The sequence below is a fragment of the Atractosteus spatula genome, chromosome 8 (genome assembly GCF_055471065.1).
Source record: "Atractosteus spatula isolate fAtrSpa1 chromosome 8, fAtrSpa1.hap1, whole genome shotgun sequence".
Taxonomy (NCBI): Eukaryota; Metazoa; Chordata; class Actinopteri; order Semionotiformes; family Lepisosteidae; genus Atractosteus; species Atractosteus spatula.
This window is the reverse complement of record NC_142713.1, coordinates 57,853,455-58,430,170: the sequence shown is the minus strand read 5'-3', so window position 1 is coordinate 58,430,170 and position 576,716 is coordinate 57,853,455. Positions and strand designations below refer to the sequence as shown.

The 576,716-nt window shown below is 41.9% G+C and overlaps 6 protein-coding genes, 1 long non-coding RNA gene and 1 other non-coding gene across 8 annotated transcripts; 4 read left to right on the top strand and 4 right to left on the bottom strand.

Moving 5' to 3' along the window:
• Positions 1-332,939: 332,939 nt before the first annotated feature.
• On the bottom strand, positions 332,940-340,363 carry LOC148829912 (uncharacterized). Its single transcript, XR_016091484.1, has 3 exons — positions 340,075-340,363; positions 338,731-338,835; positions 332,940-333,426 (listed from the first exon to the last, which is right to left on the bottom strand). It is a non-coding gene; the product is annotated as an uncharacterized LOC148829912 (long non-coding RNA).
• LOC148829913 (U4 spliceosomal RNA) lies at positions 333,563-333,696 on the bottom strand. The gene has a single exon (XR_016091509.1). It is a non-coding gene; the product is annotated as a U4 spliceosomal RNA (small nuclear RNA).
• A 384-nt stretch (positions 340,364-340,747) lies between the features above and the next one.
• LOC148829911 (ankyrin repeat- and BTB/POZ domain-containing protein 3-A) lies at positions 340,748-505,299 on the top strand. Its single transcript, XM_088923777.1, has 17 exons — positions 340,748-341,756; positions 454,545-454,694; positions 469,106-469,310; positions 485,068-485,220; positions 485,652-485,817; positions 486,678-486,767; positions 488,957-489,058; positions 489,814-489,907; positions 491,806-491,941; positions 492,472-492,692; positions 494,664-494,842; positions 496,276-496,381; positions 497,281-497,383; positions 498,306-498,387; positions 501,774-501,842; positions 502,124-502,237; positions 502,975-505,299. Exons 1-17 carry the CDS (start codon positions 340,892-340,894, stop codon positions 503,182-503,184), a joined length of 3,045 nt encoding a protein of 1,014 aa, XP_088779903.1. The 5' UTR covers positions 340,748-340,891; the 3' UTR covers positions 503,185-505,299.
• Positions 505,300-518,546: 13,247 nt separating this feature from the next.
• Positions 518,547-538,149, top strand: pwp1 (PWP1 homolog, endonuclein). Its single transcript, XM_088923339.1, has 15 exons — positions 518,547-518,756; positions 518,993-519,051; positions 519,654-519,832; positions 522,205-522,290; positions 522,624-522,720; positions 523,103-523,213; positions 525,711-525,841; positions 526,188-526,258; positions 526,583-526,679; positions 534,986-535,047; positions 535,691-535,802; positions 535,975-536,065; positions 536,650-536,771; positions 537,002-537,107; positions 537,428-538,149. The coding sequence occupies exons 1-15, from the start codon at positions 518,691-518,693 to the stop codon at positions 537,517-537,519; spliced, it is 1,482 nt and encodes a 493-aa protein (XP_088779465.1). The 5' UTR covers positions 518,547-518,690; the 3' UTR covers positions 537,520-538,149.
• On the bottom strand, positions 527,244-528,388 carry c1qtnf13 (C1q and TNF related 13). The gene has a single exon (XM_088924062.1). The coding sequence runs from the start codon at positions 528,360-528,362 to the stop codon at positions 527,244-527,246; it is 1,119 nt and encodes a 372-aa protein (XP_088780188.1). The 5' UTR covers positions 528,363-528,388.
• A 391-nt stretch (positions 538,150-538,540) lies between the features above and the next one.
• Positions 538,541-539,368, bottom strand: LOC148829908 (protein SSUH2 homolog). The gene has a single exon (XM_088922632.1). The coding sequence runs from the start codon at positions 539,366-539,368 to the stop codon at positions 538,541-538,543; it is 828 nt and encodes a 275-aa protein (XP_088778758.1).
• Positions 539,369-540,796: 1,428 nt separating this feature from the next.
• Positions 540,797-546,644, top strand: mrpl42 (mitochondrial ribosomal protein L42). Its single transcript, XM_088923340.1, has 5 exons — positions 540,797-540,890; positions 542,256-542,319; positions 544,548-544,632; positions 545,635-545,798; positions 546,504-546,644. The coding sequence occupies exons 1-5, from the start codon at positions 540,812-540,814 to the stop codon at positions 546,547-546,549; spliced, it is 438 nt and encodes a 145-aa protein (XP_088779466.1). The 5' UTR covers positions 540,797-540,811; the 3' UTR covers positions 546,550-546,644.
• A 2,302-nt stretch (positions 546,645-548,946) lies between these two features.
• LOC148829906 (ubiquitin-conjugating enzyme E2 N) lies at positions 548,947-569,726 on the top strand. Its single transcript, XM_088922648.1, has 4 exons — positions 548,947-549,042; positions 566,696-566,942; positions 567,354-567,494; positions 568,491-569,726. Exons 1-4 carry the CDS (start codon positions 548,956-548,958, stop codon positions 568,535-568,537), a joined length of 522 nt encoding a protein of 173 aa, XP_088778774.1. The 5' UTR covers positions 548,947-548,955; the 3' UTR covers positions 568,538-569,726.
• Positions 569,727-576,716: the final 6,990 nt, after the last annotated feature.

Below are 576,716 nucleotides of genomic sequence, written 5' to 3'. Positions count from 1 at the left end.
CCCATGCCCAGAGAACTTCAACTAGAGTTCGCGGAAATGCTCAGTAGACACCCCAGGTAGGGTAAGAATCAGCATTTACACACCACTCAGAGAATTTTTTTTTCAGGGATGGATTTTTAGCCCAATTCAAGTTGAAGAGAAGTGGTTTCGTGAAAATCGCTGAAAATTTTTTTTCAGAAACTCCGGGGTGTCTGGATGTCGCGGTGCACCACGCGACAGTTATATTCCAAAACTGAGTCACTCAGATCACACGAGTACCCAAGCATGTTTGAAACTCATTCACATGCAAGTGCGTCTATCCGTTGTCTTGATTGTTTCCCAGTCATTCCTTTTGGTTTGGGTAACATGTCAAAATCCCATGCCCAGAAAACTTCAACTAGAGTTCGCGGAAATGCTCAGTGGACACCCCAGGTTGGGTAAGGATCAGCATTTACACAGCACTCAGAGAATTTTTATTTTCAGGGATGGATTTTTAGCCCAATTCAAGTTGAAGAGAAGTGGTTTCGTGAAAATCGCTGAAAATTTTTTTTCAGAAACTCCGGGGTGCCTGGATGTCGCGGTGCACCACGCGACAGTTATATTCCAAAACTGAGTCACTCAGATCACACGAGTACCCAAGCATGTTTGAAACTCATTCACATGCAAGTGCGTCTATCCGTTGTCTTGATTGTTTCCCACTCATTCCTTTTGGTTTGGGTAACATGTCAAAATCCCATGCCCAGAAAACTTCAACTAGAGTTCGCGGAAATGCTCAGTGGACACCCCAGGTTGGGTAAGGATCAGCATTTACACACCACTCAGAGAAATTTTATTTTCAGGGATGGATTTTTAGCCCAATGCAAGTTGAAGAAAAGTGGTTTCGTGAAAATCGCTGAAAAATTTTTTTCAGAAACTCCGGGGTGCCTGGATGTCGCGATGCAACACGCGACAGTTGTATTCCAAAACTGAGTCACTCAGATCAAACGAGTACCCAAGCATACTTGAAACTCATTCACATGCAAGTGCGTCTATCCGTTGTCTTGATTGTTTCCCACTCATTCCTTTTGGTTTGGGTAACATGTCAAAATCCCATGCCCAGAGAACTTCAACTAGAGTTCGCAGAAATGCTCAGTGGACACCCCAGGTAGGGTAAGGATCCGCATTTACACACCACTCAGAGAATTTTTTTTTAGGGATGGATTTTTAGCCCAATTCAAGTTGAAGAAAAGTGGTTTCGTGAAAATCGCTGAAAATTTTTTTTCCGAAACTCCGGGGTACCTGGATGTCGCGGTGCACCACGCGACAGTTGTATTCCAAAACTGAGTCACTCAGATCACACGAGTACCCAAGCATGCTTGAAACTCATTCACATGCAAGTGCGTCTATCCGTTGTCTTGATTGTTTCCCACTCATTCCTTTTGGTTTGGGTAACATGTCAAAATCCCATGCCCAGAGAACTTCAACTAGAGTTTGCGGAAATGCTCAGTGGACACCCCAGGTTGGGTAAGGATCAGCATTTACACACCACTCAGAGAATTTTTATTTTCAGGGATGGATTTTTAGCCCAATTCAAGTTCAAGAGAAGTGGTTTCGTGAAAATCGCTGAAAATTTTTTTTCAGAAACTCCGGGGTGCCTGGATGTCGCGGTGCACCACACGACAGTTGTATTCCAAAACTGAGTCACTCAGATCACACGAGTACCCAAGTATGCTTGAAACTCATTCAAATGCAAGTGCGTCTATCCGTTGTCTTGATTGCTTCCCACTCATTCCTTTTGGTTTGGGTTACATGTCAAAATCCCATGCCCAGAGAACTACAACTAGAGTTCGCGGAAATGGTCAGTGGACACCCCAGGTAGGGTAAGGATCAGCATTTCCACACCACTCAGAGAATTTTTTTTTCAGGGATGGATTTTTAGCTCAATTCAAGTTGAAGAGAAGTGGTTTCGTGAAAATCGCTGAAAATTTTTTTCCGAAACTCCGAGGTGCCTGGATGTCGCGATGCACCACGCGACAGTTGTATTCCAAAACTGAGTCACTCAGATCACATGAGTACCCAAGCAAGCTTGAAACTCATTCAAATGCAAGTGCTTCTATCCGTTGTCTTGATTGTTTCCCACTCATTCCTTTTGGTTTGGGTAACATGTCAAAATCCCATGCCCAGAGAACTTCAACTAGAGTTCGCGGAAATGCTCAGTGGACACCCCAGGTAGGGTAAGGATCAGTATTTACACACCACTCAGAGAATTTTTATTTTCAGGGATGGATTTTTAGCCCAATTCAAGTTGAAGAGAAGTGGTTTCGTGAAAATCGCTGAAAATTTTTTTTCAGAAACTCTGGGGTGCCTAGATGTCGCGGTGCACCACACGACAGTTGTATTCCAAAACTGAGTCACTCAGATCACACGACTACCCAAGCATGCTTGAAACTCATTCAAATGCAATAGCTTCTATCCGTTGTCTTCACTGTTTCCCACTCATTCCTTTTGGTTTGGGTAACATGTCAAAATCCCATGCCCAGAGAACTACAACTAGAGTTCGCGGAAATGCTCAGTGGATGACCCAGGTAGGGTAAGGATCAGCATTTACACACCACTCAGAGAAATTTTATTTTCAGTGATGGATTTTTAGCCCAATTCAAGTTGAAGAAAAGTGGTTTCGTGAAAATCGCTGAAAATTTTTTTTCAGAAACTCCGGGGTGCCTGGATGTCGCGGTGCACCACGCGACAGTTGTATTCCAAAACTGAGTCACACAGATCACACAAGTACCCACGCATGCTTGAAACTCCTTCAAATGCAAGTGCTTCTATTCTGTGTCTTGATTGTTTCCCACTCATTCCTTTTGGTTTGGTTAACATGTCAAAATCCCATGCCCAGAGAACTTCAACTAGAGTTCGCGGAAATGCTCAGTGGACACCCCAGGTAGGGTAAGGATCAGTATTTACACACCACTCAGAGAATTTTTATTTTCAGGGATGGATTTTTAGCCCAATTCAAGTTGAAGAGAAGTGGTTTCGTGAAAATCGCTGAAAATTTTTTTTCAGAAACTCTGGGGTGCCTAGATGTCGCTGTGCACCACACGACAGTTGTATTCCAAAACTGAGTTACTCAGATCACACGACTACCCAAGCATGCTTGAAACTCATTCAAATGCAAGAGCTTCTATCCGTTGTCTTCACTGTTTCCCACTCATTCCTTTTGGTTTGGGTAACATGTCAAAATCCCATGCCCAGAGAACTACAACTAGAGTTCGCGGAAATGCTTAGTGGATGACCCAGTTAGGGTAAGGATCAGCATTTACACACCACTCAGAGAAATTTTATTTTCAGGGATGGATTTTTAGTCCAATTCAAGTTGAAGAAAAGTGGTTTCGTGAAAATCGCTGAAAATTTTTTTTCAGAAACTCCGGGGTGCCTGGATGTCGCGATGCACCACGCGACAGTTGTATTCCAAAACTGAGTCACTCAGATCACACGAGTACCCAAGCATACTTGAAACTCATTCACATGCAAGTGCATCTATCCGTTGTCTTGATTGTTTCCCACTCATTCCTTTTGGTTTGGGTAACATGTCAAAATCCCATGCCCAGAGAACTTCAACTAGAGTTCGCGGAAATGCTCAGTAGACACCCCAGGTAGGGTAAGAATCAGCATTTACACACCACTCAGAGAATTTTTTTTTCAGGGATGGATTTTTAGCCCAATTCAAGTTGAAGAGAAGTGGTTTCGTGAAAATCGCTGAAAATTTTTTTTCAGAAACTCCGGGGTGTCTGGATGTCGCGGTGCACCACGCGACAGTTATATTCCAAAACTGAGTCACTCAGATCACACGAGTACCCAAGCATGTTTGAAACTCATTCACATGCAAGTGCGTCTATCCGTTGTCTTGATTGTTTCCCAGTCATTCCTTTTGGTTTGGGTAACATGTCAAAATCCCATGCCCAGAAAACTTCAACTAGAGTTCGCGGAAATGCTCAGTGGACACCCCAGGTTGGGTAAGGATCAGCATTTACACAGCACTCAGAGAATTTTTATTTTCAGGGATGGATTTTTAGCCCAATTCAAGTTGAAGAGAAGTGGTTTCGTGAAAATCGCTGAAAATTTTTTTTCAGAAACTCCGGGGTGCCTGGATGTCGCGGTGCACCACGCGCCAGTTATATTCCAAAACTGAGTCACTCAGATCACACGAGTACCCAAGCATGTTTGAAACTCATTCACATGCAAGTGCGTCTATCCGTTGTCTTGATTGTTTCCCACTCATTCCTTTTGGTTTGGGTAACATGTCAAAATCCCATGCCCAGAAAACTTCAACTAGAGTTCGCGGAAATGCTCAGTGGACACCCCAGGTTGGGTAAGGATCAGCATTTACACACCACTCAGAGAAATTTTATTTTCAGGGATGGATTTTTAGCCCAATGCAAGTTGAAGAAAAGTGGTTTCGTGAAAATCGCTGAAAAATTTTTTTCAGAAACTCCGGGGTGCCTGGATGTCGCGATGCAACACGCGACAGTTGTATTCCAAAACTGAGTCACTCAGATCAAACGAGTACCCAAGCATACTTGAAACTCATTCACATGCAAGTGCGTCTATCCGTTGTCTTGATTGTTTCCCACTCATTCCTTTTGGTTTGGGTAACATGTCAAAATCCCATGCCCAGAGAACTTCAACTAGAGTTCGCAGAAATGCTCAGTGGACACCCCAGGTAGGGTAAGGATCCGCATTTACACACCACTCAGAGAATTTTTTTTTAGGGATGGATTTTTAGCCCAATTCAAGTTGAAGAAAAGTGGTTTCGTGAAAATCGCTGAAAATTTTTTTTCCGAAACTCCGGGGTACCTGGATGTCGCGGTGCACCACGCGACAGTTGTATTCCAAAACTGAGTCACTCAGATCACACGAGTACCCAAGCATGCTTGAAACTCATTCACATGCAAGTGCGTCTATCCGTTGTCTTGATTGTTTCCCACTCATTCCTTTTGGTTTGGGTAACATGTCAAAATCCCATGCCCAGAGAACTTCAACTAGAGTTTGCGGAAATGCTCAGTGGACACCCCAGGTTGGGTAAGGATCAGCATTTACACACCACTCAGAGAATTTTTATTTTCAGGGATGGATTTTTAGCCCAATTCAAGTTCAAGAGAAGTGGTTTCGTGAAAATCGCTGAAAATTTTTTTTCAGAAACTCCGGGGTGCCTGGATGTCGCAATGCACCACGCGACAGTTGTATTCTAAAACTTAGTCACTCAGATCACACGAGTACCCAAGCATGTTTGAAACTCATTCAAATGCAAGTGCGTCTATCCGTTGTCTTGATTGTTTCCCACTCATTCCTTTTGGTTTGGGTAACAGGTCAAAATCCCATGCCCAGAGAATTTCAACTAGTGTTCGCGGAAATGCTCAATGGACACCCCAGGTATGGTAAGGATCCGCATTTACACACCACTCAGAGAAATTTTATTTTCAGGGATGGATTTTTAGCCCAATGCAAGTTGAAGAAAAGTGGTTTCGTGAAAATCGCTGAAAAATTTTTTTCAGAAACTCCGGGGTGCCTGGATGTCGCGATGCAACACGCGACAGTTGTATTCCAAAACTGAGTCACTCAGATCAAACGAGTACCCAAGCATACTTGAAACTCATTCACATGCAAGTGCGTCTATCCGTTGTCTTGATTGTTTCCCACTCATTCCTTTTGGTTTGGGTAACATGTCAAAATCCCATGCCCAGAGAACTTCAACTAGAGTTCGCAGAAATGCTCAGTGGACACCCCAGGTAGGGTAAGGATCCGCATTTACACACCACTCAGAGAATTTTTTTTTAGGGATGGATTTTTAGCCCAATTCAAGTTGAAGAAAAATGGTTTCGTGAAAATCGCTGAAAATTTTTTTTCCGAAACTCCGGGGTGCCTGGATGTCGCGATGCAACACGCGACAGTTGTATTCCAAAACTGAGTCACTCAGATCACACGAGTACCCAAGCATGTTTGAAACTCATTCACATGCAAGTGCGTCTATCCGTTGTCTTGATTGTTTCCCACTCATTCCTTTTGGTTTGGGTAACATGTCAAAATCCCATGCCCAGAGAACTTCAACTAGAGTTCGCGGAAATGCTCAGTAGACACCCCAGATAGGGTAAGAATCAGCATTTACACACCACTCAGAGAATTTTTTTTTCAGGGATGGATTTTTAGCCCAATTCAAGTTGAAGAAAAGTGGTTTCGTGAAAATCGCTGAAAATTTTTTTTCAGAATCTCCAGGGTGCCTGGATATCGCGGTGCACCACGCGACAGTTGTATTCCAAAACTGAGTCACTTAGATCACACGAGTACCCAAGCATGCTTGAAACTCATTCAAATGCAAGTGCTTCTATCCGTTGTCTTGATTGTTTCCCACTCATTCCTTTTGGATTGGGTAACATGTCAAAATCCCATGCCCAGAGAACTACAACTAGAGTTCGCGGAAATGCTCAGTGGACGACCCAGGTAGGGTAAGGATCAGCATTTACACACCACTCAGAGAATTTTTATTTTCAGGGATGGATTTTTAGCCCAATTCAAGTTGAAGAAAAGTGGTTTCGTGAAAATCGCTGAAAATTTTTTTTCCGAAACTCCGGGGTGCCTGGATGTCGCGATGCACCACGCGACAGATGTATTCCAAACTGAGTCACTCAGATCACACGAGTACCCAAGCATACTTGAAACTCATTCACATGCAAGTGCGTCTATCCGTTGTCTTGATTATTTCCCACTCATTCCTTTTGGTTTGGGTAACATGTCAAAATCCCATGCCCAGAGAACTTCAACTAGAGTTCGCGGAAATGCTCAGTAGACACCCCAGGTAGGGTAAGAATCAGCATTTACACACCACTCAGAGAATTGTTTTTTAAGGGATGGATTTTTAGCCCAATTCAAGTTGAAGAGAAGTGGTTTCGTGAAAATCGCTGAAAATTTTTTTTTAGAAACTCCGGGGTGCCTGGATGTCGCAATGCACCACGCGACAGTTGTATTCCAAAACTTAGTCACTCAGATCACACGAGTACCCAAGTATGTTTGAAACTCATTCAAATGCAAGTGCGTCTATCCGTTGTCTTGATTGTTTCCCACTCATTCCTTTTGGTTTGGGTAACAGGTCAAAATCCCATGCCCAGAGAATTTCAACTAGAGTTCGTGGAAATGCTCAGTGGACACCCCAGGTAGGGTAAGGATCCGCATTTACACACCACTCAGAGAAATTTTATTTTCAGGGAAGGATTTTTAGCCCAATTCAAGTTGAAGAGAAGTGGTTTCGTGAAAATCGCTGAAAATTTTTTTTCAGAAACTCCGGGGTGCCTGGATGTCGCAATGCACCACGCGACAGTTGTATTCCAAAACTAAGTCACTCAGATCACACGAGTACCCAAGCATGTTTGAAACTCATTCAAATGCAAGTGCGTCTATCCGTTGTCTTGATTGTTTCCCACTCATTCCTTTTGGTTTGGGTAACATGTCAAAATCCCATGCCCAGAGAACTTCAACTAGAGTTCGCAGAAATGCTCAGTGGACACCCCAGGTAGGGTAAGGATCAGCATTTACACACCACTCAGAGAAATTTTATTTTCAGGGATGGATTTTTAGCCCAATTCAAGTTGAAGAAAAGTGGTTTCGTGAAAATCGCTGAAAATTTTTTTTCAGAAACTCCGGGGTGCCTGGATGTCGCGATGCACCACGCGACAGTTGTATTCCAAAACTGAGTCACTCAGATCACACGAGTACCCAAGCATACTTGAAACTCATTCACATGCAAGTGCGTCTATCCGTTGTCTTGATTGTTTCCCACTCATTCCTTTTGGTTTGGGTAACATGTCAAAATCCCATGCCCAGAGAACTACAACTAGAGTTCGCGGAAATGCTCAGTGGACGACCCAGGTAGGGTAAGGATCAGCATTTACACACCACTCAGAGAATTTTTATTTTCAGGGATGGATTTTTAGCCCAATTCAAGTTGAAGAAAAGTGGTTTCGTGAAAATCGCTGAAAATTTTTTTTCCGAAACTCCGGGGTGCCTGGATGTCGCGATGCACCACGCGACAGATGTATTCCAAACTGAGTCACTCAGATCACACGAGTACCCAAGCATACTTGAAACTCATTCACATGCAAGTGCGTCTATCCGTTGTCTTGATTATTTCCCACTCATTCCTTTTGGTTTGGGTAACATGTCAAAATCCCATGCCCAGAGAACTTCAACTAGAGTTCGCGGAAATGCTCAGTAGACACCCCAGGTAGGGTAAGAATCAGCATTTACACACCACTCAGAGAATTGTTTTTTAAGGGATGGATTTTTAGCCCAATTCAAGTTGAAGAGAAGTGGTTTCGTGAAAATCGCTGAAAATTTTTTTTTAGAAACTCCGGGGTGCCTGGATGTCGCAATGCACCACGCGACAGTTGTATTCCAAAACTTAGTCACTCAGATCACACGAGTACCCAAGTATGTTTGAAACTCATTCAAATGCAAGTGCGTCTATCCGTTGTCTTGATTGTTTCCCACTCATTCCTTTTGGTTTGGGTAACAGGTCAAAATCCCATGCCCAGAGAATTTCAACTAGAGTTCGCGGAAATGCTCAGTGGACACCCCAGGTAGGGTAAGGATCCGCATTTACACACCACTCAGAGAAATTTTATTTTCAGGGAAGGATTTTTAGCCCAATTCAAGTTGAAGAGAAGTGGTTTCGTGAAAATCGCTGAAAATTTTTTTTCAGAAACTCCGGGGTGCCTGGATGTCGCAATGCACCACGCGACAGTTGTATTCCAAAACTTAGTCACTCAGATCACACGAGTACCCAAGCATGTTTGAAACTCATTCAAATGCAAGTGCGTCTATCCGTTGTCTTGATTGTTTCCCACTCTTTCCTTTTGGTTTGGGTAACATGTCAAAATCCCATGCCCAGAGAACTTCAACTAGAGTTCGCAGAAATGCTCAGTGGACACCCCAGGTAGTGTAAGGATCAGCATTTACACACCACTCAGAGAAATTTTTTTTTCAGGGATGGATTTTTAGCCCAATTCAAGTTGAAGAAAAGTGGTTTCGTGAAAATCGCTGAAAATTTTTTTTAGAAACTCCGGGGTGCCTGGATGTCGCGATGCACCACGCGACAGTTGTATTCCAAAACTGAGTCACTCAGATCACACGAGTACCCAAGCATACTTGAAACTCATTCAAATGCAAGTGCGTCTATCCGTTGTCTTGATTGTTTCCCACTCATTCCTTTTGGTTTGGGTAACATGTCAAAATCCCATGCCCAGAGAACTTCAACTAGAGTTCGCGGAAATCCTCAGTGGACACCCCAGGTAGGGTAAGGATCAGCATTTACACACCACTCAGAGAATTTTTATTTTCAGGGATGGATTTTTAGCCCAATTCAAGTTGAAGAAAAGTGGTTTCGTGAAAATCGCTGAAAATTTTTTTTCAGAAACTCTGGGGTGCCTGGATATCGCGGTGCACCACGCGACAGTTGTATTCCAAAACTGAGTCACTCAGATCACACGAGTACCCAAGCATGCTTAAAACTCATTCAAATGCAAGTGCGTCTATCCGTTGTCTTGATTGTTTCCCACTCATTCCTTTTGGTTTGGGTAACATGTCAAAATCCCATGCCCAGAGAACTTCAACTAGAGTTCGCAGAAATGCTCAGTGGACACCCCAGGTAGGGTAAGGATCCGCATTTACACACCACTCAGAGAAATTTTATTTTCAGGGAAGGGTTTTTTTGCCTAATTCAAGTTGAAGAAAAGTGGTTTCGTGAAAATCGCTGAAAATTTTTTTTCAGAAACTCCGGGGTGCCTGGATGTCGCGATGCACCACGCGACAGTTGTATTCCAAAACTGAGTCACTCAGATCACACGAGTACCCAAGCATGTTTGAAACTCATTCAAATGCAAGTGCGTCTATCCGTTGTCTTGATTGTTTCCCACTCATTCCTTTTGGTTTGGGTAACAGGTCAAAATCCCATGCCTAGAGAATTTCAACTAGAGTTCGCGGAAATGCTCAGTGGACACCCCAGGTAGGGTAAGGATCAGCATTTACACACCACTCAGAGAATTTTTTTTTTCAGGGATGGATTTTTAGCCCAATTAAAGTTGAAGAAAAGTAGTTTCGTGAAAATCGCTGAAAATTTTTTTTCAGGAACTCCGGGGTGCCTGGATGTCGCGGTGCACCACGCGACAGTTGTATTCCAAAACTGAGTCACTCAGATCACACGAGTACCCAAGCATGCTTGAAACTCATTCAAATGCAAGTGCGTTTCTCCGTTGTCTTGATTATTTCCCACTCATTCCTTTTGGTTTGGGTAACATCTCAAAATCAAATGCTCAGAGAATTTCAACTAGAGTTCGCGGAAATGCTCAGTGGACACCCCAGGTAGGGTAAGGATCAGTATTTACACACCACTCAGAGAATTTTTATTTTCAGGGATGGATTTTTAGCCCAATTCAAGTTGAAGAAAAGTGGTTTCGTGAAAATCGCTGAAAATTTTTTTTCAGAAACTCCGGGGTGCCTGGATGTCGCGATGCACCACGCGACAGTTGTATTCCAAAACTGAGTCACTCAGATCACACGAGTACCCAAGCATACTTGAAACTCATTCAAATGGAAGTGCGTCTATCCGTTGTCTTGATTGTTTCCCACTCATTCCTTTTGGTTTGGGTAACATGTCAAAATCCCATGCCCAGAGAACTTCAACTAGAGTTCGCAGAAATGCTCAGTGGACACCCCAGGTAGGGTAAGGATCAGCATTTACACACCACTCAGAGAAATTTTGTTTTCAGGGATGGATTTTTAGCCCAATTCAAGTTGAAGAAAAGTGGTTTCGTGAAAATCTCTGAAAATTTTTTTTCAGAAACTCCGGGGTGCCTGGATGTCGCGATGCACCACGCGACAGTTGTATTCCAAAACTGAGTCACTCAGATCACACAAGTAACCAAGCATGCTTGAAACTCATTCACATGCAAGTGCGTCTATCCGTTGTCTTCATTGTTTCCCACTCATTCCTTTTGGTTTGGGTCACATGTCAAAATCCCATGGACAGAGAACTTCCACTAGAGTTTGCGGAAATGCTCAGTAGACACCCCAGGTAGGGTAAGGGTCAGCATATACACACCACTTTGAGAATTTATTTTTTCAGGGATGGATTCATAGCCCAATTCAAGTTGAAGAGAAGTGGTTTCGTGAAAATCGCTGAAAATTTTTTTTCCGAAACTCCGGGGTGCCTGGATGTCGCGGTGCACCACGCAACAGTTGTATTCCAAAACTGAGTCACTCAGATCACACGAGTACCCAAGCATGCTTGAAACTCATTCAAATGCAAGTGCGTTTCTCCGTTGTCTTGATTATTTCCCACTCATTCCTTTTGGTTTGGGTAACATCTCAAAATCAAATGCTCAGAGAATTTCAACTAGAGTTCGCGGAAATGCTCAGTGGACACCCCAGGTAGGGTAAGGATCAGTATTTACACACCACTCAGAGAATTTTTATTTTCAGGGATGGATTTTTAGCCCAATTCAAGTTGAAGAAAAGTGGTTTCGTGAAAATCGCTGAAAATTTTTTTTCAGAAACTCCGGGGTGCCTGGATGTCGCGATGCACCACGCGACAGTTGTATTCCAAAACTGAGTCACTCAGATCACACGAGTACCCAAGCATACTTGAAACTCATTCAAATGCAAGTGCGTCTATCCGTTGTCTTGATTGTTTCCCACTCATTCCTTTTGGTTTGGGTAACATGTCAAAATCCCATGCCCAGAGAACTTCAACTAGAGTTCGCAGAAATGCTCAGTGGACACCCCAGTTAGGGTAAGGATCAGCATTTACACACCACTCAGAGAAATTTTATTTTCAGGGATGGATTTTTAGCCCAATTCAAGTTGAAGAAAAGGGGTTTCGTGAAAATCTCTGAAAATTTTTTTTCAGAAACTCCGGGGTGCCTGGATGTCGCGGTGCACCACACGACAGTTGTATTCCAACACTGAGTCACTCAGATCACACGAGTACCCAAGCATGCTTGAAACTCATTCAAATGCAAGTGCTTCTATCCGTTGTCTTGACTGTTTCCCACTCATTCCTTTTGGTTTTGGTAACATGTCAAAATCCCTTGCCCGGAGAACTTCAATTAGAGTTCGCGGAAATGCTCAGTGGACACACCACGTAGGGAAGGATCAGCATTTACACACCACTCAGAGAATTTTTTTTTTCAGGGATGGATTTTTAGCCCAATTCAAGTTGAAGAAAAGTGGTTTCGTGAAAATCGCTGAAAATTTTTTTCAGAAACTCCGGGGTGCCTGGATGTCGCGGTGCACCACACGACAGTTGTATTCCAAAACTGAGTAACGCAGATCACACGAGTACCCAAGCATGCTTGAAACTCATTCAAATGCAAGTGCGTCTATCCGTTGTCTTGATTGTTTCCCAGTCATTCCTTTTGGTTTGGGTAACATGTCAAAATCCCATGCCCAGAGAACTTCAACTACAGTTCGCAGAAATGCTCAGTGGACACCCCAGGTAGGGTAAGGATCAGCATTTACACACCACTCAGAGAATTTTTTTTTTCAGGGATGGATTTTTAGCCCAATTCAAGTTGAAGAAAAGTGGTTTCGTGAACATCGCTGAAAATTTTTTTTCAGAAACTCCGGGGTGTCTGGATGTCGCGGTGCACCTCGCGACAGTTGTATTCCAAAACTGAGTCACTCAGATCACACGAGTACCCAAGCATGCTTGAAACTCATTCAAATGCAAGTGCTTCTATCCGTTGTCTTGATTGTTTCCCACTCATTCCTTTTGGTTTGGGTAACATGTCAAAATCCCATGCCCAGAGAATTTCAACTAGAGTTCGCGGATATGCTCAGTGGACACCCCAGGTAGGGTAAGGATCAGCATTTACACACCACTCAGAGAATTTTTATTTTCCGGGATGGATTTTTACCCCAGTTCAAGTTGAAGAGAAGTGGTTTCGTGAAAATCGCTTAAAATTTTTTTTCAGAAACTCCGGAGTGCCTGGATTTCGCGGTGCACCACACGACAGTTGTATTCCAAAACTGAGTCACTCAGATCACACGAGTACCCAAGCATGCTTGAAACTCATTCAAATGCAAGCGCTTCTATCCGTTATCTTGACTGTTTCCCACTCATTCCTTTTGGTTTTGGTAACATGTCAAAATCCCATGCCCAGAGAATTTCAACTAGAGTTCGCGGAAATGCTCAGTGGACACACCAGGTAGGGTAAGGATCAGCATTTACACACCACTCAGAGAATTTTTTTTTTCAGGGATGGATTTTTAGCCCAATTCAAGTTGAAGAAAAGTGGTTTTGTGAAAATCGCTGAAAATTTTTTTTCAGAAACTCCGGGGTGCCTGGATGTCGCGGTGCACCTCGCGACAGTTGTATTCCAAAACTGAGTCACTCAGATCACACGAGTACCCAAGCATGCTTGAAACTCATTCAAATGCAAGTGCTTCTATCCGTTGTCTTGATTGTTTCCCACTCATTCCTTTTGGTTTGGGTAACATGTCAAAATCCCATGCCAAGAGAATTTCAACTAGAGTTCGCGGAAATGCTCAGTGGACACCCCAGGTAGGGTAAGGATCAGCATTTACACACCACTCAGAGAATTTTTATTTTCAGGGATGGATTTTTACCCCAATTCAAGTTGAAGAAAAGTGGTTTCGTGAAAATCGCTTAAAATTTTTTTTCAGAAACTCCGGGGTGCCTGGATTTCGCGGTACACCACACGACAGTTGCATTCCAAAACTGAGTCACTCAGATCACACGAGTACCCAAGCATGCTTGAAACTCATTCAAATGCAAGTGCTTCTATCCGTTGTCTTGATTGTTTCCCACTCATTCCTTTTGGTTTGGGTCACATGTAAAAATCCCATGGACAGAGAACTTCAACTAGAGTTCGCGGAAATGCTCAGTGGACGACTCAGGTAGGGTAAGGATCAGCATTTACACACCACTCAGAGAATTTTTATTTTCATTGATGGATTTTTAGCCCAATTCAAGTTGAAGAAAAGTGGTTTCGTGAAAATCGCTGAAAATTTTTTTTCAGAAACTCCGGGGTGCCTGGATGTCGCGGTGCACCACGCGACAGTTGTATTCCAAAACTGAGTCACTCAGATCACACAAGTACCCAAGCATGCTTGAGACTCATTCAAATGCAAGTGCTTCTATCCGTTGTCTTGATTGTTTCCCAGTCATTCCTTTTGGTTTGGGTAACATGTCAAAATCCCATGCCCAGAGAACTTCAACTAGAGTTCGCAGAAATGCTCAGAGGACACCCCAGGTAGGGTAAGGAACAGCATTTACACACCACTCAGAGAATTTTTTTTTTCAGGGATGGATTTTTAGCCCAATTCAAGTTGAAGAAAAGTGGTTTCGTGAAAATCGCTGAAAATTTTTTTTCCGAAACTCTGGGATGCCTGGATATCGCGGTGCACCACGCGACAGCTGCATTCCAAAACTGAGTCACTCAGATCACACGAGTACCCAAGCATGCTTGAAACTCATTCAAAAGCAAGTGCTTTTATCCGTTATCTTGACTGTTTCCCACTCATTCCTTTTGGTTTTGGTAACATGTCAAAATCCCATGCCCTGAGAACTTCAACTAGAGTTCGCGGAAATGCTCAGTGGACACACCAGGTAGGGTAAGGATCAGCATTTACACACCACTCAGAGAATTTTTTTTTTCAGGGATGGATTTTTAGCCCAATTCAAGTTGAAGAAAAGTGGTTTCGTGAAAATCGCTGAAAATTTTTTTCAGAAACTCCGGGGTGCCTGGATGTCGCGGTGCACCACACGACAGTTGTATTCCAAAACTGAGTAACGCAGATCACACGAGTACCCAAGCATGCTTGAAACTCATTCAAATGCAAGTGCTTCTATCCGTTGTCTTGATTGTTTCCCACTCATTCCTTTTGGTTTGCGTAACAGGTCAAAATCCCATGGCCAGAGAATTTCAACTAGAGTTCGCGGAAATGCTCAGTGAAAACCCCAGGTAGGGTAAGGATCAGCATTTACACACCACTCAGAGAATTTTTTTTTCAGGGATGGATTTTTACCCCAATTCAAGTTGAAGAAAAGTGGTTTCGTGAAAATCGCTGAAAATTTTTTTTCAGAAACTCCGGGGTGCCTGGATTTCGCGGTACACCACACGACAGTTGCATTCCAAAACTGAGTCACTCAGATCACACGAGTACCCAAGCATGCTTGAAACTCATTCAAATGCAAGTGCGTCTATCCGTTGTCTTGATTGTTTCCCACTCATTCCTTTTGGTTTGGGTAACATGTCAAAATCCCATGCCCTGAGAACTTGAACTAGAGTTCGCGGAAATGCTCAGTGGACACACCAGGTAGGGTAAGGATCAGCATTTACACACCACTCAGAGAATTTTTATTTTCAGGGATGGATTTTTAGCCCAATTCAAGTTGAAGAAAAGTGGTTTCGTGAAAATCGCTGAAAATTTTTTTCAGAAACTCCGGGGTGCCTGAATGTCGCGGTGCACCACACGACAGTTGTATTCCAAAACTGAGTCACGCAGATCACACGAGTACCCAAGCATGCTTGAAACTCATTCAAATGCAAGTGCGTCTATCCGTTGTCTTGATTGTTTCCCAGTCATTCCTTTTGGTTTGGGTAACATGTCAAAATCCCATGCCCAGAGAACGTCAACTAGAGTTCGCAGAAATGCTCAGTGGACACCCCAGGTAGGGTAAGGATCAGCATTTACACACCACTCAGAGAATTTTTATTTTCAGGGATGGATTTTTAGCCCAATTCAAGTTGAAGAAAAGTGGTTTCGTGAAAATCGCTTAAAATTTTTTTTCAGAAACTCCGGGGTGCCTGGATTTCGCGGTACACCACACGACAGCTGCATTCCAAAACTGAGTCACTCAGATTACACGAGTACCCAAGCATGCTTGAAACTCATTCAAATGCAAGTGCGTCTATCCGTTGTCTTGATTGTTTCCCAGTCATTCCTTTTGGTTTGGGTAACATGTCAAAATCCCATGCCCAGAGAACTTCAACTAGAGTTCGCAGAAATGCTCAGTGGACTCCCCAGGTAGGGTAAGGATCAGCATTTACACACCACTCAGAGAATTTTTTTTTTCAGGGATGGATTTTTAGCCCAATTCAAGTTGAAGAAAAGTGGTTTCGTGAAATTCGCTTAAAGTTTTTTTTAAGAAACTCCGGGGTGCCTGGATGTCGCGGTGCACCACACGACAGTTGTATTCCAAAACTGAGTCACTCAGATCACACCAGTACCCAAGCATGCTTGAAACTCATTCAAATGCAAGTGCTTCTATCCGTTGTCTTGATTGTTTCCCACTCATTCCTTTTGGTTTAGGTCACATGTCAAAATCCCATGGACAGAGAACTTCAACTAGAGTTCGCGGAAATGCTCAGTGGACACCCCAGGTATGGTAAGGATCAGCATTTACACACCACTCAGAGAATTTTTATTTTCAGGGATGGATTTTTAGCCCAATTCAAGTTGAAGAAAAGTGGTTTCGTGAAAATCGCTAAAAATTTTTTTTCAGAAACTTCGGGGTGTCTGGATGTCGCGGTGCACCACGCGACAGTTGCATTCCAAAACTGAGTCACTCAGATCACACGAGTACCCAAGCATGCTTGAAACTCATTCAAATGCAAGTGCGTCTATCCGTTGTCTTGATTGTTTCCCAGTCATTTCTTTTGGTTTTGGTAACATGTCAAAATCCCATGCCCAGAGAACTTCAACTAGAGTTCGCAGAAATGCTCAGTGGACACCCCAGGAAGGGTAAGGATCAGCATTTACACACCACTCAGAGAATTTTTTTTTTCAGGGATGGATTTTTAGCCCAATTCAAATTGAAGAAAAGTGGTTTAGTGAAAATCGCTGAAAATTTTTTTCAGAAACTCCGGGGTGCCTGGATGTCGCGGTGCACCACACGACAGTTGTATTCCAAAACTGAGTCACGCAGATCACACGAGTACCCAAGCATGCTTGAAACTCATTCAAATGCAAATGCTTCTATCCGTTGTCTTGATTGTTTCCCACTCATTCCTTTTGGTTTGGGTAACATGTCAAAATCCCATGCCCAGGGAACTTCAACTAGAGTTCGCAGAAATGCTCAGTGGACACCCCAGGTTGGGTATGGATCAGCATTTACACACCACTCAGAGAATTTTTTTTTTCAGGGATGGATTTTTAGCCCAATTCAAGTTGAAGAAAAGTGGTTTCGTGAAAATCGCTGAAAATTTTTTTTCAGAAACTCCGGGGTGCCTGGATGTTGCGGTGCACCTCGCGACAGTTGTATTCCAAAACTGAGTCACTCAGATCACACAAGTACCCAAGCATGCTTGAAACTCATTCAAATGCAAGTGCTTCTATTCGTTGTCTTGATTGTTTCCCACTCATTCCTTTTGGTTTGCGTAACAGGTCAAAATCCCATGGCCAGAAAATTTAAACTAGAGTTTGCGGAAATGCTCAGTGAAAACCCCAGGTAGGGTAAGGATCAGCATTTACACACCACTCAGAGAATTTTTATTTTCAGGGATGGATTTTTACCCCAATTCAAGTTGAAGAAAAGTGGTTTCGTGAAAATCGCTGAAAATTTTTTTTCAGAAACTCCGGGGTGCCTGGATTTCGCGGTACACCACACGACAGTTGCATTCCAAAACTGAGTCACTCAGATCACACGAGTACCCAAGCATGCTTGAAACTCATTCAAATGCAAGTGCGTCTATCCGTTGTCTTGATTGTTTCCCAGTCATTCCTTTTGGTTTGGGTAACATGTCAAAATCCCATGCCCTGAGAACTTGAACTAGAGTTCGCGGAAATGCTCAGTGGACACACCAGGTAGGGTAAGGATCAGCATTTACACACCACTCAGAGAATTTTTTTTTTCAGGGATGGATTTTTAGCCCAATTCAAGTTGAAGAAAAGTGGTTTCGTGAAAATCGCTGAAAATTTTTTTCAGAAACTCCGGGGTGCCTGGATGTCGCGGTGCACCACACAACAGTTATATTCCAAAACTGAGTCACGCAGATCACACGAGTACCCAAGCATGCTTGAAACTCATTCAAATGCAAGTGCTTCTATCCGTTGTCTTGATTGTTTCCCAGTCATTTCTTTTGGTTTTGGTAACATGTCAAAATCCCATGCCCAGAGAACTTCAACTAGAGTTCGCAGAAATGCTCAGTGGACACCCCAGGTAGGGTAAGGTTCAGCATTTACACACCACTCAGAGAATTTTTTTTTTCAGGGATGGATTTTTAGCCCAATTCAAATTGAAGAAAAGTGGTTTCGTGAAAATCGCTGAAAATTTTTTTCAGAAACTCCGGGGTGCCTGGATGTCGCGGTGCACCACACGACAGTTGTATTCCAAAACTGAGTCACGCAGATCACACGAGTACCCAAGCATGCTTGAAACTCATTCAAATGCAAGTGCTTCTATCGGTTGTCTTGATTGTTTCCCACTCATTCCTTTTGGTTTGGGTAACATGTCAAAATTCCATGCCCAGGGAACTTCAACTAGAGTTCGCAGAAATGCTCAGTGGACACCCCAGGTTGGGTATGGATCGGCATTTACACACCACTCAGAGAATTTTTTTTTTCAGGGATGGATTTTTAGCCCAATTCAAGTTGAAGAAAAGTGGTTTCGTGAAAATCGCTGAAAATTTTTTTTCAGAAACTCCGGGGTGCCTGGATGTTGCGGTGCACCTCGCGACAGTTGTATTCCAAAACTGAGTCACTCAGATCACACGAGTACCCAAGCATGTTTGAAACTCATTCAAATGCAAGTACTTCTATCCGTTGTTTTGATTGTTTCCCACTCATTCCTTTTGGTTTGGGTCACATGTCAAAATCCCATGGACAGAGAACTTCAACTAGAGTTCGCGGAAATGCTCAGTGGACACCCCAGGTAGGGTAAAGATCAGCATTTACACACCACTCAGAGAATTTTTATTTTCAGGGATGGATTTTTAGCCCAATTCAAGTTGAAGAAAAGTGGTTTCGTGAAAATCGCTGAAAATTTTTTTTCAGAAACTCTGGGGTGCCTGGATATCGCGGTGCACCACGCGACAGTTGTATTCCAAAACTGAGTCACTCAGATCACACAAGTACCCAAGCATGCTTGAAACTCATTCAAATGCAAGTGCTTCTATTCGTTGTCTTGATTGTTTCCCACTCATTCCTTTTGGTTTGCGTAACAGGTCAAAATCCCATGGCCAGAGAATTTCAACTAGAGTTCGCGGAAATGCTCAGTGAAAACCCCAGGTAGGGTAAGGATCAGCATTTACACACCACTCAGAGAATTTTTATTTTCAGGGATGGATTTTTAGCCCAATTCAATTTGAAGAAAAGTGGTTTCGTGAAAATCGCTGAAAATTTTTTTTCAGAAACTCCGGGGTGCCTGGATGTCGCGGTGCACCTCGCGACAGTTGTATTCCAAAACTGAGTCACTCAGATCACACGAGTACCCAAGCATACTTGAAACTCATTCAAATGCAAGTGCTTCTATCCGTTGTCTTGATTGTTTCCCACTCATTCCTTTTGGTTTGGGAAACATGTCAAAATCCCATGCCCAGAGAACTTCAACTAGAGTTCGCAGAAATGCTCAGTGGACACCCCAGGTTGGGTAAGGATCAGCATTTACACACCACTCAGAGAATTTTTTTTTTCAGGGATGGATTTTTAGCCCAATTCAAGTTGAAGAAAAGTGGTTTCGTGAAAATCGGTCAAAATTTTTTTCAGAAACTCCGGGGTGCCTGGATGTCGCAGTGCACCACACGACAGTTGTATTCCAAAACTGAGTCACGCAGATCACACGAGTACCCAAGCATGCTTGAAACTCATTCAAATGCAAGTGCTTCTATCCGTTGTCTTGATTGTTTCCCACTCATTCCTTTTGGTTTGGGTAACATGTCAAAATCCCATGCCCAGAGAACTTCAACTAGAGTTCGCGGAAATGCTCAGTGGACTCCCCAGGTAGGGTAAGGATCAGCATTTACACACCACTCAGAGAATTTTTATTTTCAGGGATGGATTTTTAGCCCAATTCAAGTTGAAGAAAAGTGGTTTCGTGAAAATCGCTGAAAATTTTTTTTCAGAAACTCCGGGGTGCCTGGATTTCGCGGTACACCACACGACAGTTGCATTCCAAAACTGAGTCACTCAGATCACACGAGTACCCAAGTATGCTTGAAACTCATTCAAATGCAAGTGCGTCTATCCGTTGTCTTGATTGTTTCCCAGTCATTCCTTTTGGTTTGGGTAACATGTCAAAATCCCATGCCCTGAGAACTTGAACTAGAGTTCGCGGAAATGCTCAGTGGACACCCCAGGTAGGGTAAGGATCAGCATTTACACACCACTCAGAGAATTTTTATTTTCAGGGATGGATTTTTAGCCCAATTCAAGTTGAAGAAAAGTGGTTTCGTGAAAATCGCTGAAAATTTTTTTTCAGAAACTCCGGGGTGCCTGGATATCGCGGTGCACCACGCGACAGTTGTATTCCAAAACTGAGTCACTCAGATCACACAAGTACCCAAGCATGCTTGAAACTCATTCAAATGCAAGTGCTTCTATTCGTTGTCTTGATTGTTTCCCACTCATTCCTTTTGGTTTGCGTAACAGGTCAAAATCCCATGGCCAGAGAATTTCAACTAGAGTTCGCGGAAATGCTCAGTGAAAACCCCAGGTAGGGTAAGGATCAGCATTTACACACCACTCAGAGAATTTTTATTTTCAGGGATGGATTTTTAGCCCAATTCAAGTTGAAGAAAAGTGGTTTCGTGAAAATCGCTGAAAATTTTTTTTCAGAAACTCCGGGGTGCCTGGATGTCGCGGTGCACCTCGCGACAGTTGTATTCCAAAACTGAGTCACTCAGATCACACGAGTACCCAAGCATACTTGAAAATCATTCAAATGCAAGTGCTTCTATCCGTTGTCTTGATTGTTTCCCACTCATTCCTTTTGGTTTGGGTAACATGTCAAAATCCCATGCCCGGAGAACTTCAACTAGAGTTCGCGGAAATGCTCAGTGGACACACCAGGTAGGGTAAGGATCAGCATTTACACACCACTCAGAGAATTTTTTTTTTCAGGGATGGATTTTTAGCCCAATTCAAGTTGAAGAAAAGTGGTTTCGTGAAAATCGCTGAAAATTTTTTTCAGAAACTCCGGGGTGCCTGGATGTCGCGGTGCACCACACGACAGTTATATTCCAAAACTGAGTCACGCAGATCACACGAGTACCCAAGCATGCTTGAAACTCATTCAAATGCAAGTGCTTCTATCCGTTGTCTTGATTGTTTCCCACTCATTCCTTTTGGTTTGGGTAACATGTCAAAATCCCATGCCCAGAGAACTTCAACTAGAGTTCGCGGAAATGCTCAGTGGACTCCCCAGGTAGGGTAAGGATCAGCATTTACACACCACTCAGAGAATTTTTATTTTCAGGGATGGATTTTTAGCCCAATTCAAGTTGAAGAAAAGTGGTTTCGTGAAAATCGCTGAAAATTTTTTTTCAGAAACTCCGGGGTGCCTAGATGTCGCTGTGCACCACGCGACAGTTGTATTCCAAAACTGAGTCACTCAGATCACACAAGTACCCAAACATGCTTGAAACTCATTCAAATGCAAGTGCTTCTATTCGTTGTCTTGATTGTTTCCCACTCATTCCTTTTGGTTTGGGTAACAGGTCAAAATCCCATGCCCAGAGAACTTCAACTAGAGTTCGCGGAAATGCTCAGTGGACACCCCAGGTAGGGTAAGGATCAGCATTTACACACCACTCAGAGAATTTTTATTTTCAGGGATGGATTTTTAGCCCAATTCAAGTTGAAGAAAAGTGGTTTCGTGAAAATCGCTGAAAATTTTTTTTCCGAAACTCCGGGGTGCCTGGATATCGCGGTGCACCACGCGACAGTTGTATTCCAAAACTGAGTCACTCAGATCACACGAGTACCCAAGCATGCTTGAAACTCATTCAAATGCAAGTGCTTCTATCCGTTATCTTGACTGTTTCCCACTCATTCCTTTAGGTTTTGGTAACATGTCAAAATCCCATGCCCTGAGAACTTCAACTAGAGTTCGCAGAAATGCTCAGTGGACACACCAGGTAGGGTAAGGATCAGCATTTACACACCACTCAGTGAATTTTTTTTTTCAGGGATGGATTTTTAGCCCAATTCAAGTTGAAGAAAAGTGGTTTCGTGAAAATCGCTGAACATTTTTTTCAGAAACTCCGGGGTGCCTGGATGTCGCGGTGCACCACACGACAGTTGTATTCCAAAACTGAGTCACGCAGATCACACGAGTACCCAAGCATGCTTGAAACTCATTCAAATGCAAGTGCTTCTATCCGTTGTCTTGATTGTTTCCCACTCATTCCTTTTGGTTTGGGTAACATGTCAAAATCCCATGGACAGAGAACTTCAACTAGAGTTCGCGGAAATGCTCAGTGGACACCCCAGGTAGGGTAAGGATCAGCATTTACACACCACTCAGAGAATTTTTATTTTCAGGGATGGATATTTAGCCCAATTCAATTTGAAGAAAAGTGGTTTCGTGAAAATCGCTGAAAATTTTTTTTCAGAAACTCCGGGGTGCCTGGATGTCGCGGTGCACCACGCGACAGTTGTATTCCAAAACTGAGTCACTCAGATCACACAAGTACCCAAGCATGCTTGAAACTCATTCAAATGCAAGTGCTTTTATCCGTTATCTTGACTGTTTCCCACTCATTCCTTTTGGTTTTGGTAACATGTCAAAATCCCATGCCCTGAGAACTTCAACTAGAGTTCGCGGAAATGCTCAGTGGACACCCCAGGTAGGGTAAGGATCAGCATTTACCCACCACTCAGAGAATTTTTATTTTCAGGGATGGATTTTTACCCCAATTTAAGTTGAAGAAAAGTGGTTTCGTGAAAATCGCTGAAAATTTTTTTTCAGAAACTCCGGGGTGCCTGGATTTCGCGGTACACCACACGACAGTTGCATTCCAAAACTGAGTCACTCAGATCACACGAGTACCCAAGCATGCTTGAAACTCATTCAAATGCAAGTGCTTCTATCCGTTGTCTTGATTGTTTCCCACTCATTCCTTTTGGTTTGGGTAACATAACAAAATCCCATGCCCAGAGAACTTCAACTAGCGTTCGCAGAAGTTGTCAGTGGACACCCCAGGTAGGGTAAGGATCAGCATTTGCACACCACTCAGAGAATTTTTATTTTCAGGGATGGATTTTTAGCCCAATTCAATTTGAAGAAAAGTGGTTTCGTGAAAATCGCTGAAAATTTTTTTTCAGAAACTCCGGGGTGCCTGGATGTTGCGGTGCACCTCGCGACAGTTGTATTCCAAAACTGAGTCACTCAGATCACACGAGTACCCAAGCATGTTTGAAACTCATTCAAATGCAAGTACTTCTATCCGTTGTTTTGATTGTTTCCCACTCATTCCTTTTGGTTTGGGTCACATGTCAAAATCCCATGGACAGAGAACTTCAACTAGAGTTCGCGGAAATGCTCAGTGGACACCCCAGGTAGGGTAAAGATCAGCATTTACACACCACTCAGAGAATTTTTATTTTCAGGGATGGATTTTTAGCCCAATTCAAGTTGAAGAAAAGTGGTTTCGTGAAAATCGCTGAAAATTTTTTTTCAGAAACTCTGGGGTGCCTGGATATCGCGGTGCACCACGCGACAGTTGTATTCCAAAACTGAGTCACTCAGATCACACAAGTACCCAAGCATGCTTGAAACTCATTCAAATGCAAGTGCTTCTATTCGTTGTCTTGATTGTTTCCCACTCATTCCTTTTGGTTTGCGTAACAGGTCAAAATCCCATGGCCAGAGAATTTCAACTAGAGTTCGCGGAAATGCTCAGTGAAAACCCCAGGTAGGGTAAGGATCAGCATTTACACACCACTCAGAGAATTTTTATTTTCAGGGATGGATTTTTAGCCCAATTCAATTTGAAGAAAAGTGGTTTCGTGAAAATCGCTGAAAATTTTTTTTCAGAAACTCCGGGGTGCCTGGATGTCGCGGTGCACCTCGCGACAGTTGTATTCCAAAACTGAGTCACTCAGATCACACGAGTACCCAAGCATACTTGAAACTCATTCAAATGCAAGTGCTTCTATCCGTTGTCTTGATTGTTTCCCACTCATTCCTTTTGGTTTGGGAAACATGTCAAAATCCCATGCCCAGAGAACTTCAACTAGAGTTCGCAGAAATGCTCAGTGGACACCCCAGGTTGGGTAAGGATCAGCATTTACACACCACTCAGAGAATTTTTTTTTTCAGGGATGGATTTTTAGCCCAATTCAAGTTGAAGAAAAGTGGTTTCGTGAAAATCGGTCAAAATTTTTTTCAGAAACTCCGGGGTGCCTGGATGTCGCAGTGCACCACACGACAGTTGTATTCCAAAACTGAGTCACGCAGATCACACGAGTACCCAAGCATGCTTGAAACTCATTCAAATGCAAGTGCTTCTATCCGTTGTCTTGATTGTTTCCCACTCATTCCTTTTGGTTTGGGTAACATGTCAAAATCCCATGCCCAGAGAACTTCAACTAGAGTTCGCGGAAATGCTCAGTGGACTCCCCAGGTAGGGTAAGGATCAGCATTTACACACCACTCAGAGAATTTTTATTTTCAGGGATGGATTTTTAGCCCAATTCAAGTTGAAGAAAAGTGGTTTCGTGAAAATCGCTGAAAATTTTTTTTCAGAAACTCCGGGGTGCCTGGATTTCGCGGTACACCACACGACAGTTGCATTCCAAAACTGAGTCACTCAGATCACACGAGTACCCAAGTATGCTTGAAACTCATTCAAATGCAAGTGCGTCTATCCGTTGTCTTGATTGTTTCCCAGTCATTCCTTTTGGTTTGGGTAACATGTCAAAATCCCATGCCCTGAGAACTTGAACTAGAGTTCGCGGAAATGCTCAGTGGACACCCCAGGTAGGGTAAGGATCAGCATTTACACACCACTCAGAGAATTTTTATTTTCAGGGATGGATTTTTAGCCCAATTCAAGTTGAAGAAAAGTGGTTTCGTGAAAATCGCTGAAAATTTTTTTTCAGAAACTCCGGGGTGCCTGGATATCGCGGTGCACCACGCGACAGTTGTATTCCAAAACTGAGTCACTCAGATCACACAAGTACCCAAGCATGCTTGAAACTCATTCAAATGCAAGTGCTTCTATTCGTTGTCTTGATTGTTTCCCACTCATTCCTTTTGGTTTGCGTAACAGGTCAAAATCCCATGGCCAGAGAATTTCAACTAGAGTTCGCGGAAATGCTCAGTGAAAACCCCAGGTAGGGTAAGGATCAGCATTTACACACCACTCAGAGAATTTTTATTTTCAGGGATGGATTTTTAGCCCAATTCAAGTTGAAGAAAAGTGGTTTCGTGAAAATCGCTGAAAATTTTTTTTCAGAAACTCCGGGGTGCCTGGATGTCGCGGTGCACCTCGCGACAGTTGTATTCCAAAACTGAGTCACTCAGATCACACGAGTACCCAAGCATACTTGAAAATCATTCAAATGCAAGTGCTTCTATCCGTTGTCTTGATTGTTTCCCACTCATTCCTTTTGGTTTGGGTAACATGTCAAAATCCCATGCCCGGAGAACTTCAACTAGAGTTCGCGGAAATGCTCAGTGGACACACCAGGTAGGGTAAGGATCAGCATTTACACACCACTCAGAGAATTTTTTTTTTCAGGGATGGATTTTTAGCCCAATTCAAGTTGAAGAAAAGTGGTTTCGTGAAAATCGCTGAAAATTTTTTTCAGAAACTCCGGGGTGCCTGGATGTCGCGGTGCACCACACGACAGTTATATTCCAAAACTGAGTCACGCAGATCACACGAGTACCCAAGCATGCTTGAAACTCATTCAAATGCAAGTGCTTCTATCCGTTGTCTTGATTGTTTCCCACTCATTCCTTTTGGTTTGGGTAACATGTCAAAATCCCATGCCCAGAGAACTTCAACTAGAGTTCGCGGAAATGCTCAGTGGACTCCCCAGGTAGGGTAAGGATCAGCATTTACACACCACTCAGAGAATTTTTATTTTCAGGGATGGATTTTTAGCCCAATTCAAGTTGAAGAAAAGTGGTTTCGTGAAAATCGCTGAAAATTTTTTTTCAGAAACTCCGGGGTGCCTAGATGTCGCTGTGCACCACGCGACAGTTGTATTCCAAAACTGAGTCACTCAGATCACACAAGTACCCAAGCATGCTTGAAACTCATTCAAATGCAAGTGCTTCTATTCGTTGTCTTGATTGTTTCCCACTCATTCCTTTTGGTTTGGGTAACAGGTCAAAATCCCATGCCCAGAGAACTTCAACTAGAGTTCGCGGAAATGCTCAGTGGACACCCCAGGTAGGGTAAGGATCAGCATTTACACACCACTCAGAGAATTTTTATTTTCAGGGATGGATTTTTAGCCCAATTCAAGTTGAAGAAAAGTGGTTTCGTGAAAATCGCTGAAAATTTTTTTTCCGAAACTCCGGGGTGCCTGGATATCGCGGTGCACCACGCGACAGTTGTATTCCAAAACTGAGTCACTCAGATCACACGAGTACCCAAGCATGCTTGAAACTCATTCAAATGCAAGTGCTTCTATCCGTTATCTTGACTGTTTCCCACTCATTCCTTTAGGTTTTGGTAACATGTCAAAATCCCATGCCCTGAGAACTTCAACTAGAGTTCGCAGAAATGCTCAGTGGACACACCAGGTAGGGTAAGGATCAGCATTTACACACCACTCAGTGAATTTTTTTTTTCAGGGATGGATTTTTAGCCCAATTCAAGTTGAAGAAAAGTGGTTTCGTGAAAATCGCTGAACATTTTTTTCAGAAACTCCGGGGTGCCTGGATGTCGCGGTGCACCACACGACAGTTGTATTCCAAAACTGAGTCACGCAGATCACACGAGTACCCAAGCATGCTTGAAACTCATTCAAATGCAAGTGCTTCTATCCGTTGTCTTGATTGTTTCCCACTCATTCCTTTTGGTTTGGGTAACATGTCAAAATCCCATGGACAGAGAACTTCAACTAGAGTTCGCGGAAATGCTCAGTGGACACCCCAGGTAGGGTAAGGATCAGCATTTACACACCACTCAGAGAATTTTTATTTTCAGGGATGGATATTTAGCCCAATTCAATTTGAAGAAAAGTGGTTTCGTGAAAATCGCTGAAAATTTTTTTTCAGAAACTCCGGGGTGCCTGGATGTCGCGGTGCACCACGCGACAGTTGTATTCCAAAACTGAGTCACTCAGATCACACAAGTACCCAAGCATGCTTGAAACTCATTCAAATGCAAGTGCTTTTATCCGTTATCTTGACTGTTTCCCACTCATTCCTTTTGGTTTTGGTAACATGTCAAAATCCCATGCCCTGAGAACTTCAACTAGAGTTCGCGGAAATGCTCAGTGGACACCCCAGGTAGGGTAAGGATCAGCATTTACCCACCACTCAGAGAATTTTTATTTTCAGGGATGGATTTTTACCCCAATTTAAGTTGAAGAAAAGTGGTTTCGTGAAAATCGCTGAAAATTTTTTTTCAGAAACTCCGGGGTGCCTGGATTTCGCGGTACACCACACGACAGTTGCATTCCAAAACTGAGTCACTCAGATCACACGAGTACCCAAGCATGCTTGAAACTCATTCAAATGCAAGTGCTTCTATCCGTTGTCTTGATTGTTTCCCACTCATTCCTTTTGGTTTGGGTAACATAACAAAATCCCATGCCCAGAGAACTTCAACTAGCGTTCGCAGAAGTTGTCAGTGGACACCCCAGGTAGGGTAAGGATCAGCATTTGCACACCACTCAGAGAATTTTTATTTTCAGGGATGGATTTTTAGCCCAATTCAATTTGAAGAAAAGTGGTTTCGTGGAAATCGCTGAAAATTTTTTTTCAGAAACTCCGGGGTGCCTGGATTTCGCGGTACACCACACGACAGTTGCATTCCAAAACTGAGTCACTCAGATCACACGAGTACCCAAGCATGCTTGAAACTCATTCAAATTCAAGTGCGTCTATCCGTTGTCTTGATTGTTTCCCAGTCATTCCTTTTGGTTTGGGTAACATGTCAAAATCCCATGGCCAGAGAACTTCAACTAGAGTTCGCAGAAATGCTCAGTGGACACCCCAGGTAGGGTAAGGATCAGCATTTACACACCACTCAGAGATTTTTTTTTTTCAGGGATGGATTTTTAGCCCAATTCAAGTTGAAGAAAAGTGGTTTCGTGAAAATCGCTTAAAGTTTTTTTTCAGAAACTCCGGGGTGCCTGGATTTCGCGTTACAACACACGACAGTTGCATTCCAAAACTGAGTCACTCAGATCACACGAGTTCCCAAGCATGCTTGAAACTCATTCAAATGCAAGTGCGTCTATCCGTTGTCTTGATTGTTTCCCACTCATTCCTTTTGGTTTGGGTAACATGTCAAAATCCCATGCCCTGAGAACTTGAACTAGAGTTCGCGGAAATGCTCAGTGGACACACCAGGTAGGGTAAGGATAAGCATTTACACACCACTCAGAGAATTTTTATTTTCAGGGATGGATTTTTAGCCCAATTCAAGTTGAAGAAAAGTGGTTTCGTGAAAATCGCTGAAAATTTTTTTCAGAAACTCCGGGGTGCCTGGATGTCGCGGTGCACCACACGACAGTTATATTCCAAAACTGAGTCACGCAGATCACACGAGTACCCAAGCATGCTTGAAACTCATTCAAATGCAAGTGCTTCTATCCGTTGTCTTGATTGTTTCCCACTCATTCCTTTTGGTTTGGGTAACATGTCAAAATCCCATGCCCAGAGAACTTCAACTAGAGTTCGCAGAAATGCTCAGTGGACACATCAGGTAGGGTAAGGATCAGCATTTACACACCACTCAGAGAATTTTTTTTTTCAGGGATGGATTTTTAGCCCAATTCAAGTTGAAGAAAAGTGGTTTCGTGAAAATCGCTGAAAATTTTTTTCAGAAACTCCGGGGTGCCTGGATGTCGCGGTGCACCACACGACAGTTGTATTCCAAAACTGAGTCACGCAGATCACACGAGTACCCAAGCATGCTTGAAACTCATTCAAATGCAAGTGCTTCTTTCCGTTGTCTTGATTGTTTCCCAGTCATTTCTTTTGGTTTTGGTAACATGTCAAAATCCCATGCCCAGAGAACTTCAACTAGAGTTCGCAGAAATGCTCAGTGGACACCCCAGGTAGGGTAAGGTTCAGCATTTACACACCACTCAGAGAATTTTTTTTTTCAGGGATGGATTTTTAGCCCAATTCAAATTGAAGAAAAGTGGTTTCGTGAAAATCGCTGAAAATTTTTTTCAGAAACTCCGGGGTGCCTGGATGTCGCGGTGCACCACACGACAGTTGTATTCCAAAACTGAGTCACGCAGATCACACGAGTACCCAAGCATGCTTGAAACTCATTCAAATGCAAGTGCTTCTATCCGTTGTCTTGATTGTTTCCCACTCATTCCTTTTGGTTTGGGTAACATATCAAAATTCCATGCCCAGGAAACTTCAACTAGAGTTCGCAGAAATGCTCAGTGGACACCCCAGGTTGGGTATGGATCGGCATTTACACACCACTCAGAGAATTTTTTTTTTCAGGGATGGATTTTTAGCCCAATTCAAGTTGAAGAAAAGTGGTTTCGTGAAAATCGCTGAAAATTTTTTTTCAGAAACTCCGGGGTGCTTGGATATCGCGGTGCACCACACGACAGCTGTATTCCAAAACTGAGTCACTCAGATCACACGAGTACCCAAGCATGCTTGAAACTAATTCAAATGCAAGTGCTTCTATCCGTTGTCTTGATTGTTTCCCACTCTATCCTTTTGGTTTGGGTAACATGTCAAAATCCCATGCCCAGAGAACTTCAACTTGAGTTCGCGGAAATGCTCAGTGGACACCCCAGGTAGGGTAAGGATCAGCATTTACACACCACTCAGAGAATTTTTTTTTTCAGGGATGGATTTTTAGCCCAATTCAAGTTGAAGAGAAGTGGTTTTGTGAAAATCGCTGAAAATTTTTTTTCAGAAACTCCGGGGTGCCTGGATGTCGCGGTGCACCACACGACAGTTGTATTCCAAAACTGAGTCACGCAGATCACACGAGTACCCAAGCATGCTTGAAACTCATTCAAATGCAAGTGCTTCTATCCGTTATCTTGACTGTTTCCCACTCATTCCTTTTGGTTTTGGTAACATGTCAAAATCCCATGCCAGGAGAACTTCAACTAGAGTTCGCGGAAATGCTCAGTGGACACACCAGGTAGGGTAAGGATCAGCATTTACACACCACTCAGAGAATTTTTTTTTTCAGGGATGGATTTTTAGCCCAATTCAAGTTGAAGAAAAGTGGTTTCGTGAAAATCGCTGAAAATATTTTTTCAGAAACTCCGGGGTGCCTGGATGTCGCGGTGCACCTCGCAACAGTTGTATTCCAAAACTGAGTCACTCAGATTACACGACTACCCAAGCATGCTTGAAACTCATTCAAATGCAAGTGCTTCTATCCGTTGTCTTGATTGTTTCCCACTCATTCCTTTTGGTTTGGGTAACATGTCAAAATCCCATGCCCAGAGAACTTCAACTAGAGTTCGCGGAAATGCTCAGTGGACACCCCAGGTAGGGTAAGGATCTGCATTTACACACCACTCAGAGAATTTTTATTTTCAGGGATGGATTTTTAGCCCAATTCAAGTTGAAGAAAAGTGGTTTCGTGAAAATCGCTGAAAATTTTTTTTCAGAAACTCCGGGGTGCCTGGATGTCGCGGTGCACCACGCGACAGTTGTATTCCAAAACTGAGTCACTCATATCACACAAGTACCCAAGCATGCTTGAAACTCATTCAAATGCAAGTGCGTCTATCCGTTGTCTTGATTGTTTCCCACTCATTCCTTTTGGTATGGGTAACATGTCAAAATCCCATGCCCAGAGAACTTCAACTAGAGTTCGTGGAAATGCTCAGTGGACACCCCAGGTAGGGTAAGGATCAGCATTTACACACCACTCAGAGAATTTTTATTTTCAGGGATGGATTTTTAGCCCAATTCAAGTTGAAGAGAAGTGGTTTCGTGAAAATCGGTGAAAATTTTTTTTCAGAAACTCCGGGGTGCCTGGATATCGCGGTGCACCACGCGACAGCTGCATTCCAAAACTGAGTCACTCAGATCACACGAGTACCCAAGCATGCTTGAAACTCATTCAAATGCAAGTGCTTCTATCCGTTATCTTGACTGTTTCCCACTCATTCCTTTTAGTTTTGGTAACATGTCGAAATCCCATGCCTAGAGATCTTCAACTAGAGTTCGCGGAAATGCTCAGTGGACACACCAGGTAGAGTAAGGATCAGCATTTACACACCACTCAGAGAATGTTTTTTTTCAGGGATGGATTTTTAGCCCAATTCAAGTTGAAGAAAAGTGGTTTCGTGAAAATCGCTGAAAATTTTTTTTCAGAAACTCCGGGGTGCCTGGATGTCGCGGTGCACCACACGACAGTTGTATTCTAAAACTGAGTCACTCAGATCACACCAGTACCCAAGCATGCTTGAAACTCATTCAAATGCAAGTGCTTCTATCCGTTGTCTTGATTGTTTCCCACTCATTCCTTTTGGTTTAGGTCACATGTCAAAATCCCATGGACAGAGAACTTCAACTAGAGTTCGCGGAAATGCTCAGTGGACACCCCAGGTATGGTAAGGATCAGCATTTACACACCACTCAGAGAATTTTTATTTTCAGGGATGGATTTTTAGCCCAATTCAAGTTGAAGAAAAGTGGTTTCGTGAAAATCGCTGAAAATTTTTTTTCAGAAACTCCGGGGTGCCTGGATGTCGCGGTGCACCACGCGACAGTTGTATTCCAAAACTGAGTCACTCATATCACACAAGTACCCAAGCATGCTTGAAACTCATTCAAATGCAAGTGCGTCTATCCGTTGTCTTGATTGTTTCCCACTCATTCCTTTTGGTATGGGTAACATGTCAAAATCCCATGCCCAGAGAACTTCAACTAGAGTTCGTGGAAATGCTCAGTGGACACCCCAGGTAGGGTAAGGATCAGCATTTACACACCACTCAGAGAATTTTTATTTTCAGGGATGGATTTTTAGCCCAATTCAAGTTGAAGAGAAGTGGTTTCGTGAAAATCGCTGAAAATTTTTTTTAAGAAACTCCGGGGTGCCTGGATATCGCGGTGCACCACGCGACAGCTGCATTCCAAAACTGAGTCACTCAGATCACACGAGTACCCAAGCATGCTTGAAACTCATTCAAATGCAAGTGCTTCTATCCGTTATCTTGACTGTTTCCCACTCATTCCTTTTAGTTTTGGTAACATGTCGAAATCCCATGCCTAGAGATCTTCAACTAGAGTTCGCGGAAATGCTCAGTGGACACACCAGGTAGGGTAAGGATCAGCATTTACACACCACTCAGAGAATTTTTTTTTTCAGGGATGGATTTTTAGCCCAATTCAAGTTGAAGAAAAGTGGTTTCGTGAAAATCGCTGAAAATTTTTTTTCAGAAACTCCGGGGTGCCTGGATGTCGCGGTGCACCACACGACAGTTGTATTCTAAAACTGAGTCACTCAGATCACACCAGTACCCAAGCATGCTTGAAACTCATTCAAATGCAAGTGCTTCTATCCGTTGTCTTGATTGTTTCCCACTCATTCCTTTTGGTTTAGGTCACATGTCAAAATCCCATGGACAGAGAACTTCAACTAGAGTTCGCGGAAATGCTCAGTGGACACCCCAGGTATGGTAAGGATCAGCATTTACACACCACTCAGAGAATTTTTATTTTCAGGGATGGATTTTTAGCCCAATTCAAGTTGAAGAAAAGTGGTTTCGTGAAAATCTCTGAAAATTTTTTTTCAGAAACTCCGGGGTGCCTGGATGTCGCGATGCACCACGCGACAGTTGTATTCCAAAACTGAGTCACTCAGATCACACAAGTAACCAAGCATGCTTGAAACTCATTCACATGCAAGTGCGTCTATCCGTTGTCTTCATTGTTTCCCACTCATTCCTTTTGGTTTGGGTCACATGTCAAAATCCCATGGACAGAGAACTTCCACTAGAGTTTGCGGAAATGCTCAGTAGACACCCCAGGTAGGGTAAGGGTCAGCATTTACACACCACTTTGAGAATTTATTTTTTCAGGGATGGATTCTTAGCCCAATTCAAGTTGAAGAGAAGTGGTTTCGTGAAAATCGCTGAAAATTTTTTTTCCGAAACTCCGGGGTGCCTGGATGTCGCGGTGCACCACGCAACAGTTGTATTCCAAAACTGAGTCACTCAGATCACACGAGTACCCAAGCATGCTTGAAACTCATTCAAATGCAAGTGCGTTTCTCCGTTGTCTTGATTATTTCCCACTCATTCCTTTTGGTTTGGGTAACATCTCAAAATCAAATGCTCAGAGAATTTCAACTAGAGTTCGCGGAAATGCTCAGTGGACACCCCAGGTAGGGTAAGGATCAGTATTTACACACCACTCAGAGAATTTTTATTTTCAGGGATGGATTTTTAGCCCAATTCAAGTTGAAGAAAAGTGGTTTCGTGAAAATCGCTGAAAATTTTTTTTCAGAAACTCCGGGGTGCCTGGATGTCGCGATGCACCACGCGACAGTTGTATTCCAAAACTGAGTCACTCAGATCACACGAGTACCCAAGCATACTTGAAACTCATTCAAATGCAAGTGCGTCTATCCGTTGTCTTGATTGTTTCCCACTCATTCCTTTTGGTTTGGGTAACATGTCAAAATCCCATGCCCAGAGAACTTCAACTAGAGTTCGCAGAAATGCTCAGTGGACACCCCAGTTAGGGTAAGGATCAGCATTTACACACCACTCAGAGAAATTTTATTTTCAGGGATGGATTTTTAGCCCAATTCAAGTTGAAGAAAAGGGGTTTCGTGAAAATCTCTGAAAATTTTTTTTCAGAAACTCCGGGGTGCCTGGATGTCGCGATGCACCACGCGACAGTTGTATTCCAAAACTGAGTCACTCAGATCACACGAGTACCCAAGCATACTTGAAACTCATTCACATGCAAGTGCGTCTATCCGTTGTCTTGATTGTTTCCCACTCATTCCTTTTGGTTTGGGTAACATGTCAAAATCCTATGCCCAGAGAACTTCAACTAGAGTTCGCGGAAATGCTCAGTGGACACCCCAGGTAGGGTAAGGATCAGTATTTACACACCACTCAGAGAATTTTTTTTTTCAGGGATGGATTTTTAGCCCAATTCAAGTTGAAGAAAAGTGGTTTCGTGAAAATCGCTGAAAATTTTTTTTCAGAAACTCCGGGGTGCCTGGATGTCGCGGTGCACCACACGACAGTTGTATTCCAACACTGAGTCACTCAGATCACACGAGTACCCAAGCATGCTTGAAACTCATTCAAATGCAAGTGCTTCTATCCGTTGTCTTGACTGTTTCCCACTCATTCCTTTTGGTTTTGGTAACATGTCAAAATCCCTTGCCCGGAGAACTTCAACTAGAGTTCGCGGAAATGCTCTGTGGACACACCACGTAGGGTAAGGATCAGCATTTACACACCACTCAGAGAAGTTTTTTTTTCAGGGATGGATTTTTAGCCCAATTCAAGTTGAAGAAAAGTGGTTTCGTGAAAATCGCTGAAAATTTTTTTTCAGAAACTCTGGGGTGCCTAGATGTCGCGGTGCACCACACGACAGTTGTATTCCAAAACTGAGTCACTCAGATCACACGACTACCCAAGCATGCTTGAAACTCATTCAAATGCAATAGCTTCTATCCGTTGTCTTCACTGTTTCCCACTCATTCCTTTTGGTTTGGGTAACATGTCAAAATCCCATGCCCAGAGAACTACAACTAGAGTTCGCGGAAATGCTCAGTGGATGACCCAGGTAGGGTAAGGATCAGCATTTACACACCACTCAGAGAAATTTTATTTTCAGTGATGGATTTTTAGCCCAATTCAAGTTGAAGAAAAGTGGTTTCGTGAAAATCGCTGAAAATTTTTTTTCAGAAACTCCGGGGTGCCTGGATGTCGCGGTGCACCACGCGACAGTTGTATTCCAAAACTGAGTCACACAGATCACACAAGTACCCACCTCATGCTTGAAACTCCTTCAAATGCAAGTGCTTCTATTCTGTGTCTTGATTGTTTCCCACTCATTCCTTTTGGTTTGGTTAACATGTCAAAATCCCATGCCCAGAGAACTTCAACTAGAGTTCGCGGAAATGCTCAGTGGACACCCCAGGTAGGGTAAGGATCAGTATTTAGACACCACTCAGAGAATTTTTATTTTCAGGGATGGATTTTTAGCCCAATTCAAGTTGAAGAGAAGTGGTTTCGTGAAAATCGCTGAAAATTTTTTTTCAGAAACTCTGGGGTGCCTAGATGTCGCTGTGCACCACACGACAGTTGTATTCCAAAACTGAGTCACTCAGATCACACGACTACCCAAGCATGCTTGAAACTCATTCAAATGCAAGAGCTTCTATCCGTTGTCTTCACTGTTTCCCACTCATTCCTTTTGGTTTGGGTAACATGTCAAAATCCCATGCCCAGAGAACTACAACTAGAGTTCGCGGAAATGCTTAGTGGATGACCCAGTTAGGGTAAGGATCAGCATTTACACACCACTCAGAGAAATTTTATTTTCAGGGATGGATTTTTAGTCCAATTCAAGTTGAAGAAAAGTGGTTTCGTGAAAATCGCTGAAAATTTTTTTTCAGAAACTCCGGGGTGCCTGGATGTCGCGATGCACCACGCGACAGTTGTATTCCAAAACTGAGTCACTCAGATCACACGAGTACCCAAGCATACTTGAAACTCATTCTCATGCAAGTGCATCTATCCGTTGTCTTGATTGTTTCCCACTCATTCCTTTTGGTTTGGGTAACATGTCAAAATCCCATGCCCAGAGAACTTCAACTAGAGTTCGCGGAAATGCTCAGTAGACACCCCAGGTAGGGTAAGAATCAGCATTTACACACCACTCAGAGAATTTTTTTTTCAGGGATGGATTTTTAGCCCAATTCAAGTTGAAGAGAAGTGGTTTCGTGAAAATCGCTGAAAATTTTTTTTCAGAAACTCCGGGGTGTCTGGATGTCGCGGTGCACCACGCGACAGTTATATTCCAAAACTGAGTCACTCAGATCACACGAGTACCCAAGCATGTTTGAAACTCATTCACATGCAAGTGCGTCTATCCGTTGTCTTGATTGTTTCCCAGTCATTCCTTTTGGTTTGGGTAACATGTCAAAATCCCATGCCCAGAAAACTTCAACTAGAGTTCGCGGAAATGCTCAGTGGACACCCCAGGTTGGGTAAGGATCAGCATTTACACACCACTCAGAGAATTTTTATTTTCAGGGATGGATTTTTAGCCCAATTCAAGTTGAAGAGAAGTGGTTTCGTGAAAATCGCTGAAAATTTTTTTTCAGAAACTCCGGGGTGCCTGGATGTCGCGGTGCACCACGCGCCAGTTATATTCCAAAACTGAGTCACTCAGATCACACGAGTACCCAAGCATGTTTGAAACTCATTCACATGCAAGTGCGTCTATCCGTTGTCTTGATTGTTTCCCACTCATTCCTTTTGGTTTGGGTAACATGTCAAAATCCCATGCCCAGAGAATTTCAACTAGAGTTCGCGGAAATGCTCAGTGGACACCCCAGGTTGGGTAAGGATCAGCATTTACACACCACTCAGAGAAATTTTATTTTCAGGGATGGATTTTTAGCCCAATGCAAGTTGAAGAGAAGTGGTTTCGTGAAAATCGCTGAAAATTTTTTTTCAGAAACTCCGGGGTGTCTGGATGTCGCGGTGCACCACGCGACAGTTATATTCCAAAACTGAGTCACTCAGATCACACGAGTACCCAAGCATGTTTGAAACTCATTCACATGCAAGTGCGTCTATCCGTTGTCTTGATTGTTTCCCAGTCATTCCTTTTGGTTTGGGTAACATGTCAAAATCCCATGCCCAGAAAACTTCAACTAGAGTTCGCGGAAATGCTCAGTGGACACCCCAGGTTGGGTAAGGATCAGCATTTACACACCACTCAGAGAATTTTTATTTTCAGGGATGGATTTTTAGCCCAATTCAAGTTGAAGAGAAGTGGTTTCGTGAAAATCGCTGAAAATTTTTTTTCAGAAACTCCGGGGTGCCTGGATGTCGCGGTGCACCACGCGCCAGTTATATTCCAAAACTGAGTCACTCAGATCACACGAGTACCCAAGCATGTTTGAAACTCATTCACATGCAAGTGCGTCTATCCGTTGTCTTGATTGTTTCCCACTCATTCCTTTTGGTTTGGGTAACATGTCAAAATCCCATGCCCAGAGAACTTCAACTAGAGTTCGCGGAAATGCTCAGTGGACACCCCAGGTTGGGTAAGGATCAGCATTTACACACCACTCAGAGAAATTTTATTTTCAGGGATGGATTTTTAGCCCAATGCAAGTTGAAGAAAAGTGGTTTCGTGAAAATCGCTGAAAAATTTTTTTCAGAAACTCCGGGGTGCCTGGATGTCGCGATGCAACACGCGACAGTTGTATTCCAAAACTGAGTCACTCAGATCAAACGAGTACCCAAGCATACTTGAAACTCATTCACATGCAAGTGCGTCTATCCGTTGTCTTGATTGTTTCCCACTCATTCCTTTTGGTTTGGGTAACATGTCAAAATCCCATGCCCAGAGAACTTCAACTAGAGTTCGCAGAAATGCTCAGTGGACACCCCAGGTAGGGTAAGGATCCGCATTTACACACCACTCAGAGAATTTTTTTTTAGGGATGGATTTTTAGCCCAATTCAAGTTGAAGAAAAGTGGTTTCGTGAAAATCGCTGAAAATTTTTTTTCCGAAACTCCGGGGTACCTGGATGTCGCGGTGCACCACGCGACAGTTGTATTCCAAAACTGAGTCACTCAGATCACACGAGTACCCAAGCATGCTTGAAACTCATTCACATGCAAGTGCGTCTATCCGTTGTCTTGATTGTTTCCCACTCATTCCTTTTGGTTTGGGTAACATGTCAAAATCCCATGCCCAGAGAACTTCAACTAGAGTTTGCGGAAATGCTCAGTGGACACCCCAGGTTGGGTAAGGATCAGCATTTACACACCACTCAGAGAATTTTTATTTTCAGGGATGGATTTTTAGCCCAATTCAAGTTCAAGAGAAGTGGTTTCGTGAAAATCGCTGAAAATTTTTTTTCAGAAACTCCGGGGTGCCTGGATGTCGCAATGCACCACGCGACAGTTGTATTCTAAAACTTAGTCACTCAGATCACACGAGTACCCAAGCATGTTTGAAACTCATTCAAATGCAAGTGCGTCTATCCGTTGTCTTGATTGTTTCCCACTCATTCCTTTTGGTTTGGGTAACAGGTCAAAATCCCATGCCCAGAGAATTTCAACTAGTGTTCGCGGAAATGCTCAGTGGACACCCCAGGTATGGTAAGGATCCGCATTTACACACCACTCAGAGAAATTTTATTTTCAGGGATGGATTTTTAGCCCAATGCAAGTTGAAGAAAAGTGGTTTCGTGAAAATCGCTGAAAAATTTTTTTCAGAAACTCCGGGGTGCCTGGATGTCGCGATGCAACACGCGACAGTTGTATTCCAAAACTGAGTCACTCAGATCAAACGAGTACCCAAGCATACTTGAAACTCATTCACATGCAAGTGCGTCTATCCGTTGTCTTGATTGTTTCCCACTCATTCCTTTTGGTTTGGGTAACATGTCAAAATCCCATGCCCAGAGAACTTCAACTAGAGTTCGCAGAAATGCTCAGTGGACACCCCAGGTAGGGTAAGGATCCGCATTTACACACCACTCAGAGAATTTTTTTTTAGGGATGGATTTTTAGCCCAATTCAAGTTGAAGAAAAATGGTTTCGTGAAAATCGCTGAAAATTTTTTTTCAGAATCTCCAGGGTGCCTGGATATCGCGGTGCACCACGCGACAGTTGTATTCCAAAACTGAGTCACTTAGATCACACGAGTACCCAAGCATGCTTGAAACTCATTCAAATGCAAGTGCTTCTATCCGTTGTCTTGATTGTTTCCCACTCATTCCTTTTGGATTGGGTAACATGTCAAAATCCCATGCCCAGAGAACTACAACTAGAGTTCGCGGAAATGCTCAGTGGACACCCCAGGTTGGGTAAGGATCAGCATTTACACACCACTCAGAGAATTTTTATTTTCAGGGATGGATTTTTAGCCCAATGCAAGTTGAAGAGAAGTGGTTTCGTGAAAATCGCTGAAAATTTTTTTTCAGAAACTCCGGGGTGTCTGGATGTCGCGGTGCACCACGCGACAGTTATATTCCAAAACTGAGTCACTCAGATCACACGAGTACCCAAGCATGTTTGAAACTCATTCACATGCAAGTGCGTCTATCCGTTGTCTTGATTGTTTCCCAGTCATTCCTTTTGGTTTGGGTAACATGTCAAAATCCCATGCCCAGAAAACTTCAACTAGAGTTCGCGGAAATGCTCAGTGGACACCCCAGGTTGGGTAAGGATCAGCATTTACACACCACTCAGAGAATTTTTATTTTCAGGGATGGATTTTTAGCCCAATTCAAGTTGAAGAGAAGTGGTTTCGTGAAAATCGCTGAAAATTTTTTTTCAGAAACTCCGGGGTGCCTGGATGTCGCGGTGCACCACGCGCCAGTTATATTCCAAAACTGAGTCACTCAGATCACACGAGTACCCAAGCATGTTTGAAACTCATTCACATGCAAGTGCGTCTATCCGTTGTCTTGATTGTTTCCCACTCATTCCTTTTGGTTTGGGTAACATGTCAAAATCCCATGCCCAGAGAACTTCAACTAGAGTTCGCGGAAATGCTCAGTGGACACCCCAGGTTGGGTAAGGATCAGCATTTACACACCACTCAGAGAAATTTTATTTTCAGGGATGGATTTTTAGCCCAATGCAAGTTGAAGAAAAGTGGTTTCGTGAAAATCGCTGAAAAATTTTTTTCAGAAACTCCGGGGTGCCTGGATGTCGCGATGCAACACGCGACAGTTGTATTCCAAAACTGAGTCACTCAGATCAAACGAGTACCCAAGCATACTTGAAACTCATTCACATGCAAGTGCGTCTATCCGTTGTCTTGATTGTTTCCCACTCATTCCTTTTGGTTTGGGTAACATGTCAAAATCCCATGCCCAGAGAACTTCAACTAGAGTTCGCAGAAATGCTCAGTGGACACCCCAGGTAGGGTAAGGATCCGCATTTACACACCACTCAGAGAATTTTTTTTTAGGGATGGATTTTTAGCCCAATTCAAGTTGAAGAAAAGTGGTTTCGTGAAAATCGCTGAAAATTTTTTTTCCGAAACTCCGGGGTACCTGGATGTCGCGGTGCACCACGCGACAGTTGTATTCCAAAACTGAGTCACTCAGATCACACGAGTACCCAAGCATGCTTGAAACTCATTCACATGCAAGTGCGTCTATCCGTTGTCTTGATTGTTTCCCACTCATTCCTTTTGGTTTGGGTAACATGTCAAAATCCCATGCCCAGAGAACTTCAACTAGAGTTTGCGGAAATGCTCAGTGGACACCCCAGGTTGGGTAAGGATCAGCATTTACACACCACTCAGAGAATTTTTATTTTCAGGGATGGATTTTTAGCCCAATTCAAGTTCAAGAGAAGTGGTTTCGTGAAAATCGCTGAAAATTTTTTTTCAGAAACTCCGGGGTGCCTGGATGTCGCAATGCACCACGCGACAGTTGTATTCTAAAACTTAGTCACTCAGATCACACGAGTACCCAAGCATGTTTGAAACTCATTCAAATGCAAGTGCGTCTATCCGTTGTCTTGATTGTTTCCCACTCATTCCTTTTGGTTTGGGTAACAGGTCAAAATCCCATGCCCAGAGAATTTCAACTAGTGTTCGCGGAAATGCTCAGTGGACACCCCAGGTATGGTAAGGATCCGCATTTACACACCACTCAGAGAAATTTTATTTTCAGGGATGGATTTTTAGCCCAATGCAAGTTGAAGAAAAGTGGTTTCGTGAAAATCGCTGAAAAATTTTTTTCAGAAACTCCGGGGTGCCTGGATGTCGCGATGCAACACGCGACAGTTGTATTCCAAAACTGAGTCACTCAGATCAAACGAGTACCCAAGCATACTTGAAACTCATTCACATGCAAGTGCGTCTATCCGTTGTCTTGATTGTTTCCCACTCATTCCTTTTGGTTTGGGTAACATGTCAAAATCCCATGCCCAGAGAACTTCAACTAGAGTTCGCAGAAATGCTCAGTGGACACCCCAGGTAGGGTAAGGATCCGCATTTACACACCACTCAGAGAATTTTTTTTTAGGGATGGATTTTTAGCCCAATTCAAGTTGAAGAAAAATGGTTTCGTGAAAATCGCTGAAAATTTTTTTTCAGAATCTCCAGGGTGCCTGGATATCGCGGTGCACCACGCGACAGTTGTATTCCAAAACTGAGTCACTTAGATCACACGAGTACCCAAGCATGCTTGAAACTCATTCAAATGCAAGTGCTTCTATCCGTTGTCTTGATTGTTTCCCACTCATTCCTTTTGGATTGGGTAACATGTCAAAATCCCATGCCCAGAGAACTACAACTAGAGTTCGCGGAAATGCTCAGTGGACGACCCAGGTAGGGTAAGGATCAGCATTTACACACCACTCAGAGAATTTTTATTTTCAGGGATGGATTTTTAGCCCAATTCAAGTTGAAGAAAAGTGGTTTCGTGAAAATCGCTGAAAATTTTTTTTCCGAAACTCCGGGGTGCCTGGATGTCGCGATGCACCACGCGACAGATGTATTCCAAACTGAGTCACTCAGATCACACGAGTACCCAAGCATACTTGAAACTCATTCACATGCAAGTGCGTCTATCCGTTGTCTTGATTATTTCCCACTCATTCCTTTTGGTTTGGGTAACATGTCAAAATCCCATGCCCAGAGAACTTCAACTAGAGTTCGCGGAAATGCTCAGTAGACACCCCAGGTAGGGTAAGAATCAGCATTTACACACCACTCAGAGAATTGTTTTTTAAGGGATGGATTTTTAGCCCAATTCAAGTTGAAGAGAAGTGGTTTCGTGAAAATCGCTGAAAATTTTTTTTTAGAAACTCCGGGGTGCCTGGATGTCGCAATGCACCACGCGACAGTTGTATTCCAAAACTTAGTCACTCAGATCACACGAGTACCCAAGTATGTTTGAAACTCATTCAAATGCAAGTGCGTCTATCCGTTGTCTTGATTGTTTCCCACTCATTCCTTTTGGTTTGGGTAACAGGTCAAAATCCCATGCCCAGAGAATTTCAACTAGAGTTCGCGGAAATGCTCAGTGGACACCCCAGGTAGGGTAAGGATCCGCATTTACACACCACTCAGAGAAATTTTATTTTCAGGGAAGGATTTTTAGCCCAATTCAAGTTGAAGAGAAGTGGTTTCGTGAAAATCGCTGAAAATTTTTTTTCAGAAACTCCGGGGTGCCTGGATGTCGCAATGCACCACGCGACAGTTGTATTCCAAAACTTAGTCACTCAGATCACACGAGTACCCAAGCATGTTTGAAACTCATTCAAATGCAAGTGCGTCTATCCGTTGTCTTGATTGTTTCCCACTCATTCCTTTTGGTTTGGGTAACATGTCAAAATCCCATGCCCAGAGAACTTCAACTAGAGTTCGCAGAAATGCTCAGTGGACACCCCAGGTAGTGTAAGGATCAGCATTTACACACCACTCAGAGAAATTTTTTTTTCAGGGATGGATTTTTAGCCCAATTCAAGTTGAAGAAAAGTGGTTTCGTGAAAATCGCTGAAAATTTTTTTTAGAAACTCCGGGGTGCCTGGATGTCGCGATGCACCACGCGACAGTTGTATTCCAAAACTGAGTCACTCAGATCAAACGAGTACCCAAGCATACTTGAAACTCATTCAAATGCAAGTGCGTCTATCCGTTGTCTTGATTGTTTCCCACTCATTCCTTTTGGTTTGGGTAACATGTCAAAATCCCATGCCCAGAGAACTTCAACTAGAGTTCGCAGAAATGCTCAGTGGACACCCCAGGTAGGGTAAGGATCAGCATTTACACACCACTCAGAGAAATTTTATTTTCAGGGATGGATTTTTAGCCCAATTCAAGTTGAAGAAAAGTGGTTTCGTGAAAATCGCTGAAAATTTTTTTTCAGAAACTCCGGGGTGCCTGGATGTCGCGATGCACCACGCGACAGTTGTATTCCAAAACTGAGTCACTCAGATCACACGAGTACCCAAGCATACTTGAAACTCATTCACATGCAAGTGCGTCTATCCGTTGTCTTGATTGTTTCCCACTCATTCCTTTTGGTTTGGGTAACATGTCAAAATCCTATGCCCAGAGATCTTCAACTAGAGTTCGCGGAAATGCTCAGTAGACACCCCAGGTAGGGTAAGGATCAGCATTTACACACCACTCAGAGAATTTTTTTTTCAGGGATGGATTTTTAGCCCAATTCAAGTTGAAGAAAAGTGGTTTCGTGAAAATCGCTGAAAATTTTTTTTCCGAAACTCCGGGGTGCCTGGATATCGCGGTGCACCACGCGACAGTTGTATTTCAAAACTGAGTCACTCAGATCACACGAGTACCCAAGCATGCTTGAAACTCATTCACATGCAAGTGCGTCTATCCGTTGTCTTGATTGTTTCCAACTCATTCCTTTTGGTTTGGGTCACATGTCAAAATCCCATGGGCAGAGAACTTCCACTAGAGTTCGCGAAAATGCTCAGTGGACACCCCAGGTAGGGTAAGGATCAGCATTTACACACCACTCAGAGAAATTTTATTTTCAGGGAAGGGTTTTTTTGCCTAATTCAAGTTGAAGAAAAGTGGTTTCGTGAAAATCGCTGAAAATTTTTTTTCAGAAACTCCGGGGTGCCTGGATGTCGCGATGCACCACGCGACAGTTGTATTCCAAAACTGAGTCACTCAGATCACACGAGTACCCAAGCATGTTTGAAACTCATTCAAATGCAAGTGCGTCTATCCGTTGTCTTGATTGTTTCCCACTCATTCCTTTTGGTTTGGGTAACAGGTCAAAATCCCATGCCTAGAGAATTTCAACTAGAGTTCGCGGAAATGCTCAGTGGACACCCCAGGTAGGGTAAGGATCAGCATTTACACACCACTCAGAGAATTTTTTTTTTCAGGGATGGATTTTTAGCCCAATTAAAGTTGAAGAAAAGTAGTTTCGTGAAAATCGCTGAAAATTTTTTTTCAGGAACTCCGGGGTGCCTGGATGTCGCGGTGCACCACGCGACAGTTGTATTCCAAAACTGAGTCACTCAGATCACACGAGTACCCAAGCATGCTTGAAACTCATTCAAATGCAAGTGCGTTTCTCCGTTGTCTTGATTATTTCCCACTCATTCCTTTTGGTTTGGGTAACATCTCAAAATCAAATGCTCAGAGAATTTCAACTAGAGTTCGCGGAAATGCTCAGTGGACACCCCAGGTAGGGTAAGGATCAGTATTTACACACCACTCAGAGAATTTTTATTTTCAGGGATGGATTTTTAGCCCAATTCAAGTTGAAGAAAAGTGGTTTCGTGAAAATCGCTGAAAATTTTTTTTCAGAAACTCCGGGGTGCCTGGATGTCGCGATGCACCACGCGACAGTTGTATTCCAAAACTGAGTCACTCAGATCACACGAGTACCCAAGCATACTTGAAACTCATTCAAATGGAAGTGCGTCTATCCGTTGTCTTGATTGTTTCCCACTCATTCCTTTTGGTTTGGGTAACATGTCAAAATCCCATGCCCAGAGAACTTCAACTAGAGTTCGCAGAAATGCTCAGTGGACACCCCAGGTAGGGTAAGGATCAGCATTTACACACCACTCAGAGAAATTTTGTTTTCAGGGATGGATTTTTAGCCCAATTCAAGTTGAAGAAAAGTGGTTTCGTGAAAATCTCTGAAAATTTTTTTTCAGAAACTCCGGGGTGCCTGGATGTCGCGATGCACCACGCGACAGTTGTATTCCAAAACTGAGTCACTCAGATCACACAAGTAACCAAGCATGCTTGAAACTCATTCACATGCAAGTGCGTCTATCCGTTGTCTTCATTGTTTCCCACTCATTCCTTTTGGTTTGGGTCACATGTCAAAATCCCATGGACAGAGAACTTCCACTAGAGTTTGCGGAAATGCTCAGTAGACACCCCAGGTAGGGTAAGGGTCAGCATATACACACCACTTTGAGAATTTATTTTTTCAGGGATGGATTCATAGCCCAATTCAAGTTGAAGAGAAGTGGTTTCGTGAAAATCGCTGAAAATTTTTTTTCCGAAACTCCGGGGTGCCTGGATGTCGCGGTGCACCACGCAACAGTTGTATTCCAAAACTGAGTCACTCAGATCACACGAGTACCCAAGCATGCTTGAAACTCATTCAAATGCAAGTGCGTTTCTCCGTTGTCTTGATTATTTCCCACTCATTCCTTTTGGTTTGGGTAACATCTCAAAATCAAATGCTCAGAGAATTTCAACTAGAGTTCGCGGAAATGCTCAGTGGACACCCCAGGTAGGGTAAGGATCAGTATTTACACACCACTCAGAGAATTTTTATTTTCAGGGATGGATTTTTAGCCCAATTCAAGTTGAAGAAAAGTGGTTTCGTGAAAATCGCTGAAAATTTTTTTTCAGAAACTCCGGGGTGCCTGGATGTCGCGATGCACCACGCGACAGTTGTATTCCAAAACTGAGTCACTCAGATCACACGAGTACCCAAGCATACTTGAAACTCATTCAAATGCAAGTGCGTCTATCCGTTGTCTTGATTGTTTCCCACTCATTCCTTTTGGTTTGGGTAACATGTCAAAATCCTATGCCCAGAGAACTTCAACTAGAGTTCGCGGAAATGCTCAGTGGACACCCCAGGTAGGGTAAGGATCAGTATTTACACACCACTCAGAGAATTTTTTTTTTCAGGGATGGATTTTTAGCCCAATTCAAGTTGAAGAAAAGTGGTTTCGTGAAAATCGCTGAAAATTTTTTTCAGAAACTCCGGGGTGCCTGGATGTCGCGGTGCACCACACGACAGTTGTATTCCAAAACTGAGTAACGCAGATCACACGAGTACCCAAGCATGCTTGAAACTCATTCAAATGCAAGTGCTTCTATCCGTTGTCTTGATTGTTTCCCAGTCATTCCTTTTGGTTTGGGTAACATGTCAAAATCCCATGCCCAGAGAACTTCAACTAGAGTTCGCGGAAATGCTCAGTGGACACCCCAGGTAGGGTAAGGATCAGCATTTACACACCACTCAGAGAATTTTTTTTTTCAGGGATGGATTTTTAGCCCAATTCAAGTTGAAGAAAAGTGGTTTCGTGAAAATCGCTGAAAATTTTTTTTCAGAAACTCTGGGGTGCCTGGATATTGCGGTGCACCACACGACAGTTGTATTCCAAAACTGAGTCACTCAGATCACACGAGTACCCAAGCATGCTTGAAACTCATTCAAATGCAAGTGCTTCTATCCGTTGTCTTGATTGTTTCCCACTCATTCCTTTTGGTTTGGGTAACATGTCAAAATCCCATGCCCAGAGAATTTCAACTAGAGTTCGCGGATATGCTCAGTGTACACCCCAGGTAGGGTAAGGATCAGCATTTACACACCACTCAGAGAATTTTTATTTTCAGGGATGGATTTTTACCCCAATTCAAGTTGAAGAGAAGCGGTTTCGTGAAAATCGCTTAAAATTTTTTTTCAGAAACTCCGGGTGCCTGGATTTCGCGGTACACCACACGACAGTTGCATTCCAAAACTGAGTCACTCAGATCACACGAGTACCCAAGCATGCTTGAAACTCATTCAAATGCAAGTGCGTCTATCCGTTGTCTTGATGGTTTCCCAGTCATTCCTTTTGGTTTGGGTAACATGTCAAAATCCCATGCCCAGAGAACTTCAACTAGAGTTCGCAGAAATGCTCAGTGGACACCCCAGGTAGGGTAAGGATCAGCATTTTCACACCACTCAGAGAATTTTTATTTTCAGGGATGGATTTTTAGCCCAATTCAAGTTGAAGAAAAGTGGTTTCGTGAAAATCGCTTAAAGTTTTTTTTAAGAAACTCCGGGGTGCCTGGATGTTGCGGTGCACCACACGACAGTTGTATTCCAAAACTGAGTAACGCAGATCACACGAGTACCCAAGCATGCTTGAAACTCATTCAAATGCAAGTGCGTCTATCCGTTGTCTTGATTGTTTCCCAGTCATTCCTTTTGGTTTGGGTAACATGTCAAAATCCCATGCCCAGAGAACTTCAACTAGAGTTCGCAGAAATGCTCAGTGGACACCCCAGGTAGGGTAAGGATCAGCATTTACACACCACTCAGAGAATTTTTTTTTTCAGGGATGGATTTTTAGCCCAATTCAAGTTGAAGAAAAGTGGTTTCGTGAAAATCGCTGAAAATTTTTTTTCAGAAACTCCGGGGTGCCTGGATATTGCGGTGCACCACACGACAGTTGTATTCCAAAACTGAGTCACTCAGATCACACGAGTACCCAAGCATGCTTGAAACTCATTCAAATGCAAGTGCGTCTATCCGTTGTCTTGATTGTTTCCCAGTCATTCCTTTTGGTTTGGGTAACATGTCAAAATCCCATGCCCAGAGAACTTCAACTACAGTTCGCAGAAATGCTCAGTGGACACCCCAGGTAGGGTAAGGATCAGCATTTACACACCACTCAGAGAATTTTTATTTTCAGGGATGGATTTTTAGCCCAATTCAAGTTGAAGAAAAGTGGTTTCGTGAACATCGCTGAAAATTTTTTTTCAGAAACTCCGGGGTGTCTGGATGTCGCGGTGCACCTCGCGACAGTTGTATTCCAAAACTGAGTCACTCAGATCACACGAGTACCCAAGCATGCTTGAAACTCATTCAAATGCAAGTGCTTCTATCCGTTGTCTTGATTGTTTCCCACTCATTCCTTTTGGTTTGGGTAACATGTCAAAATCCCATGCCCAGAGAATTTCAACTAGAGTTCGCGGATATGCTCAGTGGACACCCCAGGTAGGGTAAGGATCAGCATTTACACACCACTCAGAGAATTTTTATTTTCAGGGATGGATTTTTACCCCAGTTCAAGTTGAAGAGAAGTGGTTTCGTGAAAATCGCTTAAAATTTTTTTTCAGAAACTCCGGAGTGCCTGGATTTCGCGGTGCACCACACGACAGTTGTATTCCAAAACTGAGTCACTCAGATCACACGAGTACCCAAGCATGCTTGAAACTCATTCAAATGCAAGCGCTTCTATCCGTTATCTTGACTGTTTCCCACTCATTCCTTTTGGTTTTGGTAACATGTCAAAATCCCATGCCCTGAGAACTTCAACTAGAGTTCGCGGAAATGCTCAGTGGACACACCAGGTAGGGTAAGGATCAGCATTTACACACCACTCAGAGAATTTTTTTTTTCAGGGATGGATTTTTAGCCCAATTCAAGTTGAAGAAAAGTGGTTTTGTGAAAATCGCTGAAAATTTTTTTTCAGAAACTCCGGGGTGCCTGGATGTCGCGGTGCACCTCGCGACAGTTGTATTCCAAAACTGAGTCACTCAGATCACACGAGTACCCAAGCATGCTTGAAACTCATTCAAATGCAAGTGCTTCTATCCGTTGTCTTGATTGTTTCCCACTCATTCCTTTTGGTTTGGGTAACATGTCAAAATCCCATGCCAAGAGAATTTCAACTAGAGTTCGCGGAAATGCTCAGTGGACACCCCAGGTAGGGTAAGGATCAGCATTTACACACCACTCAGAGAATTTTTATTTTCAGGGATGGATTTTTACCCCAATTCAAGTTGAAGAAAAGTGGTTTCGTGAAAATCGCTTAAAATTTTTTTTCAGAAACTCCGGGGTGCCTGGATTTCGCGGTACACCACACGACAGTTGCATTCCAAAACTGAGTCACTCAGATCACACGAGTACCCAAGCATGCTTGAAACTCATTCAAATGCAAGTGCTTCTATCCGTTGTCTTGATTGTTTCCCACTCATTCCTTTTGGTTTGGGTCACATGTAAAAATCCCATGGACAGAGAACTTCAACTAGAGTTCGCGGAAATGCTCAGTGGACGACTCAGGTAGGGTAAGGATCAGCATTTACACACCACTCAGAGAATTTTTATTTTCATTGATGGATTTTTAGCCCAATTCAAGTTGAAGAAAAGTGGTTTCGTGAAAATCGCTGAAAATTTTTTTTCAGAAACTCCGGGGTGCCTGGATGTCGCGGTGCACCACGCGACAGTTGTATTCCAAAACTGAGTCACTCAGATCACACAAGTACCCAAGCATGCTTGAGACTCATTCAAATGCAAGTGCTTCTATCCGTTGTCTTGATTGTTTCCCAGTCATTCCTTTTGGTTTGGGTAACATGTCAAAATCCCATGCCCAGAGAACTTCAACTAGAGTTCGCAGAAATGCTCAGAGGACACCCCAGGTAGGGTAAGGAACAGCATTTACACACCACTCAGAGAATTTTTTTTTTCAGGGATGGATTTTTAGCCCAATTCAAGTTGAAGAAAAGTGGTTTCGTGAAAATCGCTGAAAATTTTTTTCAGAAACTCCGGGGTGCCTGGATGTCGCGGTGCACCACACGACAGTTGTATTCCAAAACTGAGTAACGCAGATCACACGAGTACCCAAGCATGCTTGAAACTCATTCAAATGCAAGTGCTTCTATCCGTTGTCTTGATTGTTTCCCACTCATTCCTTTTGGTTTGCGTAACAGGTCAAAATCCCATGGCCAGAGAATTTCAACTAGAGTTCGCGGAAATGCTCAGTGAAAACCCCAGGTAGGGTAAGGATCAGCATTTACACACCACTCAGAGAATTTTTATTTTCAGGGATGGATTTTTACCCCAATTCAAGTTGAAGAAAAGTGGTTTCGTGAAAATCGCTGAAAATTTTTTTTCAGAAACTCCGGGGTGCCTGGATTTCGCGGTACACCACACGACAGTTGCATTCCAAAACTGAGTCACTCAGATCACACGAGTACCCAAGCATGCTTGAAACTCATTCAAATGCAAGTGCGTCTATCCGTTGTCTTGATTGTTTCCCACTCATTCCTTTTGGTTTGGGTAACATGTCAAAATCCCATGCCCTGAGAACTTGAACTAGAGTTCGCGGAAATGCTCAGTGGACACACCAGGTAGGGTAAGGATCAGCATTTACACACCACTCAGAGAATTTTTATTTTCAGGGATGGATTTTTAGCCCAATTCAAGTTGAAGAAAAGTGGTTTCGTGAAAATCGCTGAAAATTTTTTTCAGAAACTCCGGGGTGCCTGAATGTCGCGGTGCACCACACGACAGTTGTATTCCAAAACTGAGTCACGCAGATCACACGAGTACCCAAGCATGCTTGAAACTCATTCAAATGCAAGTGCGTCTATCCGTTGTCTTGATTGTTTCCCAGTCATTCCTTTTGGTTTGGGTAACATGTCAAAATCCCATGCCCAGAGAACGTCAACTAGAGTTCGCAGAAATGCTCAGTGGACACCCCAGGTAGGGTAAGGATCAGCATTTACACACCACTCAGAGAATTTTTATTTTCAGGGATGGATTTTTAGCCCAATTCAAGTTGAAGAAAAGTGGTTTCGTGAAAATCGCTTAAAATTTTTTTTCAGAAACTCCGGGGTGCCTGGATTTCGCGGTACACCACACGACAGCTGCATTCCAAAACTGAGTCACTCAGATTACACGAGTACCCAAGCATGCTTGAAACTCATTCAAATGCAAGTGCATCTATCCGTTGTCTTGATTGTTTCCCAGTCATTCCTTTTGGTTTGGGTAACATGTCAAAATCCCATGCCCAGAGAACTTCAACTAGAGTTCGCAGAAATGCTCAGTGGACTCCCCAGGTAGGGTAAGGATCAGCATTTACACACCACTCAGAGAATTTTTTTTTTCAGGGATGGATTTTTAGCCCAATTCAAGTTGAAGAAAAGTGGTTTCGTGAAATTCGCTTAAAGTTTTTTTTAAGAAACTCCGGGGTGCCTGGATGTCGCGGTGCACCACACGACAGTTGTATTCCAAAACTGAGTCACTCAGATCACACCAGTACCCAAGCATGCTTGAAACTCATTCAAATGCAAGTGCTTCTATCCGTTGTCTTGATTGTTTCCCACTCATTCCTTTTGGTTTAGGTCACATGTCAAAATCCCATGGACAGAGAACTTCAACTAGAGTTCGCGGAAATGCTCAGTGGACACCCCAGGTATGGTAAGGATCAGCATTTACACACCACTCAGAGAATTTTTATTTTCAGGGATGGATTTTTAGCCCAATTCAAGTTGAAGAAAAGTGGTTTCGTGAAAATCGCTTAAAATTTTTTTTCAGAAACTCCGGGGTGCCTGGATTTCGCGGTACACCACACGACAGCTGCATTCCAAAACTGAGTCACTCAGATTACACGAGTACCCAAGCATGCTTGAAACTCATTCAAATGCAAGTGCATCTATCCGTTGTCTTGATTGTTTCCCAGTCATTCCTTTTGGTTTGGGTAACATGTCAAAATCCCATGCCCAGAGAACTTCAACTAGAGTTCGCAGAAATGCTCAGTGGACTCCCCAGGTAGGGTAAGGATCAGCATTTACACACCACTCAGAGAATTTTTTTTTTCAGGGATGGATTTTTAGCCCAATTCAAGTTGAAGAAAAGTGGTTTCGTGAAATTCGCTTAAAGTTTTTTTTAAGAAACTCCGGGGTGCCTGGATGTCGCGGTGCACCACACGACAGTTGTATTCCAAAACTGAGTCACTCAGATCACACCAGTACCCAAGCATGCTTGAAACTCATTCAAATGCAAGTGCTTCTATCCGTTGTCTTGATTGTTTCCCACTCATTCCTTTTGGTTTAGGTCACATGTCAAAATCCCATGGACAGAGAACTTCAACTAGAGTTCGCGGAAATGCTCAGTGGACACCCCAGGTATGGTAAGGATCAGCATTTACACACCACTCAGAGAATTTTTATTTTCAGGGATGGATTTTTAGCCCAATTCAAGTTGAAGAAAAGTGGTTTCGTGAAAATCGCTGAAAATTTTTTTTCAGAAACTTCGGGGTGTCTGGATGTCGCGGTGCACCACGCGACAGTTGCATTCCAAAACTGAGTCACTCAGATCACACGAGTACCCAAGCATGCTTGAAACTCATTCAAATGCAAGTGCGTCTATCCGTTGTCTTGATTGTTTCCCAGTCATTTCTTTTGGTTTTGGTAACATGTCAAAATCCCATGCCCAGAGAACTTCAACTAGAGTTCGCAGAAATGCTCAGTGGACACCCCAGGAAGGGTAAGGATCAGCATTTACACACCACTCAGAGAATTTTTTTTTTCAGGGATGGATTTTTAGCCCAATTCAAATTGAAGAAAAGTGGTTTAGTGAAAATCGCTGAAAATTTTTTTCAGAAACTCCGGGGTGCCTGGATGTCGCGGTGCACCACACGACAGTTGTATTCCAAAACTGAGTCACGCAGATCACACGAGTACCCAAGCATGCTTGAAACTCATTCAAATGCAAGTGCTTCTATCCGTTGTCTTGATTGTTTCCCACTCATTCCTTTTGGTTTGGGTAACATGTCAAAATCCCATGCCCAGGGAACTTCAACTAGAGTTCGCAGAAATGCTCAGTGGACACCCCAGGTTGGGTATGGATCAGCATTTACACACCACTCAGAGAATTTTTTTTTTCAGGGATGGATTTTTAGCCCAATTCAAGTTGAAGAAAAGTGGTTTCGTGAAAATCGCTGAAAATTTTTTTTCAGAAACTCCGGGGTGCCTGGATGTTGCGGTGCACTTCGCGACAGTTGTATTCCAAAACTGAGTCACTCAGATCACACGAGTACCCAAGCATGCTTGAAACTCATTCAAATGCAAGTGCTTCTATTCGTTGTCTTGATTGTTTCCCACTCATTCCTTTTGGTTTGCGTAACAGGTCAAAATCCCATGGCCAGAAAATTTAAACTAGAGTTTGCGGAAATGCTCAGTGAAAACCCCAGGTAGGGTAAGGATCAGCATTTACACACCACTCAGAGAATTTTTATTTTCAGGGATGGATTTTTACCCCAATTCAAGTTGAAGAAAAGTGGTTTCGTGAAAATCGCTGAAAATTTTTTTTCAGAAACTCCGGGGTGCCTGGATTTCGCGGTACACCACACGACAGTTGCATTCCAAAACTGAGTCACTCAGATCACACGAGTACCCAAGCATGCTTGAAACTCATTCAAATGCAAGTGCGTCTATCCGTTGTCTTGATTGTTTCCCAGTCATTCCTTTTGGTTTGGGTAACATGTCAAAATCCCATGCCCTGAGAACTTGAACTAGAGTTCGCGGAAATGCTCAGTGGACACACCAGGTAGGGTAAGGATCAGCATTTACACACCACTCAGAGAATTTTTTTTTTCAGGGATGGATTTTTAGCCCAATTCAAGTTGAAGAAAAGTGGTTTAGTGAAAATCGCTGAAAATTTTTTTCAGAAACTCCGGGGTGCCTGGATGTCGCGGTGCACCACACAACAGTTATATTCCAAAACTGAGTCACGCAGATCACACGAGTACCCAAGCATGCTTGAAACTCATTCAAATGCAAGTGCTTCTATCCGTTGTCTTGATTGTTTCCCAGTCATTTCTTTTGGTTTTGGTAACATGTCAAAATCCCATGCCCAGAGAACTTCAACTAGAGTTCGCAGAAATGCTCAGTGGACACCCCAGGTAGGGTAAGGTTCAGCATTTACACACCACTCAGAGAATTTTTTTTTTCAGGGATGGATTTTTAGCCCAATTCAAATTGAAGAAAAGTGGTTTCGTGAAAATCGCTGAAAATTTTTTTCAGAAACTCCGGGGTGCCTGGATGTCGCGGTGCACCACACGACAGTTGTATTCCAAAACTGAGTCACGCAGATCACACGAGTACCCAAGCATGCTTGAAACTCATTCAAATGCAAGTGCTTCTATCGGTTGTCTTGATTGTTTCCCACTCATTCCTTTTGGTTTGGGTAACATGTCAAAATTCCATGCCCAGGGAACTTCAACTAGAGTTCGCAGAAATGCTCAGTGGACACCCCAGGTTGGGTATGGATCGGCATTTACACACCACTCAGAGAATTTTTTTTTTCAGGGATGGATTTTTAGCCCAATTCAAGTTGAAGAAAAGTGGTTTCGTGAAAATCGCTGAAAATTTTTTTTCAGAAACTCCGGGGTGCCTGGATGTTGCGGTGCACCTCGCGACAGTTGTATTCCAAAACTGAGTCACTCAGATCACACGAGTACCCAAGCATGTTTGAAACTCATTCAAATGCAAGTACTTCTATCCGTTGTTTTGATTGTTTCCCACTCATTCCTTTTGGTTTGGGTCACATGTCAAAATCCCATGGACAGAGAACTTCAACTAGAGTTCGCGGAAATGCTCAGTGGACACCCCAGGTAGGGTAAAGATCAGCATTTACACACCACTCAGAGAATTTTTATTTTCAGGGATGGATTTTTAGCCCAATTCAAGTTGAAGAAAAGTGGTTTCGTGAAAATCGCTGAAAATTTTTTTTCAGAAACTCTGGGGTGCCTGGATATCGCGGTGCACCACGCGACAGTTGTATTCCAAAACTGAGTCACTCAGATCACACAAGTACCCAAGCATGCTTGAAACTCATTCAAATGCAAGTGCTTCTATTCGTTGTCTTGATTGTTTCCCACTCATTCCTTTTGGTTTGCGTAACAGGTCAAAATCCCATGGCCAGAGAATTTCAACTAGAGTTCGCGGAAATGCTCAGTGAAAACCCCAGGTAGGGTAAGGATCAGCATTTACACACCACTCAGAGAATTTTTATTTTCAGGGATGGATTTTTAGCCCAATTCAATTTGAAGAAAAGTGGTTTCGTGAAAATCGCTGAAAATTTTTTTTCAGAAACTCCGGGGTGCCTGGATGTCGCGGTGCACCTCGCGACAGTTGTATTCCAAAACTGAGTCACTCAGATCACACGAGTACCCAAGCATACTTGAAACTCATTCAAATGCAAGTGCTTCTATCCGTTGTCTTGATTGTTTCCCACTCATTCCTTTTGGTTTGGGTAACATGTCAAAATCCCATGCCCAGAGAACTTCAACTAGAGTTCGCAGAAATGCTCAGTGGACACCCCAGGTTGGGTAAGGATCAGCATTTACACACCACTCAGAGAATTTTTTTTTTCAGGGATGGATTTTTAGCCCAATTCAAGTTGAAGAAAAGTGGTTTCGTGAAAATCGGTCAAAATTTTTTTCAGAAACTCCGGGGTGCCTGGATGTCGCAGTGCACCACACGACAGTTGTATTCCAAAACTGAGTCACGCAGATCACACGAGTACCCAAGCATGCTTGAAACTCATTCAAATGCAAGTGCTTCTATCCGTTGTCTTGATTGTTTCCCACTCATTCCTTTTGGTTTGGGTAACATGTCAAAATCCCATGCCCAGAGAACTTCAACTAGAGTTCGCGGAAATGCTCAGTGGACTCCCCAGGTAGGGTAAGGATCAGCATTTACACACCACTCAGAGAATTTTTATTTTCAGGGATGGATTTTTAGCCCAATTCAAGTTGAAGAAAAGTGGTTTCGTGAAAATCGCTGAAAATTTTTTTTCAGAAACTCCGGGGTGCCTGGATTTCGCGGTACACCACACGACAGTTGCATTCCAAAACTGAGTCACTCAGATCACACGAGTACCCAAGTATGCTTGAAACTCATTCAAATGCAAGTGCGTCTATCCGTTGTCTTGATTGTTTCCCAGTCATTCCTTTTGGTTTGGGTAACATGTCAAAATCCCATGCCCTGAGAACTTGAACTAGAGTTCGCGGAAATGCTCAGTGGACACCCCAGGTAGGGTAAGGATCAGCATTTACACACCACTCAGAGAATTTTTATTTTCAGGGATGGATTTTTAGCCCAATTCAAGTTGAAGAAAAGTGGTTTCGTGAAAATCGCTGAAAATTTTTTTTCAGAAACTCCGGGGTGCCTGGATATCGCGGTGCACCACGCGACAGTTGTATTCCAAAACTGAGTCACTCAGATCACACAAGTACCCAAGCATGCTTGAAACTCATTCAAATGCAAGTGCTTCTATTCGTTGTCTTGATTGTTTCCCACTCATTCCTTTTGGTTTGCGTAACAGGTCAAAATCCCATGGCCAGAGAATTTCAACTAGAGTTCGCGGAAATGCTCAGTGAAAACCCCAGGTAGGGTAAGGATCAGCATTTACACACCACTCAGAGAATTTTTATTTTCAGGGATGGATTTTTAGCCCAATTCAAGTTGAAGAAAAGTGGTTTCGTGAAAATCGCTGAAAATTTTTTTTCAGAAACTCCGGGGTGCCTGGATGTCGCGGTGCACCTCGCGACAGTTGTATTCCAAAACTGAGTCACTCAGATCACACGAGTACCCAAGCATACTTGAAAATCATTCAAATGCAAGTGCTTCTATCCGTTGTCTTGATTGTTTCCCACTCATTCCTTTTGGTTTGGGTAACATGTCAAAATCCCATGCCCGGAGAACTTCAACTAGAGTTCGCGGAAATGCTCAGTGGACACACCAGGTAGGGTAAGGATCAGCATTTACACACCACTCAGAGAATTTTTTTTTTCAGGGATGGATTTTTAGCCCAATTCAAGTTGAAGAAAAGTGGTTTCGTGAAAATCGCTGAAAATTTTTTTCAGAAACTCCGGGGTGCCTGGATGTCGCGGTGCACCACACGACAGTTATATTCCAAAACTGAGTCACGCAGATCACACGAGTACCCAAGCATGCTTGAAACTCATTCAAATGCAAGTGCTTCTATCCGTTGTCTTGATTGTTTCCCACTCATTCCTTTTGGTTTGGGTAACATGTCAAAATCCCATGCCCAGAGAACTTCAACTAGAGTTCGCGGAAATGCTCAGTGGACTCCCCAGGTAGGGTAAGGATCAGCATTTACACACCACTCAGAGAATTTTTATTTTCAGGGATGGATTTTTAGCCCAATTCAAGTTGAAGAAAAGTGGTTTCGTGAAAATCGCTGAAAATTTTTTTTCAGAAACTCCGGGGTGCCTAGATGTCGCTGTGCACCACGCGACAGTTGTATTCCAAAACTGAGTCACTCAGATCACACAAGTACCCAAGCATGCTTGAAACTCATTCAAATGCAAGTGCTTCTATTCGTTGTCTTGATTGTTTCCCACTCATTCCTTTTGGTTTGGGTAACAGGTCAAAATCCCATGCCCAGAGAACTTCAACTAGAGTTCGCGGAAATGCTCAGTGGACACCCCAGGTAGGGTAAGGATCAGCATTTACACACCACTCAGAGAATTTTTATTTTCAGGGATGGATTTTTAGCCCAATTCAAGTTGAAGAAAAGTGGTTTCGTGAAAATCGCTGAAAATTTTTTTTCCGAAACTCCGGGGTGCCTGGATATCGCGGTGCACCACGCGACAGTTGTATTCCAAAACTGAGTCACTCAGATCACACGAGTACCCAAGCATGCTTGAAACTCATTCAAATGCAAGTGCTTCTATCCGTTATCTTGACTGTTTCCCACTCATTCCTTTAGGTTTTGGTAACATGTCAAAATCCCATGCCCTGAGAACTTCAACTAGAGTTCGCAGAAATGCTCAGTGGACACACCAGGTAGGGTAAGGATCAGCATTTACACACCACTCAGAGAATTTTTTTTTTCAGGGATGGATTTTTAGCCCAATTCAAATTGAAGAAAAGTGGTTTCGTGAAAATCGCTGAAAATTTTTTTCAGAAACTCCGGGGTGCCTGGATGTCGCGGTGCACCACACGACAGTTGTATTCCAAAACTGAGTCACGCAGATCACACGAGTACCCAAGCATGCTTGAAACTCATTCAAATGCAAGTGCTTCTATCGGTTGTCTTGATTGTTTCCCACTCATTCCTTTTGGTTTGGGTAACATGTCAAAATTCCATGCCCAGGGAACTTCAACTAGAGTTCGCAGAAATGCTCAGTGGACACCCCAGGTTGGGTATGGATCGGCATTTACACACCACTCAGAGAATTTTTTTTTTCAGGGATGGATTTTTAGCCCAATTCAAGTTGAAGAAAAGTGGTTTCGTTAAAATCGCTGAAAATTTTTTTTCAGAAACTCCGGGGTGCCTGGATGTTGCGGTGCACCTCGCGACAGTTGTATTCCAAAACTGAGTCACTCAGATCACACGAGTACCCAAGCATGTTTGAAACTCATTCAAATGCAAGTACTTCTATCCGTTGTTTTGATTGTTTCCCACTCATTCCTTTTGGTTTGGGTCACATGTCAAAATCCCATGGACAGAGAACTTCAACTAGAGTTCGCGGAAATGCTCAGTGGACACCCCAGGTAGGGTAAAGATCAGCATTTACACACCACTCAGAGAATTTTTATTTTCAGGGATGGATTTTTAGCCCAATTCAAGTTGAAGAAAAGTGGTTTCGTGAAAATCGCTGAAAATTTTTTTTCAGAAACTCTGGGGTGCCTGGATATCGCGGTGCACCACGCGACAGTTGTATTCCAAAACTGAGTCACTCAGATCACACAAGTACCCAAGCATGCTTGAAACTCATTCAAATGCAAGTGCTTCTATTCGTTGTCTTGATTGTTTCCCACTCATTCCTTTTGGTTTGCGTAACAGGTCAAAATCCCATGGCCAGAGACTTTCAACTAGAGTTCGCGGAAATGCTCAGTGAAAACCCCAGGTAGGGTAAGGATCAGCATTTACACACCACTCAGAGAATTTTTATTTTCAGGGATGGATTTTTAGCCCAATTCAATTTGAAGAAAAGTGGTTTCGTGAAAATCGCTGAAAATTTTTTTTCAGAAACTCCGGGGTGCCTGGATGTCGCGGTGCACCTCGCGACAGTTGTATTCCAAAACTGAGTCACTCAGATCACACGAGTACCCAAGCATACTTGAAACTCATTCAAATGCAAGTGCTTCTATCCGTTGTCTTGATTGTTTCCCACTCATTCCTTTTGGTTTGGGTAACATGTCAAAATCCCATGCCCAGAGAACTTCAACTAGAGTTCGCAGAAATGCTCAGTGGACACCCCAGGTTGGGTAAGGATCAGCATTTACACACCACTCAGAGAATTTTTTTTTTCAGGGATGGATTTTTAGCCCAATTCAAGTTGAAGAAAAGTGGTTTCGTGAAAATCGGTCAAAATTTTTTTCAGAAACTCCGGGGTGCCTGGATGTCGCAGTGCACCACACGACAGTTGTATTCCAAAACTGAGTCACGCAGATCACACGAGTACCCAAGCATGCTTGAAACTCATTCAAATGCAAGTGCTTCTATCCGTTGTCTTGATTGTTTCCCACTCATTCCTTTTGGTTTGGGTAACATGTCAAAATCCCATGCCCAGAGAACTTCAACTAGAGTTCGCGGAAATGCTCAGTGGACTCCCCAGGTAGGGTAAGGATCAGCATTTACACACCACTCAGAGAATTTTTATTTTCAGGGATGGATTTTTAGCCCAATTCAAGTTGAAGAAAAGTGGTTTCGTGAAAATCGCTGAAAATTTTTTTTCAGAAACTCCGGGGTGCCTGGATTTCGCGGTACACCACACGACAGTTGCATTCCAAAACTGAGTCACTCAGATCACACGAGTACCCAAGTATGCTTGAAACTCATTCAAATGCAAGTGCGTCTATCCGTTGTCTTGATTGTTTCCCAGTCATTCCTTTTGGTTTGGGTAACATGTCAAAATCCCATGCCCTGAGAACTTGAACTAGAGTTCGCGGAAATGCTCAGTGGACACCCCAGGTAGGGTAAGGATCAGCATTTACACACCACTCAGAGAATTTTTATTTTCAGGGATGGATTTTTAGCCCAATTCAAGTTGAAGAAAAGTGGTTTCGTGAAAATCGCTGAAAATTTTTTTTCAGAAACTCCGGGGTGCCTGGATATCGCGGTGCACCACGCGACAGTTGTATTCCAAAACTGAGTCACTCAGATCACACAAGTACCCAAGCATGCTTGAAACTCATTCAAATGCAAGTGCTTCTATTCGTTGTCTTGATTGTTTCCCACTCATTCCTTTTGGTTTGCGTAACAGGTCAAAATCCCATGGCCAGAGAATTTCAACTAGAGTTCGCGGAAATGCTCAGTGAAAACCCCAGGTAGGGTAAGGATCAGCATTTACACACCACTCAGAGAATTTTTATTTTCAGGGATGGATTTTTAGCCCAATTCAAGTTGAAGAAAAGTGGTTTCGTGAAAATCGCTGAAAATTTTTTTTCAGAAACTCCGGGGTGCCTGGATGTCGCGGTGCACCTCGCGACAGTTGTATTCCAAAACTGAGTCACTCAGATCACACGAGTACCCAAGCATACTTGAAAATCATTCAAATGCAAGTGCTTCTATCCGTTGTCTTGATTGTTTCCCACTCATTCCTTTTGGTTTGGGTAACATGTCAAAATCCCATGCCCGGAGAACTTCAACTAGAGTTCGCGGAAATGCTCAGTGGACACACCAGGTAGGGTAAGGATCAGCATTTACACACCACTCAGAGAATTTTTATTTTCAGGGATGGATATTTAGCCCAATTCAATTTGAAGAAAAGTGGTTTCGTGAAAATCGCTGAAAATTTTTTTTCAGAAACTCCGGGGTGCCTGGATGTCGCGGTGCACCACGCGACAGTTGTATTCCAAAACTGAATCACTCAGATCACACAAGTACCCAAGCATGCTTGAAACTCATTCAAATGCAAGTGCTTTTATCCGTTATCTTGACTGTTTCCCACTCATTCCTTTTGGTTTTGGTAACATGTCAAAATCCCATGCCCTGAGAACTTCAACTAGAGTTCGCGGAAATGCTCAGTGGACACCCCAGGTAGGGTAAGGATCAGCATTTACCCACCACTCAGAGAATTTTTATTTTCAGGGATGGATTTTTACCCCAATTTAAGTTGAAGAAAAGTGGTTTCGTGAAAATCGCTGAAAATTTTTTTTCAGAAACTCCGGGGTGCCTGGATTTCGCGGTACACCACACGACAGTTGCATTCCAAAACTGAGTCACTCAGATCACACGAGTACCCAAGCATGCTTGAAACTCATTCAAATGCAAGTGCTTCTATCCGTTGTCTTGATTGTTTCCCACTCATTCCTTTTGGTTTGGGTAACATAACAAAATCCCATGCCCAGAGAACTTCAACTAGCGTTCGCAGAAGTTGTCAGTGGACACCCCAGGTAGGGTAAGGATCAGCATTTGCACACCACTCAGAGAATTTTTATTTTCAGGGATGGATTTTTAGCCCAATTCAAGTTGAAGAAAAGTGGTTTCGTGGAAATCGCTGAAAATTTTTTTTCAGAAACTCCGGGGTGCCTGGATTTCGCGGTACACCACACGACAGTTGCATTCCAAAACTGAGTCACTCAGATCACACGAGTACCCAAGCATGCTTGAAACTCATTCAAATTCAAGTGCGTCTATCCGTTGTCTTGATTGTTTCCCAGTCATTCCTTTTGGTTTGGGTAACATGTCAAAATCCCATGGCCAGAGAACTTCAACTAGAGTTCGCAGAAATGCTCAGTGGACACCCCAGGTAGGGTAAGGATCAGCATTTACACACCACTCAGAGATTTTTTTTTTTCAGGGATGGATTTTTAGCCCAATTCAAGTTGAAGAAAAGTGGTTTCGTGAAAATCGCTTAAAGTTTTTTTTCAGAAACTCCGGGGTGCCTGGATTTCGCGGTACAACACACGACAGTTGCATTCCAAAACTGAGTCACTCAGATCACACGAGTACCCAAGCATGCTTGAAACTCATTCAAATGCAAGTGCGTCTATCCGTTGTCTTGATTGTTTCCCACTCATTCCTTTTGGTTTGGGTAACATGTCAAAATCCCATGCCCTGAGAACTTGAACTAGAGTTCGCGGAAATGCTCAGTGGACACACCAGGTAGGGTAAGGATAAGCATTTACACACCACTCAGAGAATTTTTATTTTCAGGGATGGATTTTTAGCCCAATTCAAGTTGAAGAAAAGTGGTTTCGTGAAAATCGCTGAAAATTTTTTTCAGAAACTCCGGGGTGCCTGGATGTCGCGGTGCACCACACGACAGTTATATTCCAAAACTGAGTCACGCAGATCACACGAGTACCCAAGCATGCTTGAAACTCATTCAAATGCAAGTGCTTCTATCCGTTGTCTTGATTGTTTCCCACTCATTCCTTTTGGTTTGGGTAACATGTCAAAATCCCATGCCCAGAGAACTTCAACTAGAGTTCGCAGAAATGCTCAGTGGACACATCAGGTAGGGTAAGGATCAGCATTTACACACCACTCAGAGAATTTTTTTTTTCAGGGATGGATTTTTAGCCCAATTCAAGTTGAAGAAAAGTGGTTTCGTGAAAATCGCTGAAAATTTTTTTCAGAAACTCCGGGGTGCCTGGATGTCGCGGTGCACCACACGACAGTTGTATTCCAAAACTGAGTCACGCAGATCACACGAGTACCCAAGCATGCTTGAAACTCATTCAAATGCAAGTGCTTCTTTCCGTTGTCTTGATTGTTTCCCAGTCATTTCTTTTGGTTTTGGTAACATGTCAAAATCCCATGCCCAGAGAACTTCAACTAGAGTTCGCAGAAATGCTCAGTGGACACCCCAGGTAGGGTAAGGTTCAGCATTTACACACCACTCAGAGAATTTTTTTTTTCAGGGATGGATTTTTAGCCCAATTCAAATTGAAGAAAAGTGGTTTCGTGAAAATCGCTGAAAATTTTTTTCAGAAACTCCGGGGTGCCTGGATGTCGCGGTGCACCACACGACAGTTGTATTCCAAAACTGAGTCACGCAGATCACACGAGTACCCAAGCATGCTTGAAACTCATTCAAATGCAAGTGCTTCTATCCGTTGTCTTGATTGTTTCCCACTCATTCCTTTTGGTTTGGGTAACATATCAAAATTCCATGCCCAGGGAACTTCAACTAGAGTTCGCAGAAATGCTCAGTGGACACCCCAGGTTGGGTATGGATCGGCATTTACACACCACTCAGAGAATTTTTTTTTTCAGGGATGGATTTTTAGCCCAATTCAAGTTGAAGAAAAGTGGTTTCGTGAAAATCGCTGAAAATTTTTTTTCAGAAACTCCGGGGTGCTTGGATATCGCGGTGCACCACACGACAGCTGTATTCCAAAACTGAGTCACTCAGATCACACGAGTACCCAAGCATGCTTGAAACTAATTCAAATGCAAGTGCTTCTATCCGTTGTCTTGATTGTTTCCCACTCTTTCCTTTTGGTTTGGGTAACATGTCAAAATCCCATGCCCAGAGAACTTCAACTTGAGTTCGCGGAAATGCTCAGTGGACACCCCAGGTAGGGTAAGGATCAGCATTTACACACCACTCAGAGAATTTTTTTTTTCAGGGATGGATTTTTAGCCCAATTCAAGTTGAAGAGAAGTGGTTTTGTGAAAATCGCTGAAAATTTTTTTTCAGAAACTCCGGGGTGCCTGGATGTCGCGGTGCACCACACGACAGTTGTATTCCAAAACTGAGTCACGCAGATCACACGAGTACCCAAGCATGCTTGAAACTCATTCAAATGCAAGTGCTTCTATCCGTTATCTTGACTGTTTCCCACTCATTCCTTTTGGTTTTGGTAACATGTCAAAATCCCATGCCAGGAGAACTTCAACTAGAGTTCGCGGAAATGCTCAGTGGACACACCAGGTAGGGTAAGGATCAGCATTTACACACCACTCAGAGAATTTTTTTTTTCAGGGATGGATTTTTAGCCCAATTCAAGTTGAAGAAAAGTGGTTTCGTGAAAATCGCTGAAAATATTTTTTCAGAAACTCCGGGGTGCCTGGATGTCGCGGTGCACCTCGCAACAGTTGTATTCCAAAACTGAGTCACTCAGATTACACGACTACCCAAGCATGCTTGAAACTCATTCAAATGCAAGTGCTTCTATCCGTTGTCTTGATTGTTTCCCACTCATTCCTTTTGGTTTGGGTAACATGTCAAAATCCCATGCCCAGAGAACTTCAACTAGAGTTCGCGGAAATGCTCAGTGGACACCCCAGGTAGGGTAAGGATCTGCATTTACACACCACTCAGAGAATTTTTATTTTCAGGGATGGATTTTTAGCCCAATTCAAGTTGAAGAAAAGTGGTTTCGTGAAAATCGCTGAAAATTTTTTTTCAGAAACTCCGGGGTGCCTGGATGTCGCGGTGCACCACGCGACAGTTGTATTCCAAAACTGAGTCACTCATATCACACAAGTACCCAAGCATGCTTGAAACTCATTCAAATGCAAGTGCGTCTATCCGTTGTCTTGATTGTTTCCCACTCATTCCTTTTGGTATGGGTAACATGTCAAAATCCCATGCCCAGAGAACTTCAACTAGAGTTCGTGGAAATGCTCAGTGGACACCCCAGGTAGGGTAAGGATCAGCATTTACACACCACTCAGAGAATTTTTATTTTCAGGGATGGATTTTTAGCCCAATTCAAGTTGAAGAGAAGTGGTTTCGTGAAAATCGGTGAAAATTTTTTTTCAGAAACTCCGGGGTGCCTGGATATCGCGGTGCACCACGCGACAGCTGCATTCCAAAACTGAGTCACTCAGATCACACGAGTACCCAAGCATGCTTGAAACTCATTCAAATGCAAGTGCTTCTATCCGTTATCTTGACTGTTTCCCACTCATTCCTTTTAGTTTTGGTAACATGTCGAAATCCCATGCCTAGAGATCTTCAACTAGAGTTCGCGGAAATGCTCAGTGGACACACCAGGTAGAGTAAGGATCAGCATTTACACACCACTCAGAGAATTTTTTTTTTCAGGGATGGATTTTTAGCCCAATTCAAGTTGAAGAAAAGTGGTTTCGTGAAAATCGCTGAAAATTTTTTTTCAGAAACTCCGGGGTGCCTGGATGTCGCGGTGCACCACACGACAGTTGTATTCTAAAACTGAGTCACTCAGATCACACCAGTACCCAAGCATGCTTGAAACTCATTCAAATGCAAGTGCTTCTATCCGTTGTCTTGATTGTTTCCCACTCATTCCTTTTGGTTTAGGTCACATGTCAAAATCCCATGGACAGAGAACTTCAACTAGAGTTCGCGGAAATGCTCAGTGGACACCCCAGGTATGGTAAGGATCAGCATTTACACACCACTCAGAGAATTTTTATTTTCAGGGATGGATTTTTAGCCCAATTCAAGTTGAAGAAAAGTGGTTTCGTGAAAATCGCTGAAAATTTTTTTTCAGAAACTCCGGGGTGCCTGGATGTCGCGGTGCACCACGCGACAGTTGTATTCCAAAACTGAGTCACTCATATCACACAAGTACCCAAGCATGCTTGAAACTCATTCAAATGCAAGTGCGTCTATCCGTTGTCTTGATTGTTTCCCACTCATTCCTTTTGGTATGGGTAACATGTCAAAATCCCATGCCCAGAGAACTTCAACTAGAGTTCGTGGAAATGCTCAGTGGACACCCCAGGTAGGGTAAGGATCAGCATTTACACACCACTCAGAGAATTTTTATTTTCAGGGATGGATTTTTAGCCCAATTCAAGTTGAAGAGAAGTGGTTTCGTGAAAATCGCTGAAAATTTTTTTTCAGAAACTCCGGGGTGCCTGGATATCGCGGTGCACCACGCGACAGCTGCATTCCAAAACTGAGTCACTCAGATCACACGAGTACCCAAGCATGCTTGAAACTCATTCAAATGCAAGTGCTTCTATCCGTTATCTTGACTGTTTCCCACTCATTCCTTTTAGTTTTGGTAACATGTCGAAATCCCATGCCTAGAGATCTTCAACTAGAGTTCACGGAAATGCTCAGTGGACACACCAGGTAGGGTAAGGATCAGCATTTACACACCACTCAGAGAATTTTTTTTTTCAGGGATGGATTTTTAGCCCAATTCAAGTTGAAGAAAAGTGGTTTCGTGAAAATCGCTGAAAATTTTTTTTCAGAAACTCCGGGGTGCCTGGATGTCGCGGTGCACCACACGACAGTTGTATTCTAAAACTGAGTCACTCAGATCACACCAGTACCCAAGCATGCTTGAAACTCATTCAAATGCAAGTGCTTCTATCCGTTGTCTTGATTGTTTCCCACTCATTCCTTTTGGTTTAGGTCACATGTCAAAATCCCATGGACAGAGAACTTCAACTAGAGTTCGCGGAAATGCTCAGTGGACACCCCAGGTATGGTAAGGATCAGCATTTACACACCACTCAGAGAATTTTTATTTTCAGGGATGGATTTTTAGCCCAATTCAAGTTGAAGAAAAGTGGTTTCGTGAAAATCGCTGAAAATTTTTTTTCAGAAACTTCGGGGTGTCTGGATGTCGCGGTGCACCACGCGACAGTTGCATTCCAAAACTGAGTCACTCAGATCACACGAGTACCCAAGCATGCTTGAAACTCATTCAAATGCAAGTGCGTCTATCCGTTGTCTTGATTGTTTCCCAGTCATTTCTTTTGGTTTTGGTAACATGTCAAAATCCCATGCCCAGAGAACTTCAACTAGAGTTCGCAGAAATGCTCAGTGGACACCCCAGGTAGGGTAAGGATCAGCATTTACACACCACTCAGAGAATTTTTTTTTTCAGGGATGGATTTTTAGCCCAATTCAAGTTGAAGAAAAGTGGTTTTGTGAAAATCGCTGAAAATATTTTTTCAGAAACTCCGGGGTGCCTGGATGTCGCGGTGCACCTCGCAACAGTTGTATTCCAAAACTGAGTCACTCAGATTACACGACTACCCAAGCATGCTTGAAACTCATTCAAATGCAAGTGCTTCTATCCGTTGTCTTGATTGTTTCCCACTCATTCCTTTTGGTTTGGGTAACATGTCAAAATCCCATGCCCAGAGAACTTCAACTTGAGTTCGCGGAAATGCTCAGTGGACACCCCAGGTAGGGTAAGGATCAGCATTTACACACCACTCAGAGAATTTTTTTTTTCAGGGATGGATTTTTAGCCCAATTCAAGTTGAAGAGAAGTGGTTTTGTGAAAAAAGCTGAAAATTTTTTTTCAGAAACTCCGGGGTGCCTGGATGTCGCGGTGCACCACACGACAGTTGTATTCCAAAACTGAGTCACGCAGATCACACGAGTACCCAAGCATGCTTGAAACTCATTCAAACGCAAGTGCTTCTATCCGTTATCTTGACTGTTTCCCACTCATTCCTTTTGGTTTTGGTAACATGTCAAAATCCCATGCCAGGAGAACTTCAACTAGAGTTCGCGGAAATGCTCAGTGGACACACCAGGTAGGGTAAGGATCAGCATTTACACACCACTCAGAGAATTTTTTTTTTCAGGGATGGATTTTTAGCCCAATTCAAGTTGAAGAAAAGTGGTTTCGTGAAAATCGCTGAAAATATTTTTTCAGAAACTCCGGGGTGCCTGGATGTCGCGGTGCACCTCGCAACAGTTGTATTCCAAAACTGAGTCACTCAGATTACACGACTACCCAAGCATGCTTGAAACTCATTCAAATGCAAGTGCTTCTATCCGTTGTCTTGATTGTTTCCCACTCATTCCTTTTGGTTTGGGTAACATGTCAAAATCCCATGCCCAGAGAACTTCAACTAGAGTTCGCGGAAATGCTCAGTGGACACCCCAGGTAGGGTAAGGATCTGCATTTACACACCACTCAGAGAATTTTTATTTTCAGGGATGGATTTTTAGCCCAATTCAAGTTGAAGAAAAGTGGTTTCGTGAAAATCGCTGAAAATTTTTTTTCAGAAACTCCGGGGTGCCTGGATGTCGCGGTGCACCACGCGACAGTTGTATTCCAAAACTGAGTCACTCATATCACACAAGTACCCAAGCATGCTTAAAACTCATTCAAATGCAAGTGCGTCTATCCGTTGTCTTGATTGTTTCCCACTCATTCCTTTTGGTATGGGTAACATGTCAAAATCCCATGCCCAGAGAACTTCAACTAGAGTTCGTGGAAATGCTCAGTGGACACCCCAGGTAGGGTAAGGATCAGCATTTACACACCACTCAGAGAATTTTTATTTTCAGGGATGGATTTTTAGCCCAATTCAAGTTGAAGAGAAGTGGTTTCGTGAAAATCGCTGAAAATTTTTTTTCAGAAACTCCGGGGTGCCTGGATATCGCGGTGCACCACGCGACAGCTGCATTCCAAAACTGAGTCACTCAGATCACACGAGTACCCAAGCATGCTTGAAACTCATTCAAATGCAAGTGCTTCTATCCGTTATCTTGACTGTTTCCCACTCATTCCTTTTAGTTTTGGTAACATGTCGAAATCCCATGCCTAGAGATCTTCAACTAGAGTTCGCGGAAATGCTCAGTGGACACACCAGGTAGAGTAAGGATCAGCATTTACACACCACTCAGAGAATTTTTTTTTTCAGGGATGGATTTTTAGCCCAATTCAAGTTGAAGAAAAGTGGTTTCGTGAAAATCGCTGAAAATTTTTTTTCAGAAACTCCGGGGTGCCTGGATGTCGCGGTGCACCACACGACAGTTGTATTCTAAAACTGAGTCACTCAGATCACACCAGTACCCAAGCATGCTTGAAACTCATTCAAATGCAAGTGCTTCTATCCGTTGTCTTGATTGTTTCCCACTCATTCCTTTTGGTTTAGGTCACATGTCAAAATCCCATGGACAGAGAACTTCAACTAGAGTTCGCGGAAATGCTCAGTGGACACCCCAGGTATGGTAAGGATCAGCATTTACACACCACTCAGAGAATTTTTATTTTCAGGGATGGATTTTTAGCCCAATTCAAGTTGAAGAAAAGTGGTTTCGTGAAAATCGCTGAAAATTTTTTTTCAGAAACTCCGGGGTGCCTGGATGTCGCGGTGCACCACGCGACAGTTGTATTCCAAAACTGAGTCACTCATATCACACAAGTACCCAAGCATGCTTGAAACTCATTCAAATGCAAGTGCGTCTATCCGTTGTCTTGATTGTTTCCCACTCATTCCTTTTGGTATGGGTAACATGTCAAAATCCCATGCCCAGAGAACTTCAACTAGAGTTCGTGGAAATGCTCAGTGGACACCCCAGGTAGGGTAAGGATCAGCATTTACACACCACTCAGAGAATTTTTATTTTCAGGGATGGATTTTTAGCCCAATTCAAGTTGAAGAGAAGTGGTTTCGTGAAAATCGCTGAAAATTTTTTTTCAGAAACTCCGGGGTGCCTGGATATCGCGGTGCACCACGCGACAGCTGCATTCCAAAACTGAGTCACTCAGATCACACGAGTACCCAAGCATGCTTGAAACTCATTCAAATGCAAGTGCTTCTATCCGTTATCTTGACTGTTTCCCACTCATTCCTTTTAGTTTTGGTAACATGTCGAAATCCCATGCCTAGAGATCTTCAACTAGAGTTCGCGGAAATGCTCAGTGGACACACCAGGTAGGGTAAGGATCAGCATTTACACACCACTCAGAGAATTTTTTTTTTCAGGGATGGATTTTTAGCCCAATTCAAGTTGAAGAAAAGTGGTTTCGTGAAAATCGCTGAAAATTTTTTTTCAGAAACTTCGGGGTGTCTGGATGTCGCGGTGCACCACGCGACAGTTGCATTCCAAAACTGAGTCACTCAGATCACACGAGTACCCAAGCATGCTTGAAACTCATTCAAATGCAAGTGCGTCTATCCGTTGTCTTGATTGTTTCCCAGTCATTTCTTTTGGTTTTGGTAACATGTCAAAATCCCATGCCCAGAGAACTTCAACTAGAGTTCGCAGAAATGCTCAGTGGACACCCCAGGTAGGGTAAGGATCAGCATTTACACACCACTCAGAGAATTTTTTTTTTCAGGGATGGATTTTTAGCCCAATTCAAGTTGAAGAAAAGTGGTTTTGTGAAAATCGCTGAAAATATTTTTTCAGAAACTCCGGGGTGCCTGGATGTCGCGGTGCACCTCGCAACAGTTGTATTCCAAAACTGAGTCACTCAGATTACACGACTACCCAAGCATGCTTGAAACTCATTCAAATGCAAGTGCTTCTATCCGTTGTCTTGATTGTTTCCCACTCATTCCTTTTGGTTTGGGTAACATGTCAAAATCCCATGCCCAGAGAACTTCAACTTGAGTTCGCGGAAATGCTCAGTGGACACCCCAGGTAGGGTAAGGATCAGCATTTACACACCACTCAGAGAATTTTTTTTTTCAGGGATGGATTTTTAGCCCAATTCAAGTTGAAGAGAAGTGGTTTTGTGAAAAAAGCTGAAAATTTTTTTTCAGAAACTCCGGGGTGCCTGGATGTCGCGGTGCACCACACGACAGTTGTATTCCAAAACTGAGTCACGCAGATCACACGAGTACCCAAGCATGCTTGAAACTCATTCAAACGCAAGTGCTTCTATCCGTTATCTTGACTGTTTCCCACTCATTCCTTTTGGTTTTGGTAACATGTCAAAATCCCATGCCAGGAGAACTTCAACTAGAGTTCGCGGAAATGCTCAGTGGACACACCAGGTAGGGTAAGGATCAGCATTTACACACCACTCAGAGAATTTTTTTTTTCAGGGATGGATTTTTAGCCCAATTCAAGTTGAAGAAAAGTGGTTTCGTGAAAATCGCTGAAAATTTTTTTTCAGAAACTCCGGGGTGCCTGGATGTCGCGGTGCACCACACGACAGTTGTATTCTAAAACTGAGTCACTCAGATCACACCAGTACCCAAGCATGCTTGAAACTCATTCAAATGCAAGTGCTTCTATCCGTTGTCTTGATTGTTTCCCACTCATTCCTTTTGGTTTAGGTCACATGTCAAAATCCCATGGACAGAGAACTTCAACTAGAGTTCGCGGAAATGCTCAGTGGACACCCCAGGTATGGTAAGGATCAGCATTTACACACCACTCAGAGAATTTTTATTTTCAGGGATGGATTTTTAGCCCAATTCAAGTTGAAGAAAAGTGGTTTCGTGAAAATCGCTGAAAATTTTTTTTCAGAAACTTCGGGGTGTCTGGATGTCGCGGTGCACCACGCGACAGTTGCATTCCAAAACTGAGTCACTCAGATCACACGAGTACCCAAGCATGCTTGAAACTCATTCAAATGCAAGTGCGTCTATCCGTTGTCTTGATTGTTTCCCAGTCATTTCTTTTGGTTTTGGTAACATGTCAAAATCCCATGCCCAGAGAACTTCAACTAGAGTTCGCAGAAATGCTCAGTGGACACCCCAGGTAGGGTAAGGATCAGCATTTACACACCACTCAGAGAATTTTTTTTTTCAGGGATGGATTTTTAGCCCAATTCAAGTTGAAGAAAAGTGGTTTTGTGAAAATCGCTGAAAATATTTTTTCAGAAACTCCGGGGTGCCTGGATGTCGCGGTGCACCTCGCAACAGTTGTATTCCAAAACTGAGTCACTCAGATTACACGACTACCCAAGCATGCTTGAAACTCATTCAAATGCAAGTGCTTCTATCCGTTGTCTTGATTGTTTCCCACTCATTCCTTTTGGTTTGGGTAACATGTCAAAATCCCATGCCCAGAGAACTTCAACTTGAGTTCGCGGAAATGCTCAGTGGACACCCCAGGTAGGGTAAGGATCAGCATTTACACACCACTCAGAGAATTTTTTTTTTCAGGGATGGATTTTTAGCCCAATTCAAGTTGAAGAGAAGTGGTTTTGTGAAAAAAGCTGAAAATTTTTTTTCAGAAACTCCGGGGTGCCTGGATGTCGCGGTGCACCACACGACAGTTGTATTCCAAAACTGAGTCACGCAGATCACACGAGTACCCAAGCATGCTTGAAACTCATTCAAACGCAAGTGCTTCTATCCGTTATCTTGACTGTTTCCCACTCATTCCTTTTGGTTTTGGTAACATGTCAAAATCCCATGCCAGGAGAACTTCAACTAGAGTTCGCGGAAATGCTCAGTGGACACACCAGGTAGGGTAAGGATCAGCATTTACACACCACTCAGAGAATTTTTTTTTTCAGGGATGGATTTTTAGCCCAATTCAAGTTGAAGAAAAGTGGTTTCGTGAAAATCGCTGAAAATATTTTTTCAGAAACTCCGGGGTGCCTGGATGTCGCGGTGCACCTCGCAACAGTTGTATTCCAAAACTGAGTCACTCAGATTACACGACTACCCAAGCATGCTTGAAACTCATTCAAATGCAAGTGCTTCTATCCGTTGTCTTGATTGTTTCCCACTCATTCCTTTTGGTTTGGGTAACATGTCAAAATCCCATGCCCAGAGAACTTCAACTAGAGTTCGCGGAAATGCTCAGTGGACACCCCAGGTAGGGTAAGGATCTGCATTTACACACCACTCAGAGAATTTTTATTTTCAGGGATGGATTTTTAGCCCAATTCAAGTTGAAGAAAAGTGGTTTCGTGAAAATCGCTGAAAATTTTTTTTCAGAAACTCCGGGGTGCCTGGATGTCGCGGTGCACCACGCCACAGTTGTATTCCAAAACTGAGTCACTCATATCACACAAGTACCCAAGCATGCTTGAAACTCATTCAAATGCAAGTGCGTCTATCCGTTGTCTTGATTGTTTCCCACTCATTCCTTTTGGTATGGGTAACATGTCAAAATCCCATGCCCAGAGAACTTCAACTAGAGTTCGTGGAAATGCTCAGTGGACACCCCAGGTAGGGTAAGGATCAGCATTTACACACCACTCAGAGAATTTTTATTTTCAGGGATGGATTTTTAGCCCAATTCAAGTTGAAGAGAAGTGGTTTCGTGAAAATCGCTGAAAATTTTTTTTCAGAAACTCCGGGGTGCCTGGATATCGCGGTGCACCACGCGACAGCTGCATTCCAAAACTGAGTCACTCAGATCACACGAGTACCCAAGCATGCTTGAAACTGATTCAAATGCAAGTGCTTCTATCCGTTATCTTGACTGTTTCCCACTCATTCCTTTTAGTTTTGGTAACATGTCGAAATCCCATGCCTAGAGATCTTCAACTAGAGTTCGCGGAAATGCTCAGTGGACACACCAGGTAGGGTAAGGATCAGCATTTACACACCACTCAGAGAATTTTTTTTTTCAGGGATGGATTTTTAGCCCAATTCAAGTTGAAGAAAAGTGGTTTCGTGAAAATCGCTGAAAATTTTTTTTCAGAAACTCCGGGGTGCCTGGATGTCGCGGTGCACCACACGACAGTTGTATTCTAAAACTGAGTCACTCAGATCACACCAGTACCCAAGCATGCTTGAAACTCATTCAAATGCAAGTGCTTCTATCCGTTGTCTTGATTGTTTCCCAGTCATTTCTTTTGGTTTTGGTAACATGTCAAAATCCCATGCCCAGAGAACTTCAACTAGAGTTCGCAGAAATGCTCAGTGGACACCCCAGGTAGGGTAAGGATCAGCATTTACACACCACTCAGAGAATTTTTTTTTTCAGGGATGGATTTTTAGCCCAATTCAAGTTGAAGAAAAGTGGTTTTGTGAAAATCGCTGAAAATATTTTTTCAGAAACTCCGGGGTGCCTGGATGTCGCGGTGCACCTCGCAACAGTTGTATTCCAAAACTGAGTCACTCAGATTACACGACTACCCAAGCATGCTTGAAACTCATTCAAATGCAAGTGCTTCTATCCGTTGTCTTGATTGTTTCCCACTCATTCCTTTTGGTTTGGGTAACATGTCAAAATCCCATGCCCAGAGAACTTCAACTTGAGTTCGCGGAAATGCTCAGTGGACACCCCAGGTAGGGTAAGGATCAGCATTTACACACCACTCAGAGAATTTTTTTTTTCAGGGATGGATTTTTAGCCCAATTCAAGTTGAAGAGAAGTGGTTTTGTGAAAAAAGCTGAAAATTTTTTTTCAGAAACTCCGGGGTGCCTGGATGTCGCGGTGCACCACACGACAGTTGTATTCCAAAACTGAGTCACGCAGATCACACGAGTACCCAAGCATGCTTGAAACTCATTCAAACGCAAGTGCTTCTATCCGTTATCTTGACTGTTTCCCACTCATTCCTTTTGGTTTTGGTAACATGTCAAAATCCCATGCCAGGAGAACTTCAACTAGAGTTCGCGGAAATGCTCAGTGGACACACCAGGTAGGGTAAGGATCAGCATTTACACACCACTCAGAGAATTTTTTTTTTCAGGGATGGATTTTTAGCCCAATTCAAGTTGAAGAAAAGTGGTTTCGTGAAAATCGCTGAAAATTTTTTTTCAGAAACTCCGGGGTGCCTGGATGTCGCGGTGCACCACACGACAGTTGTATTCTAAAACTGAGTCACTCAGATCACACCAGTACCCAAGCATGCTTGAAACTCATTCAAATGCAAGTGCTTCTATCCGTTGTCTTGATTGTTTCCCACTCATTCCTTTTGGTTTAGGTCACATGTCAAAATCCCATGGACAGAGAACTTCAACTAGAGTTCGCGGAAATGCTCAGTGGACACCCCAGGTATGGTAAGGATCAGCATTTACACACCACTCAGAGAATTTTTATTTTCAGGGATGGATTTTTAGCCCAATTCAAGTTGAAGAAAAGTGGTTTCGTGAAAATCGCTGAAAATTTTTTTTCAGAAACTTCGGGGTGTCTGGATGTCGCGGTGCACCACGCGACAGTTGCATTCCAAAACTGAGTCACTCAGATCACACGAGTACCCAAGCATGCTTGAAACTCATACAAATGCAAGTGCATCTATCCGTTGTCTTGATTGTTTCCCAGTCATTTCTTTTGGTTTTGGTAACATGTCAAAATCCCATGCCCAGAGAACTTCAACTAGAGTTCGCAGAAATGCTCAGTGGACACCCCAGGTAGGGTAAGGATCAGCATTTACACACCACTCAGAGAATTTTTTTTTTCAGGGATGGATTTTTAGCCCAATTCAAGTTGAAGAAAAGTGGTTTTGTGAAAATCGCTGAAAATATTTTTTCAGAAACTCCGGGGTGCCTGGATGTCGCGGTGCACCTCGCAACAGTTGTATTCCAAAACTGAGTCACTCAGATTACACGACTACCCAAGCATGCTTGAAACTCATTCAAATGCAAGTGCTTCTATCCGTTGTCTTGATTGTTTCCCACTCATTCCTTTTGGTTTGGGTAACATGTCAAAATCCCATGCCCAGAGAACTTCAACTTGAGTTCGCGGAAATGCTCAGTGGACACCCCAGGTAGGGTAAGGATCAGCATTTACACACCACTCAGAGAATTTTTTTTTTCAGGGATGGATTTTTAGCCCAATTCAAGTTGAAGAGAAGTGGTTTTGTGAAAAAAGCTGAAAATTTTTTTTCAGAAACTCCGGGGTGCCTGGATGTCGCGGTGCACCACACGACAGTTGTATTCCAAAACTGAGTCACGCAGATCACACGAGTACCCAAGCATGCTTGAAACTCATTCAAACGCAAGTGCTTCTATCCGTTATCTTGACTGTTTCCCACTCATTCCTTTTGGTTTTGGTAACATGTCAAAATCCCATGCCAGGAGAACTTCAACTAGAGTTCGCGGAAATGCTCAGTGGACACACCAGGTAGGGTAAGGATCAGCATTTACACACCACTCAGAGAATTTTTTTTTTCAGGGATGGATTTTTAGCCCAATTCAAGTTGAAGAAAAGTGGTTTCGTGAAAATCGCTGAAAATATTTTTTCAGAAACTCCGGGGTGCCTGGATGTCGCGGTGCACCTCGCAACAGTTGTATTCCAAAACTGAGTCACTCAGATTACACGACTACCCAAGCATGCTTGAAACTCATTCAAATGCAAGTGCTTCTATCCGTTGTCTTGATTGTTTCCCACTCATTCCTTTTGGTTTGGGTAACATGTCAAAATCCCATGCCCAGAGAACTTCAACTAGAGTTCGCGGAAATGCTCAGTGGACACCCCAGGTAGGGTAAGGATCTGCATTTACACACCACTCAGAGAATTTTTATTTTCAGGGATGGATTTTTAGCCCAATTCAAGTTGAAGAAAAGTGGTTTCGTGAAAATCGCTGAAAATTTTTTTTCAGAAACTCCGGGGTGCCTGGATGTCGCGGTGCACCACGCGACAGTTGTATTCCAAAACTGAGTCACTCATATCACACAAGTACCCAAGCATGCTTGAAACTCATTCAAATGCAAGTGCGTCTATCCGTTGTCTTGATTGTTTCCCACTCATTCCTTTTGGTATGGGTAACATGTCAAAATCCCATGCCCAGAGAACTTCAACTAGAGTTCGTGGAAATGCTCAGTGGACACCCCAGGTAGGGTAAGGATCAGCATTTACACACCACTCAGAGAATTTTTATTTTCAGGGATGGATTTTTAGCCCAATTCAAGTTGAAGAGAAGTGGTTTCGTGAAAATCGCTGAAAATTTTTTTTCAGAAACTCCGGGGTGCCTGGATATCGCGGTGCACCACGCGACAGCTGCATTCCAAAACTGAGTCACTCAGATCACACGAGTACCCAAGCATGCTTGAAACTCATTCAAATGCAAGTGCTTCTATCCGTTATCTTGACTGTTTCCCACTCATTCCTTTTAGTTTTGGTAACATGTCGAAATCCCATGCCTAGAGATCTTCAACTAGAGTTCGCGGAAATGCTCAGTGGACACACCAGGTAGGGTAAGGATCAGCATTTACACACCACTCAGAGAATTTTTTTTTTCAGGGATGGATTTTTAGCCCAATTCAAGTTGAAGAAAAGTGGTTTCGTGAAAATCGCTGAAAATTTTTTTTCAGAAACTCCGGGGTGCCTGGATGTCGCGGTGCACCACACGACAGTTGTATTCTAAAACTGAGTCACTCAGATCACACAAGTACCCAAGCATGCTTGAAACTCATTCAAATGCAAGTGCGTCTATCCGTTGTCTTGATTGTTTCCCACTCATTCCTTTTGGTATGGGTAACATGTCAAAATCCCATGCCCAGAGAACTTCAACTAGAGTTCGTGGAAATGCTCAGTGGACACCCCAGGTAGGGTAAGGATCAGCATTTACACACCACTCAGAGAATTTTTATTTTCAGGGATGGATTTTTAGCCCAATTCAAGTTGAAGAGAAGTGGTTTCGTGAAAATCGCTGAAAATTTTTTTTCAGAAACTCCGGGGTGCCTGGATATCGCGGTGCACCACGCGACAGCTGCATTCCAAAACTGAGTCACTCAGATCACACGAGTACCCAAGCATGCTTGAAACTCATTCAAATGCAAGTGCTTCTATCCGTTTTCTTGATTGTTTCCCACTCATTCCTTTTGGTTTGGGTCACATGTCAAAATCCCATGCCCAGAGAACTTCAACTTGAGTTCGCGGAATTGCTCAGTGGACACCCCAGGTAGGGTAAGGATCAGCATTTACACACCACTCAGAGAATTTTTATTTTCAGGGATGGATTTTTAGCACAATTCAAGTTGAAGAAAAGTGGTTTCGTGGAAATCGCTGAAAATTTTTTTTCAGAAACTTCGGGGTGTCTGGATGTCGCGGTGCACCACGCGACAGTTGCATTCCAAAACTGAGTCACTCAGATCACACGAGTACCCAAGCATGCTTGAAACTCATTCAAATGCAAGTGCGTCTATCCGTTGTCTTGATTGTTTCCCAGTCATTTCTTTTGGTTTTGGTAACATGTCAAAATCCCATGCCCAGAGAACTTCAACTAGAGTTCGCAGAAATGCTCAGTGGACACCCCAGGTAAGGTAAGGATCAGCATTTACACACCACTCAGAGAATTTTTTTTTTCAGGGATGGATTTTTAGCCCAATTCAAATTGAAGAAAAGTGGTTTAGTGAAAATCGCTGAAAATTTTTTTCAGAAACTCCGGGGTGCCTGGATGTCGCGGTGCACCACACGACAGTTGTATTCCAAAACTGAGTCACGCAGATCACACGAGTACCCAAGCATGCTTGAAACTCATTCAAATGCAAGTGCGTCTATCCGTTGTCTTGATTGTTTCTCAGTCATTCCTTTTGGTTTGGGTAACATGTCAAAATCCCATGCCCAGAGAACTTCAAATAGAGTTCGCAGAAATGCTCAGTGGACACCCCAGGTAGGGTAAGGATCAGCATTTACACACCACTCAGAGAATTTTTTTTTTCAGGGATGGATTTTTAGCCCAATTCAAGTTGAAGAAAAGTGGTTTCGTGAAAATCGCTTAAAGTTTTTTTTCAGAAACTCCGGGGTGCCTGGATTTCGCGGTACACCACACGACAGTTGCATTCCAAAACTGAGTCACTCAGATCACACGAGTACCCAAGCATGCTTGAAACTCATTCAAATGCAAGTGCGTCTATCCGTTGTCTTGATTGTTTCCCAGTCATTCCTTTTGGTTTGGGTAACATGTCAAAATCCCATGCCTGAGAACTTGAACTAGAGTTCGCGGAAATGCTCAGTGGACACACCAGGTAGGGTAAGGATCAGCATTTACACACCACTCAGAGAATTTTTTTTTTTCAGGGATGGATTTTTAGCCCAATTCAAGTTGAAGAAAAGTGGTTTCGTGAAAATCGCTGAAAATATTTTTTCAGAAACTCCGGGGTGCCTGGATGTCGCGGTGCACCTCGCGACAGTTGTATTCCAAAACTGAGTCACTCAGATTACACGACTACCCAAGCATGCTTGAAACTCATTCAAATGCAAGTGATTCTATCCGTTGTCTTGATTGTTTCCCACTCATTCCTTTTGGTTTGGGTAACATGTCAAAATCCCATGCCCAGAGAACTTCAACTAGAGTTCGCGGAAATGCTCAGTGGACACCCCAGGTAGGGTAAGGATCTGCATTTACACACCACTCAGAGAAATTTTAATTTCAGGGATGGATTTTTAGCCCAATTCAAGTTGAAGAAAAGTGGTTTCGTGAAAATCGCTGAAAATTTTTTTTCAGAAACTCCGGGGTGCCTGGATGTCGCGGTGCACCTCGCGACAGTTGTATTCCAAAACTGAGTCACTCAGATCACACAAGTACCCAAGCATGCTTGAAACTCATTCAAATGCAAGTGCGTCTATCCGTTGTCTTAATTGTTTCCCACTCATTCCTTTTGGTTTGGGCAACATGTCAAAATCCCATGCCTGGGGAACTTCAACTAGAGTTCGCGGAAATGCTCAGTGGACACACCACGTAGGGTAAGGATCAGCATTTACACACCACTCAGAGAATTTTTTTTTTCAGGGATGGATTTTTAGCCCAATTCAAGTTGAAGAGAAGTGGTTTCGTGAAAATCGCTGAAAATGTTTTTTCAGAAACTCCGGGGTGCCTGGATGTCGCGGTGCACCACACGACAGTTGTATTCCAAAACTGAGTCACGCAGATCACACGAGTACCCAAGCATGCTTGAAACTCATTCAAATGAAAGTGCTTCTATCCGTTATCTTGACTGTTTCCCACTCATTCCTTTTGGTTTTGGTAACATGTCAAAATCCCATGCCCAGAGAACTTCAACTAGAGTTCGCGGAAATGCTCAGTGGACACACCAGGTAGGGTAAGGATCAGCATTTACACACCACTCAGAGAATTTTTTTTTTCAGGGATGGATTTTTAGCCCAATTCAAGTTGAAGAAAAGTGGTTTCGTGAAAATCGCTGAAAATTTTCTTTCACAAACTCCGGGGTGCCTGGATGTCGCGGTGCACCTCGCGAAAGTTGTATTCCAAAACTGAGTCACTCTGATCACACGAGTACCCAAGCATGCTTGAAACTCATTCAAATGCAAGTGCTTCTATCCCTTGTCTTGATTGTTTCCCACTCATTCCTTTTGGTTTTGGTAACATGTCAAACTCCCATGCCCGGAGAACTTCAACTAGAGTTCGCGGAAATGCTCAGTGGACACACCACGTAGGGTAAGGATCAGCATTTCCACACCACTCAGAGAATTTTTATTTTCAGGGATGGATTTTTAGCCCAATTCAAGTTGAAGAAAAGTGGTTTCGTGAAAATCGCTGAAAATTTTTTTTCAGAAACTCCGGGGTGCCTGGATGTCGCGGTGCACCTCGCGACAGTTGTATTCCAAAACTGAGTCACTCAGATCACACGAGTACCCAAGCATGCTTGAAACTCATTCAAATGCAAGTGCGTCTATCCGTTGTCTTGATTGTTTCCCACTCATTCCTTTTGGTTTGGGCAACATGTCAAAATCCCATGCCTGGGGAACTTCAACTAGAGTTCGCGGAAATGCTCAGTGGACACCCCAGGTAGGGTATGGATCTGCATTTACACACCACTCAGAGAATTTTTTTTTTCAGGGATGGATTTTTAGCCCAATTCAAGTTGAAGAAAAGTGGTTTCGTGAAAATCGCTGAAAATTTTTTTTCAGAAACTCCGGGGTGCCTGGATGTCGCGGTTCACCTCGCGACAGTTGTATTCCAAAACTGAGTCACTCTGATCACACGAGTACCCAAGCATGCTTGAAACTCATTCAAATGCAAGTGCTTCTATCCCTTGTCTTGATTGTTTCCCACTCATTCCTTTTGGTTTTGGTAACATGTCAAAATCCCATGCCCAGAGAACTTCAACTTGAGTTCGCGGAAATGCTCAGAGGACACCCCAGGTAGGGTAAGGATCAGCATTTACACACCACTCAGAGAATTTTTTTTTTCAGGGATGGATTTTTAGCCCAATTCAAGTTGAAGAGAAGTGGTTTCGTGAAAATCGCTGAAAATTTTTTTTCAGAAACTCCGGGGTGCCTGGATGTCGCGGTGCACCACACGACAGTTGTATTCCAAAACTGAGTCACGCAGATCACACGAGTACCCAAGCATGCTTGAAACTTATTCAAATGCAAGTGCTTCTATCCGTTATCTTGACTGTTTCCCACTCATTCCTTTTGGTTTTGGTAACATGTCAAAATCCCATGCCCAGAGAACTTCAACTAGAGTTCGCGGAAATGCTCAGTGGACACACCAGGAAGGGTAAGGATCAGCATTTACACACCACTCAGAGAATTTTTTTTTTCAGGGATGGATTTTTAGCCCAATTCAAGTTGAAGAAAAGTGGTTTCGTGAAAATCGCTGAAAATTTTTTTTCAGAAACTCCGGGGTGCCTGGATGTCGCGGTGCACCACACGACAGTTGTATTCCAAAACTGAGTTACGCAGATCACACGAGTACCCAAGCATGCTTGAAACTCATTCAAATGCAAGTGCGTCTATCCGTTGTCTTGATTGTTTCCCACTCATTCCTTTTGGTTTGGGCAACATGTCAAAATCCCATGCCTGGGGAACTTCAACTAGAGTTCGCGGAAATGCTCAGTGGACACACCACGTAGGGTAAGGATCAGCATTTACACACCACTCAGAGAATTTTTTTTTTCAGGGATGGATTTTTAGCCCAATTCAAGTTGAAGAGAAGTGGTTTCGTGAAAATCGCTGAAAATTTTTTTTCAGAAACTCCGGGGTGCCTGGATGTCGCGGTGCACCACACGACAGTTGAATTCCAAAACTGAGTCACGCAGATCACACGAGTACCCAAGCATGCTTGAAACTCATTCAAATGCAAGTGCTTCTATCCGTTATCTTGACTGTTTCCCACTCATTTCTTTTGGTTTTGGTAACATGTCAAAATCCCATGCCCAGAGAACTTCAACTAGAGTTCGCGGAAATGCTCAGTGGACACACCAGGTAGGGTAAGGATCAGCATTTACACACCACTCAGAGAATTTTTTTTTTCAGGGATCGATTTTTAGCCCAATTCAAGTTGAAGAAAAGTGGTTTCGTGAAAATCGCTGAAAATTTTTTTTCAGAAACTCCGGGGTGCCTGGATGTCGCGGCGCACCTCGCGAAAGTTGTATTCCAAAACTGAGTCACTCTGATCACACGAGTACCCAAGCATGCTTGAAACTCATTCAAATGCAAGTGCTTCTATCCGTTGTCTTGATTGTTTCCCACTCATTCCTTTTGGTTTGGGTAACATGTCAAAATCCCATGCCCAGAGAACTTCAACTAGAGTTCGCGGAAATGCTCAGTGGACACCCCAGGTAGGGTAAGGATCTGCATTTACACACCACTCAGAGAAATTTTAATTTCAGGGATGGATTTTTAGCCCAATTCAAGTTGAAGAAAAGTGGTTTCGTGAAAATCGCTGAAAATTTTTTTTCAGAAACTCCGGGGTGCCTGGATGTCGCGGTTCACCTCGCGACAGTTGTATTCCAAAACTGAGTCACTCTGATCACACGAGTACCCAAGCATGCTTGAAACTCATTCAAATGCAAGTGCTTCTATCCCTTGTCTTGATTGTTTCCCACTCATTCCTTTTGGTTTTGGTAACATGTCAAAATCCCATGCCCAGAGAACTTCAACTAGAGTTCGCGGAAATGCTCAGTGGACACACCACGTAGGGTAAGGATCAGCATTTACACACCACTCAGAGAATTTTTTTTTCAGGGATGGATTTTTAGCCCAATTCAAGTTGAAGAAAAGTGGTTTCGTGAAAATCGCTGAAAATTTTTTTTCAGAAACTCCGGGGTGCCTGGATATCGCGGTGCACCACACGACACTTGTATTCCAAAACTGAGTCACTCAGATCACACGAGTACCCAAGCATGCTTGAAACTCATTCAAATGCAAGTGCTTCTCTCCGTTATCTTGACTGTTTCCCTCTCATTCCTTTTGGTTTTGGTAACATGTCAAAATCCCATGCCCAGAGAACTTCAACTAGAGTTCGCGGAAATGCTCAGTGGACACCCCAGGTATGGTAAGGATCAGTATTTACACACCACTCAGAGAATTTTTATTTTCAGGGATGGATTTTTAGCCCATTTCAAGTTGAAGAAAAGTGGTTTCGTGAAAATCGCTGAAAATTTTTTTTCAGAAACTCCAGGGTGCCTGGATGTCGCAGTACACCACACGACAGTTGTATTCCAAAACTGAGTCACTCAGATCACACGAGTACCCAAGCATGCTTGAAACTCATTCAAATGCAAGTGCTTCTATCCGTTATCTTGACTGTTTCCCACTCATTCCTTTTGGTTTTGGTAACATGTCAAAATCCCATGCCCAGAGAACTTCAACTAGAGTTCGCGGAAATACTCAGTGGACACACCAGGTAGGGTAAGGATCAGCATTTACACACCACTCAGAGAATTTTTATTTTCAGGGATGGATTTTTAGCCCAATTCAAGTTGAAGAAAAGTGGTTTTGTGAAAATCGCTGAAAATTTTTTTTCAGAAACTCCGGGGTGCCTGGATGTCGCGGTTCACCACACGACAGTTGTATTCCAAAACTGAGTCACGCAGATCACACAAGTACCCAAGCATGCTTGAAACTCATTCAACTGCAAGTGCTTCTATCCGTTGTCTTCATTGTTTCCCACTCATTCCTTTTGGTTTGGGTAAGATGTCGAAATCCCATGCCCAGAGAACTTCAACTAGAGTTCGCTCAAATGCTCAGTGGACACACCAGGTAGGGTAAGGATCAGCATTTACACACCACTCAGAGAATTTTTTTTTTCAGGGATGGATTTTTAGCCCAATTCAAGTTGAAGAAAAGTGGTTTCGTGAAAATCGCTGAAAATTTTTTTTTTGAAACTCCGGGGTGCCTGGATGTCGCGGTGCACCTCGCGACAGTTGTATTCCAAAACTGATCACTCAGATCACACGAGTACCCAAGCATGCTTGAAACTCATTCAAATGCAAGTGCGTCTATCCGTTGTCTTGATTGTTTCCCACTCATTCCTTTTGGTTTGGGCAACATGTCAAAATCCCATGCCTGGGGAACTTCAACTAGAGTTCGCGGAAATGCTCAGTGGACACACCACGTAGGGTAAGGATCAGCATTTACACACCACTCAGAGAATTTTTTTTTTCAGGGATGGATTTTTAGCCCAATTCAAGTTGAAGAGAAGTGGTTTCGTGAAAATCGCTGAAAATTTTTTTTCAGAAACTCCGGGGTGCCTGGATTTCGCGGTGCACCACACGACAGTTGAATTCCAAAACTGAGTCACGCAGATCACACGAGTACCCAAGCATGCTTGAAACTCATTCAAATGCAAGTGCTTCTATCCGTTATCTTGACTGTTTCCCACTCATTCCTTTTGGTTTTGGTAACATGTCAAAATCCCATGCCCAGAGAACTTCAACTAGAGTTCGCGGAAATGCTCAGTGGACACACCAGGTAGGGTAAGGATCAGCATTTACACACCACTCAGAGAATTTTTTTTTTCAGGGATGGATTTTTAGCCCAATTCAAGTTGAAGAAAAGTGGTTTCGTGAAAATCGCTGAAAATTTTTTTTCAGAAACTCCGGGGTGCCTGGATGTCGCGGTTCACCTCGCGACAGTTGTATTCCAAAACTGAGTCACTCTGATCACACGAGTACCCAAGCATGCTTGAAACTCATTCAAATGCAAGTGCTTCTATCCCTTGTCTTGATTGTTTCCCACTCATTCCTTTTGGTTTGGGTAACATGTCAAAATCCCATGCCTGGAGAACTTCAACTAGAGTTCGCGGAAATGCTCAGTGGACACACCACGTAGGGTAAGGATCAGCATTTACACACCACTCAGAGAATTTTTTTTTCAGGGATGGATTTTTAGCCCAATTCAAGTTGAAGAAAAGTGGTTTCGTGAAAATCGCTGAAAATTTTTTTTCAGAAACTCCGGGGTGCCTGGATATCGCGGTGCACCACACGACACTTGTATTCCAAAACTGAGTCACTCAGATCACACGAGTACCCAAGCATGCTTGAAACTCATTCAAATGCAAGTGCTTCTCTCCGTTATCTTGACTGTTTTCCACTCATTCCTTTTGGTTTTGGTAACATGTCAAAATCCCATGCCCAGAGAACTTCAACTAGAGTTCGCGGAAATGCTCAGTGGACACCCCAGGTATGGTAAGGATCAGTATTTACACACCACTCAGAGAATTTTTATTTTCAGGGATGGATTTTTAGCCCATTTCAAGTTGAAGAAAAGTGGTTTCGTGAAAATCGCTGAAAATTTTTTTTCAGAAACTCCAGGGTGCCTGGATGTCGCGGTACACCACACGACAGTTGTATTCCAAAACTGAGTCACGCAGATCACACGAGTACCCAAGCATGCTTGAAACTTATTCAAATGCAAGTGCTTCTATCCGTTATCTTGACTGTTTCCCACTCATTCCTTTTGGTTTTGGTAACATGTCAAAATCCCATGCCCAGAGAACTTCAACTAGAGTTCGCGGAAATGCTCAGTGGACACACCAGGTAGGGTAAGGATCAGCATTTACACACCACTCAGAGAATTTTTTTTTTCAGGGATGGATTTTTAGCCCAATTCAAGTTGAAGAAAAGTGGTTTCATGAAAATCGCTGAAAATATTTTTTCAGAAACTCCGGGGTGCCTGGATGTCGCGGTGCACCTCGCGACAGTTGTATTCCAAAACTGAGTCACTCAGATTACACGACTACCCAAGCATGCTTGAAACTCATTCAAATGCAAGTGATTCTATCCGTTGTCTTGATTGTTTCCCACTCATTCCTTTTGGTTTGGGTAACATGTCAAAATCCCATGCCCAGAGAACTTCAACTAGAGTTCGCGGAAATGCTCAGTGGACACCCCAGGTAGGGTAAGGATCTGCATTTACACACCACTCAGAGAAATTTTAATTTCAGGGATGGATTTTTAGCCCAATTCAAGTTGAAGAAAAGTGGTTTCGTGAAAATCGCTGAAAATTTTTTTTCAGAAACTCCGGGGTGCCTGGATGTCGCGGTGCACCTCGCGACAGTTGTATTCCAAAACTGAGTCACTCAGATCACACGAGTACCCAAGCATGCTTGAAACTCATTCAAATGCAAGTGCTTCTATCCCTTGTCTTGATTGTTTCCCACTCATTCCTTTTGGTTTTGGTAACATGTCAAACTCCCATGCCCGGAGAACTTCAACTAGAGTTCGCGGAAATGCTCAGTGGACACACCACGTAGGGTAAGGATCAGCATTTCCACACCACTCAGAGAATTTTTATTTTCAGGGATGGATTTTTAGCCCAATTCAAGTTGAAGAAAAGTGGTTTCGTGAAAATCGCTGAAAATTTTTTTTCAGAAACTCCGGGGTGCCTGGATGTCGCGGTGCACCATACGACAGTTGTATTCCAAAACTGAGTCACTCAGATCACACAAGTACCCAAGCATGCTTGAAACTTATTCAAATGCAAGTGCTTCTATCCGTTGTCTTGATTGTTTCCCACTCATTCCTTTTGGTTTGGGTAACATGTCAAAATCCCATGCCGAGAGAACTTCAACTAGAGTTCGCGGAAATGCTAAGTGGACACCCCAGGTAGGGTAAGAATCAGCATTTACACACCAGTCAGAGAATTTTTATTTTCAGGGATGGAATTTTAGCCCAATTCAAGTTGAAGAAAAGTGGTTTCGTGAAAATCGCTGAAAATATTTTTTCAGAAACTCCGGGGTGTCTGGATGTCGCGGTGCACCTCGCGACAGTTGTATTCCAAAACTGAGTCACTCAGATCACACGAGTACCCAAGCATGCTTGAAACTCATTCAAATGCAAGTGCGTCTATCCGTTGTCTTCATTGTTTCCCACTCATTCCTTTTGGTTTGGGCAACATGTCAAAATCCCATGCCTGGGGAACTTCAACTAGAGTTCGCGGAAATGCTCAGTGGACACCCCAGGTAGGGTAAGGATCTGCATTTACACACCACTCAGAGAATTTTTTTTTTCAGGGATGGATTTTTAGCCCAATTCAAGTTGAAGAAAAGTGGTTTCGTGAAAATCGCTGAAAATTTTTTTTCAGAAACTCCGGGGTGCCTGGATGTCGCGGTTCACCTCGCGACAGTTGTATTCCAAAACTGAGTCACTCTGATCACACGAGTACCCAAGCATGCTTGAAACTCATTCAAATGCAAGTGCTTCTATCCCTTGTCTTGATTGTTTCCCACTCATTCCTTTTGGTTTTGGTAACATGTCAAAATCCCATGCCCAGAGAACTTCAACTTGAGTTCGCGGAAATGCTCAGAGGACACCCCAGGTAGGGTAAGGATCAGCATTGACACACCACTCAGAGAATTTTTTTTTTCAGGGTTGGATTTTTAGCCCAATTCAAGTTGAAGAGAAGTGGTTTCGTGAAAATCGCTGAAAATTTTTTTTCAGAAACTCCGGGGTGCCTGGATGTCGCGGTGCACCACACGACAGTTGTATTCCAAAACTGAGTCACGCAGATCACACGAGTACCCAAGCATGCTTGAAACTTATTCAAATGCAAGTGCTTCTATCCGTTATCTTGACTGTTTCCCACTCATTCCTTTTGGTTTTGGTAACATGTCAAAATCCCATGCCCAGAGAACTTCAACTAGAGTTCGCGGAAATGCTCAGTGGACACACCAGGTAGGGTAAGGATCAGCATTTACACACCACTCAGAGAATTTTTTTTTTCAGGGATGGATTTTTAGCCCAATTCAAGTTGAAGAGAAGTGGTTTCGTGAAAATCGCTGAAAATTTTTTTTCAGAAACTCCGGGGTGCCTGGATGTCGCGGTGCACCACACGACAGTTGTATTCCAAAACTGAGTTACGCAGATCACACGAGTACCCAAGCATGCTTGAAACTTATTCAAATGCAAGTGTTTCTATCCGTTATCTTGACTGTTTCCCACTCATTCCTTTTGGTTTTGGTAACATGTCAAAATCCCATGCCCAGAGAACTTCAACTAGAGTTCGCGGAAATGCTCAGTGGACACACCAGGTAGGGTAAGGATCAGCATTTACACACCACTCAGAGAATTTTTTTTTTCAGGGATGGATTTTTAGCCCAATTCAAGTTGAAGAAAAGTGGTTTCGTGAAAATCGCTGAAAATATTTTTTCAGAAATTTCGGGGTGCCTGGATGTCGCGGTGCACCTCGCGACAGTTGTATTCCAAAACTGAGTCACTCAGATTACACGACTACCCAAGCATGCTTGAAACTCATTCAAATGCAAGTGATTCTATCCGTTGTCTTGATTGTTTCCCACTCATTCCTTTTGGTTTGGGTAACATGTCAAAATCCCATGCCCAGAGAACTTCAACTAGAGTTCGCGGAAATGCTCAGTGGACACCCCAGGTAGGGTAAGGATCTGCATTTACACACCACTCAGAGAAATTTTAATTTCAGGGATGGATTTTTAGCCCAATTCAAGTTGAAGAAAAGTGGTTTCGTGAAAATCGCTGAAAATTTTTTTTCAGAAACTCCGGGGTGCCTGGATGTCGCGGTGCACCTCGCGACAGTTGTATTCCAAAACTGAGTCACTCAGATCACACGAGTACCCAAGCATGCTTGAAACTCATTCAAATGCAAGTGCTTCTATCCCTTGTCTTGATTGTTTCCCACTCATTCCTTTTGGTTTTGGTAACATGTCAAACTCCCATGCCCGGAGAACTTCAACTAGAGTTCGCGGAAATGCTCAGTGGACACACCACGTAGGGTAAGGATCAGCATTTCCACACCACTCAGAGAATTTTTATTTTCATGGATGGATTTTTAGCCCAATTCAAGTTGAAGAAAAGTGGTTTCGTGAAAATCGCTGAAAATTTTTTTTCAGAAACTCCGGGGTGCCTGGATGTCGCGGTGCACCATACGACAGTTGTATTCCAAAACTGAGTCACTCAGATCACACAAGTACCCAAGCATGCTTGAAACTTATTCAAATGCAAGTGCTTCTATCCGTTGTCTTGATTGTTTCCCACTCATTCCTTTTGGTTTGGGTAACATGTCAAAATCCCATGCCGAGAGAACTTCAACTAGAGTTCGCGGAAATGCTCAGTGGACACCCCAGGTAGGGTAAGGATCAGCATTTACACACCAGTCAGAGAATTTTTATTTTCAGGGATGGAATTTTAGCCCAATTCAAGTTGAAGAAAAGTGGTTTCGTGAAAATCGCTGAAAATTTTTTTTCAGAAACTCCGGGGTGCCTGGATGTCGCGGTGCACCTCGCGACAGTTGTATTCCAAAACTGAGTCACTCAGATCACACGAGTACCCAAGCATGCTTGAAACTCATTCAAATGCAAGTGCGTCTATCCGTTGTCTTGATTGTTTCCCACTCATTCCTTTTGGTTTGGGCAACATGTCAAAATCCCATGCCTGGGGAACTTCAACTAGAGTTCGCGGAAATGCTCAGTGGACACCCCAGGTAGGGTAAGGATCTGCATTTACACACCACTCAGAGAATTTTTTTTTTCAGGGATGGATTTTTAGCCCAATTCAAGTTGAAGAAAAGTGGTTTCGTGAAAATCGCTTAAAATTTTTTTTCAGAAACTCCGGGGTGCCTGGATGTCGCGGTTCACCTCGCGACAGTTGTATTCCAAAACTGAGTCACTCTGATCACACGAGTACCCAAGCATGCTTGAAACTCATTCAAATGCAAGTGCGTCTATCCCTTGTCTTGATTGTTTCCCACTCATTCCTTTTGGTTTTGGTAACATGTCAAACTCCCATGCCCGGAGAACTTCAACTAGAGTTCGAGAAATGCTCAGTGGACACACCACGTAGGGTAAGGATCAGCATTTCCACACCACTCAGAGAATTTTTATTTTCAGGGATGGGTTTTTAGCCCAATTCAAGTTGAAGAAAAGTGGTTTCGTGAAAATCGCTGAAAATTTTTTTTCAGAAACTCCGGGGTGCCTGGATGTCGCGGTGCACCTCGCGACAGTTGTATTCCAAAACTGAGTCACTCAGATCACACGAGTACCCAAGCATGCTTGAAACTCATTCAAATGCAAGTGCGTCTATCCGTTGTCTTGATTGTTTCCCACTCATTCCTTTTGGTTTGGGCAACATGTCAAAATCCCATGCCTGGGGAACTTCAACTAGAGTTCGCGGAAATGCTCAGTGGACACACCACGTAGGGTAAGGATCAGCATTTACACACCACTCAGAGAATTTTTTTTTTCAGGGATGGATTTTTAGCCCAATTCAAGTTGAAGAGAAGTGGTTTCGTGAAAATCGCTGAAAATTTTTTTTCAGAAACTCCGGGGTGCCTGGATGTCGCGGTGCACCACACGACAGTTGAATTCCAAAACTGAGTCACGCAGATCACACGAGTACCCAAGCATGCTTGAAACTCATTCAAATGCAAGTGCTTCTATCCGTTATCTTGACTGTTTCCCACTCATTCCTTTTGGTTTTGGTAACATGTCAAAATCCCATGCCCAGAGAACTTCAACTAGAGTTCGCGGAAATGCTCAGTGGACACACCAGGTAGGGTAAGGATCAGCATTTACACACCACTCAGAGAATTTTTTTTTCAGGGATGGATTTTTAGCCCAATTCAAGTTGAAGAAAAGTGGTTTCGTGAAAATCGCTGAAAATTTTTTTTCAGAAACTCCGGGGTGCCTGGATGTCGCGGTGCACCTCGCGACAGTTGTATTCCAAAACTGAGTCACTCTGATCACACGAGTACCCAAGCATGCTTGAAACTCATTCAAATGCAAGTGCTTCTATTCGTTGTCTTGATTGTTTCCCACTCATTCCTTTTGGTTTGGGTAACATGTCAAAATCCCATGCCCAGAGAACTTCAACTAGAGTTCGCGGAAATGCTCAGTGGACACCCCAGGTAGGGTAAGGATCTGCATTTACTCACCACTCAGAGAAATTTTAATTTCAGGGATGGATTTTTAGCCCAATTCAAGTTGAAGAAAAGTGGTTTCGTGAAAATCGCTGAAAATTTTTTTTCAGAAACTCCGGGGTGCCTGGATGTCGCGGTTCACCTCGCGACAGTTGTATTCCAAAACTGAGTCACTCTGATCACACGAGTACCCAAGCATGCTTGAAACTCATTCAAATGCAAGTGCTTCTATCCCTTGTCTTGATTGTTTCCCACTCATTCCTTTTGGTTTTGGTAACATGTCAAAATCCCATGCCCAGAGAACTTCAACTTGAGTTCGCGGAAATGCTCAGAGGACACCCCAGGTAGGGTAAGGATCAGCATTTACACACCACTCAGAGAATTTTTTTTTTCAGGGATGGATTTTTAGCCCATTTCAAGTTGAAGAGAAGTGGTTTCGTGAAAATCTCTGAAAATTTTTTTTCAGAAACTCTGGGGTGCCTGGATGTCGCGGTGCACCACACGACAGTTGTATTCCAAAACTGAGTCACGCAGATCACACGAGTACCCAAGCATGCTTGAAACTCATTCAAATGCAAGTGCTTCTATCCGTTATCTTGACTGTTTCCCACTCATTCCTTTTGGTTTTGGTAATATGTCAAAATCCCATGCCCAGAGAACTTCAACTAGAGTTCGCGGAAATGCTCAGTGGACACACCAGGTAGGTTAAGGATCAGCATTTACACACCACTCAGAGAATTTTTTTTTTCAGGGATGGATTTTAAGCCCAATTCAAGTTGAAGAAAAGTGGTTTCTTGAAAATCGCTGAAAATTTTTTTTCAGAAACTCCGGGGTGCCTGGATGTCGCGGTCCACCTCGCGACAGTAGTATTCCAAAACTGAGTCACTCAGATCACACGAGTACCCAAGCATGCTTGAAACTCATTCAAATGCAAGTGCGGCTATCCGTTGTCTTGATTGTTTCCCACTCATTCCTTTTGGTTTGGGTAACATGTCAAAATCCCATGCCTGGAGAACTTCAACTAGAGTTCGCGGAAATGCTCAGTGGACACACCACGTAGGGTAAGGATCAGCATTTACACACCACTCAGAGAATTTTTTTTTCAGGGATGGATTTTTAGCCCAATTCAAGTTGAAGAAAAGTGGTTTCGTGAAAATCGCTGAAAATTTTTTTTCAGAAACTCCGGGGTGCCTGGATATCGCGGTGCACCACACGACAGTTGTATTCCAAAACTGAGTCACTCAGATCACACGAGTACCCAAGCATGCTTGAAACTCATTCAAATGCAAGTGCTTCTCTCCGTTATCTTGACTGTTTCCCACTCATTCCTTTTGGTTTTGGTAACATGTCAAAATCCCATGCCCAGAGAACTTCAACTAGAGTTCGCGGAAATGCTCAGTGGACACCCCAGGTATGGTAAGGATCAGTATTTACACACCACTCAGAGAATTTTTATTTTCAGGGATGGATTTTTAGCCCATTTCAAGTTGAAGAAAAGTGGTTTCGTGAAAATCGCTGAAAATTTTTTTTCAGAAACTCCAGGGTGCCTGGATGTCGCGGTACACCACACGACAGTTGAATTCCAAAACTGAGTCACTCAGATCACACGAGTACCCAAGCATGCTTGAAACTCATTCAAATGCAAGTGCTTCTATCCGTTATCTTGACTGTTTCCCACTCATTCCTTTTGGTTTTGGTAACATGTCAAAATCCCATGCCCAGAGAACTTCAACTAGAGTTCGCGGAAATACTCAGTGGACACACCAGGTAGGGTAAGGATCAGCATTTACACACCACTCAGAGAATTTTTATTTTCAGGGATGGATTTTTAGCCCAATTCAAGTTGAAGAAAAGTGGTTTTGTGAAAATCGCTGAAAATTTTTTTTCAGAAACTCCGGGGTGCTTGGATGTCGCGGTTCACCACACGACAGTTGTATTCCAAAACTGAGTCACGCAGATCACACGAGTACCCAAGCATGCTTGAAACTCATTCAACTGCAATTGCTTCTATCCGTTGTCTTCATTGTTTCCCACTCATTCCTTTTGGTTTGGGTAAGATGTCGAAATCCCATGCCCAGAGAACTTCAACTAGAGTTCGCTCAAATGCTCAGTGGACACACCAGGTAGGGTAAGGATCAGCATTTACACACCACTCAGAGAATTTTTTTTTTTCAGGGATGGATTTTTAGCCCAATTCAAGTTGAAGAAAAGTGGTTTCGTGAAAATCGCTGAAAATTTTTTTTTAGAAACTCCGGGGTGCCTGGATGTCGCGGTGCACCTCGCGACAGTTGTATTCCAAAACTGAGTCACTCAGATCACACGAGTACCCAAGCATGCTTGAAACTCATTCAAATGCAAGTGCGTCTATCCGTTGTCTTGATTGTTTCCCACTCATTCCTTTTGGTTTGGGCAACATGTCAAAATCCCATGCCTGGGGAACTTCAACTAGAGTTCGCGGAAATGCTCAGTGGACACACCACGTAGGGTCAGGATCAGCATTTACACACCACTCAGAGAATTTTTTTTTTCAGGGATGGATTTTTAGCCCAATTCAAGTTGAAGAAAAGTGGTTTCGTGAAAATCGCTGAAAATTTTTTTTCAGAAACTCCGGGGTGCCTGGATGTCGCGGTTCACCTCGCGACAGTTGTATTCCAAAACTGAGTCACTCTGATCACACGAGTACCCAAGCATGCTTGAAACTCATTCAAATGCAAGTGCTTCTATCCCTTGTCTTGATTGTTTCCCACTCATTCCTTTCGGTTTGGGTAACATGTCAAAATCCCATGCCTGGAGAACTTCAACTAGAGTTCGCGGAAATGCTCAGTGGACACACCACGTAGGGTAAGGATCAGCATTTACACACCACTCAGAGAATTTTTTTTTCAGGGATGGATTTTTAGCCCAATTCAAGTTGAAGAAAAGTGGTTTCGTGAAAATCGCTGAAAATTTTTTTTCAGAAACTCCGGGGTGCCTGGATATCGCGGTGCACCACACGACACTTGTATTCCAAAACTGAGTCACTCAGATCACACGAGTACCCAAGCATGCTTGAAACTCATTCAAATGCAAGTGCTTCTCTCCGTTATCTTGACTGTTTCCCACTCATTCCTTTTGGTTTTGTTAACATGTCAAAATCCCATGCCCAGAGAACTTCAACTAGAGTTCGCGGAAATGCTCAGTGGACACCCCAGGTATGGTAAGGATCAGTATTTACACACCACTCAGAGAATTTTTATTTTCAGGGATGGATTTTTAGCCTATTTCAAGTTGAAGAAAAGTGGTTTTGTGAAAATCGCTGAAAATTTTTTTTCAGAAACTCCGGGGTGCCTGGATGTCGCGGTTCACCACACGACAGTTGTATTCCAAAACTGAGTCACGCAGATCACACGAGTACCCAAGCATGCTTGAAACTCATTCAACTGCAAGTGCTTCTATCCGTTGTCTTCATTGTTTCCCACTCATTCCTTTTGGTTTGGGTAAGATGTCGAAATCCCATGCCCAGAGAACTTCAACTAGAGTTCGCTCAAATGCTCAGTGGACACACCAGGTAGGGTAAGGATCAGCATTTACACACCACTCAGAGAATTTTTTTTTTCAGGGATGGATTTTTAGCCCAATTCAAGTTGAAGAAAAGTGGTTTCGTGAAAATCGCTGAAAATTTTTTTTTAGAAACTCCGGGGTGCCTGGATGTCGCGGTGCACCTCGCGACAGTTGTATTCCAAAACTGAGTCACTCAGATCACACGACTACCCAAGCATGCTTGAAACTCATTCAAATGCAAGTGCGTCTATCCGTTGTCTTGATTGTTTCCCACTCATTCCTTTTGGTTTGGGCAACATGTCAAAATCCCATGCCTGGGGAACTTCAACTAGAGTTCGCGGAAATGCTCAGTGGACACACCACGTAGGGTAAGGATCAGCATTTACACACCACTCAGAGAATTTTTTTTTTCAGGGATGGATTTTTAGCCCATTTCAAGTTGAAGAGAAGTGGTTTCGTGAAAATCGCTGAAAATTTTTTTTCAGAAACTCCGGGGTGCCTGGATGTCGCGGTGCACCACACGACAGTTGAATTCCAAAACTGAGTCACGCAGATCACACGAGTACCCAAGCATGCTTGAAACTCATTCAAATGCAAGTGCTTCTATCCGTTATCTTGACTGTTTCCCACTCATTCCTTTTGGTTTTGGTAACATGTCAAAATCCCATGCCCAGAGAACTTCAACTAGAGTTCGCGGAAATGCTCAGTGGACACACCAGGTAGGGTAAGGATCAGCATTTACACACCACTCAGAGAATTTTTTTTTTCAGGGATGGATTTTTAGCCCAATTCAAGTTGAAGAAAAGTGGTTTCGTGAAAATCGCTGAAAATTTTTTTTCAGAAACTCCGGGGTGCCTGGATATCGCGGTGCACCACACGACACTTGTATTCCAAAACTGAGTCACTCAGATCACACGAGTACCCAAGCATGCTTGAAACTCATTCAAATGCAAGTGCTTCTCTCCGTTATCTTGACTGTTTCCCACTCATTCCTTTTGGTTTTGGTAACATGTCAAAATCCCATGCCCAGAGAACTTCAACTAGAGTTCGCGGAAATGCTCAGTGGACACCCCAGGTATGGTAAGGATCAGTATTTACACACCACTCAGAGAATTTTTATTTTCAGGGATGGATTTTTAGCCCATTTCAAGTTGAAGAAAAGTGGTTTCGTGAAAATCGCTGAAAATTTTTTTTCAGAAACTCCAGGGTGCCTGGATGTCGCGGTACACCACACGACAGTTGTATTCCAAAACTGAGTCACTCAGATCACACGAATACCCAAGCATGCTTGAAACTCATTCAAATGCAAGTGCTTCTATCCGTTATCTTGACTGTTTCCCACTCATTCCTTTTGGTTTTGGTAACATGTCAAAATCCCATGCCCAGAGAACTTCAACTAGAGTTCGCGGAAATACTCAGTGGACACACCAGGTAGGGTAAGGATCAGCATTTACACACCACTCAGAGAATTTTTATTTTCAGGGATGGATTTTTAGCCCAATTCAAGTTGAAGAAAAGTGGTTTTGTGAAAATCGCTGAAAATTTTTTTTCAGAAACTCCGGGGTGCCTGGATGACGCGGTTCACCACACGACAGTTGTATTCCAAAACTGAGTCACGCAGATCACACGAGTACCCAAGCATGCTTGAAACTCATTCAACTGCAAGTGCTTCTATCCGTTGTCTTCATTGTTTCCCACTCATTCCTTTTGGTTTGGGTAAGATGTCGAAATCCCATGCCCAGAGAACTTCAACTAGAGTTCGCTCAAATGCTCAGTGGACACACCAGGTAGGGTAAGGATCAGCATTTACACACCACTCAGAGAATTTTTTTTTTCAGGGATGGATTTTTAGCCCAATTCAAGTTGAAGAAAAGTGGTTTCGTGAAAATCGCTGAAAATTTTTTTTTAGAAACTCCGGGGTGCCTGGATGTCGCGGTGCACCTCGCGACAGTTGTATTCCAAAACTGAGTAACTCAGATCACACGAGTACCCAAGCATACTTGAAACTCATTCAAATGCAAGTGCTTCTATCCGTTGTCTTGATTGTTTCCCACTCATTCCTTTTGGTTTGGGTAACATGTCAAAATCCCATGCCCGGAGAACTTCAACTAGAGTTCGCGGAAATGCTCAGTGGACACCCCAGGTAGGGTAAGGATCTGCATTTACACACCACTCAGAGAATTTTTTTTTTCAGGGATGGATTTTTAGCCCAATTCAAGTTGAAGAGAAGTGGTTTCGTGAAAATCGCTGAAAATTTTTTTTCAGAAACTCCGGGGTGCCTGGATGTCGCGGTGCACCACACGACAGTTGAATTCCAAAACTGAGTCACGCAGATCACACGAGTACCCAAGCATGCTTGAAACTCATTCAAATGCAAGTGCTTCTATCCGTTATCTTGACTGTTTCCCACTCATTCCTTTTGGTTTTGGTAACATGTCAAAATCCCATGCCCAGAGAACTTCAACTAGAGTTCGCGGAAATGCTCAGTGGACACACCAGGTAGGGTAAGGATCAGCATTTACACACCACTCAGAGAATTTTTTTTTTCAGGGATGGATTTTTAGCCCAATTCAAGTTGAAGAAAAGTGGTTTCGTGAAAATCGCTGAAAATTTTTTTTCAGAAACTCCGGGGTGCCTGGATATCGCGGTGCACCACACGACACTTGTATTCCAAAACTGAGTCACTCAGATCACACGAGTACCCAAGCATGCTTGAAACTCATTCAAATGCAAGTGCTTCTCTCCGTTATCTTGACTGTTTCCCACTCATTCCTTTTGGTTTTGGTAACATGACAAAATCCCATGCCCAGAGAACTTCAACTAGAGTTCGCGGAAATGCTCAGTGGACACCCCAGGTATGGTAAGGATCAGTATTTACACACCACTCAGAGAATTTTTATTTTCAGGGATGGATTTTTAGCCCATTTCAAGTTGAAGAAAAGTGGTTTCGTGAAAATCGCTGAAAATTTTTTTTCAGAAACTCCAGGGTGCCTGGATGTCGCGGTACACCACACGACAGTTGTATTCCAAAACTGAGTCACTCAGATCACACGAATACCCAAGCATGCTTGAAACTCATTCAAATGCAAGTGCTTCTATCCGTTATCTTGACTGTTTCCCACTCATTCCTTTTGGTTTTGGTAACATGTCAAAATCCCATGCCCAGAGAACTTCAACTAGAGTTCGCGGAAATACTCAGTGGACACACCAGGTAGGGTAAGGATCAGCATTTACACACCACTCAGAGAATTTTTATTTTCAGGGATGGATTTTTAGCCCAATTCAAGTTGAAGAAAAGTGGTTTTGTGAAAATCGCTGAAAATTTTTTTTCAGAAACTCCGGGGTGCCTGGATGACGCGGTTCACCACACGACAGTTGTATTCCAAAACTGAGTCACGCAGATCACACGAGTACCCAAGCATGCTTGAAACTCATTCAACTGCAAGTGCTTCTATCCGTTGTCTTCATTGTTTCCCACTCATTCCTTTTGGTTTGGGTAAGATGTCGAAATCCCATGCCCAGAGAACTTCAACTAGAGTTCGCTCAAATGCTCAGTGGACACACCAGGTAGGGTAAGGATCAGCATTTACACACCACTCAGAGAATTTTTTTTTTCAGGGATGGATTTTTAGCCCAATTCAAGTTGAAGAAAAGTGGTTTCGTGAAAATCGCTGAAAATTTTTTTTTAGAAACTCCGGGGTGCCTGGATGTCGCGGTGCACCTCGCGACAGTTGTATTCCAAAACTGAGTAACTCAGATCACACGAGTACCCAAGCATACTTGAAACTCATTCAAATGCAAGTGCTTCTATCCGTTGTCTTGATTGTTTCCCACTCATTCCTTTTGGTTTGGGTAACATGTCAAAATCCCATGCCCGGAGAACTTCAACTAGAGTTCGCGGAAATGCTCAGTGGACACCCCAGGTAGGGTAAGGATCTGCATTTACACACCACTCAGAGAATTTTTTTTTTCAGGGATGGATTTTTAGCCCAATTCAAGTTGAAGAAAAGTGGTTTCGTGAAAATCGCTGAAAATTTTTTTTCAGAAACTCCGGGGTGCCTGGATGTCGCGGTTCACCTCGCGACAGTTGTATTCCAAAACTGAGTCACTCTGATCACACGAGTACCCAAGCATGCTTGAAACTCATTCAAATGCAAGTGCGTCTATCCGTTGTCTTGATTGTTTCCCACTCATTCCTTTTGGTTTGGGTAACATGTCAAAATCCCATGCCTGGAGAACTTCAACTAGAGTTCGCGGAAATGCTCAGTGGACACACCACGTAGGGTAAGGATCAGCATTTACACACCACTCAGAGAATTTTTTTTTCAGGGATGGATTTTTAGCCCAATTCAAGTTGAAGAAAAGTGGTTTCGTGAAAATCGCTGAAAATTTTTTTTCAGAAACTCCGGGGTGCCTGGATATCGCGGTGCACCACACGACAGTTGTATTCCAAAACTGAGTCACTCAGATCACACGAGTACCCAAGCATGCTTGAAACTCATTCAAATGCAAGTGCTTCTCTCCGTTATCTTGACTGTTTCCCACTCATTCCTTTTGGTTTTGGTAACATGTCAAAATCCCATGCCCAGAGAACTTCAACTAGAGTTCGCGGAAATACTCAGTGGACACACCAGGTAGGGTAAGGATCAGCATTTACACACCACTCAGAGAATTTTTATTTTCAGGGATGGATTTTTAGCCCAATTCAAGTTGAAGAAAAGTGGTTTTGTGAAAATCGCTGAAAATTTTTTTTCAGAAACTCCGGGGTGCCTGGATGTCGCGGTTCACCACACGACAGTTGTATTCCAAAACTGAGTCACGCAGATCACACGAGTACCCAAGCATGCTTGAAACTCATTCAACTGCAATTGCTTCTATCCGTTGTCTTCATTGTTTCCCACTCATTCCTTTTGGTTTGGGTAAGATGTCGAAATCCCATGCCCAGAGAACTTCAACTAGAGTTCGCTCAAATGCTCAGTGGACACACCAGGTAGGGTAAGGATCAGCATTTACACACCACTCAGAGAATTTTTTTTTTCAGGGATGGATTTTTAGCCCAATTCAAGTTGAAGAAAAGTGGTTTCGTGAAAATCGCTGAAAATTTTTTTTTAGAAACTCCGGGGTGCCTGGATGTCGCGGTGCACCTCGCGACAGTTGTATTCCAAAACTGAGTCACTCAGATCACACGAGTACCCAAGCATGCTTGAAACTCATTCAAATGCAAGTGCGTCTATCCGTTGTCTTGATTGTTTCCCACTCATTCCTTTTGGTTTGGGCAACATGTCAAAATCCCATGCCTGGGGAACTTCAACTAGAGTTCGCGGAAATGCTCCGTGGACACACCACGTAGGGTAAGGATCAGCATTTACACACCACTCAGAGAATTTTTTTTTTCATGGATGGATTTTTAGCCCAATTCAAGTTGAAGAGAAGTGGTTTCGTGAAAATCGCTGAAAATTTTTTTTCAGAAACTCCGGGGTGCCTGGATGTCGCGGTGCACCACACGACAGTTGAATTCCAAAACTGAGTCACGCAGATCACACGAGTACCCAAGCATGCTTGAAACTCATTCAAATGCAAGTGCTTCTATCCGTTATCTTGACTGTTTCCCACTCAATCCTTTTGGTTTTGGTAACATGTCAAAATCCCATGCCCAGAGAACTTCAACTAGAGTTCGCGGAAATGCTCAGTGGACACACCAGGTAGGGTAAGGATCAGCATTTACACACCACTCAGAGAATTTTTTTTTTCAGGGATGGATTTTTAGCCCAATTCAAGTTGAAGAAAAGTGGTTTCGTGAAAATCGCTGAAAATTTTTTTTCAGAAACTCCGGGGTGCCTGGATATCGCGGTGCACCACACGACACTTGTATTCCAAAACTGAGTCACTCAGATCACACGAGTACCCAAGCATGCTTGAAACTCATTCAAATGCAAGTGCTTCTCTCCGTTATCTTGACTGTTTCCCACTCATTCCTTTTGGTTTTGGTAACATGTCAAAATCCCATGCCCAGAGAACTTCAACTAGAGTTCGCGGAAATGCTCAGTGGACACCCCAGGTATGGTAAGGATCAGTATTTACACACCACTCAGAGAATTTTTATTTTCAGGGATGGATTTTTAGCCCATTTCAAGTTGAAGAAAAGTGGTTTCGTGAAAATCGCTGAAAATTTTTTTTCAGAAACTCCAGGGTGCCTGGATGTCGCGGTACACCACACGACAGTTGTATTCCAAAACTGAGTCACTCAGATCACACGAGTACCCAAGCATGCTTGAAACTCATTCAAATGCAAGTGCTTCTATCCGTTATCTTGACTGTTTCCCACTCATTCCTTTTGGTTTTGGTAACATGTCAAAATCCCATGCCCAGAGAACTTCAACTAGAGTTCGCGGAAATACTCAGTGGACACACCAGGTAGGGTAAGGATCAGCATTTACACACCACTCAGAGAATTTTTATTTTCAGGGATGGATTTTTAGCCCAATTCAAGTTGAAGAAAAGTGGTTTTGTGAAAATCGCTGAAAATTTTTTTTCAGAAACTCCGGGGTGCCTGGATGACGCGGTTCACCACACGACAGTTGTATTCCAAAACTGAGTCACGCAGATCACACGAGTACCCAAGCATGCTTGAAACTCATTCAACTGCAAGTGCTTCTATCCGTTGTCTTCATTGTTTCCCACTCATTCCTTTTGGTTTGGGTAAGATGTCGAAATCCCATGCCCAGAGAACTTCAACTAGAGTTCGCTCAAATGCTCAGTGGACACACCAGGTAGGGTAAGGATCAGCATTTACACACCACTCAGAGAATTTTTTTTTTCAGGGATGGATTTTTAGCCCAATTCAAGTTGAAGAAAAGTGGATTCGTGAAAATCGCTGAAAATTTTTTTTTAGAAACTCCGGGGTGCCTGGATGTCGCGGTGCACCTTGCGACAGTTGTATTCCAAAACTGAGTAACTCAGATCACACGAGTACCCAAGCATACTTGAAACTCATTCAAATGCAAGTGCTTCTATCCGTTGTCTTGATTGTTTCCCACTCATTCCTTTTGGTTTGGGTAACATGTCAAAATCCCATGCCCGGAGAACTTCAACTAGAGTTCGCGGAAATGCTCAGTGGACACCCCAGGTAGGGTAAGGATCTGCATTTACACACCACTCAGAGAATTTTTTTTTTCAGGGATGGATTTTTAGCCCAATTCAAGTTGAAGAGAAGTGGTTTCGTGAAAATCGCTGAAAATTTTTTTTCAGAAACTCCGGGGTGCCTGGATGTCGCGGTGCACCACACGACAGTTGAATTCCAAAACTGAGTCACGCAGATCACACGAGTACCCAAGCATGCTTGAAACTCATTCAAATGCAAGTGCTTCTATCCGTTATCTTGACTGTTTCCCACTCAATCCTTTTGGTTTTGGTAACATGTCAAAATCCCATGCCCAGAGAACTTCAACTAGAGTTCGCGGAAATGCTCAGTGGACACACCAGGTAGGGTAAGGATCAGCATTTACACACCACTCAGAGAATTTTTTTTTTCAGGGATGGATTTTTAGCCCAATTCAAGTTGAAGAAAAGTGGTTTCGTGAAAATCGCTGAAAATTTTTTTTCAGAAACTCCGGGGTGCCTGGATATCGCGGTGCACCACACGACACTTGTATTCCAAAACTGAGTCACTCAGATCACACGAGTACCCAAGCATGCTTGAAACTCATTCAAATGCAAGTGCTTCTCTCCGTTATCTTGACTGTTTCCCACTCATTCCTTTTGGTTTTGGTAACATGTCAAAATCCCATGCCCAGAGAACTTCAACTAGAGTTCGCGGAAATGCTCAGTGGACACCCCAGGTATGGTAAGGATCAGTATTTACACACCACTCAGAGAATTTTTATTTTCAGGGATGGATTTTTAGCCCATTTCAAGTTGAAGAAAAGTGGTTTCGTGAAAATCGCTGAAAATTTTTTTTCAGAAACTCCAGGGTGCCTGGATGTCGCGGTACACCACACGACAGTTGTATTCCAAAACTGAGTCACTCAGATCACACGAATACCCAAGCATGCTTGAAACTCATTCAAATGCAAGTGCTTCTATCCGTTATCTTGACTGTTTCCCACTCATTCCTTTTGGTTTTGGTAACATGTCAAAATCCCATGCCCAGAGAACTTCAACTAGAGTTCGCGGAAATACTCAGTGGACACACCAGGTAGGGTAAGGATCAGCATTTACACACCACTCAGAGAATTTTTATTTTCAGGGATGGATTTTTAGCCCAATTCAAGTTGAAGAAAAGTGGTTTTGTGAAAATCGCTGAAAATTTTTTTTCAGAAACTCCGGGGTGCCTGGATGACGCGGTTCACCACACGACAGTTGTATTCCAAAACTGAGTCACGCAGATCACACGAGTACCCAAGCATGCTTGAAACTCATTCAACTGCAAGTGCTTCTATCCGTTGTCTTCATTGTTTCCCACTCATTCCTTTTGGTTTGGGTAAGATGTCGAAATCCCATGCCCAGAGAACTTCAACTAGAGTTCGCTCAAATGCTCAGTGGACACACCAGGTAGGGTAAGGATCAGCATTTACACACCACTCAGAGAATTTTTTTTTTCAGGGATGGATTTTTAGCCCAATTCAAGTTGAAGAAAAGTGGTTTCGTGAAAATCGCTGAAAATTTTTTTTTAGAAACTCCGGGGTGCCTGGATGTCGCGGTGCACCTCGCGACAGTTGTATTCCAAAACTGAGTAACTCAGATCACACGAGTACCCAAGCATACTTGAAACTCATTCAAATGCAAGTGCTTCTATCCGTTGTCTTGATTGTTTCCCACTCATTCCTTTTGGTTTGGGTAACATGTCAAAATCCCATGCCCGGAGAACTTCAACTAGAGTTCGCGGAAATGCTCAGTGGACACCCCAGGTAGGGTAAGGATCTGCATTTACACACCACTCAGAGAATTTTTTTTTTCAGGGATGGATTTTTAGCCCAATTCAAGTTGAAGAAAAGTGGTTTCGTGAAAATCGCTGAAAATTTTTTTTCAGAAACTCCGGGGTGCCTGGATGTCGCGGTTCACCTCGCGACAGTTGTATTCCAAAACTGAGTCACTCTGATCACACGAGTACCCAAGCATGCTTGAAACTCATTCAAATGCAAGTGCGTCTATCCGTTGTCTTGATTGTTTCCCACTCATTCCTTTTGGTTTGGGTAACATGTCAAAATCCCATGCCTGGAGAACTTCAACTAGAGTTCGCGGAAATGCTCAGTGGACACACCACGTAGGGTAAGGATCAGCATTTACACACCACTCAGAGAATTTTTTTTTCAGGGATGGATTTTTAGCCCAATTCAAGTTGAAGAAAAGTGGTTTCGTGAAAATCGCTGAAAATTTTTTTTCAGAAACTCCGGGGTGCCTGGATATCGCGGTGCACCACACGACAGTTGTATTCCAAAACTGAGTCACTCAGATCACACGAGTACCCAAGCATGCTTGAAACTCATTCAAATGCAAGTGCTTCTCTCCGTTATCTTGACTGTTTCCCACTCATTCCTTTTGGTTTTGGTAACATGTCAAAATCCCATGCCCAGAGAACTTCAACTAGAGTTCGCGGAAATACTCAGTGGACACACCAGGTAGGGTAAGGATCCGCATTTACACACCACTCAGAGAATTTTTATTTTCAGGGATGGATTTTTAGCCCAATTCAAGTTGAAGAAAAGTGGTTTTGTGAAAATCGCTGAAAATTTTTTTTCAGAAACTCCGGGGTGCCTGGATGTCGCGGTTCACCACACGACAGTTGTATTCCAAAACTGAGTCACGCAGATCACACGAGTACCCAAGCATGCTTGAAACTCATTCAACTGCAATTGCTTCTATCCGTTGTCTTCATTGTTTCCCACTCATTCCTTTTGGTTTGGGTAAGATGTCGAAATCCCATGCCCAGAGAACTTCAACTAGAGTTCGCTCAAATGCTCAGTGGACACACCAGGTAGGGTAAGGATCAGCATTTACACACCACTCAGAGAATTTTTTTTTTCAGGGATGGATTTTTAGCCCAATTCAAGTTGAAGAAAAGTGGTTTCGTGAAAATCGCTGAAAATTTTTTTTTAGAAACTCCGGGGTGCCTGGATGTCGCGGTGCACCTCGCGACAGTTGTATTCCAAAACTGAGTCACTCAGATCACACGAGTACCCAAGCATGCTTGAAACTCATTCAAATGCAAGTGCGTCTATCCGTTGTCTTGATTGTTTCCCACTCATTCCTTTTGGTTTGGGCAACATGTCAAAATCCCATGCCTGGAGAACTTCAACTAGAGTTCGCGGAAATGCTCCGTGGACACACCACGTAGGGTAAGGATCAGCATTTACACACCACTCAGAGAATTTTTTTTTTCATGGATGGATTTTTAGCCCAATTCAAGTTGAAGAGAAGTGGTTTCGTGAAAATCGCTGAAAATTTTTTTTCAGAAACTCCGGGGTGCCTGGATGTCGCGGTGCACCACACGACAGTTGAATTCCAAAACTGAGTCACGCAGATCACACGAGTACCCAAGCATGCTTGAAACTCATTCAAATGCAAGTGCTTCTATCCGTTATCTTGACTGTTTCCCACTCAATCCTTTTGGTTTTGGTAACATGTCAAAATCCCATGCCCAGAGAACTTCAACTAGAGTTCGCGGAAATGCTCAGTGGACACACCAGGTAGGGTAAGGATCAGCATTTACACACCACTCAGAGAATTTTTTTTTTCAGGGATGGATTTTTAGCCCAATTCAAGTTGAAGAAAAGTGGTTTCGTGAAAATCGCTGAAAATTTTTTTTCAGAAACTCCGGGGTGCCTGGATATCGCGGTGCACCACACAACACTTGTATTCCAAAACTGAGTCACTCAGATCACACGAGTACCCAAGCATGCTTGAAACTCATTCAAATGCAAGTGCTTCTCTCCGTTATCTTGACTGTTTCCCACTCATTCCTTTTGGTTTTGGTAACATGTCAAAATCCCATGCCCAGAGAACTTCAACTAGAGTTCGCGGAAATGCTCAGTGGACACCCCAGGTATGGTAAGGATCAGTATTTACACACCACTCAGAGAATTTTTATTTTCAGGGATGGATTTTTAGCCCATTTCAAGTTGAAGAAAAGTGGTTTCGTGAAAATCGCTGAAAATTTTTTTTCAGAAACTCCAGGGTGCCTGGATGTCGCGGTACACCACACGACAGTTGTATTCCAAAACTGAGTCACTCAGATCACACGAGTACCCAAGCATGCTTGAAACTCATTCAAATGCAAGTGCTTCTATCCGTTATCTTGACTGTTTCCCACTCATTCCTTTTGGTTTTGGTAACATGTCAAAATCCCATGCCCAGAGAACTTCAACTAGAGTTCGCGGAAATACTCAGTGGACACACCAGGTAGGGTAAGGATCAGCATTTACACACCACTCAGAGAATTTTTATTTTCAGGGATGGATTTTTAGCCCAATTCAAGTTGAAGAAAAGTGGTTTTGTGAAAATCGCTGAAAATTTTTTTTCAGAAACTCCGGGGTGCCTGGATGACGCGGTTCACCACACGACAGTTGTATTCCAAAACTGAGTCACGCAGATCACACGAGTACCCAAGCATGCTTGAAACTCATTCAACTGCAAGTGCTTCTATCCGTTGTCTTCATTGTTTCCCACTCATTCCTTTTGGTTTGGGTAAGATGTCGAAATCCCATGCCCAGAGAACTTCAACTAGAGTTCGCTCAAATGCTCAGTGGACACACCAGGTAGGGTAAGGATCAGCATTTACACACCACTCAGAGAATTTTTTTTTTCAGGGATGGATTTTTAGCCCAATTCAAGTTGAAGAAAAGTGGTTTCGTGAAAATCGCTGAAAATTTTTTTTTAGAAACTCCGGGGTGCCTGGATGTCGCGGTGCACCTCGCGACAGTTGTATTCCAAAACTGAGTAACTCAGATCACACGAGTACCCAAGCATACTTGAAACTCATTCAAATGCAAGTGCTTCTATCCGTTGTCTTGATTGTTTCCCACTCATATCTTTTGGTTTGGGTAACATGTCAAAATCCCATGCCCGGAGAACTTCAACTAGAGTTCGCGGAAATGCTCAGTGGACACCCCAGGTAGGGTAAGGATCTGCATTTACACACCACTCAGAGAATTTTTTTTTTCAGGGATGGATTTTTAGCCCAATTCAAGTTGAAGAAAAGTGGTTTCGTGAAAATCGCTGAAAATTTTTTTTCAGAAACTCCGGGGTGCCTGGATGTCGCGGTTCACCTCGCGACAGTTGTATTCCAAAACTGAGTCACTCTGATCACACGAGTACCCAAGCATGCTTGAAACTCATTCAAATGCAAGTGCGTCTATCCGTTGTCTTGATTGTTTCCCACTCATTCCTTTTGGTTTGGGTAACATGTCAAAATCCCATGCCCAGAGAACTTCAACTAGAGTTCGCGGAAATACTCAGTGGACACACCAGGTAGGGTAAGGATCAGCATTTACACACCACTCAGAGAATTTTTATTTTCAGGGATGGATTTTTAGCCCAATTCAAGTTGAAGAAAAGTGGTTTTGTGAAAATCGCTGAAAATTTTTTTTCAGAAACTCCGGGGTGCCTGGATGTCGCGGTTCACCACACGACAGTTGTATTCCAAAACTGAGTCACGCAGATCACACGAGTACCCAAGCATGCTTGAAACTCATTCAACTGCAATTGCTTCTATCCGTTGTCTTCATTGTTTCCCACTCATTCCTTTTGGTTTGGGTAAGATGTCGAAATCCCATGCCCAGAGAACTTCAACTAGAGTTCGCTCAAATGCTCAGTGGACACACCAGGTAGGGTAAGGATCAGCATTTACACACCACTCAGAGAATTTTTTTTTTCAGGGATGGATTTTTAGCCCAATTCAAGTTGAAGAAAAGTGGTTTCGTGAAAATCGCTGAAAATTTTTTTTTAGAAACTCCGGGGTGCCTGGATGTCGCGGTGCACCTCGCGACAGTTGTATTCCAAAACTGAGTCACTCAGATCACACGAGTACCCAAGCATGCTTGAAACTCATTCAAATGCAAGTGCTTCTATCCGTTGTCTTGATTGTTTCCCACTCATTCCTTTTGGTTTGGGTAACATGTCAAAATCCCATGCCCGGAGAACTTCAACTAGAGTTCGCGGAAATGCTCAGTGGACACCCCAGGTAGGGTAAGGATCTGCATTTACACACCACTCAGAGAATTTTTTTTTTCAGGGATGGATTTTTAGCCCAATTCAAGTTGAAGAAAAGTGGTTTCGTGAAAATCGCTGAAAATTTTTTTTCAGAAACTCCGGGGTGCCTGGATGTCGCGGTTCACCTCGCGACAGTTGTATTCCAAAACTGAGTCACTCTGATCACACGAGTACCCAAGCATGCTTGAAACTCATTCAAATGCAAGTGCGTCTATCCGTTGTCTTGATTGTTTCCCACTCATTCCTTTTGGTTTGGGTAACATGTCAAAATCCCATGCCCAGAGAACTTCAACTAGAGTTCGCGGAAATACTCAGTGGACACACCAGGTAGGGTAAGGATCAGCATTTACACACCACTCAGAGAATTTTTATTTTCAGGGATGGATTTTTAGCCCAATTCAAGTTGAAGAAAAGTGGTTTTGTGAAAATCGCTGAAAATTTTTTTTCAGAAACTCCGGGGTGCCTGGATGTCGCGGTTCACCACACGACAGTTGTATTCCAAAACTGAGTCACGCAGATCACACGAGTACCCAAGCATGCTTGAAACTCATTCAACTGCAATTGCTTCTATCCGTTGTCTTCATTGTTTCCCACTCATTCCTTTTGGTTTGGGTAAGATGTCGAAATCCCATGCCCAGAGAACTTCAACTAGAGTTCGCTCAAATGCTCAGTGGACACACCAGGTAGGGTAAGGATCAGCATTTACACACCACTCAGAGAATTTTTTTTTTCAGGGATGGATTTTTAGCCCAATTCAAGTTGAAGAAAAGTGGTTTCGTGAAAATCGCTGAAAATTTTTTTTTAGAAACTCCGGGGTGCCTGGATGTCGCGGTGCACCTCGCGACAGTTGTATTCCAAAACTGAGTCACTCAGATCACACGAGTACCCAAGCATGCTTGAAACTCATTCAAATGCAAGTGCGTCTATCCGTTGTCTTGATTGTTTCCCACTCATTCCTTTTGGTTTGGGCAACATGTCAAAATCCCATGCCTGGGGAACTTCAACTAGAGTTCGCGGAAATGCTCCGTGGACACACCACGTAGGGTAAGGATCAGCATTTACACACCACTCAGAGAATTTTTTTTTTCATGGATGGATTTTTAGCCCAATTCAAGTTGAAGAGAAGTGGTTTCGTGAAAATCGCTGAAAATTTTTTTTCAGAAACTCCGGGGTGCCTGGATGTCGCGGTGCACCACACGACAGTTGAATTCCAAAACTGAGTCACGCAGATCACACGAGTACCCAAGCATGCTTGAAACTCATTCAAATGCAAGTGCTTCTATCCGTTATCTTGACTGTTTCCCACTCAATCCTTTTGGTTTTGGTAACATGTCAAAATCCCATGCCCAGAGAACTTCAACTAGAGTTCGCGGAAATGCTCAGTGGACACACCAGGTAGGGTAAGGATCAGCATTTACACACCACTCAGAGAATTTTTTTTTTCAGGGATGGATTTTTAGCCCAATTCAAGTTGAAGAAAAGTGGTTTCGTGAAAATCGCTGAAAATTTTTTTTCAGAAACTCCGGGGTGCCTGGATATCGCGGTGCACCACACGACACTTGTATTCCAAAACTGAGTCACTCAGATCACACGAGTACCCAAGCATGCTTGAAACTCATTCAAATGCAAGTGCTTCTCTCCGTTATCTTGACTGTTTCCCACTCATTCCTTTTGGTTTTGGTAACATGTCAAAATCCCATGCCCAGAGAACTTCAACTAGAGTTCGCGGAAATGCTCAGTGGACACCCCAGGTATGGTAAGGATCAGTATTTACACACCACTCAGAGAATTTTTATTTTCAGGGATGGATTTTTAGCCCATTTCAAGTTGAAGAAAAGTGGTTTCGTGAAAATCGCTGAAAATTTTTTTTCAGAAACTCCAGGGTGCCTGGATGTCGCGGTACACCACACGACAGTTGTATTCCAAAACTGAGTCACTCAGATCACACGAGTACCCAAGCATGCTTGAAACTCATTCAAATGCAAGTGCTTCTATCCGTTGTCTTGATTGTTTCCCACTCATTCCTTTTGGTTTGGGTAACATGTCAAAATCCCATGCCCGGAGAACTTCAACTAGAGTTCGCGGAAATGCTCAGTGGACACCCCAGGTAGGGTAAGGATCTGCATTTACACACCACTCAGAGAATTTTTTTTTTCAGGGATGGATTTTTAGCCCAATTCAAGTTGAAGAAAAGTGGTTTCGTGAAAATCGCTGAAAATTTTTTTTCAGAAACTCCGGGGTGCCTGGATGTCGCGGTTCACCTCGCGACAGTTGTATTCCAAAACTGAGTCACTCTGATCACACGAGTACCCAAGCATGCTTGAAACTCATTCAAATGCAAGTGCGTCTATCCGTTGTCTTGATTGTTTCCCACTCATTCCTTTTGGTTTGGGTAACATGTCAAAATCCCATGCCCAGAGAACTTCAACTAGAGTTCGCGGAAATACTCAGTGGACACACCAGGTAGGGTAAGGATCAGCATTTACACACCACTCAGAGAATTTTTATTTTCAGGGATGGATTTTTAGCCCAATTCAAGTTGAAGAAAAGTGGTTTTGTGAAAATCGCTGAAAATTTTTTTTCAGAAACTCCGGGGTGCCTGGATGTCGCGGTTCACCACACGACAGTTGTATTCCAAAACTGAGTCACGCAGATCACACGAGTACCCAAGCATGCTTGAAACTCATTCAACTGCAATTGCTTCTATCCGTTGTCTTCATTGTTTCCCACTCATTCCTTTTGGTTTGGGTAAGATGTCGAAATCCCATGCCCAGAGAACTTCAACTAGAGTTCGCTCAAATGCTCAGTGGACACACCAGGTAGGGTAAGGATCAGCATTTACACACCACTCAGAGAATTTTTTTTTTCAGGGATGGATTTTTAGCCCAATTCAAGTTGAAGAAAAGTGGTTTCGTGAAAATCGCTGAAAATTTTTTTTTAGAAACTCCGGGGTGCCTGGATGTCGCGGTGCACCTCGCGACAGTTGTATTCCAAAACTGAGTCACTCAGATCACACGAGTACCCAAGCATGCTTGAAACTCATTCAAATGCAAGTGCGTCTATCCGTTGTCTTGATTGTTTCCCACTCATTCCTTTTGGTTTGGGCAACATGTCAAAATCCCATGCCTGGGGAACTTCAACTAGAGTTCGCGGAAATGCTCCGTGGACACACCACGTAGGGTAAGGATCAGCATTTACACACCACTCAGAGAATTTTTTTTTTCATGGATGGATTTTTAGCCCAATTCAAGTTGAAGAGAAGTGGTTTCGTGAAAATCGCTGAAAATTTTTTTTCAGAAACTCCGGGGTGCCTGGATGTCGCGGTGCACCACACGACAGTTGAATTCCAAAACTGAGTCACGCAGATCACACGAGTACCCAAGCATGCTTGAAACTCATTCAAATGCAAGTGCTTCTATCCGTTATCTTGACTGTTTCCCACTCAATCCTTTTGGTTTTGGTAACATGTCAAAATCCCATGCCCAGAGAACTTCAACTAGAGTTCGCGGAAATGCTCAGTGGACACACCAGGTAGGGTAAGGATCAGCATTTACACACCACTCAGAGAATTTTTTTTTTCAGGGATGGATTTTTAGCCCAATTCAAGTTGAAGAAAAGTGGTTTCGTGAAAATCGCTGAAAATTTTTTTTCAGAAACTCCGGGGTGCCTGGATATCGCGGTGCACCACACGACACTTGTATTCCAAAACTGAGTCACTCAGATCACACGAGTACCCAAGCATGCTTGAAACTCATTCAAATGCAAGTGCTTCTCTCCGTTATCTTGACTGTTTCCCACTCATTCCTTTTGGTTTTGGTAACATGTCAAAATCCCATGCCCAGAGAACTTCAACTAGAGTTCGCGGAAATGCTCAGTGGACACCCCAGGTATGGTAAGGATCAGTATTTACACACCACTCAGAGAATTTTTATTTTCAGGGATGGATTTTTAGCCCATTTCAAGTTGAAGAAAAGTGGTTTCGTGAAAATCGCTGAAAATTTTTTTTCAGAAACTCCAGGGTGCCTGGATGTCGCGGTACACCACACGACAGTTGTATTCCAAAACTGAGTCACTCAGATCACACGAGTACCCAAGCATGCTTGAAACTCATTCAAATGCAAGTGCTTCTATCCGTTATCTTGACTGTTTCCCACTCATTCCTTTTGGTTTTGGTAACATGTCAAAATCCCATGCCCAGAGAACTTCAACTAGAGTTCGCGGAAATACTCAGTGGACACACCAGGTAGGGTAAGGATCAGCATTTACACACCACTCAGAGAATTTTTATTTTCAGGGATGGATTTTTAGCCCAATTCAAGTTGAAGAAAAGTGGTTTTGTGAAAATCGCTGAAAATTTTTTTTCAGAAACTCCGGGGTGCCTGGATGTCGCGGTTCACCACACGACAGTTGTATTCCAAAACTGAGTCACTCAGATCACACGAGTACCCAAACATGCTTGAAACTCTTTCAAATGCAAGTGCTTCTATCCGTTATCTTGACTGTTTCCCACTCATTCCTTTTGGTTTTGGTAACATGTCAAAATCCCATGCCCAGAGAACTTCAACTAGAGTTCGCGGAAATGCTCAGTGGACACACCAGGTAGGGTAAGGATCAGCATTTACACACCACTCAGAGAATTTTTTTTTTCAGGGATGGATTTTTAGCCCAATTCAAGTTGAAGAAAAGTGGTTTCGTGAAAATCGCTGATAATTTTTTTTCAGAAACTCCGGGGTGCCTGGATGTCGCGGTGCACCTCGCGACAGTTGTATTCCAAAACTGAGTCACTCAGATCACACGAGTACCCAAGCATGCTTGAAACTCATTCAAATGCAAGTGCTTCTATCCCTTGTCTTGACTGTTTCCCACTCATTCCTTTTGGTTTTGGTAACATGTCAAACTCCCATGCCCGGAGAACTTCAACTAGAGTTCGCGGAAATGCTCAGTGGACACACCACGTAGGGTATGGATCAGCATTTACACACCACTCAGAGAATTTTTTTTTTCAGGGATGGATTTTTAGCCCAATTCAAGTTGAAGAAAAGTGGTTTCGTGAAAATCGCTTAAAATTTTTTTTCAGAAACTCCGGGGTGCCTGGATGTTGCGGTGCACCACACGACAGTTGTATTCCAAAACTGAGTCACTCAGATCACACGAGCACCCAAGCATGCTTGAAACTCTTTCAAATGCAAGTGCTTCTATCCGTTATCTTGACTGTTTCCCACTCATTCCTTTTGGTTTTGGTAACATGTCAAAATCCCATGCCGAGAGAACTTCAACTAGAGTTCGCGGAAATGCTCAGTGGACACCCCAGGTAGGGTAAGGATCAGCATTTACACACCAGTCAGAGAATTTTTATTTTCAGGGATGGATTTTTAGCCCAATTCAAGTTGAAGAAAAGTGGTTTCGTGAAAATCGCTGAAAATTTTTTTTCAGAAACTCCGGGGTGCCTGGATATCGCGGTGCACCACGCGACAGTTGTATTCCAAAGCTGAGTCACTCAGATCACACGAGTACCCAAGCATGCTTGAAACTCATTCAAATGCAAGTGCTTCTATCCCTTGTCTTGATTGTTTCCCACTCATTCCTTTTGGTTTTGGTAACATGTCAAACTCCCATGCCCGGAGAACTTCAACTAGAGTTCGCGGAAATGCTCAGTGGACACACCAGGTAGGGTAAGGATCAGCATTTACACACCACTCAGAGAATTTTTTTTTTCAGGGATGGATTTTTAGCCCAATTCAAGTTGAAGAAAAGTGGTTTCGTGAAAATCGCTGAAATTTTATTTTCAGAAACTCCGGGGTGCCTGGATGTCGCGGTGCACCTCGCGACAGTTGTATTCCAAAACTGAGTCACTCAGATCACACGAGTACCCAAGCATGCTTGAAACTCATTCAAATGCAAGTGCGTCTATCCGTTGTCTTGATTGTTTCCCACTCATTCCTTTTGGTTTGGGCAACATGTCAAAATCCCATGCCTGGAGAACTTCAACTAGAGTTCGCGGAAATGCTTAGTGGACACACCACGTAGGGTAAGGATCAGCATTTACACACCACTCAGAGAATTTTTTTTTCAGGGATGGATTTTTAGCCCAATTCAAGTTGAAGAAAAGTGGTTTCGTGAAAATCGCTTAAAATTTTTTTTCAGAAACTCCGGGGTGCCTGGATGTTGCGGTGCATCACACGACAGTTGTATTCCAAAACTGAGTCACTCAGATCACACGAGTACCCAAACATGCTTGAAACTCTTTCAAATGCAAGTGCTTCTATCCGTTATCTTGACTGTTTCCCACTCATTCCTTTTGGTTTTGGTAACATGTCAAAATCCCATGCCCAGAGAACTTCAACTAGAGTTCGCGGAAATGCTCAGTGGACACACCAGGTAGGGTAAGGATCAGCATTTACACACCACTCAGAGAATTTTTTTTTTCAGGGATGGATTTTTAGCCCAATTCAAGTTGAAGAAAAGTGGTTTCGTGAAAATCGCTGAAAATTTTTTTTCAGAAACTCCGGGGTGCCTGGATGTTGCGGTGCACCACACGACAGTTGTATTCCAAAACTGAGTCACTCAGATCACACGAGTACCCAAGCATGCTTGAAACTCATTCAAATGCAAGTGCTTCTATCCCTTGTCTTGACTGTTTCCCACTCATTCCTTTTGGTTTTGGTAACATGTCAAACTCCCATGCCCGGAGAACTTCAACTAGAGTTCGCGGAAATGCTCAGTGGACACACCACGTAGGGTATGGATCAGCATTTACACACCACTCAGAGAATTTTTTTTTTCAGGGATGGATTTTTAGCCCAATTCAAGTTGAAGAAAAGTGGTTTCGTGAAAATCGCTTAAAATTTTTTTTCAGAAACTCCGGGGTGCCTGGATGTTGCGGTGCACCACACGACAGTTGTATTCCAAAACTGAGTCACTCAGATCACACGAGCACCCAAGCATGCTTGAAACTCTTTCAAATGCAAGTGCTTCTATCCGTTATCTTGACTGTTTCCCACTCATTCCTTTTGGTTTTGGTAACATGTCAAAATCCCATGCCGAGAGAACTTCAACTAGAGTTCGCGGAAATGCTCAGTGGACACCCCAGGTAGGGTAAGGATCAGCATTTACACACCAGTCAGAGAATTTTTATTTTCAGGGATGGATTTTTAGCCCAATTCAAGTTGAAGAAAAGTGGTATCGTGAAAATCGCTGAAAATTTTTTTTCAGAAACTCCGGGGTGCCTGGATATCGCGGTGCACCACGCGACAGTTGTATTCCAAAGCTGAGTCACTCAGATCACACGAGTACCCAAGCATGCTTGAAACTCATTCAAATGCAAGTGCTTCTATCCCTTGTCTTGATTGTTTCCCACTCATTCCTTTTGGTTTTGGTAACATGTCAAACTCCCATGCCCGGAGAACTTCAACTAGAGTTCGCGGAAATGCTCAGTGGACACACCACGTAGGGTATGGATCAGCATTTCCACACCACTCAGAGAATTTTTATTTTCAGGAATGGATTTTTAGCCCAATTCAAGTTGAAGAAAAGTGGTTTCGTGAAAATCGCTGAAAATTTTTTTTCAGAAACTCCGGGGTGCCTGGATGTCGCGGTGCACCACACGACAGTTGTATTCCAAAACTGAGTCACTCAGATCACACAAGTACCCAAGCATGCTTTAAACTCATTCAAATGCAAGTGTTTCTATCCGTTGTCTTGATTGTTTCCCACTCATTCCTTTTGGTTTGGGTAAGATGTCAAAATCCCATGCCGAGAGAACTTCAACTAGAGTTCGCGGAAATGCTCAGTGGACACCCCAGGTAGGGTAAGGATCAGCATTTACACACCAGTCAGAGAATTTTTATTTTCAGGGATGGATTTTTGGCCCAATTCAAGTTGAAGAAAAGTGGTTTCGTGAAAATCGCTGAAAATTTTTTTTCAGAAACTCCGGGGTGCCTGGATGTCGCGGTGCACCACACGACAGTTGTATTCCCAAACTGAGTCACGCAGATCACACGAGTACCCAAGCATGCTTGAAACTCATTCAACTGCAAGTGCTTCTATCCGTTGTCTTGATTGTTTCCCACTCAATCCTTTTGGTTTGGGTAAGATGTCAAAATCCCATGCCCGGAGAACTTCAACTAGAGTTCGCGGAAATGCTCAGTGGACACCCCAGGTAGGGTAAGGATCCGCATTTACACACCACTCAGAGAAATTTTAATTTCAGGGATGGATTTTTAGCCCAATTCAAGTTGAAGAAAAGTGGTTTCGTGAAAATCGCTGAAAATTTTTTTTCAGAAACTCCGGGGTGCCTGGATGTCGCGGTGCACCACACGACAGTTGTATTCCAAAACTGAGTCACTCAGATCACACAAGTACCCAAGCATGCTTGAAACTCATTCAAATGCAAGTGCTTCTATCCGTTGTCTTGATTGTTTCCCACTCATTCCTTTTGGTTTGGGCAACATATCAAAATCCCATGCCTGGAGAACTTCAACTAGAGTTCGCGGAAATGCTCAGTGGACACACTACGTAGGGAAAGGATCAGCATTTACACACCACTCAGAGAATTTTTTTTTTCAGGGATGGATATTTGGCCCAATTCAAGTTGAAGAGAAGTGTTTTCGTGAAAATCGCTGAAAATTTTTTTTCAGAAACTCTTGGGTGCCTGGATGTCGCGGTGCACCACACGACAGTTGTATTCCAAAACTGAGTCACGCAGATCACACGAGTACCCAAGCATGCTTGAAACTCATTCAACTGCAAGTGCTTCTATCCGTTGTCTTCATTGTTTCCCACTCATTCCTTTTGGTTTGGGTAAGATGTCGAAATCCCATGCCCAGAGAACTTCAACTAGACTTCGCTAAAATGCTCAGTGGACACACCAGGTAGGGTAAGGATCAGCATTTACACACCAGTCAGAGAATTTTTATTTTCAGGGATGGATTTTTAGCCCAATTCAAGTTGAAGAAAAGTGGTTTCGTGAAAATCGCTGAAAATTTTTTTTCAGAAACTCCGGGGTGCCTGGATGTCGCGGTGCACCACGCGACAGTTGTATTCCAAAACTGAGTCACTCAGATCACACGAGTACCCAAGCATGCTTGAAACTCATTCAAATGCAAGTGCGTCTATCCGTTGTCTTGATTGTTTCCCACTCTTTCCTTTTGGTTTGGGCAACATGTCAAAATCCCATGCCTGGAGAACTTCAACTTGAGTTCGCGGAAATGCTCAGTGGACACACCACGTAGGGTAAGGATCAGCATTTACACACCACTCAGAGAATTTTTTTTTTAGGGATGGATTTTTAGCCCAATTCAAGTTGAAGAGAAGTGGTTTCGTGAAAATCGCTGAAAATTTTTTTTCAGAAACTCTGGGGTGCCTGGATGTCGTGGTGCACCACACGACAGTTGTATTCCAAAACTGAGTCACGCAGATCACACGAGTACCCAAGCATGCTTGAAACTCATTCAAATGCAAGTGCTTCTATCCGTTATCTTGACTGTTTCCCACTCATTTCTTTTGGTTTTGGTAACATGTCAAAATCCCATGCCCAGAGAACTTCAACTAGAGTTCGCGGAAATGCTCAGTGGACACACCAGGTAGGGTAAGGATCAGCATTTACACACCACTTAGAGAATTTTTTTTTTCAGGGATGGATTTTTAGCCCAATTCAAGTTGAAGAAAAGTGGTTTCGTGAAAATCGCTGAAAATTTTTTTTCAGAAACTCCGGGGTTCCTATATGTCGCGGTGCACCACACGACAGTTGTATTCCAAAACTGAGTCACTCAGATCACACAAGTACCCAAGCATGCTTGAAACTCATTCAAATGCAAGTGCTTCTATCCGTTGTCTTGATTGTTTCCCACTCATTCCTTTTGGTTTGGGTAACATGTCAAAATCCCATGCCGAGAGAACTTCAACTAGAGTTCGCGGAAATGCTCAGTGGACACCCCAGGTAGGGTAAGGATCAGCATTTACACACCACTCAGAGAATTTTTTTTTTCAGGGATGGATTTTTAGCCCAATTCAAGTTGAAGAAAAGTGGTTTCGTGAAAATCGCTGAAATTTTTTTTTCAGAAACTCCGGGGTGCCTATATGTCGCGGTGCACCTCGCGACAGTTGTATTCCAAAACTGAGTCACTCAGATCACACGAGTACCCAAGCATGCTTGAAACTCATTCAAATGCAAGTGCGTCTATCCGTTGTCTTGATTGTTTCCCACTCATTCCTTTTGGTTTGGGCAACATGTCAAAATCCCATGCCTGGAGAACTTCAACTAGAGTTCGCGGAAATGCTCAGTGGACACACCACGTAGGGTAAGGATCAGCATTTACACACCACTCAGAGAATTTTTTTTTCAGGGATGGATTTTTAGCCCAATTCAAGTTGAAGAAAAGTGGTTTCGTGAAAATCGCTTAAAATTTTTTTTCAGAAACTCCGGGGTGCCTGGATGTTGCGGTGCATCACACGACAGTTGTATTCCAAAACTGAGTCACTCAGATCACACGAGTACCCAAACATGCTTGAAACTCTTTCAAATGCAAGTGCTTCTATCCGTTATCTTGACTGTTTCCCACTCATTCCTTTTGGTTTTGGTAACATGTCAAAATCCCATGCCCAGAGAACTTCAACTAGAGTTCGCGGAAATGCTCAGTGGACACACCAGGTAGGGTAAGGATCAGCATTTACACACCACTCAGAGAATTTTTTTTTTCAGGGATGGATTTTTAGCCCAATTCAAGTTGAAGAAAAGTGGTTTCGTGAAAATCGCTGAAAATTTTTTTTCAGAAACTCCGGGGTGCCTGGATGTCGCGGTGCACCTCGCAACAGTTGTATTCCAAAACTGAGTCACTCAGATCACACGAGTACCCAAGCATGCTTGAAACTCATTCAAATGCAAGTGCTTCTCTCCATTGTCTTGATTGTTTCCCACTCATTCCTTTTGGTTTGGGTAACATGTCAAACTCCCATGCCCGGAGAACTTCAACTAGAGTTCGCGGAAATGCTCAGTGGACACACCACGTAGGGTAAGGATCAGCATTTCCACACCACTCAGAGAATTTTTTTTTCAGGGATGGATTTTTAGCCCAATTCAAGTTGAAGAAAAGTGGTTTCGTGAAAATCGCTGAAAATTTTTTTTCAGAAACTCCGGGGTGCCTGGATGTCGCGGTGCACCACACGACAGTTGTATTCCAAAACTGAGTCACTCAGATCACACAAGTACCCAAGCATGCTTGAAACTCATTCAAATGCAAGTGCTTCTATCCATTGTCTTGATTGTTTCCCACTCATTCCTTTTGGTTTGGGCAACATGTCAAAATCCCATGCCTGGAGAACTTCAACTAGAGTTCGCGGAAATGCTCAGTGGACACACCACGTAGGGTAAGGATCAGCATTTACACACCACTCAGAGAATTTTTTTTTTCAGGGATGGATTTTTAGCCCAATTCAAGTTGAAGAAACGTGGTTTCGTGAAAATCGCTTAAAATTTTTTTTCAGAAACTCCGGGGTGCCTGGATGTCGCGGTGCACCACACGACAGTTGTATTCCAAAACTGAGTCACTCAGATCACACGAGTACCCAAGCATGCTTGAAACTCATTCAAATGCAAGTGCTTCTATCCGTTGTCTTGATTGTTTCCCACTCATTCCTTTTGGTTTGGGTAACATGTCAAATTCCCATTCCCAGAGAACTTCAACTTGAATTCGCGGAAATGCTCAGTGGACACCCCAGGTAGGGTAAGGATCAGCATTTACACACCACTCAGAGAATTTTTTTTTTCAGGGATGGATTTTTAGCCCAATTCAAGTTGAAGAGAAGTGGTTTCGTGAAAATCGCTGAAAATTTTTTTTCAGAAACTCCGGGGTGCCTATATGTCGCGGTGCACCAAACGACAGTTGTATTCCAAAACTGAGTCACTCAGATCACACAAGTACCCAAGCATGCTTGAAACTCATTCAAATGCAAGTGCTTCTATCCGTTGTCTTGATTGTTTCCCACTCATTCCTTTTGGTTTGGGTAACATGTCAAAATCCCATGCCCAGAGAACTTCAACTAGAGTTCGCGGAAATGCTCAGTGGACACCCCAGGTAGGGTAAGGATCAGCATTTACACACCAGTCAGAGAATTTTTATTTTCAGGGATGGATTTTTAGCCCAATTCAAGTTGAAGAAAAGTGGTTTCGTGAAAATCGCTGAAAATTTTTTTTCAGAAACTCCGGGGTGCCTGGATGTCGCGGTGCACCACGCGACAGTTGTATTCCAAAACTGAGTCACTCAGATCACACGAGTACCCAAGCATGCTTGAAACTCATTCAAATGCAAGTGCTTCTATCCGTTGTCTTGATTGTTTCCCACTCATTCCTTTTGGTTTGGGCAACATGTCAAAATCCCATGCCTGGAGAACTTCAACTTTAGTTCGCGGAAATGCTCAGTGGACACACCACGTAGGGTAAGGATCAGCATTTACACACCACTCAGAGAATTTTTTTTTTAGGGATGGATTTTTAGCCCAATTCAAGTTGAAGAGAAGTGGTTTCGTGAAAATCGCTGAAAATTTTTTTTCAGAAACTCCGGGGTGCCTGGATGTCGCGGTGCACCACACGACAGTTGTATTCCAAAACTGAGTCACGCAGATCACACGAGTACCCAAGCATGCTTGAAACTCATTCAAATGCAAGTGCTTCTATCCGTTATCTTGACTGTTTCCCACTCATTCCTTTTGGTTTTGGTAACATGTCAAAATCCCATGCCCAGAGAACTTCAACTAGAGTTTGCGGAAATGCTCAGTGGACACACCAGGTAGGGTAAGGATCAGCATTTACACAAAACTCAGAGAATTTTTTTTTTCAGGGATGGATTTTTAGCCCAATTCAAGTTGAAGAAAAGTGGTTTCGTGAAAATCGCTGAAATTTTTTTTTCAGAAACTCCGGGGTGCCTGGATGTCGCGGTGCACCTCGCGACAGTTGTATTCCAAAACTGAGTCACTCAGATCACACGAGTACCCAAGCATGCTTGAAACTCATTCAAATGGAAGTGCGTCTATCCGTTGTCTTGATTGTTTCCCACTCATTCCTTTTGGTTTGGGCAACATGTCAAAATCCCATGCCTGGAGAACTTCAACTAGAGTTCGCGGAAATGCTCAGTGGACACACCACGTAGGGTAAGGATCAGCATTTACACACCAGTCAGAGAATTTTTTTTTCAGGGATGGATTTTTAGCCCAATTCAAGTTGAAGAAAAGTGGTTTCGTGAAAATCGCTTTAAATTTTTTTTCAGAAACTCCGGGGTGCCTGGATGTTGCGGTGCATCACACGACAGTTGTATTCCAAAACTGAGTCACTCAGATCACACGAGTACCCAAACATGCTTGAAACTCTTTCAAATGCAAGTGCTTCTATCCGTTATCTTGACTGTTTCCCACTCATTCCTTTTGGTTTTGGTAACATATCAAAATCCCATGCCCAGAGAACTTCAACTAGAGTTCGCGGAAATGCTCAGTGGACACACCAGGTAGGGTAAGGATCAGCATTTACACACCACTCAGAGAATTTTTTTTTTCAGGGATGGATTTTTAGCCCAATTCAAGTTGAAGAAAAGTGGTTTCGTGAAAATCGCTGAAAATTTTTTTTCAGAAACTCCGGGGTGCCTGGATGTCGCGGTGCACCTCGCGACAGTTGTATTCCAAAACTGAGTCACTCAGATCACACGAGTACCCAAGCATGCTTGAAACTCATTCAAATGCAAGTGCTTCTCTCCATTGTCTTGATTGTTTCCCACTCATTCCTTTTGGTTTGGGTAACATGTCAAACTCCCATGCCCGGAGAACTTCAACTAGAGTTCGCGGAAATGCTCAGTGGACACACCACGTAGGGTAAGGATCAGCATTTCCACACCACTCAGAGAATTTTTTTTTTCAGGGATGGATTTTTAGCCCAATTCAAGTTGAAGAAAAGTGGTTTCGTGAAAATCGCTGAAAATTTTTTTTCAGAAACTCCGGGGTGCCTGGATGTCGCGGTGCACCACACGACAGTTGTATTCCAAAACTGAGTCACTCAGATCACACAAGTACCCAAGCATGCTTGAAACTCATTCAAATGCAAGTGCTTCTATCCGTTGTCTTGATTGTTTCCCACTCATTCCTTTTGGTTTGGGCAACATGTCAAAATCCCATGCCTGGAGAACTTCAACTAGAGTTCGCGGAAATGCTCAGTGGACACACCACGTAGGGTAAGGATCAGCATTTACACACCACTCAGAGAATTTTTTTTTTCAGGGATGGATTTTTAGCCCAATTCAAGTTGAAGAAAAGTGGTTTCGTGAAAATCGCTTAAAATTTTTTTTCAGAAACTCCGGGGTGCCTGGATGTTGCGGTGCACCACACGACAGTTGTATTCCAAAACTGAGTCACTCAGATCACACGAGCACCCAAGCATGCTTGAAACTCTTTCAAATGCAAGTGCTTCTATCCGTTATCTTGACTGTTTCCCACTCATTCCTTTTGGTTTTGGTAACATGTCAAAATCCCATGCCGAGAGAACTTCAACTAGAGTTCGCGGAAATGCTCAGTGGACACCCCAGGTAGGGTAAGGATCAGCATTTACACACCAGTCAGAGAATTTTTATTTTCAGGGATGGATTTTTAGCCCAATTCAAGTTGAAGAAAAGTGGTTTCGTGAAAATCGCTGAAAATTTTTTTTCAGAAACTCCGGGGTGCCTGGATATCGCGGTGCACCACGCGACAGTTGTATTCCAAAGCTGAGTCACTCAGATCACACGAGTACCCAAGCATGCTTGAAACTCATTCAAATGCAAGTGCTTCTATCCCTTGTCTTGATTGTTTCCCACTCATTCCTTTTGATTTTGGTAACATGTCAAACTCCCATGCCCGGAGAACTTCAACTTGAATTCGCGGAAATGCTCAGTGGACACCCCAGGTAGGGTAAGGATCAGCATTTACACACCACTCAGAGAATTTTTTTTTTCAGGGATGGATTTTTAGCCCAATTCAAGTTGAAGAGAAGTGGTTTCGTGAAAATCGCTGAAATTTTTTTTTCAGAAACTCCGGGGTGCCTATATGTCGCGGTGCACCACACGACAGTTGTATTCCAAAACTGAGTCACTCAGATCACACAAGTACCCAAGCATGCTTGAAACTCATTCAAATGCAAGTGCTTCTATCCGTTGTCTTGATTGTTTCCCACTCATTCCTTTTGGTTTGGGTAACATGTCAAAATCCCATGCCCAGAGAACTTCAACTAGAGTTCGCGGAAATGCTCAGTGGACACCCCAGGTAGGGTAAGGATCAGCATTTACACACCAGTCAGAGAATTTTTATTTTCAGGGATGGATTTTTAGCCCAATTCAAGTTGAAGAAAAGTGGTTTCGTGAAAATCGCTGAAAATTTTTTTTCAGAAACTCCGGGGTGCCTGGATGTCGCGGTGCACCACGCGACAGTTGTATTCCAAAACTGAGTCACTCAGATCACACGAGTACCCAAGCATGCTTGAAACTCATTCAAATGCAAGTGCTTCTATCCGTTGTCTTGATTGTTTCCCACTCATTCCTTTTGGTTTGGGCAACATGTCAAAATCCCATGCCTGGAGAACTTCAACTTTAGTTCGCGGAAATGCTCAGTGGACACACCACGTAGGGTAAGGATCAGCATTTACACACCACTCAGAGAATTTTTTTTTTAGGGATGGATTTTTAGCCCAATTCAAGTTGAAGAGAAGTGGTTTCGTGAAAATCGCTGAAAATTTTTTTTCAGAAACTCCGGGGTGCCTGGATGTCGCGGTGCACCACACGACAGTTGTATTCCAAAACTGAGTCACTCAGATCACACGAGTACCCAAACATGCTTGAAACTCTTTCAAATGCAAGTGCTTCTATCCGTTATCTTGACTGTTTCCCACTCATTCCTTTTGGTTTTGGTAACATATCAAAATCCCATGCCCAGAGAACTTCAACTAGAGTTCGCGGAAATGCTCAGTGGACACACCAGGTAGGGTAAGGATCAGCATTTACACACCACTCAGAGAATTTTTTTTTTCAGGGATGGATTTTTAGCCCAATTCAAGTTGAAGAAAAGTGGTTTCGTGAAAATCGCTGAAAATTTTTTTTCAGAAACTCCGGGGTGCCTGGATGTCGCGGTGCACCTCGCGACAGTTGTATTCCAAAACTGAGTCACTCAGATCACACGAGTACCCAAGCATGCTTGAAACTCATTCAAATGCAAGTGCTTCTCTCCATTGTCTTGATTGTTTCCCACTCATTCCTTTTGGTTTGGGTAACATGTCAAACTCCCATGCCCGGAGAACTTCAACTAGAGTTCGCGGAAATGCTCAGTGGACACACCACGTAGGGTAAGGATCAGCATTTCCACACCACTCAGAGAATTTTTTTTTTTCAGGGATGGATTTTTAGCCCAATTCAAGTTGAAGAAAAGTGGTTTCGTGAAAATCGCTGAAAATTTATTTTCAGAAACTCCGGGGTGCCTGGATGTCGCGGTGCACCACACGACAGTTGTATTCCAAAACTGAGTCACTCAGATCACACAAGTACCCAAGCATGCTTGAAACTCATTCAAATGCAAGTGCTTCTATCCGTTGTCTTGATTGTTTCCCACTCATTCCTTTTGGTTTGGGCAACATGTCAAAATCCCATGCCTGGAGAACTTCAACTAGAGTTCGCGGAAATGCTCAGTGGACACACCACGTAGGGTAAGGATCAGCATTTACACACCACTCAGAGAATTTTTTTTTTCAGGGATGGATTTTTAGCCCAATTCAAGTTGAAGAAAAGTGGTTTCGTGAAAATCGCTTAAAATTTTTTTTCAGAAACTCCGGGGTGCCTGGATGTCGCGGTGCACCACACGACAGTTGTATTCCAAAACTGAGTCACTCAGATCACACGAGTACCCAAGCATGCTTGAAACTCATTCAAATGCAAGTGCTTCTATCCGTTGTCTTGATTGTTTCCCACTCATTCCTTTTGGTTTGGGTAACATGTCAAAATCCCATGCCCAGAGAACTTCAACTTGAATTCGCGGAAATGCTCAGTGGACACCCCAGGTAGGGTAAGGATCAGCATTTACACACCACTCAGAGAATTTTTTTTTTCAGGGATGGATTTTTAGCCCAATTCAAGTTGAAGAGAAGTGGTTTCGTGAAAATCGCTGAAAATTTTTTTTCAGAAACTCTGGGGTGCCTGGATGTCGCGGTGCACCACACGACAGTTGTATTCCAAAACTGAGTCACGCAGATCACACGAGTACCCAAGCATGCTTGAAACTCATTCAACTGCAAGTGCTTCTATCCGTTGTCTTCATTGTTTCCCACTCATTCCTTTTGGTTTGGGTAAGATGTCGAAATCCCATGCCCAGAGAACTTCAACTAGAGTTCGCGGAAATGCTCAGTGGACACACCAGGTAGGGTAAGGATCAGCATTTACACACCACTCAGAGAATTTTTTTTTTCAGGGATGGATTTTTAGCCCAATTCAAGTTGAAGAAAAGTGGTTTCGTGAAAATCGCTGAAAATTTTATTTCAGAAACTCCGGGGTGCCTGGATGTCGCGGTGCACCTCGCGACAGTTGTATTCCAAAACTGAGTCACTCAGATCACACGAGTACCCAAGCATGCTTGAAACTCATTCAAATGCAAGTGCGTCTATCCGTTGTCTTGATTGTTTCCCACTCATTCCTTTTGGTTTGGGCAACATGTCAAAATCCCATGCCTGGAGAACTTCAACTAGAGTTCGCGGAAATGCTCAGTGGACACACCACGTAGGGTAAGGATCAGCATTTACACACCACTCAGAGAATTTTTTTTTCAGGGATGGATTTTTAGCCCAATTCAAGTTGAAGAAAAGTGGTTTCGTGAAAATCGCTTAAAATTTTTTTTCAGAAACTCCGGGGTGCCTGGATGTTGCGGTGCATCACACGACAGTTGTATTCCAAAACTGAGTCACTCAGATCACACGAGTACCCAAACATGCTTGAAACTCTTTCAAATGCAAGTGCTTCTATCCGTTATCTTGACTGTTTCCCACTCATTCCTTTTGGTTTTGGTAACATGTCAAAATCCCATGCCCAGAGAACTTCAACTAGAGTTCGCGGAAATGCTAAGTGGACACTCCAGGTAGGGTAAGGATCAGCATTTACACACCACTCAGAGAATTTTTTTTTTCAGGAATGGATTTTTAGCCCAATTCAAGTTGAAGAAAAGTGGTTTCGTGAAAATCGCTGAAAATTTTTTTTCAGAAACTCCGGGGTGCCTGGATGTCGCGGTGCACCTCGCGACAGTTGTATTCCAAAACTGAGTCACTCAGATCACACGAGTACCCAAGCATGCTTGAAACTCATTCAAATGCAAGTGCTTCTCTCCATTGTCTTGATTGTTTCCCACTCATTCCTTTTGGTTTGGGTAACATGTCAAACTCCCATGCCCGGAGAACTTCAACTAGAGTTCGCGGAAATGCTCAGTGGACACACCACGTAGGGTAAGGATCAGCATTTCCACACCACTCAGAGAATTTTTTTTTTCAGGGATGGATTTTTAGCCCAATTCAAGTTGAAGAAAAGTGGTTTCGTGAAAATCGCTGAAAATTTTTTTTCAGAAACTCCGGGGTGCCTGGATGTCGCGGTGCACCACACGACAGTTGTATTCCAAAACTGAGTCACTCAGATCACACAAGTACCCAAGCATGCTTGAAACTCATTCAAATGCAAGTGCTTCTATCCGTTGTCTTGATTGTTTCCCACTCATTCCTTTTGGTTTGGGCAACATGTCAAAATCCCATGCCTGGAGAACTTCAACTAGAGTTCGCGGAAATGCTCAGTGGACACACCACGTAGGGTAAGGATCAGCATTTACACACCACTCAGAGAATTTTTTTTTTCAGGGATGGATTTTTAGCCCAATTCAAGTTGAAGAAAAGTGGTTTCGTGAAAATCGCTTAAAATTTTTTTTCAGAAACTCCGGGGTGCCTGGATGTCGCGGTGCACCACACGACAGTTGTATTCCAAAACTGAGTCACTCAGATCACACGAGTACCCAAGCATGCTTGAAACTCATTCAAATGCAAGTGCTTCTATCCGTTGTCTTGATTGTTTCCCACTCATTCCTTTTGGTTTGGGTAACATGTCAAATTCCCATTCCCAGAGAACTTCAACTTGAATTCGCGGAAATGCTCAGTGGACACCCCAGGTAGGGTAAGGATCAGCATTTACACACCACTCAGAGAATTTTTTTTTTCAGGGTTGGATTTTTAGCCCAATTCAAGTTGAAGAGAAGTGGTTTCGTGAAAATCGCTGAAAATTTTTTTTCAGAAACTCCGGGGTGCCTATATGTCGCGGTGCACCACACGACAGTTGTATTCCAAAACTGAGTCACTCAGATCACACAAGTACCCAAGCATGCTTGAAACTCATTCAAATGCAAGTGCTTCTATCCGTTGTCTTGATTGTTTCCCACTCATTCCTTTTGGTTTGGGTAACATGTCAAAATCCCATGCCCAGAGAACTTCAACTAGAGTTCGCGGAAATGCTCAGTGGACACCCCAGGTAGGGTAAGGATCAGCATTTACACACCAGTCAGAGAATTTTTATTTTCAGGGATGGATTTTTAGCCCAATTCAAGTTGAAGAAAAGTGGTTTTGTGAAAATCGCTGAAAATTTTTTTTCAGAAACTCCGGGGTGCCTGGATGTCGCGGTGCACCACGCGACAGTTGTATTCCAAAACTGAGTCACTCAGATCACACGAGTACCCAAGCATGCTTGAAACTCATTCAAATGCAAGTGCTTCTATCCGTTGTCTTGATTGTTTCCCACTCATTCCTTTTGGTTTGGGCAACATGTCAAAATCCCATGCCTGGAGAACTTCAACTTTAGTTCGCGGAAATGCTCAGTGGACACACCACGTAGGGTAAGGATCAGCATTTACACACCACTCAGAGAATTTTTTTTTTAGGGATGGATTTTTAGCCCAATTCAAGTTGAAGAGAAGTGGTTTCGTGAAAATCGCTGAAAATTTTTTTTCAGAAACTCCGGGGTGCCTGGATGTCGCGGTGCACCACACGACAGTTGTATTCCAAAACTGAGTCACGCAGATCACACGAGTACCCAAGCATGCTTGAAACTCATTCAAATGCAAGTGCTTCTATCCGTTATCTTGACTGTTTCCCACTCATTCCTTTTGGTTTTGGTAACATGTCAATATCCCATGCCCAGAGAACTTCAACTAGAGTTTGCGGAAATGCTCAGTGGACACACCAGGTAGGGTAAGGATCAGCATTTACACAAAACTCAGAGAATTTTTTTTTTCAGGGATGGATTTTTAGCCCAATTCAAGTTGAAGAAAAGTGGTTTCGTGAAAATCGCTGAAATTTTTTTTTCAGAAACTCCGGGGTGCCTGGATGTCGCGGTGCACCTCGCGACAGTTGTATTCCAAAACTGAGTCACTCAGATCACACGAGTACCCAAGCATGCTTGAAACTCATTCAAATGCAAGTGCGTCTATCCGTTGTCTTGATTGTTTCCCACTCATTCCTTTTGGTTTGGGCAACATGTCAAAATCCCATGCCTGGAGAACTTCAACTAGAGTTCGCGGAAATGCTCAGTGGACACACCACGTAGGGTAAGGATCAGCATTTACACACCACTCAGAGAATTTTTTTTTTCAGGGATGGATTTTTAGCCCAATTCAAGTTGAAGGAAAGTGGTTTCGTGAAAATCGCTGAAAATTTTTTTTCAGAAACTCCGGGGTGCCTGGATATCGCGGTGCACCACACGACAGTTGTATTCCAAAACTGAGTCACTCAGATCACACGAGTACCCAAGCATGCTTGAAACTCATTCAAATGCAAGTGCTTCTATCCGTTATCTTGACTGTTTCCCACTCATTCCTTTTGGTTTTGGTAACATGTCAAAATCCCATGCCCAGAGAACTTCAACTAGAGTTCGCGGAAATGCTCAGTGAACACCCCAGGTATGGTAAGGATCAGTATTTACACACCACTCAGAGAATTTTTATTTTCAGGGATGGATTTTTAGCCCATTTCAAATTGAAGAAAAGTGGTTTTGCGAAAATCGCTGAAAATTTTTTTTCAGAAACTCCAGGGTGCCTGGATGTCTCGGTACACCACACGACAGTTGTATTCCAAAACTGAGTCACTCAGATCACACGAGTACCCAAGCATGCTTGAAACTCATTCAAATGCAAGTGCTTCTATCCGTTGTCTTGATTGTTTCCCACTCATTCCTTTTGGTTTGGGTAACATGTCAAAATCCCATGCCCAGAGAACTTCAACTAGAGTTCGCGGAAATGCTCAGTGGACACCCCAGGTAGGGTAAGGATCAGCATTTACACACCAGTCAGAGAATTTTTATTTTCAGGGATGGATTTTTAGCCCAATTCAAGTTGAAGAAAAGTGGTTTCGTGAAAATCGCTGAAAATTTTTTTTCAGAAACTCCGGGGTGCCTGGATGTCGCGGTGCACCACGCGACAGTTGTATTCCAAAACTGAGTCACTCAGATCACACGAGTACCCAAGCATGCTTGAAACTCATTCAAATGCAAGTGCTTCTATCCGTTGTCTTGATTGTTTCCCACTCATTCCTTTTGGTTTGGGCAACATGTCAAAATCCCATGCCTGGAGAACTTCAACTTTAGTTCGCGGAAATGCTCAGTGGACACACCACGTAGGGTAAGGATCAGCATTTACACACCACTCAGAGAATTTTTTTTTTAGGGATGGATTTTTAGCCCAATTCAAGTTGAAGAGAAGTGGTTTCGTGAAAATCGCTGAAAATTTTTTTTCAGAAACTCCGGGGTGCCTGGATGTCGCGGTGCACCACACGACAGTTGTATTCCAAAACTGAGTCACGCAGATCACACGAGTACCCAAGCATGCTTGAAACTCATTCAAATGCAAGTGCTTCTATCCGTTATCTTGACTGTTTCCCACTCATTCCTTTTGGTTTTGGTAACATGTCAAAATCCCATGCCCAGAGAACTTCAACTAGAGTTTGCGGAAATGCTCAGTGGACACACCAGGTAGGGTAAGGATCAGCATTTACACAAAACTCAGAGAATTTTTTTTTTCAGGGATGGATTTTTAGCCCAATTCAAGTTGAAGAAAAGTGGTTTCGTGAAAATCGCTGAAATTTTTTTTTCAGAAACTCCGGGGTGCCTGGATGTCGCGGTGCACCTCGCGACAGTTGTATTCCAAAACTGAGTCACTCAGATCACACGAGTACCCAAGCATGCTTGAAACTCATTCAAATGGAAGTGCGTCTATCCGTTGTCTTGATTGTTTCCCACTCATTCCTTTTGGTTTGGGCAACATGTCAAAATCCCATGCCTGGAGAACTTCAACTAGAGTTCGCGGAAATGCTCAGTGGACACACCACGTAGGGTAAGGATCAGCATTTACACACCAGTCAGAGAATTTTTTTTTCAGGGATGGATTTTTAGCCCAATTCAAGTTGAAGAAAAGTGGTTTCGTGAAAATCGCTTTAAATTTTTTTTCAGAAACTCCGGGGTGCCTGGATGTTGCGGTGCATCACACGACAGTTGTATTCCAAAACTGAGTCACTCAGATCACACGAGTACCCAAACATGCTTGAAACTCTTTCAAATGCAAGTGCTTCTATCCGTTATCTTGACTGTTTCCCACTCATTCCTTTTGGTTTTGGTAACATATCAAAATCCCATGCCCAGAGAACTTCAACTAGAGTTCGCGGAAATGCTCAGTGGACACACCAGGTAGGGTAAGGATCAGCATTTACACACCACTCAGAGAATTTTTTTTTTCAGGGATGGATTTTTAGCCCAATTCAAGTTGAAGAAAAGTGGTTTCGTGAAAATCGCTGAAAATTTTTTTTCAGAAACTCCGGGGTGCCTGGATGTCGCGGTGCACCTCGCGACAGTTGTATTCCAAAACTGAGTCACTCAGATCACACGAGTACCCAAGCATGCTTGAAACTCATTCAAATGCAAGTGCTTCTCTCCATTGTCTTGATTGTTTCCCACTCATTCCTTTTGGTTTGGGTAACATGTCAAACTCCCATGCCCGGAGAACTTCAACTAGAGTTCGCGGAAATGCTCAGTGGACACACCACGTAGGGTAAGGATCAGCATTTCCACACCACTCAGAGAATTTTTTTTTTCAGGGATGGATTTTTAGCCCAATTCAAGTTGAAGAAAAGTGGTTTCGTGAAAATCGCTGAAAATTTTTTTTCAGAAACTCCGGGGTGCCTGGATGTCGCGGTGCACCACACGACAGTTGTATTCCAAAACTGAGTCACTCAGATCACACAAGTACCCAAGCATGCTTGAAACTCATTCAAATGCAAGTGCTTCTATCCGTTGTCTTGATTGTTTCCCACTCATTCCTTTTGGTTTGGGCAACATGTCAAAATCCCATGCCTGGAGAACTTCAACTAGAGTTCGCGGAAATGCTCAGTGGACACACCACGTAGGGTAAGGATCAGCATTTACACACCACTCAGAGAATTTTTTTTTTCAGGGATGGATTTTTAGCCCAATTCAAGTTGAAGAAAAGTGGTTTCGTGAAAATCGCTTAAAATTTTTTTTCAGAAACTCCGGGGTGCCTGGATGTTGCGGTGCACCACACGACAGTTGTATTCCAAAACTGAGTCACTCAGATCACACGAGCACCCAAGCATGCTTGAAACTCTTTCAAATGCAAGTGCTTCTATCCGTTATCTTGACTGTTTCCCACTCATTCCTTTTGGTTTTGGTAACATGTCAAAATCCCATGCCGAGAGAACTTCAACTAGAGTTCGCGGAAATGCTCAGTGGACACCCCAGGTAGGGTAAGGATCAGCATTTACACACCAGTCAGAGAATTTTTATTTTCAGGGATGGATTTTTAGCCCAATTCAAGTTGAAGAAAAGTGGTTTCGTGAAAATCGCTGAAAATTTTTTTTCAGAAACTCCGGGGTGCCTGGATATCGCGGTGCACCACGCGACAGTTGTATTCCAAAGCTGAGTCACTCAGATCACACGAGTACCCAAGCATGCTTGAAACTCATTCAAATGCAAGTGCTTCTATCCCTTGTCTTGATTGTTTCCCACTCATTCCTTTTGATTTTGGTAACATGTCAAACTCCCATGCCCGGAGAACTTCAACTTGAATTCGCGGAAATGCTCAGTGGACACCCCAGGTAGGGTAAGGATCAGCATTTACACACCACTCAGAGAATTTTTTTTTTCAGGGATGGATTTTTAGCCCAATTCAAGTTGAAGAGAAGTGGTTTCGTGAAAATCGCTGAAATTTTTTTTTCAGAAACTCCGGGGTGCCTATATGTCGCGGTGCACCACACGACAGTTGTATTCCAAAACTGAGTCACTCAGATCACACAAGTACCCAAGCATGCTTGAAACTCATTCAAATGCAAGTGCTTCTATCCGTTGTCTTGATTGTTTCCCACTCATTCCTTTTGGTTTGGGTAACATGTCAAAATCCCATGCCCAGAGAACTTCAACTAGAGTTCGCGGAAATGCTCAGTGGACACCCCAGGTAGGGTAAGGATCAGCATTTACACACCAGTCAGAGAATTTTTATTTTCAGGGATGGATTTTTAGCCCAATTCAAGTTGAAGAAAAGTGGTTTCGTGAAAATCGCTGAAAATTTTTTTTCAGAAACTCCGGGGTGCCTGGATGTCGCGGTGCACCACGCGACAGTTGTATTCCAAAACTGAGTCACTCAGATCACACGAGTACCCAAGCATGCTTGAAACTCATTCAAATGCAAGTGCTTCTATCCGTTGTCTTGATTGTTTCCCACTCATTCCTTTTGGTTTGGGCAACATGTCAAAATCCCATGCCTGGAGAACTTCAACTTTAGTTCGCGGAAATGCTCAGTGGACACACCACGTAGGGTAAGGATCAGCATTTACACACCACTCAGAGAATTTTTTTTTTAGGGATGGATTTTTAGCCCAATTCAAGTTGAAGAGAAGTGGTTTCGTGAAAATCGCTGAAAATTTTTTTTCAGAAACTCCGGGGTGCCTGGATGTCGCGGTGCACCACACGACAGTTGTATTCCAAAACTGAGTCACTCAGATCACACGAGTACCCAAACATGCTTGAAACTCTTTCAAATGCAAGTGCTTCTATCCGTTATCTTGACTGTTTCCCACTCATTCCTTTTGGTTTTGGTAACATATCAAAATCCCATGCCCAGAGAACTTCAACTAGAGTTCGCGGAAATGCTCAGTGGACACACCAGGTAGGGTAAGGATCAGCATTTACACACCACTCAGAGAATTTTTTTTTTCAGGGATGGATTTTTAGCCCAATTCAAGTTGAAGAAAAGTGGTTTCGTGAAAATCGCTGAAAATTTTTTTTCAGAAACTCCGGGGTGCCTGGATGTCGCGGTGCACCTCGCGACAGTTGTATTCCAAAACTGAGTCACTCAGATCACACGAGTACCCAAGCATGCTTGAAACTCATTCAAATGCAAGTGCTTCTCTCCATTGTCTTGATTGTTTCCCACTCATTCCTTTTGGTTTGGGTAACATGTCAAACTCCCATGCCCGGAGAACTTCAACTAGAGTTCGCGGAAATGCTCAGTGGACACACCACGTAGGGTAAGGATCAGCATTTCCACACCACTCAGAGAATTTTTTTTTTTCAGGGATGGATTTTTAGCCCAATTCAAGTTGAAGAAAAGTGGTTTCGTGAAAATCGCTGAAAATTTATTTTCAGAAACTCCGGGGTGCCTGGATGTCGCGGTGCACCACACGACAGTTGTATTCCAAAACTGAGTCACTCAGATCACACAAGTACCCAAGCATGCTTGAAACTCATTCAAATGCAAGTGCTTCTATCCGTTGTCTTGATTGTTTCCCACTCATTCCTTTTGGTTTGGGCAACATGTCAAAATCCCATGCCTGGAGAACTTCAACTAGAGTTCGCGGAAATGCTCAGTGGACACACCACGTAGGGTAAGGATCAGCATTTACACACCACTCAGAGAATTTTTTTTTTCAGGGATGGATTTTTAGCCCAATTCAAGTTGAAGAAAAGTGGTTTCGTGAAAATCGCTTAAAATTTTTTTTCAGAAACTCCGGGGTGCCTGGATGTCGCGGTGCACCACACGACAGTTGTATTCCAAAACTGAGTCACTCAGATCACACGAGTACCCAAGCATGCTTGAAACTCATTCAAATGCAAGTGCTTCTATCCGTTGTCTTGATTGTTTCCCACTCATTCCTTTTGGTTTGGGTAACATGTCAAAATCCCATGCCCAGAGAACTTCAACTTGAATTCGCGGAAATGCTCAGTGGACACCCCAGGTAGGGTAAGGATCAGCATTTACACACCACTCAGAGAATTTTTTTTTTCAGGGATGGATTTTTAGCCCAATTCAAGTTGAAGAGAAGTGGTTTCGTGAAAATCGCTGAAAATTTTTTTTCAGAAACTCTGGGGTGCCTGGATGTCGCGGTGCACCACACGACAGTTGTATTCCAAAACTGAGTCACGCAGATCACACGAGTACCCAAGCATGCTTGAAACTCATTCAACTGCAAGTGCTTCTATCCGTTGTCTTCATTGTTTCCCACTCATTCCTTTTGGTTTGGGTAAGATGTCGAAATCCCATGCCCAGAGAACTTCAACTAGAGTTCGCGGAAATGCTCAGTGGACACACCAGGTAGGGTAAGGATCAGCATTTACACACCACTCAGAGAATTTTTTTTTTCAGGGATGGATTTTTAGCCCAATTCAAGTTGAAGAAAAGTGGTTTCGTGAAAATCGCTGAAAATTTTATTTCAGAAACTCCGGGGTGCCTGGATGTCGCGGTGCACCTCGCGACAGTTGTATTCCAAAACTGAGTCACTCAGATCACACGAGTACCCAAGCATGCTTGAAACTCATTCAAATGCAAGTGCGTCTATCCGTTGTCTTGATTGTTTCCCACTCATTCCTTTTGGTTTGGGCAACATGTCAAAATCCCATGCCTGGAGAACTTCAACTAGAGTTCGCGGAAATGCTCAGTGGACACACCACGTAGGGTAAGGATCAGCATTTACACACCACTCAGAGAATTTTTTTTTCAGGGATGGATTTTTAGCCCAATTCAAGTTGAAGAAAAGTGGTTTCGTGAAAATCGCTTAAAATTTTTTTTCAGAAACTCCGGGGTGCCTGGATGTTGCGGTGCATCACACGACAGTTGTATTCCAAAACTGAGTCACTCAGATCACACGAGTACCCAAACATGCTTGAAACTCTTTCAAATGCAAGTGCTTCTATCCGTTATCTTGACTGTTTCCCACTCATTCCTTTTGGTTTTGGTAACATGTCAAAATCCCATGCCCAGAGAACTTCAACTAGAGTTCGCGGAAATGCTAAGTGGACACTCCAGGTAGGGTAAGGATCAGCATTTACACACCACTCAGAGAATTTTTTTTTTCAGGAATGGATTTTTAGCCCAATTCAAGTTGAAGAAAAGTGGTTTCGTGAAAATCGCTGAAAATTTTTTTTCAGAAACTCCGGGGTGCCTGGATGTCGCGGTGCACCTCGCGACAGTTGTATTCCAAAACTGAGTCACTCAGATCACACGAGTACCCAAGCATGCTTGAAACTCATTCAAATGCAAGTGCTTCTCTCCATTGTCTTGATTGTTTCCCACTCATTCCTTTTGGTTTGGGTAACATGTCAAACTCCCATGCCCGGAGAACTTCAACTAGAGTTCGCGGAAATGCTCAGTGGACACACCACGTAGGGTAAGGATCAGCATTTCCACACCACTCAGAGAATTTTTTTTTTCAGGGATGGATTTTTAGCCCAATTCAAGTTGAAGAAAAGTGGTTTCGTGAAAATCGCTGAAAATTTTTTTTCAGAAACTCCGGGGTGCCTGGATGTCGCGGTGCACCACACGACAGTTGTATTCCAAAACTGAGTCACTCAGATCACACAAGTACCCAAGCATGCTTGAAACTCATTCAAATGCAAGTGCTTCTATCCGTTGTCTTGATTGTTTCCCACTCATTCCTTTTGGTTTGGGCAACATGTCAAAATCCCATGCCTGGAGAACTTCAACTAGAGTTCGCGGAAATGCTCAGTGGACACACCACGTAGGGTAAGGATCAGCATTTACACACCACTCAGAGAATTTTTTTTTTCAGGGATGGATTTTTAGCCCAATTCAAGTTGAAGAAAAGTGGTTTCGTGAAAATCGCTTAAAATTTTTTTTCAGAAACTCCGGGGTGCCTGGATGTCGCGGTGCACCACACGACAGTTGTATTCCAAAACTGAGTCACTCAGATCACACGAGTACCCAAGCATGCTTGAAACTCATTCAAATGCAAGTGCTTCTATCCGTTGTCTTGATTGTTTCCCACTCATTCCTTTTGGTTTGGGTAACATGTCAAATTCCCATTCCCAGAGAACTTCAACTTGAATTCGCGGAAATGCTCAGTGGACACCCCAGGTAGGGTAAGGATCAGCATTTACACACCACTCAGAGAATTTTTTTTTTCAGGGTTGGATTTTTAGCCCAATTCAAGTTGAAGAGAAGTGGTTTCGTGAAAATCGCTGAAAATTTTTTTTCAGAAACTCCGGGGTGCCTATATGTCGCGGTGCACCACACGACAGTTGTATTCCAAAACTGAGTCACTCAGATCACACAAGTACCCAAGCATGCTTGAAACTCATTCAAATGCAAGTGCTTCTATCCGTTGTCTTGATTGTTTCCCACTCATTCCTTTTGGTTTGGGTAACATGTCAAAATCCCATGCCCAGAGAACTTCAACTAGAGTTCGCGGAAATGCTCAGTGGACACCCCAGGTAGGGTAAGGATCAGCATTTACACACCAGTCAGAGAATTTTTATTTTCAGGGATGGATTTTTAGCCCAATTCAAGTTGAAGAAAAGTGGTTTTGTGAAAATCGCTGAAAATTTTTTTTCAGAAACTCCGGGGTGCCTGGATGTCGCGGTGCACCACGCGACAGTTGTATTCCAAAACTGAGTCACTCAGATCACACGAGTACCCAAGCATGCTTGAAACTCATTCAAATGCAAGTGCTTCTATCCGTTGTCTTGATTGTTTCCCACTCATTCCTTTTGGTTTGGGCAACATGTCAAAATCCCATGCCTGGAGAACTTCAACTTTAGTTCGCGGAAATGCTCAGTGGACACACCACGTAGGGTAAGGATCAGCATTTACACACCACTCAGAGAATTTTTTTTTTAGGGATGGATTTTTAGCCCAATTCAAGTTGAAGAGAAGTGGTTTCGTGAAAATCGCTGAAAATTTTTTTTCAGAAACTCCGGGGTGCCTGGATGTCGCGGTGCACCACACGACAGTTGTATTCCAAAACTGAGTCACGCAGATCACACGAGTACCCAAGCATGCTTGAAACTCATTCAAATGCAAGTGCTTCTATCCGTTATCTTGACTGTTTCCCACTCATTCCTTTTGGTTTTGGTAACATGTCAATATCCCATGCCCAGAGAACTTCAACTAGAGTTTGCGGAAATGCTCAGTGGACACACCAGGTAGGGTAAGGATCAGCATTTACACAAAACTCAGAGAATTTTTTTTTTCAGGGATGGATTTTTAGCCCAATTCAAGTTGAAGAAAAGTGGTTTCGTGAAAATCGCTGAAATTTTTTTTTCAGAAACTCCGGGGTGCCTGGATGTCGCGGTGCACCTCGCGACAGTTGTATTCCAAAACTGAGTCACTCAGATCACACGAGTACCCAAGCATGCTTGAAACTCATTCAAATGCAAGTGCGTCTATCCGTTGTCTTGATTGTTTCCCACTCATTCCTTTTGGTTTGGGCAACATGTCAAAATCCCATGCCTGGAGAACTTCAACTAGAGTTCGCGGAAATGCTCAGTGGACACACCACGTAGGGTAAGGATCAGCATTTACACACCACTCAGAGAATTTTTTTTTTCAGGGATGGATTTTTAGCCCAATTCAAGTTGAAGGAAAGTGGTTTCGTGAAAATCGCTGAAAATTTTTTTTCAGAAACTCCGGGGTGCCTGGATATCGCGGTGCACCACACGACAGTTGTATTCCAAAACTGAGTCACTCAGATCACACGAGTACCCAAGCATGCTTGAAACTCATTCAAATGCAAGTGCTTCTATCCGTTATCTTGACTGTTTCCCACTCATTCCTTTTGGTTTTGGTAACATGTCAAAATCCCATGCCCAGAGAACTTCAACTAGAGTTCGCGGAAATGCTCAGTGAACACCCCAGGTATGGTAAGGATCAGTATTTACACACCACTCAGAGAATTTTTATTTTCAGGGATGGATTTTTAGCCCATTTCAAATTGAAGAAAAGTGGTTTTGCGAAAATCGCTGAAAATTTTTTTTCAGAAACTCCAGGGTGCCTGGATGTCTCGGTACACCACACGACAGTTGTATTCCAAAACTGAGTCACTCAGATCACACGAGTACCCAAGCATGCTTGAAACTCATTCAAATGCAAGTGCTTCTATCCGTTATCTTGACTGTTTCCCACTCATTCCTTTTGGTTTTGGTAACATGTCAAAATCCCATGCCCAGAGAACTTCAACTTGAGTTCGCGGCAATGCTCAGTGGACACACCAGGTAGGGTAAGGATCAGCATTTACACACCACTCAGAGAATTTTTATTTTCAGGGATGGATTTTTAGCCCAATTCAAGTTGAAGAAAAGTGGTTTTATGAAAATCGCTGAAAATTTTTTTTCAGAAACTCCGGGGTGCCTGGATGTCGCGGTGCACCACACGACAGTTGTATTCCAAAACTGAGTCACGCAGATCACACGAGTACCCAAGCATGCTTGAAACTCATTCAACTGCAAGTGCTTCTATCCGTTGTCTTCATTGTTTCCCACTCATTCCTTTTGGTTTGGGTAAGATGTCGAAATCCCATGCCCAGAGAACTTCAACTAGAGTTCGCTAAAATGCTCAGTGGACACACCAGGAAGGGTAAGGATCAGCATTTACACACCACTCAGATAATTTTTTTTTTCAGGGATGGATTTTTAGCCCAATTCAAGTTGAAGAAAAGTGGTTTCGTGAAAATCGCTGAAAATTTTTTTTCAGAAACTCCGGGGTGCCTGGATGTCGCGGTGCACCTCGCGACAGTTGTATTCCAAAACTGAGTCACTCAGATCACACGAGTACCCAAGCATACTTGAAACTCATTCAAATGCAAGTGCTTCTATCCGTTGTCTTGATTGTTTCCCACTCATTCCTTTTGGTTTGGGTAACATGTCAAAATCCCATGCCCGGAGAACTTCAACTAGAGTTCGCGGAAATGCTCAGTGGACACCCCAGGTAGGGTAAGGATCCGCATTTACACACCACTCAGAGAAATTTTAATTTCAGGGATGGATTTTTAGCCCAATTCAAGTTGAAGAAAAGTGGTTTCGTGAAAATTGCTGAAAATTTTTTTTCAGAAACTCCGGGGTGCCTGGATATCGCGGTGCACCACGCGACAGCTGTATTCCAAAACTGAGTCACTCAGATCACACGAGTACCCAAGCATGCTTGAAACTCATTCAAATGCAAGTGCTTCTATCCGTTGTCTTGATTGTTTCCCACTCATTCCTTTTGGTTTGGGTAACATGTCAAAATCCCATGCCCAGAGAACTTCAACTTGAGTTTGCGGAAATGCTCAGTGGACACCCCAGGTAGGGTAAGGATCAGCATTTACACACCACTCAGAGAATTTTTTTTTTCAGGGATGGATTTTTAGCCCAATTCAAGTTGAAGAAAAGTGGTTTCGTGAAAATCGCTGAAAATTTTTTTTCAGAAACTCCAGGGTGCCTGGATGTCGCGGTGCACCTCGCGATAGTTGTATTCCAAAACTGAGTCACTCAGATCACACAAGTACCCAAGCATGCTTGAAACTCATTCAAATGCAAGTGCTTCTATCCGTTGTCTTGATTGTTTCCCACTCATTCCTTTTGGTTTGGGCAACATGTCAAAATCCTATGCCTGCAGAACTTCAACTTGAGTTCGCGGAAATGCTCAGTGGACACCCCAGGTAGGGTAAGGATCAGCATTTACACACCACTCAGAGAATTTTGATTTTCAGGGATGGATTTTTGGCCCAATTCAAGTTGAAGAAAAGTGGTTTCGTGAAAATCGCTGAAAATTTTTTTTCAGAAACTCCGGGGTGCCTGGATGTCGCGGTGCACCTCGCGACGGTTGTATTCCAAAACTGAGTCACTCAGATCACACGAGTACCCAAGCATGCTTGAAACTCATTCAAATGCAAGTGCGTCTATCCGTTGTCTTGATTGTTTCCCACTCATTCCTTTTGGTTTGGGCAACATGTCAAAATCCCATGCCTGGAGAACTTCAACTAGAGTTCGCGGAAATGCTCAGTGGACACACCACGTAGGGTAAGGATCAGCATTTACACACCACTCAGAGAATTTTTTTTTTAGGGATGGATTTTTAGCCCAATTCAAGTTGAAGAGAAGTGGTTTCGTGAAAATCGCTGAAAATTTTATTTCAGAAACTCCGGGGTGCCTGGATGTCGCGGTGCACCACACGACAGTTGTATTCCAAAACTGAGTCACGCAGATCACACGAGTACCCAAGCATGCTTGAAACTCATTCAAATGCAAGTGCTTTTATCCGTTGTCTTGATTGTTTCCCACTCATTCCTTTTGGTTTGGGTAACATGTCAAAATCCCATGCCCAGAGAACTTCAACTAGAGTTCGTGGAAATGCTCAGTGGACACCCCAGGTAGGGTAAGGATCAGCATTTACACACCAGTCAGAGAATTTTTATTTTCAGGGATGGATTTTTGGCCCAATTCAAGTTGAAGAAAAGTGGTTTCGTGAAAATCGCTGAAAATTTTTTTTCAGAAACTCCAGGGTGCCTGGATGTCGCGGTGCACCTCGCGATAGTTGTATTCCAAAACTGAGTCACTCAGATCACACGAGTACCCAAGCATGCTTGAAACTCATTCAAATGCAAGTGCTTCAATCCGTTTTCTTGATTGTTTCCCACTCATTCCTTTTGGTTTGGGTAACATGTCAAAATCCCATGCCCAGAGAACTTCAACTAGAGTTCGCGGAAATGCTCAGTGGACACCCCAGGTAGGGTAAGGATCCGCATTTACACACCACTCAGAGAAATTTTAATTTCAGGGATGGATTTTTAGCCCAATTCAAGTTGAAGAAAAGTGGTTTCGTGAAAATCGCTGAAAATTTTTTTTCAGAAACTCCAGGGTGCCTGGATGTCGCGGTGCACCACGCGACAGTTGTATTCCAAAACTGAGTCACTCAGATCACACGAGTACCCAAGCATGCTTGAAACTCATTCAAATGCAAGTGCGTCTATCCGTTGTCTTGATTGTTTCCCACTCATTCCTTTTGGTTTGGGCAACATGTCAAAATCCTATGCCTGCAGAACTTCAACTTGAGTTCGCGGAAATGCTCAGTGGACACCCCAGGTAGGGTAAGGATCCGCATTTACACACCACTCAGAGAATTTTTATTTTCAGGGATGGATTTTTGGCCCAATTCAAGTTGAAGAAAAGTGGTTTCGTGAAAATCGCTGAAAATTTTTTTTCAGAAACTCCGGGGTGCCTGGATGTCGCGGTGCACCTCGCGACGGTTGTATTCCAAAACTGAGTCACTCAGATCACACGAGTACCCAAGCATGCTTGAAACTCATTCAAATGCAAGTGCGTCTATCCGTTGTCTTGATTGTTTCCCACTCATTCCTTTTGGTTTGGGCAACATGTCAAAATCCCATGCCTGGAGAACTTCAACTAGAGTTCGCGGAAATGCTCAGTGGACACACCACGTAGGGTAAGGATCAGCATTTACACACCAGTCAGAGAATTTTTTTTTTAGGGATGGATTTTTAGCCCAATTCAAGTTGAAGAGAAGTGGTTTCGTGAAAATCGCTGAAAATTTTTTTTCAGAAACTCCGGGGTGCCTGGATGTCGCGGTGCACCACACGACAGTTGTATTCCAAAACTGAGTCACGCAGATCACACGAGTACCCAAGCATGCTTGAAACTCATTCAAATGCAAGTGCTTTTATCCGTTGTCTTGATTGTTTCCCACTCATTCCTTTTGGTTTGGGTAACATGTCAAAATCCCATGCCCAGAGAACTTCAACTAGAGTTCGCGGAAATGCTCAGTGGACACCCCAGGTAGGGTAAGGATCAGCATTTACACACCAGTCAGAGAATTTTTATTTTCAGGGATGGATTTTTGGCCCAATTCAAGTTGAAGAAAAGTGGTTTCGTGAAAATCGCTGAAAATTTTTTTTCAGAAACTCCGGGGTGCCTGGATGTCGCGGTGCACCTCGCGACAGTTGTATTCCAAAACTGAGTCACTCAGATCACACGAGTACCCAAGCATGCTTGAAACTCATTCAAATGCAAGTGCGTCTATCCGTTGTCTTGATTGTTTCCCACTCATTCCTTTAGGTTTGGGCAACATGTCAAAATCCCATGCCTGGAGAACTTCAACTAGAGTTCGCGGAAATGCTCAGTGGACACACCACGTAGGGTAAGGATCAGCATTTACACACCACTCAGAGAATTTTTTTTTTCAGGGATGGATTTTTAGCCCAATTCAAGTTGAAGAAAAGTGGTTTCGTGAAAATCGCTGAAATTTTTTTTTCAGAAACTCCGGGGTGCCTGGATGTCGCGGTGCACCTCGCGACAGTTGTATTCCAAAACTGAGTCACTCAGATCACACGAGTACCCAAGCATGCTTGAAACTCATTCAAATGCAAGTGCTTCTATCTGTTGTCTTGATTGTTTCCCACTCATTCCTTTTGGTTTGGGTAACATGTCAAAATCCCATGCCCAGAGAACTTCAACTAGAGTTCGCGGAAATGCTCAGTGGACACCCCAGGTAGGGTAAGGATCTGCATTTACACACCACTCAGAGAAATTTTAATTTCAGGGATGGATTTTTAGCCCAATTCAAGTTGAAGAAAAGTGGTTTCGTGAAAATCGCTTAAAATTTTTTTTCAGAAACTCCGGGGTGCCTGGATATCGCGGTGCACCACGCGACAGTTGTATTCCAAAACTGAGTCACTCAGATCAAACGAGTACCCAAGCATGCTTGAAACTCATTCAAATGCAAGTGCTTCTATCCCTTGTCTTGATTGTTTCCCACTCATTTCTTTTGGTTTTGGTAACATGTCAAACTCCCATGCCCGGAGAACTTCAACTAGAGTTCGCGGAAATGCTCAGTGGACACACCTCGTAGGGTAAGGATCAGCATTTCCACACCACTCAGAGAATTTTTATTTTCAGGGATGGATTTTTAGCCCAATTCAAGTTGAAGAAAAGTGGTTTCGTGAAAATCGCTGAAAATTTTTTTTCAGAAACTCCGGGGTGCCTGGATGTCGCGGTGCACCACACGACAGTTGTATTCCAAAACTGAGTCACTCAGATCACACAAGTACCCAAGCATGCTTGAAACTCATTCAAATGCAAGTGCTTCTATCCGTTGTCTTGATTGTTTCCCACTCATTCCTTTTGGTTTGGGCAACATGTCAAAATCCCATGCCTGGAGAACTTCAACTAGAGTTCGCGGAAATGCTCAGTGGACACCCCAGGTAGGGTAAGGATCCGCATTTACACACCACTCAGAGAAATTTTAATTTCAGGGATGGATTTTTAGCCCAATTCAAGTTGAAGAAAAGTGGTTTCGTGAAAATCGCTGAAAATTTTTTTTCAGAAACTCCGGGGTGCCTATATGTCGCGGTGCACCACATGACAGTTGTATTCCAAAACTGAGTCACTCAGATCACACAAGTACCCAAGCATGCTTGAAACTCATTCAAATGCAAGTGCTTCTATCCGTTGTCTTGATTGTTTCCCACTCATTCCTTTTGGTTTGGGTAACATGTCAAAATCCCATGCCGAGAGAACTTCAACTAGAGTTCGCGGAAATGCTCAGTGGACACCCCAGGTAGGGTAAGGATCAGCATTTACACACCAGTCAGAGAATTTTTATTTTCAGGGATGGATTTTTAGCCCAATTCAAGTTGAAGAAAAGTGGTTTCGTGAAAATCGCTGAAAATTTTTGTTTCAGAAACTCCGGGGTGCCTGGATGTCGCGGTGCACCACGCGACAGTTGTATTCCAAAACTGAGTCACTCAGATCACACGAGTACCCAAGCATGCTTGAAACTCATTCAAATGCAAGTGCGTCTATCCGTTGTCTTGATTGTTTCCCACTCATTCCTTTTGGTTTGGGCAACATGTCAAAATCCTATGCCTGGAGAACTTCAACTTGAGTTCGCGGAAATGCTCAGTGGACACACCACGTAGGGTAAGGATCAGCATTTACACACCACTCAGAGAATTTTTTTTTTAGGGATGGATTTTTAGCCCAATTCAAGTTGAAGAGAAGTGGTTTCGTGAAAATCGCTGAAAATTTTTTTTCAGAAACTCCGGGGTGCCTGGATGTCGCGGTGCACCACACGACAGTTGTATTCCAAAACTGAGTCACGCAGATCACACGAGTACCCAAGCATGCTTGAAACTCATTCAAATGCAAGTGCTTCTATCCGTTATCTTGACTGTTTCCCACTCATTCCTTTTGGTTTTGGTAACATGTCAAAATCCCATGCCCAGAGAACTTCAACTAGAGTTCGCGGAAATGCTCAGTGGACACACCAGGTAGGGTAAGGATCAGCATTTACACACCACTCAGAGAATTTTTTTTTTCAGGGATGGATTTTTAGCCCAATTCAAGTTGAAGAAAAGTGGTTTCGTGAAAATCGCTGAAATTTTTTTTTCAGAAACTCCGGGGTGCCTGGATGTCGCGGTGCACCTCGCGACAGTTGTATTCCAAAACTGAGTCACTCAGATCACACGAGTACCCAAGCATGCTTGAAACTCATTCAAATGCAAGTGCTTCTATCCGTTGTCTTGATTGTTTCCCACTCATTCCTTTTGGTTTGGGTAACATGTCAAAATCCCATGCCCAGAGAACTTCAACTAGAGTTCGCGGAAATGCTCAGTGGACACCCCAGGTAGGGTAAGGATCAGCATTTACACACCAGTCAGAGAATTTTTATTTTCAGGGATGGATTTTTGGCCCAATTCAAGTTGAAGAAAAGTGGTTTCGTGAAAATCGCTGAAAATTTTTTTTCAGAAACTCCGGGGTGCCTGGATGTCGCGGTGCACCTCGCAACAGTTGTATTCCAAAACTGAGTCACTCAGATCACACGAGTACCCAAGCATGCTTAAAACTCATTCAAATGCAAGTGCGTCTATCCGTTGTCTTGATTGTTTCACACTCATTCCTTTTGGTTTGGGCAACATGTCAAAATCCCATGCCTGGAGAACTTCAACTAGAGTTCGCGGAAATGCTCAGTGGACACACCACGTAGGGTAAGGATCAGCATTTACACACCACTCAGAGAATTTTTTTTTTCAGGGATGGATTTTTAGCCCAATTCAAGTTGAAGAAAAGTGGTTTCGTGAAAATCGCTTAAAATTTTTTTTCAGAAACTCCGGGGTGCCTGGATGTTGCGGTGCACCACACGACAGTTGTATTCCAAAACTGAGTCACTCAGATCACACGAGTACCCAAGCATGCTTGAAACTCTTTCAAATGCAAGTGCTTCTATCCGTTATCTTGACTGTTTCCCACTCATTCCTTTTGGTTTTGGTAACATGTCAAAATCCCATGCCCAGAGAACTTCAACTAGAGTTCGCGGAAATGCTCAGTGGACACACCAGGTAGGGTAAGGATCAGCATTTACACACCACTCAGAGAATTTTTTTTTTCAGGGATGGATTTTTAGCCCAATTCAAGTTGAAGAAAAGTGGTTTCGTGAAAATCGCTGAAATTTTTTTTTCAGAAACTCCGGGGTGCCTGGATGTCGCGGTGCACCACACGACAGTTGTATTCCAAAACTGAGTCCCTCAGATCAAACCAGTACCCCAGCATGCTTGAAACTCATTCAAATGGAAGTGCTTCTATCCCTTGTCTTGATTGTTTCCCACTCATTCCTTTTGGTTTTGGTAACATGTCAAACTCCCATGCCCGGAGAACTTCAACTAGAGTTCGCGGAAATGCTCATTGGACACACCTCGTAGGGTAAGGATCAGCATTTCCACACCACTCAGAGAATTTTTATTTTCAGGGATGGATTTTTAGCCCAATTCAAGTTGAAGAAAAGTGGTTTCGTGAAAATCGCTGAAAATTTTTTTTCAGAAACTCCGGGGTGCCTGGATGTCGCGGTGCACCACACGACAGTTGTATTCCAAAACTGAGTCACTCAGATCACACAAGTACCCAAGCATGCTTGAAACTCATTCAAATGCAAGTGCTTCTATCCGTTGTCTTGATTGTTTCCCACTCATTCCTTTTGGTTTGGGTAACATGTCAAAATCCCATGCCGAGAGAACTTCAACTAGAGTTCGCGGAAATGCTCCGTGGACACCCCAGGTAGGGTAAGGATCAGCATTTACACACCAGTCAGAGAATTTTTATTTTCAGGGATGGATTTTTAGCCCAAATCAAGTTGAAGAAAAGTGGTTTCGTGAAAATCGCTTAAAATTTTTTTTCAGAAATTCCGGGGTGCCTGGATGTCGCGGTGCACCACACGACAGTTGTATTCCAAAACTGAGTCACTCAGATCACACGAGTACCCAAGCATGCTTGAAACTCATTCAAATGCAAGTGCTTCTATACGTTATCTTGACTGTTTCCCACTCATTCCTTTTGGTTTTGGTAACATGTCAAAATCCCATGCCCAGAGAACTTCAACTAGAGTTCGCGGAAATTCTCAGTGGACACCCCAGGTATGGTAAGGATCAGTATTTACACACCACTCAGAGAATTTTTATTTTCAGGGATGGATTTTTAGCCCATTTCAAGTTGAAGAAAAGTGGCTTCGTGAAAATCGCTGAAAATTTTTTTTCAGAAACTCCAGGGTGCCTGGATGTCGCGGTACACCTCGCGACAGTTGTATTCCAAAACTGAGTCACTCAGATCACACGAGTACCCAAGCATGCTTGAAACTCATTCAAATGCAAGTGCGTCTATCCGTTGTCTTGATTGTTTCCCACTCATTCCTTTTGGTTTGGGTAACATGTCAAAATCCCTTGCCTGGAGAACTTCAACTAGAGTTCGCGGAAATGCTCAGTGGACACACCACGTAGGGTAAGGATCAGCTTTTACACACCACTCAGAGAATTTTTTTTTTCAGGGATGGATTTTTAGCCCAATTCAAGTTGAAGAAAAGTGGTTTCGTGAAAATCGCTGAAAATTTTTTTTCAGAAACTCCGGGGTGCCTGGATATCGCGGTGCACCACACGACAGTTGTATTCCAAAACTGAGTCACTCAGATCACACGAGTACCCAAGCATGCTTGAAACTCATTCAAATGCAAGTGCTTCTATCCGTTATCTTGACTGTTTCCCACTCATTCCTTTTGGTTTTGGTAACATGTCAAAATCCCATGCCCAGAGAACTTCAACTAGAGTTCGCGGAAATGCTCAGTGGACACACCAGGTAGGGTAAGGATCAGCATTTACACACCACTCAGAGAATTTTTATTTTCAGGGATGGATTTTTAGCCCAATTCAAATTGAAGAAAAGTGGTTTTGTGAAAATCGCTGAAAATTTTTTTTCAGAAACTCCGGGGTGCCTGGATGTCGCGGTGCACCACACGACAGTTGTATTCCCAAACTGAGTCACGCAGATCACACGAGTACCCAAGCATGCTTGAAACTCATTCAACTGCAAGTGCTTCTATCCGTTGTCTTGATTGTTTCCCACTCATTCCTTTTGGTTTGGGTAAGATGTCAAAATCCCATGCCCGGAGAACTTCAACTAGAGTTCGCGGAAATGCTCAGTGGACACCCCAGGTAGGGTAAGGATCCGCATTTACACACCACTCAGAGAAATTTTAATTTCAGGGATGGATTTTTAGCCCAATTCAAGTTGAAGAAAAGTGGTTTCGTGAAAATCGCTGAAAATTTTTTTTCAGAAACTCCGGGGTGCCTGGATGTCGCGGTGCACCACACGACAGTTGTATTCCAAAACTGAGTCACTCAGATCACACAAGTACCCAAGCATGCTTGAAACTCATTCAAATGCAAGTGCTTCTATCCGTTGTCTTGATTGTTTCCCACTCATTCCTTTTGGTTTGGGCAACATATCAAAATCCCATGCCTGGAGAACTTCAACTAGAGTTCGCGGAAATGCTCAGTGGACACACTACGTAGGGAAAGGATCAGCATTTACACACCACTCAGAGAATTTTTTTTTTCAGGGATGGATATTTGGCCCAATTCAAGTTGAAGAGAAGTGGTTTCGTGAAAATCGCTGAAAATTTTCTTTCAGAAACTCTTGGGTGCCTGGATGTCGCGGTGCACCACACGACAGTTGTATTCCAAAACTGAGTCACGCAGATCACACGAGTACCCAAGCATGCTTGAAACTCATTCAACTGCAAGTGCTTCTATCCGTTGTCTTCATTGTTTCCCACTCATTCCTTTTGGTTTGGGTAAGATGTCGAAATCCCATGCCCAGAGAACTTCAACTAGACTTCGCTAAAATGCTCAGTGGACACACCAGGTAGGGTAAGGATCAGCATTTACACACCAGTCAGAGAATTTTTATTTTCAGGGATGGATTTTTAGCCCAATTCAAGTTGACGAAAAGTGGTTTCGTGAAAATCGCTGAAAATTTTTTTTCAGAAACTCCGGGGTGCCTGGATGTCGCGGTGCACCTCGCGACAGTTGTATTCCAAAACTGAGTCACTCAGATCACACGAGTACCCAAGCATGCTTGAAACTGATTCAAATGCAAGTGCTTCTCTCCATTGTCTTGATTGTTTCCCACTCATTCCTTTTGGTTTGGGTAACATGTCAAACTCCCATGCCCGGAGAACTTCAACTAGAGTTCGCGGAAATGCTCAGTGGACACACCACGTAGGGTAAGGATCAGCATTTCCACACCACTCAGAGAATTTTTTTTTTCAGGGATGGATTTTTAGCCCAATTCAAGTTGAAGAAAAGTGGTTTCGTGAAAATCGCTGAAAATTTTTTTTCAGAAACTCCGGGGTGCCTGGATGTCGCGGTGCACCACACGACAGTTGTATTCCAAAACTGAGTCACTCAGATCACACAAGTACCCAAGCATGCTTGAAACTCATTCAAATGCAAGTGCTTCTATCCGTTGTCTTGATTGTTTCCCACTCATTCCTTTTGGTTTGGGCAACATGTCAAAATCCCATGCCTGGAGAACTTCAACTAGAGTTCGCGGAAATGCTCAGTGGACACACCACGTAGGGTAAGGATCAGCATTTACACACCACTCAGAGAATTTTTTTTTTCAGGGATGGATTTTTAGCCCAATTCAAGTTGAAGAGAAGTGGTTTCGTGAAAATCGCTGAAATTTTTTTTTCAGAAACTCCGGGGTGCCTATATGTCGCGGTGCACCACACGACAGTTGTATTCCAAAACTGAGTCACTCAGATCACACAAGTACCCAAGCATGCTTGAAACTCATTCAAATGCAAGTGCTTCTATCCGTTGTCTTGATTGTTTCCCACTCATTCCTTTTGGTTTGGGTAACATGTCAAAATCCCATGCCCAGAGAACTTCAACTAGAGTTCGCGGAAATGCTCAGTGGACACCCCAGGTAGGGTAAGGATCAGCATTTACACACCAGTCAGAGAATTTTTATTTTCAGGGATGGATTTTTAGCCCAATTCAAGTTGAAGAAAAGTGGTTTCGTGAAAATCGCTGAAAATTTTTTTTCAGAAACTCCGGGGTGCCTGGATGTCGCGGTGCACCACGCGACAGTTGTATTCCAAAACTGAGTCACTCAGATCACACGAGTACCCAAGCATGCTTGAAACTCATTCAAATGCAAGTGCTTCTATCCGTTGTCTTGATTGTTTCCCACTCATTCCTTTTGGTTTGGGCAACATGTCAAAATCCCATGCCTGGAGAACTTCAACTTTAGTTCGCGGAAATGCTCAGTGGACACACCACGTAGGGTAAGGATCAGCATTTACACACCACTCAGAGAATTTTTTTTTTAGGGATGGATTTTTAGCCCAATTCAAGTTGAAGAGAAGTGGTTTCGTGAAAATCGCTGAAAATTTTTTTTCAGAAACTCCGGGGTGCCTGGATGTCGCGGTGCACCACACGACAGTTGTATTCCAAAACTGAGTCACTCAGATCACACGAGTACCCAAACATGCTTGAAACTCTTTCAAATGCAAGTGCTTCTATCCGTTATCTTGACTGTTTCCCACTCATTCCTTTTGGTTTGGGCAACATGTCAAAATCCCATGCCTGGAGAACTTCAACTAGAGTTCGCGGAAATGCTCAGTGGACACACCACGTAGGGTAAGGATCAGCATTTACACACCACTCAGAGAATTTTTTTTTTCAGGGATGGATTTTTAGCCCAATTCAAGTTGAAGAAAAGTGGTTTCGTGAAAATCGCTTAAAATTTTTTTTCAGAAACTCCGGGGTGCCTGGATGTCGCGGTGCACCACACGACAGTTGTATTCCAAAACTGAGTCACTCAGATCACACGAGTACCCAAGCATGCTTGAAACTCATTCAAATGCAAGTGCTTCTATCCGTTGTCTTGATTGTTTCCCACTCATTCCTTTTGGTTTGGGTAACATGTCAAAATCCCATGCCCAGAGAACTTCAACTTGAATTCGCGGAAATGCTCAGTGGACACCCCAGGTAGGGTAAGGATCAGCATTTACACACCACTCAGAGAATTTTTTTTTTCAGGGATGGATTTTTAGCCCAATTCAAGTTGAAGAGAAGTGGTTTCGTGAAAATCGCTGAAAATTTTTTTTCAGAAACTCTGGGGTGCCTGGATGTCGCGGTGCACCACACGACAGTTGTATTCCAAAACTGAGTCACGCAGATCACACGAGTACCCAAGCATGCTTGAAACTCATTCAACTGCAAGTGCTTCTATCCGTTGTCTTCATTGTTTCCCACTCATTCCTTTTGGTTTGGGTAAGATGTCGAAATCCCATGCCCAGAGAACTTCAACTAGAGTTCGCGGAAATGCTCAGTGGACACACCAGGTAGGGTAAGGATCAGCATTTACACACCACTCAGAGAATTTTTTTTTTCAGGGATGGATTTTTAGCCCAATTCAAGTTGAAGAAAAGTGGTTTCGTGAAAATCGCTGAAAATTTTTTTTCAGAAACTCCGGGGTGCCTGGATGTCGCGGTGCACCTCGCGACAGTTGTATTCCAAAACTGAGTCACTCAGATCACACGAGTACCCAAGCATGCTTGAAACTCATTCAAATGCAAGTGCGTCTATCCGTTGTCTTGATTGTTTCCCACTCATTCCTTTTGGTTTGGGCAACATGTCAAAATCCCATGCCTGGAGAACTTCAACTAGAGTTCGCGGAAATGCTCAGTGGACACACCACGTAGGGTAAGGATCAGCATTTACACACCACTCAGAGAATTTTTTTTTCAGGGATGGATTTTTAGCCCAATTCAAGTTGAAGAAAAGTGGTTTCGTGAAAATCGCTTAAAATTTTTTTTCAGAAACTCCGGGGTGCCTGGATGTTGCGGTGCATCACACGACAGTTGTATTCCAAAACTGAGTCACTCAGATCACACGAGTACCCAAACATGCTTGAAACTCTTTCAAATGCAAGTGCTTCTATCCGTTATCTTGACTGTTTCCCACTCATTCCTTTTGGTTTTGGTAACATGTCAAAATCCCATGCCCAGAGAACTTCAACTAGAGTTCGCGGAAATGCTAAGTGGACACACCAGGTAGGGTAAGGATCAGCATTTACACACCACTCAGAGAATTTTTTTTTTCAGGAATGGATTTTTAGCCCAATTCAAGTTGAAGAAAAGTGGTTTCGTGAAAATCGCTGAAAATTTTTTTTCAGAAACTCCGGGGTGCCTGGATGTCGCGGTGCACCTCGCGACAGTTGTATTCCAAAACTGAGTCACTCAGATCACACGAGTACCCAAGCATGCTTGAAACTCATTCAAATGCAAGTGCTTCTCTCCATTGTCTTGATTGTTTCCCACTCATTCCTTTTGGTTTGGGTAACATGTCAAACTCCCATGCCCGGAGAACTTCAACTAGAGTTCGCGGAAATGCTCAGTGGACACACCACGTAGGGTAAGGATCAGCATTTCCACACCACTCAGAGAATTTTTTTTTTCAGGGATGGATTTTTAGCCCAATTCAAGTTGAAGAAAAGTGGTTTCGTGAAAATCGCTGAAAATTTTTTTTCAGAAACTCCGGGGTGCCTGGATGTCGCGGTGCACCACACGGCAGTTGTATTCCAAAACTGAGTCACTCAGATCACACAAGTACCCAAGCATGCTTGAAACTCATTCAAATGCAAGTGCTTTTATCCGTTGTCTTGATTGTTTCCCACTCATTCCTTTTGGTTTGGGCAACATGTCAAAATCCCATGCCTGGAGAACTTCAACTAGAGTTCGCGGAAATGCTCAGTGGACACACCACGTAGGGTAAGGATCAGCATTTACACACCACTCAGAGAATTTTTTTTTTCAGGGATGGATTTTTAGCCCAATTCAAGTTGAAGAAAAGTGGTTTCGTGAAAATCGCTTAAAATTTTTTTTCAGAAACTCCGGGGTGCCTGGATGTCGCGGTGCACCACACGACAGTTGTATTCCAAAACTGAGTCACTCAGATCACACGAGTACCCAAGCATGCTTGAAACTCATTCAAATGCAAGTGCTTCTATCCGTTGTCTTGATTGTTTCCCACTCATTCCTTTTGGTTTGGGTAACATGTCAAATTCCCATTCCCAGAGAACTTCAACTTGAATTCGCGGAAATGCTCAGTGGACACCCCAGGTAGGGTAAGGATCAGCATTTACACACCACTCAGAGAATTTTTTTTTTCAGGGTTGGATTTTTAGCCCAATTCAAGTTGAAGAGAAGTGGTTTCGTGAAAATCGCTGAAAATTTTTTTTCAGAAACTCCGGGGTGCCTATATGTCGCGGTGCACCACACGACAGTTGTATTCCAAAACTGAGTCACTCAGATCACACAAGTACCCAAGCATGCTTGAAACTCATTCAAATGCAAGTGTTTCTATCCGTTGTCTTGATTGTTTCCCACTCATTCCTTTTGGTTTGGGTAACATGTCAAAATCCCATGCCCAGAGAACTTCAACTAGAGTTCGCGGAAATGCTCAGTGGACACCCCAGGTAGGGTAAGGATCAGCATTTACACACCAGTCAGAGAATTTTTATTTTCAGGGATGGATTTTTAGCCCAATTCAAGTTGAAGAAAAGTGGTTTCGTGAAAATCGCTGAAAATTTTTTTTCAGAAACTCCGGGGTGCCTGGATGTCGCGGTGCACCACGCGACAGTTGTATTCCAAAACTGAGTCACTCAGATCACACGAGTACCCAAGCATGCTTGAAACTCATTCAAATGCAAGTGCTTCTATCCGTTGTCTTGATTGTTTCCCACTCATTCCTTTTGGTTTGGGCAACATGTCAAAATCCCATGCCTGGAGAACTTCAACTTTAGTTCGCGGAAATGCTCAGTGGACACACCACGTAGGGTAAGGATCAGCATTTACACACCACTCAGAGAATTTTTTTTTTAGGGATGGATTTTTAGCCCAATTCAAGTTGAAGAGAAGTGGTTTCGTGAAAATCGCTGAAAATTTTTTTTCAGAAACTCCGGGGTGCCTGGATGTCGCGGTGCACCACACGACAGTTGTATTCCAAAACTGAGTCACGCAGATCACACGAGTACCCAAGCATGCTTGAAACTCATTCAAATGCAAGTGCTTCTATCCGTTATCTTGACTGTTTCCCACTCATTCCTTTTGGTTTTGGTAACATGTCAATATCCCATGCCCAGAGAACTTCAACTAGAGTTTGCGGAAATGCTCAGTGGACACACCAGGTAGGGTAAGGATCAGCATTTACACAAAACTCAGAGAATTTTTTTTTTCAGGGATGGATTTTTAGCCCAATTCAAGTTGAAGAAAAGTGGTTTCGTGAAAATCGCTGAAATTTTTTTTTCAGAAACTCCGGGGTGCCTGGATGTCGCGGTGCACCTCGCGACAGTTGTATTCCAAAACTGAGTCACTCAGATCACACGAGTACCCAAGCATGCTTGAAACTCATTCAAATGCAAGTGCGTCTATCCGTTGTCTTGATTGTTTCCCACTCATTCCTTTTGGTTTGGGCAACATGTCAAAATCCCATGCCTGGAGAACTTCAACTAGAGTTCGCGGAAATGCTCAGTGGACACACCACGTAGGGTAAGGATCAGCATTTACACACCACTCAGAGAATTTTTTTTTTCAGGGATGGATTTTTAGCCCAATTCAAGTTGAAGGAAAGTGGTTTCGTGAAAATCGCTGAAAATTTTTTTTCAGAAACTCCGGGGTGCCTGGATATCGCGGTGCACCACACGACAGTTGTATTCCAAAACTGAGTCACTCAGATCACACGAGTACCCAAGCATGCTTGAAACTCATTCAAATGCAAGTGCTTCTATCCGTTATCTTGACTGTTTCCCACTCATTCCTTTTGGTTTTGGTAACATGTCAAAATCCCATGCCCAGAGAACTTCAACTAGAGTTCGCGGAAATGCTCAGTGAACACCCCAGGTATGGTAAGGATCAGTATTTACACACCACTCAGAGAATTTTTATTTTCAGGGATGGATTTTTAGCCCATTTCAAATTGAAGAAAAGTGGTTTCGTGAAAATCGCTGAAAATTTTTTTTCAGAAACTCCAGGGTGCCTGGATGTCTCGGTACACCACACGACAGTTGTATTCCAAAACTGAGTCACTCAGATCACACGAGTACCCAAGCATGCTTGAAACTCATTCAAATGCAAGTGCTTCTATCCGTTATCTTGACTGTTTCCCACTCATTCCTTTTGGTTTTGGTAACATGTCAAAATCCCATGCCCAGAGAACTTCAACTTGAGTTCGCGGCAATGCTCAGTGGACACACCAGGTAGGGTAAGGATCAGCATTTACACACCACTCAGAGAATTTTTATTTTCAGGGATGGATTTTTAGCCCAATTCAAGTTGAAGAAAAGTGGTTTTATGAAAATCGCTGAAAATTTTTTTTCAGAAACTCCGGGGTGCCTGGATGTCGCGGTGCACCACACGACAGTTGTATTCCAAAACTGAGTCACGCAGATCACACGAGTACCCAAGCATGCTTGAAACTCATTCAACTGCAAGTGCTTCTATCCGTTGTCTTCATTGTTTCCCACTCATTCCTTTTGGTTTGGGTAAGATGTCGAAATCCCATGCCCAGAGAACTTCAACTAGAGTTCGCTAAAATGCTCAGTGGACACACCAGGAAGGGTAAGGATCAGCATTTACACACCACTCAGATAATTTTTTTTTTCAGGGATGGATTTTTAGCCCAATTCAAGTTGAAGAAAAGTGGTTTCGTGAAAATCGCTGAAAATTTTTTTTCAGAAACTCCGGGGTGCCTGGATGTCGCGGTGCACCTCGCGACAGTTGTATTCCAAAACTGAGTCACTCAGATCACACGAGTACCCAAGCATACTTGAAACTCATTCAAATGCAAGTGCTTCTATCCGTTGTCTTGATTGTTTCCCACTCATTCCTTTTGGTTTGGGTAACATGTCAAAATCCCATGCCCGGAGAACTTCAACTAGAGTTCGCGGAAATGCTCAGTGGACACCCCAGGTAGGGTAAGGATCCGCATTTACACACCACTCAGAGAAATTTTAATTTCAGGGATGGATTTTTAGCCCAATTCAAGTTGAAGAAAAGTGGTTTCGTGAAAATTGCTGAAAATTTTTTTTCAGAAACTCCGGGGTGCCTGGATATCGCGGTGCACCACGCGACAGCTGTATTCCAAAACTGAGTCACTCAGATCACACGAGTACCCAAGCATGCTTGAAACTCATTCAAATGCAAGTGCTTCTATCCGTTGTCTTGATTGTTTCCCACTCATTCCTTTTGGTTTGGGTAACATGTCAAAATCCCATGCCCAGAGAACTTCAACTTGAGTTTGCGGAAATGCTCAGTGGACACCCCAGGTAGGGTAAGGATCAGCATTTACACACCACTCAGAGAATTTTTTTTTTCAGGGATGGATTTTTAGCCCAATTCAAGTTGAAGAAAAGTGGTTTCGTGAAAATCGCTGAAAATTTTTTTTCAGAAACTCCAGGGTGCCTGGATGTCGCGGTGCACCTCGCGATAGTTGTATTCCAAAACTGAGTCACTCAGATCACACGAGTACCCAAGCATGCTTGAAACTCATTCAAATGCAAGTGCTTCTATCCGTTTTCTTGATTGTTTCCCACTCATTCCTTTTGGTTTGGGTAACATGTCAAAATCCCATGCCCAGAGAACTTCAACTAGAGTTCGCGGAAATGCTCAGTGGACACCCCAGGTAGGGTAAGGATCCGCATTTACACACCACTCAGAGAAATTTTAATTTCAGGGATGGATTTTTAGCCCAATTCAAGTTGAAGAAAAGTGGTTTCGTGAAAATCGCTGAAAATTTTTTTTCAGAAACTCCGGGGTGCCTATATGTCGCGGTGCACCACACGACAGTTGTATTCCAAAACTGAGTCACTCAGATCACACAAGTACCCAAGCATGCTTGAAACTCATTCAAATGCAAGTGCTTCTATCCGTTGTCTTGATTGTTTCCCACTCATTCCTTTTGGTTTGGGTAACATGTCAAAATCCCATGCCGAGAGAACTTCAACTAGAGTTCGCGGAAATGCTCAGTGGACACCCCAGGTAGGGTAAGGATCAGCATTTACACACCAGTCAGAGAATTTTTATTTTCAGGGATGGATTTTTAGCCCAATTCAAGTTGAAGAAAAGTGGTTTCGTGAAAATCGCTGAAAATTTTTTTTCAGAAACTCCGGGGTGCCTGGATGTCGCGGTGCACCACGCGACAGTTGTATTCCAAAACTGAGTCACTCAGATCACACGAGTACCCAAGCATGCTTGAAACTCATTCAAATGCAAGTGCGTCTATCCGTTGTCTTGATTGTTTCCCACTCATTCCTTTTGGTTTGGGCAACATGTCAAAATCCTATGCCTGCAGAACTTCAACTTGAGTTCGCGGAAATGCTCAGTGGACACCCCAGGTAGGGTAAGGATCAGCATTTACACACCACTCAGAGAATTTTTATTTTCAGGGATGGATTTTTGGCCCAATTCAAGTTGAAGAAAAGTGGTTTCGTGAAAATCGCTGAAAATTTTTTTTCAGAAACTCCGGGGTGCCTGGATGTCGCGGTGCACCTCGCGACGGTTGTATTCCAAAACTGAGTCACTCAGATCACACGAGTACCCAAGCATGCTTGAAACTCATTCAAATGCAAGTGCGTCTATCCGTTGTCTTGATTGTTTCCCACTCATTCCTTTTGGTTTGGGCAACATGTCAAAATCCCATGCCTGGAGAACTTCAACTAGAGTTCGCGGAAATGCTCAGTGGACACACCACGTAGGGTAAGGATCAGCATTTACACACCACTCAGAGAATTTTTTTTTTAGGGATGGATTTTTAGCCCAATTCAAGTTGAAGAGAAGTGGTTTCGTGAAAATCGCTGAAAATTTTATTTCAGAAACTCCGGGGTGCCTGGATGTCGCGGTGCACCACACGACAGTTGTATTCCAAAACTGAGTCACGCAGATCACACGAGTACCCAAGCATGCTTGAAACTCATTCAAATGCAAGTGCTTTTATCCGTTGTCTTGATTGTTTCCCACTCATTCCTTTTGGTTTGGGTAACATGTCAAAATCCCATGCCCAGAGAACTTCAACTAGAGTTCGTGGAAATGCTCAGTGGACACCCCAGGTAGGGTAAGGATCAGCATTTACACACCAGTCAGAGAATTTTTATTTTCAGGGATGGATTTTTGGCCCAATTCAAGTTGAAGAAAAGTGGTTTCGTGAAAATCGCTGAAAATTTTTTTTCAGAAACTCCAGGGTGCCTGGATGTCGCGGTGCACCTCGCGATAGTTGTATTCCAAAACTGAGTCACTCAGATCACACGAGTACCCAAGCATGCTTGAAACTCATTCAAATGCAAGTGCTTCTATCCGTTTTCTTGATTGTTTCCCACTCATTCCTTTTGGTTTGGGTAACATGTCAAAATCCCATGCCCAGAGAACTTCAACTAGAGTTCGCGGAAATGCTCAGTGGACACCCCAGGTAGGGTAAGGATCCGCATTTACACACCACTCAGAGAAATTTTAATTTCAGGGATGGATTTTTAGCCCAATTCAAGTTGAAGAAAAGTGGTTTCGTGAAAATCGCTGAAAATTTTTTTTCAGAAACTCCAGGGTGCCTGGATGTCGCGGTGCACCACGCGACAGTTGTATTCCAAAACTGAGTCACTCAGATCACACGAGTACCCAAGCATGCTTGAAACTCATTCAAATGCAAGGGCGTCTATCCGTTGTCTTGATTGTTTCCCACTCATTCCTTTTGGTTTGGGCAACATGTCAAAATCCTATGCCTGCAGAACTTCAACTTGAGTTCGCGGAAATGCTCAGTGGACACCCCAGGTAGGGTAAGGATCCGCATTTACACACCACTCAGAGAATTTTTATTTTCAGGGATGGATTTTTGGCCCAATTCAAGTTGAAGAAAAGTGGTTTCGTGAAAATCGCTGAAAATTTTTTTTCAGAAACTCCGGGGTGCCTGGATGTCGCGGTGCACCTCGCGACGGTTGTATTCCAAAACTGAGTCACTCAGATCACACGAGTACCCAAGCATGCTTGAAACTCATTCAAATGCAAGTGCGTCTATCCGTTGTCTTGATTGTTTCCCACTCATTCCTTTTGGTTTGGGCAACATGTCAAAATCCCATGCCTGGAGAACTTCAACTAGAGTTCGCGGAAATGCTCAGTGGACACACCACGTAGGGTAAGGATCAGCATTTACACACCAGTCAGAGAATTTTTTTTTTAGGGATGGATTTTTAGCCCAATTCAAGTTGAAGAGAAGTGGTTTCGTGAAAATCGCTGAAAATTTTTTTTCAGAAACTCCGGGGTGCCTGGATGTCGCGGTGCACCACACGACAGTTGTATTCCAAAACTGAGTCACGCAGATCACACGAGTACCCAAGCATGCTTGAAACTCATTCAAATGCAAGTGCTTTTATCCGTTGTCTTGATTGTTTCCCACTCATTCCTTTTGGTTTGGGTAACATGTCAAAATCCCATGCCCAGAGAACTTCAACTAGAGTTCGCGGAAATGCTCAGTGGACACCCCAGGTAGGGTAAGGATCAGCATTTACACACCAGTCAGAGAATTTTTATTTTCAGGGATGGATTTTTGGCCCAATTCAAGTTGAAGAAAAGTGGTTTCGTGAAAATCGCTGAAAATTTTTTTTCAGAAACTCCGGGGTGCCTGGATGTCGCGGTGCACCTCGCGACAGTTGTATTCCAAAACTGAGTCACTCAGATCACACGAGTACCCAAGCATGCTTGAAACTCATTCAAATGCAAGTGCGTCTATCCGTTGTCTTGATTGTTTCCCACTCATTCCTTTAGGTTTGGGCAACATGTCAAAATCCCATGCCTGGAGAACTTCAACTAGAGTTCGCGGAAATGCTCAGTGGACACACCACGTAGGGTAAGGATCAGCATTTACACACCACTCAGAGAATTTTTTTTTTCAGGGATGGATTTTTAGCCCAATTCAAGTTGAAGAAAAGTGGTTTCGTGAAAATCGCTGAAATTTTTTTTTCAGAAACTCCGGGGTGCCTGGATGTCGCGGTGCACCTCGCGACAGTTGTATTCCAAAACTGAGTCACTCAGATCACACGAGTACCCAAGCATGCTTGAAACTCATTCAAATGCAAGTGCTTCTATCTGTTGTCTTGATTGTTTCCCACTCATTCCTTTTGGTTTGGGTAACATGTCAAAATCCCATGCCCAGAGAACTTCAACTAGAGTTCGCGGAAATGCTCAGTGGACACCCCAGGTAGGGTAAGGATCTGCATTTACACACCACTCAGAGAAATTTTAATTTCAGGGATGGATTTTTAGCCCAATTCAAGTTGAAGAAAAGTGGTTTCGTGAAAATCGCTTAAAATTTTTTTTCAGAAACTCCGGGGTGCCTGGATATCGCGGTGCACCACGCGACAGTTGTATTCCAAAACTGAGTCACTCAGATCAAACGAGTACCCAAGCATGCTTGAAACTCATTCAAATGCAAGTGCTTCTATCCCTTGTCTTGATTGTTTCCCACTCATTTCTTTTGGTTTTGGTAACATGTCAAACTCCCATGCCCGGAGAACTTCAACTAGAGTTCGCGGAAATGCTCAGTGGACACACCTCGTAGGGTAAGGATCAGCATTTCCACACCACTCAGAGAATTTTTATTTTCAGGGATGGATTTTTAGCCCAATTCAAGTTGAAGAAAAGTGGTTTCGTGAAAATCGCTGAAAATTTTTTTTCAGAAACTCCGGGGTGCCTGGATGTCGCGGTGCACCACACGACAGTTGTATTCCAAAACTGAGTCACTCAGATCACACAAGTACCCAAGCATGCTTGAAACTCATTCAAATGCAAGTGCTTCTATCCGTTGTCTTGATTGTTTCCCACTCATTCCTTTTGGTTTGGGCAACATGTCAAAATCCCATGCCTGGAGAACTTCAACTAGAGTTCGCGGAAATGCTCAGTGGACACCCCAGGTAGGGTAAGGATCCGCATTTACACACCACTCAGAGAAATTTTAATTTCAGGGATGGATTTTTAGCCCAATTCAAGTTGAAGAAAAGTGGTTTCGTGAAAATCGCTGAAAATTTTTTTTCAGAAACTCCGGGGTGCCTATATGTCGCGGTGCACCACATGACAGTTGTATTCCAAAACTGAGTCACTCAGATCACACAAGTACCCAAGCATGCTTGAAACTCATTCAAATGCAAGTGCTTCTATCCGTTGTCTTGATTGTTTCCCACTCATTCCTTTTGGTTTGGGTAACATGTCAAAATCCCATGCCGAGAGAACTTCAACTAGAGTTCGCGGAAATGCTCAGTGGACACCCCAGGTAGGGTAAGGATCAGCATTTACACACCAGTCAGAGAATTTTTATTTTCAGGGATGGATTTTTAGCCCAATTCAAGTTGAAGAAAAGTGGTTTCGTGAAAATCGCTGAAAATTTTTGTTTCAGAAACTCCGGGGTGCCTGGATGTCGCGGTGCACCACGCGACAGTTGTATTCCAAAACTGAGTCACTCAGATCACACGAGTACCCAAGCATGCTTGAAACTCATTCAAATGCAAGTGCGTCTATCCGTTGTCTTGATTGTTTCCCACTCATTCCTTTTGGTTTGGGCAACATGTCAAAATCCTATGCCTGGAGAACTTCAACTTGAGTTCGCGGAAATGCTCAGTGGACACACCAGGTAGGGTAAGGATCAGCATTTACACACCACTCAGAGAATTTTTTTTTCAGGGATGGATTTTTAGCCCAATTCAAGTTGAAGAGAAGTGGTTTCGTGAAAATCGCTGAAATTTTTTTTTCAGAAACTCCGGGGTGCCTGGATGTCGCGGTGCACCTCGCGACAGTTGTATTCCAAAACTGAGTCACTCAGATCACACGAGTACCCAAGCATGCTTGAAACTCATTCAAATGCAAGTGCTTCTATCCGTTGTCTTGATTGTTTCCCACTCATTCCTTTTGGTTTGGGTAACATGTCAAAATCCCATGCCCAGAGAACTTCAACTAGAGTTCGCGGAAATGCTCAGTGGACACCCCAGGTAGGGTAAGGATCAGCATTTACACACCAGTCAGAGAATTTTTATTTTCAGGGATGGATTTTTGGCCCAATTCAAGTTGAAGAAAAGTGGTTTCGTGAAAATCGCTGAAAATTTTTTTTCAGAAACTCCGGGGTGCCTGGATGTCGCGGTGCACCTCGCAACAGTTGTATTCCAAAACTGAGTCACTCAGATCACACGAGTACCCAAGCATGCTTAAAACTCATTCAAATGCAAGTGCGTCTATCCGTTGTCTTGATTGTTTCACACTCATTCCTTTTGGTTTGGGCAACATGTCAAAATCCCATGCCTGGAGAACTTCAACTAGAGTTCGCGGAAATGCTCAGTGGACACACCACGTAGGGTAAGGATCAGCATTTACACACCACTCAGAGAATTTTTTTTTTCAGGGATGGATTTTTAGCCCAATTCAAGTTGAAGAAAAGTGGTTTCGTGAAAATCGCTTAAAATTTTTTTTCAGAAACTCCGGGGTGCCTGGATGTTGCGGTGCACCACACGACAGTTGTATTCCAAAACTGAGTCACTCAGATCACACGAGTACCCAAGCATGCTTGAAACTCTTTCAAATGCAAGTGCTTCTATCCGTTATCTTGACTGTTTCCCACTCATTCCTTTTGGTTTTGGTAACATGTCAAAATCCCATGCCCAGAGAACTTCAACTAGAGTTCGCGGAAATGCTCAGTGGACACACCAGGTAGGGTAAGGATCAGCATTTACACACCACTCAGAGAATTTTTTTTTTCAGGGATGGATTTTTAGCCCAATTCAAGTTGAAGAAAAGTGGTTTCGTGAAAATCGCTGAAATTTTTTTTTCAGAAACTCCGGGGTGCCTGGATGTCGCGGTGCACCACACGACAGTTGTATTCCAAAACTGAGTCACTCAGATCAAACGAGTACCCCAGCATGCTTGAAACTCATTCAAATGGAAGTGCTTCTATCCCTTGTCTTGATTGTTTCCCACTCATTCCTTTTGGTTTTGGTAACATGTCAAACTCCCATGCCCGGAGAACTTCAACTAGAGTTCGCGGAAATGCTCAGTGGACACACCTCGTAGGGTAAGGATCAGCATTTCCACACCACTCAGAGAATTTTTATTTTCAGGGATGGATTTTTAGCCCAATTCAAGTTGAAGAAAAGTGGTTTCGTGAAAATCGCTGAAAATTTTTTTTCAGAAACTCCGGGGTGCCTGGATGTCGCGGTGCACCACACGACAGTTGTATTCCAAAACTGAGTCACTCAGATCACACAAGTACCCAAGCATGCTTGAAACTCATTCAAATGCAAGTGCTTCTATCCGTTGTCTTGATTGTTTCCCACTCATTCCTTTTGGTTTGGGTAACATGTCAAAATCCCATGCCGAGAGAACTTCAACTAGATTTCGCGGAAATGCTCCGTGGACACCCCAGGTAGGGTAAGGATCAGCATTTACACACCAGTCAGAGAATTTTTATTTTCAGGGATGGATTTTTAGCCCAAATCAAGTTGAAGAAAAGTGGTTTCGTGAAAATCGCTTAAAATTTTTTTTCAGAAATTCCGGGGTGCCTGGATGTCGCGGTGCACCACACGACAGTTGTATTCCAAAACTGAGTCACTCAGATCACACGAGTACCCAAGCATGCTTGAAACTCATTCAAATGCAAGTGCTTCTATACGTTATCTTGACTGTTTCCCACTCATTCCTTTTGGTTTTGGTAACATGTCAAAATCCCATGCCCAGAGAACTTCAACTAGAGTTCGCGGAAATTCTCAGTGGACACCCCAGGTATGGTAAGGATCAGTATTTACACACCACTCAGAGAATTTTTATTTTCAGGGATGGATTTTTAGCCCATTTCAAGTTGAAGAAAAGTGGCTTCGTGAAAATCGCTGAAAATTTTTTTTCAGAAACTCCGGGGTGCCTGGATGTCGCGGTGCACCTCGCGACAATTGTATTCCAAAACTGAGTCACTCAGATCACACGAGTACCCAAGCATACTTGAAACTCATTCAAATGCAAGTGCTTCTATCCGTTGTCTTCATTGTTTCCCACTCATTCCTTTTGGTTTGGGTAACATGTCAAAATCCCATGCCCGGAGAACTTCAACTAGAGTTCGCAGAAATGCTCAGTGGACACCCCAGGTAGGGTAAGGATCCGCATTTACACACCACTCAGAGAAATTTTAATTTCAGGGATGGATTTTTAGCCCAATTCAAGTTGAAGAAAAGTGGTTTCGTGAAAATCGCTGAAAATTTTTTTTCAGAAACTCCGGGGTGCCTGGATATCGCGGTGCACCACGCGACAGCTGTATTCCAAAACTGAGTCACTCACATCACACGAGTACCCAAGCATGCTTGAAACTCATTCAAATGCAAGTGCTTCTATCCGTTGTCTTGATTGTTTCCCACTCATTCCTTTTGGTTTGGGTAACATGTCAAAATCCCATGCCCAGAGAACTTCAACTTGAGTTCGCGGAAATGCTCAGTGGACACCCCAGGTAGGGTAAGGATCAGCATTTACACACCACTCAGAGAAATTTTAATTTCAGGGATGGATTTTTAGCCCAATTCAAGTTGAAGAAAAGTGGTTTCGTGAAAATCGCTGAAAATTTTTTTTCAGAAACTCAAGGGTGCCTGGATATCGCGGTGCACCACGCGACAGCTGTATTCCAAAACTGAGTCACTCAGATCACACGAGTACCCAAGCATGCTTGAAACTCATTCAAATGCAAGTGCTTCTATCCGTTGTCTTGATTGTTTCCCACTCATTCCTTTTGGTTTGGGTAACATGTCAAAATCCCATGCCCAGAGAACTTCAACTTGAGTTCGCGGAAATGCTCAGTGGACACCCCAGGTAGGGTAAGGATCAGCATTTACACACCACTCAGAGAATTTTTTTTTTCAGGGATGGATTTTTAGCCCAATTCAAGTTGAAGAGAAGTGGTTTCGTGAAAATCGCTGAAAATTTTTTTTCAGAAACTCCGGGGTGCCTGGATGTCGCGGTGCACCACACGACAGTTGTATTCCAAAACTGAGTCACTCAGATCACACGAGTACCCAAGCATGCTTGAAACTCATTCAAATGCAAGTGCTTCTATCCGTTGTCTTGATTGTTTCCCACTCATTCCTTTTGGTTTGGGTAACATGTCAAAATCCCATGCCTGGAGAACTTCAACTAGAGTTCGCGGAAATGCTCAGTGGACACACCACGTAGGGTAAGGATCCGCATTTACACACCACTCAGAGAAATTTTAATTTCAGAGATGGATTTTTAGCCCAATTCAAGTTGAAGAAAAGTGGTTTCGTGAAAATCGCTGAAATTTTTTTTTCAGAAACTCCGGGGTGCCTGGATGTCGCGGTGCACCACACGACAGTTCTATTCCAATACTGAGTCACGCAGATCACACGAGTACCCAAGCATGCTTGAAACTCATTCAACTGCAAGTGCTTCTATCCGTTGTCTTCATTGTTTCCCACTCATTCCTTTTGGTTTGGGTAACATGTCAAAATCCCATGCCCAGAGAACTTCAACTAGAGTTCGCGGAAATGCTCAGTGGACACACCAGGTAGGGTAAGGATCAGCATTTACACACCACTCAGAGAATTTTTTTTTTCAGGGATGGATTTTTAGCCCAATTCAAGTTGAAGAAAAGTGGTTTCGTGAAAATCGCTGAAATTTTTTTTTCAGAAACTCCGGGGTGCCTGGATGTCGCGGTGCACCTCGCGACAGTTGTATTCCAAAACTGAGTCACTCAGATCACACGAGTACCCAAGCATACTTGAAACTCATTCAAATGCAAGTGCTTCTATCCGTTGTCTTGATTGTTTCCCACTCATTCCTTTTGGTTTGGGTAACATGTCAAAATCCCATGCCCGGAGAACTTCAACTAGAGTTCGCGGAAATGCTCAGTGGACACCCCAGGTAGGGTAAGGATCCGCATTTACACACCACTCAGAGAATTTTTTTTTTCAGGGATGGATTTTTAGCCCAATTCAAGTTGAAGAGAAGTGGTTTCGTGAAAATCGCTGAAAATTGTTTTTCAGAAACTCCGGGGTGCCTGGATGTCGCGGTGCACCACACGACAGTTGTATTCCAAAACTGAGTCACGCAGATCACACGAGTACCCAAGCATGCTTGAAACTCATTCAAATGCAAGTGCTTCTATCCCTTGTCTTGATTCTTTCCCACTCATTCCTTTTGGTTTTGGTAACATGTCAAAATCCCATGCCCGGAGAACTTCAACTAGAGTTCGCGGAAATGCTCAGTGGACACGCCACGTAGGGTAAGGATCAGCATTTCCACACCACTCAGAGAATTTTTATATTCAGGGATGGATTTTTAGCCCAATTCAAGTTGAAGAAAAGTGGTTTCGTGTAAATCGCTGAAAATTTTTTTTCAGAAACTCCGGGGTGCCTGGATGTCGCAGTGCACCTCGCGACAGTTGTATTCCAAAACTGAGTCACTCAGATCACACGAGTACCCAAGCGTGCTTGAAACTCATTCAAATGCAAGTGCTTCTATTCGTTGTCTTGATTGTTTCCCACTCATTCCTTTTGGTTTGGGTAACATGTCAAAATCCCATGCCCAGAGAACTTCAACTAGAGTTCGCGGAAATGCTCAGTGGACACCCCAGGTAGGGTAAGGATCCGCATTTACACACCACTCAGAGAAATTTTAATTTCAGGGATGGATTTTTAGCCCAATTCAAGTTGAAGAAAAGTGGTTTCGTGAAAATCGCTGAAAATTTTTTTTCAGAAACTACGGGGTGCCTGGATATCGCGGTGCACCACGCGACAGCTGTAGTCCAAAACTGAGTCACTCAGATCACACGAGTACCCAAGCATGCTTGAAACTCATTCAAATGCAATTGCTTCTATCCGTTGTCTTGATTGTTTCCCACTCATTCCTTTTGGTTTGGGTAACATGTCAAAATCCCATGCCCAGAGAACTTCAACTTGAGTTCGCGGAAATGCTCAGTGGACACCCCAGGTAGGGTAAGGATCAGCATTTACACACCACTCAGAGAATTTTTTTTTTCAGGGATGGATTTTTAGCCCAATTCAAGTTGAAGAGAAGTGGTTTCGTGAAAATCGCTGAAAATTTTTTTTCAGAAACTCCGGGGTGACTGGATGTCGCGGTGCACCACACGACAGTTGTATTCCAAAACTGAGTCACGCAGATCACACGAGTACCCAAGCATACTTGAAACTCATTCAAATGCAAGTGCTTCTATCCGTTGTCTTGATTGTTTCCCACTCATTCCTTTTGGTTTGGGTAACATGTCAAAATCCCATGCCCGGAGAACTTCAACTAGAGTTCACGGAAATGCTCAGTGGACACCCCAGGTAGGGTAAGGATCCGCATTTACACACCACTCAGAGAATTTTTTTTTTCAGGGATGGATTTTTAGCCCAATTCAAGTTGAAGAGAAGTGGTTTCGTGAAAATCGCTGAAAATTGTTTTTCAGAAACTCCGGGGTGCCTGGATGTCGCGGTGCACCACACGACAGTTGTATTCCAAAACTGAGTCACGCAGATCACACGAGTACCCAAGCATGCTTGAAACTCATTCAAATGCAAGTGCTTCTATCCCTTGTCTTGATTCTTTCCCACTCATTCCTTTTGGTTTTGGTAATATGTCAAAATCCCATGCCCGGAGAACTTCAACTAGAGTTCGCGGAAATGCTCAGTGGACATACCACGTAGGGTAAGGATCAGCATTTACACACCAGTCAGAGAATTTTTATTTTCAGGGATGGATTTTTGGCCCAATTCAAGTTGAAGAAAAGTGGTTTCGTGAAAATAGCTGAAAATTTTTTTTCAGAAACTCCGGGGTGCCTGGATGTCGCGGTGCACCTCGCGACAGTTGTATTCCAAAACTGAGTCACTCAGATCACACGAGTACCCAAGCATGCTTGAAACTCATTCAAATGCAAGTGCTTCTATCCGTTGTCTTGATTGTTTCCCACTCATTCGTTTTGGTTTGGGTAACATGTCAAAATCCCATGCCCAGAGAACTTCAACTAGAGTTCGCGGAAATGCTCAGTGGACACCCCAGGTAGGGTAAGGAACCGCATTTACACACCACTCAGAGAAATTTTAATTTCAGGGATGGATTTTTAGCCCAATTCAAGTTGAAGAAAAGTGGTTTCGTGAAAATCGCTGAAAATTTTTTTTCAGAAACTACGGGGTGCCTGGATATCGCGGTGCACCACGCGACAGCTGTATTCCAAAACTGAGTCACTCAGATCACACGAGTACCCAAGCATGCTTGAAACTCATTCAAATGCAAGTGCTTCTATCCGTTGTCTTGATTGTTTCCCACTCATTCCTTTAGGTTTGGGTAACATGTCAAAATCCCATGCCCAGAGAACTTCAACTTGAGTTCGCGAAAATGCTCAGTGGACACCCCAGGTAGGGTAAGGATCAGCATTTACACACCACTCAGAGAATTTTTTTTTTCAGGGATGGATTTTTAGCCCAATTCAAGTTGAAGAGAAGTGGTTTCGTGAAAATCGCTGAAATTTTTTTTTCAGAAACTCCGGGGTGCCTGGATGTCGGGGTGCACCACACGACAGTTGTATTCCAAAACTGAGTCACGCAGATCACACGAGTACCCAAGCATGCTTAAAACTCATTCAAATGCAAGTGCTTCTATCCGTTATCTTGACTGTTTCCCACTCATTCCTTTTGGTTTTGGTAACATGTCAAAATCCCATGCCCAGAGAACTTCAACTAGAGTTCGCGGAAATGCTCAGTGGACACACCAGGTAGGGTAAGGATCAGCATTTACACACCACTCAGAGAATTTTTTTTTTTCAGGGATGGATTTTTAGCCCAATTCAAGTTGAAGAAAAGTGGTTTCGTGAAAATCGCTGAAAATTTTTTTTCAGAAACTCCGGGGTGCCTGGATGTCGCGGTGCACCTCGCGACAGTTGTATTCCAAAACTGAGTCACTCAGATCAAACGAGTACCCAAGCATGCTTGAAACTCATTCAAATGCAAGTGCTTCTATCCGTTGTCTTGATTGTTTCCCACTCATTCCTTTTGGTTTGGGTAACATGTCAAAATCCCATGCCCAGAGAACTTCAACTAGAGTTCGCGGAAATGCTCAGTGGACACCCCAGGTAGGGTAAGGATCCGCATTTACACACCACTCAGAGAAATTTTAATTTCAGGGATGGATTTTTAGCCCAATTCAAGTTGAAGAAAAGTGGTTTCGTGAAAATCGCTGAAATTTTTTTTTCAGAAACTCCGGGGTGTCTGGATATCGCGATGCACCACGCGACAGTTGTATTCCAAAAATGAGTCACTCAGATCACACGAGTACCCAAGCATGCTTGAAACTCATTCAAATGCAAGTGCTTCTATCCCTTGTCTTGATTGTTTCCCACTCATTCCTTTTGGTTTTGGTAACATGTCAAAATCCCAAGCCCGGAGAACTTTTACTAGAGTTCGCGGAAATGCTCAGTGGACACACCACGTAGGGTAAGGATCAGCATTTCCACACCACTCAGAGAATTTTTATTTTCAGGGATGGATTTTTAGTTCAATTCAAGTTGAAGAAAAGTGGTTTCGTGTAAATCGCTGAAAATTTTTTTTCAGAAACTCCGGGGTGCCTGGATGTCGCGGTGCACCACACGACAGTTGTATTCCAAAACTGAGTCACTCAGATCACACAAGTACCCAAGCATACTTGAAACTCATTCAAATGCAAGTGCTTCTATCCGTTGTCTTGATTGTTTCCCACTCATTCCTTTTGGTTTGGGTAACATGTCAAAATCCCATGCCAGGAGAACTTCAACTAGAGTTCGCGGAAATGCTCAGTGGACACCCCAGGTAGGGTAAGGATCCGCATTTACACACCACTCAGAGAAATTTTAATTTCAGGGATGGATTTTTAGCCCAATTCAAGTTGAAGAAAAGTGGTATCGTGAAAATCGCTGAAAATTTTTTTTCAGAAACTCCGGGGTGCCTGGATGTCGCGGTGCACCACGCGACAGTTGTATTCCAAAACTGAGTCACTCAGATCACACGAGTACCCAAGCATGCTTGAAACTCTTTCAAATGCAAGTGCTTCTATCCGTTGTCTTGATTGTTTCCCACTCATTCCTTTTGGTTTGGGTAACATGTCAAAATCCCATGCCCGGAGAACTTCAACTAGAGTTCACGGAAATGCTCAGTGGACACCCCAGGTAGGGTAAGGATCCGCATTTACACACCACTCAGAGAATTTTTTTTTTCAGGGATGGATTTTTAGCCCAATTCAAGTTGAAGAGAAGTGGTTTCGTGAAAATCGCTGAAAATTGTTTTTCAGAAACTCCGGGGTGCCTGGATGTCGCGGTGCACCACACGACAGTTGTATTCCAAAACTGAGTCACGCAGATCACACGAGTACCCAAGCATGCTTGAAACTCATTCAAATGCAAGTGCTTCTATCCCTTGTCTTGATTCTTTCCCACTCATTCCTTTTGGTTTTGGTAATATGTCAAAATCCCATGCCCGGAGAACTTCAACTAGAGTTCGCGGAAATGCTCAGTGGACATACCACGTAGGGTAAGGATCAGCATTTACACACCAGTCAGAGAATTTTTATTTTCAGGGATGGATTTTTGGCCCAATTCAAGTTGAAGAAAAGTGGTTTCGTGAAAATAGCTGAAAATTTTTTTTCAGAAACTCCGGGGTGCCTGGATGTCGCGGTGCACCTCGCGACAGTTGTATTCCAAAACTGAGTCACTCAGATCACACGAGTACCCAAGCATGCTTGAAACTCATTCAAATGCAAGTGCTTCTATCCGTTGTCTTGATTGTTTCCCACTCATTCGTTTTGGTTTGGGTAACATGTCAAAATCCCATGCCCAGAGAACTTCAACTAGAGTTCGCGGAAATGCTCAGTGGACACCCCAGGTAGGGTAAGGATCCGCATTTACACACCACTCAGAGAAATTTTAATTTCAGGGATGGATTTTTAGCCCAATTCAAGTTGAAGAAAAGTGGTTTCGTGAAAATCGCTGAAAATTTTTTTTCAGAAACTACGGGGTGCCTGGATATCGCGGTGCACCACGCGACAGCTGTATTCCAAAACTGAGTCACTCAGATCACACGAGTACCCAAGCATGCTTGAAACTCATTCAAATGCAAGTGCTTCTATCCGTTGTCTTGATTGTTTCCCACTCATTCCTTTTGGTTTTGGTAACATGTCAAAATCCCATGCCCAGAGAACTTCAACTAGAGTTCGCGGAAATGCTCAGTGGATACTCCAGGTAGGGTAAGGATCAGCATTTACACACCACTCAGAGAATTTTTATTTTCAGGGATGGATTTTTAGCCCAATTCAAGTTGAAGAAAAGTGGTTTCGTGAAAATCGCTGAAAATTTTTTTTCAGAAACTCAGAAAAGTTTCTGAATGTGCCTGGATGTCGCGGGGCACCTCGCGACAGTTGTATTCCAAAACTGAGTCACTCAGATCACACGACTACCCAAGCATACTTGAAACTCATTCAAATGCAAGTGCTTCTATCCGTTGTCTTGATTGTTTCCCACTCATTCCTTTTGGTTTGGGTAACATGTCAAAATCCCATGCCAGGAGAACTTCAACTAGAGTTCGCGGAAATGCTCAGTGGACACCCCAGGTAGGGTAAGGATCCGCATTTACACAGCACTCAGAGAAATTTTAATTTCAGGGATGGATTTTTAGCCCAATTCAAGTTGAAGAAAAGTGGTTTCGTGAAAATCGCTGAAAATTTTTTTTCAGAAACTCCGTGGTGCCTGGATAATGCGGTGCACCACGCGACAGCTGTATTCCAAAACTGAGTCACTCAGATCACACGAGTACCCAAGCATGCTTGAAACTCATTCAAATGCAAGTGCTTCTATCCGTTGTCTTGATTGTTTCCCACTCATTCCTTTTGGTTTGGGTAACATGTCAAAATCCCATGCCCAGAGAACTTCAACTTGAGTTCGCGGAAATGCTCAGTGGACACCCCAGGTAGGGTAAGGATCATCATTTACACACCACTCAGAGAATTTTTTTTTTCAGGGATGGATTTTTAGCCCAATTCAAGTTGAAGAGAAGTGGTTTTGTGAAAATCGCTGAAAATTTTTTTTAAGAAACTCCGGGGTGCCTGGATGTCGCGGTGCACCTCGCGACAGTTGTATTCCAAAACTGAGTCACTCAGATCACACGAGTACCCAAGCATGCTTGAAACTCATTCAAATGCAAGTGCTTCTATCCATTGTCTTGATTGTTTCCCACTCATTCGTTTTGGTTTGGGTAACATGTCAAAATCCCATGCCCAGAGAACTTCAACTAGAGTTCGCGGAAATGCTCAGTGGACACCCCAGGTAGGGTAAGGATCCGCATTTACACAGCACTCAGAGAAATTTTAATTTCAGGGATGGATTTTTAGCCCAATTCAAGTTGAAGAAAAGTGGTTTCGTGAAAATCGCTGAAAATTTTTTTTCAGAAACTCCGGGGTGCCTGGATATCGCGGTGCACCACGCGACAGTTGGGTTCCAAAACTGAGTCAATCAGATAACACGAGTACCCAAGCATGCTTGAAACTCATTCAAATGCAAGTGCGTCTATCCGTTGTCTTCATTGTTTCCCACTCATTCCTTTTGGTTTGGGTTACATGTCAAAATCCCATGCCCGGAGAACTTCAACTAGAGTTCGAGGAAATGCTCAGTGGACACACCACGTAGGGTAAGGATCAGCATTTACACACCACTCAGAGAATTTTTTTTTTCAGGGATGGATTTTTAGCCCAATTCAAGTTGAAGAAAAGTGGTTTCGTGAAAATCGCTGAAAATTTTTTTTCAGAAACTCCGGGGTGCCTGGATGTCGCGGTGCACCACACGACAGTTGTATTCCAAAACTGAGTCACTCAGATCACACGAGTACCCAAGCATGCTTGAAACTCATTCAAATGCAAGTGCTTCTATCCGTTGTCTTGATTGTTTCCCACTCATTCCTTTTGGTTTGGGTAACATGTCAAAATCCCATGCCCAAAGAACTTCAACTAGAGTTCGCGGAAATGCTCAGTGGACACCCCAGGTAGGGTAAGGATCCGCATTTACACACCACTCAGAGAAATTTTAATTTCAGGGATGGATTCTTAGCCCAATTCAAGTTGAAGAAAAGTGGTTTCGTGAAAATCGCTGAAAATTTTTTTTCAGAAACTCCGGGGTGCCTGGATGTCGCAGTGCACCACGCGACAGTTGTGTTCCAAAACTGAGTCACTCAGATCACACGAGTACCCAAGTATGCTTGAAACTCATTCAAATGCAAGTGCGTCTATCCGTTGTCTTAATTGTTTCCCACTCATTCCTTTTGGTTTGGGTAACATGTCAAAATCCCATGCCTGGAGAACTTCAACTAGAGTTCGCGGAAATGCTCAGTGGACACACCACGAAGGGTAAGGATCAGCATTTACACACCTCTCAGAGAATTTATTTTTTCAGGGATAGATTTTTAGCCCAATTCAAGTTGAAGAAAAGTGGTTTCGTGAAAATCGCTGAAAATTTTTTTTCAGAAACTCCGGGGTGCCTGGATGTCGCGGTGCACCACACGACAGTTGTATTCCAAAACTGAGTCACTCAGATCACACAAGTACCCAAGCATGCTTGAAACTCATTCAAATGCAAGTGCTTCTATCCGTTATCTTGACTGTTTCCCACTCATTCCTTTTGGTTTTGGTAACATGTCAAAATCCCATGCCCAGAGAACTTCAACTAGAGTTCGCGGAAATGCTCAGTGGACACCCCAGGTAGGGTAAGGATCCGCATTTACACACCACTCAGAGAAATTTTAATTTCAGGGATGGATTTTTAGCCCAATTCAAGTTGAAGAAAAGTGGTTTCGTGAAAATCGCTGAAAATTTTTTTTCAGAAACTCCGGGGTGCCTGGATATTGCGGTGCACCACGCGACAGCTGTATTCCAAAACTGAGTCACTCAGATCACACGAGTACCCAAGCATGCTTGAAACTCATTCAAATGCAAGTGCTTCTATCCGTTGTCTTGATTGTTTCCCACTCATTCCTTTAGGTTTGGGTAACATGTCAAAATCCCATGCCCAGAGAACTTCAACTTGAGTTCGCGAAAATGCTCAGTGGACACCCCAGGTAGGGTAAGGATCAGCATTTACACACCACTCAGAGAATTTTTTTTTTCAGGGATGGATTTTTAGCCCAATTCAAGTTGAAGAGAAGTGGTTTCGTGAAAATCGCTGAAATTTTTTTTTCAGAAACTCCGGGGTGCCTGGATGTCGGGGTGCACCACACGACAGTTGTATTCCAAAACTGAGTCACGCAGATCACACGAGTACCCAAGCATGCTTAAAACTCATTCAAATGCAAGTGCTTCTATCTGTTATCTTGACTGTTTCCCACTCATTCCTTTTGGTTTTGGTAACATGTCAAAATCCCATGCCCAGAGAACTTCAACTAGAGTTCGCGGAAATGCTCAGTGGACACACCAGGTAGGGTAAGGATCAGCATTTACACACCACTCAGAGAATTTTTTTTTTCAGGGATGGATTTTTAGCCCAATTCAAGTTGAAGAAAAGTGGTTTCGTGAAAATCGCTGAAAATTTTTTTTCAGAAACTCCGGGGTGCCTGGATGTCGCGGTGCACCTCGCGACAGTTGTATTCCAAAACTGAGTCACTCAGATCACACGAGTACCCAAGCATGCTTGAAACTCATTCAAATGCAAGTGCTTCTATCCGTTGTCTTGATTGTTTTCCACTCATTCCTTTTGGTTTGGGTAACATGTCAAAATCCCATGCCCAGAGAACTTCAACTAGAGTTCGCGGAAATGCTCAGTGGACACCCCAGGTAGGGTAAGGATCCGCATTTACACACCACTCAGAGAAATTTTAATTTCAGGGATGGATTTTTAGCCCAATTCAAGTTGAAGAGAAGTGGTTTCGTGAAAATCGCTGAAAATTTTTTTTCAGAAACTCCGGGGTGCCTGGATGTCGCGGTACACCACATGACAGTTGTATTCCAAAACTGAGTCACGCAGATCACACGAGTACCCAAGCATGCTTGAAACTCATTCAAATGCAAGTGCTTCTATCCGTTATCTTTACTGTTTCCCACTCATTCCTTTTGGTTTTGGTAACATGTCAAAATCCCATGCCCAGAGAACTTCAACTAGAGTTCGCGGAAATGCTCAGTGGACACCCCAGGTAGGGTAAGGATCCGCATTTACACACCACTCAGAGAAATTTTAATTTCAGGGATGGATTTTTAGCCCAATTCAAGTTGAAGAAAAGTGGTTTCGTGAAAATCGCTGAAAATTTTTTTTTAGAAACTCCGGGGTGCCTGGATGTCGCGGTGCACCACACGACAGATGTGTTCCAAAATTGAATCACTCAGATCACACGAGTACCCAATCATGCTTGAAACTCATTCAAATGCAAGTGTGTCTATCTGTTGTCTTGATTGTTTCCCACTCATTCCTTTTGGTTTGGGTAACATGTCAATATCCCATGCCCGGAGAACTTCAACTAGAGTTCGCAGAAATGCTCAGTGGACACACCACGTAGGGTAAGGATCAGCATTTACACACCACTCAGAGAATTTTTTTTTTCAGGGATGAATTTTTAGCCCAATTCAAGTTGAAGAAAAGTGGTTTTGTGAAAATCGCTGAAAATTTTTTTTCAGAAACTCCGGGGTGCCTGGATGTCGCGGTGCACCACACGACAGTTGTATTCCAAAACTGAGTCACTCAGATCACACGAGTACCCAAGCATGCTTGAAACTCATTCAAATGCAAGTGCTTCTATCCGTTATCTTGACTGTTTCCCACTCATTCCTTTTGGTTTTGGTAACATGTCAAAATCCCATGCCCAGAGAACTTCAACTAGAGTTCGCGGAAATGCTCAGTGGACACACCAGGTAGGGTAAGGATCAGCATTTACACACCACTCAGAGAATTTTTATTTTCAGGGATGGATTTTTAGCCCAATTCAAGTTGAAGAAAAGTGGTTTCGTGAAAATCGCTGAAAATTTTTTTTCAGAAACTCCGGGGTGCCTGGATGTCGCGGTGCACCACACGACAGTTGTATTCCAAAACTGAGTCACGCAGATCAAACGAGTACCCAAGCATGCTTGAAACTCATTCAAATGCAAGTGCTTCTATCCGTTATATTGACTGTTTCCCACTCATTCCTTTTGGTTTTGGTAACATGTCGAAATCCCATGCCCAGAGAACTTCAACTAGAGTTCGCGGAAATGCTCAGTGGACACACCACGTAGGGTAAGGATCAGCATTTACACACCACTCAGAGAATTTTTTTTTTCAGGGATGGATTTTTAGCCCAATTCAAGTTGAAGAAAAGTGGTTTCGTGAAAATCGCTGAAAATTTTTGTTCAGAAACTCCGGGGTGCCTGGATGTCGCGGTGCACCACACGACAGTTGTATTCCAAAACTGAGTCACGCAGATCACAAGAGTACCCAAGCATGCTTGAAACTCATTCAAATGCAAGTGCTTTTATCCGTTATCTTGACTGTTTCCCACTCATTCCTTTTGGTTTTGGTAACATGTCGAAATCCCATGCCCAGAGAACTTCAACTAGAGTTCGCGGAAATGCTCAGTGGACACACCACGTAGGGTAAGGATCAGCATTTACACACCACTCAGAGAATTTTTTTTTTCAGGGATGGATTTTTAGCCCAATTCAAGTTGAAGAAAAGTGGTTTCGTGAAAATCGCTGAAATTTTTTTTTCAGAAACTCCGGGGTGCCTGGATGTCGCGGTGCACCACACGACAGTTGTATTCCAAAACTGAGTCACTCAGATCACACGAGTACCCAAGCATGCTTGAAACTCATTCAAATGCAAGTGTTTCTATACGTTGTCTTGATTGTTTCCCATTCATTCCTTTTGGTTTGGGTAACATGTCAAAATCCCATGCCCAGAGAACTTCAACTAGAGTTCGCAGAAATGCTCAGTGGACACCCCAGGTAGGGTAAGGATCAGCATTTACACACCACTCAGAGAATTTTTTTTTTCAGGGATGGATTTTTAGCCCAATTCAAGTTGAAGAAAAGTGGTTTCGTGAAAATCGCTGAAAATTTTTTTTCAGAAACTCCGGGGTGCCTGGATGTCGCGGTGCACCACGCGACAGTTGTATTCCAAAACTGAGTCACTCAGATCACACGAGTACCCAAGCATGCTTGAAACTCATTCAAATGCAAGTGCGTCTATCCGTTGTCTTGATTGTTTCCCACTCATTCCTTTTGGTTTGGGTAACATGTCAAAATCCCATGCCCAGAGAACTTCAACTAGAGTTCGCGGAAATGCTCAGTGGACACCCCAGGTAGGGTAAGGATCCGCATTTACACACCACTCAGAGAAATTTTAATTTCAGGGATGGATTTTTAGCCCAATTCAAGTTGAAGAAAAGTGGTTTCGTGAAAATCGCTGAAATTTTTTTTTCAGAAACTCCGGGGTGTCTGGATATCGCGATGCACCACGCGACAGTTGTATTCCAAAACTGAGTCACTCAGATCACACGAGTACCCAAGCATGCTTGAAACTCATTCAAATGCAAGTGCTTCTATCCCTTGTCTTGATTGTTTCCCACTCATTCCTTTTGGTTTTGGTAACATGTCAAAATCCCAAGCCCGGAGAACTTCAACTAGAGTTCGCGGAAATGCTCAGTGGACACACCACGTAGGGTAAGGATCAGCATTTCCACACCACTCAGAGAATTTTTATTTTCAGGGATGGATTTTTAGCCCAATTCAAGTTGAAGAAAAGTGGTTTCGTGTAAATCGCTGAAAATTTTTTTTCAGAAACTCCGGGGTGCCTGGATGTCGCGGTGCACCACACGACAGTTGTATTCCAAAACTGAGTCACTCAGATCACACAAGTACCCAAGCATACTTGAAACTCATTCAAATGCAAGTGCTTCTATCCGTTGTCTTGATTGTTTCCCACTCATTCCTTTTGGTTTGGGTAACATGTCAAAATCCCATGCCAGGAGAACTTCAACTAGAGTTCGCGGAAATGCTCAGTGGACACCCCAGGTAGGGTAAGGATCCGCATTTACACACCACTCAGAGAAATTTTAATTTCAGGGATGGATTTTTAGCCCAATTCAAGTTGAAGAAAAGTGGTTTCGTGAAAATCGCTGAAAATTTTTTTTCAGAAACTCCTGGGTGCCTGGATGTCGCGGTGCACCACGCGACAGTTGTATTCCAAAACTGAGTCACTCAGATCACACGAGTACCCAAGCATGCTTGAAACTCTTTCAAATGCAAGTGCTTCTATCCGTTGTCTTGATTGTTTCCCACTCATTCCTTTTGGTTTGGGTAACATGTCAAAATCCCATGCCCGGAGAACTTCAACTAGAGTTCACGGAAATGCTCAGTGGACACCCCAGGTAGGGTAAGGATCCGCATTTACACACCACTCAGAGAATTTTTTTTTTCAGGGATGGATTTTTAGCCCAATTCAAGTTGAAGAGAAGTGGTTTCGTGAAAATCGCTGAAAATTGTTTTTCAGAAACTCCGGGGTGCCTGGATGTCGCGGTGCACCACACGACAGTTGTATTCCAAAACTGAGTCACGCAGATCACACGAGTACCCAAGCATGCTTGAAACTCATTCAAATGCAAGTGCTTCTATCCCTTGTCTTGATTCTTTCCCACTCATTCCTTTTGGTTTTGGTAATATGTCAAAATCCCATGCCCGGAGAACTTCAACTAGAGTTCGCGGAAATGCTCAGTGGACATACCACGTAGGGTAAGGATCAGCATTTACACACCAGTCAGAGAATTTTTATTTTCAGGGATGGATTTTTGGCCCAATTCAAGTTGAAGAAAAGTGGTTTCGTGAAAATAGCTGAAAATTTTTTTTCAGAAACTCCGGGGTGCCTGGATGTCGCGGTGCACCTCGCGACAGTTGTATTCCAAAACTGAGTCACTCAGATCACACGAGTACCCAAGCATGCTTGAAACTCATTCAAATGCAAGTGCTTCTATCCGTTGTCTTGATTGTTTCCCACTCATTCGTTTTGGTTTGGGTAACATGTCAAAATCCCATGCCCAGAGAACTTCAACTAGAGTTCGCGGAAATGCTCAGTGGACACCCCAGGTAGGGTAAGGATCCGCATTTACACACCACTCAGAGAAATTTTAATTTCAGGGATGGATTTTTAGCCCAATTCAAGTTGAAGAAAAGTGGTTTCGTGAAAATCGCTGAAAATTTTTTTTCAGAAACTACGGGGTGCCTGGATATCGCGGTGCACCACGCGACAGCTGTATTCCAAAACTGAGTCACTCAGATCACACGAGTACCCAAGCATGCTTGAAACTCATTCAAATGCAAGTGCTTCTATCCGTTGTCTTGATTGTTTCCCACTCATTCCTTTTGGTTTTGGTAACATGTCAAATTCCCATGCCCAGAGAACTTCAACTAGAGTTCGCGGAAATGCTCAGTGGATACTCCAGGTAGGGTAAGGATCAGCATTTACACACCACTCAGAGAATTTTTATTTTCAGGGATGGATTTTTAGCCCAATTCAAGTTGAAGAAAAGTGGTTTCGTGAAAATCGCTGAAAATTTTTTTTCAGAAACTCATAAAAGTTTCTGAATGTGCCTGGATGTCGCGGGGCACCTCGCGACAGTTGTATTCCAAAACTGAGTCACTCAGATCACACGACTACCCAAGCATACTTGAAACTCATTCAAATGCAAGTGCTTCTATCCGTTGTCTTGATTGTTTCCCACTCATTCCTTTTGGTTTGGGTAACATGTCAAAATCCCATGCCAGGAGAACTTCAACTAGAGTTCGCGGAAATGCTCAGTGGACACCCCAGGTAGGGTAAGGATCCGCATTTACACAGCACTCAGAGAAATTTTAATTTCAGGGATGGATTTTTAGCCCAATTCAAGTAGAAGAAAAGTGGTTTCGTGAAAATCGCTGAAAATTTTTTTTCAGAAACTCCGTGGTGCCTGGATAATGCGGTGCACCACGCGACAGCTGTATTCCAAAACTGAGTCACTCAGATCACACGAGTACCCAAGCATGCTTGAAACTCATTCAAATGCAAGTGCTTCTATCCGTTGTCTTGATTGTTTCCCACTCATTCCTTTTGGTTTGGGTAACATGTCAAAATCCCATGCCCAGAGAACTTCAACTTGAGTTCGCGGAAATGCTCAGTGGACACCCCAGGTAGGGTAAGGATCATCATTTACACACCACTCAGAGAATTTTTTTTTTCAGGGATGGATTTTTAGCCCAATTCAAGTTGAAGAGAAGTGGTTTCGTGAAAATCGCTGAAAATTTTTTTTAAGAAACTCCGGGGTGCCTGGATGTCGCGGTGCACCTCGCGACAGTTGTATTCCAAAACTGAGTCACTCAGATCACACGAGTACCCAAGCATGCTTGAAACTCATTCAAATGCAAGTGCTTCTATCCATTGTCTTGATTGTTTCCCACTCATTCGTTTTGGTTTGGGTAACATGTCAAAATCCCATGCCCAGAGAACTTCAACTAGAGTTCGCGGAAATGCTCAGTGGACACCCCAGGTAGGGTAAGGATCCGCATTTACACACCACTCAGAGAAATTTTAATTTCAGGGATGGATTTTTAGCCCAATTCAAGTTGAAGAAAAGTGGTTTCGTGAAAATCGCTGAAAATTTTTTTTCAGAAACTCCGGGGTGCCTGGATATCGCGGTGCACCACGCGACAGTTGGGTTCCAAAACTGAGTCAATCAGATAACACGAGTACCCAAGCATGCTTGAAACTCATTCAAATGCAAGTGCGTCTATCCGTTGTCTTCATTGTTTCCCACTCATTCCTTTTGGTTTGGGTTACATGTCAAAATCCCATGCCCGGAGAACTTCAACTAGAGTTCGAGGAAATGCTCAGTGGACACACCACGTAGGGTAAGGATCAGCATTTACACACCACTCAGAGAATTTTTTTTTTCAGGGATGGATTTTTAGCCCAATTCAAGTTGAAGAAAAGTGGTTTCGTGAAAATCGCTGAAAATTTTTTTTCAGAAACTCATAAAAGTTTCTGAATGTGCCTGGATGTCGCGGGGCACCTCGCGACAGTTGTATTCCAAAACTGAGTCACTCAGATCACACGACTACCCAAGCATACTTGAAACTCATTCAAATGCAAGTGCTTCTATCCGTTGTCTTGATTGTTTCCCACTCATTCCTTTTGGTTTGGGTAACATGTCAAAATCCCATGCCAGGAGAACTTCAACTAGAGTTCGCGGAAATGCTCAGTGGACACCCCAGGTAGGGTAAGGATCCGCATTTACACAGCACTCAGAGAAATTTTAATTTCAGGGATGGATTTTTAGCCCAATTCAAGTAGAAGAAAAGTGGTTTCGTGAAAATCGCTGAAAATTTTTTTTCAGAAACTCCGTGGTGCCTGGATAATGCGGTGCACCACGCGACAGCTGTATTCCAAAACTGAGTCACTCAGATCACACGAGTACCCAAGCATGCTTGAAACTCATTCAAATGCAAGTGCTTCTATCCGTTGTCTTGATTGTTTCCCACTCATTCCTTTTGGTTTGGGTAACATGTCAAAATCCCATGCCCAGAGAACTTCAACTTGAGTTCGCGGAAATGCTCAGTGGACACCCCAGGTAGGGTAAGGATCATCATTTACACACCACTCAGAGAATTTTTTTTTTCAGGGATGGATTTTTAGCCCAATTCAAGTTGAAGAGAAGTGGTTTCGTGAAAATCGCTGAAAATTTTTTTTAAGAAACTCCGGGGTGCCTGGATGTCGCGGTGCACCTCGCGACAGTTGTATTCCAAAACTGAGTCACTCAGATCACACGAGTACCCAAGCATGCTTGAAACTCATTCAAATGCAAGTGCTTCTATCCATTGTCTTGATTGTTTCCCACTCATTCGTTTTGGTTTGGGTAACATGTCAAAATCCCATGCCCAGAGAACTTCAACTAGAGTTCGCGGAAATGCTCAGTGGACACCCCAGGTAGGGTAAGGATCCGCATTTACACACCACTCAGAGAAATTTTAATTTCAGGGATGGATTTTTAGCCCAATTCAAGTTGAAGAAAAGTGGTTTCGTGAAAATCGCTGAAAATTTTTTTTCAGAAACTCCGGGGTGCCTGGATATCGCGGTGCACCACGCGACAGTTGGGTTCCAAAACTGAGTCAATCAGATAACACGAGTACCCAAGCATGCTTGAAACTCATTCAAATGCAAGTGCGTCTATCCGTTGTCTTCATTGTTTCCCACTCATTCCTTTTGGTTTGGGTTACATGTCAAAATCCCATGCCCGGAGAACTTCAACTAGAGTTCGAGGAAATGCTCAGTGGACACACCACGTAGGGTAAGGATCAGCATTTACACACCACTCAGAGAATTTTTTTTTTCAGGGATGGATTTTTAGCCCAATTCAAGTTGAAGAAAAGTGGTTTCGTGAAAATCGCTGAAAATTTTTTTTCAGAAACTCCGGGGTGCCTGGATGTCGCGGTGCACCACACGACAGTTGTATTCCAAAACTGAGTCACTCAGATCACACGAGTACCCAAGCATGCTTGAAACTCATTCAAATGCAAGTGCTTCTATCCGTTGTCATGATTGTTTCCCACTCATTCCTTTTGGTTTGGGTAACATGTCAAAATCCCATGCCCAAAGAACTTCAACTAGAGTTCGCGGAAATGCTCAGTGGACACCCCAGGTAGGGTAAGGATCCGCATTTACACACCACTCAGAGAAATTTTAATTTCAGGGATGGATTCTTAGCCCAATTCAAGTTGAAGAAAAGTGGTTTCGTGAAAATCGCTGAAAATTTTTTTTCAGAAACTCCGGGGTGCCTGGATGTCGCAGTGCACCACGCGACAGTTGTGTTCCAAAACTGAGTCACTCAGATCACACGAGTACCCAAGTATGCTTGAAACTCATTCAAATGCAAGTGCGTCTATCCGTTGTCTTAATTGTTTCCCACTCATTCCTTTTGGTTTGGGTAACATGTCAAAATCCCATGCCTGGAGAACTTCAACTAGAGTTCGCGGAAATGCTCAGTGGACACACCACGAAGGGTAAGGATCAGCATTTACACACCTCTCAGAGAATTTATTTTTTCAGGGATAGATTTTTAGCCCAATTCAAGTTGAAGAAAAGTGGTTTCGTGAAAATCGCTGAAAATTGTTTTTCAGAAACTCCGGGGTGCCTGGATGTCGCGGTGCACCACACGACAGTTGTATTCCAAAACTGAGTCACGCAGATCACACGAGTACCCAAGCATGCTTGAAACTCATTCAAATGCAAGTGCTTCTATCCCTTGTCTTGATTCTTTCCCACTCATTCCTTTTGGTTTTGGTAATATGTCAAAATCCCATGCCCGGAGAACTTCAACTAGAGTTCGCGGAAATGCTCAGTGGACATACCACGTAGGGTAAGGATCAGCATTTACACACCAGTCAGAGAATTTTTATTTTCAGGGATGGATTTTTGGCCCAATTCAAGTTGAAGAAAAGTGGTTTCGTGAAAATAGCTGAAAATTTTTTTTCAGAAACTCCGGGGTGCCTGGATGTCGCGGTGCACCTCGCGACAGTTGTATTCCAAAACTGAGTCACTCAGATCACACGAGTACCCAAGCATGCTTGAAACTCATTCAAATGCAAGTGCTTCTATCCGTTGTCTTGATTGTTTCCCACTCATTCGTTTTGGTTTGGGTAACATGTCAAAATCCCATGCCCAGAGAACTTCAACTAGAGTTCGCGGAAATGCTCAGTGGACACCCCAGGTAGGGTAAGGATCCGCATTTACACACCACTCAGAGAAATTTTAATTTCAGGGATGGATTTTTAGCCCAATTCAAGTTGAAGAAAAGTGGTTTCGTGAAAATCGCTGAAAATTTTTTTTCAGAAACTACGGGGTGCCTGGATATCGCGGTGCACCACGCGACAGCTGTATTCCAAAACTGAGTCACTCAGATCACACGAGTACCCAAGCATGCTTGAAACTCATTCAAATGCAAGTGCTTCTATCCGTTGTCTTGATTGTTTCCCACTCATTCCTTTTGGTTTTGGTAACATGTCAAATTCCCATGCCCAGAGAACTTCAACTAGAGTTCGCGGAAATGCTCAGTGGATACTCCAGGTAGGGTAAGGATCAGCATTTACACACCACTCAGAGAATTTTTATTTTCAGGGATGGATTTTTAGCCCAATTCAAGTTGAAGAAAAGTGGTTTCGTGAAAATCGCTGAAAATTTTTTTTCAGAAACTCAGAAAAGTTTCTGAATGTGCCTGGATGTCGCGGGGCACCTCGCGACAGTTGTATTCCAAAACTGAGTCACTCAGATCACACGACTACCCAAGCATACTTGAAACTCATTCAAATGCAAGTGCTTCTATCCGTTGTCTTGATTGTTTCCCACTCATTCCTTTTGGTTTGGGTAACATGTCAAAATCCCATGCCAGGAGAACTTCAACTAGAGTTCGCGGAAATGCTCAGTGGACACCCCAGGTAGGGTAAGGATCCGCATTTACACAGCACTCAGAGAAATTTTAATTTCAGGGATGGATTTTTAGCCCAATTCAAGTTGAAGAAAAGTGGTTTCGTGAAAATCGCTGAAAATTTTTTTTCAGAAACTCCGTGGTGCCTGGATAATGCGGTGCACCACGCGACAGCTGTATTCCAAAACTGAGTCACTCAGATCACACGAGTACCCAAGCATGCTTGAAACTCATTCAAATGCAAGTGCTTCTATCCGTTGTCTTGATTGTTTCCCACTCATTCCTTTTGGTTTGGGTAACATGTCAAAATCCCATGCCCAGAGAACTTCAACTTGAGTTCGCGGAAATGCTCAGTGGACACCCCAGGTAGGGTAAGGATCATCATTTACACACCACTCAGAGAATTTTTTTTTTCAGGGATGGATTTTTAGCCCAATTCAAGTTGAAGAGAAGTGGTTTCGTGAAAATCGCTGAAAATTTTTTTTAAGAAACTCCGGGGTGCCTGGATGTCGCGGTGCACCTCGCGACAGTTGTATTCCAAAACTGAGTCACTCAGATCACACGAGTACCCAAGCATGCTTGAAACTCATTCAAATGCAAGTGCTTCTATCCATTGTCTTGATTGTTTCCCACTCATTCGTTTTGGTTTGGGTAACATGTCAAAATCCCATGCCCAGAGAACTTCAACTAGAGTTCGCGGAAATGCTCAGTGGACACCCCAGGTAGGGTAAGGATCCGCATTTACACACCACTCAGAGAAATTTTAATTTCAGGGATGGATTTTTAGCCCAATTCAAGTTGAAGAAAAGTGGTTTCGTGAAAATCGCTGAAAATTTTTTTTCAGAAACTCCGGGGTGCCTGGATATCGCGGTGCACCACGCGACAGTTGGGTTCCAAAACTGAGTCAATCAGATAACACGAGTACCCAAGCATGCTTGAAACTCATTCAAATGCAAGTGCGTCTATCCGTTGTCTTCATTGTTTCCCACTCATTCCTTTTGGTTTGGGTTACATGTCAAAATCCCATGCCCGGAGAACTTCAACTAGAGTTCGAGGAAATGCTCAGTGGACACACCACGTAGGGTAAGGATCAGCATTTACACACCACTCAGAGAATTTTTTTTTTCAGGGATGGATTTTTAGCCCAATTCAAGTTGAAGAAAAGTGGTTTCGTGAAAATCGCTGAAAATTTTTTTTCAGAAACTCCGGGGTGCCTGGATGTCGCGGTGCACCACACGACAGTTGTATTCCAAAACTGAGTCACTCAGATCACACGAGTACCCAAGCATGCTTGAAACTCATTCAAATGCAAGTGCTTCTATCCGTTGTCATGATTGTTTCCCACTCATTCCTTTTGGTTTGGGTAACATGTCAAAATCCCATGCCCAAAGAACTTCAACTAGAGTTCGCGGAAATGCTCAGTGGACACCCCAGGTAGGGTAAGGATCCGCATTTACACACCACTCAGAGAAATTTTAATTTCAGGGATGGATTCTTAGCCCAATTCAAGTTGAAGAAAAGTGGTTTCGTGAAAATCGCTGAAAATTTTTTTTCAGAAACTCCGGGGTGCCTGGATGTCGCAGTGCACCACGCGACAGTTGTGTTCCAAAACTGAGTCACTCAGATCACACGAGTACCCAAGTATGCTTGAAACTCATTCAAATGCAAGTGCGTCTATCCGTTGTCTTAATTGTTTCCCACTCATTCCTTTTGGTTTGGGTAACATGTCAAAATCCCATGCCTGGAGAACTTCAACTAGAGTTCGCGGAAATGCTCAGTGGACACACCACGAAGGGTAAGGATCAGCATTTACACACCTCTCAGAGAATTTATTTTTTCAGGGATAGATTTTTAGCCCAATTCAAGTTGAAGAAAAGTGGTTTCGTGAAAATCGCTGAAAATTTTTTTTCAGAAACTCCGGGGTGCCTGGATGTCGCGGTGCACCACACGACAGTTGTATTCCAAAACTGAGTCACTCAGATCACACAAGTACCCAAGCATGCTTGAAACTCATTCAAATGCAAGTGCTTCTATCCGTTATCTTGACTGTTTCCCACTCATTCCTTTTGGTTTTGGTAACATGTCAAAATCCCATGCCCAGAGAACTTCAACTAGAGTTCGCGGAAATGCTCAGTGGACACACCAGGTAGGGTAAGGATCAGCATTTACACACCACTCAGAGAATTTTTATTTTCAGGGATGGATTTTTAGCCCAATTCAAGTTGAAGAAAAGTGGTTTCGTGAAAATCGCTGAAAATTTTTTTTCAGAAACTCCGGGGTGCCTGGATGTCGCGGGGCACCTCGCGACAGTTGTATTCCAAAACTGAGTCACTCAGATCACACGACTACCCAAGCATACTTGAAACTCATTCAAATTCAAGTGCTTCTATCCGTTGTCTTGATTGTTTCCCACTCATTCCTTTTGGTTTGGGTAACATGTCAAAATCCCATGCCAGGAGAACTTCAACTAGAGTTCGCGGAAATGCTCAGTGGACACCCCAGGTAGGGTAAGGATCCGCATTTACACACCACTCAGAGAAATTTTAATTTCAGGGATGGATTTTTAGCCCAATTCAAGTTGAAGAAAAGTGGTTTCGTGAAAATCGCTGAAAATTTTTTTTCAGAAACTCCGGGGTGCCTGGATATTGCGGTGCACCACGCGACAGCTGTATTCCAAAACTGAGTCACTCAGATCACACGAGTACCCAAGCATGCTTGAAACTCATTCAAATGCAAGTGCTTCTATCCGTTGTCTTGATTGTTTCCCACTCATTCCTTTAGGTTTGGGTAACATGTCAAAATCCCATGCCCAGAGAACTTCAACTTGAGTTCGCGAAAATGCTCAGTGGACACCCCAGGTAGGGTAAGGATCAGCATTTACACACCACTCAGAGAATTTTTTTTTTCAGGGATGGATTTTTAGCCCAATTCAAGTTGAAGAGAAGTGGTTTCGTGAAAATCGCTGAAATTTTTTTTTCAGAAACTCCGGGGTGCCTGGATGTCGGGGTGCACCACACGACAGTTGTATTCCAAAACTGAGTCACGCAGATCACACGAGTACCCAAGCATGCTTAAAACTCATTCAAATGCAAGTGCTTCTATCTGTTATCTTGACTGTTTCCCACTCATTCCTTTTGGTTTTGGTAACATGTCAAAATCCCATGCCCAGAGAACTTCAACTAGAGTTCGCAAAAATGCTCAGTGGACACACCAGGTAGGGTAAGGATCAGCATTTACACACCACTCAGAGAATTTTTTTTTTCAGGGATGGATTTTTAGCCCAATTCAAGTTGAAGAAAAGTGGTTTCGTGAAAATCGCTGAAAATTTTTTTTCAGAAACTCCGGGGTGCCTGGATGTCGCGGTGCACCTCGCCACAGTTGTATTCCAAAACTGAGTCACTCAGATCACACGAGTACCCAAGCATGCTTGAAACTCATTCAAATGCAAGTGCTTCTATCCGTTGTCTTGATTGTTTTCCACTCATTCCTTTTGGTTTGGGTAACATGTCAAAATCCCATATCCAGAGAACTTCAACTAGAGTTCGCGGAAATGCTCAGTGGACACCCCAGGTAGGGTAACGATCCGCATTTACACACCACTCAGAGAAATTTTAATTTCAGGGATGGATTTTTAGCCCAATTCAAGTTGAAGAGAAGTGGTTTCGTGAAAATCGCTGAAAATTTTTTTTCAGAAACTCCGGGGTGCCTGGATGTCGCGGTACACCACATGACAGTTGTATTCCAAAACTGAGTCACGCAGATCACACGAGTACCCAAGCATGCTTGAAACTCATTCAAATGCAAGTGCTTCTATCCGTTATCTTTACTGTTTCCCACTCATTCCTTTTGGTTTTGGTAACATGTCAAAATCCCATGCCCAGAGAACTTCAACTAGAGTTCGCGGAAATGCTCAGTGGACACCCCAGGTAGGGTAAGGATCCGCATTTACACACCACTCAGAGAAATTTTAATTTCAGGGATGGATTTTTAGCCCAATTCAAGTTGAAGAAAAGTGGTTTCGTGAAAATCGCTGAAAATTTTTTTTTAGAAACTCCGGGGTGCCTGGATGTCGCGGTGCACCACACGACAGATGTGTTCCAAAATTGAATCACTCAGATCACACGAGTACCCAATCATGCTTGAAACTCATTCAAATGCAAGTGCGTCTATCTGTTGTCTTGATTGTTTCCCACTCATTCCTTTTGGTTTGAGTAACATGTCAATATCCCATGCCCGGAGAACTTCAACTAGAGTTCGCAGAAATGCTCAGTGGACACACCACGTAGGGTAAGGATCAGCATTTACACACCACTCAGAGAATTTTTTTTTTCAGGGATGAATTTTTAGCCCAATTCAAGTTGAAGAAAAGTGGTTTTGTGAAAATCGCTGAAAATTTTTTTTCAGAAACTCCGGGGTGCCTGGATGTCGCGGTGCACCACACGACAGTTGTATTCCAAAACTGAGTCACTCAGATCACACGAGTACCCAAGCATGCTTGAAACTCATTCAAATGCAAGTGCTACTATCCGTTATCTTGACTGTTTCCCACTCATTCCTTTTGGTTTTGGTAACATGTCAAAATCCCATGCCCAGAGAACTTCAACTAGAGTTCGCGGAAATTCTCAGTGGACACCCCAGGTATGGTAAGGATCAGTATTTACACACCACTCAGAGAATTTTTATTTTCAGGGATGGATTTTTAGCCCATTTCAAGTTGAAGAAAAGTGGTTTCGTGAAAATCGCTGAAATTTTTTTTTCAGAAACTCCAGGGTGCCTGGATGTCGCGGAACACCACACGACAGTTGTATTCCAAAACTGAGTCATGCAGATCACACGAGTACCCAAGCATGCTTGAAACTCATTCAAATGCAAGTGCTTCTATCCGTTATCTTGACTGTTTCCCACTCATTCCTTTTGGTTTTGGTAACATGTCAAAATCCCATGCCCAGAGAACTTCAACTAGAGTTCGCGGAAATGCTCAGTGGACACACCAGGTAGGGTAAGGATCAGCATTTACACACCACTCAGAGAATTTTTATTTTCAGGGATGGATTTTTAGCCCAATTCAAGTTGAAGAAAAGTGGTTTCGTGAAAATCGCTGAAAATTTTTTTTCAGAAACTCCGGGGTGCCTGGATGTCGCGGTGCACCACACGACAGTTGTATTCCAAAACTGAGTCACGCAGATCACACGAGTACCCAAGCATGCTTGAAACTCATTCAAATGCAAGTGCTTCTATCCGTTATATTGACTGTTTCCCACTCATTCCTTTTGGTTTTGGTAACATGTCGAAATCCCATGCCCAGAGAACTTCAACTAGAGTTCGCGGAAATGCTCAGTGGACACACCACGTAGGGTAAGGATCAGCATTTACACACCACTCAGAGAATTTTTTTTTTCAGGGATGGATTTTTAGCCCAATTCAAGTTGAAGAAAAGTGTTTTCGTGAAAATCGCTGAAAATTTTTGTTCAGAAACTCCGGGGTGCCTGGATGTCGCGGTGCACCACACGACAGTTGTATTCCAAAACTGAGTCACGCAGATCACACGAGTACCCAAGCATGCTTGAAACTCATTCAAATGCAAGTGCTTTTATCCGTTATCTTGACTGTTTCCCACTCATTCCTTTTGGTTTTGGTAACATGTCGAAATCCCATGCCCAGAGAACTTCAACTAGAGTTCGCGGAAATGCTCAGTGGACACACCACGTAGGGTAAGGATCAGCATTTACACACCACTCAGAGAATTTTTTTTTTCAGGGATGGATTTTTAGCCCAATTCAAGTTGAAGAAAAGTGGTTTCGTGAAAATCGCTGAAATTTTTTTTTCAGAAACTCCGGGGTGCCTGGATGTCGCGGTGCACCACACGACAGTTGTATTCCAAAACTGAGTCACTCAGATCACACGAGTACCCAAGCATGCTTGAAACTCATTCAAATGCAAGTGTTTCTATACGTTGTCTTGATTGTTTCCCATTCATTCCTTTTGGTTTGGGTAACATGTCAAAATCCCATGCCCAGAGAACTTCAACTAGAGTTCGCAGAAATGCTCAGTGGACACCCCAGGTAGGGTAAGGATCAGCATTTACACACCACTCAGAGAATTTTTTTTTTCAGGGATGGATTTTTAGCCCAATTCAAGTTGAAGAAAAGTGGTTTCGTGAAAATCGCTGAAAATTTTTTTTCAGAAACTCCGGGGTGCCTGGATGTCGCGGTGCACCACGCGACAGTTGTATTCCAAAACTGAGTCACTCAGATCACACGAGTACCCAAGCATGCTTGAAACTCATTCAAATGCAAGTGCGTCTATCCGTTGTCTTGATTGTTCCCACTCATTCCTTTTGGTTTGGGTAACATGTCAAAATCCCATGCCCAGAGAACTTCAACTAGAGTTTGCGGAAATGCTCAGTGGACACCCCAGGTAGGTTAAGGATCCGCATTTAAACACCACTCAGAGAAATTTTATTTTCAGGGATGGATTTTTAGCCCAATTCAAGTTGAAGAAAAGTGGTTTCGTGAAAATCGCTGAAAATTTTTTTTCAGAAACTCTGGGGTACCTGGATATCGCGGTGCACCACGCGACAGTTGTATTCCAAAACTGAGTCACTCAGATCACACGAGTACCCAAGCATGCTTGAAACTCATTCAAATGCAAGTGCTTTTATCCGTTGTCTTGATTGTTTCCCACTCATTCCTTTTGGTTTTGGTAACATGTCAAAATCCCATGCCCGGAGAACTTAAACTAGAGTTCGCGGAAATGCTCAGTGGACACCCCAGGTAGGGTAAGGATCCGCATTTACACACCACTCAGAGAATTTTTTTTTTCAGGGATGGATTTTTAGCCCAATTCAAGTTGAAGAGAAGTGGTTTCGTGAAAATCGCTGAAAATTTTTTTTCAGAAACTCCGGGGTGCCTGGATGTCGCGGTGCTCCACACGACAGTTGTATTCCAAAACTGAGTCAGTCAGATCACACAAGTACAAAAGCATGCTTGAAACTCATTCAAATGCAAGTGCTTCTATCCGTTGTCTTGATTGTTTCCCACTCATTCCTTTTGGTTTAGGTAACATGTCAAAATCCCATGCCCAGAGAACTTCAACTAGAGTTCGCAGAAGTGCTCAGTGGACACCCCAAGTAGGGTAAGGATCAGCATTTACACACCACTCAGAGAATTTTTTTTTTCAGGGATGGATTTTTAGCCCAATTCAAGTTGAAGAGAAGTGGTTTCGTGAAAATCGCTGAAAATTTTTTTTCAGAAACTCCGGGGTGCCTGGATATCGCGGTGCACCACGCGACAGTTGTATTCCAAAACTGAGTCACTCAGATCACACGAGTACCCAAGCATGCTTGAAACTCATTCAAATGCAAGTGCTTTTATCCGTTGTCTTGATTGTTTCCCACTCATTCCTTTTGGTTTTGGTAACATGTCAAAATCCCATGCCCGGAGAACTTCAACTAGAGTTCGCGGAAATGCTCAGTGGACACCCCAGGTAGGGTAAGGATCAGCATTTACACACCACTCAGAGAATTTTTTTTTTCAGGGATGGATTTTTAGCCCAATTCAAGTTGAAGAAAAGTGGTTTCGTGAAAATCGCTCTAAATTTTTTTTCAGAAACTCCGGGGTGCCTCGATGTCGCGGTGCACCACACGACAGATGTATTCCAAAACTGAGTCACGCAGATCACACGAGTACCCAAGCATGCTTGAAACTCATTCAAATGCAAGTGCTTTTATCCGTTATCTTGACTGTTTCCCACTCATTCCTTTTGGTTTTGGTAACATGTCGATATCCCATGCCCAGAGAACTTCAACTAGAGTTCGCGGAAATGCTCAGTGGACACCCCAGGTAGGGTAAGGATCCGCATTTACACACCACTCAGAGAAATTTTAATTTCAGGGATGGATTTTTAGCCCAATTCAAGTTGAAGAAAAGTGGTTTCGTGAAAATCGCTGAAAAATTTTTTTCAGAAACTCCGGGGTGCCTGGATGTTGCGGTGCACCACACGACAGTTATATTCCAAAACTGAGTCACTCAGATCACACAAGTACCCAAGCATGCTTGAAACTCATTCAAATGCAAGTGCGTCTATCCGTTGTCTTGATTGTTTCCCACTCATTCCTTTTGGTTTGGGTAACATGTCAAAATCCCATGCCCAGAGAACTTCAACTAGAGTTCGCGGAAATGCTCAGTGGACACCCCAGGTAGGGTAAGGATCCGCATTTACACACCACTCAGAGAAATTTTAATTTCAGGGATGGATTTTTAGCCCAATTCAAGTTGAAGAAAAGTGGTTTCGTGAAAATCGCTGAAAATTTTTTTTCAGAAACTCCGGGGTGCCTGGATATCGCAGTGCACCACGCGACAGTTGTATTCCAAAACTGAGTCACTCAGATCACACAAGTACCCAAGCATGCTTGAAACTCATTCAAATGCAAGTGCTTCTATCCGTTGTCTTGATTGTTTCCCACTCATTCCTTTTAGTTTGGGTAACATGTCAAAATCCCATGCCCAGAGAACTTCAACTAGAGTTCGCGGAAATGCTCATTGGACACCCCAGGTAGGGTAAGGATCCGCATTTACACACCACTCAGAGAAATTTTAATTTCAGGGATGGATTTTTAGCCCAATTCAAGTTGATGAAAAGTGGTTTCGTGAAAATCGCTGAAAATTTTTTTTCAGAAACTCCGGGGTGCCTGGATATCGCGGTGCACCACGCGACAGTTGTATTCCAAAACTGAGTCACTCAGATCACACGAGTACCCAAGCATGCTTGAAACTCATTCAAATGCAAGTGCTTCTATCCGTTGTCTTGATTGTTTCCCACTCATTCCTTTTGGTTTTGGTAACATGTCAAAATCCCATGCCCGGAGAACTTCAACTAGAGTTCGCGGAAATGCTCAGTGGACACATCACATAGGGTAAGGATCAGCATTTACACACCACTCAGAGAATTTTTTTTTTCAGGGATGGATTTTTAGCCCAATTCAAGTTGAAGAAAAGTGGTTTCATGAAAATCGCTGAAAATTTTTTTTCAGAAACTCCGGGGTGCCTGGATGTCGCGGTGCACCACGCGACAGTTGTATTCCAAAACTGAGTCACTCAGATCACACAAGTACCCAAGCATGCTTGAAACTCATTCAAATGTAAGTGCTTCTATCCGTTGTCTTGATTGTTTCCCACTCATTCCTTTTGGTTTGGGTCACATGTCAAAATCCCATGGACAGAGAACTTCAGCTAGAGTTCGTGGAAATGCTCAGTGGACACCCCAGGTAGGGTAAGGACAGCATTTACACACCACTCAGAGAATTTTTATTTTCAGGGATGGATTTTTAGCCCAATTCAAGTTGAAGAAAAGTGGTTTCGTGAAAATCGCTGAAAATTTTTTTTCAGAAACTCCGGGGTGCCTGGATATCGCGGTACACCACGCGACAGTTGTATTCCAAAACTGAGTCACTCAGATCACACAAGTACCCAAGCATGCTTGAAACTCATTCAAATGCAAGTGCTTCTATCCGTTATCTTGACTGTTTCCCACTCATTCCTTTTGGTGTTGGTAACATGTCGAAATCCCATGCCCAGAGAACTTCAACTGGAGTTCGCGGAAATGCTCAGTGGACATCCCAGGAAGGGTAAGGATCAGCATTTACACACCACTCAGAGAATTTTTTTTTTCAGGGATGGATTTTTAGCCCAATTCAAGTTGAAGAAAAGTGGTTTCGTGAAAATCGCTGAAAATTTTTTTTCAGAAACTCCGGGGTGCCTGGATGTCGCGGTGCACCACACGACAGTTGCATTCCAAAACTGAGTCACTCAGATCACACGAGTACCCAAGCATGCTTGAAACTCATTCAAATGCAAGTGTTTCTATCCGTTGTCTTGATTGTTTCCCACTCATTCCTTTTGCTTTGGGTAACATGTTAAAATCCCATGCCCGGAGAACTTCAACTAGAGTTCGCGGAAATGCTCAGTGGACACACCACGTAGGGTAAGGATCAGCATTTACACACCACTCAGAGAAATTTTATTTTCAGGGATGGATTTTTAGCCCAATTCAAGTTGAAGAAAAGTGGTTTCGTGAAAATCGCTGAAAATTTTTTTTCAGAAACTCCGGGGTGCCTGGATGTCGCGGTGCACCACACGACAGTTGTATTCCAAAACTGAGTCACTCAGATCACACGAGTACCCAAGCATGCTTGAAACTCATTCAAATGCAAGTGCTTCTATCTGTTATCTTGACTGTTTCCCACTCATTCCTTTTGGTTTTGGTAACATGTCAAAATCCCATGCCCAGAGAACTTCAACTAGAGTTCGCGGAAATGCTCAGTGGACACCCCAGGTATGGTAAGGATCAGTATTTACACACCACTCAGAGAATTTTTATTTTCAGGGATGGATTTTTAGCCCAATTCAAGTTGAAGAAAAGTGGATACGGGAAAATCGCTGAAAATTTTTTTTCAGAAACTCCAGGGTGCCTGGAAGTCGCGGTGCACCACACGACAGTTGTATTCCAAAACTGAGTCACGCAGATCAAACGAGTACCCAAGCATGCTTGAAACTCATTCAAATGCAAGTGCTTCTATCCGTTATCTTGACTGTTTCCCACTCATTCCTTTTGGTTTTGGTAACATGTCGAAATCCCATGCCCAGAGAACTTCAACTAGAGTTCGCGGAAATGCTCAGTGGACACACCAGGTAGGGTAAGGATCAGCATTTACACACCACTCAGAGAATTTTTATTTTCAGGGATGGATTTTTAGCCCAATTCAAGTTGAAGAAAAGTGGTTTCGTGAAAATCGCTGAAAATTTTTTTTCAGAAACTCCGGGGTGCCTGGATGTCGCAGTGCACCACACGACAGTTGTATTCCAAAACTGAGTCACGCAGATCACACGAGTACCCAAGCATGCTTGAAACTCATTCAACTGCAAGTGCTTCTATCCGTTGTCTTGATTGTTTCTCACTCATTCCTTTTGGTTTGGGTCACATGTCAAAATCCCATGGACAGAGAACTTCAACAAGAGTTCGTGGAAATGCTCAGTGGACACCCCAGGTAGGGTAAGGATCAGCATTTACACACCACTCAGAGAATTTTTATTTTCAGGGATGGATTTTTAGCCCAATTCAAGTTGAAGAGAAGTGGTTTCGTGAAAATCGCTGAAAATTTTTTTTCAGAAACTCCGGGGTGCCTGAATGTCGCGGTGCACCACACGACAGTTGTATTCCAAAACTGAGTCACTCAGATCACACAAGTACCCAAACATGCTTGAATCTCATTCAAATGCAAGTGCTTCTATCCGTTGTCTTGATTGTTTACCACTCATTCCTTTTGGTTTGGGTCACATGTCAAAATCCCATGGACAGAGAACTTCAACTAGAGTTCGCGGAAATGCTCAGTTGACACCCCTGGTAGGGTAAGGATCAGCATTTACACACCACTCAGAGAATTTTTTTTTTCAGGGATGGATTTTTAGCCCAATTCAAGTTGAAGAGAAGTGGTTTCGTGAAAATCGCTGAAAATTTTTTTTCAGAAACTCCGGGGTGCCTGGATATCGCGGTGCACCACGCGACAGTTGTATTCCAAAACTGAGTCACTCAGATCACACGAGTACCCAAGCATGCTTCAAACTCATTCAAATGCAAGTGCTTCTATCCGTTGTCTTGACTGTTTCCCATTCATTCCTTTTGGTTTTGGTAACATGTCAAAATCCCATGCCCAGAGAACTTCAACTAGAGTTCGCGGAAATGCTCAGTGGACACACCAGGTAGGGTAAGGATCAGCATTTACACACCACTCAGAGAATTTTTTTTTTCAGGGATGGATTTTTAGCCCAATTCAAGTTGAAGAAAAGTGGTTTCGTGAAAATCGCTGAAAATTTTATTTCAGAAACTCCGGGGTGCCTGGATGTCGCGGTGCACCACACGACAGTTGTATTCCAAAACTGAGTCACGCAGATCACACGAGTACCCAAGCATGCTTGAAACTCATTCAAATGCAAGTGCTTCTATCCGTTATCTTGACAGTTTCCCACTCATTCCTGTTGGTTTTGGTCACATGTCAAAATCCCATGCCCAGAGAACTTCAACTAGAGTTCGCGGAAATGCTCAGTGGACACACCAGGTATGGTAAGGATCAGTATTTACACACCACTCAGAGAATTTTTATTTTCAGGGATGGATTTTTAGCCCATTTCAAGTTGAAGAAAAGTGGTTTCGTGAAAATCGCTGAAAATTTTTTTTCAGAAACTCCAGGGTGCCTGGATGTCGCGGTGCACCACACGACAGTTATATTCCTAAACTGAGTCACGCAGATCACACGAGTACCCAAGCATGCTTGAAACTCATTCAAATGCAAGTGCTTCTATCCGTTATCTTGACTGTTTCCCACTCATTCCTTTTGGTTTTGGTAACATGTCGAAATCCCATGCCCAGAGAACTTCAACTAGAGTTCGCGGAAATGCTCAGTGGACACACCAGGTAGGGTAAGGATCAGCATTTACAAACCACTCAAAGAATTTTTATTTTCAGGGATGGATTTTTAGCCCAATTCAAGTTGAAGAAAAGTGGTTTCGTGAAAATCGCTGATAATTATTTTTCAGAAACTCCGGTGTGCCTGGATGTCGTGGTGCACCACGCGACAGTTGTATTCCAAAACTAAGTCACTCAGATCACACAAGTACCCAAGCATGCTTGAAACTCATTCAAATGCAAGTGCTATCCGTTGTCTTGATTGTTTCCCACTCATTCCTTTTGGTTTGGGTAACATGTCAAAATCCCATGCCCAGAGAACTTCAACTAGAGTTCGCAGAAGTGCTCAGTGGACACCCCAGGTAGGGTAAGGATCAGCATTTGCACACCACTCAGAGAATTTTTATTTTCAGGAATGGATTTTTAGCCCAATTCAAGTTGAAGAAAAGTGGTTTCGTGAAAATCGCTGAAAATTTTTTTTCAGAAACTCCGGGGTGCCTGGATGTCGCGGTGCACCACGCGACAGTTGTATTCCAAAACTGAGTCACTCAGATCACACGAGTACCCAAGCATGCTTGAAACTCATTCAAATGCAAGTGCGTCTATCCGTTGTCTTAATTGTTTCCCACTCATTCCTTTTGGTTTGGGTAACATGTCAAAATCCCATGCCCAGAGAACTTCAACTAGAGTTCGCGGAAATGCTCAGTGGACACCCCAGGTAGGGTAAGGATCCGCATTTACACACCACTCAGAGAAATTTTAATTTCAGGGATGGATTTTTAGCCAATTCAAGTTGAAGAAAAGTGGTTTCGTGAAAATCGCTGAAAATTTTTTTTCAGAAACTCCGGGGTGCCTGGATATCGCGGTGCACCACGCGACAGTTGTATTCCAAAACTGAGTCACTCAGATCACACAAGTACCCAAGCATGCTTGAAACTCATTCAAATGCAAGTGCTTCTATCCGTTGTCTTGATTGTTTCCCATTCATTCCTTTTGGTTTGGGTAACATGTCAAAATCCCATGCCCAGAGAACTTCAACTAGAGTTCGCGGAAATGCTCAGTGGACACCCCAGGTATGGTAAGGATCAGTATTTACACACCACTCAGAGAATTTTTATTTTCAGGGATGGATTTTTAGCCCATTTCAAGTTGAAGAAAAGTGGTTTCGTGAAAATCGCTGAAAATTTCTTTTCAGAAACTCCAGGGTGCCTGTATGTCGCGGTGCACCACACGACAGTTGTATTCCAGAAGTGAGTCACGCAGATCACACGAGTACCCAAGCATGCTTGAAACTCATTCAAATGCAAGTGCTTCTATCCGTTATCTTGACTGTTTCCCACTCATTCCTTTTGGTTTTGGTAACATGTCGAAATCCCATGCCCAGAGAACTTCAACTAGAGTTCGCGGAAATGCTCAGTGGACACACCAGGTAGGGTAAGGATCAGCATTTACACACCACTCAGAGAATTTTTTTTTCAGGGATGGATTTTTAGCCCAATTCAAGTTGAAGAAAAGTGGTTTCGTGAAAATCGCTCTAAATTTTTTTTCAGAAACTCCGGGGTGCCTGGATGTCGCGGTGCACCACACGACAGTTGTATTCCAAAACTGAGTCGCGCAGATCACACGAGTACCCAAGCATGCTTGAAACTCATTCAAATGCAAGTGCTTTTATCCGTTATCTTGACTGTTTCCAACTCATTCCTTTTGGTTTTGGTAACATGTCGATATCCCATGCCCAGAGAACTTCAACTAGAGTTCACGGAAATGCTCAGTGGACACCCCAGGTAGGGTAAGGATCCGCATTTACACACCACTCAGAGAAATTTTAATTTCAGGGATGGATTTTTAGCCCAATTCAAGTTGAAGAAAAGTGGTTTCGTGAAAATCGCTGAAAATTTTTTTTCAGAAACTCCGGGGTGCCTGGATATCGCGGTACACCACACGACAGTTGTATTCCAAAACTGAGTCACTCAGATCACACAAATACCCAAGCATGCTTGAAACTCATTGAAATGCAAGTGCTTCTATCCGTTATCTTGACTGTTTCCCACTCATTCCTTTTGGTTTTGGTAACATGTCGAAATCCCATGCCCAGAGAACTTCAACTGGAGTTTGCGGAAATGCTCAGTGGACATCCCAGGAAGGGTAAGGATCAGCATTTACACACCACTCAGAGAATTTTTTTTTTCAGGGATGGATTTTTAGCCCAATTCAAGTTGAAGAAAAGTGGTTTCGTGAAAATCGCTGAAAATTTTTTTTCAGAAACTCCGGGGTGCCTGGATGTCGCGGTGCACCACACGACAGTTGCATTCCAAAACTGAGTCACTCAGATCACACGAGTACCCAAGCATGCTTGAAACTCATTGAAATGCAAGTGCTTCTATCCGTTGTCTTGATTGTTTCCCACTCATTCCTTTTGGTTTGGGTAACATGTTAAAATCCCATGCCCGGAGAACTTCAACTAGAGTTCGCGGAAATGCTCAGTGGACACACCACGTAGGGTAAGGATCAGCATTTACACACCACTCAGAGAATTTTTTTTTTCAGGGATGGATTTTTAGCCCAATTCAAGTTGAAGAAAAGTGGTTTCGTGAAAATCGCTGAAAATTTTTTTCAGAAACTCCGGGGTGCCTGGATGTCGCGGTGCACCACAAGACAGTTGTATTCCAAAACTGAGTCACTCAGATCACACGAGTACCCAAGCATGCTTGAAACTCATTCAAATGCAAGTGCTTCTATCTGTTATCTTGACTGTTTCCCACTCATTCCTTTTGGTTTTGGTAACATGTCAAAATCCCATGCCCAGAGAACTTCAACTAGAGTTCGCGGAAATGCTCAGTGGACACCCCAGGTATGGTAAGGATCAGTATTTACACACCACTCAGAGAATTTTTATTTTCAGGGATGGATTTTTAGCCCAATTCAAGTTGAAGAAAAGTGGTTACGTGAAAATCGCTGAAAATTTTTTTTCAGAAACTCCAGGGTGCCTGGAAGTCGCGGTGCACCACACGACAGTTGTATTCCAAAACTGAGTCACGCAGATCACACGAGTACCCAAGCATGCTTGAAACTCATTCAAATGCAAGTGCTTCTATCCGTTATCTTGACTGTTTCCCACTCATTCCTTTTGGTTTTGGTAACATGTCGAAATCCCATGCCCAGAGAACTTCAACTAGAGTTCGCGGAAATGCTCAGTGGACACACCAGGTAGGGTAAGGATCAGCATTTACACACCACTCAGAGAATTTTTATTTTCAGGGATGGATTTTTAGCCCAATTCAAGTTGAAGAAAAGTGGTTTCGTGAAAATCGCTGAAAATTTTTTTTCAGAAACTCCGGGGTGCCTGGATATCGCGGTGCACCACACGACAGTTGTATTCCAAAACTGAGTCACGCAGATCACACGAGTACCCAAGCATGCTTGAAACTCATTCAACTGCAAGTGCTTCTATCCGTTGTCTTGATTGTTTCTCACTCATTCCTTTTGGTTTGGGTCACATGTCAAAATCCCATGGACAGAGAACTTCAACAAGAGTTCGTGGAAATGCTCAGTGGACACCCCAGGTAGGGTAAGGATCAGCATTTACACACCACTCAGAGAATTTTTATTTTCAGGGATGGATTTTTAGCCTAATTCAAGTTGAAGAAAAGTGGTTTCGTGAAAATCGCTGAAAATTTTTTTTCAGAAACTCCGGGGTGCCTGGATATCGCGGTGCACCACGCGACAGCTGTATTCCAAAACTGAGTCACTCAGATCACATGAGTACCCAAGCATGTTTGAAACTCATTCAAATGCAAGTGCTTCTATCCGTTGTCTTGATTGTTTCCCACTCATTCCTTTTGGTTTGAGTAACATGTCAAAATCCCATACCCAGAGAACTTCAACTTGAGTTCGCGGAAATGCTCAGTGGACACCCCAAGTAGGGTAAGGATCAGCATTTACACACCACTCAGAGAATTTTTATTTTCAGGGATGGATTTTTAGCCCAATTCAAGTTGAAGAGAAGTGGTTTCGTGAAAATCGCTGAAAATTTTTTTTCAGAAACTCCGGGGTGCCTGGATATCGCGGTGCACCACGCGACAGTTGAATTCCAAAACTGAGTCACTCAGATCACACAAGTACCCAAGCATGCTTGAAACTCATTCAAATGCAAGTGCTTCTATCCGTTGTCTTGATTGTTTCCCACTCATTCCTTTTAGTTTGGGTAACATGTCAAAATCCCATGCCCAGAGAACTTCAACTAGAGTTCGCGGAAATGCTCAGTGGACACCCCAGGTAGGGTAAGGATCCGCATTTACACACCACTCAGAGAAATTTTAATTTCAGGGATGGATTTTTAGCCCAATTCAAGTTGATGAAAAGTGGTTTCGTGAAAATCGCAGAAAATTTTTTTTCAGAAACTCCGGGGTGCCTGGATATCACGGTGCACCACGCGACAGTTGTATTCCAAAACTGAGTCACTCAGATCACACGAGTACCCAAACATGCTTGAAACTCATTCAAATGCAAGTGCTTCTATCCGTTGTCTTGATTGTTTCCCACTCATTCCTTTTGGTTTTGGTAACATGTCAAAATCCCATGCCCGGAGAACTTCAACTAGAGTTCGCGGAAATGCTCAGTGGACACACCACATAGGGTAAGGATCAGCATTTACACACCACTCAGAGAATTTTTATTTTCAGGGATGGATTTTTAGCCCAATTCAAGTTGAAGAAAAGTGGATTCATGAAAATCGCTGAAAATTTTTTTTCAGAAACTCCGGGGTGCCTGGATGTCGCGGTGAACCACACGACAGTTGTATTCCAAAACTGAGTCACTCAGATCACACGAGTACCCAAGCATGCTTGAAACTCATTCAACTGCAAGTGCTTCTATCCGTTGTCTTGATTGTTTCTCACTCATTCCTTTTGGTTTGGGTCACATGTCAAAATCCCATGGACAGAGAACTTCAACAAGAGTTCGTGGAAATGCTCAGTGGACACCCCAGGTAGGGTAAGGATCAGCATTTACACACCACTCAGAGAATTTTTATTTTCAGGGATGGATTTTTAGCCTAATTCAAGTTGAAGAAAAGTGGTTTCGTGAAAATCGCTGAAAATTTTTTTTCAGAAACTCCGGGGTGCCTGGATATCGCGGTGCACCACGCGACAGCTGTATTCCAAAACTGAGTCACTCAGATCACATGAGTACCCAAGCATGTTTGAAACTCATTCAAATGCAAGTGCTTCTATCCGTTGTCTTGATTGTTTCCCACTCATTCCTTTTGGTTTGAGTAACATGTCAAAATCCCATACCCAGAGAACTTCAACTTGAGTTCGCGGAAATGCTCAGTGGACACCCCAAGTAGGGTAAGGATCAGCATTTACACACCACTCAGAGAATTTTTATTTTCAGGGATGGATTTTTAGCCCAATTCAAGTTGAAGAGAAGTGGTTTCGTGAAAATCGCTGAAAATTTTTTTTCAGAAACTCCGGGGTGCCTGGATATCGCGGTGTACCACGCGACAGTTGAATTCCAAAACTGAGTCACTCAGATCACACAAGTACCCAAGCATGCTTGAAACTCATTCAAATGCAAGTGCTTCTATCCGTTGTCTTGATTGTTTCCCACTCATTCCTTTTAGTTTGGGTAACATGTCAAAATCCCATGCCCAGAGAACTTCAACTAGAGTTCGCGGAAATGCTCAGTGGACACCCCAGGTAGGGTAAGGATCCGCATTTACACACCACTCAGAGAAATTTTAATTTCAGGGATGGATTTTTAGCCCAATTCAAGTTGATGAAAAGTGGTTTCGTGAAAATCGCAGAAAATTTTTTTTCAGAAACTCCGGGGTGCCTGGATATCGCGGTGCACCACGCGACAGTTGTATTCCAAAACTGAGTCACTCAGATCACACGAGTACCCAAACATGCTTGAAACTCATTCAAATGCAAGTGCTTCTATCCGTTGTCTTGATTGTTTCCCACTCATTCCTTTTGGTTTTGGTAACATGTCAAAATCCCATGCCCGGAGAACTTCAACTAGAGTTCGCGGAAATGCTCAGTGGACACACCACATAGGGTAAGGATCAGCATTTACACACCACTCAGAGAATTTTTATTTTCAGGGATGGATTTTTAGCCCAATTCAAGTTGAAGAAAAGTGGTTTCGTGAAAATCGCTGAAAATTTTTTTTCAGAAACTCCGGGGTGCCTGGATATCGCGGTACACCACGCGACAGTTGTATTCCAAAACTGAGTCACTCAGATCACACAAGTACCCAAGCATGCTTGAAACTCATTCAAATGCAAGTGCTTCTATCCGTTATCTTGACTGTTTCCCACTCATTCCTTTTGGTTTTGGTAACATGTCGAAATCCCATGCCCAGAGAACTTCAACTGGAGTTCGCGGAAATGCTCAGTGGACATCCCAGGAAGGGTAAGGATCAGCATTTACACACCACTCAGAGAATTTTTTTTTTCAGGGATGGATTTTTAGCCCAATTCAAGTTGAAGAAAAGTGGTTTCGTGAAAATCGCTGAAAATTTTTTTTCAGAAACTCCGGGGTGCCTGGATGTCGCGGTGCACCACGCGACAGTTGCATTCCAAAACTGAGTCACTCAGATCACACGAGTACCCAAGCATGCTTGAAACTCATTCAAATGCAAGTGTTTCTATCCGTTGTCTTGATTGTTTCCCACTCATTCCTTTTGGTTTGGGAAACATGTCAAAATCCCATGCCCAGAGAACTTCAACTAGAGTTCGCAGAAATGCTCAGTGGACACCCCAGGTAGGGTAAGGATCAGCATTTACACACCACTCAGAGAATTTTTAATTTCAGGGATAGATTTTAAGCCCAATTCAAGTTGAAGAAAAGTGGTTTCGTGAAAATCGCTGAAAATTTTTTTTCAGAAACTCCGGGGTGCCTGGATATCGCGGTGCACCACGCGACAGTTGTATTCCAAAACTGAGTCACTCAGATCACACGAGTACCCAAGCATGCTTGAAACTCATTCAAATGCAAGTGCTTCTATCCGTTGTCTTGATTGTTTCCCACTCATTCCTTTTGGTTTGAGTAACATGTCAAAATCCCATACCCAGAGAACTTCAACTTGAGTTCGCGGAAATGCTCAGTGGACACCCCAAGTAGAGTAAGGATCAGCATTTACACACCACTCAGAGAATTTTTATTTTCAGGGATGGATTTTTAGCCCAATTCAAGTTGAAGAGAAGTGGTTTCGTGAAAATCGCTGAAAAATTTTTTTCAGAAACTCCGGGGTGCCTGAATGTCGCGGTGCACCACACGACAGTTGTATTCCAAAACTGAGTCACTCAGATCACACAAGTACCCAAGCATGCTTGAAACTCATTCAAATGCAAGTGCTTCTATCCGTTGTCTTGATTGTTTACCACTCATTCCTTTTGGTTTGGGTCACATGTCAAAATCCCATGGACAGAGAACTTCAACTAGAGTTCGCGGAAATGCTCAGTGGACACCCCTGGTAGGGTAAGGATCAGCATTTACACCCCACTCAGAGAATATTTATTTTCAGGGATGGATTTTTAGCCCAATTCAAGTTGAAGAAAAGTGGTTTCGTGAAAATCGCTGAAAATTTTTTTTCAGAAACTCTGGGGTGCCTGGATATCGCGGTGCACCACGCGACAGCTGTATTCCAAAACTGAGTCACTCAGATCAAACGAGTACCCAAGCATGCTTGAAACTCATTCAAATGCAAGTGCTTCTATCCGTTGTCTTGATTGTTTCCCACTCATTCCTTTTGGTTTGGGTAACATGTCAAAATCCCATGCTCAGAGAACTTCAACTTGAGTTCGCGGAAATGCTCAGTGGACACCCCAGGTAGGGTTAGGATCAGCATTTACACACCACTCAGAGAATTTTTATTTTCAGGGATGGATTTTTAGCCCAATTCAAGTTGAAGAAAAGTGGTTTCGTGAAAATCGCTGAAAATTTTTTTTCAGAAACTCCGGGGTGCCTGGATGTCGCGGTGCACCACGCGACAGTTGTATTCCAAAACTGAGTCACTCAGATCACACGAGTACCCAAGCATGCTTCAAACTCATTCAAATGCAAGTGCTTCTATCCGTTGTCTTCATTGTTTCCCACTCATTCCTTTTGGTTTTGGTAACATGTCAAAATCCCATGCCCAGAGAACTTCAACTAGAGTTCGCGGAAATGCTCAGTGGACACACCAGGTAGGGTAAGGATCAGCATTTACACACCACTCAGAGAATTTTTTTTTCAGGGATGGATTTTTAGCCCAATTCAAGTTGAAGAAAAGTGGTTTCGTGAAAATCGCTGAAAATTTTATTTCAGAAACTCCGGGGTGCCTGGATGTCGCGGTGCACCACACGACAGTTGTATTCCAAAACTGAGTCACACAGATCACACGAGTACCCAAGCATGCTTGAAACTCATTCAAATGCAAGTGCTTCTATCTGTTATCTTGACTGTTTCCCACTCATTCCTTTTGGTTTTGGTAACATGTCAAAATCCCATGCCCAGAGAACTTCAACTAGAGTTCGCGGAAATGCTCAGTGGACACCCCAGGTATGGTAAGGATCAGTATTTACACACCACTCAGAGAATTTTTATTTTCAGGGATGGATTTTTAGCCCAATTCAAGTTGAAGAAAAGTGGTTACGTGAAAATCGCTGAAAATTTTTTTTCAGAAACTCCAGGGTGCCTGGAAGTCGCGGTGCACCACACGACAGTTGTATTCCAAAACTGAGTCACGCAGATCACACGAGTACCCAAGTATGCTTGAAACTCATTCAAATGCAAGTGCTTCTATCCGTTATCTTGACTGTTTCCCACTCATTCCTTTTGGTTTTGGTAACATGTCGAAATCCCATGCCCAGAGAACTTCAACTAGAGTTCGCGGAAATGCTCAGTGGACACACCAGGTAGGGTAAGGATCAGCATTTACACACCACTCAGAGAATTTTTATTTTCAGGGATGGATTTTTAGCCCAATTCAAGTTGAAGAAAAGTGGTTTCGTGAAAATCGCTGAAAATTTTTTTTCAGAAACTCCGGGGTGCCTGGATATCGCGGTGCACCACACGACAGTTGTATTCCAAAACTGAGTCACGCAGATCACACGAGTACCCAAGCATGCTTGAAACTCATTCAACTGCAAGTGCTTCTATCCGTTGTCTTGATTGTTTCTCACTCATTCCTTTTGGTTTGGGTCACATGTCAAAATCCCATGGACAGAGAACTTCAACAAGAGTTCGTGGAAATGCTCAGTGGACACCCCAGGTAGGGTAAGGATCAGCATTTACACACCACTCAGAGAATTTTTATTTTCAGGGATGGATTTTTAGCCCAATTCAAGTTGAAGAAAAGTGGTTTCGTGAAAATCGCTGAAAATTTTTTTTCAGAAACTCCGGGGTGCCTGGATATCGCGGTACACCACGCGACAGTTGTATTCCAAAACTGAGTCACTCAGATCACACAAGTACCCAAGCATGCTTGAAACTCATTCAAATGCAAGTGCTTCTATCCGTTATCTTGACTGTTTCCCACTCATTCCTTTTGGTTTTGGTAACATGTCGAAATCCCATGCCCAGAGAACTTCAACTGGAGTTCGCGGAAATGCTCAGTGGACATCCCAGGAAGGGTAAGGATCAGCATTTACACACCACTCAGAGAATTTTTTTTTTCAGGGATGGATTTTTAGCCCAATTCAAGTTGAAGAAAAGTGGTTTCGTGAAAATCGCTGAAAATTTTTTTTCAGAAACTCCGGGGTGCCTGGATGTCGCGGTGCACCACACGACAGTTGCATTCCAAAACTGAGTCACTCAGATCACACGAGTACCCAAGCATGCTTGAAACTCATTCAAATGCAAGTGTTTCTATCCGTTGTCTTGATTGTTTCCCACTCATTCCTTTTGGTTTGGGAAACATGTCAAAATCCCATGCCCAGAGAACTTCAACTAGAGTTCGCAGAAATGCTCAGTGGACACCCCAGGTAGGGTAAGGATCAGCATTTACACACCACTCAGAGAATTTTTAATTTCAGGGATAGATTTTAAGCCCAATTCAAGTTGAAGAAAAGTGGTTTCGTGAAAATCGCTGAAAATTTTTTTTCAGAAACTCCGGGGTGCCTGGATATCGCGGTGCACCACGCGACAGTTGTATTCCAAAACTGAGTCACTCAGATCACACGAGTACCCAAGCATGCTTGAAACTCATTCAAATGCAAGTGCTTCTATCCGTTGTCTTGATTGTTTCCCACTCATTCCTTTTGGTTTGAGTAACATGTCAAAATCCCATACCCAGAGAACTTCAACTTGAGTTCGCGGAAATGCTCAGTGGACACCCCAAGTAGGGTAAGGATCAGCATTTACACACCACTCAGAGAATTTTTATTTTCAGGGATGGATTTTTAGCCCAATTCAAGTTGAAGAGAAGTGGTTTCGTGAAAATCGCTGAAAAATTTTTTTCAGAAACTCCGGGGTGCCTGAATGTCGCGGTGCACCACACGACAGTTGTATTCCAAAACTGAGTCACTCAGATCACACAAGTACCCAAGCATGCTTGAAACTCATTCAAATGCAAGTGCTTCTATCCGTTGTCTTGATTGTTTACCACTCATTCCTTTTGGTTTGGGTCACATGTCAAAATCCCATGGACAGAGAACTTCAACTAGAGTTCGCGGAAATGCTCAGTGGACACCCCTGGTAGGGTAAGGATCAGCATTTACACCCCACTCAGAGAATATTTATTTTCAGGGATGGATTTTTAGCCCAATTCAAGTTGAAGAAAAGTGGTTTCGTGAAAATCGCTGAAAATTTTTTTTCAGAAACTCTGGGGTGCCTGGATATCGCGGTGCACCACGCGACAGCTGTATTCCAAAACTGAGTCACTCAGATCACACGAGTACCCAAGCATGCTTGAAACTCATTCAAATGCAAGTGCTTCTATCCGTTGTCTTGATTGTTTCCCACTCATTCCTTTTGGTTTGGGTAACATGTCAAAATCCCATGCTCAGAGAACTTCAACTTGAGTTCGCGGAAATGCTCAGTGGACACCCCAGTTAGGGTAAGGATCAGCATTTACACACCACTCAGAGAATTTTTATTTTCAGGGATGGATTTTTAGCCCAATTCAAGTTGAAGAAAAGTGGTTTCGTGAAAATCGCTGAAAATTTTTTTTCAGAAACTCCGGGGTGCCTGGATGTCGCGGTGCACCACGCGACAGTTGTATTCCAAAACTGAGTCACTCAGATCACACGAGTACCCAAGCATGCTTCAAACTCATTCAAATGCAAGTGCTTCTATCCGTTGTCTTCATTGTTTCCCACTCATTCCTTTTGGTTTTGGTAACATGTCAAAATCCCATGCCCAGAGAACTTCAACTAGAGTTCGCGGAAATGCTCAGTGGACACACCAGGTAGGGTAAGGATCAGCATTTACACACCACTCAGAGAATTTTTTTTTCAGGGATGGATTTTTAGCCCAATTCAAGTTGAAGAAAAGTGGTTTCGTGAAAATCGCTGAAAATTTTATTTCAGAAACTCCGGGGTGCCTGGATGTCGCGGTGCACCACACGACAGTTGTATTCCAAAACTGAGTCACGCAGATCACACGAGTACCCAAGCATGCTTGAAACTCATTCAAATGCAAGTGCTTCTATCCGTTATCTTGACTGTTTCCCACTCATTCCTTTTGGTTTTGGTAACATGTCGAAATCCCATGCCCAGAGAACTTCAACTAGAGTTCGCGGAAATGCTCAGTGGACACACCAGGTAGGGTAAGGATCAGCATTTACACACCACTCAGAGAATTTTTATTTTCAGGGATGGATTTTTAGCCCAATTCAAGTTGAAGAAAAGTGGTTTCGTGAAAATCGCTGAAAATTTTTTTTCAGAAACTCCGGGGTGCCTGGATATCGCGGTGCACCACACGACAGTTGTATTCCAAAACTGAGTCACGCAGATCACACGAGTACCCAAGCATGCTTGAAACTCATTCAACTGCAAGTGCTTCTATCCGTTGTCTTGATTGTTTCTCACTCATTCCTTTTGGTTTGGGTCACATGTCAAAATCCCATGGACAGAGAACTTCAACAAGAGTTCGTGGAAATGCTCAGTGGACACCCCAGGTAGGGTAAGGATCAGCATTTACACACCACTCAGAGAATTTTTATTTTCAGGGATGGATTTTTAGCCCAATTCAAGTTGAAGAAAAGTGGTTTCGTGAAAATCGCTGAAAATTTTTTTTCAGAAACTCCGGGGTGCCTGGATATCGCGGTACACCACGCGACAGTTGTATTCCAAAACTGAGTCACTCAGATCACACAAGTACCCAAGCATGCTTGAAACTCATTCAAATGCAAGTGCTTCTATCCGTTATCTTGACTGTTTCCCACTCATTCCTTTTGGTTTTGGTAACATGTCGAAATCCCATGCCCAGAGAACTTCAACTGGAGTTCGCGGAAATGCTCAGTGGACATCCCAGGAAGGGTAAGGATCAGCATTTACACACCACTCAGAGAATTTTTTTTTTCAGGGATGGATTTTTAGCCCAATTCAAGTTGAAGAAAAGTGGTTTCGTGAAAATCGCTGAAAATTTTTTTTCAGAAACTCCGGGGTGCCTGGATGTCGCGGTGCACCACACGACAGTTGCATTCCAAAACTGAGTCACTCAGATCACACGAGTACCCAAGCATGCTTGAAACTCATTCAAATGCAAGTGTTTCTATCCGTTGTCTTGATTGTTTCCCACTCATTCCTTTTGGTTTGGGAAACATGTCAAAATCCCATGCCCAGAGAACTTCAACTAGAATTCGCAGAAATGCTCAGTGGACACCCCAGGTAGGGTAAGGATCAGCATTTACACACCACTCAGAGAATTTTTAATTTCAGGGATAGATTTTAAGCCCAATTCAAGTTGAAGAAAAGTGGTTTCGTGAAAATCGCTGAAAATTTTTTTTCAGAAACTCCGGGGTGCCTGGATATCGCGGTGCACCACGCGACAGTTGTATTCCAAAACTGAGTCACTCAGATCACACGAGTACCCAAGCATGCTTGAAACTCATTCAAATGCAAGTGCTTCTATCCGTTGTCTTGATTGTTTCCCACTCATTCCTTTTGGTTTGAGTAACATGTCAATATCCCATACCCAGAGAACTTCAACTTGAGTTCGCGGAAATGCTCAGTGGACACCCCTGGTAGGGTAAGGATCAGCATTTACACCCCACTCAGAGAATATTTATTTTCAGGGATGGATTTTTAGCCCAATTCAAGTTGAAGAAAAGTGGTTTCGTGAAAATCGCTGAAAATTTTTTTTCAGAAACTCTGGGGTGCCTGGATATCGCGGTGCACCACGCGACAGCTGTATTCCAAAACTGAGTCACTCAGATCACACGAGTACCCAAGCATGCTTGAAACTCATTCAAATGCAAGTGCTTCTATCCGTTGTCTTGATTGTTTCCCACTCATTCCTTTTGGTTTTGGTAACATGTCAAAATCCCATGCCCAGAGAACTTCAACTAGAGTTCGCGGAAATGCTCAGTGGACACACCAGGTAGGGTAAGGATCAGCATTTACACACCACTCAGAGAATTTTTTTTTCAGGGATGGATTTTTAGCCCAATTCAAGTTGAAGAAAAGTGGTTTCGTGAAAATCGCTGAAAATTTTATTTCAGAAACTCCGGGGTGCCTGGATGTCGCGGTGCACCACACGACAGTTGTATTCCAAAACTGAGTCACACAGATCACACGAGTACCCAAGCATGCTTGAAACTCATTCAAATGCAAGTGCTTCTATCTGTTATCTTGACTGTTTCCCACTCATTCCTTTTGGTTTTGGTAACATGTCAAAATCCCATGCCCAGAGAACTTCAACTAAAGTTCGCGGAAATGCTCAGTGGACACCCCAGGTATGGTAAGGATCAGTATTTACACACCACTCAGAGAATTTTTATTTTCAGGGATGGATTTTTAGCCCAATTCAAGTTGAAGAAAAGTGGTTACGTGAAAATCGCTGAAAATTTTTTTTCAGAAACTCCAGGGTGCCTGGAAGTCGCGGTGCACCACACGACAGTTGTATTCCAAAACTGAGTCACGCAGATCACACGAGTACCCAAGCATGCTTGAAACTCATTCAAATGCAAGTGCTTCTATCCGTTGTCTTGATTGTTTCCCACTCATTCCTTTTGGTTTGGGTAACATGTCAAAATCCCATACCCAGAGAACTTCAACTTGAGTTCGCGGAAATGCTCAGTGGACACCCCAGGTAGGGTAAGGATCAGCATTTACACACCACTCAGAGAATTTTTTTTTTCAGGGATGGATTTTTAGCCCAATTCAAGTTGAAGAGAAGTGGTTTCGTGAAAATCGCTGAAAATTTTTTTTCAGAAACTCCGGGGTGCCTGGATGTCGCGGTGCACCACGCGACAGTTGTATTCCAAAACTGAGTCACTCAGATCACACAAGTACCCAAGCATGCTTGAAACTCATTCAAATGCAAGTGCGTCTATCCGTTGCCTTGATTGTTTCCCACTCATTCCTTTTGGTTTGGGTAACATGTCAAAATCCCATGCCCAGAGAACTTCAACTAGAGTTCGCAGAAATGCTCAGTGGACACCCCAGGTAGGGTAAGGATCAGCATTTACACACCACTCAGAGAATTTTTAATTTCAGGGATGGATTTTAAGCCCAATTCAAGTTGAAGAAAAGTGGTTTCGTGAAAATCGCTGAAAATTTTTTTTCAGAAACTCCGGGGTGCCTGGATATCGCGGTGCACCACGCGACAGTTGTATTCCAAAACTGAGTCACTCAGATCACACGAGTACCCAAGCATGCTTGAAACTCATTCAAATGCAAGTGCTTCTATCCGTTGTCTTGATTGTTTCCCACTCATTCCTTTTGGTTTGGGTAACATGTTAAAATCCCATGCCCGGAGAACTTCAACTAGAGTTCGCGGAAATGCTCAGTGGACACACCACGTAGGGTAAGGATCAGCATTTACACACCACTCAGAGAATTTTTTTTTTCAGGGATGGATTTTTAGCCCAATTCAAGTTGAAGAAAAGTGGTTTCGTGAAAATCGCTGAAAATTTTTTTCAGAAACTCCGGGGTGCCTGGATGTCGCGGTGCACCACGCGACAGTTGTATTCCAAAACTGAGTCACTCAGATCACACGAGTACCCAAGCATGCTTGAAACTCATTCAAATGCAAGTGCGTCTATCCGTTGCCTTGATTGTTTCCCACTCATTCCTTTTGGTTTGGGTAACATGTCAAAATCCCATGCCCAGAGAACTTCAACTAGAGTTCGCAGAAATGCTCAGTGGACACCCCAGGTAGGGTAAGGATCAGCATTTACACACCACTCAGAGAATTTTTAATTTCAGGGATGGATTTTAAGCCCAATTCAAGTTGAAGAAAAGTGGTTTCGTGAAAATCGCTGAAAATTTTTTTTCAGAAACTCCGGGGTGCCTGGATATCGCGGTGCACCACGCGACAGTTGTATTCCAAAACTGAGTCACTCAGATCACACGAGTACCCAAGCATGCTTGAAACTCATTCAAATGCAAGTGCTTCTATCCGTTGTCTTGATTGTTTCCCACTCATTCCTTTTGGTTTGGGTAACATGTTAAAATCCCATGCCCGGAGAACTTCAACTAGAGTTCGCGGAAATGCTCAGTGGACACACCACGTAGGGTAAGGATCAGCATTTACACACCACTCAGAGAATTTTTTTTTTCAGGGATGGATTTTTAGCCCAATTCAAGTTGAAGAAAAGTGGTTTCGTGAAAATCGCTGAAAATTTTTTTCAGAAACTCCGGGGTGCCTGGATGTCGCGGTGCACCACACGACAGTTGTATTCCAAAACTGAGTCACTCAGATCACACGAGTACCCAAGCATGCTTGAAACTCATTCAAATGCAAGTGCTTCTATCTGTTATCTTGACTGTTTCCCACTCATTCCTTTTGGTTTTGGTAACATGTCAAAATCCCATGCCCAGAGAACTTCAACTAGAGTTCGCGGAAATGCTCAGTGGACACCCCAGGTATGGTAAGGATCAGTATTTACACACCACTCAGAGAATTTTTATTTTCAGGGATGGATTTTTAGCCCAATTCAAGTTGAAGAAAAGTGGTTACGTGAAAATCGCTGAAAATTTTTTTTCAGAAACTCCAGGGTGCCTGGAAGTCGCGGTGCACCACACGACAGTTGTATTCCAAAACTGAGTCACGCAGATCACACGAGTACCCAAGCATGCTTGAAACTCATTCAAATGCAAGTGCTTCTATCCGTTATCTTGACTGTTTCCCACTCATTCCTTTTGGTTTTGGTAACATGTTGAAATCCCATGCCCAGAGAACTTCAACTAGAGTTCGCGGAAATGCTCAGTGGACACACCAGGTAGGGTAAGGATCAGCATTTACACACCACTCAGAGAATTTTTATTTTCAGGGATGGATTTTTAGCCCAATTCAAGTTGAAGAAAAGTGGTTTCGTGAAAATCGCTGAAAATTTTTTTTCAGAAACTCCGGGGTGCCTGGATATCGCGGTGCACCACACGACAGTTGTATTCCAAAACTGAGTCACGCAGATCACACGAGTACCCAAGCATGCTTGAAACTCATTCAACTGCAAGTGCTTCTATCTGTTGTCTTGATTGTTTCTCACTCATTCCTTTTGGTTTGGGTCACATGTCAAAATCCCATGGACAGAGAACTTCAACAAGAGTTCGTGGAAATGCTCAGTGGACACCCCAGGTAGGGTAAGGATCAGCATTTACACACCACTCAGAGAATTTTTATTTTCAGGGATGGATTTTTAGCCTAATTCAAGTTGAAGAAAAGTGGTTTCGTGAAAATCGCTGAAAATTTTTTTTCAGAAACTCCGGGGTGCCTGGATATCGCGGTGCACCACGCGACAGCTGTATTCCAAAACTGAGTCACTCAGATCACATGAGTACCCAAGCATGTTTGAAACTCATTCAAATGCAAGTGCTTCTATCCGTTGTCTTGATTGTTTCCCACTCATTCCTTTTGGTTTGAGTAACATGTCAAAATCCCATACCCAGAGAACTTCAACTTGAGTTCGCGGAAATGCTCAGTGGACACCCCAAGTAGGGTAAGGATCCGCATTTACACACCACTCAGAGAAATTTTAATTTCAGGGATGGATTTTTAGCCCAATTCAAGTTGATGAAAAGTGGTTTCGTGAAAATCGCAGAAAATTTTTTTTCAGAAACTCCGGGGTGCCTGGATATCGCGGTGCACCACGCGACAGTTGTATTCCAAAACTGAGTCACGCAGATCACACGAGTACCCAAGCATGCTTGAAACTCATTCAAATGCAAGTGCTTCTATCCGTTGTCTTGACTGTTTCCCACTCATTCCTTTTGGTTTTGGTAACATGTCGAAATCCCATGCCCAGAGAACTTCAACTAGAGTTCGCGGAAATGCTCAGTGGACACACCAGGTAGGGTAAGGATCAGCATTTACACACCACTCAGAGAATTTTTATTTTCAGGGATGGATTTTTAGCCCAATTCAAGTTGAAGAAAAGTGGTTTCGTGAAAATCGCTGAAAATTTTTTTTCAGAAACTCCGGGGTGCCTGGATATCGCGGTGCACCACACGACAGTTGTATTCCAAAACTGAGTCACGCAGATCACACGAGTACCCAAGCATGCTTGAAACTCATTCAACTGCAAGTGCTTCTATCCGTTGTCTTGATTGTTTCTCACTCATTCCTTTTGGTTTGGGTCACATGTCAAAATCCCATGGACAGAGAACTTCAACAAGAGTTCGTGGAAATGCTCAGTGGACACCCCAGGTAGGGTAAGGATCAGCATTTACACACCACTCAGAGAATTTTTATTTTCAGGGATGGATTTTTAGCCTAATTCAAGTTGAAGAAAAGTGGTTTCGTGAAAATCGCTGAAAATTTTTTTTCAGAAACTCCGGGGTGCCTGGATATCGCGGTGCACCACGCGACAGCTGTATTCCAAAACTGAGTCACTCAGATCACATGAGTACCCAAGCATGTTTGAAACTCATTCAAATGCAAGTGCTTCTATCCGTTGTCTTGATTGTTTCCCACTCATTCCTTTTGGTTTGAGTAACATGTCAAAATCCCATACCCAGAGAACTTCAACTTGAGTTCGCGGAAATGCTCAGTGGACACCCCAAGTAGGGTAAGGATCAGCATTTACACACCACTCAGAGAATTTTTATTTTCAGGGATGGATTTTTAGCCCAATTCAAGTTGAAGAGAAGTGGTTTCGTGAAAATCGCTGAAAATTTTTTTTCAGAAACTCCGGGGTGCCTGGATATCGCGGTGCACCACGCGACAGTTGTATTCCAAAACTGAGTCACTCAGATCACACAAGTACCCAAGCATGCTTGAAACTCATTCAAATGCAAGTGCTTCTATCCGTTGTCTTGATTGTTTCCCACTCATTCCTTTTAGTTTGGGTAACATGTCAAAATCCCATGCCCAGAGAACTTCAACTAGAGTTCGCGGAAATGCTCAGTGGACACCCCAGGTAGGGTAAGGATCCGCATTTACACACCACTCAGAGAAATTTTAATTTCAGGGATGGATTTTTAGCCCAATTCAAGTTGATGAAAAGTGGTTTCGTGAAAATCGCAGAAAATTTTTTTTCAGAAACTCCGGGGTGCCTGGATATCGCGGTGCACCACGCGACAGTTGTATTCCAAAACTGAGTCACGCAGATCACACGAGTACCCAAGCATGCTTGAAACTCATTCAAATGCAAGTGCTTCTATCCGTTGTCTTGACTGTTTCCCACTCATTCCTTTTGGTTTTGGTAACATGTCAAAATCCCATGCCCAGAGAACTTCAACTAGAGTTCGCGGAAATGCTCAGTGGACACACCAGGTAGGGTAAGGATCAGCATTTACACACCACTCAGAGAATTTTTATTTTCAGGGATGGATTTTTAGCCCAATTCAAGTTGAAGAAAAGTGGTTTCGTGAAAATCGCTGAAAATTTTTTTTCAGAAACTCCGGGGTGCCTGGATATCGCGGTGCACCACACGACAGTTGTATTCCAAAACTGAGTCACGCAGATCACACGAGTACCCAAGCATGCTTGAAACTCATTCAACTGCAAGTGCTTCTATCCGTTGTCTTGATTGTTTCTCACTCATTCCTTTTGGTTTGGGTCACATGTCAAAATCCCATGGACAGAGAACTTCAACAAGAGTTCGTGGAAATGCTCAGTGGACACCCCAGGTAGGGTAAGGATCAGCATTTACACACCACTCAGAGAATTTTTATTTTCAGGGATGGATTTTTAGCCTAATTCAAGTTGAAGAAAAGTGGTTTCGTGAAAATCGCTGAAAATTTTTTTTCAGAAACTCCGGGGTGCCTGGATATCGCGGTGCACCACGCGACAGCTGTATTCCAAAACTGAGTCACTCAGATCACATGAGTACCCAAGCATGTTTGAAACTCATTCAAATGCAAGTGCTTCTATCCGTTGTCTTGATTGTTTCCCACTCATTCCTTTTGGTTTGAGTAACATGTCAAAATCCCATACCCAGAGAACTTCAACTTGAGTTCGCGGAAATGCTCAGTGGACACCCCAAGTAGGGTAAGGATCAGCATTTACACACCACTCAGAGAATTTTTATTTTCAGGGATGGATTTTTAGCCCAATTCAAGTTGAAGAGAAGTGGTTTCGTGAAAATCGCTGAAAATTTTTTTTCAGAAACTCCGGGGTGCCTGGATATCGCGGTGCACCACGCGACAGTTGTATTCCAAAACTGAGTCACTCAGATCACACAAGTACCCAAGCATGCTTGAAACTCATTCAAATGCAAGTGCTTCTATCCGTTGTCTTGATTGTTTCCCACTCATTCCTTTTAGTTTGGGTAACATGTCAAAATCCCATGCCCAGAGAACTTCAACTAGAGTTCGCGGAAATGCTCAGTGGACACCCCAGGTAGGGTAAGGATCCGCATTTACACACCACTCAGAGAAATTTTAATTTCAGGGATGGATTTTTAGCCCAATTCAAGTTGATGAAAAGTGGTTTCGTGAAAATCGCAGAAAATTTTTTTTCAGAAACTCCGGGGTGCCTGGATATCGCGGTGCACCACGCGACAGCTGTATTCCAAAACTGAGTCACTCAGATCACACGAGTACCCAAACATGCTTGAAACTCATTCAAATGCATGTGCTTCTATCCGTTGTCTTGATTGTTTCCCACTCATTCCTTTTGGTTTTGGTAACATGTCAAAATCCCATGCCCGGAGAACTTCAACTAGAGTTCGCGGAAATGCTCAGTGGACACACCACATAGGGTAAGGATCAGCATTTACACACCACTCAGAGAATTTTTATTTTCAGGGATGGATTTTTAGCCCAATTCAAGTTGAAGAAAAGTGGTTTCATGAAAATCGCTGAAAATTTTTTTTCAGAAACTCCGGGGTGCCTGGATGTCGCGGTGCACCACACGACAGTTGTATTCCAAAACTGAGTCACTCAGATCACACAAGTACCCAAGCATGCTTGAAACTCATTCAAATGTAAGTGCTTCTATCCGTTGTCTTGATTGTTTCCCACTCATTCCTTTTGGTTTGGGTCACATGTCAAAATCCCATGGACAGAGAACTTCAACTAGAGTTCGTGGAAATGCTCAGTGGACACCCCAGGTATGGTAAGGATCAGTATTTACACACCACTCAGAGAATTTTTATTTTCAGGATGGATTTTTAGCCCAATTCAAGTTGAAGAAAAGTGGTTACGTGAAAATCGCTGAAAATTTTTTTTCAGAAACTCCAGGGTGCCTGGAAGTCGCGGTGCACCACACGACAGTTGTATTCCAAAACTGAGTCACGCAGATCACACGAGTACCCAAGCATGCTTGAAACTCATTCAAATGCAAGTGCTTCTATCCGTTATCTTGACTGTTTCCCACTCATTCCTTTTGGTTTTGGTAACATGTCGAAATCCCATGCCCAGAGAACTTCAACTAGAGTTCGCGGAAATGCTCAGTGGACACCCCAGGTAGGGTAAGGATCAGCATTTACACACCACTCAGAGAATTTTTATTTTCAGGGATGGATTTTTAGCCCAATTCAAGTTGAAGAAAAGTGGTTTCGTGAAAATCGCTGAAAATTTTTTTTCAGAAACTCCGGGGTGCCTGGATGTCGCGGTGCACCACACGACAGTTGTATTCCAAAACTGAGTCACGCAGATCACACGAGTACCCAAGCATGCTTGAAACTAATTCAACTGCAAGTGCTTCTATCCGTTGTCTTGATTGTTTCTCACTCATTCCTTTTGGTTTGGGTCACATGTCAAAATCCCATGGACAGAGAACTTCAACAAGAGTTCGTGGAAATGCTCAGTGGACACCCCAGGTAGGGTAAGGATCAGCATTTACACACCACTCAGAGAATTTTTATTTTCAGGGATGGATTTTTAGCCTAATTCAAGTTGAAGAAAAGTGGTTTCGTGAAAATCGCTGAAAATTTTTTTTCAGAAACTCCGGGGTGCCTGGATATCGCGGTGCACCACGCGACAGCTGTATTCCAAAACTGAGTCACTCAGATCACATGAGTACCCAAGCATGTTTGAAACTCATTCAAATGCAAGTGCTTCTATCCGTTGTCTTGATTGTTTCCCACTCATTCCTTTTGGTTTGAGTAACATGTCAAAATCCCATACCCAGAGAACTTCAACTTGAGTTCGCGGAAATGCTCAGTGGACACCCCAAGTAGGGTAAGGATCAGCATTTACACACCACTCAGAGAATTTTTATTTTCAGGGATGGATTTTTAGTCCAATTCAAGTTGAAGAGAAGTGGTTTCGTGAAAATCGCTGAAAATTTTTTTTCAGAAACTCCGGGGTGCCTGAATGTCGCGGTGCACCACACGACAGTTGTATTCCAAAACTGAGTCATTCAGATCACACAAGTACCCAAGCATGCTTGAAACTCATTCAAATGCAAGTGCTTCTATCCGTTGTCTTGATTGTTTACCACTCATTCCTTTTGGTTTGGGTCACATGTCAAAATCCCATGGACAGAGAACTTCAACTAGAGTTCGCGGAAATGCTCAGTGGACACCCCAGGAAGGGTAAGGATCAGCATTTACACACCACTCAGAGAATTTATTTTTTCAGGGATGGATTTTTAGCCCAATTCAAGTTGAAGAAAAGTGGTTTCGTGAAAATCGCTGAAAATTTTTTTTCAGAAACTCCGGGGTGCCTGGATGTCGCGGTGCACCACACGACAGTTGTATTCCAAAACTGAGTCACGCAGATCACACGAGTACCCAAGCATGCTTGAAACTCATTCAAATGCAAGTGCTTCTATCCGTTATCTTGACTGTTTCCCACTCATTCCTTTTGGTTTTGGTAACATGTCGAAATCCCATGCCCAGAGAACTTCAACTAGAGTTCGCGGAAATGCTCAGTGGACACACCAGGTAGGGTAAGGATCAGCATTTACACACCACTCAGAGAATTTTTTTTTTCAGGGATGGATTTTTAGCCCAATTCAAGTTGAAGAGAAGTGGTTTCGTGAAAATCGCTGAAAATTTTTTTTCAGAAACTCCGGGGTGCCTGGATGTCGCGGTGCACCACGCGACAGTTGTATTCCAAAACTGAGTCACTCAGATCACACAAGTACCCAAGCATGCTTGAAACTCATTCAAATGCAAGTGCGTCTATCCGTTGCCTTGATTGTTTCCCACTCATTCCTTTTGGTTTGGGTAACATGTCAAAATCCCATGCCCAGAGAACTTCAACTAGAGTTCGCAGAAATGCTCAGTGGACACCCCAGGTAGGGTAAGGATCAGCATTTACACACCACTCAGAGAATTTTTAATTTCAGGGATGGATTTTAAGCCCAATTCAAGTTGAAGAAAAGTGGTTTCGTGAAAATCGCTGAAAATTTTTTTTCAGAAACTCCGGGGTGCCTGGATATCGCGGTGCACCACGCGACAGTTGTATTCCAAAACTGAGTCACTCAGATCACACGAGTACCCAAGCATGCTTGAAACTCATTCAAATGCAAGTGCTTCTATCCGTTGTCTTGATTGTTTACCACTCATTCCTTTTGGTTTGGGTAACATGTTAAAATCCCATGCCCGGAGAACTTCAACTAGAGTTCGCGGAAATGCTCAGTGGACACACCACGTAGGGTAAGGATCAGCATTTACACACCACTCAGAGAATTTTTTTTTTCAGGGATGGATTTTTAGCCCAATTCAAGTTGAAGAAAAGTGGTTTCGTGAAAATCGCTGAAAATTTTTTTCAGAAACTCCGGGGTGCCTGGATGTCGCGGTGCACCACACGACAGTTGTATTCCAAAACTGAGTCACTCAGATCACACGAGTACCCAAGCATGCTTGAAACTCATTCAAATGCAAGTGCTTCTATCTGTTATCTTGACTGTTTCCCACTCATTCCTTTTGGTTTTGGTAACATGTCAAAATCCCATGCCCAGAGAACTTCAACTAGAGTTCGCGGAAATGCTCAGTGGACACCCCAGGTATGGTAAGGATCAGTATTTACACACCACTCAGAGAATTTTTATTTTCAGGGATGGATTTTTAGCCCAATTCAAGTTGAAGAAAAGTGGTTACGTGAAAATCGCTGAAAATTTTTTTTCAGAAACTCCAGGGTGCCTGGAAGTCGCGGTGCACCACACGACAGTTGTATTCCAAAACTGAGTCACGCAGATCACACGAGTACCCAAGCATGCTTGAAACTCATTCAAATGCAAGTGCTTCTATCCGTTATCTTGACTGTTTCCCACTCATTCCTTTTGGTTTTGGTAACATGTTGAAATCCCATGCCCAGAGAACTTCAACTAGAGTTTGCGGAAATGCTCAGTGGACACACCAGGTAGGGTAAGGATCAGCATTTACACACCACTCAGAGAATTTTTATTTTCAGGGATGGATTTTTAGCCCAATTCAAGTTGAAGAAAAGTGGTTTCGTGAAAATCGCTGAAAATTTTTTTTCAGAAACTCCGGGGTGCCTGGATATCGCGGTGCACCACACGACAGTTGTATTCCAAAACTGAGTCACGCAGATCACACGAGTACCCAAGCATGCTTGAAACTCATTCAACTGCAAGTGCTTCTATCCGTTGTCTTGATTGTTTCTCACTCATTCCTTTTGGTTTGGGTCACATGTCAAAATCCCATGGACAGAGAACTTCAACAAGAGTTCGTGGAAATGCTCAGTGGACACCCCAGGTAGGGTAAGGATCAGCATTTACACACCACTCAGAGAATTTTTATTTTCAGGGATGGATTTTTAGCCTAATTCAAGTTGAAGAAAAGTGGTTTCGTGAAAATCGCTGAAAATTTTTTTTCAGAAACTCCGGGGTGCCTGGATATCGCGGTGCACCACGCGACAGCTGTATTCCAAAACTGAGTCACTCAGATCACATGAGTACCCAAGCATGTTTGAAACTCATTCAAATGCAAGTGCTTCTATCCGTTGTCTTGATTGTTTCCCACTCATTCCTTTTGGATTGAGTAACATGTCAAAATCCCATACCCAGAGAACTTCAACTTGAGTTCGCGGAAATGCTCAGTGGACACCCCAAGTAGGGTAAGGATCAGCATTTACACACCACTCAGAGAATTTTTATTTTCAGGGATGGATTTTTAGCCCAATTCAAGTTGAAGAGAAGTGGTTTCGTGAAAATCGCTGAAAATTTTTTTTCAGAAACTCCGGGGTGCCTGGATATCGCGGTGCACCACGCGACAGTTGTATTCCAAAACTGAGTCACTCAGATCACACAAGTACCCAAGCATGCTTGAAACTCATTCAAATGCAAGTGCTTCTATCCGTTGTCTTGATTGTTTCCCACTCATTCCTTTTAGTTTGGGTAACATGTCAAAATCCCATGCCCAGAGAACTTCAACTAGAGTTCGCGGAAATGCTCAGTGGACACCCCAGGTAGGGTAAGGATCCGCATTTACACACCACTCAGAGAAATTTTAATTTCAGGGATGGATTTTTAGCCCAATTCAAGTTGATGAAAAGTGGTTTCGTGAAAATCGCAGAAAATTTTTTTTCAGAAACTCCGGGGTGCCTGGATATCGCGGTGCACCACGCGACAGTTGTATTCCAAAACTGAGTCACGCAGATCACACGAGTACCCAAGCATGCTTGAAACTCATTCAAATGCAAGTGCTTCTATCCGTTGTCTTGACTGTTTCCCACTCATTCCTTTTGGTTTTGGTAACATGTCGAAATCCCATGCCCAGAGAACTTCAACTAGAGTTCGCGGAAATGCTCAGTGGACACACCAGGTAGGGTAAGGATCAGCATTTACACACCACTCAGAGAATTTTTATTTTCAGGGATGGATTTTTAGCCCAATTCAAGTTGAAGAAAAGTGGTTTCGTGAAAATCGCTGAAAATTTTTTTTCAGAAACTCCGGGGTGCCTGGATATCGCGGTGCACCACACGACAGTTGTATTCCAAAACTGAGTCACGCAGATCACACGAGTACCCAAGCATGCTTGAAACTCATTCAACTGCAAGTGCTTCTATCCGTTGTCTTGATTGTTTCTCACTCATTCCTTTTGGTTTGGGTCACATGTCAAAATCCCATGGACAGAGAACTTCAACTTGAGTTCGCGGAAATGCTCAGTGGACACCCCAAGTAGGGTAAGGATCAGCATTTACACACCACTCAGAGAATTTTTATTTTCAGGGATGGATTTTTAGCCTAATTCAAGTTGAAGAAAAGTGGTTTCGTGTAAATCGCTGAAAATTGTTTTTCAGAAACTCCGGGGTGCCTGGATATCGCGGTGCACCACGCGACAGTTGTATTCCAAAACTGAGTCACTCAGATCACACAAGTACCCAAGCATGCTTGAAACTCATTCAAATGCAAGTGCTTCTATCCGTTGTCTTGATTGTTTCCCACTCATTCCTTTTAGTTTGGGTAACATGTCAAAATCCCATGCCCAGAGAACTTCAACTAGAGTTCGCGGAAATGCTCAGTGGACACCCCAGGTAGGGTAAGGATCCGCATTTACACACCACTCAGAGAAATTTTAATTTCAGGGATGGATTTTTAGCCCAATTCAAGTTGATGAAAAGTGGTTTCGTGAAAATCGCAGAAATTTTTTTTTCAGAAACTCCGGGGTGCCTGGATATCGCGGTGCACCACGCGACAGCTGTATTCCAAAACTGAGTCACTCAGATCACACGAGTACCCAAACATGCTTGAAACTCATTCAAATGCATGTGCTTCTATCCGTTGTCTTGATTGTTTCCCACTCATTCCTTTTGGTTTTGGTAACATGTCAAAATCCCATGCCCGGAAAACTTCAACTAGAGTTCGCGGAAATGCTCAGTGGACACACCACATAGGGTAAGGATCAGCATTTACACACCACTCAGAGAATTTTTATTTTCAGGGATGGATTTTTAGCCCAATTCAAGTTGAAGAAAAGTGGTTTCATGAAAATCGCTGAAAATTTTTTTTCAGAAACTCCGGGGTGCCTGGATGTCGCGGTGCACCACACGACAGTTGTATTCCAAAACTGAGTCACTCAGATCACACAAGTACCCAAGCATGCTTGAAACTCATTCAAATGTAAGTGCTTCTATCCGTTGTCTTGATTGTTTCCCACTCATTCCTTTTGGTTTGGGTCACATGTCAAAATCCCATGGACAGAGAACTTCAACTAGAGTTCGTGGAAATGCTCAGTGGACACCCCAGGTAGGGTAAGGATCAGCATTTACACACCACTCAGAGAATTTTTATTTTCAGGGATGGATTTTTAGCCCAATTCAAGTTGAAGAAAAGTGGTTTCGTGAAAATCGCTGAAAATTTTTTTTCAGAAACTCCGGGGTGCCTGGATATCGCGGTACACCACGCGACAGTTGTATTCCAAAACTGAGTCACTCAGATCACACAAGTACCCAAGCATGCTTGAAACTCATTCAAATGCAAGTGCTTCTATCCGTTATCTTGAGTGTTTCCCACTCATTCCTTTTGGTTTTGGTAACATGTCGAAATCCCATGCCCAGAGAACTTCAACTGGAGTTCGCGGAAATGCTCAGTGGACATCCCAGGAAGGGTAAGGATCAGCATTTACACACCACCCAGAGAATTTTTTTTTTCAGGGATGGATTTTTAGCCCAATTCAAGTTGAAGAAAAGTGGTTTCGTGAAAATCGCTGAAAATTTTTTTTCAGAAACTCCGGGGTGCCTGGATGTCGCGGTGCACCACACGACAGTTGCATTCCAAAACTGAGTCACTCAGATCACACGAGTACCCAAGCATGCTTGAAACTCATTCAAATGCAAGTGTTTCTATCCGTTGTCTTGATTGTTTCCCACTCATTCCTTTTGGTTTGGGAAACATGTCAAAATCCCATGCCCAGAGAACTTCAACTAGAGTTCGCAGAAATGCTCAGTGGACACCCCAGGTAGGGTAAGGATCAGCATTTACACACCACTCAGAGAATTTTTAATTTCAGGGATAGATTTTAAGCCCAATTCAAGTTGAAGAAAAGTGGTTTCGTGAAAATCGCTGAAATTTTTTTTTCAGAAACTCCGGGGTGCCTGGATATCGCGGTGCACCACGCGACAGTTGTATTCCAAAACTGAGTCACTCAGATCACACGAGTACCCAAGCATGCTTGAAACTCTTTCAAATGCAAGTGCTTCTATCCGTTGTCTTGATTGTTTCCCACTCATTCCTTTTGGTTTGGGTAACATGTTAAAATCCCATGCCCGGAGAACTTCAACTAGAGTTCGCGGAAATGCTCAGTGGACACCCCAGGTATGGTAAGGATCAGTATTTACACACCACTCAGAGAATTTTTATTTTCAGGGATGGATTTTTAGCCCAATTCAAGTTGAAGAAAAGTGGTTACGTGAAAATCGCTGAAAATTTTTTTTCAGAAACTCCAGGGTGCCTGGAAGTCGCGGTGCACCACACGACAGTTGTATTCCAAAACTGAGTCACGCAGATCACACGAGTACCCAAGCATGCTTGAAACTCATTCAAATGCAAGTGCTTCTATCCGTTATCTTGACTGTTTCCCACTCATTCCTTTTGGTTTTGGTAACATGTCGAAATCCCATGCCCAGAGAACTTCAACTAGAGTTCGCGGAAATGCTCAGTGGACACCCCAGGTAGGGTAAGGATCAGCATTTACACACCACTCAGAGAATTTTTATTTTCAGGGATGGATTTTTAGCCCAATTCAAGTTGAAGAAAAGTGGTTTCGTGAAAATCGCTGAAAATTTTTTTTCAGAAACTCCGGGGTGCCTGGATGTCGCGGTGCACCACACGACAGTTGTATTCCAAAACTGAGTCACGCAGATCACACGAGTACCCAAGCATGCTTGAAACTCATTCAACTGCAAGTGCTTCTATCCGTTGTCTTGATTGTTTCTCACTCATTCCTTTTGGTTTGGGTCACATGTCAAAATCCCATGGACAGAGAACTTCAACAAGAGTTCGTGGAAATGCTCAGTGGACACCCCAGGTAGGGTAAGGATCAGCATTTACACACCACTCAGAGAATTTTTATTTTCAGGGATGGATTTTTAGCCTAATTCAAGTTGAAGAAAAGTGGTTTCGTGAAAATCGCTGAAAATTTTTTTTCAGAAACTCCGGGGTGCCTGGATATCGCGGTGCACCACGCGACAAATGTATTCCAAAACTGAGTCACTCAGATCACATGAGTACCCAAGCATGTTTGAAACTCATTCAAATGCAAGTGCTTCTATCCGTTGTCTTGATTGTTTCCCACTCATTCCTTTTGGTTTGAGTAACATGTCAAAATCCCATACCCAGAGAACTTCAACTTGAGTTCGCGGAAATGCTCAGTGGACACCCCAAGTAGGGTAAGGATCAGCATTTACACACCACTCAGAGAATTTTTATTTTCAGGGATGGATTTTTAGCCCAATTCAAGTTGAAGAGAAGTGGTTTCGTGAAAATCGCTGAAAATTTTTTTTCAGAAACTCCGGGGTGCCTGAATGTCGCGGTGCACCACACGACAGTTGTATTCCAAAACTGAGTCACTCAGATCACACAAGTACCCAAGCATGCTTGAAACTCATTCAAATGCAAGTGCTTCTATCCGTTGTCTTGATTGTTTACCACTCATTCCTTTTGGTTTGGGTCACATGTCAAAATCCCATGGACAGAGAACTTCAACTAGAGTTCGCGGAAATGCTCAGTGGACACCCCTGGTAGGGTAAGGATCAGCATTTACACCCCACTCAGAGAATATTTATTTTCAGGGATGGATTTTTAGCCCAATTCAAGTTGAAGAAAAGTGGTTTCGTGAAAATCGCTGAAAATTTTTTTTCAGAAACTCTGGGGTGCCTGGATATCGCGGTGCACCACGCGACAGCTGTATTCCAAAACTGAGTCACTCAGATCACACGAGTACCCAAGCATGCTTGAAACTCATTCAAATGCAAGTGCTTCTATCCGTTATCTTGACTGTTTCCCACTCATTCCTTTTGCTTTTGGTAACATGTCGAAATCCCATGCCCAGAGAACTTCAACTAGAGTTCGCGGAAATGCTCAGTGGACACACCAGGTAGGGTAAGGATTAGTATTTACACACCACTCAGAGAATTTTTATTTTCAGGGATGGATTTTTAGCCCAATTCAAGTTGAAGAAAAGTGGTTTTGTGAAAATCGCTGAAAATTTTTTTTCAGGTACTCCGGGGTGCCTGGATATCGCGGTGCACCACGCGACAGCTGTATTCCAAAACTGAGTCACTCAGATCACACGAGTACCCAAGCATGCTTGAAACTCATTCAAATGCAAGTGCTTCTATCCGTTGTCTTGATTGTTTCCCACTCATTCCTTTTGGTTTGGGTAACATGTCAAAATCCCATACCCAGAGAACTTCAACTTGAGTTCGCGGAAATGCTCAGTGGACACCCCAGGTAGAGTAAGGATCAGCATTTACACACCACTCAGAGAATTTTTTTTTTTCAGGGATGGATTTTTAGCCCAATTCAAGTTGAAGAGAAGTGGTTTCGTGAAAATCGCTGAAAATTTTTTTTCAGAAACTCCGGGGTGCCTGGATGTCGCGGTGCACCACGCGACAGTTGTATTCCAAAACTGAGTCACTCAGATCACACAAGTACCCAAGCATGCTTGAAACTCATTCAAATGCAAGTGCTTCTATCCGTTGTCTTGATTGTTTCCCACTCATTCCTTTTGGTTTGGGTAACATGTCAAAATCCCATGCCCAGAGAACTTCAACTAGAGTTTGCAGAAATGTTCAGTGGACACCCCAGGTAGGGTAAGGATCCGCGTTTACACACCGCTCAGAGAAATTTTAATTTCAGGGATGGATTTTTATCCCAATTCAAGTTGAAGAAAAGTGGTTTCGTGAAAATCGCTGAAAATTTTTTTTCAGAAACTCCGGGGTGCCTGGATATCGCGGTGCACCACGCGACAGTTGTATTCCAAAACTGAGTCACTCAGATCACACGAGTACCCAAGCATGCTTGAAACTCATTTAAATGCAAGTGCTTCTAACCGTTGTCTTGATTGTTTCCCACTCATTCCTTTTGGTTTTGGAAACATGTTAAAATCCCATGCCCGGAGAACTTCAACTAGAGTTCGCGGAAATGCTCAGTGGACACACCACGTAGGGTAAGGATCAGTATTTACACACCACTCAGAGAATTTTTTTTTTCAGGGATGGATTTTTAGCCCAATTCAAGTTGAAGAGAAGTGGTTTCGTGAAAATCGCTGAAAATTTTTTTTCCGAAACTCCGGGGTGCCTGGATGTCGCAGTGCACCACACGACAGTTGTATTCCAAAACTGAGTCACTCAGATCACACGAGTACCCAAGCATGCTTGAAACTCATTCAAATGCAAGTGCATCTATCCGTTGTCTTGATTGTTTCCCACTCATTCCTTTTGGTTTGGGTAACATGTCAAAATCCCATGCCCAGAGAACTTCAAATAGAGTTCGCAGAAATGTTCAGTGGACACCCCAGGTAGGGTAAGGATCCGCATTTACACACTACTCAGAGAAATTTTAATTTCAGGGATGGATTTTTAGCCCAATTCAAGTTGAAGAGAAGTGGTTTCGTGAAAATCGCTGAAAATTTTTTTTCAGAAACTCCGGGGTGCCTGGATATCGCGGTGCACCACACGACAGTTGTATTCCAAAACTGAGTCACGCAGATCACACGAGTACCCAAGCATGCTTGAAACTCATTCAAATGGAAGTGCTTCTATCCGTTATCTTGACTGTTTCCCACTCATTCCTTTTGGTTTTAGTAATATGTCAAAATCCCATGCCCAGAGAACTTCAACAAGAGTTCGCGGAAATGCTCAGTGGACACCCCAGGAAGGGTAAGGATCAGCATTTACACACCACTCAGAGAATTTATTTTTTCAGGGATGGATTTTTAGCCCAATTCAAGTTGAAGAAAAGTGGTTTCGTGAAAATCGCTGAAAATTTTTTTTCCGAAACTCCGGGGTGCCTGGATGTCGCAGTGCACCACACGACAGTAGTATTCCAAAACTGAGTCACTCAGATCACACGAGTACCCAAGCATGCTTGAAACTCATTCAAATGCAAGTGCATCTATCCGTTGTCTTGATTGTTTCCCACTCATTGCTTTTGGTTTGGGTAACATGTCAAAATCCCATGCCCAGAGAACTTCAACTAGAGTTCACAGAAGTGCTCAGTGGACACCCCAGGTAGGGTAAGGATCAGCATTTGCACACCACTCATAGAATTTTTTTTTTCAGGGATGGATTTTTAGCCCAATTCAAGTTGAAGAAAAGTGGTTTCGTGAAAATCGCTGAAAATTTTTTTTCAGAAACTCCGGGGTGCCTGGATGTCGCGGTGCACCACACGACAGTTGTATTCCAAAACTGAGTCACGCAGATCACACGAGTACCCAAGCATGCTTGAAACTCATTCAAATGCAAGTGCTTCTATCCGTTATCTTGACTGTTTCCCACTCATTCCTTTTGGTTTTGGTAACATGTCGAAATCCCATGCCCAGAGAACTTCAACTAGAGTTCGCGGAAATGCTCAGTGGACACACCAGGTAGGGTAAGGATCAGCATTTACACACCACTCAGAGAAGTTTTTTTTTCAGGGATGGATTTTTAGCCCAATTCAAGTTGAAGAAAAGTGGTTTCGTGAAAATCGCTGAAAATTTTTTTTCAGAAACTCCGGGGTGCCTGGATGTCGCGGTGCACCACACGACAGTTGTATTCCAAAACTGAGTCACGCAGATCACACGAGTACCCAAGCATGCTTGAAACTCATTCAACTGCAAGTGCTTCTATCCGTTGTCTTGATTGTTTCCCACTCATTCCTTTTGGTTTGGGTAACATGTCAAAATCCCATACCCAGAGAACTTCAACTTGAGTTCGCGGAAATGCTCAGTGGACACCCCAGGTAGGGTAAGGATCAGCATTTACACACCACTCAGAGAATTTTTTTTTTCAGGGATGGATTTTTAGCCCAATTCAAGTTGAAGAGAAGTGGTTTCGTGAAAATCGCTGAAAATTTTTTTTCAGAAACTCCGGGGTGCCTGGATGTCGCGGTGCACCACGCGACAGTTGTATTCCAAAACTGAGTCACTCAGATCACACAAGTACCCAAGCATTCTTGAAACTCATTCAAATGCAAGTGCGTCTATCCGTTGCCTTGATTGTTTCCCACTCATTCCTTTTGGTTTGGGTAACATGTCAAAATCCCATGCCCAGAGAACTTCAACTAGAGTTCACGGAAATGCTCAGTGGACACCCCAGGTAGGGTAAGGATCCGCATTTACACACCACTCAGAGAATTTTTAATTTCAGGGATGGATTCTTAGCCCAATTCAAGTTGAAGAAAAGTGGTTTCGTGAAAATCGCTGAAAATTTTTTTTCAGAAACTCCGGGGTGCCTGGATATCGCGGTGCACCACGCGACAGCTGTATTCCAAAACTGAGTCACTCAGATCTCATGAGTACCCAAGCATGTTTGAAACTCATTCAAATGCAAGTGCTTCTATCTGTTGTCTTGATTGTTTCCCACTCATTCCTTTTGGTTTGGGTAACATGTCAAAATCCCATACCCAGAGGACTTCAACTTGAGTTCGCGGAAATGCTCAGTGGACACCCTAGGTAGAGTAAGGATCAGCATTTACACACCACTCAGAGAATTTTTTTTTTTCAGGGATGAATTTTTAGCCCAATTCAAGTTGAAGAGAAGTGCTTTCGTGAAAATCGCTGAAAATTTTTTTTCAGAAACTCCGGGGTCCCTGGATATCGCGGTGCACCACACGACAGTTGTATTCCAAAACTGAGTCACGCAGATCACACGAGTACCCAAGCATGCTTGAAACTCATTCAAATGGAAGTGCTTCTATCCGTTATCTTGACTGTTTCCCACTCATTCCTTTTGGTTTTAGTAATATGTCAAAATCCCATGCCCAGAGAACTTCAACTAGAGTTCGCGGAAATGCACAGTGGACACCCCAGGAAGGGTAAGGATCAGCATTTACACACCACTCAGAGAATTTATTTTTTCAGAGATGGATTTTTAGCCCAATTCAAGTTGAAGAAAAGTGGTTTCGTGAAAATCGCTGAAAAATTTTTTTCCGAAACTCCGGGGTGCCTGGATGTCGCAGTGCACCACACGACAGTTGTATTCCAAAACTGAGTCACTCAGATCACACGAGTACCCAAGCATGCTTGAAACTCATTCAAATGCAAGTGCATCTATCCGTTGTCTTGATTGTTTCCCACTCATTCCTTTTGGTTTCGGTAACATGTCAAAATCCCATGCCCAGAGAACTTCAACTAGAGTTCGCAGAAATGCTCAGTGGACACCCCAGGTAAGGTAAGGATCCGCATTTACACACCACTCAGAGAAATTTTAATTTCAGGGATGGATTTTTAGCCCAATTCAAGTTGAAGAAAAGTGGTTTCGTGAAAATCGCTGAAAATTTTTTTTCAGATACTCCGGGTTGCCTGGATGTCGCGGTGCACCACGCGACAGTTGTATTCCAAAACTGAGTCACTCAGATCACACGAGTACCCAAGCATGCTTGAAACTCATTCAAATGCAAGTGCTTCTATCCGTTGTCTTGATTGTTTCCCACTCATTCCTTTTGGTTTGGGTAACATGTCAAAATCCCATGCCCAGAGAACTTCAACTAGAGTTCACAGAAGTGCTCAGTGGACACCCCAGGTAGGGTAAGGATCAGCATTTGCACACCACTCAGAGAATTTTTTTTTTCAGGGATGGATTTTTAGCCCAATTCAAGTTGAAGAAAAGTGGTTTCGTGAAAATCGCTGAAAATTTTTTTTCAGAAACTCCGGGGTGCCTGGATGTCGCGGTGCACCACACGACAGTTGTATTCCAAAACTGAGTCACGCAGATCACACGAGTACCCAAGCATGCTTGAAACTCATTCAAATGCAAGTGCTTCTATCCGTTATCTTGACTGTTTCCCACTCATTCCTTTTGGTTTTGGTAACATGTCGAAATCCCATGCCCAGAGAACTTCAACTAGAGTTCGCGGAAATGCTCAGTGGACACACCAGGTAGGGTAAGGATCAGCATTTACACACCACTCAGAGAATTTTTTTTTTCAGGGATGGATTTTTAGCCCAATTCAAGTTGATGAAAAGTGGTTTCGTGAAAATCGCTGAAAATTTTTTTTCAGAAACTCCGGGGTGCCTGGATATCGCGGTGCACCACGCGACAGCTGTATTCCAAAACTGAGTCACTCAGATCACATGAGTACCCAAGCATCTTTGAAACTCATTCAAATGCAAGTGCTTCTATCTGTTGTCTTGATTGTTTCCCACTCATTCCTTTTGGTTTGGGTAACATGTCAAAATCCCATACCCAGAGAACTTCAACTTGAGTTCGCGGAAATGCTCAGTGGACACCCCAGGAAGGGAAAGGATCAGCATTTACACACCACTCAGAGAATTTATTTTTTCAGGGATGTATTTTTAGTCCAATTCAAGTTGAAGAAAAGTGGTTTCGTGAAAATCGCTGAAAATTTTTTTTCCGAAACTCCGGGGTGCCTGGATGTCGCAGTGCACCACACGACAGTTGTATTCCAAAACTGAGTCACTCAGATCACACGAGTACCCAAGCATGCTTGAAACTCATTCAAATGCAAGTGCATCTATCCGTTGTCTTGATTGTTTCCCACTCATTCCTTTTGGTTTGGGTAACATGTCAAAATCCCATTCCCAGAGAACTTCAACTAGAGTTCGCAGAAATGTTCAGTGGACACCCCAGGTAGGGTATTGATCCGCATTTACACACCACTCAGAGAAATTTTAATTTCAGGGATGGATTTTTAGCCCAATTCAAGTTGAAGAAAAGTGGTTTCGTGAAAATCGCTGAAAATTTTTTTTCAGAAACTCCGGGGTGCCTGGATATCGCGGTGCACCACGCGACAGTTGTATTCCAAAACTGAGTCACTCAGATCACACGAGTACCCAAACATGCTTGAAACTCATTCAAATGCAAGTGCTTCTAACCGTTGTCTTGATTGTTTCCCACTCATTCCTTTTGGTTTGGGTAACATGTTAAAATCCCATGCCCGGAGAACTTCAACTAGAGTTCGCGGAAATGCTCAGTGGACACAGCACGTAGGGTAAGGATCAGCATTTACACACCACTCAGAGAATTTTTTTTTTCAGGGATGGATTTTTAGCCCAATTCAAGTTGAAGAAAAGTGGTTTCGTGAAAATCGCTGAAAATTTTTTTCAGAAACTCCGGGGTGCCTGGATGTCGCGGTGCACCACACGACAGTTGTATTCCAAAACTGAGTCACTCAGATCACACGAGTACCCAAGCATGCTTGAAACTCATTCAAATGCAAGTGCTTCTATCTGTTATCTTGACTGTTTCCCACTCATTCCTTTTGGTTTTGGTAACATGTCAAAATCCCATGCCCAGAGAACTTCAACTAGAGTTCGCGGAAATGCTCAGTGGACACCCCAGGTATGGTAAGGATCAGTATTTACACACCACTCAGAGAATTTTTATTTTCAGGGATGGATTTTTAGCCCAATTCAAGTTGAAGAAAAGTGGTTTCGTGAAAATCGCTGAAAATTTTTTTTCAGAAACTCCGGGGTGCCTGGATGTCGCGGTGCACCACACGACAGTTGTATTCCAAAACTGAGTCACGCAGATCACACGAGTACCCAAGCATGCTTGAATCTCATTCAACTGCAAGTGCTTCTATCCGTTGTCTTGATTGTTTCTCACTCATTCCTTTTGGTTTGGGTCACATGTCAAAATCCCATGGACAGAGAACTTCAACAAGAGTTCGTGGAAATGCTCAGTGGACACCCCAGGTAGGGTAAGGATCAGCATTTACACACCACTCAGAGAATTTTTATTTTCAGGGATGGATTTTTAGCCTAATTCAAGTTGAAGAAAAGTGGTTTCGTGAAAATCGCTGAAAATTTTTTTTCAGAAACTCCGGGGTGCCTGGATATCGCGGTGCACCACGCGACAGCTGTATTCCAAAACTGAGTCACTCAGATCACATGAGTACCCAAGCATGTTTGAAACTCATTCAAATGCAAGTGCTTCTATCCGTTGTCTTGATTGTTTCCCACTCATTCCTTTTGGTTTGAGTAACATGTCAAAATCCCATACCCAGAGAACTTCAACTTGAGTTCGCGGAAATGCTCAGTGGACACCCCAAGTAGGGTAAGGATCAGCATTTACACACCACTCAGAGAATTTTTATTTTCAGGGATGGATTTTTAGCCCAATTCAAGTTGAAGAGATGTGGTTTCGTGAAAATCGCTGAAAATTTTTTTTCAGAAACTCCGGGGTGCCTGGATATCGCGGTGCACCACGCGACAGTTGTATTCCAAAACTGAGTCACTCAGATCACACAAGTACCCAAGCATGCTTGAAACTCATTCAAATGCAAGTGCTTCTATCCGTTGTCTTGATTGTTTCCCACTCATTCCTTTTAGTTTGGGTAACATGTCAAAATCCCATGCCCAGAGAACTTCAACTAGAGTTCGCGGAAATGCTCAGTGGACACCCCAGGTAGGGTAAGGATCCGCATTTACACACCACTCAGAGAAATTTTAATTTCAGGGATGGATTTTTAGCCCAATTCAAGTTGATGAAAAGTGGTTTCGTGAAAATCGCAGAAAATTTTTTTTCAGAAACTCCGGGGTGCCTGGATATCGCGGTGCACCACGCGACAGTTGTATTCCAAAACTGAGTCACGCAGATCACACGAGTACCCAAACATGCTTGAAACTCATTCAAATGCAAGTGCTTCTATCCGTTGTCTTGATTGTTTCCCACTCATTCCTTTTGGTTTTGGTAACATGTCAAAATCCCATGCCCGGAGAACTTCAACTAGAGTTCGCGGAAATGCTCAGTGGACACACCACATAGGGTAAGGATCAGCATTTACACACCACTCAGAGAATTTTTTTTTTCAGGGATGGATTTTTAGCCCAATTCAAGTTGAAGAAAAGTGGTTTCGTGAAAATCGCTGAAAATTTTTTTTCAGAAACTCCGGGGTGCCTGGATGTCGCGGTGCACCACGCGACAGTTGTATTCCAAAACTGAGTCACGCAGATCACACGAGTACCCAAGCATGCTTGAAACTCATTCAAATGCAAGTGCTTCTATCCGTTATCTTGACTGTTTCCCACTCATTCCTTTTGGTTTTGGTAACATGTCGAAATCCCATGCCCAGAGAACTTCAACTAGAGTTCGCGGAAATGCTCAGTGGACACACCAGGTAGGGTAAGGATCAGCATTTACACACCACTCAGAGAATTTTTTTTTTCAGGGATGGATTTTTAGCCCAATTCAAGTTGATGAAAAGTGGTTTCGTGAAAATCGCTGAAAATTTTTTTTCAGAAACTCCGGGGTGCCTGGATGTCGCGGTGCACCACACGACAGTTGTATTCCAAAACCGAGTCACGCAGATCACACGAGTACCCAAGCATGCTTGAAACTCATTCAACTGCAAGTGCTTCTATCCGTTGTCTTGATTGTTTCCCACTCATTCCTTTTGGTTTGGGTAACATGTCGAAATCCCATGCCCAGAGAACTTCATCTAGAGTTCGCGGAAATGCACAGTGGACACTCCAGGAAGGGTAAGGATCAGCATTTACACACCACTCAAAGAATTTTTTTTTTCAGGGATGGATTTTTAGCCCAATTCAAGTTGAAGAAAAGTGGTTTCGTGAAAATCGCTGAAAATTTTTTTTCAGAAACTCCGGGGTGCCTGGATGTCGCAGTGCACCACACGACAGTTGTATTCCAAAACTGAGTCACTCAGATCACACGAGTACCCAAGCATGCTTGAAACTCATTCAAATGCAAGTGCATCTATCCGTTGTCTTGATTGTTTCCCACTCATTCCTTTTGGTTTGGGTAACATGTCAAAATCCCATGCCCAGAGAACTTCAACTAGAGTTCGCAGAAATGTTCAGTGGACACCCCAGGTAGGGTATTGATCCGCATTTACACACCACTCAGAGAAATTTTAATTTCACGGATGGATTTTTAGCCCAATTCAAGTTGAAGAACAGTGGTTTCGTGAAAATCGCTGAAAATTTTTTTTCAGAAACTCCGGGGTGCCTGGATATCGCGGTGCACCACGCGACAGTTGTATTCCAAAACTGAGTCACTCAGATCACACGAGTACCCAAACATGCTTGAAACTCATTCAAATGCAAGTGCTTCTAACCGTTGTCTTGATTGTTTCCCACTCATTCCTTTTGGTTTTGGTAACATGTTAAAATCCCATGCCCAGAGAACTTCAACTAGAGTTCGCGGAAATGCTCAGTGGACACCCCAGGTATGGTAAGGATCAGTATTTACACACCACTCAGAGAATTTTTATTTTCAGGGATGGATTTTTAGCCCAATTCAAGTTGAAGAAAAGTGGTTACGTGAAAATCGCTGAAAATTTTTTTTCAGAAACTCCAGGGTGCCTGGAAGTCGCGGTGCACCACACGACAGTTGTATTCCAAAACTGAGTCACGCAGATCACGCGAGTACCCAAGCATTCTTGAAACTCATTCAAATGCAAGTGCTTCTATCCGTTATCTTGACTGTTTCCCACTCATTCCTTTTGGTTTTGGTAACATGTCGAAATCCCATGCCCAGAGAACTTCAACTAGAGTTCGCGGAAATGCTCAGTGGACACACCAGGTAGGGTAAGGATCAGCATTTACACACCACTCAGAGAATTTTTATTTTCAGGGATGGATTTTTAGCCCAATTCAAGTTGAAGAAAAGTGGTTTCGTGAAAATCGCTGAAAATTTTTTTTCAGAAACTCCGGGGTGCCTGGATGTCGCGGTGCACCACACGACAGTTGTATTCCAAAACTGAGTCACGCAGATCACACGAGTACCCAAGCATGCTTGAAACTCATTCAACTGCAAGTGCTTCTATCCGTTGTCTTGATTGTTTCTCACTCATTCCTTTTGGTTTGGGTCACATGTCAAAATCCCATGGACAGAGAACTTCAACAAGAGTTCGTGGAAATGCTCAGTGGACACCCCAGGTAGGGTAAGGATCAGCATTTACACACCACTCAGAGAATTTTTATTTTCAGGGATGGATTTTTAGCCTAATTCAAGTTGAAGAAAAGTGGTTTCGTGAAAATCGCTGAAAATTTTTTTTCAGAAACTCCGGGGTGCCTGGATATCGCGGTGCACCACGCGACAGCTGTATTCCAAAACTGAGTCACTCAGATCACATGAGTACCCAAGCATGTTTGAAACTCATTCAAATGCAAGTGCTTCTATCCGTTGTCTTGATTGTTTCCCACTCATTCCTTTTGGTTTGAGTAACATGTCAAAATCCCATACCCAGAGAACTTCAACTTGAGTTCGCGGAAATGCTCAGTGGACACCCCAAGTAGGGTAAGGATCAGCATTTACACACCACTCAGAGAATTTTTATTTTCAGGGATGGATTTTTAGCCCAATTCAAGTTGAAGAGAAGTGGTTTCGTGAAAATCGCTGAAAATTTTTTTTCAGAAACTCCGGGGTGCCTGGATATCGCGGTGCACCACGCGACAGTTGTATTCCAAAACTGAGTCACTCAGATCACACAAGTACCCAAGCATGCTTGAAACTCATTCAAATGCAAGTGCTTCTATCCGTTGTCTTGATTGTTTCCCACTCATTCCTTTTAGTTTGGGTAACATGTCAAAATCCCATGCCCAGAGAACTTCAACTAGAGTTCGCGGAAATGCTCAGTGGACACCCCAGGTAGGGTAAGGATCCGCATTTACACACCACTCAGAGAAATTTTAATTTCAGGGATGGATTTTTAGCCCAATTCAAGTTGATGAAAAGTGGTTTCGTGAAAATCGCAGAAAATTTTTTTTCAGAAACTCCGGGGTGCCTGGATATCGCGGTGCACCACGCGACAGTTGTATTCCAAAACTGAGTCACTCAGATCACACAAGTACCCAAGCATGCTTGAAACTCATTCAAATGTAAGTGCTTCTATCCGTTGTCTTGATTGTTTCCCACTCATTCCTTTTGGTTTGGGTCACATGTCAAAATCCCATGGACAGAGAACTTCAACTAGAGTTCGTGGAAATGCTCAGTGGACACCCCAGGTAGGGTAAGGATCAGCATTTACACACCACTCAGAGAATTTTTATTTTCAGGGATGGATTTTTAGCCCAATTCAAGTTGAAGAAAAGTGGTTTTGTGAAAATCGCTGAAAATTTTTTTTCAGATACTCCGGGGTGCCTGGATATCGCGGTACACCACGCGACAGTTGTATTCCAAAACTGAGTCACTCAGATCACACAAGTACCCAAGCATGCTTGAAACTCATTCAAATGCAAGTGCTTCTATCCGTTATCTTGACTGTTTCCCACTCATTCCTTTTGGTTTTGGTAACATGTCGAAATCCCATGCCCAGAGAACTTCAACTGGAGTTCGCGGAAATGCTCAGTGGACATCCCAGGAAGGGTAAGGATCAGCATTTACACACCACTCAGAGAATTTTTTTTTTCAGGGATGGATTTTTAGCCCAATTCAAGTTGAAGAAAAGTGGTTTCGTGAAAATCGCTGAAAATTTTTTTTCAGAAACTCCGGGGTGCCTGGATGTCGCGGTGCACCACACGACAGTTGCGTTCCAAAACTGAGTCACTCAGATCACACGAGTACCCAAGCATGCTTGAAACTCATTCAAATGCAAGTGTTTCTATCCGTTGTCTTGATTGTTTCCCACTCATTCCTTTTGGTTTGGGAAACATGTCAAAATCCCATGCCCAGAGAACTTCAACTAGAGTTCGCAGAAATGCTCAGTGGACACCCCAGGTAGGGTAAGGATCAGCATTTACACACCACTCAGAGAATTTTTAATTTCAGGGATAGATTTTAAGCCCAATTCAAGTTGAAGAAAAGTGGTTTCGTGAAAATCGCTGAAAATTTTTTTTCAGAAACTCCGGGGTGCCTGGATATCGCGGTGCACCACGCGACAGTTGTATTCCAAAACTGAGTCACTCAGATCACACGAGTACCCAAGCATGCTTGAAACTCATTCAAATGCAAGTGCTTCTATCCGTTGTCTTGATTGTTTCCCACTCATTCCTTTTGGTTTGGGTAACATGTTAAAATCCCATGCCCGGAGAACTTCAACTAGAGTTCGCGGAAATGCTCAGTGGACACACCACGTAGGGTAAGGATCAGCATTTACACACCACTCAGAGAATTTTTTTTTTCAGGGATGGATTTTTAGCCCAATTCAAGTTGAAGAAAAGTGGTTTCGTGAAAATCGCTGAAAATTTTTTTCAGAAACTCCGGGGTGCCTGGATGTCGCGGTGCACCACACGACAGTTGTATTCCAAAACTGAGTCACTCAGATCACACGAGTACCCAAGCATGCTTGAAACTCATTCAAATGCAAGTGCTTCTATCTGTTATCTTGACTGTTTCCCACTCATTCCTTTTGGTTTTGGTAACATGTCAAAATCCCATGCCCAGAGAACTTCAACTAGAGTTCGCGGAAATGCTCAGTGGACACCCCAGATATGGTAAGGATCAGTATTTACACACCACTCAGAGAATTTTTATTTTCAGGGATGGATTTTTAGCCCAATTCAAGTTGAAGAAAAGTGGTTACGTGAAAATCGCTGAAAATTTTTTTTCAGAAACTCCAGGGTGCCTGGAAGTCGCGGTGCACCACACGACAGTTGTATTCCAAAACTGAGTCACGCAGATCACACGAGTACCCAAGCATGCTTGAAACTCATTCAAATGCAAGTGCTTCTATCCGTTATCTTGACTGTTTCCCACTCATTCCTTTTGGTTTTGGTAACATGTCGAAATCCCATGCCCAGAGAACTTCAACTAGAGTTCGCGGAAATGCTCAGTGGACACACCAGGTAGGGTAAGGATCAGCATTTACACACCACTCAGAGAATTTTTATTTTCAGGGATGGATTTTTAGCCCAATTCAAGTTGAAGAAAAGTGGTTTCGTGAAAATCGCTGAAAATTTTTTTTCAGAAACTCCGGGGTGCCTGGATGTCGCGGTGCACCACACGACAGTTGTATTCCAAAACTGAGTCACTCAGATCACACAAGTACCCAAGCATGCTTGAAACTCATTCAAATGCAAGTGCTTCTATCCGTTGTCTTGATTGTTTACCACTCATTCCTTTTGGTTTGGGTCACATGTCAAAATCCCATGGACAGAGAACTTCAACTAGAGTTCGCGGAAATGCTCAGTGGACACCCCTGGTAGGGTAAGGATCAGCATTTACACCCCACTCAGAGAATATTTATTTTCAGGGATGGATTTTTAGCCCAATTCAAGTTGAAGAAAAGTGGTTTCGTGAAAATCGCTGAAAATTTTTTTTCAGAAACTCTGGGGTGCCTGGATATCGCGATGCACCACGCGACAGCTGTATTCCAAAACTGAGTCACTCAGATCACACGAGTACCCAAGCATGCTTGAAACTCATTCAAATGCAAGTGCTTCTATCCGTTGTCTTGATTGTTTCCCACTCATTCCTTTTGGTTTGGGTAACATGTCAAAATCCCATGCTCAGAGAACTTCAACTTGAGTTCGCGGAAATGCTCAGTGGACACCCCAGGTAGGGTAAGGATCAGCATTTACACACCACTCAGAGAATTTTTTTTTTCAGGGATGAATTTTTAGCCCAATTCAAGTTGAAGAGAAGTGGTTTCGTGAAAATCGCTGAAAATTTTTTTTCCGAAACTCTGGGGTGCCTGGATGTCGCAGTGCACCACACGACAGTTGTATTCCAAAACTGAGTCACTCAGATCACACGAGTACCCAAGCATGCTTGAAACTCATTCAAATGCAAGTGCATCTATCCGTTGTCTTGATTGTTTCCCACTCATTTCTTTTGGTTTGGGTAACATGTCAAAATCCCATGCCCAGAGAACTTCAAATAGAGTTCGCAGAAATGTTCAGTGGACACCCCAGGTAGGGTAAGGATCAGCATTTACACACTACTCAGAGAAATTTTAATTTCAGGGATGGATTTTTAGCCCAATTCAAGTTGAAGAGAAGTGGTTTCGTGAAAATCGCTGAAAATTTTTTTTCAGAAACTCCGGGGTGCCTGGATGTCGCAGTGCACCACGCGACAGTTGTATTCCAAAACTGAGTCACTCAGATCACACAAGTACCCAAGCATGCTTGAAACTCATTCAAATGCAAGTGCTTCTATCCGTTGTCTTGATTGTTTCCCACTCATTCCTTTTGGTTTGGGTAACATGTCAAAATCCCATGCCCAGAGAACTTCAACTAGAGTTCGCGGAAATGCTCAGTGGACACCCCAGGTAGGGAAAGGATCAGCATTTGCACAGCACTCAGAGAATTTTTAATTTCAGGGATGGATTCTTAGCCCAATTCAAGTTGAAGAAAAGTGGTTTCGTGAAAATCGCTGAAAATTTTTTTTCAGAAACTCCGGGGTGCCTGGATATCGCGGTGCACCACGCGACAGCTGTATTCCAAAACTGAGTCACTCAGATCACATGAGTACCCAAGCATGTTTGAAACTCATTCAAATGCAAGTGCTTCTATCTGTTGTCTTGATTGTTTCCCACTCATTCCTTTTGGTTTGGGTAACATGTCAAAATCCCATACCCAGAGGACTTCAACTTGAGTTCGCGGAAATGCTCAGTGGACACCCTAGGTAGGGTAAGGATCAGCATTTACACACCACTCAGAGAATTTTTTTTTTTCAGGGATGAATTTTTAGCCCAATTCAAGTTGAAGAGAAGTGGTTTCGTGAAAATCGCTGAAATTTTTTTTCAGAAACTCCGGGGTGCCTGGATGTCGCGGTGCACCACGCGACAGTTGTATTCCAAAACTGAGTCACTCAGATCACATGAGTACCCAAGCATGTTTGAAACTCATTCAAATGCAAGTGCTTCTATCTGTTGTCTTGATTGTTTCCCACTCATTCCTTTTGGTTTGGGTAACATGTCAAAATCCCATACCCAGAGGACTTCAACTTGAGTTCGCGGAAATGCTCAGTGGACACCCTAGGTAGGGTAAGGATCAGCATTTACACACCACTCAGAGAATTTTTTTTTTTCAGGGATGAATTTTTAGCCCAATTCAAGTAGAAGAGAAGTGGTTTCGTGAAAATCGCTGAAAATTTTTTTTCAGAAACTCCGGGGTGCCTGGATATCGCGGTGCACCACACGACAGTTGTATTCCAAAACTGAGTCACGCAGATCACACGAGTACCCAAGCATGCTTGAAACTCATTCAAATGGAAGTGCTTCTATCTGTTATCTTGACTGTTTCCCACTCATTCCTTTTGGTGTTAGTAATATGTCAAAATCCCATGCCCAGAGAACTTCAACAAGAGTTCGCGGAAATGCTCAGTGGACACCCCAGGAAGGGTAAGGATCAGCATTTACACACCACTCAGAGAATTTATTTTTTCAGGGATGGATTTTTAGCCCAATTCAAGTTGAAGAAAAGTGGTTTCGTGAAAATCGCTGAAAATTTTTTTTCCGAAACTCCGGGGTGCCTGGATGTCGCAGTGCACCACACGACAGTAGTATTCCAAAACTGAGTCACTCAGATCACACGAGTACCCAAGCATGCTTGAAACTCATTCAAATGCAAGTGCATCTATCCGTTGTCTTGATTGTTTCCCACTCATTGCTTTTGGTTTGGGTAACATGTCAAAATCCCATGCCCAGAGAACTTCAACTAGAGTTCACAGAAGTGCTCAGTGGACACCCCAGGTAGGGTAAGGATCAGCATTTGCACACCACTCAGAGAATTTTTTTTTTCAGGGATGGATTTTTAGCCCAATTCAAGTTGAAGAAAAGTGGTTTCGTGAAAATCGCTGAAAATTTTTTTTCAGAAACTCCGGGGTGCCTGGATGTCGCGGTGCACCACACGACAGTTGTATTCCAAAACTGAGTCACGCAGATCACACGAGTACCCAAGCATGCTTGAAACTCATTCAAATGCAAGTGCTTCTATCCGTTATCTTGACTGTTTCCCACTCATTCTTTTTGGTTTTGGTAACATGTCGAAATCCCATGCCCAGAGAACTTCAACTAGAGTTCGCGGAAATGCTCAGTGGACACACCAGGTAGGGTAAGGATCAGCATTTACACACCACTCAGAGAATTTTTTTTTTCAGGGATGGATTTTTAGCCCAATTCAAGTTGAAGAAAAGTGGTTTCGTGAAAATCGCTGAAAATTTTTTTTCAGAAACTCCGGGGTGCCTGGATGTCGCGGTGCACCACACGACAGTTGTATTCCAAAACTGAGTCACGCAGATCACACGAGTACCCAAGCATGCTTGAATCTCATTCAACTGCAAGTGCTTCTATCCGTTGTCTTGATTGTTTCCCACTCATTCCTTTTGGTTTGGGTAACATGTCAAAATCCCATACCCAGAGAACTTCAACTTGAGTTCGCGGATATGCTCAGTGGACACCCCAGGTAGGGTAAGGATCAGCATTTACACACCACTCAGAGAATTTTTTTTTTCAGGGATGGATTTTTAGCCCAATTCAAGTTGAAGAGAAGTGGTTTCTTGAAAATCGCTGAAAATTTTTTTTCAGAAACTCCGGGGTGCCTGGATGTCGCGGTGCACCACGCGACAGTTGTATTCCAAAACTGAGTCACTCAGATCACACAAGTACCCAAGCATGCTTGAAACTCATTCAAATGCAAGTGCGTCTATCCGTTGCCTTGATTGTTTCCCACTCATTCCTTTTGGTTTGGGTAACATGTCAAAATCCCATGCCCAGAGAACTTCAACTAGAGTTCACGGAAATGCTCAGCGGACACCCCAGGTAGGGTAAGGATCCGCATTTACACACCACTCAGAGAATTTTTAATTTCAGGGATGGATTCTTAGCCCAATTCAAGTTGAAGAAAAGTGGTTTCGTGAAAATCGCTGAAAATTTTTTTTCAGAAACTCCGGGGTGCCTGGATATCGCGGTGCACCACGCGACAGCTGTATTCCAAAACTGAGTCACTCAGATCTCATGAGTACCCAAGCATGTTTGAAACTCATTCAAATGCAAGTGCTTCTATCTGTTGTCTTGATTGTTTCCCACTCATTCCTTTTGGTTTGGGTAACATGTCAAAATCCCATACCCAGAGGACTTCAACTTGAGTTCGCGGAAATGCTCAGTGGACACCCTAGGTAGAGTAAGGATCAGCATTTACACACCACTCAGAGAATTTTTTTTTTTCAGGGATGAATTTTTAGCCCAATTCAAGTTGAAGAGAAGTGCTTTCGTGAAAATCGCTGAAAATTTTTTTTCAGAAACTCCGGGGTCCCTGGATATCGCGGTGCACCACACGACAGTTGTATTCCAAAACTGAGTCACGCAGATCACACGAGTACCCAAGCATGCTTGAAACTCATTCAAATGGAAGTGCTTCTATCCGTTATCTTGACTGTTTCCCACTCATTCCTTTTGGTTTTAGTAATATGTCAAAATCCCATGCCCAGAGAACTTCAACTAGAGTTCGCGGAAATGCTCAGTGGACACCCCAGGAAGGGTAAGGATCAGCATTTACACACCACTCAGAGAATTTATTTTTTCAGAGATGGATTTTTAGCCCAATTCAAGTTGAAGAAAAGTGGTTTCGTGAAAATCGCTGAAAATTTTTTTTCAGATACTCCGGGTTGCCTGGATGTCGCGGTGCACCACGCGACAGTTGTATTCCAAAACTGAGTCACTCAGATCACACGAGTACCCAAGCATGCTTGAAACTCATTCAAATGCAAGTGCTTCTATCCGTTGTCTTGATTGTTTCCCACTCATTCCTTTTGGTTTGGGTAACATGTCAAAAACCCATGCCCAGAAAACTTCAACTAGAGTTCACAGAAGTGCTCAGTGGACACCCCAGGTAGGGTAAGGATCAGCATTTGCACACCACTCAGAGAATTTTTTTTTTCAGGGATGGATTTTTAGCCCAATTCAAGTTGAAGAAAAGTGGTTTCGTGAAAATCGCTGAAAATTTTTTTTCAGAAACTCCGGGGTGCCTGGATGTCGCGGTGCACCACACGACAGTTGTATTCCAAAACTGAGTCACGCAGATCACACGAGTACCCAAGCATGCTTGAAACTCATTCAAATGCAAGTGCTTCTATCCGTTATCTTGACTGTTTCCCACTCATTCCTTTTGGTTTTGGTAACATGTCGAAATCCCATGCCCAGAGAACTTCAACTAGAGTTCGCGGAAATGCTCAGTGGACACCCCAGGTAGGGTAAGGATCAGCATTTACACACCACTCAGAGAATTTTTTTTTTCAGGGATGGATTTTTAGCCCAATTCAAGTTGAAGAAAAGTGGTTTCGTGAAAATCGCTGAAAATTTTTTTTCAGAAACTCCGGGGTGCCTGGATATCGCGGTGCACCACACGACAGTTGTATTCCAAAACCGAGTCACGCAGATCACACGAGTACCCAAGCATGCTTGAAACTCATTCAACTGCAAGTGCTTCTATCCGTTGTCTTGATTGTTTCCCACTCATTCCTTTTGGTTTGGGTAACATGTCAAAATCCCATACCCAAAGAACTTCAACTTGAGTTCGCGGAAATGCCCAGTGGACACCCCAGGTAGGGTAAGGATCAGCATTTACACACCACTCAGAGAATTTTTTTTTTCAGGGATGGATTTTTAGCCCAATTCAAGTTGAAGAGAAGTAGTTTCGTGAAAATCGCTGAAAATTTTTTTTCAGAAACTCCGGGGTGCCTGGATGTCGCGGTGCACCACACGACAGTTGTATTCCAAAACTGAGTCACGCAGATCACACGAGTACCCAAGCATGCTTGAAACTCATTCAAATGCAAGTGCTTCTATCCGTTATCTTGACTGTTTCCCACTCATTCCTTTTGGTTTTGGTAACATGTCGAAATCCCATGCCCAGAGAACTTCAACTAGAGTTCGCGGAAATGCTCAGTGGACACCCCAGGTAGGGTAAGGATCAGCATTTACACACCACTCAGAGAATTTTTTTTTTCAGGGATGGATTTTTAGCCCAATTCAAGTTGAAGAAAAGTGGTTTCGTGAAAATCGCTGAAAATTTTTTTTCAGAAACTCCGGGGTGCCTGGATATCGCGGTGCACCACACGACAGTTGTATTCCAAAACCGAGTCACGCAGATCACACGAGTACCCAAGCATGCTTGAAACTCATTCAACTGCAAGTGCTTCTATCCGTTGTCTTGATTGTTTCCCACTCATTCCTTTTGGTTTGGGTAACATGTCAAAATCCCATACCCAAAGAACTTCAACTTGAGTTCGCGGAAATGCCCAGTGGACACCCCAGGTAGGGTAAGGATCAGCATTTACACACCACTCAGAGAATTTTTTTTTTCAGGGATGGATTTTTAGCCCAATTCAAGTTGAAGAGAAGTGGTTTCGTGAAAATCGCTGAAAATTTTTTTTCAGAAACTCCGGGGTGCCTGGATGTCGCGGTGCACCACGCGACAGTTGTATTCCAAAACTGAGTCACTCAGATCACACAAGTACCCAAGCATGCTTGAAACTCATTCAAATGCAAGTGCGTCTATCCGTTGCCTTGATTGTTTCCCACTCATTCCTTTTGGTTTGGGTAACATGTCAAAATCCCATGCCCAGAGAACTTCAACTAGAGTTCACGGAAATGCTCAGTGGACACCCCAGGTAGGGTAAGGATCCGCATTTACACACCACTCAGAGAATTTTTAATTTCAGGGATGGATTCTTAGCCCAATTCAAGTTGAAGAAAAGTGGTTTCGTGAAAATCGCTGAAAATTTTTTTTCAGAAACTCCGGGGTGCCTGGATATCGCGGTGCACCACGCGACAGCTGTATTCCAAAACTGAGTCATTCAGATCTCATGAGTACCCAAGCATGTTTGAAACTCATTCAAATGCAAGTGCTTCTATCTGTTGTCTTGATTGTTTCCCACTCATTCCTTTTGGTTTGGGTAACATGTCAAAATCCCATACCCAGAGGACTTCAACTTGAGTTCGCGGAAATGCTCAGTGGACACCCTAGGTAGGGTAAGGATCAGCATTTACACACCACTCAGAGAATATTTTTTTTCAGGGATGAATTTTTAGCCCAATTCAAGTTGAAGAGAAGTGGTTTCGTGAAAATCGCTGAAAATTTTTTTTCCGAAACTCCGGGGTGCTTGGATGTCGCGGTGCACCACGCGACAGTTGTATTCCAAAACTGAGTCACTCAGATCACACGAGTACCCAAGCATGCTTGAAACTCATTCAAATGCAAGTGCTTCTATCCGTTATCTTGACTGTTTCCCACTCATTCCTTTTGGTTTTGGTAACATGTCGAAATCCCATGCCCAGAGAACTTCATCTAGAGTTCGCGGAAATGCACAGTGGACACTCCAGGAAGGGTAAGGATCAGCATTTACACACCACTCAAAGAATTTTTTTTTTCAGGGATGGATTTTTAGCCCAATTCAAGTTGAAGAAAAGTGGTTTCGTGAAAATCGCTGAAAATTTTTTTTCAGAAACTCCGGGGTGCCTGGATATCGCGGTGCACCACGCGACAGCTGTATTCCAAAACTGAGTCACTCAGATCACATGAGTACCCAAGCATGTTTGAAACTCATTCAAATGCAAGTGCTTCTATCTGTTGTCTTGATTGTTTCCCACTCATTCCTTTTGGTTTGGGTAACATGTCAAAATCCCATACCCAGAGAACTTCAATTTGAGTTCGCGGAAATGCTCAGTGGACACCCCAGGAAGGGAAAGGATCAGCATTTACACACCACTCAGAGAATTTATTTTTTCAGGGATGGATTTTTAGTCCAATTCAAGTTGAAGAAAAGTGGTTTCGTGAAAATCGCTGAAAATTTTTTTTCCGAAACTCCGGGGTGACTGGATGTCGCAGTGCACCACACGACAGTTGTATTCCAAAACTGAGTCACTCAGATCACACGAGTACCCAAGCATGCTTGAAACTCATTCAAATGCAAGTGCTTCTATCTGTTATCTTGACTGTTTCCCACTCATTCCTTTTGGTTTTGGTAACATGTCAAAATCCCATGCCCAGAGAACTTCAACTAGAGTTCGCGGAAATGCTCAGTGGACACCCCAGGTATGGAAAGGATCAGTATTTACACACCACTCAGAGAATTTTTATTTTCAGGGATGGATTTTTAGCCCAATTCAAGTTGAAGAAAAGTGGTTTCGTGAAAATCGCTGAAAATTTTTTTTCAGAAACTCCGGGGTGCCTGGATGTCGCGGTGCACCACACGACAGTTGTATTCCAAAACTGAGTCACGCAGATCACACGAGTACCCAAGCATGCTTGAAACTCATTCAAATGGAAGTGCTTCTATCCGTTATCTTGACTGTTTCCCACTCATTCCTTTTGGTTTTAGTAATATGTCAAAATCCCATGCCCAGAGAACTTCAACTAGAGTTCGCGGAAATGCTCAGTGGACACCCCAGGAAGGGTAAGGATCAGCATTTACACACCACTCAGAGAATTTATTTTTTCAGAGATGGATTTTTAGCCCAATTCAAGTTGAAGAAAAGTGGTTTCGTGAAAATCGCTGAAAATTTTTTTTCAGATACTCCGGGTTGCCTGGATGTCGCGGTGCACCACGCGACAGTTGTATTCCAAAACTGAGTCACTCAGATCACACGAGTACCCAAGCATGCTTGAAACTCATTCAAATGCAAGTGCTTCTATCCGTTGTCTTGATTGTTTCCCACTCATTCCTTTTGGTTTGGGTAACATGTCAAAATCCCATACCCAGAGAACTTCAACTTGAGTTCGCGGATATGCTCAGTGGACACCCCAGGTAGGGTAAGGATCAGCATTTACACACCACTCAGAGAATTTTTTTTTTCAGGGATGGATTTTTAGCCCAATTCAAGTTGAAGAGAAGTGGTTTCTTGAAAATCGCTGAAAATTTTTTTTCAGAAACTCCGGGGTGCCTGGATGTCGCGGTGCACCACGCGACAGTTGTATTCCAAAACTGAGTCACTCAGATCACACAAGTACCCAAGCATGCTTGAAACTCATTCAAATGCAAGTGCGTCTATCCGTTGCCTTGATTGTTTCCCACTCATTCCTTTTGGTTTGGGTAACATGTCAAAATCCCATGCCCAGAGAACTTCAACTAGAGTTCACGGAAATGCTCAGCGGACACCCCAGGTAGGGTAAGGATCCGCATTTACACACCACTCAGAGAATTTTTAATTTCAGGGATGGATTCTTAGCCCAATTCAAGTTGAAGAAAAGTGGTTTCGTGAAAATCGCTGAAAATTTTTTTTCAGAAACTCCGGGGTGCCTGGATATCGCGGTGCACCACGCGACAGCTGTATTCCAAAACTGAGTCACTCAGATCTCATGAGTACCCAAGCATGTTTGAAACTCATTCAAATGCAAGTGCTTCTATCTGTTGTCTTGATTGTTTCCCACTCATTCCTTTTGGTTTGGGTAACATGTCAAAATCCCATACCCAGAGGACTTCAACTTGAGTTCGCGGAAATGCTCAGTGGACACCCTAGGTAGAGTAAGGATCAGCATTTACACACCACTCAGAGAATTTTTTTTTTTCAGGGATGAATTTTTAGCCCAATTCAAGTTGAAGAGAAGTGCTTTCGTGAAAATCGCTGAAAATTTTTTTTCAGAAACTCCGGGGTCCCTGGATATCGCGGTGCACCACACGACAGTTGTATTCCAAAACTGAGTCACGCAGATCACACGAGTACCCAAGCATGCTTGAAACTCATTCAAATGGAAGTGCTTCTATCCGTTATCTTGACTGTTTCCCACTCATTCCTTTTGGTTTTAGTAATATGTCAAAATCCCATGCCCAGAGAACTTCAACTAGAGTTCGCGGAAATGCTCAGTGGACACCCCAGGAAGGGTAAGGATCAGCATTTACACACCACTCAGAGAATTTATTTTTTCAGAGATGGATTTTTAGCCCAATTCAAGTTGAAGAAAAGTGGTTTCGTGAAAATCGCTGAAAATTTTTTTTCAGATACTCCGGGTTGCCTGGATGTCGCGGTGCACCACGCGACAGTTGTATTCCAAAACTGAGTCACTCAGATCACACGAGTACCCAAGCATGCTTGAAACTCATTCAAATGCAAGTGCTTCTATCCGTTGTCTTGATTGTTTCCCACTCATTCCTTTTGGTTTGGGTAACATGTCAAAAACCCATGCCCAGAAAACTTCAACTAGAGTTCACAGAAGTGCTCAGTGGACACCCCAGGTAGGGTAAGGATCAGCATTTGCACACCACTCAGAGAATTTTTTTTTTCAGGGATGGATTTTTAGCCCAATTCAAGTTGAAGAAAAGTGGTTTCGTGAAAATCGCTGAAAATTTTTTTTCAGAAACTCCGGGGTGCCTGGATGTCGCGGTGCACCACACGACAGTTGTATTCCAAAACTGAGTCACGCAGATCACACGAGTACCCAAGCATGCTTGAAACTCATTCAAATGCAAGTGCTTCTATCCGTTATCTTGACTGTTTCCCACTCATTCCTTTTGGTTTTGGTAACATGTCGAAATCCCATGCCCAGAGAACTTCAACTAGAGTTCGCGGAAATGCTCAGTGGACACCCCAGGTAGGGTAAGGATCAGCATTTACACACCACTCAGAGAATTTTTTTTTTCAGGGATGGATTTTTAGCCCAATTCAAGTTGAAGAAAAGTGGTTTCGTGAAAATCGCTGAAAATTTTTTTTCAGAAACTCCGGGGTGCCTGGATATCGCGGTGCACCACACGACAGTTGTATTCCAAAACCGAGTCACGCAGATCACACGAGTACCCAAGCATGCTTGAAACTCATTCAACTGCAAGTGCTTCTATCCGTTGTCTTGATTGTTTCCCACTCATTCCTTTTGGTTTGGGTAACATGTCAAAATCCCATACCCAAAGAACTTCAACTTGAGTTCGCGGAAATGCCCAGTGGACACCCCAGGTAGGGTAAGGATCAGCATTTACACACCACTCAGAGAATTTTTTTTTTCAGGGATGGATTTTTAGCCCAATTCAAGTTGAAGAGAAGTGGTTTCGTGAAAATCGCTGAAAATTTTTTTTCAGAAACTCCGGGGTGCCTGGATGTCGCGGTGCACCACGCGACAGTTGTATTCCAAAACTGAGTCACTCAGATCACACAAGTACCCAAGCATGCTTGAAACTCATTCAAATGCAAGTGCGTCTATCCGTTGCCTTGATTGTTTCCCACTCATTCCTTTTGGTTTGGGTAACATGTCAAAATCCCATGCCCAGAGAACTTCAACTAGAGTTCACGGAAATGCTCAGTGGACACCCCAGGTAGGGTAAGGATCCGCATTTACACACCACTCAGAGAATTTTTAATTTCAGGGATGGATTCTTAGCCCAATTCAAGTTGAAGAAAAGTGGTTTCGTGAAAATCGCTGAAAATTTTTTTTCAGAAACTCCGGGGTGCCTGGATATCGCGGTGCACCACGCGACAGCTGTATTCCAAAACTGAGTCATTCAGATCTCATGAGTACCCAAGCATGTTTGAAACTCATTCAAATGCAAGTGCTTCTATCTGTTGTCTTGATTGTTTCCCACTCATTCCTTTTGGTTTGGGTAACATGTCAAAATCCCATACCCAGAGGACTTCAACTTGAGTTCGCGGAAATGCTCAGTGGACACCCTAGGTAGGGTAAGGATCAGCATTTACACACCACTCAGAGAATATTTTTTTTCAGGGATGAATTTTTAGCCCAATTCAAGTTGAAGAGAAGTGGTTTCGTGAAAATCGCTGAAAATTTTTTTTCCGAAACTCCGGGGTGCTTGGATGTCGCGGTGCACCACGCGACAGTTGTATTCCAAAACTGAGTCACTCAGATCACACGAGTACCCAAGCATGCTTGAAACTCATTCAAATGCAAGTGCTTCTATCCGTTATCTTGACTGTTTCCCACTCATTCCTTTTGGTTTTGGTAACATGTCGAAATCCCATGCCCAGAGAACTTCATCTAGAGTTCGCGGAAATGCACAGTGGACACTCCAGGAAGGGTAAGGATCAGCATTTACACACCACTCAAAGAATTTTTTTTTTCAGGGATGGATTTTTAGCCCAATTCAAGTTGAAGAAAAGTGGTTTCGTGAAAATCGCTGAAAATTTTTTTTCAGAAACTCCGGGGTGCCTGGATATCGCGGTGCACCACGCGACAGCTGTATTCCAAAACTGAGTCACTCAGATCACATGAGTACCCAAGCATGTTTGAAACTCATTCAAATGCAAGTGCTTCTATCTGTTGTCTTGATTGTTTCCCACTCATTCCTTTTGGTTTGGGTAACATGTCAAAATCCCATACCCAGAGAACTTCAATTTGAGTTCGCGGAAATGCTCAGTGGACACCCCAGGAAGGGAAAGGATCAGCATTTACACACCACTCAGAGAATTTATTTTTTCAGGGATGGATTTTTAGTCCAATTCAAGTTGAAGAAAAGTGGTTTCGTGAAAATCGCTGAAAATTTTTTTTCCGAAACTCCGGGGTGACTGGATGTCGCAGTGCACCACACGACAGTTGTATTCCAAAACTGAGTCACTCAGATCACACGAGTACCCAAGCATGCTTGAAACTCATTCAAATGCAAGTGCTTCTATCTGTTATCTTGACTGTTTCCCACTCATTCCTTTTGGTTTTGGTAACATGTCAAAATCCCATGCCCAGAGAACTTCAACTAGAGTTCGCGGAAATGCTCAGTGGACACCCCAGGTATGGAAAGGATCAGTATTTACACACCACTCAGAGAATTTTTATTTTCAGGGATGGATTTTTAGCCCAATTCAAGTTGAAGAAAAGTGGTTTCGTGAAAATCGCTGAAAATTTTTTTTCAGAAACTCCGGGGTGCCTGGATGTCGCGGTGCACCACACGACAGTTGTATTCCAAAACTGAGTCACGCAGATCACACGAGTACCCAAGCATGCTTGAAACTCATTCAAATGGAAGTGCTTCTATCCGTTATCTTGACTGTTTCCCACTCATTCCTTTTGGTTTTAGTAATATGTCAAAATCCCATGCCCAGAGAACTTCAACTAGAGTTCGCGGAAATGCTCAGTGGACACCCCAGGAAGGGTAAGGATCAGCATTTACACACCACTCAGAGAATTTATTTTTTCAGAGATGGATTTTTAGCCCAATTCAAGTTGAAGAAAAGTGGTTTCGTGAAAATCGCTGAAAATTTTTTTTCAGATACTCCGGGTTGCCTGGATGTCGTGGTGCACCACGCGACAGTTGTATTCCAAAACTGAGTCACTCAGATCACACGAGTACCCAAGCATGCTTGAAACTCATTCAAATGCAAGTGCTTCTATCCGTTGTCTTGATTGTTTCCCACTCATTCCTTTTGGTTTGGGTAACATGTCAAAAACCCATGCCCAGAAAACTTCAACTAGAGTTCACAGAAGTGCTCAGTGGACACCCCAGGTAGGGTAAGGATCAGCATTTGCACACCACTCAGAGAATTTTTTTTTTCAGGGATGGATTTTTAGCCCAATTCAAGTTGAAGAAAAGTGGTTTCGTGAAAATCGCTGAAAATTTTTTTTCAGAAACTCCGGGGTGCCTGGATGTCGCGGTGCACCACACGACAGTTGTATTCCAAAACTGAGTCACGCAGATCACACGAGTACCCAAGTATGCTTGAAACTCATTCAAATGCAAGTGCTTCTATCCGTTATCTTGACTGTTTCCCACTCATTCCTTTTGGTTTTGGTAACATGTCGAAATCCCATGCCCAGAGAACTTCAACTAGAGTTCGCGGAAATGCTCAGTGGACACCCCAGGTAGGGTAAGGATCAGCATTTACACACCACTCAGAGAATTTTTTTTTTCAGGGATGGATTTTTAGCCCAATTCAAGTTGAAGAAAAGTGGTTTCGTGAAAATCGCTGAAAATTTTTTTTCAGAAACTCCGGGGTGCCTGGATATCGCGGTGCACCACACGACAGTTGTATTCCAAAACCGAGTCACGCAGATCACACGAGTACCCAAGCATGCTTGAAACTCATTCAACTGCAAGTGCTTCTATCCGTTGTCTTGATTGTTTCCCACTCATTCCTTTTGGTTTGGGTAACATGTCAAAATCCCATACCCAAAGAACTTCAACTTGAGTTCGCGGAAATGCCCAGTGGACACCCCAGGTAGGGTAAGGATCAGCATTTACACATCACTCAGAGAATTTTTTTTTTCAGGGATGGATTTTTAGCCCAATTCAAGTTGAAGAGAAGTGGTTTCGTGAAAATCGCTGAAAATTTTTTTTCAGAAACTCCGGGGTGCCTGGATGTCGCGGTGCACCACGCGACAGTTGTATTCCAAAACTGAGTCACTCAGATCACACAAGTACCCAAGCATGCTTGAAACTCATTCAAATGCAAGTGCGTCTATCCGTTGCCTTGATTGTTTCCCACTCATTCCTTTTGGTTTGGGTAACATGTCAAAATCCCATGCCCAGAGAACTTCAACTAGAGTTCACGGAAATGCTCAGTGGACACCCCAGGGAGGGTAAGGATCCGCATTTACACACCACTCAGAGAATTTTTAATTTCAGGGATGGATTCTTAGCCCAATTCAAGTTGAAGAAAAGTGGTTTCGTGAAAATCGCTGAAAATTTTTTTTCAGAAACTCCGGGGTGCCTGGATATCGCGGTGCACCACGCGACAGCTGTATTCCAAAACTGAGTCACTCAGATCTCATGAGTACCCAAGCATGTTTGAAACTCATTCAAATGCAAGTGCTTCTATCTGTTGTCTTGATTGTTTCCCACTCATTCCTTTTGGTTTGGGTAACATGTCAAAATCCCATACCCAGAGGACTTCAACTTGAGTTCGCGGAAATGCTCAGTGGACACCCTAGGTAGGGTAAGGATCAGCATTTACACACCACTCAGAGAATTTATTTTTTCAGGGATGAATTTTTAGCCCAATTCAAGTTGAAGAGAAGTGGTTTCGTGAAAATCGCTGAAAATTTTTTTTCCAAAACTCTGGGGTGCTTGGATGTCGCGGTGCACCACACGACAGTTGTATTCCAAAACTGAGTCACTCAGATCACACGAGTACCCAAGCATGCTTGAAACTCATTCAAATGCAAGTGCTTCTATCTGTTATCTTGACTGTTTCCCACTCATTCCTTTTGGTTTTGGTAACATGTCAAAATCCCATGCCCAGAGAACTTCAACTAGAGTTCGCGGAAATGCTCAGTGGACACCCCAGGTATGGTAAGGATCAGTATTTACACACCACTCAGAGAATTTTTATTTTCAGGGATGGATTTTTAGCCCAATTCAAGTTGAAGAAAAGTGGTTTCGTGAAAATCGCTGAAAATTTTTTTTCAGAAACTCCGGGGTGCCTGGATGTCGCGGTGCACCACACGACAGTTGTATTCCAAAACTGAGTCACGCAGATCACACGAGTACCCAAGCATGCTTGAAACTCATTCAACTGCAAGTGCTTCTATCCGTTGTCTTGATTGTTTCTCACTCATTCCTTTTGGTTTGGGTCACATGTCAAAATCCCATGGACAGAGAACTTCAACAAGAGTTCGTGGAAATGCTCAGTGGACACCCCAGGTAGGGTAAGGATCAGCATTTACACACCACTCAGAGAATTTTTATTTTCAGGGATGGATTTTTAGCCTAATTCAAGTTGAAGAAAAGTGGTTTCGTGAAAATCGCTGAAAATTTTTTTTCAGAAACTCCTTGGTGCCTGGATATCGCGGTGCACCACGCGACAGCTGTATTCCAAAACTGAGTCACTCAGATCACATGAGTACCCAAGCATGTTTGAAACTCATTCAAATGCAAGTGCTTCTATCCGTTGTCTTGATTGTTTCCCACTCATTCCTTTTGGTTTGAGTAACATGTCAAAATCCCATACCCAGAGAACTTCAACTTGAGTTCGCGGAAATGCTCAGTGGACACCCCAAGTAGGGTAAGGATCAGCATTTACACACCACTCAGAGAATTTTTATTTTCAGGGATGGATTTTTAGCCCAATTCAAGTTGAAGAGAAGTGGTTTCGTGAAAATCGCTGAAAATTTTTTTTCAGAAACTCCGGGGTGCCTGAATGTCGCGGTGCACCACACGACAGTTGTATTCCAAAACTGAGTCACTCAGATCACACAAGTACCCAAGCATGCTTGAAACTCATTCAAATGCAAGTGCTTCTATCCGTTGTCTTGATTGTTTACCACTCATTCCTTTTGGTTTGGGTCACATGTCAAAATCCCATGGACAGAGAACTTCAACTAGAGTTCGCGGAAATGCTCAGTGGACACCCCTGGTAGGGTAAGGATCAGCATTTACACCCCACTCAGAGAATATTTATTTTCAGGGATGGATTTTTAGCCCAATTCAAGTTGAAGAAAAGTGGTTTCGTGAAAATCGCTGAAAATTTTTTTTCAGAAACTCTGGGGTGCCTGGATATCGCGGTGCACCACGCGACAGCTGTATTCCAAAACTGAGTCACTCAGATCACACGAGTACCCAAGCATGCTTGAAACTCATTCAAATGCAAGTGCTTCTATCCGTTGTCTTGATTGTTTCCCACTCATTCCTTTTGGTTTGGGTAACATGTCAAAATCCCATGCTCAGAGAACTTCAACTTGAGTTCGCGGAAATGCTCAGTGGACACCCCAGGTAGGGTAAGGATCAGCATTTACACACCACTCAGAGAATTTTTATTTTCAGGGATGGATTTTTAGCCCAATTCAAGTTGAAGAAAAGTGGTTTCGTGAAAATCGCTGAAAATTTTTTTTCAGAAACTCCGGGGTGCCTGGATGTCGCGGTGCACCACACGACAGTTGTATTCCAAAACTGAGTCACGCAGATCACACGAGTACCCAAGCATGCTTGAAACTCATTCAAATGCAAGTGCTTCTATCCGTTGTCTTGACTGTTTCCCACTCATTCCTTTTGGTTTGGGTCACATGTCAAAATCCCATGGACAGAGAACTTCAACTAGAGTTCGCGGAAATTCTCAGTGGACACCCCAGGTAGGGTAAGGATCAGCATTTACACACCACTCAGAGCATTTTTATTTTCAGGGATGGATTTTTAGCCCAATTCAAGTTGAAGAGAAGTGGTTTCGTGAAAATCGCTGAAAATTTTTTTTCCGAAACTCTGGGGTGCTTGGATGTCGCGGTGCACCACGCGACAGTTGTATTCCAAAACTGAGTCACTCAGATCACACGAGTACCCAAGCATGCTTGAAACTCATTCAAATGCAAGTGCTTCTATCCGTTATCTTGACTGTTTCCCACTCATTCCTTTTGGTTTTGGTAACATGTCGAAATCCCATGCCCAGAGAACTTCATCTAGAGTTCGCGGAAATGCACAGTGGACACTCCAGGAAGGGTAAGGATCAGCATTTACACACCACTCAAAGAATTTTTTTTTTCAGGGATGGATTTTTAGCCCAATTCAAGTTGAAGAGAAGTGGTTTCGTGAAAATCGCTGAAAATTTTTTTTCAGAAACTCCGGGGTGCCTGGATGTCGCGGTGCACCACGCGACAGTTGTATTCCAAAACTGAGTCACTCAGATCACACAAGTACCCAAGCATGCTTGAAACTCATTCAAATGCAAGTGCGTCTATCCGTTGCCTTGATTGTTTCCCACTCATTCCTTTTGGTTTGGGTAACATGTCAAAATCCCATGCCCAGAGAACTTCAACTAGAGTTCACGGAAATGCTCAGTGGACACCCCAGGTAGGGTAAGGATCCGCATTTACACACCACTCAGAGAATTTTTAATTTCAGGGATGGATTCTTAGCCCAATTCAAGTTGAAGAAAAGTGGTTTCGTGAAAATCGCTGAAAATTTTTTTTCAGAAACTCCGGGGTGCCTGGATATCGCGGTGCACCACGCGACAGCTGTATTCCAAAACTGAGTCACTCAGATCTCATGAGTACCCAAGCATGTTTGAAACTCATTCAAATGCAAGTGCTTCTATCTGTTGTCTTGATTGTTTCCCACTCATTCCTTTTGGTTTGGGTAACATGTCAAAATCCCATACCCAGAGGACTTCAACTTGAGTTCGCGGAAATGCTCAGTGGACACCCTAGGTAGGGTAAGGATCAGCATTTACACACCACTCAGAGAATATTTTTTTTCAGGGATGAATTTTTAGCCCAATTCAAGTTGAAGAGAAGTGGTTTCGTGAAAATCGCTGAAAATTTTTTTTCCGAAACTCTGGGGTGCTTGGATGTCGCGGTGCACCACGCGACAGTTGTATTCCAAAACTGAGTCACTCAGATCACACGAGTACCCAAGCATGCTTGAAACTCATTCAAATGCAAGTGCTTCTATCCGTTATCTTGACTGTTTCCCACTCATTCCTTTTGGTTTTGGTAACATGTCGAAATCCCATGCCCAGAGAACTTCATCTAGAGTTCGCGGAAATGCACAGTGGACACTCCAGGAAGGGTAAGGATCAGCATTTACACACCACTCAAAGAATTTTTTTTTTCAGGGATGGATTTTTAGCCCAATTCAAGTTGAAGAAAAGTGGTTTCGTGAAAATCGCTGAAAATTTTTTTTCAGAAACTCCGGGGTGCCTGGATATCGCGGTGCACCACGCGACAGCTGTATTCCAAAACTGAGTCACTCAGATCACATGAGTACCCAAGCATGTTTGAAACTCATTCAAATGCAAGTGCTTCTATCTGTTGTCTTGATTGTTTCCCACTCATTCCTTTTGGTTTGGGTAACATGTCAAAATCCCATACCCAGAGAACTTCAATTTGAGTTCGCGGAAATGCTCAGTGGACACCCCAGGAAGGGAAAGGATCAGCATTTACACACCACTCAGAGAATTTATTTTTTCAGGGATGGATTTTTAGTCCAATTCAAGTTGAAGAAAAGTGGTTTCGTGAAAATCGCTGAAAATTTTTTTTCCGAAACTCCGGGGTGACTGGATGTCGCAGTGCACCACACGACAGTTGTATTCCAAAACTGAGTCACTCAGATCACACGAGTACCCAAGCATGCTTGAAACTCATTCAAATGCAAGTGCTTCTATCTGTTATCTTGACTGTTTCCCACTCATTCCTTTTGGTTTTGGTAACATGTCAAAATCCCATGCCCAGAGAACTTCAACTAGAGTTCGCGGAAATGCTCAGTGGACACCCCAGGTATGGAAAGGATCAGTATTTACACACCACTCAGAGAATTTTTATTTTCAGGGATGGATTTTTAGCCCAATTCAAGTTGAAGAAAAGTGGTTTCGTGAAAATCGCTGAAAATTTTTTTTCAGAAACTCCGGGGTGCCTGGATGTCGCGGTGCACCACACGACAGTTGTATTCCAAAACTGAGTCACGCAGATCACACGAGTACCCAAGCATGCTTGAAACTCATTCAAATGGAAGTGCTTCTATCCGTTATCTTGACTGTTTCCCACTCATTCCTTTTGGTTTTAGTAATATGTCAAAATCCCATGCCCAGAGAACTTCAACTAGAGTTCGCGGAAATGCTCAGTGGACACCCCAGGAAGGGTAAGGATCAGCATTTACACACCACTCAGAGAATTTATTTTTTCAGAGATGGATTTTTAGCCCAATTCAAGTTGAAGAAAAGTGGTTTCGTGAAAATCGCTGAAAATTTTTTTTCAGATACTCCGGGTTGCCTGGATGTCGCGGTGCACCACGCGACAGTTGTATTCCAAAACTGAGTCACTCAGATCACACGAGTACCCAAGCATGCTTGAAACTCATTCAAATGCAAGTGCTTCTATCCGTTGTCTTGATTGTTTCCCACTCATTCCTTTTGGTTTGGGTAACATGTCAAAAACCCATGCCCAGAAAACTTCAACTAGAGTTCACAGAAGTGCTCAGTGGACACCCCAGGTAGGGTAAGGATCAGCATTTGCACACCACTCAGAGAATTTTTTTTTTCAGGGATGGATTTTTAGCCCAATTCAAGTTGAAGAAAAGTGGTTTCGTGAAAATCGCTGAAAATTTTTTTTCAGAAACTCCGGGGTGCCTGGATGTCGCGGTGCACCACACGACAGTTGTATTCCAAAACTGAGTCACGCAGATCACACGAGTACCCAAGCATGCTTGAAACTCATTCAAATGCAAGTGCTTCTATCCGTTATCTTGACTGTTTCCCACTCATTCCTTTTGGTTTTGGTAACATGTCGAAATCCCATGCCCAGAGAACTTCAACTAGAGTTCGCGGAAATGCTCAGTGGACACCCCAGGTAGGGTAAGGATCAGCATTTACACACCACTCAGAGAATTTTTTTTTTCAGGGATGGATTTTTAGCCCAATTCAAGTTGAAGAAAAGTGGTTTCGTGAAAATCGCTGAAAATTTTTTTTCAGAAACTCCGGGGTGCCTGGATATCGCGGTGCACCACACGACAGTTGTATTCCAAAACCGAGTCACGCAGATCACACGAGTACCCAAGCATGCTTGAAACTCATTCAACTGCAAGTGCTTCTATCCGTTGTCTTGATTGTTTCCCACTCATTCCTTTTGGTTTGGGTAACATGTCAAAATCCCATACCCAAAGAACTTCAACTTGAGTTCGCGGAAATGCCCAGTGGACACCCCAGGTAGGGTAAGGATCAGCATTTACACACCACTCAGAGAATTTTTTTTTTCAGGGATGGATTTTTAGCCCAATTCAAGTTGAAGAGAAGTGGTTTCGTGAAAATCGCTGAAAATTTTTTTTCAGAAACTCCGGGGTGCCTGGATGTCGCGGTGCACCACGCGACAGTTGTATTCCAAAACTGAGTCACTCAGATCACACAAGTACCCAAGCATGCTTGAAACTCATTCAAATGCAAGTGCGTCTATCCGTTGCCTTGATTGTTTCCCACTCATTCCTTTTGGTTTGGGTAACATGTCAAAATCCCATGCCCAGAGAACTTCAACTAGAGTTCACGGAAATGCTCAGTGGACACCCCAGGTAGGGTAAGGATCCGCATTTACACACCACTCAGAGAATTTTTAATTTCAGGGATGGATTCTTAGCCCAATTCAAGTTGAAGAAAAGTGGTTTCGTGAAAATCGCTGAAAATTTTTTTTCAGAAACTCCGGGGTGCCTGGATATCGCGGTGCACCACGCGACAGCTGTATTCCAAAACTGAGTCACTCAGATCTCATGAGTACCCAAGCATGTTTGAAACTCATTCAAATGCAAGTGCTTCTATCTGTTGTCTTGATTGTTTCCCACTCATTCCTTTTGGTTTGGGTAACATGTCAAAATCCCATACCCAGAGGACTTCAACTTGAGTTCGCGGAAATGCTCAGTGGACACCCTAGGTAGGGTAAGGATCAGCATTTACACACCACTCAGAGAATATTTTTTTTCAGGGATGAATTTTTAGCCCAATTCAAGTTGAAGAGAAGTGGTTTCGTGAAAATCGCTGAAAATTTTTTTTCCGAAACTCTGGGGTGCTTGGATGTCGCGGTGCACCACGCGACAGTTGTATTCCAAAACTGAGTCACTCAGATCACACGAGTACCCAAGCATGCTTGAAACTCATTCAAATGCAAGTGCTTCTATCCGTTATCTTGACTGTTTCCCACTCATTCCTTTTGGTTTTGGTAACATGTCGAAATCCCATGCCCAGAGAACTTCATCTAGAGTTCGCGGAAATGCACAGTGGACACTCCAGGAAGGGTAAGGATCAGCATTTACACACCACTCAAAGAATTTTTTTTTTCAGGGATGGATTTTTAGCCCAATTCAAGTTGAAGAAAAGTGGTTTCGTGAAAATCGCTGAAAATTTTTTTTCAGAAACTCCGGGGTGCCTGGATATCGCGGTGCACCACGCGACAGCTGTATTCCAAAACTGAGTCACTCAGATCACATGAGTACCCAAGCATGTTTGAAACTCATTCAAATGCAAGTGCTTCTATCTGTTGTCTTGATTGTTTCCCACTCATTCCTTTTGGTTTGGGTAACATGTCAAAATCCCATACCCAGAGAACTTCAACTTGAGTTCGCGGAAATGCTCAGTGGACACCCCAGGAAGGGAAAGGATCAGCATTTACACACCACTCAGAGAATTTATTTTTTCAGGGATGGATTTTTAGTCCAATTCAAGTTGAAGAAAAGTGGTTTCGTGAAAATCGCTGAAAATTTTTTTTCCGAAACTCCGGGGTGACTGGATGTCGCAGTGCACCACACGACAGTTGTATTCCAAAACTGAGTCACTCAGATCACACGAGTACCCAAGCATGCTTGAAACTCATTCAAATGCAAGTGCTTCTATCTGTTATCTTGACTGTTTCCCACTCATTCCTTTTGGTTTTGGTAACATGTCAAAATCCCATGCCCAGAGAACTTCAACTAGAGTTCGCGAAAATGCTCAGTGGACACCCCAGTTATGGTAAGGATCAGTATTTACACACCACTCAGAGAATTTTTATTTTCAGGGATGGATTTTTAGCCCAATTCAAGTTGAAGAAAAGTGGTTTCGTGAAAATCGCTGAAAATTTTTTTTCAGAAACTCCGGGGTGCCTGGATGTCGCGGTGCACCACACGACAGTTGTATTCCAAAACTGAGTCACGCAGATCACACGAGTACCCAAGCATGCTTGAAACTCATTCAACTGCAAGTGCTTCTATCCGTTGTCTTGATTGTTTCTCACTCATTCCTTTTGGTTTGGGTCACATGTCAAAATCCCATGGACAGAGAACTTCAACAAGAGTTCGTGGAAATGCTCAGTGGACACCCCAGGTAGGGTAAGGATCAGCATTTACACACCACTCAGAGAATTTTTATTTTCAGGGATGGATTTTTAGCCTAATTCAAGTTGAAGAAAAGTGGTTTCGTGAAAATCGCTGAAAATTTTTTTTCAGAAACTCCTTGGTGCCTGGATATCGCGGTGCACCACGCGACAGCTGTATTCCAAAACTGAGTCACTCAGATCACATGAGTACCCAAGCATGTTTGAAACTCATTCAAATGCAAGTGCTTCTATCCGTTGTCTTGATTGTTTCCCACTCATTCCTTTTGGTTTGAGTAACATGTCAAAATCCCATACCCAGAGAACTTCAACTTGAGTTCGCGGAAATGCTCAGTGGACACCCCAAGTAGGGTAAGGATCAGCATTTACACACCACTCAGAGAATTTTTATTTTCAGGGATGGATTTTTAGCCCAATTCAAGTTGAAGAGAAGTGGTTTCGTGAAAATCGCTGAAAATTTTTTTTCAGAAACTCCGGGGTGCCTGAATGTCGCGGTGCACCACACGACAGTTGTATTCCAAAACTGAGTCACTCAGATCACACAAGTACCCAAGCATGCTTGAAACTCATTCAAATGCAAGTGCTTCTATCCGTTGTCTTGATTGTTTACCACTCATTCCTTTTGGTTTGGGTCACATGTCAAAATCCCATGGACAGAGAACTTCAACTAGAGTTCGCGGAAATGCTCAGTGGACACCCCTGGTAGGGTAAGGATCAGCATTTACACCCCACTCAGAGAATATTTATTTTCAGGGATGGATTTTTAGCCCAATTCAAGTTGAAGAAAAGTGGTTTCGTGAAAATCGCTGAAAATTTTTTTTCAGAAACTCTGGGGTGCCTGGATATCGCGGTGCACCACGCGACAGCTGTATTCCAAAACTGAGTCACTCAGATCACACGAGTACCCAAGCATGCTTGAAACTCATTCAAATGCAAGTGCTTCTATCCGTTGTCTTGATTGTTTCCCACTCATTCCTTTTGGTTTGGGTAACATGTCAAAATCCCATGCTCAGAGAACTTCAACTTGAGTTCGCGGAAATGCTCAGTGGACACCCCAGGTAGGGTAAGGATCAGCATTTACACACCACTCAGAGAATTTTTATTTTCAGGGATGGATTTTTAGCCCAATTCAAGTTGAAGAAAAGTGGTTTCGTGAAAATCGCTGAAAATTTTTTTTCAGAAACTCCGGGGTGCCTGGATGTCGCGGTGCACCACACGACAGTTGTATTCCAAAACTGAGTCACGCAGATCACACGAGTACCCAAGCATGCTTGAAACTCATTCAAATGCAAGTGCTTCTATCCGTTGTCTTGACTGTTTCCCACTCATTCCTTTTGGTTTGGGTCACATGTCAAAATCCCATGGACAGAGAACTTCAACTAGAGTTCGCGGAAATTCTCAGTGGACACCCCAGGTAGGGTAAGGATCAGCATTTACACACCACTCAGAGCATTTTTATTTTCAGGGATGGATTTTTAGCCCAATTCAAGTTGAAGAAAAGTGGTTTCGTGAAAATCGCTGAAAATTTTTTTTCAGGAACTCCGGGGTGCCTGGATATCGCGGTGCTCCACGCGACAGCTGTATTCCAAAACTGAGTCACTCAGATCACACGAGTACCCAAGCATGCTTGAAACTCATTCAAATGCACGTGCTTCTATCCGTTGTCTTGATTGTTTCCCACTCATTCCTTTTGGTTTGGGTAACATGTCAAAATCCCATACCCAGAGAACTTCAACTTGAGTTCGCGGAAATGCTCAGTGGACACCCCAGGTAGGGTAAGGATCAGCATTTACACACCACTCAGAGAATTTTTTTTTTCAGGGATGGATTTTTAGCCCAATTCAAGTTGAAGAGAAGTGGTTTCGTGAAAATCGCTGAAAATTTTTTTTCAGAAACTCCGGGGTGCCTGGATATCGCGGTGCACCACGCGACAGCTGTATTCCAAAACTGAGTCACTCAGATCACACGAGTACCCAAGCATGCTTCAAACTCATTCAAATGCAAGTGCTTCTATCCGTTGTCTTCATTGTTTCCCACTCATTCCTTTTGGTTTTGGTAACATGTCAAAATCCCATGCCCAGAGAACTTCAACTAGAGTTCGCGGAAATGCTCAGTGGACACACCAGGTAGGGTAAGGATCAGCATTTACACACCACTCAGAGAATTTTTTTTTTCAGGGATGGATTTTTAGCCCAATTCAAGTTGAAGAAAAGTGGTTTCGTGAAAATCGCTGAAAATTTTATTTCAGGAACTCCGGGGTGCCTGGATGTCGCGGTGCACCACACGACAGTTGTATTCCAAAACTGAGTCACACAGATCACACGAGTACCCAAGCATGCTTGAAACTCATTCAAATGCAAGTGCTTCTATCCGTTGTCTTGATTGTTTCCCACTCATTCCTTTTGGTTTGGGTAACATGTCAAAATCCCATACCCAGAGAACTTCAACTTGAGTTCGCGGAAATGCTCAGTGGACACCCCAGGTAGAGTAAGGATCAGCATTTACACACCACTCAGAGAATTTTTTTTTTTCAGGGATGGATTTTTAGCCCAATTCAAGTTGAAGAGAAGTGGTTTCGTGAAAATCGCTGAAAATTTTTTTCAGAAACTCCGGGGCGCCTGGATATCGCGGTGCACCACGCGACAGTTGTATTCCAAAACTGAGTCACTCAGATCACACGAGTACCCAAGCATGCTTGAAACTCATTCAAATGCAAGTGCTTCTATCCGTTGTCTTGATTGTTTCTCACTCATTCCTTTTGGTTTGGGTCACATGTCAAAATCCCATGGACAGAGAACTTCAACAAGAGTTCGTGGAAATGCTCAGTGGACACCCCAGGTAGGGTAAGGATCAGCATTTACACACCACTCAGAGAATTTTTATTTTCAGGGATGGATTTTTAGCCCAATTCAAGTTGAAGAGAAGTGGTTTCGTGAAAATCGCTGAAAATTTTTTTTCAGAAACTCCGGGGTGCCTGAATGTCGCGGTGCACCACACGACAGTTGTATTCCAAAACTGAGTCACTCAGATCACACAAGTACCCAAGCATGCTTGAAACTCATTCAAATGCAAGTGCTTCTATCCGTTGTCTTGATTGTTTACCACTCATTCCTTTTGGTTTGGGTCACATGTCAAAATCCCATGGACAGAGAACTTCAACTAGAGTTCGCGGAAATGCTCAGTGGACACCCCTGGTAGGGTAAGGATCAGCATTTACACCCCACTCAGAGAATATTTATTTTCAGGGATGGATTTTTAGCCCAATTCAAGTTGAAGAAAAGTGGTTTCGTGAAAATCGCTGAAAATTTTTTTTCAGAAACTCCGGGGTGCCTGGATATCGCGGTGCACCACGCGACAGCTGTATTCCAAAACTGAGTCACTCAGATCACACGAGTACCCAAGCATGCTTGAAACTCATTCAAATGCAAGTGCTTCTATCCGTTGTCTTGATTGTTTCCCACTCATTCCTTTTGGTTTGGGTAACATGTCAAAATCCCATGCTCAGAGAACTTCAACTTGAGTTCGCGGAAATGCTCAGTGGACACCCCAGGTAGGGTAAGGATCAGCATTTACACACCACTCAGAGAATTTTTATTTTCAGGGATGGATTTTTAGCCCAATTCAAGTTGAAGAAAAGTGGTTTCGTGAAAATCGCTGAAAATTTTTTTTCAGGAACTCCGGGGTGCCTGGATATCGCGGTGCTCCACGCGACAGCTGTATTCCAAAACTGAGTCACTCAGATCACACGAGTACCCAAGCATGCTTGAAACTCATTCAAATGCACGTGCTTCTATCCGTTGTCTTGATTGTTTCCCACTCATTCCTTTTGGTTTGGGTAACGTCAAAATCCCATACCCAGAGAACTTCAACTTGAGTTCGCGGAAATGCTCAGTGGACACCCCAGGTAGGGTAAGGATCAGCATTTACACACCACTCAGAGAATTTTTTTTTTTCAGGGATGGATTTTTAGCCCAATTCAAGTTGAAGAGAAGTGGTTTCGTGAAAATCGCTGAAAATTTTTTTTCAGAAACTCCGGGGTGCCTGGATGTCGCGGTGCACCACGCGACAGCTGTATTCCAAAACTGAGTCACTCAGATCACACGAGTACCCAAGCATGCTTCAAACTCATTCAAATGCAAGTGCTTCTATCCGTTGTCTTCATTGTTTCCCACTCATTCCTTTTGGTTTTGGTAACATGTCAAAATCCCATGCCCAGAGAACTTCAACTAGAGTTCGCGGAAATGCTCAGTGGACACACCAGGTAGGGTAAGGATCAGCATTTACACACCACTCAGAGAATTTTTTTTTTCAGGGATGGATTTTTAGCCCAATTCAAGTTGAAGAAAAGTGGTTTCGTGAAAATCGCTGAAAATTTTATTTCAGAAACTCCGGGGTGCCTGGATGTCGCGGTGCACCACGCGACAGTTGTATTCCAAAACTGAGTCACACAGATCACACGAGTACCCAAGCATGCTTGAAACTCATTCAAATGCAAGTGCTTCTATCCGTTATCTTGACTGTTTCCCACTCATTCCTTTTGCTTTTGGTAACATGTCGAAATCCCATGCCCAGAGAACTTCAACTAGAGTTCGCGGAAATGCTCAGTGGACACACCAGGTAGGGTAAGGATTAGTATTTACACACCACTCAGAGAATTTTTATTTTCAGGGATGGATTTTTAGCCCAATTCAAGTTGAAGAAAAGTGGTTTTGTGAAAATCGCTGAAAATTTTTTTTCAGGAACTCCGGGGTGCCTGGATATCGCGGTGCACCACGCGACAGCTGTATTCCAAAACTGAGTCACTCAGATCACACGAGTACCCAAGCATGCTTGAAACTCATTCAAATGCAAGTGCTTCTATCCGTTGTCTTGATTGTTTCCCACTCATTCCTTTTGGTTTGGGTAACATGTCAAAATCCCATACCCAGAGAACTTCAACTTGAGTTCGCGGAAATGCTCAGTGGACACCCCAGGTAGAGTAAGGATCAGCATTTACACACCACTCAGAGAATTTTTTTTTTTCAGGGATGGATTTTTAGCCCAATTCAAGTTGAAGAGAAGTGGTTTCGTGAAAATCGCTGAAAATTTTTTTCAGAAACTCCGGGGTGCCTGGATATCGCGGTGCACCACGCGACAGTTGTATTCCAAAACTGAGTCACTCAGATCACACGAGTACCCAAGCATGCTTGAAACTCATTCAAATGCAAGTGCTTCTATCCGTTATCTTGATTGTTTCCCACTCATTCCTTTTGGTTTTGGTAACATGTCAAAATCCCATGCCCGGAGAACTTCAACTAGAGTTCGCGGAAATGCTCAGTGGACACACAACGTAGGGTAAGGATCAGCATTTACACACCACTCAGATAATTTTTTTTTTCAGGGATGGATTTTTAGCCCAATTCAAGTTGAAGAAAAGTGGTTTCGTGAAAATCGCTGAAAATTTTTTTTCAGAAACTCCAGGGTGCCTGGAAGTCGCGGTGCACCACACGACAGTTGTTTTCCAAAACTGAGTCACTCAGATCACACGAGTACCCAAGCATGCTTGAAACTCATTCAAATGCAAGTGCATCTATCCGTTGTCTTGATTGTTTCCCACTCATTCCTTTTGGTTTTAGTAATATGTCAAAATCCCATGCCCAGAGAACTTCAACAAGAGTTCGCGGAAATGCTCAGTGGACACCCCAGGAAGGGTAAGGATCAGCATTTACACACCACTCAGAGAATTTATTTTTTCAGGGATGGATTTTTAGCCCAATTCAAGTTGAAGAAAAGTGGTTTCGTGAAAATCGCTGAAAATTTTTTTTCCGAAACTCCGGAGTGCCTGGATGTCGCAGTGCACCACACGACAGTAGTATTCCAAAACTGAGTCACTCAGATCACACGAGTACCCAGGCATGCTTGAAACTCATTCAAATGCAAGTGCTTCTATCCGTTATCTTGACTGTTTCCCACTCATTCCTTTTGGTTTTGGTAACATGTCGAAATCCCATGCCCAGAGAACTTCAACTAGAGTTCGCGGAAATGCTCAGTGGACACACCAGGTAGGGTAAGGATCAGCATTTACACACCACTCAGAGAATTTTTATTTTCAGGGATGGATTTTTAGCCCAATTCAAGTTGAAGAAAAGTGGTTTCGTGAAAATCGCTGAAAATTTTTTTTCAGAAACTCCGGGGTGCCTGGATGTCGCGGTGCACCACACGACAGTTGTATTCCAAAACTGAGTCACGCAGATCACACGAGTACCCAAGCATGCTTGAAACTCATTCAACTGCAAGTGCTTCTATCCGTTGTCTTGATTGTTTCCCACTCATTCCTTTTGGTTTGGGTAACATGTCAAAATCCCATACCCAGAGAACTTCAACTTGAGTTCGCGGAAATGCTCAGTGGACACCCCAGGTAGGGTAAGGATCAGCATTTACACACCACTCAGAGAATTTTTTTTTTCAGGGATGGATTTTTAGCCCAATTCAAGTTGAAGAGAAGTGGTTTCGTGAAAATCGCTGAAAATTTTTTTTCAGAAACTCCGGGGTGCCTGGATGTCGCGGTGCACCACGCGACAGTTGTATTCCAGAACTGAGTCACTCAGATCACACGAGTACCCAAGCATACTTGAAACTCATTCAAATGCAAGTGCTTCTATCCGTTGTCTTGATTGTTTCCCACTCATTCCTTTTGTTTTTGGTAACATGTCAAAATCCCATGGACAGAGAACTTCAACTAGAGTTCGCGGAAATGCTCAGTGGACACACACGTAGGGTAAGGATCAGCATTTACACACCACTCAGAGAATTTTTATTTTCAGGGATGGATTCTTAGCCCAATTCAAGTTTAAGAAAAGTGGTTTCGTGAAAATCGCTGAAAATTTTTTTTCAGAAACTCCGGGATACCTGGATGTCGCGGTGCACCAAACGACAGTTTTATTCCAAAACTGAGTCACTCAGATCACACGAGTACCCAAGCATGCTTGAAACTCATTCAAATGCAAGTGCTTCTATCCGTTATCTTGACTGTTTCCCACTCATTCCTTTTGGTTTTGGTAACATGTCGAAATCCCATGCCCAGAGAACTTCAACTAGAGTTCGCGGAAATGCTCAGTGGACACTCCAGGTAGGGTAAGGATCAGCATTTACACACCATTCAGAGAATTTTTATTTTCAGGGATGGATTTTTAGCCCAATTCAAGTTGAAGAAAAGTGGTTTCGTGAAAATCGCTGAAAATTTTTTTTCAGAAACTCCAGGGTGCCTGGATGTCGCGGTGCACCTCGCGACAGTTGTATTCCAAAACTGAGTCACTCAGATCACACGAGTACCCAAGCATGCTTGAAACTCATTCAAATGCAAGTGGTTCTATCCGTTATCTTGACTTTTTCCCACTCATTCCTTTTGGTTTGGGTCACATGTCAAAATCCCATGGACAGCGAACTTCAACTAGAGTTCGTAGAAATGCTCAGTGGACACCCCAGGTAGGGTAAGGATCAGCATTTACACACCACTCAGAGAATTTTTTTTTTCAGGGATGGATTTTTAGCCCAATTCAAGTTGAAGAGAAGTGGTTTCGTGAAAATCGCTGAAAATTTTTTTTCAGAAACTCCGGGGTCCTGGATATCGCGGTGCACCACGCGACAGTTGTATTCCAAAACTGAGTCACTCAGATCACACAAGTACCCAAGCATGCTTGAAACTCATTCAAATGCAAGTGCGTCTATCCGTTGTCTTGATTGTTACCCACTCATTCCTTTTGGTTTGGGTAACGTCAAAATCTCATGCCCAGAGAACTTCAACTAGAGTTCGCAGAAATGCTCAGTGGACACCCCAGGTAGGGTAAGGATCCGCATTTACACACCACTCAGAGAAATTTTAATTTCAGGGATGGATTTTTAGCCCAATTCAAGTTGAAGAAAAGTGGTTTCGTGAAAATCGCTGAAAATTTTTTTTCAGAAACTCCGGGGTGCCTGGATGTCGCGATGCACCACACGACAGTTGTATTCCAACACTGAGTCACGCAGATCACACGAGTACCCAAGCATGCTTGAAACTCATTCAAATGCAAGTGCTTCTATCCGTTATCTTGACTGTTTCCCACTCATTCCTTTTGGTTTTGGTAACATGTCGAAATCCCATGCCCAGAGAACTTCAACTAGAGTTCGCGGAAATGCTCAGTAGACACACCAGGTAGGGTAAGGATCAGCATTTACACACCACTCAGAGAATTTTTTTTTTTCAGGGATAGATTTTTAGCCCAATTCAAGTTGAAGAAAAGTGGTTTCGTGAAAATCGCTGAAAATTTTTTTTTACAAACTCCGGGGTGCCTGGATGTCGCGCTGCACCACACGACAGTTGTATTCCAAAACTGAGTCACGCAGATCACACGAGTACCCAAGCATGCTTGAAACTCATTCAACTGCAAGTGCTTCTATCCGTTGTCTTGATTGTTTCCCACTCATTCCTTTTGGTTTGGGTCACATGTCAAAATCCCATGCCCAGAGAACTTCAACTAGAGTTCGCGGAAATGCTCAGTGGACACCCCAGGTAGGGTAAGGATCAGCATTTACACACCAATCAGAGAATTTTTTTTTTCAGGGATGGATTTTTAGCCCAATTCAAGTTGAAGAAAAGTGGTTTCGTGAAAATCGCTGAAAATTTTTTTTCAGAAACTCCTTGGTGCCTGGATGTCGCGGTCCACCTCGCGACAGTTGTATTCCAAAACTGAGTCACTCAGATCACACGAGTACCCAAGCATGCTTGAAACTCATTCAAATGCAAGTGCATCTATCCATTGTCTTGATTGTTTCCCACTCATTCCTTTTGGTTTGGGTAACATGTCAAAATCCCATGCCCAGAGAACTTCAACTAGAGTTCGCAGAAGTGCTCAGTGGACACCCCAGGTAGGGTAAGGATCAGCATTTGCACACCACTCAGAGAATTTTTATTTTCAGGGATGGATTTTTAGCCCAATTCAAGTTGAAGAAAAGTGGTTTCGTGAAAATCGCAGAAAATTTTTTTTCAGAAAGTCCGGGGTGCCTGGATGTCGGGGTGCACCACACGACAGTTGTATTCCAAAACTGAGTCACTCAGATCACACAAGTACCCAAGCATGCTTGAAACTCATTCAAATGCAAGTGCTTCTATCCGTTGTCTTGATTGTTTCCTACTCATTCCTTTTGGTTTGGGTCACATGTCAAAATCCCATGGACAGAGAACTTAAGCTAGAGTTCGCGGAAATGCTCAGTGGACACCCCAGGTAGGGTAAGGATCAGCATTTACACACCACTCAGAGAATTTTTTTTTTCAGGGATGGATTTTTAGCCCAATTCAAGTTGAAGAGAAGTGGTTTCGTGAAAATCGCTGAAAATTTTTTTTCAGAAACTCCGGGGTGCCTGGATATCGCGGTGCACCACGCGACAGTTGTATTCCAAAACTGAGTCACTCAGATCACACGAGTACCTAAGCATGCTTGAAACTCATTCAAATGCAAGTGCGTCTATCCATTGTCTTGATTGTTTCCCACTCATTCCTTTTGGTTTGGGTAACATGTCAAAATCTCATGCCCAGAGAACTTCAACTAGAGTTCGCGGAAATGCTCAGTGGATACCCCAGGTAGGGTAAGGATCCGCATTTACACACCACTCAGAGAAATTTTAATTTCAGGGATGGATTTTTAGCCCAATTCAAGTTGAAGAAAAGTGGTTTCGTGAAAATCGCTGAAAATTTTTTTTCAGAAACTCCGGGGTGCCTGGATGTCGCGGTCCACCTCGCCACAGTTGTATTCCAGAACTGAGTCACTCAGATCACACGAGTACCCAAGCATACTTGAAACTCATTCAAATGCAAGTGCTTCTATCCGTTGTCTTGATTGTTTCCCACTCATTCCTTTTGGTTTGGGTAACATGTCAAAATCCCATGCCCAGAGAACTTCAACTAGAGTTCGCAGAAGTGCTCAGTGGACACCCCAGGTAGGGTAAGGATCAGCATTTGCACACCACTCAGAGAATTTTTATTTTCAGGAATGGATTTTTAGCCCAATTCAAGTTGAAGAAAAGTGGTTTCGTGAAAATCGCTGAAAATTTTTTTTCAGAAACTCCGGGGTGCCTGGATATCGGGGTGCACCACGCGACAGCTGTATTCCAAAACTGAGTCACTCAGATCACACGAGTACCCAAGCATGCTTGAAACTCATTCAAATGCAAGTGCTTCTATCCGTTGTCTTGATTGTTTCCCACTCATTCCTTTTGGTTTTGGTAACATGTCAAAATCCCATGCCCAGAGATCTTCAACTAGAGTTCGCGGAAATGCTCAGTGGACACCCCAGGTATGGTAAGGATCAGCATTTACACACCACTCAGAGAATTTTTATTTTCAGGGATCGATTTTTAGCCCATTTCAAGTTGAAGAAAAGTGGTTTCGTGAAAATCGCTGAAAATTTTTTTTCAGAAACTCCAGGGTGCCTGGATGTCGCGGTGCAACACACGACAGTTGTATTCCAAAACTGAGTCTTGCAGATCACACGAGTACCCAAGCATGCTTGAAACTCATTCAAATGCAAGTGCTTCTATCCGTTATCTTGACTGTTTCCCACTCATTCCTTTTGGTTTTGGTAACATGTCGAAATCCCATGCCCAGAGAACTTCAACTAGAGTTCGCGGAAATGCTCAGTGGACACACCAGGTAGGGTAAGGATCAGCATTTACACACCACTCAGAGAATTTTTATTTTCAGGGATGGATTTTTAGCCCAATTCAAGTTGAAGAAAAGTGGTTTCGTGAAAATCGCTGAAAATTTTTTTTCAGAAACTCCGGGGTGCCTGGATGTCGCGGTCCACCTCGCGACAGTTGTATTCCAAAACTGAGTCACTCAGATCACACGAGTACCCAAGCATGCTTGAAACTCTTTCAAATGCAAGTGCTTCTATCCATTGTCTTGATTGTTTCCCACTCATTCCTTTTGGTTTGGGTAACATGTCAAAATCCCATGCCCAGAGAACTTCAACTAGAGTTCGCAGAAGTGCTCAGTGGACACCCCAGGTAGGGTAAGGATCAGCATTTGCACACCACTCAGAGAATTTTTTTTTTCAGGGATGGATTTTTAGCCCAATTCAAGTTGAAGAAAAGTGGTTTCGTGAAAATCGCTGAAAATTTTTTTTCAGAAACTCCGGGGTGCCTGGATGTCGCGGTGCACCTCGCGACAGTTGTATTCCAAAACTGAGTCATTCAGATCTCACGAGTACCCAAGCATGCTTGAAACTCATTCAAATGCAAGTGCTTCTATCCGTTGTCTTGATTGTTTCCCACTCATTCCTTTTGGTTTGGGTAACATGTCAAAATCCCATGCCCAGAGAACTTCAACTAGAGTTCGCGGAAATGCTCAGTGGACACCCCAGGTAGGGTAAGGATCAGCATTTACACACCACTCAGAGAATTTTTATTTTCAGGGATCGATTTTTAGCCCATTTCAAGTTGAAGAAAAGTGGTTTCGTGAAAATCGCTGAAAATTTTTTTTCAGAAACTCCAGGGTGCCTGGATGTCGCGGTGCAACACACGACAGTTGTATTCCAAAACTGAGTCATGCAGATCACACGAGTACCCAAGCATGCTTGAAACTCATTCAAATGCAAGTGCTTCTATCCGTTATCTTGACTGTTTCCCACTCATTCCTTTTGGTTTTGGTAACATGTCGAAATCCCATGCCAAGAGAACTTCAACTAGAGTTCGCGGAAATGCTCAGTGGACACACCAGGTAGGGTAAGGATCAGCATTTACACACCACTCAGAGAATTTTTTTTTTCAGGGATGGATTTTTAGCCCAATTCAAGTTGAAGAAAAGTGGTTTCGTGAAAATCGCTGAAAATTTTTTTTCAGAAACTCCGGGGTGCCTGGATGTCGCGGTGCACCTCGCGACAGTTGTATTCCAAAACTGAGTCATTCAGATCACACGAGTACCCAAGCATGCTTGAAACTCATTCAAATGCAAGTGCTTCTATCCGTTGTCTTGATTGTTTCCCACTCATTCCTTTTGGTTTGGGTAACATGTCAAAATCCCATGCCCAGAGAACTTCAACTAGAGTTCGCGGAAATGCTCAGTGGACACCCCAGGTAGGGTAAGGATCAGCATTTACACACCACTCAGAGAATTTTTATTTTCAGGGATGGATTTTTAGCCCAATTCAAGTTGAAGAAAAGTGGTTTCGTGAAAATCGCTGAAAATTTTTTTTCAGAAACTCCGGGGTGCCTGGATATCGCGGTGCACCACACGACAGTTGTATTCCAAAACTGAGTCACTCAGATCACACGAGTACCCAAGCATGCTTGAAACTCATTCAAATGCAAGTGCTTCTATCCGTTGTCTTGATTGTTTCCCACTCATTCCTTTCGGTTTTGGTGACATGTCAAAATCCCATGCCCAGACAACTTCAACTAGAGTTCGCGGAAATGCTCAGTGGACACACCACGTAGGGTAAGGATCAGCATTTAAACACCACTCAGAGAATTTTTATTTTCAGGGATGGATTTTTAGCCCAATTCAAGATGAAGAAAAGTGGTTTCGTGAAAATCGCTGAAAATTTTTTTTCAGAAACTCCGGGGTGCCTGGATGTCGCAGTGCACCACACGACAGTTGTATTCAAAAACTGAGTCACACAGATCACACAAGTACCCAAGCATGCTTGAAACTCATTCAAATGCAAGTGCTTCTATCCGTTGTCTTGATTGTTTCCCACTCATTCCTTTTGGTTTGGGTCACATGTCAAAATCCCATGGACAGAGAACTTCAACTAGAGTTCGTGGAAATGCTCAGTGGACACCCCAGGTAGGGTAAGGATCAGCATTTACACACCACTCAGAGAATTTTTATTTTCAGGGATGGATTTTTAGCCCAATTCAAGTTGAAGAAAAGTGGTTTCGTGAAAATCGGTGAACATTTTTTTTCAGAAACTCCGGGGTGCCTGGATATCGCAGTACACCACGCGACAGCTGTATTCCAGAACTGAGTCACTCAGATCACATGAGTACCCAAGCATGTTTGAAACTCATTCAAATGCAAGTGCTTCTATCTTTTGTCTTGATTGTTTTCCACTCATTCCTTTAGGTTTGGGTAACATGTCAAAATCCCATACCCAGAGAATTTCAACTTGAGTTCGCGGAAATGCTCAGTGGACACCCCAGGTAGGGTAAGGATCAGCATTTACACACCACTCAGAGAATTTTTTTTTTCAGGGATGGATTTTTAGCCCAATTCAAGTTGAAGAGAAGTGGTTTCGTGAAAATCGCTGAAATTTTTTTTTCAGAAACTCCGGGGTGCCTGGATGTCGCGGTGCACCACGCGACAGTTGTATTCCAAAACTGAGTCACTCAGATCACACAAGTACCCAAGCATGCTTGAAACTCATTCAAATGCAAGTGCTTCTATCCGTTGTCTTGATTGTTTCCCACTCATTCCTTTCGGTTTTGGTGACATGTCAAAATCCCATGCCCAGACAACTTCAACTAGAGTTCGCGGAAATGCTCAGTGGACACACCACGTAGGGTAAGGATCAGCATTTAAACACCACTCAGAGAATTTTTATTTTCAGGGATGGATTTTTAGCCCAATTCAAGATGAAGAAAAGTGGTTTCGTGAAAATCGCTGAAAATTTTTTTTCAGAAACTCCGGGGTGCCTGGATGTCGCAGTGCACCACACGACAGTTGTATTCAAAAACTGAGTCACACAGATCACACAAGTACCCAAGCATGCTTGAAACTCATTCAAATGCAAGTGCTTCTATCCGTTGTCTTGATTGTTTCCCACTCATTCCTTTTGGTTTGGGTCACATGTCAAAATCCCATGGACAGAGAACTTCAACTAGAGTTCGTGGAAATGCTCAGTGGACACCCCAGGTAGGGTAAGGATCAGCATTTACACACCACTCAGAGAATTTTTATTTTCAGGGATGGATTTTTAGCCCAATTCAAGTTGAAGAAAAGTGGTTTCGTGAAAATCGGTGAACATTTTTTTTCAGAAACTCCGGGGTGCCTGGATATCGCAGTACACCACGCGACAGCTGTATTCCAGAACTGAGTCACTCAGATCACATGAGTACCCAAGCATGTTTGAAACTCATTCAAATGCAAGTGCTTCTATCTTTTGTCTTGATTGTTTTCCACTCATTCCTTTAGGTTTGGGTAACATGTCAAAATCCCATACCCAGAGAATTTCAACTTGAGTTCGCGGAAATGCTCAGTGGACACCCCAGGTAGGGTAAGGATCAGCATTTACACACCACTCAGAGAATTTTTTTTTTCAGGGATGGATTTTTAGCCCAATTCAAGTTGAAGAGAAGTGGTTTCGTGAAAATCGCTGAAATTTTTTTTTCAGAAACTCCGGGGTGCCTGGATGTCGCGGTGCACCACGCGACAGTTGTATTCCAAAACTGAGTCACTCAGATCACACAAGTACCCAAGCATGCTTGAAACTCATTCAAATGCAAGTGCGTCTATCCGTTGTCTTGATTGTTTCCCACTCATTCCTTTTGGTTTGGGTAACGTCAAAATCTCATGCCCAGAGAACTTCAACTAGAGTTCGCGGAAATGCTCAGTGGACACCCCAGGTAGGGTAAGGATCAGCATTTACACACCAATCAGAGAATTTTTTTTTTCAGGGATGGATTTTTAGCCCAATTCAAGTTGAAGAAAAGTGGTTTCGTGAAAATCGCTGAAAATTTTTTTTCAGAAACTCCGGGGTGCCTGGATATCGCGGTGCACCACACGACAGTTGTATTCCAAAACTGAGTCACTCAGATCACACGAGTACCCAAGCATGCTTGAAACTCATTCAAATGCAAGTGCTTCTATCCGTTGTCTTGATTGTTTCCCACTCATTCCTTTTGGTTTTGGTAACATGTCAAAATCCCATGCCCAGAGAACTTCAACTAGAGTTCGCGGAAATGCTCAGTGGACACCCCAGGTAGGGTAAGGATCAGCATTTACACACCACTCAGAGAATTTTTATTTTCAGGGATCGATTTTTAGCCCATTTCAAGTTGAAGAAAAGTGGTTTCGTGAAAATCGCTGAAAATTTTTTTTCAGAAACTCCAGGGTGCCTGGATGTCGCGGTGCAACACACGACAGTTGTATTCCAAAACTGAGTCATGCAGATCACACGAGTACCCAAGCATGCTTGAAACTCATTCAAATGCAAGTGCTTCTATCCGTTATCTTGACTGTTTCCCACTCATTCCTTTTGGTTTTGGTAACATGTCGAAATCCCATGCCAAGAGAACTTCAACTAGAGTTCGCGGAAATGCTCAGTGGACACACCAGGTAGGGTAAGGATCAGCATTTACACACCACTCAGAGAATTTTTTTTTTCAGGGATGGATTTTTAGCCCAATTCAAGTTGAAGAAAAGTGGTTTCGTGAAAATCGCTGAAAATTTTTTTTCAGAAACTCCGGGGTGCCTGGATGTCGCGGTGCACCTCGCGACAGTTGTATTCCAAAACTGAGTCATTCAGATCACACGAGTACCCAAGCATGCTTGAAACTCATTCAAATGCAAGTGCTTCTATCCGTTGTCTTGATTGTTTCCCACTCATTCCTTTTGGTTTGGGTAACATGTCAAAATCCCATGCCCAGAGAACTTCAACTAGAGTTCGCGGAAATGCTCAGTGGACACCCCAGGTAGGGTAAGGATCAGCATTTACACACCACTCAGAGAATTTTTATTTTCAGGGATGGATTTTTAGCCCAATTCAAGTTGAAGAAAAGTGGTTTCGTGAAAATCGCTGAAAATTTTTTTTCAGAAACTCCGGGGTGCCTGGATATCGCGGTGCACCACACGACAGTTGTATTCCAAAACTGAGTCACTCAGATCACACGAGTACCCAAGCATGCTTGAAACTCATTCAAATGCAAGTGCTTCTATCCGTTGTCTTGATTGTTTCCCACTCATTCCTTTCGGTTTTGGTGACATGTCAAAATCCCATGCCCAGACAACTTCAACTAGAGTTCGCGGAAATGCTCAGTGGACACACCACGTAGGGTAAGGATCAGCATTTAAACACCACTCAGAGAATTTTTATTTTCAGGGATGGATTTTTAGCCCAATTCAAGATGAAGAAAAGTGGTTTCGTGAAAATCGCTGAAAATTTTTTTTCAGAAACTCCGGGGTGCCTGGATGTCGCAGTGCACCACACGACAGTTGTATTCAAAAACTGAGTCACACAGATCACACAAGTACCCAAGCATGCTTGAAACTCATTCAAATGCAAGTGCTTCTATCCGTTGTCTTGATTGTTTCCCACTCATTCCTTTTGGTTTGGGTCACATGTCAAAATCCCATGGACAGAGAACTTCAACTAGAGTTCGTGGAAATGCTCAGTGGACACCCCAGGTAGGGTAAGGATCAGCATTTACACACCACTCAGAGAATTTTTATTTTCAGGGATGGATTTTTAGCCCAATTCAAGTTGAAGAAAAGTGGTTTCGTGAAAATCGGTGAACATTTTTTTTCAGAAACTCCGGGGTGCCTGGATATCGCAGTACACCACGCGACAGCTGTATTCCAGAACTGAGTCACTCAGATCACATGAGTACCCAAGCATGTTTGAAACTCATTCAAATGCAAGTGCTTCTATCTTTTGTCTTGATTGTTTTCCACTCATTCCTTTAGGTTTGGGTAACATGTCAAAATCCCATACCCAGAGAATTTCAACTTGAGTTCGCGGAAATGCTCAGTGGACACCCCAGGTAGGGTAAGGATCAGCATTTACACACCACTCAGAGAATTTTTTTTTTCAGGGATGGATTTTTAGCCCAATTCAAGTTGAAGAGAAGTGGTTTCGTGAAAATCGCTGAAATTTTTTTTTCAGAAACTCCGGGGTGCCTGGATGTCGCGGTGCACCACGCGACAGTTGTATTCCAAAACTGAGTCACTCAGATCACACAAGTACCCAAGCATGCTTGAAACTCATTCAAATGCAAGTGCTTCTATCCGTTGTCTTGATTGTTTCCCACTCATTCCTTTCGGTTTTGGTGACATGTCAAAATCCCATGCCCAGACAACTTCAACTAGAGTTCGCGGAAATGCTCAGTGGACACACCACGTAGGGTAAGGATCAGCATTTAAACACCACTCAGAGAATTTTTATTTTCAGGGATGGATTTTTAGCCCAATTCAAGATGAAGAAAAGTGGTTTCGTGAAAATCGCTGAAAATTTTTTTTCAGAAACTCCGGGGTGCCTGGATGTCGCAGTGCACCACACGACAGTTGTATTCAAAAACTGAGTCACACAGATCACACAAGTACCCAAGCATGCTTGAAACTCATTCAAATGCAAGTACTTCTATCCGTTGTCTTGATTGTTTCCCACTCATTCCTTTTGGTTTGGGTCACATGTCAAAATCCCATGGACAGAGAACTTCAACTAGAGTTCGTGGAAATGCTCAGTGGACACCCCAGGTAGGGTAAGGATCAGCATTTACACACCACTCAGAGAATTTTTATTTTCAGGGATGGATTTTTAGCCCAATTCAAGTTGAAGAAAAGTGGTTTCGTGAAAATCGGTGAACATTTTTTTTCAGAAACTCCGGGGTGCCTGGATATCGCAGTACACCACGCGACAGCTGTATTCCAGAACTGAGTCACTCAGATCACATGAGTACCCAAGCATGTTTGAAACTCATTCAAATGCAAGTGCTTCTATCTTTTGTCTTGATTGTTTTCCACTCATTCCTTTAGGTTTGGGTAACATGTCAAAATCCCATACCCAGAGAATTTCAACTTGAGTTCGCGGAAATGCTCAGTGGACACCCCAGGTAGGGTAAGGATCAGCATTTACACACCACTCAGAGAATTTTTTTTTTCAGGGATGGATTTTTAGCCCAATTCAAGTTGAAGAGAAGTGGTTTCGTGAAAATCGCTGAAATTTTTTTTTCAGAAACTCCGGGGTGCCTGGATGTCGCGGTGCACCACGCGACAGTTGTATTCCAAAACTGAGTCACTCAGATCACACAAGTACCCAAGCATGCTTGAAACTCATTCAAATGCAAGTGCGTCTATCCGTTGTCTTGATTGTTTCCCACTCATTCCTTTTGGTTTGGGTAACGTCAAAATCTCATGCCCAGAGAACTTCAACTAGAGTTCGCGGAAATGCTCAGTGGACACCCCAGGTAGGGTAAGGATCAGCATTTACACACCAATCAGAGAATTTTTTTTTTCAGGGATGGATTTTTAGCCCAATTCAAGTTGAAGAAAAGTGGTTTCGTGAAAATCGCTGAAAATTTTTTTTCAGAAACTCCGGGGTGCCTGGATATCGCGGTGCACCACACGACAGTTGTATTCCAAAACTGAGTCACTCAGATCACACGAGTACCCAAGCATGCTTGAAACTCATTCAAATGCAAGTGCTTCTATCCGTTGTCTTGATTGTTTCCCACTCATTCCTTTTGGTTTTGGTAACATGTCAAAATCCCATGCCCTGAGAACTTCAAGTAGAGTTCGCGGAAATGCTCAGTGGACACACCACGTAGGGTAAGGATCAGCATTTACACACCACTCAGAGAATTTTTATTTTCAGGGATGGATTTTTAGCCCAATTCAAGTTGAAGAAAAGTGGTTTCGTGAAAATCGCTTTAAATTTTTTTTCAGAAACTCCGGGGTGCCTGGATATCGCGGTGCACCACACGACAGTTGTATTCCAAAACTGAGTCACTCAGATCACACGAGTACCCAAGCATGCTTGAAACTCATTCAAATGCAAGTGTTTCTATCCGTTGTCTTGATTGTTTCCCACTCATTCCTTTTGGTTTTGGTGACATGTCAAAATCCCATGCCCAGACAACTTCAACTAGGGTTCGCGGAAATGCTCAGTGGACACACCACGTAGGGTAAGGATCAGCATTTAAACACCACTCAGAGAATTTTTATTTTCAGGGATGGATTTTTAGCCCAATTCAAGATGAAGAAAAGTGGTTTCGTGAAAATCGCTGAAAATTTTTTTTCAGAAACTCCGGGGTGCCTGGATGTCGCAGTGCACCACACGACAGTTGTATTCAAAAACTGAGTCACACAGATCACACAAGTACCCAAGCATGCTTGAAACTCATTCAAATGCAAGTGCTTCTATCCGTTGTCTTGATTGTTTCCCACTCATTCCTTTTGGTTTGGGTCACATGTCAAAATCCCATGGACAGAGAACTTCAACTAGAGTTCGCGGAAATGCTCAGTAGACACCCCAGGTAGGGTAAGGATCAGCATTTACACACCACTCAGAGAATTTTTATTTTCAGGGATGGATTTTTAGCCCAATTCAAGTTGAAGAAAAGTGGTTTCGTGAAAATCGCTGAAAATTTTTTTTCAGAAACTCCGGGGTGCCTGGATGTCGCGGTCCACCTCGCGACAGTTGTATTCCAAAACTGAGTCACTCAGATCACACGAGTACCCAAGCATGCTTGAAACTCATTCAAATGCAAGTGCTTCTATCCATTGTCTTGATTGTTTCCCACTCATTCCTTTTGGTTTGGGTAACATGTCAAAATCCCATGCCCAGAGAACTTCAACTAGAGTTCGCAGAAGTGCTCAGTGGACACCCCAGGTAGGGTAAGGATCAGCATTTGCACACCACTCAGAGAATTTTTATTTTCAGGGATGGATTTTTAGCCCAATTCAAGTTGAAGAAAAGTGGTTTCGTGAAAATCGCAGAAAATTTTTTTTCAGAAAGTCCGGGGTGCCTGGATGTCGCGGTGCACCACACGACAGTTGTATTCCAAAACTGAGTCACTCAGATCACACAAGTACCCAAGCATGCTTGAAACTCATTCAAATGCAAGTGCTTCTATCCGTTGTCTTGATTGATTCCCACTCATTCCTTTTGGTTTGGGTCACATGTCAAAATCCCATGGACAGAGAACTTAAGCTACAGTTCGCGGAAATGCTCAGTGGACACCCCAGGTAGGGTAAGGATCAGCATTTACACACCACTCAGAGAATTTTTTTTTCAGGGATGGTTTTTAGCCCAATTCAAGTTGAAGAGAAGTGGTTTCGTGAAAATCGCTGAAAATTTTTTTTCAGAAACTCCGGGGTGCCTGGATATCGCGGTGCACCACGCGACAGTTGTATTCCAAAACTGAGTCACTCAGATCACACGAGTACCTAAGCATGCTTGAAACTCATTCAAATGCAAGTGCGTCTATCCGTTGTCTTGATTGTTTCCCACTCATTCCATTTGGTTTGGGTAACATGTCAAAATCTCATGCCCAGAGAACTTCAACTAGAGTTCGCGGAAATGCTCAGTGGATACCCCAGGTAGGGTAAGGATCCGCATTTACACACCACTCAGAGAAATTTTAATTTCAAGGATGGATTTTTAGCCCAATTCAAGTTGAAGAAAAGTGGTTTCGTGAAAATCGCTGAAAATTTTTTTTCAGAAACTCCGAGGTGCCTGGATATCGCGGTGCACCACGCGACAGTTGTATTCCAGAACTGAGTCACTCAGATCACACGAGTACCCAAGCATACTTGAAACTCATTCAAATGCAAGTGCTTCTATCCGTTGTCTTGATTGTTTCCCACTCATTCCTTTTGTTTTTGGTAACATGTCAAAATCCCATGGACAGAGAACTTCAACTAGAGTTCGCGGAAATGCTCAGTGGACACCCCAGGTAGGGTAAGGATCAGCATTTACACACCACTCAGAGAATTTTTATTTTCAGGGATGGATTTTTAGCCCAATTCAAGTTTAAGAAAAGTGGTTTCGTGAAAATCGCTGAAAAATTTTTTTCAGAAACTCCGGGATACCTGGATGTCGCGGTGCACCACACGACAGTTGTATTCCAAAACTGAGTCACTCAGATCACACGAGTACCCAAGCATGCTTGAAACTCATTCAAATGCAAGTGCGTCTATCCGTTGTCTTGATTGTTTCCCACTCATTCCTTTTGGTTTGGGTAACATGTCAAAATCCCATGCCCAGAGAACTTCAACTAGAGTTCGCAGAAGTGCTCAGTGGACACCCCAGGTAGGGTAAGGATCAGCATTTACAAACCACTCAGAGAATTTTTTTTTTCAGGGATGGATTTTTAGCCCAATTCAAGTTGAAGAGAAGTGGTTTCGTGAAAATCGCTGAAAATTTTTTTTCAGAAACTCCGGGGTGCCTGGATATCGCGGTGCACCACGCGACAGCTGTATTCCAAAACTGAGTCACTCAGATCACACGAGTACCCAAGCATGCTTGAAACTCATTAAAATGCAAGTGCTTCTATCCGTTGTCTTGATTGTTTCCCACTCATTCTTTTTTGTTTTGGTAACATGTCAAAATCCCATGCCCAGAGAACTTCAACTAGAGTTCGCGGAAATGCTCAGTGGACACCCCAGGTATGGTAAGGATCAGCATTTACACACCACTCAGAGAATTTTTATTTTCAGGGATCGATTTTTAGCCCATTTCAAGTTGAAGAAAAGTGGTTTCGTGAAAATCGCTGAAAATTTTTTTTCAGAAACTCTAGGGTGCCTGGATGTCACGGTGCAACACACGACAGTTGTATTCCAAAACTGAGTCATGCAGATCACACGAGTACCCAAGCATGCTTGAAACTCATTCAAATGCAAGTGCTTCTATCCGTTGTCTTGATTGTTTCCCACTCATTCCTTTTGGTTTGGGTAACATGTCAAAATCCCATGCCCAGAGAACTTCAACTAGAGTTCGCGGAAATGCTCAGTGGACACCCCAGGTAGGGTAAGGATCAGCATTTACACACCACTCAGAGAATTTTTATTTTCAGGGATCGATTTTTAGCCCATTTCAATTTGAAGAAAAGTGGTTTCGTGAAAATCGCTGAAAATTTTTTTTCAGAAACTCCAGGATGCCTGGATGTCGCGGTGCAACATACGACAGTTGTATTCCAAAACTGAGTCATGCAGATCACACGACTACCCAAGCATGCTTGAAACTCATTCAAATGCAAGTGCTTCTATCCGTTATCTTGACTGTTTCCCACTCATTCCTTTTGGTTTTGGTAACATGTCGAAATCCCATGCCCAGAGAACTTCAACTAGAGTTCGCGGAAATGCTCAGTGGACACACCAGGTAGGGTAAGGATCAGCATTTACACACCACTCAGAGAATTTTTTTTTTCAGGGATGGATTTTTAGCCCAATTCAAGTTGAAGAAAAGTGGTTTCGTGAAAATCGCTGAAAATATTTTTTCAGAAACTCCGGGGTGCCTGGATGTCGCGGTGCACCTCGCGACAGTTGTATTCCAAAACTGAGTCATTCAGATCACACGAGTACCCAAGCATGCTTGAAACTCATTCAAATGCAAGTGCTTCTATCCGTTGTCTTGATTGTTTCCCACTCATTCCTTTTGGTTTGGGTAACATGTCAAAATCCCATGCCCAGAGAACTTCAACTAGAGTTCGCGGAAATGCTCAGTGGACACCCCAGGTAGGGTAAGGATCAGCATTTACACACCACTCAGAGAATTTTTATTTTCAGGAATGGATTTTTAGCCCAATTCAAGTTGAAGAAAAGTGGTTTCGTGAAAATCGCTGAAAATTTTTTTTCAGAAACTCCGGGGTGCCTGGATATCGCGGTGCACCACACGACAGTTGTATTCCAAAACTGAGTCACTCAGATCACACGAGTACCCAAGCATGCTTGAAACTCATTCAAATGCAAGTGTTTCTATCCGTTGTCTTGATTGTTTCCCACTCATTCCTTTTGGTTTTGGTGACATGTCAAAATCCCATGCCCAGACAACTTCAACTAGGGTTCGCGGAAATTCTCAGTGGACACACCACGTAGGGTAAGGATCAGCATTTAAACACCACTCAGAGAATTTTTATTTTCAGGGATGGATTTTTAGCCCAATTCAAGTTGAAGAAAAGTGGTTTCGTGAAAATCGCTGAAAATTTTTTTTCTGAAACTCCGAGGTGCCTGGATATCGCGGTGCACCACGCGACAGTTGTATTCCAGAACTGAGTCACTCAGATCACACGAGTACCCAAGCATACTTGAAACTCATTCAAATGCAAGTGCTTCTATCCGTTGTCTTGATTGTTTCCCACTCATTCCTTTTGTTTTTGGTAACATGTCAAAATCCCATGGACAGAGAACTTCAACTAGAGTTCGCGGAAATGCTCAGTGGACACCCCAGGTAGGGTAAGGATCAGCATTTACACACCACTCAGAGAATTTTTATTTTCAGGGATGGATTTTTAGCCCAATTCAAGTTTAAGAAAAGTGGTTTCGTGAAAATCGCTGAAAAATTTTTTTCAGAAACTCCGGGATACCTGGATGTCGCGGTGCACCACACGACAGTTGTATTCCAAAACTGAGTCACTCAGATCACACGAGTACCCAAGCATGCTTGAAACTCATTCAAATGCAAGTGCTTCTATCTGTTGTCTTGATTGTTTCCCACTCATTCCTTTTGGTTTGGGTAACATGTCAAAATCCCATGCCCAGAGAACTTCAACTAGAGTTCGCAGAAGTGCTCAGTGGACACCCCAGGTAGGGTAAGGATCAGCATTTACAAACCACTCAGAGAATTTTTTTTTTCAGGGATGGATTTTTAGCCCAATTCAAGTTGAAGAGAAGTGGTTTCGTGAAAATCGCTGAAAATTTTTTTTCAGAAACTCCGGGGTGCCTGGATATCGCGGTGCACCACGCGACAGCTGTATTCCAAAACTGAGTCACTCAGATCACACGAGTACCCAAGCATGCTTGAAACTCATTAAAATGCAAGTGCTTCTATCCGTTGTCTTGATTGTTTCCCACTCATTCTTTTTTGTTTTGGTAACATGTCAAAATCCCATGCCCAGAGAACTTCAACTAGAGTTCGCGGAAATGCTCAGTGGACACCCCAGGTATGGTAAGGATCAGCATTTACACACCACTCAGAGAATTTTTATTTTCAGGGATCGATTTTTAGCCCATTTCAAGTTGAAGAAAAGTGGTTTCGTGAAAATCGCTGAAAATTTTTTTTCAGAAACTCCAGGGTGCCTGGATGTCGCGGTGCAACACACGACAGTTGTATTCCAAAACTGAGTCATGCAGATCACACGAGTACCCAAGCATGCTTGAAACTCATTCAAATGCAAGTGCTTCTATCCGTTGTCTTGATTGTTTCCCACTCATTCCTTTTGGTTTGGGTAACATGTCAAAATCCCATGCCCAGAGAACTTCAACTAGAGTTCGCGGAAATGCTCAGTGGACACCCCAGGTAGGGTAAGGATCAGCATTTACACACCACTCAGAGAATTTTTATTTTCAGGGATCGATTTTTAGCCCATTTCAATTTGAAGAAAAGTGGTTTCGTGAAAATCGCTGAAAATTTTTTTTCAGAAACTCCAGGGTGCCTGGATGTCGCGGTGCAACATACGACAGTTGTATTCCAAAACTGAGTCATGCAGATCACACGACTACCCAAGCATGCTTGAAACTCATTCAAATGCAAGTGCTTCTATCCGTTATCTTGACTGTTTCCCACTCATTCCTTTTGGTTTTGGTAACATGTCGAAATCCCATGCCCAGAGAACTTCAACTAGAGTTCGCGGAAATGCTCAGTGGACACACCAGGTAGGGTAAGGATCAGCATTTACACACCACTCAGAGAATTTTTTTTTTCAGGGATGGATTTTTAGCCCAATTCAAGTTGAAGAAAAGTGGTTTCGTGAAAATCGCTGAAAATTTTTTTTCAGAAACTCCGGGGTGCCTGGATATCGCGGTGCACCACGCGACAGTTGTATTCCAAAACTGAGTCACTCAGATCACACGAGTACCTAAGCATGCTTGAAACTCATTCAAATGCAAGTGCGTCTATCCGTTGTCTTGATTGTTTCCCACTCATTCCATTTGGTTTGGGTAACATGTCAAAATCTCATGCCCAGAGAACTTCAACTAGAGTTCGCGGAAATGCTCAGTGGATACCCCAGGTAGGGTAAGGATCCGCATTTACACACCACTCAGAGAAATTTTAATTTCAAGGATGGATTTTTAGCCCAATTCAAGTTGAAGAAAAGTGGTTTCGTGAAAATCGCTGAAAATTTTTTTTCAGAAACTCCGAGGTGCCTGGATATCGCGGTGCACCACGCGACAGTTGTATTCCAGAACTGAGTCACTCAGATCACACGAGTACCCAAGCATACTTGAAACTCATTCAAATGCAAGTGCTTCTATCTGTTGTCTTGATTGTTTCCCACTCATTCCTTTTGTTTTTGGTAACATGTCAAAATCCCATGGACAGAGAACTTCAACTAGAGTTCGCGGAAATGCTCAGTGGACACCCCAGGTAGGGTAAGGATCAGCATTTACACACCACTCAGAGAATTTTTATTTTCAGGGATGGATTTTTAGCCCAATTCAAGTTTAAGAAAAGTGGTTTCGTGAAAATCGCTGAAAAATTTTTTTCAGAAACTCCGGGATACCTGGATGTCGCGGTGCACCACACGACAGTTGTATTCCAAAACTGAGTCACTCAGATCACACGAGTACCCAAGCATGCTTGAAACTCATTCAAATGCAAGTGCTTCTATCTGTTGTCTTGATTGTTTCCCACTCATTCCTTTTGGTTTGGGTAACATGTCAAAATCCCATGCCCAGAGAACTTCAACTAGAGTTCGCAGAAGTGCTCAGTGGACACCCCAGGTAGGGTAAGGATCAGCATTTACAAACCACTCAGAGAATTTTTTTTTTCAGGGATGGATTTTTAGCCCAATTCAAGTTGAAGAGAAGTGGTTTCGTGAAAATCGCTGAAAATTTTTTTTCAGAAACTCCGGGGTGCCTGGATATCGCGGTGCACCACGCGACAGCTGTATTCCAAAACTGAGTCACTCAGATCACACGAGTACCCAAGCATGCTTGAAACTCATTAAAATGCAAGTGCTTCTATCCGTTGTCTTGATTGTTTCCCACTCATTCTTTTTTGTTTTGGTAACATGTCAAAATCCCATGCCCAGAGAACTTCAACTAGAGTTCGCGGAAATGCTCAGTGGACACCCCAGGTATGGTAAGGATCAGCATTTACACACCACTCAGAGAATTTTTATTTTCAGGGATCGATTTTTAGCCCATTTCAAGTTGAAGAAAAGTGGTTTCGTGAAAATCGCTGAAATTTTTTTTTCAGAAACTCCAGGGTGCCTGGATGTCGCGGTGCAACACACGACAGTTGTATTCCAAAACTGAGTCATGCAGATCACACGAGTACCCAAGCATGCTTGAAACTCATTCAAATGCAAGTGCTTCTATCCGTTGTCTTGATTGTTTCCCACTCATTCCTTTTGGTTTGGGTAACATGTCAAAATCCCATGCCCAGAGAACTTCAACTAGAGTTCGCGGAAATGCTCAGTGGACACCCCAGGTAGGGTAAGGATCAGCATTTACACACCACTCAGAGAATTTTTATTTTCAGGGATCGATTTTTAGCCCATTTCAATTTGAAGAAAAGTGGTTTCGTGAAAATCGCTGAAAATTTTTTTTCAGAAACTCCAGGGTGCCTGGATGTCGCGGTGCAACATACGACAGTTGTATTCCAAAACTGAGTCATGCAGATCACACGACTACCCAAGCATGCTTGAAACTCATTCAAATGCAAGTGCTTCTATCCGTTATCTTGACTGTTTCCCACTCATTCCTTTTGGTTTTGGTAACATGTCGAAATCCCATGCCCAGAGAACTTCAACTAGAGTTCGCGGAAATGCTCAGTGGACACACCAGGTAGGGTAAGGATCAGCATTTACACACCACTCAGAGAATTTTTTTTTTCAGGGATGGATTTTTAGCCCAATTCAAGTTGAAGAAAAGTGGTTTCGTGAAAATCGCTGAAAATTTTTTTTCAGAAACTCCGGGGTGCCTGGATGTCGCGGTGCACCTCGCGACAGTTGTATTCCAAAACTGAGTCATTCAGATCACACGAGTACCCAAGCATGCTTGAAACTCATTCAAATGCAAGTGCTTCTATCCGTTGTCTTGATTGTTTCCCACTCATTCCTTTTGGTTTGGGTAACATGTCAAAATCCCATGCCCAGAGAACTTCAACTAGAGTTCGCGGAAATGCTCAGTGGACACCCCAGGTAGGGTAAGGATCAGCATTTACACACCACTCAGAGAATTTTTATTTTCAGGGATGGATTTTTAGCCCAATTCAAGTTGAAGAAAAGTGGTTTCGTGAAAATCGCTGAAAATTTTTTTTCAGAAACTCCGGGGTGCCTGGATATCGCGGTGCACCACACGACAGTTGTATTCCAAAACTGAGTCACTCAGATCACACGAGTACCCAAGCATGCTTGAAACTCATTCAAATGCAAGTGTTTCTATCCGTTGTCTTGATTGTTTCCCACTCATTCCTTTTGGTTTTGGTGACATGTCAAAATCCCATGCCCAGACAACTTCAACTAGGGTTCGCGGAAATGCTCAGTGGACACACCACGTAGGGTAAGGATCAGCATTTAAACACCACTCAGAGAATTTTTATTTTCAGGGATGGATTTTTAGCCCAATTCAAGTTGAAGAAAAGTGGTTTTGTGAAAATCGCTGAAAATTTTTTTTCAGAAACTCCGAGGTGCCTGGATATCGCGGTGCACCACGCGACAGTTGTATTCCAGAACTGAGTCACTCAGATCACACGAGTACCCAAGCATACTTGAAACTCATTCAAATGCAAGTGCTTCTATCCGTTGTCTTGATTGTTTCCCACTCATTCCTTTTGTTTTTGGTAACATGTCAAAATCCCATGGACAGAGAACTTCAACTAGAGTTCGCGGAAATGCTCAGTGGACACCCCAGGTAGGGTAAGGATCAGCATTTACACACCACTCAGAGAATTTTTATTTTCAGGGATGGATTTTTAGCCCAATTCAAGTTTAAGAAAAGTGGTTTCGTGAAAATCGCTGAAAAATTTTTTTCAGAAACTCCGGGATACCTGGATGTCGCGGTGCACCACACGACAGTTGTATTCCAAAACTGAGTCACTCAGATCACACGAGTACCCAAGCATGCTTGAAACTCATTCAAATGCAAGTGCTTCTATCTGTTGTCTTGATTGTTTCCCACTCATTCCTTTTGGTTTGGGTAACATGTCAAAATCCCATGCCCAGAGAACTTCAACTAGAGTTCGCAGAAGTGCTCAGTGGACACCCCAGGTAGGGTAAGGATCAGCATTTACAAACCACTCAGAGAATTTTTTTTTTCAGGGATGGATTTTTAGCCCAATTCAAGTTGAAGAGAAGTGGTTTCGTGAAAATCGCTGAAAATTTTTTTTCAGAAACTCCGGGGTGCCTGGATATCGCGGTGCACCACGCGACAGCTGTATTCCAAAACTGAGTCACTCAGATCACACGAGTACCCAAGCATGCTTGAAACTCATTAAAATGCAAGTGCTTCTATCCATTGTCTTGATTGTTTCCCACTCATTCTTTTTTGTTTTGGTAACATGTCAAAATCCCATGCCCAGAGAACTTCAACTAGAGTTCGCGGAAATGCTCAGTGGACACCCCAGGTATGGTAAGGATCAGCATTTACACACCACTCAGAGAATTTTTATTTTCAGGGATCGATTTTTAGCCCATTTCAAGTTGAAGAAAAGTGGTTTCGTGAAAATCGCTGAAAATTTTTTTTCAGAAACTCCAGGGTGCCTGGATGTCGCTGTGCAACACACGACAGTTGTATTCCAAAACTGAGTCATGCAGATCATACGAGTACCCAAGCATGCTTGAAACTCATTCAAATGCAAGTGCTTCTATCCGTTGTCTTGATTGTTTCCCACTCATTCCTTTTGGTTTGGGTAACATGTCAAAATCCCATGCCCAGAGAACTTCAACTAGAGTTCGCGGAAATGCTCAGTGGACACCCCAGGTAGGGTAAGGATCAGCATTTACACACCACTCAGAGAATTTTTATTTTCAGGGATCGATTTTTAGCCCATTTCAATTTGAAGAAAAGTGGTTTCGTGAAAATCGCTGAAAATTTTTTTTCAGAAACTCCAGGGTGCCTGGATGTCGCGGTGCAACATACGACAGTTGTATTCCAAAACTGAGTCATGCAGATCACACGACTACCCAAGCATGCTTGAAACTCATTCAAATGCAAGTGCTTCTATCCGTTATCTTGACTGTTTCCCACTCATTCCTTTTGGTTTTGGTAACATGTCGAAATCCCATGCCCAGAGAACTTCAACTAGAGTTCGCGGAAATGCTCAGTGGACACACCAGGTAGGGTAAGGATCAGCATTTACACACCACTCAGAGAATTTTTTTTTTCAGGAATGGATTTTTAGCCCAATTCAAGTTGAAGAGAAGAGGTTTCGTGAAAATCGCTGAAAATTTTTTTTCCGGAACTCCGGGGTGCCTGGATGTCGCGGTGCACCACGCGACAGTTGTATTCCAAAACTGAGTCACTCAGATCACACAAGTACCCAAGCATGCTTGAAACTCATTCAAATGCAAGTGCTTCTATCCGTTGTCTTGATTGTTTCCCACTCATTCCTTTTGGTTTGGGTAACATGTCAAAATCTCATGCCCAGAGAACTTTAACTAGAGTTCGCGGAAATGCTCAGTGGACACCCCAGGTAGGGTAAGGATCAGCATTTACACACCACTCAGAGAATTTTTATTTTCAGGGATCGATTTTTAGCCCATTTCAATTTGAAGAAAAGTGGTTTCGTGAAAATCGCTGAAAATTTTTTTTCAGAAACTCCAGGGTGCCTGGATGTCGCGGTGCAACATACGACAGTTCTATTCCAAAACTGAGTCATGCAGATCACACGACTACCCAAGCATGCTTGAAACTCATTCAAATGCAAGTGCTTCTATCCGTTATCTTGACTGTTTCCCACTCATTCCTTTTCGTTTTGGTAACATGTCGAAATCCCATGCCCAGAGAACTTCAACTAGAGTTCGCGGAAATGCTCAGTGGACACACCAGGTAGGGTAAGGATCAGCATTTACACACCACTCAGAGAATTTTTTTTTTCAGGGATGGATTTTTAGCCCAATTCAAGTTGAAGAAAAGTGGTTTCGTGAAAATCGCTGAAAATTTTTTTTCAGAAACTCCGGGTTGCCTGGATGTCGCGGTGCACCTCGCGACAGTTGTATTCCAAAACTGAGTCATTCAGATCACACGAGTACCCAAGCATGCTTGAAACTCATTCAAATGCAAGTGCTTCTATCCGTTGTCTTGATTGTTTTCCACTCATTCCTTTTGGTTTGGGTAACATGTCAAAATCCCATGCCCAGAGAACTTCAACTAGAGTTCGCGGAAATGCTCAGTGGACACCCCAGGTAGGGTAAGGATCAGCATTTACACACCACTCAGAGAATTTTTATTTTCAGGGATGGATTTTTAGCCCAATTCAAGTTGAAGAAAAGTGGTTACGTGAAAATCGCTGAAAATTTTTTTTCAGAAACTCCGGGGTGCCTGGATATCGCGGTGCACCACACGACAGTTGTATTCCAAAACTGAGTCACTCAGATCACACGAGTACCCAAGCATGCTTGAAACTCATTCAAATGCAAGTGTTTCTATCCGTTGTCTTGATTGTTTCCCACTCATTCCTTTTGGTTTTGGTGACATGTCAAAATCCCATGCCCAGACAACTTCAACTAGGGTTCGCGGAAATGCTCAGTGGACACACCACGTAGGGTAAGGATCAGCATTTAAACACCACTCAGAGAATTTTTATTTTCAGGGATGGATTTTTAGCCCAATTCAAGATGAAGAAAAGTGGTTTCGTGAAAATCGCTGAAAATTTTTTTTCAGAAACTCCGGGGTGCCTGGATGTCGCAGTGCACCACACGACAGTTGTATTCAAAAACTGAGTCACACAGATCACACAAGTACCCAAGCATGCTTGAAACTCATTCAAATGCAAGTGCTTCTATCCGTTGTCTTGATTGTTTCCCACTCATTCCTTTTGGTTTGGGTCACATGTCAAAATCCCATGGACAGAGAACTTCAACTAGAGTTCGTGGAAATGCTCAGTGGACACCCCAGGTAGGGTAAGGATCAGCATTTACACACCACTCAGAGAATTTTTATTTTCAGGGATGGATTTTTAGCCCAATTCAAGTTGAAGAAAAGTGGTTTCGTGAAAATCGGTGAACATTTTTTTTCAGAAACTCCGGGATGCCTGGATATCGCGGTGCACCACGCGACAGCTGTATTCCAGAACTGAGTCACTCAGATCACATGAGTACCCAAGCATGTTTGAAACTCATTCAAATGCAAGTGTTTCTATCTTTTGTCTTGATTGTTTCCCACTCATTCCTTTTGGTTTGGGTAACATGTCAAAATCCCATACCCAGAGAACTTCAACTTGAGTTTGCGGAAATGCTCAGTGGACACCCCAGGTAGGGTAAGGATCAGCATTTACACACCACTCAGAGAATTTTTTTTTTCAGGGATGGATTTTTAGCCCAATTCAAGTTGAAGAGAAGTGGTTTCGTGAAAATCGCTGAAAATTTTTTTTCCGGAACTCCGGGGTGCCTGGATGTCGCGGTGCACCACGCGACAGTTGTATTCCAAAACTGAGTCACTCAGATCACACAAGTACCCAAGCATGCTTGAAACTCATTCAAATGCAAGTGCTTCTATCCGTTGTCTTGATTGTTTCCCACTCATTCCTTTTGGTATTGGTAACATGTCGAAATCCCATGCCCAGAGAACTTCAACTAGAGTTCGCGGAAATGCTCAGTGGACACACCAGGAAGGGTAAGGATCAGCATTTACACACCACTCAGAGAATTTTTTTTTCAGGGATGGATTTTTAGCCCAATTCAAGTTGAAGAAAAGTGGTTTCGTGAAAATCGCTGAAAATTTTTTTTCAGAAACTCCGGGGTGCCTGGATGTCGCGGTGCACCTCGCGACAGTTGTATTCCAAAACTGAGTCATTCAGATCACACGAGTACCCAAGCATGCTTGAAACTCATTCAAATGCAAGTGCTTCTATCCGTTGTCTTGATTGTTTCCCACTCATTCCTTTTGGTTTGGGTAACATGTCAAAATCCCATGCCAGAAAACTTCAACTAGAGTTCGCGGAAATGCTCAGTGGACACCCCAGGTAGGGTAAGGATCAGCATTTACACACCACTCAGAGAATTTTTATTTTCAGGGATGGATTTTTAGCCCATTTCAAGTTGAAGAAAAGTGGTTTCGTGAAAATCGCTGCAAATTTTTTTTCAGAAACTCCGGGTTGCCTGGATATCGCGGTGCACCACACGACAGTTGTATTCCAAAACTGAGTCACTCAGATCACACGAGTACCCAAGCATGCTTGAAACTCATTCATATGCAAGTGCTTCTATCCTTTGTCTTGATTGTTTCCCACTCATTCCTTTTAGTTTTGGTAATGTGTCAAAATCCCATGCCCGGAGAACTTCAACTAGAGTTCGCGGAAATGCTCAGTGGACACACCACGTAGGGTAAGGATCAGCATTTACACACCACTCAGAGAATTTTTTTTTTTCAGGGATGGATTTTTAGCCCAATTCAAGTTGAAGAAAAGTGGTTTCGTGAAAATCGCTGAAAATTCTTTTTCAGAAACTCCAGGGTGCCTCGATGTCGCGGTGCAACACACGACAGTTTTAATCCAAAACTGAGTCATGCAGATCACACGAGTACCCAAGCATGTTTGAAACTCATTCAAATGCAAGTGCTTCTATCTTTTGTCTTGATTGTTTCCCACTCATTCCTTTTGGTTTGGGTCACATGTCAAAATCCCATGCCCAGAGAACTTCAACTAGAGTTCGCGGAAATGCTCAGTGGACACCCCAGGTAGGGTAAGGATCAGCATTTACACACCAATCAGAGAATTTTTTTTTTCAGGGATGGATTTTTAGCCCAATTCAAGTTGAAGAAAAGTGGTTTCGTGAAAATCGCTGAAAATTTTTTTTCAGAAACTCCGGGGTGCCTGGATATCGCGGTGCACCACACGACAGTTGTATTCCAAAACTGAGTCACTCAGATCACGCGAGTACCCAAGCATGCTTGAAACTCATTCAAATGCAAGTACTTCTATCCGTTGTCTTGATTGTTTCCCACTCATTCCTTTTGGTTTTCGTAACATGTCAAAATCCCATGCCCAGAGAACTTCAACTAGAGTTCGCAGAAGTGCTCAGTGGACACCCCAGGTAGGGTAAGGATCAGCATTTACACACCACTCAGAGAATTTTTTTTTTCAGGGATGGATTTTTAGCCCAATTCAAGTTGAAGAAAAGTGGTTTCGTGAAAATCGCTGAAAATTTTTTTTCAGAAACTCCGGGGTGCCTGGATGTCGCGGTGCACCACACGACAGTTGTATTCCAAAACTGAGTTACGCAGATCACACGAGTACCCAAGCATGCTTGAAACTTATTCAAATGCAAGTGTTTCTATCCGTTATCTTGACTGTTTCCCACTCATTCCTTTTGGTTTTGGTAACATGTCAAAATCCCATGCCCAGAGAACTTCAACTAGAGTTCGCGGAAATGCTCAGTGGACACCCCAGGTAGGGTAAGGATCAGCATTTAAACACCACTCAGAGAATTTTTATTTTCAGGGATGGATTTTTAGCCCAATTCAAGATGAAGAAAAGTGGTTTCGTGAAAATCGCTGAAAATTTTTTTTCAGAAACTCCGGGGTGCCTGGATGTCGCAGTGCACCACACGACAGTTGTATTCAAAAACTGAGTCACACAGATCACACAAGTACCCAAGCATGCTTGAAACTCATTCAAATGCAAGTGCTTCTATCCGTTGTCTTGATTGTTTCCCACTCATTCCTATTGGTTTGGGTAACATGTCAAAATCTCATGCCCAGAGAACTTCAACTAGAGTTCGCGGAAATGCTCAGTGGACACCCCAGGTAGGGTAAGGATCCGCATTTACACACCACTCAGAGAAATTTTAATTTCAGGGATGGATTTTTAGCCCAATTCAAGTTGAAGAAAAGTGGTTTCGTGAAAATCGCTGAAAATTTTTTTCAGAAACTCCGAGGTGCCTGGATATCGCGGTGCACCACGCGACAGTTGTATTCCAGAACTGAGTCACTCAGATCACACGACTACCCAAGCATGCTTGAAACTCATTCAAATGCAAGTGCTTCTATCCGTTGTCTTGAATGTTTCCCACTCATTCCTTTTGGTATTGGTAACATGTCGAAATCCCATGCCCAGAGAACTTCAACTAGAGTTCGCGGAAATGCTCAGTGGACACACCAGGAAGGGTAAGGATCAGCATTTACACACCACTCAGAGAATTTTTTTTTTTCAGGGATGGATTTTTAGCCCAATTCAAGTTGAAGAAAAGTGGATTCGTGAAAATCGCTGAAATTTTTTTTTCAGAAACTCCGGGGTGCCTGGATGTCGCGGTCCACCCCGCGACAGTTGTATTCCAAAACTGAGTCACTCAGATCACACGAGTACCCAAGCATGCTTGAAACTCTTTCAAATGCAAGTGCTTCTATCCGTTGTCTTGATTGTTTCCCACTCATTCCTTTTGGTTTGGGTAACATTTCAAAATCCCATGCCCAGAGAACTTCAACTAGAGTTCGCGGAAATGCTCAGTGGACACCCCAGGTAGGGTAAGGATCCGCATTTACACACCACTCAGAGAAATTTTAATTTCAGGGATGGATTTTTAGCCCAATTCAAGTTGAAGAAAAGTGGTTTCGTGAAAATCGCTGAAAATTTTTTTTCAGAAACTCCGAGGTGCCTGGATATCGCGGTGCACCACGCGACAGTTGTATTCCAGAACTGAGTCACTCAGATTACACGAGTACCCAAGCATGCTTGAAACTTATTCAAATGCAAGTGCTTCTATCCGTTGTCTTGATTGTTTCCCACTCATTCCTTTTGGTTTGGGTAACATGTCAAAATCCCATGCCCAGAGAACTTCAACTAGAGTTCGCAGAAGTGCTCAGTGGACACCCCAGGTAGGGTAAGGATCAGCATTTGAACACCACTCAGAGAATTTTTATTTTCAGGGATGGATTTTTAGCCCAATTCAAGTTGAAGAAAAGTGGTTTCATGAAAATCGCAGAAATTTTTTTTTCAGAAACTCCGGGGTGCCTGGATGTCGCGGTATATCACACGACAGTTGTATTCCAAAACTGAGTCACTCAGATCACACGAGTACCCATGCATGCTTGAAACTCATTCAAATGCAAGTGTTTCTATCCGTTGTCTTGATTGTTTCCCACTCATTCCTTTTGGTTTTGGTAACGTGTCAAAATCCCATGCCCGGAGAACTTCAACTAGAGTTCGCGGAAATGCTCAGTGGACACACCACGTAGGGTAAGGATCAGCATTTACACACCACTCAGAGAATTTTTATTTTCAGGGATGGATTTTTAGCCCAATTCAAGTTGAAGAAAAGTGGTTTCGTGAAAATCGCTGAAAATTTTTTTTCAGAAACTCCGGGGTGCCTGGATATCGCGGTGCACCACGCGACAGCTGTATTCCAAAACTGAGTCACTCAGATCACACGAGTACCCAAGCATGCTTGAAACTCATTCAAATGCAAGTGCTTCTATCCGTTGTCTTGATTGTTTCCCACTCATTCCTTTTGATTTTGGTAACATGTCAAAATCCCATGCCAGGAGAACTTCAACTAGAGTTCGCGGAAATGCTCAGTGAACACCCCAGGTATGGTAAGGTACAGTATTTACACACCACTCAGAGAATTTTTATTTTCAGGGATGGATTTTTAGCCCAATTCAAGTTGAAGAAAAGTGGTTTCGTGAAAATCGCTGAAAATTTTTTTTCAGAAACTCCAGGGTACCTGGATGTCGCGGTGCAACACACGACAGTTGTATTCCAAAACTGAGTCACGCAGATCACACGAGTACCCAAGCATGCTTGAAACTCATTCAAATGCAAGTGCTTCTATCACTTATCTTGACTGTTTCCCACTCATTCCTTTTGGTTTTGGTAACATGTCAAAATCCCATGCCCAGAGAACTTCAACTAGAGTTCGCGGAAATGCTCAGTGGACACCCCAGGTAGGGTAAGGATCAGCATTTACACACCACTCAGAGAATTTTTTTTTTCAGTGATGGATTTTTAGCCCAATTCAAGTTGAAGAGAAGTGGTTTCGTGAAAATCGCAGAAAATTTTTTTTCCGGAACTCCGAGGTGCCTGGATGTCGCGGTGCACCACGCGACAGTTGTATTCCAAAACTGAGTCACTCAGATCTCACAAGTACCCAAGCATGCTTGAAACTCATTCAAATGCAAGTGCTTCTATCCGTTGTCTTGATTGTTTCCCACTCATTCCTTTTGGTTTGGGTAACATGTCAAAATCTCATGCCCAGAGAACTTCAACTAGAGTTCGCGGAAATGCTCAGTGGACACCCCAGGTAGGGTAAGGATCCGCATTTACACACCACTCAGAGAATTTTTATTTTCAGGGATGGATTTTTAGCCCAATTCAAGTTGAAGAAAAGTGGTTTCGTGAAAATCGCAGAAATTTTTTTTTCAGAAACTCCGGGGTGCCTGGATATCGCGGTGCACCATGCGACAGTTGTATTCCAAAACTGAGTCACTCAGATCACACGAGTACCCAAGCATGCTTGAAACTCATTCAAATGCAAGTGCTTCTATCCGTTGTCTTGATTGTTTCCCACTCATTCCTTTTGGTTTTGGTAACGTGTCAAAATCCCATGCCCGGAGAACTTCAACTAGAGTTCGCGGAAATGCTCAGTGGACACACCACATAGGGTAAGGATCAGCATTTACACACCACTCAGAGAATTTTTATTTTCAGGGATGGATTTTTAGCCCAATTCAAGTTGAAGAAAAGTGGTTTCGTGAAAATCGCTGAAAATTTTTTTTCAGAAACTCCGGGGTGCCTGGATATCGCGGTGCACCACGCGACAGCTGTATTCCAAAACTGAGTCACTCAGATCACACGAGTACCCAAGCATGCTTGAAACTCATTCAAATGCAAGTTCTTCTATCCGTTGTCTTGATTGTTTCCCACTCATTCCTTTTGGTTTTGGTAACATGTCAAAATCCCATGCCCGGAGAACTTCAACTAGAGTTCGCGGAAATGCTCAGTGGACACACCACGTAGGGTAAGGATCAGCATTTACACATAACTTAGAGAATTTTTTTTTTCAGGGATGGATTTTTAGCCCATTTCAAGTTGAAGAAAAGTGGTTTCGTGAAAATCGCTGAAAATTTTTTTTCAGAAACTCCGGGGTGCCTGGATGTCGCGGTGCACCACACGACAGTTGTATTCCAAAACTGAGTCACTCAGATCACACGAGTACCCAAGCATGCTTGAAACTCATTCAAATGCAAGTGCTTCTATCCGTTATCTTCACTGTTTCCCACTCATTCCTTTTGGTTTTGGTAACATGTCAAAATCCCATGCCCAGAGAACTTCAACTAGATTTCGCGGAAATGCTCAGTGAACACCCCAGGTATGGTAAGGATCAGTATTTACACACCACTCAGAGAATTTTTATTTTCAGGGATGGATTTTTAGCCCATTTCAAGTTGAAGAAAAGTGGTTTCGTGAAAATCGCTGAAAATTTTTTTTCAGAAACTCCGGGGTGCCTGGATGTCGCGGTGCACCTCGCGACAGTTGTATTCCAAAACTGAGACATTCAGATCACACGAGTACCCAAGCATGCTTGAAACTCATTCAAATGCAAGTGCTTCTATCCGTTGTCTTGATTGTTTCCCACTCATTCCTTTTGGTTTGGGTAACATGTCAAAATCCCATGCCCAGAGAACTTCAACTAGAGTTCGCGGAAATGCTCAGTGGACACCCCAGGTAGGGTAAGGATCAGCATTTACACACCACTCAGAGAATTTTTATTTTCAGGGATGGATTTTTAGCCCAATTCAAGTTGAAGAAAAGTGGTTTCGTGAAAATCGCTGAAAATTTTTTTTCAGAAACTCCGGGGTGCCTGGATATCGCGGTGCACCACACGACAGTTGTATTCCAAAACTGAGTCACTCAGATCACACGAGTACCCAAGCATGCTTGAAACTCATTCAAATGCAAGTGTTTCTATCCGTTGTCTTGATTGTTTCCCACTCATTCCTTTTGGTTTTGGTGACATGTCAAAATCCCATGCCCAGACAACTTCAACTAGGGTTCGCGGAAATGCTCAGTGGACACACCACGTAGGGTAAGGATCAGCATTTAAACACCACTCAGAGAATTTTTATTTTCAGGGATGGATTTTTAGCCCAATTCAAGTTGAAGAAAAGTGGTTTCGTGAAAATCGCTGAAAATTTTTTTTCAGAAACTCCGAGGTGCCTGGATATCGCGGTGCACCACGCGACAGTTGTATTCCAGAACTGAGTCACTCAGATCACACGAGTACCCAAGCATACTTGAAACTCATTCAAATGCAAGTGCTTCTATCCGTTGTCTTGATTGTTTCCCACTCATTCCTTTTGTTTTTGGTAACATGTCAAAATCCCATGGACAGAGAACTTCAACTAGAGTTCGCGGAAATGCTCAGTGGACACCCCAGGTAGGGTAAGGATCAGCATTTACACACCACTCAGAGAATTTTTATTTTCAGGGATGGATTTTTAGCCCAATTCAAGTTTAAGAAAAGTGGTTTCGTGAAAATCGCTGAAAAATTTTTTTCAGAAACTCCGGGATACCTGGATGTCGCGGTGCACCACACGACAGTTGTATTCCAAAACTGAGTCACTCAGATCACACGAGTACCCAAGCATGCTTGAAACTCATTCAAATGCAAGTGCTTCTATCTGTTGTCTTGATTGTTTCCCACTCATTCCTTTTGGTTTGGGTAACATGTCAAAATCCCATGCCCAGAGAACTTCAACTAGAGTTCGCAGAAGTGCTCAGTGGACACCCCAGGTAGGGTAAGGATCAGCATTTACAAACCACTCAGAGAATTTTTTTTTTCAGGGATGGATTTTTAGCCCAATTCAAGTTGAAGAGAAGTGGTTTCGTGAAAATCGCTGAAAATTTTTTTTCAGAAACTCCGGGGTGCCTGGATATCGCGGTGCACCACGCGACAGCTGTATTCCAAAACTGAGTCACTCAGATCACACGAGTACCCAAGCATGCTTGAAACTCATTAAAATGCAAGTGCTTCTATCCATTGTCTTGATTGTTTCCCACTCATTCTTTTTTGTTTTGGTAACATGTCAAAATCCCATTCCCAGAGAACTTCAACTAGAGTTCGCGGAAATGCTCAGTGGACACCCCAGGTATGGTAAGGATCAGCATTTACACACCACTCAGAGAATTTTTATTTTCAGGGATCGATTTTTAGCCCATTTCAAGTTGAAGAAAAGTGGTTTCGTGAAAATCGCTGAAAATTTTTTTTCAGAAACTCCAGGGTGCCTGGATGTCGCGGTGCAACACACGACAGTTGTATTCCAAAACTGAGTCATGCAGATCACACGAGTACCCAAGCATGCTTGAAACTCATTCAAATGCAAGTGCTTCTATCCGTTGTCTTGATTGTTTCCCACTCATTCCTTTTGGTTTGGGTAACATGTCAAAATCCCATGCCCAGAGAACTTCAACTAGAGTTCGCGGAAATGCTCAGTGGACACCCCAGGTAGGGTAAGGATCAGCATTTACACACCACTCAGAGAATTTTTATTTTCAGGGATCGATTTTTAGCCCATTTCAATTTGAAGAAAAGTGGTTTCGTGAAAATCGCTGAAAAATTTTTTTCAGAAACTCCAGGGTGCCTGGATGTCGCGGTGCAACATACGACAGTTGTATTCCAAAACTGAGTCATTCAGATCACACGAGTACCCAAGCATGCTTGAAACTCATTCAAATGCAAGTGCTTCTATCCGTTGTCTTGATTGTTTCCCACTCATTCCTTTTGGTTTGGGTAACATGTCAAAATCCCATGCCCAGAGAACTTCAACTAGAGTTCGCGGAAATGCTCAGTGGACACCCCAGGTAGGGTAAGGATCAGCATTTACACACCACTCAGAGAATTTTTATTTTCAGGGATGGATTTTTAGCCCAATTCAAGTTGAAGAAAAGTGGTTTCGTGAAAATCGCTGAAAATTTTTTTTCAGAAACTCCGGGGTGCCTGGATATCGCGGTGCACCACACGACAGTTGTATTCCAAAACTGAGTCACTCAGATCACACGAGTACCCAAGCATGCTTGAAACTCATTCAAATGCAAGTGTTTCTATCCGTTGTCTTGATTGTTTCCCACTCATTCCTTTTGGTTTTGGTGACATGTCAAAATCCCATGCCCAGACAACTTCAACTAGGGTTCGCGGAAATGCTCAGTGGACACACCACGTAGGGTAAGGATCAGCATTTAAACACCACTCAGAGAATTTTTATTTTCAGGGATGGATTTTTAGCCCAATTCAAGTTGAAGAAAAGTGGTTTCGTGAAAATCGCTGAAAATTTTTTTTCAGAAACTCCGAGGTGCCTGGATATCGCGGTGCACCACGCGACAGTTGTATTCCAGAACTGAGTCACTCAGATCACACGAGTACCCAAGCATACTTGAAACTCATTCAAATGCAAGTGCTTCTATCCGTTGTCTTGATTGTTTCCCACTCATTCCTTTTGTTTTTGGTAACATGTCAAAATCCCATGGACAGAGAACTTCAACTAGAGTTCGCGGAAATGCTCAGTGGACACACCAGGTAGGGTAAGGATCAGCATTTACACACCACTCAGAGAATTTTTATTTTCAGGGATGGATTTTTAGCCCAATTCAAGTTTAAGAAAAGTGGTTTCGTGAAAATCGCTGAAAAATTTTTTTCAGAAACTCCGGGATACCTGGATGTCGCGGTGCACCACACGACAGTTGTATTCCAAAACTGAGTCACTCAGATCACACGAGTACCCAAGCATGCTTGAAACTCATTCAAATGCAAGTGCTTCTATCTGTTGTCTTGATTGTTTCCCACTCATTCCTTTTGGTTTGGGTAACATGTCAAAATCCCATGCCCAGAGAACTTCAACTAGAGTTCGCAGAAGTGCTCAGTGGACACCCCAGGTAGGGTAAGGATCAGCATTTACAAACCACTCAGAGAATTTTTTTTTTCAGGGATGGATTTTTAGCCCAATTCAAGTTGAAGAGAAGTGGTTTCGTGAAAATCGCTGAAAATTTTTTTTCAGAAACTCCGGGGTGCCTGGATATCGCGGTGCACCACGCGACAGCTGTATTCCAAAACTGAGTCACTCAGATCACACGAGTACCCAAGCATGCTTGAAACTCATTCAAATGCAAGTGCTTCTATCCGTTGTCTTGATTGTTTCCCACTCATTCTTTTTTGTTTTGGTAACATGTCAAAATCCCATGCCCAGAGAACTTCAACTAGAGTTCGCGGAAATGCTCAGTGGACACCCCAGGTAGGGTAAGGATCGGCATTTACACACCACTCAGAGAATTTTTATTTTCAGGGATCGATTTTTAGCCCATTTCAAGTTGAAGAAAAGTGGTTTCGTGAAAATCGCTGAAAATTTTTTTTCAGAAACTCCAGGGTGCCTGGATGTCGCGGTGCAACACACGACAGTTGTATTCCAAAACTGAGTCATGCAGATCACACGAGTACCCAAGCATGCTTGAAACTCATTCAAATGCAAGTGCTTCTATCCGTTGTCTTGATTGTTTCCCACTCATTCCTTTTGGTTTGGGTAACATGTCAAAATCCCATGCCCAGAGAACTTCAACTAGAGTTCGCGGAAATGCTCAGTGGACACCCCAGGTAGGGTAAGGATCAGCATTTACACACCACTCAGAGAATTTTTATTTTCAGGGATCGATTTTTAGCCCATTTCAATTTGAAGAAAAGTGGTTTCGTGAAAATCGCTGAAAATTTTTTTTCAGAAACTCCAGGGTGCCTGGATGTCGCGGTGCAACATACGACAGTTGTATTCCAAAACTGAGTCATGCAGATCACACGACTACCCAAGCATGCTTGAAACTCATTCAAATGCAAGTGCTTCTATCCGTTATCTTGACTGTTTCCCACTCATTCCTTTTGGTTTTGGTAACATGTCGAAATCCCATGCCCAGAGAACTTCAACTAGAGTTCGCGGAAATGCTCAGTGGACACACCAGGTAGGGTAAGGATCAGCATTTACACACCACTCAGAGAATTTTTTTTTTCAGGAATGGATTTTTAGCCCAATTCAAGTTGAAGAGAAGAGGTTTCGTGAAAATCGCTGAAAATTTTTTTTCCGGAACTCCGGGGTGCCTGGATGTCGCGGTGCACCACGCGACAGTTGTATTCCAAAACTGAGTCACTCAGATCACACAAGTACCCAAGCATGCTTGAAACTCATTCAAATGCAAGTGCTTCTATCCGTTGTCTTGATTGTTTCCCACTCATTCCTTTTGGTTTGGGTAACATGTCAAAATCTCATGCCCAGAGAACTTCAACTAGAGTTCGCGGAAATGCTCAGTGGACACCCCAGGTAGGGTAAGGATCAGCATTTACACACCACTCAGAGAATTTTTATTTTCAGGGATCGATTTTTAGCCCATTTCAATTTGAAGAAAAGTGGTTTCGTGAAAATCGCTGAAAATTTTTTTTCAGAAACTCCAGGGTGCCTGGATGTCGCGGTGCAACATACGACAGTTCTATTCCAAAACTGAGTCATGCAGATCACACGACTACCCAAGCATGCTTGAAACTCATTCAAATGCAAGTGCTTCTATCCGTTATCTTGACTGTTTCCCACTCATTCCTTTTGGTTTTGGTAACATGTCGAAATCCCATGCCCAGAGAACTTCAACTAGAGTTCGCGGAAATGCTCAGTGGACACACCAGGTAGGGTAAGGATCAGCATTTACACACCACTCAGAGAATTTTTTTTTTCAGGGATGGATTTTTAGCCCAATTCAAGTTGAAGAAAAGTGGTTTCGTGAAAATCGCTGAAAATTTTTTTTCAGAAACTCCGGGTTGCCTGGATGTCGCGGTGCACCTCGCGACAGTTGTATTCCAAAACTGAGTCATTCAGATCACACGAGTACCCAAGCATGCTTGAAACTCATTCAAATGCAAGTGCTTCTATCCGTTGTCTTGATTGTTTCCCACTCATTCCTTTTGGTTTGGGTAACATGTCAAAATCCCATGCCCAGAGAACTTCAACTAGAGTTCGCGGAAATGCTCAGTGGACACCCCAGGTAGGGTAAGGATCAGCATTTACACACCACTCAGAGAATTTTTATTTTCAGGGATGGATTTTTAGCCCAATTCAAGTTGAAGAAAAGTGGTTACGTGAAAATCGCTGAAAATTTTTTTTCAGAAACTCCGGGGTGCCTGGATATCGCGGTGCACCACACGACAGTTGTATTCCAAAACTGAGTCACTCAGATCACACGAGTACCCAAGCATGCTTGAAACTCATTCAAATGCAAGTGTTTCTATCCGTTGTCTTGATTGTTTCCCACTCATTCCTTTTGGTTTTGGTGACATGTCAAAATCCCATGCCCAGACAACTTCAACTAGGGTTCGCGGAAATGCTCAGTGGACACACCACGTAGGGTAAGGATCAGCATTTAAACACCACTCAGAGAATTTTTATTTTCAGGGATGGATTTTTAGCCCAATTCAAGATGAAGAAAAGTGGTTTCGTGAAAATCGCTGAAAATTTTTTTTCAGAAACTCCGGGGTGCCTGGATGTCGCAGTGCACCACACGACAGTTGTATTCAAAAACTGAGTCACACAGATCACACAAGTACCCAAGCATGCTTGAAACTCATTCAAATGCAAGTGCTTCTATCCGTTGTCTTGATTGTTTCCCACTCATTCCTTTTGGTTTGGGTCACATGTCAAAATCCCATGGACAGAGAACTTCAACTAGAGTTCGTGGAAATGCTCAGTGGACACCCCAGGTAGGGTAAGGATCAGCATTTACACACCACTCAGAGAATTTTTATTTTCAGGGATGGATTTTTAGCCCAATTCAAGTTGAAGAAAAGTGGTTTCGTGAAAATCGGTGAACATTTTTTTTCAGAAACTCCGGGATGCCTGGATATCGCGGTGCACCACGCGACAGCTGTATTCCAGAACTAAGTCACTCAGATCACATGAGTACCCAAGCATGTTTGAAACTCATTCAAATGCAAGTGTTTCTATCTTTTGTCTTGATTGTTTCCCACTCATTCCTTTTGGTTTGGGTAACATGTCAAAATCCCATACCCAGAGAACTTCAACTTGAGTTTGCGGAAATGCTCAGTGGACACCCCAGGTAGGGTAAGGATCAGCATTTACACACCACTCAGAGAATTTTTTTTTTCAGGGATGGATTTTTAGCCCAATTCAAGTTGAAGAGAAGTGGTTTCGTGAAAATCGATGAAAATTTTTTTTCCGGAACTCCGGGGTGCCTGGATGTCGCGGTGCACCACGCGACAGTTGTATTCCAAAACTGAGTCACTCAGATCACACAAGTACCCAAGCATGCTTGAAACTCATTCAAATGCAAGTGCTTCTATCCGTTGTCTTGATTGTTTCCCACTCATTCCTTTTGGTATTGGTAACATGTCGAAATCCCATGCCCAGAGAACTTCAACTAGAGTTCGCGGAAATGCTCAGTGGACACACCAGGAAGGGTAAGGATCAGCATTTACACACCACTCAGAGAATTTTTATTTTCAGGGATGGATTTTTAGCCCAATTCAAGATGAAGAAAAGTGGTTTCGTGAAAATCGCTGAAAATTTTTTTTCAGAAACTCCGGGGTGCCTGGATGTCGCAGTGCACCACACGACAGTTGTATTCAAAAACTGAGTCACACAGATCACACAAGTACCCAAGCATGCTTGAAACTCATTCAAATGCAAGTGCTTCTATCCGTTGTCTTGATTGTTTCCCACTCATTCCTTTTGGTTTGGGTCACATGTCAAAATCCCATGGACAGAGAACTTCAACTAGAGTTCGTGGAAATGCTCAGTGGACACCCCAGGTAGGGTAAGGATCAGCATTTACACACCACTCAGAGAATTTTTATTTTCAGGGATGGATTTTTAGCCCAATTCAAGTTGAAGAAAAGTGGTTTCGTGAAAATCGCTGAAAATTTTTTTTCAGAAACTCCGGGGTGCCTGGATGTCGCGGTGCACCTCGCGACAGTTGTATTCCAAAACTGAGTCATTCAGATCACACGAGTACCCAAGCATGCTTGAAACTCATTCAAATGCCAGTACTTCTATCCGTTGTCTTGATTGTTTTCCACTCATTCCTTTTGGTTTTCGTAACATGTCAAAATCCCATGCCCAGAGAACTTCAACTAGAGTTCGCAGAAGTGCTCAGTGGACACCCCAGGTAGGGTAAGGATCAGCATTTACACACCACTCAGAGAATTTTTTTTTTCAGGGATGGATTTTTAGCCCAATTCAAGTTGAAGAAAAGTGGTTTCGTGAAAATCGCTGAAAATTTTTTTTCAGAAACTCCGGGGTGCCTGGATGTCGCGGTGCAGCACACGACAGTTGTATTCCAAAACTGAGTTACGCAGATCACACGAGTACCCAAGCATGCTTGAAACTTATTCAAATGCAAGTGTTTCTATCCGTTATCTTGACTGTTTCCCACTCATTCCTTTTGGTTTTGGTAACATGTCAAAATCCCATGCCCAGAGAACTTCAACTAGAGTTCGCGGAAATGCTCAGTGGACACCCCAGGTAGGGTAAGGATCAGCATTTAAACACCACTCAGAGAATTTTTATTTTCAGGGATGGATTTTTAGCCCAATTCAAGATGAAGAAAAGTGGTTTCGTGAAAATCGCTGAAAATTTTTTTTCAGAAACTCCGGGGTGCCTGGATGTCGCAGTGCACCACACGACAGTTGTATTCAAAAACTGAGTCACACAGATCACACAAGTACCCAAGCATGCTTGAAACTCATTCAAATGCAAGTGCTTCTATCCGTTGTCTTGATTGTTTCCCACTCATTCCTATTGGTTTGGGTAACATGTCAAAATCTCATGCCCAGAGAACTTCAACTAGAGTTCGCGGAAATGCTCAGTGGACACCCCAGGTAGGGTAAGGATCCGCATTTACACACCACTCAGAGAAATTTTAATTTCAGGGATGGATTTTTAGCCCAATTCAAGTTGAAGAAAAGTGGTTTCGTGAAAATCGCTGAAAATTTTTTTCAGAAACTCCGAGGTGCCTGGATATCGCGGTGCACCACGCGACAGTTGTATTCCAGAACTGAGTCACTCAGATCACACGACTACCCAAGCATGCTTGAAACTCATTCAAATGCAAGTGCTTCTATCCGTTGTCTTGAATGTTTCCCACTCATTCCTTTTGGTATTGGTAACATGTCGAAATCCCATGCCCAGAGAACTTCAACTAGAGTTCGCGGAAATGCTCAGTGGACACACCAGGAAGGGTAAGGATCAGCATTTACACACCACTCAGAGAATTTTTTTTTTTCAGGGATGGATTTTTAGCCCAATTCAAGTTGAAGAAAAGTGGATTCGTGAAAATCGCTGAAATTTTTTTTTCAGAAACTCCGGGGTGCCTGGATGTCGCGGTCCACCCCGCGACAGTTGTATTCCAAAACTGAGTCACTCAGATCACACGAGTACCCAAGCATGCTTGAAACTCTTTCAAATGCAAGTGCTTCTATCCGTTGTCTTGATTGTTTCCCACTCATTCCTTTTGGTTTGGGTAACATTTCAAAATCCCATGCCCAGTGAACTTCAACTAGAGTTCGCGGAAATGCTCAGTGGACACCCCAGGTAGGGTAAGGATCAGCATTTACACACCACTCAGAGAATTTTTATTTTCAGGGATGGATTTTTAGCCCAATTCAAGTTGAAGAAAAGTTGTTTCGTGAAAATCGCTGAAAATTTTTTTTCAGAAACTCCGGGGTGCCTGGATATCGCGGTGCACCACACGACAGTTGTATTCCAAAACTGAGTCACTCAGATCACACGAGTACCCAAGCATGCTTGAAACTCATTCAAATGCAAGTGCTTCTATCCGTTGTCTTGATTGTTTCCCACTCATTCCTTTTGGTTTTGTTGACATGTCAAAATCCCATGCCCAGACAACTTCAACTAGAGTTCGCGGAAATGCTCAGTGGACACACCACGTATGGTAAGGATCAGCATTTAAACACCACTCAGAGAATTTTTATTTCCAGGGATGGATTTTTAGCCCAATTCAAGATGAAGAAAAGTGGTTTCGTGAAAATCGCTGAAAATTTTTTTTCAGAAACTCCGGGGTGCCTGGATGTCGTAGTGCACCACACGACAGTTGTATTCAAAAACTGAGTCACTCAGATCACACAAGTATCCAAGCATGCTTGAAACTCAATCAAATGCAAGTGCTTCTATCCGTTGGCTTGATTGTTTCCCACTCATTCCTTTTGGTTTGGGTCACATGTCAAAATCCCATGGACAGAGAACTTCAACTAGAGTTCGTGGAAATGCTCAGTGGACACCCCAGGTAGGGTAAGGATCAGCATTTACACACCACTCAGAGAATTTTTATTTTCAGGGATGGATTTTTAGCCCAATTCAAGTTGAAGAAAAGTGGTTTCGTGAAAATCGGTGAACATTTTTTTTCAGAAACTCCGGGGTGCCTGGATATCGCAGTGCACCACGCGACAGCTGTATTCCAGAACTGAGTCACTCAGATCACATGAGTACCCAAGCTTGTTTGAAACTCATTCAAATGCAAGTGCTTCTATTTTTTGTCTTGATTGTTTCCCACTCATTCCTTTTGGTTTGGGTAACATGTCAAAATCCCATACCCAGAGAACTTCAACTTGAGTTCGCGGAAATGCTCAGTGGACACCCCAGGTAGGGTAAGGATCAGCATTTACACACCACTCAGAGAATTTTTTTTTTCAGGGATGGATTTTTAGCCCAATTCAAGTTGAAGAGAAGTGGTTTCGTGAAAAACGCTGAAAATTTTTTTTCCGGAACTCTGGGGTGCCTGGATGTCGCGGTGCACCACGCGACAGTTGTATTCCAAAACTGAGTCACTCAGATCACACAAGAACCCAAGCATGCTTGAAACTCATTCAAATGCAAGTGCTTCTATCCGTTGTCTTGATTGTTTCCCACTCATTCCTTTTGGTTTGGGTAACATGTCAAAATCTCATGCCCAGAGAACTTCAACTAGAGTTCGCGGAAATGCTCAGTGGACACCCCAGGTAGGGTAAGGATCCGCATTTACACACCACTCAGAGAAATTTTAATTTCAGGGATGGATTTTTAGCCCAATTCAAGTTGAAGAAAAGTGGTTTCGTGAAAATCGCTGAAAATTTTTTTTCAGAAACTCCGAGGTGCCTGGATATCGCGGTGCACCACGCGACAGTTGTATTCCAGAACTGAGTCACTCAGATTACACGAGTACCCAAGCATGCTTGAAACTTATTCAAATGCAAGTGCTTCTATCCGTTGTCTTGATTGTTTCCCACTCATTCCTTTTGGTTTGGGTAACATGTCAAAATCCCATGCCCAGAGAACTTCAACTAGAGTTCGCAGAAGTGCTCAGTGGACACCCCAGGTAGGGTAAGGATCAGCATTTGAACACCACTCAGAGAATTTTTATTTTCAGGGATGGATTTTTAGCCCAATTCAAGTTGAAGAAAAGTGGTTTCATGAAAATCGCAGAAATTTTTTTTTCAGAAACTCCGGGGTGCCTGGATGTCGCGGTATATCACACGACAGTTGTATTCCAAAACTGAGTCACTCAGATCACACGAGTACCCATGCATGCTTGAAACTCATTCAAATGCAAGTGTTTCTATCCGTTGTCTTGATTGTTTCCCACTCATTCCTTTTGGTTTTGGTAACGTGTCAAAATCCCATGCCCGGAGAACTTCAACTAGAGTTCGCGGAAATGCTCAGTGGACACACCACGTAGGGTAAGGATCAGCATTTACACACCACTCAGAGAATTTTTATTTTCAGGGATGGATTTTTAGCCCAATTCAAGTTGAAGAAAAGTGGTTTCGTGAAAATCGCTGAAAATTTTTTTTCAGAAACTCCGGGGTGCCTGGATATCGCGGTGCACCACGCGACAGCTGTATTCCAAAACTGAGTCACTCAGATCACACGAGTACCCAAGCATGCTTGAAACTCATTCAAATGCAAGTGCTTCTATCCGTTGTCTTGATTGTTTCCCACTCATTCCTTTTGATTTTGGTAACATGTCAAAATCCCATGCCAGGAGAACTTCAACTAGAGTTCGCGGAAATGCTCAGTGAACACCCCAGGTATGGTAAGGTACAGTATTTACACACCACTCAGAGAATTTTTATTTTCAGGGATGGATTTTTAGCCCAATTCAAGTTGAAGAAAAGTGGTTTCGTGAAAATCGCTGAAAATTTTTTTTCAGAAACTCCAGGGTACCTGGATGTCGCGGTGCAACACACGACAGTTGTATTCCAAAACTGAGTCACGCAGATCACACGAGTACCCAAGCATGCTTGAAACTCATTCAAATGCAAGTGCTTCTATCACTTATCTTGACTGTTTCCCACTCATTCCTTTTGGTTTTGGTAACATGTCAAAATCCCATGCCCAGAGAACTTCAACTAGAGTTCGCGGAAATGCTCAGTGGACACACCAGGTAGGGTAAGGATCAGCATTTACACACCACTCAGAGAATTTTTTTTTTCAGGGATGGATTTTTAGCCCAATTCAAGTTGAAGAAAAGTGGTTTCGTGAAAATCGCAGAAAATTTTTTTTCAGAAACTCCGGGGTGCCTGGATGTCGCGGTGCACCACACGACAGTTGTATTCCAAAACTGAGTCACGCAGATCACACGAGTACCCAAGCATGCTTGAAACTCATTCAAATGCAAGTGCTTCTATCTGTTATCTTGACTGTTTCCCACTCATTCCTTTTGGTTTGGGTAACATGTCAAAATCCCATGCCCAGAGAACTTCAACTAGAGTTCGCGGAAATGCTCAGTGGACACCCCAGGTAGGGTAAGGATCAGCATTTACACACCACTCAGAGAATTTTTTTTTTCAGGGATGGTTTTTTAGCCCAATTCAAGTTGAAGAAAAGTGGTTTCGTGAAAATCGCTGAAAATTTTTTTTCAGAAACTCCGGAGTGCCTGGATATCGCGGTGCACCACACGACAGTTGTATTCCAAAACTGAGTCACTCAGATCACACGAGTACCCAAGCATGCTTGAAACTCATTCAAATGCAAGTGCTTCTATCCGTTGTCTTGATTGTTTCCCACTCATTCCATTTGGTTTTGGTGACATGTCAAAATCCCATGCCCAGACAACTTCAACTAGAGTTCGCGGAAATGCTCAGTGGACACACCACGTAGGGTAAGGATCAGCATTTAAACACCACTCAGAGAATTTTTATTTTCAGGGATGGATTTTTAGCCCAATTCAAGATGAAGAAAAGTGGTTTCGTGAAAATCGCTGAAAATTTTTTTTCAGAAACTCCGGGGTGCCTGGATGTCGCAGTGCACCACACGACAGTTGTATTCAAAAACTGAGTCACTCAGATCACACAAGTACCCAAGCATGCTTGAAACGCAATCTAATGCAAGTGCTTCTATCCGTTGTCTTGATTGTTTCCCACTCATTCCTTTTGGTTTGGGTCACATGTCAAAATCCCATGGACAGAGAACTTCAACTAGAGTTCGTGGAAATGCTCAGTGGACACCCCAGGTAGGGTAAGGATCAGCATTTACACACCACTCAGAGAATTTTTATTTTCAGGGATGGATTTTTAGCCCAATTCAAGTTGAAGAAAAGTGGTTTCGTGAAAATCGGTGAACATTTTTTTTCAGAAACTCCGGGGTGCCTGGATATCGCGGTGCACCACGCGACAGCTGTATTCCAGAACTGAGTCACTCAGATCACATGAGTACCCAAGCATGTTTGAAACTCATTCAAATGCAAGTGCTTCTATCTTTTGTCTTGATTGTTTCCCACTCATTCCTTTTGGTTTGGGTAACATGTCAAAATCCTATACCCAGAGAACTTCAACTTGAGTTCGCGGAAATGCTCAGTGGACACCCCAGGTAGGGTAAGGATCAGCATTTACACACCACTCAGAGAATTTTTTTTTTCAGTGATGGATTTTTAGCCCAATTCAAGTTGAAGAGAAGTGGTTTCGTGAAAATCGCAGAAAATTTTTTTTCCGGAACTCCGAGGTGCCTGGATGTCGCGGTGCACCACGCGACAGTTGTATTCCAAAACTGAGTCACTCAGATCTCACAAGTACCCAAGCATGCTTGAAACTCATTCAAATGCAAGTGCTTCTATCCGTTGTCTTGATTGTTTCCCACTCATTCCTTTTGGTTTGGGTAACATGTCAAAATCTCATGCCCAGAGAACTTCAACTAGAGTTCGCGGAAATGCTCAGTGGACACCCCAGGTAGGGTAAGGATCCGCATTTACACACCACTCAGAGAATTTTTATTTTCAGGGATGGATTTTTAGCCCAATTCAAGTTGAAGAAAAGTGGTTTCGTGAAAATCGCAGAAATTTTTTTTTCAGAAACTCCGGGGTGCCTGGATATCGCGGTGCACCATGCGACAGTTGTATTCCAAAACTGAGTCACTCAGATCACACGAGTACCCAAGCATGCTTGAAACTCATTCAAATGCAAGTGCTTCTATCCGTTGTCTTGATTGTTTCCCACTCATTCCTTTTGGTTTTGGTAACGTGTCAAAATCCCATGCCCAGACAACTTCAACTAGAGTTCGCGGAAATGCTCAGTGGACACACCACGTAGGGTAAGGATCAGCATTTACACACCACTCAGAGAATTTTTATTTTCAGGGATGGATTTTTAGCCCAATTCAAGTTGAAGAAAAGTGGTTTCGTGAAAATCGCTGAAAATTTTTTTTCAGAAACTCCGGGGTGCCTGGATATCGCGGTGCACCACGCGACAGCTGTATTCCAAAACTGAGTCACTCAGATCACACGAGTACCCAAGCATGCTTGAAACTCATTCAAATGCAAGTTCTTCTATCCGTTGTCTTGATTGTTTCCCACTCATTCCTTTTGGTTTTGGTAACATGTCAAAATCCCATGCCCGGAGAACTTCAACTAGAGTTCGCGGAAATGCTCAGTGGACACACCACGTAGGGTAAGGATCAGCATTTACACATAACTTAGAGAATTTTTTTTTTCAGGGATGGATTTTTAGCCCATTTCAAGTTGAAGAAAAGTGGTTTCGTGAAAATCGCTGAAAATTTTTTTTCAGAAACTCCGGGGTGCCTGGATGTCGCGGTGCACCACACGACAGTTGTATTCCAAAACTGAGTCACTCAGATCACACGAGTACCCAAGCATGCTTGAAACTCATTCAAATGCAAGTGCTTCTATCCGTTATCTTCACTGTTTCCCACTCATTCCTTTTGGTTTTGGTAACATGTCAAAATCCCATGCCCAGAGAACTTCAACTAGATTTCGCGGAAATGCTCAGTGAACACCCCAGGTATGGTAAGGATCAGTATTTACACACCACTCAGAGAATTTTTATTTTCAGGGATGGATTTTTAGCCCATTTCAAGTTGAAGAAAAGTGGTTTCGTGAAAATCGCTGAAATTTTTTTTTCAGAAACTCCAGGGTACCTGGATGTCGCGGTGCACCACACGACAGTTGTATTCCAAAACTGAGTCACGCAGATCACACGAGTACCCAAGCATGCTTGAAACTCATTCAAATGCAAGTGCTTCTATCAGTTATCTTGACTGTTTCCCACTCATTCCTTTTGGTTTTGGTAACATGTCAAAATCCCATGCCCAGAGAACTTCAACTAGAGTTCGCGGAAATGCTCAGTGGACACACCAGGTAGGGTAAGGATCAGCATTTACACACCACTCAGAGAATTTTTATTTTCAGGGATGGATTTTTAGCCCAATTCAAGTTGAAGAAAAGTGGTTTCGTGAAAATCGCAGAAAATTTTTTTTCAGAAACTCCGGGGTGCCTGGATGTCGCGGTGCACCACACGACAGTTGTATTCCAAAACTGATTCACGCAGATCACACGAGTATCCAAGCATGCTTGAAACTCATTCAAATGCAAGTGCTTCTATCTGTTATCTTGACTGTTTCCCACTCATTCCTTTTGGTTTGGGTAACATGTCAAAATCCCATGCCCAGAGAACTTCAACTAGATTTCGCGGAAATGCTCAGTGGACACCCCAGGTAGGGTAAGGATCCGCATTTACACACCACTCAGAGAAATTTTAATTTCAGGGATGGATTTTTAGCCCAATTCAAGTTGAAGAAAAGTGGTTTCGTGAAAATCGCTGAAAATTTTTTTTCAGAAACTCCGGGGTGCCTGGATATCGCGGTGCACCACGCGACAGTTGTATTCCAAAACTGAGTCACGCAGATCACACGAGTACCCAAGCATGCTTGAAACTCATTCAAATGCAAGTGCTTCTATCTGTTATCTTGACTGTTTCCCACTCATTCCTTTTGGTTTGGGTAACATGTCAAAATCCCATGCCCAGAGAACATCAACTAGAGTTCGCGGAAATGCTCATTGGACACCCCAGGTAGGGTAAGGATCCGCATTTACACACCACTCAGAGAAATTTTAATTTCAGTGATGGATTTTTAGCCCAATTCAAGTTGAAGAAAAGTGGTTTCGTGAAAATCGCTGAAAATTTTTTTTCAGAAACTCCGGGGTGCCTGGATATCGCGGTGCACCACGCGTCAGTTGTATTCCAAAACTGAGTCACGCAGATCACACGAGTACCCAAGCATGATTGAAACTCATTCAAATGCAAGTGCTTCTATCCGTTGTCTTGATTGTTTCCCACTCATTCCTTTTGGTTTTGGTAACATGTCAAAATCCCATGCCCAGAGAACTTCAACTAGAGTTCGCGGAAATGCTCAGTGGACACCCCAGGTAGGGTAAGGATCAGCATTTACACACCACTCAGAGAATTTTTATTTTCAGGGATGGATTTTTAGCCCAATTCAAGTTGAAGAAAAGTGGTTTCGTGAAAATCGCTGAAAATTTTTTTTCAGAAACTCCGGGGTGCCTGGATATCGCGGTGCACCACACGACAGTTGTATTCCAAAACTGAGTCACTCAGATCACACGAGTACCCAAGCATGCTTGAAACTCATTCAAATGCAAGTGCTTCTATCCGTTGTCTTGATTGTTTCCCACTCATTCCTTTTGGATTTGGTGACATGTCAAAATCCCATGCCCAGACAACTTCAACTAGAGTTCGCGGAAATGCTCAGTGGACACACCACGTAGGGTAAGGATCAGCATTTAAACACCACTCAGAGAATTTTTATTTTCAGGGATGGATTTTTAGCCCAATTCAAGATGAAGAAAAGTGGTTTCGTGAAAATCGCTGAAAATTTTTTTTCAGAAACTCCGGGGTGCCTGGATGTCGCAGTGCACCACACGACAGTTGTATTCAAAAACTGAGTCACTCAGATCACACAAGTACCCAAGCATGCTTGAAACGCAATCAAATGCAAGTGCTTCTATCCGTTGTCTTGATTGTTTCCCACTCATTCCTTTTGGTTTGGGTCACATGTCAAAATCCCATGGACAGAGAACTTCAACTAGAGTTCGTGGAAATGCTCAGTGGACACCCCAGGTAGGGTAAGGATCAGCATTTACACACCACTCAGAGAATTTTTATTTTCAGGGATGGATTTTTAGCCCAATTCAAGTTGAAGAAAAGTGGTTTCGTGAAAATCGGTGAACATTTTTTTTCAGAAACTCCGGGGTGCCTGGATATCGCGGTGCACCACGCGACAGCTGTATTCCAGAACTGAGTCACTCAGATCACATGAGTACCCAAGCATGTTTGAAACTCATTCAAATGCAAGTGCTTCTATCTTTTGTCTTGATTGTTTCCCACTCATTCCTTTTGGTTTGGGTAACATGTCAAAATCCCATACCCAGAGAACTTCAACTTGAGTTCGCGGAAATGCTCAGTGGACACCCCAGGTAGGGTAAGGATCAGCATTTACACACCACTCAGAGAATTTTTTTTTTCAGTGATGGATTTTTAGCCCAATTCAAGTTGAAGAGAAGTGGTTTCGTGAAAATCGCAGAAAATTTTTTTTCCGGAACTCCGAGGTGCCTGGATGTCGCGGTGCACCACGCGACAGTTGTATTCCAAAACTGAGTCACTCAGATCACACAAGTACCCAAGCATGCTTGAAACTCATTCAAATGCAAGTGCTTCTATCCGTTGTCTTGGTTGTTTCCCACTCATTCCTTTTGGTTTGGGTAACATGTCAAAATCTCATGCCCAGAGAACTTCAACTAGAGTTCGCGGAAATGCTCAGTGGACACCCCAGGTAGGGTAAGGATCCGCATTTACACACCACTCAGAGAATTTTTATTTTCAGGGATGGATTTTTAGCCCAATTCAAGTTGAAGAAAAGTGGTTTCGTGAAAATCGCAGAAATTTTTTTTTCAGAAACTCCGGGGTGCCTGGATATCGCGGTGCACCACGCGACAGTTGTATTCCAAAACTGAGTCACTCAGATCACACGAGTACCCAAGCATGCTTGAAACTCATTCAAATGCAAGTGCTTCTATCCGTTGTCTTGATTGTTTCCCACTCATTCCTTTTGGTTTTAGTAACGTGTCAAAATCCCATGCCCGGAGAACTTCAACTAGAGTTCGCGGAAATGCTCAGTGGACACACCACGTAGGGTAAGGATCAGCATTTACACACCACTCAGAGAATTTTTATTTTCAGGGATGGATTTTTAGCCCAATTCAAGTTGAAGAAAAGTTGTTTCGTGAAAATCGCTGAAAATTTTTTTTCAGAAACTCCGGGGTGCCTGGATATCACGGTTCACCACGCGACAGCTGTATTCCAAAACTGAGTCACTCAGATCACACGAGTACCCAAGCATGCTTGAAACTCATTCAAATGCAAGTCCTTCAATCCGTTGTCTTGATTGTTTCCCACTCATTCCTTTTGGTTTTGGTAACATGTCAAAATCCCATGCCCGGAAAACTTCAACTAGAGTTCGCGGAAATGCTCAGTGGACACACCACGTAGGGTAAGGATCAGCATTTACACATAACTTAGAGAATTTTTTTTTTCAGGGATGGATTTTTAGCCCATTTCAAGTTGAAGAAAAGTGGTTTCGTGAAAATCGCTTAAAATTTTTTTTCAGAAACTCCGGGGTGCCTGGATGTTGCGGTGCACCACACGACAGTTGTATTCCAAAACTGAGTCACTCAGATCACACGAGTACCCAAGCATGCTTGAAACTCATTCAAATGCAAGTGCTTCTATCCGTTATCTTGACTGTTTCCCACTCATTCCTTTTGGTTTTGGTAACATGTCAAAATCCCATGCCCAGAGAACTTCAACTAGATTTCGCGGAAATGCTCAGTGAACACCCCAGGTATGGTAAGGATCAGTATTTACACACCACTCAGAGAATTTTTATTTTCAGGGATGGATTTTTAGCCCATTTCAAGTTGAAGAAAAGTGGTTTCGTGAAAATCGCTGAAATTTTTTTTTCAGAAACTCCAGGGTACCTGGATGTCGCGGTGCAACACACGACAGTTGTATTCCAAAACTGAGTCACGCAGATCACACGAGTACCCAAGCATGCTTGAAACTCATTCAAATGCAAGTGCTTCTATCACTTATCTTGACTGTTTCCCACTCATTCCTTTTGGTTTTGGTAACATGTCAAAATCCCATGCCCAGAGAACTTCAACTAGAGTTCGCGGAAATGCTCAGTGGACACACCAGGTAGGGTAAGGATCAGCATTTACACACCACTCAGAGAATTTTTTTTTTCAGGGATGGATTTTTAGCCCAATTCAAGTTGAAGAAAAGTGGTTTCGTGAAAATCGCAGAAAATTTTTTTTCAGAAACTCCGGGGTGCCTGGATGTCGCGGTGCACCACACGACAGTTGTATTCCAAAACTGAGTCACGCAGATCACACGAGTACCCAAGCATGCTTGAAACTCATTCAAATGCAAGTGCTTCTATCCGTTGTCTTGATTGTTTCCCACTCATTCCTTTTGGTTTGGGTAACATGTCAAAATCCCATGCCCAGAGAACTTCAACTAGAGTTCGCGGAAATGCTCAGTGGACACCCCAGGTAGGGTAAGGATCAGCATTTACACACCACTCAGAGAATTTTTATTTTCAGGGATGGATTTTTAGCCCAATTCAAGTTGAAGAAAAGTGGTTTTGTGAAAATCGCTGAAAATTTTTTTTCAGAAACTCCGGGGTGCCTGGATATCGCGGTGCACCACACGACAGTTGTATTCCAAAACTGAGTCACTCAGATCACACGAGTACGCAAGCATGCTCGAAACTCATTCAAATGCAAGTGCTTCTATCCGTTGTCTTGATTGTTTCCCACTCATTCCTTTTGGTTTTGGTGACATGTCAAAATCCCATGCCCAGACAACTTCAACTAGAGTTCGCGGAAATGCTCAGTGGACACACCACGTAGGGTAAGGATCAGCATTTACACACCACTCAGAGAATTTTTATTTTCAGGGATGGATTTTTAGCCCAATTCAAGTTGAGGAAAAGTGGTTTCGTGAAAATCGGTGAACATTTTTTTTCAGAAACGCCTGGGTGCCTGGATATCGCAGTGCACCACGCGACAGCTGTATTCCAGATCTGAGTCACTCAGATCACATGAGTACCCAAGCATGTTTGAAACTCATTCAAATGCAAGTGCTTCTATCTTTTGTCTTGATTGTTTCCCACTCATTCCTTTTGGTTTGGGTAACATGTCAAAATCCCATACCCAGAGAACTTCAACTTGAGTTCGCGGAAATGCTCAGTGGACACCCCAGGTAGGGTAAGGATCAGCATTTACACACCACTCAGAGAATTTTTTTTTTCAGGGATGGATTTTTAGCCCAATTCAAGTTGAAGAGAAGTGGTTTCGTGAAAATCGCTGAAAATTTTTTTTCCGGAACTCCGGGGTGCCTGGATGTCGCGGTGCACCACGCGACAGTTGTATTCCAAAACTGAGTCACTCAGATCACACAAGCACCCAAGCATGCTTGAAACTCATTCAAATGCAAGTGCGTCTATCCGTTGTCTTGATTGTTTCCCACTCATTCTTTTTGGTTTGGGTAACATGTCAAAATCTCATGCCCAGAGAACTTCAACTAGAGTTCGTGGAAATCCTCAGTGGACACCCCAGGTAGGGTAAGGATCCGCATTTACACACCACTCAGAGAAATTTTAATTTCAGGGATGGATTTTTAGCCTAATTCAAGTTGAAGAAAAGTGGTTTCGTGAAAATCGCTGAAAATTTTTTTTCAGAAACTCCGAGGTGCCTGGATATCGCGGTGCACCACGCGACAGTTGTATTCCAGAACTGAGTCACTCAGATCACACGAGTACCCAAGCATGCTTGAAACTCATTCAAATGCAAGTGCTTCTATCCGTTGTCTTGATTGTTTCCCACTCATTCCTTTTGGTTTGGGTAACATGTCAAAATCCCATGCCCAGAGAACTTCAACTAGAGTTCACGGAAATGCTCAGTGGACACCCCAGGTAGGGTAAGGATCAGTATTTACACACCACTCAGAGAATTTTTATTTTCACGGATGGATTTTTAGCCCAATTCAAGTTGAAGAAAAGTGGTTTCGTGAAAATCGCTGAAAATTATTTTTCAGAAACTCCGGGGTGCCTGGATGTCACAGTGCACCACACGTCAGTTGTATTCCAAAACTGAGTCACGCCGATCATACGAGTACCCAAGCATGCTTGAAACTCATTCAAATGCAAGTGCTTCTATCCGTTGTCTTGATTGTTTCCCACTCATTCCTTTTGGTTTGGGTAACATGTCAAAATCCCATGCCCAGAGAACTTCAACTAGAGTTCGCGGAAATGCTCAGTGGACACACCAGGTAGGGTAAGGATCAGCATTTACACACCACTCAAAGAATTTTTTTTTTCAGGGATGGATTTTTAGCCCAATTCAAGTTGAAGAAAAGTGGTTTCGTGAAAATCGCTGAAAATTTTTTTTCAGAAACTCCGGGGTGCCTGGATGTCGCGGTGCACCTCGCGACAGTTGTATTCCAAAACTGAGTCATTCAGATCACACGAGTACCCAAGCATGCTTGAAACTCATTCAAATGCAAGTGCTTCTATCCGTTGTCTTGATTGTTTCCCACTCATTCCTTTTGGTTTGGGTAACATGTCAAAATCCCATGCCCAGAGAACTTCAACTAGAGTTCGCGGAAATGCTCAGTGGACACCCCAGGTAGGGTAAGGATCAGCATTTACACACCACTCAGAGAATGTTTATTTTCAGGGATGGATTTTTAGCTTAATTCAAGTTGAAGAAAAGTGGTTTCGTGAAAATCGCTGAAAATTTTTTTTCAGAAACTCCGGGGTGCCTGGATATCGCGGTGCACCACACGACAGTTGTATTCCAAAACTGAGTCACTCAGATCACACGAGTACCCAAGCATGCTCGAAACTCATTCAAATGCAAGTGCTTCTATCCGTTGTCTTGATTGTTTCCCACTCATTCCTTTTGGTTTTGGTGACATGTCAAAATCCCATGCCCAGACAACTTCAACTAGAGTTCGCGGAAATGCTCAGTGGACACACCACGTAGGGTAAGGATCAGCATTTACACACCACTCAGAGAATTTTTATTTTCAGGGATGGATTTTTAGCCCAATTCAAGTTGAAGAAAAGTGGTTTCGTGAAAATCGCTGAAAATTTTTTTTCAGAAACTCCGGGGTGCCTGGATGTCGCGGTGCACCACACGACAGTTGTATTCCAAAACTGAGTCACTCAGATCACACAAGTACCCAAGCATGCTTGAAACTCATTCAAATGCAAGTGCTTCTATCCGTTGTCTTGATTGTTTCCCACTCATTCATTTTGGTTTGGGTCACATGTCAAAATCCCATGGACAGAGAACTTCAACTAGAGTTCGTGGAAATGCTCAGTGGACACCCCAGGTAGGGTAAGGTTCAGCATTTACACACCACTCAGAGAATTTTTATTTTCAGGGATGGATTTTTAGCCCAATTCAAGTTGAAGAAAAGTGGTTTCGTGAAAATCGGTGAACATTTTTTTTCAGAAACGCCGGGGTGCCTGGATATCGCGGTGCACCACGCGACAGCTGTATTCCAGATCTGAGTCACTCAGATCACATGAGTACCCAAGCATGTTTGAAACTCATTCAAATGCAAGTGCTTCTATCTTTTGTCTTGATTGTTTCCCACTCATTCCTTTTGGTTTAGGTAACATGTCAAAATCCCATACCCAGAGAACTTCAACTTGAGTTCGCGGAAATGCTCAGTGGACACCCCAGGTAGGGTAAGGATCAGCATTTACACACCACTCAGAGAATTTTTTTTTTCAGGGATGGATTTTTAGCCCAATTCAAGTTGAAGAGAAGTGGTTTCGTGAAAATCGCTGAAAATTTTTTTTCCGGAACTCCGGGGTGCCTGGATGTCGCGGTGCACCACGCGACAGTTGTATTCCAAAACTGAGTCACTCAGATCACACAAGTACCCAAGCATGCTTGAAACGCATTCAAATGCAAGTGCGTCTATCCGTTGTCTTGATTGTTTCCCACTCATTCCTTTTGGTTTGGGTAACATGTCAAAATCTCATGCCCAGAGAACTTCAACTAGAGTTCGCGGAAATCCTCAGTGGACACCCCAGGTAGGGTAAGGATCCGCATTTACACACCACTCAGAGAAATTTTAATTTCAGGGATGGATTTTTAGCCCAATTCAAGTTGAAGAAAAGTGGTTTCGTGAAAATCGCTGAAAATTTTTTTTCAGAAACTCCGAGGTGCCTGGATATCGCGGTGCACCACGCGACAGTTGTATTCCAGAACTGAGTCACTCAGATCACACGTGTACCCAAGCATGCTTGAAACTCATTCAAATGCAAGTGCTTCTATCCGTTGTCTTGATTGTTTCCCACTCATTCCTTTTGGTTTGGGTAACATGTCAAAATCCCATGCCCAGAGAACTTCAACTAGAGTTCGCAGAAGTGCTCAGTGGACACCCCAGGTAGGGTAAGGATCAGCATTTGCACACCACTCAGAGAATTTTTATTTTCAGGGATGGATTTTTAGCCCAATTCAAGTTGAAGAAAAGTGGTTTCATGAAAATCGCAGAAATTTTTTTTTCAGAAACTCCGGGGTGCCTGGATGTCGCGGTGCACCACACAACAGTTGTATTCCAACACTGAGTCACTCAGATCACACAAGTACCCAAGCATGCTTGAAACTCATTCAAATGCAAGTGCGTCTATCCGTTGTCTTGATTGTTTCCCACTCATTCCTTTTGGTTTGGGTAACATGTCAGAATCCCATGCCCAGAGAACTTCAACTAGAGTTCACGGAAATGCTCAGTGGACACCCCAGGTAGGGTAAGGATCAGTATTTACACACCACTCAGAGAATTTTTATTTTCAGGGATGGATTTTTAGCCCAATTCAAGTTGAAGAAAAGTGGTTTCGTGAAAATCGCTGAAAATTATTTTTCAGAAACTCCGGGATGCCTGGATGTCACAGTGCACCACACGTCAGTTGTATTCCAAAACTGAGTCACGCAGATCATACGAGTACCCAAGCATGCTTGAAACTCATTCAAATGCAAGTGCTTCTATCCGTTGTCTTGATTGTTTCCCACTCATTCCTTTTGGTTTGGGTAACATGTCAAAATCCTATGCCCAGAGAACTTCAACTAGAGTTCGCGGAAATGCTCAGTGGACACCCCAGGTAGGGTAAGGATCAGCATTTACACACCACACAGAGAATTTTTTTTTTCAGGGATGGATTTTTAGCCCAATTTAAGTTGAAGAAAAGTGGTTTTGTGAAAATCGCTGAAAATTTTTTTTCAGAAACTCCGCGGTGCCTGGATGTTGCGGTGCACCACGCGACAGTTGTATTCCAAAACTGAGTCACTCAGATCACACGAGTACCCAAGCATGCTTGAAACTCGTTCAAATGCAAGTGCTTCTATCCGTTGTCTTGATTGTTTCCCACTCATTCCTTTTGGTTTGGGTAACATATCAAAATCCCATGCCCAGAGAACTTCAACTAGAGTTCGCGGAAATGCTTAGTGGACACCCCAGGTAGGGTAAGGATCAGCATTTACACAACACTCAGAGAATTTTTATTTTCAGGGATGGATTTTTAGCCCAATTCAAGTTGAAGAAAAGTGGTTTCGTGAAAATCGCTGAAAATTTTTTTTCAGAATCTCCGGGGTGCCTGGATATCGCGGTGCACCACGCGACAGCTGTATTCCAAAACTGAGTCACTCAGATAATACTAGTACCCAAGCATGCTTGAAACTCATTCAAATGCAAGTGCGTCTATCCGTTGTCTTGATTGTTTCCCACCCATTCCTTTTGGTTTGGGTAACATGTCAAAATCCCATGCCCAGAGAATTTCAACTAGAGTTTGCGGAAATGCTCAGTGGACACCCCAGGTAGGGTAAGGATCAGCATTTACACACTACGTAGAGAATTTTTATTTTCAGGGATGGATTTTTAGTCCAATTCAAGTAGAATAAAAGTGGTTTCGTGAAATTAGCAGTACATTTTTTTTCAGAAACTCCGGTGTGCCTGGATGTCGTGGTGCACCCCACGACATTTGTATTCCAAAACTGAGTCACTCAGATCACACGAGTACCCAAGCATGCTTGAAACTCATTCATATGCAAGTGCTTCTATCTGTGGTCTTGATTGTTTCCCACTCATTCCTTTTGGTTTGGGGAACATGTCAAAATACTATGCCCATAGAACTTCAGACAGAGTTCGCGGAAATGCTCAGTGGACACCCAAAGTAGGGTAAGGATCAGCATTTACACACTACGTAGAGAATTTTTATTTTCAGGGATGGATTTTTAGCCCAAGTTAAGTTGAAGAAAAGTGGTTTCGTGATCAAAGCTGAAAATTTTTTTTCCAAAACTCCGGCAGGCCTGGATGTTGTGAAGCACCGCGTGGCAGTTGTATTCCAAAACTGAGTCAGGAGGATCACACGAGTACAAAAGCATGTTTGAAACTAATTCAAATGCAAGTGCCTGTGTCCGTGGTTGTGATTTTTTCCCACTCATTCCTTTTGATTTGGGGAACATGTCAAAATCCTATGCCCATAGAACTTCAGATAGAGTTCGCGGAAATGCTCATTGGACACCCCAGGTAGGGTCAGGATCAGCATTTACAAACTGCATACAGAACTTTTATTTTCAGGGTTGGATTTTTACCCCAAGTAAAGTTGAAGAAAAGTGGTTTCGTGATCCTAGCTGAAAATGTTTTTTCAGAAACTCCTGGGTGCCTGGATTTCGCGGTGCACTGCGCAGCAGTTCTATTCCAAAAATGAGTCAGTCGGATCACATGAGTACAAAAGCATGATTGAAACTCATTCAAATGCAAGTGTGTGTATCCGTTGTCTTGATTGTTTCCCACTCATTCCTTTTGGTTTGGGTAACATGTCAAAATCCCATGCCCAGAGAACTTCAACTAGAGTTCGCGGAAATGCACAGTGGACACCCTAGGTAGGGTCAGGATCAGCATTTACAAACTACATACAGAACTTTTATTTTCAGGGTTGGATTTTTGGCCCACGTAAAGTTGAAGAAAAGTGGTTTCGTGATCCTAGCTGAAATTTTTTTTTCCAAAACTCCAGCTGGCCTGCATTTCGCTGTGCACCGCGCGGCAGTTGTATTCTAAAACTGAGTCAGTTGGATAACACTAGTACCCAAGCATGATTGAAACTCATTCAAATGCAAGTGCTTCTATCTGTGGTCTTGATTTTTTCCCACTATTCCTTTTGTTTTGGGGAACATGTCAAAATCCTATGCCCAGAGAACTTCAGATAGAGTTCTCGCCAATGCTCAGTGGACACCCCAGGTAGGGTAAGGATCAGCATTTACACACTGCTTACAGAATTTTTATTTTTAGGGTTGGAGTTTTGGCCCACGTAAAGTTGAAGAAAAGTGGTTTCGTGATCCTAGCTGAAATTTTTTTTTCCAAAACTCCAGCGGGCCTGGATTTCGCTGTGCACCGTGCGGCAGTTGTATTCCAAAAAGTGCTTCTATCCGTGACCTTGATTGTTTCCAACTCAGTCCTTTTGGTTTGGGGAACATGTCAAAATCATATGCCCAGAGAACTTCAGATAGAGTTCGCAGAAATGCTCAGTGGACATCCCAGGTACAGTAGGGTAAAAGTCTGATGCCCGGAGGCCTTCAGATACTGATCGCTAAACTGCTCAGTTGAAGCCCCGGTTAGGGCTAGGGTTAGCATTCACACACTTCTCAGACATTTCTCATGTTCGCTGTTGGATTGCGCGTCCCAAAGGAACTTTAGGACGAGTGATAATTTGCTCCTTTCTGCAACTTTTTTTTTCAGAGAATTTTGACCACCCGTGTAGAATGTTGCAGAGTTCAGTAACTGTCGTTCGGTAGTGAGTCAGTTGCAAGAAAATCTGTTTGTCTGGGTAAACTTTCTTAGTTTTGTCATTTAACGCGCAGCTTGATGTAACACTTTAGTGAATATTTTATGCTTCTTGTAACCCAAATCTTCCACTGGCCTGAAATGCCAGCACATTTCAATACCATTTTACAGAATTTTTCGGATAGTTGAAAAATTGCCCAAAGAAGAGTCGATCATTTTAGAAGTGCTTTTTTCAACGGTTTTGAATGGTTTACACTCGTGTTTTTTGGTTGGGAATATACAGTATGTCAATGTCCAGTGCCCGGAGGCCTTTAGATACTGATCACGAAACTGCTCAGTTGAAACCCCAGGTAGGGTTAGGGTTAGGATTCCCACACGACAGACATTTCTTTCTTTAGAACTGTGGGTCCCAAAGGAACCAGAACCAATGATATTTCGCTCCTAACTGCAATTTTTTTTTCAGACACTTTTCACTGCCGGTGTCCTAGATTACAGTGTTCAATAACTGTAGTCCAAAACTGAGTTAGATCAAGCGTTGCAAGAAAACTTGTTTTATTGGGTAAATTGTTTTTGTTTTCTCATTTAACCACAAGCATTGCAAGAAAACTTGTTTTATTGGGTAAACTGTCTTTGTTTTCTCATTTAACCAACAAATTAATGTATAACTGGAGTGAACATTTTAATGGCTCTTGTAACCCAAACCCTCCACTATCCTGAAAAGTCTCCTCATTTCAATACCTCATTTCAATTTTACAGCATTTTTCAGCTGATTGAAAAGTTAACCAAAGAAGAGTCATTATTAAGTAAATCATTTTAGAAGTGCTTTTTTCAACGGTTTTGATAGACTTTCACTCATGTGTTTTGGTTTGCGGAACATTTTGAAATCTGCTGTGTGGAGAGCTTTAGTGACGGATGGCAGGACTGCTCTGTTTAAACCCCAGCTCGGTTTAGGGTTAGCATCCCCTCACTGCTTTGATATTATTTATGCTCAGTGCTGGATTTGGGGTCTCATGGGAACTTTAGAACGAGAGATAATTTGCTTCTATGTGCAACTTTTGGCTGCTTACTGTATATTGTATATTGCAACTTTCAGTAATTGCTTTCCAAAACTGAGAGAGTTGTAAGAAAACCTATTCAGCTGGGGAAACCCTCTTACTTTTGTCATTTAACATGCAACTAGAAGTACAGTACTGCTTTTGTTTTTCACTCTCTGGGCAAGATGTATAATCAAAAGGAGAACGCTGAGATGCGAATTAAATCTCTTTTTAAAAGCATAATACATGGTGGATATGCATTTATACTTTGTTAATACCTAGAGCTTTGTAGTGTGTATTTATTCCTTAAAGACTTTTCAGTGTTCCTTAGAAAATGACTTTCGTTTTTTACTGTCTGAGGTCCCGTTTTCTACTTGCCTAAACCAGAAGTGGCAACAGTTAAACTGCAGCTTGCATGTTTGTCCATGAGGTGGAGCTCTGAACCAACAATATGGATTTACTCCGAGTTTTGGAAACACAGACATCCAGCATGAAAACCGTTTTATGAAAGCACTTCCTGTCAGAAACGAAAACTTGAAACAACCAGAATCAGAGAGATTTTATTGCCTGGCAGGCTAGAAACCTGGAGACTTCTTTATGTAGTTCTGTGACTGAGCTCCAGCAGCAGGGCGATGTGGTGGGTAGCACTGCTGCGTTGCACCTCTTCGTTGCTGACTGAGGTTTGATAAGAAAGCCTTCTGTGAGGAGTTTGCATGTTCTGTCTGGTCCATGGGGATTTTCTGCTGTTGCTCTCATGCCCTCTCCTGTTTCAGACACACTGGCTGGGCTTATTGATGTCTCCAACTTCTAGACCTATGTCCTGTGCCCACCTGCCTGCCAGGATTGGGTTACAGTTTATCATGTAAAGCTGAACCTTCTTCTCATTAAAACAATGTTCACATTTTACCCAGACTGGAACATTTCTTTGTTCAGTTAAAAATCTTTTTTTAAAAAAAAAACAATATCTTTATTGGTTTTTCCATATTGACCATGAAATGAGAAAATATGAACTACAGTATGTACAAACAACAACAACACAAAAAGAAAACAACACTAAAATGGAAGAATGTGATAAAACACCCAGACAGTTTGCATATTTGCAAATAGCTCGTACAATGGCAGTGATTCAAAAATCAAGTCACATGGGTGTTCATTTTTTTAACATGAATACATGTTGTATACAAAGCTTAAATGTATTACCTTTCGTAAAGTAGTTCCCCAAATTCAAGCCTTTACTCCTCTTCTCTCTAGATGTTACCCTTGTGATTCTCTAGAAAATTTAGAAATGAATCCCATATCTCTCTGAATTCCCCCACTTTTGATATTAGGAGATAAGTAATCTTTTCCAAAGCAAGGCATGAAGTCATCCCCTTCAACCACTGACACACAAGGACTTTCTTCCTGTCTGCTAACACAGGCAATCACTCGTTTTGCTTCCAAAAGGCAAATGGTTACCAGCGAACATTCCTTGTGAAAATCATAATTTAATACCAAGGTTTTCGTGATGTTTTCAAAGCTGATTTTAGATGTCCAAAACCTCTTACCTCTTAAACCTCTTAAAAACCTCTTACTTCTTTAAAATGTGCACATTTTTAATTTTGAATTTGTTTATACAGCTTTTGACACACAGTCAGGTTTGAAAGCAAGCTCTCCGTAGTCTGTACTATGTTTCTCATTTGAATTGTTTGAATCGTAGACTCCTTTCTGGGTTAAAAGGGGATTCAGACTCACCTTGCGAACCTAATTTGATACTTTTCATTGTTGAGGCGAAAACTATAGTCCTCAAGTTTGGAGTTCCTGCAGGTTTAGAGGCAACTTTCAATTATCTCCTGATTAAAACCTGGAAATATTGATAATTAATTAAGATTTGAAATGGAAGCAAATGCATGGAGCTGCCTGACTCCTGCAGTGTATAGTGGGCAGACAATAGAGTGTATACTGTACACAATACCACTCATTTCATGTATTTATCATGAATCACATGAATACGAGTCCACACACAAGACTGCATAGAAAAACATCAGTGTACTGCAGGCATCACAGGCAGCTCGCAGGTGTTTTGTTAGAGCCTTAAACAATGGAACATGGGTAGTCAGCTCCATTCCTCCTAGGCCATTATCCAGCAGGTTTTGTACAGTAGGTTTTAAATCATCAACAGCTGGAGGCCTCTAGAAAGGTCCAATGAATTGGTCCAATTATGCTAATGGTTAACAAAATAAGGTCATTAAGAGAAGACACAAAGCCGACCATGACTGGTATTGTGCATTCTGCTGTTTGTCTTTCTCCAAAAATCCAGGCACACAATATGCAATGATCTTGTTTGCTGCTGTTTCAGTGATTGCTGTGCCTTTGCAGGAACAAGCAGTTATGTCTTCATTGGGGTCTGCAGCCCCCAGACCCCAGTGGTTTCAATCCCTGCGTCTGGAGAGACTCAATCCAGTCATCCTCTAGTCACCTGTTCCTGAAGACTGGAAATACCTGTATATTACTGAGGAATTACATAAGTCCTGGTCCTTGAATGATGAAGGGTACACATATTTTGGTTGATCTCTAATTTACTTAAATTGGCATGTACTGTATACAGTATAATTGGCCCCAATTAAATTGATGCAAGTCTTTAGTGATTTAGGGGGTAACCTGTAATGTCTGCTTCACCATGCTAGAAACCCCTGGCTTACTAATTTTTTCTTGGGTGCTCTTGTGGTGCTGCCAATCGCTCATATTTTGAAATACTTTTCAGTTCCAGTCAAATTAACGTACTGTAAAGGTTAAATAATATTAACCACAAGTATTAACTAGGTGGCATGGTGGGACAGTGGTTAGCATTTCTGCATTTAATTCCAGACCAGCTACAGTATCTGTGTGGAGCTTGTATGTCCTCGCTGCATTTGCTTGGCTTCCAGGTGCTCCGGATTCCTCCGACAGTCCAAAGACGTACCAGTAGATTCATTCACTTTAGGAAAAATTGACCCTGGTGTGAGTAAGTATGTTTGTGTCTGTGTGTGCCTGGGGATGGACTGGCACCCTGTCCAGGGTGTACCCTGCCTTCTGCTCACTGCTTGCCAAGATAGGACCCCCGTGGCCCCGTATTGGATAAATCAGGTAGAAAAATAGATGGAGGACAAACATAGCCAGCAGCCACATCACCCTGCAACTCATAACTGGCAGCCCCACTGAAGCCCAGCAGGTGGGAGCCTGGCCAGTACCTGGATGGGAGACCTCCTGGGAGAAACTAAGGTTGCTGCTGGAAGAGGTGTTAGTGGGGCCAGCAGGGGGTGCTCACTCTGCAGTCTGTGTGGGTCCTAATGCCCCAGGATAGTGATGGGGACACCATACTGTAAGAAGGCACTGTCCTTCGGATGAGATGTAAAACTGAGGTCCTGACCCTCTGTTGTCATTAAAAATCCCGGCGTGTTTCTCAAAAAGAGTAGGGGTGTTACCCCAGCATCCTGGCCAAATTTCCCATTTACCTTTACCAGTCATGGCCTCCTAATAATCCCCATCTCTGAACTGGCTTTATCACTCTGTTCTCCTCCCCACTGAGAGCTGGTGTGTGGTGAGCGTACTGGTGCTATATAAGTGTAATGAATTATTATTATTAACATATCAAATACTACTAAAATAAATTTAAAAAAAACTGCCTAAAACATGAGACTATGAAATATTGCTTGGAGTCCATGAATAAATTCACTGCCAGGAATATTCATGCTAAAATATATCATTTAATACAAGTATGAATCTTGGAACTCAAGATTTTAAATTCATTTTTGAACTTTCACTTGCTGGAAGATATTGCTCTTTAAGACACATCCACAGGAATTTCATAATTTTAACAATCTACTGTAACTTACTTTAGTAAAATTTCCAATAGACTCTTTCTAAACTTGCAAAAATGGGTGGCTTGAAAATTTTGGTTATGTGTCACTATAATGAGATTTAGAAACTGAAAAACATTTGGCTTTTTTTATACTCTCCTACTCATTTCATTTTAGCGGGGCTCTTCTTTCTTCCAAACATTTACATCAATTATGTAGGATTTTGTGAGCTAATTTATTTCACTGACCAGCTGTTTCAACTCATCAAGTTACCGTTTAGAAATGCAGATCAAATTCAGACAAAAATCATGCGTAGATCTATAGACAATGGTCCAGAGGTTTGCCAATTTTTTTATCCATTGTTTCTGTATATAAATATTAGAATGCCAAATGCAAATAATCATAAACACTAAAAAATAAAGTAAGTTTAAAGGTAATCAACAATTAATAATATGATTATTAAATATTTAATGACGAATGTTTCCAGAGGACAAATTAGAACCTGATTTTTAAATAAAATCTGTATGTTAGTGTTTAAATTTAAAAAAGTGTGAGTTTAAATTGGCACATTTCATAAATGCTTTTGGCTCAATATCATCTTTCTTTGCACTATTGTCAAAATTGCTCCAAGCTCCTTGGAAAATGTAAAACTGAACATTGTTCTTTCTGAATAAGAAATGGTGAGATGAGTATGTTTATATTTTGCGGCTGTGCTGATGCAAACTGTTTATTGGAACATATTAATCATTAGCAATGTTCCAATAAAAAAAAAAGATAAAACTCTTTTCTTATTTAGTTTTCTTCAGACAGTACACATTCAATACTTGTTTTCGTTTTAGTCACTAAATATTGATCATTTAAATAATGTACAAATAAAGTAAACAATATATTTGGTCCACTGTGTTGTGTTTTAGAGATAGCATTTATAGGAAAAATGTGATAACTATTTAACACGTCTGCCTGTTTGTTTTTAAGATGTATCACAGTTAAGTCAGTAATAAGCATGCGGTTAGCATAACGAAATAAATCCACTTAATTCTCTATATATAACATTGCATCTGTGGTTGCAATATGAGTTGTATATTGTGCTTCTATTTTCAGGAGACAGCCATGGACAGAATGATTAATGGCGCACTGAAAACTGTATAATTATGCTTCTGTGCATCTCAAAACGATTTTCATTTGGGAGACTGTTTAGTATTATTTGTTGCAATCAGATATACTCCAGCAGCCTAATCCTGATGAGTTCTGTTTGCTGTTATTAATGGAGATTTCACAGCAGTCTGAAAAGCTTGTCCCTTCACAGGATTAGAAGTCCCAAAAGTGCTGAAATTGTGTATTTGATCTAGCATTTTATGCAGTAACTGTATAATGCCTGTATGGAATTATCAGAAAGCTATGAATATAATACATTTGGATTAGTACTTATCACAAGTTGTATAACATTAATAATGCATTACACAATGGGGATGCAAGCTCTTCAAAAAGTCCTAGCAGCACCTGGTAAACTGTTTATTAATGATCTCTAAGTGAAAGACATGAACTGTTGAGATACTATCCAATAGGTGCTGCAGTTAAAACGATCCTGAAATTCAGGGATATCAGTCACAGTTCAAGCTTTGGAAGAATGAAACCTTCTTCTTGCTTCTGGCTCCTAAAGCACCTGTTCGCTTTCCTTGGCCTGTACGTAGCTCCATTTACAAGTCTTTGTTAAAGTTTAATGGCATTTTTAAACTACTTTGAAATCCCTCCAAATCCTGTTGCTAGAGTGGTTCAGAACCATTCTTTTAATCAGGAAAGGCTAAACTGTTAAGAGTGTGCAGGTGGAATCTGCTGTGATGAATCTAGAACATGGATCAACTGCAGAGTAAAGTTGTTGTTTTTTTCAGACACACACAGTACCATCCATAAAAGAGTGGTTACAAAGCTCACATAATAAGGGCCACATGTCTCACTGCAGGTCAATCTGTTGAAAGTGTACTGCAAAGTGCTGTCAGTTCTAAGTGATAATGTTTATTAGACACGCATGGCAGTTCGGCATGTCCAGGCATCTGTTGGGAAGGCAATTTGCAGAACGAGATGGATAACGGGGATTGAGGTAATTGAGTCTTTTTATAATTCCACATTTGAATGCCATGTAATTCAATATAAACCAGAATTATAAACAATCAGCAAGCATTTACGGTATATGATATCATAGTTTATATTGCTGTTGCTGATAATGGTGAATTTCAGAATAAAAAGCAATATATTTTCTATATGTGCTCCTCAAAGAAAACGCATACACAGGTACTGTGTACAGTATGTACCCCCACAACACTGAAGTGGAAGAAGCCATTAGAAAATGGATGTATGGAAGGGACTAATAAACATAAAGATTTTCTTTTAGGACCAAGTTACAGTATATATTCATTTTGCTTGAAATACAAACCAGAGTAAAGGAGTCTGCCCATCTGATGGTAACAAAAAGATACTTCTTTAAAGCGTGTGACCCAGCAACAGAGGATATTGCTAAAGCCCTGAGAAGAATCTGTAGGTGTTCTGTACTTCTGAAACACAACTTTAAGAAAAGAAGTAAACTTTAGACCTCTAGTACTGTCAGGTTCCTAAGCAACCAGTAATGCATCTTGTGCACAGAAACTCAGAAAGAAGTACACACTGCAACACAATGATGGTATTCTGACTTACTGTACGTGACGAATCGCACGTGCACAAAATCTAAATCTGCAATGTTTCTTCAATTAATTAGGAATTAAGAAACATAGAAAGTAATAACATGTCTACACAGGAAGAGTGTGGGTCCATTCTTGAATGAGTGGACTTCACTCAGAATTATTCAGCAAAATACCCAGCTACCTGTACATATTTGGACACCAATGTTTATTATTATTAATTTATTGTTTTGTTTCATTTACAGTTAAGACCCTTGGAGTGGATGTTTTCCAAAGTTCAAGTTCTCCAGTGTTATAATTTTGCATTTCTAAATATACTCTAGTATTCCTTTACCCACACCATTTTATTTACCCAGACCTTAAAAGTCAGTAATATCCATTAGTTAAAAAACTAACTGAAACAGAAGACACAACATGGTTTCAAATGACCTTTCTGCTTCTACGTAACAAAATCCCTTTGTAACAGACCCTTACTTCTAGGCTGGGGGGTCTTCTGGATTTAGCTTCATGTGATCTTTTAATGGCCCGGTGGTTAACATTGGTGCCTTGCAGCACTGGAGCCCTGGATTCAATTCCAGATCTGGGGTGACATCTGTGTGGAGCTTGTATGTTCTCCTCATTCTTGCACGGGTTTCCTCCGGGTACTCCAGATTCCTCGCACAGCCCAAAGACATACTGGTAGGTTAATTTGCTTCTGGGAAAATAGTTAAGATAAAGATCACTTTATTAGCCCTATAAAATCTCTTGCATTAGGAATCTTTATTTTTGCATACCCCAGCTTGCTTTCCATGAGACACACAGACAGGGAGAGAGAAGCTTGGGGTCAGAGCACAGGGTCAGCTATTGTACAGCAACCCTGGAGCAGTTGGGGGTTAAGGGCTCAGGGGTTCAACGGAGTAGTTTTCAACTAGCAATAATCATGCCTCGGATAAACCTCATGGGCTATGATCCACTGCGCAAAGCTTTCTAGAGTGAGTGCGTCTATGTTTGTATCTGTCTGTACCATGTACCATGGCTTGCTGGAATAGGCTCTGGCTCCCTTGCTACTGTACACTGAATAAAGCGGATGGATAGATGGTAAAGGTAGTTCATTATAGACATTAGACAGCAATGTAGTGACCCTGGGCCCCAGAGTTCATCTCTTTCTCTCCCTGCTCCACCCCTCCACTGCGCCCCTGTTGCTTGTGATGCTCTGGTCCTTACGGTCCATGTTCCAGCCAAGAGGGTCAAAACCAAATCTGTACCAGAAATATTGAACTGTTTAATTCCAGCACGAGCTCAGAGCTCCTACATTTTTGTCTTGGTGCAACCAATCTGTTGTCACACAAGATATGAAAGAAACAAATTTGACCGGGCTAATGACATCAGTTCAGGTGGGGACCTGCGTTGGCATGCGTGGTCTGCAGAGGAACAAGTAACGGGTTTATTCCCTGCTGAAAAGAGAAGAGAGAAAACACAACGTTTCGGCCGTGAAGCCTTCTGCAGGTGTCAATGACATCAGTGTTTTGATTTTCTGGTTTTTGATATAGCTAAGTATTCTGTACTTATTTTAACTCTTGATGTATATAATCAAAAAAGGAAATCATTGCTTCTGACAAGCAATTTCTTGTCACATTAACAATTTACCGGGACACTGTGGTAAATAAACTTTTATAACAAAGGTATTATTTGAGGAGCTCCTGTAAAACTAATGGTATTCAATATGCACAGTACAGGATGTGCAGGAGCTGTTTTTAAACGTTCATTACATTTTCATCTATCTTGTATCATAGTCTTTTTTAGACATATTCAGTGATCTTTGAGACTTCAATCTGCTTTTTAAACTAAAGAAGACTTTAAAATAATATGGTCTTATTGGCTATTATTCTAGTAGTAGAGTTGCTATGAAACAGGTTGGTCACAGAAGCCACTGCATTCCTGGAGTGTCTGTAGAAAAAAAGTTTTAAGTGGTGTGTTTTGCTGTAAAAGGTCAAAAATGAAGTTTGTGTTACATCTAATACAGTGGAACATACCAGTCATTTTGGATGATCAACGCCTGTTTACGTGACCAGGGCAAATGGAAAAGAACAGCTATGTTTTAAAAAGGTTAGAATTACATTATAAAAAGTAAGAGTGATGTAACACGCTGAACTCAGTCAGGCATTTTAGGACAATGGTTTAAGCAGTCATAGTTTTACATACCATTTTCTGATTTTCTTTCAAGAATGGGGCTTAAAGTAATGATATTATAAACATTTTTGGTTGATGCATTTGAGCTACTAAACAGCACATTTAAATACAAATATGTATATGTACAGTACATGCAGTGCCTTGCAGAAGTATTCACCCCCTTCTAATTTCCTAGTCTTGCCTCAGATTTCCTGACAGGTTCAAATGTGAACTTTGACTGGGTCACTGCAGGACATCCACTTTTGTCTTGTTAAGTCACTACAGTGTAGCTTTTGTGCTTTGGGTCATGATCTGCTGAAAGCTCAATTCCCTATCCAGTTTTACATCTTTCACAGACTAGAACAGGTTTTCCTCTAGGATCTATCTAGACTTTACTCATCTGTTTTCTCCTCAATCTTCACATGCTTCCCAGTCCCTGCTAATGAGAAGAACATTCAACTTCACCACCTAATGCCACCACCATGTTTGACAGTAGGGATGGTGCTGACTGTGTTGGATTTTTTGTCTTGTATGACCACATGTCTGAAGTATCACTTAAATGGTTTGTCGCAAACTCATGTGAGATCTGAGATAGCTTTACCACTCTGCCCAACAGGCCAGCTTTGTGGAGACCAGGATACTGTTGATATTTTCTCCATTGAAAGCTGATGTTAGCCTCACAGTGGCATTCCTAACCACCTTAATCCTTGCCCTGCTGTTCGGTTTGGAGAGATAGCCTTATTTAGGTAGTGTCTTATATATTCCTCCTGATCTGCGAGTTTCTACAGTGTTGTATTGAGACTATTGACATTAAAGAGACTGAAAATGACTTAATTCAGAAGAGCATATGTAAAGTGCCCTCTGGTACAGTTCCAAGGATGCACACAGTAATCCATTACTGTCTTTGCAGGTGATCTGGGTCTTTTTGCTGTGAACTAATGTACTGGCTTGCAGTGCCAGAGATCCATGTTCAGTCCCCTCCTCCACAGCGTTACGTGTGCTGTTTCTTCCCTTCCTGAATTTCCTTTCGTTACATACGGTATCTTGTCTTTACTCCTGGGTCGTTGCCAATTTGATCTTGCTGTGGAAGTGAACACCTCTCTGCTCTTTTTAGGCCAGCTAGTGACACTGAGCAAATCTCTCTGCGTTGCAATCGGTAAAATATGAGTTATTCTTACAAATGTTTGAATGTCAGATGTTAAAAATCACTGACCCCATAGCTGCTACTGTACATAATTACAACTAAAAAACAAATTATATTGAGAGGCACTGTATTTAGTATGGGAGCTATATGTATATACAGTACAGTATAATATTTCTCACTCTAATATAAAATAATATTATGCATGAATGGATTTTGTCCTTTAGAATGCTTATGAATCTACAACCACAAACATCACCAAACAGATGGACATCATGAAACAGAGGGACAGTCGCATTATACAACGACTGAAATATAAAAAAGCCTGCAGCCAGAATGATGCAATTCATAAGAACGGCTGAGCTACTCTCAAAGTGCCACCAAAACGTTTGTTCCGAACACAAACCAGTTAGCGCACTTAAATATAATTAAGAATTTAATCGAAGCTTTCTTTTTTTGCTGGAAGTTAAACGGCAGTAGAAAAACTGAAATCATTGCCAAGACGTTACAGTTACTAAAGGCATGCAGTGGCATTATGTACAGGTTATGTAATGCCTGAACTGTCATTGCTGATTTCCCTCAATGCCATATCATGAGATCCAGGTCACTTTACATGTCAAAAAGGGTTCCCCTTCCCTGCACTACTCACTCACTGCTCATATTTCCTTACCTTGCAACTAGATGTTTATTTATCATATGAATCATACATGGAGTGCAATAGCTACACTTTGTTATATACTGTATAACTAGCAGGATCTCAGTTTCTTCAATTTCAGTACATTTGAGAGACGGTTACCTGTCTCTCACTGGCAGTGTATAAAATGATCTTTTAATCACTGTTTGCTCGAGCAAGGCTTAGCTCAGAGTTATACTTTATTACCAAGTACTGTAAATGCATGTGAGATTGCAAGAATCCATGCCCCAATTTAAGCAGTAAGATTTAAAAAAAATGCAGGGTCCTGAAATTCTTCAGAAATAGACAGATGGAAGTACAAGACTACTTCCGATGTGGCCATTAGAATGTCTACAAATAAATACTTGTTGCCTCATAATTAAATAGGCAGTCCTGGGCAGGCATTGCGCAATGCAGGACTGAGCACAAGAGTTGCAAGGACAAGGATAAAAGGTCAGTTTTGAATATCCAATCATCTCTCACCTGTACTTTGTTGGGGAAAAAAAGGAGGAAAATGGAGCATGAGGAACAAACTATTTGAATCTGGGGTGAACATGCAAACTCCACACAGATAGAGCCCAAGGGCAGACCATAGCACAGGGCCTTGAAGCTGCGAGGCGGCAGTGCTGAACTCCAATCTGCAGTGTGGCTCGTGTTGTTTCCATTCCCACACGAATCATGTATTGAAAACATTTGAGGTACGGTAGCCAACTTTGTTTTCATTTTTACAACATAATATTTTTGGCAGGTCCTTTTTCAGTTGTTTGTATTCCCAATTTATTGTGAGCTGCCCTAAGATGGTCTCTAACACAGATAAAGCATGTTGGGTACCCAACACCTCTTTGTGGATATTCCATTTTCTTTCAGTAATGCAGAAGGCTTTGGCAACGTCTACACTCACAGTGGTGCGACAAGCATTGTATTACTTCACCATGACATCTCTGTAATTGTGTGCAAACCTTTTGCCCAACTATGTCATCTATCATAATTAATTCATTTTCTGCACCGTTTTGTTGATGACAGGGATGATGCCACTGCACCAGCTACAGCATGCATGATTTTCAAACTGGACTGGACTGGATCTGGCTGATTCTTCTTACCTCAGTGTGGTACAGTAAGTATGGTACTATTACATTTTAAAATAAAAACACAGCGAGGAAGACCCGTGTTTTAATTTCTGCCTTTCTTGTAAGATTTCAGAAAGTATCTGTGGAAGACTGCATTTTGAATCAAGATGCACTATACAATACCTCCATACATGGGTGACCTTGACAGTCAAACATAGTATCTCAGATCAATTTAGCAGGCTAGATCTCAGGTCTGCTTGCTGTTCATTATTAATGAAAACAGATCATATTCCACTGAGACCGGGAACTGACATGTTTAAGACAGGTCGTTTAACTGTTTGGCATCTTAAAATACAAACCATAAATCAAATAAAAACCTAATGTTAAAGAGGTCTAAAAAATTGTATGGGACATATTAAGCTGCTGGCATGAACAACAGCCAAGAAATTATTTCTGTCATGAAATCATCTCAGAACACCCACCCCCTTAGTAAAGAATGAATACGGGTAAATGTGCATATGTAAAGTAAAATGTACTAAGAATAAAAACTTAGCTTTAGAAGGGACAACCAACAATAAACTGTATATTAAACTGAAGTAAAAAATAAATTTCATAAAATGTTCTGAATATGTACCGTACATATTTTCCCCTGGTGCTACTATTAGAATTGATGTTGTTATTCTTGGTACAAACACTGTAAGAATTCTGTGGTTTTGAAAGGGTTTACAGGCCTGTAGAATTAAGTATAAATGGGCTGTTAAATATCCAGTATGACACACAGTGTGATAAAACACAGATAAGCAAAATAAAAATCAGGGTTAAGAAAAGACTGAAATCAACTCTTAGAATCATATTAAACATCTTCAATATTTCCAGATAAACACATGAAAATCAGCAATGAAATATATTTTTTATATCCAAATCATTTCAAAATTTTGAGGGTAGAAAATGAAATCTGCTTATACTTACCAGAGCATGCTGCCACATTACATTGACAACAATAGCCAGCAAATTCTTTGAGGTTTCAAAGTGAGGGATATAATTTTTGAGACACCCTTAAACTAGGAGTCCACTCTGAAAAGAGCAGAAATGTTGTCAAGTTAGGGATGTGTTCTCGCACTGTAAGAAAACACAGATTCCAAAGAAGCAAGGGACAAGTTTTTGTCTTTGAAAGACAGGTAAAGGTACATACAGTATAATATAAAACACAGACATTTACATTGTTCTTCAGAAAGCAGAAAACATCTCACATGGCAGTTTTTTTTTTTAAATGAAAACATATTTTGTACTATGCTTTATGGGGCACCGTTACAAATTGGTTAGCATAGCTGCCTCACAGCACTGGGGCTCTGGGTTCAGCTCCATCCCTGGAGTGCTACAGTATCTGTGTGGAGTTTGTATGTTCTCCTCGTGTTTGTGTGGGTTTCCTCCAAGTACTCCGGTGTCCTCCCACAGTCAAAAATCCTACTAGTAAGTTAATTGGCTTCTGCAAAAATTGGCCCTGGTGTGAGTGTGTGCATGTCTGTCTGTGCCCTGTGATGGACTGGTGTCCTGTCCAGGGTGTACCCTGCCCTGCACCTGTTGCTTTCTGGGATAGGCTCCAGCTCCCCCAAGACCCTGAATTGGAAGAAGCAGTTAGAATATGGGTGGATGGATTACATGTTTTTTTTTTATGTGAGATAAATAAATGGGTAATCATGGTGGAGCAAATGAAAAAGGTTTACTGATGCAATGGACATTTTCTGCAAGCACAGTTTCCTGTCACACCAACACCGTTTTTATTGATGATGTTCTGAACAGAAGCCACCAGACAGCTAATTATTATTAATGATAACATGAAAAATTAAACTGTCATTATGTAAAACAGTGGTACTGTATTTACCGTATAACATTCGATTCAATGCAAGATTAAAAGATGGAATTCTAGGGTAAATCTATCAGTATTCTATCAGTCGCTCTGTGCTGTTATTCTGCAATACTGTATATACAGTACGTTTACTGCTGTGTGAAAGTGGAAGACATTTTTGCATTGTTCTACTTTCTTCAATGTTTTTGTCCTTCTTTATACAGAAAGAAACGTAATGATCTTCTGCTGAGATTTTAGCCATTTATATTTTAAGATAACAGTCAGTCCTTATACAGATTTGTATTTTGCCGAACAAAAAGGAGCCCTTTAGCTTCACGGAGACGTAGAGTGGAACAAATGTTGTTAACCACCAGGAACACCTGACAGCAGACCAATTAGATATTATTGGCACGTGTGATGGATTAGCTGCTACAGCACTTCATAGAGACCGCTCACGTATAGTTTACCTTGTAGTGAGTAGTTGTGACCTCGCTTCTGAAGATTCTGGTCAATGTGAATTAAAATTTGCGAACTGAAAGGGCTTCCTTGAACACCAGACTCAGCTGCATCACTTAGACCAGTTGTCATGTTTGTAGCAAACACTAGCGGAGGCTTTAGGGAAATCGCTGAAGATCGGGACGTGCATGTTTTGTAAATCCTGAATGGTGTCTAAGATGTCTAAGACTTTTGCACTGCAGTGCCCATATAGAAAAATAATCAAGAGTGCAAAAAGGCAGACATTTTCAGTGAGTCATACTAAAAGCCACACCCCTGCCGCTGCCTTAAGCACACCGCTGATAAACATCGGGAAGGTTCATACTGTACATACATCAAGGTCTGCAACAGTTAAGCGCAGTCTGGATTCAAAACCTGGAGCTGTCATCTTACTTGTGCCATTCCAGGCTTATCCTACCGTCTTATTGGTTGCCCGGGGAGTTAATATTTGCATGGTCCCTCCTTCCCGCCTGTGTAAGTCGCTTTGCAGTGTGTGGTGATGCAGTTTAGTGCTCAACGCGAGCGCAGCTGAGGCGCACGAAGTTGGGAGCGAGGAAACAGTTGATGCCATATTTTCCCGACCAGAGCAACAAGAAAACAAAAAACAACTGCAGTGCATACCCTACCTTTCCACCAGAGCAGGTAACTGCACTTTCCGGTACCAAAGCGGAGTCCTGTTCTCTTTACGCCGTGGACAAGTGAGCAGAAAGCGGCTCTCACTTGGGGAGGTGGTGGGAAGGTTTAGAGCCATTTATTTAAGAAGGCACGCGTGCAGCATGAGGCGCAGTTATGGCCAGAAGGGGTAACACAGTTGTGAGGACCCTGGAGGATTTAACCCTTGATTCAGGTTATGGTGGAGCTGCGGACTCCTTCAGGTCGTCCAGCTTGTCCTTGTGCTGCTCAGACACGCACCTACCTTATGCACATGGAGGAAACTGTTGGCATCTAACCGACTCCATGCACAGTCGCCACAACAGCTTAGATACTGTCAACACCGTCCTGGCTGAAGACACCGAGATCCTGGAGTGCTCCGGTCAGTGTGCTAAGTTGCCCGAGCTGGAGGATGTACCCTGGAGCATCGTGGAGGTGGAAAATGCCCTGAAGAAGGAGGAAGAGGTGAACGCGGGGCAGCTGTCGAAGGAGATTCTGGCGAAGCTGTCCTCCTTGGTGAGCAGGGCACTTGTGAGGATCGCCAAGGAAGCCCAGCGGCTCAGCTTGCGCTACGCCAAATGCACCAAGTACGAAATCCAAAGCGCCATCAAGGTAGTGCTGTCCTGGACCCTGTCGGTCAACTGCATCACGGCGGCGCTCAGCGCCCTGTCGCTCTACAACATGAGCACGGGCGACAAGTTCAGCCGGGGCAAGTCGGCCCGGTGCGGGCTGATCTTCTCGGTCGGGAAGTTTTTCAGGTGGATGGTGGACAGCCGGGTGGCCGTGAGGATCCACGAGCATGCGGCCATCTACCTGGCCGCCTGCACGGAGAGCCTGTTCCGAGAGGTTTACACCCGAGTGGCGCACAGCGCCCACGTCGAGAAGGAGAACGGGGTCCCGAAGTTGACTGTGGAGTCCCTGGAGCAAGCTGTCAACAACGACTCGGAGATCTGGGGGCTCCTGCAGCCGTATCAGCACCTGATCTGTGGCAAGAACGCCAGCGGTAAGTCGCGCCCGCTACTGCAGCTGCGCCCAACAGTTGCGCCAAGTTTGCTTTCCGTAATTGTTTTCCATTGCGTACATTTTCAAGCGTTTGCTACTGTAACTCACTGTATACAGTATGTACAGTCTCCCTCTCATGTATCAACGTGAATACGAGGTTCCTGTACTGTAAGCGGTCTTTTTACTGGCTGGCGCTTCGGGGCCATGCAGTAGGAGATCCGTTTAATTGCTGGTTTACGAAATGAATTAACAGCGCGGTGAACATCGGTACGCGTTTACTGGTTACAGCATGTCGATTTTTTTCTCCCAGTATGGGATAGCCTACTGTACGTCAGAACTGAAAATACGCTGTGTTTATTTCAAGGGAGAGACCAGAGGAATTCAATCATCAGTCTGTGTTTGTTTTTCATTTTCAATTCTCGAGAGATGCTAATGTATCACTATTTTAAAGGCTTTTTACATGATAGCGCCAAATGTTTCGAGAAAAAGAAGAAATAACAGAAGGTTACACCCAGAGGAAAATATATATATATATTGTGCTAAGTGCAATCCTGAAATAATGACAAAAACGTGTCTTAAGGGAAAAAAAGTACAGTACTGTATATCACAGATTTAAATAGCACTCTGGTTATACATCAGAGGGCAACAAAGGATGCTTAGAAAAACACTGCATGTGTGGGCGAGGTATCAGGAGTGAAGAAATGGACACGTTGCACCAAAAGACAGAAGGAAAAGATTTTAGCATTAGATCAGAAAAAATAGGGGTTTAACACAATTCAGCCCGTGTCCCGTCAAGGAAAAGGAAAATGATGGATGAAGATAACGCTAACCGGGCTGGCGTTTGCAAAGGTGGAAAAACTTTTCTTAGAAGTCTTCTGCTGAGGTTGGGATGATGATTCAGTTTTATTTCGTTGGTGGAAACCAGGTGAGCGTTCGGCTGTGAATTGCAAAGACAGAGCTTTGCTTTTGAAAATGGCAAAACCTTCTCGCAGCGCAAAGACGATGCATTATAGGCAACACCTGAAAATGATTTTTCTAATTCCTTTCATTCCTCTAAGTCATTTGTGCACCAAGACTGCTTTGTGTCCAGATGAACTGATCCTTACACTGTAAAATCAAACATATCTTATTTAACAGTATATATAAGTTACTACAAGGTTATACAGTGTATACTGTATATACTGTATAACATACATAACAGGAAAATCGTTTTAAGTTCCATTTCAGTATTCGATACTACAACATTCATGTAAATGCATTTATGTTATATACCTACAGTAAATTGAATCATTTTTGTATTTTGTGTTAAACTACCCATGTGTAATCATGGCCTGGTTTTGGAGGGTATAGAAATTGCTAAAATTGTCGCTGTGCACATTAGCTACAGACAAGGATCAAAGCTAGATGTTTCCTTTCTGTTGATGTCTATTTGCTTCTTGGGGAAATAAACTGTCAACTTCACATCAATTAATATCCAGGCCCCAGTGCCACTGTGATAAAGCAGACAGCTGCAGAATGACATTTCATTTTCCTCCATTGTGTTCACTAATGTGATGTGGTCCATGTGCCACCTGTGTGTGCCATTTCTTAGAATTTCTCCTCATCTAATTTCAGTCTGGAGGGCCATTGAGACCCGAAAAAAGAAAAATAAATAAACTAATAATTCAGTTTATTTTTTAATAATAAAAATAAAATAAAGCTGTTTTTGTCAACATCAGCCTTGGACGAGTTTCTCTTGGAGGAATCATTATTGTTCAGGGTTTGTAGGAGACATTTGTTTCATAACACTTGCAGATGTCACTGGTACTGTTTAACCTTCCTGTAGGTCTGTTGTGAATCCTTTTATTCTGTTGGCTGATGGCTGTGTGTCTTTGTTATAAAATAAGCACAGGGCTCTTGTCCAATAGAGCTGCTGTAGTGCTTCACATGACATAAAACACATGTCTCTGACAGTTTTCAGTCTTGTCTGTGAAAAGCTCAATTCTGCCATGTACAGTACTGTACATGGTTATGTTGGGGCAGTCACATTATCTGTGGATATTTTGCAGGGAAGACTGCCATACATTAGTGTGTCCTTTTATACTGTAATAAGCATGAGAGCAAATACTGTAGGTAACTCTGCAGAATTAATTATTAATATGGAAAATCTAGTAGCAGTGTTTTTGTTTTCAGATGGATTTGCTTTGGACTTGCGTGTGTATTAGTAAGGATCTCAATTTATCAAGCCTAAAATGACTGAAAAAATCAAACATATATTGATCACCGATAATGCTCAGCTCACATAGGCATTTACAGTAAATGAAGTTACTGAAACGAAATGCAGCATCTTTCTTCCACGTTTGCCCCTTCTTGTGTCCACAATCATAGATGAGGAAATCATCATACTAAACTGGTTTATGCACGCAAATCGCCCGTTTTTCTGTGCTCATATTTACAGCATGCTGAATAGAAGAAAATCAGCTTTTCAACAAGTAATTTAGGAGCCCAGCCGGCCACTGGAATAAAGATACCGTACTTCTGGATTAAAATCCAGCTCATGTCCCGAGTGCAGAAATGAGTTTTGTGCTCCTTCCCTTCTCCTGGGGAACATTTGTCATCATGGGACAAAGCCTGGAACTGGCACAACCCCAGAATCTAATGGTGAGTTTATTGGGGTTCTAGGACCTACAGTAAATTGAAATTCTCTCATTACCATTTACTTGTGCTCTGAACAGTCAAAGTTCTCCAATGTGCCATAAGTGACAAATCACCCAGAATGGGTCAATTTCATGATCATTAATGAGGATCAATAACTGAAGGTCATGCAAAGGACGAGGGCTATGGAAGACAAGCCTTGTCTTATATTCAATTCAGTTGAATTCAGAATATTTTGTTCATCCCCAAGGGGGACAATGTAAGCAGCAAGAAGTGCAGGTACCATGGTATCACAACTTGACCAAGAAAATAAAAAATAAAAAATAAATAAAAATCCATAATCCATATGCACATGAGTCCATAATCATTTTATGGATAGAAGGTCCATAAAATGATTATGAATGTAACAGAGTGTACTGTATGTGTATTGTAAGGACTCTGTCCTGTACTACAAGATATAGTAGTTCAATAGTTCATTACCAATTTAAGAAAGTATTAAAGTGAAGTACATTTGTAGAGGGAGCTCTATCCAATAGAGATCGTATTGATAAAAGCTCTTTATACTCATTGTTTACAGGCCTGATGGCATCTTATTTTCTTGCTAATAAAATGTCCATTGTGTCTGGTGAAAGGCAAGCCCTGAAAACAGCAATGCCTAGTGATAACATGCATATGGATATTTGCTTTCAAGCTGTTCAGCACAATTTCTGTACTGTTAAACTGTTTATTCCCATTAATAATAAGTAGGGCTAAACCTTCACAGGAGGCAAAAAACTTGATGGATCTATCGACCTTTTTTAGTGGAATACAAGAGCACTTAACTCTGCCCCTTAGAATAATAAACACAGAAAAATGGATGAAATAATTTAGCTCTCAATTCTGTATTATATTCCAATAGTACTGCATCTGGATTGCATTAAGTTTGTTAGGCCCAGGTCCTATTCCTTAAACGAGACACTATCTTCACAATTGAATTTTCAATTTTGATGGGAACAGAAGAGAAAATGTCTGGTAAGACTGGCATCCAAGGTTTTTAATAAATTTTGTATTTTCCTGACTTGTTGAGACGTTCCATCTTTTTATTGCTATAATGTACAGTACTGTATATACAGTATAGATCTGTAGAATACACAAGTATATTGGTATGGATATATAGTACAGTATAATCAAAATGGTGTCTTTATTCTTCCTCTGTAATTTTCTACATGTTCTACACTGTCTTCTACTGAGGGCCATCATGTAAGATTATATCAAAAGCAATGCAGGGATGCCCTCTTCTTTCCTGGGTGTCACAGTCTAGCCTGTCATTTCAGTAAGCCCTGTGTTTCGCTGTTTCAGCTCTCTATCCTGTGAATTCCTGAATATAGATGTAATGACATATCTGATGAGTGATTAATACTGGCAAATTAAGTGGTTATTTGGAAAGGAAGAAATTAACACTTGTTAAATGCTGAGACCATAAATGCCTGTCAGATATAAATGAATTTAATCAGACCAATTGCACAGTACATTTTCCAGACAGTACAGTTTCCAGAACCTGGGAGTTTACCATACCTATTGTACCTCTTAGGAAATTGTGGTGAACATACAGTGAAGTAATACATATCCTGCGAAACAACTAATGGCATTTCAGCTGCTTTATTGCTCTTGCAGATGTGTTAGAATATTGCAGTTTAAAATTCAATGCCCACATTTTTATATTTAAAATAATGTAACTCAGTATTTTTTTTTGCTCTGAACACATGAGGGTGCATGCTTAGAACTGTGGCACTGTACTTAAATTCTTCTATCCTTGATCTTGCTTTAAGGCTTCACAGGGGATAAATTCCTTTGTGCCATGCTGCACAGATTTGTATCGATGTGCGTGATGTGTTTTCATCCTAATGATGGATATACTGTACTGTACTGTGCAACTGGTGCTGCATTCCTCACAATATTCAAATGGAAAAACAGTGGAAAGGAAGAGTTACTTCTTGAAATAAAACAGGAAGAAGAATTTTCAGCAGCAAAAATATCCCAGATCTCTTGGGGCGTTATGGAACCTCTTTATGCCAAAGCTAATCAACTTGTGTACAAAAAGTCAATGCATGCAAAAAACCCTAGGAGAAAAAATATTTGGACTCTTAGCAGCCTTATCTCCCTTTATTTTGCTCTTTTATTGTAGTGATGAGAAGAAAGTTGGGTTTTCTATCAGGATTAGCAGTCTGAATTTTTTTTCTTGAATATTTATCTTTCTTGTTATTATTCTAAACATTTCAAACAAAAAGGTTTCATACACTCTCAGAATAACTGCTTCCTTAAGAAAGCAAAAACATTTGCTCAGAAGGGGCTGTGATTGTAAAACATACAGCAATATAATAATAATAATTGCTTACACTTATATAGAGTTTTTCTGGACACTCCACTCAAAGCGCTTTACAGATAATGGGGATCCCCTCCACCACCACCAGTATGCAGCCCCACCTGGATGATGCAACGGCAGCCATAGTGCGCCAGTACGCTCCCCACACACCAGCTCTCAGTGTCAAGGAGAACAGAGTGATAAAGCCAGTTCAGAGATGGGGATTATTAATAGGCCATGATTGGTAAGGGCCAATGGGAAATTTGTCCAGGGCACCGGGGTAACACTCCTACTCTTTTTAAGAAGCACCCTGGGATTTTTAATGACCACAGAGAGTCAGGACCTTGGTTTTATGTCTCATCTAAACAGTGCCCTTTTACAGTGTAGTGTCCCCGTCACTATACTGGGGCATTAGGACCCACATAGACCGCAGGGCGAGCACCTCCTACTGGCCCCACTAACATCTCCTTCAGCAGCAACCTTAGTTTTTCCCAGGAGGTCTCCCACACCAGGAGCTTGGTGTGACCAAGCTCACACCTGCTGAGCTTCAGTGGGCTGCCAGCTGTGAGCTGCAAGGTGATATGGCTGCTGACAATATTATGTTGTATCTTCAAAATCATATTGCATTACATCTCTTTCAATCAGCGCTTATCCAATTCTGGGTCATGGTGACCTGGAGTCTATCCTGGGAAACTCTGAGCACAAGGCAGGATACACTGTGGAGGGGATGCCTGTTCATTGCACGGCACACTCATATACAAACACACACACTCACGCCAGGTCTGCTTTTACAGCAGCAGGTTAACCTACCAGCATGTGTTTGGACTGTGGGAGGATACTAGGGCATCCAGAGGAACTCCACGCAAACAGGGGGAGAAGCAGCTTTATAACCCTGCAACTCACCACTGGCCACCCACAGAAGCTCAGCAGGTGTGAGCCTGGCCAGTACCTGGATGGGAGACCTCCTGGGAAAGCTAAGGTTGCTGCTGGAAGAGGCATCAGTGGGACCTGTAGGGGCTGTTCACCCTGCGGTCCATGTGGATCCTAGTACCCCAGTATAGTGGCAAGGACACTACTGTAAAATAGGCGCCGTCCTTTTGGATGAGACGTAAAACTGTGTTCCTGACTTCCTGTGGTCATTAGAAATCCTAGGACATTTCTGGAAAAGAGTAGGGGTGACCTGGCCAAATTTTCCTCTGGCCTTTACCAATCATGGCCTCCTAATAACCCCCATCTCTGAACTGGCTCAATGCTCTCCTCCTCACTGAGAACTGGTGTGTGGGGAGTGTACTGGCGCACTATGGCTGCCGTTGCATCATCCAAGTGGGGGCTTCACACTGGTGATGTTGGAGGGGAGTCTCTATCACATGTAAAGCACTTTGAGTGGAGTGTCCAGAAAAGGGCTATATAAGTGTGAGGAATTATTATTATTAATAACTTTGGAGGTAATTTTATTGTGTTTCTTGAAAATCTCAGAGGTTGTAATGTTAGAAACCTTGGTTGATGCTTAGAAGTGACTTTTCTATGCTATGCTTCTCTCTAATTCAGTTACATTATCTCACGTGACTGTCTGGGTGACACCAGGATTAACACCCCCAGGAGTCCATGGTCATACTGAGGCATTGGCTTGGATATTTGATAGGGAATAGCGCCACCTACTGGTCCCCTAGCACTACTTGCAGCCAAAACCTAGTTTTCCTTGGAGTTATCCCATCCCAGAGCTGATCTGACTGAACCACAATACAAGCTGGTATCATTGCCATGCTTCTGGTTAAATTAGCAAAGTCTATTTTGGAAAGAGAAGAGCTAAATGGGTCTATTTTATTAAAGATTTCTGCATAGAATATCATTGGTGAGATTGCTGTCACACCTCAATCTAGATTTGAAACTCACACACTAATGGCTGCTTTTCTTTATGACATTTCTTACACTGGTATAGATAAGAATACTAATACATTATATAAGCAAGTGTATACATTATACTGGTAAACTATCTTATACTGCTAAACTAATGTATAATCATATCAGTTGATTTTCTTAGGCTTTTAATATCCAGAAATATGATTTTTTTAATTTACCAATATGTCTCGCTTTAGTGAGCAACAGGTTCTCAACTAAGAAGGAAAATTCATTAAGGTTTGTGCATGTACCATAAGAACACAGATTTTGCAAAGTAGAAAGTATTTTTTTTACTTTTTAGATTTTATTTGTACAATTGTACCAAAAAGTGTAATATGTGACACACTTTTAAATAACATGTTAGACATTTTTCTCTAAATATATCTCATAATTTGTAAGTTGTAACGATGTTTGTGAACATTTGCTCTGTGACTCTAGTCAGTGCACTTATTTTAAAAGATCGGTAACTTATCGCTTTGGTTTAAGGTGTTATGCTGTTAAAAATACTGAGGGTGGTTGTCAGCAGTAACTCTAGTATTACTGCTTTATAGGCACCAAAGGATCTTCTACAATATGACATAAGTCGTGAATCTTACTCCTGTACTTATTGGCACTATTAGTATGAGACATAACAGGATATAATCTGTTTTTTAGTTTTTCAGTTTCTCAACCAGATTGAGATTTTTCTTGTGATGTTGGAGAGTGTTGTGTTACTTCTCCTTTGATTTACACCATAAGAAATTGTATGCTCACCAGATAAAAGCTGAAGGTAAAAACATGCTTTCTGTTTTCAATTTAGTAACGTTTCCCAGAGACAGTAATAGAATGCAAAACACTCTTGCAGAAATTATACTATAAAACTCTAAAAAGCAGAGTGGGATGGTTATTTTATTGTAGTTTACCCAGAAAAGCACAGACTATATTAAACCACCCACCAGGTGAGACAGATCTACACTCTTTAGCTACAGAGTTCAGTTTCTAATTGACCAATCTGGACATTGTGGCTGTTCACTGCAGGAAGCCACACATGATTAAAAGAGATTTAGATTTATGGAGAGAGACCTTTCTGATGTGCCAAGCCCTGTCATGAAATAGTTTTCTCTCTTCTTTTGCTTGGTCAGGGGTGGTGCAGTTACTGTACTTTGTCCTTGAAAATGTTTGTATATATACTGTATGTAAAAGCAGATGACACCTGGCTGGACAGAGGTAGTGGTCCATATGCTGTCCATCAGAATGGCCATAAATATGAGAAGACCATCATGCAAGGTTTTAGTCACAATTTAATTCAGGAGCAGTCACATAACCAGCACTGGTCATACTGGGATCTACCCCCTCAGAAAGATATGAGATTGAGTCACCATTCTTACTTCATTTCCAAGGCTTTGGGTAGTGAGAGGGAACCAGAAAACATGAGCTAAACTAGGCAGAACATGCATACTCCACTCAGACAGGTGTCTAAAGCCGAACCTAACCCATCCTAAATTCCAGCCATGCCACACCCTTTTCTCTCATCGGGAGTACAAACACACGATGGACAGGAGGAAATTCTGGATGCTTAGGTTCTGAATGGCTTGGATAATCAGACATATTTTCTCCCATTTAGATTTTTAGGTCATCATATTTGTAGTGTCGAGTATCATGTTTCACATAGTTTTGCCTTAGCGTTTTGTCACTCTTTATGTTTATATTTTGCTCAATTTAGTGTGGTTGATTTTCCATTTCATCTGGATTGTTTTAACAAACAGCTTTCTTGATTACAAAGTGTTCTTGTTTATCTACTGCACTGTTTGTATTGGGTAAGAATCTCATGGGAAGAGTATAAAATCTTTATATATACGGTCTGTGTTCAGTTGTTTCATTACTGTTTGCCAGAAGAAGAGTAGAATAATAAACATATCATCATAATTAACTGCTAGATTAAGGAATAACAATACTAAAGAATCTTGGCTTGAATTTTCTTGTCTTTACCATGTGTATTTTATTTATCTTGGAAACACAAAAAAAACTTCAAAACTGGGAGAAATCATTCACAATTTATCTTGTTAAGACAGACTTCACATGTTCAAAGACCAGAGATCGAGTCAGTTCCATCAAGGTGAAATTTATTACTGTGACAGCATTTGATTGTTTTCCAGGATTTCATCATCACATTGGAAGGTGGCTGAAGTCTGATGAATTGCCGAACAATAGGGCAGCTGTAGTATTATCTCTGCATCTGTCTGACAATATGCTTACTGGGTGTTGATACATTTTGTCAGAACATTATTTTCCATGTATGTAATCAACTGTATTAATCAATGCCTACCACAGTGGTATGGTAGTTTATTCAAACGTTGCCATTATAACTGCCTTTAGCCCTGCAGGGCAAGTGCTTATTGTGAACTATCCCATAGTCCAGTTTCAATGTGATCGTGTATTCCTTTGATATACTAATTCATAATACTACGGTATACACAACTGCAGAAAATGCACTTGTTTCCATTCGTTTATACTGTACATGATGATAATTTGGTGCATTTAAGAAAAACTATAATGTGAGCTGTATAATTGGATAAAAGCTACAGATTTTGTATTTAAACCACAAACTCCTTGTTACTATCTGTTGCTGTCTTGTAAGTCTGTTGATTGGTCTTATTTTACTGCCTGGTACAGAGACTTTTCTAAGGTTTTTTTGGTGACATTTGAAGTTTAGGCTGATACATCACTGAAATTTGTTTGCATTTTTTCCTTTTCTTCTTCCCACAGGTACAGTACATTCTGTATTAGTCTTTGATGAAAAACTATACTATTACCCTAACATTCACAAACCTGTCGGTGATTATTGTCAGTGATGGACTTTTTAAGGCTCTGATATCTCTCACCACCAGCAGGAAGCAATCAGGATGTCAGTTTTGCCAGAATCTCAAATCAGCTCACAATTATTATTTTAAATTATGCCTGAAGTGGCTCATAAATTAGGCACTTTTTCCTGAGACACCTAATGCTGCTGCTTTATTTGCTGTAGCAGAGTTCACTGACCTTGTACAGAAACACAACCAACCTAGAACAAAGATGTTACATTTTATGTCTGAAATTATGTGCATCAACAGACCTGTAAAAATTCAGAGGAAATGTTAGGGGTCTCAAATGGCAACAAAATCCCTAGTTCTGAAATGCTTAAACACAAGATTCGGTTTGACTCAGTGCAAAAACATTACGTAGCAAAGTCCTTCTCCAGAAAGCAAAATAAACAGATGTGTTTAAACACTAATGTGTGCCATATGCTGAGGCTAGGCCAAGTTAATGGGAAACCTCCATTCGTAAGTAGGCCCCGATTTGTGCATCACTGAATGTGACACGGCCGCATTTAAGGGCCTACTGTGTTGTGGGCTCGATATCCCTGGTTCTGCCATTAGCAATGTTTTTATCTCTCTCTGCTTCGACAGGTTTATAAAACATTTCAAAGGAAACACATTGGATGTTTGTGTGGCTTTTTGAAAATCTGGTGACGCATGGGTTAAAACATAACTTAAATTTGAATTGGTCTTTTGAGTTGGAAAATAATCTGGAGTGCAAGCTGGCTTTCTTTTTTCTTATTTTGAAGACTGGCATCGAGGAGCAGGGCTTTCCTTGGTAATTTGTCATGTAGGCAACGGGAAAGCGTTCTGACGACAAGCGGGTGGCAGTTGAGGCGTTTAGATTTTGATTTTGCACGACGTAGGTTGCGTATGACTGTGCCTGGGAGCTCTGAGGCTGTGGGCGCGCTTTATCTAGACTTACATCTACTTTCCCACTGGTGTCAGATTCTTGGAGAAGGAAAAGTGCTTTTGGTTTACAATTAGAACAGGAAACCATCCTCTGTGGCATAGGCAGTGTGCCCACTGCTGCCAAGGCTGGGAACATTTTTCCATTTTAAAACGCACTTGGTAAATGAATGGAGTAATCTGAACCCAATGCCTGGGGTGTTTCCTTAAAATTGTTCTTAAACATGTCCCAGCTTAGCCAGCTGAGCGTCATTCTTGTTTTCTCCAAGTGCTTTCACTTCTCACAGCTGCTTGGATGCCTGCTGTGCCGTAATTACAGAGAGTGATGATACCCAGAGAAAAATTCAGCAGGCGCATCACTGCTGGAAGTTAGTTGGCTGTAGGAACAGTTTAACATTCAGAGCCCGACTCACCAGCTCAGTGACAGATGACATCATTAAACGGCACCATTTTAGAAATGTCAGAGGGAAATAGAAATCCCTTTTTTGGTGGCTGCTCGGAATAAATAATAATTTCAAAGCTTGCTGCATAAAACACATACAATGAAGGAGAAGAAATAGGTGCACTGCTCCATTGAAGAAATTAGCCAGAGAGGTGAATCTATGAGGAAGTGGGTTGTTGATATACAGTACCGTGTCAACCATATGGTGAATAATTATGAACCACTTTATCACACAATCACAGCGTGGTGAGGATTCACTGCAAAATATCGTGTCTATTATACTGCTTCTGGCATTGTTGTGGGAAAATGTTACTATGTTACTGGTAGTAAAACTTGTGTTGGTTGCTACAGCATTTGCGGTGTTTGGCATTGCTGGTGGCATTGAGCCTTTGATAGGCCTCACAGGAGGGCTTGACTTGACAATACCTTTCCTCGATGGATGGATCTCTGGGTCCCAGTGCTTACTCTGTCCATTGCACTTTCACCAGTCACCTGTCTGAAACAAAGAATGACAGCTTTATATTTATATTACAGAAGGGACATTGGGTTATTTTTTTAATTGTAAATGAGACAACCATTCACTCATCAATCCAGGGTCTAAACAAGGGTGCCTAAGCCCATTCCAGCAAGCACCGGGCACAAGGTTGCACAATACACCCTAGGTGGGATGCCAGTCCATTGCAGGGCACACATACAGACATGCACACACTCACACCAGGGCCAAAGTTCCTAGAGCCAGTTTAACCTACCAGTATGTCTTTGGACAGTGGGAGGAAGATGGAGCACCCGGAGGAAGCTGCACCACCATGCTGTCTTTGTAAACGAAGTCTGTTGCTTTCTGTTGAGTCATTTGTGGTACCTGAAAGAAAGCCTTAGGTTTTACAGAGACACAAGCACTAGGGTGATTATTATGATTATTATAATATTGTAGAGGTGATGTCAGGAGAATCTGCAGTCTTTCCCAGGTGGAATACCTGATAGTCTCATTAATAGAAGCCCTGCTAAAGAAGATATTCATGGAAGGATTTCTGTACAAAGCACAAGCATTTAAATGAGGGAAGTGTGTATTTTTTAATTTTTTAAATGTGACTGATTCAAATAGGTGCATGAAATTCATTTTGGAACTTTTTTTTCGCAAACGTGTTTCTCTCTCTTTCCTTTTTTCTGTCTTTTCGACAAATTTGATAACCCAGCTGTTACCATTTCAAGTAGAGGCATTTTTTTATCGTTCTGTTTTATTCTGCATTAGTTGTTCTTGTTATTTTTTGACCAAACAGTTCCATTATAAGGATCAAAACAAAGCTCTGAAAATGTCCGTGTCAATTGAAATCCATGTTTTTACAGTTTTACGATGAAATATTGTAAGGCATTTGCACAGCAGTTATACTATAAAAGGTGTTTGTCTGATGACTCACTCAAAACCTTTAAAGGTCACCCAACCTGACATATGAAGGTAATTGCCAATCCACAGTGCATAATATGCATAATATGAATGTTATATACTGTAGAGTACAGTAACAAAGAATAATGCCACAATCAACGTGATAGACGTGTTTGTGGATATACGTATTCAGTAACACACAATTCTTAAATCGGGGTTAATACCTGTTGTCTTGTTAAGACAGGCATGTTTTACTTGTTATAAGCTCAAACAGCTTTATTTGAGTTTTAAAGAGGCATTGCTAAAAGTCCCTTTTACCTTTCAGTTCCATTGTAACATGAATATTACCTTTTGAAAGTAGAGGTCATACAGCATTAATCTGAACCCTACACACCCACAACAAGAAAAAAGCCTTTTCAACTCGGAGAATAAAGTGGTACACTTTAAAAATCCTCCCAGTAAAGCATGTACTTGTGTGAATTTCCCGTTTGTCCTCCTAATGTCATTGGTGCTCACAGCTCGGAATTATATTAGACTTTCTCTTGACCCCTGACGTGTGTGATTCAGGGCAGCATTTCGCTTTTTTTCTTTGTGGGCAGATGTTCATTTTCTCTCGGATTTCTCTTGGGCGTCTGGAGAATTAATCAGTCAAAAAGGACGTTTCTAAAACCCTTGCCACAGCAAGCAGGTGTATTATTCTCCCCAGCTACAGTATGTTGACAGTCTTTTGGAACCTAATTTTTAGCTCTTGATAGCAGATGTCATTGCAAAAAACTAAGTGTTTATAATAATGTGTTAACTTCATAATAACTTAAATTGTTTAAATAAAATCATGCCAAGAATTAAGACTATTTTAACCCAAACTTGTACTTATATTTAAAACATCTATCAGATATTAGGCTATATCAGTATATACAGTATATGAACAAGAGGGATGCATGAATAGTGTAATTGGAGCTATTTATATTTTTACTGTATATCTGTAAGAATCTCTGAAAGGTGAGTGACGTTTTCACAAAGTGAACACTTCGCAGGAAGTGGAAAGACCCATTTTCTCTGTGGCAGGCACGCACTCGATGGAGAATGGAGAATTCTACAAAGACTCCCCCAACCTGCTCACCTTTGAGCCACATATCTTTAAGAGGCAGCACGGCTCTGTGCTGGAGATGTGGCACAGACTGAAGCAGAGGCATGTGCTGTACCTCGCTGCCCAACTGCCGGCACTGAGGAGCCCTGCCAACTAACCATGCAGTGGTGCTTCAATAATTGCATGCTGAGTCTTAGGGAGTCTGGGTCACAGTCGGGTTATGACATGACCCAGACTTCAGTCAAGGTGCTCAGCTTGCGCCTGGGAAAGGACCTTTACTGGTTGAGCCACAATACCAGTATTTGTACACCGGTATTATTATTCATTGTGGACATTCCTTGGTTAACTTGCAATAAATTTAGAAATACTCTTGACCTCATGTGGAGAGTATTTTTTTGTATGTCAGTCACAATATTTTCATCTGCATAGGGGGGCGTGTTAAAGGGTCATAAAGGACAAATATTTATTGTGATGTGAATAAGTCTTGCCATTGGACTGCCAATTATTCTGTGTATTATAAAAGAGCACACAGGTACGTTACTGGAGGTGAAGGAATGTCCCTCTCTGACAGGCCAGAAGAGCTGAATTTTTTCAGTCTTGAACACTGTAGACTGGAGAAGATCTGTGCCCATTATCCAGGCTCTTCCAGGGAATTGAGGATTTCATCCCAGTGGACTTCTTCAGAAGCAACCATGAAACAGCAGCCAGACGATCCAGGTGGACAGGAGACACTTTAATACAGGTGTAGGATTGTTGTATCCGGGAGTCGGTTGCTTTCAACAACTGGGCAGATGAGATTCTCAGATCAATCAGCACCTTGAGTGGCCAGGTCTGGCATAATGTTGGGGATGCTTGGCTCTAAGTACAATAAGGACCTCAAGTCCTTAGTTTTACTGGCACTTGATGATACACTGTACAGTTTATCACGCATCCTTGATGCCATATTTATATCACTGTGGCAGTATTCTACAGTATATTGCTGTGCCTTCTATCACAAGCTGCATAGTCCACTTGGGTATCTAATGAGGCCAAATTAAACGCTACCCATGCAGCAGAAAGAAGAGAGAAAGCATGCTCTAGGATGATGACAGGGTTAGAAAGTAAACCTTAATTGCCGTAACTAATGCAGAGTTCCAACGCTTTCCATGGTATATTGAAACCATGTGCTGTATCGAGAAGACTGTAGAGCCTGCCACCCAGTTTATACAAGAAGTTACTGTAGCATGCCAAACCAGCACAGCAGAGTACCACACGCTGTCCAGAATGTTAATGATCACCCCACACATTGCTAAAAGGCACAAGCCAGTTCATTCAATCCACCGCAGTAACACACAACAGTTATTGTATAATTACTAGAAAGCCCATAGAGGACAGCTGCTGTTAATTAAAGGACCTGAATGCAATGGAAATGCCTTGGCACCCCAGTCTTATCCTGCAGTCATTTTAGTTCAGGGCTCAGTTTCTGGCATATACTGTATAAAGGCGTTCTTTTAATATCATATCCAGATAGGCTCTGATCTGTGACTGGAAATATTATTCTGAGCCACAGAGGGGTTTTGACCATAAACTTAATTTTGCAAATAAAAGGAGGCTTTTTATGGACAGCTTTTAAGGTTTAGTTTATTTTCCTGATAATTATTTGTGTAATTTCCGGCAGATTAACACCATAACAGAAACTGGGTATTTTAGAAAACTGTAAAAACTACTGTAGCTGAGGGTTTTTGTTGTTTTTGTAATATTGACCTTTTCATTCATTTCACTTCTCTGGAGAGGAAAAGTCTGGAGAAATGCAAAATAAATAAGGAATTAAAATCACTAAAGTGTCATTTGCTTGATGAATCTTAGATTATTATGACAGGCATAGACTGCAGAGCTTAGTTACTTAATCAAATAATTTTTGAATAATAACAATAATATACTGTAGGGTTTTGATTATATGGCACCCTTCATGATAATTCATCTCGAGGTGCTATGCAGTAAAAGAAACAGAAAAGAACTTGTGTGCTTGTTCCTCTGCAGCCTGTGCTCTTAACCTAATCAAACAAAAAAGACATGTACTGTATATAAAAATTCCATCCATCCATTTTCTAACCAGTTCTCTGGGTGCAAGGCAGGGTACACCCTGGAGGGGACGCCAGTCCGTTGTAGGACAGACACACAGACATTCACACACTCACTCCTAGGGTCAGGTTTCTCGGAAGACAGTTAATCTACCCCTGTGTTTTTGCACTGTGAGAGGAAACTGGAGCACCCAGAGGAAACCCAACAGAATATGAGGAGAACATGCAAACTCCACACAGAGAGCACCCCCATGAATAGAACCCAGTGCCCAGCACTGTGAGGCTGCAGTCCTACCCACTGTGCCACCCTCCATAAAAATTAAAACAGTTATTTCCATAATTAGAAGTATAGAGTCTGTTTTAAGACAGGATTTGAAAGTGCTGATTGACAAATACCTGATAGGGGTTGGGAGAGTCTTGGAACAACAGAACAGAAAGCACAGTCTCCCATGGTCTTATTTTGGGAGCTGAAAGAAGGCCAGTTTCTAAAGAATGTGTAGGTGTATAAGGAATAGCAGTTCACTGGTATCACCCTGAGCCAGACTGTTGAGGTCATTTAAGGCAGAGCTGTGCAGTCCTGCTCAGTGTTTCTCGTTAAAGCATCAGCTCTTGAAGAGCTGGGAGACACTGTTAAACTGGTCCATTTAAGCCAGCAATGAGCTGATTTGGATCGTTAAGAGCCCAGTTAGACTGAAAACCTGCAAACTGAATGACCCTCCTGTATCAGCATTGGACTCATTTTGTCTGATTTAAGGTATTCAGTGGTGTCCTGAATTCGCTTTTAAACTGCATAGGAATGACATGGTGGCACTGTGGTCAGCATTGGTGCCTTGCAGCACTGGGACTCTGTGTTCAATTCCTGGTGTACCATCTGTGTGGAGTTTGCATGTTCCTCCTGTGTTTGCATGGGTTTCTTCCAGGTACTCCGGTTTCCTTCCACATGGACTGGTGTCCTGTCCAGGGTGTACCCTGCCTGGCACCTGTTGTTTGCCGGGATAGGCTCTGGCTCCAAAGTGAGAAAGGAAGGCAACTAAAACAGGTGATAGGTGCTCATGCATTTTAGTTTTGATTGAAATACTGTATAAGTGGCTTGTTTCTGAACATGCTGCAACATGCGTTCCAAACATTGTGATACACCAGCAAGCACTGTATTACAATAATCAAGCCTGGAAAACACAAAACCTTGTATCAGCTTTTCTCTGTCAGACAATGGTGCTCTCCAGATTTATTCATACCCCCTATGAAATAGGCAACAACAACATCAAATAGCTGAATGAGTTATGACTGGATACTATGTAACTAAAAATCTAAAAATAATAAATAATTTAATACTATGAAATCATTGTGGCATTGCGCAGAGCATAAAATCATATTTATTACAAATTGTTGAATTCTAGTAAAGACAATTTGGCTAGACAGCTGCTTCTTTCTGCTAAGAAGCCCAAGTACAGTACTGTATGTCCAATTATGTACCCATGACAATGATCCTTGGCTACATCCAAATAGTAGTAGTAGTAAAATGGTTAATTTTTTAAAAATTAATTACACAAAAAATACAAATGCTGTTGACTGGCCATTTTAAGTCTCCAGACCCAGTTCAGTTGAACATTTGTGCTCCTAACTGAAGCTGTCAGTTCACTAACAAAAACCAATAATGTGTGAATAAAACTGACCCTCAACTATTTCTCAAATATGACTTTCCCACTTTGTCATTATGACTTTTATTACCATTACTGAATGAAGTCTTCAGAACTTTTAAATCAAGAAACATTATCCAATGTGAAAATCTTTCTGTGATGTGACTTTTGTTGCTCCTGTTTCATCAGGGCTGTAAATGAACTTGGAGGGTACTGTATGTACGGACCTGTGCGATATTATGAAGCTTCAAATGCCGCTTCAAAGTCTTGGATCACAAATGATACCAAGATACATTACCTGAGTAGTTGGACTGATTCCAGGACCATTGATAGCCAGACTAAGACTCACACATTTTGCAGGGCTGATAAGAAGAGCCTGCAGCTTGAGTTTTGTCTGATTTCTTATGTAGAAAGTTGCATGCATTTTAACCTCATCCAAGCCATGTGACAAGGCAGACAGCACTTTATTAATAATGTCTGGTTTCTGTGCATGTACTGTACATTTAGGATCACCCCCACAGAAATGAAAACGGATGCCATACCTACAAGGAATCTGTGGTCCAGTGGTAACGTATAGACCCCAAAAAGAACTGGATCTTTTCTGTGGGACAATGTAATCAACTTTGTTGAGGAGGAACAACTACTGATTTGAGCAAATTGTTTTCTGTCCTTTAGATCAAAATTAAACCACGACAAAGCAATCCCTTCAATACCATAATCAGCTTTCAAAGCTACACTTTAAGTTCCAGGTACATGTAAATAACAGGAGTACTGTTATTTACATGTACCTGGAACTTAAAGTGTAGCTTTGAAAGCTGATAGAGTATCTTTCATATCTGTTTAAGTGTTGTCACGTTGAACCACATGATCAAAAGAAACTTTCTTTCCTCCACCCAACATAAGAAGAATGGGGATTTCTACGGGACTGTGCTTGCTGGTGCTAAAATTGAAAAGCAAGGTTGGGGCTCCTGAGTGGATGGTAAAGGCAGTTTCTCAGAGTGCAGGTGGAGCTCTATGATCCAGAGATCATATGCTCAGATCCTGGTCGTGTTACAAGCCAGCCGAGACTGGAATTCCCCAGGTGGGTCAGGCGCTGGTGTAGGGTCACGATTTGCCAGGATTCTGCAAAACCGTGACCTCACAGCTTCAACGGGCTTGAGGGTAACTTCGGTGTAAGATCTGCCTCTCCTCCCGTTTGCGTGTCAGAAGGTGAGTGGACATGTTGGAGAGCCCTGTCTGCGCTTCCTGACACTGGCCATTCCAAATTGGGTGGTATGCGATAAATTAATAATAGCAATAGATTCAAATGTTTAAAAACAGTGGAAAACCCACATTCAATTGTTGTTGAAGTTCTATGCAAGATAAGTGTGACAGTCATATTTTAATCAAACTCTTGATTCTTATTTTTTCTTAAGTGGCTGCATGTGAGTTTTGAAATAGCAGTCCCCCTATAAAGTCTGTATATAAGTCGGTGTGGTAGCATTTTTGCAGTTATATATGACAGTAGCTCCAGGGCCAGAGTTTTAATGGTGTATATCGCAGACTGACGCCCACTGGCAAGCCAATCAGATTACAGGAAACCTTTCCATTTAGGTATAATGTCAGTTAATTGCCTGAGCTGTCTCCCTTTGCCTTATGTTTGTACTGGCGTGCATTAGTACTACTTGACCACTCAAAAATGTTACAAAATGATCCAATTACGCTTTTCAAGTAGAACAATTATTCTTTGGTCTTGAAGCACAAACAAAATGTAACGGCAGGGAATTCTCTTCGCTTGTGGGACAACACGGTTGATTAATGACAATAAGTAAGGCAGCGAGGCAGAGAAAATAAGATTTTTCTGAAGCAGTGGCTGTTAGTTTTGTTTAAGAGCTTACTCAAATGACTGTCTGTGTAACAGGCCTCATTTACATGAAAGGATGTGTTACACCTTTAATGGCAAAGGCATGGCAATAGGGTTAAGGAAAGCTGATTAGTAGTAGACTGCACTTGATAAAAATAAGAAGAGGTAACACTGTGAAATAAGAAGAGGTAACACTGTGATAAGTCGTGCTCTTAGAATTGCAAACTTTTCCCACAGTGATGAAATGGTGGATTAATTCTGTCTTATATTTTTTCTTTTAAAATGAAATGATGCACCCTATCAGAATGACAAATTCAGGAGAGATAAGATTATAATAAAAATACGTGGTGCGATTTAAAAGAACCGACATTTACTAAGCTTTTCTACGGTAGGGATGGGAATGTTTTCTTTATAAAGCTTGTATTATGGTTGACATATAAACTGGTGCTGTCATTTTTTTATTAATTGGACATTATTTTTACTCATGTTTGGGGAGAGTAAGTGCAAGTTTAGGTTCTCTGCTTCATTGAGAGATTTAATACTTCGTAGAAGAGCTATGATATGTACACAGAGCTCAGCTATAATGTGCCTTTCGGCTGTATTTATCATAATTACTGCTTCTGGTTCTCAGCCTTTGCATTGTGATAGAGCTGCCTACCTCTTAAAGCCATAATTGACAATTGTTAACTAATTACTGTTTTGCTTTTGGTGTGCTGATGATTCAGCGTCTGTGAAATGAAACGAAACAAAGTTTGCCAGGAGGTTTCTGTTCTGAAGGAACAAAAAATTAGAATTTGTCGAGCAATGCAACAGTGAAGAGCAGAACTGGGAAATTGAGCTGAAGAAGTCAAATGATTTAAGTAATACTTTCTTGACTTGGAAGAAGAGAGGTAAAATATCTGTGCCTTAACAGATTTTGCTAAAGCCCAAAATGCAAACAATTGAATTTCTTTCTCATCAGTGACTAATTCAGTGGCAGAAATTTATTCAGTGGTAATAATTCATTTTAGCTAAAAGGAATATTACATTGTCCACAGTCAATGGATCAGATAAAAAGCAGTTTTAAGAAACAGAAAAAATATTTAACCTTGTCCTTAATGTAAGTATCTAAGAGAATGCTGTATAATTTTGAGGGGTTTAGGAAGAAAAACAAAAACGTAAATCTAAAAAAAGAGACTGTGGGCCTTACAGAATGGAGGACTGACATGTTAATGCTTGACTTCAGCCCTTAACTATTCCCAGTGTGAGGAGAGCAAAGCCCATTGAATGCTGATTAGAGATGATTTTCAGCAAGTAATGTAGATTACAGCACTGTGGCACAAAGGTCAGCACTAGAAAGAGGTATATGTTTCCAAGTAAATCTTCTTTTATTTAAATGCATCATGCATAATCCTTATTGTCTGCATCTTATTCTAAACATCTCTGTTAATCATTCCATACACAATAGCTGTTACAGGTTTCCATCAGCTTTGTAATGAACAGTACACACTAAACATACCTTGTATACTGTATAAAAGAATACCCTAGGTATTGATAAAATGTGGCAGATACGTCTTTGGCTCCTTTTCCATTTTGTGCTCACTTACTAAATAATTAGTTGCTCATTCCTGATGTATTTCTTGTACAGTGTTTAACCAGGATCAGAGGGCAGTTTATTCATGCAAGTTAGCCCGATGTCTCAATATTAATCGTAAGAGTTTTGTAAGTACGAATTTCAAATTCCTACTGAAACAGCCTTTAGAGGCAGAGGAAGAGCGTTCAGATGACACAGCAGTAGTTTCAGCCTGGGTGAAATTGAGCAAGTAGAGATCTCTCTCTCTCTTTGGCAATCCCGTAAATAATGTAAAAAGCCATAAATTATTTTTCTCCATCCCTGCAGTATTGCTTGCTCTAACATAGAAAGGATATATTGGAATTGTTAGAAAAACAATTAGGACTAAAAGAACTTTAAGGTGCCATTTATTTTTGTACCTTATTTTTCTTCCTTGCCAACTGAGAAGACTTTTCAGCAGACGTGTATGGCACAATACATTCCATATGACCACGCTTGCAATTTCTACTGTGTGAGCACATTTCATAATGCTATAGATTTCTAAAGACACCTAGAGAAAGTCATTTGCAAACATCATCATAATAAGAACATAAGAAAGGTGAGAACCAGGAGGAGGCCTTCCAATTAACATGTTACTTTACTAAGAATCTCATCCAATTGTTTCTTAAAAGAAGCCAGGGTATCCACCTCAATAATTTGTTTGCTTAACTTGTTCCATATTCCCACAACGCTTTCGGTAAAGAAGCGTCTCCGCTTCTCAGTTGTAAGTCAAGGTCACAGTTTCAGCAAACTTCTCCATAAGCCTGTGTTGCGGAAAATTAAAACTGCCCGTCTTTGCGTGCTTGCTGCTAAGCAGTATACCGATAGTCACCTCTCTATGCATGTGACAGAAACCTTAAACTGAAGAAAAAGGCAGAGCAACTCTGCTGCTATTGTTATTGTATATGACCTAAAGAAAGACAGACCTTTCATTCACTGATATTTTCCTTTTCTTACTTGTGTATGCGCTCTCTTGTCAGAACTAAGGGAACTGTGTTTGCTTAATAGTTGCATTGTGTTTTTTTCTCCATATGAGTGTATGATAACTGTAAAAGGCTCAACTTCTAAATCTTATAAATGGTTTGCCAAAGTAGACATTTTAAATTACAGTAGGTTACTTCACTACTGTGAAGTAGGTACTGTTTCACAAAACAGTAAAAAAAAAACATAGCGCACCTTAAAGCTTGAAAATGCCAAGATCCACACATATCACATACAAAGAGCAATAAATCGTGTATCAATGTCTTTTAAGCATATTTCCTTCAAATTATGAGCTTATAAAACTGAAGTATAAACCAATAGAATGAAGACAGATAACATAACAGGATTCAATACTTTAAAAGTCCGTAAAAAAACATTCAGTTCCATGCTGTAAATTTTTCACTTTGTAGTTGATGGTGAGTATGTTCATCATTGAAGCTGATCACTGAGATCTGCTACAGTTTTTTAGGATTTCTAGGAACTTTGAGTCATCTATTGCAGGTCCAGGAGAGCGGCTGGACTGGGGTGCAACTTATACTTGTACTTTTTTGAAAAGCACTGAAAAAAAGCCAACATACTTGTTTTGTCTTACACGTGACCTTCATGTAAGACTGGGTGGTGATGCGTCATACTGTATATCCTGATCCATTGCTGGGCTGTCATGTTACAAAATATACTGTAACTGAGGCTGCAATTCTTTCATTTTTAAGTGCTCTATCAACACTTAGAAAGGGCTTCCATTCAGACCACCATCAAATGTACATTGTCTTTTTGACATTACCTGCAAAAAAAAGTAAAAGCCTTCTAGCCGATACATGAAAGCTCTGGAAAGACTGTTGCTGCACAATCTAATGAATTTGTACCAGAATCTCAATTTAAAAGCATTTCTGTCACCATGGCTAATGAAGACGAGATGTTAAGTATACAGTATGTGTTAATTAGCTGGCAGGCTGAGGCTTGTGTGGATCTGGGTTTGTTACAGCATGTCATTTAGGTGCTCTTGCGTTCTTTCAGAGATACTGTATACTGAGCTCCTTAATCTCCACTTACAGAGCTGTACCTGTATATCAGGGTTAAAAAGATTTGGCAGTTGATGTAATATTTTGGTTAAAAGCAAGACACTGTGTATTGAATGTTAAATCTTTTATATATATATATCATTGATTCTTTGGCATTATTTTGGTGTAACTTACATTTTGTTTTATGTTTCTTTATGGTTTTGTGTCTCCTTTTAGTTGTTGCAGGTTTTATGTGAACAAATTCTGTTATTTTCATAGGGCAGGTAATCGTCTTTCCATTACTATAACAGAGCTAAAGCTGAGTGAGACAGCTCCTAATTCATTCTCATTTTTATTTCTTTAAAGCATTTCCCCGCAGCACTAAATTAGCTTAATCAGTCATATAATTAATATCATTGATTTAGTTTCTTCTTGCAAGATGCAATTTATTGAAGATTGAACAGCCCAAGGTTTTTTTTAACCCTGTTTCTGTAGTGATCCAAAATGAAATGACTTTCTGCTCTGTTTGATGTTATGGAAACCTTCTTACTCACAAACTGTACAATTGTCTACTCCCGTGACCAAATTTGTCCGAAAAGCCAATTTGCAATTTGCTGTATGACAGCTGATGATTCAAAATATCAATGACTTACGTAAATTCATGTTGTGCTGCTTGTACAGTATTATTGCATCTTATTGCTGTGACAGACGTCAGTGCAGGAACATTGATAAATACTGCACTAATGAGTGTGTTCCCATGGGCGTGTGAACTGTAAGAACCCTTTCCTCACAGTTTATTTTACTCCATTTAAACACAGCCTAATGTTAAAGAAGGCACATTCACAAAATGAATAAAAAACTTGCACAAATGAGTTTATTTTTTCAGGTGAGTTTATTTTTATTTTGGATTACTCTCATGGACAGCTAAACAACTGTATATGAAGACTGACTTGGTAATCCTACATTTGTGATTTTCCCCCTTTAAGATAAAGCACATGTTATTTGTGTTGTAAGTTTTAGTTCATTTTTATATTATAGTTTTTATGGAAAACATCCATCACGTACCTTTCCCCTGTTAGAAAATCCTAGGTGTGGAGGTGTGGCTCCTTCAGTTTAAACTCTACAAAAATGATTAAACAAAACAAGCACTTCAACATGGAAAATCATATTTTATGAGTTCTCATGCTAATAACCGAACTGCAAAACACATCTCCTAGATTACACAGTGACCTTGAATTATATACAATGACAAATTCATGTTCGCATTCCTGCCTTGTATATCCTGACTCCATTAGGGACTGTTTTACAACAGGTGACATACTGTACATGTACAGGAACAAGTTAAGGGTTTATTCCCTGCTGAAAAGAGAAGAAAGAAAACACAACGTTTCGGCTGTGGAGCCTTCTTCAAGAACCTGTGACTTGTTCCAGCATGCTTATGCTGCTACTCACCTGAACTATTTTAACCTACTTCTGCTGCGACCCACTATGCCTTCCTCTAAATCTTTTTCCAGATCTCTTCGTCTTTCCTTCTCTTCCTCCCTCGCTACTTGCCCCCCTTCTCTTTCTAAACCAGCATTCCGTCTCTTCACAGCGATCTGTTCCAAGACCACCTCCTATTCCTTTACCGATGTCTTCGTTATAATATAGTTCCTAAAGAATTTAGCCTGAAACCTAACACTTTTTCTTTTGACTCTGTCACCACCCAGATGAAACTAATGCTTGACACCCGAAGAAGGCTCCATAGCCGAAACATTGTGTTTTCTTTCTTCTCTTTGTTCCTTTGCAGCCTACGCCTGCTGACGCAGCTACCCACCTGAACTACTGTACATGTACAGTACAATCCAGGTAAGTATTTGAGGTCATCTCTAGGGCGGCCACTAGTGGTGGCCCTCTCATCAGTGTGTTCCTCACATGCAGATCCATCACACCCAAATGCAAGAATGTTTTTAGTCTGGAATACAAAAAAGGCAAACATTCAGGTGTGGGAGGTTCAGTAGAGCTGAGCCTACTGTGTGCCCCCACGTGGTGAATCCCAGTTATTAGCTACAGTCAGCTGGGGACGTGACCCAGGCTCGAACCCGTGACATTCGGATCACTCGAACCAGCGTTCGGAGAGAGAGCCTGAATGACACTCAGCAGAGCCTACTTTATATTTTGAAATGAAGTGGCAAGAAATATGGCTGTTGTCATCTTGTGTGGATTCTAAAGCCCATGCAAGGAGAAACACTACACAAAAGTATTTTTTGTAGGATTTCTTTTTATTTTTGATTGAAAATGGAGCTGCACGGCGGCACCGTGGTTAACAGCATTGCTTGCTGCACTGGGGCCCTCAGTTCAGCTCCTGGGGTGCTGTCTGCATGGAGGTTGTATGTTCTCCCTGTGCTCACATGGGTCTGTGTGTGCCCTGTGATGAACTGGCGTCCCATGCAGGGTATATCCTGCCTTGTGCCCACTGTGATCCTGAACTGAATAAGTAGTTATTGAAAGAGGTGATGATGATTGGAATTCTGAGATGTGTGGATTTTGTAAAGTGTTGCTATTTTTTTATTTTCTGCTTTAAATTAAACAACAGGCAGGGTGGTGGTGTGGTGGTTAGCTCTGGTGCCTCACGCCTCTTGGGCTTGGCTCTGGCCTGTGCACTTTCTGTGTGGAGTTTGCATGTTCTCCCAATGTTCACGTGAGTTTTCCTGGAGTGCACTGGTTGTGGATCTTAAATATGTCAGAAAGCAGTCATTTTGAGGATTCGGCACAAAATCAAACATCTTTTTTTTACAAGGTCAAATCATCATTTTATTTATTGTTTGAATGTTTGCAAACATTATCTGGAGGTCAGAAAACAAATAACGGTGTTGTGACCAAAAGATCTACAGATTGGAATTTGAATCTACAGTTGCAAGTGGATTTCCTTCACCATCTTTCCATAATATCACATCATTTTGGGAAACGTGGAAATGGAAATCTAATTTTCTACTTAAACATTTTTTATCATTAGAAACATTCACATTTTAAAAATAGGTCACTGTATGGACTTGCACAATATTCCTCCAGAATTAAGGAACAATGGCTTGATATGAGACTATCATTTCCTTTTCGTCAGCGATCGGTCAGCTGTCTTTGGCAATAATAGAGGCTTTTGAGGATCTTATTAGCAAACATCCATGTTATGACGGCGAACGTGCCTTTAGGTTGGCTGCGTTTAGTTTTTGTAAAACATTTGTTTTGTAAAAACAGTTCCTGGGAAGACAGGGTTAGTCATTCTTCAGTCATATTTGTGCAATAATTGAAAACAAGGTGATCTGGAGTTTTTAAACCCAAAGCCGATTGGAAACAGATGTGGTGGCAACACAGTCCCCAGCTGTAGAGCAAAGCACTGCTCCTTGATTGCTCTATGACTGTACATAGTCATCAGTTCAATGTGTTATTGAACAGAACACAGGAAAAAAAGCCTTGAATAAAGGCAAGAGCTAAACAAATTCAGAATAACAGAAACCCACCAGCACTGAATCAGTCTGTTGTTCCTTAGGAAAGGGTATGGGGGCTGGGCCACTAGCATTTAATGTTTTCATATTTGTTTTAATACCAGGTTCTGAAAGTAGGCCAGCAGATGCCTAAAAGCATAGCTGACAAATTACTGCATAGAACTACTTCTGATGAAAGGTTTTTTTGGGGGGGAAGTTCAGTATGAAGCCTTAAGTATTCTGGGGTCTCTGCCTTAACTCTCACTTGCTGAAATATTAAACTGCCAACAAAGAGAGGGAAAAATAGCATTTCTGTAAACAAAACCCCTTCATAATACAGTAAGTACTGTAACGCTACATTTTAAAGAGTGTCATACATACTCTCAAGAAGCGTGAGCTGGCCGATCGGCTGATCAGGAGGTTGGCTTTTGTTGAGGTGGTTTGATTGTTTTTGAAGTTTTATTTTTATTAAGATATCTCCTTATGGACTCCAAAGGACGACAGAGCCATGTGGACTGATCTGTCTGGTGGTTTAATCTTCCCTCAAAGAAAAAGAGGCACGGGCTCATCCTCTAGTGCTCCTGTTCTGTTCTAGCTTGTAGGAAATATGATTCAATTTTACTGTGCAAAAGCACCGGTATTCTCCTTCAACAGTGTTTGCTTTTAGTGCAAGAATTGCATGCCTCTGATTTCTGTTGTTCTTCCGTGAAATTGTTATTTCTTACCCCTCATCAAATTCTGTAAACAGGAAAACAGTAGCTGGTTATTTATTGAAGAGAAATGTTAGCAGTGGGGCCTTATTTCTCCATTTGAATATGATTTGGGATCAAATCCAAAACTCCAAGGCCACCTACCAATGGCAAATTCCAAAGCCAACATTTAGGAAGCCCTTGTTTAATCAATATTGCATTTTCATGTTTAGTTTATCTGTATTTCTGATCTACCGCACGGTTATGGAGCTGCAGGTGTGCGAAGATTAAACAAAAATGAAAGCCCATTACTCTAGCAATCTTTAGGGAATGGATACGTTGGTTTCCAGCCATATCCTTTAAAAGGCTCTTTGAATAATAACTGTTCTCAAAAGATTTTCTTTTGGCAAACCTCGGTTAATCAGCCCTGGTTATAAAGCATTAGCGAGCATTTTCCTGCTTAAACCTTTTAACAAAAGCTTGAGAAATGGCATCACATAAGAGTGAAGTAAGACAACTGTCGGATTTAGAGCTGCCCTTAGCCTGCTGCCTTCTAAAGGGAATCAAGCCCACAATGAAAGGAATTCTCTGTGATATATGGAGGCTCAGGCCAGTGTACTGTTTTTGAAGTTTGTGGTATAAAATTATGTGATAATAGATTTGATGTATTACATCTCATGAGGCTCTTCCTAGTGCTTTCATGTTGCTGACGATTTGACATCCACTCAGCTCGCCTTCAAGGGAGTACCTGTAAATCCAATCACGAGGAGAGAGGATTGATTTATTAGTGAGAATGCCACTAAGAGTCCACATGACAAAGCACCTATATATATATATTTTAATTCTGAGCTGCACTCTTTTCCCTGCTAAGATATAACAGGGCAGTATTTAGATTGCCCTTGGAAAAAGGCTTAAGCATACAAAATTAGACCACTCCCAAGGGAATTGCATTTCCTAGGATAAAGGCAAAAGTGACATCTGATACTGGTCGTAACAGGCCACCACTCACTGAGGCCCTGAAACGCAATCCTTCCCTCAGGACACTAGCTTCCTCTCTCATAGGTCTGGTTAGTGTCAGTGTAGTGGAGGTAGAACCGTAAACCAAATATTTCACAGGGCTGTACATACAGTACGCTCCTCAGTATTTTTAATAAACACCCAGCATTGGAAACAGATCTGAAAACATTTGTCACAAGCTGGCCCTCATGGGAAACGTTATTTCAGTTCTCTGTGTAAAAATCTGTATAAAAATCCATAAATTATGCACTAGCCTGCAGTGTGTTTGTTGTTAAAGGAGGATATAGGAGGCAGAATACCGAAAGAGGAATAAAGTAGTGTTCATCTCAACCCTCTTGGTAAGAATACTGAAAAAGAACATAAGACTGCTAAAATTGTGATAGTATGACAGCAAGGAACCTTGTATAGAGGGATGCTGTAGTTATCGTAAATGACAGAAGGTATTCTGTGTATTTAAAATCGTGAGAAGAGAATATTTCTTTCTGTGACTTCAAGCCTCTTGGATCCAGTGTGACTGTTTTGTCATTTTACAACATCCTTGGCCTTGTGCTCAACACTGGCTTATACTGTACATCACAGTGCTACAGTATCTGTAGTCTATCCCCAGCTTTCTACCAATTATAATGGAGAAAAGAGACTGAACAGAGTGCTGTTTTAAAAGGGCTCTTTTATGTGATGGAGAAGAGAGGGTGGAGATTGAGCGACTGGACTAATTGGTCCATATGCAATACTAACTAAAGGATATTATTTTTAAATAAGATTGTTTTTTCATATATTTAAAGCCATATATAAATGTTTCATTGGACATGGTTATTTAAATGGACATCCTGCATCTGAAATAGATTGACTGTTAGATTAACTGAATTAGATCAAACCTAACCATCTTAAAAGCTGAAGTTTGTAAGCAGTATTGCACCACAGTGAAACTACAAGATCAGTCAGTAAGAATAGCAGCACAGAATAAGAGAGTAAGAAGTACATAACCCAAACCAGGGTAATTTAGGTGGCAATCTGCAGAATTATTTATGTGCCCAGTGTTTTGTTATTTTCATTATTATTTTACATAAGGCCTAAATAAACCCACCACTAAAAAAAGAAATCAGTTTAAATGTGGACCTTGATTAGTTCTTTAGTCCTACTATAAATGTGATTAGTGTATTGATTAGAATTTAACTGTCAAAGCCATTTATATATAGTTTATGTGATGACATATTTGAAGCATTGTCTACAAGAAAAAAAACAATAATTCACAGCCGTTGTGACTTAAAACATGTTTCTAGCCTGTGGAAATTTTTCAAGCAAAGAAGAGGAGTTTTATTTGGCATAGATCACACATCTGCTTTGTGAATTATTCTCCTAAGCAAATCTCTCACACCTGCAGTACCTATCAGATTAGTTCACAATGCGGTAACAATCCAATTTCAGTTACCTTCTTAACAATAAATAACGCTTGTCAAAATACTTTCAACATGTATTAACATCAAAGGGCGCCAGGATGGTGCAGTGGTTAGCGTTGCTGCCTTGTAGCACCAAGACCCTGAGTTCAATTACGGACCTAGGGTGCTGTCTGTGTGGAGTCTGTATGTTCTACCTGTGTTCACATGGGTTTCCTCCAGGTGATCCGGTCTCTTCCCACAATCTAAAGACATACTGGTATGTTAATTGGTTTCTGGGAAAACTGGCCCTGTTGTGTTAGTGTGTGTGTGTGTGTGTGTGTGTGTGTGTGCGTGCGTGTGCTCTGCAATGGACTGGCGTCCCATCCAGAACAGTCTCCAGCTCCCTCACAGCCCAGTATCGGGGAAAAAGTGGTTAGAAAATCAATGGATGGATGGGTTAAATGCACAAAACGTGAGTTTCAAAAAATATCTGGGGCAGAAAAAAGGTGACTATATCACTTGATCGTAGAAGATGCTGCACCGCTTGGTAAACTCAGCTGATGCCTCCGGTCCTTATTAGTTGAACAGGGGTTATGCCCAATACTTCCTTTCTGAATCCAGGTTTTACCTGTACTTTGATCTGTTAAAGCTGACTGCTGTCCAGGAGTACAAGCCTGCAAAGCTATGAAGGTGAGGAGCAGACCTGTACGGAGAGGAGGCTACAAGCTGCTGCCCTTTTGATCACAATTAAAAGCAGCGCTGTCTTTGATCTTTCATTTGTAGGAAATGTGCTTGGTTGAGCAGGTGACAAAACGAACATGTGACGATGGCAAGCTATCATGCTTGTGTTTCGCTGGCAGCCACAGCGCCAGAAGTAATTTGAAATGATGTGGTCGATAAATGCTTGCGTAACAGGAAGCTGAGGCTTGGCTGTGTGTTTTGGATCAATGCTGCTCACCCCTGAAGCCCTAGATTTGGGACTTGCAAAATTATTCACGGGAAATCTCTCTGTTTTTGCAGAAGAAGCGGCCATCTTTAATCTGGTGGCAAAGCTCTGAAATGGTACATCACAATGTTTCAGCAAAGGGAAATGAAAACATGATGTGTGTCCTCCTATAACTCTGAAAATGAAGAAAATGATTTACTCACTCACTTTACTCACAAATAAACACAAACTGGACTTTACTACAAGCCAAAAGAGTTGCACAACCTTTTTTTTTGAGGCAGATCGTTGTCTTGATGGTTTCACTCAAACATTAGGGGTGAAATGTTGGCTTTGGAAATACAATACCATAGTCAGTCTTTTTTTAGACATGAACTCATCCCAAGATCTTTGTAAAGGAAGTTTTCATCTCTAACTGCTGGTGCTGTGCAGTGCTCTTCCCTTAGGGAAAATGTGGACAATGGCGTCACTACTGGGTATGTTCTGGAAATCACGCTGTCAATTATGGGCACAATGGAGCCCATTTTAAAATAATTTGCATACCAGTACAATAATTTCAAGCAAAGCAAGTGCCAATACAGTAAATGTGAAGAAGCAAAAAAAACTGCTTACCATGCATACAGTAGCTACTAGTTTGACATCAACAGTAGACTCCTGTGAAACTTTTACACAGAATCTGTTTATATACTTTGTTTTGCTTTTTAAAAACATCTTGGATACCCAGGCAAAGCAAAACCAAATGTACAATTAAAGCATAATTGATGTTCCCTTCATTAGTAGAGAACTTAGTACAGGTTTCTTTTTAATTTTGGAACAATTAGTGAGCAATACATCACAGAAACATTCCATATCCTATCCATGTAAATTATTAATAGAATGAGGCTGCTTGTAATAAACACTGTCATGCATGTTTAGTACACAGTAGAGCAAATGAAGAATAATAAACTCCCCAGTCTGATAGCTGCTCGCTCACAACGGGCAGATCTGATGTGAGGATCTTCTCTGCTGCAGTTACTGGGCACCTATGAAGATAAGGCACTTCAGCCTTTCCTAATTCAAACAATAGGCCTTTGTCTCATAAAGCTTATTCTTTTCAATGGGTGTAGAAATTTAGGTCTTGTTTGTGTCTGACCTTACACACGTTAAGCTTATATAATAATTGCCAAATGCAATCATCTTCTTAATTTCATTCTTCATCATTTTAAGTGGTATAACAAGAAAGCAAAACCAGACTACAGAACATATTTCCTCATTTATTTTCTTCTAGGAATCATCTGAAAAAGCTTGCTCTGATTTTATTCAAGGGACATATTTGTGTCACCTAGTTCGAGTATACCAAGTCAATCTGAGGGTACTGCAGCTGCTGTAAGTACTTTATACAGGACGTCTTTGCAGCACTTTAGAGATTAAACGCACACTCACATTCCAGGATGCATTCTTGATTTCTTGACCTTGCTGTTCCTGAACACCAACAGCAGTGCTACAGGCGTGCAGTGTGCAGCGTGCAGTGTATGACGTTGCCTGGATATAGTTCTCAGCAAAGTCTTCCTGGAGCCAGTGATGCGGTTACCCGAGATGTCAATACCTTAAATTGGGGCTAGTTTCAAAGGCGTGTCAAACACCTGCGTAAACTCTGATATGGAATAATTACAATTTAACATGGATGATAATCTAAGCATGCCCATTATACAGTATATACTGTATACTGTATGTGAAACTAAAACAACAGTTTAGTTTATATCGAAATCTAGTTTATGGCTCACAATTTAATGTTGTAGACGTGATCGTGAATATTTTATCAGTCATGTCATTACACATCCCTGTAGGGGGCGCTTTTACTACTAAAAATGGGGGCCGTCCTTTGGATGAGACGTAAAACCGAGGTCCTAACTCTCTGTGGTCATTTAAATTTCAGGGTGTTTCTCGAAAAGAGTAGGGGCCTAACCTCAGCATCCTGGCCAAATTTCCCATTGGCCCTTCCTGTTATGGCCTTCTAATAATCCCCATCTATGAATTGGCTTCAATAATTCTACTCTTCTCCCCACTGATAGCTGATGTGTGGTGAAAAGAGGCTGATGTCCCAGAATGTCACCAGTCAGTAATCAGCAATTATCACTTTTGTAGAGAGCAACAGTCAGAATCAGTACAGCGTAATCATCTATAACTTTGCACAACTCCTACTGTAAAGAAAATTTTAGAGTTAAAAATAATAATTGCCAGGTTATGTAACCAGTGGATGATTAATGTATTCATACAGAGGTTTTAAATAGAGACCATCGCCTTGTTTGTTTGACTTGTTGTCAGACTGTACCTTCTAGTGCTTGTTAATAACTCCCACACTACCTGAGCCAAGCGGTCTTGAAAACATACGACAACATATGATCTTCTATGTTTTTATGAGACCTTTGATAAAGGGTTGTGGTTTTTATGCTTGTTAAGAATGTGGAGAGTATTCATATCCACATACGGTATTCAGTAAAGATGTTGGCGCCAACTTTTCAAATGGAACATGTTTAAAAGGTTAAAAAAACAGCTTTGAAAAATTAATAGATAATAGCTTTTATTATATATAGCCAGCACTTCAAATATCTCACCTTTGCTTTCCCTGTCATTAGGCCTTAAGCTAAGAGATGCCGAGAATTTCCATGTCCTAATGAGAGTTGTGCTGGCTGTGTTTTCAGTTGTTCAAAATAGATTTCATTTTCTGTAGATTTTTATCTCATTTTCTGTCGTTAGTCAGAACAAAAGACAAATGTGTATTTTATTCAGAACAGAAACCGAAACATGGCCCTGTAAAGAACACTGCTGCCTATTTTAAAGAAGAAGAGCTATTCCTGTGCTGTCACACAGTACTGTAGGTAAGAGTTCCCAATTTGATGCTGTAAATGTAGTAAAAAATTGACCTGTCTGCAAACTTACTAAACAGCGTGTGGTGATATATCAGTCTACAATGAGTGCTAACTAGTCAATATAGAGAATCATCCAAGCATACGGCTTTATCCCAGAAGCCACTTAACCTACCATTATATCTTTGGACTGTGGGACGAAACCGGAGCTTGTGAGGAAACTCACAGAAACATGGGGAGAACTTGCAATCCCCATGCACATACTACCCCAGGAATCGAACCAGGGCCCCAGCAATGCTAACTACTGTGCCATCATGCTGCCCCCTAGAGAATCAGTCAAAGGAAAATGTCATTTACTTTGACACATTTCTAAAGAAGTTTAATGGCAAAGACACAAAGTTATTCCAGGATGTTTATTGCTGAAGAACACCTGTTGAATTTTTTATTTGCATTCAAATTATCATCTGCTAAGGATTTTGACCACTGAGGAATGCAAATGTGTTGTCTCCTTCCTTTAATGGTGGTGTGCAAAGTGCTGTTTTCACAGGAAGACAAACATTTTCCACTTTTTTTATTATCTTGTAAATGACCCTTTTTGGGAAATGCTGTTATGTCCTAGATAGGTGCAATCAGAACAGCTTTGACTGTACTTCAAAATGGCCATTTTTATCCGTCTGATCATTTTTCCAAAAGAAAGGTGATGGCTCAACTGCAGTCTGATCAGGATGTCAAAATTGTCCTTATTTCATGCCGTGATTTGGAGTCGCATCATGTCATTTTGTTATAGAAAATAAATGGGGTGAAAAATTGTATTGATGAGTTGTGGATGAAATAAGTGTGTAGAAAATACTAAGCTATGAACAGCAAAACTCATTTTGAATGTGTGTATTTTGCTGAAGATGGGATGAAAGTGGGTTACTTTAAAAATGAAAGTTTCCAAAGTGTTATGAAAACAGATTATATGTTTTGGAAATGTTTGAACCATGTTTCCTGAATTTCAGCCCATAGCATATCTTGAATATGAATCTTCCTTTAATTAGTTCATATAATATTTAAGCCCTTTCCTACCGATGAGCAATGATAAGACAAGCCCTCAGGTAGGGCCCCACATATGGACGTACTTATCTCACTTATTGAGCCTTGAATTAAAGACAGGCGTCAGGAAATGTGAAGTTTCTAGAAGTCATGCAGTGCTATCTGTAGAAGAAATAAATATGGTAATTCAAAGCTCTTTATTGGCTCTTCACTTTAAATTACAGGGTGGTATTTTGTCCATTTGGAATTTCATTCATTTTAAGAGTTCAGTGGTATAATTTTTAGATGATACTTGTGTTGTTGAGTAGAAGTGTGCATGTGGAATTCTGTGAGAGGATCTGAGAGAGGCCTGCAGTAGAGAAGAACTGCAGTCTGATTGTGTCATCCGCTCAGAAGGGTCAATGCTGTTAACAGCTTCAGTGCCTGAGCAGGGATTATAGAGTAAATGCAGTACTTTCAGGGACCTCTGTTCACATTCCACTCTGGTGTTTTTTGCCATTCAGTAAGACGTTTGAGAAGTTAATTTTGCACGAGTAGAAAAGAACACCATCAAGTCTCACCAAGTGTACTGCATACATAGTAAAAATAAAACGGAGTAACATTCCAGAAATGTCATACATCACTATCTGTGGAGCTTTGAAATTTAACCAAGCTCCACTGTATTTTTAATAGAATCCCCCCAAAACTTGCGGTGTACCTTCGTTATCTTTTGAGATGGAGCCAGGATAGCTAGGAGATACCCTGTGGTGACTGAATGGAGTGGAAAAAGTTTTGATTGGAAGAACTTATCTTGTCCTCTAATGCAGAGGGCAAAAAAAAACTAGGCCGGCCATTCTCCTTGTTTTTCCTTGGCTTAACTCAGATCTATAAAATATGCAGATTTAGGCATATCTGTTTGATGTACATTATTTTTTTTTCTTTCACGTTAGTTCCTCCTTCTTAACAGATGTATCATTGATTCTATTCTTCTATTAAAAAGCTACTGTGTAGCGCAGTGAGTAAATGTCTGGATTCCTGACCTGTAGGATGTTAAGTCAAGTTCCTGCTGCACACATTGCAGTTGTACCTTGAGTGAGCTACTGAACCCCAGTTGCTCCAGTTTACTCAGCGATGTAAGCGGGGACCAGCACTGCTGTGGATGAGCCCCCTCAAGGGGCCAAAGTCCCATCCAGGAGGAAGTCAAGTCCACTCAGTCCACTTAATGCTACAGTAACCAGGATGAGCTCTGGCCCCGTCAACTGCTGTGCTCCGTTATGAACAGTATTTAAAATACTGGCTTGTAATTCAATGGTTAAATGTAATCAGAAACACTTTGACATCTCTGGGTTTTTTAAAAATCAAATCTCTGCATGGGAGCCTACATTAAATCCTCAATGTCTGTCTTCTGATGATTGGAGTATTTTTCCCTGCTCTTTTTTGCATATACAGTAGTGTTGACTTGTGGTCAAATTTTTAATATGTCATTATAATATGATAATACAAGAGGACTGGATTAAGCCATTTCCTTCAGTTATGCAGTCTGTTGGTCTTATGTTTATAGTAGGTTTCAGTTTATCATTTTCAATACAAGAAGTTTGTGTTCTTAAGAACACAAGACATTACTTGCGATAGTTATGAAATTCCTTATTATTTTGTTATGAAAAACTTAATCATTTCATCAATCAGGTGCAAATTCTGGTAACAGTATACTTTCCATTGCTTTAAGAACAGAATTGCTTTAAGAATGTATAAACGTCCTTAATACATCCTTGGCCAGCAGCCATATCACTCTGCAACTCACAACTGGCAACCCACTGAAGCTCAGCAGCTGGGAGCCTGGTCAGTACCTGGATGGGAGACCTCCTGGGAAAAACTAAGGCTGCTGCTGGAAGAGGTGTTAGTGGGGCCAACAGGGGGGCGCTCACCCTGCAGTCCATGTGGGTCCTAATGCCCCAGTATAGTGACGGGGACACTATACCGTAAATAGGGGCCGTCCTTCGGATGAGACGTAAAACCGAGGTCCTAACTCTCTGTGGTCATTTAAATCTCAGGGTGTTTCTCGAAAAGAGTAGAGGTGTAACCTCAGCATCCTGGCCAAATTTCCCATTGGCCCTTACCTGTTATGGCCTTCTAATAATCCCCATCTATGAATTGGCTTCATTAATTCTACTCTCCTCCCCACTGATAGCTGATGTGTGGTGAGCGTTCTGTCCCACTACAGCTGCCGTCGCATCATCCAGGTGGGGCTGCACACTGGTGGTGGTGGAGGGGAGTGCCCATTACCTGTAAAGCGCTTTGAGTGGAGTGTCCAGAAAAGCGCTATATACTGTAAGTGTAAGCAATAATAAAAATAATAATAATATTTATTCATATCTGAGACTAGGGAGCCAGTTGACTTGAACAGAAGTTTAGAGATAAACATGGTTGCTTTATAATGCACGTTAATGTGATACAAACTGTAATATTATGTTATACTTCCTGTTTGTCATTAGCTTTATTTGAGAAGGAGGAGAACTCGAATCCAAATAGGATCTCGGAAGAGTTTTTCCAGAGTACTCACACTGGCCTGGGAAAATCATGAGACTTGTCATTTCTGCTACTAAAAGCCTGCCGCAATGGCAAGGATTTCAGCATGAAATGAAAAACCAAAGTCTCTGGCTCTGTCCCAGCAGGACCGCCAGAGCCCAGATGGCTGTGATCTTTTCTCCAGCCAGCTCTCGTAATCCACAGCTATGGTTCCTGCTCAGGAAGGCTCTCTTTTTGCTTTGGAGCCATGATATACTGTATTCCATTTTTTCCAAACGAAAATACTCTGCATCAGTAGCTGTGTGGAGGGAAGAGGTTCAGTCCTAAGTGTCTGATTTATATTGTGATACTGGGAAGTTCTGCCGAGATTGTGTAGCTACTGTACAATTCACTCCATTAAGCTTCTGCCGAAATCATTTCTTGAGACAGTAAAACATTTAAGACTGCACATCGTTTAGGAGACAGCCTACTTCTGAAAATAAATCAGACACAAAAACAAGAACGCGCAGAAGAACGAAAAAAGTGGCTCTGAAGTCATATCATTTGCAGGCTCTGTTGTGTAAAGGTTGTTCAAGTTCACTTGTGGAAAAGAAATGAAGCACATCAAGTCATTATCCTCAGCTTGGGGTCATATAGCAATGGTCACTGTATATTAAATCAATATCCATTCATTTGTGCAAATCCCTAAACTAAAAATAAACCACTCATCTGCTGTTCCTGCCATCAGGTCAGCCGTATTCATCTCTGATGATGAACTGTTACAGATATTGTGCTGGTATATTAAACATCTTTTTTCACAGTATGTGGTGCTGTGGCAACACTTTGAGCTTGACACAAATGAATTGCAATATGAAAAAGATTATCATAGGCCATTAGGAGATTGACACATTTTGTGAGCTTTTATTTAGAATCCACTTCATTTGGTTCTGAAGAGAAGGGAAAATCTGTCTTCATTTTTGCTTGCATTAATTGGAATGCTAAGTAAGTATTACACTGTGAATATATTCATTAATGCTTGTCATAATGCCCGCATGATGGTTATGTTGGAGCTGTGCAATGAAATGTGAGGTGAACTCAGCTTAAACAAGAGAGCAGCAGGGGCTGCAGATATTGCAGATATTTTAAAAGATTGGGGTAAGCATTTTTTTGCATTCCCCTGTCTAGGTCTAGATTTTTTTTATTCACATGAGATCACAGATTCTGTCTGAACACATATACAAGATTTCAATTTACTAAATTAGTACAAATAATATTTTGTAGCAGGTGTACAGGAGAAAGTAGCCATCAAGAACGAAACAAGGAATATTTTGCTAATCTCAGTAGCTAAAATAGCTTATGCTTCAGTCCTTTGACCTCTGTTAGAGCACCATACTGGAAAATTGGTGATGCATTAGCAATTTCAATCAAACATCCAGAACATTCTGCTCAGGAATCTTGTCCCTTTTGCACTTGGTACACTTGGTGCAAGGGAGTAAAATCCCATTTTGTGCAAAAAGCACTTGAAACAATCACAGGATTGTAGTTCCAGATGTTTCGAAATATCCCCAGAATTGATATCATCCCATAATATTTCCAAAACTACTGTATGTGCTACATGCTGCATGGGCGTCATAACACTTCATTCCCCATTAACTGTGATCAGCAAACTTTTCAAATTTATAGCCTAGATATCAGCTCTTGACTTTGAAGTGGCTTGTGTTATAAACCACAATACTGGCCTTGTAAAGTATATCACAAGTCAGCCATGGGGTTTAACAAAAGACGGTGTCATAGAAATCCCTGTGACTGGAATATTAAAACAGCAAATTTTCTTCAGGAGTCTGCCACTCAGACTGGAGCCAAAACAGGGGACAGTGGCCTGCAGATAAGATCAATGTCACTTTCAGTTTGCTAGAAAGGCTTTAACTCTTTTGCAGAAGCTTATCCACCAGATGTTCTGCTCCTGAATGCTTTATATACAGTCTGTTACATTATTCTAAACAAATAAACAGATCAACCCAGCGCTGTGCACTGAACAAAAATGTGATGAAGTACAAGCGGTCTTCTTTAATGCTGGTGGTTTTTGCAAAAAGTGGATGGATCTGAGCTGAGAACAAGCATGGGTTTCGAATATATCAAAAGCATTTTAAACAATGTGGATTTCTGACTAGCCGGTGAGATTCATTCAAGAACTTTGAAAAAAATGATAAATTGCCATTCTTTTTACATGGAAAGTCATGTTATTAATAACACAGCTGAAGTGAAATGCCCTTTGGAGTACTTAAACGCATGACTAAATTACAGTTACTGTATATACAGTAATTGTGTCATTAACAGTTTTGTTTTCTTTCTGTTATTTATGGTGGTCCTCAGGGGTGGGGAAAGATCAAGCCTTTCAATCTGGCAAAAGAGCAGGAGCTGAAGGACATTTCTGCACGAATGTAAACAGAAATTTCTTAGAAAGTCATGCATGAAGATTGAATTACAGGCAGCAAATAACAACAAAACACTGTTGTTTTAGAAGAACACAGAATGTAGGTCAGGGACTTACCTTGATTCAATCTTCACACTTGTTTTCGATTTTAAAAAAAGCAGCAGATATTCCATCGTTTGTTTTTATATGTTTTATATGAGGGGCAATAAAATAACATTAGGCTTTATTTTGTATAGATCCCGGCAAAGCATTAACTTGAAAGCATAGCACAGCACCATCACTGAAAAAAAAAAAAGATCTGAGTGAATTTGACTCTGTGTTCTCACACAAGGGAAGTCGTAAGCTATTCAATTCAAATATGTGTCATAAAAAATACTGAAGAACCGGATAATGCCTGTGTGGAGACCAAAATGTTTTCAGATTGATTAAATAAAGTACGTGGGAATAGGTCACCATGTTGGTTCAGTTTTCCACTGCTGACTTCTTATACATTTTTCATGTCGTATTTAGATTTCTAAAAAAAATAATCCTGATCTTGCTTTTGTATTAAAACATAAACAAATCAAAATCACTCGGTCTAACGATTTATTTCTGTTTAATAGTAAGTATTCAGGAGAAATGTATGGTATACTGTAGTTATAGGGTGCATTGAAAGAATATAGAAATTTGCAGGAATTGGCAAAGTTCTGTCAATACCTAGCTCTGCTTTTTTAATTGAATTTGAGACACATTTACTCCTACTATCAAAGATTCTGTAACTTATTGTTTATCTACGGAAGAACCGTCTAATAGGCTTGCATAATGGCATGTTTGCTTTGAGGTTTGAAAACACTTGGCTTTTTAATAAAAGAAAGATGTGTAAAACCACACACAAACACACACTGCTCGCCTTTGTAAGAACAAGTTTTTGGGTTTTTCCACACAGGGTTTAAAACCATTCATGTGATATTATTATTCAAGACATCCTGATCTCGTTATATTGGGCCATGTGATGAATGACTGGAGTTGACTTTTAAGCGCCTGTCATGTGGTCTGTCATCATTTGATCATGTTTTCATATACCTAATTTCATAGTCCATGGCCAATGACAAATTCCTGTGTTTTTAATTGCTTGACTTTAAGACACAAACCTTACAATTGTGCTTCTTACGAAACATTGGAATATTAAACTCACTGTTAAATGACACAGCTGTTTCTTTGTCTTAATGCATGGAAAGCAACGTGCCACTATCCCACTGGGTCTTCAGCCACAGATAGCTTCATTCCATGTTGAGAAATTGTTCAGCCTAATTGGTTTGAGCTCTCTGTGTGCGCTGGCATTGCAGTGAAAAATAAAATATAATAGCTTCCCTTTAACATTTGACATCCAGGGAATTAACCTACGTACACAAATCCCACGTATGCAGAATAAATGCTTTTAAAAAATATTTCTTCTTACTTTCTGACAACATAGTTAATGCTAAGAAAACAGACGTATTTATGTTATGACATCAATATATAATAAATGTAGTTTGTCAAGTGAAAAAAAATAGCTTTAACATGAAGACAATCTTTAAATAATGACATGTTATCCCTGCTTCTCCACAGTAATAAAAGGGCTTTGTTTTCACATCGAGGAGCATGATTAATGTGGTGTATTTAAGCCCTGATCTTTAACCTCAGGAATCCCATGTTGGAGCACATTCTGCTTGAGATCAATCAGCTTTCGTGACATAAGCTGGAAAGCAGGCTTACTGGGCTGTAGACTGTCTCCCTACTCTGTCCTTTGATTAACATTTGCAATTAAACTGTGAACCTAACACACAAATAAAGAAATGCAGAGAATATGATTGTTTCCTGGAATGTATTTAAGTGGCCATGTCCACTACAGGAGGGCTTGCTTTCTTTCTTAAATACAAATGTTCCTTCCCCTTTTCACTTGCTGTGATAGCAAGCTTGCATATGGCATCAATCTAGGGTCTTCTGGTGCCTGTGACCTTTTTAGACCGGAACACCTGTGAGTGTTTGAGTGTGGTGGAATAAAAAAATATTGATACAAGTATCCAGTTGTTTTCATCTAATCCACAAAAGATTTTTCTGTGTGTAACTAATTTACTGTAATTGACAATCCCTGACTGGTTGCAGCAGTTGTTCCATTCAGCATGTCAAGGAAGACCTTAATTTGTTAGATTGCGCTAGAACCGATTTGATGTCAAAGACAGATCTTCAAGCACATGAATTTTGAGGTCCTACTTTTTGAAGTGATTGTCTTTGGTGCTAGAATTTTAAAGGAAAGAAAGAGATCAGTTGATGGCAAACCATTAGACTTGTATCTTTCCTTCAAGTAGGCAAATATGCAACCCACTGGTTTAGAAGTAACTAGTGGTTTCTAAAATGCCTGTAACTAAGCAGGGTTGACAAACTCACACATGTAAAATTGCAAGTAGAATCTCTGCAGTAAGATAAGCAAGACTTTTTACACCCAGATACTAATTGAGTTCATAGTTGTACAAGTTTCATTTTGTAGAACCTTGTGTAACGTCTATAAAATACAGCTCAGTGACATATAATAACAAGACTCAAAGGTTCTTAAATTCCACTGTGGGTGAATTGCTCATTCCACAGTAACTGAATTAGCTGGGCAGTTTGCCTGCAGTGGAAAATCTATCCCAAAGCCTTGGAAAAAAGGATTTTTGTGGTAGTTTTGCTGCAGTCAGTTTCGGTGTCCAGAGTAAGAACCTGGTTGTGTGTCGCTTAACTCACCTTCATCTGGGCTATCGTGTAGAAGTGAAAGAATTGAATTGCAATTACTGCAACTGGAAGTGATGCTAGAACCAAGAGCTTTCTTATGTAGGGGTTATGTGAGCTCTGTTTTTTAACCTGGCATCAGCATATTTTCTTACTCGACTTATTTTTATTTCAACTTTTTCACCCTTATCTTTGCTTTAGATGTAAATTTCTTTTTTCATCAGCTTTTTCCTGCTGCACATTTTAATTGGGTGACAAGCTTCCAGCCATACATACCCATCTGACAGCTTGGTTATTAAGTTACCTGCCAGACATCTTGCCTTGACAGATTTGCATTGCGGCAGAGGCATTTGGCAGAGCCTCAGCATTTCATATAGAGATGAAGTCATTGTGGCTTTCTGCTTTAACACACCCATCGGAACTATAGACATTGGATCATAGATGCTCTATGCATAGGTTTTAACCATCTTTGCAAGCTCAACATTTTCAAGTTTAATTGTCATAGTTTTGGTCCACCCACATTTTTCAGCACACACACAATGTGTGTAAGTGAATCTCTGCCGAAGACGGAAGTTGATGGGGATAACCAGACACTAAGATAGCAATTTTAAATGGAACTCCTAAGATAAGCCTTTAATGAATGATGAATAGTGCTGTAATACTGCTACTGGCATACATGAATCAGTGTACTTGCTCTGAATGGTACAGTACAGCTCTACATCAAGATGTTAGGGGGTATGAAAACTAAGCTGTCCTTCAGTGTGGCAGAGAAGGAAAAATGCTATTACAGGGCAATCCTAGACTGGACTGAACTCTGAATAGAGCAAACTGTCAAATGTGGCGTAAAAGATATTCTGCAAACTGTGCCCTGTTTGACATGGTCTTAACATTGCACAAGAGACTGAAGGAGGACATGCTCGAAGAGAAAGATGAGTACTTCCTTATCTATGGCGGCTGTAGTGTTGCTCAGCCCTGAGTAATTGTGGATGCTGGAAGGTGCGAGAGAGAATAAAATGAGCTATTTCTCTGTGGTGCGTCGAGTTTTGCTCCAGCGACTGACAGAAACTTGCAGCTTTGAAGGAAATCTAACCCCCGGGCCTCTAACCCCCAGAATAGGTAGGGTTGAAGAGCTCTAGGACAGACTTTGCTCTGAAGCCATTTACTGTAGCTTCCAGATCAACAGGGAACAATGCGTCCGTTTCTTAAGCCTCTTAAGCAGGGAGGGCGAAGACAGCTGTTGTGATTTCCTCTGCTACACCTCAGCAGTCCCTTCTGTGCAGGTGAGCAGCACTGGCCCTTATCTCTGCGTTCAGCAGGTCAGGATAGTGTGCTGTTTGGCAGTATCTGACCAGAAGGGAATCAGAAGGGATGAGTGGTTACAAATATGGGTCCTGAGGAAAATCAGGATGATATCAGAATAGAGCTTTAACAAGCAGGTACATTTTTATAATATTCTTTTTTAAAACATACAGGGGTTAAAGCAGTCTCTATACTTCATTCCACTTGTTTGGCATATTTTATTCATCTAAAGTAATTATTGAAGGTTCAAATTTCCTGTGCACCGTGACAGTTAAATCCTTTTTTCTATGGTGCAGTTATATTTGAAATCTTCTGTCTTCAATTCTGCTGATTCACTTGTTCGTGTGCTTCAAGGAAGTACCAGCACAATGCTATCTTAATTTGCAAAGAAAGATTTAGATCATTAATCTCTGTGATTGGAAATCTTTCTGCAGGAGAAATTTGCTGTTGCCGTGTAATTTATAAACGGTCAATTTTCTTATTTTATCTCCTAGTCAAATTACATGAAAACGGCAAGTTTGGCTGTCAAGTTTAAAATGTTCACGCCATTTTTGGGGAAGACACACATTCACTTCATGAAGGTGATTGTAGATGATGAAGCCCACAGATGAAGCGACAGTGTTTTTTTTTTCATTTCAATCCAGTCACGTGCTGCGCATTACCTGGATGTCCTCTTTTATTGCCCACGGTCTCAATCATTTGCAGTTGCCTGAAACACTGTGATAAGTGAAAGATGTTATCAGTTTTAGTTGCTGCCTTAACTGATTCTCGAGTCTTTGAAAAGTTATGTTTCTAGGATTGAATCTTCTTAGCATACTGTCTATTCTCAGTCAAGGTGGTCCAGGTGGATGCTGCACATTGGTGGTGGTGGAGGGGAGTCCCCATTACCTGTAAAGCGCTTTGAGTGGCGTGTCCAGAAAAGCGCTATATAAGTGTAAGCAATTATTATTATTATAAGGTCCATTGAATAACAGACAGGTGTTGACTAACCACAATATAACTTCAACTATGAAATTAAACTGCTCAGAGTTTAGTCTGAGCAAATTCTATTTTCTTCAAAAATGCAACTTTCTTTAAAAAAATGCCCATTTGGCAGGCATCAGTTTATATCTTTATTCTCCCTTTAATTTTTTCTCAAGCAAATTACCTTGAAGGTTTACTGGCGAGCTGTAGCTGTTTTGTCAGTGGAATTCTGATTGTTTTCAAACAAATTTGCCATCCGTGAAAGAAGCACCATTCAATTAATATACATTCTCACTCATCATTATTATCTTGTGCTGATGTTACTTCAGCAAGTTGATCCATTGGTACCAGCACAGTTGTTGAGCTGAATGCTATGCTCCCCACACAGATAAAGACTGTTGTGCTTAAACAATGCAGATGTTTTGGAGTCATAATTTTGCTTATCACAAGACAACTTATCGTTAGAAGAATATCAACAGCTACCTTTCTTAATCACCTCCTTACTCCCATAATCTTGACATTGATAAATGCTGTCATGATTACTTATCGCTATATAGTTGTTTAACGTATCACTAAGACATTGTTTTTTGAGAACATGTTGATGTTTATTAATTGGAAACCATGAGGTAGGCTTTCTTTGTCTGAATAAATTTCATTAACTACTTTCACATTCCAAAAAACATTGCAGTACAAATCTGCTTCACATATCTGTCTGCACACAGGCACTTATTGTACAAAGACAGTTGCAGAACAGATATATTGCAATGTGCAGTTAGTTTGTGATAATTCACAGAGCACACATTGTATCCTGAATACTAAGAGAAAAAAATGTTCATGTCAAGAGCCACAATTTACCCACCTTAAAATAAAACGTACTTGTCTGTTCTGAAGCTTTGGTGAGTGAACAGTGCATGAGCTTTGTAACGGCTTTTTGAATGAATAGCAGTAAGGAGATGAGTTGCATTTAGGCAGACGTGTATAGGCTGCATGACTACACAGGAGTGCTCTGGAGCAATGGCCCAGTCTCTCTCACCAGAACCACGTCCCAGTGAAAGGGAAGGTAGGAAAAGAAAATTCAGCTCCGGGCTGAACGTGCCATGTTTGTTTTGCTTCTGTGGGTTAAAAAACTCAGCTGTTCTTAAGAATAAAAGTACTTGGATATGATGTTTGTAATTAATAGGTTTATCACTTGCCACATGCACATTCAGAGAATAGGAGGGTTTCCTCTTTCTATACATGTGCTCAGAATGTGGCGCATTTGCATCCAAACGTTTGAGGGGAAAACCAGAAATGCCAAAAATGTTCTTTTCAAGGCATGTAGGTCAAATCTGCTTTAAGGGGCAAAGTTGAATTTGTGCATTTGTTTCAATAAAGCACTAAGCACAGCTGGTAATGCACAAGCAGATACTGGCTGGGAGATGTGAGCGTCAGGGAGTTCTGTTGCTACAGGGATATTGTGAGTGAGAAGCTTTACCGTAGGTCAACTAGTACCTGTTTCTGATTTAGTCTTCATATACTTCATATACTGTACATAGAGGAGACGAAAAACCCTTCCTCTACAAATCCTACTGTACAATTCACTCTTTGTTACTGAAGAGTAGTCTCCCCCAATTTCCCAAACTGGGAAATTAAGCACACTGCTCAGAAGAATTTTAGAAAGGCAATTTTTTTCTGAATAGTCAATACCCGGAACAAATGACACTTAACAAACCAAATAAATCTGAAAAAGTTGATATGAAACATGCTGTATCTGGTAGATATGTTTAGCAGTAGTTTACTGTAAGATGAGCGTTGAAGTGAAGCAGGTAAACAGTTTAGTAATCTAGTAGAAGGATGATTCACTCTTCACTGTTTTTGTATCAGCCTAGACAAAATGCACTGATCTAGATAAAGTGTTTTTGTAAAAGGAACAAATGACCTGCCCCCCAGAAACGTGCATGTTTTTATTACATAATGTCCAAGTGTGCTACAGTATCAGGTGTACAGTATGTAATCTGTAAATATTTGTGGAAAAAGATGTTTGACCCAGGGAGGTTCACAAAGAATGCAAACTAGCCTATGGTGTACAGCCCAGTGTTAAATGGGGTGTGCTCAATGCTTTTGATTATTAATGAATTGTACTCCAGTTTTTACTCCATGAAGTCATGAAGTTACTCCTGTCAGTATGCATCACGCACATGCAATATGCCGATTAATAATGGAATTAGCGATACTCATACAGAACTGTAGGCTGATTTGGGAGAGGCCCTTACTTTTTGGTCAGTGTATTATTTTGTAAATAAAGTACCTTTTGTGAAATCTAAAAGAGATCTTCAAGAGGTAGCCCTTGCATGTATTAAATTTAAATCCACATTTGTGGTTAGGGTTTTCTGAAGACCTTGGTATGCCAAGCAACAGGTTTTAGCATGCCAAAGGCTGGCACACTACACTAGACCTACTCATCATGCAAGTTAGTCAAAACTGCTGTGCTCATCCACTCTGAAAGCAAACAAAAATAAAATAGTTCTCTACCCTTGCCCAATCTAGGCACATGCATTTTCTTTTTGTGCATGACACATGGAAAAAATATGACTGACACTTAAATGATTCAGAATCGGTGGTTATGAAGAAGTGATGGTTCACCCGCTGTGAAATAGAGTTATTTACAATACATCCCTTCATATGCTTGGTGCTGCCAGTAGTTAGCCAGTGTTCACTAGCTCTGATTAGGTTTTATTCCTCACATTGTGACCCAAGAAGCATCAGATCTTGCACATGTCTTGATTGCCGTGTTCAGATGTCATTGCATTCATGGATGAAGATGTATAGTAGGCTTCAGCTGAATGGGAACTTCATCTCAGCACATTGCTCAGTATGGGAGGATTTGTTGACAGCGTGATAGAATATACAGACAGGAAGGGCATGTTGTTTGAAGCTTTTTATATGTGTTTTCAGTCCATTGAACTCCTCCACAATTGCAGCCTTGTACTCCTCAATGGAAAGGATAGAAAAGGTTTTCTCAGTGTCAGATGTGCCATTGCAAATGAGTTCCTCTTACTTTCGGGTCACAACATGTACAGTAGTCAAATACGTTGAATCATTGAGAGGGAGGGTAAGCCACAAGCAGGTTCTTATATCAGTGGGCATTGCCTGAACAGCTAATACTGGAATAATGTCCTGGGTTCAAGGTTGCCTTCCTGGGGCAGGGGTAGAAGCATGTCAATAAACAGGGACTATCCTGGCTGATCATGACAAGGGCAGGAATTACAGCTTTACTCATTTAATCAGCAGCAGCAACAAGTGCCTACCGGGGAAGCATGGCTTGGGAAAGGAGCTGGTTATATAGAGCACTCCAAGACAGTAAAAACTATCACTGTGGCCAGGCATGTCATAAAGCCCCAAGAACACATTACATTGCATATAAATGACACTACTAATTTATGTTACATTTCCAGAGAATCTGAAATACAGATCAAAGACTGAACATGTGTGCTCTGTACAGGTGAAGGACAGCCACTCACGCCCTGATAGACACAGGAAGGAAGCACAACCACTCTAGTCCAGTCCTGTTTAGTGGACTGGAGTCAATTTAGGGGTTTTGATATAGTTATGAGTTATATGATAAGTGCATGGTATGTGATATGTGTATATACAGTATGAACAGTATATGATATGTGCATGAGGAATATTTAACCATTCACCAACAAAAATGTCCGATGTCTGTGAGGGTTTAAGCTCTCATATAACATAATTCTAGGCCAAGCTTTAGCAGTACTTCCTGATCTGACGAGAGGCACGTGTAGTTTGGTGGAAACTCACCTTACTGATCTTACTCAGGATTAGTTATTAGGAGCAGAGATGAAAACCTCTTTGGCTGAGGAAGCTTTACAGCAATTGCCTCCTGCGGAGAGGAGTCCAGGGAGGATGAGAAAACGTGGAAGGCATTGTAGGTACAGTAGGGCTGTGCAGAAAGCTGTGGAATGTGAGGAGGATGAGGACAAGCCAGATCTGCAGGTTCTGACTTCGCAGAACTACCGAGGTCAGATTCAGAATTCTTTTTGGCATGGCACCAGGGTAAGTGAGCTGGCTTTGCACCATTGTGAAACGTGTTGGTTTTGTCGTGTGATGGTGTACTGTTGCAATAGTTGTCCTGCTTAGTCTGAGAGGAAGCACAGGTTTCCGACAGTTGTTGCACGTACTGGACTGAAGTTCAAATGAAAATGACACGTCTCTCCTATCAGCGGAAAGATCGCTTTTTCAACACAAGTGAAAACTATGGGGAAGTGCGATTAAAAATCAGAGCTAAGGAGACACTTCTTTGCACAAAGGGTTGTGGGTGTCTGGAGCAAACTACCCAGCTATGTTGTTGAAGTCGATACCTTGACTTCTTTCAAGATGGATGACATTCTTGGATCCAAAGAGCTACTAGCAACTAAATGGACTAGATTGTCCAGATCCTCTCAATTGTAACTTTCTCACGATCTTATGTTGACATTTCCCATCCAGGCTGTGGTCCTGGCGTGCTCTCTCTGACTGTCCGGTTGGGCTCTGGCTTACCACAAAAATCTAAGAATAAAGATGGTCACTGAAAATGGAAGGACAGACATCTGTGTTTGTGACAGATAGTAGGGCAGTGAGTTACACCATTCTCTGCTGTTGTTTTCACTTCAAAACTGGTTCGTGTGCACAGATTCGCATTCACCAAGAAGAAATATGCATCATAGATCAACACAGAGATACACGGAGGACTATTCTAGGGTTACCACAGAAATGTTGTGTTTTACTTCTAAGTATAAGATTAAAAGGATTAATTACAAAAAGAAAGAAAATTAATTCTCATAGTCAAGACACCAGATTTACTTAACCTACTGTACAGCAATTTAGACTGAATACAACATCCTACATAAATATGATTCCATAACAGGCATGTGTTACTATAATTCGTACCAGATTTGCTCCTCCCTCACCCCTAGCAAGTTTCTGGGAAAGGAATGACAGAACGGCAGAACACTGGTTTGTCCTCCATAGCCATCTCCTGCCTCTTTAAACGTTTTGGCTGTGGCAGTTCTTTATATTGGAGTGAGAGGTTTATGTGAGGGCTCCTGCAAGTCATAGCGTTTAATCAGCTAATGGACTGTGTCGTTAGGAGGTCACTGAGCTGGATCCCGACACTTTAATTGAAATGTGTAATTTAGCCGCTAGGACGAGGCAGATCCTTCCGATTTCCCCAGAGCCGGAGATTGGAATTGATCGTATATGACTACCTCTGGAAATTTTCACACGCCTACAGGCTCAACCGAATTTGTGAAAAACTCCGTTTTGTGCTGGGGCCACGTGTTGTTTCTCTTCGCTGATGTACGGGGCTTTGCGATATTAACGTGGGGCCCCTCGGAAGCCCCTGAGAAATGCAGGTGCAGCTCAACAGAGGCCGCCCCCCAGCTGAGCTTTGATGTTAACATCACAGATCGATGTTTAGCTTCTTAATTTATTCTGTACTGTTGCTGCCAGTTGACCTTATTACCATTTATCTGCCATTCTTTAGTGCCTGTAGCTGTATGTCATTATACCATAGTGATATGAAGCTATTTTTTCACAGTCCCCCTGCATTTTAGACACCACAAAGTCCTGGTCAAGTAGGTTCCCAAGCACTTTGTAACACAGGGCTTTACAAGCATTGTAATGTTACTTTTTTCCTTGCAGGCTAGTGTTTATAGTGGTGCAGTTTTTGTACAGCAGAGCTGAAGAAATGCAGAAATACCAATTGCAAAAGGCATTTGGTATTTCTGGCTCCTCATCCCATGCAGATTTTCTTAATCGTTCCTTCACCTTGGCCCCCTTAAAAAGGTGGAACAACTGAAGGCGTGGAGGCGTATATGTGTTTTTGAATTCAGGTCTCCTTGAATTGGAGCATTTAAATTAGTGAAAACAACTGCAGGTATAATGTCGTCTCTATATTACATTAGCAGAATTATAACAATAAAGGTGTTTTACATTTGAATAGATTCATTTCTATATTTTAATGTAATATTTATTGTAAAATGACTATTAAATTGACTATTTTCAATTCTTCTTGGCACTGTTAGTGCCTATTGCTTTATTCTTATTTAAAGAAACCCATTTTGCCTTTCATGTATCAATTGGGAAATACATTTGGCAATTAAATCTCTCATGATGATTTTAAGCTTTAGCTGCGTGAGGTGACAGATCGTCAGACACATCCAGGAACAGGCCCCTGAGGATTTTATTTCTGCTTCTTTCACGCAGGTGTCTTTCCCCCAGAGAAGACCTGCTTCCCTTTAGAGGATGACATCTTGCTAGATGGCCGTTGTGGATTTTCATGAATATTGTAGGCTGTTGGCCCGTGCAGTATTAACCAAATCAAAAGTTTTCTAAACCAGCACTGGTGGTGTGTGGTGGTCTGCTCTGTGGAAAGCTGAAATTACAGTACCATTAACTCTGAAGAAGCCACACTCGCCTGAGCACATTCCACGGAGAAGCATTTTAGAGAGAAGTGCTCACTTTTGTGGACGCCCCCTCTGTTTTGGTGAGTGGGAGGTGGCTACACAAACAAATCAGTAACGTTGCTGAGCCAACCCTTGTTCCTCATAAGAGCGTAAGAAAGGTTTCAAATAAAAAGAGGCCGTTCGGCCTGTCTAGTCCCTTCGCTAGTTATTAGCTCATCGATCTCATCCAGCTGTTTCTTGAAAGAAACCTGTGTATCAGCCTCAACAGCATTTCTGGGTAACTTGTTTGATACTCCCACATCCCTTTGTGTAAAGACGTTCCACCTGTTCTTGCTTTTAACTGCACTTCTGTGTCATTTTCACTTTCGCACTCTGGTTTTTGTTTCCAGGAGAAGTCCATGGGGTGGGCTTTGTCAGTGCTGTTGAAGATTTGGATTGCTTGTATCAGTTTTCCTCAGTCTTCCCTGTTAAGGACTATAACTGTGTTGTTAAGCTAAGTAACTGTGGTTCTTAATGGCAACAGGGTGTTTGTGTTTTCACTTTAGATCAGTAAAAATGCAGTTTTTCCAAGAATTTAGAAGTTGCTGAATTAAGAGTTACCCCTAAAACGTGCAGTTTTTTTTTTCTAGAGGAGCACGTATAGACTGGATATAGACTAATGTTAACAAAGACATCTAATGTTTTCTTTGAATACATCAAAGACATTACCATGTTTAATTTGATTGTGGTCTGGTACTGTGGCCTGCAGAGGATTGTGTGAGTACTATTAAGTGATGTCTTTAAATGTGCTTATTTAATTATGATACCGCATCTAAGTTTACTAAACACTCATTCAATCAGGGAAGTGGTAGTTGGGGTTTCTAATAAATTATCAATTTCAAGACTCAGACTATTAATACTTAATCTTTGTGGAAGTCTGTTTTTATTAAGCACCAGAGAAATGCTTTCTGTGGGCTTAGGTATGTGTGGACATGTGTTTTTTTCTTGTGGAATACACCCAGACCTGATGGTATTTTCCCAGTCATACTTAAGGAAATGAGGAATGTTATTCATGGGTCCCTAGCTACAAGTACAATATTTAAACTCTCATTTAGAATGAGAACAGTACCCACAAATTGTCAAATCTCTCTGTAATACTAATCCACAAAAAATGAGGAAGTGAACCAGAAAACTACAGGCCACTCAGCCATACCTCTATTACTGTTGAAGTAACAGAAATGATCGAGCTAAATTAGAAGAATTATTAGAAAACAAGATCAGTTTAAGAGACAGACTTTAGAGAGTTAAGGTCTTTGTTAACTAGCTAGAAATATTCTAACATGCAGCAAGGCCAATAGATGACACTAAAGCATATAATATGATATATTTTCTTTATAATTTCTAAAATCATGAGATGAGGTCCATCCTAAAAGATTTGAATCTCAAGTAAAAGTCATAGGAATTCAAGGTAATGTGTGCACATGGATCAAGAACTGATTAACGGACAGGAAACAGCATGTTTCCTTAAGGGACATACAGTACAGCAGATTCTAATTGGGCAGGTGTGAGTAGTGCTGTGCCTCAGGGATCTTTAGCAAACCAGTCAGATATACTGATGATACTAAAATGAGGGGAGTGACAAACCCAGAAATGGCAGCAAGGGAGCTACAAAAAGACAAAATCATAGATTGAGCAGACACTTGGCAAATTCAACACTCGATAGTGATGTGCAAAGTGATCCACACTGACGGTGGAAACATGCACTATACATATTGCACAGGTGCTTCTGAGCTGCAGGAAGTTACAAAGGAAAGTTATCTGGGTGTTTATGTAGATTCCTCATCAATTTGTGTTTCCTCACATTAATGGTAGCAGAGATTTTACTTCACGTAATGCAGCGCTTTTTAAAACTGGGAAGCAGTTTGAGTGTCTGCTCTCTCTGCAGTGCTAATCAGACACGTCATGGTTAATGAGTTCAGTGTTTGTGACTGTTAACTACTGAAATAAATAGCATAAGTAGTCAACATCCAATGAAAGAATTCCTAAATGGTACACCTTAAGATTTCCCCTAAGGTTTAGTTTCTCCCAGCCTATTATTATTAATTTGTTTAGCTGTCATTTTTTATTCAGGCGACTTTCATTTGTACTTCAAAGCATTTTAGTAGAGTAATCAAAGACAAGTAACTATCTACAACCTTTCAATTAAAGACCAAGAGCCCTCAACACTGTCACTTGCTGCTACTTATAAGATGTGGTATTTTACAGAGCATTGTGTTTACAATGAAAAGTGAGGAGTTGTAATCAAAACAATGAAACAGTCGGTCCTATTTATTACCCAGATTGCTTTGTTAAAACAAAGGTCACTCAGAACGATTCAGAATTTGTTTCTATTTAATGAATGTTACAGTGTTTCATTTGTGAAGAACACCACTGTATTTGTCAACTCACAACTCGGTAGCTGATTGTTGAGTGTTCTAAAATGACATGTGTGGCACCAGCAACAAATCAGTCTTGGAGAATATTTATAAATGAATCCTATTGATGGTCTGCGAGGGACTACTAATTCAAACAGTTTTTGAAGCCATGAACTATTTAATTCAAACTGCTAACCTAGATGTTTGTTAACCTTTATAAGTAATCTGTAGTTTTTTACCAGAATGCGGAACAATTAATGAACAAGGAAAGTTCTGAGGTCTCTTGAGTATGATTTCTTTTAATCTGAAATGTAACAGCATGGTTTTCATCATGGCAACATAATTTTATGCAATAGTTCACCAAACTGATTTACAATTACCTCACTTTTAAGTGTCTATTGATTTTTAAAACATTTCAGATTGGTTTTCATTGGCTGTGTCTGATATTCTTTTCCTAAAAGCCTTCATAGAAGACCTGCAGTAAGAACAATTATGAAAATGAATATCAACTCAGTTATAAACCCCATTCAGTCTAAAAACACTAAAAGTAAGCACTTTAGCATCATTTGGGCATAACCTCTGAATAAAACATAATTTTAGGCTACATTAGCATTTTGTATTTGAGTAAATTGCACTCAGTAGCTGTACCAGAAGAAGTTAATTATTCACATCTGTGGGTGCCCAAGGGGTATTTAAGGGCTGAACACAGCATGGAACTTTGCCAAAAATAAATCAAATAGAATTGGCAAAAAAAAAGTCAGAGAAAAGTTAGTGGCCAGAACGTTCTTTTGACTTTGTGATGTCCCCATGACAAATGACTTTCAAACTTGTGGCCAGTCCAGTGAGTCCACAAAAACATAACACAGATTATTTTTAATTAACTGACGTCACATTCTTTTTAAACATTTTCAGGGTCTGATTTACAGTATTGCTGGTCACTTTTTACTCAAACTCTCTTCAGCTTTGTCTATTAACTAATCTCCATTAACTCTCTGTTAACTAATAATAAAGGACCTGATTTCAAATTTCAAAATGTTGTGTAGCTATTCTTAAATGTTTGAAGCTGGTCCAGTAAAGTATTTCAATAAAGAGTACTTGGTCTGTTAAAAACGATGCTTTCCTTATACATACCATAGTGTAGCTACAGTAGGTATGTTAGAAAACTCCTGAGAGGTAATGGCCTGTTTCCATAAGTATGTAATGGAGTTTACAACAACAGTTCAAGAGCTCCGATTCAACCTGAATGTCACTTATTTATCACCTGCTCCCTGCTCCTTATACAGTATATAAGGAACATTGGACTTTACTTCCCAGCATTCTCTGCTCAACCAACCCTGTGTTCAGCGGCCATGTGACAGTCCCTTGGCAGATCTCACTGGGGAGATCTGGGGAGGAGAGGGTCATTCCTCTTCATCTGTATGGCCAAGCCAGGTCAACCCTCTGGTCATGCAGGTGAAAATCAAAGTAAACCTCCAAGCATCCTCAGTCATTCTATGGTTCTTATCAACGGTATATCTCCTGTGTGAGCAAGATCAGGTTGAATTATTTGAGTTCAGGGTTTGTATTGTATTGTGGTCTTTTGGGGGTGAAAAGTATTAGGTAAATGCAAGGAATTATTATAACTGTAGCAGTTATTTTGTGTTTTTTGTGAGGCATGTTAATTATATCATGGGCATAGGTTAGATGAAGCCACTGAACTCTCAGCTTTGTGCCTCAATCAGAGGTCAGTTTTTTTGTTGGGAATTTGAAAAGAATTTGAGCTGATGACCCAGTTTAGCCACATGAATCTTCTTCTCTTTGACTGGATGGCAGAAATAGGCAGAGACCTGTGTGAATGATTCTCAGATAGCATGCTAAGAGGTGATTGACCAGTTTAGAAGACAGGTATGGTATAGGACGGGTGAAGTCTTGAGGATTTCCTTTCTCTTATCCTCTGCAACTGAAGAGGCAAGAGCGCTGTGAGAGATCTCCACCTTCCTACAGGCCACAGCTCCAGCAGTTCAGGCCTGCTACGTGAGGGCTGAACCCGAACCGGCGTTTTTGAGTACTGAAGACAATGGCAGTACATTAAGGAAAAGGGGGCAGTTGTTTTTTTGTATTTGAGGAAATAATTGTTTCCTTTCAGCTTCAGAGTACAGACTGTTCCATGAAAGGCCTTTTGCGGCGTACAAACCAATCTTGCCTCCCTTGGTTAGTTTGTATTTATGTTGTTCCATCTTTGAAGGGTTGAAGGAGTTTAGCAGTGGACTATAAAAGGCCTGGACTCAGGAATTTTGGAACTGACATATAAAAAGAGGATAATGTATCTTTTTTAACTTTTAGTTACATATAGAAATTCATGTATATTCTGTTTTTTTATGTATATTTTGTTTTCTCCTATTTACTGAATCTGTTGTCAGTGTGGAATATATATTAATTCAGTTATTCGGTCAAATTCTAACAGTGTCGAAATGAGCTGACAAATTAAGTGATAACATGCTTAGTACTTTGGTTTTAACTCACCTGGCTTTGGAAATGACAGTGCTGGTTGGAGATCAGTGTTGTCACATCCACCCAAAAAAATCCCCCAAACATCAACATTTTGAACACTGAGTTAAGAGTAAAACGTTTCAGCTAGAGTTTCGCTGGAACCAAGCAGAACATGTGTGTCACACCTAAGAAGTGTGAATGATGCGCTTGTTTGAGCTGGTGGATTCGGATATGCCGTGCGTGAGAAGCATGTATGCTGCTGGTGAAAAAACATGAGTTGGAGAGCAGGTAGCAGCACTAGCAGGTGGCAGCAGTAGTTAGACAGGCTGGCTTGGGATTGGTTGGTAGAAGAAGATTCTGCAGTGGCCTGGAAGTGGCACTTGCTTTCGAGGTGAACCCCTGAAGAATTAGGAATATCAGGTATGTATGCAGCTGGAGGCTTGAGAGGGGGAAGAGTTGAGGGTCAACACCAATTTGTTGGACGCCAACCAAAAAAAGGAGGTGAAATAAGGGAAGGGCAGAACCCATCACTGTAGCTGTCTGGACTAAGGCTGAAGAGGTAAGAGCAACTAGCGTCCTGGATGAAGGCTATGAAGGTCATGTCCCAGTAGTACTGAATATGATACATGTCTGCTTGTGAAAAAGCGAGACGCAGAGAGGAAGTAGAGAGAATGCATGCAGTGCTGTGTTCAGACAGTGAGCTTTTATGCACAGGGCAGCAGACATGCAAGATTAGAATTTGACCTCCACCCGAACGTCTGTTCAATAGCACCATTTGGTATTCCCAGATGCACTGCCCCAGATTTATTACTTTTGTTATTTGTTAATAGCATGTTTGCGCTGTATCTTTGGAATGGCACACAATTTGGCATAACCTCTTGATCTGAGGTGAAAGGTTACAAACAAGACAACCCTTTGGGTTTGTCTCCAGTTCTACGTTTAAATGCATTTCCACATACAGTAGTTGCTACTATTTTTTAAATGAACACTGCACTACCTTACCTCTTAACAAGCTAACCAGATTTTCTTCATGATGGAGCAAGTTTGAGAACCACAAATTGGAACAACTACCCTGTTTTTTAGGGAATATACTTTTGCCTTCTAACACATTAATGTAAATTTGCATAGGACCTAAAGTGTATGATTTGGTGGTGAAGTGTTTTGTCAGCAGTGATAATGTTACAGAGTAACTGACATAATATCAAGAGGACTGAGAATGCTTTTTTATCTGCTTTGTCTCAATGGTGTGTATTTTACACTTACTCTTTTTTCCCGCATACAAGGTTGTAAATAACAAGCTAACAAAAACACATTAGCAACATTTCTATCATTGTGTTACATTCTATCACTCTAGAAACATTTTGAAAAAAAAGTCCCCTCTGATTGATACCATATACATTGGTTGATAGGGTATTCACCAACTATGATCAGTTAGTGATTAGCTCAGTAAACTATATTTCTGTATATCCAGTTGACCAGAGATACAGGTAAAGGCACAGCACCACTGGTCAACTGGATATATGGATATAAAGTTTAGCACTTACTGTAGTTTATAGTTTAGCCAAGCTTGTAGCTCTTTTATTATGACAAAAGTAACTGTAATGAGATGACTTTATGAGAATACCTCTCGTGAACTGCACAGGATATAAATCAATGGAAGATTTATTCACTTTTTTTCTATAAATACTCTTTAAAAAATACAAATGTCAACTTTTACAAAAAGTACACAACTAGCCCAATGCTATATTTAAGTGAATTTGACCCAAAGAGTTACTGACACATAAGGCTATGGGCAGTGTGCATTGGACACAATGTCTAGTCTCTTACTGTATTTCATTAATAATAGTAATAATAATAATAATAATAATAATTTCTTACATTTATATAATTCTTTTCTGGACACTCCACTCAAAGCGCTTTACAGGTAATGGGGATCCCCTCCACCACCACCACCAGTGTGCAGCCCCACCTGGATGATGTTACGGCAGCCAGAGTGGGCCAGTACGCTCACCACACACCAGCTCTTAGGGAGGGGGAGTGCAGAGTTAATTAATTGGTTGGGGTTATTAGGAGGTCATGATTGATAAAGGCAATGGAGAAATTTGGCCAGGACGGCAGGGTAACAACAGTATAGTGTCCCCGTCACTATACTGGGGCATTAGGACCCACACAGACCTCAGGGTGAGCGCCCCCTACTGGCCCCACTAACACTTCTTCCAGTAGCAACCTTAGTTTTTCCCAGGAGGTCTTGCATCCAGGTACTGGCCAGACTCACACCTGCTGAGCTTCAGTGGGTTACCAGTTGTGATTTGCAGGGTGTTATGGTTGCTGGCATTAATCAGAACAAGATTATCATTGCTGTGTATAAACATTAGACTGCGGATCTTTAGTGATAGTAAAAACATATTAGACACAATGAAGTCCCTCGTTAATGTGAATTCTAACATGCAGACTCTCAAAAGCTGCTATAAAGAAAACACGTTCAAGACTTACTTTAAATTGAACCTACTTAGGAGATGCCATTCTGATCATAAAAAGATCAGTCTTATTGAGTGTAAAAGTGCACTATTGAAACAGCAAGGAAAAAAGAATGACCTTTTGTAAGGTTAATATTAAAATCATTCACCCATTTTCTAAGCATTTCATCCAATACAATGGAGCTGCAGCCTTCTGCATGCAACAGATGCAAGGCAGTTCATCGCAGAGCACACAGACACAGACACACACACACTCATACAAGGGCCAGTTTTGTCAGAAGCCAATTAAACTACCAATATGTCTTTGGACTATGGGAGTAATCCTGGACTGTCAGAAGAAACCCACATTAACACACATGAAGGAGAACATACAAACTCCATGCAGATAGTACCCCAGGAATATAACCCAGGGCCCCAGCACAGTGAGGCAGCAATGCTAAGCACTTCACCGAATTAAAATTTTACCTGGCAAACAAATAGCCAGCCAGGACTTTTTAGGGACAATGACCCCTTTGCAGCCTTTGAGACCTTGAAGTTGCCTTGTTTGTGGTTTCCAAAGTTTTCACAGTCTGAAATGTATCTCAGTGTAGCCATACGTCCTAAATGGTACCAAGGGCACATTGTTACAAGAGACTATGGCTGTATGTTTTAAAGTTGGCAACAAACCAAAACACAGTAAAAAAGATACCAAAAGCTGAATTCGGGCTTTCAAAAAATGAAACCAAATTGGAGTTGCTGATGGCTGAGTTATCAAAGACTAGAAAGATTAATACAGCGTAGCTACCGAGTGGTTTTGGCTTCATTCAATGATAAGAAAAAGTACAGTGGTACAAGCAAGTGACAGGAAATTGTTCCCAGAATATGTGTGCCTTGATGAAGATCTAAAACTCTACACTGTTTTTTAGAGAGCAGAGGCCTTGAGCCAATTAAATCTTTTTTAATATTCTTCAGTTATCAGAAAAAGTAGTTTTCCCTATCCCAAACCATTAGGTGCCATTTTGCTGTAAATGCAGGATAATTGTAACTATTGTCCTTTGCAGTTTAATTTTTAATTATTATAATTATGTGATATACGTATAATACATGTTTTTTTAAGAAAGTATGTTTTAATTATTTTAAGATAGCTCATTGTTGATTTGGGAAGGGAAAATGCAAAGACCCACTCATATTGTGAATGATAATGCAATTGAATTCAGTTTATATGAAGGTTACCTTCATATTCATATGACCTAGCATGGCATTTTAAAGAAATCCCGCCCTTAAACTTTATGTATTATTTACATATTTGGTGTTTTTGTTATGAAACATTTATATTCATATTTTTTCAGAATTAGTGAAAGAGGAAAAAAGTCTAACAAAGTAAGTTTAAGAACTCTAATACTAATACATTGGTACTGTAACCTTAATATATATCTTTATCTTAGTAGCTGTTATGAGATTATACTGTAGAATTGGATTGTATGATTGTATGAATTCTGGAGTCTTTGACCTCTTTGACCCTGGAAAACTACAGTACCTTTCAAAATTATACACCCCTTCCAGTAATTCACCTTGATCAAATAGATATTCAGTGTCTTTGACATTTTTGGACATATTTATACACTTCTCCTGATGTGTCTTTCTACAGCTTTATCCCAGAGTTGCTTTGAAAGCTCCTTGGTCTTCATGGATAAATGCTTACTGAAAGATACTTCACTGTCTGACTAAGGTACCTGATACTGTATACTGTATACAGTATTTATTCCGAAATCATGTGACCCACACAGACAGGGGCCATTGCACTTATTGTGTGACTTTTTAAATTACTTTTGTGCTCTTGAACTACTTAATTTACACAGTACCTGCAGTACACTATCCCCAGTCACTAAAATTACTTACAGAAGCTACTGTAAGTAGTTGTTTTTGGAGGTCTCTTATCCCTGAACTGAACAGGCCCAGCCTTGCTTAGCTACTGAAATTTGATGCGACTGTTACAGGCTAGATGGTTTTAACGCTTATGTGAATGAATGTATCAGTTTTACTGTGGAAAAAACAAAAACAAATGCAATTTTGTGGTAGGCTAATTGTCTGCCAGTTGCAAAATAATAATCATGAAACATACTTTTATCCATGATTAAACTAGTGAATATAGTACTTAAAACCTATGTTTTTTCTACTGCGTATATCTTTATGGTGTAATACCACATTACATATCCAAGCAGTAGAGGAACTAAAACAGTGAGAGTAAATAGTTTAGAAGATAATAGGGATTAATATAAGGTAATGAAGATGTAATGCACGTTCCCATGTTATAAGCTCCATTAGTATTGGGGAATTTTAATATAACTGAAAATGAAGCTTTTCAGGGGTTCTTTTCACACTCATGCTTGAGCAAATGAGTTATATTTTTCACACACCCCTGGAAGGACATTTCAACTCTCTTTCATTGGGACCAGCATGTACCGGTTACATATGGCAATAAAGTTCAAGTTCAAGTTCAGCATTTTGGAGAATTGCAGATACAACTCCAGCGTATGGAAAAAATGGGACAGAAATGATCCTGAACAGTATAGACCTATCAATCTCACCAGTACAGGAAACGTTCAGAGACAATAGTGATATGGGAATTGGAAACTAAAGGGGATTCTGTTTAGTAAAGAAAATAGGAAACACTTCTTTACTCAAAGAGTAGTGGGTGTCTGGATCAGGCTTCCCAGAGAGGTGAGTGAGGCCCCAAACCTGGGCGCTTTTAATAGAGTGCCACCATTGATATTCCTGAATTTTATGCAGTATTTTACCTTTTTACTATTTGTGCATTTCCCTTTTACTGAGGGGAAAGTCCAGTATTTCTGTTTTTACAGACAAAATTACCCTTTTGCAAATTTTGTCCATCAAACCTGAAATCCATTAAAATGAAGTCCATTAAACTTGAAAGTGAGGGTTTTCTGTACAGTATCATCATTTTCAAAACTCACAGACCAATCTTTTCACTAAAGCTTTTAATGTGTAAATTAGACTTACCCTTAACTTCACTAAGTCGTTTTGCTTCTGTTGTGTGTTGTGTGCTTATGCAGAATGCTTTGATTTTCTTGAAAAGTACTTAAAATTATTATATGTACACCCAGTGTATCATTACACTGAGATATATACCTTATACTGAAATGCATCACCATGTTCATCCTTGGAAGGGTAAGTGTAAATTGCTGTTGACCCTTAATTTTTGTTTAATGTACTTAACACTTGTTTAATGTAAATATACTTTATTTAAAATATTTTTGCATATTTTTAAAAAAACTTAATATGACGGTTATCTACACTTATGGTGTATTACTATTGTACAAGAGATAGTATATTATCTTCATTATTTTCTGTATTTTTACAGTTGAATTTATGGACATTTTTTAGACTTTTGCTGTGCTGAAGTTTTGTTGAAGAAATATAATGACGTTTCTCCTTTAGTTGGATCACAAATAAATCATATCAGCAAAGCATGGAATTCAATAGAATTACTATTGCTTTCATTATTATGTAACACAGTCATATTGTAACTGTCAGCTTATTTTGCCAAGATAATTTCCTGCACATATTGTAAAGTCAACTGGAAAATATTTTACTCTTCTGTGTTTTAGGAACCATCATTGGATGACATTTTTGAACTCCTGTTGGATAATAAATAATTTCTGTATTGTTTCAGAGATGGAGTAAGCAGCACTTGTTTAATTAAAAAAAATAGGGAGTGACGAATTCTAACACTTTGTGTGTAAATCTAGTAATTTTCATAGCTTTCACATAAACAAATAATTTGGCGTCATACCAATTATAAACGTGCAAACACAACCAGTATAGAAAACTGAACAATTTTTAGTTCTTCTGAAAGCATTTCAAGAATGAAATTACTGAGCTTTAATTAGGAAAGAAATTGGAAAAGTTCCATTACATCAAAGCTGCTAAATAGCTGTGGTTGACATTTTACTTTGGCAATGACAGAACTGCTCATGATGGCTTATTGTGCATCCAGATGTGGTTTTATTACTTGGTATCCAGAAAAACACTTACTAGCTCTCCCCACAAAAACACAGCTTTGAATAGCCAATGATGTGTCATTAGCCATGAAATATTTGCTTTCCTTTGCGATTATTTTCATTCTTTTGCCCAGGAAACTCATTGAAAGTTTAAGTGCAGGATCCTGAAGTGGGGGTGGCTGTGGAAGACTGGTCTTTGGCTGCCAGATAAGATGTGGTATTTAGGACCCTCTTATTAACATCGAAGGAAGCCCCCCATGTTGATGTTTTATTCCAGAGGTGTGATTTGACATGTTTAACAGAATGGTTGAACTTTTTAGTTCTGAATTCCTTTTGAGTCTCAAAATGTATTTGTGACACCCAACACAGGTCACAAAAACTCAAAAACAATATGCACAAATAACATTTTGAATGATCCATTTTCTAATTGCTTCTCCTAATTCAGGGTCACAGGGGAGCCAGACCCTAGTCTGGCAAGCAACAAGCACAAAGCTTGGTACACCCTGGACAGGACACTAGTCTCTCCCAGACCAGACACAGATACACTTACACTCACACCTGGGCCAGTTCTCCCCAAAGCCAGTTAACCTCCCAGTATGAATTTGAACTGTGGGAGGAATCCAGAGCACCTGGAGGAAACCCTTGCAAATATGGGGAGACCATGCAAACTCCACACAGATGAACTTGAACCCAAGGCCCCAGCACTGTAAGGGAGCAGTGCTGACCCCTGTGCTACTGCATCACCAACATGCTCCCCAACATTTTTTGTGTTATTTATTTTTTTCAACACTGCCATTTTAAATTATACTCACTATTACCCCCTCATTCCCATCTAAAAAAAAAGAAATACAGTAATATGGGAGATTAAATATTTTACACAGCTATTACCAAAAGCCCTCAAAAAGACCCCAGGATACCTAGCATAAAGCAACAGGTTACTTTTTTTTGTCCATATTGGAAAAAATGAAATGCGGTGACTTTTTTAAAAAATGGATAAAATAAGAATGCAGTTTTTTCTGTAGATTTATGCTCCCATAAGTCCTCCTGTGCAAATAAATCTGGAGATGCTGTGGTTTTGGATCCATACAGCGATACTGAGAAAAAAACATTTACAGTAATGAGTCACAAAAAGAGGAGTAGATTTGATGGCAATATGGCATTAATCGCCCCGTGCTATACCTTCAAAACCTACTTTCGCTGCTTTGTGTCCATATTGTGCTCCCTAATCAATTCCTCTAGCTGCAGTCTGACAGCTCCCCAAGAGAGACAGTGTTCTGTTCATAAGGCAAATGAGTGCGAGGGCTGAGAGAAGCACAGGACAAATTCAGAAAGGAAATAAATGTAACAAAGTGGCATTACAAATTTAAAACCTGGGGAAAGAAGCTTTTACATATCGGCATCGCGCTGTGCCTGTGAAGAGTGCTTCTTTAAAAGGAGCACATCTTCAGCCTGATGTCTTACTGTGTGGCTGAGAAGTTAAATTAACAGAACCTCAGCCAAGTGCCGGAGAGCTTTGAAGTGTGCTAAGACCCATATGAGGGTTCTAAGAAGGGAATAGAATAGTTCCCTGATACAAATGCTTGTAGTATGCAGTGTGAAATAAAGATATTGTATTTCATCAGAAAACATTCACAATACCCATGAAAAACCTGTGTTTTATTTTTAGTCCTTACTGTATATTTTTGGTCTGTTTAGTGCTATTATTATTCTGTGCTATGTATTCCTGCTATTATTTTATCCCGCTCTGTATTTATATACTGTCTTAACTTAATGTGCAAAACATTCTGCTTTGGTTTGAATAATAGAATCCACTATTACTTACAGTATCTAAACTCTACAACATTTGAAAGTGTGCCTTGATTACAAGCAAAGCCTGTGTCAATCACGGACAGATTTCACATTGATGAGAACTCTTACTTTATATTTGCGGATGCTTTCAAGTGCTGTTTTTCAAATTAGCCAGCTTGCCTAATGTTATTCGGATCCATTGTTCCAGAACTCATGAGTTCGTTTTTTCTGAATACGCAATCTTGTATGTACAGTATGTACTGTATGCTTTTCCATCTTTACTAACCATAAAGCAGGGCTTCCCAAACCTAGTCCGGTAGTTTAATTAAACCCTTTTCATGTTCCTTCAGTTCCAAAACTGAAAAAACCCCTCATTAAAACCTGGTTTGGAAAACGGATTTGGGCTTTGATTAAATACATAGGAACTGAGCTGGAACAAAAAGTGCCAGAGACTGGGGCCATCAGGACCAGGATTATAAAGACCTACAGTACAGTACCATAAAGCAATCTAAGTACGCTCTGTACAGCAAACTTTATTGGTGTCAAGCAATATAAAACGTATGAATCCTAGCCATAACCATGATCGTGATCAACAGCATCCAGAATCTTAAATTATTAAGCCTAAAATCTTGTTTTTGAATGTTAAATAGGTATTCTTTAGTAAAACACTAAAATAATGGGCAGGACCCCGGGGGGACATTTAGTTCTGCTGTCCCAGTCTGTACTGTAGGTTCTACAGTAGTTTGATTCAACCCTGGAGGACCTTCTGTGTAGATCTTGGATGTTCCCTCCATGACCTTGTGGGCTTTCTGAAGGCACTTTTGCTTCCACCAATATTCCATGCCATCTAAGCTAATTGGTATCTCTAAAATGTGCCCCATTTAACATGTGTGAGTGCATTTGAGTGTACGTGTGTCCTGCGACAAACTGGCATTCCCTGCAGGGAGTATTGTGCTGTGTGCCCATTGTCTGTGGGGTGGGGATCTGGGTCACTGCGACCCTGCATTGGAATAAGCGATTATCTTAAATGGATATGACATTAATAGTTCTGCTGTGTGGTTGGTCACAATTCCTCTACGAGCTAATGAAAATAAAACTAACTTTAGGTCAGAGGCAATGATCTCTATTGCAATATATATACGGTATACAGTATAACTGTATATGCTCAGTTATTTTACTGCTAGATTTATATTGTAAATATGCTACTGTTTACAGACTGCCATTGTATGACAGCTGTTCTGAATTGTCCTGTACATTAAAATATGTACAAATACCCACATAGAGAAATATTCAAAAGGGTCATGATATGAGCTCTGATTCACTTGTTTCACAGCAGTTATGTACAGTATCAGACATTAGGTGTATAAGAAGCTGTAAATCAGCATATCATTATTAGAGAAAACACCACTTCAAATTCAGCAGATTTTCTAAACGATATAATTTGAATGCTAACACCTTGGCAGCCGTGAATAATTTTTGTATTACCATGGTGTGTGTGTGGGGGGGTGTTTGCATTGATAGACAGATGAAAAGAAAATGATGGGCACGCGTTGCTTATTTCCTTCTGCTCTTAGTTTGTCATGTTTGCAGAAAGAAGGGGTTAGGGTTTGTTCCTGGGGGGGCTGATTTTTAACTGAAGTAGGAGGCTGACATTTGTAATGATGATGGATGGAAGAAAAAGCCAACCTTCTCAATCAGCTACAACCATCTGGACCCCAGATGTTCTGACAAGCTGATCTTGGAGGTAAAGAGCCAAGTAACTGGAGGCAGAAATTTCAGACTAAACACTTTTGGAACAGTATGTAGCAGAACACAGTATTGCTTTTCATTTTCCTCTCCCTTTTCTTCTTTTTGGGTGTCTGATGAGAATGTGAAATCACAGCAGTGTATCGCCCAATTTAAGCACTATGTGTTTTGCTAAAATAAATGCTTTCATCTTTCATTGTTGTATTGATTCAATAATTTATGTAGCCACCTATGACACACATATTTATGCCAGACATGCAAGTAGGCAAAGCTTAAAACAATGCTTTTTGTCCATTGTACTAAAAGAGTAACCTCAAACTAAAATGGTAAAAGAAGACATCATATTCTTTGTGTTGCACACAATTTTAAAGATGCAATGGTAAACTCAAAGTTTTCAGGCATTGAGGCAACTATATCTCTTTTTGTTTTTCCACTGAAATTTAAGAATGCAACTCTCTGAAATTTTCTGGATTCTTAGAACACTGGTAGAATGAACTTAGAGATTTTACCAATATCTAAGAGCATTGTACTGTACCTCTCGGAAGGTAAGAGATTTTTAGAAATTCAAAATACCTGCAAACTGCACCATTCCTTCACCTTTGCATTTACTTATTTTCCAAAGTCACAGATGTGTTTTTTGTATCGTGATATTTTATTTTGTGGCAAGGCATGATTCGGAACCTGTCAGGAGAGGATAGTGTAAGGCCGTCATATTTGCTCTAGGTTTCTGCCACAGGGGATCAGCAAGGCAATCTAAATTTATTGAAAAATTGAAAACAATTAAGACAGGAATAACTTCACCTAAACTGCTAGATTTTATGCATCACTCAGTGGCTAATACAGTGCCTTGAAATGTAGCCATGAAGAGCTGCCCCTTTCATGCTCACGTCTGCTGTTCTCATTGTTATTGATCATTGATATCAATACATTTAAAGTGTGCAAACTGAAGTTCAAGAGATGCCCTTTTCTATAGAGGCATTTATTTTTCTAAGAGTCATTGCACTCTTTTGCGATGTGCTGCAGCTGCGCACCTGCGTCTTTCTGTCCAGCCTTCTCGGGGAATGTGTGTAGTGAACTGTCCTTCCTGACCCAGGAGTCCTGGAGCAGAGGCATGTTTCACTGCCCGAAGGGTGTCGAACCTCTGACCCACATCTCTCACCGGCTGACGCTGTATGAGCTACAGGCAAGGAGTAAAATGGAAAACACACGTTTAAAAGATGCAGTAAAAGTCAACAGATGATTGTCATCTAGAAGTCAGTTCTGTTCTGTTGATATTCTGCAATTCTGTGCAGTATATTTGCAGAGCTACTGTAAGTGCATTCAAAGTTATGTAAAAAAAAATAAAAAGTTGTATTACTTTCATAAGTGGTTAGAAGATTTTGACGTGTAAATTAATTTGCTTTGGGAGGTGCTAAGGACAGCCGTTTTTAAAAATGACCTTTATACGGTAGACTTTTTTTTAGATTGTTATAATATGAAATATGAGAGAGATGTGTTGTGTCTTCTAAAATGGGAGAGTGCAGCAGTACCCCCTAAGATTCATAGTTCATATTGTTTCAAAGCACTCCGCTAATTGCTGGGACTAGACCTGTCAATCATTCTTATGTGTTTGGCTTGACCTAAATACCCCGAATTTCAAGTTGAGGGGGCAGCACTAATGGGATGAGCATTAGAGAATTAACATGCAGATTAATTTTCCTTCCTTAAATAGAAATGGGCAGAAAATGCTTTAAATCATGTCATAATTAATCATGTTAAGAGATCCTATAACAGATATACAGTACAGTATAGGAAAATATTGATAGTGGATTTTGAAATATACAGTATCATGTAATTTAATTCAAAATTGTAAATACAATACAAGAGAGCTGCTCTTTAACATTAATAATGCTAGCATTTAAACATTTTCTATCTACTGTACTTACAATTTAATGTTTTGAGATAATTGCAGTGAATAGCACAACTGTTTGTTGATGTTCTTGTGTTTACAAATACCTGTATTAATATATAATATTAATTAAATATTAATAATGCTAGTTTAACTAAATAAAATACAAGTGCTTTTAGCTTTAAAAATGTGAAACTGCAGTTTTCATAGATGAATAATAGATCGATAAATGGAATTATCTTCTCTGTGATAATAGCAGCTAATGCAGAAAGTGATAAATGACTCAATCACACATTGTTTTTTAAGGACTGAATCTCAATTACTGTAGAATTACCATAATGTGTGCACTGAAAATAGATATTTTTCCTGTTTTTAGATGACAGGAAGAGATTCAGATCACATATAAAACATTATATTTGAACATCCTTCTTTGTAGTTTAATCTATAACTAACTGTTGCCTATCAAGTGCCATATAAAATGTAGTCAAATTAATTTAGACAGTATTTCACTGTGGACAAAAATATACTGATTCAACACAAAAAAACTCTTGCCTAATGGAATTAATCAAATGTTGTGAACATAAATATAAATACAATCACAGAAAATGTGAACAAAAATGATAATGTTAATGTTGGGTATCATCTCTCAGAGAATGAGCACAGACCTGGCAGTGGTGAAGCCTGGACCTGATCAGCCTCTGGACAGACTGCTGTGGGATGTTCCTCCAGCCCTGTGCAACGCAGCCAGCTGGCATGGATTAGCCTTATGCATTTGTCTCTTGCCGATGGCAGTAAAGAACTGGTCCCACAGAGATTGTGTTATATAAAGCTGGCCACGGCAATAGTCCATAATTGTTTTCTTGAATTCATGCCATTGTAGTCCTAGCACTGTGTGTTCTTGCATTGTTCTGATGGAAAATCAGCACTGTTGGCTAAAGAACTTTGTTTATGTGTCGCTGTGTAGCAAGATTGTCCTCAATCTGCACCAAAAGAGATTATGGCATTTTTATTAAATCAAATGACTTAAGATCTACGTTTTGTTAGTGCAGCTATACTTATATAATATAGGCCATATATTAACTTTTATTTAGATGGTATTTGTTATTTCCCTTTTGGCTGAAGTTCACCACAGGGTTACAGCTTTGCTCATGAGTCACATTTGTATGGGGGTAATTTTAGATGAACAGAAACAGCAGCTGGTGCCCACAGAGTTACCATATTACAGAACTATTTTGCAAAATCGAGGAAGTGCATTGCAACGTTTCACTCCTAACTGTTACATCATGTTGTTAAAACAGAGGGCAGTGTAATTTTTCTGACAGTGTAAGTCTTGTATATATATTTTTTCAGACCACAATTAAATTCTGAATACCTCACTTTGGTTAATATTAGTAATCTAAAATAAAATATTGCCCTGGTTAGGAAGAGTAATACTGTATGTTTACTCTGACCTTCTCTGTAATAATGACCTCAACTTCCATCCATCCATTTTCGAACCATTTCTGCGAATACAGGGTTATAGGGGAGCTGGAGCCTTTTCCCAGCAAGCAGTAGGCACAAGGCAGGGTACACCAAGGAAGGGATACAAGTCCATCACAGGGCACACAGAGACACAAACACACACCAGGGCCAATCTTCGCAGAAGCAAATTAACCTACCCGTATGTTGTTGGACTGTGAGAGGACACCGGAGCATCCACACGGACATGGTGAGAACATACTTTACGAACTCCATGACTTTAACTTCATGTTCTGAAATTATTATTTTTTTTTTTTTGGATTTGTGAAGTTTTTGAATGAGATAGGATGCTCAGATAAAAAAAAAGAAAATTTTAATATTATCTTTCTTTGAGATTTTGGCAGTTATCTGATGGTCATTCTGATCTCGAATCCAAAACTTTTAGATATATATGTTACCATGACTGAATGGAAAATGATAAATGACTGACGTTCCTAAGGATTACATGATGATTGTCTTCTACATTGTCTACATCAGACATACACTCTAAAATAAAAAATCATGGTGGTTTTGACAAAGAAATAAATGGTGATTCTAAACTTGGGAAAAATAAAAAATGTAACCTAATGAAAACCACTAAAATGTAGAAACATTAAAAGAATGAGCAGTAATACTGAATTTCAATACGGCAGCAAAAAATGCCTAAACAACATCTAGATAACAATCTGAAAAAAAATTAAAAGTGCTTTCTTATATTGTATTGTTAAACCAAGCACTTTAAGAGTTTTGTAATATTTGTGACCTAGTACCTTGGAAACTAAAACAGCACACTCATTATTTTTAACTTAATATTTCTGTTTCTGAGTAGCATACACTAGTATGACAGTTTCTGTTCAACATTTTGAGCTTTCCATGGAAATGTGATTAAAACGTCCTTAAAAGGGTGAGCCGCTTCTGATGTGTTGTCAGTTGCTTTTCAAAGTGCTGTTGCTGGCAATGAGTTCCCGCCCTGCAAGTCACTTGGTAATTTCAGTCACCCCCATTTTGTTTTGCTTCTAACACAGGCGGTCGGATATCCCCCTTGTAAACATTTAATATCTCTCTAAATTTCTTTTGCATTGGAGTCAAACCGAGGTTCATAAATAGCTCCGTTTGGCAGATCTACTGAGCTAGCCAGACGTTTAACCATTGAAGCAGACTCAAGCCAGTACTGCTAAGAGCAAACGCAGCTTTGCCACTGACAACTGCCTGGAGTTTCTCTGGTTCTGGGCCATCCTTAATTAGACCTGATTATTTTAGCTTGAGCTGATTGCCGTTTCTTCAAGGCTGTTGCTCTACAGAGAGATGAAGACCGCGGCCTGTGTGGCAGTGATAGTCATCAGAAAGCTGGGTTAGTGGCTCAAGATCAGAAGTTTAAAATAAGCTGAAACTTCTGGTTTCATTTGCAGACAAGCATCACAGTGGCAAAGCCCTTGTGTTTTTCCAGAACATTTTGGAGCGATCCAGCATGATAAAAACAGTAATATAACGTGAAAAGAGAACTCAGATGCAAAGTTGCATTACGTACAGGAATTTCGAGGTCGTGAATGTGATCAATTTTAATTATTTTCTTTGCATGTTCTTTGTAGGTGACTTCTGCTTTCTTCTACTGCTAGTTGGTAGTTCACTAAGCCAAGGATCTTTTCCAGCTTGTTCCATACTCATACAACCCTTTGTGTAAAGAATTGCCACCAGTTTTCAGTCTTCAATACACTTTCATATAGTTTCCACTTGGAAACTTGTCCCTCTGGTTCATGTTTCACTAATTTTTTTGAAGACATTTGCTGGGGGTGACTTTGTCAGTGCCTTTGAGGATTTTGAATGCTTGTATTACTGTAGGTCCCCTTGTAGTCCTCTCTGTTCAAGACAACATAGGTTGAGTCCCTGCAGCCTGTCAGTGTAGAAGATTCCTTTAAGTATCTTCTACAGTATATCTGGCTGCTCTTCTCTGGATGGATTCCAGACCAGCAATATAATTTCTGTAACGTGGTGACCAAAATTGTACACAGTAATCTAAATGAGGCTTTACCAGTGCATTGTACAGTTTTACCATAATCATTTGATCTTGTCCGCTGACAGGAGCTCTCAGTGGTTGGTGGATTCTCGGGTTTTCTGGGTTAGTCCCATTGGTGTAGTCCTTCTATTACCCCTTCTGTTTATGTTTAGCTTTCTAGATAAAGTACAGTAATCTTATGAGTTGTTTCAATAACATATACTGGCCTTGTAGCTGAATATTTAATTATTTGGTGGGAGGTGGTCCGGCCCCAGTGGTATGGTCAATAGCATTCATGGGTGCTTGAGGAACTAACTTGGTTTGGTTTCCTCTTGTCAATTGCTGATAGGGGGTTATAATAAGTCCTTCCATATGCCAGCTGAAAACACTTAGGAATTCATGTAAAGCTGTGAAAACAGCTGGGCACCTAATAATGTCTGTATCTCCTGCTACTTCCTGTGATAAGCCAGTAACTGAGAGTCACGAACATGTCAAAGCACAGGGAGTAGTATTGTACTGCATAGCAGCTTCTCAGGCAGCTTGGAAAGGTATAGTACATGAGGGTTTCTTTTCCCAGCATGTAGCATAAGTCCATCACTCACAAATGATCTCACTGGAGTGCTGCCCTTGCAAATCTTTGGGGATGTTTTCTTCCTTCTTTACTCCTTTACAACAGCATCTAGCTCTTTGGAATGAGTGCTGCCCAGCAACCAAGAGTAGCTTGCTAAAATTCATGCGTCTTTATCAGAAAGCATTAGGAAATTCATTTCCAAAAAAATATGTTTTTCAAATCGTAATAGGAAAGAGTTTTTTTTATGAAGGTGCTTTTTAATACATACAAATAAGAAGAGAGGAACAGTTTCAAACGAGAGGAAGCCATTCATCCCATTTAGCCCTCTTGGGAGTAACTAATTTCTGCAAGGATATCATTCAGTCACTTCTTCAAAGCATCTAGGTAGGGTGTCAGTTTCAGCCTCCTGACTAGATAGCTTATCTCTGGCCCGCACAAACGTTTTTATTCCTTGACTTTTCCAGGTTAGTTTATTGACAGTCTGATTTTCATTTACAATTGACTTGGAGGCCCTGATATACCATTCTGGGCAAATGCACAGAATATAGTGTTCTGTGATTTATTATTTGAATAATTTCCCATTATTGTTTGAGTATGCATTTTTTCCAAGCTACCAGCCTATCAGAAACTGCGTAGTCCAGATATTGCCATCCCTTACCCCTGCTTCATACCAAAATCGAGGCTCTGTGCTTGACCTCCTCTCCAAATACAAAGTATGGAGGGAAATAAACTCATCTACAGCTGTCACTATAGTCCTGCTCTGGACTAACTAAAAATAACCCCCCCAAAAAAATCAGGCGACTCCCAAAACCACAGCCTGAAACAAGAGCTGCATTAGCCCTCAACCTTACCTTACAAAACTTAACAAAAACACTGCAACCTGATGCAAAGACAATATCCAAACTATATGAATTTGACCCTTAGAGACAGGTACATTACAGAAAGGGTTATTATTTTTAAACATTTTTTAAAACATTTTCAGGGGATTCAATCTGATGCTTTTGATAAGGGTGTGGTAGGACTAGCATTAAGGTTTCTGCACATAAACTCCCCATTTAATATTTCAGCATTACTATGCACATAGACACCTTTTTCACACAGTATCATTGCAAACCTTTTCTTGCAATTGTGATCACATTCTGAAAACAAGTTTTAAAATTGCACAGCGTTAAGCGATTTAGTGATTTAAAACCAGAAGAGCACAGGTGCTTGTCATCTGACTTCCTAAGCAACATTTCAGAGGATCCTTGTTTGTGAGCCATAAGAATGGAGAATGTCCACATAAAAGTAAACTTGGTCTTACCAAAGTTTCTTTGCAGGAAATAGTTTTTCCTCTGTGTTAGATCCACCTCATAAGCTCTGAAGCCGTTCTGACTTGCCAAAGGGTGTTTCTGAGAAGCTTTTCACTAATTATTGTGAGGCTAGATTTGCTGGGAAACAAGTTTTGCAATCATACAGTCGGGGAGAAATATTTGTTATTCTTTCAAAGTGTGTTTTACGAAGAATAATTTGTTCTAGCTGTGAGTTTTTACCATTCTTACTGCAGACAATGTTATGACTGGTTTCAAAGACAAAAAGACACAGTGCTGCAATTTTGAAACTGCTTTTCAAAACATCATATATTGATTCCGTTTATAGATTAGCCAGTTAAAAGAAATCTTTTAGCAACATAAATAATACCATCTGGAAGTATTGCCTGTCCAAATGTTTCTTTAGACAATTTACAGCATATCTGCAGAGCAGTCCTTTTAGCATGAGGAATGGGTTCAGCTTTAACTGTTTTCATTTTCCATCTTTAGTAGGCAGTGCCTCTTGCTGAGACCTTAAAACTTTATAATAGTGCTCAACAATTCCCCCATGGCCGTTTCAGAAGTAATACATAGATATTGCTTTGAGTAAAACATTAGGAGACAGTAAAACATGCTGAGGCTAACCCAGAGCTCATCCACAGCTATCATTTGTTGAGACTCATAACCTTACAGTGAAACGAGAAAAAGTACGGAGTAGCAGATTCATTTTCCAAATATGCAAGGTATTACCTGTAAATTGCCGTTTTATAAATATGGCTCAGTTCTCTTTGATAAAGAAACCAAATAAAAATGTGACACCAGTGTGTTGCAGTTCTTGGAATATTCGGCCCATTGTAATGAAAGAGTTCTTTCCAGACCCTATGCGGACGACACAATCTGGGGTGAAGTGAGGAAACACTAGGAAAAAATCAGGCAGGTTTCGGGAATGTATACGGGGGGGGGCGTGTCCAAAGTGCGCAGGTGTCCAGGGGGGTGAGCCCGGGGCAAACAATCCAAGGATGAGAGGAACGGAAAATCCAAAAGACAGGCCAAAAGTCCAAAAGACAGTCGTTCCATACGAGACAGACGGGTTAAAAACAGGAACCGGGTCGGAACCGGCGGGGGGAACAGAAACAGGAACGGAAATTTAAAAACATGACAGAGCAAGACGAATACAGGTCCCAGGCTCGCACAAACTGACTGAGTGTCTGGTTTTTAAGGGCTTTTAAGGGGGACAGGAAGGAGACTGGAACAAGGAGCAGGTGCGGTGGATGAGTAACAAACTAGGAAGGGCTGGAGCGTCCTTAAGAGGAGGGGTTACGAACGTGACACCCATATGACTATTAAAGGCCTAAAACAATGATAAATCAGTGAAGCACATAAGACTGTAAATTACACTGGAAAATAGTAAATTAGTATGTTAACAGACAGGTCTGTGCTAATCTTGATTAAAATCACAACTAGTTAAAATAAAGAACTAAAAATGTAAAAACATGTTACAAATGAGACCATTCAGCCAATTTAGGCTTTATTTGATTGCTAATGTTGAACAGATTCATGAGTGTAACCATTTCATGAAAGAAGTAGGGGGTGTATGTCAGCAATATGGCTAAACAGTGGCTCATGGACGTTCTTAACTGGAATTTGGGAGAGGTAATGACAGACAAAGCCAATTTCACCCAGCTTTTTAAATCACATTACTGAAAAAAAATAGTGCTACTTTACACATGACCAAAACATATGCTACTTATCTTGTATTTGCCTTACACATTATTCATCTAGTTGTGGTCCATGCTCCAATCTACAAAGAAGATAAAGGAAACATACAGTATTCCCACTGCATTTCCCATTACTGCAATCCCTGTCATCAAAGACTGGACTCTAGCTAGGTTGCCGATGACTCTCTACAACCACGGCATACCCTTCAGAATGGAATGCACCATTTTTTCTCTTTCTTCCTCTCTGAGACGCATAACAAACAAGATCTTCTGCGATGACGTCAATTGGCACACAGCTAGACGCCAGTTATGAAAAGGACCCCTGGAGTTGCTCCTGCTGCCACTCTTAGGACCTTCCATTCATCCTGGTCTCCCTGTTTGTTTCTCTTAACATTCCCTTTTCGTGGTCTGGCTCTGTTTTTCCTTTTATTTGTCTATAATCCCTGCTGCTTCTGTCATTCCTGCCCCCTCTTATGTTCTTCATCCTCGTGTTTTATTTATTTATTTAATCTCTTTCTCCTGAGCTCTCATCTTCTTCGATCCCGACCTATCCCCGTCCCAGCATCTTTGATACCTTGAATTCTGCCTCTCCTCCTGCCACGACCCCGGCGTCCAATTCGACTTCGCTCCTCCTGCCCCTGCAGCTCTTCTTGCCATTTCCTCAGCTCCTGGTTTCTCCCGTGTCTAACCTCAGTCAGCAGGTGTCCTCCTGTTTTTAAATTCTGCCCTTCCTCCTGCCACAAGTTCCTCCTTTTCAGCACCTGCTGTCCTCTTGCCATCTCCACAGCCCTGGTTCGGTCTCTCTTGTGTCCATCTACAATCCTCCCTGCTGCTCCTAATGCCAACTCCTTGACCCCAGTCTGATTGACACCCTACCTCCAGAAGGTGTCCTACAGCTTTTAATGTCTCCCTTGTCTTTTTTAGATAACGTATCCATACTTCCGTACGGTGTCTGTACATTCCTTCTGTCACTGTTTCCTCATGGGTAGCTAAGGGGTTCACTTGTTTCTTAATGGGGTTCCAAGCAAACCCCAGAACCTCATCCTATTGTCTGGAGGCTACCCCTTAAACAACAGAGTTAAGCCAAAACTCATTACACTTAAACTTAAATACTCCATTAACATTCTCAAGGCACCTGATTCCTGGAGGATGTTATTCCTCAGTAACTGTTTTTGGATTTAAAATGCTCCGCCCTGTAGTTTCCGTTGATATCCTCTGGTTTGTGTTTCACTGGTTCTGTTGATTTTATAACATAAGAAAGGTTACAGATGAGAGGAGGCCATTCCACCCAGCTAGCCTGTTTGGTGGTGGGTAGATCCAAGGTTCACATCCAGTCATGTCTTTAAAGAATCCAGGGTATCAGCTTCAACAACATGGTGTATTATATACTGTATAGAATGCCTCCTGTTCTCAGTTTTATATGCACTTCCCTGTTGTTTTTACTTGTACCTACTGGTTTATGTTACACTGTTAATTCTGAACAAGTCCCCTGGGTGAATTTGTCCCAGGCCCAGGCCTTTGAGCATTCTGAATATTTGTATCAGCTCCCCTCATATTCCTATCTATTAAAAAATAAAAAGATTTAGCTCTTGTAGTCTTCCAGTAAAAGACATTCCATTTAGCCTGACACCGTATCTGAATGCTCTTCTCGGAACCGATTCCAGAACAGCAAATGTCATTTTGTAACGTGGTGATAAAAATATACCTAATGTTGTAACTGAGGACTTAATAGTGCATTGTACAATTTTTATATCCTCAAGTGGAAAACGACAGCTGTTTTTCAGTCTCATTGCATTTATCGTGGATTTTGTTTTGTCTGGCATGCTCTTGGTGTTTTATATTGAGAGCATCATATCTGGAAATATTCAGCAAATTACTGAGGTTATTCTTGCTTTATGGTAGAAAACAGGTTAGTGTTTCTCCTTCAGGTGACCTTTGCATCCTCACAGAGAAAAAGCTCTGCACAGTGCAATATAACTTAGTCTTTCAATACCACAGTGAGTAAATCTTTGCATTTACTCATTATGTATATTGAGCTCAATAAATTAAAAAAATCCTCAACAAAATGCAGTCATAATCAGGATTCAGACAGCTTATGATTAATTTTCTAAACAAGCTCAGTTAAGATCAAAGCCCTGTTTGTCTTTTAACACAACGATTGCCGTAACAAGACAGTGACAGATCCTACCCTACTCCCCAGGTGTATGCCTGTCTGCATGCACAAAACTCACGAGTAACTGAAGAGACATTTTTTCTACTTTCTCAGGCCGATTACACCAACCTAAAAGTCCACAAAAAAACTCTTCACTACCTTTTTCCTAGCAAACAAAAGCATAACTGCACCCACAGGAGAAAAGAATTGACTACACCCTCAACCAATTTAATAATTAATCCCCACTGTGGCTATTGACAAGCTTTTCAGATGCTGTGTAGCGGCCTCTAGTGATAGCTCAACTGTAATTATGCCCCTTCTATAGCTGAGCTGCCACTGAGACTGACTAGACAGAGGCCAGGCGGTACCTTAATATTCTTTTCAGCATGGAATAAACATTTTACTTGTTCCTTTGCTTCAGTACATGTCTATCAGTAGTCATATATGATCAGCGGGATTCAAATGGAGCAGATATTCAGGTCTGTCTCTTCATCCTGACATAATAAAACTGCATAAGCTAACCACTTGAAACAATAAAGTTTCTAAACTGTTCATATGGTACATATGTGTGGGGTGCGGTAGAAGACAGTAGATACTGAATTTTAGTGAGGAAAACTGACTTTTAAAAATATTTTCAGTTCTTATTATACACGTATGTTATCCTGCCTTTTTTATAATTTTTATAATAAAGGTTCAGAAGTCTATAATTTTCACAGAGTAATTCACATTATATATTACAAATAAATGTTTTTAGGTGTTCTCAAGAAGCACAGCCAGTAAGGATACGCAGTCATGAAATGAAATCAACGATTTTCTATTAGATTAATTTTCTTCTGCCAGATAACAGTTATTGTTGCCAGTTAACAAAGAACAGGTGGTAGGCATTCAGGGAAATGTGAGGATTTGGATTGAGAAGTAGTTAATAAATAGAAAACAGCTTGTGTAGATAGGGGTAAGTATTCAAACTTGGGTGATATAATTAGTGGAGTACCACAGAGATCTGTACTAGAATCATTGCCCTTCCTAATTCATATTAATGACCTGCCCTGGTACAGTAAGTAAACTAACCAAGTTAGTTTTGGCAGATGATACAAAAATAACAAGATCTGGAAACTTTAGAAGCAGCAAATGAAATAAGTTAGTGCAGTTAGTAAAAGCATAAACAATACAAAATGGAAAGCACCAATCTTGAAACGCAACTTATGAGAAAGACTTTGATGTTGACAGATAATTACAATCTACTAGGCAATTATCATTAATTGCCTAGTAGATTGTAATTATCTGTCAACATCAAAGTCTTTCTTTCTTTCTGGGAGTCAAAGATATATTATATATTATGATGCCACCAGGGGCTGTATTCTCGATGAGGTGTTCCATTCCCTGAGGACTCTTAGAATTTTTTTAAGGTTTCACCTACAGTAAGATAGTGAACCAGACGTGAAACTCCCAAGAGACTGGATGACAGCAATCACTGGAGCAGGGATCGTCTGTGCACCCTATTCCAGCCCACATAAATAGAGCACCAAACCAGGAAGGAAGAGAACAACGATCAGGAGAAGAAGTCAGAGCATGAGAAACATAATTTTATTCCTCAGCATAGGCTGATACACTACAGAACCAGCCTCCAGGCTTAAGATTCTAGCTATACCAGCTACAATCTCAGTCTCCAGGCTGAACGGTGGCTCCCCTGCTATCACAGCGGCCACTTTAACACAGTGCAGGGTATTCATTTACAAATACAGCAAGGGAGCCACCAACTCCAGAGTCTCGGCTGCTTCCCAAGCCTCCAGGCTGAAGACCAGCTATGCTGTTACTGCACCAGCCACATAACTACAGTGCACGCAACTGGCTCATTAGCACAGCCCCAGGGCTTTAGACTCCTGTCCCTCAGCACTGAACGGACAGAAGACATGTGTTTCTGCTACCAACATGGCCGCCTTGCACAGGACATCGACCACCTCCTGTGCTATGCTGAATACCAGCTGGAATGTTTCGTAGTTCCAGTCAATTCAGAACAGTCTCACTTTAAGAGCTGTGTATGTGGGCGTGCATCTTTGATTGGGTCCCCACCTAGAACTTGTGCCCCTGTTGTGAGCTGCCCCCACATGGCATCACAATATACATATCAAATAGAACAGCTAGAAGAGGTTACTTATGAATTACACCTAGGCATTTGTGTTGACTTATTATTCACTGTACATCTTCCAAGGCATTATGGGAAATCAACAGAAGAGGCAAAAAAGGTAGGATACAGTATATAGTCAAACGTGTAGAATTCAAATCAAGATATAATGTTAAAATTGAACAATGCACTAATGAGGACTTTAATATCACGAACTGACTGCCTGTCACAATTTTATTTAAGATATTGTGTACAATTTTGTTTATACAAAAGTTATTTCTGATTGGGAATCAGTTGAGAGAACTGGGCTTAAGGGTAATATCCCACACTGATAAGATGAAAGAACGGAATCTTTTTAGTCTTGAGCAGAGAAGACTGAGAGGGGACATGATACAGGCAGTCAAAATCCTCAAAGGCACTGACAAAGTCAACACAGTGGATTTCTGTAGAATATCCAGTGAAATATGAGCTAGAGGAAAAAAGCAGAAACTATGTGAAAGTGCATTTAAAACCAAGAACAGGAGGCACTTGTTTACCCAGAAATAATTTATATTAATAATCATCTAACTACTAAGCTATGTTGTTGAAACTGGTCTACCTGTTTCTTGAACGAAGCCAGCATATGTGATCCTTGGATCAATACACTACTAACTGCCAAACAGGGAGTGACTTGCTTCCTCTCGTTTGTAGGCATTCTTATGTTCTCTTGAAGCAGATGAAGCCCTGCAGTCAAGACACTGTTGGCCTGAATCAGGGCTACATATTTTGCAAACTGTGACTTTGAGTCCAGAATCACCAGGGCTGGGTATCTTGAAATTTCTTAGGGCCCTCTCACTTGAGCTTGCAGTGTTGCAGCTGCTGGTTCTTGAAGACTCCCAGACTTAAAGTTGACAAATGGATGGGGCAGGTGCACATTTCAGGTGCTTACTTACTGTACCTGGTTCTCATCAGTCCTCCACAACCTGCAGGTATGAGGATTGTAGAAGTAGAAACAAAACCTTGGTAATTTATGGCTTAGGCGTCCTGGCCAAATTTCCCCTGGTCTTTACCAATCATGGCCTCCTAATAATCCCAATCAATCAATTGGCTTCATCAATCCTTCCCACTGAGAGCTGATGTGTGGTGGGCTTACTGGTGCACTTTAGCTGCTGTTGCATCATCCAGGTGTGGTTGCACATTGGTGGTGGTGGAGGGTAGTCCCCATTACTTGTAAAGCGCTTTGAGTAGAGTGTCCAGAAAAGCACTATATTAAGTGTAAGGAAGTATTATTATTGTTGTTCATTCCAATTTGTGCAAAGCATATGATTTTTAAAATTCTTTTAAATTTCAAAACTCAAAATGTCATCTTTGAACATTTTTTTTACCATTTTACACTGCCATCTCCACTGATCAAAATAGTTATAAAAACAAAGTAATGGGTGCAATTCCACAATTTCTTGGCCAGTCGGTTCAGTCACCTTGGCTCAGGAAGAAGTGGCATTTAGAGAAGCTGAGAGAACAGCAAGAAAAATATAACAGGCATTCATACATAAATAAAAGACCAAAAATTATACCTGCCAGCATTTTAAAAAGCTTGTACTGGGTGGGGTTGTTAAATGTGATATATTCAGTATTTGGCTTGGCGTTTTTTGGTTAGGGCAGTGGGATTAGAAAGGTAATTTTACACTTAGAATAACAGTCTTCAATTCATCACATATTTTATTCATTTGACAACTCAGTTTAAAGGACTGTGTGTGTGACCACGGGGATCTGTAATTGTACTATAAGGAAGATATTTTAGCTCAGGCCTGTACGTTTACTCTGTCTAGATTTGTTTTCTGTCTGATCTTCTAATACAGCAAATTCCTTGTGTCCATGTGTGTCTCTACTGTGTTCATTTACAAGATCTTAGCGTCTTGGTTAATTGGCAAAAAAAATTCCTTTGCCTTTGGGAAGCCTTGGTGTAAATGTGGGTCTGAGTACAAAGGCACTATGGCTCATGGTCCCAGCATTTCCTTTTTGTCCAATTAGCGTCACACAATTTGGCACAGCTGGACAATGTCCAAAAGTGGAGCACTCAGTGACATTGAATGAAATCCATCTGCTGAGACCTTCAATTGCAGATATTGGCACATTTCCTGTCTGATGCAGCCTCAACATCTTTCATCTTTTACTAGCCCTGAAATCAAACAATTGGAAGGACACAAATATTAGAAAGCATAGCATGTCAACAGTCTTTACATCACTGGCTCTAGAAATGGCAGCATCTGTTATCTGTACTGCACAAAACACACATAGGCTATAGCCACACTGAGTGATGTTATGTTATAGGAGTATGCAGCTAAATCGTGACTTAAACTGAATTTGTTAGTGGTTATTTAATTAAAAATTGTTTAATAAATAACAGTGCTCCATACGAACACAGCTAAAGCAATTTACCTTAAAAAAGTATTTCACCCACCACTCCACACTATCCATCATTCCATGACAGCATCAAAACCTTCATTTCACCAGACAAATCAATTAAGAACAAAATCTAACAAGCTCTGGTCTGACAGACGGTGCAACTGCGTGATTTCAGTAGTGATCAGAATTCTTGGTTTTCCTTCAGCTGGTTTCTCTGCCTGTAGACTAATGACTTTGGCTCTGTACTGTGAGCTTCTGGAGATTGAAACCCCAGTGCTCTGTGCTGGTATGTGTAATTCCTTGATGTTTCTTCACCACATTTAACTTGCTTATTATTTTGTATCTTCAGAATTTTAGTTACTTTATAAAAGTTAACTAGCAGCCAGTCTGACAAAGCTGAGCTGCCTTGTGATAGCAAATATAGGGTCAGAATGAGCATAACATCTACAAATTCTCAGTGCTCTGAAAGTAAGTGAGTGGAGTGAATATTTTTAAACAAACTAGTAAATATTAAGATATTTTTTCAAGGTGCATTTACTTGGATTGGTCTTCAGCATTCAACAGTCAGTCATTTGCTTGGCAAAATGTATTGGGAATGAACGCGGAGGCAAGCCTTCTTTGTTCATTCTAGATGTATTCTTTCTTAGCTAATGTTAAATGTGTTTAAACCATCGGTATTGTTATCCCTGAATATAGGATCGACGTTTATCCCGACAGCATCAGATGAAGATTTCCCCTGTCTCTTAGGCACATTCACTCAGGGTGTGCCAACCACCTGCGTGCACGTATTTTGGGCATGTCCTCCATTTGGAAATCTGTGACTAATGTGCTCTCACATGTGACTGGGGTGACTGTGCCTCTGTGGCCTCAATTGCTTCTTTTCAACGCTGACTCCAATATTGCTATTAATCTTCAGACATGCTGACACTCGCTGGCACGTCAGACTGCAGCTCATAGACCTTATAGGGTGAAGGCTGAGAAGCCCTTCAGACGCCCTTGATTGTTTTAATTTAAAGAATCTGGTCTTATGAAAAGTAGGATGGTGGCTTTCCAAATGGAAAACCTCTGGTTTGATGCCTTTACTTGCCTTAAAAATGTGTTTTATCACCCCCCTTTGTTGCTTTTTTATGGTCTGGGCTCCCGTTCATTAATGTATTTTGTTCTGGCATTGTGTCTTTCTATTGCATTATTTAGATTAATTTTAAGAAACATTATAAAGTGCTGACACAGTGTTATTACTCATCTTCTCAGAGAAATTGGCAGTCATTGTTTTAGAACTATTTTCCATTTCTAGTAAATCTTGAAAGTATATTGTGAAAGTGTATATTCATCTTGGTGCCCAGTCTCTTCCTATAGAATCCCTCAACTAAGCACTCACGTTTCATTTAAAAACTTCCATACGGTATATGATTTTTTCATGTCTAAATAGCTATGAGCAGATGAAATTGCTAATTTGACTACTGAAGAAATTAACGCCAGTGAACCTCCAGTTTCATCTGGAGAGAAAAACAGAAATTAAAGACTGCTACTAAAATGCCACAAAGCTATTCGAAATAGCCCACACTCTCAGCCATGGCTTGCTGCGGTTTACAGACAACAGCAGGATTTGGGTAGTAAAAGCAATGAATCACAGAGGAGAGAGGTGAAAATCTTTAAAAGGGATATTTTTTATTAAAGCCAGGGTTTGTTGATTGGGATTAAAACAACAACATATTGCTTTATTGATATGATGTAGACATCATGAGTTGTTTAATATCTTCCCTCTATACTCTTTATGTAATAAATGGGAACTCAAAGGAATGACTCTCTAGCAATCCTGCACATTAATTCCTTTCATTTGCTGGCAGCCAGAATGACATTGAGGGGAACTTAAAAGGTCTCCCACAACACTGGGGAGAGTTCATCTGCTAGGTGTACAGGCATTTGTTAAACATTTTTCCTCATTATGTTCCCACCAACCTGTGACAGTAAATGTGGTGATCGCCTTGTTATTTACAATACAGGTCGCTTTCATTACAATGGTTATTGCGTCATAAGAAAAGTTCTGAAACATTATCGAAAGCTAAGAAGGGTTCCTGCATAAGGGCCAAAAAAACACTTCCACTGTCAGAAGTCTTTCCAGCTTAAGATTTGTTACATTAACTCGGAGATCAGCAAGCATACAAGCTGACAGAACAGAATGACACATGAAGCAGTGCTATGGAATAGACAGGCCAAATTAAAATATCGGAAAGCTGCATCATATATTTTCTTCTCCTGATTTTGTTCGTTATTAAATTGAAAAACAAATGTTCCTGGCAAAGGGCCACAATAGCACAGCGTTGATCCCAGAATGGTACAGAAATGCCTTAGACAGAACACCAGTCTATGACAGTGCACATGCAGATGCAGAGAGATCCTGGGTAACTCGTTTTTGGGAGGAGGAGGAGAAACATGCAAACTCCACAGAGAAAGTACCCCAGGTTAGAATGGAACCCAGGACCCGAGAGCTGTCAGGCAGCAGCACTAGCAACACGCCACCTTGCCACCCACAGTGTTTTTCACAACATGGTATTTATCACTTCATTCCAGATGTTGTTTTTTGCAGTATATGGAGTTATTATAGGATGTAATACCGGCTGTGCTTAATTATTTTTTGAAAAAGCTTTCCAACTGAGTGTTTGTTAGCAACACTGAGTGATGACTTTGAGTATTAATTCTTCTACGTCTAAACAAGCTTTAGCATTTATTTTTTTACTTTTCACAGCCAAAAGACATTTCTAATGTGTCTGTTCCTGTGATAACGGGCATACAATGAATGTTTATGGAAATGGAAATACAGTACTGCTCAATTTTCTGTAGGTCTGTTCTCTGTTTTTAAGCCAATCACCATCGTGATCAATCTTGTCAGTGGTACAGTGCGACATTTATCCATGATTTATGGTCTCCAGAAACCCAGAATGTGCTCTGGCCTTGAAGTGAACTTGCAGCTTTCTTTTCCTATTGATTTGGACTGACTGTCACACATGTTGGGATGCAGACCTCAGTTTCCACCCTTCATAAAACTGCACAGCTCTCTGCCAGCCCCATCTTTACTTTACAGCTGGCTGACCTCACGTCCTGCTTCTACTTTACAGCTAACCCTACAGCTGGCTGACCTCACTTCCTGCTGCTATTTTACAGCTAACCCTACAGCTGGCTGACCTCACTTCCTGCTTCCACTTACTAGATTTTAGAGAATAGAGTTGCTTTTTCAAACAGTCAGTGTTTTATAAACTGACCTAACTTTGTGACCATGAAATACATTCATTTGAAAAAATGAAAAAACACTCTCTGTTTTCAAATATTTTTCAATATAGACTTTTAAAAACTGATTGTATTCCATCTGTGGTAATAAGAAGAGTGTACTTTGCTGAAACTAGTCTTTTTTTCCCAAGTAGTTTACACTGACACTGGTTGGGCAAACACACTGATGTGGATGGTTCACCTTTGAGGTTCCCTTCTGTATTTGTTGCATGTTTCATTAGAGAAAAAATCTCTAAATATTTAACAGAATGAGTTTCAGATGATGCTGTGTCGTGCTTTAAAAAAGTATTGTAAGGTAACCATAATAGGAGTGCACAGCGAAGTCATAATTGACATAAATAATGAATTAAATTCAAGCAAACAAAAGAGCCACATTTATTCACACCTCTGCGTATCCCTTTAAATAAAATCTAATAAAAACAAAATCATATAACATTCTTTACTTTGGAAATTCAGTGATTACCTTTGGGACTATATAGAGGCCTCTATAGATTTCCTGATTCCCTAAGGTATAAGAGAAGATAATACGTTATCAGCAGTGGATTATCTCCATTAGTAACGTGTCACCATGCCTAAGATCAAAGAACTCTTCCAAGATGCCAGGTAGATGGTCATCGACCACCACAAGTTGGAGAATGTCTCTGAAAGAATCCACAAAAAGCTGAATTTATCACATCCCACTAGAGTGTCTGTAATGAAGACATTTACTCTCTCTTCCCAGAGCAAACTGCAAAAAGAGGTGACTCACGTTCACCAGGTTTTCATCCTGGCAGGTTAATTCAACTGGCCCTAGACGTGTGGGCGTGTCCGTGTGTCTGTGTGTCTGCCCTGTGAAGGACTGGCATCCCATCCAGGGTGTATCCTGCGTTGAGCAAGTGTTTGCCGGGATAGGCTCCGGCTCCCCTCGGCCATGAATTGGAAGAAGTAGTTTGAAAACAGAAGGATGTGTGGATCCTCTAGGCTCTATATGTCTTTAAATTCCAATACACGTTGAAGAACTACGGATGTTTGACCACTTAATGAAAGAATGAAAACTACAAGCAGATGCTGAAAACCTGATTCTGAGCACAGGTCCACTGAACCAAAAGGTCTTCAGAAAGAGAAGAGACTACCCATTCACTTGTACAGCTGGTTTGCCACTTATACATAAACACCAAATGGCTAAGAGATCCTTCAGATTAATGGCAGGTTATTATTATGTAAAAACTTATAATTCAGAATGAGAACAGAAGACTATGGAAATGGATGGATAGATGCACAAGTGAATGGCAATCGAAGATGTCCTGTCAGGAAATTAAAACAATTGTCTTTTGGATGTGCTCACTGGCATTATATTTGATATAAAAAATGTAAATGTAGAGACAACACTCCTGCCCACTGTCAAATATGGCAGAAGGGTCTTTATATTTTGGGTTTAGTTTGTATCTACAGGGATCTTTGTTACTATGCGGGAAATCATGAACCCCAACACATAATCGGGCATGGTGACCAAACTCGAGCTGAACTGAAACTGGGCACGATCCAAAGCATTCATCCAAATAGTCAAATAAATAATTAGCTGCACTCATAACCAGTGGTCTCAGCTGACCATCTCGGTCTCTGTTTACATCAGTTCAATTAAACATTTGTGTTCGAACTCAGGTCGCAGTTGGAAACCAATGGCTCTGAAGGATGTAGAGCAAATCTGGGATGGAGGGAGGAATAGTCAAATTATCTCCCTTTAGGGTTATCAGAGCCTTACAGCACATTACAAGAGGTGGAGGTCTCCTCTCAGTGTAATCTGCGCCAGAGGAGGGTTTCTAAAATTCCAACTACTGAGGTGAGACCCAGGACCCGATCTGATTGTTTACCATAAATATGACTTTTGCTGTGTGCAGTGCTACGGAGATTCAACTTTAATATTTTTTCATGTTATTTTTTTAGGTAAGGCATGTTATGCAATCCATGAATCCTTCATTTATATGATGTTTTTGTTCCGGTTTGATGGGATGTTATGAATAAATCGGGTGGGAACTGTAGCTTGCCTTGTGAGCTGCTGTAGTCAGTTTATTTCTGGACAGCTTTTTCCAAGCACAGGTGAGGTTGTCCAAGTTCCTGGCGGACTAATTGATTGAATTAGTCTTGTAAGATTAAGGAATTCAACGATTCGCGATGGCCTCGGCCCTCCTGCAGTAAACATGAGTCCATTGCCCTGTGCGGACAGTTCAGATCCCAGCTGTTTTCATGGCCTCACTTTGTATGTTGTTTCGGCTATAAGCCGTAAGGCTTCTGTAACAAGCGCAACATGACACAACTTCATCTCATTTTAAACTCTCATCTGTATATTTCATATTATGAGGTAACTTGCTGTATTACATCTCATTACTCATTTACATTGTTTGTCAGAAGGTGTATGCAGTTACCAGGCAACAGGCAGAATGAGGCTTCTGAAGCAGTGGACTGTGGTGCAGTTTCTATCCCAGTGAATGAGGTGAGAAAAGCTAGTGGGGATTGTTTTCACACTGTGCCACCACTGCAGGTCCCTGCCTTTGAAAAACACCAGCTCCAGAGTCAGCCCTGAGAGCTCTGCCGCTGTTCGTGTGATTCTATCCCAGCATTTTGCATACAAAACAGAGAATGTTATTCAAGATCAAAGAGGTTTTTTTTTTTTTTTTAGATGATAAGGCACTTAAAACTGTTGTTTTTCAGACACTCGCTTGGATTTGCTTTTTATCTTTGGAACCCTAGCTCAGTATACTGTACCATCTCCGGAGATGTGTATATCACAAGAAGACTGACATTTTCATTTACGACAAGCTTCAGTGATTCCTGAGCTCGGTGTGAGAAGATATGTGTGTTAATTCAGAATGAACATTTTCTATAACGTCCTTCACAAATATTTGTATTATCTGTTCTATTCAAAGGCTCTATGAACTTAGGTGGCGTAATAACCTTATCGCTCATTAGCATATAAAGTAAAATAACATATTCAGATCCTCTGATGAATTTTCTATGAGCCGATTACCCCCAGTTTGTCTGCAGTGAAAAATAAGGATTTATGTCTGGCACTTTTTTTTTATGTTTTTTTATGTAACCACTGTACCATACACCTAATGGTAGCAGCATCCATACAAAATAAAGAAAAGTTGTACTATGAAAAAAAGAAACAGGTGACACAAGGTGTACAGCAGCACATTTGCACCAGCGTCCTGACACTGACAGCACACAGGCAATGGTACCGAATTACCAAAACGAATGCCGAAAACCAGATTTTAAGGCTGTATCAGTTCAGGGCTTTTACAGACCCGAAGGTTACGTGATGCTGAAAGGAAATGTAATGGTTGAAGCGTCACCAGTGGGTCTGCTGTTAAAACACATCCTGCCTTCTTTTTTTTTCTGTGTTTTCACTTGTGATGAATCTCATTGCAGTAAATGTGAGATAAGGCTCATGCTTGTCTGAGCAGACTTGTGTAGATCTGTCAGTTTTGAGCTACTGGGCCTGAAGCAAAGAAATTGCTTTTCTCTGAAGACAAAACATGATCTAAGTCCATCGGTTAGTAAAGTGGAATGAGCCCTTTGATTTAACTGCAGTTTACAAAATTCTCAAATACATGAGGACCTTGTGATTTGCAAAAAGCCTGTGTTTGTCAAAACACTTATCATTGTTTCTGTTGTTTTCTTATGAGCTGTGGGGAGAGAGGCACCATTTATGTGTGTGGCTGTAAGTAATGCCGTATTTCTTTGGGAAAATCAGGAAAACTGAATACCCATCTGGTGCATTTGGAAGTTAGTAGCTAATTGATCCAGTGATCTCATCCAGCCATTATTGAAAGAAGCCAGTGTGTTGGCTTCAACAACACGGCTGTGTACTATAGCTTGTTCTATACTCCCAAAACGAGTCAGGATCAAAAAAGGCATTTATTTTTTTTCAGTTTTAAATGCATTTCAACATGCTTTCTACTTGTGTCCTCTGAATCAGTTGATTCTGAAGATGTTCACAGGAGGACTTTGTCAATGGCTTAGAGAATTCTGAGTCCTGGAATCAGGTCAAATTGTGGAATAGCAACACACTGCAGAAACTAGCATAGCTGTGAGCAGAGTGAAATGAAGGAGGAGGCGATATATTTTATAGAATTTATTAAGCAATAAAGCAATATAAAAGAATAAAGCAAAAAATTGCTTCACCTTCTTCAGTAATTTTGAAAGATATTTTCTATATATATATTCCTTCAGCTTAAATCATACTTTCTCTCTTTAAATTGAAAAGATGAGTGCTGGATGCTCTTCTCATAATCAATAAAGCTATTTTTTAAGGTTGCTTTACTTCTGCTATGTAGGTCACAATCCTTTATGATTGAGAGAGGCTGCCTGTGGAATTCATGTCCCTTTGGCAGGTTTGGAGGATGTATCCACAACTCTTTTACGAGAGAATGTAAAAAAAAGTAAAAATAAAAATAAAATGTAAAAAAGTCAGAATAAAAAGAATAGAATCAATGTATAATCTGTTGATCACCTGTATTTCAGCACAAAGTAGGATAATGTTGGGATCCAAATGCCTGCTGGTGGCACAGATTGAGAAAAAGTAACTTCAGCCTTGCAGTAGAGTTGCCACCTCTTCCTTAGGGAGACCATATAGTTTGTTACCTCAGAAACTGCCATCCTGAGTGACACTGGGGCATTTCAGTCCATGACATTCATTGTCAGTGTGGATAGCTGTTCACATTCCTGAATCAGCAAAGACAGTTCTGAATCCCTAACACTTTTATTGGGGGATGTAACTCAATGAGATATGTTATTTAGAGTTTTTCTAAGGATCCTTAGTTCAGCGTAAATTGGAGCTTTTGCATATTTGACAGCTAAGTTAAGGTTCTCATTACTTATTCTGTTTGTGTCTGTACCTTTGGAATAATGGGAGATGTTCTTTTATGTGAATCTAAACAAGTGCCCTTTTTTGAGGTGGTGTGTTAGATTCGTCATACGCATTTCGTAACTCACAAACCTTGAAGTGTAAGGCACAGAAAGTAAGATATTTGCATCGGTAGCTGTTTATTTTTTATTTTCAAGTAGGAGTCAGCTGAGGCTCGTGTGAAATTTGAATGATCAATTGGATTTTTATACTAGTCGTGTGATTATCGGGGAGCATCGGAAAAGAAGAGGAAGAGATGTGGAATTTGGAAAATGGGTAATTATCCGGGTCAAATTGGACTGACCGGGCCAAAGGGATTTGTTTCCCTTGTTATTCTCTCTATCCGGATTCAACCTCGCCTGAAACTACTGACCGGATCACCCCCGTTTCCTTTCGCCTGGCCCTTCCCCCTACTCTTAAGATTCACCCCACTTTTCACGTTTCCGCCCTCAAGCCCTTCCTTCGATCCCCTCTATTTCCACAAAGAATACCCCCCCCCACCGCCCACGCATTATCGACGGACACCCCGCTTACACAGCAAACAAGGTCTTGGATTCTCGTTGGTTTCATAGTTCCCTGCAATATCTTGGAGACTGGGAGGGCTGTGGGTCCCGGAAAGACATGTCCTTGACCGTTCACTTCTCCCGGATTTCCGTCGGGCTGTACCAGACCGTCCATCATGGGATACAGGAGCCGCCCGTACAGGGGCGGGTACTGTTACGGGTGCAGCTGGCGTCAATTAACCCTCCTTATCCGATTTCCTTTCCACACCCCAGATTCCACAGCTTTCCTTCACTATTTAAACCCTCCATTCACTCCGAGTCATCGCTCTGTATTAGGAATCGATCCGCCTCCTGACCTCACATTGTCCTCTACCTCTGACCACTGACACAAAGACTCTTCTAACCTCAGACCTCTCCACAATCCTTTCACCTCTCCCCTCTCGGATTTGTGTGCCTTGTTATTCTCTCTATCCGGATTCGACCTCACCTAGAACAACTGACCACTCTGCTGCCTCACCCCTCTCGGACTCGTAGCTGTTCGGACTCTCTTGGAGACCTGCACAGGGTTCGTAATAATTCACCGTAACACTTATTTGCAAATGGTTGCATGGCTAATAATTCTGTTGTGGTCTACAGCCCCCAGTGAAAATGAGATGCTCAGCAAGGCTGTCTTTATCTGTATGATGAGGGCACGTCTCCATCTACCTGCCAGGATTCAATCCCAGTTGCACACTGAAAGGCCAGCCCTAACCCTACCCCAGAAGAGCTTTACACTGTCTAGATTCCTGTCTAGAGGGACTGATGTCACTTCTGTAACTGGCTCGGTGCACTGAGCCCTATTACACTCTCCCCATCTAAACTCTTCTTTCTCCATCACAGCAGCCTCAGTGACTTACAGACACTAGCCTGATGGTCTTTAATACAAAGATGAAGCCCAAAGTGATGGGTAGGATGTTCTCTGGACCATCAAATGGCTCCGCTAAGGAACTTTCCTGAAAGTCGGTGGTTTTTCACAACATGAGGTTGGAGCATTAGCAACGTTAGAAATGAGCCACAGTTGAGCCTGGTGTCCTTGTTACCTTAAGGGAACATCCTACACTGACAAGCTGAAAGAACCTTTTGGTGTTCACTGAGAAAGTACCGGGAAAGTCAGTTTCGTTTGTAATTAGTCTGATGTTCTTATGTAAGAATCTTTTTTCTGAATTAAAGAAATATGACAGGGCCTTTCCTTCAGATATACAGTATGTCTATATGCTTTTCTGAAAGACGGCTATGGTGGAATATTATTTGGCTGTGCCTTGGCACAGTTTTTCTGTAAAGATGAGAACTATTTTCACTGAGTCATTACCCATTCAGTTCACCAGGAGTGCACTAGTTAGCAGACCCCTTTTTGTGGGCACCAAGTCTTCTCTTGCTAAATTGTGTGATATCTGTGTGTTCAGTAGATGAATAAATGGTCCCTGTGCCATACATTCTGCCTGCTTTTGAAGAGCTCAAACAAAACCATTACCTGTTAAAGATCGCTGAAGAAAATGAACAACGAGCTTTCCTCTAATTCCAGATACTCACTGAAATGTGTTATGGTTCTTGCTCCTTTCTTGCAAATGAAGCTTAGTACATTAAGTCCTGTAATATAAATAGCTAACGTTTAGCCAGTGGCAGAAAATGCACATTAAGCTCCAAAGAGCTGTCAGTAAGTTCCAGGAGAGCTCCTGGTGAAGGGAGTGTCTATGATTTGTTTAAGATACATTGAACAAGGGCTGCTCTTGCTTTTAACTCTTTCTTAGTGTAACAAACATCACTTTACTCACTGTGCTTTTTTGCCACAAAATTACATGTACTGTACTGCTTTGAGAATGACATGACATGTTATGTGTTAGGGTAATTTATTTATCAGTCATTAGCTCTCAGAGTTTCTGTGAGAAAAGGCTGTGACAAGAATAATACAGTATGTGAAGTAACATGATAACAAAGCTTATATACATTTACAACTTTTTCACACTGTAGATTTTGGTGCAGTATTTATGGTCCCACGTAATAGTAATGAATCTGCTGGTTGAAGTCCAATGTGGGGATCTGAAGTCTTCCGTAGACATAGAATATCGCTATGCGAGTAAAATTGATTTTTAAAGGCAGGTCTGTCAGTTCATGGTGTAAGCCATAATCATAACAAGCTTTTCACACAACAAAGGTGGCACAGAAATCAATATTGTTATGGTCAGACCATTTTTACTGCCCAGATCACATCTTTTGGGATTTTATATTAAAATAAAGCTGTTGAAAACACCTGCGTCACAGAAAAGACCTTTCCATTGAAGTGATAAGAATATAAAAAAGGTTACAAATGAGAGGCCCATCTAGTCCATTTGGTAGTTAGTTAATTGATATGAGAATCTCATCCAGGACTTTCTTGAACCAAACCAAGGTATCGGCTTCAACAGCATGGCTGGGCAGCTAGTTCCAGACTCCCACAACCCTTTGTGTAAATTAGTTCCTCCTTTTCTCATTTTTAAATGCACTTCTACATAGTTTCTACTTGTGCGCTTTTGTCTTTCACTTTTGATTTTGAAGAAGTTCCCAGTTTGACTTCATCACCACCTTTGAGAATTTTAAATCCTTGTGTCATAATAATATTAATATTATATTATATTATATTAAGAGCCGCAAACAGGTTAAAATCATTTTTGTAGCTTTTCATTGGATGCTCCCTTTGTAGCTCATTGTTGGGCAGATATCATTCCTCTTAGATTTGCAGCTTTTTATTGGTAATTTTCCAGAAATGTTGAATGACGGGGATAGTGTGATCATCTAAAAAATATGGAACAGTACAAAGCTTACTGGCCAGATATCATCTCATCCAATGGATAAACATTACTTGAATATGCATGCCGATGCACTAGTGAAAAAACCACACCTTTTGAGAAACACCGTTGTTTTATGTCTTGCAGGCTTCTAGGAATGTGAAAATTCATGCTCTGTTACCCCCAATTAACATCATTTCATTGTGTGTGCCCGAGAAAAATAAAAGAAGTAATACACCGGAATGATAGCTGTCTTCTGGTTTAATAGTGATGAAATATTCCCACCCTTTCCTGTGAAATAAATATTTAAATAGATGAACGGGCCCAGTAAAATCAGCAAATGATGCCGTCCTCCGTTAAGGCATTCGTAAAAAAGAAATTGGCTTTTAAGTGTGCATCAGTTTGGCTGACGCACACTATCTGGATATGCTCTAGTTAGTTTGGATTTATTTAAACCCAGTATTCAACTTTTACAGCATTTACAGTACTAATGTGCTGATGAAAAACACATGGTTGGGCAAGTACTGGATATGAAAGCCTGCACATGCGCAATACACTGGGCTGCATACTGTAGATGCAAAGCGATTCAGCTGCTGCATGGCTATTATTTGACAGGCCATCTTAGTGAGACTGCAGTCAAGGGTCAAGACATACAAGGCCCTTCTTAACATGCTGGCAGGCCCTTCATGGGGCCCCTTCCCCTCAGCCCCTGCCATCTCGAACTCCACAGCAGACTACTGTGGGCACTGACTGTGGCGAGGAACACCTTTCCATTATCGCATCTTTGAGCCACATTTTCAGAAAGAGCCTGCCTCTGGCACATGGCTGCAGGTACACGCCACCCCAGTCTGACCCTTCTTCGGCAGCCCTGTTGGGCTGCATACCTTTCTGCATGCCTGCGCTGCCAGGGCAGGAGGAGGCCCTGTTGTGGCTACAGTGATGTTCCACTCCAGCCGGCTAATCACTGATTGTCTGGGCGGCTTCAGCCCCACACCTCGAGCTCGGGGCAGGGCAAGGCCTGTGTGCGGCCGGCCAGCATCGCTGGAGCTGTGGCGGAGCTGTACTTAACCTGGCTGGGCATGTGTGTGAATGCCGAACCAGTAGATAATGGATATGAGTTACACCGGCTGGAGAAAGATTAGAATCCTTCGAAAAGAGCGACATGACAGTCAGCTTATTATCTAGCCAAGTACCTATGGCTTTATTAATCGTGTAAAAGGGTTTATCCAACTGAATGCTGGTATTTCTGTAAAATGTGTTAATTATGATTCTCTTGAATTTCTAAAAATGCTTTTAACTGGATTGTTTACCATATAAATACTACAGCCATTGGACCTGTTATGGCCACACTGCATTGCTGGCTGATTGTGTTTGGGGACATACCTCATCTTGAGCGATTGACTGCCAGATTAGATGGGGTGAGTCTGTAAGGTGTATTCCTTCTTGATCAAGCACCCGTACGAGCGAGTTATCAGATAAAAGCATGATTAGTTTTCCTTTATTCACTTTCTGTTTTTCCGTACGAGCTCTTGTACAGTATGTACACTTCCATGTGTTTTTGTTGTGCATGTTGTTGTTTTGCCCTCTGTCAATAAAATACACTGTGTGTCGCCAAAATAAATATTATGGTCTAGAGACTGAGGCACACAGTTTGTGTTTGCAAGTAAACCAGAGTGCCGTGAGTTGAAAATGTACAGTATAAGCTGGCCGTGGTATAATTGCTGATGGAATCAAGGGAGCTCCAGAAGTGTTTAAGCTCTCACTGAATACCTCATCAGGTTAATGTGTGTATGTGGGGGTATGGTGCTGTGGTATGTGTACAGGTATCTGGTAGTCTCTTTGGTACAGATGTATAAGATAAATGGGCTGTCTCAAGGGAACACAGTAAGATTTCAATTAACGTTAGGCATTAACATCCGTGCTTATATATTCTTACTAATTGAGTGATATTGTCTTTTTTTCTTCCTAGAAGCTAAAGTTGTGCTCTAAAACACCCTGGAGCATCTCCTGTAGGTGTGCTGGAGTGGAGGAAATGCTCAAGGTTATGCAGGTGTGCTGGAGTTTTTTGGGGGGATCTGCAGCAACTGCAGCCTTAGCAGACGTCCCCTGTACCCCTGGTTACTTTCCGAAGAAGCCTCGCGGTCGCCATCTCCAGCCGGGATGAGGTTCTCCACCGGAGAGCCGAGTGCCTCCTGACCAGGTCTCTGCGGTGGTGTAGAATACAGGGAGGAGGCTTGAAACTACCTGGAGCCGTGGGTGGCGCAGCGGCGCAGTGGTTAGCATTGCTGTTTCGACGTGCGGGGGCCCTGGGTTCATTTCCTGGGGTGGTATCTGTGTGGAATTCGTATGTGTTCCCCGTGTTCACACGTGTTTCCTCTGGGTGCTCCGGTTTCCTCCCACAGTCCACATACATACTGGAACAGCAGGTTAAAGGGCTTCTGGGGGAATTGGCCCTGGTGTGAGTGCATGCATGTGCCCTGCGATGGACTGGTGTCCCATCCAGGGTGTACCCTGCCTTGCACCCGTTGCTTGCTGGGATAGGCTCCAGCTCCCCCACAACCCTCTGCTGGATCAAGTACAGGATGGATCTGGAGTCATCCAAATCATACAAGTGAGCCAATATGAATAAAGAAACTTATTTTGGAAAAACTATACTGTAGGTGTTCTATTTTGAGGAATTTTTAAATTTTGATTCATGTATTATTTGAAATGTTTTAGATTTATGTACTTGCTTTTCAACTTGTTTTAAGAGTAAATAGTAACTTCAGCAAGTAGAATACCTTAGTTCTGCACTGCCTCTAGGTGAATTTGGTGAACAACTAAGTAAGTTTGATTAACATGAATAAGGCAAACCCAGTATTCACATTTTCATACACAGCTGCTGTACTAAAATATAGCTTACTGGCTTCTGAAACCATTATGGCCTAAACCATATGGCAGACATGTGCTGTTGCTCTATGATATTGGAGTGGGACTTCAGATGTCACTGGAGGCTTGTTTATTTGGTAGTCATTGAATTAATCTATTAATCAGTATTTTGGCAAAGCAGACAGTGGTCTGTGGCACGTACAGTACACAAAGTTAGCAAATTGCTAATAGAAGCTGAAGATGGAGTCTAAGATTGCCAAGCTTCAGAAAGGAGTGCAGTATGCAGTGTATTGTTGCTGTGTGGTAAATTGCTAATTAGGAGTGCATATACAGTATGTTTTGTATAAAATGCAAAAAAACTAAATCAGAGTATTTTTTCTGATGCAATTGTTTGGTTTTAATGAAGTTCTTAAATGCAAAAGGAGGAGAAGAAAATGCACACACTCTGTTGAACTCTGACACCCTGAATTGCTGTACACAGACTGCAGACATTTGAAATCTTGCTTACTGTCACAGAAAGTCAGGACGTTTTTGTATTTTAATGTCAGCATCTCATTGCAGAGCTGTCAAAAACAAAAAGCTTCTCTCCTCCTTTGTCTGATTTTAAAAACGCTAGTTGAGTACATGTTGCTTGTTGTTGTAATTCATTTGGAAAAATCACAAGCCTTTTACTCCCTGTGGAGTAAAAAAAACAGTGGAACCCCACTCCATTGCTTCCAAAATAAGCATTAAAATAATAAATTAGATTTAAAAAATGCCTAAAATGTAGATGTTGAGGGAAGGGGGAATTCATCTGTGTCGGGGAGCTGAGCAGTCGAAGCAGGTCCTCTGAAAGATTTAGTTGTTGTCGAAGGATGGAGAGGCTCCAAAAGAAACAGAAAAATATGTGTCCTGGCAATGGGCTGGAAAGAAATACCATTAAAAATAGACTTAAATGTAGGGTAACAGCCTCTGTAAGGTCAAAGGCCTGCCCATGTGCTGTAGTACTCCCTGGGAAAATGAAAACTTATCTAAACTGTGGCAATCGGCATGCTCACAAGCAGAAACAATCTGTCCTGTTCTGGGCCTTCACTGCACACGCTCCATCTTTCCTCCAGAGTTTGGTTTTCGAGCTGTTCAGTTAAATGCTTTACAGTCTCACCTGTACATAGAACTGGAACACATCAGAATACCACAGAAACAGTCCAAGGGAGCACCCGCTGCCAAACAAAGTCTGCATACAGAGATATTTCTGGGCAAGGGTGCAATGTTTATCTGTGTCAGACAAGACATTATTTTGAACAAAAACTGTCTCACGCAGCTGTTATCTCTAGCTTTTGTTTCTACAGTAGGTAACCTACAGTACCTATCTTTAAGAAATATGGCGTAGGAGCCATGTGATGTTTTAGTTTTTGGTTATATTCCTTTAAAAACAATCCTGTAAATATGCTGATGCTCTACTATTTCAAAACCACGTTGTTTTGTTCACGTAAAGTGCGTGTATGCCTTTAAGACGACCCATCGCCGATGTTCATTAATGTAAATTCTAGATGTTTTTAGTTCTCAGAAACATAGAGGAAATTAGAGCGCAGCGGTTTCTGACGTGCTTGTGTGGGTGTGCTTAGTTTAGTTGAGCTTTAGAGGAATAGTTTTGATATTGTGGAAAACTTCTTCTTTTTTTGTTAGTTAACGAAACCAACGTGAATTTGAATGGAACACGTTTAATTTTTAAACCTGGCGAAGTTTATTGTGGAGTCTACATGGGCATAGTCAGCCATAAGCACGCCTTTCATACGGTGGGAATTCGGATACTAGATATGGCAATACATCAGTTGTGGCATACTGTATGTTGTTACATTTGTAGCCAATGATCACAGTTTGTTGTTCACATTATTAGAGAACTGTTACATTGTAAGTAATGGACTGCCAGTGTTACATGAACAAGGCTCTCTGTGAGTCACCCAGTATTTTCTGTATTCAATAAATCGTAGAAAGTGAACAATTAAATTTTTACTTCATACAAAATGATATTTGAATCTGAGTAACAGTATGTTTTTATATGCGGTTCACCTTCGGGGTTGTATCTGTCAGTGTATCAGTGCCTTGAAGGCTCTTTATCCTCCCCTGTGCATTGAAAGCAGGAAGATGGTAGCCGGGGAGACCGGAGAGTCCTCTGTTTATTCAGGAGGTCAAACGCAGCAGGCAGACTTTTACAAGCTGTCATTTTTAACACGGGCGTTTCAAATTAGAGCACAAAAAAACAACGATGCAGCAATAACAGTGAATAGGGCTGAAGCATAAGGTTACATGAAAGTGAATATTAGAGTATCTACAGTAGATAAGCTGCAAAGAATAAGAAAACAATTACTGGGTGTCTTGACAAGGGATTTGCTGGGTGACTTTCAAAGCTTCTTGCTCCAGAGTAATTGTGATAGTGGCTGAAAAAGCTCTGAAGAAGCAAGTCTAGCAAGTGTGAGAAAAATACAAATGTTTGAGTGCAGTTTTAGGATTTTAGTAGGATTGTGTCCAAGGAGAAAGGCAGTGTGGTGGTGTGGTAGTGTTGCACTTTTTCTTCACATTTCTTGGGTCCTCATTTCAATTCTGGCTTGGGGCACCTTCTGTATAGAGGTTTGCGTGTTCTCCTACGTACTAAAAGGGTTTTTCGTTTTTCTCTAGTCTTATCCCACCTTTGAGAGACATTCTGGCTAGGCTATGTGGTGTCTCAAAACTATGTAGGGACTCAGTGATGGACTGATGCCTTGAAACCTGCTGTATATTTTCATGACAGGTTATGGGTTTGCTGAGATGAGCCGCTTTCTGATGATGGATAAATCGAAAAGGAAGTGGAACAAACTGTGCGCAGGAGATAAAATCTTTAAAATCATCTACTTTATTTACAACAGTCTTCATTTTTTCTTAACTACAAAAGCATCATTTTGCTGATTTGGCCAGATATAGTATCGAGGTAGGTGTTTTCTGAACTTAGAGGAAGAAAGTGTAATATATTTTCTTGTGTCTGTGAGGGTCTGGCTTTCACCTGTTCCTGTCACGAAGCGTTAATCAGGACCCTATGCAGACAGCAGAATCCAGAAGGGAGTGAAACAACCACGGGGGAGAGAAGACTAGGAGCAGGGCTGGTAGACGAACAGGGGAGGCGTGTCGACAGTGCGCTGGTGCATGGGGGGGCGTGGTCAGGGCGCAAGCCCAAAGGGAGCCCGAAGGGAAATCCAGGGTGGGAGCAAAAGTTCAGAACCGGGTAATCCATCCATGACAGACACGACGAAAGTTAAAAACCGGAGCTGGATCCGGTGCAGGGACGGGGAAATAAAAAGGGGGTAACGGGGGCCAGGCGCTCCCAGCCCCGGACCCAGATGGTCAGGACGCCGTTGCGAAGCTGATGCCGTCGGGCCACTCCTGGTCCCGCTTGTAGGTGGGCTTCCGGGCATCCGTCTTCCAAAACTGAGCCCGGAATGGTAGGAGCATCTGGCTTATATAGGGAGGGGCTGGAACAGGAGGCAGGTGCAAGAAATCAATGAAAACGGAATAGAGCCGGAGCGCCCTTAAGAGGAGGGACTTACGATCATGACAGTTCCTTTCTTCCATTATCAGTGAGGTACAGTACTTATCATAAGACCCCCAACAGCACTAACAAGACCCCAGTCAAAAGCAGGATGTTGGAGAGAAGGACGGTTTACAATAGTCGATCAAACCTAAATAGCCTGTCTTCAAGAGGGTATCAAAACCCCACTAAAACTTGGGAAGATGTGTTCATGCTATGTTGGCGTGTAATTCCAGAATTAAACCCGGGACTTGGGTGCTGTAAGGCAACAGCACAGACGGCCAAACCTGTGTTCACGGTCCATTATTTGTAGAGCATTTTTTCAAAACAATACTCTTCTTGCTAGTATCCAGGAAATAGCCTTGCTTCAATACTCTAGGTCTTGTAGCCTCACCCTATATTCACAATGAAATGCCGCTGTCTCTGAAGCAAATGTTCCTGTCTGAACTGTGAGCATGGTTTTATTCTGTATTCAGCTGGGCTATGAATGAAGTTTTTATGTCCCGAGTCACTGATATTTCTTTCCTACATCTGCCATTGTCCGAGGAAATTGCTTCTTTAGAAACAGTACTTCGTTGTTTTAGATTAAAGAGTTTATATTAGAGGCTGACCTGTCGTTATAGGTTTTGGTATTGTAGCTGTAGTGAATTGTTGAGAAGCAATTCTTATTTCTGTATTTTTGCTGCACTGGTTTCTGTTAAGATGTGATTTTCAACTGTATCTTTTCTTTCCCTCCCCGTTGTTCATTGTTCTTTTCACTGTATCTGCACACAGTTGTTGGTTTGGCCATGACAAGGGCTTTTTAAAATGAATCTGTTCTTGAACAACACAACGACTCTTTCTCCTTCTCTCTCACTTGTCTAAATAAGGCAAGACAGCTGCTGCTATAATAACACTTTAGGATGAAAAATGAGTAAAAATAAAATGAGACTGTACACAGCTCATCAAACAAAAAGATATCAGCGGCTTAATCATTTATTTTATTATGCAGTGTAGACTAATTTTAGACACACTATATTTACTGTATGCAATATATGCCACAAAGATCTGGCTGTACAAAGACAGCATAAGCACCATTGGTTATTAAACCCAGCACAGTAAAAAGACATTAAAAAGGCACACCTCCTAGTATCCATCAAACCAATTTGCCAGCAAACATAACTGATTAGTATAAAACTATCTGAAGGGAGGAATAAAACTCTGACTTTTGATAGCATGGTTGTATCTATTTTTTTTCCCCAAAAACATACATAACTTCCCACAGTGACAAGGAGCTGATTATGAGTTGCTATTCCCCATATGTTTTATTGTCCACAGGAACACCAAAAATAGTATAAACACAATTCCTAACATGCAAAACATTCTCGCACGTCTGATGTCTGAACTTTCAGCTTCAAATAATAAGGTCTAAACCATCAGATTCATACAGTAGCTGCTTTCATGTATCAATTGATAATACCAATTGACTGTGCAGCATTTTAATATTTCACTTGCACATGTTGTATGGTTAACATGAGACACTTGTTTTACATTGTGGAAATTCTGCTTCATTTCAGTAACTTCGAGCTAACTTCAGGACTGTATTGGACTGTATTAGTGCAAGCGCAGTTTAAGGTACTGACTGATTTGGTGACCATAGTCTGACCATAAGGATGAGGTCATCAACCCTCCCCTCAAAGAAGTACAATCAACCGAGGGCGATGGGGTGCACAATGGTGAAAGATGGGAAATTGGGTCTTCAATTACCTGTGCTCATACTTACTCTAGGTACACCAGGTTCAGGTGGACTCTCCATGTTCTTAAACCATCTGAAACTCCATTTGTCACATTAGTTATTTTTCCTATAATTATCATCCCATTCATATTAACTCATTTTGAAGAAAGTCCTGGAAATTGTAATTGTAATTGCTGTTGAAATAGGTTGGTCAGAAGAGCCGAATCAAACTTTGTTGTCTTCTAAGGGTATTTGAGCACAGCACAACAGAAATTTTCCTTCAGCTGCATTTTGGTTTCACAGAGAGTCTGCTATTGCTGCTGTTCACCTTCTGACAACATTGCCCGCAATGATGATGCATACACAATTGTTAAGCTTAATATTTTATTAAAAGCCTGAATGCTCAAGCTGAAGACTTCTAAGGGTAAGATAAGTTGCAGTGATTGGTTACAAAAACTAAAAAGAAAAAATGAAATATGTTGATTTCATAAGTATTCAGCCCTGTGAAGTCAATATTTGGTAAAAGCACCAATTATAGCTACATCAATTATAGCCTCAAGTGTTTTGGGGTAAGTTTTTTTTTACCAACTTTGCACACCATCTTGGTGAAATTTTGCTGATTAATTCAAGCTCTCAGGTTACATGGGGATTGCTTATGGGCAGCAGTTTCCAAGTCTTTCTACAGATTCTCAACAGGAATTTGACTGGGCCACTCGTGGACACTCTCTTACTCTTAATATACTCCATTAAAGCTCAGGCCTAGTGCTTTGGATCATTGCTTATAGTTGAATTTTTATCCAAGTTCTAAGTTTGAATCCGTTTTTCCTCTAAGAGTTGCCAGTATTTTGTTCCGTCAATGTTCCGGTCAGTGTTGACAGGATTCTATAACATAATGCTGCCAGCAACATGCTGGACAGTAGGGATGGTGTGATGCAAATTGTTTGGTTTGTGTCATTTAGACCAAAATATTCCAGTTTTGGCTTGACCGACAACAATACATTTTGCCACATGTTTGCAAATCATTGAGATACTTTGTTCATGCAAAATTTGAGATTGTATTCACTTCTAGCCTAGGTGGCCCAGGAATGCCCAGGATATTGTTAACCCAGGGACATTTTGTCCCACCTCAGTCACTAAACTCTTCAACTCTTTCAAAGTGACATCCCTAACCAGTTTTCTCCCTGTCTGGCTGCTCAGTTTGGAGGTTAGCCAGATCTATGTAGTGTGTGGGAAGTATGATACTATATATTTTCCCCTTCTTAATTATTGACTTTGTTCTGAAAGCTCTTTGGCCTTCATATTTGAATCTTTTTCTTGAAATTCAATACCTGAATTAGGGACCTTATAGAGGTGTATTTATTCTGAGATCTTGATGTGATTGTGCATAGAGGCCGTTAATTGTGTGGCTTGATCAAGTAATTGAGCACCTAAATTAATCTAGATTTGCCTCAGAACAGAGTTTGAATACTTATGCAGTCATGACTTTTCATCGCCATTTTTCTTTCACATTATTTACTTCTTTTTGCTTTTCTTTGAATGTGTGGAGTAGCTTGTGTATATTCTGTAACAAATATTAATTGGTAGTTCAAAGTGTCAGACTTCAAGCTTTAAAGCAACAAAATGTGAATCACCTGGTACACATGCAATGTTTGAATACTTTGCAAGGCACTTTATATTAGTCTAGCCTGCAGAGTTTTTTCTTTTTCATTATAGAGCTTCATGGTTCTTTCTCATCCATCAGTAGTAATAGGACTTCTTTTCTCGACTCCCCATCCTAGACAGCAAGGAAGAACCAAGAGAGACCAGCAGTCTTGGCTCATAAACAGCTTGAGAGATGGAGAGGCAGGCTTACAAGACAATGGGAAAAGATTAATGGGTATTGTGGCAGATCATGTGGTCAAGTGGATGCTTTAAAGGGAATCATAAAAGTCCTTTCAACATGTTTTAAACCATAATAAATCAGTTAACACAGGGAAACCCTCATCTAATACTTGATTACCTCCATGTAGTTGTTTCATTTTCAATGGGAAAATGGTCTTTCAGTAAACTGAATCGGGTTCATGATCATGTCTTCAGCACATACAGTATGATAGACTATATTCTTTGTGTATTATTCATATGAAACTATTGATTATCATTTTACTAAAACAGCTTTTGCTCTCATAAAGTGAATTAATTGATCCATACATTAGCAATATTAAGGAGATTAACTTCACACAATAGGAGATTAACGTCCTCTAATGCCTACAGTTCCAAATCATATCACTCTAAAGAAACATTTCCTTCTTTCCAAGGTCTTATTATTCATTATTGAAAGCATTTAGCTTTTGACCATTTCAGCCTAGAATGCAAACTACCTATAAAACCCTGCTAAGCAGTTAGGCTGCTTGTGCATCGAAGTTCAGGAATCAGGAATTTACAGTATTAAGTTTTTTGTTTTTATTAATTACTGTAGGTATTGAAATAAATTTACAGAATTAAACATCATGTATCTCTGTTTGCAGTTGTGGATTTTTTCATATGTTTAATATGTTTAAAGGGTCAAATATTCAGAAATCCCATGAAAGTCGCACCTGTTCCTTCCTACAATATGCCTTGAAATACTGTACAGAGAGCAGTGTGAGGGTTATGCCATTCCTAGGGGGCAGTGTGGCAAGGTTCTTAGGCTGGAAGGTTGTGGGTTCAACTCCCAGGTGTGATGATGCTGTTATCCTCCAAAGCAATGTCTTTCGCCCAGTTTACTTATAGACAATGCATAGTTATGCAAATGCATTATTTTGGATAAAAATGTCAGCCAAATCAGTTACCAACAGTAAAGTAATTCCCAAGTAAAACAATGCACACAAGTAAGCAGTAAGCAGCCAGGAGCTGCTGAGCAGATTCTGTGAGTTCAGGACAGCTGTTGCTTTAACCTTCCATTCCCCTTTCAGTACTTTATTTTTTAATTCTTTTGCTGTCGTTCACCAGACACTAGACAAACAGCAGGGTTTCCATTTATCAGACTGATCCTCTGCCAAAACAATCATGATAAGTGAAGGGAAGGCAGAATGAGGTTGGTTTACAGAGTCATTTCTGTCCCACAATTCTGTTTTCAGGAAGTGTTCTGGTTTGGTACAGTTTGGTTTGTTTTTAGGTTTACACCTCAACAGTTGGGATTTTATTTTCTCTGCATTGCATGACAAGGTCACATAACTGGTCAGCAGTCACAAAACTAATAACAACAAAATGGATATATTTGCATATTGTGTCAGTCATTAAGATTTAAATTGCATGTCTGGGCAAAATAATGTGATTTAGACAAGAATCTCCATTTTGTCAGGTCTCTCTGCCCTCCCACGATGTCCTTACAAACTACTTGCTTTTTACAAAAAAGAAAAAGAACTAATGCAAACAATACTTTGTGATATTTGCAAAGGTGGAGGTGTTAATCCTTTGCCTTTTTTTTCCATGAGATTATAATGCCAGTTTAGAAAGGTCTTCAAGCAGCTTTAATAAAGGGTGAGGGATCTTGACAGGAAAATAGCGCGAGATCCACCGACCACTTATTTAAGTGTTTCAAGATGACCCGACTGGAATTTCATGAGTCAGAACACAGATACTGTATATTCTGAACCTAAATACACCTTGCCTGTACTTTCTGTGTAAGGTTATGATCTAGTCAAAATGGGACAGTTATTAAGAAATGTTACAAACAAGAGGAGGCCCTTTGGCCCATCTAGCATGTTTGGTATTGTAGCGAGTTCAGGTTCCAGGGCTTGTGCCCTCGCCGCTCCTCCCCCAGTTCGTCCCTCACCGCCTGGGCTCGAACCCGGGTCTCCGGTGTCGCTCAACAGGGGTCTTGCCGGCTGAGCTAAAGAAGACCTTCGTCAGCCCGGGCTGCCAACCTCCCTGTTATGCGCAGGGGCGTATTCGGTACAGTATTTAGTAGGTTCCAACTTCAACAACGTTGCTGGGGAGCTTGTTCCAGGCTCCGCTACATCTTCGGCTAAATAAGTGACTCCTGTTATTGGTTTTCATTTAATAGGTATTCAGTACTATTTATGAATAAAGCTTGGTATTTTCTTCATCTTAATCTTAGCCTTAATCCTAGCCTTAATCTTAATCCCTTGATTACTCAAGGCCCTCTATGTTTAAGAAATATACAGTATTTATATATTTTTTTTACATAAAACAACATATAATGCTTTTTCACGTTGTGACGGAGGAGTCTGTCACGAGGCACGCGTAGCACTGGAAAAGACAAATCGCACACTCTCCGCCGACCAGCTGCTAGCTAGTTCCCGAGGGTGCGCACTCGGGGTTTGGGTGGTGACTGGTGTTATCGGTCGTTTGTTAAGTGGAGGCACAGATACATACACAGAGAAACAGACATGGTGATTGTCCGTTCATTTATAGTGTTGCGATTGTGTGAATGGAGAGCGCTCTCTCTTTGGCATCAGTCAGTCAGTCAGGGGCGTACACAATATAAACTGCTCCTCAGCCTGGAAGGGGGCTGGTTGGTTGGTAAACTTTTTTTTTTTTCATTTTCCTTTTCTGGGTAGAGGAGCATCTAAACAAAAAACCCCATCAGCCGCCTCCCTCTTTGGGGCAGGATGGGTCACCTTTCCTGGGCAAATGATCCTGGCCACAAGGCCAGTCAACATTTGAGTCCTTAGTCTCTGGAATCTTTTGGATGTCAAAGGCCCTCTGTTTTAAGCAATACTTTATATCTCTGGTAACTTTTCCAGCCGTTAAGAATCCTACCAGGATAGTTTCTGTTTCTCCCACACCTGAGGGTTATTAACACAGCCACTGTTGTAGGTATCTGAAAGTTCTCTAAGCAAAGGAGCAAAGCAAAAGAGACCCTCTTTCTTAAAATCAGATTCAGCTGCCTGTGCTAATGAGAGTGTTCTGAATCGTGCGAGTTCTGCCTGCTCATTAGGTGTAGATTTTCATTTTTGGTAAACGTATGATTAATTTTTACATTTCTGTTTCGTCAGGGAGGGTAGCTCAGGCTTCCTTTAGCATGTGTCCTTATGAAAGCAATGGGTCCCTGCCTGTGTAATGTAATGAAACATACACTAGCCTTTTAAATGCAGTTGAAAAGCGGCAGATGTGGTACACAATGTAGTATTGTTGCTTAAATAGTTATTTGCAGTAAGGGATAGTGAAACGCACAGTGCGTGGCTTAAATAGATTTTGATCTGCCATTAATTTTAAATGAACAGCGAACACAGTGTATAGAGTGTGAGCTGCATAGCCTTTTAGTGGGTTAGCTTGGCTCAGTTCTCCACCTGTCTCCTCCCTCTGCAATGTAGTTGGACTGGGCAGCTCACAGTGGTTGCCATGGTGATCATTTTTAATATTCCATTCAAGTTCCTTTTCCGAAGAGAAGTCTTTGTAAACAAGGAAACTTCTGGACCATTTGATCCATAGGATGTGCATGATTTCTGAGACATTTTCTTAGCCATAAATTTAAATTAGTTTTATTTTAACTACCAACCTATCTAATATTCAGGGAATGGAGTGTTTGTGGAGTGGAATGAGAGATTTAAAAGTTGCATATACACCTACCAATCTAATACTTTGTACCATTAATTATATGAAATTTGATATATTTAGATTTCATGTTTTGTATTTTAATATTAAATCTAATATTAAATGCAGAGTATTGCTGTTAAGTTACAAGCTCGCTTATCTGCGTATAAGGCATACGAACCTTTTCAAAATGGGTTCATATCAGTGCACAGCACAGACACAGCTCTTGCTAGGGTTACTAATGATCTGCTGATGACTTTTTTATTCCTTCTTTCCTGCTGCTCATCTGAGCTGACACTGTTGATCATACAGTCTTGCTGAATAGATCAAGATGAGTTATCACGGGTATCACTGGAACTGCTTTGTTATGGTTTAAACTGAACTTATGGCAAAGATTTTGTTCAAATGACATCCCAGTCCATATCAGGTCTCGAAAGTCAGTCATCACTTCCATATCCTGTCTTAAAACGTACTTTTTGTTCTCTAGATTTTAATTAGAATTTTTAATTTGTGTATACCAGTGTTCCATGAAAAGTGATATATAAAGTAAAGGCTGTCATTGTTACCTTAATTAAATAAAAACAAATCATTCCTTTAATTACTTGTGAGGATCTCCAAATAATTTTGAATATTTTCCACACCACACCACAGAATTATGTTACATTATGCAATACACTAGCAAGCCCTTATTCAGAATATTGTGCATAATTTTGGCCACAATGCAAAAAAGATAAACCTGCGCTGGAATCAGTCCAGACAATAGCAGCCATATACTGTACATTCCAGGGCTTGAGGGAACGCCCTACACTGACAGGCAAAAACAGAAGAACCTTTGTAGTCTCGAATAGAGAAGACTACAAGAGGACCTGATTCAAGTATTCAAAATCCTCAAACACATTGACAGACTCAACCCAGGGGACTTCTTCAGAATCAACAGAGAAAAACAAACCAAAGGATACAAGTGGAAAGTGCTGTACGTGGAATTTAAAACTGAGAGCAGAAAGCGCTTCTTCACGAATATTTGTGGGAGTCTGCAACAAGCTGCCCAGATAAATATGCTTCTAGCGGCCAAACAAGCTAGTTGGGCTGAAAGGCCTCCTCTCGTTTGTTTCATTTCTTATGTTTTTATGCTCCCCGAAATCATTGATCATTGGAACATGATCAAGTTGTATCAACTCCTTTTGGAATCATGTGATCTGCAAGCAGAGACATTTGCTTTTATTTAGCTAAGTTTCTATGGACAGTTTCAAACAGTTCAATGAACTGCCTTTTGCCTTTTAAATGAGAAACTGGATTTTGTATAATTGAGGATGGGACACCAGTTGGAACTGGCATATAGCATTGCTATACTAGGTACTGTATTGGAGATGAGGAGATTAGGAAATTAGGATCAATATCTCTTACCTTTTCTGGAATTGCCAATTATTTCCATATATACCCACACAAGCTGGAATTGCCTCTGGCACTCTCCTGTACCTGCACACGTAGAGCCAGGCCTGTAGGCATGTCTTCCGCCACGCCCATCTAAAGGAGCCATTCTTTGTTAGACGAAAGGCAAGCTCCACAGTCTCTCAGTGTCAGCAGTATAGGCCTGCATGTGCCCCAGAAGTTGCAGGAGCCACAGGGAGACGAGGGGACTCCCTCCCCACCCTGTTTGTTCTCAGACAATGTTGTGCCACCTGCTGCAGAAATGCCCCAAAAGATCTCACGTCTGTTTTTTTTTATCCTTTCTCTAAATGATGTTTTATAAAATTGTCCCAGAAATGATCCAATAAAACTGAGCTCTTCATTACCTTAATATGGCAGCTTCCAAACTGAACTCCATGTACAGTATAATCAGACTGAAGATCCCCTTAGACTTTATTTTATATTGGATTTGTGTCTTTTGTTTTTACCAGTTCCCATGTTACACATCAGGATGCCTATTGATGGAATAGCAAAAACATCTAATGCATTTCAATTGAAATCATGGATCCTTGTGCTTGTTATTTAATTGCTCGTGTCTGTTATTTCTGGTTTCCAAATTGATACAGCAAGGAAGTACTGGAATGAGTGAGGTCAACATAGCAAAAGGTCATGGCTTTTTCTGTAGTTTGCATTAAATTTACGCTGTTTTTACAGAACCTTAAGTTCTTAGTAAACATTTGTGAGAAGCAGATTATAAGTCTAGTGATTTTCTTTTCAGTTTTATCTGTCTGATGTTGTTTTTATGATCAGTGATGTTGTTACAGTAGCCCTGACACATAAAGCAGGAAGCATTTTTGAAAAATCACAGTTTTTGCTTCTATACCGTCTATTATGCTGTTTGATGTTTAAGTGATGTTTAATACATAAATGTCTTAAAGAATCTAAACTAAATTATTAATTTTTGGAAGGCCCCTGTGTTTAGGATGAGACCTCTGGAAAAGCTTGAGGGGTGCATCATGTTCATTCAAATGTTTCATCTGATCATAGAATGTGAATAATGCATAAGCTCTCTGAAAACTTCTGAAAGATAACTCGAGCTATGACACTTGAATGCTAAAAAATATTTTTGAATATATTTTCTTTAAATCATGAACTCAAAGGAATGCAGGTATTAGAACTCTATAGTAATCTATGTTTGTTCTAAATCATAGCATTTATCAGTACCCTTCTGTTCAAAACAAGAGATTGACAATTTTCCAGAGCAGGAAAGAATGTTTCTTTGTTTATACATCTTAAATTTCTTGGCATTTCTAGCAACAGTAGAACTCAGGAGAGCAAGTTAGATAACTTAATGTAACCTCACTTCTGTGCTGCATTGCGCAGTGTTATGCTCTTCAATGAAGTATATCGGATTGAACAGCTTTTATCATTTCCATTTACTGTATATAGTCTGATACATTCAGTCATACAGTAAATTTTCATCTTTAATGTTTAATTAAAGTACAATTTCAGGTTTTATTTTCCTTATTCATCTGTAAAACCTTAATGATCTACAGTACACAATTAGTGTTTCTTTAATTTTTAACCCTAAACTACAAACTTAATTGTGCTTGTTTCTCAATATTCCCTCTGCACATTGAATAATGCACTTCATGAATTCGAATATAAAAAATGTTACAAACAATTTGGCCCACCTAGCCTGTTTCGTAGTAAATATTTGAAATCATTGTCTTTAAAAAAATATATTTATACTTTGAGGGGGCATGTATATTTGTATCAAGTTTTCAGGATTTTTGTCTGAAGTAAAATGCATTAAACCTTCCTACTTAATATGAATTAATAGTAAACCACATTTATATACTGTTCTTCATCCTAAAGGATTCCAAAGCGTTTCACAAATACAAGGGGCTCTTTTCATCACCTGCTGCGCACACAGCTGAAGTTATTATGAGTACAGAGTGCAATTTAGCCAGACTGTGAATAATAATGAGTAATGGCATGGAATCTTTCATGATGAATATTCTGAAGAGTTCCTCTGACCTCCTACAGTACAGTGCTCCTTGTTACCATAGTAATTTGGAAACTCTGGTCCAGAAAGAAGAGCACCACCTGCTGGTCCAGCACCATCTCTTACAAGAAACAGCTTGGTTTTCCTTTGAGGTCATTATCTCAGACTCGGCCTAGGCTTGCTTTGGTTCCGATATCTGACAAGACCAGACTACAAGATAGTAACACTTCATAACTCTCTTTGAACACCATTCCATCCTTTTCAAACACTATATAGTTCAATATCTCCTTTCCAAAATTAAATAATATGAAAATTGTAATGTTTTAGTATACATTTAGATGCATGTGCAGTATATATCAAAAGGTATCTGTGCAGAGAATCGAGTGTTACTGGTATACAAATTTAAATGCTTATTCTTTGTAGAAGTAATGACAATCAAATACAGAGCCATTGCATAAAATTGCTTGCTTTGACAGTCGGAATTTCATGCAGTAGATGTCCCTATTGAGATGTTCAGTTTCTTCTATACCTACATAATACTTTTATTGCACTTTCTTGTAACCAGGAAGATCCCTGCTGCTACTATTTAAGTGTAAATCATTTAATTTGGTCTTTTTCAACAATATGGAATATGTTCGATCGGTTAAATGACGCCCTCAACTTTGAATGTCACCTCACTGCTATGCAATAGGTGTTGATGTAGTCTGTCTTTAAGGTGGTAACTTTGTTAACTTCATTGGGTCTCATGCCTGGACTGAAATGTGGGAAGAGGTCACAGTTTAACAGTGTCACATTCCTTTCCGAGCCTGAACATTGATGAAAGGCATTGTTCAATCTGCTTCATTTTTGCGTAAAAATCTTTTTTCTTGCCCTTTATATTAAAGACCTTACAGAGGCCATGAAATTCACAATCAAAGGTTCGCAAAATATGTATTCATTTAAAGGCCTCAGTGTTCAAATCATCACTTTATTGATCGGTAAAGCTAAACCTTGAGCAGTTGTCAATACTTCACAATGACGGATGACAGTGGCATGCCCTCATGCAGACTTCTTCATTGTTCTCTCTCTGTAAATGCAGCTTAATGAAACATAGAGTGCATTCCATATGAGAAAATACTTAGACTGAGATTTTGTACCCAGAATAAGATTTTTTTTTCAATCTGAAAATCATTAGATGCCTCACTGGCTTCTATATCTACACATCTTTGGCTGCTAATACACTATGCTTTTCCCTGTTTAAATGAATTAGGTATTAAGTTCTGTTGTATTTCCAAGGGAGGCAGTTATGACCTAGAAATGAATTTCCCTAAGCAGCAGGTATCCAGTTTGACACGTCTGTTGGAGAGAAAGTGAAACAGACAGTTCTGGGGCTTCTATTGAAAGTGTGAATGAGTTTCTTTGTAGGCGTTTACTCTTATTCTGATGCCTCTGTGCTTTTTCAAGGAAGATGTGCTGGTCTGCAGTATCTCTGTGTTTTGTCTGCATCTGTCTTTCAGCGAATATTCTGCTGAATATCCTTCATGACGTGCTACTGCATGTGGGTTTTATACAAAGCGTAATTAAAAATACACTAATCACTAGAATGGATAAGGAAGACAAGCCTTTTCCACTGGCCTATGAATTCCCAGGAAGCAGCAGGCCAGATTTAATCTTTTTCACGTGGAAAACAGCTTTGCAAGTCGGAGAAAGCTGAGGTTTTGGCAAAGCCTAACCAGCCAAAACCTCAACTCCCAATGTCCTGAGAGGATTCGTCTGAGGGGGAGTTAAATGGTCATTTTAAATCAGTTTCCATTGGAGGAGGGGAAAATCAGAACTCACACTGACCCATTGATTTTGGTCATGAATCTCCTCCACAGGGAGAGGCATAGGAGGGCATCCAAACCCCCACTTGTCAGTAAAAGAAACGCATGTCAGGATAGAGACAGAAACCAAAATGGAATCATTGTTCTATATTTTAATCCCTTTAGATACCGAAACACAATCCACTTCCTTCCGGTATGTTCTGAATGAAAAATTCCCACCTCAGGTGAAAGGTGATCAATATCTGAGTCTCCTCTTTTAATTTACTGTGTTCAGGATCAGTGCCCACTTTTCTATGACCTGGGCCTCAGTGACAAAGCAGTGTGCTTTCAATAATGAACCTTCAGGGGAGTGCAGGCACTGCTCCTATGCATCAATATCTCATTTATCTGAGGTATTAATCATTCATACTACTAATAATAAACTTTATTTTATATAGCGCCTTTAAAGGTGGCTTCTCAAAGCCCTTTACAGAATGACAACAACAAAAAAAAAAATACACAAGATAAGCACAATGAAAATACCCGATGAGTGGAGAGAGTAGATGGGGGAGGTGAATACGGTAGGAGCAAAGGGGAAAATAACAGAACCAGTTAGGTAAAAGCTCTTCTAAAGATGAAGGCATTGAGTCTAGATTTGAAAGAGTTTAGGGAAGGAGACTCTCTGATATCCTTAGGGATAGAGTTCCAGAGCTTTGGGGCATAACAGGAGAAGGCCCTGACACCCACAGAGTGTAGACAGGCTTGGGGGACAGTTAGGAGACCATAATAAGAAGAGCAAAGGTTGTGAGGTGGGGAGTAGGAAGATACAGGTACTGAGGTGTCAAGCCATGCAGACCCTTATAGGTGAGCATGAGGATTTTGAATTCGACACAAAATCTGACAGGAAGCCAGTGCAAGGATAGGAGTAGTGGGATCACTTGCACTAGACCTGGTCAGGATTCTGGCTGCCAGAAATTTTGAGTCGTCCGTGTTTTTTTATGTCAGAGATGCAATTACAGAGAATAGAGACAGCCACATGTCAGGTTTGGTATGGATGTAGATTTGAGTATCGTCAGCATCGAAATGATGAGTTGGGGCCATGTGATCTCAAAAGCTGGAAAAATGTAAATGCTGAAAAGTAAGGGGGCCCAGTTTCGAGCCCTGAGGAACACCAGACTGAACAAATCCAATTTCAGACCTAAATCCACCAAGAGAGACAAAGTGACAGTGCTCAGTGAGGCAAGACTCGAATCATTTGAGAGCAGTGTCAGAAACTCCAAACGCAGTCTCAAGAAGAGAAAGTAAGATATCATGTTTAACAGTGTCGAAAGCAGCACTAGGATAAAGAAGACAGAGGATAGAAAGAGAACCAGAATCAGAAGCTGTTAGTAGATCGTTAGTGACAGTAACGATACTGTAAGAGCCAAAGGTTTTTCTCACTCTCTTGGCATCCATCTGAGTAGATGATGACTGTCTTCCATGATTGTATTATCTGTGGGCTTGAAGATGGCCTAACTGAGATAGACTCTCCCTATTATCTGATAATTGCATTTTCTCTGCAATGAATGAATGGAGTCTGTCGCTATCTGTTTTTTTTTATTAAGCATTCATTTATTTTTCATCTTCTGTGTAATTTCAGGGGTTCTCTCCCTGCCGGACAGCCTGAATCTGCACAGGGATCAGCAGAGGTCCAGCAAGTCTGGGGATGTCCACATGTACAGCCAGTCGGAGCTGAGGACCATTGAGCAGTCACTGCTAGCCACACGCGTGGGGAGCATCGCTGAGCTCAGTAAGAAAAGAGCATTTTCCTCAACCCCCGCCCATAGTGTCGCTCTCTCATCCCATGTGCAAAGCTGTTTATTCAACAGCCAAGCTTGCGTGCGAATCCAGCTTTGTGGACAAGGCTGTTGAATTTGTTTTGAAATTGCTGCGGAGCCCTAATGTTGTCCAGAACCTCCTGCAATGAAACAGAGTTTCATTAAAGCTGCAAGGCCCTAGTATTATTGACAAATGTCAGTAAAGGCTTGATTTAAATCCTGATGGAAGGTCATAAAGTGTACATTCAAATTAAACCCAGAGAAATAGAGATACTTCTATTCTTACAATTTATACAATATCCTTTAAAACAACCATTACTAATGGCTGTAGAGGAAGAAATCTCCCCACTATTTGCCATCAGCAGTTTTTCAAACATTTCTTCTTACAACCCTGAAAATGAATATGAATGCCTAAAAGAAAATAGTACATATAGTATTTTAACTTGAGTTCTATTTAAACCATTGAGTCCTAGAATGTGGCTCCTTCTGTGTAAAGCTTGCATGTTCTCTCCATGTTCATATGGGTTTTCTCTGCATGCTTTTGTTTCCCTCAGTCAAGAAGAAAAGAGAAAAAAATACAATAAAAGTAAATAAAATGCAGATACAAAGAAGATACAGGACAAACTGTAAGACAGTCAGTCATAGGACTTAGTAAAAAGGTGAGTTTTAGGTCTAGATTTAGAAAGAGTCAAAGATTTTGCATTCTCGAAGAGTTGGAGGAAGGGCATTCCATAACATTGGAGCATCAGAAAAAGCACAGTCACCAATAGTGCCACACTTTTAATTCTAGGTACAATGAGCAAAGGACCAGCCTCCACTGAGTGGAGCCCGAAACGGAGATCAGAAATGTATGATGGATTATCCAGAGCCCTATAAGTCAGTAACAAGATCTTATATTGAATATGTGGAATTATAGGCAATCAGTGTAGAAACTTGAGCAAAGGAGTGATATGCTGTCAGGGTCTGGTGTGAGTTAGAAGTCTAGATTTAGAGTTTTGTATATATTGCAACATAGTGTTAGGGAACCCATAGTTGCAGAAATCATGCCTTGATGATATTAATGCATGAATCAAGCACTCAGTTTCAGATATTGACAGATGCCTAACGGCATCAATATTTCTAAGGTGAAAAAAGATGTCCTAGTCAACTTTTTCATGTGAAGCTCAAAAGACAGGAGAGGATCAAGTATGACCACCAAATTTCTGACTGCGGCTGACGCCCGAATGGGAAAGCAATCCACCATTACTGTGAACTGTTTTTCCAGTTGAAATGTGTTGTCAGCCAAAAAAAATGTTTTTCATTTCAAGGAGTTCTATGTCAACCAGAGCCACAGGCAAGGCATAAGTGAAAGAGGCAGAAGATTATAGGGGAAAGATAATAATAATAATTGCTTACACTTATATAGCACTTTTCTGGACACTCCACTCAAAGCGCTTTACAGGTAATGGGGACTCCCCTCCACCACCACCACCAATGTGCAACATCCACCTGGATGATGCGACAGCAGCCATAGTGCACCAGAACGCTCACCACACATCAGATATCAAGGGGGAGGAGAGCAGAGTAATGTAGCCAATTCATAGAGGGGGATTATTAGGAGGCCATGATTGGTAAGGGCCAATGGCCAATGGGAAATTTGGGAAATTACACCCCTACTCTTTTCGAGAAACACCCTGGGATTTTTAATGACCACAGAGAGTCAAGACCTTGGTTTTTTTACGTCTCATCCGAAGGACGGCGCCTGTTTACAGTATGGTGTTCCCGTCACTATACTGGGGCATTAGGACCCACATGGACTGCAGGGTGAGCGCCCCCTAACACCTCTTCCAGCAGCAACCTTAGTTTTTCCCAGGAGGTCTCCCATCCAGGTACTGACCAGGCTCACACCTGCTTAGCTTCAGTGGGTTGCCAGTTGTGAGTTGCAGGGTGATAGGTATAGGTTATATGTTTGCGTATCATCTGTAGAGAGAGAGCATTTTAAATGATAAAAATCAGTGGGCCCAACACTAAACCCTGAGGCACACCATGATTGACTGGGGCCATGGGGGATTTATGAGGACCATGGGAAACAAAATGTTGCCTGCCAGTCAGATATGAATGGAACCAGTTAAATACAGTGCCACTGAATGATCGCACTGCTGTAAATGATTGCAGGCAGTAGGTATGCAGGGAAACACAAGTGTTAGGATTGAGAATTTGTTAGCAAATAGACAACAGTGGATTTATATAAGAGTGACTCGTGCTCTTTTCAATTTATATCATTAATCTATATTATTGAATAATTATTAAATGTGTTACAGTAAGTTTGCAGATAATACCAAATTAGGAGGATTATTAAAACACTGCGGAGGAAGCAAATTAAATTAAAAAAGATTTAGATAGACTTAATGACCTGGAAAACACTTGGAAGATGATGTTTAATGTAGACAAGTGCATGGTTTTGCATGTACAGTAAATAGCAAAAACATAAACTAAATGCAAAATGGGAAATTCTGATCTCGAAGAGGCTACTTAATAAAAAGACTTAGATGTTTTCCATCATTTCCATTTTGTAGACAACGTGGGGGAAACAGTTAAAAAGGTCAAATCAAAATGGTAGGATATTGTAAGAGGGCAGAGATTCAGTAACAGTGGAGATCCTGGTCTTAACCACTTTCCCCAGAATGCTGTGGGGATTGAGCTGTTGCAATCAATCACCTGACTACATGAAGAAAAACAATGAATGACGAGATGAAGAACACAATTTAGAAAACAGGAAGTGTATTCTAATTATTCTAAATATGGTCTTCCTAGTACATTCTACCATTTAACCACAACATCAATTGTTCTACACTTTCAGTTTAGTCTCCTAATATGCCGCTTGCATTTCTTATTGCCTTCCATTCAGTTTCTAGACTCCTTGTTCAGCGTTCTTAAGGTTTTGTTTACATTATCGCACACATTACTGTACATGTGTGAAAAGTGAACAAGTGAACACAGCTCTGTTAGTGTAAAAGTTTTATTTTTAAATGCAAGCCTAAGTGTTATTATGTACAGTATGTAAAAATCAAACCATGGACATGTTATCTCTGGTACAGCCATCCATTTTTCAAGAGCCTAATGTCACACATTTTTCAAGGGACAATCAAATTTCTTAATTTTATCATGAACTCATCATTTACAGTTGCAGTTTTCCCTTTAAACTCTGAAAGAGAGAGGCGAGAATCAGGATTAAAGGAGGAATATATTAATATATTAATATCAGTTATATAATATCAGTTATTTTAATGTTTTATATACTATCTGTAAGTATATGAAATGTCTCCAGGAGGTTAAGAGGAGGTTTGAATATGAAAGGCCGTTATCAAACATGTTCCTCAATCTTTAACCTTATCAGTTTGTACTTCAGGCAGCTTATAAATCAACATAACATCCTCCTTGTACTGAAGAGTTGAAGACCCTTCCTTTCATTCCTGAGCTCTAAATCACTCCACTGAGTCAATTGACCTAAATTACCTCTGTTTCCAGATCTACAGCAATGAAGAATTTCATATTACCTATACAGCCAGGAGAGAGTATGAGTTATATAATGGTGGATCTTTTGTGGGGAATTAGTTAGAAACTCCTATCTCAACCTCAAAAGGAGAACTGTCAGCTGGTACACACTGTGCTACCACAGTGAACCCTTTGGCTCAGCTATGGAATTCAGAAATCCAGGGACACAGATGGGGTGGTAATGCAATGAGGTCAACAAATCCGAAATATTCTGCTGAAACATGTAGTTCTGGGAGTTTAAAGGCAACACAAGTCCAGCAGTGCTTCTGAGCTCTAGACAAGATTATTGAACTAGAGATGAGGTAAGAAAACATCATAACCACATTATTCCTAACCCAACAAGAAACCTGCACATGGGCATTCCCCTTCGTACACCATATAATGGACCGGGGCAGTAAAAGATGACATGAGAGGTTTTTTTTGGCTGGGAGATGCATTCCAAAACTCCTACCGCCTAAGACAATATGATGTCTACTGGACAGGGTCGCCCTCTACAAATGTGCATGTACTTTAATACACACTGTTGCTTTCAATGACTTCTATAGTCCATTTTCTGTTTTTATCTTAAAAAAGTACTGTACATACTTTTTTTCTTAGCAGGGTTTTTTTTGTGTTATGTGTTGTACTGTATGTTGCATCGCTTGCTGCTTAAATTACCACACTGGGGAAGAATTAAGTATTTTCAATTTAATTGAAAGGGGCATTCTTTAAAGAAACCCCCCCCCCCCAACACACACAATTTTATACACACTGTATCAGCTCTCAGGCAACCTGCAGTGGCAATTTCCTCTGTGTCCCCAGTGTCCAGGATTAGCTGGATAACTACAGTGTGGTAGGAGTCTAGGAAAAGCAGAGGTCTTACATATGCAGTATCTTGGAACCACTGATCAATGTGTGAGTGGCATGGTAGTGCAGTGGTTAACATTGCTGCCTCACAGTGCCGGGTTCAAATCCAGACCAGGAGTGCTATTTGTGTGGAGTTTGTATGTTCTGCCTGTTAACATAGGTTTCCTCCAGGTGCTCCTCTTTCCATGTCCAGAGACATGCTGGTAGGTTAATTGGCTCTGGTGTGAGTGTGTCTCTGTATCTGCCCTTTGAAGCACTGGCATCTTTCCAGGGTGTACCCTGCCTTGTGCCTGTTGCTTGCTGCAACTGAACCTGTTATTAGATAAAGGGGTTAGAAGATTTGTGGATGTTAGATGTGTAATTGCACTCTGATATTAAGATTCAAAGGTTCATCTTTCAAAATGAATGAGTCATGTGGGTCTACATGTGGCATGATACTGTAACACTCCAGGGTTCACATGGGCGCCCTCGCCGCTGCCACCTCAGGTCGGCCCCCTACCGCCAAGGAATCAAACCCGGGCCTCCGGCATCACTCAACAGGGACCCAGCCTCTTGAGCCAAAGGGAGATCTCCCATTAGCCTGGCGGCTGCGGTCCCTGCTATCCACAGGGAAGGGCGGTGACGTCACCGCGCCCGTAAGCCAGCTCTCACAAGCAATGGAGGCCGTATGCGTTACAATATCAACTAACCAGTGACCCAAAACTTTGTTCAATATGATAGGTATTTTGGTAGGCTCCATTTATGCTAGTTTATTTTATGTCGGAGAAGTATATTTTTGTAAAACATAAAGTACACCTATTTGAGTTTAATCAAATCTGAAAATAATCAGCCAGGGATTGATTAACTTCTAACACAGCGAGGGCCTAGCTTTAAAATCAAAGATGTGAGCGCAATTTATATTTTCTTTGTAACTTTGACCTCCTCCTTGTAAGCTACCCGATAATGTAAATTTATTATCTTATTCTTCAGGATACAGGCAGTGATTCAGCAAAAGCTGGTAATTCAGACACCACAAGGTTGTGTTCAGTTCATTCTCTGCATCTGTTCCACAGCAGAAGATAGATCTCAGACGTTTACAGTACGAATTTATAAGTCCAGCACATGGTTCTGCAGCAGTATAAAGCCCGCATGTAAGCAGTGTTTCACACAGAGTGAACCTTCAACAGTCATTTGCACTCAAGCATAGTAAGATTTTGCAGACTAAGACTGTGGATCTGTGTATTTCTGATGGAATATGTTTATGAGTCCCCTGCTGTGAAGACCATATTAGTCAAACACAGAATTATTTTTATCTGTTCTCCCAGGGAGCATGTGACTTGCTTTCCAAGTTGCTTCTCTGCACAGTCCCCCTCCCACTTGGAAAAGGTTTCCGTGGGCGCTCCAACGTCTTGTACGTGGGCGTCGGAGCACCTTTTCTGCAGCAAATAAATTCACCCCTGAGATCTATTTTTTCTTACTCATTCTTCTTTCATCTTGCGTCGCACTGATTCTAGTTTCACCCTGAAGATCTGGGGAAAGCGTGATCGTCTGAGTGAAAACCAGTCTTCAGTAGTTCTTTCTCGGCTGTGGTGTTTTCCCCAGTGGGTGTCGTTTTCTTTTTTGATAATTTTTTGCTTATGCGAAGGGCCCAGGTGGTTGGTGACATGGCATTTGGGAGCCCGGGCGAGAGCCCTGTTTGGTCTTCAGGAGAAAAGCTGTGCGCTGCTCTCATTCAGTGGGTACAAGTGGCAACTATGTGGGATTGTAACTACTAGCTACCTACCTAAAGGGCTATATGGGAAAGGGTACCTGAGAGGACTGTGCTTCATTTGTAAACTTTTCTTAAGTTCTTATGCTGCCTGAGGCAGAAGATCTCAAATCTCTCTCCTCAGAGGCAATTAAGTGCTGTACTGTAATGATGAAGTTTGGTGCTACACTGCCATGAATGACACTAGGCAGAGCAATGACAGCATCTTCAGGCACAGTGTAAATCTGGCTGGAAAAGGGGTCTAGCTGAACGTCTTTGGTTTGTCCCCAAGGTGCCATCCATAAAACCTTTTTTTGGGGGAGAGTTTGAACTATCTGGAGTAGAAAACTAAAGCCAGTCTTGACCAGCTGCTGCCTCCTCAATCCAGTCAGAGAAATTTATCTGAGAGTTTGCATTGTTTCCTACTGTTCTCTGGTCGATCTGTTTTAAAGGCACTGTATTAATTATACCTGTTCTGTGAATGGCTATCAGGCAAGCTTCCCTCAAACTATGTATATTATTTTAAAGAAAACAAGGTATCGATAATATTCATTATATTTTTGCAGTACTGTTGAATTAATTTACAGAATGGGACATTAACCCTTCATATGATCTTTATGGGAGATTAATTTAAAATTCAGAACAAGATTTTTTAGATATGCTTTACCCAAAGGGTTGTAGGAGCATGGAAGTGTGAAGCCACCCAGCCATGTTCTTTTAATAACATTTTCTTGATAAAAATGTTGGTGAAGTGACGAGGTTCTATAGGGCCTCCTGTTAGTGTTAAATTATTTAAATAAAGGATGTGTGGGATTTTAAAAGATTCTTTTTTATTTTAATGTACAGCATCTGGGATCTAAACCTGCTTTTGTCTTGAGTTAGATATTAGATGTTAGATGATTAAGCTTTTATCAATATATAATTTCTATCAACATTTATACACTAATCAGTATTTAACTGAAATGACTTTGGAAAGTGCTTGGGCTGTTATTTTGCTTTCATCTTAGGGGAAATTACAAAACATGCATTTCCCAGGTGTGATGAAACAGGGATAATCCATTTTTCCTTCATGCCCAACACTTTGTAAAGAAAGTTATTTTTGTTACGTAATGCTAAATCTGCAGTCCTCTTAGTTGACTGCCTGTCTCGGTGCAGCTCTGCACTCAAAGCTCTGAGGTATTTAGTATGCTAGTGCCTAATCCTGCTTATAATGCTGATGCTCCTGTGTCTTCAGCCTGTCTTGCACACATCCCCAGTTGAGCTGCACACACCATTTGAAGATTTCATGGCTCTGTTCTCTCCTTTTTTGAACCTGTCAAAGCCATGTACTTTGCACAGTCCTCTCAGGTACCCTTTCTCCCCAGCATAACAGTTTTTTCTGTTTCTTGAAGGCCATCTTCAGAGCCTTATGCAATTTCTGGATTCCCTCTTCAGGCATCTTTGTCAAATGGCGTGTTATATACTTCTCTTGCTATTCGGTGACTTGATCTCTTAAAGGTACATTCAAAACCAGTGGCGCTGTTAATGTGGATACAGAGTTGCAAAAATGTTCAGGTGTTTGTCTTCTTAAGTGGGCTTCTGTATGTTCTAGCCAGTACAGGCATTCGCTCTGAGTTCAGGCTGAAGTCTGCAGTTTACAAAGGGGCTACCCTGAGCCTGGGTCATGGCTCTTGCTGACTGACCAGGTCTTCCCCAGTCAGGAGAATTCCAGCAGGCGGGGAGACAATAGGATAGGGATGGGATTAGTTACCCAGGACGTCCTCAGCTTTCTGGCAAAGACCAGCATCTGTTCGGAGCATGCAGGTTTGTAGTGACCTCATTGAGAGCTGTGCCACTCCTCCATCCTGCAGCAGTAATCCAGTCAGCCTCTGCGGAGCTTACAGCATGTCAATAGAAAAGAGATTCTGCAGGTGGGTGTGTCAGAGGAACGTGGCTGCGCGTCTCGGTTTTCGCCACCCTCTATAGCCAAGTCTTAAAATTGTAGTTCCAAACTGCAAAGGCTGGCTATAGAATAAATTGCATGCTGGACATTAAAATATGTTCTAAAAAAATAAATGTAGCATGAAAAGCCTATTACTCCAGACTGGCCAACAAACTACATAGTGTAAAAATGAAGATATCTCTAGAAAGCTCTGAATGATGAAAGTCCATGAGTTCCAATGATATGCATGGAAATCTTAATGTAAATGTTGCGTGTCAGGACAAGCACTTGCATAATTAATGAATAGATTGAGCGCTCTGCCTGCATGGGCTTTGGAGATTGGCGTGAGAATCTAAGCAATGCCGCATTCTCGTGGACCAATTCAACACTGCCTTGACCAACTTGGGCCACTTGCTGTTGGCCAGCACAGCTTTTTATAGAGCAAATTGTCTGTAGGACTTTCAAGTCTTTCTTGCCAAGCTTTCTGCTTGAAAGTGTCTGTTGCAGCTTGAAACATTTGCCCCTGTGTGGAGAGAAAGAGGGGCAATGTGGCTAAGGCGCTGCCTTGGGGTGAGATATTACATTAAAGATCCAATGGTACAGTTTTACAAGAGAAGAGATGTTACCCCTGTTGCCTGCAACCAACTAATACATTTGGAATTGCCTGTATCTTGCAGCGTCTTGTCTAATTACAGACTGAAGCCCTCTTTGTTGTTTTGATAGCGGTTTTATGTTTCATTGTCACAGTATCAATTTAGAAAATAAAAATAAGTTTATAAACAGGTCACAGTTTTGACAAGAGTCTTAATTGTTTTAAATGTTTGGTTTCTGCCTGTTTGCAAAGAACACCCAGTCTAAAACGAGAAGATGATATAACAGGAATCTGATCATGCATAGCTCCAGGCTATAGTTAAAAGCTTATGAGGGTGATTAATTGTCAAGGGCAAAACTAATGCCATTGAATCGTAGGTCAGCTGCCCCAAAAGGCAGCGGTGAGCCAAGGAACAAGAATTGTCATGTGCCATGAAAACAATTAGCACTCATTGACAGTAGTGGGAAAGTAGCAGTCAGCACTGCTGCCTCATCGTGTTGGTTTCTGGGTTAAATTCTATACTGGGGCATCTACCGTGTGGAGTTCGCATAGTTTACACTCACCTTTCCAAAGCCATGCCAGCCACGTTAACTTGTGTCTGTAAATTGTGTGTGTGCCCGTGTACTGGTGTCCCAGCTTGGGTGAAGGCCTGCCTTGTTCCTTCCACTTAAGGGATATGCATGATTGTCATGACCTTTACCGAAACTAAATGACTTCACATAGAGGACAGATGGATGATAGTAAATGGCACACATGCTGTTACTATGTTCCTTACTTTTCAGAATTTGATTTTCATTTGGTTACTTTCACATAACACATTCCATATACCACGTATTCAGACCCTCCTTATGGTATTCCATTCTGTGAAATTACAAAATCTTGCACGCCTGTCTTTTTAAAACTTCACATTTTATCCGAAACCTGCTTGCTCAGATTGAAGATTCCTAAGGGTAAAATAATTACCAGTAAAGAAAAGAGATATATATTGATTTTATATGTACTCATCCATGTGGACTCAATATTTGGTGGCTGCAATTACAGGCACAAGTCTTTTTGTAAAAGTCTCTGTCAACTTTGCATGACCACCTGGTGAAATGTTTGCCCACTCTTCTTGCTAAAGCTCTTTGGAGTTGCTTGGGGATTGCTTACGGACAGCAGTTTTGAGTCTACAAATTCTACAAATTGTCAATCGGATTCATGACTTGGTCACACAAGAGCATTCAATTTCTTATTCTTAAGCCACTCCAGTGACCTAAGACTTTATGCATAGCAGGAAAAGCTCAGAAACTCCCATGACGGTGAAATGCTCAACTGCAATGAAATGATGTGTGAGAAATAAACTGAACTGATGAGATGGGATACAGTAGCTGACCTCAGGTTGGCACCAGAACCCTGCTTTTGTTTTGTTAATTGTTGTTAATCCCTTCTGTAATTGGCTAATTGGATGTAATTGGATGTCACTGCCCTCTGAAATTGAAACAGTGTAACACTCTGCTGTGGTAGTCATCTGCTGTCTAGGGAGTAGTTGGAGCCTGCGAGTCACTGAAATCAAATCCCATCACAAACAAGGAGGGCTGCACTCATCGCAAACACACAGCCCTTGAAGGACAGTGTGTGCTCTTCATCTCGCTCGAGTCATTGCAGGGTTACAGTGCTAGTTGGGCTTGAGTAACTAAAAAGAGTTTACAAACTGGGGAAAAAATGGTTAATTTTAAAAATAGAAAGGAAAAACAGTTAACTTGTATTTTTTGCTGTAACAGATGGCAAATGTTTATTTGCTGTAGCTCCCATTCTCCTCCTAAGGGGAAAAAAGGTTGACTAAATATGAATGGAAAAAAATGTTCTTTTCCTTCGTCTTTTTGATTAGATTATGGCATTTGAGGTCTTTAGCTGCAGCTTTGCTGTTGGCAAGGTTTCTCGTAATCCTCTCAGTAATGATGCAGTCCAGAATAAGTCAAATGTGAAGATGGCAGTCACATTAATTTAGACCCAGGCCATTGCAACCTGATCTGTTTCTCAGGGGCTCTTCTCATTAAATTGTATTTGTCTGTCCTAATTGCTGGAAAAGGTCTGATTAATCTGTAATTTAGTACTGTAAATGTGCAAATTTGATCGCAAGGAAAGAAACCGGAATTAACATTTAATCAAAATTTCCATACCAAAGTTTGGTATGATGATGATTTTCTTAAATGCTGTTAGTCCCCTGACACCCTCCCCCTCTCCTAATGAATTTCCAGTAACAGATCATTTGACGTGTTTATCGAGTCTTGCCGCCACAAGCTACTCAACATGCTGATGGACAAACACCATTGGCAGAATTCAGTGAAGTAAACATGGGTACGTTCTGCCCACAGTTATCTCAAATAGCTGTGCTCTGCCTTTCAGTTAATGCAGATCAGGCAAGCACTGATTTGACATTCCTAGTCCTGCTTGCTTGTGTGAGGAGTGGAGCTTTCCCTGGTCTTACCGGGATTCAGTCCCAGTGCACAGCTCCACTCCCTAGATAGCTGGCAACTTCAAAGGATTGGATCCTTTACCCAGCAGAGCTTTTTACACTGTTCAGGTGTCAGAGGTCTGTGACATCACTTCTGTAACTCGCTCAGTGCACTGAGTCTTTGTTTCATCTTTACGGTCAACAGTTCATAGACAGACAAAACCGTGATTCTGGGAGACAAAAATACGAAAGTGAACTCCTAGGCAGTGGTTGTTGTGTTTGTCAGCTTCAGGGTGGAGTTTAAAATAAATTCAAAACTGCTAGGTGATATTTATGTAAATCATTTTCAGAAAGCCAGTGCTAGTTTGAGTGGGACAATATTATTGCATATATATTGCAAGACATTAATCAATATAGTAGGCAGTATTGTTCACAAACTATCATGTTTTAACGTAATGTTATCTTGTATAAGTGCAAACAGTATCTCATTTTAATGTAGTTATCTCATTTAAATGCAAAAAGGTTTGTGTTTAAACACAATATTATCTTGTTTAAACACAAACAAATCTGTTAATAAGCTTTCATACCAATCAAGCAGCTTTTTTAAGGCTTCAATTAGGTAATTACTCTTAGCTGGAATGAAAATGCAGGTGTGCGAGTCTCCATGACCAGAATAGGGAACTCCTGCCTTATATGCTCTGGTAAAAAAAAAAATTGACCTTACCTATGACCTCTGACCTTTGCTGAAATACTGTATACTGTATATGGCAATGGTTACACTTTGACACAAATAGGAAATCATATACAGTATGTTTTGTATAAAAATGACCTTGTGCATAACCTTTACATTTTCCTTACACTAATATGAAAACCTTGCTTATATACAGTAGCATCATACACAGTGCAGATAGGGACATGGTTACTATAATCCACTATTAGGAATCCATAAATGATCTGTCAAAAAATCACATTTCCCTTGAAACACCCTACCCATGACCTCTCACATTTCCTAAAGGTGGATGTATATTGACTTGGCTCCCGACCAATGAAAATATATAAAGATTAGTCGCATGGCAAACCTCAATAGTATAGATCAGGTTGTGGAAATATACGTAAAGAGCTCCTTGTACATTTTCTCCACTTTTATTCCAATACAGGGACAGAGAATTTGGAAGGTTCAGTTAATATTACACCCCTACTACTAAATATTCATCTTTCTTTAATCAGCTGGAAACACAGTGATGTGTCTTTTTAAGATAATAACAGAACAAGGATTTAGTGCCAATCCACTGTTACTTTTAATGGGGAATGGCTGTAGTTATGAGGATGCAATCAAAAAATAAAAACTGTTAAATCTCTTCATCTTTAGTGTGTAAAAGCAACATGACCCTCAAGCATGACCTTATAAACATACCAAACGAGAGTGGTGCATTTTAATCATTATTAAAAGATTGAGTGTTCCTATTACCTTTTTAACATTCTAAGGGTAATACATTTGTTTCTTTAGGAAAAGATTAAAATGGCCTTGAATAGAATTTTGCAATACATTTTGAAAAATAAAATCACAAGGCAGAATTCCTCTCATCTTTTCTGAACTGACACATGTTTTGTGCTTTTTTAAATATTCATTAAGACTAAATACAGTAGGAATCACCTGAATTCAGATTCATTTTCAACTACAAGTAGATTCAAACTCAGGTCATCAGACACAGAAGTGCTGCATATCCACAATAGATACATTTTAAATAATTAAAATGTAAAGCAATGCAAAGCACATTTTTTCAGCAGATTTCTAAAACAAGGCATGCCATTTTGTGAACATTCAAATATTGTCAGGGAAACAGTTTGCTGTGTCAGCTTTCCTTCAAATTAACAGCATTTCTCCCAGAATAAACACATAGATGGGTTTAATGGTGTACTTCTCCAGACAGTTTAAAAAAAAAAAACTAACAGCATCTATTCTCCTCTCCAGAATAACAAACAGCATCTGACATACTATATTAACAATTCTCGCCTTTGCAATTCTGCTCTGTTGATATGATCGCTTTCAGGATAGTCTAGCTACAGCCTGTATGGTCAGGTTGAACAGGACATTCTCTGTCCGTTGACCAGATAAAACCTTGATGACAGGTGGGTTAAAGGACTGCTCGTTGTAGTGGACAAAAGCCAAGCTTTCTTTTCCTGGAGCTTTTTCTACACCAGAAGAATGCTAAATCAGTATATGAGATGGACAAAAAAGGAAAATCAAAAATATTCTGTGCACACCCCTGTATTTTGTTTCATCCGTGGAACCCATGGGGTTCTTAATTGTAAGGACTGAGAAAATATATAACACATCTAATTCTACTCGTGTGTAAGCAGTCCATATTTAGTCAGTGTAATATTTTTGCTTTACAGTCAGATGCAGAGAATAAGGAAATATTTGATTTGCTTCCATCTATTTCAGGAAGGGCAAATGTGGCCCAGTGAAAGTTTGCCAAGATTTTCCAGTGATATGTAAGGTTACCATACAGCACAAGTACAGTAAATAAGTTTGTACTGTACAGGTTTTCAAGAAGGTTCCTGTGTAATTGAGAGAGACTGGCACTTTTTTGGATTGTGTTTGATTTGGGAGAAAAAGTGTAAAATAACGACCACAACACCCGTGTCACGCCCTCTGTAGCCAGAGGGCGCTCCTTCTCTGTCCTGTCCCTAGTTTCCTGCCTGCTGTCCTTCCGGTCCCTCTCTTTCCCTTGGGCTATATATTTCCGGGTCTTGCACTCTGCCAGGGCTGAGCATTGACGTTCGGATGTCCTGAGACCCGCCAAGCACCAGGTCGCCCCATGTCCGCTACCTGAGGGCATTGGTTTCTATACGGCATTCCTGAACTCTTTGCACTACGAGCCCGGGCCTTTTTCCCGTCTCGCCGCTACGCATATGGGTCTTTTTCCGCTCTCCTGCTGCCCTCGGGTAGTCCCTTTGGACGTCCGTGACAACCCACTGCTATCAGCACAAGTCCAAGTTTTCTGGTTTATCTATTCGTGCCCCTGTGCCCAAGCCAGATGAATCCTGGATGCCTTAACCTCCTGTGCATTTCATTGTCTACTTAATGGGCAACCTCAGCTGCAGCTCTGTGCACATGAGCCACAAGGGTTTCAGTGAAAGGAATGAATACCTCTCCACTGTCACTGCTTTGTTACCAGACAATCTTTTTGACATATTTTTAATCCAATAAACAAAAGGCCAAGCTTGCCTTCTAAACTTCGCTCTTAATTTTCTCACCTGTGGTTGTTTTTTGTTCTGCTGTTTATTTGCCGCTGTAGTTTGAAGTATTATTTGTGCCTTTTGCAGGTGACCTGGTGTCACGGGCCATGCACCATCTTCAGCCTCTTCACATAAAGAACCACAGCAACGGAACCCCTTTGCACCAGAAGCAGACCCCCGTGCACTGGGAACCCGAAGCCCTGTACACGCTCTGCTACTTCATGCACTGCCCCCAGATGGAGTGGGAGAACCCTAACGTTGAGCCTTCCAAAGTGACCCTGCAGACCGAGAGGTAATCACAGAGTTAGTTAGTTTTTTTAAAAAAAAACCAAGGTCAATGAACAGAACCTTTTTTTTCCAAAGCTTTCTTCTAGCCTTCTGAAAACCTAAATATATCACAACAAATGCTCTGTTTGAAACCACTACTGCTGTTGCTTTTTCGAAGAATGCTAACAAGTTAGTTAAGTGAAACCATGGATTATTCCACTTTTTTTTTACCTCATTATTTTCATTTCATTACCTCTGCCTTGAGCAACTGCTGGAAGAGTTAACATCTCCTGTTTTCTTAAGAAGCTGGTAAGATACCATCATGCCATGGAGATTAATTTGGATTTCTTGTCCTTAAAAGACCATTGTGTCTACACTTGGTCTGTGAGAGGCTCAGTGCTCCCATCAGACACTGTGGAGCTCGCAACTTCAAAAATGATGAACAGTTCTGCAGGTGGGCCTGTCAAAGGCACATGTCTGAGTGTGTCATTGTCTCCCAGGTGCGTGCTGGAGTCTTAAAAACATTTGGTGATTCTAAGTTGGCTAGTTATATACTTAAAGGAGTTTTAAACAGAAATACGTGAGGAGGTCAAATTGTAATCTCTCCCGGCCGCTCTATGCTGTAAAAATACTCGTCTGCTGTGTACGACTTTGCTAGGTCATTTCAAAGTTGCATCTTTTCTAGCACGTTTCTAGGTCTTGTCAGAGGCGGATGTCTGTCATGTTGCTGGAGCTTACTGTACCTTTATTGTTCCTGTGCCTCATCATCTTCTCCCGCTTACCGTCTTCTAGCTTGGTGATGCGACCACTGTTCTCCTCCTCTGATCCAGGCTGCGAGTCGCGTCCTCGCCTCTTGTTGAGCAAGCATCTCTCCAACCTCAGACTCTTCACAGACAAAAATCGACTCCCTGCACTTGCAATGTTTTGCTTCCAGTTCTCCTGATGTCATCAACCCTCCCTGGACCTCCAGTACAATAGCAGCTGCTCCCTCTGTGCTCTTCCGTAATCCCCGCTTGTTTCACTCTCTCCCTCTCTCCCCCCACTTCTCTCCCTTTTTGTTTGAACGGAGCGGCAGAACCACAACACCTACAGCCCCATCTATCTTTATCTACCCCTTCCCCAATCCTCGTTTTTGCTGTCCCTAAGTACGAAGAAGCTCCCCTAGTTTCTGATGCCCACCTCACTCCACATCTTCCCTGGGCCTGGGCCACATCGTTCATAGCCCTCACTGCCCCAGGTCCCGTGTCCCACTCACGGCTGACCCCTTTGCTCCCCCCTTGGCTGGTGGCCAACCGGCATAGCGTTGGCCCTCAACTAAACCACCACCCCCAGCAAATTTTTACCCACAGCCTCTCAAGTGCACCAGACTCTTTTTCCTCCAGGCCATCGGATCTGTCCTCATTTATCCTCATCCACCCTCAGCCAGAACAACTTCATTAAGTGGTATCTCACTGCCACATGCAGTTCTGCTTCTGTGTCAGTGCAGTGGGCCTCAGCCTACTCCTTCTGGGTAACCAAAGTGTTACTTCCATTTTCTAGGTTCTTTCTCATTACCATGCTAGGGTCTGTTACCTGTGCTGCTACCCAATTCTTTGACTTTCATTCCATTGCCTGCCAGTTTTGCAGTTCTCATTCATTCTAATCCACAGTGTACTCTCTCCAGTATTCGTCTGAAACCTTGCATGTCCAAAAAAGACTCGGTCACAAAAAGCTCATGCTCCAATATTTCTATCATTGAAGAAATCTGCATCAGTTTTTTTAGATTCCTTTAATTCTTTTTTTCTGTGGGGGTGTATGGCAGATCTGACCCTACGGACAGGGCTGTTATTTCCTTAGCCAGGTGATTTAACTCTAGGATATTAAGAATGGTATCCCTTAATATTCTTTATCTTATCTCCTCGTTATTACAATCTGGCTGAGCTACCAGAAAACTAATTGGGTATCTCCAAATTTAATGATTTTTTTCAGTTTCAGATAATTATGAGGAAAAGCTTGAGAAAAGCTTTGCACTGCAGAACAGATCAAAAGACATTTTCTGAAGCTAGATTGGAGATATGTAGTTAGATGAAGTCAATGATCATAGAAGAAAGCCCTGTTCTCAACCAATGAGTATGGTCATACCATACAATATCTGAAACCATATCTGCTGTCTCCTAATCCTACTGTCAGGTTTTGGGATTTCTGTTTACTTCCAGGGAAAAATAAGCACTGGAATTATTACCAGTATATAACTAGAAGTGAGTTACTTGACTATGGGAGGGATTGTGATGTCATATATACTGTAGTATATTGCAACATTTATACAGGCAAGGGTGACTGAAAATACGGATATTTTTACATCATTACATCACTATTAAATTAAATTGAAATCTGTGGTGTCTTTCTCAGTGGTGACAGGGTCCTAGAGCCGATTGTCTTTTCAGTGGGTTGAGTTGGATCGTTGTATCATATGTCTGTGTAAAAATGCAGTGCTCTCAAATTAGTAAAAGAATATGTAAAAAGTACAACTTTCTGTAACTTACCACTGCTAGTGTAGACTTCTTTTAAAAAACTATAGAGAATCTCTGTTTTTTGTCAGATTTATAAATGTTTATTATTTGAAACAATGCACAGCCTTGGAACATACGTTTTTAATACAGATAACATTAGATTTTCAACCATAATTTCTGTTGATTTATTGTGCAAGGTGCTACATTTAAAGTACTGCATGTACTGTGCTAATAATATAATATATATATATAAATATAATAATATATGCTCTTTTGAGACCTTAAGGTTAAGGAAGTTTCTTTTAACTACTGTCAGAAGTGCTAAACTGTATTTTTTTACTCATTCACATAATAGCCTGGCCGTATTCTGCGTTGCACTGAAGTGACAGTCTGCTTATCCCCTATGTGAATTAGCAGTATGCAGTAGGTTTATACTATGAATTATGCAGAATGAATTAGACTTCAAACATATATGTACCGCATAGAAACAAAATTGCTTGCACAATATCAATTATCCCTAGATCACAGGTGTGTCTTTTGAAAGCTATTCTGTGAATGCTTTGTGTGTCTGAAATGTTTGGAAACAGAGAGCCCATAATTGATTGTGTCAGTTCTCATCATAAGCACAAAAAGGAGAAAAGGAGAACATCTCTCATCCCTAGGAAGAATCTTGATCTCATAGGATATGACTCACTCACTAAAAAGCTGAACACACATGCCACAGAGTGCACAATCCCAGCAACAGAGATCCACAGAAACACTGAGTGGCTTCACTGACACTTTTCTCAACTGGTAGAAGATTCTCTGCTTTTTACTGTCAGTAGTGAAGAATTTCTAACTTTGTCAGGAACTGCTGGATCTCTCCTTTACACCAGAGCTGCAGAACACTACTGGGATTCTCAACCAACATCAAGATGTTCAATGTGGCTGTCAGTTCTCTTTTTAACATGGCTTCGCTATAAATCTGAATATTTATTTGAACAAAAATATTTTCCCCACAACACACACCCCCCCAGCATTGATATAATGCCCCTCCTTTTTACAAAAAGAAGGAGCAGCTCTGCATCAGAGTGACTCCAGGCCTCCACCTTGGATCCTGGCCATTGCCACTTCTACATTAATGATAACAAGGTGGGTGGCAAGGTGGCACAGTGGTCAGCAATTCTGCCTCGCGGTTCTGGGCCCTGGGTTCAATTCCGTGGGTGCTTTCTGCGTGGAGTTTGTATGTGATAACTGTTAAGTAGCACAGGTCGAGATCCGAAAGAAGAAAGAAAGGAAGCCAGGTGTACTCAGCCAAATCGAGCAGTCAGGAATCATATTTAGGGTCGGATTGCTGGTCAGGAAGCTGAGGATTCAGAGGTTTAGCAATAATAAAGGCGATGTCGAGAACGAGAACAGGGAGCTCCACTGGTAATCCCAGTACTGAGCGTTGAGGCGCAGGGGAGCAGTCCTAAAGTATGAGGTAGTAGGAGGGCGTGGTGCAGGACGGGGAACGTGGTTTGGATAATTCGTCTGTGCATTGGCATTTGTAGGAATCTGTGCTCGTGGGAATGTGTTGGTCTTTACGGGCTTGTGTCTGATTATGTGCAGTCATGACATTTCCGCCATGTGCAAATGCATACGTCTAGGTTAATTGGCTTCTGGGAAAAATAGCTCTGGTGTGAGTGTGCCCTGCAAAGGACTGGCATCCCGTCCAGGGTGTCCGTCCTTGGACCTGTTGCTTGCCAGGATTGGCTCTGGCTCCCCTGCGACCCTGTACTGGAAAAAGTTGATACTGGATGGATGATAACGAGGCATGCCAGGATCCAGTGATGTCTGTAGAGGGGATATGGATAGTCCAACAGCAACGCCAAAATATTTCTAGTTCTGGTGAGACCCACCTTTCTCACCACAGGACAGCAGCAGGGACCTTGAATATTGAGGACAGTGGACACTGCAGAAGAAACCTTCCGAAAAAGTAGATCCGTTTTCAAAACCTAGTCACGTCTGGCCACAGCTAGAACAGATGGAGAAAGGTTCCTGTAGTGCATCCTGCGCAGGGCATACAGAGCATACACACAAGATCAAGTGTATCATTTGATGATCAGGATTTTTGGAAGCCAAATTTATGTTATCCTAAATGTTGTGCCAGGAAAACTCTCATCTGTAGCATTCAAATTCCTATTCCACTATTCCACACAGCAACAGCTGCTCAAGGTTTGTGTAAAACCTGTAATAGAAAGATATAAACAGAGGAAATCCCTGAAGTCCAGCTGATTGTGCTTTAGCCAGCCTCATCCTGCAGGGGGTGCTGGTGCCACGCATTGCAGATCGAAGATACAAGTAAACAAATCACGAAGAGTCAGGTGGATCTGTTAAGACTACAAGTCCTGGTATCAGAGAAGATCATCCTCATTAAAGATGTGAGCTAGAAAGGGAAGCCTACTGTTATTCCCAAAGTAAAGCAGAGAAAGGGGAATTTACCGGTGAGGGATTTATGATTATGAAAAATAGTGTTTTCTGGAGGTGTGAGTTATTGCACCAAAAACAGAGATCATTACTTGTAAATATGAGGTCAGACCATAATTTACTATACCTGAGAGGATCCCGTTGTGTTGCAGGTTAGACTCCAGGTCTGTATTGGACTAGAGGTTTTTGACAATGGATGGAAGGACTGTAACATGTAGCAGTGAAAAAGTACTTTGCAACATACAACACTGCAACACGACACGCATGGAAAGCTGTGAAGCTCTTAATATAATATAAAATGGAGAATGGAAAAATTGAATTTGTTAACTTTGTGAGTTCTGATGGTGACATCTACAACGTGGCTTACATGTGTGTGACCCAGTAAGTGTTTGCACAAAGGCAGAAAGATTCCTGCTAATCATTTCTGCGTAATGTCATGGTGTTGTTTGTTTGCGTGACTCTCCAGGATCACTGTTTCTGCAGAACAGCGTGGTCTTGTTTTGAAAAGTGACGTGCTAAAATTCAGCTGTGCATTGCAGAGGAAAAGCTGATGTGGCACGCAGCGCTGCAAACCCGATGAACTGAAAATCAGCTTTCACCGTCTCGTTTTCCTGATTTGGAAAAGCTCTTTGAGAATTTCGGAAAAGCGTGTGTCTTGCTTTGCTATCTGTCCAGCTTCGACAAGCAGTCAGATACTGATTGTCTCTGTTCCACTCATTTTTGAGTTTCAGGCAGACCAGGTCGATTAACAGATTTTTACTTCCATGGCGTGCACCTTGGCAGTACAGTTTGCAATGGGTTTAATTACAGAGTACAGCAATTCAACAAATGAGTTACCTGCTGCCTAACTGTGAGAAGTCAAAAATCAAAAATAAACTGCATGAACCATAAATAAAACACCCAATCCAATATTGTTTCATTTTTTAAAATATTTTTTTTTATTTTGGAATAGTAAGGAAGAAATTAAATAATTGTAAAATGAAATTTTACAGTTTAATTGTAAGGTGGCCTCATGGTTAGCATGGTTAGCTGCCTCTCAGACATGGGACCCTGGGTCCATTTCCTGGGGTGCTATCTGCATGGAGTTTGCATGTTCTCTCCGTGTTCATGTGGGTTTCCTCTGGGCACTTGATTTCCTCTTTTAGTCCAAAGACATACTGGTATGTTAATTGGCTTCTAGGAAAACTGGTCCTGGTGTGAGTGTCTGTGTTTGTGCCTGTGTATTTCCGGCAAGAGACTGGCTTCCCGCCCAGCGTGTATCCTGCTTTACGCCTGTTGCATGCAGGGATAGGCTCCAGCCCTCTCATGACCCTATATTGGACAAAGCAGTTAGAAAATGTGTGGATAAAATTAAAATAATGGAGTTTTAACTTAAAATGTCGGGACAAGGGCAAACCCTAATCTCACCCTCTTCCACCTCTCTACATGTAAATATCACACTTACTTGCTTGCATTTCATTTTCTCTCCCTCCCTCCACCCCATTCATCGTGCTTGCAGCATCTATCTAGTTTGTCTTTCCCTTGTCGTTCTCCTCAAGGCGCAAGGTGTGTTACCCCAATAAAGTCCACTATTCAAATCGCCCCTCTTCCCTGCCTTGATTAGGGTCCAACCAAACTACTAGGATTACATTCTATGAGGACATGTCTGTTAAGTTTGAAATCTCAGATAAATATCTAAAATGCACTAGGTATTTTAGAATTCAGTAGTTGGGTTAGATCCTAATAAAGGCGAGATGAGGTATGCAGAGTGTATTTGGTGTAGCTCACAAGGCTGAGGGAATGACAGCCTAGTCAGCAGGGAGAGGCTGCCCAGACCTCTCTCTCCGATTGTGTGGAATGAGTCAGGGAGCTGCTTCAGGAGTGCAGAGGGGGAGGTAGGAGGGTATAAGAGAGATGCACTTCGGGAAGTGCCAGGTGTGAGACTTACATACGGAGGAGAGCAGAAGTGAGCAAGATTAGGATTCAGCCTTCCTCTGTAAATTTCTATTATAATTTATAATTCCATTAATCAACTGTGCATTACAGAGCAGGCAAAATGGAGAGTATATTTTATATTTGTATATTTTACAAATTCCTTATATATTTAACATAATGCAAATAGTGTACATGTAGATCTACATTTGCTATGTGCACTGCACTTGTTATTAAAATATAATATTCCCATAAAACCCCTGTGAGCTGTTCAAGCTGAACACAAGTTTAGAATAACAGACAGGCCTATGTAAAGAGCTCAGCTCCAACACCTCGTGGTCTGTGATGCTGAGAGTTTATTTATTTGTGTGGTCCGGCTACTGTGCACACGGTCAGGCAGGTGCATCAGACTGACAGCCAGTACACTCCATCTCAGACATAATTAAGCTTGCACTTCTTCTAGACTGCAACCTTTCTTTTCTGACCTTCTCCCTGCTGGAGAGACGAGCAGGAGTTCCGTCTCTATCTGACCTGCGCAAGAATGTCGCCGGTAGATATACACCATTTAATTCTGAAAATACTTTGTCTTGAGCTATTTTGTTGCTAGTTTTTCGTTTGAGTTCCCTCACATTTGCTGTTCCCCTAATGCTCTGCAAACCTGATTGTTCATACTGTTGGCAGAAGGCAGCTCCTGAACAATTCAACAGAAGAATGGAACCTACCTGTATGTTGTTGTGCTTGGTATAATTTGGAGTTACAGTGTGGTTATGGGCACAGTGACAAAATTCCTCCTGGGTTCATTTTAGAAGATTTAACCAAGCCTGCGCTCCAAGTGGGATTCCTCTGGGTCATTAAAAATGAAAGATATGCTATGTGTTGCATGAGCAAACAATTTATTTTATTGTTATAGTTAGGTTTATAGTTCAAATTATGAGAAAATGGATCATGGTGGGTGGCTCGTAGAGAACCAGTGTGATAAACTATGATAGCCCAGTCATTCAAATTAAACCTGCCTTCACTTGCATGAAAACAATTTTCCTTCATCCCGGAGATGACAAGTTTCTATCTGGGGGAAATGAAGATTCCTGCAACTCAGGAATGAAAATCAGCACATTCTCATTAGATTATGGGGTCATAAGCCCCATATCCAAGAAGCTGGTAAGCAAAACATATCACTTTTGCGTTGTCATCATTTGACCTGGCTTTCCTCAAATTATGTGGTGGGTGCTGAAACGAGCCATCCTCCCACGAGAAGTGAAATGAATGAGGGAGACTGAAGAATGATGCAGTCCAGACCCACTTTCCCTGCAGAGACACCCCACGCTTATGCTGTGCAGGCAAAGCACTGCAAGTGGAAATTGTGCCTTGATGCATTGTCTTCTGGTTTTCCCAGACATCGCGCTTCTATTCTTTACTACTGCTACTTATAATAATACCCTTTGTTTTATAGAGCACCTTTAAAAGTGGCTTCCCAAAGCACTTTTTACGGTAAGAAAACAAAACACAATGAGAGGAGACAGCAGAGTTACATGATCTTGTAATACAGCGGGAAAGCAAATGGGCAGACACAGAACCAGTTACATAAAAGCCCTTCTAAAGAAGGTTTTGGGTCTGGATTTGAAAGAGCTCAGGAAGGTGACTGTGATATTCTTGGGATAGAATTCCAGAGCTTTGGGGCGCAGCAGGAGAAGGCCCTGTCACCCCTAGAGTGTCGACGGGCTTGGAGGACAGACAGGAGACCAGGATTAGTCAAAAGAAGGTTCTACATCTGGAGCTATATAAAATGCTCTTAAATGCCAGATGTTCGTCATGCACAAGCAGATGTATGAAACTGAATAAATCCTTTTTGTTCAGATTTCAGCGATAATCCACTGGTTGTGTAACAATGTCTTTATTGGATCTGTCAGGTTAAGACCGATGAGTAAAAAAGAAGCAAAATGAAAAAGACGTGTGTAGTTTTCGTAATTTCTACGTAAGTCAGTAGGATGTTCACCACCCAGAGCAGAGGCAGAAGGGGAGTGAAATAATATGAGCGAGATCTCATTGATTTTCCTCAGATATGTTGTGTTCACTTTATGCTTCTGTCAGGCTGGATTTACAGAAATGTAATACTGTATTTCAGTAAGCACTAATTAAAGCAATACAAAAAGCGAGCTCTTTCTAAATGCCAGCTCCTTGCTTACCCACACTGTCTCTATTGTGATATAGAACAGGTCAGTCACCGCACTTCCCAGGAGCACTGATTACCTTGCTCAATCCATTAAAATAATGAAGGATATTAATCTGTTGGTGTACTGGAAACAGAGAAAGAGATGCTTGATATCTTAAAAAGAAAATATGATGTTGTTTTCTAGTTGGGTCTGAACTAATGCATCCTTGTCATGGTAATTTATGCCTCAAAAATCTATGTATGTAGTATTAGAAACGTGAAAGTCTCTAGACGCTGAAATAAAAGCGTGCTCGGAAACAGGGGAGTATTTTTCATAAGACAAACTTAGAGAGAAAAGGCTGATTTCAGCACTTTTCATACAGAAGGCTTCCCAAACAGCAGTTCTGTGGACACACAGCTGGAGTGTATGCTCATTTCATAATAAATAGGTTATTTTGAATGTGAATGAGGGAGCTGGCACAATGAGCTAGCGAAAAGCACACTTGACGTCCAGTGTGATAGAATAATTTTTCCATGCAAAATATTCCATCATAAAATGGCTGCTTGGGAATATTTAATGTAAAGGCACTGCTTAGCTGTGATCTGCCTTTGGTAACACAAATAATAAGGTCTGCTATGCACAGTGCTGACCTCATTACTCAGCTTTTGTCCTCACTTAAGGAATAATGCAGAAAGGTTGTGGCATATCTGTCCCTGAATATTTATCACCTTATTGGCCTGTTAGACTAAAGAATTTGGAAAGCCTCATAAATATTTCACAGTTTTTCTTTCCACAACAAAATTTACCGTAGGGTGTCCCATCTACAGTAAAAAGCTATTGTGAAATATTAGTTATGCTCTTTTTTGCCTACACAGCAGAATTGACATGTTATAACAATATCTGTAAACCATCTGCTCTTTTAGTTTGTGTTATAATCTAACAAGCAATTTTGTGATGGCAAAGAATTTAATAATTGCCACCTAAACCTGCACTTAACTTTATGGGCTGATGAATATTTGAGTGATCCTTAAAGGGTGAGTAAGCTTTTTGTAGAGCCAAAAATATAAAACTTGAACTATGAGATCCTGATTCAAGAAATACTTAATTCAGGAAGTTTGTAACAGATGTTTGAGAGGAAGGTTAGATCTTAATCTTGCAGATTTCTCCTGCACTCTCCTACATATATATGTCTCTCACCCATACTTGTAGCTGCTCCCCAGCTCATTCCTCACAATAGTGAAGGGTGCGTTTTGGCAGCTAGACGAGTCACACCAGATATTCTCTATATGTCATCCTTCCATCACATTTTTGAGGATCTACCTGAACTGCTGAAATCCTTCAGAACTCCTGGCACCTTGGAACGTTATGTTTGCAGTGTGGAAGAGATCATGTGGTGTAGTTTTTAATTAATGTCTTCATATTGCCACATTTTATTCCATTCATTTAATTTCATTCTTAGATATGCAGACTTCTTTAGTTAAAAAATATTCCAGGAGGCTATACTATGTTACAGCTTGTCTGTTTCTTTACAGGGTGCTTTTAATTAAAATTAATTATCATTTAGCTTGATTCCCAAATCTCCATATTTCATTACTCAATGTGTGCCAGCCATATTATGGGAAATTTCTCCCGTTGGTGAAAAGAGGAGGGCATTTCTTTTTCGAAGAGTGTTGCACAAGTGCAAAACATGCTGTGACATTTCTGGAAGCTTGTAGAAAGCTTTAATGGTGCAGAGACAGCAGGAGTGCGGAAAAGGAAAATTCAATTTTTTAACTTAATCGTAGGTTTGGGAAGTTATCTGGCATTTATTTGCAGTTAAAAAAAGTGGAGAAGCTCTTAGAGTTGTGTAAAAAGCTTCTGTCATCCTGAAAGGATTTCATTTTTCATACAAACAGTATCTTCAACCAAAAACGAGCAAACACTATAAACCAGCATCTGGATATTGACAGAGCCATACAATTTGGTAGATTTTTTTCCAACATAAAATACTGCCCCACTCTGTTTCATCAAAGTCTTTATGTTACTTATTTATTAATAGAATACAACTACACTGATTTCACCCAATGACAAAGGGTAAATACCATTATTCAAATCACCAGTGTTCAGCCCAGAGTAGAAGTGACATTTAGCTGTGCTTCAAGTCCAGGTGCTGATTAAATAAAAGGCATTTTTTTAAAAAGGCAGCCAGCATTATAGAAGCATTATAGAAACTGACATGAACACAGTGAATAGGGAAAATCAAGAATAAATATGATATTTCGTTTATGATATGCAGTTATTTATTGTGGAAAGCATGAAAAAAACATATTTTTCTTGATTTTTACAATCCTTAAGGTTTTCAGTTGGGTAAGAACATGAAGGAGCTTCTTCTCGATTCAAAGCAGTTACAGTACTGCAATACGCTATCAATTCAATTTGTTTGCACAATGCATTTAAGGAAATAGCTCCACAAATAAAAATGTACCTTAATAGTGCTACACCTTTTTTAAACCGATGCAGGTACCAGCATTGGTTTAAATGGGAATAGCCAATCAGTTTCTTAATAAGCTATATGGAAAATCATATCACCTATTTGCACAGCCACTGCAGTCTTTTAACATTAAGAGCAGTGCAACACAGACCAGCTGTCTTTTTAGATGTCTTAAAGACTAGAGTTAAAATTGGTATTCCTGTGGTTTTGTAAGTTTTGGGGTTTGTTTTTAACTGGGATAAAGATACTTCCTTCTTGTGGTGAGCTGATGGAAAGTGAGACATTGCTGCTTTTCACTTTCAGCCCTGAAGGAATCATTTGGATAATTTGGTTGCCATGTGGAGAGCAGACGGAGAGTGTTCTGGAAAAGACACTTTAGCAGAAAGTAGGGCACAGAATACAATAGAAACAACAAAGGGAAATCATCCATTTGCCGACAAGCTCGTATGAACAAGAAGTTTTAGTGCCCTGAGTAACATGCTTGTGCACTGGGACTATAGGAGAGCTTATTGAGCTTCAATCAACATTAGCTGCTGTGATTGAGATAGGTCTTGTTTGTTGCTGCCTTTTATGATTTCTGAGAGACTACAGTTTGGTTTTTTCTTGTGTATATATGGTGGGATTCAGACTCCAACTTTGCTGAACTTGTCCTTTGTATGAAGACTTTTAGATATAACCAAATCAAGCTGAATGTTTCTAATGCTGCTTAAAGGCATGGTGGCCTCAGAATTCTCTCTAATTCCCATGTATATTTTTTTTTCTTTAAACCTTATATCTTATCCTACAGGGCAGGTTTCATGTATTTATACCAAACGTTATGAATGTAATGTAACACATACAGTAGGACAGTGGTTTTCTACCCTGTGTTAAGGTTCCATCTTCTCGCCACCAGGGGGCGTCTCAAGACAGCTATACTAAGCTTTAGCTGATCACAGACTGACAAGTGCACCCAGGGCTCCACAACTCCATTCCTTAGCTATATATAAACTGTACTTTCATGCCCTTGTATGCCTCTGGTTTAAACTTACTTACCTGGCTTTTCCTGAACCTAGTTTCCTGCTTCTTATCTTACTCAGTACTCCTGTACTGCTCCAGGCCTTGTTTTTCTTCTTCTTCTTACATCATTTTCTCCTGGTTACTCTGGTTTCCTTTCCCCTGCTTCTTGTGTTTTATTTCTCCTTGGATTGTCTTCTCGGTTCCTGAATTCGGCCAGTTTCCGGACTGAATTATAGTGTTCTTTTAGTGGCCCCTGTCTGTTGGAACCTGCACAGGGTCCGTTCCCCTGCTTACTGGAGCTGTCCAGGCGGCTGCTAACACCCTGGCCCTGGAGGAATACTGCGTCACCTGGGTTTTTGCTCACAGGCAAATTGATTTCAGTTTTCTGTCCAGGTTAGATGTTTAAATATTGCTTTCTGCTCTTAAAATATCAAATACGTGCTGGGGCTCGTTTCAATCCCGTACCAGTTTCTAAGATTCAGAACTTTATTCATTCAGGCATGCTGAAATGTCGCCAAAATGATTTTTGCAGAACATAAAACGCTCACAGTGGGAATGTCTGATACTTTGTCATTCCCATATCTGTTCATCATAAATTGATCACCTAAAACGATATAACAGTATGTAGGTTGAGGAGAGGCTGCCATAAGGTCTATATGCTGAAGCTGCCGAAAACACTGTCCTTGAAGTTAAGATATTTTTTCATCTCAGGACTGCCTTGCAGGAACAGATTAACCAAAGTGTAAATAAGGAAGCAAGTATAGTAATTATTTAGCGCTGGAGATTTCAGTGGTTTCAAGTCAAATTCTAATTAAGATGAGATGAGGAGTATGGAGGATTAGTGTGCTTAATATATGAATAGTTTTACCAGGCTGAGGAAATGAGAGCCCTGGCCGTCAGGTCAAGACTGACAAAAAAAACTCACTAGTGAATGAACCAGGGAGGTAGCTGCAAGAGTGAAGATGGGGCGAAGGGAGGGGTATTGCCTATCTGTTTAACAATTCCATATCGAGCCTGAGCTACAAAGAAAACCAAGTGACGCAGTGGTCCTCCGAAAGACCGAGTCTGGGAACTGACCCTGGACAGCCTTATAACTCATTAGAACATGATATTCAGTCCTGAGATCGCAGGAAAACTCTTTCTCACAATATATGAAAATCAGTCTTCTAAACAAACTCACACTGATTGAGAAAAATAAAATGGTAAAAATATTCATTGGCTATTTTGATGCCATTCTGGATTTTTTGATTGAAGAAGTTAGTGTTAATTCTTTCCCATTTTGTCTTCTTGTTCCAATATTGCTCCCAATCCAGAAAGCTGGTTTTATTTGCTAAGTAATTAAAGTGTAGCTGATTGTGTTTTATAAGATAAGAGACACATTCTCATTACTCCGATGAATTCTTTTTTAAACAAGCCATGTTTATTCTTAATTATTTTGTCTTCATTTTTCAAAATAGCTCCCATAGTAAAATGATATTTTGTTTGTTGAGCAATTAAAATACAGCTCACTGTTTCTTAAGAGATAAGAGTCCCATCCTCAGAGCTCTGATAATTTCTTTAAAGCAGATTCTATGTAGTATCAGCCAAGAAACCAGATGTAAGTAAAATATATTGTTTCTGTATTTTATTGGGTGTAACTTAATGATTTACTGACCAGTCACTTAGCCATCAGCTTAAAACATAAATGGGCACGTAGCCTGATTATAGTCAATATCAGGTCATATTCTGTGTCTGCCCAGAAGAAACTTACTGACGGGTCCTGCAGTATACCATAAGCATTATATCACTTCCTCATCATATCACTTTTATACTGCTGTTATGATATCATCATACCATCTTGTTACCTGATCTTAGTAGCTAAGCCAGGACTGAACTGGTAGACCTCTGAGGGAGGTTACAAGTTCTTGCTTGATGTTAGTTGTCCAGTAAGTAGCACTGTTCCCTCCATTGGTAATAGGAGACATTGTGCCGTAGAAGGTGATGTAAGGTTGAGACATTAAACCGAAGTCCTGACTACTTGGTCATTAAAGATCACGGCAATATTTGTAAGAGTAGAAGAGTTAACCTGGCTAAATTCTACTCTCAGTTTGGGCAATCTGGCCTTCCTGAAGTTCTCCCTTATTTGAATTGTCGAAGTTGATCTTGCCCACCCGATAGGCTGTGTAGTGGGAATTATCAGGCATAATAATTCATAATTCCTTACACTTATAAAGTTCTTTTCTGGACACTCAATTCAAAGTGCTTTACAGGTAATGGGGATCCCCTCCACCACCAGTGTGTAGCCCCACCTGGATGATGCGCCGGCAGCCATAGTGCCCCAGTACGCTCCCCACACACCAGCTCTCAGTGGGGAGGAGAGCAGAGTGATGAAGCCAGATCATAGATGGGGATTATGAGGAGGCCATGACTGATAAAGGATCCTTTACTAAGTCCTGGACAATTGGGCATTTCTACTCTTTTCAAGAAACGCCCTAGGATTTTTAATTACCTCAGAGAGTCAGGACCTCAGTTTTATGTCTCATCTGAAGGAAGGCACCTTTTTACAGTTAGTGTCCCCTTCACTATACTGGGGCATTAGGACCCACACAGATCACAGGGTGAGCACCCCAATAACACCTCTTCCAGCAGCAACCTTAGTTTTTCCCAGGAGGTCTCTCATTCAAGGTCTCCCATAACCAGGCTCACACCTGCTGAGCTTCAGTGGGCTGCCAGTTGTGAGTTGCAGGGTGAAATGGCTGCTGGCAACAATGACTGTTAACGGCTGTTACACTTCATGTCACCCACACTCATGGTTGTTGGAGCTCAGAGGTGGAAGAAATGGGGAGCCTTCTTATATGAGGACCACTTTGGCGTAAACAAGTGCCACAGAGGTGTAAATAATTTATTGTTGTGCTTAACTACACTCATTTTCCACAGTCCCTCTCTGGGGGAAGAGCCCCTTTTCTTTCCTTCATATACCGTTTCTTTATTTAGGTGTATGCATCACTGTCCAATATTCATTTCTCTCAAAGCACTGCCTCATTGCACAGGTGCATCGTCTGCTCCAGGCAGCGGAGGATCGGTACTCCTTCGGTGACTCATTTCAATGTGGAATCTCCTATGACAGCTGAGAATTTAACCTTTCATAAATGAGGGTGATGGAGTTTTCTCTGGGCTTAGTACGGCAGGAGCTTTTTCCACGTAATATCCAATATGTTGAAAAATGAAAAAGTGTGCGCATGAGCCTGAGAGAAACTGAATTGCTGGTTTTCCAAAAAGCAGTTTGAAGGCTCTCGTGCCGTGTTTTGGTGATTGCAATGGCGTGGTCTCCCTCTTCAGGCCGTTTCTGGTACTGCCGCCGCTGATGGAGTGGATCCGAGTGGCCGTGGCCCACGCGGAGCACCGGCGCAGCTTCTCGGTGGACAGCGATGACGTGCGTCAGGCAGCACGGCTCCTGCTCCCCGGCGTGGACTGCGAGCCCCGGCAGCTCAAGTATGACACCGAGCCGCTCAGCGCACCGTGGAAGTGCACAGTTCACAGCCACGTCAGAGCCAAGACGAGAGATTATGCAGGAATTCCTGCAAGTACTGTACCGTACATCTTGCGTGCATGACGTGCAAAGTAAGATGGAGCATGAGGTATTTGATCAGGCAAACGATATTTTAATTTAAATCTTTATGGCAGATGTTCCCGGTTTAAGCACATACAAGAAAAATGTAACACTGATTCAATCCCAAATCCCGGCGGAGCATTAATAAATGGTTTACACGAGTGGCAGGAATTTCAGCCGTGATTAATATTTGCAAAGGCTAAAGCAGCGGCCGTCAGCATCAATGTAAGACGTTGACTTTGTTCAAGCCTTCGACTCAAGACCGTAATGACCTTCTAATCTAGATGCACATTTTAATTGAAATGCCCTCTAGGACGGATGACTGTTTTTGTGCCTCTCGGAAGCTGGACGCTGCTGCCACAGAAGCCAAATTCCTGCAGGACCTAGGCTTTCGGATGCTGAACTGCGGGCGGACAGACCTGGTCAAGCAAGCCGTGTCTCTGCTGGGCCCAGAGGGCATCAACAGCATGAGTGAGCAGGTCAGAGGCCCGCCGGCGCTGATCCGAGAACCCCCAGCGCGCTGAATTCCCTGTCTGTGCGGCTTCGTTCCTGACTTTCAAAAAACAAAATAGCTCCCCTTGTGAAAAGAAGACCAAAGTGGCTTCACAAGATACTGAGATCCCATGAGGAATTTGTTTTGTGAGATTTGTTTAAAGTGCAAATTATTGCTTTTTCACAGGAACATTCAGAGCTGTTATCTAGAACAATGATGCTCAAATTTGTATGAAAAGACCCCAGGGGCTCCTCCTAACTAGGCTAGGAGATATTTGAAGATTCCTGGAGGGTTTCCAAATCTCAGATAGGAAATGAAGCTGCCCCAATGTTTAATAGCTAGAAAAATGTAAAGACCCTTCCTTATATTTTGCATCTGTATAAATAACATGCTAATAGTCTAGTATCAATGAGCTTATCTTCCTCAGTGCACTCTAGCCCTAAAACGTAAATGTGATTATTAAATCATTTGTTCTCTGAGCTTTGGACTGCTCTTCATAGAATCTACCTTATTTACCTTTGAGGACCACAGCTGTAGAAGTCACCTGCTGGGCTTGGGCTTCAGTTCTGCAGTAATGCCCTCTGACAGGGCACTTGTGCTGCTCTTGTGTTCTCAGGGAATGACTCCTCTCATGTACGCTTGTGCTGCTCTTGTGTTCTCAGGGAGTGACTCCTCTCATGTACGCTTGTGCTGCTCTTGTGTTCTCAGGGAATGACTCCTCTCGTGTACGCTTGTGCTGCTCTTGTGTTCTCAGGGAGTGACTCCTCTCATGTACGCTTGTGCTGCTCTTGTGTTCTCAGGGAATGACTCCTCTCATGTACGCTTGTGCTGCTCTTGTGTTCTCAGGGAATGACTCCTCTCATGTACGCTTGTGTCCGCGGAGATGAGGCCATGGTCCAGATGCTGCTGGATGCTGGAGCTGACATTAACACCGAGGTATGTGCTTTTTATCGAGCGCCTGGCCAGTGAGGTGAAAGATTTTTTTCAAACACAATCGATTACAATTCATTTAAAAAAAATTAAATTAATTGATTCCAGTTAATTGATGGAATTTTTATTTGGGGGACAGCAGAGTTTAGTTGTACCGTGATGTATTGCATGTACTGAACAGAAGTCCTTTCTTTTTGGGTCCTCTGTGTCTCCTGTGTCTTCTCATTACAACTGTAAACCCTTACCGTTGCATTGCTTGAGTCTGACCATCTTGTCCATATGTCTCTGCTTTAGCGTTCTCCCGGATGAGGGAGACTAATGAAGATTTAAGAACAAGCACCAGGCAAAGAAAGCTTGTCAAGTCACTGAAATTTCAGGAGGTCTACTAATGGCTTGGATTCAGAAAGAGTTAATCATGTTGTCTTTTATAATTAGATGGGATTCCATCCTGAGCATTATTATTGTTCTCAGCTCATGACTTAGATATGCTCTGCATTTTTTTCAATTTCCCATTTTGGTTATTTATCATAGTGTCTTGCAAAAATATTTGGACCCATGAAGATTCCCATTTTGTTACTTTAAAGATTGCAGTCATGTGACTGTTGAAGTTCAATATGCATTTTGTATTTAAATATTAGTTCTACAACTTACTCCACACATTCAAGGAAAGAAGTAAATAAATAATATGAAAGTAAACTGAAAAAAACCATGGTTGCATACTGTAAATATTCAACCCCTTTGCTGTTGCAAACCTAAATTAATTTAGGTGCACAAAATTAACTTAACGAGCCAGTTAGTTAAGTGGCCCCTGTCTGTGTGCAATAATAGTGATTTACATTATTTCACAATAAATGCATGTGTCCCTTTGTCAACTAGAGAATTTCAAGAAAGGATTCAATCTAGAAGAGCCAGGGTCTTTTAAAACAACTGTTTAAAATAAAGTTCTAGAAAAGTACAGATTAAGAGAAGGGTTTAAAGAATTAAAAACCCTGAATATGAAGTGGATTACTAATAAGTCAAACATGTACCATACCACCTAGACACTGTTTAGATCATGCCTGAGTAACAGGGCTGAAAACCCATCTCAGTTCCCGCATTGAGTTTGCATCTGAGTTAAGACATACTGCAAAAGGTTTTGTGATGAGTCAAGGCAAAATTGGAACCCTTTGGTGTAAATTCAAAGAGTTATATCTGAGACAAAGCAACATAGAGAACCACTCAGTCATCACCATCCCTAGTGTCAGGCATGGAGGTGGCAGCATTATGTTATCGTTCTGATTCAGCTGAATATTCAGATTGTGAATAAAATATCAAGTTTAAAAACTGTGCATCATTGTGTAATTTTACAGAATGAGACACCATAGGAAGGGTCTGAATATTTTTGCAAGGCACTGTAATCATACAACATTCATTATTTTTAACAGCTCAGTATATTCTTGTATTCTTTTTAGACTTTATTATATTTCAAAGATTTTATGTAGAGTTCAGCTGGTTCAAAGGTAGTCATTAATGCTTTCTACACAGTAAATAGACTGAATTGTCCATTAAGAGTAGTAAAATTTCTATGGGAACAAAGAGTTCAAGCTAGTATGAAGAAGATAGCACTTTCTGAGAACAGGAAAAGAAACCCATTGAGCAGCGCAGCTTAGATGATGTTCTTAAATTTTAGCTCTCTTAAAGCATCGTATTGTTCCACACTTCCATCCTCTTGTCACGTATCATGCACATAATAATGATGCTGTAGCACAGCAGAATTTTATGAGCCCCTTTCAACTCAAACGCAAAGAGCTCTAAAATGGCACACATAATACACACAGCTGAAGTAGAAAGAAAGAGAAAATCAAACAAAGAATTTCCGCCTAGTAAAACTGAACTCTACATCAAAGCCTTTAGGGGAAAATAGGGCTTTAAGTGAGATTAAAAATATCAATAGTCACAGAACTGCTAATGGATTTGGGCAATGAGTTGCACCCTTGTGATGCTGCACGGGAGGAGGTTCTGTTGCTCATCGTGTTAGGAGGCCTCGATCTGCAGAGGTCAGAGTCAACCTGAACTATACTCTCGCAAGGAGCCCTTACAGTAACCTGGAGCTGGACCATTCAGTGGTTTTCAAGTGAGCAAGAGCACTGTACAGTAAACAGAACAGACATTTAATTCCTGTGTTTTTCTCTTCAATCATGCCCGTGGACTTCCAGGTGCCAAACACAGTGCACAGGTGCCCCTCAGTTTACCCTGAAACTCGCCATGGGACACCCCTCACTTTTGCTGTGTTACATGGACACATCCCTGTTGTTCAGGTAGTGATGTTTTGCCTGTTTTTTTAATTTAATACCTGTTCATTTTATTAACATTACCATGGTGACATCAATTATTATTATTATGAATAATAATAATAATAATAATCAATCTTGTATTTGTTAGCACTGCATGTTGTTTGCATTCGATATGAAAGACTTGAAATTTAAAAACGATTACCTAATAAGATGTAAATTTAATGTGGTACAAACGTGTGGGGCAGAGGCATCTTTGTGCTGTGCTGGACCTGTTTCATTGTGTTGCCACTGTGGTCACGGTAGAGCTCTGCTGTAGAAAGCCATCAGTTTTTTGGTGCTCCTTGATATCTGGGCATTTGCTGGTTGCATTTTAAGGCTGATATTGGATGCTCTACCTGGATGAACAATAGTTTCATGGTGATCTTCATTAAATATTAAATACTTGAGCCACACCATCAGATCCAGTGTCTCTTTAAGAACAAATCTTCCACATTTAGAAGAACATGCCTTGTTTCTCTCATTAGTCAGGGTTAAATGCATTGACACATTCACACACTCTACCTGCACATCACATTGAAATGCACAGTTATACTGCCATTGACCCGGCTCTTCTTCAAGCATGTTTGAAATAATCACATTTTGCTAATGTGTCCACTTTGTCAGAAAGTACACCATTATATCTGGAAATAAACTGTATTTCCACCACCTTTTGTTTTTCTTCATTAAATTACTCCAGGGACAGTATTAAGTGCCAAGTGTTGGCTTCTTTCTTTTCCTAGCTGTTGCTGGATGCTGGGGCGAATGTTGAAGGCTCTTTGCAGGATGGGGCTGAAAATTATGCAGAAACTCCACTGCAACTGGCATCTGCTGCAGGTGGGTGAAGAGCTCTGAAGGAGCATTAGAGGAGCTTTGGAGACGTTCTAGAGGAACTGCGTAAAAACTATAGAGGAGCTGTGGAGAAGCTCTGGAGGACTTCTGGAGAAGCTCTAAAGAAGCTCTGGAAGAGCTATGGGGAAGCTCTAGAGGAACTGTGGAGAAGCTGTAACTGTCACGGATGTCAGAAGGGATGAACCGTGGAATGGCAGGAGAGCGGAAAAAGACCCTATGCGTAGCGGCAAGATGGGGGTTAGCCCGGGCTCAGCAGTTCAGGAGCCGTATAGAAACCAATGCCCTCAGGCTGCGGATGTGGGCGACCTGGTGCTTGGTGGGTCTCAGGATATCCGAACGTCAATGCCGAGCAAAGAGGAATGAGTGACCCCGGAAATATATAGCCCCAGAGAGAGAGACACCGGGAGGAGAGCAAAGCACAGGAAACTAGGGACAGGACAAAGTGGGAGTGCCCTCTGGCTGCAGAGGGCGTGTCATTACACCCCCCCCCATGGGTGGCTCCTGACACCCATACAAATACCAGAGCTGCACAGCACTGGGGGGAGGAAAAACCTCATTTAACTGAAAGGAAACCTCCGGGAGTCCACGGCTAAGAGCTGCCCCCTCCTCCAGGGTATAAACCTTTATTGGGTAGAGGAAGGGGGGGTCGGGTAGAGCTCTGGAGACTTAAAAAAAAAAGACCTTTACACAAGCACAAACCACAACAACAATAAACCTGGGAGACCAGGGAAACAAACCACAAAAAACAGATAGGAACCAAATGTTCCAAGACACAGGGGACAGGGGGGCCAGAGAGAAGGGGAAACCAGGAAGTGAAAACATCTAAATACCAAGCAAAAAACAAAAAATAAAAACACAAAAACCCAGGAAAAATACTGCAGACTGGGCAATAAGCACGTTCAAAATTCTATCACTGATATCGGAGTGGACAACCCGAGGAAAGCCAGGCACAAGGCCCGCTCACAGGCACGGATGACCGGAGTGATATCCAGCAATGAGGATAGGAGAGCCAGCACAACGAAATGACAACCCGAGGAAAGCCAGGCCGATGCCCGTTCACAGGCACGGATGTCAGGAGAAGCATCCCGCGATTAGAATAGAAGAGCTAAGAGAAAACAAAACCCAGATTGAGAAAAAAAAACTGTGGAAAAAGAAAAAGTGCCGCTCGCGGGGCCAGGAGATGGCTCAGCATTCTGTCATGGATGTCGGAAGGGACGAACCGTGGAATGGCAGGAGAGCGGAAAAAGACCCTATGCGTAGCAGCGGGACGGGGGTTAGCCCGGGCTCAGCAGTTCAGGAGTCGTATAGAAACCAATGCCCTCAGGCAGCAGACGTGGTGCGACCTGTTGCTAGGCGGGTCTCAGGACATCCGAACCTCAATGCTGAGTGAAGGGGAATGAGTGACCCGGAAATATATAGCCACAGAGAGAGAGACACCGGAAGGACAGCAAAGCACAGGAAACTGGGGACAGGACAGAGTGGGAGTGCCCTCTGGCTGCAGAAGGCGTGACAGTAACACATGGTCATTCAAGTTTGAGGACCAACAGACAAGAATATGTCACAAAGAAAAAAAGGATGTTAAGACCAATAATAAGAATATTTCCCAAGCTTTACTACTGAGAGTGTGTAGGGAAGTGTAGAGAGTGTTTATCACAGAATTAATTCTGAAACCCACTGTATTTCCAGAATTGCTGTGCATGCTGTGCATGATGAAAATGTCTTTGTATTTGAGAGCAGGAAAAGGGATCATCTGAGAAGCTTGAACGGATGAGGAGAAAACCAGTGCTGGAAAATAAGCTTTAATTTATGCTGTATCTGCTATGCTGTGCTTCGGTGTTGTTGAAACCAGACTTTTTGTGTGTGTGTGATGTGGTTCTGTGCAGGTAACTTTGAGCTTGTCAGTCTGCTGCTGGAGAGAGGAGCAGATCCCATGATAGGGACGATGTATCGGAATGGCATTTCTTCGGCTCCACAGGGGGACATGAACTCATACAGCCAGGCAGCTGCTCATGGCCACAGGTAACCCCAAGCCCTGTCTTTCCTGTTCCTAAGCCCTTTCCTTCCCATACACGGAAAGGAAGTACTGGGGAACTTTGAAATGAGACATTTTTCTATAATCAGAACCAATCAGTCTGGCACCAAAAAGCATCACTGTAGAGAAATGTTTGCTCATCCTTTGACAGACACCAGACATAGTGTTTACTATTGTCCATGTCAGGACTTTTCATTTCTCAGTGGATATTTCCCATGAGGTTGAATAGTGATTGAGATAAATATTACACTTGCTCGTTACTTGTATGGAATGTCAGGTCCGTCAGCAATGGCTCATTTGCGCGGTTGTACTTTTTGCTGTGATACTGGTGGTTATGAAGGGGAAGCCATGCAATGATTCCCACAGTGGAACCCTTTTGTAGCTAATAGTCCCTTCACCATGCTAGTAACTTGGATCAGAAATAACAACTGGAGCTCCCAAAAGACGATGTTTCACTTGCAGTCAGAGCACGTTCAGACAAAGGCCTTGCGTTGCTAGAGTTTGTCCTCTCCCACAGGAATGTGTTTCGGAAGCTGCTCTCCCAGACAGAGAAAGGGAAGAGCGATGTACTGTCCCTGGAGGAGATCCTGGCAGAAGGGTCCGAGCTTGGAGAAGGGAATCCAGCCCACCTGGATTCTGGCCGCAACAGTAAGGCCAAGCTGAAGGCCCTGCGAGAGGCCATGTACCACAGCGCAGAGCACGGCCACGTGGATATTACTATTGACATCCGCAGCCTGGGTCAGTATTCCGCACACTACAGCACACCAACACACAGGCAGCTGCCTTCTGGGTACACAAACATTGTAAGAAAAACACTCATCCTTGCCTAGAGTAGCAATTAAAATTTACTTCAAATTGGCCCTCACCTTCCCCCTGCAAAAGGAAGCGCATTAATGAGATGTGCTAAAAATGACTACATTATTTCAGTCTCTGCTTTTAATTTAATTTAACATTACTGCTGCTAACTACAGATCCAAACTGTTCTTATGTCCTGGTCAGGCTCTGCCAGGCTAAAACAATTAATCTACATTATGACAAAGCCCTGTCATGCAGTACAAAATACTGAAGGTAATCAAAAATTACATTATGCGTAATGAGGACACTTATTTCACTGTGATCATCTTTTCTCCAGTGTGACTGTGATTAATAGGAACTAAAAATGTATAGACTGTGGCTTGACTTCAAACTCCTGAGTAGCTTTCCTTCCCTCCTTGATCGCTTTCTCATACAGAATTTAAAGAGACTAGAAGTGTAGAAGATTAGCATGCAAATGCCAGCCTTTAGAGACTCTGTCTTGACATTCAAGTGAAGTGTAGAAAGTGCCTTATATTTGTCATTTCTTGCTCCTCAACGGTATTACATCTCTTTAAGACTGCAATGCAAAGTGACTGAGTACATCCCAATCTACATCCCATTTAATATGGTGACGGCTATTTGCAAAAAAAAAGCATTACGCTTCTTATTACAACAGGAAATAGTTTTCCGCATTAAAATGATTAAAATCAATTCATAAAACAAATGCTGAAAAAATAACTATCAATCCATTGCTTATCTTGGCTTTGTTTGAGAATCCCCATCAGCACAAAACCTGTTGAACTGCAGGTGACCACCATAGAATGCAACTAAAAATTACAGATGCAGTATTACATGTTTTATCTTTCAGTTGCTAGTTAGTGTTAACTGTGATTAGTGGCAAATCAGGATAGTAACGGAATACAGACATAGACATTGACTGGTGAGAGTGAGTTCAGGTAGATGGATTGGTAGCTTCCTTCCTGTTCCTCAAGCTGGCCAAGGGATTGCCATGGGTGCTAAATACCCTACAAACTAACATAAGGGACCAGCAGGGGGCACTCACCCTGCGGTCTGTGTGGGTCCTAATGCCCCAGTATAGTGAGGGGGACACCATACTGCAAAAAAAGCACCGCCCTTCGGATGAGAAGCAACACCGAGGTCCTGACTCTCTGGTCATTAAAAATCCCAGGGCATTTCTTGAAAAGAGTAGGGGTGTAACCCCGGTGTCCTGGCAAAATTTTCTCCTGGCCTTTACCAGTCATGGCCTTCTAATAATCCTTATCTCTGAACTGGCTTCATCACTCTGCCCTCCTCCCTACTGAGAGCTGGTGTGTGGTGAGAGTACTGGAGCACTCTGGCTGCCATTGCGACATACAGTACAGGTGGGTGTGGAGGGGAGTACCCATTGCCTGTAAAGGAGGCCATTCAGCCTCCTGGCCTGTATGATAGAGAGCAAAGGGGTTAATCTGGCTGTTTCTTCAGAGAAGAAAGTGTATCGGCTTCAACAACACAGCTGGGTGACTTGTTGTCCGGCAGCCCTTTGGGTGAAGAAGTACGTCCTATTCTTGGTTTCAAAAGCACTTGCAGTCGGTGCCTGCCTGGGCCCTGTGGCTCGTGCTCCCCTGGGCCTGTGGGCTGAGAGCCGTGTGGGTGCTATGTGTGCAGGCGTGCCCTGGGCCTGTGGGCTGAGAGCCGTGTGGGTGCTGTGTGTGCAGGCGTGCCCTGGGCCCTGTGGCTCGTGCTCCCCTGGGCCTGTGGGCTGAGAGCCGTGTGGGTGCTGTGTGTGCAGGCGTGCCCTGGGCCCTGTGGGATGAGAGCCGTGTGGGTGCTGTGTGTGCAGGCGTGCCCTGGGCCCTGTGGCTCGTGCTCCCCTGGGCCTGTGGGCTGAGAGCCGTGTGCTTGCTGTGTGTGCAGGCGTGCCCTGGACTCTGCACACCTGGCTGGAGTCCCTCCGCACCTGCTTCCACCAGCACCGCCGCCCCCTCATCCAGGGCCTGCTGAAGGAGTTCAGCTGCATCGAGGAAGAGGAGTACACCGAGGAGCTCATTACCCATGGCCTGCCTTTGATGTTTGAGATCTTACGAGCCAGCAAGGTAATCGGTCTGCTTTGTTTTCTGTGCCGCAGTTTTTTACAAAATTAGAGAAAATACAGTCAATTTCTCACCTCATCCAAAGCACGCTGAACCATTTAGGAGGATTCCTTAATTAGCTGTGACACCTACTTGAAAGTTGGTATCTCCTTATTTTCTTCAAAGCCTGAAGTTATTGTGCCAGAGACATGTCATGTTAATGGTTTGAGACTTTAGAGCTAGAAAGAGTTTCTCTGCAGCACTTTATTGATTTTGAACAACAAGCCAAAATATATCCACATCTGAATTTATCTTAAATTTATGTGCTAGCATAAGAAGTCTTTATTTCTGAAAGGGTGTTTAAATAAATTCTAAATCTTCACTTTACATTGCAGGTTTTCTACTAGCGGGGCTTCCAAAATGGTTCAAAGGCATTCTTGTTTTCCGGTCTTAGCTTAGATATTAAATTCTTTTGTATCTCCAAATCAGCCGTTACCTTGTGTGAGCTGACCAACATCTGTGACCAACATCCCACAGTTAACATCAAAATCCTAATGTCATATACTCTTCCTAAGCAGGAGATTTTACAAAGTTGCTAAACTGACCTGAGACAAACGGAGTTACATTTAGAATTGGGCCTGACATCCCTTTCTGAGCCCAGCGTGATGAAGCTCACTGCTTCTCTTCCTCCTGTGGTTTTTTACACAAGATTAGAGAACAAGCAGGGATTCTACTGGAATCAATTAGAAATTTCAGCTGTGTGTTGAAAGGCAAATGCAAATTCACATAAGTAATTAGGAAACAATGCCGATGTAATGTCGATCTTATCTGCTCATACCCTTTTAGATAATAGCAAGAATCAGCTGAGTGAGCTCAGGCTCCCATGTGATTGAACAATGACACCAGGTTTAACACACACTGTACCAATGCCCAGGGCATATAATCAGTTTAAAATGTCTCATTATTTTCAGCTAGATGAAATGAGAAAGACATCAATGAACAGAGTGAACCTCCATTACTCAGAAAATGACTTTTTCAGTCTTGAGCCCCTTGGGGAATCATTAGTAATATACAACCTCACCTAGTTACTGCACATACAGAATAACTGCCTAAGATCCTTCCTCAGATGTGTCTTAAAGAAAATACTAATGGCGCTGCAGAAAACAGAATGACATTGAAGGACGTGTTATGTAATCAAAACCCAGACAGTAAATTCTGAGCGTTTGAGAGCCGTTTAAACAGGCTGTGAATTTCTTGTGTGGATCAGAATCATTACGAGTGTTTAAATGCTAATGTATTCTATCCGCATAGCAGAACTAGCTGATATATTTTTTCTGCTCATTTACTTGCGCATATAAAAGCCGCAGAAGATTTATGATCACGACTGGACGTTTTATAAATATGCATATTGAAGACATTATTTTGGAATTTTATTTATGCAATGTGTTTGTTCGCAGAACGAAGTGATAAGCCAGCAGTTGTCAGTTATTTTCACTCAGTGCTATGGACCTTATCCCATTCCGAAGCTCACGGAGATTAAAAAGAAACAGACATCACGATTAGGTAAGTGCCTGTCACTTAATAGGGTTCACTGCCTGCTGGATTTAGCACAGCCTCACCAAAGCTCACTATTCAAATTTTCAAAGCAAAAAAGACACAGTGAAACAGTGCAAACAAACACAGGGTAACTAAAATAATATTTCCTTAGGAAAATTAAACTGTCTTGACTTTTTTTTTCTGTTTGAAATAGTAGAAAGGATCTCTATGTGTAGAAGTGAGTCTGAGCAAGCAACCTCTAACCTAGTCAGTAATCTCTGGTAAATGACAAGGATTGGAGATTGGACATTTTTAACTTTACTACTATGCAGTAACGAAAACACTGTTGTCCAGGAATCATATCAATCAGCAGTTTTATCTTTGTACAGTTTTACTGAGTACCTCTTCTTTGTTTTTGTGCAATGCTCAAGGACTTTACAATAAGGATCTGGGGATGGAACCATAGATGATACATAGATGTGATTTTGTCAGCAAGCCCTTAACCTGTCACCTCAGATGTGTTGAGTGAGCAGGGAGTGATTATATCTAAATATAAGTTTCCTATACATCTTTAATAGTGTTGTTTAACACTAAAAACAGAATAGCCAAAGTAATATCCGTGGCCTATCAGCTGTGATGTAAGCCAGTGTCCAGTGGTTGCTGGATTCTCCCAGTGCATAACTGTACTGTTGATTGTGGTCATGATCTCAGTGTGGGAAGTGTTCTGGGAAGCTTTGGGATATATAGTTAAAATTAATTAGCATTATCCTGCCTGCAAGTGTTGCTCAGGTTAAGTGCATTAAGAAGCAATGATGTAAACAAGTTCCGTGTACAGTTTGACATGTTTACTTTACATACTGTAAGTGGTAGTAAATAAATCTGTCTTTATGATCAGGCAACACTGTGTGTCTCCTTCGTCCTTTCAGATCCTCATTTTCTGAACAATAAAGAAATGTCCGATGTGACATTCCTGGTTGAAGGGAAGCCATTCTATGCGCACAAAGTCCTGCTGTTCACGGCATCTGCCAGGTATGAGCTGGAGGCACTCCGATGGGTGATATTAACTAGGAAGCAAACTAGCTCTCTTCTCTGTGGAAAGTGCAGTTGAATGAGCCTCGATGCTCTCTAATTCTCCCTGTGACTGCAGTGAACCTCTATGACATATCGGTGCCATTGCTTCTCTCGAGTTTTATGAAACCATGTCATGATGGGTTTCTACCTCAAACGTAGGTTTTATTAATGTGTTCAGACAGGTACCGCTTTACCAGGAAAAAAAAGTCCGCTTCCCTAATTTCAAAAGCTTGTGTGATGTGTGGCAGTTTTACTTCTGTGCGGGGAAGTTGAGGAGAATTTTTTCCTGAAGCGATTAGTGTGCTTCATTTAAGGCTGGGAATGTGTCTGATCCACAGTTAATAGCAGATGAGGTCATTCTTTTTTAAAATTAGTTTGTGAAATGTAAAATTGTGTTTCCTGTCAGAAAGTCAAGGCTTTTATTCTGCCCTGTGACAGGGAATTGCTACCTGCAAAGTCTTCTGGCTGAACACTTGAAATGTTGAGACCACAATTATGTCAGCATGGAATCATGGCTTCCTGTTGGTCTTCTGTGTAACTAAGGCATTGCATGTTGTAATGCAGCCTATTAAGAAGGGAAATCTATAAAGTCATTAGTTGAACTACGGGTCATTTTCTTATAAAATAAAAAAAATTGCCCTTGCTTATATCCTGTTTTGACATTGGGAGGGTGCTCTATAATTTCTTCATGAAGTGGTGAAGTTTGGGACGTTTTCTAGCTGACTCATACCGATAGACCAATGACTGTTTAATTAAAGAAGTTCTAGTGTTACCAGTGTCGGAGGCTTACAAGTAATTTATTGAAAGATTTATAAATTAATAGACTTGTGTTAGAGGATAAAGCACTTGTTTGCATTCTTTTATTGTTCTTCTTTTCCAGGTTTAAATCTTTGCTTTCAAACAGACCTACTGCAGAGAACACTTGCATTGAAATCAGCCATGTAAAGTACAATATATTTCAGGTAAACAACAGAAAATTAATATTATTCATATAAGAAAACCAACAAGGGTTTAGCATAAAAACTGTACATATGTAATGAAAACAGCTCAAATCCCAGCGTAGTGAGTTATGTTGTGTTAAAAAGTGGATTACAGGAGTGTAATACAGGAGTTTGTAATACTAATATATAAGTAGCTCAGGTGGGTAGCTGCGTCAGCATGCATACTCTGCAAAGGAACAAGTAATAGGTTTTTTCCATGCTGAAAAGAGAAGAGAGAAAACACAACGTTCAGGCTTCACAATGAAGAAGGTTTCACAGGCGAAACGTTGTGTTTTCTCTCTTCGCTTTTCAGCATGGAATAAACCTAATACTAATATACAGTATAAGGAACAAGTAAAGGTTTATTCCATGCTGAAAAGAGAAGACAAAAAAACACAATGTTTCGGCCGTGGAGCCTTCTTCAGGTGAGCCTTCTTCCTCCTCTATAGTATTATATAAGTAACTAATATAAAATACTTAAATATAAGTCAAATATTTTGCAATACAGTCAGATGGGAAGTAAGAGCAGATAGTACTGTCTATTGGTAAGACCTGCCCTGACAATTCTGTGGAAGCATTAGAATGAGAGACAGTTAAGAACATGAGAAAGGCTGCAAATTAGAGGAGACTGTTTGGCCCACCTAAATCAAGTGGTTGCTGGTAGATAACTTAACTAAGGATCTCGTCCAGCTATTTCTCGAAAAAAGCTAGGGCTTTAGTTTCAACAGCATGTCGGGGTACCTTGTTCCAGGCTCCCACAATCATTTGTATAGTCAAAGTACGTCCTGTTCTAAGTTTTAAAAGCTTAGTTTCCACTTGTGTCAAGTGGTTCATGTTTCACCATGTAGTTGGGTCTGAAGGAGTCCAGTGGGCTAACTTTTTTGGTGACTTTTGACGTTATGGAATACTTGAAAACAGGCCCCCTCGTAGTCTTCTAAGTTCCTTCAGCCTTCAGTGTAGGTGATTCCTTTAAGCCCTGGATTGCGTCTGGCTGCTGACCTCTGGAGTGATTCCAGAGCAGCAATATCTTGATCCCACCAGCAGGTGAGAGCGTGGAATACAGTGAGTAAGTATTGACCATGGGAGAGTTGAGAGAACAAATGGAGATAGAAAAAATGGAGGTTAGAGTGAGCATAATGGGAGAGAATGCCGTAAAACCAGAAAAAGGATGTTGAACTACAGACAGGCAGGGAGAAGAAGAGAGGCCAGCAGAGTTTGAGATCCAGAGGAGCATTGTGGGAGAGGTGAGGCAGAGAGAAGACAAAGCATGCAGCAGAGTTCTGGGCAAGCTGATGCCGTGTGGGCCGGTGGGCGCACAGGAGAGGGCTGTTCTAGTTTAAACAGTCTAAACTGAGCTGAGTCCCTGGACTAGGATATCAGTACAACAGGTAGTAAAATCTGGTAACTCATTTGCTGTACAGTAGAAGATGAGAAAAGGGATCCACATACTGTACCTTAAAGTTTGAGTACTGTAAAGTTTTTCTGATTATTTTATGGGATTAAATGCTTTTATCCAAAGCAACTTATGTGTGCACCTATTTACAGTATATAGCTGGGTGTTTTAGCAGAGCAGTTTCAGTGCAGTATCTTGCTCAAGATAGGGCGGAGCGGTGGCTCTGTGGCTAAGGATCTACACCTGTGGCTGGAAGGTTGCCGGTTCAAATCCTGTGGCCGGCAGAGGCATCCTCCTCTATTGGGCCCCTGAGCAAGATCCTAAACCCCAGCTGCTCCAGGGGTGCTGTATAAATGGTTGACCCTGCGTTCTGACCCCAAGCTTCTCTCCCTGTCTGTGTGTCTCATGGAGAGCAAGTTGGGGTATGCAAAAAGACAAATTCCCAATACAAGAAATTGTATATGGCCAATAAAGTGGTCTTATCTTAGTTTCACATCTGTGACTCACACTAGGCAAAGGTAACAGAGACATGATATGAAGAAAGGGGGAGAAAGCCGAATGCTATTCATGAAAGTGATGCTCATTTTCCATCTTTGTTTTCAAACTTCAAGTGATAACTGAATAATTTTGAAGTCTCCAGCTTGTGTAGGACAGTCTATCACTGTTGTTCGTTCTATTTCAATATAAATAGATGCAACAGATGTTAAAGTGGAGTGTAAAACTGTATAATCACAAATTCTGATCACGCTGAAGTACATTCATATCTTATACAAACACCTCCCTTTAAAGGCATTCTGTGTGATACGTCAAATTCTACTAAGTAACCAAATGTCATCTGTGGAGTCTGGGAGTTTGGATCTGGGAATTGATACACGCTCCTAATGATGATTCCAGGGCTTCTTCATTTTTGTCGAAATGTGACTTGTACAGGCAGTTTTTATTTATTACTAAGAAATAATTGTAACCAGTTTTTGTGGGTATGATGTTCTCTTTGGAGTGACTTTGAGAGTGGATCTGGATGATATCTTGACATAGATTAACTTAACTACATGCCCCTGCCCTGCTGCATCTCTGAGAGAACTCCCTGTTCTGTTTTGTTACTGTAGACAGAATACGAAGTTTACTCACGTTCCGAAATTTGTTCTTATTTCAGTGGGTCAGTACCCTTGGCTGCAAACTGAAATAAAATGTAAAAAATTGCCAAAAAAATGTTTAATTGTCATTTTAAATGTAGTATAGGTATAATGTCAGACTCGTCAAATGCTTTCAGTTGTACGTACAGAAAATGCAATTAATTGCTGTAAGTGTACGCCTGGTGTTTTATATGATATTGGAAGTGAATGTTCTTCCTGTATGGATGGAACAGCTTAATGTGTAGTTTTAGCCATCAGCCATATCATCCTGCAATTCACAACTGGCAGCCCACTGAAGCTCAGCAGGTGTGAGCCTGGTCAGTACCTGGATGGAAGACCTCCTGGGAAAAACTAAGGTTGCTGCTGGAAGATGTATTAGTGGGACCAGTAGGGGGCGCTCACCCTGTGGTCTGTGTGGGTCCTAATACCCCAGTATAGTGACGGGGACATTATACTGTAAAAAGGGGCATCCTTCTAATGAGACATAAAACTGAGGTCCTGACTCTCTGTGGTCATTAAAAATCCCAGGGCGTTTCTCGAGAAGAGTAGGGGTGTTACCCCGGTATCCTGGCCAAATTTCCCAATTTGCTCTTACCAATCATGGCCTCCTAATAATCCCCGTCTATGAATTGGCTTCATCACTCTGTTCTCCTCCCCACTGAGAGCTGGTGTGGGGTGAGCGTACTGGCAAATGATGGCTTTGACTGGACGAACACACCAGTTTGCAGCAGGGACATTGATATGTAAAAACTGTGTGACAGTGAAATAAAGTGGGGTTTTGACATAGATCGTGTACTTTCACTTCTTAAATGGGGTTGTAAGAGTCTTGTTGCTTGTTGCAGCTGGTGATGCAGTACCTGTACTGTGGAGGGACAGACTCGCTTCACATCAGGAACACTGAGGTCATGGAGGTGAAGTCTATTATTCTCTTGTTCCACAGCATGTTTGATATCAGAAAAACTATATAGAATACATACTTTATTGCTGATGTTGAAGGAACAGGTCTCAATATACTCTGACTGACACATTTAATCACATTAACACTTTCATATAAGCAGTCATTAAAGGGGATAAAAATGAAAAAACTCACAAGCAGAACAGGCTTCCACTGACTGAACAAGTAGCCTTCAGCCTCTGTGAACTTGACTGCTGCTGCCCATTTCATAATTTTTTTTTTTTTTTCCCCCCACAGCTCCTGTCTGCTGCTAAATTTTTCCAGCTGAGTGCTCTCCAGCGTCACTGTGAGATTATTTGCTCGAAAAACATCAACACAGACACCTGTGTTGACATCTACAAACACACCAAGGTAGAAACAAGGACTTGCTTGTAGCCACTGTTGTGGAAGGAGATGATCCAAGATGATTTCAAGTAACCTATTGTTCTAACAATTAAATAACCGGGTCTTGGCTGATGGTCAGTAGGTAGTGGGTGGTAGTGCTTTAGTTCCTATTTTATTATGATAATTTAGTAGCTTGTTACCTGTTCAGAACTATCTATTCACCTGAAAACTTATGCTCATGACCACCAAAAACATGTGCTGCTGACATACACCTTAATCTGCTAGTTCCTTTCGTGCATCTCCTCGCATTCCTCACAGCGAGTACCATCCAGCAGGACAGAGCCTCCTCCAGGCTCTCAGGACCTGTTTGTCCTCTTGTCAGTATTTAATAGTTTTAAGCTCTTTCCGTTTGCTTAAACAGAGCAGGAGTGATGTAGTGTCAATCTCTCCTCATGTCTTGAAAACGTCAGAGCAATTCAGCTAAACGTTATTGGTTGTAGGTCGACTAGAATAATTCAGCTCTGTAATTTTTCAGAAACAGCTCTACATCTACAAAGCATCTAATACTGCTGGTAAATTAATGGCTAATTATACTTAATGAGGCAGTTTGATAGTTAATATAGGTTTCTCAGCACAAGAGCTCATCTCAGACAGCTTCCATCAAAAGCTTCATAAATCCCCTTCCACATTTTTGGATCGTCATGCCTGAAAACCGCCTCACAGCCTAGGCCTGAGGATTCTCCGATTCTCTTTCCTCCCCGCAGTTCCTGGGGGCCCCGGAGCTCTCGGCCTACATCGAGGGTTACTTCTTGAAAAACATGGTGGTCCTGATTGAGAACGAAGCCTTCAAGCAGCTGCTGTATGACAAGCCTGCGGACAGCTCTAGCTCTGACGTGCTGCATGACCTGGAGAAGACCCTGGGGGTCCGGATCCACTCCATCCACCTCTCCTCGTCCAAGGGCTCCGTCGTGTGAAACAGTCAAACCTACCAGAGCGCCTGCAGTCTGTATTACACACAGTCCTTGTCTGGCTTGCTTGGAATGCCTTGGATATCCCTGTAGCCTGCAGTAGACGTGTAAATCACTTGTTCATTCCCAGCTCTTCACCGGAACAGGACGTGTCTTGCTCTGTTCCCCGAGAGCAGGCCATGGTTTATGAATACTGTTGCTGGACTTTGAAACTCTGTGTCCTGAGTCAATGTTTTTTTTTTTTAATCTTTCATCTTCATTTTCCATTACATCATACCATTTTGGATAAAGCCAAATAATATGCATTACTGGTATCGATTGATGTTAATCAAGTGTTTTAAAGCAATGACATAAATGTACATACTTTACTAACCAGGAAAGAAGAGCTTTGAATCAAATAAGACTGGATGGATGGACTTATAATTTCTCTAACCATGCAGGGAGCATTCAATGGATTAATGGACTTTTTATACGCTTGCCATTTATACACTTGTAGTTCTGCTGACTATCCTGAAGGTGTCAGCAACTTAATGCAAAGAGCATTCCCTGTGAATCATACTGCAGCCACTGAAATCATTTGTACAAAGAATTCTGAACCACTTAGTTTTTCATCATGGACAGCTGCATTCAGCAGAACACTGCATTGGCTGCTGCTTCATTTAGGTCATCTTACAATTACAGAAGATGATGCCCTTGTTCCAAAGCATAGTGAGCTGCTTATAGTGTACTCTAGCAAGTTGCTTACAATAAGACAGTTGTAGCACTAGCTTAAACCCATGCGTGCTGTGTGCTATTTTCATAACTCATCTGTGCTACAGAAAGTATTTTTTGAAATTTCGGTTTTGTATCTCTCAGTGTAAAAACAGTAAAAACATCTCCCTTAAATACAGTAACCCTTAAGCTGACCAGAGCACAGTTTCTTGGAATCTGACATTTTCATTTGTGTCTCAAGCTGAATGCCTCTGTACACGGGAGGCGCTAACAAGAGGTTTTGCCAAACCCTAGTCAGATGCAATCTTAAAAGGTATGGAATGCTGTTAAACAGAAGCTGCAGACATACCAGCTTGAATCCCAATGAGTTGTTAGCTGTGCTCTGGTATCTGTTACTGCACAGTGAAAGTTAGATACATTGTTTGGAAAGCTCATTTTTCCTAATAATGTCCACAGTCCCTGAGGAGCTTTTTCGTTGACTTGTCATCGTGCTGCCTAGAATTGAAGCTGTTTTATTTCCAGCATCTAATGCCACCTAATGCTAATAATGGTGCCTAATGCGGTACCAGGCACTCCTCAATATGGCCCTTACTAGATACCAGTTATTAGTGGCTGCTCACAGTTCCAATGAATAACAATCTTCCCCCCACTCCAAGCTGGAATTCTTTTCAAATGCATTAGCAAGCCAGAATGATTTTTGTACAGATACATGCAAACGTACAGATATAACTGAGGCTGATCGAAGAAGACACAAGTTAATAAAAAAGAACAGTACTGAGTGCATTTTACTATAACTAGGACAAATGTTATTTGTTATTTGGTATAGTCAGCTGCTATTATCTTTTTACTGCACAGTCTTGCCAAACTTTGTGACCGGTTCAACTACAAATCATGCCTGGACATACTGAGGTATATGTGTGGTGTATTCCAATAGGATCTGTCATGTTGCGTATTATAGATTAAATGGAAAATACATCATATTCATTGCTTTCATAGTATATATCAGAATACCAGAATTATGCAAATACCTCAGACCGTGGAATACCTGTTATATGTAACTTGGGAGATTAAAAAGTTTGCTTGTTTCCTGTTTTTGTCCATTATATTGGTTGTCACAGAACAGAGAATCATAGTTAGTAATTGATGTGACTTCTGCTGATTTGAAAGCTTGGTCTTTTGGTTTGATCATGGACTCGTTTCCCTCTGTAGACACCAGGCAGGTTTTCTGTAACAAACCACTATCCCCTATATAGTCAGAAAAATAAACAAATAACTCCAAAACACCCACAGGCAAATACCTACAATATGAAGAATCCTCAGAAATATGAGATGCCATCTGATGGAATGAAAGTGTAAATATTTTATGTAAATCAGAAATTGAAGGTTAATGATTGCTCTTCCTGTAAACTACTGTATATATCACATTATTTCGTCTGTATTGTATTGCTTTCATTGGATATAGCTGTACAAATGTTATTGTTCTAAGTGTACGACTGCTATGAAACCAAGATGCATGTTACAGGTATGTCTGTTTATGTTTTGTTTCATTTTTGTTTATGTTTTTTACGTGTGTTTAATGCAGCCATATGAATGCTAAATCATAGGAGAAATGCTTTCTGTTGACTGAATATTACTGGTAATAGGCCTGAAACATTATGTAGTATTAAAGTGGGTTAAAGGGACCGAGCAACACAGCTGAGAAAACTAGTTGTACTAAATATTGCTGGCTGTAAAATGGCCCACTGAGTAAATAATGTCTACGGTTTTGTCTAGACTGCAATTTAAACTGGATTTAAGGCACTTTATACAATCATACATTACAGTACATTTTATTTAAGCCATTTCTGTGAAGCGGTCTTCTTATTTCCAAAAGAATATTCACAGGTACTGTTGCAGTTATGCACAGTTTTTAAATGCAGAATATTTAGAACAGATCTTCAACACTGAAACAATATTTGCTTATTTTCCTACCCAGAATGTGTCTTGTATCTGGTCCCCTTAATATTCTTTGTTGTGCTTTGCTGGTGAGTCTATAGGTTTCCTCATTCTGAGGTTGTGAGTTAAGCATTTTGGTGCCGTTCTGAAACTTGTTTTTTTTTTATTTTGGAACTACAATGTGTACAGAGTCAATGGAACAAGTAAGTCCGAGAGAGTTATTTTCCCTTTATAATATTGAGGCTATTTTTTTAAAGTGATGCATCCTTATGCTTTTATAAAAAAAAAATATGAACCGTCTATATGTCTTGGTATGTGCTTTTCACCTATAGCAAAGTAAAAAACAGGAGTTTACAATGCCTACCAAATGCTTACTAAAGTACATTTACATTTTAATGTGTAGTATTTGAATTTGAAATTGATCATTTTTTAGACATGTTCCGGATTACCAAAACAATTATTTTGCAAAGGGAAAGCCTAATTTCTGAAACAGATTTAATCTAAGGACAGAGACTATCAGTTCTTTTCTGAATACAAAAATAAAATCAATAAGAGGAGGATGTCACCTGACATATTATGTCTGCCGTTTTTTTAAGTGTTTGGTTTTTAAGTGACATTGAACTGTTAATTGTGTTGATTCTTCTATTATTAATATTCCCAGGTATGAATATAAAATAATATATTATTTTTTGTTTCATAACAGTCAAGCCCAAGGCACTTCCATCTGTTTTTTAAACTACTATACTTAATCTCAGTGCTACTATTCATACTGCCTATTTAAGTACAGCAAAAACATGCAATACAGTTCTTGGCTGATTTACAGGCAGCAATAATATAAAATTGTTTTTAAAAAATAAGAAGTATGTGTCTTACTGTAAGTCTAAATCCTAACGATAATAGTATTTTTTGGAGCTCGTCTCTGCATTCAGCCCTGACATATCAGAGTGATTGCTTTCCTGTTTTGATCTGGTTTATTGTATCCACTTAAAAACAGAAAGCATGGTCTTTTGAGGCTTCACTGTGCTGTGCATTTTAATGAGAAAATTTTAAAAAGTAGACTAAGAAAAATATATTTTTTTATTTTGTGATCTAAGGCAGTTGCCAGGTGTACAACTAATGTTTTCTCTGTGTCCTCACACTGCACTGTCCCTTTCTCCAGTGGCCAGACACAGGTGGCTCTGTGGTGTTAAAGCTGAATTAGATTGGGATCAGGATCAACGAACAGCTGTTGATATTGTTGTATTTAATGCTGAGAATTGAGAATCGTCATATCAACATTAACCTACTATCCTGTGGTGATATTTTTCCAGTGGAAGAAATCCTGCAGGATCTTCCCACAGAATTCCTGAATTAGTTCTACAGTACATGTTCCTTGCTGGAGGAATGTGGGACCCTGCTGGTTGTTTGTGGGGTTCCTCTGTGTGCAAGGCACCAGAAGACAAAGGAATTATGAAATGTATATATTTTCCGCATGCTTTCCCCTGCGCCAGCTGTACTATTTGTTCATCTTTCTCAAAGGTTTCTGCAGATTGCACAGTTTTTAAAAAATATAGGTGAGAACAAATAGGTTCAAATAGGTATAGTTGAGTTATGCACAACTCTGTCACTTTCTATTTTTTTTGTACAGGCAACAGATTGCAAGTCCACAGAGCTTTTCAGTAGCCACATCCTTGCCTCACATCCGTTTTATACACATTTATGTTGTTTTTGTTTTTTGCTCGTCTGGATTATATAACAACAGAAACATGTCCCATTGGCAATAAAATGTTGACTATAAGTGAAATGTTGATAAATGTTAATGATTTATATCAGTACTTACACCCTTCATGCAAATAGGTAAAACTCATTATCAATCATTCTTTTCTTCTAAGTGTTTTAGCATTTCTATGTCAAATATGTCAAAACGTCTATGTCATATTTTTAAGAGATGTATTATTTGAAGAGGTAATTAAGGTGATGATCTTAACCCTTCCTCTGTGATATCTGTCAGTTTGCTGGACTGGACATTGCAGGAGCTGGACTGTCTAAGTTGACTAAACATAGAATTGTAAGCATGAAGCTTATACAGTATATTAGTAGATTTAATTAGGCATGTTATGCCTGTTTAACCTGAAATAAATGAGTTCACTTGCCTGTTCTGTGTTCCTCATTTAGTTTAATTTTGTGTGTGTTAATCTGGAGTTTAGTTTGTGACCCTTGGAATATTTTTACTTGTTCTTTTTTAGAATGTCTTAATTTCTGCTGTTGCACAAATGACATGCGTACATCCGTCAGAAATAACTGCATGAGATTTTAAGCAGTCTTGGGTTTTAGAATTTTATATGTGTATTTTTTTTAGCTTTTGAACGTCAAGCATTAGAAATTGTATATAAACGTATGGTGTAAATATCAGGGTTGTGGCTGCTTGAGAAAATCTAACATTTATGTTTTAGTTTTGTCGCTCAATGAAATTTGTGTACAGAAAATAAAATACCTGCAGTTTCTTCAGGCTCAGAGTTTTGCAGTAACCGAAGAAATGGCTTAATGTTATTCAGCAACATTTGTGGTTTCAGTGCACCACATGCTTTTAACTTTAAATTGTCTGAAAAGAAGTAAACTTCAGATCAATCTCGATGGTCCCCAGTTCATGAAACATGACTAAAGTACAAATACCAACTTAACAGTTTATGTTCTGCATCACCTTTTTGCAGCCTGGAAGGCAAGCACAGTTTTCAATTTAGGGGGTCATTGTTTCACACCGGATAAAAGCAGCGGGTCAGAGATATTCCTGGCATTTCTAACTGTATGTCGTGCTTTTGGTGAGGGCTCCTCTGACACAGAATGAGAAGAGATTGCTCCGCATCTGCATGCTGATTAACAACATGTTACAGAAGAAGATCGGGGTGCACCTCTGTCAGATGTGGGGCCTTCAGCACAAAGCTCATGATGAGATTAGAAGCTTTTGAGGCTAAGAAAGGACACCATCGATGTTTCTATAATAAAAAGATCAATCATTTATTCCAACTTTTTGTGTGACTGCCAAACAATGAACGCAACAAATCATATGCCCATATCTTCCATCTCTTGCTTCCCTCTGCATTCCTCAGGCACCTCAGAATAGTCTGCAGGATCACAACCAGTTAAACAGAAAAAAAGAACCCCACAAAACTGTACTCTTTCTCGACAGCTGTCCGCACACAACAATGGTATCCCTGACAGCCTTGCAGGGGTCAACAGAGAATGTCAGCCGCTGGCTGTTGCCTATTGTTGTCCTTTCATCTCTGTGAAAGTGGCATATAAAAAAGGCAAACTGCAATACACAACTTTAGATTCTGTGTGGCGAGTGGATTTCTGGATTCTGGATTTCCTGAATATGGCAGGGCTCATGTAACAATTTGAATGGTAAACACTCCTCTGAGATATAAACTACAGAACAAGCTGTCTGAAACGGCCTTAATGCATCAGTCACTCAGTGTATAACACCTTCAAATATGACTCTTTTTAAGTATCATGTACAGTCTTTTGTATTTAAACCGGGCCACATAAGGCACTACAGTCTAATAACAACGGGCAACACTGAGGTTGTAAACATCTATGCTCTTAAGCACTTCCACATTGCGATGATACCAATGGTACCCCGATTAAAATGTCAACTGATCACACCAGTGCCATAACTGAACACTCCTCTAACTGTTTAGTAAAAGGCGTTTCATGTATTGCTTCTGGTGTGCTTTTGATTCCAAGCAAATAACTGCCGTTTCAGGAAACAGCTGTATCAATTAGCTCCTAAAACCCAAACAAGCTACAGTATATGGGCCAAATGGCCCACTCTCATTTGGGTAAAGAAAAAAAACCTTCTTATGTTTGAGGTGACACTGACAACACAGTATGAATTCATCTGAGGACCAAGGAGGAGATGAGTTGCTTCCCTTTGTGCGGCAACAGGCTCTGTGTTGTTTTCTGCGGGGTTTTTATAAAGATATAAAGGGCAGGTAGCGCAGGGAATTGTCAGAGGCAGACAGGTTCCTGTGCATCACGAAGGTTGGTATCCTGTAGACTCTTGCGTCAGTAAGGGAATCATCCGCAGAGCCCCACGGGCTGTTGCAGTACATGGTCCACAGCCTGGGGGTAAACTGCCTGGTGATGCTGTCTGCCAGCCTCATTCTTAGGTTGCACTTAGAGCACACAATGTGGTTGGGACAGTAGCGCTCGTGCTTCCTCTGCTCTGACTTCCTGTCTTGGGCCGCGCAGGCCCCGGCCTTCCTCCCCAGCGCCCGCCCCTCCTGCCGGGTGCTCAGCCGGTCCAGCGCCCTCCGCAGCTCCTGCTGTGCCCCACTCATGCTGGCCATCTCCCTCTGGTACTGCAGGTTCAAGCAGCGGATGGACCGGTCCAGCTGCAGGTTCTCCCTCCTCAGAGCGTTCGCCAGGAACCTCTCTGTGGGAACAAGAGGGCAGAACCCCACACAAAGTTGTTCACAGGCAGTGGCTGCAACCTCTTCGGCTTCCAAAGAGCCACCAAGTAGGGTGTATTCAGCTGCGGGTGTCTGGAGATAACATGACCACAGAAGAGCTGGAAATGAGGGAGGTGTTTGCAGGCTGGATAAATGTCAGTAGGTTTTGCCCCGAAAGCCCTTGAAGAACCTCATTCAATTATCAGCAAGAACTTGGACTGCTACCTCTTTGGTACACTACCCTTATCAATAAAGAGATTCTGTCCCTTCCAATCAGAAAAAAAATATCAAGGAAGGTGTCTTCCTATGAAGAGCCAAAGATTTCTAGTGCTAATTAGAACAAGCTATACATACAGTATAGCAACTTAGCAACTTCATAGTTCAGTTAGATCTCAATGAATGCGACAGAGGGACTAAATATGTAGAGATATTTGCTGAGATTTGTTGAGGGAATGGCAGCCTAACCTTGAGGATTGTTGTACAAGAAACAAGTCAAACAGGGAGTCAGACATGTAGTTCAGTGCTGTATTATTCATGATTTAGCATTCATTGTTCATTACAGCTCCTACCATAAACAGTGCTTTAAATCAAACTGGAGATTTACCATGAAAGGGACACTCAGTGCTCATTAAATGTTTTCCTTGTTCAACTTGATTTACCTTTTTCACTGCACCGGTCTCTCCATTTAGCTGACATTGTAGCACTGGTGCTAACAGCTTCTGTAAAGAACACGATGGGGTCAATTCTATAAAAGAAAAGCTTGAGAGAGTGGATCTGTGACATGGTCTTGTTGGTTTTCCCAAAACCTAACCTAATCTAAAATGAACTGTTACAGTCTGATTTTATCTTTTCAGTTACATGCAGTAGCAATTGTCCAGAGATAATGTCCTGGGCAACACAAACCACCTATTAATGTACACTACATAATTATCTCCTCTGGGCAATATGGTGCTTATTAGCGGACAGTTTGGAGCTTTAAACAGATGGTATATTTTCCCCACCTACACTGTAGTTCTTGTGCTGGGAGAGCAAAATCAATTTAAACATAAATTCCAGGCTGGGTTAAAAAAATAAGAGGTCAGGTTGCTCTGTGTAAACAAGTGCCATCTGTTACAGACATCAATGATGCGGCTCTTGAAAATTTCCAAAATCCCACTCTTTCAATGTGCACACGTTTGGTTTTAGAAAGATAATAACGACAACGACAACGATGATTATGAGGAGGACGATGGAGGTTGATAATTGATATCGATAATACTAACAACAGTAATAATAAAATCACTGAGAATAAAAATGTCTGAACATCTATGCACATCTACACAATAGCCTGCTCTCAGAAATCCATTCCAAAAACAACTCTTAGGATAGCAGTACAAATCACGAACATGCCTCAGACTTCTTCTTTTTGGCTTCGCATACTTTTTACAAATACCAACTGCGTCCACGGGTGCGTTTACATTTTTAACTTAACACGACTGCAACAAAAACTGGTACCTATGATTGCGAAGGGTACCTACATCTCTAATGTTTCTATTGTTTTTTTTTTCTCATTTGAAAACTGTCTTCTGCTGAAGTGTAGCATTCTTATTCATCAGGAGAGAAAGGTTACTCACGTTCGAGTGCCGGAATCTCAAGCGTCAATGGACTCTTGTACAGTGCAGTACAGGCAGATGAAGCAAGGGGTTTTCTTTAAGTTCTGTCTTCAAGAGCGGATCTGTCGAGTCCCGAAGACATGTGAGGTAATAGCAGTGACTTGAGGGCTGCTTTCAAAGACGGCTTTCTTCAACTGCAGTTCATTCACCTGCCGCTAAAGGCATTTGTATTTGTATTGTATGCGTTTAATACTTCTTTAGACTTTTACTCCTGAGGAATTGTCTTTTTCTGTCAACTTCATTTACAAAAAACAGTATTAAATTATCCATATTAGGTGCATGTGTGTATCTTACAAACCATCTGTGTTAAAAACGAACTCCACTAGAGTTACAAATGTAGCTGGATGAAATTGCAGACCAGTTTTTGTTTGTTTTGATATAAACGTGCAGGATTCTAAGATTCGTCATCGATGAAAGCGGACGGTAGTGATAAAGAGTTGTATTAAAACGTTTGTAATGCAGGCGTCCTTTCTGAATAAGCATTTGTAAAATTTGTTTATGATGACAGAATTTGAAAACAATCAGTTGGGAGCAGTATATTGGCTGACACCTGGTGGTAATTTTTATACTGTTCGCAGAACAAACCCAATGATGGATATTCGGAATTGTTAAAGAACCCTGAAAAAAATAGCGGTATTGCAGAGATCAAATGAGACCTAAAGGCGTCTTAATTCGTACAGTAGTATCTTCTCTATTCACATGCAGGTTTCGATTTCACTTCTCTCCACTTCTTTTTTCTTCTCTTTTCAGCACGGAATAAACCTGTTACTTGTTCCTTAATTCCTACGGGACAATTATCGGTTTGAAAACGGGCAAAATAACTTTTTAAATCTTGAACATAACTAAACCACTTATATAATATTCTAAGTTTTAGAAAATAGAAAGAAAATAGATGCACAATGAATTTTATACAAAGGATTAGAAAAATATTGATTAGGTGAGCCAAATAATTTGAAATCACTTCTAGACCTAGTTCTCATTTTGTAATCTGGCTGCTACGTGCAAGTTCTCCTGTCAAAGTACAAGCAACATAAACGGTACTATTAGCTATCATCAGTGGGGAGGAGAACAGAGTGATGAAGCCCATTCCTAGATGGGGATTATTAGGAGGCCATGATTGGTAAAGGCCAGGAGGAAATTTGGCCAGGGTGCTGGGGTAACCAGCACAGAGAGTCAGTACCTAGGATTTACATCTCATCAGAAGGATGACACATTTTTTTACAGTCTAGGCATTAGGACCCACACAGACTGCAGGGTGAGCTCTCCCTTCTGGCCCCACTAAAACATCTTCCAGCAGCAACCTGAGGTTTCCTAGGAAGTCTCCCATCGAAATACTGACCAGGCTCACACCCGCTGAGCTCAAGTGAGCTGCCAGTTGTGATCTATAGGGTGATATAGCTGCTGGCAGTTAGAAAGTGGATGGATTAACTTAATTAATTTTCAAATGTTCAAAAATATTGTATTGTCAGGCCACACACTTAATTAAATAGCAATATCCATTTAGGAAAGGTTTTATGCTCTGTTTAAAAGTTGATTTACTTCTTTTTCTGGGCAACTTTAAAATCACAGAGAGTCAGGGGCTTATGGGCCAGAAGGTAACTCTAGTTATTCAACTCACTCATATCAATCTGTGTTTAAAAACAGTGGTTCTAAGCACTCTGAACCAAAGCAAACTAGGATGAAATGATTAAACTGATGACATAATATACAGTCTTAGGAGACAGCTGCTACCTCCTATTCCTTCAGTGTCTCCACAGTGATTAGAATGCACAGGAAAAGAATGTTAACAAATCAGCCCCATTAAGTTTATACACACAATGGTGCTGTGCATTCTGGGAAAAAAAGCCTATCCAGTGGTCAGAAATTAGCTGACTTAAGACTCACAAATCTTCAAGAAAAGCTGTTCTGACCATAAATTACATGTATTGTCTAAGTCTGAAGACGTTGGGAAAAGCATGCCTAAGCTGTATTGTTAAATGAAATTGATTCTGGCTGTTAAAGAAATTTAGCAATCATGAAAAATTTAACATTTTTGTACATTTACCATGTATATAATATTAAAAGTGAAATAAATTCACACATTTTACGGTATCACTAGCCCAGTATTGCTAACCCTGTTCTTTATCCAATAACTGGATATTGAGCTTTAAATATTAATTTTCGTGTGAGCTACTGACAAATACCAAGCTCATGTCAGATCCACAAAGTCAGAACCCTTAAATTATTATTAAAAAAATCACAATTTCATCCTGGCGTCATTCATGATCCAAATTCTGGTACCTGATTGATTTAGTCACTGTTCATGCCAGGAATCACAAAGATGTCCAGACCACCAGAGCACTGACGATTGGAGACTCATCTGTTCTGCTATGTCTACCAGACTGTCTCCAAAACATCGCCTAGAGAATAAACTGGATGGGAAGAATTAGCATCAACACACTGGATCCAACCAAAGAAGAATGTTTTCAAGAACAAAACAGAACACTCTTAAAACCTATGAAGATCTCCATACAAACACCACCAAAGCCAACAAAGAGATCTGATCTTTACACCAAGACTGATTTGAAAATGACCAGGAAATCAACGAGTATAATGAATGCAGAGTTTTCTATTGCATGGGAGAGTGACCCAAACTTCTTGCAGAAAGAGACGGTCAAACACCAAACAAAGGCGGTGATTATATGGAGATCTGGTGACATGAAGAAAAGTTAGTGGACAAATAGGTGCAAGAAATTCATTGTCTTACAGACATACCATATATGATATCTGTGGTTTCTTTACTGACGAAGGACTACTACCATGCTGTAATCGAGAGCATTATCAGATATGGTATTACAGTGTGATTTGGTCATCTATCAGTTCATTTAAAATAGCAAATTACCCGCCTCATCCAGACAGCTTTGAAGGTCATGGGAGTGAAACAGCACCCCTCCCTGCAGACAATCTTTGAAAAATCCATAATCAAACAGGCAGGAAAAATTATATCAGATCCTTCCCACATTTCCCTCAATTGTGAATATCAACTTCTTCCTTCAAATGTTTCAGGGTTCCCAAATGTAAGTCAAACAGATACAAACATTCCTCTGTTCCGCTATCCATTAGAGCTGTCAACGCAAATGTCAAGGATAAACACAATTTTGACTCTTACAACCCACTTGAATGCAATATGTTTGTGATGTGTTATAAATGTTACATGTTGTTATGTGTTATGCATGTGCAATAGAGTGATGTGCAATGTTTTTCTTATTTTTTGTAATAGAATAATGTGCAGTGGTTTTTTTTCTTTTTTTTTGGTTTGCATTCTATTTAAATGTACAGGAGTGCTGTGTGTCCATAAAAAAATTCCCTCAGGGGACAATAAAAATCTTATCTTATCTTTATAGCCTAAGTATCCAAGCATATGAAAGGAATGGGGAGACCTGATCAAAGAAATTATTGGATTAAATGTTATACCATTTCAATAGAATGTCAGAATGCTACAGTTTTGTACTTCTTTGATGTTCTTAGCAAAAAATTGTACAATTCACAACTACAATGGAGAATCTCTGTGATTATTAATTTCCATTTCTACTCCTGAAACACTATACACTAAGAGAGAGAAGAGTTTCCATCAAATTCTGTAGACTGAGTATCAGGTTGAAACAAACATAGTTGATTAATTGTTTCAGAATATCTGTAGTGTTAAATCATAAACTTCACCAATCATGTCTTTATCAGATATCATGGCACTGAAAACATGCTGTTATGTAAACAAATCTTCATTTGTTTTCTGTATTTATCTACTTTCATTACCTATCATTTATTTTATCTGTAGCTTTTGTGTGGATGATCACACCTGTGATCCTTATCTTTCACTCTCAGCTGTTAACTGAAATGGATACATAAAAATAGGCCAATTGTGATATTATTGTGCTACTTGGAAAAAAACCCATTTAAACTACATGTTAGGTGTGTGCTGTGAAAATGTAATATTGTTACAAATAATTTAAGAGTACTGACTGTACCCAGCTCTGTATTTTTTATTTAAAAGGTTATTGTGCACATGACATATAGTAGGAATGCAAAAGTGTGTTGCAATACTCTTTCTTTTTACTGCATTGTGTATTTTAAGAGGTAAGATCTAAGCTTATAAAAGGAAATAACAGAGAGCATGACTTGTTTACAACCAAATGATCTAGTTGCTGGCTGCGGGCTCATTTCTGTATTGCATTTACTAACACTCCAATACAGACAGTCCTCACACAGAAGAGACACAGGTCTCCAGACTGCTCTGTTTCCTGACAATCCCACTTAACGTCACATCATTAAAACAGGTTTGCTCCACCAGGACTTGAAAACAGACAGTAAAGACATGGGAGCTCAAGAGAGCAGCTCCCAGGACACCACCACTACAGATGCTGAAGTTCACACACCAGTGATAACACTTTCAATCAGTGTCAATGCCACCAAAAGCAGAAAAAAGGGAAGTGGAGGCTGTTAGAGACTCTATTCCCGGAAAAACCACAAGTGAGCTATGCACCCAGGGACCCAGGGACAACAACAGTAGACAGGCTCCTACCAAAGGTGGGTAAAACCCCACTTGTTGGTCGTGTTAGGACAAATCAGGACCTTCAGAACAAAAAACCCGATGAAACCAGAATCCTGATTAGGTATCCTGTCTGCACCATGCAAAGGGGACCAATAGGAAGAGCTAATCAAATACGACACAAGATATGGACATGGTGTGCTGAAGAAGGTTTCAGCTGTCTTGGGCACTGGAAAATCTTCTATGGCAAAGACTATCAATACAGACGCAATAGATTAGCCACAGCAGCTTAACCTAGATCTGGGATCTCAAATTCAGTTCTGGGAAGGCCTAGTGTCATCTGTCTTTGTTCTACCCATTTTCACCATTGCATATCTGGTCAAATGATTTAATTAACTGCATGACTGTAATACCTCTAACCGGACTCTGAGGAGATAAATCAGTATCGACCTTTAATGATCTGTAAATGAACTATGAAGTGTCTCAGAAATACACATTTAAAGTGCTTGGACAATGAAAGGGAAAAACGTGATTATCTAAAATTAATATTTTACTCTGGTATATAACAAGGAAGAAATTAATAATGAAGAAAACATTCTAAATATATAAATAACATTAGACAGTTAGAGATGCTATTCAAGGGCCATTAACCCAGATCCAATACTCACTCAGGACAGGAGTAATATGCTTTGAAAGGAAAACTTTAGGTCTAACATAATAATAATAATAACCACTGGTTTAAATGTTGTTAAACTATGTGTGATTTTTTTATTTTGACAAGACTGAATTTCTGCTGATTGGCTTTCCTTCTCAACTCCAACTGCATTTTGAGAAATGCAGTTGTGGAAATAGTACAATTACTCGGGACAGGTATACAGGTGTTAAAAAGGATTTTTTTATGTTTATCAACCTGCCAGCCAATGAGGAATCCAATGAAACAAATTTCTCCCAATCCAATACAGAAAAGAAGAAAAAAAGTAAAGAAATGAAAAAAAGAAAATGAAAGTATGTTTTTGTCTTTTCTGATAATACTAATTCCTTACACTTATATAGTGCTTTTGTGGACACCCCACTCAAAGCGCTTTACAGGTAATGGGGATCCCCTCCACCACCACCAGTGTGCAGCCCCACCTGGATGATGCGACGGCAGCCGTAGTGCGCCAGAACGCTCACCACACACCAGCTCTCAGTGGGGAAGGAGAACAGAGTGATCAAGCCAATTCATAGATGGGGATTATTAGGAGGCCATGACTGGTAAAGATCAATCAGACATTTGGCCAGGATGCTGGGGTAACATCCCTGCTCTTTTCGAGAAAAGCCCTGGGATTTTTAATGACCACAGAGAGTCAGGACCTCGGTTTTACATCTCATCTGAAGGATGGCGCCTTTTTACAGTATAGTGTCCCCGTTACTATAATGGACCATTAGGACCCACACAGACCACAGGGTGAGCGCCCCCTGCTGGCCCCACTAACACCTCTTCCAGCAGCAACCTTCATTTTTCCCAAGAGGTCTCCCATCCACGTACTGACCTGGTTTAGTGGGCTGCCAGTTGTGAGCTGCAGGGTGGCAATTCTAAGGACTTAAATTTAAATAACAGAATTAGACAAACCTCAGGTATAGCTAGCCCCAGTAATTTATGGAACAATGCTGGCCAGAATTATTCTATTTGCTTTCATTGTAGAAGCAATATGAACTACCTGTCCTATTTTATTGACTACGTTAAGACGTCTGTCGCAATCAGGAGTCTATTGTATGTAATGTACCAGTTTATGCACATCAGCGTCTCCATATTTTAGTTTTACATTGCTGTACCTCGTTAGAATTTTTGAACCCGCTATTTCAGAGATGACTTGCAGCTCAATGTTGAATTTTGATATCGATTTGATTAATTATCGTGGCGCATAATGTAATCAAACCCAAACGATTATATTGCAGCAATCACAGAATACGTATTGTTTCTAATTGCAGTATGTTTCATGGTAACCTCTCCTAATTGGAATTTGCGTCATTTTGTCGTATGAAACGACGAAGATTAAAGAATTGTCTAGCGTGATCAACACAGGCAGTGCGTTAGGCAGCAAATATCGTCATCGAGTCGAGTCGAGTCGAGTCGCTGCCGAAACGGACCCAAACAAGATTCGCACACGTGAGCGATTCAGGCTGTGTGGTGTGTTTTAATATAGGGTCTCTATTGATCTAAATAGGGTCCCAAGGTTAATAATAACAGTATAAACAGACTATTGTTTTTCACAAACAATGAGTTGCCAGATCACTTGTGTTGGATGGGTGAAGCGAGGAGTTGCCAAAGAAACTCCAGATAAAGTAAGTACTGTACTTAAATATAATTTAAGGGGAAAAAATACGAATTTAGCAATTACAGATATATTAGTATTAACTGCTCTTGTTATTAATTAATATCATTATATAGATATATTGCATAAGTGCCAAAATATAAAAGTTTAATAATGTTAGTGTTGAAGGCTGGTTCACTTTTTATGTGTTAACAGGGAAAAAAACAAATATTTGCAGTTTTATCTAGGTGTTCTTATTATTTTCAGGTGGAGTTGAGCAAAGAGGAGCTGCAACGTCTTGTCAGCGAAGCGAAAGAGGAGCTAGGGTAAATTTATTTTACCTGTTGAGCAGTTAATGGAGGGGTTAAAACGAGGAGGTGTGGAATAGTGGCGACTAGGCAGAACTTAGTAAGATCTTGATAGGAATGAAGTGATTAAAATGTATCGGAATCCCTGAAAGCATTTTATAACTGTACAACACGGTGCTATAACTAAAATGTTGTATTAAACTTTGAAATTCATTCCGAAGTTCTGTGGCTGGAAAGGAAAACATTGACAGGATGACAACACCTAATTTAAACCAGTGAAGAGAATAAAGCAAAGAACTGCAACAGGATGCCTACAGTATTACTACAGTGAAAGTTTTTCTCTGAAATTTTACCCGGTGCCTGAAGGAGTGAATTTTCAAGACAGTTTATCTGCGATGTAAAAAAATGGGTGGTGCTTTGTGTATGAGAGAGTTGATGCAAGTGGATGTTCAAAACGTCTTCTATGTACCCGAGGCTTGTCAGAGAGGTATCACGACAATCGGGGAAGCAATGAATAGCTTTGCTTCTCTGGGAGGGGAAGGAGTCAAAGGAGAAGCAGGCTTTGGAAAAAGGTGCTGTGATGAGCTCTGCGTGTCCAGTGACCTGTCAGTTGTTTTCAGGGAGGTAACAGAGGAAGGCGAGGAAGATGTTGATGAGGGGATGGGCAGTGGACAGGAGATGAGTGATGAGACCCAAGCCTCACAAGACGCAGAGGAGCAAGATGAAAACGAGAGCGACAGAGGGGAGGTGGATGAGCTGGCTGAATATGGGCTGGATAAGTATGACGAGGAAGACACAGGTGGGCTTAATATTCGAAAGTGCTCTTCTAGTTGACTTTTCTCATCCTCAGTTGTGGCAGTGCTGTGTAAAACTCATTTGACAAAAAAAAATCCTGCTTGGATTTAGATCAAAACGAAACAAATGAGAGGGGAATATTTAGCCATCTGTCTCATTTGTTTGTTTGTTTTTCAGTAGTTAATACATGGATTTTATTCAGTTTTCTTGAAAGAAGCTAAAGTATCAGCTTCAACAACACAGCAGGAAGCGTGTTCCATGTTCCTACAACGCAGTGTGCAAAATCCACTCTTTTCTTAATTTATATTGGTAATCTGGATTCTGGTATACTTAGTAAATGAATCACATTTACCAAAATATTAGCATTAACAGACATTTCAGTATAAAGTATTGTATATAACATTCAAAACTGGACAAACACCTGACCGATGAGGTGTCATTATTTTATATTGCTTATATCTTCTAGACATCATGGTGAAACATTGATAAAGAGAGATGTTACAGTATATCATCATAGGGATAGAATTCCAATCATGTAATGTTATATTAGGATTACAGTTGTGTGCAAAGGTTTAAACACTCCTGGTCTAATTGTATTAAGTGAATAGAAGAAGACAACTTGTACATGGTACAAAGTTAAACCCAACATATTTCTGCAAATTGTGATGCATAATTAGTATTTTCAGTTTTGTAGATGTGTAATTCACAATTCATTTGTAATGTTGTATACAGTTTTGCTCACCTTGTTGAAAAATTGTTGCTCTGCAAGCAGTCCAGAGAAGAGTGCTTAGATGCATTCTAGGGCTTCAAAGAATGAGCCTGGACGAACTGAACCTTTTTAATCTTACACAAGGAAGACCACTAGGTGACCTTATACAAGTATTTACAATTTTCAAAGGCCTTGATAAAGTTCAGGCAGTGGACTTAAGAATCTCTGAAACACCAGAGGACACAAGTGGAAACTATGTGGAAATGGATTTAAAATCGAGAACAGGAGGATCTTCTTTACGGAAAGGGTTGCTGCAGGTTGTCCCACCAAGTTATTAAAGCTGATTTTTTTTTGGCTTCTCTCAAGAAAGCGTTGGATTTAACCTTGTCCTTAGTGTAAAGAAGGGCTTCCTGCACTCAGTTGTATGAGCACTTCCCCATAGTTTCCAAGTGTGGCATCTGATTTTTGATTTTGCTGTTGATTCTAAAGCAGATCTATACTTAAATTTAGGGGTGCACGATGTATCCGAGGCCGATATTTTATTCTCCGATAACTAGGAAAATGTATCATTATTGTTCCAATACAGCCGATAATTACAACCGATAATGCAGTGCCCTATTTTTGTGTGCACAACTAGTGCACACACTGACACACTTGACTGGGTACAGTACAGTTGCTGGAGAGTGAAAATGTCGGCGGTGTGGAGCATTTTCACCATTTCAGCAGAAGACAACAGAATTGCAATCTGCAACAAATGTTCAGCCGAAGTACAGCGAGGAGGAAACAAAGTAAAGAGTTTCAATACCACTGATCTAATTAGGCATTTGAAAACTCGTCATTCCAATGATTTATTTAAAGAATATGAGGCAGCTAGCGTTAGCAAGAGAACAAGAACAGTAGCAAGTGCAGCGGTGCCTATCCAACAGGCATGTGTAAATTGCAGGATATTTGCCAAGGACAGTCCGAAGGCTAATGCAATCAAGACATGGAGTTTATGGCACTTGATGATCAGCCCTTTCCGATTGTGGAGGATCGAGGATTCCGTCAACGAATTGAGCGTTTGGAACCCTGTTATACTCTCCCAAGCCGCCACTGCTCTTCTGATGTTGCCTTGCCAGCTCTGTATGATGTTGTTGCGACACACGTACACAACCTGATCAAAGCTAATGTCAGAGACATTAGCTTCACAACAGACATATGGACTTCCAATGAGCATGCCAAGCTTTACAGAGTTTTAGCTTTCTTACCCTCATTACACATCAACAGGGGATTATAGTGTGAACTTGTTTTAAAATGCAAAAAAGTAAAATTATCGGTATCTGTATCGGCCACAACAAGCTGTTAATTATCGGTTATCGTTGTGGGCCCAGAAATTCCATATCGGTGCATCCCTATTGAATTTAGATTTTAAAGCCAATGCAGTTAGGTGGAGAGCTTCTTAAATATTTGCTTTCTACAATTTAATGAATGACCTTCAGTTGTTTTGAAACATTGATGCTGGGATTAAATTGGTAAAATACCTTTGTGAGTATTCCACAAAGTTAATGATCTGTCTATCACAGTACATGTTGACATTGCACTTTTCACATAAGCCTAACTCTTGAAAAGAATAGAAATAAGTTATGTTTATATTGGGAGTAATTTTTATGCTTTATACCTGTGTTTAGCTGCAGCGAACTTGGGTGACAGCCTGGCAGGACTCACAGTCTTTTGCACTAATGAAGAAGATCCTTACATCACTATTAAAGATACTGTGAGTATAATCGCAGTGCTTTGCACTGTTTCTGCATCACTATTTTTATTTCACTTCATAATTCTAATGAATCTGTCCAGTGACATGTCACTGATGTATGTTGAACGTTTACCTGTTTTTTTCTGAAAGCATACTTACCACGACATTATGAAATACATCGTTCTAGAAGTGTTGCCTTTTGTCTTATTTTGCTCTAGAAACCCAACCAAGGTTTTGTTTTGTTTCATTACTAATGGTTTAAATTAATATTTATATAAAGCTCTTCATTGAATGTATATATTTTGTATATGAAGAAGTACTTGCAGCTACCCCTGTTTAAACTTTATTCTCTAGGATCATTACGAGCGGGAAGATTTTCAGATCAGACCTAATGACAACCTTATTGTTGCTGGCAGAGCAGAGAAGGATTGTTGTAACCTAGAAGTACATGGTGCGTATTACCATCTAAAACTCTATAATGGTTTAGCAAATCTCCATAATTGCTGTAGAATATTAATGACATCAATGCTATTGCTGAAGTCATTAAATCTGCAAGCTCAAACTGCATCTTAAAACCTCTTGTACCACTGAAAGCAAAAATTACTTTCTATGTTTATGCCAAAGGTGCTTTTAAAACAATTTTTCATGCACTCACAGTTATCAATTGCTTGTTGGTTTTTGTGCTTCTAAAGGTTCTTAATTTTTTATGATAGTAAAAGAAAAAGGTTGTTTTTTTTTTCTTGCATGTCTCAAGTGTTCCGCAGGAAACTCCTCATTTGAGTGGACGATTCCAGAATTGGAAATGACACCGTTTCTTTTCTCTGTGCCTTCAGTTTACAACTGTGAAGAGGGCTCCTTTTATGTGCACCATGACATCCTCCTGCCTGCCTATCCTTTGTGTGTAGAGTGGCTGAACTTTGACCCCAGCCCTGAAGAAAGAGCAGGTAAAACCATAAATTTAATACTACTGGTGTGGTTATAGGGGCAGACATGGGTTTTGGACTGGTAACTGGAAGGTTGTTTGTTAAAATTAAGGGTGAGATACATTTTTTTTGTTTTCATGAGCAAGGTACTTGAATTATTCCAATAAAATACCCAACTACATAAACAAGTGTAGATATATATAATTTTGGATAAAAGCCTCGTCTAAATTTCCTATGGTTTACACTCCTTACTAATTTATCTCAACTCTTGTTTATTGTTACCGGCAAAAACAAGAAAAAATTACTATGTAAATTAATGACATGTACATTTGGGAAATAAAAACAAATTAAGATCTACTGTAGAAAAGTACATTTTAAGACGGGTGTGAAAGTGCTATCTGATTTGCGAGATAAGCTTGGAGAATGCTAGATTAATTTGCTACATAATGTTGTTTCTCCTTGAAAAAATCTTTATTTTTATGTAACTCTTTTCATGACACACTATCTCAAGATGCTGTACAATAGTCAAAAGATACAGGTATGTACACATTCAAACATTAAACAGAATTTGAAAGTGCTGACTGACCTGAAAGATCTCAAAATCACTCCACTGCTCTGGAGCAACAGGACAGAAATCGCTTGGATTGTAGCCTTGTATTAGAAATGGAAAGATGTCAGTTCCCAAAGATCCACAAAATCCCAGAACTCTTTAGTGCCTTAAAAGTGAACAGCAGTATGTTGAATCCTATTCTGAAATTTGTAAAGACTTCCTGCAAAAAAACTAAAACAGCAGATTTGGACTCATGCAATTTAGCTTTGGTTAAAATCCAAACAGCAGAGTTATGAACATCCTGGAGCTGGTTAAAATGTTTATACTAGTGAGCATTGTGCACTGCAATTGCCAAGCAAAGGACAAAATATGCTTTAGCTTTTCTTCATTGGATTGGGAGAAATTGGTTTCATTGGATTCAGGTTGATTAGCATAAAATCCTCAGAACATGTCCCAAGTAATTGTACTGATTCCTCAACCATCAATAGTCAAACTGCAGTTGCCAGTTTAAGAGTTGAGAAGGAAAGCCAATCAGTAGAACTTCGGTCTTGTCAAAATAAACAAAAAATCACATATTTTAACAACATTTAAACCAGTGGTTCCCAACCCTTGTCCTGTTGGTTTTATGTTTTGTTCAGCTCCAAATATTCACTGATAATTAATGTCCGCAATTGTATCTTCTTACTTGGTCAGGCTTTTAGTTAATTTGTGTCTGCATTGTACTCGGTTTCAAGAAGATATTATTCAAGCATATTATTTCCAACAGCTTCAGCTTACAGAACTTTACCCTGTTCCTTCAGATGATAAATGCACGATTAACAGACACTTCCTGAATGAGGGGGGTTCTGAAGCTCAGAAATACGGTTAGACACAGGGTTAATATATTTCACCAATCCAATTTAAAAATGTGCTCCAAGTAGAAACACCTGTGATTAAGATTTCGGCAGGTGCAAAATCCAGAAGGGGCAGTGGTCCCCAGAAAGCACTGATCTCAGCAGGGTAATGAGGCAGAGAGGGATTAATACATTTCAGGTTTCATGCAAACCATAAATGTGACCACCTTAAAACATTCTGCGATACTAGAAGGAAAGAGACCATGAGCTAAGCATTTGCAGGGCACCAGATGTGACCAACTTCGTCAAGGAGGAACACTGTACAGTTAGAACAGATTTATATTGAAGAAGCTTTTATGTTCATCTCTTGCATAAAGTGAACTGCTTTATAACTTGAAAGTCTCAGAATTTTTTTGTGTGTATAAAACGAAAGCAAAAAAGTGTGTAGTAAGTATCATTGGCAAATGTATGAAACAGTAATGAAACTGTACCTTTTGAAAAATTTGGTTGGACATCAGGATTACCAGAAGTTGCAAAACTGTATACAGTAATCTTTCAGTTTAACGGCTTTTGTCTTAATGAACTTCAGATTTAATGGACAAAATCTGCTAAACAAGAATTGTGAGTGTTAAACCAGAAATACCACATTTTCTCCACAGTAATGATAAAATGCAATATTAATAAAAACAAAGTTAAATATGGGTTAAATTCAACAGGTTTGTAATTCAGGTGCCCTATAGAGTAAGGTCAGCTGCTTAAGATGGGTTGGTGTTTTGTTTGCTTGAGTTAATTTTATACTGTATATTTATGACTCATGAAATAAAAAGCTTGTATATTTACGATAAAAGGAACAATTTTCATGGACTGTGTTTATTGCAATTGTTAAAAAAATCAATATTTACATGTATATACTGTCTAACAATATAAAGCACAAGTATATTTTTCTCTTATCATAGTGTGTTTTTGGGATGGAAAAAATATCATTTGTGATTGAACAAACATTGGGTAATAACAGACGCCCCTTCCCCCATTAAACTGAGGGTTTACTGTAATGTTTTTTTGTGTGTGTTTTAACCTTGAGTGAATCAATTCACTGTTTTCATAAACTGTTTTCTTTGATTTAACCCCTTTGTAGGCAACTTTGCTGCTGTTGGCAACATGACTCCTGTGATAGATGTGTGGGACCTGGATGTGGTGGATTGCTTAGAGCCGGTCTTCTCACTTGGGAGCAAGAAGTTAGCCAAGAAGAAAAAGAAAAACAAAAAGGTCTTTTATTGTTTGCTCTCCGTGCCACTTATACATAGTATGGCAAAAACGTTTTTATGTAAATCTCCGTTAAACAACCATCAGCAATCTCTTTGCTGTGGTCTGTGCTTATTTGGATGGGATTTATCATTGAGGAATTGGCTATTTACTGACCTAGTTCAAGTAGGTAACCGCATCAGCATGCATAGGCTGCGAAGGAACAGGAAAGGGACACAGGGTTTCAGCTGTGGAGCCTTCTTCGGGTGTTCTGACCTAGTCCAGCAGTAAAACTGCTCCTTCCCCTCTGGTCTTAAAGCTCAAGAAAATGAATTCTCTCAGTACATTATCGGAAGTGTTGATGTTTCAGAGTGCAGCAGCAGAGGCACTGGAGGGTCATTCCGATGCGGTGCTGGACCTCTCGTGGAACAAGCTAGTCCGGTAAGTTCACTCTACAAACTTAAAACTTCACATTTGAAAGTGTGCTGTTCCGACGGTGCGCGTCTTCCGTAAAGGCGAGTTCGGTCCGTGTTATTCAGTTACAGTCAATAAATGCAGTAATTTATAGCTCCGAGAAAGAGGTAGGTGTTGTGGCACATTGATGGGTGAGGGAATGTCCGAGCTGCGAACACCTTGGAGTATCCTCTGGCCAAAATTGTTACCCGGCTCCTCTTGCTGTGTGAGCCCTGCTGTGGAAGACCTCCTGTGGCAGTGGCAGTGTTTGTGGTCGGTAAGGTATTTTTTTTGTTCCCCTCTTTCTTTTAGAAATGTGTTAGCCAGTGCCTCTGCAGATAACACTGTGGTACTGTGGGACCTGACACAGGGCAAACCAGCCTCCACGCTGACGCGCCACACAGACAAGGTAAGGGCACTGGCTTCATTCGTTCACTGCTTTTAACATCCTTCACATCTGTTTACAGAAAGTGTTCTTCAGCTACACGTTGTATTTTTAAAGAATGTCGTTTTCATGAGTAAAAAAAATAGAGGGTACAGTTAGGGTGATGTTGTAAGTGGAATAACATGGGGATCTGTATGAGGACCTCTGCTCTTTTCAAATTATTCTAATTATATATGGTTATAATCATCCAGATTATGGAATAGTTTTTCAAGTTTGCAGATGTTGCCAAAATTAGGAGGATTTGCAAACGCTGTAGAAGCGTCGAATTAAATTAAAAAGATTCTAGATAAAATTCACAACCAGGCAAACACCTGACAATGAGATAATGTTTGATAAATATTCGTTAGCATTAACAATTTCAGTGAGAATATAGTGTCGGCGTAGAGTTTTTTCGATCTTTAATATGTACACACTGTACATGCTTAAACAAAGAGGGGGCAGGTGAATAAAGTGGACATACATGTGCTAAGAGTTGAATACGAAGAGAAAACTCCTGCGCGGTACTCCGATTGCACAATGCAGAAGATGCTAAAAGCGAGTTCTAGCCAGATGCTTCTGAGCGCGGCGTGGGGCAGACTCGGGGTAGATCAGGAATCCCGTGAAAGTGATGTACCGGCCCTGGTTGCTGTAGACAGCGAATCGCTCGTGTGGCTGGCTGTACAGCCAGACGGTCTCGCCCTCGCGAAGGTAGAGCATGAGGCTCTGGCTCTGCATCGCCCGGTGCTTGGAGTCGTCTTCGTCGAAGACCATGGCCTGGACGTCGCCCGCGTTCTTCACCAGCTTCACCGAGACGCACCTCGAGGGGTGCTTGCCCACGGTGAAGGAGAAGTAGTAGGCTCCGGGAAAGCGGCAGGTGAAGCGCCCCGAGGATTTGTCGAAGTGGCCCCCGATGTTGACGTACTCCACGTCGAAGCCGAGCGCCTGCTTCTCCGCCCTGCTGGTGGCCTCTCCCAGGAGGGAGTGCGTCCTGGCCACAGAAAAGGCAGAGCGGGGCTCCTCCTCCTCCTCCTCCTCCTCCGCCATCGCCGCCCACGGCTCCGACAGCAGGGCGTGCTTGGACTCGTGAGCCCACAAGGGAGGGCACCCCGAGTGGGGCTGCCCTGGGGGCTGGGCGGCTACGTGCTTGTTCAGGTAGCCAGGGGGGAGATCGGGGTACACCAGGTAGCCAGAGAACGTGGTGTACGGCCCCTTGTTGCTGTACAAGGCGTACTTGGCGTCACCGTGCAGAAGGAGCCAGACGGTGTCCATGGGCTGCAGGCTGAGCATGACGCTCTGGCTCTGCACCTTTCTCCTCCTGTGCCGGTGCTCGTCGTACACGATGGCCTGCACCTCCTGGCCGTTTTTCACCAGCATGACCGACAACCTCTTCCGGGGATGTTTCCCCACGGTAAAGGCGAAGTAGTACACCCCGGGCACCCGGCAGCGGAACCGCCCCGTGTCAGGGTTGAAGTCGTCCCCGACGTTGACGAACAGCTTGTCGAAGGTGACCACTTTCTGGGGGCCGCCCACCATGCCCTCGGTTCTGGCGGCAGAGAAAGCCGACTGGTAGGGCCGCCCTGGGTGGGGATGGAGAGGTGAGGAGAGGGCCGCATGAACCAGGAGACAGGTCAGAGAGGCCACGTGCCACACAGTGCTCCGTAAAGCCATTTCACCTGGGAAGTGCAAGGACAAAAGTGATTGGGACAAAAGACACTGTCATCCCTACGAGATTAAAAAGAAACGTAGTGTGTTGACCACTGTGGGAAATTGTTTAGGAACATGATGTCCCATGAGTGGAACATTGAGTGACATTGCCAGAACATTAACAGAGATTTCTTGCTTTGTAAGAAAACTAATGACCCCCCATTGCCCAGTATTAAAATTTAATTTCAGTATTAAAAGGTTTATATGTTAATGAACTGATTTCTGAAAGGAGATCATTAAATTGGTCGGTGAATCGCTTATTTTTAGCCATTTCTTTTCTTCCTGAAGACTACCTGAAGATTAGCATCCCCCTCAAAATGTTCAACTAACATTATATCTCTTTCATTGTTTAAAATCAACTAAACCTTTTGGGTCCTGTAAAGTAGCTTTGTAGGCTTCCAAGCCAACCATGTACTTTGAAGCCATGACAAACTGTAATCTAATTTTCATTTCTCAGCATTAGAAAAAAAGAGAAAAGATGGCAGTCCCTTTTCACATTTCTTGCATTTCTTGAAAAGAATTGGGTATTCAGTATGTGACTGAGCTTTAAAGGAAAGTATATTGAGTTGTACAGGTGCAAATTGGATCAAATCAGGCCGGTTTTCATATCATGCTTGGTTTTAATATTGGTTGATCTCAAGGAGAATATGGTGTTGGATCCACTTCCATCGTTAAGCTTAAATAATTACTTGCAACTTCTTATGGGCTTAGAAGATCTTGTAGCTGGTTTGTGAACTCGGTTAGTGGTGTCTTTTTTCTGTATCGGACCAGTGTAACCCATATAGTAGCAAAGAAATCTGGCTTTAGTGCTGTCGGAACTAATCCTGGTCTTCAAAACCAATGGCTTAGTGGAAGCAACAGTTGTTTTGATTTGGCTGGTATTGTCTGGTCTTTCAGTGCACTGAGAGAATGCAGTAGATTAAACACTGGTTGGTCTGTTCCTGTGTCCTAGAACAATAGCATGTTTTAAAGAGCGGGATTCATCTCAGACCTTCTCTTTCAGCATAGACCTCTAGCCAGTGTAGATGAAAGATCACATGTAGGGGTGAGTGGACATTCACTTGGATACTGTGCCCTGCTGCATAACTATTATGCTTCCTGACATGTTCATGTCCTACACTGGCAACACTGTTGACGTCTAAATGCATTTTCCCAGCATGGATAATGAGAAAATGGATAAATCCATCACCCTTTTTATTGTGCTTGAGGACTGGCTTATTTTGAATTCTCTGTATTAGTAGTAGTGATAATGAGAATCATTGGGTATCTTGTTGTGCCCACAATGGCAGCATCATTTCTCAGTAATAAATTTGTCAGAACCTTCTAGTAATAGTAGTATTTCTTGAGAAATATCTTTGTGGGGTATTCAGGTCGCCTTTACATGAGATTACTGTTTGTCTTGGCTTCAAAGCCCATGGTTACTTAGAAGCCCTCTAAATTGCTTTGCAGGACCCCGTATGTTTCTTGATTTAAAACACAAAATAGATAAAATCTTTATGGAATGTTTTGTTAGAAGGAAAAAAAATGCAGTTTTTCTATCAGTTAATACTACTGAGGGAAAACAGTTTTTCAGACAGAAAAACAATGCTAAAGAATAACTTGAACTCCATAGCTCAAACAGTTTTACTTTAAAATCATTTTGACAAAATATACAGTGATGAGGCGATACTAAAGACCATATTTTTTATGGCACCAGTCAACACCGTCATACCAAGCAGTTCAGTAGGAGGACCTCTGTGAGTTAGGAATCTCAGACTGATCGAGATTATCACCCACTCGCTGTAAAGATTCATGCAGTTTCTGTAATAGTGGTGCTAACTCTGATGTTCTGGGCTCTTGCGGTCTGGTCTGCCTTAATTCAAATGATGAAGAAATCTCTCCTTTTTCCAAACCAGTAAGGTGACACTGGAAAACCGTGCTGTAGGTCCTTTAAGACCTTATGACCCCAAGCTTCCCTCCTTGTCTGTGTGTCTCATGGAGGGCAAGGAGTATGCGAAAAGACAAATTCCTAATACAAGAAATTGTATATGGCCAATAAAGGGATCTTATGGCATTCTTGTGAGAGCTGGGCTGTGAGCCTCAGGTAACTATATGCTGTGTTTGCAGAATCTGTCCCTCTAAGTCTCTCTTAATGCTGTCAGTGTCGCTTTTCACTTCTCCACCTGATCTGCTCTGTAGTGGAGCTGCTTGTACAGAAGGGCAGCCACATGCCTCCAAGGTGAGGGCTGCGCTTCAGTGGTGAATGAAGTGGATTCCCTCCTATATGCGAGGCATTCTGGGATCCCCTGGCATTAAAAATGCTATTCCAGTGCAATCTTTTTTTTTTCTGAGCACGTCATTAATTATCATTGCAGTCTGATCCTACGATAAGAGCAACTTTTTGAGTTTTGACCCCGAAGGGTCATGCTTCCTTCTGCAAGGACTTCAGCCAGGGGTAGTCCCCAAACGTGGAGAAATGGGGGATGATAGTTGCCCTTCATACCTTCCCCTGTTGTTTTTAGAGTTGGAGTGTCTCAGCTTTATGAGACGTTGTTCATCCTTGCCCTGAATGCTGAGTTGCTAGCTGGCTGCAATGCCAAATAAAATCACCTTTTAACCTTATCAGATAGCAATACCTCCGCATGTCCTTTTCAGGTGCTGCATACTTCAGGCAAGTGATGCAAGAATATATAAAGTCTACAGTCTGGCGTTTGTCCATATTCTGCTATAGTTTTCTTTTTTACCTGTATTTTCATGGTACTGTGTTTTACAGCTCACAATTCCGTGTTGTTTACACCTCTGGGTATTCAAGCACTGTGCTTTTTGTTTCTATAAGAAAACATCTTAATAGGTGGGGTGTCCTGTCGATGTTAGTTGAGTATTAGAATTGCAGTTTCTGAATTTTGAATTCGGATAAAAGTAATTAAACCCTCATACTGTAATGATTTGGACTTCCAGTATTGGGCTTAAAGAAGGTATAATGTCTAAATCCAATGTGTCCCTGCACATCTGTGTTTGCAGAATCTGTCCCTCTAAGTCTCTCTTAATGCTGTCAGTGTCGCTTTTCACTTCTCCACCTGATCTGCTCTGTAGTGGAGCTGCTTGTACAGAAGGGCAGCCACATGCCTCCAAGGTGAGGGCTGCGCTTCAGTGGTGAATGAAGTGGATTCCCTCCTATATGCGAGGCATTCTGGGATCCCCTGGCATTAAAAATGCTATTCCAGTGCAATCTTTTTTTTTTCTGAGCACGTCATTAATTATCATTGCAGTCTGATCCTACGATAAGAGCAACTTTTTGAGTTTTGACCCCGAAGGGTCATGCTTCCTTCTGCAAGGACTTCAGCCAGGGGTAGTCCCCAAACGTGGAGAAATGGGGGATGATAGTTGCCCTTCATACCTTCCCCTGTTGTTTTTAGAGTTGGAGTGTCTCAGCTTTATGAGACGTTGTTCATCCTTGCCCTGAATGCTGAGTTGCTAGCTGGCTGCAATGCCAAATAAAATCACCTTTTAACCTTATCAGATAGCAATACCTCCGCATGTCCTTTTCAGGTGCTGCATACTTCAGGCAAGTGATGCAAGAATATATAAAGTCTACAGTCTGGCGTTTGTCCATATTCTGCTATAGTTTTCTTTTTTACCTGTATTTTCATGGTACTGTGTTTTACAGCTCACAATTCCGTGTTGTTTACACCTCTGGGTATTCAAGCACTGTGCTTTTTGTTTCTATAAGAAAACATCTTAATAGGTGGGGTGTCCTGTCGATGTTAGTTGAGTATTAGAATTGCAGTTTCTGAATTTTGAATTCGGATAAAAGTAATTAAACCCTCATACTGTAATGATTTGGACTTCCAGTATTGGGCTTAAAGAAGGTATAATGTCTAAATCCAATGTGTCCCTGCACATCTGTATTATCAGGACTGTCTACCATTAAGACAAGTGATAATGACAGAGGTGTTGGCTTTGATGTTTTAGGTAAGTTCTAGAGCTCTGCATTCCCACTCTGGTCTTCACTCATTAAAGTCATGAAGTCCTTCCATTAGGCACTTAGCTAAATTAGAACATCTTATGCTCTCATTTTGACACACTTTAATGGGCCTCTTGTGACCTGGAACTGTAATACACTTTTCATTACAATTCAGATCTTTACTTGTCGAAACAGAATATACTGTAGTATTCTTCTTTAATGAAAGAGTAGTCTGCCTAGCCTTGTCATTTCCTCCAAGTTCCCGTTACTGTGTCCCTTACTGTACTGTGAGCGTACATGGGGTGTGTTTAGCTAAAAATCTGTCAATGACCATCGGTAGCAGCAAGTCTGTTTTTTATTCTTATTAGTCTTTTCAGTATTCCTAATTTAGGTTTATGAGCTATGAGCCCAAAATGTATTATGTTATTAAATCTGTGTAGTCATTTGTTTGCTGAGCCATTGTACATGCAATCAGAAAGACATCAATAGCTCAAAATCATAATTAATCGCCTCAAAATGCAGTCAGAGAGCGCCTCTGGGAAAAGAGAGAACGGTTTAGAATTTTTCTTTCATTCTGCATTGCAACCGTAACTTATGTTATTATTTTTCTTTAAAGTAAAAAAGCATTGTCAATCAGCTAAACACGTGTGACTTCTGTAACTCTGCTTCGACAGAAGCAACATATAGACTGATTAGGCTGCCCTGGGGTCCTTTTCTACTTGCAGCTCCATCTGTAAAGTCCCTACCCGTGGAGAGAGAGCTGCTGCTGGACCAGGGGCAGGGGTGCGAAGCCCTGACTAGTGCCCGACTGCTAGTGTGGCAGAATCAACTCTATACTCGTCCGCATTCATTTTCCCATGGTCTTGGGGGACTGGAAAAAGGCACCTTCGTACATTCAATTTTAAAATTCTCTCTCCTTTCTACTTCCAAATGTACAATGAATTTCTTCATGTTCAAAAAAAACTTCATGCTCTTTATAACGAGCCATATTTGCTCATGTTCTCAGCTCTCTTTAGCAGTTGGAAATTATTGATCGAGATGATAGGAGAGGTAGCGTAGCCACTTATTGCCTATTAATGCTCAGATGTGTATCCTAACCCACAGTGAGTATGAAACAGTTTTTTAGAAAATGAATTGATCTGCTTGATTCCTACCTGCCGTCTTGTAGCAGAGCGCTAGTGTCCCTCCAGCCAGCTGGGCTCCTAGCTCAGATCAGAGTGAGAGCCCTCTTCTGCCGGGAAGCCAAGTGTCAGGCTTCATTAGCTTTGGCTGATACAACTGGGAGCTCCTGAGAGCCCACAAGCTGGGGGAGGAGCTGTGAAATTATACCTTCTGTATGCCCCTGTTCCTTTAACCCTTCAGACCCTCCCCACCCATTATCACTTGATACAGTGACTGGCAGGCCAGGCAGGTGGTTTGCTGTCTACTCTGTTTGCTGAAAACTAGTTATTTATACATGTTCATTTGTCTGCAAATCTTACATATTATAATTGATGTTTATTTAGTACATATCTTTGAGGTCCCTCAATAAAAAAAGCTTTTATATCCATAAGACATTTCATTGCCAGCAACTACTGCTGCATGCTGTACTGTTGTGCATTTGATAAACTTTGATAGATTGATTTTTAGTAGTCTATGACCAAAATTACCCAAAAATAATTAATGGGTAATTTTACGGACAGCCAGCAGTATTGGACTCTTCTTTCCTCCTCCTCCTCCTCCTCCTCCTGTTAGGCTGATGAAGAGAGGGTACACTAGACTGTAACACAATACAGTGTATTTTTACAGTATAAACAGCACAGTGCAGCAATATATTAAGTTATGGATGTATATATCCAGAAATTACATATAGTGTGTGTGTGTGTATATATATATACACTTTTTAAATAATCAAACTGAGTTTTGGGGCTGAAAATACATCATTTGTGGTTTAACAGACATTTGGCAGTAAGAGACACCCCTTCCCACATATTAGTCCATTAAACTGAGGTGATGGAGGGTTTAGTGGAGGCGTTTGCCCAATTCTGAATTTGATCTAAATGTGGTGGAATTTCCTCTGGAGATTCTTTGCTGTTTACTACTCCTCCTGTTTGGAACCATCTGCAAACTTCAGTAGTTACCTACCTATGCCAGTCTAGATTATTAATATAAATCAAAAAGATCAGTGGTCCTAATACTGTTCCTAGTGAGCAATTACCCCTTATCCGTACTATATAAAAAAAATCCTTATCTGTTTTCTGTCCATTAACCATTCATTTTCCAAGTAAACACACTACCTTGAATGGCTATCAAAAAATTGCAATTGTGGAATATACTTGAATGCTAAAAAGCTATTTACTTCTTTCTTTTAGTTTTTGGCTTTGAGTGCATGGCGTACATTGTATATGTAACAAGTATTAATTGCCACTTCAAAGTGGCATATTGTCAAGCTTTAAAGCTGCAAAATGTGAAAACTGTGCAAGGGTGTCAATGTTTTTGGAAGACACCATATCCTGTTCCATTTTGCTTCTCTTGAACCGTCTCATTCCCGAGAGCATTTCTAAAATTGTAAAACTTTTGTTTTATGGAAACTTTCCATTAACTATAGTTATCTCCAAACAATTCTATTAATAAGGTAACATTTAGGAAATATCCTTTTTTTTAGGTTCAGACGCTGAAGTTCCATCCCTTTGAAGCTCAGACCCTGATTTCTGGATCGTTTGATAAGTGAGTGGCATAACTTTTAAACTTGAATGCAAAACGGAGGGGATTAAAGCACTCTGCATCACAGCTCAGCCTTCTGGCACACCAATAAGTTTTGTTTCATATTCCCTCTAAGCTGCATATGTGCTTTAACTTCGGTGGTTTTGCGCACAGAACATTAAAGGCGACACAGCAAGGTAGGATGTGATAGTGAAACCCCAGATCGTGCTGGCAAATCGAGATGTGCAGTTCTCGAACGGTTCATTCTTGAACAGATCATTTTTGTGGATTGATTTACTAAGTCACAGTGAAATAAGTCGAGCATCGAAATGATTTGAAAATTCAATCTCTTTTCAAAACTCAGAGGCCAAACTCGTTTTGAATGTGATGCAGCAAAGTATGAAGCAATCAGAAATTGTGAAACTCAAACACAAACAAATATCCCTCATATTAATAGGGAAATGTAACTGGAATTAATTTTTAAAAATTAGAAGAGAACATTGGTTTAACATTTGTTGAGTAAGACCTATATGGTTTGTTCTAAAGATGGATAGAACATGCCAAAACTGGCTGGCCTTTGATTTCTGAAGTTTACAAGCTTTGAGTTCCTTTGTCCATTTTAGCATAACTTTGGACAGGAAAATTCACGTTGGTGTTTTCCTTCCAGATCCGCAGTCCTGTATGATTGTAGAAGTCCACAAGAGAACCACAGAACCTGGAGATTCAGCGGCCAGGTGGAGAGAGTGGTGTGGAACCATTTCTCTCCATGCAATTTTTTGGTAAGCTTCCCAAACATTTAACAGCTTCAACTTCCTGAAAACTCAAAGTCTAGCGACTAGAAAGTATATTGCCAGATCTTAGATTGAACACACTCGGAATTAATGTAATTCCATTCCTTTCTTGTCTCATTTTATTTGGTGTTCATGTTTTGAAACTTGTTTTGTCTTGCAGACCAGCACAGAAGATGGCTTTGTTTACTGTTTAGATGCACGGTCAGATAAGCCTGTCTTTACACTCAGAGCTCACGATGGAGAGGTGTCGGGTATGAAACTGGTTTAGTTCATTAGTATTACAGAAATGTATGTACTCGCAAAGTGAGCTTTTAAATGCTCCAGTGATCAACAGTTACCAGATTTGGTTTTTACATTTATTACCTACAGGATTCACTATAGTGAGAATCTACTATCTACTTTTTCTTATAATTGTGTTTAATATATTTCTCTTTATATAAAACTTTTTTTTCTGCAAATGGCCAACCCACTATCAAGTGGCTCAGATGGGACCCGAAAATGCATTTTTTAGTGGACTACTTTGGATCTTAATTCTTTGCATTTAAAGAACAAGTATGTACTGTATATAGTTTTATTTAATTAACACAATACTTGCTGGCTTTAAATTGTATGGAAAGCAAGTAATTGATCTTTCCAAAACACATAGAATACACCTATGTGTCTTTACTCTGCATTATGCTGTTTTCTGGTCTCCTTCATGTTTTAATTAAAATTCAGATGACAACGCCCAGCAAACTCTTTATACCATATATTTGCTTTAAAAAATGTTAGTACATTGTAGTCTGCCCTGATGTCACAGGACAGAGCCCGACTTTCTTGCCTTGTTCTTTCCCAGGCTTGGACCTGAGCAGTCAGATAAAGGGGTGCCTTGTGACATGCTCTTCAGACAAGCACGTGAAGATCTGGGATATCCTGGGAAGCAAGCCGACTCTTGTCCACTCCAGAGATATGAAAATGGTGAATAGAATTGATCAGGAAAACTAAGCTTAAGGTTCTTTCCCTCCCTCCAGTCCACATGTAACCACTCTTCCACCCTGAGGGCTCTTTCATCTTTCCCGTTTAATGCTGTAATACTGTATCTATAGTATCTGCAAGGAAAAATATTAAATGGCGTCTTAAACTACTTTTAAGAAAATTAAAGCAAGAATGATTTTTAAACCCAGATCCTTACTTTGTGTCTTTACCAGGGAGTGCTATTCTGTGCGTCCTGCTGTCCAGACCTTCCGTTTGTTTATGCCTTTGGTGGACAGAAAGAAGGACTGCGCATCTGGGACATCAGTGACGTCGCTGCAGGTACCGAGCTGTGGTTTCCGCTTACTTATACAAGATCACTTTATTAACCCTATACAATTTTTTGCATTAGGAATTTTTCTTTTCTCATACCCCAGCTTGCTCTCCATGAGACACACAGACAGGGAGAGAGAAGCTTGGGGTCAGAGCGCAGGGTCAGCCGTTTATACAACACCCCTGGTGCAGCTGGGGTGAAGGGCCTTGCTCAGGGGCCCAACAGAGTAGGATTCCTCTACATGTGGAAATGTCTTACATTTTTCAGCCTTCATAGGGATTGCTGTAGGTTGTCTGTGGGCTTACACAGCTCTTTGTTTTCTTTGCAGTGAATGCAGCCTTTGGAAACCGTCAGAGGCTGGTCGTGGACACCACATCAGAGGCTGCAGATAGCAGTAGCACGACTGCGATGGAGCCCTAGTTCTGCCCCCTCCGCTGGAGCCGAACACTGCACTTTGACTTGCTGATCCGATTAGCGAGGGAGAATTTGGACCACAAAAAATCAGAAACCTAAGGCCTGTCCTCTTACTGCACAGGGAGAACAGTGTGTCATGGGGAAACAACATTGAAAACCAGCTGGTGTGAAGACTTTTAGTATCAAGATGACCCCTTGTTAAAACAGCCAAATCGCAGTGTTTCTTTTATTACTGATAAAATAGCCTCTGTCTCAGCTGTGCCACCTTCCTGAAATGCTTCCTGTTTTAACAGTTGTAATCTAAATGGTGAGTTTTGCGAGAAGATTTAGGAGATTAGTTTATTGGAATTTGTGTCCTGGGCACCTGTTGTTAGTACATTCAAGACGACAGATACTCTGCTGTACTTTTTTGAAGTGTGAAAACATGACCCATAGTCAATGTGTTCTCTTATACAAAAGAAGCATTCATTCAAAGCTGTCTGCCTTTTGTTTTCCAGTTACTTTTTTTTTTTAGCAGGTCAGAGAGTTCACCATGTTCCCTGATGTTTACATGCATTTGTTATAAGAATACATTGAAGGACCCATTTACTGTACATTAGTTGTGTAAGCAGCACTAGTAAATCCATGACAAATTCCTCTCTGATTTTTGTCTTATTTAACCTCATGGTACCTGGGGCTCAAAGAGGCTTACTTTTATGTCAAGAGTATCTCATTAAATTAATTCTTATGACTAGAGCAAACGTATAGTTGGTTTGAATCTTAAACACACATTGGGAACACGGTACCTAAGAGAAAACCACCACTGTAAAACTGGAGTTCAATTATGTAATTGGAAGAATGAAGTTTTTCAACTACAATAAACTATGAGAAGTCCAGGATAGCGTCAGAAATGTCACTTTATTTCCATTAAGCACCATCTCTAATGAAAAAAATGCTGTGGGGAAAAGTCTCATTCAAAGCTCTAATTGTAAAAAGAGGAGGGGGGAACTTTTCTCTACTGTAATACTTGTAATCAGACATGCATGACTTAAAACCATTGTGTGCAACAAATAATCTTTTTCTTTGGGTAGTCATTGCAATAAATGCAGTGATCACTTCCATAAATAAAAAAGGTTCCAGACTTGTCCTTCCAATAGTATTGCACCTGGGTGACAGGAACAGCTTTTAGCATTTGTCTCTGCTGAATGATCCGGCAGTCGCTGCAGGTTCTGCGAGACTCCTCCACCAGCCTCTGGGAAATGCTGTTAATTTCATCTACGGTGCTGGTGGAAAAGCCATGCAGTTTCTCGGCTGTGGACTCGTAAAGAATCTCTCCAGGAGCCGAGGGCAGCAGGTGCTCGGGAATGTTGGCAGTACTGTGGATGTGATCGCCGAGGTAGCATTTGTGTTCCACCCTCAGTTCTCTAAAGTAGCTCAGCTGTCCCTTCCCAATGCATGTTTCACAGCACACTCTGCCCAGGGCCATGCATGCTGCACAGGGTACCAGCCTCTGTCCATTGCAGCCCCAGCACAGTCTCCTCTTGGAGCTCCACCCGGACCCGTGACACACGGGGCACCTGACTTTGCCGGAGGCCTGGCAGAAACTGCATGGTGTCCATTTTTGTCCCCTGCAGCCTGGGCAGCCCTTCACTACATCCGTGCCTGGTATACGGATATACTGGACCTGGTTCTGGAACATTTTCGCTGGAGACGCGGAGAGATCCCAGGGTGCTGGTTCCTCCCTGTCCTTGGGCCCAGACGTGCGGAAGATCTTGTCGGTGTGGGGTTGGTACCGGGTGCATACAGCCCTGTGCTCTGCGAAAGTCTCTAGAGAGTAATAATAAGCAGCTTCTTGCCTTATGCTGGTAAAAACCATCTCTCTGGCAGCTTTGGAGGAAAGAAGAGTTTTCTTCTTAACCCATTTGAGCAGAGCCGATCGGATCGCTGGCGGTGTTAGAGGCACCAGTTCTAAAGAAGGAAAGATTTCTCGCGGGGTCTTCTTAATTGTCTGTTCCTCAACAGGTGGTGGAATTGTGCAGTATTGAGTAATATCCAGTAGTAAGTCATATCTGTATGCATCATTTTGTAGACTATCCATTTCTGGGCTTACATGATTGTTTTCAATTAAATTGCAGAAACTCCTAATGCATGTGCTATCGTTCTCACTTAGAATTGGTCAGCAGCTTGTTCAGACTACCCATGTGATTTTTTTACTTCAGTGGTTGTGACATTTCCTAAAGTTCTGTGATGTCATAAATTCTATTCTATGTCACAATTGATCTTTTGTTGCGTCGTGTTCTGCTTAATTCACATGTACAAATGCCAAGTTCTAGTTTGAGGTGCTGAGAGGCTAGGAACATCCGAGTTAATCCTGTAGCAGTGGCATTTTAAAACTTGGAAGTAAAGAATAATTGCATAAACAAATAATTAAATCACATTATTGACGTGCCAGTAGGTTACAAGGGTCATGTAGAGCCAGGGGTCTCCTGTCCTGATCCTGGTGATGCCCACACATCGCTGGGTTATGTTCCAGCTGTCTTCTGTTTTTCTTTGCCCTTTGGAAAGTTTCTTTTCCATTTTAAAACGGGACATTACTTAATAAAATACAACACGGGAAGGAAAACTATGATCTTTAATGAGCCGAAAACAAAGAATTCTAATCGATTGTATTACTATTTCTATCACTGTGTTACTAGTTTTAAGAGGTCAAGTCTGTAACTGAGGGCTCAGCTGGTACCAATGGCCACAGGTGAGTGGATCCCAGAACCAGGATTAGTAGGTAACTGGACAAAGCTTTTGAGTGTTTGAATACTCCTGTGCTGGCTGCATAAAGGAATAGTGATAAAGCCTTAGTTTATGGGTTACAAAGGGCACATTCCTAATGAACTATTATCCTAATGAACAGTTAGCTATACATTAGTATTGAGTAATAAGGTTTCTGCGTAATAATCCATTTCGTACACATATGAGAACATTACAATTTTCGTAATAGATATGCATTATATCTCAGTGGATATCGGTCTCTTTCAAGTTATTGACACATTTTTACAGAAGATTACAAAAGGTTTTTAAAAATACAATTTGCAACCCTCAGTCTGAAGGGTTAACGCAATGGCGTGTTGAGACTAGTAGAAGTAGTAAATTTGAAAGAGTTCCTCGATTTCTTTGAGGATTGTGTTCCGATTGCTTCAATTAACAATCATATTACCACGGGTCCGGCAACCCCTTATTTTTCCGTTCAAACGGATCACGATGTGTATATCCTCTGTTTCCTATACGGAGCGTTTTTAACGTTGAACACATTTCTTATTCGACCAGCATGGCGACAGGACAAGCGTTCAGGTTAAGCTGTTTATACGGACGATTACTGTGCTTTGCAAAACCAAAGGGTTTTCAAGGTTGGTGATAATTTTGAATCAGCGCTTCATTTTTTTTTGTCTAACCAACAAGGTTAGGGTTATATTCGATGTGTAGTTGTAGAGACTATTGTAGAGAGTGTATTGTTGAGATTTCTTTTGACACTAAATGTATAGTTAGAACGTATTTCACTCCGTTATTTTTTAAAAAATGATGTAAAATGTGTTCATTAGAATTGAACTAAAAGGAGACCATCTCTGTCGGACAATTTTTAAATGATCAAACCTGGCACTGTGTCCTTCACGACACCAACTGCTCTAACATGGTGATCAGTGTAGAAGAGCTACGGTAAACGTAGAGAGTGAATCCGAAGTTTCATCGACATAAATGAAGGGTGTTGCTGTAATTACAGCCACAGTTTCAGGCTTTAATGATCTTGTATTTGGTGCGTTTAAATGATTTATGTAGTTTCCAGGTATCACACATTGGATTATATGGGGAGTAAGGGTGTATTCCAGGCATACCTCACTGTTTCTTCATTAATCTTGTTCATTTCATAGTTTGCGTTTTATGTTAACTGGGTTTTAAAAGACATAATACATATATTAGATTTCTTTTTTCACATCTCCGGCAACCGCAAAGATGAATAGATGGTTACCTCTGTAGCCCTGTAACAAAACACTTTCACATAGGAACTGTTCACATTTTATGATTTTAGATGTTATTGTTATGGTTTCTCTGGTTTTAAACTCATTTGCTCATATTATACACTACGTTTGTATGTGTATTCAAATGTCATCTTCACCCCTTCAAAGATGTGGCAATGTGTATTATACTGTATGTACTGATTATATTGATAGTTTAATCCTAAAGCCTTTTTAAGGGTCATTAATTCAGACAGTTGAGCAGGTAGACAGTAGAGCTGAAAACAGAAAATCATAAGCACGTTTACGTAATTTGAAAATGATTCTATCTGATTTAAATGCTATTTTTCCTTTAAGAGGAACAACTAAAAGTCACTCAAGGAATTGACAAAAATTGTATGTTTCTTTCCATTTTAATTCCAGCATCTATAAAAATGCACAAGTATGTATTTAGTTTGCACTAAATTTATAGACGTTCCATGTAACTCTCTCTACAGAAGAACCTATAAAACTGTTGACATTGTACAAGTTTAAATTCTGAAAATCACTCCAAAGTGAGTTAGACTTCAAGTACTGTATATGCACCCTCCCCCAACAAATACAAACTAACTGGAGTGTATCCCAGCAAATCAACTTTATTGAACTTAAATTATTTAACATGTTTTATACCTGACCTCCAACTCATGCTACACAACATATTATGATGATCTTGATGCTGACGTTTTTGTTGATTTGACACAGAATTACCTTTGTGTTCCGCAGCTATAAATCTAAAGTGCACTCATCCCAAATCCACACACAGCGTCTTTTCAGATGACTACAATTGGTAAGTTTACCGTAAAGACATTAATTTCTACGTAAAGAACCATCTTGCCCGAACTTTGAGTCATTAAGTTTAGTCACATACATATTTTGCTTCCATTTATGTCACAGTAGTTCAAAACTGAATTTAGGTTTTTGGAAAACTTAATGTACCTTCAGATCTTTCTTCTGTGCAAAAGGCTGTGGAGCATGTTGTGGTCACTTACTTATAAAAGCGTCTGTCCAGAATTAAGTTATATATGCCTTTCAGTTTGTGTTTTCCCCAGCTCGCAGGATAGAAACATATTCAGCTTAGGTTGAAATTCCTCTGTTAGTGATTGTTGTTTCTGTTTCCTTGGCCGTTCTGATGTGACTTGATCAGAATTTGATCACGACATCCTCCTGCAATGTCTTAAAAGATACAGTTTGCATTGCTGACACTGTCCTCTATTGGCTTAGGTTTATTGGAACAGGTAAAGGTTTATGCAGCCTTCCTCAGCTGAAATGTTGTCTCTCTTTTCTTTTCCTTTCAGCATGGAATACACTTTTACCTGTTTCTTTGCAGCCTATGCAAGCTGACGCAGCCACCTACTTGAGATTTATCTTGGCGACAGGGGACAATTTGTGTTCCTTGATCATTATATACAGTAGATATGTCGTAAATTTGGCATTGGTGAGAATTCTTATTACACAAATTTGCCACATTGTGGAGTACAGTGCACAACTACTGATGCCGTTGGTTACAACTCTTTACCAAGACATGAATTCCTAGATGTAGCAGCATTTTACTAAATTGAATACAAACAAAATTGATGGTATGAGTGGTGCTCAGTGTCAGAATCTTGATTTTGCCAAAGTGTTTTTTGGTGCGTTTTTTCATTCTGCTTTAAGCTTTGAAGCTGACATTCTGAGTGCTAACCATATTTTTCTCCTCTATATAATATTTTCCAAATCTTGCAAGTTTCTCAGAGGTTGAGAAACCTGTCCACACCTTTGTTTTTCATAGGATTTTGTAATACTCTGCTTCCTGGCATCTCTGAAAACCAATCGAATGACTTTTGTTTGTACAAACTAGTGGCGCATTCAAAAACTTTATATTCAATAATCACTGCACTAGTTTCCTGTAAAATATAGAATGTATTTTCATATTTTGCTGAGAATTTAGAAAGGTTTGCACTTTACTCCACTGTTTTTGATGATATTTTTCAACTTTATACTTCCTCTTAACATAACTTATGTTCAGAAGATACCAGTTTGCTGCTTGTTCTTCAACATAGGTGGGAACCCACTTCATCTCGTTTTCAAGTGTACCTGGGCACTACTAAAGCACCAGTAGCACCACTAAATCTCAAATTGGGTGGAGAAGTGAAAACTTACTGTGTTCTTTATCTTCCACAAAAAGTGGCATTTGTACATGACATGAGTAGATACGTATCAATTCAGTACATTACTAGAGCCCAGTCATATGTGCTTAGTTTTTTTACAATGGCTGAAAATATTTCATTTAGACATTAAATTAGGTATAATTGTGGTGTTAAAGTGCTTTTGCATGCTGCTAGTCATCACTGTATCCTAGAGTGCATTGCAGAGATCGGAAGAAACAACACAGATGTAACCAGATGCTTTATTTTTTTAAATCGTTTGGCCTGTGGAATGTGCAGGTGAAGGCTGAATATTCATGCTGTAACTTTTCAATAATAATAATAGTAATAACAAAATTCCTTACACTTATATAGTGGTTTTCTGGACATTCCATTCAAAGCGCTTTCCAGATAGTGGGGATTCCCCTCCACCACCGGTGTGTAGCCCCACCTGAATGATGCGACAGCAGCCAGAGTGTGCCAGTACACTCCCCACACACCAGCTCTCAGTGGGGAGAACAGAGTGATGAAACCAGTTCATAGATGGGGATTATTAGGAGGCCATGATTGGGAAAGACCATTGGGAAATTTGGCCAGGACGCCAGGGTAACACCCCTACTCTTTTCAAGAAACACCCTGGGATTTTTAACTATATATACTGGAGCATTAGGATCCACACAGACAGCAGGGTGAGTGCCCCCTACTGGCCCCACCAACACCTCTTCCAGCAGCAACCTTAGTTTTTCCCAGGAGGTCTCCCATCCAGGTACTGACCAGGCTCACACCTGCTGAGCTTCAGGTGGCTGCCATTTGTGAGTTGCAGGGTGATATGGCTGCTGGTGGGCATAGCTTAAGTCTCACGTTTAATTTTTTTTTATTCCATTGCTCACAGCAAAGTGGACCTTGCCTTGACATCAGATGGCAGAACCATAGTGTGTTACCACCCTGCAGTGGACGTCCCCTACGAACACACTCAGGTACACCCTGCAGGACATCACCTTCATCATAATAGCAAATTGCATCACAGGCAGATTGCAACAGAAGGTTTTCAGATGCAGTCAGAGCACCAGCTCGGTGTTTTTCTAGGTACATTTGTGTCTCATGCACTTACTGTAGGACAGCACCATCTCTGATCGCCTTCCACCACATATCAAGACCCACATTGTAGCATTTAACTTTTAGATCATATTCCTTACTGTTGTGATTTCTGTTTCTTGATTGATTATGGTGATTGATATTTTTCTTCTAAAGTTAATTGACAGTTTTGAATGTAACCTTGTATACAGCTGACGGTTAAATTAAGTAACATCATCAAGTGAGTGAATTCTATTTAAGCACCGTATTGCCTTTGGCAGGAGGCCGTTTTTGGCAGTGGATCTTACCATGGTCTTAGGTTTGCGGGTGCCTGTCATGTCATTTGGTTTTGTTAAATTTTCTTGCATCGAGTGGTAAGCTCATTTCAATTATAGAACATTTCCAGGCATGACTTAAATTTGGTATTAAATTTAAATTTAAAATTGGTAGCACCCCGGAGTCATGGAATGCAAAGTGCAGCTTCTTGCAATCCACTGATGCCCAGTCTTCAGCATTAGAAGACCGGTACCACAGGAAGCAGCATCAGTAGTCAAAGTGAAACGTGGTCTCTCAGTCCTTTCCTGAGATCATTGTTCTGGGGCTGGTCTGCGAGTGACCAGTTTTAGCCAGGGTGGAAAAGAAATGCTCCTTGTATATTGCAACACACAACTAAGGCCTGTTGGAACATTATTTTGCAACATTAGCTTCTTCTCAACACTTAGAATGGAATCTAGATAAAAATAATTTGGGAAATGGCCGCACTGTTGAATTTGTGGGTCTAGAGCACAATGTGTTTAGCTCTTTTTCTTTTAATAAGAACAGGTTGTGAAAATGAATACCTCCCAGTGCAATTTAAGCGGATTTTGCTCTTCACAAAACTTCAGTGTTTATTATTCCTGGTCTAGCCTATCCCTCAACCAGACCCCCTGAACAGACCAGAGGAAACGCATGATCAGGTTCTGAAGGCCCACTTGAATAAAGAAGTTTTGCGAAATAAACAGGCGCCCACCATTGAAGAGCTGAGCAAGATGTTCTACACCACTAAACACCGCTGGTACCCAGTAGGACAGTAAGTAAAATATCCTGTAAAGGCCTGAAAAGAATTGCATGCTGTTTTAGTTTTTTTTATTGCTGTGTGCTGTTAGTGTGATATGCTGGTTGCAGAATTAAGGTTAAAATGTACAGTATACAACATAGTAGAATTTTAAATACTGTATGTGTTGAGCAGTGATATCACAACCTATACATCTGTATGCCTTATTTCTTATTATTATTGGTGTCGTGATTATTATTATTATTATTATAGGCAATTTCTGATAAATTACATGACATAGTTGCATGTCAGTATAATACTATATTTTTTGTTTTTATATACTATTAATTTTTACACAAAAGATACTCTCTAATGTAGGTTCCCATATTTTTCAGAGTTATTTATTTCTTTCAGTTAATAAAGTACACAAAACTGCACATTTGTGTGTTGTGGTTTTTGCGTCTGCCTGTGGTATGAAAATTGGAGTAGAAAGATTGTGTGGCAGTCCAACCTTTTTATTTGAAGAGCCCAGTTCCACAAAATGTAGGTTTTAACTTGGATGGAGAAAGTGATAAACTAGACCTGTTCCTCAAATTTGTTTTTAACTCAGTTCAGTCAGATTAAGTGATTTACTTTGATGAATTGATTGGATTAATTCTGACAAACGGATTCATGGTGTAGCTGCTGAGTGAGATATTGCACAGAGACCAATTTCTGAAATTTCTTTTTATTTCCTCTCAGGTACCACAGGCGACGTAAAAAGACTGACCCTCCCAGAGACAGATAGTCTTGAACACAGCTGACATTCAAGAAATGGTGACTTTGTGCTGTCTGTGAAGATGTTTGAAGTCCTCGAATAAAAACTGCAGTTCTTATTGCTTTACAGTATGTTTTGCAAATGATTTTGAGTGCTGTCCTGAAGATCCTTTGAAAATATGTCCATTCTCTAGGTCATGAAAGTAACAAGAACATTCATTTGACACTCATTTAACAGCTGTTAAAAGGCACACAACATTGGAACCACAAACAATGAAGCTAGGATATTTTAAAATATTATAAGGAAACTTATAATTTCCTTATAATTCTTCTGTAATGTACTGTACATAACATGGAATTAGTGCTACTCACCTTCTTTGAACTATTTTTCTTTCTCATTCCTGTGCAACATCCTATTTAAGATATGAAATGAATGGAATACCTCAAGTTATGAGGCACCTCTTGTTATGATGACGTATGTGAATTCAGAAAAATATCTGATCACTTTCCAAAGCAACTTACGTGATTTTGTATGAAATGTGTGACTGCAGTTCAGTGAGGTCTCACAAAGTGGTAGTAAATGATTACCGACACGTGTCAATACATAAATGACTTGGCTGAGCTCTACAGTGTGATTCTTTACCACTCAACAGTAGATTGTTTATTTTTTATATTTGTACAGTGGTTAGAGGTCTAGATGGTGAAATTCACATTGTAGCTTCAAATATGATTCAAGGCACTGCTGTTGGACTATTTATTAAGCTACTTCACCCAAAATTCTTCAGTATTATACTCTGCTGTATGAATGGATACATGTGCAAGTCATTTAAGATAAAAGGCAGCCAAGTAAATATTTATCTGATCCCTCCTTTAAATAAGTACACTGGCCAAAATACTGATTTTCCTGATTTGATCTGACTGGTTCAAATGCACTTTAAGTTTATTGAGCTGTTACAAAAGTGTTGTGGTTATCTGAAAGTTTTAAGCTTAAGATATATATGGTTTAGTTAATTGTAAGCATCTACAGTCTTTCTGTCCCTCAACGTCACAGTGTATAGCCTACTCAGGCAGTGCAATATAGTTGTTATATACTTGGAAAAACACCAAAATCGTTCCTTGACCGCATACAAATAACATGTCAATCGAATTAAGAGTACTTAAGTTTTAGACATTTGACCAAAAAAAGGTCTAGAAGAAAAATCGGAGAATTCCTTACCCCATCTGGAAAATTGCGAGATATACTTGCTCTGAAACTGTTTTTGTTTACAGGAGCCAAACTAGTGGTGGCAGTATCTCACAGATAAAACTAGAAAACTTCTGAGATGATAAATGCACTTTATAAAATGTTCAGAGAAGAATGGGAAAAGGAAATGTAAGGACAGTGAGACCGGGTGAAGAAAGGATTTTAGAAATGTCACGAGAGAGATGGAAATGCAAAATGGAATGGAGGCTGAATGTAAGTGTTTTTTTTTTCTAGCATGACAACAGAAAATTAACAGGCTCCGAGAGAATGGAAAGTTTTAAATGAGGGAAGAGAAAAGGCTGATGTATTAAAGGAATATTTAAGTCGAGGAATTTTAGTCTTTTAAGTGGAAGCACTTAAAAAATTCTCTGGTGGTGTTTTACCCACTGTACTCAAGAAGAAACACAAGTTGGTATTTGCAGGCCATCAACAAAACTTCAGTCCATCTCTCCAGGGTCATTTTATAACCCCCTTCCATTAAAAGGAAGAAAGATATAACGTGATAAAACTGTACATAGCTTCAAATATTTAAACCTAATTATTACTGCCAAATATATATATATATATTTATATTATGAAAAACTGATTAAAAAATGAAAAATATGTCTATATGAAGCCAGTTTACAAACTAGTTAAAGTAGGTAGCTGCGTCAGCCACAAGGAAACAAGTAAAGGTTTATTCCATGCTGAGAAGAGAAGGAGACACAACGTTGCGTTTTATATTACTTTTTAATATAAATAATATTAATTATATTATTTATATTAAGATTATGATCTTGCCGATATTTTGTGCAACAATTATATTCCTTATAAGGAATAATATTCCTTATTATTCCTTATAAGCCGCGGCTGTAGTGGTAACTATAAAACTGCCTTTTTGCGGGGAAATTCTAAGACGTCAACATACGTGATGAATATTAGCTTTCACATCACAGAAGTCCTCTAAACGTAAGTTACTGATGTGCATTTGGGGTCCGTTTAATTCATTACACGGTAAAACAGTTGCAACTCGGCGTGGAGGACTGGAGTGATACACCTAGGCGCCTTTCGGGACGTGTAGTTCATTTCATGAGAAGTCTCGCGGCGTGTACGTAGCCGCTCAGCCCCCGGAAAACTACATTACCCGGCATGCATGCGGGGAGGCAGCGCTGGCATTCACCGGAAGAGCCGTGCGACTGCGCCCTAGCGCCGTGAATGCAAGTGAGAGGAGAAGCAGCGAGAGAGTCAGAGCTGAAACCGCATTACGACAAGATGGCAGGTCTGCCCCGCAGGATCATCAAGGTAAGCCGCTGCAGCTTTCTGCACTAAACCGTAGCGTCCTGGCAGCTCTCTTGCCCCAAGGGGGGGACGGGAAAATAGTGAGCAAGCGGCTCAAGTAGTCTTGTAATGTGAGTATTTTCCCCGGCTACTTCCGCTTATTCTCTGCTCCAAGCCCGAGTGCCCGACTGAGGCTGGGTTAAAAATACCTCCTCCCTGGTTAAAGATGGCGGAGAATCGGGGGCCCTTGTCGTCTTACGAAGGACTGTTGGCGGTTTAAAATGAGCAGAACCGGGTTTTTTTTTTCTCGCAGCAGCAGATCAAACCCCCCCCCCCTCCCTCACCCCCCGCCCCCCGCTCCCCGAGCCGTGCAGGCAAGCGCCATGTGTAGGCCATCTGAAAATGTCATCGAGAGCTGCCGTGGAAAAGGAGAGGAGAGGAGGGGGGGGGTGACTTGAGCAGCCGTTTAGCAATCGGGCGTGGAGGGGTATTTGATCTGATCGCGCCCCGAGATGTTTGCCAGCCGCTCCCGGCGGGGTCGTGTTTGCGATCGGGAGGGAGGGAGGGAGGGATGGAGGCGGAAGAGGGGGGGACAGATCGGCGCTCGGGTCCCGCTTCTCCTCCAGGGCCAAGGCCTCGGTCATGGGCGGGATCTCGCCGCGCAGGGCCCATAGAAATGAATGAGATGGGAGAAGCGAGTTTTCGGAGAGGAGGGCAGGGCGGGGGATGTAGCCGGGCACGGGTCAGCACGCCGCGGCTGCCGGTGCCGGGAGGACGTTTCGCCCGGGCCTTGCCGATCCGAGCTGCTTCGTGACGGATCTTTATCGCCGCGGCCTTTTGTTGGAGCCTCTGCCGTGACGCTTGTGGCGAAAAAAAAGTGGGAGGGGGGGTGTAAATGACGCTAGCGCCTACCCGAATCGGGTCTGGTGCCGCATCAGGATGGTTTAGCTAGTGGGTAGTGGGTGCAGCGCGCTGGAGAAGCGTCTAAAAATGCCCCTCTAGCGACGTGAATTTCAGCGCCCTGTAGAGCACTCCTACGTTTCATCTGGTAAAAAGGCGTGGGTGTTAAAAAAAAAAACGCAGCAGGACCCCCATAGCTGCCGGGGAACGTTTTTTTTAATTCCTCAAGGAGGGTGTTCAGCTCGCCTCGGCCCGTCCAGGCGGTCTGGTCGCTGGTAGCAAATTAATCCGGGGCTTTCGGACCTGTTGTTGGAAGAAGGCAGCTCCTTTTAATCATGGCTGCGAGTAATTCGTTTTCTTTTTCGGATTTAAAAGCCCTTCACATGCGCATAAAGCACTGAACTCTGTAGCTGTAGAAGAAATTCTAATGCGTGCGGTCTCTTCATAGGTGCTAGCAGGTGATCATGGGTTTCATCTAAAATCTTCCATCATAACACAATTCCAGGAAGTGAAGCAGCAAATGCAGTTCAGTTTCTCTCTCGTTGTAAGTAGTTCATTTTCCCCAACGGTGCCATTATGCTTAACAATGTAAAACCTGGATTTTTTTTGTATACTATGCAGCTCTTGTGCAATTGGTATTCTGCTACAGCATCGAAGAGTGCTCTGTGAAAAGCTGGTTGTGTTGGCAGATTTGTAAGCAATGCATTTGCTTATTGAGGCACGTAGTGATTGTTTTTTTAGGTCTCGCAGAGTGAGGAGGTGTGGTTTTGTTGACTTAGCCCTTGTAGATGGCATCGGTTGTCTCTTCCTGTGTAGAATGGAATACGTGTACAGAAAACCTAACTCCTTTACAATTTACTTCACTTTGAGTTCCATTTATCCCACTGCGTTATCTGATACAGGGTCACACGGAAGCCAGAACCATCTCCCAGAGTAAATTAAGGGAAATGGTGTTTCTTAGATCCTGAGTTGCATGACTTTCTGTGCTGTTCTGCTGAAGGGAATGAAACTTGCGGATCTGACAGTCACACAATGTGTGCTTGCTGGTTAGAGCCAATTCACAGTGGAACTAACTGAATATCACCGTAAGACCATTTCATTACAGAAAGCCTTGAGGTATAGTTTTGGATTAAAGGGAGTTAAATTCAGGAAAGGTAAAAAATCCCATCTAGGTAATGTTTACCCCCTTAAATGCTTAATTTTAACTTGCATTTAGAAACCACAGAAGGTTCTGGATTTTATATTGAATTAGAATAGAAAATCTGAGACACGGCTTGAAATCTGTTACTGTGGTGTGTGAATCACTGCCTCTTTGTGTTGAAAATGACTGGTGTACAACAGTTAATCACTGCAGTGCTCTTTAGTGCAGAGAGGGCTTACAGATTCTTGTGCAATGCGTTTCGTGAAATGTGTTGGCTGATCATGAAGTACAGGATTTTACTGTGCAACATCCCTGCTTGGCGTGAGACGCTGTTACTCGTTGGGATCTTTAATTTGATTCCTAAATAACTCCAAAAAAGGTGTGAGACCAGGTGCATTGGGAGGCAGGTAGAATGATTCTACAGCATCATAGTGAGGGAGTGTCCCTAAGCATGAGATTTTTGAAAGTTGTTTAAAGTATTTTATGGGGTTTTTTTTGGGAACAATTTCTACATATTTTTGTGATGTCCGCCCACCCGATTTGCAATTGACAGTTGTGTTTTCAAGTCTCAGCTTACAGCTATGAGCCTTGCAACCATACCCAAGAATGAGGAAATGCTGCCAGACTCCCACAGCCCACCTGCTTTCAAGCTGTTCATATTTTAACACCTCGCAGGCTATGCAGCCTCGTTCAGGAAGTTCAGCGTCGATTGGAGGAGAGGTGCACCCCTCTGTGACATCACCCCCAACCTGCAGGTGCCCAGGAGGTTCGCAGAGGTCACTTTGAGCCGAGAGAGTCCTGGCCTGACTAACTCCCACCATATCTCTGGCACCTCTTGGCCAGTTTAGCACTGGGCTAGTGACATGGCCCAGGTTGGAACAAGTGGCGCTCGGATTGTAGCATCCTGCCTGCACTCAGAGAGTGGTTGAGTCACTCTGCAGGCTAAAACTGAAATGGGGAAGCACGTGAACAGTTCTAATGTGCACTGGCAGTCCAAAAGTCTGCCGAGATCTTAACATTTCTGACTACTCCCTAACGTAATGAAAACACTGAGCAGAACTGACTGTGATCAGCCCTCTTAAAACAAAACTATACCCTCTGCGATGTAATGTTGGAATTGTCATTTTCAGTTTTTCTCAAGCAATCCAGCTTCTCTTTGTAAGAGGAGTGTAAGAACCTTGTTGAAGAGGCAGGTGAAGACTTGAATGCAGGGGCTTGCATCTGAAAAGAAGAAGTAAAGGGCAATCATCAACACCCAGAATGAGCACAAATTAGTCGAAGGGATTAGTCAAAAGAGCAAGAACATGAGAAAGGTTTCAAAGGAGAGGAGGCCCAGTGGCCTATGTAGTCTGTTTGGTAGTTAGTAGATAATTGACACAAGCATCTCATCCACCTGTTAATTGAAAGAAACCAGGTATTGGCTTCAACAACATGACTGGGGAGCTTGTTCCAGACTCCTGCAACCCTTTGTGTAAAGTAGGGCCCCTTGTTCTCCATTTTAAACGCACTGTAGGTTCCACAGGTGTGTGTAGAAGAGATGGAGAGAGTTCACATAGTGTTGCTCAGAGAGTTTGTGAGAAGAAAGTATAGAATTGTTTTCAATATGTATTTGTAATTGGGTAAAAGGGAGGTGATGATTGTATAGGATTCAAAATAAGTGTTTTGTTCTTCAGTATAAAGCAGAATCCTCAATAAGGCAACTTTAGTTTCTTTTTTTAGAATTAATGACTCAATTTAAATGGGGGGGGGGGGGGGGATTTTCTGAATATTGATGCTCAAACCTCACTGACAAACACTAACATTTGATAATAGTGGAAATATTTTTTTGCAAAAGGGTTTACCGTTGTACGGTGCCTTGAAATGCATTTCCTGTGCACATCCTTTAGAGACATTTCCCTTTTTAAAAAAAACAAATTGCCCTTATCGTTTAGTAGAATTTCAAAGTGCTTTATCTCGCATAATTGGTGCAGAGTGTCACTTTTTCTTTGCCCTTTGAGTTTAAAGAATTTTTCACTGTTGTCATCAAAATCGGCTAACAGCAGTGCTGAGCACAGGAAAAGCAAGACCCCAGTGTGGTGCAGCTGTCTTCCCAAGCATAAATTGAAGCTGCTTTTTTTTAAAAAAAAGATACGTGCTTTGTTTTTCTTGTCGGTTACCGTTACGTTCAGGAAACAGAAATGTGGAGAGCACTTCCACCAGCATATCTGTGAGGTTCAGTGGAACAAGTCCGTGATTAAAATGATGGCACATAACTAACCATGAGTGTTTGTTTCTGATTTACAAGTTGATTTAAGTGCCCTTCATGAAGCTCTGCATTTCCCGATGCTCTCATGAAACGCATCTTTGCACCACTGGTAGTTCTGAAAGCTTTGTCCAGTTCAGTTGAGACAGATCTTACACTGTAATACGTTTGAGCTGGAGCTTGTGTATTTTCATCCATGATGTCGATAGGCTTTGGATGCTGCAGGGATTGTTTGAGGTTTAAAAAGGCTGTGGATGACATTTCCATGCTTTTTAAGAAACAGCCTGCCTCTGTACTTTCTCTGGCTCCTTGAAAGTAATGTTCCGATGAGATCCTCATGTCAGTTGGCTACCAACTACCATACAACCCCTGTGTGCTGAGTGGACTCTAGATTTCAGGCTTTGTTTATACGTTTGTTAATGCAAAGATAGTATTATCACATTATATGTGGGGAAACAGGCAGGCACTTTGCAGGGCCTGAATTTCCCTGTCCAGGGGCACTGGAGCTCTTGCAGAGGTGGCTGCAGGGAGTTTTATGGTCTCTCAGTGTGGTAAACCATTGCAGTCAGACACTGACAGGCATTGCTTGTCACACAGGCCAGAGAGTCTGTTCAAAGAAGGTGCGGTTACATACAGGTGTGCCACAGCGTGTGCACATTCGTTGCATCGTTATGTAAGGAACTAATTTTTGTAAGTAAGTAACTTTTGCATATGAAGGTAACTGGGAATGTGTATATATACATACAGTTGCGTGAATATTCATAAGAACACTACATGTATCCATCCACTTTCTAACCACTTTATCCAGTTTAGGGTTGTGGGGGAGCTTGAGACTGTCCCAGCAAGCTGTGGGTGCAAGACTGGGTACACCCAAGATGAAATGCCAGTCCATCACAGGGCACACACAGACACTCGCATCAATTGCCAGTTTCCCTTAGAAGCCAATAAACCTACCAGTATGTCTTTGGACTGTGGGAGGAAAGCAGAGCACCAAACTGAAACCCACACAAACGCATGGAGAACATGCAAACTCCACCCTGCAGGTTGTGAATGCCTCAAATGGTCCGGCCACCAATGGGTAGCTTTGGCACAAAGGCATTCTCTTACAAAGAAGCGGATTGTGTTTGTTCCTTTCTGTGCCTTCTCTTCATCGTCACCAAGTTTGATAATTCCCCAGGTTGGATCGCCTTATCACCTGCGCCTCAACAACCCCCTCACTAGGGAGGTGATCTTCTGCTTTTGGAAAGGGTCTGAATTATTTGAGTGGTTCACAGCCAGCCATGCATGATCAATCAATCGTCATGACAGCCAAAACTTTAATCAATATCCCAAATCCATACACTTTATTATTCTAAAAACCATGCATGCAGAAGTAGCAGTGCTTCCTTTTGATGCTCAACAAATAAAAGTGCTTTTTGGGCATGCTGTCTGCTAAACTGTACCTTCTTGTGGTTCCCTGCTACCTTCACCGTTGACTACTGTTCTTTCTGGAGCTGTGATGCTTAGACTAGCACCAGATCATCTCGGGCCAGTTCTACGTCTTCTCATCCATATGCGATCTCGGTTAACTAGTCAAGCCCTTCAGTGATGTAATAGCTTGCTGTTTTAGGACTTGGGTTTCCTCTTTTTCATCTGCCAAGATGTTTCAGGTTTGACGACTTGGAAAATATCACGGCTTTGTTTGAAATGACGGTTTCATAATTGAAGGGATGTTCCAATGCATCGAGTCTTTGGTTCAAGCGAAGGCTGTGATTGGAAGGAAATTGGTGACACCATCCTTGGCATGGGGAGGTTCTGCGTTCTCCATGGGCAGCGCAGTCCAATCATCTGCCACAATAAAGGCATTGGCAAATTTCTAAAATTTGCAAAAATTATTCTTGTTATACCCACCACATGTGCCAATCGCCAGTTGTTTTTCAGTCCTTTATCCAGGGTTCTGATTGTTTTTGAGGATGATTGCTGGCACAGAAAGCCATTTTTGCTTCTTTGGTCTCTCTCAGCCTTATACAGGACCTGTGTTGTGGGCTGTCATGTGCTCCAGACAAAATAGCAGTGAAACTGCGGCAATAAAAAAAGTCCTTAGCATGCGGTTTTAAATCAGAAAAGCATGCTGGATGTAAACGGTAGTTCTTCCCTCAAGTAAAAATGCTCGTAGGGTATTAGATTAAGGAAGTGTTGCTTTGCTATTTCATTGCAGCATTCTGCTTAGCAGGAAAGTAATTGCTATGAAAATTGTAATTTGGAGACCATGGAAGGTTACAGATGAGAGGAGGTTGTCAACCCATCTGATTTGTTTGGTAGTTGATAGTTTACTGACCTAAGGATCTCATCCCAGTGTTTCTTAAAAGAAACCAGGGTATCAATTTCACCAAAGCTGGGTAGCTTGTTCCATACTCCCACAACCCTTTGGGTAAAGAATAAAATTGTCTCCTCTTCTCGGTTTTAATTGCGTTTCCACACAGTTTCTGCCTGTGTCCTGTGGAATATGCAGGGTTGACCTTGTCAGTGTCTATGAGAATTTGAAATATTTGTCATGCTCTCTCCGTTCAAGGCTGAAATAGTTCAGGCTCTCCGTGCTCAGTGTATGACATGACTTCCTGTTCTTTCATACAACGTGGCTATTGATTTTTGCACACTACTTTAAATGAGGCCTTACTAATGCATTATGTTTGCATAACATTCATTGGTTTACATTCTTTATATCCTAGCATTTTATGTGGCTTTTAATTGCTTTCCCATGTTGTCTAGAAAATGTAAATGAAGTGTCTACATAAACATCTCAGTCTTGTTCATTTCCCATATTGTATTTATAGTTTGTTTTTACTACCTGAATGCAAAACTCCGCACTTATCTACATTAAACAATCTTCCAGGTGTTTTTCTGACACTGGAAGGTCATACATTTTAAATAATATATTGCATCATCAATTTAATCTGAAACCTTTTGAATTTCATTTGCTGAACCATCTACTTTGGTGTCGGCTGCAGACGTGGCTAGGCTACTATTCTGGAATCTAGACCATCGATATAAAGAGATCCTAGTAACGGATCCCTGTAATCCTCCACCATTTACATCACCCTATTTTGTGTCTCCACCCACTTAATAAGGACCCTTTGTTTTCTATTTAAGAACCACTTCTCAATTGAAAAATGTCTAACCTTCCGCCTGCAGTTTGAGAATGAATCGTTTGAGGAGCTTTATCAATGGGCAGCACAGTGACAGTGGTTAGCATTTATGCCTTTCTGTGCTGAGGCCCTGGGTCCGATTCCTGGGGTGTTATCTGCATGGAGTTTGTATGTTCTCACTGAATTTGTGTGCCTTGCGATGGACTGGTGTCCAGGCTGTATCCCACTTTGTGCCAATTGCTTGCCGAGTTCATCTCTCTCTGTATTGGATGAAGCTCTTTGAAAATAGTTGGATGTAACTTTATCAGAAATTTTCCCAAAAATCCTAATACTCAATATTGTATGCCTTGGGTGTGTCCTTTACTGTTCTTGCCTGTTCAAAGAAGTATAGTGCATTCATTAGGCAGGATCTCCCTTTTCTGAATCTACGCTGTTTCCTGGGATGTTTCCCACTAAGTGGTCCTCTAGATCTTGTTTCCAGTAGTCTTTCTAGACCAGAATTTCCATTAACTGTTGTGTCATGCAGCTGGAAAATGAACTGAACTCAAGGTAGCAGCAAAGTGCAGGTTTTGGGTAATCTCTTTGTGTGGGACTGGTTTTCCCAATACTTCACTGTCGTGCCGAGGTCTTGCCTCGAAACCCCCTTTCCTGCGCTGCCGATGTGACGCCGTGCCCGATCCTTTCTTTTTTAAGTAGGAACAAGAAGATTGAAAGTGGGCTGAGGCCTTGTTTGACAAGGGGATTTCACATGCGACAGCTGTTCAGCCTTTCCAGAACTGTCTCGCTTAGAGCTGGCAAAGAGAAAGAACTTGAGTGGCAACCGAGTGAAGTGAACCGCACACACCTATCAAAATAGCAGAGAAAACCACTTTATCAAACATAAATAGCTTTTGTTGCTAAGATATCTAGACACTGGGTAGTGACTTTTTTATTTCAAGAGCAGTGTAGCATGTAGCCTGTCCTCGCTATTAGCCAGAGCAAAGTATCTTAAGTTTGTCTTCTTTCCAAGGTTGAAGAAAACGCTTGTCAGGCATTTAAAAAGCTTGTGGACAAAGGGTTCCGACACAACTGCAGTAGACAAAGGACAGGACAGTTCCTGCAGGTCCCGTCGATATAAGCCATGGATATAAGCCTACAGTCTTGTGTGGTGTCTTACAGAGCTCTGAATGGATGAGTTAGCCGACAGGGGTGCGATGATAGGCCAATTGTTGTAGTGATTGCACATCTAATATTGTCTGTTCTGTTGTGTGAGGCATTGAAATGCTTCAATATTGAATCAAAATGGCACCTGTTTAAAACACTTTCTCAGTATAAAAAACATTAATATGTTCATATGAATTTGGTATAGAGTCTCCTGTCTTAATCCTGGATGGCCCGTGTGTCTGTAGGTTTTTAGTCGAGCTTGGCTTTCAACGACGAAATTCTGCTTTTTAATAATAATTCATAATTGCTTAAACTTATATTGCACTTTTCTGGACACTCCACTCAAAGTGCTTTACAGGTAATGGGGATCCACCACCACCAGTATGCAGCCCCCACCTGGATGATGCGACGGCAGCCAGAGTGCACCCACTCCCCATACACCAGCTCTCAGTGGGGAGGAGAGCAGAGTGATGAAGTCAGTTCAGAGATGGGGGTTATTAGGAGGCCATGATTGGTAAGGGCCAATGGGAAATTTGTTCAGGACGCTGGGGTAACACCCCTACTCTTTTTGAGAGACCCCCTGGGATTTTAAATGATCACAGAGAGTCAGGGCTTCAGTTTTACGTCTGATCCGAAGGGCAGTGCCTTTTTACAGTAAAGTGTCCCCGTCACTATACTGGGGTATTGGAATCCACACAGTCTGCGGGGTGAGTGCCCCCTGCTGGCACCACTGACACCTTTTCCAGTAGTAACTTTAGTTTTTCCAGGAGGCCTCCCATCCAGGTACTGACCAGGCAGACACCTGCTGAGCTCCAGCGGTTTGCCAGCTGTGAGCTGCAGCGTGATAAAGCTGCTGGCGATTTTGGGCTTTAATCAGCCCAATTCAACAGCTTCTTTCAGTGTTTCAGGCCCTGCTGTCTGAAGAAAAGAGGCAGTAAATCTGCAGACATACTGCCCCTCTGAGGCGAGGAGAGTACCTCCCTGACCTGCGCCTCTCAGCTTTACCTTTCTGGTCCTCCTCCTGCAGCAGCACTTCAGAACGGATGGCCGTCTGAAACATGAAGCTTTCAGGACAGGGCTGTGGTCATATCACGTCTGCTGTAAAGGTTCTTGTTCAGTCTATTATCATTTGTCTCTCTCGCTTTTTCGAGAACTCTTTCCACGGATTTGTAATTCACTCTTCTCTATTCCTGTAACCTCCGTCTGTCGCATTACCACGTATGATTCCAACAAAACTCTTCCGGGAAAGCCTAGTGTAGTCCATTCCTCGAGGAGCTGAAGCAGTTTTCATGTGAGGTACGGTATCGGTAACGCAAGCCTGACTTCCTAAAGAGGAAGAAAAACTTAACAGAAATGCTTTCAGAATGGTTTTATTCAAAATAAGGCTTGTAATGACCTCTTGCAATGGGGGGGTGATATAGAATTTCCAGGGCCTTGCAAAAGTGTTCAGACTCTTCCTGTGGTGTCCTATCTTGTGAAATGACAAAATGACACACACTTTTTTAATCTTGATGTTCTATTCAAAGCGTGAACTCCCAAACTGAAGACTTCTAAGGGTTAAATGTTCAAGTGTCAGCGGAAACTACAGAGAAAAAATGGAAATATCTCGATTGCATAAGCATTCAGCCCTGTGAACCGGAGTACCTCACATCTTTTTGGATATGTCTACCAACTGGCTTAGTGCAGTTCTTGCTCAGGTAGTTCCTTGGGGGGTTGCTAATGGAAAGCTGTTTACAAGTCAGGACTTTCACGGCTCCGCTCAAGGACATTAACTTCGATTCCGGTGTAGCTTTGGCCTTGTACTTCTTATCATCGTCCTGCTGGAATGTGAATTTTCGCCCCAGTTAGAAGTCTTTTGCTCTAGTATTTGCCAGTTCTTTCCTCTGTTTTTGTTTCCTTTGATCCTAACCAGCTGAGGAGAAGCATGCCCATAGCATGATGCTGCCACCACCATGGTTGTCTGTAGGGGTGGTGTTGACTGGCACAGACCTGGCAGAGAGCAACTCCGGGTATTTAGACAAAAACGTCCCAGTTTTGTTTCTTCTGATCACAGCACCTTTTACCACAGTTTTGAAGAATCACTCAGGTGTTTTGCTACAAAGTCCATGCAGGATGGGAGATGGGTTTTCCACTATCTCATACAGCCAGATTTGTGGGTGGGCTAGGATATTGTTAACTGATCTATTTTTTTTCTCCCATCTCAACCATTGAACTGAAAGAGCCACATTTCACCTGTTTCCTCCTGGCCCAGTTGTTCAGTTTGGAGGGACAGTGTCTGGGCAGTGTATTTATTCACTCTTACTGCACACTGAAAGAGGTCACAACTAGTTATGTGGCTTGTTAAGGTCATTTTGTGCACCTAAATTAGTTTTGCCAAAGCATGGTCTTGCAGCTATTTCTATTTTACTTTCATACGAAAATTTGGCCAAATTTCCCATTGACCCTTATCAGTCATGGCCTCCTAATAATCCCCATCTGTGAATTGGCTTCATTACTCTGCTCTCCTCCCCACTGATAGCTGGTGTGTGGGGAGTGTTCTGGCACAGTATGGCTGCTGTGGCATCATCCAGGTGGGGCTGCACACTAGTGGTGGTGGAGGGGAGTCCCCATTACCTGTAAAGCACTTTTGAGTGGAGTGTCCAAAAAAGCGCTATATAAGTGTAAGCAATTATTATTATTATTAAAGCAGTTACACTTTCTGCAGACACCACACAGATGCTTCTCCTGTGCTCGTGTAGAATCACTCCCACCTCGTCTCACCCCAAGCTTCTCTCTCCCTGTCTGTGTGTCTCATGGAGAGCAAGCTGGGGTATGCGAAAAGACTAATTCCTAATGCAAGAAATTGTATATGGCCAATAAAGTGATCTTATCTTATCACCTCTCCAGCAGTCTGAACCTATAGAATACAGGTCACTTTTTCATTTAGCCTTTACCAGCCTGTAGCCGAATCTCAGTAGATCTGAGTGGTTAGTCAAGGCTGTGCCTGGTCAGCACTGGGCAGAGACCTCCAAGAGCAATCATGTGCTGCTGCAGCTGGTATTGTTGGACCAGTAGGTGGCGATCTTTCCTCCGGATGACAAATTTTCAATTGTTGCCCCAGGATGGTGCACTAGCAGGGACATTGTGCTATTGGTGGTGTGATTATGGTTGTCTGTGTGATTATACCTCCCCTTGTAAGAAGACCTTAATGTTTTTGTTTTCCTAAATACTCCATCTTGTAACGTTCAGTTGTGTGTGACCTTCTTGTAACCATCAGCCTCAATTTCTTGTCACCATTGAGCATGAGATGAATCATTCCTGAGCAGAGGAGATTCACAATCTTGAAGAGATTTCATTTCCTTTAAAACGATCTTTGCATGATTATCTTTTAGAGCTGACACTTTATCTGGTTGCTCTTTCTGTGGCAGCAGTTTCACTGACAGGGGTGGTAGTTCCTTGCTGAGGTACTACACTGCGCATATCCTGAGATTTCACGGCTGGCACTGGAACGCTGGGTTTTTAAAAGAAGAGCAACTTCTAAAGTTATTTCTTAAATTTCTGCAGTGGTTGCCTGAAACCTCTTTGTAATGTAGACTGAACGCATTGAGCAGGAGGTAGGAGCTGAAGTCTTTTCCCCACATTCTGCTTGTTTGTCAGTTAATAAAGGCGTGCTCTTTGTGACTTGTTTGGTATGTTCTCACATTTCTCACAGTGTGTAACTCGGGTTTTGTGCAGATGCCGTAAGTGGCTTTGTTGCAGTACATAGAAGCAGTGTTTCAGATCTAACTGTGCAGAGTTCCTTCCTGTTTCACAGCGTTGAAGCTGCTTGAATTCAGGAACAAATTACAGATAGCGGCGTGCCCATGTTTATTTATATCTTCTTCATCGATGACACATGGGGGCATCGCCCTTCAGCATAGCTGAAGTGATGTGTTCTTCAAACACATTTATCATCAGGACCATATTCAACAGGTGACAATGAGGAGAATTCCTCGGTGTTTACAGGACGGTGTTCAAAATGGGGTTTTGATCCGTCTCTTAAAAGGCCAAAAGGGTGAAATATAGACACTTGACATAAGAGGTAATTGGCAGTTATTGGATTTGGTTGCTCTGGGTCTTCAAATTCTAAATTACCCTCTTGGCCGACTCTTTGCTCCAGGGCAGTTTTCAAGCCAAGTGTGACAACGAGGAACTCATATCGGGTCAGTTTCAGGTCAAGTCTCATTAAGGACGTAGACACAAATGAGAAAATTATGTGTGCGCAAATATGCACTTATTCTTTTTTGATCCTTTCATCAAGGCTGTGACCTGAATGAAAAGAAAAGCTGAAAAGCTTATTGCTCTAAACTATTTTATAGACAGTGATTTCATATTCATTCTATGCAAATAGGTGTCGAACACATGTAACACGTGTAATGCCATGAGGAGAAACTCCATGTAGAGTTATAGCATACATTTCAGAAAAGAGTATCCTTTTTTCTTCTTACCTTCCTAACTCTCAGATATCCTGTATATCTGATGGGTATCTGTAAGGCAGGATGATGGGTAGCACTGATTTATGTATTTTACCCATTTTTCTCAAATGTTCTTGCTCTCTGTGTGTGAGCGTCTAGCAGCGACATTAAGTAATGAAGCGTATCTCTCCCCTGGCTTGTGCTCTGTACAAAACTGCAAGCTCCTGCTGGACAAAAGGTCACCTAAGGGTCTAGTATCCACTGTGTGTGCGGCTGTTCCCATTCCAGAAGACTTTAATCCTCCCAGGAGCGTGGAGCTGGAGCGTTCTTGAGACTGCTCGAGTCTGTTTGCCAGGGCGCTGGCTTGCTGTCAGAGCAGTGGGTTTAATTCAGCCGCTTCACGGTACCCAGACTAAACCTGACGCCCGAATCTTTTCATCCTGTTTCAGACCAGCACTGAGGTTTTTTCCCCCCACAGACGCTTCTCACCGGGAGACAGCAGGGTGGTTGCGACTGTATTTAAATTTGGTACAGCCTAATCTAGCGTTGAAGTCGTTCAAGTAGGTAACTGTGTCAGCATGCGTAGGCTGCAGAGAAACAGGTAAGGGGTTTATTCCATGCTGAAAAGAAAGGAAATGCAACGTTTTGGCTGTGGAGCCTTCTTCAGATGTGTCTTTTTCTCACACCTGCAGAAAGCTCCACAGCCGAAACGTTTCCTTTCTTTTCAGCATGGAATAAACCCTTTACCTGTTCCTTTTCTAATTTAGTGTTGTCCTGTAGAAGGTTACAAACGAGAGGAGGCTCTTTGTCTCATCCCGTCTGCTTTTATTGGTTGCTAGTAGCTAATTCATCAGATGATCTCATCCAGCTGTTTCTAGAAATAAGCCAAGGTGTCAGCTTCATCAACATAGCCAGCTCTTAAAATGATTAGTCTGAAGAACACCTAGTGTCTGGAGGTATTCCCTGGTAGTAACACCTTGAAACTGGTGGTATGTTTGCTGGCATACTAAAGTTTGCAATCTAAACACTTCAGTATTGATATCATGAGGTGTCACAAATGTGTTGCATATTCTGTTTGAATGCAAGGCTACCAGCCTGCATTGTTTACGGATTGCAGTTTTCATTGAGATGTCTTTGGACATCTTATGTAGCTTCCTATTTAACAGCACAGTGCTCTTATCTTTGAATCGTGTTCCAGGCAGAAATTAAAAATTAAAATTGAGGGAAAAAGTACAAATAAAATCCATATTTGTAAATGTTTTCGGAAGACAGCATTGATGTATTTTGCATGTTGCAGCGTACTCAGTTCCTCTCAGCTGGCACCCACACAGGAGCACCCACACGGGCGATGAGTGGTGCTTCACCAGCTGCAGCTTTTGCAAAAATCAAATGTCCAGAGCTTTAACGTTGTCAGGTGATGCGTAGTTTGCTCCCAATGGCCTAAGACTCCTTGCTGAGCTGCTGCTGTCTGGGACTGAAGAGTTCCAGAACTTCCTGCAGGGGGATATTGCTGAGCAGGACAAACTTGAAGAGCAGGTTTGGCTTCCACAGATGTGTCAAAAGCCAGTCTTCAAATTGTTGTTCTGATTAAACATTTAACCAGTTACACCCCTATCGTTTACACCAGCAAGTACCACAGCTATTGTAGAATACACCCTCAGCTTTTAGCAGACATTGTCTTCTAGTGTATTTAATAGTAGCAAATGTGTATTACTGGTATGTCCTCATACTCACTCATTCCATTAAGTTTTGTTACAAGAAAGGATAATTAAATTTATACTTGTGCTATGTAAGAAGAGGAATGACATATTAAACTTGGGTAAATGGTAGACCTGTGTCTTAGTATAAAACTTCTATTATAAATTCCTAGAACTTTATCATGGAGAGACGTGTTTTGGTCGTTGCTTAGATTATTAAACTGCAATCTTATCCACAGAAAACACTCATGAGTTTGTATGAAAAACGTCTGCTTTAATGTTTTTTTTAATCAAAATAAGTCGCTGGACTAGATGGTGAGATTTTGAAAAGAATGTGGAAGCAGACCTTCTAGAGTGCTGAGGGATAAATGGATCGTTTAGGTTCTGTGTTGAAGAGTTACCTGCAGGCAGTGTGCTGATAAGAGAGGCTTTCTGTCCTGTGTGTCTGTTTTTTGTGTGGGTTGGAACATCACTTAGATAAGGCCTGCTACTCGCAAGTAAGTATATTTGGAAATTCAAGATGGAGTCGCTAAACATTATGCCACATGAACTCCTTCCCATTCTGAAGATGCAGATGCTGATGTAGTAGGATTTCATCATCTGCTTTTTATTTTTAAAATGGATGCTTGGTGATTCCTGCTTCAGCTTTACCTCAAGTGTGGAATGGGATTAGTGAGGATGTTTCTTTGAGCTCGCGATTGCGATGTAAAGCACCCGGGGTCACAGCTGTCCTCATGGGGGCGCTGTGGAGTAGCCTAGTTCCACCCACGGCACCTGGTCACGCCTCCTCCGCCAGTCAGTCGGGCTGGTTGCTGTGGAAACGCAGTCGGACAGGAAGCACACTTCACCTGTGAATACTCACCTCGTTCCCTCTCTGGTGAAGCAGACCGCTTAACGTCTGAACAAGCTCGGGGCTTCACGTTGAGCTTGAACTCCGAGACTCTGAAGTCACCAGAGTTTCTGAGTTTCTAGTTCCCCGTCTTGCACTCCGTTTGGGTTTTTTCACCCTGTTTTGTTTAGGCTGTTTCTTGGACCTCCCCTTTGCGCTACAAGCTTTCCTGCCTAGTCTCGACCTCGGCTTGTGGATTTCCCTCTGTGCTTTTGCTCTGTGTCACTCGGCTTTAAACCCCATCTGAGGCGACCGCGTTCCGTCTGTTTGTTACTCCTGCCTGGTGTTGAGCAACCTACCCTAGGGTTCGTCTTATAACCCACAGGCCGCTATTACAGTTCTAACCTTAAACCGCAATCATTACACCCTGTCCCCTGTGTCTATTCGCATCCTCCATAGAGCTGACCCAGACCTCATGCACTGTACAAATCAATATAAATGGGACAGATAACAAAAGCGCGTGATGGAAAGTGAGTGTGACAGTATGGAGTTGAAAAAAGGAATATTATGAAAAGCAACATGAGGACTGAAAAGAACTTTGAGTCCTTTAAAAAAAAAAGGGAACACAAGTTCTTTTTAAAGGACTTAAGAACCGAAAAAGGTACTTTGAGTCCTTTTCATCTGCAGGGGGTGTGATGGTCAGGGAGAGGAGTGGCTTTTGACCGGAACCCCCCAGAATGTTCTGGAAGCCTTGGAATCTCTAGGTGTTCTAGAACGCCTCTCGGGCTGCGCTGGGCCTGTCGCCCCAAGTACGTGGGAACCCCGGATAAGGAGGAAGGGGGTATGGACTCTAACGATGCGACACGTGTTGCGGGTTCAAACCCACTGCTGTTGCAGCACTGAGCAGTGTTCTCCACTCGGCTTTCTCGGATAAGTTCCACAAGAGGGTACTCTCTGGGGGGGGGGTGCAGTGGTTGGCATTGCTGCTTCCGGACCTGTGCTGCTGTCTGTGTGGAGTTTGTATGTTCTGCTTGGGTCTCCTCACGGAATGTGTGGGTAGGTTACTTGGTTTCTGAGAAAATTGTCTGGTTGGCGTGTCTTTGTCTGCCCGGCCGCCCTGAGTAGACTGGCGCCCTGTCCAGGGTCTACCCTGATTTGTGCCCGTTGCTTGTTGGGATAGGTTCTGGCTCCCCCGCGACCCTGAATTGGATGAAGCGGTTACAAAATGGCTTAGGTGGGCACTTTCTTGGGTGTCGCTGTAAATGGGGAGCCCACTCATCATCTGGTAGCTCCATTGTGGAGTAGCGTCAAGTCTGGTTGTGCGTGAGCAGAAACAGCTGACCAGTTTTAATTTCGCATGCCGGAGTCTTGAAGAGTAGGAAGCCAGGAGGCTGTATGGACGCCCGAGTTCAGTCGGGCTTTGATTTGCATCATCGTCCCCTGGCCCCTTCTGTAAGGGATATGCATGAAAAGTTACGTAATTCAGTGCTTTTTGATCACAGAAGGTGCGCAAAAATGGATCTATTCTTAGAAAGCTTTTGAATGGTTAATGGTCACCGATGTCGTGGAGCTGATGGCTGTAGCGCTTTATTAATAAAGCGAATCTGGCTTTCCGTCAGACTAAATTGAAAGCTGAAGCTCTTTCCAGAGTGGGGTGCGTGAGCGCTGAGGAGGATCTGAAAAGCAGCGAGGAGGGTGGGCCTTGTGGCCGGAGGCCTGGAGCATCACAAGGGAAATTTCCGAGAAGGAATCACGACAGCAGTCCTGTTTAATAGGTCTTGCAGGCATGCTAGGTGCAAAAAATGAACAGACCTGCTCCTGCATCTTAAAGCAGGTGGATGCATAAAGGAGGAATTCCTAAGAAGTCTCAGGTGTTTGCCTCGCTAATCTACATTTTGTAATTTCGGGCTTTGTGTGGAAATCTCATCTTCTTTCGAAATGTGGCCCCAAAGCCAGGCTGTCAGGTGTTAGGAATGCTTACAGTCGGGTTATTGGTAAACTGCTGGTCATTTGTTAAGGCTTCTGCGTGTGGGGAAAATCAACTTAATACCCAAATAATTGATTGTTCCGGGAAGTGGCTTGCTTTGGGAGGGGCGGTGTCTCGGGTTTCTCTGAGGCTGGGCTCGGCGTGTTCAAAAGACCACCTCTCTCCTCTCTGCCCCTCCAGGAGACGCAGCGCTTACTGGCAGAGCCCGTTCCCGGGATCAAGGCGGAGCCGGACGAAGGCAACGCCCGCTATTTCCATGTGGTCATCGCGGGTCCACAGGATTCCCCCTTTGAGGGAGGGACTTTTAAACTTGAACTTTTCCTTCCGGAAGAATATCCTATGGCTGCTCCTAAAGTTCGATTCATGACCAAAATATATCACCCTAATGTAGACAAGCTGGGAAGAATATGTCTAGATATTTTGAAAGGTAAGTGGCCTTTTTTTTTGCTCTCCTAGGCCTGTAAGTGAGCAGTAGAAACAGCTAGTCTACGATTAAACATTTAGCAGTTTCGTGATGTGTGCGGCCTGTGGGGCACCATTATTAAAAGGCAGCAGGTTTAATGAGATTTATTTGCCTTGTTGTTTGAGTACATCGTTATTAATCAAGCGGGGAAAGAGCTCAAGGTAAACTTGTAAACCCACTTTTTTGTGTGATTGTAACTTTCGGCCCGTGATTATCTCGTCACCAGACTGCAGATTACATTATAAATAGATGTTAGATTTAGGTATCAATGGATTTTTTTGGGTGAAAGGGCTACACGATCGTTTGATTCATTGATTCCCGGCGCGAGTTCTTGTCGTAATTCAGTGTCTGATATCTAGTTTATTTGTGGTCTAGATAAGTGGTCTCCAGCCTTGCAGATTCGCACAGTTCTGCTATCAATCCAGGCATTATTAAGCGCTCCTAACCCCGATGATCCACTAGCAAATGACGTTGCAGAGCAGTGGAAGACCAACGAAGCTCAAGCCATAGAAACAGGTGAGTTTTTTTTCCCCCCCCCCCATTTGGTAGCAGTCCATGTGTGAAACATATAAACATATAGGATGAAGTGTAAGGTATCTTTATTTAGTATTACCACCATGTAGTCAGATCTCTCCAGATCTGAGTAGCTAAGCAAGGCTGGGTCTGGTCAGCACTGGGACCTCTAAGGACCACCAGGTTGCTGCTGTAAGAAGTATTTGTAGACCAGTAGGAGGTGCCCTTCCCTCTGTAACAGTTTCCAAAACCACTGCCAGATACGGTAGGGTAAACGGGCACTGTAATAATAATAATTGCTTACACTTATATAGCGCTTTTCTGGACACTCCACTCAAAGTGCTTTACAGGTAATGGGGACTCCCCTCCACCACCACCAATGTGCAGCATCCACCTGGATGATGTGACGGCAGCCATAGTGCGCCAGAACGCTCCCCACACATCAGCTATCAGTGGGGAGGAGAGCCGAGTGATGAATTACACTATTAGCGATAGTAAAGTTATTAACCCTCGTGTCCAGAACTAAATTTCCCTCTGGGTTTGAACAATCTGACCTCCCTGCGAATTCCCCCTTAATTCATCTGTTGAAAACCAATCTCTGGAATGACATGCTGAATTAGTGGGCTGCCTACAAAGAGTGTCACCCGGGTAGGGGCTGAAGTTCAGTTCTTGATGAAGTAGATCCCCTCGTTCACGTGAAGCACTTTAGGATGGAACGTGCTATAGGCATGAAACATCAACACATTTTTTGTTCAGCTGTAGTATTTTTAATAATTCAGGAAAGCCTGCTAGGTCTTTTGCGTGTTTTTTTCCCTAAGTGTCTGCCTCATCAGTTTGATTCTGATGTATTAGCTCATTGCAGTTAGAAATCGCTCCAGATCACATTTTCCCAATGAGCTCTCCGGAGCTCCACCTCCTCAGTCCTTCTGATCAGAGTAGCGTCTGTGTTGACTGTTCTCATATCGGGTTTTTTTTTTTGTTCTCCTTTTTGTTTTTCAGCCCGGACATGGACTAGGCTTTATGCCGGAAACAACATCGAAGTCTAATCGGAAGTCGCGTTATGACACACAACTCCTCTCCTGTTCTGCCAAGACCTCTTCCTCCTTCGTTTGCATCGAAAGGACAACAGTCTTAGAAAAAAAATAAATGACAGATTTAAAAAAAAAAGAGCAAAAGCCAGACAACTTCAGTCCATTGGTGATTTAAATGCACATTTAGCCAATATTCGTCTTGTCCTGGTTCGCTGTTATTATGCATGAGCAGAGGCGCTGAAACCTCTCACATGGCTTTCCCTATTCGTTTCTGAAGCAGTGGCCTGCCTCTGCTTTGATTTGCATATACCTGGCATTGTTGGGCTGTACTGCAGTTCGACTGGGCAGGTTTAGCTGCGGGGGACAGTATGTTTATTTTTCTTTCCCTTTTGGCTTTTTTTGTTCTCTCCTTCTTTTCCCTTCGTTCTCGTGATGACGCTAATGGTTGATTAACGCAGCTGATTAGAACAACTTAGAATGTGCCCTTTAGCCAGGTCTGGCTCACCCTTTAGATGCTGTAGGAAAAAAAAAAAGAAATGAAAAGCTTGGCTTTTTTTTAAACATCCGACTTTAAAAAATTGTTACACGACAAAAATGAATTAAGCCACCACCACCGCTCTCACTAATAACATTGTGACTGCTGTCAAGTGTAGACCCTAATATAGGCTTGTGACTTTTTGTATGGCTTGTCTGGGGATAAAAAAAGACATTCTGTAAATCTTACGTTTTAGTAAAATATTTTTTTGTTATTCTATTTGGTCTTAGTATTTTATTTTGATGTGTTGATTTCAACTTTTACATGTCTTTGCCATACAATTGGGTTCTGAAGGTTATAGAGTCTCTGTTGTTTTCTTTTAAAGATCATGTTCCATATTTGTAATGCATTAAAAAGGCTCATTTAGTGCTCCTCTACTGCAAGCATTTCTTTATTTCCCACAGTTCCTGATCTGAAACTGTCAGTTTTAACTAGGAAGTTGGAGAAGCCGCGAAAAAATGTGACGGGTGTTGCATTTGAACTCCCCACGTGTCAGAACAGCTCATCAGGATTGGTACTAGGTTAAAGGCTGTACGAAATTAACGAGTTGTAAATTCGTTCTTTATATACAAACAGGAGAAAGCTTTCCTACTGTTAAAATGCTCTGAAAACATCACCCCACCTACATATTTTTGTTCTTTCTGTAAATAAAATCTGTTGATTAATAAAGAGACAGTTATCTATGTCTTCTTGGATCCACAGTAAACTTGCTTACAGCCAAAAGTGTTGAACTTGGAATCACTGATGAGTGAAGGGTTACATCTGGAAAATAATGAAACCTAAGTTTGACAACAGCTCATTGTAACGAAGATGGTATTCCTGGTTCTAGTTCTCTTAAGAGAAGATCACTTTATTGGCCAGATACAATTTCTTGCATGAGGAATTTGTCTTTTCGCAGACCCCAGCTTGCTCTCCATGAGACACACAGACAGGGAGAGAAGCTTGGGGTCAGAGTGCAGGGCCAGCCATTTATACGGCGCCTCTGGAGCAGTTGGGGTTAAGGGCCTTGCTCGGGGGCCCAATGGAGTAGGATTCCTCTGCCGGCCGCGGGATACGAACCTGCAACCTTCCAGCCACAGGCATGGAGCCACCGGTGTGCCCCCAATTAATTATTTTTCCATCAATTTTCTTACCTTCTTTATCCGATTGAGGGTCATGGGGGAGCCAGAGCCTATCCCAGTATGGGACACCAGTCCATCACAGGACACACCCGGACACACCAGCGCTAATTGTCCAAAAGCCCCAGCAAACGTGGAAGAACATACAAACTCCATGGAGCTAGCACCACCAGGACCCCACTGTGCCACCCCTGTTAGCTTTTGTACATCTTAAATTCAGATTTATGACCTGGTAATGACTGGCCTTAATTCTATCCAGCCACATGATTGAAGCCGATACCCTTCTTTTAAGAAAAAAGATCCTTGGATCCAACTAGCTACTTATTACCAAATGGTTTCTTGTTTGTAACCGTTACATTCTTAATGTGGGTAACTTGACTTGCAGTTAAAAATGGAAGGCAGGAAGATTGAGGCTGTAGTGTGTCATTTGTCATGTCTGGACTGTCCTGGTTCAAGATTGTTTTTGTGATTTGGATATTCCAGGCTTTCCTGATGGGCTTTCCATTTTAGTTCCCTGACAGATCTTGGGTCAAGTCCTCATCTCAACACGTCGCCTTACCTGGGCATATGTTTTCACGACTGATGCAAATCTCCAAAATTCAGCTTTAAAGCCTTAGCTAGTAGGTGAAAACTTGAGTTTGTTTTGTGGTGGGGGGGCAGCTGTGCACAGTACTTTGTCAGTTTCCTATCTCACTTGGCGTGAGAGGTGTCAGCAGAGGCGTTCCCCATCGTTGTGTTGTGTTGTGCCACCCTAGAGGAGTTTCCCTGGCAGGTTGGACCTGGTTCCCTAGTGCTCCACAGCTGAGGATGTGATCTAGGCTCAGTCCCAAGCCCCCCGGCCGAACTGCGCCATCTGGAGTAGCTTAACGAGCCGCTGCCTACAGCAAGCAGCTGTAAGAGGTGTGGGGGCAGCTCACGGGTGAGTTTAAGCAGCCTGCAGCAAGACCTTTCTCTATTGTCGTGTAGAAGAGGTTAGAGGGGAAGTGTCTGGAACAGAAAGGGAATTCATCTGGCAGATTGCGTGTCTGCTTTGGTGTGCCGCACCTTGAATACCTTCCTCCCAAGATCTTCCTGATTGATGCAAATGGGGAACTCTCCCCTTTCACCTCCAAGTGCTGCCGTAGAAATGATTTGTTTTAACTCCGGGTTGTCTGTGTTGCAGTTTCACGGGAGGTAATATGTTTGGGCCACGTTCATTGATTTGCTAGGACCAAAATGCAGGGCCTACTGGTTCCTGTTGACATTCAAAATCAAAATCATTGACATTGTAATGAAACAGGAGAGGTTGCGAAAGAGCAGGGCCCATGTGGCGTGTGAAGCTTGTTTGATCTTTGCACGAATGGTTTGAATACGTCCATTCGGATATGTTTTTTTGTAAGAATTTAGGACGTTGGCAATGACTGGGAAGCTTTTTCCAGACTCCCTCAACCCTTGTGGTAAACAAGTGCCTCATGTTCTCAGTTTTCCATACACTTTGTGTGTGTGTACTGTGGGGGAAAATGGAATATTGGAGACGGCAGGGCAATAAAGTTTCTGTTATTTGGGTGACATTTTCAGGAAATAGGAAAAACCCCTTAAAATATCCCTGGACTGCACCGATGTATCCAGCTGCATGTTTATTAGTTATTATTAATTGTCAAACAAAACATCTTTCTGCCACTGTCACAAGACTGCAATGAAGCTCGCATTCAAGTAAAATATAAACTGTAAAGTTTTTAATGCTAAATTGATATTAAAATTATTGATTTGCTGCGTTTTTAATTGGAAAATCCTTCATCTGCTTTACATGAGGAATTTTATGTGCGTTTCAGTTTCTCGGTCTCTGTGGGGGGGGGAAGCAGTGAAGAGAAGTGAAAACCTTAAACCCTAGTTGGGCTTGAAGTAAATGATACGGCAGAACTCTTTCCTTGGAATTAGCCTTTTCAGAAAATTGTCTCCTAATTCCCGGCATTGTGCAATTCAGCTGAAGCCTCATCTATATTTGAGGATTCTCATTAAGGTAAGAAGCCTCTAATCAGAAAAGAGAAGCTGGCACACTTGCCAGCAGAGTGAGTGAAATTTCAGCTGCTGCAAAGTGGATGCAGACTTTCAGGGAAACTGATCTTGCCAAAGGCACCTTTGAAGACGGGGGGGGGGGGGGGGGGGGAGTCTTGTACTGTGCATCTTTCTCTGCGAAGAAGAGTGGAAACCAACACCCTCAGGTCATAATACAGTGCAGAGGTGAGAATCTCAGACCTGGTTAGGTTGAAGAATACTATTAAAAATGCAGATAACACCACTGCTGTGACATCTGGGCTCAACCAATGGCCTTACTGCCGAAGAACAATTTTTATTGCGTTTCAAAATGGCAGGGAAGCAAGGGCAACAGGAATGTTCAATTGATAAATTTGGAAAGTAGGAAAACGTCTTAGATTTCAGTTTTTAAAATCTTTTGAACAGTTGATCCCTATTTTTTTTTAATCTGTTCCTAGGTCTCTCGGAGATTGATCATTACATGCACATTGAGACTGTTCAAGGCAATTGTGGCAACTGTGGTAACGTGTTTGTCATCCACTTCAGTGGGTGGACTCATACAGTAAGGGCAGCATGGCCATCAACATGTCGACTCATGATTCACAGATCTGCGCACAGAGGTTATGACAGGCATGAGTCAGTGTTCTATAGCACACAAGGCAATTGTTTTCTAGTTCTTTTTGCAGACTTTGCTAGTGTGTATAAATTTCACAAACATAGATCCAGCTAGGGTAAAGACCCTATTAAAAAATAGACCAGGACTGATTGTCAATCACTCTGGCAGAACATGAGTAAGAAATACAGAGGTAGATCTGCATCTTCTTAAGTACGACATCTCCCAGAACAGTAAAGAGTACAGCTGACCTTCAGGCAGCAGCTCCCAACTGTGCTTTCTTGTGACCTTAAATCACGTTAGGAGCAGCCTGGACTTGAAAGCTGCATTCATAAAGCATATTTGATGCTAGAGTTGCTTCTGCAAAGTCCTTATCTGCTTTATGGCCAGTCAGAAAATGTATTCATCTGGGCTTCAGAGAGGAGCAAAAGGAGATTGTCAGTGGGTGGCAACATTAAGAGTGCAGAGTCAAGGTGTCTCCTAAAAGAGACAGACCTGAATAGTGGATTACAGTACATGAGAACTTTTGCACAAGAAAATTCAAGCCATAAAGGGTTAAATCAACCTCTTGGCGCAATCAGAAGGGAACATTCAATGAAAGCCCCTTAAGAATTGGGGATTGGAAGTTTGTTCTGGAGTTTCCTATGTGCAGGGTTTGCATTAACTTCACGTGTTTGTCTGGGTTTTCCAGGTTTCCTCCCACAGTCCAAGGATATGCCGGACTGGTTAATTGGTACAATTTGTGCCTTGTGTGTATGTGTGCCCTGTGAGGTCCATGGGTGGATCCCTCAATCGGGAAAAAAAAAGCCTACAGGACTAATCACTTTATTGGCCATATACAATTTCTTGTATTAGGAATTTGTCTTTTCGCAGACCCCAGCTTGCTCTCCATGAGACACACACACAGGGAGAGAAGCTTAGGGTCAGAGCGCAGGGTCAGCCGTTTATACGGCGCCCCTGGAGCAGCTGGGGTTAAGGGCCTTGCTCAGGGGCCCAACGGAGTAGGATTCCTCTGCCAGCTGCGGAATACGAACTGGCAACCTTCCAGCTCCAGGCGCAGATCCTGAGCCACAGTGCCATCACTCTGCCCAGTGTCAGTGACACAGTGCCATCAGGCTTGGGTACCTTTACTGGAGGCGATTTGGATTCTCATTGGTTTGTCAGGTTAGGTTTGGTGGCATAGATTCTATACCAAAAATAGTTTTTTTTACTATGATGGCTACGTTGAAGACTTGGACAGGCGTGTTTAATTCACATTTCACCATGCAGATGTATTTAAAGGTTTTCCTCCAGGTGCTCTGGTTTCCCCCCCCCCCACCCCACAGTCCAAAGGCATACTGGGAGGTTAATAGGCTTCTGGGCAATCTGGCCCTGGTGTGAATGTGTGTGTCTGTGATGAACAGGTATCCTGCCCAGGGCTTATCCTGCCTTGCGCCTGTTGCTTGCTGGGATAGGATCCAGCTCCCCCGAGGCCTTCTACTCGATAAACTGGTTAGGAAATGGCTGGATAATAGGAAAAAGTAGAGTAGATTAATCAAGCTTAATCTGGAGAGGATCCACAGCTGGGACCGGTGTCTTCCTTTCAGTGTGAAATTAACCCATTGTTCTTTTCCACCACTCATGCTGGTTCAGCTCTCCACTTGAACCTCTGTAGCGTCTGTTTGCCTGCAGTACCCACGCCTGACCACTGGGTAGCACCTTTTCCATACACATTTACTTCATACTCCAGTGGAATTTGTAAGTAAACACCAAAGGCCCAAAGTAGGCAGAAAGTAAAAGAAAGCTATACTTTTCATGCTGGAATTAACTTCTGTTTGTTCCTCTGAAACTCTCACCTCCAATGCTCAAGTGCAAGGTCTTTGACCTGTATGTAAAAATACCTGTGATTACCTTTATGCATTCATTGTCTGCAAAATGAAGTATTTTAGCAGATGGTTCGACTGACAGTTACCTTTATTTTCCATGTACTTTTTGTGACCGTCATCAGCATTTAAACTCAAGAGCATTAGACTATATAAAGGGCACAAATGAGGAGGCCATTTAAATATTCAGAAACCTCCAGAATCCAGATGTTTCTTGAAGGATGCCAGGGTATCGGCTTTATTTTTTACCTGTGATTTAAACCGGAATTTTTTGGGGGGGAAGGTATTTTTTTATACAAGGTATCCTTGTGTCATTAGAATAAGAAACCTTCCTTGCAGTTACAGTATATAATATTGTTCATCCTAAGGGATGCTAAAGGACTTTACATCTGGGAGGGACCCTCTACATCTGCTGATGAAGAGCACCACTCTTACATTGGTAAATAAAAGGTTTACTAGGTAAGAATCGATGGGGAAAAAAAAATCAAATACTTTGCACCAACCAGTCTATTTAGTTTCCAACTCAACAAATTGGCAGTCAGTTTGGCTATTTCTTAAAAATTCATAAAGGTTCCCGCACTGAGGATTCATGAAAATTCATGTGCCGCAACTTTTATTTAGTTAGAGCATTGAGGATTTCATCACTCCATGACAACATTGTTTTTCAGACAAAGAGGAACTGCCTTCTTATTGAAGTGAAACGGCTCTTTTAGAAATTACTTCAGACTGGATTTTCAACAGTCATGATGAATCACAAACAGTTCGCAAAGTCCACAAGGACCTATTACACGTGTTCCATTCCCACCTGTTTATATATCAGCACTTACATGTTCGTATACTACTTAATAGCAAGTAAATGCTGCTGAAGCCAATGACTACATTCTCAGCGGGCTGAACACTGTATTTCAGACTCATTTTGAACAAGTATAATTGCTGTCGGACAACAGGACAAGTAAAGGAATTCTAACTGTATTCCCAGCAGTGGCCCAATCTTTCCTGATGCTTAAATCTCAGAAGCTAAGCAAGACTGGGATGAAAGCTTTACCAAATCAATCAATATTCTTCTCATACAGCCCCTTTCAATGCAGAGCATTCTCAAAGCACTTTCAGCCTCTTGGGAAGTGTCATTTCTTGCTGCAAAAGGTATGAGTGGGCCTGTGGGGTTCCTCCCCTTTGCACCAGTTTCCAGACTAATCCCCTGTATGATGAAGGGGGGACACTATGAGCAGGAGGTGCCATCATTTGAATGAGGCAATATACCAAGGTTCTGACGTCTTGGTTATTAATGATCCCAGGACATTGATGGTGACAAAGGTCTAAACCACTGGGTTCCAGGGTAATACCCACTCCAGACTTGTTCAGTTTGGACTCCTACATTTCTCACTTCTTTGCTTGAAGTGCATCTTAAGGATGAAGTGGGTCCCTTCCTTTATGCTATGGACTTTAGTGTCTCATTTGGAGTGAAAAGTGCTGTATAAAAACTAGAAGTTTATTACAGGAAAACATGATCAAATTCATTTGGAACATGGAACACAAGAAGAACTTATGCTTTATTCTGGGAGTGTCATTTTTGGGAATGCTAGTTAATGAATAGTATTTGATCGTTATCCACGCTGTTGACTATTTTTTCTTAATAAAGAAAAATAAACTCTTGTGACAGACTAGTTCTTTGTGCATTTCTAAAATCAGGTCTGGCTCACAAAACGCATTAATTTGAATAGCACTGATTCTAATTATATTGAGATCTGACTATATAAGAATTTGTCAGCAATCGTATCATGCTTTTCTTCTAAAACATCCTAATTTAAAACGATTTACAGCATTGTCAAGACTCCCCCAGTCTGGACTTTCTAGGTCCATGCAGAAGTGATTTTTTAAAAATAATAATTAAAACACTTACACTTAAATAGCGCTTTTCTGGACACTTCACTCAGAGCGCTTTACAGGTAATGCGGATCCCCTCCTCCACCACCACCAGTGTGCAGCCCCACCTAGATGATGGTCCAGTACACTCCCCACACACCAGCTCTCAGTGGGGAGGAGACAGAGTGAT

What these genes read in the sequence shown, in the direction of transcription:
- LOC148829908 (XM_088922632.1), bottom strand. Translation starts at nt 539,368, where the DNA reads ATGGTTTTTACCAGCATAAGGCAAGAAGCTGCTTATTATTACTCTCTA.
- LOC148829911 (XM_088923777.1), top strand. Translation starts at nt 340,892, where the DNA reads ATGGCCAGAAGGGGTAACACAGTTGTGAGGACCCTGGAGGATTTAACC. An exon ending in GCAGCTGCTCATGGCCACAG is followed by an intron (nt 491,942 to 492,471) that starts GTAACCCCAAGC and finishes CCTCTCCCACAG; the next exon opens with GAATGTGTTTCGGAAGCTGC. An exon ending in GAAACAGACATCACGATTAG is followed by an intron (nt 496,382 to 497,280) that starts GTAAGTGCCTGT and finishes TCGTCCTTTCAG; the next exon opens with ATCCTCATTTTCTGAACAAT.
- c1qtnf13 (XM_088924062.1), bottom strand. Translation starts at nt 528,362, where the DNA reads ATGGCTTTACGGAGCACTGTGTGGCACGTGGCCTCTCTGACCTGTCTC.
- pwp1 (XM_088923339.1), top strand. Translation starts at nt 518,691, where the DNA reads ATGAGTTGCCAGATCACTTGTGTTGGATGGGTGAAGCGAGGAGTTGCC. An exon ending in ATTTCTGGATCGTTTGATAA is followed by an intron (nt 535,048 to 535,690) that starts GTGAGTGGCATA and finishes TTTTCCTTCCAG; the next exon opens with ATCCGCAGTCCTGTATGATT. An exon ending in TCACGATGGAGAGGTGTCGG is followed by an intron (nt 536,066 to 536,649) that starts GTATGAAACTGG and finishes GTTCTTTCCCAG; the next exon opens with GCTTGGACCTGAGCAGTCAG.
- mrpl42 (XM_088923340.1), top strand. Translation starts at nt 540,812, where the DNA reads ATGGCGACAGGACAAGCGTTCAGGTTAAGCTGTTTATACGGACGATTA. An exon ending in TTTTCAGATGACTACAATTG is followed by an intron (nt 542,320 to 544,547) that starts GTAAGTTTACCG and finishes CATTGCTCACAG; the next exon opens with CAAAGTGGACCTTGCCTTGA. An exon ending in CGCTGGTACCCAGTAGGACA is followed by an intron (nt 545,799 to 546,503) that starts GTAAGTAAAATA and finishes ATTTCCTCTCAG; the next exon opens with GTACCACAGGCGACGTAAAA.
- LOC148829906 (XM_088922648.1), top strand. Translation starts at nt 548,956, where the DNA reads ATGCAAGTGAGAGGAGAAGCAGCGAGAGAGTCAGAGCTGAAACCGCAT. An exon ending in TGCCCCGCAGGATCATCAAG is followed by an intron (nt 549,043 to 566,695) that starts GTAAGCCGCTGC and finishes CTGCCCCTCCAG; the next exon opens with GAGACGCAGCGCTTACTGGC. An exon ending in ATGTCTAGATATTTTGAAAG is followed by an intron (nt 566,943 to 567,353) that starts GTAAGTGGCCTT and finishes TTTGTGGTCTAG; the next exon opens with ATAAGTGGTCTCCAGCCTTG.